Below are 576,716 nucleotides of genomic sequence, written 5' to 3'. Positions count from 1 at the left end.
AAAAATTCAACAAAATCGATAAATCTTTGGCCAACCTAACCAAAAATAGAAAATTAAAGTCCGCAGTTTCATCAATCAGAAATGACAAAGGTGAAATAACAAGGCACCTCAGAAATTCAAAAAATCCTTAATGAATACTACAAAAAAACTTTATTCTCAGAAATATGAAAATCTGAAAGAAATTCATCAATACTTGGAAGCACGACAACTTCCTAGACTTAATCAGAAAGAACTGGAAATGCTGAATAGAACTATTTAAAGTACTGAAATAGAATCAACTATATAAAATCTCTCCCAAAAGAAGAGTCCAGGACCAGATGGCTTCACATCAGAATTCTACCAAACCTTTACAGAGTAACTAGTACCTATTACTTAACCTTTTCCAAAACACGGAAAAAGAAGGAATACTTCCCAACACATTCTATGAAGCAAATATCACCTTGATCCCCAAACCAGGAAAAGACCCAACAAGAAAAGAAAATTATAGACCAATATAACTAATGAATATTGATGCAAAAATATTCAACAAGATCCTAGCAAACAGAATCCAGCAACACATCAAACAAATTATACACCATGACCAAGTAGGTTGTATCCCAGGGTCTCAAGGTTGGTTCAATATACATAAATCTATAAATATAATACATGACATAAACAAACTAAAAAGCAAAGACCATATGATTCTCTCAATTGATGCAGAAAAAGCTTTTGACAATATCCAGCATCCTTTCATGATCAGAACACTTAAGAAAATAGGTACAGGAGGAACTTTTCTTAAACTGCTAGAGGCCATCTACAGCAAACCCACAGTCAATATAATATCAAATGGAGTAAAATTGAAAACATTTCCACTCAGATCAGGAACCAGGCAAGGTTGCCCATTGTCTCCACTGCTTTTTAACTTTGTAATGGAGGTCTTAGCCATTGCAATCAGGCAAGAGAAGGTGATCAAGGGTATACAAATAGGGTCAAACTCTCAAACTTAGCAGATGATATGATTTTATTCCTGGAAAACCCCAGGGACTCAACCTCAAAACTCTTTGAAGTGATCAAGGAATACAGTAGTGTCTCAGGATACAAAATCAATACTCAGAAATCAGTAGCTTTTATATATACCAGTAATAGTTAAGCCGAAAAAACAGTCAAGGACTCTATTCCCTTTACAGTTGTGCCAAGGAAGATGAAATATTTGGACAATGACCTAACAAAGGACGTGGAAGATCTCTATAAAGAGAATTATGAAACTCTGAGAAAAGGAACAGCTGAAGACATTAACAAATGGAAAAACATACCATGCTCATGGCTAGGAAGAATTAACATTGTTAAAATGTTCATATTACCCAAAGCAATTTACAAATTTAATGCAATTCCTATCAAAGCACCACTGTCAAACTTTAAAGACCTGGAAAAAATACTACTTCATTTTATGTGGAATAGCCAAGACATTACTCAGAAACAAAAACAAATCAGGAGGAATCATACTACCTGACTTCAAACTATACTATAAATCTATAGTGATCAAAACAACATGCTATTGGCACAAAAATAGAGAGGTAGATCTATGGAACAGAATTGAGAACCAAGAGATGAACCCAGATACTTATCATCATTTGTTCTTTGATAAGCCCATCAAAAATATAAAATGGGGGAAATATTTTCTATTTTACAAATGGTGCTGGGAGAATTCACTGGTGACTTGTAGAAGACTGAAACTGGACCCATAGCTTTCACCATTAACAAAAATTAACTTTCACTGGATAAAAGATTTAAACTTAAGACATGAAACTGTAGATTCTTGGATATAGTGCAGAATAAACACTTGAAGAAATTGGCCTGTATAAAGAAAATACTTTATGAGGACCCCCTGGGTAAATTGAAGCAACACCAAAAATACATTACTGGGATCTGATCAAAACTAAAAAGCTTCTGCACAGCCAAGAACACAGTAAGTAAAGCAAGCAGACAGTTCTCATAATAGCAGAAGATATTTGCAGCTTATGCTTCTGACAAAAGTTTGATAACCAGAATCCACAGAGAACTCAAACTTACTCATAAGAAAAGAACAATAATCCCATTTCATTGTGGGCAAGAGACTTGAACAGAAGCTTCTCTGAAGATGATAGGCACATGGCCTACAGACACATGAAAAAATGCTCATCATCCTTAATCATCAGAAAAATGCAAATCAAAACCAGTTTGAGATATCATCTAACTCCAGTAAGAGTGGCTCACATAACAAAATCCCCAAACTACAGATGTTAGTATGGATGCAGAGAAAAGGGAACACTTCTGCACTGCTGGTAGGAGTGCAAGCTAACACATCCATTTTAGAAAGATGTATGGAGAATACTCAAGGATCTAAAATTAGACCTTCCATTTGATACTGCAATTCCTCTACTAGGTGTATATCCAAAAGACCAAAAATCACTTTGTAACAAAGATATTTGCACCAGATTTTTCATAGCAGCTCAATTCATATAGCCAAGTCATGGAAAAAGCCCAAGTGCCCGTAGACCCATGAATGGATTAATAAATTGTGGTATAGGTACACCATGGAATATCATGCAGCCTTAAAAAAGATGGAGACTTGAACCTGGCGGAGCAAGATGGCAGCCGAGTAACAGCTTCCTTGCATCTGGGCACCGTGAGTCTGGGGAGATAGGACTCCACGCATCTCTGGCTGGTGGGAACTGCCTATCATCACTCCTATGAAGATACAGGGAGTCAGCGAGAGACTTCTAGACCCCAAGAGGAGGACTAAAACAGTGGAAAACTGGCACGTGGTCGCGTGTGTTCAATCCGTCTAAACCCGCCCACAACTGTAAGTTCAGTAGCAGTGAGACTGCAAACAAGAAAGGCCTTACCTGTGAACTGTTTTGATGTCCTTGGACTTGGCACTGAGTTGAACTGCCTTGGGGAAGGCCTGAGCGGGAGTGCGGAGAACTTTGGCCGTTGTCTAGGGCCCCAGTCTGAGCCGCTGAGCCAGACAGAGCTAATAGTGTTTGGCGGTGGGTCACACGGATCCATTGTCAGTGATCTGCCCCGGCAAGCTCCGACCTCAGGGTTGCAGAGCTAGAAACAGGTGGGAGCTGGTAACCCAGCAACCAAGTAGCCTAAGGGTGGGGTCTGAGCCGCCTTGCAGCCCTAACCCTCAGGGGCAGAGTGAGACCGGTTTTGGCACACTGGGTAAGTGGATAGCCACTTCAGCAGCAATTCCAGCGAGAAAGCTGGGAAAGCTTCTGCTCAGCAAGTTTACAAGTTCAAAGTGCCTTTTAAGTAGGCTGAAGAGAGATTTAGAGTGTCTACCTGCTGGGGTTTGAGAAATCAGCAGCCTCCAGTCGTATCAGAACTGTGACTAACATCTCATACCCCAGAAGACCACGTGTTGCCCAGACAATATTCAATAACATATACAAACTGCTTTGTTTTTGGTTGTGTATTTTTTTCTTTTTTTTTTTTTGTTTGGTTGTTTTTTTTGTTTGTTTATTTTGACATTGCTGATGTTCTTTTGTTTTTTTAATTTCAATCTTTCCCACACAGATCCCTTTTTCTTTCTCAATTTTCCTAGTTTAATTATAATTTCCCATTGCTGCCTTTTTTAATAACATCAACTTCATTTTTGCTAGTGTTTCTACCGATATAATTTGGTTTTTCACCCAATTTTATCCCCGTAAAGTTTTCTGTTTGCTTCTTTTGGTTTGATTTATAGCATTTTTGTCTTTCCCCTCTACTTGGTGGAGGTGGGGTACTGTGTCTGATCATGTTAGCAAAGAGCTGCTGACCTCAAGGGAACCACGCAACTGGGCACCCCCAGAAGGTGGGGGTTTTTAAGGTTGTGTCCAAGTACCCTACTGTACACGTATATGGCCCTGTCTCCCTCTTTCTGTGCCTCTCTTCTTTTTGTCAATATTCCTTATACCCACCCCCTCTCCTTTCTCTATCTTTCTTTTTTTTCTTATCACTCGGTCCTCCTTTCTTTCATCCCCTTTTTTTGCTCTTCAAACTTCTCACCCTTCTGGTCCTGTAACACTTAGTCCACAGGCACAAGAACTTAAAGAGCAAGAGGAAGTGAAAGGAAAATTAGGGCAAGGAAACAGATAAAAGAAATCACTCATGAGGAAGAATCAGCAGAAAACTCCAGGCAACATGAAGACCCAGTCTAGAACAACCCCACCAAGGGACCATGAGGTAGCTCCTGCAGATGATTCCACCAGTATAGAAATGTTAGGAATGACAGAAAGGGAATTTAGAATACACATGTTGAAAACAATGAAAGAAATGATGGAAACAATGAAGGAAATTGCTAATAAAGTGGAAAATAACCAAAAGGAAATCCAAAAACAGAATCAAATAAGAGATGAACGATATGAAGAATATAAAAAGGATATAGCAGACCTGAAGGAACTGAAACAGTCAATCAGGGAACTTAAAGATGCAATGGAAAGTATCAGAAATAGGTTAGACCATGCAGAAGAAAGAATTTCAGAGGTAGAAGACAAAGTTCTTGAGATAACTCAGACAGTAAAAGAGGCAGAAAAGAAGAGAGAGAAAGCAGAACGTTCACTGTCAGAATTATGGGACTTTATGAAGCGTTCCAACATACGAGTTATAGGAATCCCAGAAGAGGAAGAAGAATGCCCCAGAGGAATGGAAGCCGTACTAGAGAATATTATAAATGAAAATTTCCCAAATATCCTAAAAAATTCTGACACACTGCTCTCAGAGGGATATCAGACCCCAGGTTGCCTCAATTCTAACCGAGCTTCTGCAAGACACATTGTCATGAACCTGTCCAAAGTCAAGACAAAAGAAAAGATTCTGCAAGCTGCCAGGAGTAAGCACCAGTTGACCTACAGGGGCAAATCCATCAGAGTGACTGCAGACTTCTCTAATGAAACTTTCCAAGCAAGAAGACAATGGTCATCTACCTTTAATCTACTTAAACAGACCAATTTCCAGCCCAGAATTCTGTGCCCTTCTAAGCTAAGCTTTAAAATTGATGGAGAAATCAAATCATTTACAGATATACAAACATTGAGGAAATTCGCCACAACAAGACCAGCTCTACAGGAAATACTTCAACCTTCAACCATCAAATGGATCAGCAGCAAAGTAAGAACTCAGAAATTAAAGGACAGAACCTAACTTCCACACTGATGCAGAAGATAAAACTAAGCAATGGACTCTCACAAAATAAGATGAATAGAATACTGCCACACTTATCAATTATATCAATAAATGTTAATGGCCATTGAAGAGACATAGCTTGGCTGACTGGATTAAAAAACACAAGCCATCCATTTGCTGTCTGCAAGAAACACACCTGGCTTCAAAAGACAAATTAAAGCTCCGAGTCAAGGGTTGGAAGACAATTTTTCAGGCAAATGGAATTCAGAAGAAAAGAGGAGTTGCAATCTTATTTTCAGATACATGTGGATTTAAAGCAACTAAAGTCAAAAAAGACAAAGATGGTCACTTTATATTGGTCAAGGGAAAACTACAACAAGAAGACATTTCAATTCTAAATATTTATGCACCCAATTTAAATGCTCCCAGATTCTTGAAGCAGAACTTACTCAGTCTGAGCAATATGATATCTGATAATACCATCATAACAGGGGACTTTAACACACCTCTTACAGAGCTGGACAGATCCTCTAAACAGAAATTAAACAAAGATGTAAGAGATTTAAATGAGACCCTAGAACAACAGTGCTTGATAGACACATATAGAACACTCCACCCCAAAGATAAAGAATATACATTCTTCTCATCACCCCATGGAACATTCTCCAAAATTAATCATATCCTGGGACACAAAACAAATATCAACAGAATCAAAAGAATTGAAGTTTTACCTTGTATCTTCTCAGACCATAAGGCGCTAAAGGTGGAACTCAACTCTAACAAAAACGTTCAACCCCACACAAAGGCATGGAAATTAAACAACTTCTGTTGAATAACAGATGGGTGCAGGAAGAAATAAAACAGGAAATCATTAACTTCCTTGAGCATAACAACAATGAAGAAACAAATTACCAAAACCTGTGGGATACTGCAAAAGCAGTTCTGACAGGAAAATTTATCACTTTAGATGCCTACATTCGAAAACAGAAAGAGAGTACATCAACAAACTCACAAGCCATCTTGTGGAATTGGAAAAAGAAGAACAATCTAAGCCTAAACTCAGTAGAAGAAAAGAAATATCCAAAATCAAATCAGAGACCAATGAAATTGAAAACAAAAGAATCATTCAGAAAATTAATGAAACAAGGAGTTGGTTTTTTAAAAAAAATAAATAAAATAGATAAACCATTGGCCAGACTAACTAGAAATAGAAAAGTAAAATCTCTAATAACCTCAATCAGAAACAATAAAGGGGAAATAACAACTGATCCCTCAGAGATACAAGAGATCATCTTTGAATACTACCAGAAACTCTATGCCCAGAAATTTGACAATGTGAAGGAAATGGATCAATATTTGGAATCACTCCCTCTCCCTAGACTTAGCCAGGAAGAAATAGACCTCCTGAACAGACCAATTTCAAGCACTGAGATCACAGAAACAATAAAAAAGCTTCCAACTAAAAAATGCCCTGGTCCAGATGGCTTCACTCCAGAATTCTATCAAACCTTCAAGGAAGAGCTTATTGCTGTACTGCAGAAATTATTCCAAAAAACTGAGGAAGAAGGAATCCTCCCCAACACATTCTATGAAGCAAACATCACCCTGATACCAAAACCAGGAAAAGACCCAAACAAAAAGGAGAATTTCAGACCAATCTCACTCATGAATATAGATGGAAAAATTCTCAACAAAATCCTAGCCAATAGATTACAGCTTATCATCAAAAAAGTCATTCATCATGATCAAGTAGGCTTCATCCCAGGGATGCAAGGCTGGTTTAACATACGCAAGTCCATAAACGTTATCCACCATATTAACAGAGGCAAAAATAAAGACCATATGATCCTCTCAATAGATGCAGAAAAAGCATTTGATAAAATCCAGCATCCTTTTCTAATTAGAGCACTGAAGAGTATAGGCATAGGTGGCACATTTCTAAAACTGATTGAAGCTATCTATGACAAACCCACAGCCAATATTTTACTGAATGGAGTAAAACTGAAAGCTTTTCCTCTTAGAACTGGAACCAGACAAGGTTGTCCTCTGTCACCTTTACTATTCAACATAGTGCTGGAAGTTCTAGCCAATACAATTAGGCAAGACAAGGAAATAAAGGGAATCCAAATGGGAGCAGAGGAGGTCAAACTCTCCCTCTTTGCTGATGACATGATCTTATACTTAGAGAACCCCAAAGACTCAACCACAAGACTCCTGGAAGTCATCAAAAAATACAGTAATGTTTTAGGATATAAAATCAAAGTCCACAAGTCAGTAGCCTTTGTATACACCAATAACAGTCAAGATGAGAAGCTAATTAAGGACACAACTCTCTTCACCATAGTTTCAAAGAAAATGAAATACCTAGGAATATACCTAACGAAGGAGGTGAAGGACCTCTATAAAGAAAACTATGAAATCCTCAGAAAGGAAATAGCAGAGGATATTAACAAATGGAAGAACATACCATGCTCATGGATGGGAAGAATCAACATTGTTAAAATGTCTATACTTCCCAAAGCAATCTACCTATTCAATGCCATTCCTATCAAAGTACCTACATCGTACTTTCAAGGTTTGGAAAAAATGATTCTGCGTTTTGTATGGAACCAGAAAAAACCCCGTATGGCTAAGGCAGTTCTTAGTAACAAAAATAAAGCTGGGGGCATCAGCATACCAGATTTTAGTCTGTACTACAAAGCCATAGTGCTCAAGACAGCATGGTACTGGCACAAAAACAGAGACATAGACACTTGGAATCGAATTGAAAACCAAGAAATGAAATTAACATCTTAGAATCACCTAATCTTTGATAAACCAAACAAGAACTTACCTTGGGGGAAAGACTCCCTATTCAATAAATGGTGTTGGGAGAACTGGATGTCTACATGTAAAAGACTGAAACTGGACCCACACCTTTCCCCACTCACAAAAATTGATTCAAGATGGATAAAGGACTTGAATTTAAGGCATGAAACAATAAAAATCCTCAAAGAAAGCATAGGAAAAACACTGGAAGATATTGGCCTGGGGGAAGACTTCATGAAGAAGACTGCCATGGCAATTGCAACAACAACAAAAATAAACAAATGGGACTTCATTAAACTGAAAAGCTTCTGTACAGCTAAGGACACAATAACCAAAGCAAAGAGACAACCTACACAATGGGAAAGGATATTTGCATATTTTCAATCAGACAAAAGCTTGATAACCAGGATCTATAGGGAACTCAAATTAATCCACATGAAAAAAGCCAACAATCCCTTATATCAATGGGCAAGAGACATGAATAGAACTTTCTCTAAAGACGACAGACGAATGGCTAACAAACACATGAAAAAACGTTCATCATCTCTATATATTAGAGAAATGCAAATCAAAACAACCCTGAGATATCATCTAACCCCAGTGAGAATGGCCCACATCACAAAATCTCAAAACTGCAGATGCTGGCGTGGATGTGGAGAGAAGGGAACACTTTTACACTGCTGGTGGGACTGCAAACTAGTACAACCTTTCTGGAAGGAAGTATGGAGAAACCTCAAAGCACTCAAGCTAGACCTCCCATTTGATCCTGCAATCCCATTACTGGGCATCTACCCAGAAGGAACAAAATCCTTTTATCATAAGGACACTTGTACTAGACTGTTTATTGCAGCTCAATTTATAATCGCCAAAATGTGGAAACAGCCTAAATGCCCACCAACCCAGGAATGGATTAACAAGCTGTGGTATATGTATACCATGGAATACTATTCAGCCATTAAAAAAAATGGAGACTTTACATCCTTCGTATTAACCTGGATGGAAGTGGAAGACATTATTCTTAGTAAAGCATCACAAAAATGGAGAAGCATGAATCCTATGTACTGAATCTTGATATGAGGACAATTAATGACAATTAAGGTTATGGGGGGGGGAAGCAGAAAGAGGGAAGGAGGGAGGGGGGGTGGGGCCTTAGTGTGTGTCACACTTTATGGGGGCAAGACATGATTGCAAGAGGGACTTCACCTAACAATTGCAATCAGTGTAACTGGCTTATTGTACCCTCAATGAATCCCCAACAATTAAAAAAAAAAAAAAAAGATGGAGACTTTACCTCATTTACGTTTACATGGATGGAGCTGGAACATATTCTACTTAGTAAAGTATCTCAAGAATGGAAGAAAAAATATCCAGTGTACTCAGTACTATTATGGAACCACTTTACAATCACTCACACTTTCATACGAAGAATAGATCACAACTATGGCCCAAGATGAAGGAGGGAGGAGGGGAAACGGGGGTATGGTCAGATCGAGGGAGGGTGAATGGTGGGATCACACCTGGGGTGCATAATGGAAGAGTACATGTCAGAATAAAAAATAATAAAAAGAGTACATGTCAGATCTATTAGTATAGAAAATAAATGTCTTAAAATAATAATTAAGTAAATGAGATGAGGTATATAATAACCAGTGTGATGTAAGCATTCCCAATTCTATATGAAATCAGTACATTGTACACCACAAATGCATTAATGTATACATGATCTATGTGTTTATGATTTAATAAAAAGAAAAAGAATTAAGGTGAAATAAAGATATTTTCAGACGAAAGAAAACTAGGGAATTCATCACTAGCACACCTATACTATAAGAAAATCCAAAAGAAATTTTCCAGGCTAAAGGTAAATCATACCAGATTGAAATGTGACTCTTCAATTAGAAATGAAGAATATCAGAAATGATAAACTTGTAGGTAAATATTTTCAAAAGCTATTTTTTCTATTAATTTCTTAAAATGTATATGAATATTTAAAGCAAATGTTAAAAGACTGAATTAGGGGTTTATAACATTTCTATCCATATAAATAAAAAGCATAACAACTATAGCATAAAAGACCAATGTTAGAGATAAATGAACTTACATGGTTGCAAGGTTTCTTCATTTAATATAAAGTGGGAAAGTATTCACCCTAGGGGATATCAAAATGTAAAGAGTATTGTAATTCCTACAGCTGCCACTTGAACAACAATAACGATAATATGCATAATAAAAGGGATATAGCTAAAATACTAATGATAAATTAAAATGAAATTCTAAGAAAATACTAAATTACCCCAAAAGACAGCAAAGAAAGAAAAACAGAACCACCACATTATGGAACAAACCTAAAATAAGTTATAAATGGTAGGCTGAATATGCATTAGAATATCCTCCTCCAATAGAATGGAGGCTCCATGTATCCTATAATCATTTTCATTTTTGTTATAAATTATCTGAAGTGCCTGAATGAATGAATGAATGCACGCATGCATGCTTGAGTGACGAAATGTATGCCTTCTGCAGAACAGCTCTGCCAGGTCTTGATGACTTCTTGTGATAAATATGACTATATTTCATATTTGTTGTTCTACTTGCCAGAAAATTTTCAACATATTGGGTTTGTAATTTTTTTCATAACTCCCTGAAATGTGTGAAAAGACACGGCCCTAGATGTTGAATTGGATAATTCAACATCCAAATTGGATAAATTTGTCTATCTTTCTACTTTAATGGAGCTTGAGGCAATATTAAATGTTGAAATTGCACAAATCCACTTGTCAAGAAAATAAGTTATGTTTCTCTACATGTAAACTTAGGCAAACCCTGAATATTGCTTAATGTGGTCCTCCAGGAATTGGTGGGTTACTCTGGTTTTTGCTGTAAGAGATGGTTGTTGAAAAGCTAATAATAAATACTTGGATCACATGATCGATTTTGAATCTTAGGGGATTTTAACTGTAGGGAAAAGTACAAAGTCTTCAACCAAGTTCAAATGCATCATAGCATCAGAATGAGGGCAGGGGATCCTTTTGAGAATCAAAGTTATCTAAATTTTTCTGAAATGATATTTAAATATTAATGGTTAAAATTCACTTAAGTACCCTGAGGATCTCTTCTCTTGGAAACAACTCCTAACTGATGAGTTCCCCCTGAAGATAAAGTTTTTTTTCATAAAAAGTGAGAGGTAGACTGAATTACTAATTCATTTAGCATCTATTTATTGAATATGAACTGTGACCACTCATGATTTATTTTTTTTCCTCAGGTGAAAAATAATGCCCTGTTAAGGATCTTGTAAAGAAATTCTCTTTAATAAAAGCCAGATACAGTAGAAAGAGGATCACATTGGGAGACCATCACTCACAAGTAACTGATGTTGGATTTCTCAAAGGGGAAATTAGGAATTCAATAGGAGACCTGAGGTCAAAAAATTTCACTTTAAAGTCAACTCTGCCACCTGCCATCAGGGATACCCTTAAACGTCCCACAAGACCTCTTTCAGACCCATTTTCCTTATCTGTCAAGTAGACAAGTATTACAGAAGCACCTTTTCTATAGACCTAAGATGAAATTAGAAAATAGGTATGGAATACTGCTGTGTTGGGTAACCAAGAAGAAAAAAAGTAATATAAATTATATTTTAAAAATTTGTCTGTTTTTCTACTTTAATGGAGCTTGAGGCAATATTAAATAGCTTGGATTAAATAGTTTTCACTTTGATGTTCTCTACACTTCCTTCATGAATGATAGTACCATGTTAAATGGAAAACCAGTAAATCATGTACCCAAATACATAAGGAATTAAATATACAATTAAAAAGTATTTAAAATTAGTGAAAAAGATTATACAATGAACAGTTTGGGAAGACACAAAGCTTAATTCTCTTCTTATCCATATGCTATAGTTTGAATATTTGTTCTTTCCAAATTTCATGTTGAAATTTGATCCCCAGTGTTGGAGACGGGCCTAATGTGACGTGTTTTGGTCATGGGGGCAGATCCCTTATAAAGGATTTGGTTCAAACCATTCTGTTCAGAGAGCCTTGTACCCCATCCCTCTTGCTTGCTTTCTTCATCTTACCCTCTGATACTGTTCTTTTTCGCCTTCCCCTTTGAAGGGAGGCCTCCTGAGACCCTCACCAGAAGCAGCAGTTGTCAGCACCATGCTTCTGGTATAGCCTGCAGAACCATTAGCCGAATAAACTTTTTTTCATCATAAATTGCCCAGCATCAGCTACTCCTTTACAGTGATGCAAAATAGACTAAGACACCTTGTAAATTCCATGCTGACAAAAAATTTAAATACAAAAATGAAAGAACAAAAGTACTAAGATAAAATGAATATTCTGTATATATCTATATCTATAGATTTTTTTGTTTTGTAGAGACAGAGTCTCACTTTATCACCCTCGGTAGAGTGCCGTGGCGTCACAGCTCACTGCAACCTCCAACTCCTGGGCTTAGGCAATTCTCTTGCCTCAGCCTCTGGAGTAGCTGGACTACAGGCACCCGCCAGAATGCCCGGCTATTTTCTTTGTTGTTGCAGTTTGGCCGGGGCCAGGTTTGAGCCCACCACCCTCGGTATATGGGGCCACTGCCCTACCCACTGAGCCATGAGGCAATTATTTCAAAGCAAGACACAAAACTTAGCAGCAATAAAAAGAGTATAATTCACCCATATAAAAATTAAAAACTGCTGTACAGAAAAGTATACCATATGCATGGCAAAAAATGCAAGAACAAATTATAACACATAAGAAAGTAAAGAGCTATTTTTTTAATATTAAAGAGCTATGATGAATTTGGAAGAACAATAAAATTAGTAAATAATATGAACACATGATTCATAGAAAAATGAATAAAGTGGTTACCAAATTTATGAATAGGACTGACTTCTTTTGTATTTTTAAAAATGTAAATAAAACATTAAAATACCATTGTACCTTATAAATGCATTAATGTATATATGACCTACCTCTTTATGATTTAACAATAAAAAAATTTAAAAAAGGAAAATAAAATAAAATAAAATACCATTTTCCACCTACAAGGTGGAGATTTTTAAAAATGACAGCATAGCATAGCCAGGGGTGCAGAGATTCCCTTTCATACACTGTGAGTGAAAGCATAATTTAATAAAACTTCTTTGAACAAGAAGTTCAAAGGTATCAAATATAAGTATGTTCAGGAAAAGTTTTCACCTAAGATGAAGATTCAATTAAAGTATTATCAAGCCACAAATGACAAAGAATTAAATCATGGTTTGTTTGGTTTTCCCCTTTGTCCCCATTTATGACAATTAAGACTAGAGAGAAACAAAAGGTGTGCTTTATGTGTTTACTTTATTAGATTTTTTGTTTCTTAAGATAATCTTTTGATTTTATAATCATTATGCATTTTAGCATATATCCACACATGTACCCACTCTATAGAAACATATTTTCTTATTTTTGGTTACCTGTGCATTCAGGAACTCTTTCTTCATCTAACAATAAAATTGAAAGCAAAGCATCATTGCTTACTTAATGCATAAGTAAAATACTCCAGAGAAAAACATGTTTATTATTTTTTATTTTGGAGACATAATAGCTCACAGAAACCTCAGACTCTTGGGCTTAAGCAATCCTCTTGCCTCAGTCTTCCAAGTAGCTGGGACTACAGGCATCCACCAAAATGCTAGCTAGTTTTTTCTATTTTTAGTAGAGCTGGGGGTCTTGCTCTTACTCAAGCCAGTCTTGGACTCTTGAGCTCAGGTAAACCACCCTCCTCAGCCTCCCAGAGTATAAGAATTATAGGTGTGAGTCACAGAACACCCAACCCAGACCCCAGAGAAACTCTGGAGACTGTTAGAACACAACTTGCAGTTGATACATTAGATAAATTTAGCAGACCACATTCAAATTCAAGACAATGAAAATATGAAGAACTCCTTAAAAATATAATTACATAAAAGGGATTGCTATGGACTGGAGTTACTGGCTGGATTTTTAAAAAGATTTTGGGAATGAAAGTAAGACTTGAAGTAGTTGGGAATAATTTAAATAGTAATAGAGACGCAGTGTCAAGAGCACTGACAGAGATGGAAAAGCGGGAAGAAAAGCAGGAGGTGCACAATAAGAGAATCCAAACGACTGGAGTACAGATTGTGAGTAAAGAATGAAAAGCTGGGGTGTAATCCCATCTTACAAGGGTACATGTGAAACTTAGTGGATGCGGAATATGATTGATTGTCTTAACACAATAACTGAGAAAATGCCAGTAATGCTATGTTAACCAGTGTGATGAAAATGTGTCCAACTGTTTATAAAACCAGTGCATGGTGCCCCATGATCGCATTAATGTACACAGCTATGAGCTAATACTAATAAAAAAAAAAAAAAAGAAAAGCTGGGGTGATGGGATTCAGACCTGCAAGATCAGAAAGATATAATTGATAGTCATGTGGAAACTACTGGAAGCTCATGAATGTAGGGAAATATACAAGAATATGCCAGGAGTGCTATGTTAACCAGTATGATGAAAATGTGTTCAACTGTTTAAAAAACCAGTGCACGGTGCCCCATGATCACATTAATGTACACAGCTATGAGCTAATATTAATTAAAAAAATAAAAAAAAAGAAAAGCTGGGGTGATGGGATTCAGACCTGCAAGATCAGAAAGATATATTTGATAGTCATGTGGAAACTACTGGAAGCTCTTGAATGTAGGGAAATATACAAGTAAGAATGAAGAAAATATGTAAGTAAGATTAGTTCTGAGTTTGATTGAGTAAGAGCTAAAAAGATCACAAAGAGTAAGGCCCATTAGAAAGGGTATTATAAGGCCAGGCGCAGTAACTCACATCTATAATCATAGCACTCCCCAGAGAGGCTGAAGTGGGTGGATTGCTTGAACTCACAGGTTTAAGACCAGCCTGAGCCAGAGCAAGACCCCATCTCCAAAAATACAGCCAAGTGTCATGGCAGATGCCTATAGTAGTCCCAGCTACTCTGGAGGCTGAGGCAAGAGGATCACTTGAAACCAAGAGTTAGAAGTTGCTATGACAGCACAGCACTCTACCAAGGATGAAAAGTGAGACTCTACCCCCAAAAGAAAGGGTATTATAAAGTGATATCAACAAGATGGTGGGATAGAAGAAGGTTAAGTCCTTATCCTCCAACAGAAACACATATTTAATACCCATCAATGGACAAAAATGCCTTCCCAAGCATTCTGGATTCCAGGTGTGACTGATCTTTGATCAAGATGCTAAGAATATACAATGGAAAATAATCACCACTTTAATAAATTGTGCTGGGAAAATTGAATATCCACATGAAAAAAAATGAAATTGGATCCTTATTTTATACATAGCAAAAATCAACTTAAAATGGATTGAAGACTTAAATGTACACCTAAGGACATAAAACTACTATAAGAAAACATAGTGAAAAAGCTTCTGGTTAGTGGCCTTGGTAATGTTTTCTTGGCCATGATACCAAAACCACAGGCAATAAAAGAAAGTATAAGAAAGTGGGGCTCGGAGTCTGTAGCTCAGCAGCTAGGGTGCCAGCCACATACTCTGGAGCTGGTGGGCTTGAATCCAGTCCAGGCCTGCCAAATAACAATGACAACAAGAACCAAAAAATAGCCGGGTGTTGTGGCAGGTGCCTGTAGTCCCAACTACTTGGGAGACTGAGGCAAGAGAATTGCTTAAGTCCAAGAGTTCGAGGTTGCTGTGAGCTGTGACACCATGGCACTCTACCCAGGGCGACAGCTTGAGACTTTGTTTCAAAATAAGAAAAAGGAAATATAGGCTAGTGGGATTGCTTGAAATTGAAAACATGTCTACACAGAAAAGCAAATAATCAACTAAAGGAAATATAACCCATAGAAGGGGAGAAATATTTGCAGACCATATATCTGATAAAGGGTTAATATCAAAAATACATAAGGAACTCCTACAACTCAATAGTAAAAAACAAACAAAAAATGTAAAAAATCCAGACAATTCAATTAAAGTGAATAAAATGCCTAACTAGACATTTCTACAAAGCAAGTATACAAATGAACAACAGACATGTGAAAAAATATTCAATATTATTCTTCACCAGATAAATGTAAATAAAAATCACAATAAGATATTGCTGCACACCAGTTAGGATGCTTCTTATCCAAAAATCAAAAGATAACAAATGTTGGCAAGTGTGTAGTCAATAGGAAAATTTATTTGTACACTGTTGGTGAGGCCACTATGGAAAACAATATAAAGGCTTTTCAGAAAATTGAAAATGAAACTACTGTATGACTTGGCAATCCCATTTTCCAGGTATACATCCATAGCATTTGAAATCCGGATCTCGAAGGCACAACTGCACTTCCATGTTCACTGTGTTATTATTCACAACAAACAAGACATGGAAGCAACCTAAATGTCATTGACAGATGAATTAATTAAAAAAATACAGCATATGCATACAATGGAATACACTTAGCCTTAAAAGAAAAGGAAATCTTGTCATTTGTGACAACATGGCTATACCTGGAAGAGGCTGGACTTAGAAGGACAAACACCACATGAGACTGCTTATATGATAAATGCAAAATAGACTCACGGTAGCAGAAAGTGAATGATGGTCGTGGGGGATAGAGAGGTCGAGGGGCGAAGGGAAAATGGAAGGTATTAGTCAAAAATTTTAAAACCTTGTTCATACATGTACATAATGAGTAAGTCCTAAAGGTTTATTGTATAACATAGCGTATATAGTTTAGCTTTAGTATATATTTAAAAATTTGCTAAAAGGGTAGATCTTTCGTTAAGTTCTTATCTCACACACAGACACACACACACATAGGAAGGTGGCAAGATACTTTTGGTGTTTTGTTATCTCCAAACACATCAAGTTGCATGCACTACATATGTGCAGCTTTTAGTATGTCAATCATACATCAATAAAGTGATTTTTAATAAAAAAAGAAGAAGAAGAAAGTTATCGTAAAGCTAAAACTACAAGGAGGAAGGCAGGAGTAGGCAAGTAGCTCTGGGACACTCTACATGGTGGTTTTCAAACTCAAGACACTGACTAGCCCTTTTAAAGGAAAGGAAAATATTTCTTGTGGTCCTGGGTGTTGACATGTTCTTTTACTATGTTATTTACATATACACAAACATAAAAGTAGGAATAAATCACATATTTCCTTTTCACGCTAGCCAAAACAGCATCAAAAAGTTATTAATTAAATGTACTGTAAAAAATTATGAAAACAACTACAATTTCAGTGCCCAAATTAATTGTGACAGATAATCTCGTTTGGCTGAAAGGAATTCTCTGCTTACACCTACTCTGGCAAAGTCTTTGGAGTTTGACTTCTCTGGACTTCCTTGAACCTCAGTTTTCTCATCACAGGTTTTCTATTTTTTATTGTAGCAAAACATTTGCTTCATGAAGATTTATGATAGCATTTGGCTTTCACTTGATGCAAACACATCGAGTATTCACTAAGATGCCTCTATTTGTTTTCATTAACTCACAACAGCTGAGGGAATTACTTGGAGCCAGTTCATTCATAAATACAACACATGCAAGCACTGGAATCTCATAAAGTAGTCATGTAGGTAATCCAATATTACGAATACTTAAAATTCAAAAGCAAAATTATAACATATCATAGGATGCCCAGAACTTATGATCTCTGAGACTTCATTGAGAAGTACTGGTGCTGTGTGTAGCGAAGTTCACCATACCTACAGCCTCTTTCTAATGGAGCTGACCTTTCAAAGCTTTCTGCTGAAGTGGCCATATCCTGTGCCTTCTCACTCATTGGCCTTTCCCCATCCCCACCCTCTGGCCTCCAGTTCTGCCCACCCTGGGTTGGGTCAGGAACGGAGAGTGTACTTGAGCCATGGGTATGCAATCCACTGGCTGGTTTGTGGCCAGGTATTTTTAGATGCAAAAAAAAGAAGTTGGTAATTATTTCTAGCCTCTCACTCTCCCTGCAATATGGAGGGAAGTTGCCAAAGTTGCCAAAGACAACACACAAAAAGGCAGAAAGGTGATACTAAACAGGGGCTACAGCCTATGTCGCTATGTCACCCTGAGCAAAGTGAAATTTGGGTCCATGGGCACCATGGACATTTTGAATCACCTTTCAGTTGAAGGCATCAAAAAACCAAGCTCAAGTTAGTGTGAAGAAATATAATTGCTTAAGATTAAAAACTCATTGATTTTGCCTGGAAGCCTCTCCCTTTCTGGTGATTCTATTCTCTCTGTTTGCTTCATTACAAGACACCACATCACGGGGACAAGCAAAGTGGACACATCTCTCCACCAACCGATAAAAGTCTTCTTGCATCTTGAGTGTTAGCTCTAATCAAGTATTGAGGCCCATCCCTGAAGAAGTTTGTGAGATTTAAAGAGTCTATGCTCTGACTCACTTGTCCCATCCTTAAAGTGATGAATTGTGTCATTACATCTTCCAAAAGCACATGGACTGCTAACAAGGGTGGGTGTTTTCCACAGTGGGGCTGGGCGACAGATAAAGGTGCATTTGGCAGCAACGTGGCCACCATACATCCCTCTACACCCCAGTTTCTTTGTAAACTGATTATGACAATCCTTCTCTGCTACCTCTCAAGATTGCATTGAGAATCAAATGAGGTAGTGGAGATATAAATGCTTCTAAACTACAAAGTGCAAACCGCATAAAGTATTATTGTTTAAAGGATCAGTTATCTTCTTCCCCTTCTCAAGTGCATAAGAGCATAATCAAGCTGAATAGGCAGTTTCTACTCTACTGACAGCAACTTTAGTTTTCCTGGGATCAGTTCCTCTTGCAGGATTCAAGAGTATTCCCCTGAATTTATTCTGGGCAGCATGCATAGTTCACAAAATGCAAATATTCCTCATTTTGATGACTGCTGCTAGAGCTTTATGGAGTCGTTAGTTTTAGTGACACTAAGGCTTTCCCATTATCTAATGTTGTCTTTCATTTTGCAAGCTTAGAAAGTGAGTACAACTCGCATTTTTACTGGAATCTAGGGTAGAAGAGAATGGTTGTAGCTCAAAAGAGGAGGGGCCAAGAAAGAAAATAACTTCTGCATAGTGAAGGCCTCCTTGATTTTGAAATGTACATGATGCAAACAACCCAAGAACACTGAATTCTTTTCATGTCTTCTTTGGGATAGTGCACAGTTTCAAGAGAGATTTGTTAGGGTAGATTGGCATTAGATAAGCAGTCTTTCAGGAGGGATGGTCAGAGGGTGAGAGTTGCAGATTTGGAGCCCAGAAAAAGCTCTTAAGTGGTAACAACAGCAGCAAAACAATAGGGCCTGCTTGCTGAGTTTATTTGATGTGAAAACTGAACGTGAGTATTCCTCTAAAACATTGAAAAGAAAGAGAGAAAGAGAGAGAGAGAGAGAGATGGGAAGGGAAGAAGGAAGGAAAGAAGGAAGGAAAAAAGGAAGGAAAGAAGGATGGAAGGAAGGAAGGGAAAGAAAGAAAGGAAGGAAGAAAGAAAGAAGAGAGAGAGAGAGAAAGAAAGAAAGAAAGAAAGAAAGAAAGAAAGAAAGAAAGAAAGAAAGAAAGAAAGAAAGAAAGAAAGAAAGAAAGAAAGAAAGAAAGAAAGAAAGAAAGAAAGAAAGAAAGAAAGAAAGAAAGAAAAGCACGTATGAGGAGGTTCTGATGAGACTTGACTTATACATTGGAAAAGTTTAGGGGAACTTCCTGGATTTTAGTAACTGTGTTGAATATCAGTTCAAACTTAGTTCCAAGAAAATTCAATATATACTTTTTGCAGCATTTTCTGTATAACCCATGTTAACATAAGGGTTATGGAATTGTTTATTAGGTAATGTTTAGAGAAAGATGCCTTGGTAATCCACCAATTCTAATGCAATCTGCAGACTGATGCAGCACAGAGTGCCTTTGTGGGAATAACAAAATGGCACCTGCAGCAAATGGAGAAGTCCAAGAAGGTGGCATCTCCTCTGGGTTAGGGCAATGCTTTACCAAGCCTGGCCCTGGGTGGGATCCCATGTACAAGCACAGAAGATGCAGAGTGAACACCTGACACCCTGTGAATCCTGCTTTGTTTGAATTGGGGGGAAAAAAGAAGGGGGCAAAAGTGCCACACTTTTTACTTTAGTCAGTGTTTTGGGGGTACCATCTTAGACCAGAGGTTCTTAAGGAGGGACCTGAATGAGAAATGACTGAAGAGACATTTTGAAATGTAAATGATCTCAATCCAAGGAATTCCTGTTTAGAATGCCTGGTTCCAAGGCTACATGTGCATCTTGAAAATGCTCCTTGAGATACGCTGATGCTCAGGACTGACTTCCTTGGTTATTTCCCTGTCCAGTTTATTGAGACCCTTGGATACCCCTCCTTCCTTTCCTCACTGAGTTCATCAGGTTTCTGAATACGTGCTTAGAAACAGCTTCTGAGACACCCTTCCTCCCTTCTTAGGAATCACTGCTCAGTCATCCCTCCCTCCTCTGTATTCCTCTAGCAAAATTTACCACTCTGTTCTGTATTGTGGTCATTTATGAACATGTCTTTTCTCCCAACACATAGCCCCTAACAGACTGAGCCTCTGTGACATTCAGCAGTCACCCATGGGGAGCCTTACATTATATTCCGCCCACAGACATTTTTTACTTGGCCTACAGTATGTTTAAAACTTTTTGGATATTTGCCAGTTTTAAAATTCAGGAGATGTACTCCCATCTCTAACTTCTCTCCTAATTATAATGCCCATTGTGCAATCATTTTTCAGATGAAATATCTGATGAAGTGTCAAAACAGGCCCACATTCCCGCATCGCTGCTATTAACTGGAGCTGAGCAGCCCTTCCCCCTTCCAAATGGAGCTTTGCATTCTTCCACTGGTTTCCAGCACTCCCTGTTGGTCCTACACTGGGCTGCTTCATCATGAGCATGTTCCTCCTGACACCCGTTAAAGATTTGAATTTGTTATCCCATTAAGCATTTTTGATTTCTACACAGTATCTGACTTTTTATGGGTGCTTCATAAATATTTGTCAAATGGCAAAACCAAAGACTAAACTGCTCTGGGAGATGGCTGCTTAAGTTTACTTCTTTCCTTAAGCTGCCAGATATGAGTTCACGAGAAGAACAAAGGAGTCTATTAGATTTTGTACTGTGGCTTTCCCCAGTCAAGAATTATGAGATAGTTCCTTATTTTCAGGGGCTTTATCTAAATCTCTTGACTCACCAGCTGCCAAGTAGCTAAGCAATCTCCTCAGGCTGAAGGAAATGATACTAAACTTGGGAATTTCAGTGAGCAGGTTGTCCTTAACTGGTCTCTCTAAATTTTTGTGTAGTAGCTTGCTATTCATTGGGGTTTTGAAAATTGGCTTCATGTAACTCTCCATTGGAAAGCCCCTTGGGGGAGAAGTTTTGTCTGGAAACATCCCTTTTTGTGACTGCCAGGATCATCATCACTTTTTAGTAGGAAATATAAATGGAATAGTGCTTTCAGCACCTATTTCTGAAATTCAATCTTATTTCCTTAGTCCCCTAATTAAAATCCCTTAATGCCCTCCATCTGGTGTACTATGTGAATCATGCAAGAAAATTTTTAGAGGCATGTGAGATATTTTTAATTTTATTACTCTTATACTTATTTATTTTCTGGTTATCTGCTACTAATGGTAAACATTACTGTTTTGTCTATATATAATATGGTGATAATAATGTCTCCCTTAAAAGTAGTTTAAGTAAAAAAAATTTTTTTTTAAATAAGGATATAATTGTCTTGATGGAATGAGGATATGGCAGATATAATGAGGTTGCTACAGAAATAAGACTTGTTTGGGAAACTCTGAACTTTAAGCTAAAGTCTAAAGTCCTATCCTGATGGGACACTGCCTATTTCTTTGGCCTCAGCTCTCACCATATTCATTTCTCTGAATATAACAGGAGCTTTTTATAGTCCCCTAAATACACTGGGAGGTTTCCCACCTTTTCACAGATGGTTTCACAAATCCTGGGTCTTCCTCTTGGAGATTATTTGCTATGCCCTCTGCTAGGAGTATCCCTGGCTCTCACTACCATTTCAGCCCTTTCTTCCCCCACCTGGCTTATATAACTAACATATTCTTATCCTTCAATTGCAGCCACAACAATCCCTCCGTGCAGGCCTGTGGACCACTGCATAAAATATGGCTCTTGTCCCCTATTTCCAGATACAGCATCCCACCTCCTTCCTAGCCCTGATCACAAACTATCATTTTTTAAATGTAAATTTCTTCTCCTGATTACTTTATGTCTCTCACATGACATTGTGAGTTCCTTGAGGAAAGATCTCTTATGTCTTATTCACTGCTATATTTCCAATAACCAGTAGAGTGCCAGGAATATATAGGGGATCAGCAGATATGTGATGAGTGAGTCAATGTTCTTCTTGTCCTTGTACCCTGGTGAGTCCCTTCTCCTCCTCCAAAGTCCATTCAGCCTATGAGCTGCTCCTCCAAGAAGACTTCCTGCATCCTCCTCAACCAAGACAGAATAGTTCCTCTCTCCTTTGGCTCCACAAAACTACACAACACCATTCCAGTATCAAATATACAATACATTGCAACTGGGTTAAAGGTTTCTTTGGCTCACAAGACTGTGAGCTTGCTGAATCTTTAGCCCTCCCTCCTCCGTCACATACATGCATCATCTGGTACTCATCCTCTACATAGTATTTCTACTCAGATCAAGAAAACCAGTTCCTTCTACTGACTTTATCTGTATCCAAAGCTGACTAGGGTAAGAAGTGAAGGGGATAGCAAATTCCTTCTGAAAACAGCTATTAATATTTATGGAATGTCCAACTGAGTACTCATGGTTCATAGATGTGCCCAAAAAACTATCTTAATAAAGATTTTATTGTTTTATGTGTACATCTGCAGAAAAAGCAAATCTCACCATCTAGTGGTAGAGATTTTGAACTTCAGACATACATTCATTATTTATTTATTCTCTCTTCCACTCAATAGTTATTAATATTTATTGGCCACCAACTTGCTATGGGCCAATAAGTGAAGACAGATAAACCTCTGTCTTCATCCAGTCATTCATGTATTGATCTCTTGCTATGGATTCACATTCTTTGGAGCTTTGGTGCTCACAGTTTGATGTCAATAGATTTAGATAAACAGACCCATGGGCGATGATCAGGTTTCTTGGTTCAAAGGTCAAATGTCTCTAGGGCTCATGTGAGTTGTTTTTTTGGCCTGATCAGAAACTATAAAAAAGTATAAATAAATTGACTTTACATACACACACATACAAACACATGGACTTGGGGATTCTCTGAGACATTCAGAAGGTCTGGCAGCTGCGGGCTGCATTCCTGCAAATGACAGAAATTGGCTGGAGCCAAGGAGTAGCTCTGTCAGCAGGGGCTGCTCCATCAGACCCACATGGGTGTCCTGTCAACTCACTCTTCTGAGTTTACTTTCCTGAGATATCCAGACCTTTAGTTGATTTTGATTCTCCACGCTTATTCTTAAAGAATGACTTCTCTAAAACTCTCTAATCTTTCTTCCACCAAAGCCCTCATTCCAGCAGAGGCAATTACAACTGCACAGTTGTTAAGTGGTAATGCACTTCTTAACGGCCTTTAGATAAATTAAGAGGCATTTATTTCTCTGGGTTTCTGTTCATATTAAAAAATAATCTCTTTGCTTAAACCCACACAGTTATTTCCCTTTTCCTTTTTACCTGGTGAAAGAAAAGGCTCTTTCAGAGATGTTGACCATTTCTCCCTTTTCTTTGATCAACAAATATTTAATGAACACTTTCTAAGTGTCAGGACCTCTGCTTCCTGTGGTAGATGTAGCCAAGGACACACATGTCTCTCAAGGCGTAAGTGGTATGGCCATTATGAAAGGTGCCCTGGGAGGACACAGAGGGAACACTGGATCCAATATGAGGGAGGAAAAGGGTCAGGGGGGTGTCCCTAGAGAAAATAAAATTGAAGTTTAACTGCAGGGTAAATAGGAATTAGCCAACGAGGAAGAATCCTGCACAGATATCCAGGCCCGATTCAAAAGAGTTGTTGGGCATGGAGAGAAAAATTCAATAATATCTGTGGGCTCTGTGGGGAACACAGACTTTATCTGAGAGTGATGGAGAGCAACAAGAGCTTATGAGGAAGGGAGCAAACATTCAGATCCACATTTTCATTGCTCACACCATCGCTTAAAATCCATTTTAAGAGTCTTGACTGAGAGCTGGGGCTCTGGCTCCTTTTGGCACCTTCTAGTTTAATTTTATATAGGACAGATGTGAAGGACTCCAGGAGAGGCACCTGAAACGTCCTCAAGGCATGGCTATGATGGCTGTTGCCCTGCCCCTGTGGCCTCTCTTGCTTTGCCTTCTGGTTCTTGCTGTTCTTGTTTTGCTTTCCTTGTAGTTCTCTGTTTTCTCCGTAGTTCTCTCCTACTTTCTGTGTAATTCAGGAATCTTCCTGGAGCTGCTGAGGGTTTGTGGTTGCCCGGAGAACCACAGCAACAAAATTGTGAACACTCCGCCCACCCCAGGGAGTCCTTCTATCAAAAAGTTAGCTTCAAAGCCTAGTTGGAAGTAATCAATATGAAGCAAAAAGTCAACAAACATGTCTGTGCAATCTTGGCACTGAAAGGTCTTTATCTTGTTCCTTTTGCTCAATTCCCAGCTGGTTAGCAGTCTGAACTTCTGCCTACCCCTCTGCTCCCCAGGGAAGCTCTCTACCATGCCCTGAGACTACAGAGGAAGGCCAGGGGTAGAGACTTAGGACTTCGAAGACATTAAGGGCTTGATCTAATCCCCCACTGTTCAAGAAGGCCTTCCCTCTTCCTGACAGCATGTCAGTCTCCTATTGAAACAAACTCATGTACATGTCCAACACACCTGGGTTTTGGTTTGAGCAGTTATAGTCACTGGCTATGTGGGCTCAGGAAACTTACTCCATTTCTTTGGACCCTGCTTTCCTTCCCTTAACAGTGAGAGTGATAATTCCCATTCTGTTTACTTCCCAGGGTTATTTTGAGGAGGAGAAAATGATCCTCTAGATTTATTCAATCATTTACGAAACGTTTATTGACTACTCAGCCATGACTCAGCCACTGGGGGACGAAAGCTCTTGTTAAACTGTAACATGCTACACAAATATAAAATTATCAAATGTGGAAAATTCGTTGCTGCCCACTGCGTCAGATTGGGTGTGTTTGTTCTGTGTCCCACACCTGTCTCACCTCTAGTTAGGTACCCGGGTATTGCCCATCCATAAGCACTCAAGGCACAACTTCACTAAGAGATTTAATAATTAGAATATATCAACTGGCATTAGAAAGATCAATGGTGACAAAGCCTCTGTGTATTTGAGAGCTTCGTTAATTCCTGCAACAGAAGGCCATGGGTAATTGAATGATCTGTCATAGTTTCCTATTATTCCAGCATTAACGAATAGCACCCCAAACAATGGACAAAAAGATCCTCTTGCCACATTCTAAAGATTGCCCTCAACAAGTCGGGGCCAGAACATGGTTATCCCCACGAATCCCCAGGGTTTCCTAAAATTCAAAAGTGGCCCTGCTGCTATGGGCCTTTTAGTTTCCTTCTCCCTCCTTCTCTCCAGGCTATGAAAGCAGAAGTCTAAGAAAGGAGGAGAGGGAAGGAGAGGTCAATAGAGGAGCCCACCTATAGGGAGGGGAGTGTTCACGGGAGCATGCGCAGTATCAGGGGTCCCAGTGGAAAATAGAACAACTCAGGGATGGTTTATTTGCAAAGATGAACTGCAAAGGCTCGTGTAGTCACCTAAGAGTAGTAGCAGCAGAGCTGTTACCAATTCTAGGATCCAAGGTATGTGGGTGTGGAACTGCACCCAGAACCACAAGGTGAGAGCCATATTCAGAGCTTTCAGAAACCTTTGTCAGTGGTTGGGCAAGAGATAATGGTGGCCCTAATACAGATGTGGCAGGAGAGTTGAAGGGAAAGATGAAAACACAGAAGCTATTTTGAAGACAGACTTACCAAGGCTTGTAGGTGGAATGAAATATGAAGAAAGAGAGAAGGAAAGGGCAATGTGCAGGTTTCAGGCTCAGGCAGCTGGGTAAATAGAGGCAACATTAATTTCTTTGGGGAACATGATAGGGAGTGAGGGTGGATTGGAGGATTCATGTTCAGTTTTGGACTTGCTAGGTTGAGATGACTGTAAAACATCTAGGTGAAGATGTTCAATATTTAGTTGGATATCGCTTCTGAGGCTCAGAAGACAGCCCTCAGACAGGAATAGCATCTCCCACTTGATTCAAACTGGCCAATGAGAAGGGTACCTGTGGGGTGGAACTTTTTGACTGTCAATAAAAAGGGAAAGACCAAGGCAGCTGGGGAGCGTGGCCATTTGGAATTCTTCTATGCTGTAAGCTCCTGGCTGGAGAATAAAGCCCTTCCTCTTATTAAAAAAAAAAAAAAAAAAAAAGAAGAGAGCCCTTAGCTGGATATTACATGCAAGTAATGATAATTTTATATATTAAAGACTGATTGTCTTGTAAGGTGTACAAGATGCTGTGAAAGTTGATTCTTAGTGAGTGAAGAAGAAACCATTTCTTGACATTTGCAAAAATTGTCTTTTCTACTATCTTGGCATTATGGCCACTCCAGCAAGAGGTAGTACTGTTATGCTGATTCCTGCTAATTAACTGCCCACAAAATTGCTGTTTTCTAGTAGAGGAAATTGAGGTTCGGAGAGATGAAATATTGTAGCTGTGATTATTATCCTTGCTAGTGACCAAAATCCCTGTTAACCCAGCTTAAGTAAACAGAGGGATTTATTGGCTTAAATCCAGGGATGATTCTTGGCATTAGGTGCAGTTTGCTCCAGAGGTTCAGAAAATGTCACTGAAACATGGTGTCTCCACTTTTCTATTTGTTCTACTTTTCTTCGTGCATTTAATGCCTTTACCCTAAGGCTGGCTGTTTCAAAATAGCAAGATGGTGACTACAGCTTCAAGATTCACAAAATCATGCTCTGGAATCTAATGAGCAGATAACCTTTCTCTCTTAGAAGCCCTATTACCAGTTTCAAGTCTTTTCACGGGCTGTAGTCTGGTCCTATTCCCAGTTGCAATCCCTCACTGTGGCCAGAGAGATGGGATCTGTCACTTGGGTTGGGACAGGAAGAGCCTACTGGTAGATCTGGGAAAGAGGCCAATCCCACCTAAACAGTAGGTTTCTTAGCAGAGGATGGGTATATACACGCAAGTGAAAAACAGGTGCTGTCATCTAAGAGGAGATGCCAAGGAGGGAACAACAGAAACAAATAATTTCAGGAAGAAAAGACCTACCTGAGGTCACCTATCTTGTCAGTATCAGGCCAGAGGTAGGTTGCAGGTGCTCACTCCACCATAGCATTCTTCAACAACTGTCTGACACCTGTTTGCCTTGTTACCACCAATGTTCCTGGAGATAAGGTACTCAGATACCAGGAATGAGTTAATAAAAGGTCTAATGGTGATTAAAAAAAAATTAGAGGGGTCCCAAATAATTTAGGATCTTTTTTTGGCCCAGGGTCACACTAAGGTTTGCTAAGTTTGGCTAGGGAGTAGTAGGGACAAGGCACTACCCCGGCTGGCAAGCGGGAGGAGTAGAGAGCTACAGATGCTGCCAGAGACGCTGCTTCCTGGCCTGGCAGAAGTCAGATAGTAAAGGCCATGGTAATTGGAATACCTATGAGGGGAACCAGCCCACAGTGGATTCTAAATGCATCTTCAGCCCATTATTCACTGTCGAGTTATTCCATGTGGCTGTCATTCTTTTCTCTTTGCCTTCCCTGTCACAATGTTTTGCTGGTTTTGGTTATTTTTAGCCCAGTATAGGTCCTTGGGGATCATCAAATCTGACTCTCTTGTTTTGCAAAAAAGAGAGAGAAATGAGACTCAGTGTTTGAAAGTGAGCTTATTGAGATCACTCACTTTTTATTTATTTATTTATTTTTTTGAGATCACTTACTTGTTATCAGAGTTGATGGTTCCACCCAGGCATCCTGACTTACAGCCCAGGGATCCCACCGTACCTCGTTACCTCTCTGTCATCTCTTCATCTTCTCAGCAAAAGTGCATAAGTGGCTTCTGCCTTGTTAAAGAGCCAAGTGTTCACCCACAGGTGGGAGTAGTTTTTATCTTAGAATAAGGTTGATCTTTGGAAATTCAGAAACACAATTTGCTTAGAGAGATAGTTTTGTGTCTTCATAGGTTCTCAGTTGCACTCACAAATCCACTGAACCTGAAATACACACACCATAGAGAAAATCGGTTAACAGGTGATCATTAACTCCTGCCTTTGTTCTGTAAGGCTGGATACTGAGCCTTGGCTCTTCTTTACAGGACACCTTTATGGGCCCTGCAGGATGCTTATTCTTTGGAAATTTGCTTACACTCAGTCAGGGGCCCAATTAATCTCTTTGCTCTTTGAAGAACAGCTTCACTTTTCCGGAGGGCTGACTTCAAGGGGTTAGGATTTGTGCAGTTGCACAGGGACCCATACTTGGAGGGCCACTTGTGCGTTTTAATGTGCTGCTGAGGTTGCCTTGAAATTCTGAATAGATTCATCTCTGATCTTGTGTTTTGTAGGTAAACTCCAGTGGGACAATGGAGCATGCACATGAGCAGATGAAGCCCATGATCTGCGCGTTCTTGGCCCTTCCTTTCTGCCTGTAGTGTTCACAATGCTGCGCGAGCACAGAATTCACCTGTGCCCTTCCCCACTACATGGAATGCGAGCATCCCAAAGAGAACAAAGTAAGGGTCACATCTCCCCCTGAGTAAATAGGGGGGGTCTGGCAGCCCCAAGAGGCCATGTCTTCTCTTCAATGGCATTCTGAGAAACATGGATCACCAAAGACCTCTGTCATATCCTTTCTTACTCATATTACTTCCCTGTGTTAGCCCCCCTCTGAGGCTGAAATGATCATGTAGAAGGAAAGGGAAATGCAGGCAACCAATAATGTTTTCTCCTTTGGTGGTCCTTTCTTCTTCAGCAGTAAGCTGAAGATTGAGATTATTGGTAAATGTGCACAAATCAAGAACTGACATAGGCCAGGTGTGGTGGTTCACACCTGTAATCCTAGCAATTTTCAAGGCTGAGACAGGAGGATCACTTCACCCCAAAAGTTTGAGACCAACCTCGGCAACATAGAGACTCTATCTCCACAAAAAATTTTAAAATTTAGCCAGGTGTGGCGGCAGGCACCTATGGTCCCAACTACATGGGAGGCTAAAGTGGATCACATGAGTCCAGGAGACTGAGTTTGCAATGACTGATGATCAGGCCACTGAGAGTGAGACATGTCTCTCTAAAAAAAGAAGTGAAATAAAAACAGTTGAGTTTTTGCAGCATTTGCACTATTCTGGTAAGGAGGAAATTCCTATGCATGTATGACTTACAAAATACAAATGGTGTAATTTCCGTGATTTTGTATTAAGATGAATGGTTGTACATTTGCTCTTAAAACTAACATTGTATGACATAAAAATTAATGGTAAAATTCATGCTGTTAATTTAATTTTTATTGTTGGGAATTCATTGAGGGTACAAAGAACCCGATTACATTGATTATATTTGTTACGTATAATTGTGTCCCGTCCCCAAAAGGTGTGTCACGCACTGTGACCTTCCACCCCTCTCCATCCTTCCCTATGCTGTTAATTTTCTTTTTTCTTTTGCAGTTTTTTTTTTTTTTTTTGGCCGGGGCTGGGTTTGAACCCACCACCTCCAGCATATGGGGCTGGTGCCCTACTCCTTTGAGCCACAGGCGCCACCCCCTATGCTGTTAATTTTAAATGTTCATTTTTCTTAGCTTGAGATTAAATACCAAGTTAAAAAAAAACAAAAACATAAGCCATGGAACAAAGAAAAGTCTTTTATAATTTAGTATCTTTAATGGCATTTCCCCCTGCTTTTTGAACAAGGGGTCCCACATTTTGATTTTTCCCTGGTCCCTCCAAATTATACAGTCACCCCTGCCTTTCTGACCTCTGTTGCCTCAATAGAATCTCTTGAACACACTAGCCATTTGACCCAGCATTAGTGCCTAACTGTTTTACTTTCAAGTACTGTTACTTTCATTTAATACTGTGCCAGTTTCCTCGGCCTGCCATAAGAAAATACCACAGAGTGAGCGGTTTCAATGACAGAAAACTATGTCCTCACACTTTGGGAGGCTGGAAGTCCGAGATTAAGGCATAGGTAGGTTTCTTTGAGGTTCTTTTCCTTGGCTTGTAGACAGCCACCTCTTCAATGTGTCCTCACTTGGTCTTTTCTCTGGGCTTGTGCCTTCCTGGTGTCTCTCCTGAGTGTCCGAATTTCTTCTTCTTAAAGAACACGAGTTGGATTGGATTTAGGACCATATGATCTCATTTCACCTTAATCACCTATTTAAAGGGTCTACCTCCAATTACTGAGCCGTGTAATGAGCTACTGGGGGTTAGGACTTCCACATAGGAATTTGAAGAGAGACACGATTCAGTCAATAACAAGGACTTTCTCACCCCTGTAATCCTAGCACTCTGGGACTCCAAGGCAGGTGGATTGCCTGAGCCAAGGACTTCCAGACCAGCCTGAGTAAGAGGCAGACCCCTCTGTGGCAGGCACCAGTAGTTCTAGCTACTTGGGAGGCTGAGGTAAGGAGATTACTTGAACCCAAGAGACTGAGGTTGCTGTGAGCTATGATGCCAGGGCACTCTATTCAGAGTGACAAAGTGAGATTCCGTCTCAAAAGAAAAAAATAATAAAATAAATAAATAAATAGATATATAACAAGGACTTTTATATCTTTAAAAAAATGATAGCCTTGAGGGAGCAGCTAGTACTCACACTTTTGCAAGCCCATTCATTCATTAATTCAACAAATATTTACTGGGTATTTACTAAGTGCCAAGCATTGGGCTAGAGCAGCGTCTGTCAACCTTTTTTATCTCATGGCACACCCAAACCTATAGTTAAAATTTCTACAGCACACTTAAGTTATGTTGATCAAAAAACCAAAGAGTGATTAAAAAATATATACTTATTGTGCTTTGAACTGCTTTCAAAAATAATTTAATGAACGATCTTTAGAAATTTTCAAAGCACACCTAAGATTCTCTCAGGGTACATCAGTTGAAAAATCTCTGGTCTAGATGCTGATGATTTAATGATGAAGAAGGCAAGTAGGGCGGCGCCTGTGGCTCAGCCGGTAAGGTGCCGGCCCCATATACCAAGGGTGGCGGGTTCAAACCCAGCCCCAGCCAAACTGCAACCAAAAAATAGCCGGGCGTTGTGGCGGGCGCCTGTAGTCCCAGCTACTTGGGAGGCTGAGGCAAGAGAATCGCTTAAGCCCAGGAGTTGGAGGTTGCTGTGAGCTGTGTGAGGCCACAGCACTCTACCGAGGACCATAAAGTGAGACTCTGTCTCTACAAAAAAAAAAAAAAAAAAAAAAAGAAGGCAAGTAAACTCTTTTCTCTCAAGGAAATTGGGTGCTAGTAACAAAAACTAACAAAATGATCACTGACAGTGGGAGATACAACTGAGGTAATTCACACAGTGCTTGATAGAAAATGATGCGGGTCATCAGGGAGGGTCTTTCTGAGGAAGTGGTAAGTAAGCTGTTTTAAACATTGGGAAAGATTGCTTAATGCAAAGAGCTGGGGAGAGCAAAGAGCTCAGCAGAAATTGCAAGTACAAAAACCCAGAAGTGAGAAAGAGCTCAATACAGTCTAGATAGTACTAAATACCAGTGTAGTTGGGTGAAGGAGCTCAGAATATTTTATCCCCAAATATGACTCCTTGGTATAAAGAACATTTTGAATTAAAGCCCATATGTTACTGTCAGCCAATATGCAGAGACTTGGAATAGATCCGCCGAACTTTGTCAGAAGGTTGGGATTCTGGAGAACAGTGACAGCAGCCTCTCCAACACTGTTCTGTTCTTCTATGTCCAAAATCACAGTTTTATCCATAAAAGTTCAAAGCAAAGACCACATTGAAAGCACATGTAGTGAGAATAAGATGGAGTCTTTCAGGCTAGGGCAGACATGACACAGCTGGTCTGGTAAAGGTAGGTCCTACCTGACCTTCACCCCCTGTCTCTCATTCTTACTGTTTTGTAAATTTAGATCACAATGAAAGATTCCCATCCTGAATAGCTCAGGTGGATTGATTTAGGAGATTATCTTTTGAATTTTGATGTTGTAATAGGTCACTGAGATATGCTGATTAATATTTGGAATAGGGGTTGGTGTGGTCTTTGTTTTAACTTTTATGTATAAAACTATAATTTTGGAAATGGAAGAACAGAACAGTCTTGGAGAGGCTACTCACACTGCTCTTCACAATTGCCAGCATTCTGACAAATAAAGTTTGGTGGACCTATCCCCATCTCTGCATATTGGCTGACAGTGACAGGCGGCCAGACCCTCTTTGTCCAGTAACAACATTAACTTTTCCTTTTCTTTCTTTCTTTCTTTTTTTTTTGAGCAATAATCTCGCTTTGGCACCCTGAGTAGAGTGCTGCAGCATCATAGCTCACAGCAATCTCCAGTTCTTGGGCTCAAGCGATCATTTTACCTCATTTTTTTCTGTTTTTAGTAGAGACAGGGTTTTCACTCTTGCTTAGGTTGGTCTGGAACTACTGAGCTCAAGCAATCCATCAACCTCTGCCTCCCATTACAGGCATGAGCCACCCTACATCAGCCTATTAACTCTTGTTTTAAATAATAATCAGCATAACAACGATCTATTACAACATTTTCCATTCAAAGGTTAATCTCCTAAATTAATCCACCTAACATGCTCAAGATAGACATCTTTAGGGTGGGAGCTAAATTTGCCAAACAGTAAGAATGGGTGACTGGAGGTAAAGGTCATGTAGGACTTAAAGGGACCAGCTGTGTCATGTTGGCCCTAGCCTTAGTCCGTCTTATTTTCACCACATGTGCTCTCATTCTCCACACCTATTATTAAATTTCATATTGATAAAATAGATTTTAAGTGGAAATAATTACTACAATTCACTGCATTTGTCCAGGGATCAAACTTATTTGGTTGGGTGAGGGATAGGTTTAAAGTTGCACTGGGAACAACATGCAGCACAGTTAACAAAAGACAACAAGGGCCACACTAAACACACTAATAAACACAGATGTCTGAGAATAAGATACTTCCTATCCCCAAAAGTGATGCTCTTAACCATAGTCTCTACAGTTTTGCAGTCCACTGGTTGGCTCAAGTTTTTTGGTTTTCTCAGGGGGCTAAGGCTAGATGCAAGAAAGTTATAATCCAGAAAACTTGACCACTGTAGGGGGTGTGAGCAGGACATCCCAGATGCCGTTTTCCTTTGAGTTGTTCATCAGGTTTTTTCTCTCCAACTCCTAAGGATAACCTGGTCACTGGCTGGAACATATGCAGGTTTCATGAAGCAAGCAAGGGCCCTCTTCTAAAGTAATTCAGATGTTGCATAATGTAGGTGGCCTGGTGTGCCCTTACAGCTTAAAGGTTATCTGCTGGAGGCCTTTGAAAGAGTTGGGAGGGCATCTTGGGTAGAGGGTCCAAGGCCAGTTGGGTAAGTTCCTTGGTTACTAGAATGCAGGATGTAGAAGATATCTTAAAAACTACTCAGGGTAAAGAAGTAAACAGATGCTTAATTTGGCTTCTTGCACTGACAGAGAAAGTCAGGGTCATGCCCAGGGTCAGAGAATGAAACCATTTAGCAGTCACCTATAAATATCCACAAGTTCTGGTTTTCGAGGCTAAAGTTTGCATAATGAGAACAATAGTATTCTTATTTACAGTTTTAGCGCAGTTCTTAAAATAATATTTGCTTTAAGATTTCCTACAGAATTGTTCTGAAGTTCTGGGCAATCCAAGCATATATTCCTGAAAATCAGTTGGGTGTGGGCCACTTGTAAGGCCCTGTTGCAGCCATACCATTTACTGGTAATGTTTTTATTCAGGTTGCAATGTCTCCTGAGGTTTCTATATAGATATAGCAGATAGTGTTTAATACTGTACAGAGTCCTTCCATTGTAGCCAACAAGAAATCCAGCACTGCCTGGTTATCTAGAAGTATCTGGGTTATTGAGCTGAATAATTTTTGTTGAATGTTAAGGCTCTTGCAGTTTCTTTCCCATCAGTCTTAGAGTTAGAAACAAATCTTTAATTACTTTTTTTGTTGTTTGTTTGTTTTGACATGTAGTCCTGTAGATTGGAACACGTATTCTCAGCATGTTTTTGCAATGTTACTTTTGGGGCAGTCATTTCTAAATATGTCAGAGACATGTACATTGGGGTAAATCTTTTTAATTTTGTTTTTTTCAGTGTCCATTTTACATATTAAAACTAAACATGTTATCTCAGGACTAAGAAGTAGGAAGAAAAAAACAAATTGGAGCAAATCTGACTACTGAATATAATTATGTAGTCTTTGGTCCATCTCTTAGTCCTAAGAACAGATTGGTTTGGTTAAACAGTTATGTGTCATTTCATGAGCTGACACTGCAGACAAGGCTAGTGTCTAATAAAAGGCCATAGTTTCTTATTTTTGAATTACATTTTTCTTTCTCTAATTTCCCATTAAAGATACATCACAGTAGAATCAATTTACTTCCCCAAAATAAACTGTATTTTTAGTATACTGGGTCTTAAATTTGCATAAAGTGCAGTAAAATAATTATTGGCCATTTAGGCTTTTCTTTCTTTTAAAATTGGCTCTTCTAGAAACTTTTATAAGAAATCTTAGGTTAGGCTTGAAAGCTTTTGAGTCAAGGCAAGGTTTCATCTGTGCCATTAGATAACTATATGCATTGGGTAAATTCCTCTTCTCTCCAGGTCCCAAAGCAACTTAGGGTTCCTGGATCTGTCAGAAAGTGACATTCTTTAGTCACCACGGATCAAGAAATGTTATTGATGAGGTACGTGGCCAGTTTTCCAATGGGCTTTTTATTGGCCTTATAAAGTCAACTTTAATTCCTTAATGCAGTCTGGACAGCTCTGAAATGTCATTCCAGTCAAAGCCTTGGTAAAATAAGTCTTTTATTGTGTCCTATAGAAGAAAATAGATTCTTATTGAACTTATACAAATAACTATATTGTCAGACATTAAGAATACTTACAAATGATTTTCAAAATCAAGTACAGAGGAAAATAAATGTTTCAAATTTTGTTTACAAATACATACAATGGGCTCGGCACCTGTGGCTTAGAGGCTAAGGCACTAGCCGCATACATCAGAGCTGGCAGGTTCAAACACAGCCCGGGCCTGCCAAACAACAATGACAACTACAACCAAAAGTAGCCGGGCATTGTGGTGGGCACCTGTACTCGCAGCTATTTGGGAGGCTAAGGCAAGAGAATCATTTAAGCCTAAGAGTTTGAGGTTGCTGTGAGCTGTGACTCCATGGCACTCTACCGAGGGTAGCATAGTGAAACTCTGTCTCAAAAAAAAAAACAAAAAAACCCCACACATTGCTTCAGGCTATAAATAGCTCAAGAGATGAAAAAAGGGTTTTCGTGACTTCTGGAAAACAGAGCACAGAAAGAATCTGCAATGTTTCAAACAAAAAGTCATAAAAATCAGTTCATTTCCATGTAATTAATTTCTGTTCTATTTGAGGTTAGGTTAGCAATACTCATGGGCATGTAAGTTTTCTTTTCTTTTCTTTCTTTCATTTATTTATTTATTTTTTTGTAGAGACAGAGTCTCACTTTATCACCCTCGGTAGAGTGCCATGGTATCACACAGCTCACAGCAACCTCCAACTCCTGGGCTATGCGATTCTTTTGCCTCAGCCTCCCGAGTACCTGGGACTACAGGTGCCCGCCACAACGCCTGGGTATTTTTTGTTGCAGTTTGGCTGGGGCCAGGTTTGAACTTGCCACCCTCAGTATATGGGGCCAGCGCCCCACCCACTGAGCCACAGGTGCTGCCCCCGACATGTTAGTTTTCTAATTAAAGCTCTGGAAGTTTGCTTTCAGTCTGATGTATAAAATGTTCAGTATATAATGTTCAAAGCAATCAGAAGATTATATTTAAGAAAATCTGTCAGCCTTTCCATTACTTTCCTTGAAGGACAAATTTTGGATTTAGCCAGTTATAAAAACACTTTCTGGGATGAATAAAAAGTTATTACTAATAACATACACCAAGACACATTCATATTTTATATTAGAACACATATACACAAACATAATCGAGAGAAAATTAAACATCATTTCATATTTGACAATATTTCACATATGGTTTTAACATACCAAAAAAGCCTAATATTAGAGTTTTGTTCATCTTAATATTTAAAAAGCTAATTTGGGGGAAAAAAAGCTAATTTTGGATTAAAAAGATCAAATTTAGAGTTTTGATTTTAGAAGATTTGTCTAATATCAAAATCTTAAAATATTCTTCAAGTAGGATCATAAGTCCAGAGATTCTAAAGGCAATACAGGAGGTAATAGGGGTATAACCTTAACCCTTTTGAAGTTCAGTCTTCTCTAGTTAGCCAAAACCCTAATACAGACAACACAGGGATTGTTTCTTTCAGGGCAGTTACTGAAAAGATTAAAAAAACCTCTCCTGCAGTATTTAAATTAAAGGAAAATAGGTAACCAAATTTCATAAAGCATAGCCAATTAGATCACATGTATGTTCATAAATTCCCTCTTACGAGTTCTATTCAACCAGCACAGACAGTTGAGAAACACGCTACACTTTCTGTTTTGTCTTTCCTTTCACTTTTCTTAAATAACCCGTCATTCTCTTTCAGGACAAGAATTTACCATACAAGATCCTTTCTTACACAGTACCTTTTTCCTTTCTGTTTAATCTCTCTTATCCCAAAAAACCACTTTCACAAAACAGAATCAAAGTTTACTATACACTTAATCATTCACTTAGCCAAACTGATAATTAGAAGATTTAAAAGGCAAAAATTTTATTTTATAGAGAAAAAACTCAGTCTCCAAAATAATCTAAACCACTGAAGTATTATATTTTACAAATGACTCAGACATTTAATGGAACATAACATGACTTTAAGGTCTTAAGTTACTGAAAAGTGTTTGAAACCACAACATGGGCACCATTCCTGATGCCTTTTCCTGGTCCTCCTAAGTCTCACGTGGCCACGTGATATCAAAGACAGCTGCTGCAAAGGACAGGACTTATCTGTGTCCTTAATTTATTTATCAGGTGCAGAGTTCAAGACAGAAAGGAGAAAGACTGGTGGGTTCAGTTTCTCCCAGACTAGCCAGCTAGCAAAGCTGGAGCAGGGAAGGGGCCATGTGGGCTCAACTATGCCTTGTAGCTTCTGCCCTAAGTACCAAGAACATGTCTCTAGGCCTCACCACAGCTGCTTATCTAGACGTCAGAATTCAGAGGCTCAAAATCAAGAACATAAGCTCACAGTCAAATCCAGCAAATTTAGAAATATTACCGAGGTGGCAGCTTTGTAATTTTTGAACATCTGAACCTAATAACAGTTCTAACAGTTTATTTATCAAAGAATGCCAAAGTCACTTGAAAAAAAAAGCATTTCAGTTCTTTTCTGTTTTCCTGATAAAATTTTTAACCACTTACTTTTTCTTTCTTTTTTAAAGCCAATTAATTAGAGCTCTTTTGCATGTTTTGATAGTGAAATATCATAGCCATATGACATATTATAGACATACAAACAGACAGACATACAGACAGAAGCAGAATTTATATTTGCTGGCTTTTAAACACACATTTTTATTCAGACCATTAATATTTTACTTACTTAATTACTTAATTATCTTTTAATTACTTAATTCAAAAACCTAGGCTTTTAGTTATCATTTTATTTTTTTGTTAACCATTTTTATACTGTCTAAATTAGGTATATATAGTTTTAATTACTGCTTTCAAACTCATAAATTCTACCAAGAAAAAGTCAAACCTAAGTAGTTCATCCAGACTTGTTATTTTATTTTATTTTATTTTTATTAAATCATAGCTGTGTACATTGATATGATCATGGGGCATCATACACTCGCTTCATAGACTATTTGACACATTTTCATCACAATGGTTAACATAGCCTTCCTGGCATTATCTCAGTTACTGTGCCAAGACATTTACATTCTACATTTACCAAGTTTCGCAAATACCCCTGTAAGGTGCACCGCAGGTATAATCCCATCAATCCCCCTCCCTTTACCTACCACCCGCCTCCCTCCCCTCCCTTTCCCACTTCCCCCTATTGTTAGGTTGTAACTGGGTTATACCTTTCATGTGAAAGCCCCAAATTAGTTTCATAGTAGGACTGAGTACATTGGGTACTTTTTCTTCCATTCTTCAGATACTTTACTAAGAAAAATATGTTCCAGATCCATCCATGTAAACATGAAAGAGGTAAAGTCTCCGTCTTTCTTTAAGGCTGCATAATATTCCATGGTGTACATATACCACAATTTATTAATCCATTCATGGATCAATGGGCACTTGGGCTTTTTCCATGACTTAGCTATTATGAATTGGGCTGCAATAAACATTCTGGTTCAAATATCTTTGTTATGTTGTGATTTTTGGTCTTCTGGGTATATGCCCAGCAGAGGAATTACAGGATTGAATGGCAGATCTATTTTTAGATCTCTGAGTGGTCTCCATGTATCTTTCCAAAAGGAATGTATTAATTTGCATTCCCACCAGCAGTGCAGAAGTGTTCCCTTTTCTCCACATCCACGCCAACATCTCTGGTCTTGAGATTTTGTGATATAGGTTAGTCTCACTGGAGTTAGATGATATCTCAAAGTAGTTTTGATTTGCATTTCTCTGATGATTAAAGATGATGAACATTTTTTCATATGTCTGAAGGCCGTGCGCCTGTCTTCTTCAGAGAAGTTTCTCTACAAATCCTTTGCCCAGCCTGCGATGGGATCCCTTGTTTTTTTCTTGCTAATGCGTTTGAGTTCTCTGTGGATTCTGGTTATTAAACCTTTGTCAGAGACATAACCTGCAAATACCTTCTCCCATTCTGAGGGCTGTTTGTTTGCTTTACTTACTGTGTTCTTGGCTGTGCAAAAGCTTTTGATTTGATCAAGTCCCAGTAGTGTATTTTTGAAGCTCCTTCAATTGCCCGGGGGGTCCTCCTCATAAAATACTCACCCAGACCCATTTCTTCAAGGGTTTTCCCTGCACTCTCCTCTAGTATTTTAATAGTTTCATGTCTTAAGTTTAAATCTTTAATCCAGTGAGAGTCTATCTTAGTTAATGGTGAAAGGTGGGTCCAATTTCAGTCTTCTGCAGGTTGCCAGCCAGTTCACCCAGCACCATTTGTTAAATAGGGAATCTTTTCCCCACTGAATGTTTTTAATTGGCTTGTCAAAGATCAAATAGCGGTAAGTAGCTGGATTCATCTCTTGGTTCTCTATTCTGTTCCAGACATCTACTTCTCTGTTTTTGTGCCAATACCATGCTGTTTTGATCACTATCGATTTGTAGTAAAGTCTGAGGTATGGTAGCGTGATTCCTCCTGTTTTGTTTTTATTTCTGAGTAATGTCTTGGCTATTCGGGGTTTTTTTCTGATTCCATATAAAACGAAGTATTGTTTTTTCAAGATCTTTAAAGTATGACAGTGGAGCTTTAATAGGGAGTGCATTGAAACTATATATTGCTTTGGGTAGTATGGACATTTTAATAATGTTGATTCTTCCCAGCCATGAGCATGGTATGTTTTTCCATTTGTTAACATTTTCAGCTATTTCTTTTCTTAGAGTTTCATAGTTCTCTTTATAGAGATCTTTCACGTCTTTTGTTAGGTAAATTCCCAAATATTTCATCTTCTTTGGCACTACTGTGAATGGGATAGAGTCCTTAACTGCTTTTTCAACTTGACTATTGTTGGTGTATATAAAGGCTACCGATTTACAGATATTGATTTTGTAACCTGACACGCTGCTGTATTCCTTGATCACTTCTAGGAGTTTTGTAGTAGAGTCCCTAGTGTTTTCCAGATACACAATCATATCATCTGCGAAGAGCGAAAGTTTGATCTCTTCTGACCCTATATGGATACCCTTGATCACCTGTTCTTCCCTAATTGCAGTGGCTAAAACTTCCATTACAATGTTGAAAAGCAATGGAGACAATGGGCAGCCTTGTCTGGTTCCTGATCTGAGTGGAAATGATTCCAATTTAACTCCATTCAATATGATATTGGCTGTGGGTTTGCTGTAGATGGTCTCTATCAGTTTAAGAAAAGTCCCTTCTAGACCAATTTTCTTGAGTGTTCTGATCATGAAGGGATGCTGGATATTATCAAAAGCTTTTTCTGCATCGATTGAGAGAATCATATGGTCTTTGTTTTTTAATTTTTTTATGTGCTGAATTACATTTATAGATTTGCGTATATTGAACCAGCCTTGACACCCTGGGATAAAACCAACTTGGTTATGATGTATAATTTGTTTGATGTGTTGCTGGATTCTGTTAGGATCTTGTTGAATATTTTTGCATCTATATTCATTAGTGATATTGGTCTATAATTTTCTTTTCTTGTTGGGTCTTTTCCTGGTTTGGGGATCAGGGTGATGTTTGCTTCATAGAACATGTTGGGTAGTCTTCCTTCTTTTTCTACCTTTTGGAACAGGTTGAGTAATATAGGTACTAATTCCTCTTTAAATGTTTGGTAGAATTCTGATGTGAAACCATCTGGTACCGAGCTTTTCTTTTTAGGGAGGTTTTGTATAGTTGATGCTATTTCTGAACTTGATATGGGCCTGTTCAAATATTTCCTCTTGATTCTGGCTGAGACTTGGAAGGTGATGTGCTTCCAGGTATCGGTCAATTTCCTTCAGATTTTCATATTTCTGAGAATAAAGTTTCTTGTAATATTCATTAAGGATTTTTTTGATTTCTGACCAGTCTGTTGTTATTTCGTCTTTGTTGTTTCTGATTGATGATATTAGAGATTTTACTCTATTTTTTTTTCTGATTAGGTTGGCCAGAGGTTTATCTATTTTATTGACCTTTTCAAGAAACCAGCTTTTTGATTTATTGATCTGTTGTATAATTCTTTTGTTTTCAATTTCATTTAATTCTGCTCTAATTTTGGTTATTTCTTTTCTTCTACTGGGTTTGGTGTTGGAATGTTCTTCCTTTTCCAGTTGCTTGAGATGTCCCATTAAGTTGTTAACTTCCTCTCTTTCCGTTCTCTTGAGGAAGGCTTGCAGTGCTATAAATTTCCCTTTTAGAACTGCCTTTGCCGTGTCCCAGAGGTTCTGATAGTTTGTGTCTTCATTGTCGTTTTGTTCCAAAAAATTGGCGATTTCTTTCTTAATCTCATCTCTGACCCAGCTATCATTCAGCGTAAGGTTATTTAACTTCCATGTTTTTGTATGAGTATGCAGATTCCTGTTGTTACTCAGTTCAAGTTTTATTCCATGATTATCCGAGAAGATGCAAGGAATAATTTCTATTCCTTTAAATTTACTGAGGTTAGACTTGTGACCTAAAATGTGCTCAATTTTGGAGTAAGTTCCATGGGCTGATGAGAAGTATGTGTATTCAGTTTTGTTGGGATGAAATGTTCTGTAGATGTCTGCTAAATTTAAATATTGGATGGTTAGGTTTAAATCTAAGATTTCTTTGCTCAGCTTCTTGCTGGAGGATCAATCCAACACTGCCAAAGGAGTGTTGAAATCTCTGATGATTAGGGAGCTGGAGGAAATCAAGTTACTCATGTCTGTTAGAGTTTCTCTTATAAATTGAGGTGCATTTTAGTTGGGTGCATAGATATTAATAATTGAGATCTCATCATTTTGAGTATTACCCTTGACAAATATGAAGTGACCGTTCTTGTCCTTCCTTACTTTTGTTGGTTTAAAGCCTACTATATCTGCAAATAAAATTGCAACACCTGCTTTTTTCTGATTACCATTTGCCTGAAATGTGGATGACTGTCCTTTCACCCTGAGTCTGTATTTGTTTTTAAAGTTAAGATGTGACTCTTGTATGCAACAAATATCTGGCTTAAGTTTTTGTATCCAGTCAGCTAAACTATGCTTCTTTAGAGGACAGTTTAAGCCATTCACATTAATGGAGAGTTTTGATAAGTCTGGTGGAATTTTGGGTATCGAGTTTTTCAAAGGTCCAGTGGACAATTTTAATCCTTCGCCAGTGTGGAAGTTCGAGTTTGATCCAAAGTTTCCGAGTGAGTTTACTTTGGTAAACTGGTATAGGATTGGGTTGGTCATTGTGGAGGATAGGTCTGAGAATATCCTGAAGAGCTGATTTACTTATGGCAAATTTTTTCAACATATGAATATCATTGAAGTATTTAATTTCTCCATCATAAATGAAACTCAGTTTAGCTGGATACTAGATCCTGGGTTGAAAGTTATTTTGCTTTAGGAGATTAGAAATTGATGACCACCCTCTTCTGGCTTGAAAAGTGTCAGCAGAGAGATCTGCAGTTATTCTAATATTCTTTCCTTTGTACGTAATGGTTTTCTTTTGCCGGGCTGCTTTGAGAATCTTCTCCTTCATATTAACTTTAGTGAAGCTAATTATGATATGTCTGTGGGATGACTTATTGGGGTTGAATCATGCTGGGGTTCTGAAGCTGTCTGCTATCTGAATTTCAGATTCTCTAGGCATTTTTGGAAAATTTTCTTTCATAATTTCATGCAGAAGGGCCTCTGTGGCCATCGAGGCGACTTCATCATTCTCAAAAATTCCAATTATTTGTATATTGCTCTTCTTCGAATTATCCCAGAGTTCTCTGAGAGAATGATCCATTTTTGCTCTCCATTTCTCTTCCTCTTTGAGAGATTGGGAGCGTTGGAAGACTTTATCTTCAGTGTCAGAAATCCTTTCTTCTGCTTGCTCCATTCTGTTGCTGAGGGATTCTACTGTATTTTTCATATCTTTGAGGGCTGTAAATTCTTGCTTCAGTGTGTCTAAGTCTTTGGTTGTTTTGTCTTTAAGTTCGTTAAATTCTTGAGACAACTTTTAAATTTCTCCTCGAATTCCTAATTCCATTTTATTAATCTTGTCTGCAATCCAAATTCTGAATTCGATTTCTGACATCTCAGCCAGTTGTTTATGAATGGGATCTTCAATTACATCTGCCGTATCTTTTCTTGGGGGGGTTGATCTATTCTGGTTATTTATGTTACCAGAGTTTTTCCGCTGATTCCACCCCATGGTTATTTTACTGCCTTTGATTTTTCCCCTGGGGCTTTATTGAGGGCCCGTACAGTTTTGTGTCCTGAGAAACTGGGGCCCTGTCTTGTGTGGTGGGGCTAAGTGGTTCTGTCTTGTTTTTAGCTGGTTTCTGTTCGATCTTATTGTAACATTTACTCTGGCTTGAAGTCTCAGCTGTGTGAAAAAACCAGCAATTAAGTCACCCCGCCCACCCACCTCTGGCACCAATTGGAAAAGGAAAATCAAACCTTCCTACAACCGCATACCCAGGGCACCGCCTGTAAAGTCCTTAGTCTCTTAGTGTAGTTCAAAAGGTCCAAATTGATTGTCTCAATCGGCATCTGTCTCTGGTGGGAGAGTTCAAGAGGTCTCTGGGAACTGGATCACCGGGGTCTGGTGAGTACTCTGATATGGCTTACTCCAGTGCTGCGTGGAGTCAGGAGGAGCCACCTAGCAAATAGATCAGTCTGGGAAGGTTGATGTCTCCTTCCCCACTTTGCCCCTCCATCGGACCCAGTCACTGGTATCTCTGCAGATGGCTGATCCAGTTGCCTGTAGTGAACGGATACTCCAGGGGTTTGCACCTGCCTGAATTGCAAGGAAGTCTGCCAGGCCCCTGCAGTCTGCTGCTACCTAGCAGGAGGAGATGGGGCCTGACATCTTTGAGTGCTTGATGCAGGTGGTGGGAGGGAGGTGTTCACTCAGGCTTAGCCCCATCCCTGATTGATGTTGCTAACAGAACAGAAGAGAACAGAACAGACAACTTTGCGGGATTCTGTCTCTGTTTCTGCTAAAATCGCCTGCAGTAGACGGGCTGTTCTGAGTTCAAATGTCTTTGCTGCTGGAGGTTTGTGTCCAATTACCTCTCTGAGTTGGCCCTGCCCTGGAAGCTTCCCGGGTTTGTGAGCAGCGTCAGGCAAATCCTTTTCTCACTGGTGGCCTCCTCTGGTTGCCCAGGGAGACAGGGGTGTGTGGCTTCAGAATATCCAGAAGTGAGCCGGTTTGCTATTAAAGAAAAAATGGCTGTTGATCTGCCTCCAGGAACTGCCACTCTGGTGTGGGCACCCAGCTGACCCTTTTCTCCTCTGTCTTGTGCCCCAGAGTCAGCACTGACCAGCCGCAGTTTATGCTCTGTCCACACCCCTCAAGAGATCTCCCAAGAATCCAGACTCCTGGAGGGCAGGCCCCCAGACCCCCGAGTGAGAGTTGGGGGTAGTGCTGGGAGCTCAGCACTGGATACAGGGAAACTACAGTTTTACTCATTTTTATGCCTGGCTGTATTGTTGCCCAAGGAGGGCTGCTGCACCGCACCACAGGGAAGTGCCGCTGAGGCGTGACTCCCCCTCAGCCGAGTGCCCTCTCCTCGCTCGTGTGTCTCAGAGTCAGCACTGATCAGTCGCAGCTTGGGCACTGTGTACTCCCCTTGAGAAATCACCCAAGGATCTGAACTCCTGGGGGACAGGCCCCCAGACCCCAAGTGAGAGTGGAGGGGGGAGTGCTGGGAGCTCAGCAGGGAAGCTAGAGTTTCACTCAGTTTTATGCCTGGCTGTATTGCTACCTGGGGAGGGTTGCTGCACCACACCACAGGGAAGTGCCGCCCAGGTGTGACTCCCCCTTAGCTGGGTGCCCTCTACTCACTTGCATGCCTCAGAGTCAGCGTTGACCAGTTGCAGCTTGGGGACTGTCCACTCCCCTTGATAAATCACCCAAGCATCCGAACTCCTGGGGGACAGGCCTCCAGACCTCAGTGTGAGTTGGGGGGGGAGTGTTGGGAGTTCAGGGTTGCTGGCAAAGGATATTTAAAGTTTTATACATTTTTATGCCTGGCAGGAGAATGCCATGGCACCCTAGTAGGGGAGGTAGGTCCAGTTTTTAGAAGGTCTCTCCTGTGGAGTGTAGTGGGAGGGCCTTTAATTTCTGCCCGTTTGTTTAATTGTGGGGCTCTTGAGCCAGTCTCATGGGGGAGGGGGACTCCCATCTGCTTGGTGATGGATTTTGTACCTTTTGTTTGCATCCTTGTGATCACAGCTTGCCTCAGCGGTGTTGATATGTGTTCTTCAACCTTCTCTCTTGGTGCAGCTCAAATCCACCAGGATACTTACTAAATTTTTGTCCCTTAACTTTCCTTCTGGACGGGAGCCTCTGTTGAAAGCTGGCTTCAGTCCGCCATCTTGTCTCCCCCCCCAAACTTGTTATTTTAAACAATGTAACATCATTATAATAATTCAAGATTCCATTTAAAGTCCATTTCTCTCCAAAGTCAAGATGTTACATCAGCTGGCCAAGTTACAGTAAAATATCATTGCCTTTTTAGTTATAGACAGGTATCCATACCGAGACCAGACAGAATATGCCACAATGGGCTGTCATTTGAGATTGAGGTCTGAGCTCCCATAATACAGACTAGATACAGAAACACCAGATTTCTTGAAAATAAAACCAGACTGGATGAGATCTAGATTCTCAGTGTACAACCAGAATAAAATAGATGGATCTTAGTAATTAGCGAGGACAGGTGCATGAGTACAGAGCCTGAAGACTCCCAGGAGAAATCTCTGCTAGGAGTGTTTGAGCACTACACTCCCGAGCCTGCCTGTCCAGGCAACTGCTATGGTTCCCCAGCACAGCATTTATATAGCACTTACCAGATAGTCTAGGAGTCCCTCTGTGGTTGCCAGAAATGTTACCAGACAAAGACGGTCCAGCCACCTGCCACTGTCACCCAATATGCAGAGACGGAGATAGTTCCACCAAACTTTGTCAGAAGGCCAGAGATTCTGGAGAAAAGTGAGAGTAGCTTCTCCATGACTATTTTGTTCTTCCATTTCCAAAACCACAGTTTTATCCATAAAGGTCCAAAGTAAAGACCATATTAACTGTTATTTTAAATGATCATCAGCATAACCCAGTGATCTATTACAACATTTCCAATTCAAAAGTTAATCTCCTAAATCAATCCATCTAAACTACTCAAGACAGGCATCTTTAGAGTGGGAGCTAAATTTACAAAACAAGAATGGGAGACAGGAGGTAAAGGTCACTTAGGACTTAAACCGACAAGACTAGCTGTGTCATATTGGTCCTGGCCTGACTTACTCCATCTTGTTTTCACCATAATGCCTCAGGTAGACCTTAGCAAGCCATTAGAAGAGGCTTTCCCTCTATCTGCATAAACCAGATAACCTGATCAAAAAATCAAAGGGGGCAACTGACTTCCCTTCCCTCTCTGTTATCCTTTTGCAGGAAAGAAGATCAAAATACAAAACAGACCTGGCCCAAATCATTTTAAACACAATACTTGTCTCTTAGGTTCAGTAACAAGTCAGTATGTTTCCCCCACTTACACATTCTCCCTAACAACCATTTATTATACCTTTACCCTACACCCCTTTTTGTAAATGGCATGTATAAAAAAGTCTGATATTAGATAATCACTCTTGTAATTCTCCCCACATACATGGTATTTAGGAAATAAACACCTATTTCTCCTATTCTGCCTCAATTGTGAGTTGATCTTTCAACAAACTTTCTGGAAAAAGGGCAAGTTTCCCTTCCCCATACATGGATAGGGGTATCAATCATACTGTAGTGCACAGTGTGAAAATGGCAGCCACAGAATTACGTGGGGCCCTGTCAGCCTTACTTAATGAGTTTGGAATTTATTCTGAGCACAGTGGGAAGTCACAGAAGGGTTGCTGGCAGGAGGGCAGCATAATCTGTTCTGCAGTGTGGGTGATGGGCTGGCATAGGGAAGGAGTGGGAGATGGAGAAACTCCCATTCCTGCAGGTGTTCAATGACTGGCTACTGTTCACACAACTTCTGTGTGGCAGGACTGGACAGGTACAAACTTCGCATTACATTCTCATAAACGTGGAGGAGGATGTCCTCTACTGTTCCAAATTCTTCTTAACTTGCATTTGACGCCAACTCTATCAAGTGAACAATCTTCTCAGCTCTTGATTATAGAATCAGAAATTCGGCAAGCACATTTCCCAATTATGGACCAACACTTTGAGGTGAAGAGAAGGGGACATGAATAAGCTCCCAACTAACAGACGGAGTGTTCTCAGGAAAGCTGGCTTGAAGATGAAATAAATTGGCCTTTTTATTTTTAAGACTAATTAATAACTACTTTATTGCTTTCACAAAATATACATAATCACTGTAAAGAATTCAGTCAATATACAAATAAAAAAGCAAAAAATTACTCCATATCTTGCCGTTTAGAAGTAAAAAGTATTAGCATCCAATGAATGCTCTGTGACATCTCTCTGTGCATGTGTGTGCACATGTCTGATTGGATAAAAATGTCCTCAATAGAGATACCTCTACAGTTAATAAAGAAATTACTAAAGACAGACTCTTTTTTTAGCCACACACTTTAATTTTAGAAATTATGAATTACTTCAGTGTTATAAAATAGGGATCAGTAAACAATCAGGATCAGACAGTAAATAGTTTAGGCTTTGTAGAGTATAAGGTCTTGGTCATAACCATTAAGTTCTGTTATTGTAGCCATTTCACATTGTTAGGATTTATGGTGAATTATTTTATACTCACTTTGTAACCACACAGGATTGGCCTTAGATGTAATATTACACAAACATGGTGTTCTACAGGAGTTTTCTTTATTTCTTTTTTTTTCTTAATGTCACAATTTACTCTTGAGATAAATGTTCTTTTCTTGGCTGCCATGTTAAGAAACTAAAAGAGAAGGCCAGGCATGGTGACTTCATGTCTATAAACCTAGCCCTCTGGGAGGCTGAGGCACAAGGATCCCTTTAGCTCAAGATTTCAAGACCAGCCTGAACAAGAGTGATACTCCTCTACCCAAAATAGAAAAATTAGTCAGGCACAGTGATTAGCACCTGGAGTCCCAGCTTCTAGGGAGGCTGATGCAGGAGGAGTCCTTGAGCCTACGAGTTTGAGGTTGCTCTGAGCCAGGCTGACACCATGGCACTGTAACCTGGGCTACAGAATGAGCCTCTGTCTCAACAAAACAAAGCAAAACAAACAAACAAATAAAAACCCAGAAAGAGATCCACATTTGTTATTTACTTCCTAGCCAACAAAGGATGAGAAGCCTCCCGGTAAAGGGATACAGGCCCAGTCATGGAACTAGAGGACAGGTTCCCTGTAACCACTAGTGAAAACTAATTTGGGGGCGGTGCCTGTGGCTCAAGAAGTAGGGTGCTGGCCCCATATACTGCAGGTGGTGGGTTCAAACCTGGCCCCAGCCAAAAAACAACAACAACAAAAAAGAAAACTAATTTGAAGGTACTGTGACAAAGGATGTTCTTTTTGAGCAGTTCATCCAAGAAGGGCCTAGGTCTGGGCGTGGGACTCACGTAGGTCTTTGGACATGATACATTTATGAAATTGGCAGCTGTACTTAGGAGAGTAATCTGAGCAGTCAAGTTGGAGGACCATTTTTTTTAATGTAAGCATTAAATACACATAAGGATGGAAGTCCAGTATCCTTTGCTTTGTACTTTAAGCCAGTGATGTCAAAGATGACAGAAAATCATCTGGGAGATCCCAAACATGGCTTCGCAACCAGACACCACAGGATAGCAGAGGTCATTTTCTGTAGAACCTAATGCAAACTGGGACCAGATAGATTCTCAGAGCAAGAGCAACAGCGCAGTGGGCTGAGGAGTTCAGAGAAAGAGGTAACTAGCAGATGTGCAAAGGAATTTTAAATCTTTGTCTTGTAGTTGCATGGACTGGCCATGTAAATCAACCTGAAATGCCCTTTCTTGTCTTTTCTTTTCCTTTCCTTTCTTTTTAAAAGTTTATTTTGGATTAACATAAGGGAAATGCAAATCAAAACCACCTTGAGATACTACCTAACCCCAGTGAGAATAGTGCACATCGCAAACTCTCAAAGCTGCAGATGCTGGGAGAGCACACACTATTAGTGGAATGGCAAACCAAAGGAAGTATGGAGAATCCTCAAAGAACTAATAGTAGACCTCACTTTGATCCTACAATCCCATTACTAGATATCTACCCAGAAGAAAAACACATCATTTTATTACAAGGACATTTGCACTTGAATGTTTAAGGCAGCTCAATACACAAATGCAAAGATGCAGAACCAACCCAAGGGACCATCGACCTATGAATATGTTAATAAACTATGGTATCTGTATATCATGGAAGCTATTCAGCCATAAAAAATATGGAAATTTCACATCTTTTGTATTTACTGGATGGAGTTGGAGAACATTCTCCTTACTAAAGTATCTATAGAATAGAAAAACAAGCATTGCATGCCCTTAATACTAATTTAAAACCAGCAGATTAACAACTACAGGCCCACATAAAAGAAAAACACAATTAAAATCTAAAAAGTGGGGAGGAGGAAAAGAGTTCAGTAAGCTCTCACCTATATGGCACAATGTAGGGGTATATGGCACATTTCTTGGGTGAAAGACTCAACTGGAACTGGAATTTTACCTTACAGACACAAAGAAGCCTAATTGTATGCACCCAAGTTCGTTTCATCATAGCTTTTCTTTTTCACTTATGAGATTTTTATTAATATTCATCTCTTGTTCAGTTCGATTATTTATCAATTTTAGATTTATTTATTTATTTATTGAGACAGGGTCTCTCATGTTGTCACCCTCGGTAGAGTGCCATAGTGTTATATCTCACAGCAACCTCAAACTCTTGGGCTTAAGTGATCCTCTTGCCTCAGCTTAATGCTTTTATCAAACATGACAGTCTAATATCAATAATAATCTGTGATGAGTTCATTTAGATTTTTAACATAAATAGATAAGAGTTTTTCTTTTATATAAAGGGAGACACAAATATTAAAAAAAAAACATATAAGAAAATTTTAGCTTACAAAATAATCAACAAAATGAAAAGTGGGAGCAGCTGGGACCACAGGCGCTGCCACAATGCCCAGCTATTTTTTTTTTGTAGAAACAGAGTCTCACTCTATGGCCCTTGGTAGAGTGCCGTGGCCTCACACAGCTCACAGCAACCTCCAACTCCTGGGCTCAAGTGATTTTCTTGCCTCAGCCTCCCGAGTAGCTGGGACTACAGGCACCCGCCACAACGCCCGGCTATTTTTTGGTTGCAGTTCGGCTGGGGCCGGGTTTGAACCCGTCACCCTTGGTATATGGGGCCGGCACCTTACCGACTGAGCCACAGGCACCGCCCTCGCCCAGGTATTTTTAAAGATGTAGTCTCACTCTGGTTCAGGGTGGTCTTGAACTCATGAGCAGAGGCAATCCACCTGCCCCGGCCTCCTAGAATGCAAAGATTACAGGTGCGAGCCACCATGCCTGGCCTTTGTTTTGTTTTAAAAAGTGTTCATCATTGTTATATTTCCTGCATTTCTCCAGGTCCTTACTGTTTAACAGTTTAACAAGGAAATTTTTCAATTTAGGTCGTTCCGTGTCAGTTTTTTTCCTGGCATAAATTATGCCTTTTTAAGCCATGAATACTGTTCTTTACTTCAGAAAATTTTTCTTAGATTTTATCTATCTTTGAATTCTTTATTTTGCCACTATGCTCTACTTTAAGGATGCCAACTGTCATAATGTTGGACAGTTATTTTTCCTGTCTGTATCTTTTATCTTTATTTTACTCATTCTATCTTTTCATCCAGTGTTTTCTATGATTATGCCAGTTGTCTCCATGTCATTTTCAGCTCTCTTTTCCTCTCCTTTACCATTGATTAGATCTGTAACACTGTTGTTGCATTTCTTAATTTTTCTTAGCTCTATGATCTCTTGTCTTTGTCAATTGTTTTATAATTTCTCTTAGAGGTCTTTTTTTATTAAGTTTGTATTCTTAATAGCCTCTTCACTATAATGAAGCATTCAAAAAGGACCTGCATTTCACCCTTGAGTTTTATTTTCCTTCTGTGGGGTTTTTCTTTTTTTGTTTTGTCTTTTTCTTGTCTAATTTTTTTTTTTTGTAGTAGAAGATTTGTATTATTTTTATACTTTTTTTCATTTTGCTTATGTTTAAGGGAGCAGCTTTGTTCATGGTTTCTCAGAAATGTCTTCTTTTCATCAAGGTATTGCTTTGAGATCTGGGGTAGCCTTCTCTTCATTTTTCAATTAAAGAATATTGATTTGAATCCTCAGTATTTTATTGGCTACCTTTGCTTTTGGGAGATGGAGTTGGCTCTAGGATTTGTACTTGGCATATCAGAATCTCTTTTCATGGTTACCAAACCTTATAGTTCAATCCCTTTCCACTCTGGTTGCTGTTAATGAATTTTTAACCCTAAAAAAAAAAAAAGACAGAATGTAAGTGGATTAATAGAATGTAGTATATGTATACCATGGAGTATTTCTCATATTCAGCCATTAAAAAAAAAAAGATGAACTAATACCTTTTGTAGCAACCTGAATGGAACTGGAGACCATCTTCCTAAGTGAAGTATCACAAGAATGGAAAAACAAACATTGCATGTGCTTAATTTTAAATTGGAACTAAATGACCAACATGCATGTATAAATATGGTAGTAAAATTCCATGGAAATCAAACAGGTAGAAGGGAGGAGGTGATGGGTAAATTTGTACCTAATGGGTATAATGCACAATATCTGGGGGATGGACTCAAGTATAACCTTGACTCAAGGTTACAAAAGTAATGCATGCAGCTAAAACATCTATACCTCTATAAGTTTCTGAAATGAAAAAATAAAAAACTAACAAGAATGCATCTTACAAGGGTATATGTGAAGCTTAGTAAATGTGGAATGTAAATGCCTTAGCACAATAACTAAGAATATGCCAGGAAGGCTATGTTAACCAGTGTGATGAAAATGTGTCAAAAGGTCTATGAAACTTGTGTATGGTGCCCCATGATCACATTAATGTACACAGCTATGATTTAATAATAAAAAAAAGAATATTGTCTTAAACAAAACAAGACAAAAACACACACACACAAATATTTCATCAGGTGTAGGAAGATTCTGTGAACTTTACATGGGGGTTAAATGTTGATGCAAGAATCAGGTACATTTTTGGAAGGATTAAGTTATGAATAAAGACAGATCAGATGATTTTTGCAGTCTTTTTTAGCTGGATAGTCTGAGACAGAACTAATATGACAGTAGAGGTCGCCCAACCATTGAAAATTCCTGTAATGTTCAAGAATTTAATAACAAGCAGTGTTGTAAGTTTCCAACCACTAGAGGTCAGATCTTGCTACTTGCATGAAGTAGTCCCTTCATGCAGTAAGTTGTTAACTGTTGTCAAATGTATTATACTGGAGCTCAGTTAAAAACTTTTACAGAAAGTGTAAAAAGAATCAACTGTAAGGGAAATGAAGGTAGGATTATCCGGCAGCTGGGGGCTACTGATTTGTAAGAGGGATCCATTATTTCTTCCTCTTGCCACCTTATATTCATCCCCAGTTAGGAGCTCACTTTTGTCAATCCTCCCAAAGTCATCCATCCTGAAAACTGTAGAAACACACCTCAGTTCTCATTTGATTATGCTGTGTCGCAGCTGGTATATGGAAAGATGAAATGACTTTCCCAGAGGTACAGCCACCAGCTTGTAAATGGTGAAAACCTGAAATGCAGCTCGTGACCTTGAGGGTTCCTGTGTTTCCTGTAGACCTCTCCAGGAGAGAAAGCTCTTGTTGCCATACTTAGTTTCCAGCCACAGGAAAATCAATGCCAGCAAGAAATAAATCAAAGTCCTCTCTTCATCCCTACAGCATTCTGAATCATTACTCCACACAAAATCTTTTGTGGACGAAGGATAGGTCTCTTTACAACAGAGATAACAGAAACCTGCCTTTGCTGCCTATGTTGCTCCCTTTTCTGTCAGGCTGGCCTTGCTACTGAAAGGACCATTTGCCAGCATGGACTTTCAGCCTGTTGCTCACCAAGTGTCTCCTTACATTTCTCTTCCTGCTTCACCAGCGACTGTGAGGTTTGTTGTTCCCTCTTGGGCTTCATCCTTAGCCTCTGTTCATTGATGAAACATTTAGTCCTACTCATCACCATCCTCAGGAAAGTCAAATCTTGCCAAAGATTTCAGATTGGAATATAAAATGCTCCATCAGGAACACAAATCGGGAGTATCACTAGCAAGACCATGTCCTTACAAAGAACAGACCTTGTATTTTTTTCATGTAGATTTAGTCTGGGCAATTCCAGAAAAATCACCATGTTTAAACCAAACTATGTTGGTTTAAAAACATTTAAAAACATGGTGATTTTTAAATGTTTAAACCAAACTATGTTGGTTTAAACATTGTCATTAGATTATTACAAGGCCTGGTTCCTCCCAATGGGCAGTAGGCAGGCCTGACATTTTTGTTCAGTGGAGGTGTAAAAATGATTTGTAGTTGGTGCAGTTTATTGCATCAGGGATTAAGGCCTTTAGCGTCCCCCTGCATGTATTCTTTAAGACTGTACCAACACAGGTGGAGAACTGTACTCTCTAGTGGCCTTGTTTGAATCCTGGCATAGTGGGAGGAGTATATTCTTACTGTGACTCATCCCCGTGAAGAAATATGAGCCTTGGATTAGGGGAGGAGGGTGGATTTGCTTGTTCATTTCTCTGTAGCTAAAGGGAGTAAGATCTTGGATCCAAGGGGCAAAAAGGAAAAATAAAGCTCTCAAAGAGGAGGGGAACTAGCCCTTGAACCATGGCTATGTGTAGGGAGAAGGGAACACACTCCCCTACATAAGGATTCTAGGAGTTGTGCTATGTATTACATAATATCCAGTTTTAAATTTTCCTTGTCCTTGGATTAGTCTCAAAATTTTATTAGACATCAGCCATCACAGCCTAGAGTGCACTTGGCCTGAGCTGTGCTAAGTCAGGTGCCATATCCTGGGATTTGTGTGTGCTTAGAGAAAACCTTACAGAGATCCTGGGAAGCAGTTGTGAGATGATGACAGATGCCCAGCAGATGGACCCAGAGCAGTGTCCAGAGTAAGAGATGGCAAATGATAATGAAGGTGGATTTGTTACAATATGGAACTATTCCCTGGAGATTATCAGTACTAACAAAGGAGAAGAGTCCCTAAATAAAATACAGATGTTGTATAATAAAAAGATAAAATATAGAATAGGGGATCACATAAAATTAATTGGCTATCAAGCAAAAGGAGCATCCTTGGTTGCTAAAGAACCTTGAGAAATTAGGGGTACATATTGCTAGGGTTGTCCTGTGTGGTTGCCCCAGGGCTTTATATCTCCTAACATGAACTCAGATAAAGAAGATGGAGAAAAATTCATAGACGAAAACAAAAAAATTCATCTTATGATTAATTTCTGGCTGAATCATACCTCAAGGAAAAACAGAGTGGGATCCACTGCTAAGCAAACACACTTTTAGTTCTAGAGAAAAATGCAAGATGTTTACATGTCAAAAAATACGATTATTAAAACTAGAAACATATTTTCAGTAAATGAAACCAAGTGTAGCACAAGAATCAGCCTATTTAATTTCTTTATGGTTTCTAAAAGATGACAGGAAAACACTTTTAAATAGTAGTGAATTTAGTGTTATAAACAGAGTTTCAGGTCTACAGAATGAAATACAACGCTCAGTATAAATGTAGCTGAGTGTAGCAATGTAACCGAGTGTAGCAATGTAAACTATATTTGAATGAAGTACTCAATATAAGGAAGATTGGAAAGACAAATAAATACATGATGTGTGAATACTTGGCAAACCATTTGAGGAAAATATGATCCTACAGTATACCATCATATGCTGCATAATTGTTTGTAACGCACTCAGAATCTATTTCTCCTTCTTGTGGTAATATATTTTCACTTTTTGGGAGGGCATAATCTTTCCTCCTGTGTGTGCTGTGTGGATGGAACTATAAATCTAGGTTCCCTGCCCTTTTCTTGTCAAAGATGGCCATCAACCAATTCAGGACCCTTGGAGTCCGTGTGGAGGGGCTGTGAATGGAGAAACTGGAAAATTCTTGTTGAGTACCTATCATGTGCTGGCAGAGGTCCCTTCCCACATGGGACTCACATTCTGGGAAAGGCGTGGGAATGGAGGACAGTGAGTTTTCTTTATTCCTCTGCTGTCTGCCTTTCAGGTCTGTTGAATGTTTTCTCCTTCCCAGAGTCCCAGAGCTGCATGGTCTTTTCCTCTCTAAGTCAAGCTCATCAGGTTTTACTTCACTTCTCTGAACTCTCCCCACCCTTTTTGACAAATGTCCTTTTTACTTAAATTATCCCAAGTCAATCTATCTCCTGAAAACAAAAATGTATAATAAATTTCATATGGCTTGAATTATTTTTCAAGCTTCAGGTGCAAAAGAATCACCAAGGGGCTGATTAAGAATGCATATTTCCATGGCCCTTTGGGAACATTATTAATAATTAATTGATTATTGAGATCTGGCAAGGATATTGGGAATGGACATTAAAGCAAACAAATGGAACAGGTAATCTGGCGCTTGAGAACCACTAGATTAAAAAGAGTTAATTGATATTTTTAAATATAGAAAGACAGGCAGGAAATAAAATATTTATGACATGAATAGGGAGATGGCAACTTTCTTCTGCTTTGAAGTAAACAGCATTGATACAATCATGTGAAGAAACATGAAAATATTTGTATATTAAAAATTAAAATTAAAGGATAAGCAGCAAAACAGAAAATGTTTTTATCAAACATGACAGTTTAGTATCAATAATAGTCTGTGATGAGTTCAGTTAGATTTTTAACATAAATAGATAAAAATTTTTCTATTTTTATATAAAGGGAGAGAAATATTAAAGAAAAGATACATAAGAGAATTTTTTTTTTTTTTTGAGACAGAGCTTCAAGCTGTCGCCCTGGGTAGAGTGATACGGCATCACAGCTCACAGCAACCTCCAACTCCTGGGCTCAAGTGATTCTCTTGCCTCAGCCTCCCAAGTAGCTGGGACTACAGGCACCCGCCACAACGCCCAGCTATTTTTTGGTTGCAGCCGTCATTGTTGTTTGGTGGGCCCGGGCTGGATTTGAACCTGCCAGCTTACAAAATAATCAACAAAATGAAAAGTAGAGCAACCTTAATGTGCTTGATCATATTACACCTGGTAAATTAATGGTAGCAGAATATTCAAAGAACTGTGGACACTGCCCTGGCTAGGTTAAGCCGCCCCTACTCTTCTCAGGCCTTTCTGATAGCAGTTTAACTGGTACTGAGAGAAACTATAGTTCCCAAACAACCAAGGTGGTCTTCTCTATTTTCCATTGTTAAGGTCTATGAAAGCTAGAACTCACAACTTCTAGTTTTATCATTTATAAATATAAAAAGAAATCACAACTCATCCCAAACTTCAGCCCTGCAGACCTAAGGCCAGTCCCTTTATAGGACTAAGGGACCAAGTCAATGTCTCTTTATGCCATGATGGCCAGATTTATCTAAATACAATAATAATCACAAAACCTTTAAATATTATGCACAGCATTCTTATAGTAAAAGAAACATTTACTTAAAAATTATTTGTTCATCTGAAATTCAGATTCACCCATGAAGTCTGCATTTTATCAGATAGTCTTGTTATTCTAAGCACATGTATCTTAGCCTTTCTTTCCCAGGAAGCCTCATTGAATGATTCATAAAAACCTCCAGCTCCAGGCAGCAGGGGTGCCTAGGCTTAGATCCTTGCCTTCTTAGGACCATAGTACAAAAGCGTAGCATTTTCAAGCCTTCCTATTTGCTGATTTCATTGGGGACCATGAATTCAGGATCTACGTTTACTCTCTGCTGTGTCCTTTGACTCCTGATCTTCAGGCTGGATCCTGGAGCCAACAATGGCTAAAGAATAGGAAGGTTTTTCACCAAAGACCAGCTCAGAGGAAGAATCAGTCAATTTCCTTAAACTTTGGTTTCTTTGTGTGTAGGGAGTGTGTGGGTAATATTACCTTAGGTAGAACTAAGACTGTTTATTTGTGGCTACAAATTTCAAACCTAATCCAACTAAACAAAATTCCCCCCCAAAAAAAACCCCCACCCAAACCTAAAAACCAGAAGAACAGAAGAATAAAAGAAAGACAAATCAAAGTTGCTATCTATTAGGGTTATGAGTAGGAACAAGAGGCCTGGCACAGTGGCTCATGCCTGTACCACTCTGGGAGCCAAGGTGAGAGAAGCTCAGGAGTTTGAGACCAGACTGAGTGAGAGTGAGGCCTGGTCTCTACTAAAAGCAGAAAAATTAGCTGATCATTGTGATGAATACTTGTATTCTCACCTACTTCAGAGGCTGAAGGATCACTTAAACTCAGGAGTTTAAGGTTACTGTGACATGGCACTCTAGCCTTGGCAACAGAGCGAGACTATCCTAAAAAAAAGAAAGAAAGAAAAGAGTGGCAATGGGGTAAGACAGAGATGGGGTGGTACATCTCTGTGTATAGCTTTTTGTTTCATTTGTATTAGGAACCACACGGAAGCGGTCTTGTGATGATGAAATCAGGTCACATGAGCAAGAATTTGAAATGGAGCAAGAATTTCCACCACAGTACTTTGACCTTCCTACAGCGGACTTGTTCCTTGTCTGATACTTCATGGTCCACACACTAAGAAATTGTACTGATGACAAAAGTTATTAACTGTATCACCAGGAAGCTGGTTTAAATTTATCCACCCTGAAGCCCCTGGTGACACTTGTTTCCTGTGCTTTCTGCACTGTTTCCTTCCTGCTTTTTTCCAGACACATCAAGTCCAATTTGGGGCCTCATGACTTAATGCCAGCTCACTACTGCCTGTCCCTTTTTCCTTCCACTGGTTAAATGCCACCTCTTTTTCTATAACAGACCAGTCACTTATTACATCTTAGATCATGCAATTCTAAGAACAGCATGTGTTAAGAATTGTGCCAAGGAAAGAAGTTGGCTTTGAGCAGATGTGGTCATGTGAGAAAGCAATGAAGTGAGGAAATTTAGGAGGCATTTGATTAATACCGGTAATTTAGAGATTCATGTGTCATTAATGGCTCCCAGAAACCTCCCAGTTGACATCATAGAGTTTCTGGGACTATCTCCCTACATTGGGAGTTATTAGTGATGAGATTCACCTGCCGGTAATGAAAGCGAGGCAAGAAAGGAATAACAGAAGTTGGGTTCCAGATTTTTAGGATGGCAGGAAAGGAAAGACATAATCAGAGAAAAAGACTGAGGGACTCGGGCAGTTGATGAGGAAACTGTTTGATGTGAATATCTCAAATATAGCGTTTGAGAGGAGGACACACATCCTCACTGGGCTTTGCCACTTGCTTAATGAATGACCCAAGGCAAAACCTTTCTGGGCCTATAAAATGAGGATACCTAAAGGTCCTGTACATCCTTTGAAAATTGTAGACTCAGTGAGTCTATTTCATTAACTGTAAATTGCACATAGCAAGAGCTACTCTTGGGAGTTAAATGAGAATATGAGGCAGTGATTGGGACTCTAAACTCAGGATGCTGAACTAAGATCCCTGCCACTTGCTAATCTGTGTGACCTGCAAGAAAGTTACTGAATCAGGGGAAGGTTCTTTATTCTAATTTCTGTGGGTGAGAATAGAGAGACAAAGTATTTAGTACATACAGTCCTTGTAAGGACTAAATTCGATAATACATGTAAAACACATATAGAACAATACTTGGCATGTCTTGAGTACTCAGTAACTGTTTTGTGGTACTCCACTGTTTTGTTGGTAATGTTAGGAGTAAAAGTAATGCATACACAGACCCAGTGCAAAGTCTGGCACATAGTAGGCCCTCATCAGATGGTAGCATTTATCACTCTGGCTTTTTCTGTCCACTCCTAATGCCTGCCCCAGGTCCAGCCTCTCATTGTAGCAGGTATGATATCCTCAGCAGCTGTGTGGACATTTATTATTTGTACTTCTCATGATTTTCAAGTCCTTAGGACTGTATCTGTGCCTTAATTTTTTGAGCTGAGCTTATTATTGTATCCCTTCCATAACTGGAGCCTGGAAGTCAGTTCTGATCTGTCTGTGATGCCAGCTCCTCCTACATTTGGCTCATTTTATTCTCCTAGAAACTGGCTTGCAATTTAATAGACAAATTTGGGACTATGATGCTACTATTCTCATGACAGCCACCTTAGTCAACCACCTTAGTCACCTTGGATATCTCAGCTTGTTGAGGCTGGGTTGAATTAGCTACAAGTCTTCTGCCCACTTCTGGGGAACTGACTCCTCACCTGGCCTAAGAAATTTCTCCTTATTGACGGTTCTTGTCTTCTATTTCCTGTTTTCCTGGTACTAGTTCAATTTGTTTATATTATTTTCAACTATGAGATTCTATTATTCCTTGTTGAACTCTAGTGTGTATTATAATTACAAAAATAAATTTCTATATTGTAGAGAAAGAACAAATGTCAAAGATACTTCAGGAATTGTTGTGCCCAGTCGAAATCCCCACAAAGACAACCAGGGAGCTGAATCCGATGCAAAAGCAAAAGAACCGTTTTATTGCAAGTTCAAACTTGGACTCCCGGGGTCTCCATTACAATGAATCCAAGCCAGGAGCCCAGAGTTGTGGAGCAAGAGGTTTTTATGGTCCCGCGCAGTGGGTGGGTGTGCACAGCTTGAAACAAAGGGGGCGCTTCTGGATTGGTTAGGTGGGGGGGAAGGGTCCCTGATTGTTGGGCAGTTGTCTCATGATGCCTGGTCTTGCCCGGGTATGCCTGGAAGGTGAAACTAAATGGCAGGGGGTGGGGGAGCGAAACTTAACTCCTAAGATGGCGCTGGTTTAGTTCTTTCATTCCCCCCTCTACTTGTAAATTAAAGGCCCAATCATGGGTCTTGCCCCTATACCTGTGTATCCATCATCTCTTGTTCTGCTAAGGGCCAGTACTGACCTTTAAGAACCATTAATTGTACAGCCCCTACACATTCTCTCACAAATGTAATGAGCCTGTTGATAATACAAGGGCCTATAGTTAGAAGTAACAGTAATATTATTTGAGGTCCTGCCATTGCTGATATCAGAGTTGTTAACCAGGGGGACCAGTTGAACAGGGACTCATACCAGCTCTGACCATTTTCTCTTTCTATTTTATGTCGGCACAGGCTTTCTCGAACAAAGGTGCCCCAGAACCTCCCCTGCACGGGTCCCCCATAGACATACCAGGTGACATTATATGGCTGATGGGGATTAGGGTAAGGAAAGGCATTCAAAGGGGTACATACAATCAATATTAACAGCAAGTAGGTGGGGAGCGCTTTAGTTTGAGTTTTAAAGGATTGCCTTCGGCCTGCTGGATTCTCCATTGCAGAATGAAGTCTTCTTGGATGGTGAATGGGTCTGCAAGTTTCACGTGGGTGTGGTGTACCCAGGAGGCGATGCCGTCTACTTTGAGAGCGGTGGGTGTTGCCAGGATCACGACATATGGGCCCTTCCACCGGGGTTCCAAAGTCTCTCAGTGATGCCTTTTTACGTAGACCCAATTGCCAAGCCAGAACTTGTGGGGCTCAGGTACGGGACCAGCCTCGTAAGTAGCCTGCAGGCGGTGCCAACACTCTTTCTGTACCTGCTGGTAACACTGAAGGGAGAGGAGGAAATTTTCATTATCTACCTCAGTTATTAAATCTATACGAGTGTTAGGAATGATGGGGGGTGGTCTTCCATATATTATCTCTTAAGGAGTAAGCCCTAGCTTATAGGGAGAATTTCTCACCTGACATAAAGCAAAGGGAAGGAGAGCCACCCAGTCTCCACCAGACTCAAGAGTTAATTTGGTTAAGGTCTCTTTTAGAGTTCTATTCATTCTTTCTACCTGTCCTGAGCTCTGGGGCCTGTAAGCACAATGTAATTTCCAGGTAATTTCCAGAGCTGTAGCCACCCCCTGCATTACCTGTGATACGAAGGCAGGGCCATTGTCTGAGCCTAGCAGGGCTGGTAGTCCATACCTGGGGAAGATGTCTGCTAGCAGTTTCTTTGCCACCACCTGGGCAGTTTCATGCTTTGTTGGAAATGCCTCAGTCCACCCAGAAAAGATATCAATGAAGACTAAAAGATATTTATATCCATACCGACCTGGTTTGACTTCTGTGAAGTCCACTTCCCAATATGCACAGGCTTGTCTCCTCGTTCTTGGGTTCCCGAAGCAGCAGGGCCTGATTTGGTCTATCTTGGTGTCTAGGCACTCTATTTTAATTTTTGCATGGCAGACTAGATCTTTTAACTTTCTGTTGCTCATGTGAGTGGCCTGGTACATGCGTTGCAGCACTTCCATTCCTAATTGTGCTGGGAGAATAGTCTTGCTATCCGCAGTGCGCCACCAGCCATTATATTTGTCTGGGCAATGGGCCTGAGGAATGGTGCGGAGCCAAGCCAGGTCCTCAGGGGAATATTTGGGTTTTTCAGGTAACACTGGTGCCCCTGGATCTGGCAAATGGAGAATTAGTTCCTGGGCCATTGTAAGGGCCACTTCCTTGGCTACTTCATCGGCTCGGCGATTCCCTCTGGCCACTGGGGAATTTCCTTTTTGGTGGCCCGGACAGTGAATGATGGCCAACTTTTTTGGCAACCAGATAGCTGTCAAGAGGTCTAATATTTCTTGCTTATTCTTTACTGTTTTTCCCTCTGCTGTCAGTAATCCCCTCTCTTGGTATATGGCCCATGGATATGGGCCGTGGCAAATGCATAACGGCTGTCTGTATAGATGTTGACCTTCTTCCCTTCTGCCAGTACTAAGGCCTTAGTAAGGGCTATAAGTTCTGCTCGTTGGGCAGAAGTTCTGCTTGGAAGAGGTTCAGCCCACAACGTTTCAGTCTCTGAAACCACCGCCGCCCCTGCATACCTGTGTCCGTCTTTCACAAAGCTGCTGCTGTCCGTGTACCAGGTTTTCTCAGCGTCTGGCAGTGGCTGATTGGTCAAATCTTGGCAGAGGCTGTGGACTTGCACCAGTATATCTTGGCAGTGATGCAGTGGTACCTCTCCATCTGGGTTGGGCAGAAGAGTGGCAGGATTCAAAGCTGTACTGGGCAAGAACTGAATCCTCGGTGGATTCAGAAGAAGACCTGGTAATGAGTCAGCCGTGCATTGCTCATCCACCGATCTGGGGGCTGCATCAAAACTCCCTCAATGGTGTGAGGGGCTGTTATTAACAGTTCCTGCCCCAAGGTGAGTTTATCGGCATCTTTCACTAGGAGAGCAGTAGCCCCTATAATATGTAGACAAGGAGGCCACCCCGAGACAACTGGATCAAGTCTTTTAGACAAGTAAGCTACTGGGAGGGTCCAGGGATCCAGAGTCTGGGTTAGTACCCCCTTTGCCACCCCTTTATGCTCATCCACATATAGATGGAAAGGTTTGGTGATATCAGGGAGACTTAGCGCAGGGGAGGTTAACAAGGCAGTCTTAAGATTTTTAAATGCCTGGTCTCTTTCCTCTGTCCATTGAAAGGGCTGTCTTGCCTTAGTGGGCTCATAGAGGGGCTTAGCCATTTCTGCAAACCACGGCACCCACAGTCTACAAAATCCAACCATCCCCAGAAATTCCCGTACTTGCCTGGGAGTAGTGGGAACAGGAATTCCAAGCACAGTGCACTTTCTGTCTTCACTTAGCCATCTCTGGCCATCTTTAAGCACATGCCCTAAATAAGTCACATTTTGCTGACAAATTTGGGCTTTCTTCGCTGATGCGTGATATTTCATGTCTCCTAGGGTAGTTCCTTGCAGGCAATTGTGCTTTGTGACGGCTGCTATTAATATATCATCTACGTACTGAAGAAGGGTCAAGCCAGGATGAGATTTACAAAACTCACCTAAGTCTGCATGTAGAGCCTCATCAAAGATGGTCGGAGAGTTCTTAAAGCCTTGGGGCAGGAGGGTCCAGGTCAATTGTCCACTGATGCCCTCCTCTGGATCGCTCCACTCAAAAGCAAATATAGCCTGGTTTTGTGGGGCTAGAGACAGACTGAAAAAGGCATCTTTTAGATCTAGTACTGTGTACCACTTTTGAGTTGATGACAGAGCACTGAGAAGTGTATACGGGTTAGGTACCATGGGGTGGATGTCCATTACCCGCTTATGTACTTCTCGTAAATCTTGTACTGGACAATAGTCATTTGTAAGGGGTTTCTTAACAGGCAACAGGGGGGTATTCCAAGCAGACTGGCAGGGGATCAAAATGCCCACCTGAAGGAGGTGTCTGATGTGAGGGATTATGCCCCTCTTCACCTTTACGGCCATGGGATATTGCTTCATTTTTATGGGTTCTGCTCCCGGCTTAAGTTCTACTAAGACAGGAGGCCGATGAAGGGCTAACCCTACCCCTCCTGTTTCCGCCCATTTCAATGGATAAGAGTGGAGCCAGTCGCTCATGTCAGTTGGGGCTCCATGCGGTGTTTGGTGGAGTGCATACTCATCTTCTAACTGAACAGTCAGAATTTGTATTTGTTGCCCTTGCCCATCTGTTACCTGGGGGCCATACAGCCTAAAAGATATCTGAGCCCCGATTATGGTTAATAGTTCTCTTCCAAGTGAGGGGTATGGGCAGTCTGGAATAACCATAAATGCATGGATACCCAGCCCATGCCTAAGTCTATAGTTCTTCGGGTAGTCCATGAATATTGCTTCATCCCAGTTGCCCCTTGGACCCAAGATTTCTTTGTGTCTAGTTTTCCTTGGTCTCTTAAAAGCACTGAAGCTGGGCGCTGGTGTCCACAAGGAAATCAGTTGGTGTCCCCTCCACTTTGAGGGTTACCCTAGATTCAGGAAGGGGTGCTGAACACGGACCCCCCTAATCACTTAATTCCCCCATCTCCAAGATGTGGGCTTCACCATGGGGGACAGGCTTACCAGCTCTCCGTTTAGGACACTCTCTGGCCCAGTGTCCTATCTCCTTACAGCAGGCACACTGGTCTCTTTGTAAGCTTCTGCATCCCCCCCCCCAGGGTTTCTCCTCACCTTTCGTGGCCAATCTCTTCAGTCGAGTCTGCTGATCTTTAGGTTCGGCAGCTGTAGTGGCCAGAAAGATTTTAGTTAAATCATGAGTTTGTTTGGCCCAAGAGCGAGTCTGTTTTTCTTCCAGTGTCTCTCTGTTATTGTAAACCTTCTCAGCCACTGCAAGCAAATCCTGTAAAGTTTTCTCAGCCAATCTATCTACTTTCTGAAGTTTATTTCATATATCAGGAGCAGATTGATTAACAAAGGCCATGATTACTGCAGCCTTGCTACTATCTTCCTCAGGATTCATGGGAGTATAAGTACGAACACTTCCATGTTCCTCTCTAAGAAGGCAGCGGGAGATTCATTCTTTTCCTGCTGCACATTCCCTACCTTAGCCAAATTAGTCGGCTTACGGGCTGCTTTCTGGAGACCCCTCATTAGAGTCTGGCAGTAGACTCGGAGACTTGTCTGACCATCCCCTGTATGAAAGTCCCAATCAGGGCGGGTAAGGGGGAAAACAGCGTTAATCTCAGCAGGATTAGTGGTCACAGCCCTGTTTGCACCCACAACCGACTTCCGAGCCTCCGACAGAATTCTCTTCCTCTCTTCTGTAGTGAAGAGCACCTGTAAAAGCTGCTTACAATCATCCCAGGTAGGCTGGTGAGTAAAGAGAACAGAATCTAAAAGATTAACTAACACACTAGGCTTTTCAGAAAAGGTAGGGTTTTGCATTTTCTAGTTATACAGATCACTTGTGGCAAAGGGCCAATAATAAAAATCTTGTGCCCCATGTGCATCTGGGGGGCTTACAGCCCTCAGAGGAAGGACAGTTGAGTCAGCATTCGCCTCTCCCTGGGCCCACTGCCTCATGTACGGTGGGCTCCCAGTGCCAGGTCTAGCTGCAGGCTCAGCTTCTGCAGCCGGCTGCCCGGCTGCCTCCTCTCCAGGAGGTGGAGAAGCAACCTGTGGAGGGGCGAGAGAATGATATGGAGGAAGACAAAAGAAATCCTGGTCTGTACTGTCCTGTAACACAGGGTAAAGTGGTGCAGAGGGTTTGGATTTGGGTTTCTCAGTGAGGGGCTTCTCGCGTATGGCAAGAACTGCCGCACTGGTGCAGTGAGTATCTGCTGGAGGCAAAAGAGCTTTTAGCCAAGGAGGGGGATCTTCCACCAAATCCATCCAAGTGGTAATGTACGGAACCTGGTTGGGATGACTGGTCCGTGAGCGGTAGACAATGTCCTTAACCTGAAAAATGATGGGAAGGTGAAAGTTCCCTCGGGAGGCCAGCCAGCATTGAAAGTTGGCCACTCGCTGCTGCAAAAAGTGATGAGTTTAGTTCTTTTCACCATAAGTCCTAGGTCCTGCGCCCTGGACTTGAAGTCTGAGAAATGGTCAAGGAAAAGGGAAAGGGGGGTTTTTTGAGTCTGTCCCATGTTACAGTCTAAGTCAGAGTCGCCCCGTCAAGGCCAGCCATAACCACACAAAGACACCGATGAAACACACGGCACACAATAGGACAAATCAGACAGATGGTTCACGGAAACAAAACTGAAAGTAATCTAATGGTCTCTGACTGTACTGCGGGAGTGACCCACAAAATTGCCCGGGCACAAAAACTACTTTTTCCACCCCACACCCTGGGGTATCCTCGTCCCAGTCTGGTGGGATTACCTCTACAACATACACTGAGTTTCCCAATCCTGAAGAGGCCGGGACATCTCTGTGGCTCTCCTGGCCGGCAGCCTCCAGTTGACTTTACACCGACCACACCATGCACAGACCTTTAATCCCCAAAAATTAGCACAATAGACAAGACAAACACTTACCACCTATCGGCTCTTTGGGTCAGATATCCTCAGAGGGTCCTGGGGGATTTTCCTGGCCAATGCACCAAGTGTTGTGCCCAGTTGAAATCCCCACAAAGACCACCAGGGAGCCAAATACAATGCAAAAGCAAAAGAGCTGTTTTATTGCAAGTTCGAACTTGGACTCCCAGAGTCTCCATTACAATGGATCCAAGCCAGGAGCCCAGAGTTGTGGAGCAAGGGTTTTTTATGGTCTGGTGCAGCGGGTGGGCATGCACAGCTTGAAACAAAGGGGGCGCTTCTGGATTGGTTAGGTGGGGGGGAAGGGTCCTTGATTGTTGGGCAGTTGTCTCATGATGCCTGGTCTTGCCTGGGTTTGCCCGGGCATGCCCGGGCATGCCTGGAAGGTGAAACTAAATGGCGGGGGGTAGGGGGGTGAAACTTAACTCCTAAGATGGTGCTGGTTTGGTCTCTCAGAATCTTCTTAAGCCTGAATTCCTTTGTGGCTCAAAGATGTAGAGGTATCTGGAGGCACAGGCTTACTTTTTTTCCCCACTCCGTTTTTCTTCAAAATGATGTTCTTAAATAAGTATGTCCTGGCAAAGTCTTGGTCCTTCTTTCTATCACATTTTTTACTTTTCTTAGAGAAAAAAAATGCAGCAAGCTCAGCTATCATGAAATAGATGTGGCATTTATGAAACAAATGTTTGAAACTAGTATAAGTTATATTTCTGATTCTGATGTATCATGCTTCTGCAAGAAATGTTATTTGTTAATTCCATTTTCCAAGTGACATTTTGAGAAGTTTAATTAAATTGATCCTTTTAAATTAGAACCTGGACTTAAAAACTGGAGTGTTGGAGTGAGAAATGTAACACTAGGTTACAAATTTGATTTTATAACCCAAGATCCCTCTATCCTTGGTTCATCCATAAATGAATTTTTGAATTGCTCAAAATTTCCATTGTTGATGATGGAAAAACCATTTGAAACAAAACTGGGTTATTTGGACTGGAGCTATTATTTTTACTATGTATATTTTTGAAAACTATCAGGATAAAAAGTTAAACATGCATGCTGGACAATACCATGGAAGGATTCAGATGAATATCATTCTTATCTATTCTCAATGAGCATTGAGTCTAGTGAAGGGAAAAACTAGAGATAAGACATTTTCACGAATTATTGCTATTTCTGTTCCATACCAGCACAAAAAGTTTTTCAATAAGTAATGGACATACAGAAATGAATGATGTATTTGCCTTTGTAGAACTTACATTTTTACTTGATAACAGAATTCTAGAGTTAAGGGGTAAAGGCAAAGAGTTTTCCTTTTTTGTCCATCTGGGAGTTGATGATTGAGAAGAAATTACTAAGCATAGGCAACATCTACACATGAGTTTTAAGAAACTCAGGATAAAATTTTGGAAGCAGGCCAACTATCTGGCTGTGCTTAGAATTTTACAGGTAGAGAAGAAAATATAAATGTTAATAAAAAGAAAGAAGCCAGTTACCAGGCTTCCCTCTGTTCGGTGGGATTAACTCATCCTTAATTGAAAATGAGTTTGGCAAACACGATGACACTGATTAAATTCTCCCCTCCCCCAAACCAGCCTATGGACCACAATTCTTACCTAGTCATGTTCAATGGGAATTCTACCAGTTGAGACAAGTAACATGTGTCGCTGACTTGGGACTTTGCTTGTTGATGAGAGGGAATATCCAGACAGAAGGTAGCTGAGTCAGAGCAGGATTAAAATAAAAGAAATCTGATATTTTTAATCACCAAGCTGGAACATTTAGATAAATGGCCATCTTCTGTCTGGGTTTTAACTCTACCTTATTTTCTGACAAAGGCAATTAAAATTATAACTCTTCCAAGTGGGAATTACAGAGTCATGTATGACCATTTTTAAGCAGAATTTCCTTTTGGGGGGGACCTATTTTCATTGGTCTTCCAGAAAACTACATAACATATATTGCTTGGGTTATATTTTAATGTATGAAAGACACCTTAGTCTAATCAGCAATATATTCTTAGCACTTATTCCTTCTGCAGATGGTAAGCTCATCTGCTTCACATGGCTTCTCTTGGCTTTAACTTAGGAGAGTGACTCATTAAAAAAGAAAATTTCTTTGTTTATTTTCTTAGTATAAAAGTCATACACATTTGATATAGAAAATTTGAATAGAAACATAAACAAAAGAAAAAAATTCCAAATCTTTTATGATTCCATGAAAAAAAAAGGAAATATTTGCATACCATTTAATAATTCACTTTTCTCAGAACAATTAAAAAACTCTGTATTGTAAACTAAAAATAAAATCCTAAGCTCCCTCAACTGATTAAATGGACCCCCTCTTGGCCAAGGGGACCCCAGAGAAACCTTAAAAATTGAGTTACCAGCCATGATGGGATGGGAAGGCAAACGCACCTCATTATACCCCCTGTCTTTTGTGGTTTAGACACAACTGATTAGCATTCATATTAAAATAGAGATCCTAAAACAGACAGAACAGACTGTTTATGGCAATAAGATACCAAATTATAAACAGGACCTAAGGCCATTCCAAGCAACAGTTAAATCATGCACTCCTGCACTTAAAGAATAAACTATATTCTAACCGCCATAAGGTTTTTCTTTCTCTCTAGCAGCTAAACAAGCAGTAGTCTCAAGATGAGCCACACTAAAACAATTGCAGCTCATTCTCCCTCAGAACCCTGACACCCATCCACTGTTCCACAAGCCATAACTACAACTTTGATTACACAGAGACTGATTTTAGTAACTTTCTCCTGATAAGGAATCACCACACACCAACTGGTGCTGGCTAGTTTTACAAGGCTGTGCACTTGAGTGCTTTGTGTCCCAGCTTCATTCTCTGACATGTAGGGCCTAATGTAACATGTTTAAATGTTAAGTGTCCACCCCAAGGTGAACAGGGGTTGAATGTACTATGCATGTTTATTCAATATGCATATGTTAGGACCATCTTCATGAATATTCATAGATCCTCTTATAACCTGTTGAATATGTATTCTTGGCCAACCTCTTTCATATAAATTCTTGTGTTACTCCTCCTTTTCTTAAAGTGCCTGCTGAAAGCTACACATCCCAGCCTAGCAGGATGACCATCCTGCAGGCTACAACTCTTCTCAAGAAATAAAGATCTTCCTTCTAAATTTGTACGTTTTGTGACTTTTAAGTTAACACTATGTATTTCAGTATACAGGCATGAATTTTTTACCTTGTTTGATTAATTGATTAATTGATTTAAGGCAGAATCTTTGTCATCCTTGGTAGAGTGCTGTGGCATCAGAGCTCACAGCAACCTCAGACTATTGGGCTCAAGTGATTCTCTTGCCTTAGCCTCCAAGTAGCTGGGACTACAGGTGACTGCCACAATGCCTGGCTATTTTTAGAGATGGTGTCTTGCTTTGGTTCAGGCGCAAACTCTTGAGCGCAGGCAATCCATCTGCCTTAGCCTGTTAGAATGCTAGAATTACAGGTATGAGTTACCATGCCGAGCCCTATGAATTTTTTTAAATAGCTATATAGTACTTTGTTGAATGCACATTCCTTTGTTTACTCAACAGATCTCATGTTTTTAGATATTTATATTGTTTAAACATTTTGCTTCATTTAATACTCTTGTAGTTTATTTTTATTATTTTTTCCCACTCATCTAACTCATCTATAGTTCTTTTCTTTTCTTTTTTTTTTTTTTATTGAATCATAGCTGTGTATGATCATGGGGCATCATTCACTAGCTTCACAGACTGTTTACCAAGTTTCACATATACCCTTGTAAGATGCACCGCTGGTGTAATCCCACCAATCTCCTTCCCTCTACCCACATCCCCCCTCCCCTCCCTTTCCCCCTTCCCCCTATTCTTAGGTTGTAACTGGGTTATAGCTTTCATGTGAAAACTCTAAATTAGTCTCATAGTAGAGTCCCTAGTGTTTTCCAGATATACTATCATATCATCCACGAAGAGTGAAAGTTTGATCTCTTCTGACCCTGTATGGATACCCTTGATCGCCTTTTCTTCCCTAATTGCAGAGGCTAAAACTTCCATTACAATGTTAAAAAGCAATGGAGACAATGGGCAGCCTTGTCTGGTTCCTGATCTGAGTGGAAATGATTCCAATTTAACTCCATTCAATATGATATTGGCTGTGGGTTTGCTGTAGATGGTCTCTATCAGTTTAAGAAATGTCCCTTCTATACCGATTTTCTTAAGTGTTCTGATCATGAAGGGATGCTGGATATTATCAAAAGCTTTTTCTGCATCGATTGAGAGAATCTTATGGTCTTTGTTTTTTAATTTGTTTATGTGCTGGATTACATTTATAGATTTACGTATATTGAACCAGCCTTGAGATCCTGGGATAAAACCGACTTGGTCATGATGTATAATTTGTTTGATGTGTTGCTGGATTCTATTTGTTAGGATCTTTTGAATATTTTTGCATCTATATTCATTAGTGATATCGGTCTATCATTTTCTTTTCTTGTTGGGTCTTTCCCTGGTTTGGGGATCAGGGTGATGTTTGCTTCATAGAACGTGTTGGGTAGTCTTCCTTCTTTTTCTAACTTTTGGAACAGGTTAAGTAATATAGGTACTAATTCCTCTTTAAAGGTTTGGTAGAATTCAGACGTGAAACCATCTGGACCTGGGCTTTTCTTTTTAGGGAGGTTTTGTATGGTTGATTCTATTTCCGAACTTGATATGGGCCTGTTCAACATTTCCACTTGATTCTGGCTAAGTCTTGGAAGGTGACGTGCTTTCAAGTATTGGTCAATTTCCTTCAGATTTTCATATTTCTGAGAATAAAGTTTCTTGTAATATTCATTAAGGATTTTTTGGATTTCTGAGGAGTCTGTTGTTATTTCGTCTTTGTTGTTTCTGATTGATGAGATTAGAGATTTTACTCTTTTTTTCCTGATTAGGTTGGCCAAAGGTTTATCTATTTTATTGACCTTTTTGAAAAACCAGCTTTTTGATTTATTGATCTGTTTTATTATTCTTTTGTTTTCAATTTCATTTAATTCTGCTCTAATTTTGGTTATTTCTTTTCTTCTACTGGGTTTGGGGTTGGAATATTCTTCCTTTTCCAGTTGCTTGAGATGTCCCATTAAGTTGTTAACTTCCTCTCTTTCCGTTCTCTTGAGGAAGGCTTGCAGTGCTATAAATTTCCCTCTTAGAACTACCTTTGCGGTGTCCCAGAGGTTCTGATAGTTCGTGTCTTCATTGTTGTTTTGTTCCAAAAAATTGGCAATTGCTTTCTTAATCTCATCTCTGACCCAGCTATCATTCAGCATAAGGTTATTTAACTTCCATGTTTTTGTATGAGTATGCAGATTCCTGTTGTTACTCAGCTCAAGTTTTATTCCATGGTAGTCCGAGAAGATGCATGGAATAATTTCTATTCCTTTAAATTTACTGAGGTTAGACTTGTGACCTAAGATGTGATCGATTTTGGAGTAAGTTCCATGGGCTGATGAGAGAAGTATGTGTATTCAGTTTTGTTGGGATGAAATGTTCTGTAGATGTCCGCTAAATCCAAATTGTGGATGGTTAGGTTTAAATCTAAGATTTCTTTGCTCAGCTTCTTGTTGGAGGATCCATCCAACACTGCCAAAGGAGTGTTGAAATCTCCGACGATTATGGAGCTGGAGGCAATCAAGTTGCTGATGTGTGTTAGAGTTTCTCTTATAAATTGAGGTGCATTCTGGTTGGGTGCATAGATATTAATAATTGAGATCTCATCATAGTGAGTATTACCCTTAACAAATATGAAGTGACCGTTCTTGTCCTTCCTTACTTTTGTTGGTTTAAAGCCTATTGTATCTGCAAATAAAATTGCAACACCTGCTTTTTTCTGATTACCATTTGCCTGAAATATGGATGACCATCCTTTCACCCTGAGTCTGTATTTGTCTTTTAGGTTAAGATGTGACTCTTGTATGCAACAGATATCTGGCCTGAGTTTTTGTATCCAGTCAGCTAACCTATGCCTCTTTAGAGGACAGTTTAAGCCGTTCACATTAATGGAGAATATTGATAAGTCTGGTTAAGTTTTGGGTATCGAGTTTTTCAAAAGTCCAGTGGCCATTTTTAATCCTTTCACCAGTGTGGAAATTGGAGTTTGATCCAAAGTTTCTGAGTGAGTTTACTTTTGTGGTATAGGATTGGGTTGGTCATTATGGAGGATAGGTCTGAGAATATCCTGAAGAGCTGGTTTGGTTATGGCAAATTTCTTCAACATATGAATGTCATTAAAGTATTTAATTTCTCCATCATAAATAAAACTCAGTTTAGCTGGATACAAGATCCGGGTTTGAAAGTTATTTTGCTTTAGGAGCTTAAAAGTCGGTGACCACCCACTTCTGCCTTGAAAAGTTTCAGCAGAGAGATCTGCAGTCATTCTAATATTTTTCCCTTTGAAGGTAATGGTTTTCTTTCTCCTGGCAGCTTTGAGGATTTTCTCCTTCATATTAACTTTAGTGAAGTTAATTAAGATATGCCTTGGGGATGTCTTATTGGGGTTGAGTCGTGCTGGGGTTCTGAAGCCGTCCACTATTTGAATTTCAGAATGTCTAGGCATGTCTGGAAAATTCTCTTTCATAATTTCATGCAGAAGGGCCTCTGTGCCCAGTGAGGCCACTTCATCTTTTTCTGGAACTCCTATGATTCGGATATTCGCCTTCTTCGAATTATCCCAGAGCTCTCTGAGTGAGTGATCCATTTTTGCTCTCCATTTCTCTTCCTCTTTGAGAGTTTGGGAGCGTTCAAAGGCTTTATCTTCGATGTCAGAAATCCTTTCTTCTGCTTGCTCCATTGTGTTACTGAGGGATTCTACTGTATTTTTCATATCTTTGAGGGCTGCAAATTCTTGCTTCAGTGTGTCTAAGTCTTTGGTGGTTTTGTCTTTAAATTCGTTAAATTCTTGAGACAACTTTTGAATTTCTCCTCAATTCCTATTTCCATTTTATTAATCTTGTCTGCAATTCGAATTCTGAATTTGATTTCTGACATCTCAGCCAGTTGTTTATGAATGGGATCTTCAATTGCATCTGCCATATCTTTTCTTGGGGGGGTTGATCTATTCTGGTTATTCATGTTACCAGAGTTTTTCCGCTGATTCCGCCCCATGGTTGTTTTACTCCCTCTGATTTTTTTCCCCTGGGGCTTTGTCGAGGGCCTGTACAGTGTTGTGGCCTGAGAAACTGGGGCCCTGTCTGGTGTGGTGGGGATAAATGGTTCTGCCTTGTTTTCAGCTGGTTTCTGTTCTACCCCAGTGAAACAGATACTGTGGATTGAAGTCTCAGCCGTGGAGAAATATCAGCAATTAAGTCACCCCGCCCCCCACTGGCAAACAATTGGAAAAGAAAAATCAAACCTTCCTACCACCGTGCACCCAGAGCACCAACTGATTTGTCCTCAGGTGATTGGTTCAGTTGAAAAATGTCCAAATCAATTGTCTCAGTCTGCACCTGTCTCGCGTGAGAGAGTTTAAGAGGTCTCTGGGAACTGGATCACAGGGGTCTGGTGACTACTCTGGTGTGGCTTGCTCCAGTGCTGCATGGAGTCAGGAGAAGCCACCCAGCCTATAAATCAGTCTGGGAATGTTGCCACCTCCTTCCCCACCTTGCACCACTTCACACCCAGTCACTAATAGCCCTGCAGTTGGCTGACCCAGTTGCCTGTAGTGAATCGGTACTCCAGGAGTTTGTACCTGCCTGAATCACAAGGAAGTCTGCCAGGCCACTGCACTCTGCCTCTCTCCAGCAGGAAGAGGTGAGGCCTGACAACCTCAGGTGCTAGATGAAGGTTGAGGGGTTTTCACTCAGGTCCAGTCTCACCCCTGATTAATGTTACTGACAGAACAGAACAGAACAACTCTGCGTTTCCCCTGCAGAAGAGAAGCTGAATTGAGTTCCAAATCAGCTTGTCTTTGCTCTTGTATTGTCTATAGGCTGACGATCCCCTGAGGGCCAGGTGCATCTTAGGTTTAGTAAAGAGGACCTCTGGGTCAGCCCCGCCCTGGGAGTTTCCCTGGTTTGCAAGTTTATGTTGCCTCAGGCAAACTCAGAGTCTCTGGCTGCCCAGGGAGACAGGGGGTGTGGCTTCAGAATATTCTGTAGTGAGCCGTATTGCTAGCAAAAGAGGGCTGCTGCCTTATGGCTCAGTCAACCGTTGCTCCTGTGTAGCTCCCCTCTGGCCAATCGTCCTCTCTCTGCTCCGTACCCCAGAGTCTGCACCAACAGGCTGCAGCCCAGCACTGTCTACACCCCTCGAACAATCACTCAAGAGTCTGGACCCCTGGGGGACAGGCCTCCAGACCTTCGAGCGAGAGCAGAGGGGAGCGCCGGGAGCCCTGGAAGCCTGGGGTTGTGGGCAGAGAACACACACAGCTTTACACAGTTTTATGCCTGGCCGTATTATCACCAAAAGACGGCTGTCGCACTGTGCCTCAGGGAACTGCCACTCTGGTGCAGTCCCCTCTCTGCCAATCGACCGGGACTGGCCTCCAGACCCCAGTGTGAGCGAAGGAGAGCGCTGGGAGCTCAGAATTCCAGGTAGAGACTATATACAGTTTATACAGTTTTATGCCTGGCAGGAGGACGCCATGGCACCTTAGTAGGGGAGGTAGGTCCAGTTTAGAGTGGAGGTCCAGTTAGAGTGTCTCTCCCGTGGAGTGTAGTGGGAGGACCTTTGAACTCTGCCTGGTTGTTTGTGGGGCACTCTGAGCTGTTCTCATGGGGGAGGGGATTCCCGTCCACTTGGTGATGGATTTTGTACCTTTTGTTTGTATCCTTGTGGTCGCAGCTCGCCTCAGCGGGGTTGACGTGTGTTCTACAACCTTCTCTCTTAGTGCAGCTCAAATCCACCAGGTTACTTGCTGAATTTTTATCCTTTAACTCTCCTTCTGAATGGGAGCCTCTGTGGAAAGCTGGCTTCAGTCAGCCATCTTGTCTCCTCTCCCCTATAGTTATTTTCATAAGATAAATTCCTAACCATGTGGGATTTCTGGGTCAGTCTGCAAGCACCTTTAAAGATTTTTGCTTTAAATGACACAAGACTGTCACATTGATCTTTAGGAAGTTTGTATACAATGTATATTCTGATAGTATGGAAATACCTATTTTTCTAAAGGAAATACGTCCTTTACTTACTTGTTCTCTAATTTATGTGGCTTTTTAAATGTGAACCTATGAATTATTTTATAGATTGCAACTATAAAGAAGAACAGTGAATTTTCAATATCATTTCTAGCCATGCTATTTGTCAAATGAGTTAGATGCAGTGATTGTTTTCAGATATAGCAGTGCAAACTTCAAAGTCTTTAGAATAATGGAAAGAATTAAATATTATTTTAAGTGATCTGACTTGAATTCTGGCTCTAAAGTCTTGAGCAGGTATATCTTTTAAGTTTCCAATTTCTGATCTGTAAAATGAGGACCTAATCTCCCCTATCTATTGGTAGGTAAATTAGACCATGTGGTTCAGGTATTATTGATCCCATTTCTACTTAGAGGGATAATCCAGAAGTATAATCCCAATTAATATAAATCCAAAAGTATAATCCCATCTAATCCCATCTCTCTAACCTGGTTAAGGGATGAACAACCTCATTTAAGCCAACACCATGGAGCATTTATAGTAGATTGTATTATGTTCAAAATATTTCAAACTTATACCATCTGGAGTTTTTACAGAAGTATTATTTTACTTTTCACTCTATTGGCAACCAGCTTAGACAATGACTTTCTTTGCCCTGTAAAATGTTAGCAGAAGTTACATACATACGTCATTTTCAAGTGGAAGTTTTAAAGACCATTATGTGATTCTGCCATCATTCTGTTCCATATGCTATAAGATTCATATGTCCTGGAAAGTGGCTTCTTCTTCAATCTTAGTCCCAATATGAAAAGGAAATGGATCAAAGTCTCAGCTGATCTACAACTGCCAACATGCAAGTTGAATGAGAAATAAAAACCTTTGTTGCTTTGTAAGCCACTGACAATTTGGGACATTCATTACCACAGTGCAGCTTAGCCTAACCTGACTCCTACAGCATTCCTTGGTTCAGAGTAAACATTTTCAGAGTAAACATTTTTCAGAGTAACTAATTTTTGTCTCTTAGTGATGAAGCTCAAAGTTCAGTAAAACCTCCATAGTTGCCACCTCTCTACATTGACCACCTCCTTAAGCTGGCCTAATTTTAAAGTGCCTACTGAAAGCTACATTTCATAGACCAGACATGTACCACATGTTCGTATCAGTACAGCAGGCTTATTTCCTTATGTTGACCACTTACATACATTGTTACAGTTCCTTGGGTGATCAACTTACAGAGGTTCTACTGTATTTGTTTAACATCTGAGCAAAGAGAGACTCTCTTTCTTTGGATGCTGTGATATAGACTAGTGTCACCAGACACTTAACCAAATGCAGCAGCATTTTGTTACTGTGAGATAAATCCTATAGAGGAAGGAGAAACAAAAGAGAATAACACCAAGATAACGTCAGAGAAATCAGCCAATATCCTAATCACCTGAAGCTGACCTATCTTTAAACTCTTTAGTTAAGTGGATCAGAAACAATGAATTCCTTTTCTAGTTTAAAGCCATTTTGAATTGAATTTTCTTCTAATTGCAGCCAAAAGCATCAGGGCTGATTCAAATGTCTTCCACAAGGTGATTCAGCAGAACACAATTTAGGAAGCATAAAAACAGGACAACACCATGAAATAATAATGTCTGGTCAGTGTATATGCTAATGGGTAATTGCAAGAGCAGAGAGGTGAAATTTGGATGAGTTCCTGAAGAGGATGAATTCTGAGATTAGGGTGCAATGTGTTTATTCCCCTGGGGGCTGGAAGTTGGAAACAGTGAAGAGGGGGATAGAGCGAAGCAATCATCACTGGTTTCATGCATGCTCTTTGTCCAAGTTCTCCACTCTGTCCTCGTCTTGCTCTTATAGCTCTGCTTAGTGCTTCTCACTGTCTTTGCTGACCTCCCGGACTTCACTGCTACCTGCTTAACCAGCTGTCCATTCCCAGCCCACTGTGTTCTCTCTTGGTTGGTCCACCTCTCACAGAGAGGCCTCTTCCCAGAGTCATCACTTGACTGGTAGGGGGCTTAATTAACTAGCATTTGTAAGATGTTTCCAGCTCTTTAGTGGATTAGAGGTAATTAGAAAAGCAGAGACAAGAGCTTTTTATTCCCTTCCTCTCTGCTGGTTTCTTTTCCTGCCTCTGGAGAAGCTGGCATTGATGTTGACTTGAATGAATGCAAACTTTTTATCCTGCCTTATTTCATTTTTCATTAAATAGATTCAAAAATCTCCCAGAAATACTTTACAAGGATCAGTTATTGCTTCTATAGTCTAAGCAAATTCAGTGCCGATAAATAATGCAGTTTTATAATTGCCACAAGGGCAAAGTGTTTGCAAGTGCAGATGAACATTCCTGGATTCTTAAAGCTTTCTCTTACAAGAAATCTCCTTCCCCTAGTCAACTTGGACATCACAGTTTTTCCATGGTCCCTACCTACTAATCCTCTCCCCACAGATAATGCCCTCTTCCTTGATAATCATGTAATTCAAATGTTGTGTTCTGTTTTTCAAACTTTGAATATTTTTTGCCCTGCCTTTGTTACTTTGTGAGACAGAGAATGAAACAAGTAGGAATTTAATTCATGAGCTAATAACAGAAACCTGAAATATCATGATTCAACAAGATGAGGGTTTATTTTCTTTTACATATAGGCAGTCTAGTGGTTGACTTTCTCTAGTTCTTACAATGGTTCTATGAAACCATCTATGCTCAGACTCATATGTTTTTGTTTGGTTATCATTAACATGTAGCTTCCATCTTCAAGGAGCAAGATGGCCAGTGTAGCTCCAGACATCAAAGTCTTTATTCCAGGCAGGAAGAAGAAGTAAAGGGAAGAAGGCAAAAGCATCCCCTAACTAAATCAGCATCCTTCCTAAAAGCTTTATCCAGCCTGTAGTTACCTGTTTGCTCTGTCCTAAGGGTAGGCTGGAAAAAGTTTTGTGTTAATTCACATTGATGCCCATGACAAAATAAGGTCTCTATCATTAAGGAGGAAGGGACAGTGGTAAGAAGTAGGCAATTATCCGCTTCTGTCATACAGCATTCCTGACCTTATTAAGTACATCTCAATAAGCCTTAAGTCAGTAATAGTTACTAAAATGTGTATAGTGCACTAGGTTGTCAATGGCTGTAGGGGTGCTGGGTGACCAAAGAGAACACAGAGTTCCTTTTACCTGGAAGAGTATTAGGAAATATTTATTTGCCACATGGTACCCAATAATGACCCATATGAAATAGATGTAGAGGGAGAAAGATTTCAAACACTTTAATACATTGAAACATTACACTAACTTTCCCAGACTCCTTCCTGTAGGTTCACCTGCATTTACTCTGGAGCAAAAGGGATTGGTGCTTTTTGTCTAAGGGCCCTGCTCAATCTCTTGCTCTTCTAGGTGGATTTGTGTTAACAGTATTGTCAGCAGTGTAGTTTTAAGAATGAGTTGTTTTTTGAAACTTACTAAACGTGGAATATAAATGTCTTAACACAATAACTAAGAAAATGCCAGGAAGGCTATGTTAACCAGTGTGATAAAAATATGTCAAATTGTATATAAAACCAGTGTATGGTGCCCCATGATTGTATTAATGTACATAGCTATGATTTAATAATAATAATAAAAAGAATGAGTTATTTAATGTGTTAGATGTAAACCTGACTGCATCCTAATAGGGGACACAAAAGGCTACAGGGGGATTCTAAACTTGGAGCGTGAGATACTCGTTGTGCAAGTATTTACCCATTGGATATTTTTAAACTTTTTCTGCCTTAAGGAGATGATGACTAATGGTTAGGGGGGGCAGCATAGGGAAGAGACTGGTAGGAAAAGACTGGACCATTTTCTGACTTCAATGTAAGAAAAATTCCCAATCGATAGTGGCTTAGGAGATGTTCAATCGATATTAGTTTCCTGGGCCCTTTTGGATTCTGGGCCTTAGAAGTTTAGTAACTGTCAAGGAGATAAATTCACAAAGGGATTTCATCTCCACTAATTTTTGTGTCATCATCCAAAAGCAATAAGAAAAATTGAGACGAAATTGCCAAGATCCTTTTCACACTACAGATTAGAAGACTTTTCCTTTGTCATCTTTTTGGGATTGACTATTTAGTATTTGTGGGTTTGATCTTATCCAGAAACTATTTCCATCAGTGGAAGGCAGCTTCCTCCTCTCCTACCACCCACTTCTTGCCCTGTCTTGGCTCCATCAGCTGTTGTTTTCAGAGAGCAGGAAGCAGAACTAACACACCCTTTGATTCACTTCTGGTGTCTACTTAAGAGGCTGTGGCTCAAGCTTGAGGAGATGTCATTCTTCCAGAGAGGTCTCTTTGCCCTTGCTTCTGCTCACACTGTATTAGAGCAGCCATCAGTGTGCAAAGTTTAGAAGGATTATCATTATTTGGAGAGAGCACATGAATCCTAAATTTTATTTCTCCTCAGGGACATATGCTGTTAATTAGAGGCAGATTCTAAAGATTGTACCCTGTGTATTCATTGTCACACTGGAGAAAACTGAAAAATATACTAAAAGTATATCAGCTTCATGTCATTCAGCCTGGATTTGAGGCTAAGTAGTAAGCCATTCATTCCCAACCATATTTAACATAGTTAATTAATACTTTGCTTAGACTTCTTCACCGCATTTCCAACTCTTTGGAGAAATTCAAGCCTCGGAGACCTTTTGTGATCTGTACTCTGGTTATTTACCCTTTCACCTCAGATTTTGCCACATGTACCTTATAATCCAGCCATATCAAGCAAATAGTGACAAAAGCCACATTTCTGAGCCAGCTACCGCACAAACACTTTATCATAAATCCCACTTAGTTCCAAGTAGGGATTTCTGGAAATGGGATTGCTAACCAGATTAGTATCTGTGGGCATGCTCCCTTTAAATGATTGTGGACATTGTTCATTGGTGATTGCTGATCCAGTCTTTCCAAATATGTTGAGATCATCAGGCATCTTTAGTCACAGCTTCTGCCAATTTCCCTTAATTCACACATGTTTGATCCTCCTACTGCTGATGCCCTTCACACTGTCCTGGGTCTGAAATCAGCACCTGATTGAAACCTCATTTGTATTCTCTGAGCATTTGTATTCTCTACAGCCATTTCCCTGGAGTCCCTGGAGCCATGGTGACACTTGTATTTCAGTAAGCAGATTGACATCTTTCCTTTGTTACCTTTAGGTAGGTCAGTAACTTATCTACCCAAACTTGGTCAGCTGTTATGGGTTAACACTAGAAGAATGCAAAATAAATGGCAGAAAACAAAGTTAACAGTTCACTAAACTACACCTTGATGAATATTCTCTGTGCAATCTGTTCTGGAGCAAATAAACATAGAGCATACTGCAAGGCATTTACTATATGTAGTGTACTGTAATAATTTATATGTATATGCAGTATATATATATATATTTTATTAAATCATAGCTGTGTACAATAATGCAATCATGAGGTGCAATGTACTGGTTCCATACACAGTCTGAAATATTTTCACCGAACTGGTTAACATAGCCTTCATGGCATTTTCTTAATTATTGTGTTCAAATCCTTATACTCTGCACTTAGTAAACTTCAACTGCACCCTTCCAAGATGCACCCTAGGTGTGGACCCACCAACCACACTCCACTCTTCCCCTTGCTTGCCCCCTTCTCCATATTCTTGTACTGAGATTGGGTTATAGCCTTTGTATGAAAGCTATAAGTTAGTTTCATATTAGGGCTGAGTACATTGGATACTTTTTCTTCCATTCTTGGGATACCTTGCTGAGAAGAATATTTTCCACCTCCATCCATGTAAACATGAAAGAGATATACTCTCCATCTTTCTTTATGGCTGCGTAATATTCCATGGTGTACAAATACCACAATTTATTAATCCATTCGTGGATCGATGGGCACTTGGGCTTTTTCCATGACTTAGCAATTATGAATTGGGCTGCAATAAACATTCTGGTACAAATATCTTTGTTATAATGTGATTTTTGTTCTTCTGGGTATACACCTAGTAGACGAATTATAGGATTGAATGGCAGATCAATTTTTCAATCTCTAAGTGTTCTCCAAACATCTTTCTAAAAGGAATATATTAATTTGCATTCCCACCTGCAGTGTAGAAGTGTTCCCTTTTCTCCACATCCACACCAACATCTCTGGTCTTGGGATTTTGTGATATGGGCTAATCTTACTAGAGTTAGATGATATTTCAAAGTAGTTTTGATTTGCATTTCTCTGATGATTAAGGATGATGAGCATTTTTTCACATGTCTGTAGGACGTGCGCCTGTTTTCTTCCAAGAAGTTTCTCTTCAAGTCCCTTTACCAGCCTGCGATGGGATCACTTGTTCTTTTCGTGGTTATGTTTGAGTTCTCTGTGGATTCTGGTTATTAAACCTTTGTTGGAGACATAACCTGCAAATATCTTCTCCATTCTGAGGGCTGTTTGCTTGCTTTACCTACTGTGTTCTTGGCTGTGCAGAAGCTTTTTAGTTTGATCAGGTCCCTGTAGTGTATTTTTGAAGCTGCTTCAATCCTCTTCATAAAATACTCGCCCAGACCGATTTCTTCAAGGGTTTTCCCTGCACTCTCTTCTAGTATTTTTATAGTTTCATGTCTTAAGTTTAAATATTTTATCCAGTGAGAGTCTATCTTAGTTAATGGTGAAAGGTGTGGGTCCAGTTTCAGTCTTCTACAGGTTGTCAGCCAGTTCACCCAGCACCATTTGTTAAACAGGGAATCTTTTCCCCACTGAATGTTTTTAATTGGCTTGTCAAAGATCAAATAATGGCAAGTAGCTGGGTTAATCTCTTGGTTCTCTATTCTGTTCCATACATCTGCCTCTCTGTTTTTGTGCCAGTACCATGCTGTTTTGATCACTATTGATTACTAGTATAGGCTGAGGTCCGGTAGCATGATTCCTCCTGCTTTGTTTTTATTTCTGAGTAATGTCTTGGCTATTCTAGGTTTGTTCTGATTCCATATAAAATGAAGTATTTTTTTTTCAAGATTGTTAAAGTATGACAGTGGAGCTTAATAGGGATTGCATTAAAATTGTATATTGCTTTGGGTTGTATGGACATTTTAATAATGTTGATTCTTCCCAGCCTTGAGCATGGTATGTTTTTCCATTTGTTAACATTTTCAGCTATTTCTTTTCTTAGAGTTTCATAGTTCTCTTTATAGAGATCTTTCATGTCCCTTTTTGGCACTACTGTGAATGGAATAGAGTTCTTAAGTGTTTTTTAGCTTGACTATTGTTGGTATATATAAAGGATACCAATTTATAAATGTTGATTTTGTAACCTGAGACACTCTGTGTTCCTTGATCACTTCTAAGAGTTTTATAGTAGAATCCCTGGTGTTTTCCATATATACAATCATAACATCTGCGAAGAGTGAAAGTTTGATCTGTTCTGACCCTATGTGGATACCCATGATTGCCTTTTCTTTCCTAATTACGATGGCTAAAACTTCCATTACAAAGTTAAAGAGCAATAGAGACAATGGGCAGCCATGTCTGGTTCCTGATCTGAGTGGAAATGATTTCAATTTAACTCCATTCAACACGATATTGGCTGTGGGTTTGCTGTAGATGGCCTCTATCAGTTTAAGAAATGTCTCTTCTATACCAATTTTCTTAAGTGTTCTGATCATGAAGGGGTGCTGGATATTATCAAAAGCTTTTTCTGCATTAAAGAGAGAGAGAATCATATGGTCTTTGTTTTTTAATTTGTTTATGTGCTTAATTATACTTATAGATTTACATATATTGAACCAGCCTTTAGACCCTGGGATAAAACCGACTTGGTCATGATGTATAATTTGTTTGATGTGTTATCTCATCATACTGAGTCTTGCTTTTAACAAATATGTAGTGACCCCGGGCTGCGCCTATGGCTCAGTCGGTAAGGCGCCGGCCCCATATACCGAGGGTGCGGGTTCAAACCCGGCCCCGGCCAAACTGCAACCAAAAAATAGCCGGGCGTTGTGGCGGGTGCCTGTAGTCCCAGCTACTCGGGAGGCTGAGGCAAGAGAATCGCCTTAAGCCCAGGAGTTGGAGGTTGCTGTTAGCTGTGTGAGGCCACGGCACTCTACTGAGGGCCATAGAGTGAGACTCGGTCTCTACAAAAAAAAAAAAAAAAAATATGTAGTGACCCTTCTTATCTTTCCTTACTTTTGTTGGTTTAAAGCCTGTTGTATCTGCAAATAAAATTGCAACACCTGCCTTTTTCTGTTTTCCATTTGCCTGGAATATAGATGACAATCCCTTCACCCCGAGTCTATATTTATCTTTTAAGGTAAGATGAGATTCTTGTATACAGCAGATATCTGGCCTGAGTTTTTGTATCCAGTCGGCCAACCTGTGCCTCTTTAGAGGACAATTCAATCCATTCACATTAATTGAGAATATTGATAGGCCTGGTATAATTTTGGGTATTGAGTTTTTCAAAAGACCAGTGGACATTTTTAATCCTTTCGCCACTGTGGAAGTTGGAATTTGATCAATAGTTTCAGAGTGAGTTTACTTTGATGGAGAGTTGCGCTGGCCATTATCAAGGATAGGTCTGAGGATATCCTGGAGAGCTGGTTTGGTTACGGCAAATTTCTTCAACATATGAATGTCATTAAAGTATTTAATTTCTCCATGATAAATGAAACTCAGTTTAGCTGGATACATGATCCCAGTTTAAAGTTATTTTGTTTTAGGAGATTAAAAGTCAATGACCACTCTCTTCTCACTTGAAAGGTTTTAGCAGAGAGATCTGTAGTCATTCTAATATTCTTCCCCTTGTAGGTTATGTTTTTTTTTACATCTGGCTGCTTTTAGGATTTTCTCCTTCATATTAACTTTAGTAAAGTTAATTATGATGTGCCTGGGGGATATCTTATTCAGGTTGAGTCGTGCTGGGGTTCTGAAACTATCTGCTATCTGGATTCAGGATCTCTTGGTATGTCTGGAAAGTTATCTTTCATAATCTCATGAAGAAGGGCCTCTATGCCTTGTGAAACTACTTCATTGCCTTCAGGGATCCTTATAAGGCGAATATTGATTTTCATTGAATTATCCCAGAGCTCTCAGAGAGAATGATCTGTTTTTGCTCTCCATTTCTCTTCCTCTTTGAATGTTTGGGATCGGTCAAAAGCTTTGTCTTTGATGCCGGAAATCCTTTCTTTTGCCTGTTCCATTCTGTTACTGAGGGATTCTACTGTATTTCTCATATCATGTAAGGCTGCAATTTCTTTTTTCAATGTGTCTAAATCTTTGGTGATTTTGTCTTTGAATTCACTGAATTCTTGAGACATCTTCTGAATTAATCCTACAATTTCTACCTCCATCTTTACTTTCATTCTGTTGATCTTGTTTGCAATCCAAATTCTAAATTCGATTTCAGGCATCTCAGCTATCTGCTTGTGAATGGGGTCCTCTGGATTGGCTGGTTTGTCATTGAGGGGGAGTTGAACTGTTCTGTTTATTCATGTTTCCAGAGTTTTTCCACTGATTCTGCCCCATGATTGCTTTTCAGTGTTTAGCTAGATGAGCAGGTAAGGTGAAATTGGACTGGAAACTTCTACGGTTGTGGTTGACCAGCACTTCACCTAGGGACTGGTACTGGTGACTGCAGCTTTTCCTCTACAATTTTGCAAAGGACCTGTACAGTACTACAGTCTGTGACTCTAGAGGCCTGGTTGGTATAGTGAGGTTAGGTGACTCTGTCTTGTATTCAGCTGATCTCTGTCCAATCCTAGTGAATCAGTGACTCTGGATTGCAGTCTCAGCTTTGGTGAAATATAAGCAACTAGGTCATCCCTTCCCCCACTGGTATGTCTGGAAGAGGACAATCAAACCTTCCCACTACAGTAAAACCTGGGTCTTACCTTGGAGGGTCCTCAGGTAATTTGTCCAGTTCAAGAGTTCCAGACCAATTGTCCCAGACAGCCCCCACTCTCTAGCTGGAGAGTTCAAGAGGACTCCAGCAACTAGATGTTAGGAGTCTATTGGCAGCTCAAATGTGATTTGAGCACCTCTGGTGCTCCAAGGGGTCAGAAAGGCCTGTCCAATAGGTGGTTTAGAGCCAGGGGGTTGATGCCTCTTACTCCACATTGGTCATCCTTCACCATCGGACTCTGGTCACCCTGGTCTCTGGTAGTCCCACTGGCAGTCTCTGTTAACCCAGTCTCTATGGCCCTGTTTTTCCAGTAAGCAAATGTGCCAGGGCTATGTGCCTGCCAGAGTCAAAGTGAGGTCGTTGCCTCCTCCTCATGGTTACCACGGTCTGCCACCATCCAGTAGGGGAAGCTGAGTTCTGTGCCTCGGGTGCTCAATGGCAGCTGAAGAAAGTTCCAACTGAGGTCAGTCCAAACCTGAGGATATCCAGACAGCAAAAGAATTTCGCCCTCAGCCACTGCACCTTTGTTGCTGCTGCTCTGCAGCTCTGGAATCCCTATAGGGCAAGGCCTGGTTCCCTCTGGCAGGCCACAGAGTTGGGGAGATTATTCTCCAGAGTTAGACCCCAGTAGGGTCACTCTGCTAATGCTGAAGTTGGGTAGGAGGTGCCACCTCTTGGGTTCGTGTACCTCAGTAGTTTCCAAGCCTCCACCCACAGTGCAAGAACCCAAGCCTCTGTCTACTGCTGAGATACACTTTTTTGGGGCCAGGGCAGTCACTTTTCCCTCTATATCTTCATATGGATTCACAGGTACAGCACCACCAGTGCTGTCCATTTCAAGAGTTCCATTGCCATCGTCTATGCAATGCCCAGTCCTAGCCAAGAAGTGCAGACATTCTGGATTCTGGAGGAGTTGGACTTTAGATTGCCAGGCTGGTGGGGGTGGGGTGGGGTGGGGGGGAAGGTAGGCTGAAGGTTCAAGGTGGCAAGGAAAATATTATTTACAAATTCTACTTTAAACAGAAATACAGTACATCATTGACAAATGCTGACAATAGACTGATGTACTTAACTCCTTTAAACTCTCACCAACCAGCTTCATGCACTAGTGATGCCAGTCAGGCAGGGAAAGTTAGAACTAAATCATGAGCATACCAGCCATCAGTTTAGTCCTTATGTCTTACTAATGTTTTAATTGTGCTTGTCAATCTGGGAGGATCATTTTGTTGAAACTTACTTTGTTCTTTGGTATTCTCAATACATTAATTTAAAAAATAAAATATGTAAAAGATAACAAAAAAGTGTTAATAAAAATAAAAGGATTTCTCCTGTAAAATTTGGATTTAGTCAAAAAGGCCTCACTTAAGGGCTTAGAAGACCACAGGTTCTCCTGGTATGCCCTACTCAAACCTCTCCTTTTGTCCTTATTGCAATGTACTCCAATTGTCCCCTTATGTTTGTTTCTCACACAATGACCATCTTCTCTTGCTCAAAAAGGATTTGAATGAATAGATGAATAATCAGTGCATGGGTGGATGGGAAAATGCATGATCTGGTGACTTGAACTCTGTTGGAAACTACTTTCTACCCCCTCTTTCCAGAAGAGAAGAAAACGAATGTTAAAAGCCATTTGTTGTGACCTGCTCTTGATATTTGAGTGGAGCATAGCATGTCAGTATCCTCAGTAAATGCTTCTATCCCACAAATATCCAGGAAAAAAGTATACAACTTTTTTTTCCCCCAAAGGAACTCAAAGCAGTAAATAATATTAAAACACAGAGAAAGCTGAAAGGTCATTTAGTGTTTAGGAATTAAAAAGACCAAGTCTCTAGAATATTTAATTATTAACTATAATCAATTGTTGAATGTAGTGTTAAACTTCTAAAATGAAGACAATTCTATAGCACTTAAGACAAACATTTATTTATTTATTTTTTTTTTAATTTTTTTTATTAAATCATAACTGTATACAATGATATGATTATGGGGCATCATACACTCACTTCATAAACCATTTGACACATTTTTATCACAGTGGTTAGCATAGCCTTTCCGGCGTTATCTCAGTTACTGTGCCAAAACATTTACATTCTACATTTACCAAGTTTCGCAAATACCCCTATAATATGCACCACAGGTGTGATCCCACCAATTCCCCTCCCTCTACCCACCCCCCCCTTTCCCACTTCCCCCTATTGTTAAGTTGTAGCTGGGTTATAGCTTTCATGTGAGAGTCCCAAATTAGTTTCATAGTAGGGCTGTGTACATTGGGTATTTTTTCTTCCATTCTTGGGATACTTTACTAAGAAGAATATGTTCCAGCTCCATCCATGTAAACATGAAAGAGGTAAAGTCTCCATCTTTCTTTAAGGCTGCATAGTATTCCATGGTATACATATACCACAATTTATTAATCCATTCGTGGATCGATGGACACTTGGGCTTTTTCCATGACTTAGCTATTATGAATTGGGCTGCAATAAACATTCTGGTACAAATATCTTTGTTATGTTGTGATTTTTGGTCTTCTGGGTATATGCCCAGCAGAGGAATTACAGGATTGAATGGCAGATCTATTTTTAGATCTCTGAGTGTTCTCCATATATCTTTCCAAAAGGAATGTATTAATTTGCATTCCCACCAGCAGTGCAGAAGTGTTCCCTTTTCTCCGCATCCACGCCAGCATCTCTGGTCTTGAGATTTTGTGATATAGGCTAGTCTCATTGGAGTTAGATGATATCTCAAAGTAGTTTTGATTTGCATTTCTCTGATGATTAAAGATGATGAGCATTTTTTCATATGTCTGAAGGCCTTGCACCTGTCTTCTTCAGAGAAGTTTCTCTTCAAATCCCTTGCCCAGCCTGCGATGGGATCCCTTGTTTTTTTCTTGCTGATGCGTTTGAGTTCTCTGTGGATTCTGGTTATTAAACCTTTGTCAGAGTTATACCCTGCAAATATCTTCTCCCATTCTGAGGGCTGTCTGCTTGCTCTGCTTACTGTGTTCTTAGCTGTGCAGAAGCTTTTTAGTTTGATCAAGTCCCAGTAGTGTATTTTTGAAGCTGCTTCAATTGCCCGGGGGGTTCTCCTCATGGAATATTCACCCAGACCAATTTCTTCAAGGGTTTTCCCTGCATTCTCCTCTAGTATTTTTATAGTTTCATGTCTTAAGTTTAAATCTTTAATCCAATGAGAGTCTATCTTAGTTAATGGTGAAAGGTGTGGGTCCAATTTCAGTCTTCTGCAGGTTGCCAGCCAGTTCACCCAGCACCATTTGTTAAATAGGGTATCTTTTCCCCACTGAATGTTTTTAATTGGCTTGTCAAAAATCAAATAGCGGTAAGTAGCTGGATTCATCTCTTGGTTCTCTATTCTGTTCCAGATATCTACTTCTCTGTTTTTGTGCCAATACCATGCTGTTTTGATCACTATCGATTTGTAGTAAAGTCTGAGGTCTGGTAGTGTGATTCCTCCTGTTTTGTTTTTATTTCTGAGTAATGTCTTGGCTATTCAAGGTTTTTTCTGATTCCATATAAAACGAAGTAATGTTTTTTCAAGATCTTTAAAATATGACAGTGGAGCTTTAATAGGGAGTGCGTTGAAATTATATATTGCTTTGGGTAGTATGGACATTTTGATAATGTTGATTCTTCCTAGCCATGAGCATGGTATGTTTTTCCATTTGTTAACATTTTCAGCTATTTCTTTTCTTAGAGTTTCATAGTTCTCTTTATAGAGATCTTTCACGTCTTTTGTTAGGTAAATTCCCAAATATTTCATCTTCTTTGGCACTACTGTGAATGGGATAGAGTCCTTAACTGCTTTTTCAATTTGACTGTTGTTGGTGTATATAAAGGCTACCGATTTATGAATGTTGATTTTGTAACCTGAGACGCTGCTGTATTCCTTGATCACTTCTAGGAGTTTTGTAGTAGAGTCCCTAGTGTTTTCCAGATACACAATCATATCATCTGCGAAGAGCGAGAGTTTGATCTCTTCTGACCCTATATGGATACCCTTGATCGCCTTTTCTTCCCTAATTGCGGTGGCTAAAACTTCCATTACAATGTTGAAAAGCAATGGAGACAATGGGCAGCCTTGTCTGGTTCCTGATCTGAGTGGAAATGATTCCAATTTAACTCCATTCAATATGATATTGGCTGTGGGTTTGCTGTAGATAGCCTCTATCAGTTTAAGAAAAGTCCCTTCTAGACCAATTTTCTTGAGTGTTCTGATCATGAAGGGATGCTGGATATTATCAAAAGCTTTTTCTGCATCAATTGAGAGAATCATATGGTCTTTGTTTTTTAATTTGTTTATGTGCTGAATTACATTTATAGATTTACGTATATTGAACCAGCCTTGAGACCCTGGGATAAAACCAACTTGGTCATGATGTATAATTTGTTTGATGTGTTGTTGGATTCTGTTTGTTAGGATCTTGTTGAATATTTTTGCATCTATATTCATTAGTGATATTGGTCTATAATTTTCTTTTCTTGTTGGGTCTTTTCCTGGTTTGGTGATCAGGGTGATGTTTGCTTCATAGAACGTGTTGGGTAGTCTTCCTTCTTTTTCTACATTTTGGAACAGGTTGAGTAATATAGGTACTAATTCCTCTTTAAAGGTTTGGTAGAATTCTGACGTGAAACCATCTGGTCCCGGGCTTTTCTTTTTAGGGAGGTTTTGTATAGTTGATGCTATTTCTGAACTTGATATGGGTCTGTTCAACATTTCCACTTGATTCTGGTTAAGTCTTGGAAGGTGGCGTGCTTCCAAGTATCGGTCTATTTCCTTCAGATTTTCATATTTCTGAGAATAAAGTTTCTTGTAATATTCATTAAGGATTTTTTGGATTTCTGATGAGTCTGTGGTTATTTCGTCTTTGTTGTTTCTGATTGATGATATTAGAGATTTTACTCTTTTTTTCCTGATTAGGTTGGCCAGAGGTTTATCTATTTTATTGACCTTTTCAAAAAACCAGCTTTTTGATTTATTGATCTGTTGTATTATTCTTTTGTTTTCAATTTCATTTAATTCTGCTCTAATTTTGGTTATTTCTTTTCTTCTACTGGGTTTGGGGTTGGAATGTTCTTCCTTTTCCAGTTGCGTGAGATGTCCCATTAAGTTGTTAACTTCCTCTCTTTCCGTTCTCTTTAGGAAGGCTTGCAGTGCTATAAATTTCCCTCTTAGAACTGCCTTTGCAGTGTCCCAGAGGTTCTGATAGTTTGTGTCTTCATTGTCATTTTGTTCCAAAAAATTGGTGATTTCTTTCTTAATCTCATCTCTGACCCAGCTATCATTCAGCATAAGGTTATTTAACTTCCATGTTTTTGTATGGGTATGCAGATTCCTGTTGTTACTCAATTCAAGTTTTATTCCATGATGGTCCGAGAAGATGCATGGAATAATTTCTATTCCTTTAAATTTACTGAGGTTAGACTTGTGACCTAAAATGTGATCAATTTTGGAGTAAGTTCCGTGGGCTGATGAGAAGTATGTGTATTCAGTTTTGTTGGGATGAAATGTTCTGTAGATGTCTGCTAAATCTAAATATTGGATGGTTAGGTTTAAATCTAAGATTTCTTTGCTCAGCTTCTTTCTGGAGGATCGATCCAACACTGCCAAGGGAGTGTTGAAATCTCCAACGATTATGGAGCTGGAGGAAATCAAGTTACTCATGTCTGTTAGAGTTTCTCTTATAAATTGAGGTGCATTCTGGTTGGGTGCATAGATATTAATAATTGAGATCTCGTCATATTGAGTATTACCCTTAACAAATATGAAGTGACCATTCTTGTCCTTCCTTACTTTTGATGGTTTAAAGCCTACTGTATCTGCAAATAAAATTGCAACACCTGCTTTTTTCTGATTACCATTTGCCTGAAATATGGATGACCATCCTTTCACCCTGAGTCTGTATTTGTCTTTTAAGTTGAGATGTGACTCTTGTATGCAACAAATATCTGGCTTGAGTTTTTGTATCCAGTCAGCTAACCTATGCCTCTTTAGAGGACAGTTTAAGCCATTCACATTGATGGAGAGTATTGATAAGTCTGGTGGAATTTTGGGTATCGAGTTTTTCAAAGGTCCAGTGGACATTTTTAATCCTTTCGCCAGTGTGGAAGTTGGAGTTTGATCCGAAGATTCTGAGTGAGTTTACTTTTGTGGTATAGGATTGGGTTGGTCATTGTGGAGGATAGGTCTGAGAACATCCTGAAGAGCTGGTTTACTTATGGCAAATTTTTTCAACATATGAATGTCATTGAAGTATTTAATTTCTCCATCATAGATGAAACTCAGTTTAGCTGGATACAAGATCCTGGGTTGAAAGTTTTTTTGCTTTAGGAGATTAAAAGTTGATGACCAGCCTCTTCTTGCTTGAAAAGTTTCAGCAGAGAGATCTGCAGTTATTCTAATATTCTTACCTTTGTACGTTATAGTTTTCTTTCGCCGGGCTGCTTTGAGAATCTTCTCTTTCATGTTAACTTTAGTGAAGCTAATTATGATATGTCTGGGAGATGGCTTATTGGGGTTGAATCGTGCTGGGGTTCTGAAGCTGTCTGCTATCTGAATTTCAGATTCTCTAGGCATGTCTGGAAAATTTTCTTTCATAATTTCATGTAGAAGGGCCTCTGTGTCCTTGGCAGCTACTTCATCAGTCTCCGAAATTCCTATAACCCTTATGTTGTTTTTTTTTCGAATTATCTGAGAGCTCTCTGAGTGAGTGATCCGTTTTTGCTCTCCATTTCTCTTCCTCTTTGAGAGATTGGGAGCGTTCGAAGACTTTATCTTCAATGTCAGAAATCCTTTCTTCTGCTTGCTCCATTCTGTTACTGAGGGATTCTACTGTATTTTTCATATCTTTGAGGGCTGTAAGTTCTTGTTTCAGTGTGTCTAAGTCTTTGGTGGTTTTGTCTTTAAATTCGTTAAATTCTTGAGACAATTTTTGAATTTCTCCTCGAATTCCTAATTCCATTTTATTAATCTTGTCTGCAAACCAAATTCTGAATTCGACTTCTGACATCTCAGCCAGTTGTTTATGAATGGGATCTTCAATCACATCTGCCGTATCTTTTCTTGGGGGGGTTGATCTATTCTGGTTATTCATGTTACCAGAGTTATTCCGCTGATTCCGCCCCATGGTTTACTCCCTTTGGTTTTTCCCCTGGGGTTTTATCGAGGGCCCGTACAGTGTTGTGGCCTGAGAAACTGGGGCCCTGTCTGGTGTGGTGGAGCAAAGTGGTTCTGTCTTGTTTTCAGCTGGTTTCTGTTCGATCCTATTGCAACTTCTACTCTGGCTTGAAGTCTCAGCTGTGTGGAAAAATCAGCAATTAAGTCACCCCGCCTGCCCACCTCTGGCCCCAGTTGGAAAAGGAGAATCAAACCTTCCTACAATCGCACACCCAGGGCACCGCCTGAAGAGTCCTCAGTCTATTAGCCCAGTTCAAAAGGTCCGAATCAACTGTCTCAATCGGCACTTGTCTCAGGTGGAAGGGTTCAAGAGGTCTCTGGGAACTGGATCACAGGGGCCTGGTGACTCCTTGACACGGCTCACCCCAGTGCAGCGTGGAGTCAGGAGGAGCCACCCAGCAAACAGAGCAGTCTGGGAAGGTTGACGTCTCCTTCCCCACTTTGCCCCTCCGTCGGACCCAGTCACTGGTATCTCTGCAAATGGCTAACCCAGTTGCCTGCAGTGAACAGACACTCCAGGGGTTTGCACCTGCCTGAATCGCAAGGAAGTCTGCCAGGCCCCCGCAGACTGCCGCTATCTAGCAGGAGGAGATGGGGCCTGACATCTTTGAGTGTTTGATGCAGGTGATGGGAAGGAGGTGTTCACTCAGGCTTAGCCCCGTCCCTGATGCATGCTGCTAATAGAACAGAACAGAACAGACAACTTTGTGAGGTTCTGTCTCTGTTCTTGTTGTCGCCTACAGGAGACGGGCTGTTTTGAGTTCAAACGTCTTTGCTGCTGGAGAATTGCGTCTGAACACCTCTCTGGGTCGGCCCCGCCCTGGAGGCTTCCGGGTTTGTGAGCTGTGTCACCGGTGGCCTCCTCTGGTTGCCCAGGGAGACAGGGGGTGTGGCCTCAGAATATCCAGAAGTGAGCGTTCTGCTGTTAAAGAAAAAACGGCTGTTGATCTACCTCCAGGGAACTGCTGCTCTGGTGTGGGCACTCAGGCGACCCTTTTCTCCTCTGTCCCACGCCCCAGAGTCAGCACTGAGTGGCCGCAGTTTGTGCTGGGTCCACTCCCCTTAAGAGATCCCCCAAGAATCAGAACTCTTGGGGGATGGGCCCCCAGACCCCGATTGGGAGTGGGGCGGGGGGAAGCTAGAGTTTCATTCAGTTTCACGCAATACTACGGTCCGGGGAGGGCTCCTGCACTGCACCGCAGGGAAGTGCCGCCAAGGCTTGATTTCCCCTCAGCAGAGTGCCCTCTCCTCGCTCACGTATCCCAGAGTCAGCGCTGACCTGACGCAGCTCAGGCACTGTGCACTCCCCTCGAGAAATCACCCAAGGAGCCGAACTCCTGGGGGATAGGCCCTCAGACCCCGAGTGAGAGTAGGGGTTCTCAGCTCTCAGCGGGGAGGCCAGAGTCTGATTCAGTCTTGGGCCCCGTATGCCTGGGGAGGGTTGCTGCACTGCACCGCAGGGAAGTGCCGTGAGGCGTGACTCCCCCTCAGCCCGGTGCCCTCTCCTCACTTGCGCGCCTCAGAGTCAATGCTGACCAGTCGCAACTCGGGGACTGTCCACTCCCCTTGAGAAATCACCCAAGGATCCGAACTCCTGGGGGATAGGCCCTCAGACCCCGAGTGAGAGTAGGGGCTCTCAGCTCTCAGCGGGAAGGCCAGAGTCTGATTCAGTCTTGGGCCCCGTATGCCTGGGGAGGGTTGCTGCACTGCACCGCAGGGAAGTGCCGCGAGGCGTGACTCCCCCTCAGCCCGGTGCCCTCTCCTCACTCGGCGCGCCTCAGAGTCAATGCTGACCAGTCGCACTCAAGGGGACTGTCCACTCCCCTTGAGAAATCACCCAAGGATCCGAAGTCCTGGGGGACAGGCCTCCAGACCTCAGTGGGCGGGAGGGGAGCGCCGGGGATTCAGGGTTGCCGGCAGAGGATTCCCAAAGTTTTATTCAGCCCTATGTCCGGCAGGAGAACGCCACGGCACCCCAGTAGGGGAGGTAGGTCCAGTTTTTAGAAGGTCTCTCCTGTGGAGAGACCGTGGAAATTAAAGGGCTCTAATTTCTGCCCGCTTGTTCAATTTCTGCCCGCTTGTTCAATTATGGGGCTCTAGAGCTGGTCTCATGGGGGAGGGGGACTCCCGTCCGCTTGGTGGTGGATTTTGTACCTTTCGTTTGCGTCCTTGTGATCACAACTTGCCTCAGCGGTGTTGATGTGCGTTCTTCAGCCTTCTCTCTTGGTGAGGCTCAAGTCCACCAGGATACTTACTAAATTCCTGTCCCTTAACTCTCCTTCTGGACGGGAGCCTTTGTTGAAAGCTGGCTTCAGTCCGCCATCTTGTCTCCCCCTCGACAAACATTTATTAAACCAGACATTATACTAACAGGTTTAAAAACTGCCTCTTTATCTGGTCACTTCCCTGTAATATTTTAAGATAGTCTCCTTTTTAACCAGTACTTTGCCATCTGCAAATAATGATATTTTATATATAGTTTCTCTGCAGTTTGACATGTTTTATTTCTTTGTAACTTACTGCAATTGCACAGTTCCCCAAACAACATTAATTATGAAGTTAAATGCCACCATTTTTCTGTCATGTCCTTTTAAAAAAATCATTAAAGGAATATATTTATGTCATTTAAAAAATGAAGTGGAAGGCCCATAATAAAGAACAATTTTCTTTTGTTCCTCATCCCTAGTTTCTCTCTCTAGTGACAGTCATTTCAAGTTGTTTTTTTTTTAGCTGAATCTTATTTTAATTAATATTTTTAAATGCTATAATTTTACTGCTTTTTCTTTACTTGTTAATTTTAGTTATTATTACTTATTTGACTCCTTCTTATGGGAAATGGTGGTTCAACTCTCTTACTCCACCTCTGCTTCCCTTCCTCCCCCGTCCTCTTAACAAACACAGTATATGTGAATACCACTATTTTCAAAATAAAATCCATCTCTTTTTCACTTTTGCATGCAATAGCCCCCCAAATCTCCTTGCTTCTCCCCTTGCCCCCCTACTTTTCACTCTTAACACAGCAGCCAGAAGGGCTTCTTCTATTAATAAAATGCGAGAATGATCTTGTCACTTCTTTGATCGCAGCTTGCAATAGTTTCTCATCTTACTTAGAGTAAAAGTCCAAATACAGTATTATAATTTTATGAGATCACCATTTTATTAGTCTATCATTGACCAAAATGTTGTATGTGGGGCATAATTGCAAATCTAAGAGGGGAATTTCTGAGTCATGAGGTAATTCTGTGATAAATTGGTTGTGGTAATTCTATGATAAACCACACTATTTTCCAAAGTGGTTGTACCATTTTGCATTCCTACCAGCAGTGTATGAGAGTTCAGTATCTCCACATCCTCACCTACATTTGTTATGATCTGACATTTTGATTGTAGCCATCTTCACGGATATGAAGTAGAATTCCACTGTGGTTTTGGTATGCATTTCCCTGATTACTAATGCTGTCAACTATCTTTTCATATGGCTATGAACATTCGTATATTTTCCTTGAATAAATGTCTGTTCAAGTCCTTTATCCATTTTTAATTGGGCTATTTGTCCTTTTATTATTGAGTTGTAAGACTTCTTTGTATATTCTGGATACAAGTTTCTAATCAGATGTTTGATTTGCAATATTCTTTCACATTCTGTGGATTGCATTTTCTTTTTTTTGATTGTGTTCTTTGTAGTGCAAAAGTTTTAATTTTGGTAAAGTCCAACATATCTATTTTTCTTTTATTGCTTGTGATGCTGGCGTCATCTTTAAAATTCTATTTCCAAATCTAAGGTCATAAAAGCTTATCACTACTTTTTCTTCAAAGAGTTTTATAGTTTTAGTTTAAATATTTAAGCCTTTAATCCATTTTGAGTTAATTTTTGTATTTAGTGTGAGGTAAGGAAGGGTCCAGGTTCATTTCTTTGCATTTGGCTATCCAGGTATTCCAGAACTATTTGTTGAAAAGACTATTCTCTCCACATTAAATGATCTTGGCACCCTGGTCTAAAATCAGTTGACCACAGACAGGCTTATTTCTGGCTTTCAACTCTATCTTATTAATCTATATGGTCTATCTGTACCCCAGTATAATACTGTATTGATTTATCATTGTTTTGTAGTAACTGTTTCAAAAATGCAGCATGAGTCCCTGTGCTTCGTTATTTTTTTCAATATTGTTTCTACTATTCTGGGTATATCACACTCTCACATGAATTTTAGAATTAGCTTTTTAGTATCAACAAAGAAGTTAGGTTAGAATCTGGAAAATACTATGTTGGTCTGTGGATGAATCTCTTTTAGAAAAATTATCCATCTTAAAATACCAAGTCTTCTGTTCAATGACTATGAAGAGTTTGCCATTCATTTTAAAATTTTCTTCAACAGCGTTTTATAGTTTTCATACTATAAGTTTAGATGTATTTTGTTAACTTTGTTTCTATTTTATTCTTTTTGACTATATTGCAAACTGAATAGTTTTTTAAATTTCATTTTTGAATTGTTTATTCCAAGTATGTAAAAAAATACAATTGATTTTTGTGTGTTGATCTTGTATTCTCAAATTGCAGAATATGTAATTTAGTTTAATAGTTTTTTAGTAAATTTCTTAGAGATTTTTATGTATAAAATTATATCTAGAATTTTGAAACTATAGTTTTGCATATTGTGTTTTAATTTTTTATCTCAAAATATTTTACGATTTTCCTTTTGATTTATTCATGGTAATTTATCCTTATGTATTTAAGAGCATGTTGTTTAACTTTCATATATTGGTTAATTTCCCAATTTTTTTCCTGCTATTGGTCTTTTTTTTTTTTTTTATTGTTGGGGATTCATTGAGGGTACAATAAGCCAGGTTACACTGATTGCAATTGTTAGGTAAAGTCCCACTTGCAATCATGTCTTGCCCCCATAAAGTGTGACACACACCAAGGCCCCATCCACCTCCCTCCTTCCCTCTTTCTGTTTCCCCCCCATAACCATAATTGTCATTAATGGTCCTCATATCAAAATTGAGTACATAGGATTCATGCTTCTCCATTCTTGTGATGCTTTACTAAGAATAATGTCTTCCACTTTCATCCAGGTTAATACGAAGGATGTAAAGTCTCCATTTTTTTTAATGGCTGAATAGTATTCCATGGTATACATATACCACAGCTTGTTAATCCATTCCTGGGTTGGTGGGCATTTAGGCTGTTTCCACATTTTGGCGATTGTAAATTGAGCTGCAATAAACAGTCTAGTACAAGTGTCCTTATGATAAAAGGATGTTGTTCCTTCTGGGTAGATCCCCAGTAATGGGATTGCAGGATCAAATGGGAGGTCTAGCTTGAGTGCTTTGAGGTTTCTCCATACTTCCTTCCAGAAAGGTTGTACTAGTTTGCAGTCCCACCAGCAGTGTAAAAGTGTTCCCTTCTCTCCACATCCACGCCAGCATCTGCAGTTTTGAGATTTTGTGATGAGGGCCATTCTCACTGGGGTTAGATGATATCTCAGGGTTGTTTTGATTTCCATTTCTCTAATATATAGAGATGATGAACATTTTTTCATGTGTTTGTTAGCCATTCGTCTGTCGTCTTTAGAGAAAGTTCTATTCATGTCTCTTGCCCATTGATATAAGGGATTGTTGGCTTTTTTCATGTGGATTAATTTGAGTTCTCTATAGATCCTGGTTATCAAGCTTTTGTCTGATTGAAAATATGCAAATATCCTTTCCCATTGTGTAGGTTGTCTCTTTGCTTTGGTTATTGTGTCCTTAGCTGTACAGAAGCTTTTCAGTTTAATGAAGTCCCATTTGTTTATTTTTGTTGTTGTTGCAATTGCCATGGCAGTCTTCTTCATGAAGTCTTCCCCCAGGCCAATATCTTCCAGTGTTTTTCCTATGCTTTCTTTGAGGATTTTTATTGTTTCATGCCTTAAATTCAAGTCCTTTATCCATCTTGAATCAATTTTTGTGAGTGGGGAAAGGTGTGGGTCCAGTTTCAGTCTTTTACATGTAGACATCCAGTTCTCCCAACACCATTTATTGAATAGGGAGTCTTTCCCCCAAGGTATGTTCTTGTTTGGTTTATCAAAGATTAGGTGGTTGTAAAATGTTAGTTTCATTTCTTGGTTTTCAATTCGATTCCAGGTATCTATGTCTCTGTTTTTGTGCCAGTACCATGCTGTCTTGAGCACTATGGCTTTGTAGTACAGACTAAAATCTGGTATGCTGATGCCCCCAGCTTTATTTTTGTTACAGAGAACTGCCTTAGCTATACGGGTTTTTTTCTGGTTCCATACAAAACGCAGAATCATTTTTTCCAAATCTTGAAAGTACGATGTTGGTATTTTGATAGGAATGGCATTGAATAGGTAGATTGCTTTGGGAAGTATAGACATTTTAACAATGTTGATTCTTCCCATCCATGAACATGGCATGTTCTTCCATTTGTTAATATCCTCTGCTTTTTCCTTTCTGAGGATTTCATAGTTTTCTTTATAGAGGTCCTTCACCTCCTTTGTTAGGTATATTCCTAGGTATTTCATTTTCTTTGAGATATGGTGAAGGGAGTTGTGTCCTTAATTAGCTTCTCATCTTGACTGTTATTGGTGTATACAAAGGCTACAGATTTGTGGACATTGATTTTATATCCTGAAACATTACTGTATTTTTTGATGACTTCTAGGAGTCTTGTGGTTGAGTCTTTGGGGTTCTCTAAGTATAAGATCATGTCGTCAGCAAACAGGGAGAGTTTGACCTCCTCTGCTCCCATGTGGATTCCCTTTATTTCCTTGTCTTGCCTAATTGTATTGGCTAGAACTTCCAGCACTACGTTGAATAGTAAAGGTGACAGAGGACAACCTTGTCTGGTTCCAGTTCTAAGAGGAAAAGCTTTCAGTTTTACTCCATTCAGTAAAATATTGGCTGTGGGTTTGTCATAGATAGCTTCAATCAGTTTTAGAAATGTGCCAAGTATGCCTATACTCTTCAGTGCTCTAATTAGAAAAGGATGCTGGATTTTATCGAATGCTTTTTCTTCATCTATTGAGAGGATCATGTGATCTTTATTTTTGCCTCTGTTAATATGGTGGATAATGTTTATAGACTTGCGTATGTTAAACCAGCCTTGCATCCCTGGGATGAAGCCTACTTGATCATGATGAATGACTTTTTTGATGATAAGCTGCAATCTATTGGCTAGTATTTTGTTGAGAATTTTTGCATCTATGTTCAGGAGTGACATTGGTCTGAAATTCTCCTTTTTGTTTGGGTCCTTTCCTGGTTTTGGTATCAGGGTGATGTTTGCTTCATAGAATGTGTTGGGGAAGATTCCTTCTTCCTCAATTTTTTGGAATAATTTCTGCAGTACAGGAATAAGCTCTTCCTTGAAGGTTTGATAGAATTCTGGAGTGAAGCCATCTGGACCAGGGCATTTTTTGGTTTGAAGATTTTTTATTGTTTCTTTGATCTCAGTGGTTGAAATTGGTCTGTTCAGGAGCTCTATTTCTTCCTGGCTGAGTCTAGGGAGAGGGTGTGATTCCAAATATTGATCCATTTCTTTCACATTGTCAAATTTCTGGGCATAGAGTTTCTGGTAGTATTCAGAAATGAACTCTTGTATCTCTGTGGGATCAGTTGTTATTTCCCCTTTATCATTTCTGATTGAGGTGACTAGAGATTTTACTTTTCTATTCCTCGTTAGTCTGGCCAATGGTTTATCTATTTTATTTTTTCAAAAAACCAACTCCTTGTTACATTAATTTTCTGAATGATTCTTTTGTTTTCTATTTCATTGATCTCTGATTTGATTTTGGATATTTCTTTTCTTCTACTGAGTTTAGGCTTAGATTGTTCTTCTTTTTCCAATTCCATAAGATCTCTTGTGAGATTGTTGATTTGCTCTCTTTCTGTTTTTCCAATGTAGACATCTAAAGCAATGAATTTTCCTCTCAAAGCTGCTTTTGCAGTATCCCACAGGTTTTGGTAGCTTGTGTCTTCATTGTTGTTATGCTCAAGGAAGTTAATGATTTCTTGTTTTATTTCTTCCTGCACCCATCGGTTATTCAACAGAAGATTGTTCAGTTTCCATGCCTATGGGTGGGGTCGAGCATTTTTGTTAGAGTTGAGTTCCACCTTTAGTGCCCTATGGTCTGAGAAGATACAAGGTAAAATTTCAATTCTTTTGATTCTGTTGATATTTGTTTTGTGTCCTAGGATATGATCAATTTTGGAGAATGTTCCATGGGGTGATGAGAAGAATGTATATTCTTTATCTTTGGGATGGCGTGTTCTATATGCATCTATCAAGCACAGTTGTTCTAGGTTGTCATTTAAGTCTCTTATATCCTTGTTTAATTTCTGTTTAGAGGATCTGTCCAGCTCTGTAAGAGGAGTATTAAGGTCCCCTGTTATTATGGTATTATCAGGAATCATATTGCTTGAGTAACGTCTGTTTCAAGAATCTGGGAGCATTTAAATTGGGTGCATAGATATTTAGAATTGAAATGTTTTCTTGTTGTATTTTTCCCTTGACCAATATAAAGTGACCATCTTTGTCTTTTTTGACTTTAGTTGCTTTAAATCCACATGTGTCTGAAAATAAGATTGCAACTCCTCTTTTCTTCTGAATTCCATTTGCCTGAAAAATTGTCTTCCAACCCTTGACTCGGAGCTTTAATTTGTCTTTTGAAGCCAGGTGTGTTTCTTGCAGACAGCAAATGGATGGCTTGTGTTTTTTAATCCAGTCCACCAATCTATGTCTCTTCGGTGGGGAATTCAAGCCATTAACATTTATTGAGATAATTGATAAGTGTGGTAGTATTCTATTCGTCTTATTTTGTGAGAGTCCATTGCTTAGTTTTATCTTTAGGATCAGTGTGGAGTTTTGGTTCTGTCCTTTAATTTCTGAGTTCTTACTTTGCTGCTGATCCATTGTGGTGGTCAGTGTGCAGAACAGGTTGAAATATTTCGTGTAGAGCTGGTCTTGTTGTGCGAATTTCCTCAATGTTTGTATATCTGTAAATGATTTGATTTCTCCGTCAGTTTTTAAGCTTAGCTTAGCAGGGTACAGAATTCTGGGCTGGAAATTGTTCTGTTTAAGTAGATTAAAGGTAGATGACCATTGTCTTCTTGCTTGAAAAGTTTCATTAGAGAAGTCTGCGGTCAATCTGATGGATTTGCCCCTGTAGTCAACTGGTGCTTACTCCTGGCAGCTTGCAGAATCTTTTCTTTTGTCTTGACTTTGGACAGGTTCATCACAATGTGTCTTGGAGAAGCTCGGTTAGAGTTGAGGCGACCTGGGGTCCGATAGCCCTCTGAAAGCAGTGTGTCAGAATCTTTGGTGATATTTGGGAAATTTTCTTTTATAATATTCTCTGGTATGGCTTCCATTCCTCTGGGGCATTCTTCTTCCCCTTCTGGAATTCCTATAACTCGTATGTTGGAACGCTTCATAAAGTCCCATAATTCTGACAGTGAACGTTCTGCTTTCTCTCTCTTCTTTTCTGCCTCTTTTACTATCTGAGTTATCTCAAAAACTTTGTCTTCTACCTCTGAAATTCTTTCTTCTGCATGGTCTACCCTGTTGCTGATACTTTCCATTGCATCTTTAAGTTCCCTGATTGACTGTTTCAGTTCCTTCAGCTCTGCTATATCCTTTTTATATTCTTCACATCGTTCATCTCTGATTTGATTCTGTTTTTGGATTTCCTTTTGGTTATTTTCCACTTTATTAGCAGTTTCCTTCATTGTTTCCATCATTTCTTTCATTGTTTTCAACATGTGTATTCTAAATTCCGTTTCTGTCATTCCTAACATTTCTGTATAGGTGGAATCCTCTGCAGTAGCTACCTCATGGTCCCTTGGCGGGGTTGTTCTGGACTGGTTCTTCATGTTGCCTGGAGTTTTCTGCTGATTCTTCCTCATGGGTGATTTCTTTTATCTGTTTCCTTGCCCTAATTTTCCTTTCACTTCCTGTTGCTCTTTAAGTTCTCGTGCCTGTGGACTAAGGGTTACAGGACCAGAAGGGTGAGAAGGTTTAAGAGCAAAGAAGGGATGAAAGAAAGGAGGACCGAGTGATAAGAAAGAAAAAAAGAAATTTAGAGAAAGGAGAGGGGGTTGGTAAAAGGAATATTGACAAAAAGTAGAGAGTCACAGAAAGAGGGAGACAGTGCAATATAGGTGTACAGTAGGGTACTTTGATACAACCTTAAAAAAAAAAAAAACACCTTCTGGGGGTGCCCAGTTGGGTGGTTCCCTTGAGGTAAGCAGCTCTTTGCTAACCTGATGAGACACAGTACCCCACCTCCACCAAGTAGAGAGGAAAGACAAAAATGCTATAAATCAAACCAAAACAAGCAAACAGAAAACTTTACAGGATAAAATTGGCTGGAAAAACCAAATAATAGCGGTAGAAACACTAACAAAAATGAAGTTCTAATTATTGAAATAGGCAGCAATGGGAAATTATAATTTAACTAGAAAAATTGAGAAAGAAAAAGGATCTGTATGGAAAAGGTTGAACTTAAAAAATAAAACAACAATCCACAACATCAAAATAAACAAAAAAAACAACCAAACCAAAACAAACAAACAAAAAAAAACACAACCAAAAACAAAACAGTATGTATATGTTATTGAATATTGTCTGGGCAACACGTGGTCTTCTGGGGTATGCGATGTTAATCATAGTTCTGATACAACTGGAGGCTGCTAGTTTCTCAAACCCCAGCAGGTAGACAGCCTAAATCTCTCTTCAGCCCATTTAAAAGGCACTTTGAACTTGTTCACTTACTGAGCAGAAGCTTTCTCAGGGTAGTGCTTGTCGCTGGAATCACTGCTGAAGTGGCTATCCACTTACCCTGTGTGTCAAAACTGGTCTCCCTCTGCCCCCGAGGGTTAGGGCTGCAAGGCGGCTCAGACCCCGCCCTTAGGCTACTTGGTCGCTGGGTTACCAGATCCCATCCAATTCCAGCTCTGCGACCCTGAGGGCGGAGCTTCCTGGGGCAGATCGCTCACAATGTCTGCCTGTGACCCAGAGCCAAACACTATTAGCTCCGTCTGGCTCAGCGGCTCAGACTGGGGCCCTAGACAAAGGCCAAAGTTCTCCGCGCTCCTGCTCAGGCTCTCCCCAAGGCAGTTCAGCTGAGTGCCAAGTCCAAAGACACCAAAACAGTTCACAGGTAAGGCCTTTCTGGTTTGCAGTCTCACTGCTACTGAACTTACAGTTGCCGGTGGGTTTAGACGGATTGAACATACGCGACCACTTGCCAGTTTTCCACTGTTTTAGTCCTCCTCTTGGGGTCCAGAAGTCTCTCGCTGACTCCCTGTATCCTCTCAGGGGTGATGATAGGCAGATACCACCAGCCAGAGATGTCTGGAGTCCTGTATCCCCAGACTCACGGTGCCCAGATGCAAGGAAGCTGTTACTCGGCTGCCATCTTTGCTATTGGTTTTTTATTTTATTCCACTATGGTCAGAAAGAATATATTCTGTAGTATTTTTTCATTTAGATTCATTGAAAGCTATTTTTTTTTCCCCTCAGCATTTAATCTATCTAGGAGAATGTTTCATGTGCTTTAGATGTCTATTAAGTCTAGTTGGTTTATAGTATAGATCAAGTCTTCTGTTTCTTTTTTTTGTTGACCTTCTACTTAGTTACTGCATTTAGTATTGAAAATTAGGTATTAAAATCTATGACTATTATTATTAAATTGTATATTTCTTCCTTCAGTTTTGTAAGTTTTTCTTTTATGTATTTTGGTGCCCTGTTATTAGATACATGCCTTTATAATAACTATGAAAGGAGTGATTCATTTATTGTTACAAAAATTTCTTTCATTATTTCTACTAACATTTTATTTTCAAGTCCATTTAGTCTGATATTAGTATAGCCACTCTAGAATTCTTATAATTTCTGTTTGCATGATGTATCTTTTATCTAAAGTTTGTCTGCTGCCTAAAGGGCATCTTGTGTTGTTAAGCCAGTTTGATAATCTCTGCCTTTTGATTTGTTTGGATTGTTTAATCTACTCACATTTAATGTTATCATTGATATAATTGGATTATGTCTGCCATTTTATATTTTGTTTTCTATGCAAGTCGTGTCTCTTCTGTTCCTCTATTTTTTTTCACTGTTTTCATTTGCATGAAGTGAATATTTTCTAATGTAGCATTTAAACATCTTTAATGACTCTTCACTTATTTTTTTTTAATTTTTAGTTAGTTCCTTGGTAGTTGCTTTAGAGCTTTTCCTATACATATAATCAGTTTAACTCCAGTGAGATACAGAAACATTACTTTTTTTTGAGACAGAGTTTCACTGTGTCACCCTCAGTAGGGTGTTGTGGCATCACAGCTCACAGCAATCTTTAACTTTTGGACTTATGTGATTCTCTTGCTTCAGCCTCCCAAGTAGCTGGGACTATAGGCACCCACCACAATGCCCAGCTATTTTTTGGTTGTAGTTGTCATTGTTGTTTGGCAGGCCTGGGCTGCATTCAAACCCACTAGCTCTGGTGTATGTGGCTGGTGCCCTAGCCACTGAGCTACAGGTGCCGAGCCCATAAACATTATTTCTATAGAGCTCTATTCCTTTCCCCCTCTTCTTGTGTTATTATTGTTATGGATATTACATCTATAAATGTTATAAACCCAGCAACATATTCTTATGATTATTGCTTTATATAACTTTATGTCTTTGAAGGAAGCTGATAGAAGACAGGAAACAAGTATTAATTCACAGCTTTTATTAATAGTATTCTCCTTATTTACCATTTCTGCTTTTCTTTATTTGTTCTTATGCATTTAAGTTAGGATGTATTCCCTTAACTCAATACAACTTTATTTCCATCTTCCTCCTTTGTGCTTATTTATTGGCAAATGTATCATACTTCTATATTTTATAGCCAAACACTAAATGCATGCTATCCATAGTGTTTTATGTAATTGCTTTTTAAATCAGCTAAAAGAAGTAAAGAGAAGAAATGTGCATTTATACTCTGTCTCATAATTGCATAATTACCTTTATTGATGGTTTCTGGGCTTTTTGGTGTGTGTGCACATTCAAATTACTGTCTGGGGTCACTTGCTTTTAGCCCGAAGAACTTCTTTTATTATTACTTGCAAAATGGTTTGCAAGCAGCATTTCCCCCCATTTTTGTTTACCTGAAAACATCTTTATATCATTTTCATTGTTGAAATAAAGGGTTTTTCGGGATATAGGATTCTTGGTTAGTTAATAATTTTTTTCTTGAGCACTTTATCCTGCTGTCTTATAGTCTATTTGTTTCTAATGAGACATAATCTGTCAGTATTATTTGTGTTGTCTTTTAAGTGATGACAGAAAAATGAGACATCGTTGCTCTCAAGATTTTCTCCTTCTCTTTTACGTTAGCATTTTTACAATGATGTGTTTGTTATCTCCTTGTATTTATCCAGCTTATTCTACATGCATGTTGGTGTGATGAATATTACCCCCCATTTCTCTGAGGCTCTGTTCATTCTTCATTCTTTTTCCTCTGTGTTCTTTGAATTGTATAATCTCCGAGATTAATCTTCATATAGGCTAAATCTTTCCTCTAGTTCAAATATACCGTTGAGCTCTTCTAGTGAATTTTTCATTTCATTTATTGTACCTTCAACTCCAAAATTTCCATTTGGTTTTCTTCTTTTATTTTAATTATGACCGCTATCTCCTTATTAATATGGATTTTTTTGTCTGTGTGAGGCATTGTTGTCATCATACCTTTCTTTACCCCTTTAATCATCATTTTCTTCAGTTCTTTGGACATATTTCTAATAAATACTTTTAATGTTTTGTCAGATATTTCATCTGGTTGCTTTCTCAGGCAGTTTTTTTTTTTTTTTTCTGCTTGCTTTGTTCCCCCAGTGTATGTCATATTTTCCTGTTTCTTTGCATGTCTCTATAGTTTTGTTGGATACTGGATATTTTAAATGATGTACTGTAGCAGCTCTGCATTCTTCTTTTCCTTCCTTGTGGCTCTTTATTGCTGTTTGCTTAGTGACTGGCTGGATTATTTTAGTGATTTCTATTTCTCTTCCCCACAGTGCTCAGCTTCTGGTGTGCTTGTCTGTCAAGCTCCTATGCTGTTATGGAGCTCTTTATACTCCACATGTCTGTGGAGCTTCTTATACTATGTTTAAACCTTCAAAAAATTAGGACTGGGTTTTAGATTATGTCAAATGACTTATTGTTTCTATTTATTTTGTTGTGAATAAGTTTTTGAAATGAAAATACTAAGTAGAATATATTTTGCTTTTGTTGTTCTTCTGGCATGCCTGTATCTTGCTAACACTTTCTAGTAGAATTACTTTAATGCATTGCTTTATTGAATATGCTTACTTTTTATTGAAAATTTGTATCTATAAGAGGAAAACTCATAATAGTTCTGTGTGTATATGTGTTCTAATCACAATTAGAATTAAGACTAGTTTTTTTCCTTTTATAATAGTTTAGATAGTTTGCTATTATTTTCTCTTCTAGGGGATAAAATTTGTAGTTATTATTTGCTACTTGAAAGTAGCAAAGATACTTTGGAGATATTTTGATTCTAACAAGTATGCCCAAGTCTTATTTTGATAATGTCGTGTGAATACTTTTCCAATATATTTAGCTGTATATTCAAATTTCCTCTTCCTTATTATGACCATTTTCATGTTTTATATTTTTAGGGTGAAAAATTGAAAGAGTATAAATAGCATAGGCCTTGCAGATCTGAATTTCAATTCCAGCTGCATCTCTTGTAGCTAGGTGACCTTGGACATATAACTTCATCTCTCTCAACTTCAGTTCCTATCTGTAAAATTTATTTCAGTTCCTATATCTGTAAAATTTATTTATCTCATGAGTTATCACACTAACAAAAGACAGCATGTGCATAAAACACTCAGCACAGTACATAGTTCCTTTGCTTTTGAGAAAATAATTTATTTCATACAGTATTTAAAATATATTAGCATTCAACTGTGCAAAGTATTTCTTGATACTTTTTCTATCATTGTGGGTGCTCTTTATGTCTTATTTCTAATTTTATTAAATTTTTACTAGATTTTGCTATTTCTTGGCCATTTTTTGGTCTTTTTCAAAATGTGATCTTTGGTCATATTAATCACTTCCTTTAGTTTTCTTTATTATTTAATCAATTTGTTTATTTTACTTCGTTTATCGTTTTCTATTTTCCTGTAGTTTTTCTCTCATATATTTGGTTTATATAACAAGGTGAAAGTTAATTTTTCTTTCTTTTTTATGGAGGAAGCCAAGTAATTCTATAAACTTTTCCCCTAAATATTGTTTTGACCATCTCCTACAGATTTTGATGCATAATTATTGTTCTCTTAATATTCGGTATTACATCCTGAGTACATCATTAGAATTAAATTTTCAGGGATGAACGGGAAGCGGGTGGACTAATTAGTTAAAGAAGCCATCATAGCTATCTGCTGAAAAGCTGTAGTAAACTCGCTAGACTGAGAATACTAATTGGGTATCAAAATTTGGGGGGAAGAGGGTAGGAATAAAACCAGCCAATTTAATGCCTATATGCGCTGTCTTCCTCATGGGAGTTTTGCTTATGTATCTCATTTCATGTCTTCTACAATTGAAAATATTGAAGGATTGCCCAAAAGCATATAGCAAATGTAATTTACTTTTCAGAAATCCTAGGTGAGTGTTCTCTCTCACATTTTGGTCTTATCTGGAATGTACTTATCACATCATATGAAATAAAACAGTGAGCTCTTCTGCATGTGAGCCTTTTTATGTATCTGAAAACTGCTATCTTTAATACCCATTTCTATGCCACATTACTTATTTATAAATCTCTTACAGACTTATTTAGAGGTCAAATACTACCATCTGGAGTATCAATGGTGATGGTTGGATTTTTTTTTTTCTTTTTTTGAGACAGACTCTCACTCTGGCATCCTGGGTAGAGTACCATGGCCTCATAGCTCACAGCAACCTTAAACTCTTGACTTAAGCAATCCTCCTGCCTCAGCTGCTCAAATAGCTGGGTCTACAGGCACCCACCACAACCCAAGGCTATTTTTCTATTTTTAGTAGAGACAGAGTCTTGCTTTTTCTCAGGCTGGTCTCAAACTCCTGAGCTCAGGCAATCCACCAACCTCAAGCTTCCCAGAGTGCTATGATTACAGAAGTGAGCCACAGTGTCACCTCCCAGAGTGCTATGATTACAGATGTGAGTCACAGTACCAGGTGAGTATTCTTATGTTTTAACTAACATTTAGGGGACAGGAGAAGTTTGTCTTTACTTCAAAATGCTACTTAAGATCCATTACCTTCATAGAAAACATGGGTGTTAATGACAAATATTTTCAAATACATGAAAAGGCTCACATGTGGAAGAGCTCACTGATCTATTTCATATGACTCCAGAATAACATTCTAGATAAGACCAAAATGTGAAATTTTAATAGTTAAAATAGCTATGGTTAATTAAATTACTACATGAAACATATATGCATTGTGCTATGCAAACATTATATACAGTGAATTTTTATCAGACTCAAGAGGCAAGTATTTTTATTTTTATTCTCCCTCATTTATAGATGGAGGTACTGACCCTCTAAAGTGTTAAGTAATTCACCCCAAGTTGCAGAAATGGGGGTGGCACAGCTAGGACTTAAAAGTAGGTTACCTGACTTCAAAATCTAAGACTTTGTCTTTTTTTGCTTAATTGTCTCTCCTAGAAAGCTCTAATAAGTCAGAATATTAATCAACACAAAGGAAAATACATTGTATTAAGAATAATCATGCTTCAGGAAGCTAGGAGGACCCAAATAGAGGCTGCGATCCTCTATCCACAAAATGATGGGGGAATCTGTGAACTGGAAGTCACTGGTACTGATCCTAAATAAGACTCCAGAATTGTTTGTTAGAAATAGGGTAGTATATGACAGAAAAATCAGACTGCCTTATGAGGCAGTGAGACTCCCGTCAATGCATCAGGTGGGATGGATGGAATACCTCCTTACAGAGTCGGAATTTGGATGGGCAGTTTAACTCAATAGTCTGCTTTATTTTTTCTAATGACCTCTTCAGGACTTTTTCTCAAATGAAATGTCTTAAATATTAATTTAGATTTTACCAGAAATAAAATTTATAACAGCAGTTCTGAGGTTTTGACATGTATGGCTCACATTCAGACATCCAAAATTTATAGCTTGTCTCAAGATATTAAGACATTGAAAAGAGCACTAAGAATATTGCAATGCAGATATTACATGTGCATCAGTGTCCTAGAGATTCTACAGGTGTATCTGTTGCTGTGTACTGAAAAACCTCATTACCTGTCATCGCTGTGGCCCCTTGAGGAGGGCCCTGACTGCCCTCTCAAGCTCTTCCTATACGTTCAGACACAGGGACATGTTCCAGAAAGCCTATGCTCTTTCTTACTGATAGCTTGATGTTAACATATGCTAATTATTCACAGCAAGTTCTACCAACTTGAAATCATTTTGATGATCCACTCCACTCAGTGTTACACCTGATAAACTTTGCTGAAACAGCGTACATCAATAATTTAAGCAAAATCAAATTTGTACACTGACCAACTGTAGGGATACACCTGAGATGACTCCAGTGTTAACTGCTGTATGATGAGAACTATAAAAACTGTTATAATTTGACTACTAATGCTACCTGGGGACAAGGCCGTGGCTGATTGTAGAAGCCTTTTATCTTCACCATCTGTGAACTATGTTTTATATCAATAGGTCTTAATTCTTTTCTTTTTAGAGACAGAGTCTCACTTTATCACCCTTGGTAGAGTGCTGTGGCATCACAGCTCATAGCAACCTCCAACTCCTGGGCTTAGGTGATTTTCTTGCCTCAGCCTCCTGAGCAGCTGGGACTACAGGCACCTGCCAGAATGTCTAGCTATTTTTTTGTTGCAGTTTGGCCTGACCAGGTTCAAACCCACCACCCTCGGTTTATGGGGCCAGTGCCCTACCCACTGAGCCACAGGCGCCGCCCAATAGGTCTTAATACACAGGGAAGACCAGCCCTCTATTTTATTTTTGGCTAATATAGCCCCTCTCTGAAGTCTTCAGACTCATTGGGAGGTCTGGCTGTGCCCAGTAGCCACTATTGCTGGAGGAACCAACTCTCCGAGCCTCTGTTTCCAAGGCCATTTTCTTCTATTGACTTATTGCTATGAAATCTAGACAAGTCATTCAACCTTTGAGAGTCTTTATGTCTTTACCCATAAAATGCTGAGATTGATGTCTTCTCTGTGAGATTGTACTGTGGAGATGAAATAAAGGCTGCAAAAGATTTTTATAAACTGTGAAGTGCCATGGAGGAAAAAGAGTTGTTATTGCTTTTACAGAGATATTCTGGTAGCGCCTGGACCATAGCTGAAAGCAGGCTGACTCAGAAGCAGGTTTGTAGGGAAGCTGGAAGCTTGCTGGGGCATTGCTAAGGAAACCAGTCAAGAAATAGTCGTCACTGTGCCCCATCCTTATCTGCCTACTCCAGAGTATCTACCAAGAGCACAAACAGTGCAAGGGACCCGTCATGGGTAATTTGGGGAAGAAAACCACATCAGATTCCATTTAAGGAGGGGGAGAAAGTGGGAGCAGGCTCCAAAGAAGGAAAATGTTTCTCTTGGTTGCAAAGAGAAAGCACTTCCTGAACATTTCTAACTGACATGTGTAATGCCATCTGGAAGGCAGAGGGAGAAAGCTAGCTCTTAGGTTTCTTTTCAGAAGGGGAAGCCTTTGTCCCTGGCATCTTTTGGATATTTATAAGGAGCTGAAGTGTAGTAGCATAAGTCCAAGGAGTTCCTCTGGGCTCAGCTGATGGATTTCATTATCAACTTCTTTGCTGAATCTAACAAACAAGTTGGGGTAAAAATGAGGCTTGTGACCCTGAGAACTAAAATTGTCGAGAGTCCTCTGTGTTTCTTTATATTTTGGCAACATCTTTCATATAACGTGCCTTTTTGTCATTATTTCTACACCTGTCATACTCTTGATTTCTACAATGGGTTATTTATTTATTTATTTATTTATTTATTTTGCAGGGGCTGGGTTTGAACCCACCACCTCCGGCATATGGGGCTGGCACCTTACTCCTTTGAGCCACAGGGCCGCCCTGGGTTATCTTTTTTGAAAATTACTTTTTCTTTTTTTTTTTTTTTTTTATTGTTGGGGATTCATTGAGGGTACAATAAGCCAGGTTACATTGATTGCAATTGTTTGGCAAAGTCCCTCTTGCAATCATGTCTTGCCCCCTAAAGTGTGACACCCTTTATGGCCCCACTCCCTTCCCTCCGTCCCTCTTTCTGTTTCCCCCCCCATAACCTTAATTGTCATTAATTGTCCTCATATCAAAATAGAGTACATAGGATTCATGCTTCTCCATTTTTGTGATGCTTTACTAAGAATAATGTCTTCCACTTCCATCCAGGTTAATATGAAGGATGTAAAGTCTCCATTTTTTTTAATAGCTGAATAGTATTCCATGGTGTACATGTACCACAGCTTGTTAATCCATTCCTGGGTTGGTGGGCATTTAGGCTGTTTCCACATTTTGGCGATTGTAAATTGAGCTGCAATAAACAGTCTAGTACAAGTGTCCTTATGATAAAAGGATTTTTTCCCTTCTGGGTAGATGCCCAGTAATGGGATTGCAGGATCAAATGGGAGGTCTAGCTTGAGTGCTTTGAGGTTTCTCCATTCTTCCTTCCAGAAAGGTTGTACTAGTTTGCAGTCCCACCAGCAGTGTAAAAGTGTTCCCTTTACTCCACATCCACGCCAGCATCTGCAGTTTTGAGATTTTGTGATGTGGGCCATTCTCACTGGGGTTAGATGATATCTCAGGGTTGTTTTGATTTGCATTTCTCTAATATATAGAGATGATGAACATTTTTTCATGTGTTTGTTAGCCATTCGTCTGTCATCTTTAGAGAAGTTTCGAAAATTACTTTCTTTATATCTGAAATGGAGGATACCAGCAGACATACCAACCTCAGCTTTCCCTAATGAAAGGTCTTTTTGATGGTTCTCACCCTCCAGACTGCTCCTCCCTCTGCATTAGAGCTCCAGGCCAAGGCATCCATCTTTAGCTACATTATCTCTATTTGCTGTCATTAAAAACTGCCATCTTGAGACTGTTTGTGGCTCTTTTCATTTTCTTATTTAGCACAATGCCAGTGACTGCTACTGATTTTATCTCCCTGGATCTTCCTAGCCAACTTCATACCCTTGGGACTTTCCAGTTTGGGGCCTTCATTATGTCTTGCCTGGACCAGGGACGGGTTTGGGAATCACTTCTAGCTTCCAGTCACTTTAATAGCTCTTCCTGAAGCTTCTAAAGCCACCTCTTCTAACGCCAGCCGTATGTGTGCCATTTCCTTGCTTGACAATTTTTGCTAACTCCCTGACACCTACAGAAGGTCACACACAGTCTTCTCTGTGGCATTTGAGTGAGTTCCTTTTAGGGGCAATATAGAGATTTGTATGAACAAACAAATGACTGTCGTGTCAAGTGGGGCTTAATGCAGTATGGTCTTGAGCTAAGCTCTTGACATGATCAAGATTCTTCCAGAAATGAAGAATGGCTGCAGGGAATACAGAGAAGGCCAGTTATGTAATCAAGATGTTTAATGTTTTTTTTCCAAAATTCCATTGGTCATTAGCAGCTATTTAGGTTTCTGAGTTACTTTTGGCTGGAATAACTGGGACTAGCAGAGATGCCATGTAATAAATGAGGGATGTGTTAAATAAATAGGCTAGAAAGCCTATTCCATTGTGGGTTTGTAAGCTTGAAACTTGGGATCATCATTATTGAGAGTAAGTTTGTGGCGCTTGTTGAAGGAAGCTGTCTATGGGCTATTTTAAAAACTAGATCACACTCAAAAATTATATGTGTTTTATTTAGTAGCCTCTCTATTCATGTTTTAACCACTGTCTCTTATTTATGGTTTCAGAAAAGATTTACAAGAAAAAAAATCTGTCTTTTGAAGAAAGAGAAACCTTTTACTAAAGTCTATTTTGAACAAATTTTTTCCATAGGGGATGGTTTAGAAATCAGACCATAGGTTCTGTGGATTAACAGACAGCTCAGGTAAGTACATGGAGAGAGGAAAGAGAAGAAATTGGGACCACAATAACTGATCTTGGTTAAGACTAATTAAAAGTAGACATAAGATATGTTCTCAAAGGCTTAAAATTTTGAAAGGGATATATGTGAAATGATAAACAGTGGTTACTTCTAAGAAGTTACTTCTGCAATAGGCTGAGACATATTTCCTCTTTATTTTATATATGGAATTTGTTTAACTGTGAGGATGTACTATTTCTTCTAGAATATAAATTAGACAGATTTATATGTGATGCTTTGGAAAGGATTCAAACTGTAATTTTAATTGAATACAAGTAATAAGTATTATATATTGCATAACTCCATATTTTTAGTTAATATATTTAATACATATCCATATATAATTATAAATGTTATAAATTATAACATTATAAATTTGTTATCATTTGGAGAAGAAAATATATTGAAGGAATAGGGGCATTAAATTATTTGTTGTTTGTCTTTCCAGTGTGAGAGATTTCAGAGACATTAACTTTCTGGGAACTGTAGGCCTACTATATTCTAATTTTAAATAGTGAGTTAACATTGATTCCATAGAAAAAAAATAACACAATGTATTTATTGTCAATTTTCAAAAGAAAACCCAATTTGATTGGTTTGTCATAAGAAATCAAGAAGCGTTAAAAGGAAAGACGAAAGGTACCACATAGAAATTTAGCTCCATAAGATGACATAAAAAATTGATGGGACTCATAATAAATCTAGCAGTAGCTCATGTCGACCTTATGAAGTAGGCCATCACTGGTTAGTAGTATATAGGCAACAATCCCTCGATTTAGAATTTAATTGTTCATTTTTCACATTTACCCTAAGAGCTTATTATTGTATATAAATTGGTATGGTACATTTTGTTTAGACTTAAGCATATTTTCATAAAAATATACTTAAATATGTGATTATGGTACCCTGTTTCCCCCAAAATAAGATAGTGTCTTATTTTAAGGTGTGCTTCCAAAGATGCGCTAGGTCTTATTTTCAGGGGACATCTTATCTTTCCTGTAGGTAGGTCTTATTTTCCGAGGATGTCTTATTTTCGGGGAAACAGGGTATTTTCATGAGGCCCAGTTATTCACTATATTAGTGGAAGCTGCTTTGGGAATTGCTTACTCTCACTAAGTCTTGGTTTTCTCATCTGTGAAATGGGGATAATGAAAAGAAGTTTGTTCAAAGGGTTGTTGTATGGAGTATATAGTAGAATTAAATGCTGAGAATAGTGTCTGCAACAAAATAAATAGCGGTTATGGTGACATCAATGCCATTGAAAATGACTATGACCATGACAAGAACAGAGACAGCAGCAATGGTGGTGATTATGAAACGGCATGAAAGGACACAGGGATCTTTGCACAGGGCAGTAAAGCAAAGAGGATGCAAAAATGCACCCTGAAGACAAGCTTATGCTTGCCTCTTTTCTTCCTAACATTTTTCTCCAGGAACGCAATGGTCGAAGCCCTGCCTTGGGAGACACCAGCAAATATGATACCAATCTACACATTGCCAGCATATTAACACTTTGCTCTTACGCAGAAAGTAATATTTTTTTAGCCTCAAAGCATCTGATTTGAAACTTGCAAAATTTAAGAGCTATGAATTCTCCCCCTCATGTAGCTTACCCATATGAACCTCATTGCACACACTTGAGAGTGCAAGAAATGTCAAGTTGTTTTTCTTGAATGAAATGAAATCTGGCTTTTGAGTCTCCATCTTGACAGTGGGACAGAAAATTCAGTTACTATCATTTTATGGGAGTTTTTTCCTTTCCCTAGAATCTCCTGACAGATTGTCTGACACCCTTCTGCGAAGGCCACTGATGCTCTTTCTGTCCATGCTTGTGTGGCTTCTGAGCTGGGCAGCAAGGTGCCTTACATGCTGAACTCTGTGGGAAAATCTTTGGTGGGACCACACTTTCTCTCTGAGAGATTGCTGTGAGGTCCTGGCTCCTCCTTGGAGGTGGCTCTGAGAATCAGGGCCCAGGTTCCTGCTATTTGTAGAACCCACGGACCTATGTCCTCCTGCCCATATTAGTATCTCCTCACCCCCAGCACAAATTACTTTAAGAATTCAGAGTATGAGAAAACAAGTCCTAGAGGCAGTCTTGTCTTGAGGGCATCTCCTTTTGGTCCTAAGTCAGAGGTGCAAAAGGCCTGGCTATGTTTTAGAAATCTGTGTACGTATATGTGCGAGAGTTTTTTATATACATGCATTCACATTAATGCCCAAGAATTTGTACATGTGCATATGGGGGTTTGTGGAATGTAAGAATAAAATATAATAAAACATAATTTAATACCTTACATCATTTTGCCACACTTGTAGGACATATGCCACATTGTTTGATTTTTTTTTTTCTTTCCATGCAGCCTTAATTTGAAAGTTTTCTATGGCAGAGAAATAACTAACTTTAGATCCTAGGATGATAGTGATGTGGAAACTATGAAGTTCTAGGATAGGAGGAGATTTAGGGACCAGCTAAGCTGTTGTTTTGATTTTCTTTTTCCTACTATGAAGCACTGTGCCAGGTTATTTAACTATAAACAACACAAACCCACTCTGCATAATGTTTGCCGATGAAACATTTATTGGGAAGTTCTGCGATAACTCACACATCCCACAGAAAGTCGACGTACTAGGCCTTAGAAAGGGCATGCCTGGGCGTTTAGGGAGCAGATTGCTAAAGACCAATTTTATCAGTCAGCCAGGGCTGCCATACAACAGAAATCTATTTTCTCACAGTTCTAGGATCTAGAACCCATGATCAAGGTGCTGCAGGATTGGTTTCTGGTGAAGCCTCTCGCTGTGTCCTCACTTGGCCTCTTCTGTGTGTGCCACTGCTGGTGTCTCTCCACTTCTTAGAGGGACACTGGTCTTACCGGGTTAGGGCCCCACTCTCATAACCCCTCTTAACCTTAATTACCTTCTTAAAGGCCCTGTCTCCAAAAATAATCACATCACGGGACAGGGCTTACAGTGTATGAACTGAAGTGAGAGAAATGATTCAGCCCTAAACACCAACCTTTTACGTAAGTGTCATTTTGGGAGATGGAGCTGCTCCAATTTTGTTCTTGGCTCCCATGCTCTAAGCTCACGTTCCCAGGGAATCTGTCTGCCCTGACTTGGGCTGTGGATCCAAGGTCCAGAGTGTCGTAGCCCCCTTGACTCTTATCCCCACTGAAATCATGAAAAGTGGGTACAACATTAGTTTCCTGAAGAAAAATTAAGTAACACCATGGGAAGAAAGTAGATGGTGTAGAGGGGAGGCAATGAATGCTGGCTAGGCAAAAGCAACATTTGGCTATATTTTTAACTGACAATGTAACTAGGACCTCAATATATAAAATAATAACCGTGGAGGTGTTCTGTGTTCTGTGGTGACAGAGAACCTGAATTTGGATGTCCCTTCTTCTGTTCACTTCCTGGAGTTGACCCTACAAGCCTCTCTGAGGTGTGAAGCTTAAAAGCCATTTTCACTCATTTCACAAATGGTCAGAGGTAGGGGCCAGTGTGGGGAGGAGCCCTGGCCAAAGCTGCCTGGCAAGTCTGGGCCGCGTAAGGATCACACCTGCGCCTCCCGAGGCCAGCTCTGGGCAGCCCTTTCTGTTGATATGATCACTGTGCATTCCACTCTAAGGAAGTTCATATTAACTACAGTACATAACTCACAGTATTTTTAGGCGTTAAGTACTTTTTCAAGGATTTTCAAAAAATCGACAGCATCTAGATAGTCAAAAAGAAAGATTGTGAACAAACATTGTGGGCAGTGATTATCATTCATCAACTGAGATCACACTTCCTGTAAAAGTGAGTTGTGTGTGGCTGATCTGCTGCCTGATTAGAACTGAATGAAGCCTTCACCGTCAGTTCTCACACTTGGCTCCACGTCAGTGCCAAGGGTGGATCCCCAGAAGTGTTGGCCCTAGAGTTGACAAGGGTGAGATCCCAGCTTTGCCACTACCCTTCTGTGTGACCACATGAAGTTGCTTTAGGTCTCTAAGCCTTAGTTTCCTTATCTATCAAATAGTAATAATTTTATTTTTCATCTCATAAAGTTGGGAGAGTTAAACAGATGATGGTCCTTTGTGACTAGTGTTGAGCATAGTGGGCTGGAACCTAATGGTGCCCCCCAATGTCAGTGGCACAAAGTCAACTAGATTCTTCTTCCTCTAACATGGCTCTTCCCCAAACCCTGTCACAGACATACAACCAATCACAGCTCAGTAAAATCTGCTACACAAGTCAGAATCTCACGAGATCACAAAGTAAGTTATTTCATGAAAATAGGATTTCAGAAGTAAACTGTAATTGATACGCTCTTAGAAATGAAAAGGATTCGATCCAGAAGGCTCACTGTTAGAATTTAAATCAAACAGTGCTTAAAAGAGCAGCAGAGGATCCTGTCCCCAGCACAGCAAGTTGCTCTCCCCTTTAGGGTGACCACTCCTTTCCAGTGGGAAAAAGTCAGTCACGAGGGCTCACACTGGCTTCTTGTTCCTCTTTGTGAATGAGGAGTCTGCAAAGCTGGAGGCCAAGAACCAGGGCAGAAGGACAGTTCTTCCTCTCCATTAGCCTCCTCCTCATGGTCTCTGAGTAAGAAGAATAGACCAGGCAGGTGGTGGGCAAGGAAGTCTGTGGCTGGCAGAAGACACCCACAGTGCAAGTTCCTGCCAGCACTTGGGGAAACCTTAAAATTGACGTCATACTTCCTGCTGTCCCACGAGGGATCTGTTTCCAAGAAAACAGGTTATGATGAGTAAAAAAGAAGCATTCTGATCAAATTTTCATGTAGATTGAGTTGTAAATCATGCCCGAGTTTGTACGGAGGTGATGTTTGTGAACAGGTATTCATTTCCCCAAGTTTTCCTGCTGCTAGGTAAAACTAGTTTTGCATGTAATATTTCTTTTCTTTTCTTTCTTTCTTCTTTTTTAATCTTCTGCAGCTACTAACAGTGATTTTGGCTTTCCTGGTTTTTTTCTCCCAGTTCCTTTCTCTCTAAAGGACCTATGCCTTTAGAGAGAAAACAAGATAAAAATCACAAATTCTGTGAAAATGTCTTGTTTCAAATGCCTTTTCAGGTTATACTTTGAGTTTATATGTTCAGAGAAAGAATTAAACTTGTGATCTGAGGCCATTGTAACAGAATTGGTTGGAGGGGAAAGGCCTTGGGTAATGTACGGAAAAGAGTCCTATATAGAGTTAGATTAAATACTAAAGGGGAAATATTACCAATTGGTGTTCTAAAACATAAAAAAGTAAGGTAATTAATAAGAATAAGCTTTGGGAAACTTAGACTTTGGAATTTTTAGCCTCTTTTCTAGGTATCTGTTTCTGCACACCCTAATTCTCAGACTTCTTCAAAGTAGTGGTATAAAACGCCACCAACCATTTTATGGATTCTGTGAGTTGGGCCATCAGGAGTAGCTTGCCTCTGCCTCACAATGTCTTGGACTTCAGCAGGGAGCAAGAAAGTCTGGAGGTGACTGAATGGCTGGGGGCCAGAATTATCTCCATCCTTTATCACTCATCCATCTGGAGGTTAACATCCTCTGTCCTTGGGAGCTGTTGGCAGGAACGTGCTGCATGGCCTCTCTGCTCTTCATAGTACGATGACTGGGTTCCAAGAACAAGCACCTTAAAAGAACCAGGTGGCAGTGAATTTCTTCTCAGGTGCAGGCTGGAAGCCATGTGGTATCACTTCTGGTGTCAGTCCTGCCAGGTTCCAGGGGAGGAAACACAGGCTCCACGTCTCACGGTAGGAGTATCTATTTCACATTGAGAAAAGAGCACTTGGCAGGGGATGTTGGGTGTGCCCATCACCGCGTCTCAGCAACATCAATCCAGAAGTTAAAATTCTGTGATTTCTGATCATCCTAACATGTTCAATATCCTGCATGGCCCAGTGTGATCTGACTCCAGCCTCCCTCCGACTCATCCCTCTCCTTTGCTCTTCAAGCTTCAGCCACACCAGCTTCCATTCTGTTCCTGAACATGTCAACCTTCTCACTTTGGAGTTTTCAAGCAGGCTGCTCCCTCTGCCTGAAATAGTCTTCCCCTCTTTACATTGTTCCTCCCAAAGGGAATTATAGAGACAGGAATCTTTTCTGTTTTAAACTCCTTGGCCCTGATTCCACAATATTAGCATGGAGAAAACAGGCAACCCAGCCAAGCACGTGTGCTTTCTATTGCCCACTCCCTGCACCTCTGAGCCGCTGACCCTAAGAATGGGGTAGAGAGAATTTTTAGGAGATCAAATCATGCAAGCATCTTTTTAATTTTCCTGTGTCCCTTGATGTCATCAGATGCTGGGTGACTCAGAATATGAGAGTTCTCATCAGCTGTATTTTATGTGTGTGTTTTCAATACATAGTCCACTGCGACAGGAACTTAAATACTCCCATCCCTGCAAGTGACTGCCCCGTCTTGGTAGAGGTGAAGTGGCTGTATTATATAGAAGTGAAGGCTTCTACTGAAGCCTCACTTATCTCTTAGGGACACCTGGGGCCAAAGAACAGGTCGATGACTTTTATAAATGTTGACACATGTTTCTTGGAACCAATATAATTCCACTACTCCAAACATTTAATCCCTTTCCTTAAGCAGCAACCTCAACACTGACAATTTTATCTTCTCAAAAGAAACATTTTCTTATAATCTGGTTGGTGAACTTTTTCTGTGAAGGACCATATTGTAGGCTTTGTGAGGCTGGGATGCAAATTTCAATCCTGCGGCTGTGGCACAGGCAGTGTGTAGATGAGAGGCCACATCTATTTGGCAAGGAAACTTTGTGGGCACGGAAATTTGCCCAAGTTTCACACAATTTTCATATACCATGAAATTTAAAAAAATTTCTTTTCATCCACTTAAAATGTGAAAACCAATCTTAGAAGTTATACAAAAACAGGCTGTAGGATTAGGTTTGGCTCATGGGCCCTAGCCATTTAACTAGTTACTCTGGAATTCTCAATTATTAATTAATTAATTAATTTATTTATTTATTTATTTATTTAGACAGAGTCTCACTTTGTCACCCTCGGTAGAGTGCTGCGGCATTATAGCTCACAGCAACCTCCAACTCTTGGCCTTAAGCAATTCTCTTGCCTCAGCCTCCCAAGTAGCTGGATCTACAGGTGCCCACCACAATGTTTGGCTTTGTTCTTTCTACTTTTTTGGGGGGGGCGGGTAGAGACAGGGTCTCACTCTGGCTCAGGTTTGTTGCGAACCTCTGAGCTCAGGGCAATCCACCCGCCTCAGCCTCCCAGAGTGCTAGGATTACAGGTGTGAGCCACCACCCCCGGCCTCCAGTTCACCATTTACATCATTGGGTCACGTTATTTTCCAGGGACAACCTGGCCTGATGATCGTGTTTTGCTAATATTTATACCAGAACATTACCTCTCTTTGCTTTGTTAATTATTGCACATTCTTTAAATATCAATGTAAATTTCAACTCTTAGAAGCCTTTCAAGAAACTTAATTGGAATTGCATTATGTTTTTTCTAGTTTCCTGTACTTCTTGGCATTTGATGTTTGTATTTACACCTTTATTTGTGTAATTGTGTGATTATGGTCCACTTCCTCTAAAAGGCTGAGAGCCAGGGGAGCAGAACCCAGGTCCTTTCTCCATCTCTAGCATCTCCAGCTCTAGTGAAGTGCCTAGCACATAGCAGGGACTCCATAAAGATTTTGTTTTTTCTTTTACAATTCAGATTAATACGGGGGTACATTTCAGGTTAATATGGGGGTCACATAGTTTACTTTCATAAGGTTAAACTCCGAGCTATAGCTGTGCTCTTTGCCCAGGAAGTGAACAATATACCCATGCAATGTATCTGTTGGGTGGGAGTTTACCCAACCCCTTTCCCTCTCCCCCTCCATAAATGTTTGATGAGTGAAAGAAATCTAGTTTCCTTTTGCCTGTGTTTGTTCCTGCTCTGAAGGGAAGCAGAGCCCCTAAGAAAATGGCACCTAAGATAACAGACTAACTGTTGAGGCAAAAGGAGAATTTCCTACTAGGGTTTTAAAATAAGGGTAGTTAGAACCGAACACAGAACTCAACCCTGGAGAAGAGCAAAAGTGATAACAGACCATCAGTCACCTCCCATGTTTTAAAAGATAGACCTCTATGAGTTAGGTCATGGCTGCTCACAGTTCCCCACTTCATACTACTCACCACAGTTACATGTTTATTTGTGTGATCATTTGATACTCTCTGTCTGCCCATCATGGCTAGAGTGGCTATGTATATTTTGCCTAAAAATTGTCAAAATAAGATATTTAAGACAGACATAGAATTTAGAAATTGCGTGAGATAAGGTAAATGAATTGGAAAATGAGTCTATTTAGAGAACAGATTTTGTTCTGTTTTGGTTTTTTTTTTTTTTAGCTCTTAATTTTATCTAATTCTTATATTTCCTTTTTTCTTTGAGACAGACTATCACTCTGTCATCCTTTGTAGAGTGCCATGCCATCATAGCTCATAGCAACCTCAAACTGCTGGGCTTAAGCAATTCTTTTGCCTCAGCCTCCCAAGTAGCTGGGACTGTAGGCACCTGCCACAACACCCGGCTATTTTTAGAGACAAGGTCTTGCTCTGGCTCAGGCTGGTCTCCAACCTGTGAGCTCAGGCAATCCACCTGCCCTGGCCTCTCAAGTGCTGGGATTACAGGTGTGAGCCACTGCTCCTGGTCCGAGTTCTTACATTTTTCAGACTAACATAACTATGTCTGGTGCTCTGACAGTCATTTAGATTCTCTGTACACGTTTAACATATTGTTTAAACATAATACCAGACAAAGACGGAGAATTTATTCATTTATTCAACAAATATTTATTTAGAAATGCAAGATTACAAAAATAAAATCCTCTCCTGAAAAAATACTCATACCCCTTCACTTCCCCATCCCTACCTAGCCCATCTCTCTCTTGCTCTTGAGCCTGCAAACCTGCATTTGGTTTCTATCAAGTCTGGACTACTCCAGGGAGCCAATGGGCCATGAGAATTTTGCCCTGGTTTCTGGCCCTCTCTCTGAGCCCTGAGACAGTATCATGAGTGAGGGATAATGTCTGTGCCTTGCATGCTCCACAGCATGAGAACCCCTCTTCTCTGTCTCTGTATGGAGTGAGGCCCCAACATTAAGATTTGGCCCCAAGTCTAAATGAGGAATCCCCCCGCAGTAAATGAAGGAAATGTGAAGGCACTAAGCTGGAAATTAGAGACCCTGCGGCCATTTAGATCCACCCAGCCACAAACTCTCTACCTAATCCAAGGCAAATTGCTTTTCTCTCTCTGCATATTAATTTCCTATAAAAAAGGAAAGTGAAAAAAATTGGATAAATGATCTCTAAGGTCTTTCTCAGGACTCACATCCTCACATTCTATTTATCACTGTATGCTTGCAGTTGGGAAACCATGACAAACACTAAAATCCATAGTTATTAGTTTAATAATCATCCTGTTTTGTGAAATTTAACTTTCAATATTCCCCCTTCCCTCCCCCCACACGCAATCACACAAGGTCAGCCCCTTTAAAGTCTTTGACTGAAAACTGCTGAAGGTCATCAGGCTGTGAGGCATGAAAAGGCAATGAAATTTTTTCAAAGGGAAAGGATTCACCCTGATTTTGACAATCCTTCTGGGAGACTCTGAGCGAGCCCCAGGCAGCCGAGGAGGAGAGGGCTTTCACAGTTCATGACAGCTACCATTCACCTAGCTTCTGTTAGATGCTGGGCCTGATCCTAATTGCTCTGCATGTGTTAGCCCTTTTAATCCGCTCTACCACAGTATCTTATTCAAACAGAAAATTAAAAGATTCTCTTCTAACAAGGCTGGCACAGAGCAGGATGCCCAGCATCAGGATGAAAGTGTGAAGGGAGCAATTAAGAATGCATTTTTATTATTAGTTCATGGCTCTGCAATGAAATGCTCATGTTTATTTTATTTGCTAAAGGCTTCCCAGCAGCATTCTTGGTCCAAAAGCAAGACATTTGCTATCCAGTGTCATTTAAGATCAAATCTCAGTTTACTTCTAAGAGATGATAGAGAGGAATGAGGTGGGTCTACTGAGGAACAAGTAAGAATAAGCGGAAAAGGGTGTGTGTTTGGTCCAGATTTATTAGGACATGGTTCGTGTAGTTATAAATGCATGAAGAGTTTTGAAGGGTGGGTTGAGGAAAATCAGTACAAGGACCTTATTCCAGGGTAAGGAATGTCACACTTGGTTTTTGTTGGGGAATCAGAAGCCAGATGATGGTGACAACCATAAGCAAATGCAAGAGTGTTGGTGGCAACAGGAGAGAGCTCATGGTGGAGCAAGGTTCAGGTTGCTTCAAAATGGGGAGGGCCCAAAAATGTGTGCAGGAAGAAGCACATGGTGGAGGGAGGACAGATGGAGAGAGGAAAGGAGGAGGGAGAGACCAAGCAAACATCCAGCCCTCTCTTTTGCTATTCTGTTTAGATTCCTCACACAGTTTCCTCAAAATCCATCTTTCTCACTTTCCTGAAAAAACAAATCCAGCCTCATTTTATCTTAAACACTGATTTTTAACCTAGAATAAAAATGAGTTTAGCTTGTGTTTATTCTATCAGAGAACATTATGGTTCCTCTCCCAGTTTTTCTCATCTTGTTAAGAAAAAAACCATTTTTTTTTTTATATCTGAAACCTGGGAATCATCCTTAATTCCTTTCTAGATCCCCTATATTTGTAAAACCAAATTTGCTGATTCCCTCCTATGTCCCAGACTCCATTCTACATTCTGAGGCTCTCCTGTGAGCTTCTCCCATTCTAGGGTCGAGAGTTGGTCAATGAACAAAATATAAAACTAAATTCCCAGCCGTGGAAGAAGGTGATGAGGGCCAAGAAGAACAACACTAAGGCAGGAAGGGTTATAGGGATTTTCAGGTGGAGGATGCAATTTTAAAAGGCATGGCTGTGGAGATATACATTTGAGCAAAGATATAAAGAACTGAAGGGGTGAAACCATGAGGCATAAATCACTGGATGAAATTATTTTTGGCAGAGGGAACAGAAGAGCTAAGAACACGATTTGTGTTTTGAAGGAACAGGAAGGAGGTCAGTGTGACTGGAGGAGTGGAGATAAGGGCAGAGCGGGGAGGGAAGGGGAAGATCGGGCAGGACCTTTAGCTTATACTCTTAGGATAAGAGGAACCTTCAACAGGTTTTGAGCAGAGAAATGACACAAGATGTCCTGGCATGTTTACCTTCAAGATATTTCTAAGGCATATTCATGTTTTCCCGTCTCTACTACCACCACTCTTATCTATGCCACTATCATCTTTTGCTCAACTTCTGGAAAATGTCACATTTGGCTTTCACATTTTTTTATTCACCTCCTCAAAATAGTCCTCTTGCAGCAACTCCAGTGATCTTTGAAATGTATGTTGAATTATAGCACATCCCTGCTTAAAATGCTCCAGCAACTTCCTTTAGTACTTTGAGCAAAATCTAAATTCCTCCCCACTGTGTGTAGTCTGCTGTTCAGCTCTGGGGCAGCTGCCACCCCAAGCCTTCTCTTCATTCCTCACACTCCGGACTCCCTCCCTCCAGCCTTCAGCTCTTTGTACCTGCAATTCCTCCAGCCTAATTCTACCTTTCATCAGTTTTTCACAGACCTGTCCTTCCTCTTCCTCTAGGTCTCATGTGAGGTGCCTCTTCCTGAGAGACGCCCCGCCCACCACCTCGCTGAGAGACGCCCCGCCCACCACCTCGCTGAGAGACGCCCCGCCCACCACCTCGCTGAGAGACGCCCCGCCCACCACCTCGCTGAGAGACGCCCCGCCCACCACCTCGCTGAGAGACGCCATGCCGGCTACTCTGCTGCACGCCTCCATCACTGCGCCTTGCTGGTTCTTGCTTGTCATTTGCAATTTGCAAGACTGCATTTATTTGTTCGCTTGCTTTTTAAGTCATTCATTTGTCCTGCTAGAGTGTGTATTCCATGAGGGATAAAGACTATCTTGGCTCCCTTAATCATGGCTGTTGTCTCTGGAATCTAGCGTGGTGTCTGGTACATTGTTGTTAGTGCTCAGTAAAAACTGACAGAATAAATAAAAGAAAGGGAGAGAGAAAGGATCAGATGTTCATGTTTATTTTATTTGCCAAAGGCTTCCTAGCGGCCTTCTAATAAATGCCCTAAGAAATCTGGACCAAATATACACCTTCTCCACTTACTTGTTCTTGCTTGTTCTTTAGTAGGCCCACCTCATTCTTCTACATCATCTCTTATAATGAAACTGAGATTTGATCTGCAATGACACTGGAAGAGAGAGTAGATCTAGAGGCTGGAGTGTTTCTCACACACACACACACACACACACACACACACATATATAAAATTAGGATCATTGAGTGAGCTTCATAATTAACAAAGAACCATAATTATTTAAAGCTGTTTTAAACATTCTCCTAAAGGAAAGAAAGGGCAGCAGGTACAGTGTGAATACTTGAAGTGATGACACTCTTTTACTTTGTAAAATGATATTTTTAGTGCAATCATTTCTCCTCTAATTGTTGCTGCATTTATTTCAGTTCCCATGGGAACCCAGAGAAGGACTTTCCCTATTTTTCCCACCTCTCTGGGCTTCAGCAAAGGAAAATGGACCACAAAGGAGTCCGCCAGGGTGGCTTTGAAATCTGTTCTGTAGGTGGCTCAGAACCAGTGCTTGCTAGAGGCTGGCTCTGTCAGCCACTGTGCTCAGCCTTGTGGAAAGATGGGGTGAATGAGATACAGTGTACGCCATTGGTGGGGAGATGGTCACAGAAGTGAATTGTGTCACTACAGTGGGATCAGTGACGTGAGGAGCTCTGCACAAGGGGTTAAAGAGAGGGGCCATGTAAAGCTTTCTGCCAAGGTGTTGCATAAATTGTCCTGGAGTTCACCAAATGAGAGAGGGGAAGGAAAACTGGGAAGAAAATTTTGGTCAATTAACTCTTTTTCAATTTAAAATCATAAAGGAGATAAAACATAAAAGGGGGAAAAAAGCATGAGAGAGGAACTAAACCTCAGAAAAGTAAAAAAACAGTCTGTCTATTGCTTATGTCTGGGAAAGATGAATGTATTTCTAGATAAATAAAATTTGGAATATGGATAAAAAGGAAATCCCCACCTATCATCTTGGGTTTTTCCAAGTAAAAGGAGTAACATAGCCACCTGTGGGATATGTTCAACCATCTTGTGTGAGAGATTTCTTTGGGGATGTATAGGGAAGGTGGATGGGTGAAGAGGTGTACAACTTTGACAGGGAATACAGGGAATACACTTGACCAGGAGGATGACTGGCATCTCTGCAAAGGGGACACTGATAATGCCACTGCCCTCCTGGGTGGTCTAGGAATGGTGTTTTCATCAAAATAACACAGTCCAAAAACCTAGTCATTTCAAATGATCCAAATCTTCAATGTCTCCACAACACGAAGAAACATAATTCCCAGTTCCTGCTTTCTCTCACCTGCCTCTCCATCTGCACGTGTTCCCTGCAGTTTCTCTGCCTTTAATTCTCTCCTCAAATTCTGTCTTTATTATTACTCTCATACTATATCTTCTTGATCCTGAATCTTACAATTCTAAGAATTATACGGAAGACTTCCCTTTCCAGGTTGGGGAAGGACTATCAAAATCTAATTATTTTAGTTTTGTTACATACTCATAAATAGAATCATTGGGATCTAATTCTGTGCAAACATAGAATCCTGCAATGTGAAAAGCAGAAAAAATAGGGTGTCTTAGTCCAATGTTCTCATTTTACTGATTAGAGCTCTAAGGTCCAGAGAAGGGAGGCCAGAGCAGTTTCTTGGGCCAGGAACAGTGTGGTAAATAAGGCAGTATGTTTATATTTTAATAGCTAAGTTCCCATGAATGAGTCTCAGAACCTAAATCTCTTCTAGTGAATTCCCAACCCCAAAGACTTCTAGTATATCACACTGGGATTACAATACTACCTGAAAGATTCTCCTCATGAAGTTGTGCTACAATTTTTCTCTTCTATTTTTATATTTAAAATATGGTAACAACATTTTGAAACATTGCCTTTCTTGTTGGCATTTTAATTGATTCTTCCCCTAGCTACCCAAAATAATTAAATGAATAATACGGAACAAAATGTATGCAATCAGCCTTTCCCTGGTTATGATCTTCCAAATTAAAAAGCTGCTTTTTGCAAAGCTAAATCTGCAAGGAGAGAGTTTACAGCACATGCTGAGCCTCTAGGCCTTGCAACATTCCTGTGAGTGAGGTGACTCTGTTTCCATTTCACAGGTAAGTGGAGGTTGGGAGAGGTTAGGCTCCAGATCACATGCTACATGAGCCAGTATCATGCCCACGTATGGTGGAATTAAACTCTGAGCTCTTAATTTCTCCATTATACTCATCAAAATAAATTCATTCAAAGGTATAATCATTTTACATCTTCATTTCTACAGTTGAGGTGTCACAGATGAACACAGTGAGAAAGAGCTGCTCCCTCTATTATGCATAACTCTGAAAAGCAGTTCATTTCAGAGAACTCTCACAGAGGTGGAAGGAAGTTCATCAGAAAGCATGGCTGAGGCTGGGTGCGGTGGCTCACACCTGTAATCCTAGCACTCTGGAAGGCTGAGGCGGGTGGATTGCCTGAGCTCACGAGTTCAAGACCAGCCTGAGCTAGAGAGAGACCTTGTCTCTAAAAATAGCCAGGCATTGTGGTGGGCACCTGTAGTCCCAGCTGCTCAGGAGGCTGAGGCAAGAGAATCTCTTGAGCCCAAGAATTTAAGGTTGCTGTGAACTGTAATCCCACAGCCTTCTACTGAAGGTGATAAAGTGAACTCTGTTGGCTGAGTAGATTAGCTGAAAGTGCTAGTGTGACAGTTTTAATATCTGACCGATTTTTGCCCCTCCATTCTATCTACTGATTCCTCCCTCTACTCTAAGGTGTGTCTGCTCAGAATCTTTTTGGGTTCTTGCAGCAACAGGTAAGCCAATGCGTCCTTATCAAGTCACATGGCTTTACTTAAGCACAGGTGTGCATGCACCTGTCCGCCTGAGCGCGCGCGCACGCACACACTCACACATACACACACACATACAAATAAGTTTCCTCTTTTGATCCACAATTAATTTCTAGTGTAATGTCTTTCCTCAACTACTAGCCTAAAACTATCTTTACATGTTTAGTTATTTCAATAATCATTACAAATCCACTTGTCTGTTAACTTTTAACTCTTGTTTCATATGTAAAACCATGGTCACTGTTAATTAACTGGGCTTTAGTCAGGAACACAAGCATAATGTTATTTCTCTTGTCCTCTCATAAGTCCATGGAGAGATCCAGAGGGCAATACCAACCATCCCTGCTAGGGAACACGTTTTCTCTAATGCCTTCCTGGATAATACTGCCTTCCTCTAATGCTAGCTCTCTAGGAAAAATACCAGGTTTGGTGGTGGCCAGCAATGAAAAGAGCTCCTTCGTCTCCATTACTAGCCCTGATCTCTTACCCAAGGTCTCAGCACTTAATGTTCAAGTGCTTTTGAGGCATTACTTTTTAGATGCCCTTCTGCCAAACAAATTAACTATTTAAAACCAATCTGATTACTCTAGAACTATACTGTTTGATAGAGTGGCCAATAGCCACATGTGGCTATTGCACCCAAGAAATGCTGCTAGTACGAATTGTGAGGTGCTGTTTGTGTAACATGCACTTAACTTCAAAGACTTCATACAAGACAAAGAGCATATATTGCCTCATTAATTTTTTTGTGTTGAAATGATATTTTATATGTAATCAAATAAAACATATCAGTCGAATGAAACTGACTTGTTTCTTTTTATTGTACAAAATGTGTGTATTGGAAAACTTAAAAGTTACACATGTGATACACACATTTCCATAGTGCAGGCTGTGCTGGAATATCCAAACTGGGAGGAACTGTCTAATTCTGTGCCTCATTTTATGAATGAAGAAGTGATAATAATAACTGATGTTTATTAAGTGTGTCTTCATGCTTTAGAGCACTTTACACATCTTATCTTATCTAATCTTCACTGCTATGAGGTCCATACCACAGTCACGCCCTCTTTAAAGATGAGGTCTGTAGATGGGAAGTAGCTCACCCACACGGGTTACACAGCTAGTAACTCAGACCACCCACGTAAGTGATAAAATACGCAAGGACTTTCCAAGACATACATGCCTATGTATGGCTCCCTGATTCTCTCTCACCAAATTCACCTTCCTCTGATGGCCACGGTAACATGGACTTACATCTTAAGTACTCTTGCCCTGAAGTTAGATCTCATTTACTCTTTGAAGTAAACTTATGCACAATTTAATGGGAAAGTCATTTCCCTGGAGCAAGGGTCTGTCCTATTACAGAAGAATATATTTTCTTAACTACAAAGGCAGAGAAAAGTGGCAAAATGTGAAGCTCTGTGATGAAAAGTGACTTGTCCATCTGTCCAAATATACATTCCTGTCATGTCCTCACACAAACACACACACATACCCACACGTGAGTGCATCACGCACCTATAGCAAATCACTCTTCCCAGACTGTGCAGTTGTTTACAGCACAGTTGCATCTCAGAATTGATCTCAAACATTAATTGAAAGGTGAAAATAACATATGAACAAAAATGATAGTGTCAATAAATTTACTCATAAGGGAAAGCATTGGAAACCAATATGCCACTTTTGAATAAATCCAATTTAGCCAATTTGATTTCTTTTCTAGCTTAGAATGGATTGTTGCTTCTTTAGTTGAGTGCAAGATGCTATTGCTTGTTTGTATGTAAGGACATATTATATGAAAAGTGCACTACCAGAGACACTAAAAGCACACTTAGCACAGTGAGATGCTCCCTTCAGGAGAGGCATAGGAAACCAGGGAAGTGAAATTTACTCCTCCCACATGCTAACTCTAGGTTTTATAGTTACTGAATGGAATGAAAGACATAAAGACAGAATTGCTCTCACTATTTAAATTATTTTTCTTCATATACGTCTTTCTTTTTTTAACTTTTTTTTATTAATTTTAAATCATAGCTGTGTACATTAATGCGATCATGGAGCACCATACATTTGTTTTATAAACAGTTTGACACATTTTCATCACACTGGTTGATATGGCCTTCCTGGCATTTTCTTAGTTATTGTGTTAAGACAGTTATATTCTACATTTACTAAGTTTCATATGTACCCTTGTAAGCATATACAAGTAAAATTAAATTTTTGCAAGGTAGGTAATAGCGCGTATTACTCCACTATACTGTCATACTCCAGTCCCTCTGGTGAGTGACATCAGTTTTTTATGTCTCTATCACGTATGGGGGCCCTTCGAGGGCAGGATGTGAGTATTTGTGACAGCAGGGTGTGAGTATTTGTCTTTGCTGGGCTTGAAGAATGCACAAGTTCATTCATTAATTCTTAGAACAGTAACTGGGTGTCCTCTATGTGCCAGACGCTGTCCCAGGTGCTGAGAAACCAGAGATGAATTAAGAGACCATCCCTGTCCTTAAGCCATATTTGCTCATTAAAAATTTTACATATTTGCTCATTAAAAAAAAAAATGCCCAGGAGCATTATGGGTTTTGTCCCTAAGGGGTCAGATGAATATTTTACATTTTATTTTATTGTTATTTGCATTATCACTATTACCATTATCAGAAAAAGAAAGAGAAAAAGGCCAGGAGGGAAAGGAATGTTGAAATAGATTCTGGGACCTCTTAATTTGGTGGGTCCTGCTATAGTAGACAATGTGGCAAAGTAAAAATAATTCAGAGCTATGGAGAAGCTTTGGAAGAAATATTGTGGGTACTTGAGTGGAAAAGAGTTGGAAGCTAGAATGGCAAATTGTTGCTTTTTTGTCATTTAAAGCATCTCTGTTTCATATTGCATGGAACAACTGCAAACAAGAGATGTAATTTGTTAACGAACTAGTGTGACTCTTATACTGTGATCCTGCTCTCTGACAATTTCACTGTGTATATTTCCAGAGCTTTGAAAACATTGATTTTGTCCAACTATCTCATTTGTCAGGGAAGGGCCATCAAATATCCAGTTTATTTGCCAAGTAAATGTTTAGCTTTTTGTTTGATTTTGCTGTGTTTTTCTCTCCCCTAAGATCATGACTTCTTTTCTTTGTTTTTTAAAAGCTAATTGGACAACTCATTTCAAAGGTGTCGTTTAGGCTTTATCTTCTTAATCTGGAATTTATTATATTTACTGGTACCAACAAGAGAGGATTTATCTACATCAACTTTGTACCTTCTATTTTATCCTTTCAAGGCACTTTATGATGTGTAGTGTAAAGATACTGGAAGTTGTAAAGCTCACACAAAGCCAGGCTTTGTTATCACCTGAGTGTGTGCCAACTTGTGCCCCTAGCACATGTTCCTCCCTTTTCCCACTTTCCTGTGTTCATCCCAGGATAGAGGATGGAAGAAACCAGAGTCAGGGCCTGCAGTCCAGTTATCATACATGGAGGTGAGTTCCTGTGGCCCAGAGGTTGATAGGGTGTGTGACACAATCTCTGCTTTAGCTGATGTGGTCTCAGGCTCCATCTGCTGCTCTGAGCCCTGAGAGTGTGGCCCTTGAGAGGACTGTGAGGCCAGTCTCATTTTAACCTGGAGCCAGACTGCCCCACTTCACATTGCTAACTCCAGGTGTGGGATCTCCCCTCCACTGGTGTCACTGGTGCTCCCAAATTGCTATGTTGTCAATGTCCAGAATTCTTTATTCAATTAAAAAAAATTTAAAAATTTAAAAAGACATATTGCTTTTCTGACTACAAAATAAAACATAATTAATGTAGAGAAGTTGACAAATACTGAAAAGTATAAATAAGAAAAAGCAAGTATTAACTCTGATTCTGCCCAAAGTATTAGATGACCACTGCTAATATTTTATGAAATTCCTTGTAGATTTCTAATCTTGTACCACAAGCACTTCTACAATTGAGATGGTGTTCAACGTACTGTTAAACATTCCACTTTTTTTCTCTTGATAATATTTTGTGAATAGTTCCCCATATTATTTAAATAGTCTATGAGACCATATTTGGATGTGTGTGTGTGTGTGTACTTATTATACACAATGCTTTCCACTGATGCCATTATAATTTAAAATTGTTCTCAGAGAGCTGTCCAGGGTTCATGCATAACATTAATCTACTTGTGGTAGCCTAGAGTTACTACAAATCATGTATTTTGATGTTGTATTTGTTACTCTGGGGCTTTTTTATGTTTAATTACATTTTCTTCATATTTTATTCTTTACATCAATGTTTCTTTCTTTCTTTCTTTTTTTTTTTTTTTAAAGAAGGTCTAGCAATGCAGTGCTTATAGGAAAAGACAAAAAGTCATCTGTGTATCTGTTTACTACCCAAGAATCATTATCTCCAGAGGAGAGAACTTTTTGGTTGAGTTCATCTGTTATGACTGTTTAATTTTGAAAATTACAGAAAAATCAGCTGTATTGCTTAGGAGTAGGTTTACTGAATATAATGGAAAATGGAAATTAATAGTAGATTAAACACTTTGTCATTGATTTGCTCAGGGGAAAGAAGCCTGAAGCTGTGCCATCCATCTTTGCTTCCAAAGCTCTTTCTTCTCACTCCTGGCTTCCATTTTCAAGGTTCCAAAATGTCTGCTGCTGGCACGCCTCATTCTACATGGCTGGAGTGACAAGGAAGCAAAGTAAAGACAGCGTGCTCTAGCCATCCTGAGAGCCTTGAAGGAGTCTTCCTGGAAGTCGCATACAGCAAGCCTGCTTACATTTCATTAGCCAGAGCTCATCCAAGTGCTAGGAAGCTGGGAAGGTAGTCACATACCACGGAAAAAAATGAAGTTTTATTACCTGTGGAATTAAATGAAAAATACTGGGGAGGCAATCAGACAATACATTGCCTCACATAACTGAACAACTCCAGAGTTGTCTACAGCTTCAGGTACAGTGTGATCCAGCTTATGACAACATTATCTATTGGGACTTAGTTCCCTTTCTCAGAGCTCATGTGTTGTTTTTACCTCTGGACTGGCTAGCTCTTCTTAGGCTGGCAGAGATGGCTATAGAATTTCACGATAGAGCTTCTTTATCTCTCATTGTTCAAAGGAGGGACACAATCTTTCTGAGACCTTGCACAGGAGGGAAGGAATATTTCATTGCAGAATCCTAAATGAAGGCTCTTTGTGTGTCATCGGCCCAATTGGACAAGTTGCTTGTGACTGAGTTGATGGTTATGATTGGGCAGATAGAATATACTTATTGGTTTAGGCCAATCAAGGTCATCCCTGGGACTGGACTGAGTTCAGCTTCTCTAATACATAGATTGGTTGGATGGGGGAGATATGATTACTGCACATAAAAATGGGTGCAGTTACCTAGAGAAACCAGTGTTCACTATAGCTCTTCTGGAAATTACCTCTCTCTATGGAATATGCTTACATAGCTATTTCTTCACTTGTTTAGTGACCTCTCAGTATCATATTATTTCCTTCTCTAGTCACATGTGCAACTTCAAACAGCACTATTAATACTTTATTTTACTGCTATTCCATTATCCACAGGCTATGGACATCTATAGCCTCTCATTTTGTATAAGGAGGACATTAAAGTTTCTTCATCCATTCACAACATTGTCCCACCTCTACTTCCCAATTACTTCGCCAGTTGCATTTTTGTAATGTTGAGATTGAGAAATACACATCCCATTCTGTTATACCGGTTAAGCCTTTTCAAATATCCATAGGTTGATTCTAAAAGTTTGAAGGGAGAAAACAATATTTAAATCATTATGACATTGTAATAAATATTGTTCCCTAAAGTCTCCGATAGTTACACTTCCCTTCTAGGGGGTCAAAGGAATATGTAACTCCAATTCAAATGATGTCTCTGTTTCTAACCACTACCAAATACCTTTACAACTTTTTTAAGTTTTCCAAGATCTCATTGTTTTCTCTTCCCTAGAGACTTTTCCCAAGGTCATCCAGGTCATCCAGGATTTTGATGTTCAAGTGCTAACGGGAGAAGAAGCTGAGAAAAGAGGCGGAGCTTTTCAAATTTGAGCATCAGAGGATCTACCCAATCATAATGATCGAATCAGAATTAGGGGAGCAGAAAAGATGGATGTTGAACTTCACACCTGGAACAGGGGTTCTTGCTTCAGCATTCCTGTCAGAGGGCACCCAGCCTGTGTTTTGGTACCTGCAGTGCTAGACAGCTTCAAATGTTGAGACAATCTTCCAGTAAGCTGAACTCTGTTTGTCTGTGATATTCTGGTCCCTGTTCTCCATTCACATACACTAGAAATCCACCCTGATTGTATTGTTTCCCTCTGCATAATAGCTCGCCAGATTGTCTGAGATAGTTAAGTGCCCAATACATCTAAAGTAATCAACCATTAATGTTCCTTTTGCATTGTTATTATTGCTGTGACTTATTTCATGGCTGCTCACGGCAAAAGCTTTCGTGGAAGATAGCATTGAATTCTAATCTTGGCTGTGCTCCTTTCTAGCCATGTCACCTCAATATCAAGTTCCTTAATCTTTCTGTGCTTTGTTTCTTTTTCCTTTGTAACATTGTAATGATAATAGAATCTTCTTCAGAGACTTGCTATGAGGCTCAACTAAGACAATGCATGAAAATTGCTTAGCATAGTGACCAAGGAAATAATATGTGGTCAATAAATGTTTGCTATGTCATAATAAAACAATGGCAGTAATAATAATCATGAGCTCTGTTTGCCATCTTTGCTTACCTGATTAACCATTGCAGTATGTTGAAATTGTCTGTGTCCACCCCTATCTCCTCTCTAGTCACCTCTGAGCACTTTGAGAAAATGAGTCCCATCTTTATCATATTCTTCTGCATTGAGCGCACGGCCTACCATGAAAAAAACTGGCCAAATATTTATGGAACAAATACTTGCCAAGACCCTACCTGCCCTTGCCCTTCTTTCAATGCTGAATGATAGTTGGCATCATACACGTTCCTGCTAAAGGGATTCTCATGCACCTGCAGTCTAAGTATGTCAGCCATGCTCTCCTTTCCTCTCTCTGCTCTCACCATCTCCACTGCCCGCAGCGCTGCCTGGAGGTTCATCCCTGCTCCCCTGCCCAGGATGAAGGCACCAGTGTCTGTGCTGAGGAGTCCATCTGGGAAGGGCCTGAACACTTGCCTTTTAGGGCCAAGGAATGGGTCTGCTCCCGGAGTCCACCCCTGCTTCACTTGGGCTCTGAACATCTTGTGCCCTGAGCACCTCTTAAACACTCCTGTGTTTTTTGCTTCTAACTGCTTCTCTTGATAGCGCAAGGCAATCCAAAGAATCTTTAGGGGCCAGAGGCTATTCCCTATCTGCCCACTTTTCTCTCCACAGAAACCACTCCCTCCTCTGAGCTTCCTTTCCTAGTTATGGGACTGAAACTTCTAAGTTTCTGAGGGGAGCCAACTGATGAACTGATGTGGGGAAGGAGCACTGGGCAGTACCCAGGAGGGACTTGTTCAAAGATGCCCATTAAATACGCAATTTGACCTTCATCCTTAAATACATTCATCCATGTTAAAGTTCACTTTTGCTGTATCTGAATGCGACAGTGGTTTCACAGTTCTAGAAATTTGTCAAAACTCACAGAACTGTATACCACAAAATAGTGAATTTTACTACTCATACATTTAAAAATCAACTGTAAAATTTCACTTACGTCAGGCTTTTCCTGGTGCATCACACTGGTGACATCCATCTCATTGATTTGGTTGCTCACACCTGAAAAAGATGACTTGGAAGACTTTATTTTCTAGGTTTTCCTTCAGACAGACTAAAAATGTATTTAATTTTTAATGATAACAAAACATGAATTAGTTAACTGCCTTTTCGAATGTAAATAGATAAAACCAAACAATATCCCCAAGACTAGAGGACAAAGAACAGCTAGCACAGAAAAGGGCCAGCAGGCTCTTATCGGGACTGTTTTGCCACCCTTTATCTGTCCCTATTCTCTGCTGCTTCCGGCAGGCGGCTTTTCAGTATTCACACAGCAGGTTAATACAGACTGTGCTGGATAGTGAGTGATTCAAAACACCCTATCTTGAACTGATGTGATCTCATGCTCTCTTGCTCAATTCTGTTAATTCCTCTCAGAATAGGTGGACTTCTGGGCAGCTGTTTGCTCTTTAGAGGCAGACTGAAGCTTCTGTCCTCCTTCTGTGGATCTTCATTAATCTTTCAGTTGCAGATATATGATGTCACTGAGTCAGAACCACCTGTTCTGTTTTACAATTCCTCCTGCACACAAGTCTGTTTCTTCCCAAGCCACCTCCTCTCATAGAAAGGAGTGATCATCCTTGCATCCAGGGATGCAGTTTCCTTTGGCCTCTGGGGGCCTTTGATCCCTGGTCAGCTGGGACCCCCTGGTGAGCTCAGATGCTCTGAAGGCAAATTCCAGTTGTCCATGTGTTCATTTTTCTACCCATTCAACTCTTATCGAGTGTCCACTCTGAGCCAGACTCATCACGAAGTACGTCATCTTTTACCTTCGGCAGCTCCTGTTCTAGCGTGGGTGGCAGAGAGGAAGTAAGTGAAAAACAGATCAGTGAATTAGGTACAGAGTGGCTTAAGAGACCTGAATGACATGAACAGAAGCCTAGAACAGAAAGTAATGCTGGCGAGGAGATATAATTGGTCCAGGGAAACCTCTGTAAAAGGAGATATTTAAACCAAACGAAAGAGAAAGCATTTCAGGACTAGAAAACAGAAAATGCCAAGGTCCTGAGACCAGAAAGAACTGCGTGTGACTAAAAGCCCAGCATGGCTGGAGCACAGCAGGAGAGGAGAGCGCTGTTAGCCTGGGTGGGAGAGGAAGCAGGGTCCAGGGCACCCTGGAGACTGAGAGAGAGTAGGAGTCTGAGCAACAGGTCTCGCTCATTAGATCTGAATTGGTTACAGAGAGTGGGAGATAATCGTACAATTCAAGACATGTAGTAAAATAAGTATGGCCCTCTGCGCTAGATTTAACTCTCACAAACAGTAAATTGCAAAGATTTTTCCATTTGCAACTTTATTTGGAGGAGGTTTTGCTGGACGTTGTTTCCTGACATAGAATGATTGTCTATAAGATAAACTGAGACGCCTGTGACTGACTCATGTGCCCATGTATGACACAGTGTCTTGTCCTAGGATCTTATTTATTCTGTGGAGTTTATTATAGGAAAGGAATTCACAGTTTGGTTTCCATGCCTTTGCAGCTGCATTAAAACTCTTTGTCTAACTGTTTAAATTTTTAGCAGCTCTTAAGAGGATGGAAGGTATGCAGGCTTAAAGTTTGTGAGTTCAAGAGAAGCATTGATTTATTTCGGCAATCTGGATTTGGAATTTAATTTCCATCTTCTTTATTCCTTTTTCTTTGTTCTCTGTTCTCTCTCTCTTTCACACACACACACACACACACACACACACACACACACACACACACACACACACACACACACACACGGAGCTCTCTTCTGTAGCTAAGGCACCCTAAATAAAACAAGCTTAAAGCAAACTTTGAGACTTTTAAGATAACCCCTATGGTGTGATGCTGATAATACGCTTCAGTCTGTTTGGCAGGCTGCTATGTTGCAAGTACTTAACAGGATATTTGTACCAGCTGAGCAAAGTGTGGACAACCCAAACAGAAAATTAGTATTTGTTTCAGCAGATGAGAAGAAGTTAGCAGCAGAAAACCCTAACACATTCAAGCTTCTAAATGAAACAACAGAATCAGAGAACTCCATCTCTTTTGAGTAGTGTTCCTGGCCTGGTTGCTGGTCCTGCTGGAGAGTTTCTGGCGGGGAAGCTGGGCCTGCAGCCTGAGCGGCACAGTGTCTGGCACATTGCAGCGATGTGTATGGGGAGGAGGATCAGTATTTCTGCCTTGCCAGCTTCCTTGTTAACTTCCTTTTCGTATTCTCAATTTTATCTTCCCCGTTGTGGGTAGTCTTGGTGGCAAGACCAGGGCCCTTTCGCCTTGTCTTCTGATTCAGAACCAAGAATAAGGGAGACACATAACTAACCTCGGCCATCTGGTGTATTCTCCTGGGACTTTGAATTTGGGAGAGTGACCCAGTTCAGAGTGAAGAACTGGTGGAAGCAATTTACCAGTTGGAGTGCTGGTGCAAGGGCCATGATTGAGTTTGTCTGTGAGCCAGTTGCTGCACCTTCTGCTTTTTGGTTTCTGAAACTCTTCTGCTACCTGCTTCTCCAAGCTGCTTCTAGCATCTCAGTAGGTCTGTGAGCTGCTGTCGTCCCAATACTTTCCTTTTGCTTAAGTTAGCTAGACTCTGTTTCTGTTGTTTGCTCTCAAAGGCCTTAGTTGAGATGGTGTAATAAATCTTTCTACAATAAATGAATTAATGAAATGAAGCTATCCCTGGTTATATTTCAAGCCTTTTATGACTTTTCACTTGTTTTGTCATAATCAAAGGATTGAATCTCATATACAGATGGGACTTCTTGAAACTTGGATGGATATTAAAGTTTTACATAGCTCTCTTTTGATGACAAACTGTTTTTTTAAATAATTAAAACTGACTTTTAAATACATGTTTATTGTATGGTAATTGGAATATTTAGATAAGCATTAAAAGAAGATAAATATATTCCTAAAAATTTTCCAATATAATATCTATGAACAAAATCTTTGTTTAATACTTGAATGGTGTCTCATGGAAAGGACGATAGAGTTTGCACAGCTAATCCTTTATTTGGGTTCTTTCCAATTATTCACTCTTACAAAAGATACTTCAGTGAACATTCTCTTAGGTAAATCCTTGCATGCAGATGCTTATTACCCTTAGGACATGTTTCAAGAAGTAGAATTGTCTGTCAAAGAGTGTGCATGTTTATAATGCTTTTACTCATAAGAGTAGCCAGTGAAAAAGAGACTAACCCTTTTATTGTGAGTCTTTTCTTCAACAAAAACAGAAACCAAAACAGCCTGTGCTTCAAGGTACACATCAAGGCAGCCCTGTTGAGAACTACATTGCATTCACTGAGGTTCTTCTACTGACCAGCTCAACTAAATGGAAACAGACAGTATAAGAAAATTTTATTAACAGCCTTGTCTGTTCAACACAACCAGAAATTTCACCTGCTTTCTTCACCCATGTACTTAAAGAACATTTAGAGAGTCTACTGTGTGCCTGACATGGTTCTGGGGCTGGACATGTAACAGGAGGTAGGATCTGGTCTGCAGCTTTGAGGCACTCAAGTCCAGTGGGTTATTCAGGCCCACAGACATCTGACAACACAGGGTAGCAGTCAGTGCTACAGGAGAGGTACATGTGTACGAACACAGTGTTCTGGCACCAAAGACCAGGAATGTTTTCAACCTATGCACTTACAGTCCTTTAGTTCCCCTTTCCTCCATTAAAAAGCAACATTAAAAATGGAAATATGAGCTACAGATTGAGAGATACAAACAAAGGATTCTGGGGAGCCAAAGAAGGGAGAGATCAGGAACAGCTCTGAGGACTGTTGACAAGTGGTGGGACTAGCATTGTCTGGAGGGAGCATTTTGCAGATGACAGCATCATGAGCCCTGGCACAGAGGAGAGAAGAAAAGAAGAAGTTCAGAGAACAGACCGCTTGAAATATAAGATCTGGTATATCAAGATGGTTGGAAGTCTAGGCTACCTTGATTGCTGTTAATAACAACACAAGGCATTTATTTATAACTCCATAAGTAAAGAAGAAGATTGCGTTAGTTATCTTTTGCTGCTATAACAAACAACCACTTGGTGGCTTAAAACAACACGAATTATCTTATAATTCTCTAGATCAGAGGTCTGACATAGATCTAAACTCAGGGTGTCTGGGGCATTGCATTCCTTTCTGGAGACTCTATGGGAGAACCTGTTTCTTTGCCTTCTCCAGCTTCTTAGGACCTTCAGCATCCCTTGGTCATGGCCCCTTCTTCAAAGCCAGCAACAGCTGGTCAAGTCTTCCTCATATCCGACTACTCTGACCTCATCTGCCTCTCTCTTCTATTTTCAAGAACACTTTTAAGGGCTCGCCTGTATAATTCACAATAATCTCCCTATCTCAAGGTTCTTAATTACACCTTCAAAGTTGTTTTTGCTATATAAGGTAATGTAGTCACTGGTTCTTGGGATTAGGACATAGAAATCTTTGGGGAGCTGATTTTAGCTCCCTCAAACCCATGGGCATTAGGGTTTTAGAGCAAAGAGTGACATTTGCTGCCATCAGGGAGGAGGATAGACTGGAGGGAAAGAAACCAGTTAGACGACCTGTGATGATTCCAGAAAAATATGATTAGGTCCAGGGGAAATAAGAAGAAAGGGACAGAAGCAAATGACAGAGTGGGAATACATTCCCTGGGAACTGACAACTGGTTGGGGGGAGAGAGGGAGGAAGGGAACAGAGGTGGAGGTATCAGTGATGATTCCGCTTGAGAACTGAGGTAGAAGATGGGACTGAGGTAGAGGAGGCATACACTCAGGGAGAGATGTAATAGGCTTGGCTAAGAGAGAGAGGAGACAGACACTGGGCATGGAGACAGTAAAGAAAAGAGATGTAGACTGGAGAGGTACTGAGGTGGGAAGAGAGGAAAAGAACAGAGAAAGAGTATGAGAAAGATGGCGAAAAACCACCATGAAGAACAGGTAGAGCTTGGCGGAAAAAAAAAAAAAAAGAGGGGATGAAAGACTGGAACATCAACAGAGAAACAGAGAGAGGAAACAACTCAGGGGCTTCTGGTGTGAATGACTTGGTCACTTTAAATGTCCGGGTCACTTGGACATGCGCTCACAATTGTTAAGATAATTTTTAAGATTGTCTTGAAGATGTATTTGGTTTCAGTAGTCACTGTCCATGGCTTGTCTATTGTGTAGCCTTCAGGAGGCCTCAGTGATCCTTGAGGGGTGAGCCATTAGCCCAGTAGGCCCTGTGACCTCTTCCCTGTGCCCTGCACTCCCTTACCCTTTCCCAACACGACTTAACTCTTGAATTGTTGCATCTTTGGAATTTGAGGCCTCCTCAGATGTGTTAAGGACAAATATTTTTCACTCTGTCACAATTCCTAACAGGCACTGTAACTTACTAAGTGACACACAGGCAGGGGATTTTGTAAGCCGCAACACAACTTCAAGTTTACACCTATTTTATGGAGGAGAGCACCGAGGCTTGGCATCAGTCTAATCACAGGCTCAAGGTCACAGGCGGTCAAAGCTGGGAGAACAGGCTGATTCTCCATCAGGCAAGGCAACAGTGGTCTAATAAAAACAGTGTTGTCCAAGGCAACAAGGAAGACTTCAGATAAACGGAAACAACGTTGCTTCTGGAAACCGGCGTGAAAGCGCTCACTCTGAACCTTGCTCCCAAACCAGCCCTTGCCTGGCAGAGTCAGAGGCATAGAAGGAAGTATGCTATACAGGAGTAGGATTTCACCCGGCGCAGACACTGTAAACCCTTTCATATTCATAATCTTTGCATAGAGGAAATGGGCACTCAGAGAGGTTAACAAACTCGCCCAAGGTCACCCAGCAGCCCGCAGGGAGCCCTGGGCTCCCTCCCTCCTTCGTCGGATGGGCAGAGCTCTGGCCAGCCAGGGCGCACGCTGGTCAGCCCATAGGGGTGAGATCCCTGCAGCCCTCCTCCGCGCCCACTCCTCGGTGCGCCGGCTGCCGAGGCTGCGCCCCCGCGGGCCGCAGCGCCCAGTGGAGGCAGCAGCGGGCAGGGCAGCGGGGACCGCCGGGCTGGGGGCTGTTGAGCCCGCCGACTCCGCCTCAGTCGGGGAGAAGGACGATGCGCCGTGCTCCTAGGTGAGCAGGGCTGGGGTCCTGCACCCGCAGCGCCGGCCCGCGCCTAGCTCCCGCCGGCCCCCAGCGCGGGGGCTGGAGCCGGCACCGGCACCCGAGGGGGCGGCGGGGAGGGCGCAGGCAGCGGCTGGGAGCGCAGCGGCAGCGCTAGCGGCGGCAGAAGCTCGGCTCGGCGGCTGGAGGTGGCCGCTGCGACCTCGCCTCTAGCAGCGGGTAAGTGCAGCGAGTGCGCCCAGAGGTCGGGACCGCCGGAGTCCACGTGTGTCGGGGGACGCCGCAGTGGCGGGCGGCACGACGGGGTAGGGAGGGTGGTTGTGGGCTCCGGACTCCCGAGACCCGGCTGTGCCGCAGGGTGGGCTGCTTGGCGGCTCAGGGTGTAGGTGGGCTGGCGGGTTGTGTAGGACGGTTCCCGCCTGGGACCACTGCGGGTTCGGGGCTGGAGCCCTGCGCTTGTGTATGTAAGTACTTGTGAAACTGCATGTGTGTTCACTGACTATATGAGGCTGTGTGTGGTTGTGTGTGTAGAGAGTATGAGACAGAGAGAGAGAGAGAGAGAGAGAACACAGGCTGTGCATTCATAGCCGTGTGTAACTTGATACATGTATCTGTGGTCGGTCTGGGATGTGTAACCGAGAGCGTGCACTCTGTGTGTGTGTGCGCGCGTGTAAGAGAGAGATAGGAGATAATGTGTCCTGAGCATCTACCTGTGCGTCTTTGTGGGTCCGCCGTGCTTGCTGTATGAAGCTTTCCCGGCCCCTGCCAGCGCTAGCAATCATCTTGTGTCTCCTTTCACAGAATCCCAGTCCCAGTTTAAGAAGCATTTCCTCTCAGCTTGCTACCCTGTGTGTGGCACTGCGCTGTTAGTTGCCTTTGGAAGAAGTGGCTGTTGATACAGGGAAGTGACAGATGGCAAGGGTGAAAAAGTCAGAAGTGTGAGCTCATCTTCCTCGAGTTTAATGTTAGTAGACAATCTTGGCTTGATTCCCGTTTGGTTCACTAAAATGAGGAAAAAATGTTTCTAAGGGTACAGGTTTGGCATGAATGAAAGACGGTTTTTGATGGAAAGATGCTGATGTAAATTGGCTCCCTCTGTCTTCTATTGCTGGGTCATAAAGCTGTGAGGACCCTGAAGGGCAGTAGTTGACCTTTGCCTAGTCCCCTGAATGGAACTTGAGCATCAGTGACCAGGAGAAGTTGCTGTGTGCTGCTGGTGAGCACAGGCGGTGAAGGAAAAAGACACTGGTCACAGATGTGGTGCCCTAGAAACAAGGAAAAAGTCAGGACAGGGATGAGACCCACAGAGTTCTGAGAAGCTGCTCTCCCTTAGGAAATACTGTATAGGAGGGTGGGAAGAAACAATGGTAAAAAGTAAACAGGTTTTGCAGCATTCTAAAGTCAGTTTTTAATCTTATGTTTTTTCCCTCATGTATTCTTATCCTAATTTCTCTCTTATGTTTGCATTCTCTCCCCATGTGAAATATGTTTATTATAATTATTATAATACAGTATAGTGATGATCATCATTTCATCTCTAGGAGAACTGTAGCACATCCAAGCTAGCAGGTGCTTCAGAGGATGGTTAGCCCAGCCCTTGTGGGGCAGAGGGAGGTCAGGGGCTCAGAGGGCAGTAGTGCCTCCCTTCCTCTGAATTATGTGGGTTTCACTCCTGACGAAAGCCTTTTAGGGGCTACAGCAGATTTACAGTCAAAACACCGAATGCGTTTTCTTCTGCCCTCCTTCTCCTTGGCTGCTCTAAGTCTGTTCATCCCCTTATCTCCTTCCCCAACTTCACATACCAGAAGATAGAACCTGGCACCCAACGCAAAGAATCTGCTACCCCAAACCACTGCCTGATTCTTCCGTCTGTTGTCGATCACCACCAGGTACCCAGGCCAGAGGCTGAAGTCACCTTTCATGTCTCCTCTCCCGTCATCAGTAGCTATCACAGCTTCATCAACAGGCGGGTTTCGTCTATTTTTCCTCTAATCTTCAGTATAATTTTTCTTTCCTTTTTATTCTCACTGTCACCACCTTATCAGGTGAAAGTGCATATTTAGGGATTTTTAGAAATAGGAGGAGGTACAGACTATGATTAGTGAAAATATGGGAAGAAAAGGCATGAAGGGAAGACCCCTTGATATTATCACTGTCTGTTATCTAAGTTCTTTGGAAGAAGAATCTGGATGATAGTTGTAGGATTATGTGACCTAGATCAAGTCTCTTTGCCTTTCTATGTCAGTTTCTTCATCTGTGAAGAATGATTTCAGCTGGAATCAAATTGATAGATCATTTTCTAAGGGATTTCCTAGCTCTAAAATTCTTCGATTGCCATTGAAGTTCTTTGTTTTAGCAAGAAACATTTCACCTACTGCCTGATGGTTACTTTCTGATATTTAAACATCTTCCTTAGCAGTCCATTTTATTATTAGGGAAAGAAAATAGGCAAAGGAGTAAAGAGTGAAATTGACTTAGGTTTGAGGTTGAAGGTCAGCTGCATACACTAATGAAACTTTTGAGTTGGAGGAGTTTTAGAGGTCACCCATGCTCACCTCTTATCATGTGCCAGAATTTTCCATACTGTGGACTTTCTGAAAATTGAAAAGATGTGTCAAGCCTTATTAGGATAACTCCACATCATGCTCTAATTCAGAATTCCTTGGCACCACTGACATTTTGAGCATTTTTTTTTTTTTTTGTGGGGACTGTCCTGTACATCCTAGAATGTTCAACAGCATCCCTGGCACCTATTGGACGTCAGTAGCAATCCCAGTTTGTGACAACCAGAAATGTGTCCAGGGATTACTAAATGTCCCTCAGTGTGGCATAATCCTCCTCTTGTTCTACCCCCTCAGTTGGGTACCACTTCCGTAATTCAAACACAAGTGTTGTAGCCTTGAGCAGAAACACCTTAATAAGTAGATGGATAGCTGTGTTGTTGCCACCCTCAGACATATACCTTGATCCCTCCTGGTTTTTCACTGCCTTGTGGCTACGCCTGGAAAGGCTCAAGATGCCACTGAATGCTGAGAAGCATTTCAGAGGCAACATAATAAGAATCCTAGTAGCTCACATCCACACAGCGCTTGATATGTGCCAGGCACAGTTCTAAATGCTGTATGGGGATGATCTTATTTAATCTTCATTAGGAATCCTGTGGGAGAGATACTCCTATTACCCTCATTTAAAAAATGAGGTAGCTCAAACTTAAAGAGGTGAAATAACATGTCCAGTTTCCCTCAGCTATTGAGCAGGAGAGCTGGGGTTGGACTGTGTGTTGTCTGACTCCAGAGTCCATGCTCTGTACCCCGTCCTGCAGTGCCTTTTATGAATGAGATCTCAGCATTACGAGGTGGACAAGATCTTAGATATCCTCACTCCAAGTCTGCCTATGAGACTATGAAGTTGTGAGTTATGATTTATCTCTGTCTATTTACATCTTCTCCCCTTCTTTGTTATTCAGAGATATCTGAAAGACACATGCACAGTGAGAAGCGTGGTTGCAGAGGTGGGTCCTAGAAAGGGGGATGAGCAGGGGTGGGGATGGATAGTGAACCAGAGCAAACAGGGAACAAGACGTTTCCTTCCTCCTTAACTCTTTCCTGCCATCAATCAAACTTTTCTCACCAGAATTAAAGTTCTATCAGTTCTCTCCTTATTCTTCTCGGCTTGTGCTTTAATTCTTTCTTTCGGCATGCTGTTGACTTCTGATACTATCTATATTATTGAGGCTGTAGAAAGTAGTACACATTTGAACAGGGGGAAATGAAAGTACAGGGTGAATGGCCATTGAACAGGTTTACATAGTATTGATCAGACAACCTTCCATATAGTCAGACACAGTAAGAATGACTACAGTCCCAAATACTATTGCTCTAGAAAACTCATGGCAAGCCTGAGAAGGTTGACTATTTTAAGACCTTACATCCATGAATCCACAGATTTGGAAGCTGCTGGTGAATAAATGGCAGAGTCCTGGCTTTATAAGCCTTGTGATTTTTTTTTTTTTTTTTTGGCCGAGGCTGGGTTTTGAACCCACCACCCTCAGCATATGGGGCCAGCGCCCTACTACTTGAACCACAGGCACTGCCAGCCTTGTGATTTGGTTTAGATGATGGTTTTCAGGCCGGTTGGTCGCAGTGGCTCACGCCTGTAATTCTAACACTTGGGAGGCTGAGGCAGGTGTATTGCCTGAGCTCATGGGTTCGAGACCAGCCTGAGCCAGAGTGAGATCTCATCTCTAAAAATAACCAGGTGTTGTGGCAGGCTCCTGTAGTCTCAGCTACTTGGGAGGCTGAGGCAAGAGAATCGCTTGAGTCTAAGAGTTTGAGTTTTCTGTGAGCTATGGTGTTATGGCACTCTACCAAGGGCAAAAAAGTGAGACTCCGTCTCAAGAAAAAAAAAAAAGACAATGGTTTTCAAACTTGTTGTTGCGTAACAGGATCATCTATAGGGCTTGCTGAAAAGAAAATGGTTAATCTCCACCACTAAAGTTTCTGATTTAGAAATTTATATTTCTAATGGACTCTCAGGTGCTGCTGCTGATCATGGAACCACTACTGTACAGGGTGTCCCAAAAGTTGCCCTTAAAGTCATAGAGAGGAACAATGGGAATTGTAACTTAATGGACCTTTATTTAAAACATATTGATTACAAGTTTTTATAAAATATTCTCTATGTGCGGACCATCTCTTCAGGAAATATTTGAGAACCATTGAGTTAAAACTTGAATAACTAAAATAAAGCTTACAATCCAGCCACCTGGACTTTTTAAACTGAATATATACCTTATTTTTAAGGTAACTAAACATTTGGATTAATGAGAATCCAGGACTGAAGCAAGATAGAAATAACTACTAAGCATGAATTGACATCTCCCACTAAGCCTCTAAGCTTTGCTTCTCATTTTGAGTTTCAGAAAACCTTTGCTTTTTCTCATCGATTGTACTTCTAGGTTGGATTACTTCTCATCTTAGATCTTGTCATGTTCCCTGTCTCTTCTCACCCTCACTGCAGACTTAATTTGGGTGACAAACTCCTTAATTACTCATAGAATAATCCAAATCAAAAGGCCTTTAATGTCTACTGCCCAATAAATTCTGATGAGTCTCTCTGAAGTTAAGGAAGCTATATTATCTGTCCATCAGCTTTTGTTTCTTCTGTAGTTGCTTTTTACTCTTTCCTCTTCCAAATCCACTTAGCACAATGGAGAAAGCCAACAGAAATTCAAGTCTGCACATTTTTGTGTAATGGATTACATCTTTCAAATCTCAATCAGAAAGTTTCTTTTAAAACCAAATTTCAAATTTGAACAACTCCATCCTTTTTCTTGACTATCGGCATATTTTGATTTGTTTTGTTTTTTGTATGACCACACATCCTCCATCAAGCCAAGGGGCCTCTGATTACCTACTCAGAAAGATCTAGCTATCCTGAAACTCAGATCCAATTCAAATAATACTCATTGAATGTTTGCCATATGCACTTAGGAGTCTGATTTTTCTAACAACCCGTGAGAAAAGCATTATTTCTCTTATTTATAATTGAGAAAACTAAGGCCTACAAACTTTAAGAAAACTCTTATGTTGCTTAGAAGGCTAGTTGTATTAGTAAACATATTTTTTGATTATACATACTGAAAGCTAACATATGCTTGTTTAAGCAAAAGTTGGAATTTATTGGAAGGATGATGGGGCTTTTCCTATGGATTTAAGGAACCAGACCCCTCTAGAGAACTCAGTTCCAGGTGGTTCATGACCAGTTCCCCATTGCTCTGCCATTAGTGGGGCACATTTCCAAGAGTGTGTTCTCCTCAGTTCAAGTTCTAACGAAAGGAAATCTGCTTGGTTTAATCATTTATGCCAAGACAATCATAGCAGGAATGTAATTGCCCCAGACTCACCCTTGTGGTTGTGGTAGATTTTCCCTGTGGCAAGTGGTCTGATGATGCTTGAATGAATGTCCCCTACTGTCACACAACTAGGGCAGCAAAGATAGAATTTGGACTCAACTTTGACTCCAAAGCCAGTAGTTTTGTTCTCCCAAAGGAATGTTCAACAGAGAAATGCATGATGTTGCATGTAAGAAAGACAATCTCCCTTTATTTTCAAGATTCCCCCACGTTAGGCATTCTTTATGGAAGGGTCCTTATTCCTCCATTGTGCTTATCTCTAGGGTCCTATTCCATTGTGTATATCTCTTGGACTTTGACCCTGCAGTGGGCACATCCCAGCTCTTCTCTGAGCATCTGGTTTCTGTGTCATGTGGCCTGGCTTCTCTGCTTATGCATGTCCCATTTCTGACTCACCTAGCACAGCTCTGACTCATAAATCCTAAGAGCTGGAGAGACCCATCATCTTGTCCCTTCTCCTACCTCCACAGTAAATGATCCAATGTCAGTGATGCCAAGCACCACTGACATTGCTGGGAGCTCTGTATGTCATCTAACTTTTGTACAAACTCTCTTGTTGCCCTTTTTTAAAAAGTTTATTTCCCAATATTTTATTATGAAAATACGTGTTTAGGGAAATAGTTGTAAGAATCATACAGTGAACACCCATATACTCACCAAGGAGGTTCTACAACTAACACTTAACTAGAGTTGCTTTGTCATGTTTCTAGCTATTACTGTTTCCTAGTCTCATTTTCATAATGGGGAAACCAAAACCAAGACACGTGATACGACTTGTCCTAGGTCATTCATGAGGACGTGACTGAGCTGGGACTTAACACTGGCAGTCTGACTCCCCAAACCACTTTCTTACCCACCCCAAAGAGCTTCAGGTTGGGTACTTTCAACCTACCTCAGACGTCTGTAAAATCTAATTTTGACTCAGATGATTTCATAAAAGGAATACACTCTTCCTTTTCAACATTTAAAATAATGTATGGTCCTCTGCCAGTGGCTCCTGGGGCAGGTGGTCACCCCAGATCTGAGCATCCCCAACATAGCTACCACCCAGCCCCACCAACCTCTCAGACCATGGCCAACCTCCAGTGCACCTTGACCTCCATCATGCTGGACAGCATGCAGTGTGGCCTGGTGGGCGAGAACATCAAGGGCTTCCAGCAGAAGGGATTCCACCTGGTGGCCATGAAGGTCCTTCAGGCCTCGGAGAACACCTGAGGCAGCATTGCATTGACCTGAAAGACCACCCATTCTTTCCTGGACTGGTGAAGTACATGAACTCAGGCCCTGTTGTGGTCATGGTCTGGGAGAGGCTGAATGTGGTGAAGACAGGCCGAGTGATGCTTGGGGAAACCAGTGCAGTGGGGTCTAAGCCAGGCTCCTTTCATGGGGACTTCTGCATTCAAGTTGGCAGGGGCATCATTCATGGAAGCGACTCCATAAAAAGTGCCAGAAAAGAAACCAGCCTGTGGTTTAAGCCTGAAGAATCTGTTGACTCCAAGCTCTGTGCTTCTGACTGGGTCTATGAATAAAAGGTGGACAAAACAGCAGTCCCCTTCAACACTGCTTGGTGTGTCCCTGGACACAGATACACAGATCTTCATTCCGCTGACTTGGAAGCAGTAGGGTGGATTATTATTTTCTAAAGCATATTTAGCAATAAAGCCTTTGGAAACTGAAAAACTAAAACTAACGTATGAAAAATGACCGGCTGGGAAGTTACCACTTTAGAGAACTTTTTGCAATGTTCAGAGGACTTTCACATATCTTCTTTGACTTCTTGAGTAGCAGCTGCTCTGCAAGGCAGACGGGCTGGGTATTGTAACCACATCGAACAGCTGGGAACCTGAGTCTAGAGACACAATCCAGGAACTCTAAGTGACCTGATGCTAAGGGCAAAGTCGTACTTTGGTTGAAGATGTATCCTCTTTCGAGTGCTAGTAGACAGACCAGAGGTTTTGAAGAGCTACTAAAAACTAGTTAGTAAAATCAAGCTAGGAAAATTGGTTGAGGGGACCATTGAGACCTGGCCTCTTTGTGGGGTAGCTCAATGGTTATAGGTCTGGCTCTGGAGCCACAGCCTGAGTGGGCTTGGGCAACTCTCCCTTTCTGTGCCTCAGTTTCTTCATTTTTGAAATGAGGAGAATTGCGGTACCCCTTCTCAGCGTGATGTGAAGATGAAATGAGGTAATGTGTGTGAAGGGTTCGTGCTTAGTCTCAGTTGTAAAAAACGTGTCCTGCTTTTTTCCAGGAGCCCTCTCATCTGTGTTAAATAGGCCCCTCTGAGATCTGTGGGCACATCCCTCCCACTTCAGGGGTTGTTTAGACACTATTGGGAGGAGAGAGTGGGCTGTAGCCTTTGGGGAGGTGACATTTTATTAGTCTAGGAAAGATGCAGATTTAGCTCAAGAATTTCCATCTAAGAAGTTGTAAATCGCCTATGTCCTTTGAGATTGCACTGGCATATTTAATTAGATGTGATAATCAGCACATGATATCTGAAGTAGAGAATTCTGTATAAACTATTTCCTAATCCAGAAGGCTCAGAAGAAATAGCAGAGTGAGGACAGAAGAGGTAAATACACTGGCAGAGACTTTTCTCTTGGCCTGCACAGCAAATACTGTAATCCAGGTTTCTCAGCCAATAAGGCATTTAAACAGATATGGAAAAATGTTAAAGAGGATTGCTGAAAGGGTTGCACACCCGAGTGGATCGTACTCCATCTTTGTACCATCTCCCAAACTGCTCTCCAGGAATCATCTTTATCGGAATTACTGAAACGGTTGTTAAAATGCAGATTGCTGAACCTACGGATTCAGAAATGCTTTCAGTGAGGTGCCTTCTGAATCTTCACTTTTGTAAGTGCAAAGAGGTATAGGTATACTAAGGTTTGGGAACCACTGCTCTCAGCAGCATAATTTTGCAAGGTTCACTAATTATAAAGACTTACTGTATATGGAATGTGAATATTGATTTGATCTATTCCCACTACGAAATCAGTGATGACAAGACTTTTTAAGGCATTCTCAGGCTCAGCCTTCAGGGACCTCTCCCAGAAAGAAGAGGAACCATTTCTGTAATCATATTCCAAAGCAGAAGAGACAGGCCTCCGGAGGCATAGCTACCTTTGTGGTGAAGCAGAGCGGGAAATATTGAGCCTTCAATGATTGGACCTTGAGAAGCTGGAGTTTACCTTGTTGCAACAGCTGGCTAATATCTTTTTGTTGATTTGCTGAGCACCTGTTTTATAAGTATTCGTTTTCATTTATTTTTTGCATCAACTTTGTAAGATTGATATTATGTTTATCCCCTTTATACAGATGAGGGCACTGAGGCTAAAAAAGTTAAATAATGTGCTGGGGGTCATATGGGTACTTGATGGAACTAGGGCAGATTCAGGGTTGGCAAATTCTTTGGCCCACTGCCTCTATTTATGTTGCCTGTAAACTAAAAATAATGTTTACATTTTTAAATTGTTAGAAAAAATCAAAAATCCAGAAATATTTTGTGATGAGTGTAAATTACATGAAATTTAAATTTCAATGTCCATGTATTTAATTTTATTGGGACACGGCCAGCCTCATCATTTATGTTTTCTCTGGGGATTTTTTTACACTGCACAGCAGAGTTGAGTAGCTCTGACCATGACTTTATGCTCTGAAACGCCTAAAATATTTGCTAACTAACCCTTTACTAAAAAAAAGTTCAAAACATGCTGACTCCTTTTTTAAGCCACTGTGCCAGCATTCCTCAACTTTCAAATATTACCCCTTTGCAATTCTTGCCACCTTTTCATACCATCTGGAACATCAGCTGTGTGACATTTTTCTTTAGATCAATTAATTGTCCTTAAATAAATTTATTTTAGAATGAAACAAAAATTTAAGTGGAAACCAGTGCTAACTGCAAGAAATAGAAGTGTAAAAATAAATGCAACACACACAAAACAATATATTAAGTTTCAGCTAACGAGCCGGAACAGACAGTCTTGGTGTTCCTCTCATTTTCCAGAAGATCACCTCACTATTTGAGTAAACCAGCTGCCCATCATTTTGGGAGGGCTGCCCTCAGTCTATTGGAATCTCCTTTACATAAATACAATGAATTGGTGGTACTTGGAAATTCGTGCTCTCCTATTGATAGCTTTAACTAAAAAAAGATGAATGTGGGAGTATCAACATCCTAGTCCCCTCTCCCTTTGGGACAATCCTAAGGCATATGTTTTAAGTACCATTTTTAAGATCTTACTGGCTGATTCTTCTTCCTTCTCTTGTACCATCACTTCCTTGTAGTGTACCCACATCTGCCAAATTAACTGTAAGTATTTAGTCCTCACCTTGAAGGTTTTCCAACTAAGACAATAGCATTCTTGAAAATGGAGTTTTTGGAGTTCTTAGGGTTTTCCAAATAAGACAATAGCATTTCTAGAAAAAGACTGTGAGCCTGAGACTTAATGTTCTTTATTGTAAAAGAGAGATTAGCAAAGAAGAGTAAGGTTTTCAAAGATTAGCTAACACCTTTTTGAGTCTTTTTCATCAACATAAACAATGGTGATTAAAATAGAAAATGGAAAGAGAACACATTTTTCACCATATGATCTGATGGTGCTTAATGCTCTAGCTACCTACTGCCTAATTATCACATTCTTTCTCTGGTGGGATGAGAACCACACTTGGGGAATCAATGTTTTGCTGCGGTGGTTCTCAAAGAGTGGTCTCTGGATCATCAGCAGTAGCAGTATCTGTGAACTTGTTGGAATACAGATTGTCCACTCAAACCTATTAAATAAAAAACGTGGGAACAGGCCCCAGCATTTTTGTTTTAACAAGCCTCCAGGTGATTCTTATGCATGCATAAACTTGAAAACCACTGCTCTCCCATAAGATAAACAGTCTCTTATTTAGTTCTGCTCTCACTGCGTTCCTGGATTTCATCAGTATTCAGAATCATCTGAGACTTGCCTCCTCTCTCCAGTGTGACCTACTGATGGCTCTCTGGCCTCTGTTTGAGCCTCCCCATTGAGGCAGAGCCTGTTGCTTGCCAAGGCACACAGGTTGATAACTGGACAGCTCTGCTGATGGGCATGATCTGCCTCACGGTGAGTCTCGGACTTCTCTTGAGCCTTCTGCCTGTCTCTCCTCTGGAGCCATAAAGACAAGATTGATTCTTTCCTTAATTATCAAGGACAAGTATTAGGCCATGCCAGGCCATTCACTCAACATATATGACCTTGCTGGTCATATGCTATATCTCTTTCCTTGTGGAATCTGTGGTCAAACAGGGAGTGAGATGTTAACCAAGTGATTCCAAAAGTACATGAATAAATGTTCCCGAATCTTCTCTTTTCTTCATGAAATTCCTAGATCCACCCTTACGTGGATCTGATTTGTTGTAATGTTGTTCTCCTAATTCTTTGAAGGGAAAAACAATCTCTGCCTTTAAAAAAAATCTGATTTCTAGAAATACTCTAGCTCTGTTCATTCAGAGCTACATGGAATGGAAGTTCACATTTCTCCATCCTTTTTCCTATAATCCATATTTCCCCCCAAAAGATAGATTGAGTATGCTTCTTAAATATGCTTTCATTATTTAAGGGCTGCTTTAAATATTAATTTTTTGAGAAAGGCACTAAACTTACCTGCTGAGAAATATATTTTACCCAGGACGAATATTTTTCTTTAGGTATTTTGAAAAATGTTAAAAGCTATTTCGTATACTAATTGTACATATCAGCATAGGGGTACCTCAAGTGTAATTGAATTGGCTTCAGTATATGATTTTCAGTTATGGAAATGGAACGGCTGGAAGCTTTTTATTTAGAACTAAATATTTCTAGATAACTTTGTTCAAATGTCATTTAGTCTACCAGCCCTAAAAAGAGCCAGCTTGTATAACATCGGCTTTTTTAAATGAGTTGTACACATTTTTACCTGTAATACGGCAATTCAGACACCTAGATAAACAAATAATGTGGTTTTCGGAGGAGACTGCTTTATAGGACAGAAATATTTCTAAAGAGCCCATATCAGCTGATTGAGATTAAAACAAAATCACCAAGACAGCACACTATAAATTCCAGATATTTCTCAGAAAAAAAGAATCCTTACTTGGATATTAGCCAAGGAGGATAAGCTTTTCTTCCACTTAGTGAGAGTTTTGTTCAGTTACAATTTTTCATATGATCCAATTATTATTATTATTTATTTATTTTTTTTACAATGAAGATGAAGAGAGCTCAGAGTACTAAGAAATCACAATCATCATGCAATGTATAAAACTGTTTTTTGGTTGCTTCTTTGTGTGATCCTAGTACGATTGTGTGGTTTTGGTGCATATGGTTGGTGGAAGTTTAGGTAGGGTGACGAGGCAAAGAACAAGCATTTGAACAGTTCATTCTCTTTGGTTCTACCTGCTTGGTAGGTAGAACCTGTTTGAGACAGTGTATGAATTTCCTTTAACTTTTGAGAAACACTAATTACTTAAAATTTCTCCCTTTATTTACTCTGCCCCATTTCATTCTACAGTTGGGGAAGACAGAGACTGGTAAATAGATGCATTTGAGAATAGGAACAGAGAATGAGCAGCAGGATCAGGCTGAGAACCCAGTCTGGTGACTACTCACCAGAGTAGTGACTACTCTGGTGCTCTTTCTTTTATGTCAGGCTCTCAGCCTCGATTTGCCTACTCAATAATATTTTACTTATTCCTGACATTTGTCCAAGACAAAGGTATTAGGATCTGCCCTTTGTTGTAGAATTTTAACCCATGTAGGCATACCCTATAAAGAAACGTGGTCAATCCAAGCATAGTTATGCATGAATATCTGTCCATGCAAGGAAAAGCAAAGAAAGCAAAACAAAGCACAGCAAAGCAACCTGGGGTTATGACAAAGCTCCAGGCTGGCAGATGTTGGCTGTATACCAAACTACATTGATATTTCATTCCAATAGGTGTGGACTATTTGCAGGTGAGCCCTGTGCTCATACGTCTTATAATAGAGATGCAACTACACACCTCCTGTTAATCATTAACGACTGTTCCACAGCAATATTTCAGAGTATTCTGAATCAAAAAACAAGGGTAAAGATGGGATGCACTTACCTTTCGTGTTTGTCCTTAAAATTGGTAAGCCAGAAAACTCAGCGTTTGGCATCAGCATTGGGTGGCATAAACAGGATGGTCTTTTCTTTTTCCTCTTATTCTTTTAAGGAAAGATAATGTCTGAGTATGACCATCAAGGAAATGAAGCTGAAAGGAATCTTACAGAGTTGTATGTTGCTGTAATTTTACTTTAATGACCAAACATTTTGAGCAGTTCTAGTGGTTTGAGCTTGCCGTCGTCATGAGAGAATAAGCATTTGTACCTCACAGTGGTCGATGGGTTTGTTTGACTCACTCGTCCATCCCTTTTCCAGAACTTGCTATGGTCTTTTTCTGAAGATCTAGGACTGTTTCTCTGAAGGAGATCAGTGGGGAGAGAATCGCTTCTTGTCCCTCACACCAGGTGACAGGGCACAGTGCATTGTCATTAAAACACACTAACAGGCACACACACATAAACACAAGGTCTTTTTGCACTGAGAGTTGGCAGAACTTTCAGAAGTGACACAACTTGTATGGGAGGATAGGAGGTGCTCTGAGTCCATTGTGTTTTTAACTAAGTAGGTAGTGTTTTGTTAAGGAATGAAAAATATACATTTGCAAGATAAAATATCTGGTTCTTTCCACTTTCCCCTTATCCTATACAGTCTTCACAACAAGAGATGCTCCTGTAATCACAGCTCTGATTAGTTCTCCCTGGTGAGTACTGCAGAAAATAATGGACCATAATCAATTAATCAAATCAGGATAGGTACTAATCTCCTATTCCTCTTAGTATTCTTTTCTCTGCAACAAAATCCATGCTGTCTCACTGGTTTGTTAAATGGCAGTCATTTTAAATTCATTCTTTGGGTTACAGTTAACAAAATATAACAACATATATTGCTGTGAATGTGTAAGATTTTTCTTGTGTGATGTTTTCAAATGAAACTTCACTGAGATGAACTTTATCTAGTTTTTAACTGGTTTTACTAATTCCATATTTTTCCTTCTAATCTGTATAACAATACAATATTGATTTTCCTGTATATTACTCAGGATTCTTTTCATTGTGAATAATGGCTGGATCCCAAGTCAGATTGGCTATGGTGGGAAAAAAGGAACTTGTTGACTCATATAATTAGGTTGTTCAAGTATGAAACTGTCTTAAGGCACCATTGGATCTTTAGCCTCAAATTATATAATCAAGACACTGACATTCCTTGTTTTGCACCTCTGGTTTCCTTTAGGTTAATTTCATTCTCAGACAAATTTTTCCCATGAGCTGGTGTGATGGTCACCAGCAGTTTCAAACTATTCAGCAACAACAGGGGAAAAAGAGGCTCTTTCTAGCAAAGGTCTCATGGCTGACTTTCCCTGATCCAATCAGTGAGCTCAGGAATGCTTGTGACCAGGAATGGACTGTTCTGATCAGCCAGCCTTGCTCATGTGTTCACCTCTGAAGCTAGGGATTGAGGCAGGGGAGAGGTGGCTCAACTAAGGAAAATCAAGACACTATTCTCAGAGAAAGATAAAACAGATGGTCAGCAGAAAATAATAGCAAATGTTCACTTTCATCCAGAAACTCCTTTACTCCAATGGGAGGAAGTATGGCCTGATGACAAGAATTATGTAAGGAAGAGGAAAAGCTTGAGCTTTGGAATCCACAGCCCTTGATTCTGTCCCCAGGTTGGTTAGGTGCTAGGTGTGTGATGTTGGCAAGTCAATTAACCTCTCTGACCTTCCATCTCTTCATCTGTAGAATGGAGATAAAGACTCAGAGGTTGAAAGAAGAGGAAAAGGACAATATATAGCACTTATCACTTAGTAGAGATAATTAATTAGGATAAAATGGTGTTTCTCTTTTCTTCTTACAGTAGTCTACTCTGAGATGGGGTAGTCCTCTGGGATGGAAAGTCACAAATTCCCAAGGCTCAGTTTTTTCATTTATAAATCTAATGAATTACTTAGTTGATTCAGCATCTCTCTGTAAAGAAAATACAATATGCCAGGCATTTTTCTGAGTCTTGAGGATGTAAGTGATAGAGACAGTGTCCTGTGCCCTCTTGAAGCTTATATTCTAGTGAAGGTGACAGATCACCAATGAAGAAACAGTGGGCTATAGGAAGAAGAAATAGAGCAGAGAAAGAGGGTAGACATTTTTAGAAAATTGGGTCTGAAATTTTAGGTGATGAGAGTGACTTCTCTCAGGAAGTGATATCTGAGCAGCATTCCTAAGGAATTCAGGGATGATCTACATGTAGCATTTTAGGGAGAGGAGACAAGTGAAAAGGCTCTGGGATGAGAACCTGCTGTGAGGGCCAAGAAAAGTAGCAAACCCAGTTAGCAAGTGGGCAGGGATTGGGGCATGGCTAACACTGAATTTGAAGAGAAGTGGGGCCAGATCACGTAGGGTCTGGTTGGCCATGATAAAGAGTTTGGATTTTATTCTAAGAATGACAGGAAACCACTAGGATTTTATGCAGGCTAGAAATGACCTGTCTTACATTCTACTGATAACCTTTCATTTGCCGTGGGAGAGGAGATAAGAGTGGAGCAACAGGGCTCCAGTGGGTAGGTGGGGAGGGGCAGGTGGCAATATTCCAGGGAAGGAAGATGGTGGCTTTTACCCAGGTGCTAGCTCCAGAGGTGATGAGAACGGTCAGGTGAAGGAATCATTTTCAAAGCAGAGAGAGAATGAGTGTGCTGATAGTTTGGTTGTAGGGTGTGAGAAGAGGAAGTTTTTGGTCTGAGTAACTAGATAAATGGTGGGATCATTTTCTGAGATGGAGAACTCTGGGGGAAGGTTTTTATGTTGGAGGTGGCAAAGAGTTAATTGCGAAATACTTTCTAATCATCCAATTTGGGATGTCAGGTGGGCAGTATGAGTCTGGGAATGGCCCAAGTTAAAGATAAAATTTTGTGAGTCTTCAGTAAATAGACTGTATTTTAAGCCATGGGATGGATGTGATCACCTCAGGAATGATTTTAGAGGAGGAAAGAAGATTGAGCCCTGTCCCTTCAATAGTTAGAACTTTGTACTTGTGTATATCAAATGAAATATTACTCTAAATTCAAAATGTAAAGTAAATAGGAGATAAGGCTTCTTAGATTCAAGTTAGGGTCGGGGACTCAGAGACCACCAGGCAAATTCTTCCCTGTACCTGCCCCAGCCCCAGAAATCCCCACAGGAGTTCATGTTAGGCTTACAGGCTCCGAAAAACAAATGTTGAAAAACACCGTCTCCTTTGTCCTTCCCAGCTCTGGTGGTCTGCCATTCCCTTCCTGGCTGACAGCCACAGGGGTTTAGTCTTCCCTGGCCAAGGTATCCAAGGGCTCAGGCTGAGTTCATGGTTCTGTTATGTAGATAAACAGATTTCGAGTTTCTTCTTGGTGAGATTCAATTAGAAAACCAGCAGATGGAACTATCGAATATCAGAGCTGGGAGTGAACCCAGAGATTTTCTCTTGCAATCTTTCCTGTTTACTGAGATGTGAATGATGGTGTACAGAAGAAAGAGGGACTTATTTAGGGCAACCCTGGGAGAAACATGCAGGCCTTGCCTCTACATTTCCTGATTCATAAGGTTGTACAACAAATGTGATGAAAAAACATAGAAATTATTTTGCAAAAATGAAACTTGCACAGTTAGAGTTGATTTGGTTGTGATCAGTGAGCGCATGTTCATTAAGAATGTGAGATCCTCTCAGCATCTGTGCTAGAGAAACTTTTGGTTATTTGAAAGTTAACTCTCCTTCAATTTGGAGTTCTTAGGCTGTCGTTCCTGGATAAGCATGGGGTTCCTGGATTCCTAAGTTCAAGGAGCCATGGGCTCCCTAGAAAGTGTATGTGCATGTGTTTGCATGCATGTGTGTATATGTGTGTGTGTGTGTGTGTTTCCGCTGGGCAGAGTTCTCCAAAGTTACTATTATTTATTCTTTCAGGGACCTATGATTACCCACCCTCAAAATGGCTAAACAAAATAATTTTGAAAATCATCATAGAAAGCAGAATGAGTAACCAGTTTAGACAATGTACTATTTTAATCCTAATAATGTAGTTACCTATTTTCATTAGCTGGTGGCCTAATACAGATCACAGAAATAAGCTGTGTTTCTCTGAAAAACAAAAAATAACAAATAAAGGGAGTATAATAGAGTATAAAGAGATGCCCATATGTTTTAATCACCAGGAAATCAGCAGAAACTAAAGAAACCCTTTGCAACACTCTCTGTACCAGACTTTGATATACCGTTAGCTTTTTGCTGTAGTATCTATCATTCATTAAATATTTCTGCAAAACAAGTCTTAATACAAAGTCTTTGGCCTTTCCATATTTGACTCTTATTTTCCTGTTTAACATCTTTGTTTTTCTCCCCGTGTAGGACCCTGTGGGCACTGACATCCAGCTCACCCATGCCTATTTCCTGTAATGGACAAACTGGACGCTAATGTGAGGTATGTTACCCTTCTGTGCACCTTGTGCTGTAAATTATGGACATTTGTACTATGAGGTCTCTGAAAAATTTTTTGTAGAGTTACAAAGCTAATGGGTGTAGATTTCTTTGATATTTCATATATAATCATGAATGGTGGTGCTGTTTGACCATTAGTGTTTTATCATTTCTGTTTAAAAGATGAATGTAATATGCTGTAAATGTTTCCAGCTGCCTATGCTAAAAATCTGCATTATGGAGATGCTGTTTGAAAATAGACATTCATCTGTGTAATATGAGGAAAAATGTAATTAAATGGGGGTAAACAAAGCTTAAGAATATCTACCTGTACATCTAAGCTTTAGGTATAAAGTTGGGTAGATTTTTATAGCAGGTTCTAGTTTGTCACTTCTTTGTACAGCCAGGTCAATAGACCACATGACAGGATAAGTTGTATGGCATAGTTACATAAAGCTCAATGATTCTGATTTGGTTTTGTTTTCCTATAATTTTCTGTAGACCTTAGAGATGAAATAATAGAAAGACTCCTATGGAATGCTTTTCTTAAAGGCTTAAGAAAAAGTCTTTACTTTTTTACTTTACCATTTTACTTGAAAACAACCAAATAGTGAAAATAGTGTAGAGAAAATTTTATTCAATAATGAATTGGCATTGGAGGCTGATGACTATCCCTAGGTATCAGTCGCTGATCATAAAAGAAAAATACATATCTGGTACAACCACAGGAGCTATCATCCTTACACTTAAGACCTGTAGGAGAGTATGTTTCAGGTATAGATCAGGGGCCACGTGCTTCTGTATTTGATATAGTGGAAAGCTGTGACCACAGGAAGCTGTCAAATCTCTTGAGAGACCCTCTAGTGCAATATAACTTGAATTGTGAGATGTACTATCACCCAGCCATGGGAATTAATTGAGGGTAGACCATGGCTCACCACGTCTCATATAATCCCTTAGTGGTGGGTTGTTGCTCAGCTTGTTATTGCTTTACTATATACATATTTCAAATAGTATTGTGTTTTAGTCCATATAGATATACAGAAAGACTCTGTATACTTCATCATAAAGAATTTTACCTCTTGTGCTTGCTTCGGCAGCACATACTCTACAATTGGAACGAGAAGAGAAGATTAGCATGGCCCCTGCACAAGGATGACACACAAATTCGTGAAGCGTTCCATATTTTTAAAATGTATTTATGATCTATGTACAAATGACTTTATTTAAAAAAAAGAAAAAGAAAGAATTTTACCTCTTAAGCAAGAGCTTGTGGACTTTATTTTACCAGATACACTGACTTAGTGAAGAATCTTGGGGACCAAACACAGATTTTTAAGTTGGTGCTGTGTGTTTAATTTTCTTCTAAAAGTTTGTGAAATTGTTTGCTTGGGGAAAGGACAGTGAGATGCAGAGAATCTCAATTTTATTATTGTTAATTAAAAGGCCAGAGTGAACAATACTAATGGTGACACATTATGAAATTATTTTAAATTTCAGACACTGTTATCAAGCCAGATCAGTTGGTTAAAATGCACTTTTTAGGGTTACAATTCAGATATTATGATTCCTAACATTTCTGCCTTTTAAACATTTATTTATAGCAGCATTAGATTCTAGCAGCAGAATACAATTCAATTACATGCACATTAGCCATTCTTGTGTGTTGTGGAACAGTGTGGGATACGAGATGATATCACGCCCCTGAATCTCATCTCTGGACCATCCTCTCTGTCAGTTTTCTAACTGGATCCCATAAACATATATTTCTCCTCACACCTATTCCAATATTAATAACATCTAGACTTTTTCACTCATTTCCTCTCATAAAGCCTCTGAGGGTGCATAATAAAGGATCTTTTAGACTCACACTTACCAAATTAAGATCCATACATTGTTAGTAAGACATAAGGAATTTAGGTAGTATACCAATAACTTCTTTTTTTAATCTTAAAATCAAATATTTAAGGTTGCCTTCTTAACAAGTAATACTGTTTTGCCATTTACAGCAGTGAAACAACATTTCCTTTTAAGATAAATTTATTTAAAATTTAAAAGTATGTTTAAAGAAAAATATTGTGTATATTTTCATATCCATTAAATGAATGTAAAGAAAATCACAAGGGTACTATGTAAACGATTAGGATCTAGAAACCGATATAACTAGACACATATTATCATTTTTAGAGCACGAATTGGAAATTCTTCTTTGGTAAGAGATGTCTCCACTTGGAAAAGTGCCTATGTAAGGTGAGAGATGAAGAGCCTGGGTCCCCGGCCCAGGGGAGGAATCCTTTTACTTGCTCTGAAGATAGAGAAAAATGAACAGGAGAGGGAGAAGCTTGGACAAGAGAGAAGATTCAGAGAAGGAGATTCTGGGCTCTCCTTGGGAAGGAGCAAAACATTAGTTGCAGGGTAGTTGTAAGGAACTTGAGAGCAGCTAGACTGCATATCTTTTTTTTTCTTCTTTCAGATGTGGTGAGTGTGCTGACATCTCTGAGGACCCAGTCCTTCAGGAAAACTTTCTTAGCATTGCTATGAATTGGGTGTTGAAAGTTTCCTATGTTGAATGTGTGAGGTCATCATGAGCTATGAACTTGACTTGTATCATCCCCTTTAATTTTTAAAACAATCCTATGAGGCACATACTATTATTGTCCCCATTATATGATGTGTGGCAGCTAAGACACAAAGAGGTTAAATAATCTGCTCAAGGTCATATAACAACACTGCCTCTTCTTATACAATGAATATTTTATGTCAATGTGTGTGTGTGTTTATAAATTGGTGAGATGGTTGACATTCCTGTCTTGGTAAATGATGTTTTGAAGGGACAGTACACAGATGAAAATGGACACTTGAAAGGAACAGTTTGGCAGCAGATAATAAATGCTCTGGGGAAATTTTAGAAATCTGAGAGAAGGCTTCAGATTTTTCACAGGCTGTAGAAGTGAGGGGTTCCAGTTATTTTTCCCCATATATCAAGAGACAGAGAGGTCCTAATTGACGTTTAGGGTTAAATAAAATGTCTTACATTTGCATATTTTGTCAGATCCTATGAACCATTTTTTGTTCGTTCCTATTCATTTAACTGAGCTTGCTAACTCAGCTGAGCCCTTGCCACTGTATGTCTGTCAGCATTCCTGGCTAAAAGAATCCAAAACTAACTCCAGCTAACATAATTGAAGGTAATTCGGGGCAGCTGGAGTGGACAGGCCCAAAGAATTAAGGTGAAAAATGCAAGAGGACTAGATCTGGATATAAAACAGAATTTTGAGAGTTAGGAAGTGGAACAGTGGCTATGGCTACGCACGGGGAGGAGTGGTCAGGGCACTGCCTTTCTTTATTTACTTTGTATTAATTAAGCACTAAACTTTGTTCCTGTTCTTAAAAGTCTCATGGTCTAGCTAAAGGATAATCACCCAAATAGAGAATTTAATACCATGATTAAAGAATCCTGATAGTGAGATCTACAATGATCTATGTTCTGTGAGAACTCTAGGGTGAGTCTGAAGAAAAGAAACATTAGGTCTTGATTTTAGAAATGTAAAAAGCATTGCAAGCATTTTTCTCTTAAGTATCTACATCGCAGAGAAAGCTGTGGACGTAGGATGGATTGACTCATGCGGAAAGGGCAGCAGTGGACCAGGCCCTCACTGGAGAAGCAAGTTCCTGAAGAGTCCTGTCCTTTAGTAAATAGTGTCTCACAGACAGCCATCAGCAGGCAGCTCTTCCCGGACAATCTGACACCTATTTTGTTAGGGTTTTTTTTTTTTTTTCTTTTTTTGGTCTGTTTGCTCCTTTGGGAGGTTCCAGAGGAGATAGCTACACTCCTTTTGAAGGGTTGAAGAAAGAAAAATGGAAACATGCAATGGATGGTCTTTGCAGAGGGTCATTAGCTTGCATTTTGGGGATGAGCCAGCTGGGACCTTAGCCCAGCATTAGCCCAAGTCTATGAAGCCACTTAACTCTGCCCTAAAACATTTCCTGCCTGACTTGGGAGATAGCCACCCTTTTTGTTTTGTTTAATTATCAGATTCTTCCCACTGACGTGTGGTTTTCCTAAAGCCAAGTGTGATCCCTAAAAGCAGCCCAGGTTTCTATTCTTTTTTTCTTGTAGTTTATTACAATTAAAAAGTTTCTGCTGTCTAAGAATTTCTTTTCCATCCATTTCTAATTTTAGAAAGTATAGGATTCAGGCAGGAGATGAAAAGGTGGAGGTAAATTCTTGTGTATGTATAGAAACTTGGACTTAAAGTTTCTCAGGATAATGACCCCAGACTTGGACTAGAGGAAAAGTTTATTTTATATCTTGATTCTCTTTCATTGTAATCTTCTTCTACCCTTGACTCATTTCCTTGCCTCATGGGCTCTGTATGCTTTTCTGCTTCTCTGTTCCTGGAGTCTCTCAGGGGCTTCCTCCTTCTTTAATAAAAACACCCTTGTTTAAGATTCTTTTTCTCCTCTACCAAAGAACCATTGTGCTTTCTTATTAATGTTTCTCATTAGTAAGCAAAAAGGCATCTTATAGGAATTATGAATCATATAAATGATTTTCATTTATATATGATTCATAATTCATAAATCATTTTCATAAAGAAAATGGTAGCATTTTCTTCCCTTTGCTAGGGTTTCTAAGAAACTCATAGCCATATTTATAATTACCACTAGCAAGTGGGGAAGATGTCTGGGTCAGTACTATGGATCTAGCATGCCTTTATTTTATTTTTCCAACTCTTTTTGTCTCTTCATCTTATTTCCTTTGCTTTCTTAACAATATACTATATTGATCATTTCTGTAAGCTACTTTAAGGAAGGAAAGAAATGGAGAAAGGAAGTCAAGAAGAAATCATTTTCTAGGAAGACAATCTTTTTTTCTTCTTCCTTTGGAAGTACTTGATGCCTTCCACTAGAGAGGCATTAAATATTTTTGCACTGAAGATCAAAATGGCAAGCTTTTGCAGATAACACAGAAAATCTGAATACATACCCAAAGGTGAATACTTTATATGTGAAATACATAATCCATGTGTAAAAGCAGTCACCTAATTTACACATATGACAACATTAATTATAAACTGTAACAAAGGTGAATAGTGGCTGGGTTCAAATTAATTACCCAGATGTCTTCATTAAGTCATGACACTAAGTTGCAATTTATTACTTCAAATCAAGAAATTAAATTAATTGGATAATGTAGTAGTCCGTTTTTCATTGTTATGAAGGAAATACCTGAGGCCAGGTAATTTACAAAGAAAAGTTTTGTTTGGCTCCAGGTTCTGCATTCTGTGGGAGAAACATGGCACCCACATCTGCTTCTGGTGAGGACTACAGGGAGCTTCCAATCAAAGCTGAAGGCAAAGGGGGAGCAGGTGTGCCCCTTGGTGAGTGAAGGACCAGAGAGGGTGGAGATGGTGTCAGCCTCCTTTAAAACAACCAGCTCTTGAGTGAACTAGTAAATAAGAACTCAGACATAATTTTGAGGAAGGCACCAAGCCATTCATGAGGGATCTACCCCACCTGACCCAAACAACTCCCAGGCCCCATTTGCGACACTGGGGATCACATTTCAGCATACAATTTGAGGGGACCAGACTTCCATGTCAGATATCACTGTAACTATAAGAATTAATTGAAGTTATCCAATCTTAGAAAAGAGAAAAAGATAGCATATTTAAATAGGGGAGTTAATTTTTGGTTTGATTAATACTGATGACAATACTTACTGTGCTTCACTAAAGTCAGAGAATGAGGCTAAAACTTTTTAATGCAAAATATTCCCAAGCCTTGAAATAATCAGAGAATTCAAAATCAATGTGTATCGGTTGTCTACCCTAAAGACTTATCAATATGGAATTGATTTGGAACTGAAGTGAATTTGTGTTTGTAACCTGGCAATCAGAATTGTGAACATGTGCAATTTTAAGACTGTAAGATGTTTTGCAGGAAATCTTCCTTCAGGCTCTGAAATTGTGACATGAATTAGCATATAAGGAGAAAGTGAGTGGGTACCATTTAAAAGTGGTTATTTTTATGTTGCTTTAGAAATGTAAATGAGAATAATAGTCAGCTTTATTGCTTCACTGACAAAATGGTAATTATTCAGTTAGTCCTGTGATTAGATCAGGAGTGCAGTGAATATGTGCTGGAACTCATCTTGTGCTGAGAAACCCTATGCCTTATGGGTCACAGGGGATCACAAGCTACAGACATCACAAACTACCAGAGGAAGGATGACACATTTATATTTCTGAAGTAATGGTCTCTTACGTTGTGTGAAATCTGCTGATTGTAGAATTAAGCTAGCCATCCTCTGCATGACACTATACAGCTTCCAAAGTGCTCCTTCCGAAACAGTTACCTAGCAGCACCGTGGGATGCTGGCAGAGTGGGGTCTACTGGAACAGAAGGTTAGGGGTTCCAGTCTTGACTTTCCCACTTACTGACCTTGAACAAATTATTTAATCACTCAGAGCTGTTAGTTTTGGCATCTGAAAATGGGATTTCTGTGAGGATTATAAGTAACAGATAAAACTCTCATAAGAGATCCCAAACAGTATGTACAGAATAATAACAAATGTGTTTTTAGTCATCACAAATATATAGAGATATAGGTATTTATTACTCCTTAGTACACATTTATGGTATTTACTTGGCTGATCTTATTAATCAGTTGTTAAACTTTTTGAATATTTGTCCCTGATTTTGCCTATTATCTTGTGAGGAAACTGAGCCTCCCAAAGGAGATAGAAGAACCTAATCTGGAGACTAATGGCTTAGTCAGGACAAGAATCCACATCTTTTATACCTTATTCGGCACTAGTTTCTCTTTACATTGCAGCTTCCATGAACTTGGGCGTATTTTGGAGAGTGGATTAAAGGATCTAGGAGTAAATCCTGTGTCTTTTTGACTGCTGGTTTTGTGCTGTATTCAATAAAGCCAATTCTTATTTATGTGCAATTAATACCTTGGGTTGTGGGCTCTGTTTAGAGGAAAATACGTCTGACTGTTTCTTTCTACTTTTCTATTTGTCAATATCTGGTTAGGAAAATGGAAGCTATTACATATATTTCAATTTAAGGGAAACTGAATGCAAGGAATTGGTTGCAAATCTCCCTGGAGGAGAGGAAGATACTAAACAGGGAGCCTTGGGAGTGCCTGCTGCCACAGGCCCTGCCACTGCCACACTTGTGGCTTCTGGAACCATTTGCTGTTGCTCCTACTGCTGAAGGCACAGAAGAAAAATGCTTCTTTTTTTCCCTTCTTGCCATCCAATTTTCCATTCTGAGTCTCCCATTTAAACAATATAACCAAAAGCAAGTGGGAAAGAAAGTCTGAAAAATGTAGCTTTTAGGCTTCTAGCCTTCTCTGACTGAGATGAGTACACAAAAAGAGTAACAAATGATGGATACAGCATCTTCGCTGTGTAACCCTAGTTCCTCCTGGAACTTAATGGCTGTGGAAACTGAGGCACTGGGCTTCACAAGTCTGAGCGTACACATGAGGCCACATTAACATCAGCGTCTGAACCTTAGTCTGCTAGACCACAGAAAGCTCAGCTTTGCCCAGGCCACCTTACCCAGATGTTTGGGGAGAATTTGATTATTATAGACAGGAGGGCTGGAGAGGGTCCCTAAATTTGTTCTTCGGCCAAGCTGAATGTCTGCAGTCTCCAGCTCTGTCAGTTTCACAGAGACATACTTTGAATTGTACTGTGCTGAAAGACCAGCTCCTGGGCTTTAAAGGTTGCACCTTGATGATAGTAAAGTAGAAGCTTCTTGTTGGTGAAAATAGAAGATGGACAATTAAGTTTGCAAACTCATCCTAGAAAAAGTGCCACACACCTCACTTTGTTCCCCTCAAAGTACTCCCCTTGAGAAGCTGTGCACTGACACCAGTGCCTAGCCACCCTTAAAAGCACTTCTTTTCTTTCGTTTTCTTTCTTCCCTTTCTCCCCTCCTCTCTTCTCACCTCTCCCTCTTCTTTCCCTCTTCTCTCCCCTCCCCTCCTCTCCCTCTTTCTTTTTTTTGACAGGGTCTCACTTTGTCAGCCTGGGTAGAATACTGGGGCATCATAGCTCACAGCAACCTCAAACTCTAGGGCTCAAGTGATCCTCTTGGTTTAGCCTCCCGAGTAGCTGGGACTACAGGATCCTGCCACGAAACCTGGCTACTGTTAGAGACAGTCTTGCTCTTGCTCAGGCTGGTCTCCAACTTTGGAGCTTAAGCAATTGACCTGTCTAGATCTCCTAGAGTGCTAGGATTACAGGCGTGAGCCACTGTGCCAGGCCCTTCAAAGCACTTTTCTAGGATGAATTCATGACCTTAATTGTCAGACCTCATATTATGACAGCTCTGAAGGCCATTCCAGAAAAAGAGATTAAAATTGCTTTGAAGGGTGGACTAGCCACTGGTGTCAGTGCTTAATGTCCTAAGGGGAGTACATCGAAGGTGACCATTGTGATATGCAGCAATGAGGTGTGTACCTTATTTTCTGGGATAAGTTCATGAACTTGATTGTCAGGCCTGGTACCTGTCATTTCACTTATGAAGTTAGAAGTGTGTGCTTTTTGTGTAATACTTGAAAATTTCTTGAGATAGAAGTATCTCAGAAACCAGCAGTGCAGCGTTTCCAGTTCTCAGACCTAATCTTCCTTGAGCACACAGAAGGTTTGGGTTATGATGAATTTTGTTATCACCGATTACATGTTCTCAGAACCACCATTGCTATGCATCATTCTGGGTCTGCTGCTCAGTCCATCCTGGTGTATCTGGCTCCTTAACAACACCTTGTCATCTCTCCCTGCAGTTTGGTTTTTCTGGAGCCCTGCCAGCCATCGCCCATCTTTCTTTAAATGTCAAATTTCAATAAGATTTTTTTAGTTTCTCAGAACCCGTGTTAATCAGTGGATGCAAATAACTTGGTGGGAATAGACATACAGACTAATTTTACAAAAAATTCTGCAAGATCTATGTGATTTTCAGTTGCAGCCCAGTCATTTCCTCTATATGTAACAAGATTAGAGTATCATCTGTACTGATGGCTCACCTGGATTCTGTTACTAGAGTCAAGGAGCACGTGACTGATGCTGAGAATTATTTGAAATGCCTTCCAAGTGCCTTTCCATAATTTGGGGCTTTGCCTATGGTTTGTAGCTTCTTACAATACACATAGTCCACAAAAAAATAGAAAGGGTTTCAGAGAGATTAAGTAACTTTTCCTAAGCCCTCATGGTTAGCAAGTGATTAAGGAAGACTAAAATCTAAGTCTTTGCCTCCAAAATCTCTGCTTCCCCCCCCAAATTATCTTCTAACTGCGCACAAACTATATTCTTTTTTTATTTTTTGAAACTAAACAAATTTATTTATTTATTTAGATGTTTTATTTTCTTCTTATTATTTTTTGTTGTTTGGGATTCATCAATAGTACAAAGAATTAGGTTACACTGATTTCATTTGTTAGATAAAGTCCTTCTTATAATTATGTCCCACCCTGAGGAGGTGTGCCATAAACAACGACCTTCATCCCCCTCTCTCCTCCCCTCTCCCTGCTCCCTCATTCCCCTATCCTCCCCTTGTATTAGCTCATCTACTGCCTTCAGATTAGAATTGAGTACATTGGATTCTTACTTCTCCATTCTTGTGATGCTTTACTGAGAAGAATGTGTTCCACCTCCATCCAGGTTAATACAAAAGTTGCAAAGTTTTCATCTTTAAAATGGCTGAATAGTATTCCGTGGTATATATAGCATGCAGCTTTTTAATCCACTCCTGGGTTGGTGGGCATTTAGGCTGTTTCCACATTTTGGCAATTGTAAATTGAGCTGTGATAAACAGTCTAGTACAAATGTCCTTATGACCGAAGCATTATTTTTTTCTGTTAGCCTAGTGATGGGATTGCAGGATCAAATGGGAGGTCTAGTTTGAGTTTTCTGAGGGTTCTCCATACTTTCTTCCAAAAAGGTTGTATTAGTTTGCAGTCTCATCAGCAGTGTAAAAGTGTTCCTTTCTCTCCACTTCTACACCAGCATCTGCAGCTTTGAGACTTTGTGATGTGGGCCATTCTCACTAGGGTTAGGTGACAATCTCAATAGTTTTGATTTGCATTTCTATGATGATTAGGGATGAGGAGAGTTTTTTCATATGTTAGTCATTTGTCTGTTTTCTTTAGAGAAGGTTCTATTCATCTTTCTTGCCCAGTGATATATGGGATTGTTTAGTCTTTTTTGTTGATTAGAGTTCTCTATAGATCCTAGTTATCAAGCTTTTCTCTGATTCATAATACACAAATATCTTTTCCCATTCTGAAGGTTGTCTGTTTGCTTTGGCTGTTGTTTCCTTAGCTGTATAGAAGCCTTTCAGTTTAATTAAGGCCCATTTGTTTATTTTTGTTGTTGCAATTGCCACAGAAGTCTTCTGCATAAAATCTTTCCCCAGGCTGATATCTTTAAGTGTTTTCTCCACACTTTCTTTGAGGGTTTTGTTGGTATTATTTCATACCTTAGATTTAAATCTTTTATCCATCTTGAATCAATTTTTGTAACTGGTGAAAGGTGCGGGTCCAGTTTCAGTCTTTTACTTGTGGTTATCCAGTTCTCCAAGCACCATTTATTGAATAGGCATTTTTCCCCCAGTATATTTTCTTGTTTGGTCTATCAAAGATCAGATGGCTGTATCAGGTTAATTTCATCTCATGGTTTTCTATTCAGTTCCAAATACCACTGTCTCTATTTTTGTGCCAATACCATGCTGTTTTGATTTCTGTGGACTTATGGTATAGTCGACAGTCTTGTAGGGTGATACCCCTAGCTTTGTTTTTTTATTACTAAGAGTTGCCTTGGCTGTACCGGTTTCTTCTGGTTCCATACAAAATGACAAATTATTCTTTACAAATCTTGAAAGTATGATGGTGGTATTTTAATGAGGATTGCTTTGAATCTGTAGATTGTTTTGGGTAGTATAGACATTTTCACAATGTTGGCTCTTCCCAGCCATGAGCATGGTATGTTCTTCCATTTGTTAATATCTTCTGCTATTTCTTCTCTTAGGGATTTGTAATTTTCTTTATAGAGGCCCTTTACCTTGTTTTGTTATGCATTTTCCCAGGTATTTTTTTTAAGCTACTATAAAGGTAATTGTGTCCTTGATTAGCTTCTCATCTTTGCTGTTATTGGCATATACAAAGGCTACTGATTTGTGGACATTGATTTTATGTCCTGAGACATTGCTGAATTTTTTGATCACTTCCAAGAGTCTTGGGGTTGAGTCTTTGGGGTTTTGTAAGTATAAGATTATATCATTGGCAAGGAGCGAGAGTGTGACCTCCTCTACACCCATTTGGATGCCCTTTATTTCCTTCCATTGCCTGATTGTATTGGCTAGAACTTCCAGCACTATGTTGAATAGTAGTGGTGATAGAGGAACATTTTGTGTTTCCAGTTCTAAGTGAAAAAGCTTTCAGTTTTACTCCATTCAGTATAATATTAGTTTTGTGTTTGTCACAGATGGCTTCAATTAGATTAAGAAATGTGCCACCTATGCCTACATGCTTAAGTGTTCAACATCCTTTCATATGAAAGGATGCTGAATTTTCTCAAATGCTTTTTTGCATCTATTGGGAGGATCATATGGTCTTTGTTTTTGCTTCTGTTGACATGGTGAATTACATGTATGGACTTGCATATGTTACACCAGCCTTACATGCCTGGGATGAAACCTATTTAATCATGATGAATGATTTTTTTTAATGTGTAGCTGTAATCTATTGGGTAGGATTTTATTGAGAATTTTTGCATCTATATTCATTAGTGAAATTGGTCTGAAGTTCTCCTTTGCAATTGTGTCTTTTTATGGTTTTGGTATTAGGGTGATGTTTGCTTCATAGAATGTGTTGGGGAAGATTCTTTCCTTTTCCATTTTTTGGAATAATATCTTCAGTATGGGTATAAGCTCTACTTTGAAGGTTTGATACAATTCTGGTGTGAAGATATCTGGACTAGGGCATTTCTTTTTGTTAGGGTTTTTTTTAGTGTTTCCTCAATCTCAGTTCTTGAAATTGGTCTGTTCGAGAGATCTGTTTCTTCTTGATTAAATGTAGGGAGAGGGCATGATTACAGGTCTTGATCCATTTCTTCCACATTGTTGAATGTCTGGGCATAGAGTTTCTTTTATTACTCAGAGATGATCTCTTGTATCTCTGTGGCATCTGTTGTTATTTCCCTTTTATTATTTCTGATTGAGGTGATTGGAGATTTTACTTTTCTGTTTTTGGTTAATCTGGTCAAAGGTTTATTTATTTTATTTATGTTTTTGAAAAACCAACTTTTTGTTTTGTTAATTTTCTGAATGATTCCTTTGTTTTCAATTTCATTAATCTCTGATTTAATTTTGGTTATTTATTTTCTTCTGCTGGGTTTGGTATTAGATTGTTCTTCTTTTTCCAGTTCCATAAGATGGTTCATGAATTTGTTGATGCACTCTGTTTTTCAAATGTAGGAATCTGATGCAATAAATTTCCCTCTTAAGACTGCTTTTGCTGTATCCCACAAGTTTTGGTAACTTGTGTCTTCATTGTTGTCGTGTTTGAGGAATTTAACAATTTCCTATTTTTCTTTTCCTGAACCCAACTATCATTCAGTATAAGGTCATTTAATTTCCAAGTCTTTGTGAGGGGATGAACGTTTTTGTTGGAGTTGAATTCTACCTTTATTGCCTTGTAGTCTGAGAAGATACAGGTGTAATTTCTATTCTTTTAATTTTTCTGAGGTTTGATTTGTATCCTGGGATGTGGTCAATTTTGGAGTATGTACCATGGGCTGTTGAGAAAAATGTATATTCCTTAGCTTTGGAATGGTGTGTTCTGTATATGTCTATTAATCCCATTTGTTTTAGGGTCACAGTTAAGTGCTTCGCATTTTTGTTTAGTTTCTGTTTAGAGGATCTGTCTATTTCTGTCAGAGGAGTGTTAAGGTCTCTGACTATTATGGTGTTATGGGATATCATATTGCTTAGACCCATCGAGGTCATAAATCTGTGAGCATTCAAGTTCGGTGCATAAATATTTAAAATTGAAATTTCTTCTTATTGAATTATTCCTTTGATTAGTTATAAAGTGTCCATCTTTGTCTTTCTTAACTTCAGTTGCTTTAAATCTGCTTGTATCTGAAAATAAGATTGCAACCCCTCCTTTGTTCTGATTTCCATTTGCTTCAAATACTGTTTTCCATTCCTTAATCCTGAGTCTTGATTTGTCCTTCAAGGCTAGGTGTGTCTCCTACAGATAGCACATGGATAGCTTGTGCTTCTTTTTATCCAATAAGCTAGCCTGTGCCTCTTCAGTGGTGAACTCAGTTCATTGACATTTATTGAGAGAATTGATAAGTGTGGCAGAATTCTATTCATCTTATTTTGTGAAGGGGTGTTGTGTAGTTTTATCCTGTGTACCATTGTGGAAGCTAAGTTTTGGCCTTTGGCTTTTAAGTGTTTACTTTGATGGTGGTCCATTGTGGTGGTCAGTGTTGAGAATAGGTCTAAGTATTTCTTGTAGAGTGGTCCTGCTGTGGTGAATTTCCTCAGTGTTTGCATATCCACAAAAGAAGTGATTCCTCCATCAATTTTGAAGCTTAGCTTAGCAGGATACAGAATTCTTGGCTGAAAATTATTGTGCTCAAGAATGTTGAAAGTGGATGACCATGCTCTTCTGGCTTGGAAGGTTTTTGTTGAAAAGTCTGCTGTCATCCTAATGGCTCTGCCTCTATAGGTCAGTTGGCACATACTTCTGGATGTTTGCAGAATTTTTTATTTCATCTTGACCTCAGACAGCTTCATTTCGGTGTGTCTTGGAGAAGCTCTGCTTGAGTGGAGTCGATCTGGGGTTTGATATCAATCTGAAGGGAGTGTGTCAGGGTCTTTAGTAAAACTTAGGAAGTTTTCATTTATGATAGTCTCCAGTAGGGCTTCCATTCCTTTAGGACAATCTTCTTCCTTTTCAAGGATCCCTATTATTCGTATGTTTGAACGCTTCATGGAGTCTCAGAGTTCTCTAAGCGTCGGTTCTGTTTTCTCTCTCTTCTTTTCTTCCTCTTTAACTACCCGGGTTAACCCAGAAAATTTGTTCTCTAGCTGTGATGTTCTTTCTTCTCCATGGTCTAATCTATTTTTGATACTTATTACTGCATCTTTACATTCCCTGATTGTCTCCTTCATTTCCTTAAGGTCTGCCAGATCCTTTCTATAGTCTCCATATCTCCCGTCTGACTTTTGGTTCTGTCTTCCATTTTCTCGTCCAACCCTCTTATTGTCTTTATCATCCATATTTTATATTTCCTTTCTATCAGGTTCATTAATTCTTCATAGGTGGAGTTATCTGCAGTAGCTGCCTCATAGTCCCTTGGGGGCAGTTTCTCTGTTTTAGTTTTTCATGTTGTCCAAATTTTTCTGTTGGTTCCTCCTCATGTGTTCTTTCTTCTTGTTTACCTCTTTGTCCTCCTTTTTCCTCCTTACTGCCTCTTTTGTTTTAAACAGAAGTCTTTGCTCTTGATAACAATATGTTGCAATATGTTTGCAAGACACCAGGTGGCACTGCGGTTTTTTGAAGGGAGACAGAGCGCATAGCCAGTAACCTCTATGGTCCTTATTCCAAACTTAGTTGTCTTATTCCAAACCTAGTTGCCTTCAGTGATCACCTGATTGTTTCCTTACCATTCAGACCCTGCCAGGTTGGGATCATAAAGCTGACAGAAATTCTTCAGGGGCAGGTCTCACAGTGTCCCCTGACTCCATTTCCTGTGGGATGCAGGAATCCCTTAGCCTGTCCCAAGAGTGGAGTTCTGATCCTGACAGGCATAATTAAGATGGCCCTGCTTTATGCTCCTGATAAGACCTTCTCATGACCTTCTGACAGTGGCAGCCCCGTGGATGCCAAGACCTTTGCAATATGGCTGCCTTGCCAGCCACCAAACCAATGGCAAATGTACTTCAACTGGCATTCAAATCTGGTTGTTGTATACTGTTTGACTCTGCCCACTCTTCCAAGCTTTCCACTCAACTGCACAGCTCCCATGAACAACTGAAATTTCTGGAAAGGCATCCTCCATCCTGGACCTCTATGGGGGGTCAGCTGATCCCATCTGGTCCCAATCACTTGCCTAATTCATCAGATTTTCACTGCTGTGGATCATATGCTGTATCCAGCTCATCACCTCCTGGCTGTGCTCGCTGAGCTATGACTCTGGGTCAGATCCCTGCACCAGGTGTGGTTGGGTTCTCTCTTTTTCCCCAGTGTTCTAGGAGAGCTCAGCTGAATATCCTGCTCTGCCATGTTGTTCTGCTCCCCTCAACAAACTATATTCTAAAGTGTATATAATTTAGAGTAAAATGTTCCTTCACCATAACTCAGTCTGAAAAAAATGGATTTAGAGAACTAAACGAAACTATCCAATCACTTGCTATTTGCTGCCTTGAGCATTTGATAGCAGTTTGTCATGGTTCAGATGCTCCTCTGAATGTGTGACCTGTAGGAATTCATTTAATTCTGACACCCCTGTGAATTCCTTACAGATAGTGGCCCCAAGTATTACATATGAGGTAACTGAAGCAGAGAGGGATCATTACTTTGCCCAAAATCACATTTCCAGAAAGAAGTGAAGCCAGGATTTTCACAGAAGTTTGCTCGATATCAGAATCTATTCTTCGAGCTTCCAGTTTTCTTTTCTAAGGTTTTCTGTGTTTTACGGGGCCTGTCAGTTGACATTTTAGATCTGGGTTACTGAAGTGAAGGCCTGGCAGATATGTTCGTTTGGGTTTTCCAGGGTTTTAAAAAATTGATAAACTCCCTTTTAGGAAAACTGTAGGAACTCTTCAATTTGCCAGAGTAATAGGTATGAGTCTCAATCGCCTGAAAAGATGTCATTTTGAGCTATTCCATTATCTCCCATAGTCACAATGTACAGTTGGTCAGGGTGTGCAATCTGCCTGCCTGGCCTCTGAGGACTTTTTACATTATCATTTACATTTTGAAAACAGTGCTAAGAATTATTTTAATATCACATATTTTATACAACCGTATTATGACATTTAGTACGTGTTGTTTTCTCTCTGGAAATCTGTTTTATTACCATGTAGTAAATAGGGTTGTGTTGAATTTAAGACCTTTTCTTCACTTGGAACAGGTTTCTAAATAAATACCTGTTAAGTGATTACCATTTTATCAGTCAAGTAATGATGTTCAGGCAATGCTCTTATTTGCATTTCTAAAGAGCTGTAAGAATAATCTATTCTTTTCTTCTGTGCCCACTCACTTGCTCCTTAACTTATAATGACTTTATTAATTTCAGTGCTCGCAAAAGGTTTTATACAAAGTACTCATCTTTGGATGTTCCATACTATCATGTCTTTGTACATATCAAATGTAGATGCATATTTATATTAGGCTCTCTATCTCAACAGTGTAACTGACATTTCTAGGCTCACCTTATCTCAAATGCCACCATTGTTCATTATGTGTAATAACTGGCAGCTCAAGCCTGCAAAAGATAAATTGCAGAAAAAGTATGTATGTGTAAATAGGTACATAAAACTACAAGGTAGATTTTTAGATATTAAAAAAAAACAAACCTGCAAACTTCTTAACTTCTTAACCACTCAAAAAAATGCTGGTAATAGTAAATACAGAGGCATTGTAGGAAACTGGGTATAGAAGGTCCAGGAATATGTTCAGTCCATGCAGAGGAGGGACAAGTGATATTAGGTATGTTGAAAGGATGGCCATGGCTGAGTGCAGGAGAGTACAGGGGTGAGAGGAGGATGCGCCTGGGGGACTCAGTTATGAGGTTGTGACACTAGACCAGGGAGGTGGGATAAGGACCAGAAAAAAGAGTGAGGGGTAAGGGTAAAGGAGAGGACAGATTGCAGAGGAATTTATAAAGTAGCATTTTTGGTAGAAGGTAACCAATTGCATGAGAAGGGAGAGAAAGACATTTTGAAAATAGTCTTGGAGAAGGAGCGTGGTGTGTAGAGAAACAGAACTTAGTTTGGAGCTGACTGAGATGGAGAAACCTGTGGGACATTCAAGTTAACCAAAAAAAAAAAAAAAAAAAAAAAGTCTAATAGAAAGCCAGCTAAATTCATGTGGATCTCACTGGGGAAATGTTTGGGGGAAGATTCTGATCACATCTGCTGTATGGTGAAGTAAACAGAATAAAAATTGTTTCCAAAAGGGGCTAATGGTCTTCTAGACCAGTGAAAGATAAACATAGCTTTCCAAATATTAATATCAAGAAAACTGCCCTTATGTGGAGCCTCTGTGTTATTGAGTCTTTGGGTGTCATTTTATTCTCTCTCTTGCAAGGATTAGGACATTCTGCACAATTAGGATGTGTGTTAAAGTTAAAACTATAACCTTTCTGATCTAAACTCAGAAAGCTTACGGAAGTAGATTACCCGTTGTATATTCACAGATAGTCCGGAATTACTGAATTTTTAATTTTGTACTTTCATTTCAAGTCAATGTGATTTGTGAGAATTGAGTCTAAATTTTTTATAGTAAAGTCTTTATGACTCATGAGGGTTATGATGTAAGAAATGTATAAGTATTTCGAAAATAAACAGTCCGTTGAGTTAGTGTGAGTTTTAGGCAAGCTATGATAATGAAGGATTTCAACTAATTTAGTACTTTAGTAAAGGATAAGATAGAATCCCCTCCCTAAAAGGAAATGTTTTGATGGCTTGTCCAAAGATTGAACTGAATTTTAACATTTTACCACGGACAGAAGTTTTGCAAAACGAATTGAGTCATCCTAGGGAATCCTGAGAATCAGGAAAATTGAGGCTAATTTCTATTTGTAATTTCAAACATACTGTTTTCTGTGCTTGTGTTACTGATGGGCTAGCAGCACCCAGTTTGACATCCGAATTTGAGAGGGAAGGGTGTCAGCCAACCAGTTTTCTATGATTGAGAGATTTTACAGGACTCTCAGACCAGTTCTCTGGACAGTCACTCTTGAGGTCAGGGTTATGACTTTCTGCTTTAGTGAAAGAAAGACCGGCCACGGAATTCGGGAAGCACATTTGTGTGAACAAAATCAGAAAAGGGAAAGGTGTAATCCACTTGAGAAAAAACTTTACTTCTGAGAACCTCTCTTTGTTTGCAGGAGTATAAATGCCATTAATTAAGAGTGGGGAACCTGAAAGGTATTTAAAATATCTCATCTAATCAAAAAATCCTAAGCAGTTAGTCATATTTTTTTAAAAAAATCTGTATTTCATATTTGATTAATTTTGACATGATTCTATCCAATTATGTTGAACTGATGGGTTTTACTCTGTGAAAAAAAATAACAAGTAACCTTTTTACAGCAACTTAATTTTAGCAAGTGTTTTATTTAGAATTATGTAACCTTGGCTCTGCCGCTTTCTCTCCCTTTCCTGTCACTGCTGTCTCTAGTTTCACCATCACTTTTTTGAGTGATTGGCATTGTCTCCAAACCCCTCTCTTGGCTATGGGCCTCCCCACCTCCAGTTCATTTAGCAGGTAGGGGACCGATCATCTTTCTAAAGCGTAAGTCTGAGCATACCCATCCCCTCCTCCGTTTGTCAGCCTCCTATCACATCTCAAGTCTGAAGTCATTTATCACCTATCGACCCCCAAGCCTCCCTACCTTACCTCCCCTCTGTCCTCCAAGAGCTCTATGTACAAATTGCTGTTCAATTGTAATTGTCATAATTGTAATTATTTGTTTAAAATGTCTACCCTCTCCGCTGTACTTCATGTGTCCAGTATTTGTAGTGTTGGAGGAAGTTAACATTGAGAATGGCTTTATTTCACTTTTCAAGTCTTCAGGCAAATCTCATCATCATTGCAGGCCTATCATGGAAAGATTAGTGCCCAGTGTATATTAATAACCATACCTCTCCCTGCCCCCCAGTACACACTTCCACACACTGAATTTCACACACAGCCCTGGATTCTGAATCTATGGGATTAGAGAAGAGATGGGAGGATGCAAAGAACACAAGTTGCCTGCATGAAGTTGAAAAGGCTCCTTCTGTGGTGTTGTTTGCACATTTCATGGATGGGATCTCCAGGGACAAGGTCAACGTGCTCTCTATTTTGTATTCTTAGATGAGGCCGATTTCTTTGCCAGGAAGGCCACCCCCACCACCATTCCTGATATTACTCGCTAATAGGTGTTCAGTACTCAGTAAAGGTGGCTGCTATGCTACAATCTTTGCAGGTATTTTCTCATTCACTTCATATGACAACTCTGTGAAGGTGGTGCTCTTATTACCTGCATTTTATATCGAGGCACAGAAAGGTTAACTAGTTGATGGCACAAGGACCCAAATCTAAGAGGTCTGATTCTAGAGCTTAGTTCCCTATCCTATTCTAGCATAGGATCTGTCAATTATTATTACTCTGGGTCCTAAGACTGATGTTACTCACTTTACCTCTATAACTGCTGCTACAGCTATTAGTTTCATTTTATTTCTCCTGTCTCTGTCACCACAGCCATAAATTCCTAAGACTGTTTGTTCCAGGTATTATGCTAATGACTTCACAGACAGTCCCTGGTGGGGACTGTAATGACACCTGCCTTGTCCCAGATGGATGAGGCACGTGCTGTGTGATGAGGCGGAGGTCCGGGCCTCTTTCAATAGCCTTTCTATCTCTCTTGAACTGTCTCATTCTCCAGAAATTCTCCCTCATCTCTAATCAGAAATCCTTCAGTTGCTGTTACCTCTTTCCTCTTTTGCCATCCTCAGACGGGACTGAGGACCTAGAATGTTAGCACAGGAACTGTCATCCCACGTATCAGAATTCCCATCCTAGAAAGTGGCCACTCTGCTTAAGCTTGACAATTCCAGTTCTCTTTCCAGGTAATTGGTTAAATCAGACTTAAGAGTCAGAGGATATTTTGGTGAAGAAAACAGCACTGAGATCTTGTCAAATTCTGCAATATTTTAAGGAGTTAGGTCTGGCAACAAGTTTTGTTTTACAGACCATTAATTGGCCCTTTGCCCTTTTACTTGTTCTCTCATGTTTTGTGCTATTGTTAAAAGAACTTAGTTTGTCATTTGTCCAGTTGCTGTCCCCAGCTCTTCCCACAGAGCAAGCATCGTCTGCCTCCTGTGGAGGAGGACGGCTACTGACTTTCCCCCTGGGCTGGCCGGGCTTTCCTTAAGACAAGTTCAAATGGCCAGTTGTTTCCCAACTAACTGAAAATCACTGGGGTGCAAAGAGCTCCTTTCCATCTCAATCCCTGAATGGTTCCTAAGCAAATGACTGGGACCTTTTTCTGTCCTCTGCTGTCTTTTCCTCCTCATCTCTTGAACGTTACATGATAATCATCTTGCATCCTGCTTGCCTTGTCTTCTTGGTTCTCCTCTCTCCTGCCTTCACACTCCGCCCAACACTCCCGCTCTCATTTACATTTACAACCCACACTTTCCTACCTCGTCTCTTTCTTCAACATCTCCCTAGCCCCTCACTCACTTCATTGGCAACCATTTCTCTTTTGCTTTGCCAGTAGATTTTTAGGAAAACTTGCATATATACCTGTATATATGATGAGTATTCACCAACATCTGTAATATATATGGCTGTTTGTGGTTTAAAAGAAATGTGAGGTAACATTCCCGACTGGTGATAAGGCCTCACATTCATAATTTATTGCATGGTGCTTCGATGTGCTTTCACATGCATTGTTATCTAATTCTCAGTACACCCAGCAAAACAGGGGGCAAGTATTATTAGCCCAAGTTAAAGAAAATGAACATGTGAGAGGTTATGAAAGAGATATTTTTTGTAAAGCCATAGTGCCAATGAATAATAGAACCAAAATTAGAATCCAGATGTTTTGATTCTTATTCTCATGTTTTCTTTTATGCATTTCTCAGCAAGTGAACACAGGAGTATCAGAAGTATATCACCATTAATAACAGGGAAGTCATAAGGTTACAAAATATAGGTAGACAGGCATGTTTGTCTTATGGCGTTTGTTCTAGATTGGGATATATGGAGAGGTTAGCTGAAGTTTGGTGAAAAGTGGCTGGGATCCAAAGACAAATTTATCTATGGGATAAGGTTGGTTATGGGGTAATATAACACATTATGAAAAGAATAATAGTCCACAAAATAATGTTATAATAAGCAGTTAGCATCAAGAAAATTTAGTAAATGATAACATTCAAACTACAGCAATGGGTAATCTGGAAGTTGATAATTTCAAACCATAGAGAAGTTTCTGCAAGTATACTAGAGACCCCTCTACAGTTACTAGATAGGGAGGAATAGACAAGTAGATCCCTGATCCTGAAGTGACTGGATTTGGAGCAATTATTATAAGAGCTGTAGAAATGTCAGGATGTATTTAGATACAGTTAAAGCCAGAATGCAAATTGGCATCTGAGTCTGAGGATTCATGCAAAAGCCAAGACTGGGATATAATCCAAATGGGCAGCCAGGGTGATTTGATGTTGAGTATTGTCAGTAACTCATCATGAAGTTTTGGAATGGACTTTAAGTTCTCTTGTTTTTGGATGACCAGATCTCCAAGGTAAGTTCTAGCAATGATAATCATACCCTACGGACCATTTTTTTTTTTTTAAAGAACAAAGGAAAAGGAAATTATAGGGTGAAATCATATTGGCAGGAGAGATTTCATGAGAAGCTGCCCCTTGAAGTATAGGAAAAATAATAGATTATTCCAGGAGTGGCTAAATATTTGAAGAATGATGTTAGTCATGATGCTTCCAATTTTAAGCAAAAGAAACTAAATTCAAAGTAGTTTAAGAAACAATGAGAATTTACTAGCTCACCTAATTAAAAAGTTCAAGTACAACTTGCTGGATGAGTGCTTCAAACAAGGTCATTAGGATTGGTCTTTTTTTACTCTGCTATGATCTGACTAAATGGACTTTGGACCAGGAGTTTGATGTGATTAGTAGGTACTGAGAGACGGGTGTGCTCGGTGGTGGGTTCCAGTGGAATTGACAAGGGTCAGGTGGCTCTCAGTGTTTGGAAAGAGAAGTCCCAAGAAGACGGCTGAGAGAGCTGTGCTGGGGCGGCGCCTGTGGCTCAGTGAGTAGGGCGCCGGCCCCATATGCCGAGGGTGGCGGGTTCAAACCCAGCCCCGGCCAAACTGCAACAAAAAAATAGCCGGGCGTTGTGGCGGACGCCTGTAGTCCCAGCTGCTCGGGAGGCTGAGGCAAGAGAATCGCGTAAGCCCAAGACTTAGAGGTTACTGTGAGCCGTGTGACGCCACAGCACTCTACCCGAGGGCGGTACAGTGAGACTCTGTCTCTACAAAAAAAAAAAAAAGAGAGCTGTGCTGGTTGGCAGATCACACTGCTGGTTTAATCCTAAGGCAAGAGCTTGCCCTTTGCTCTCTGTTATGCATGGGCAGCTCTGGAATCTTGATTATAGGCAGGAGCCTTATGCTGGAATCACCTTTCAGTGAACTTGTTTCTTGTTAGGAAATTCAAGACATGAAGTTAGAATGCTCTTCTGAGTTTCAAAGTACCTCTTCCTAATAACAAGTACTAATGAGTCTCCCTAATTCAAAGAAATGATTACAGTTGACAGTGGAAATGTAAATTTTACTGTAACAAATAATTCTCTAATATTCCTTCCCTATTTATGGATGTTATTCTGACACATACCAATATGGTTGTGTACATAGATGGTAAATGCTTGCACAAGTGAAGAGGTCGTGGTGAGTGATCTTCTAAGTAAGTGTATCTTCCCAAGTGGGTGTGAGTTGTGTGGATACAGCAGCTGCTGAGTCTCAATGTAGTTTTCTTTCAGTTATTCTGAGACCAGACTCTGCTTGAGTTGGAAAGGACAGTGAGGGCTAAGTTTATCTTTCTAAATATCATAATCTCACAGAAACCTAGCGAGAAAGGGACATTACTGGGAAGTTCTGTCCAGTAAAAATACAATGCAAACCACAGACATGAGCCACATATGTGATATTAAATTTTCTAGTAACTATGCTAAAAATAAGCAAAAAGAGACAGGTGAAACTAATTGTGATAATTTATTCTGTTTAACCCAACATATCTAAAATATTATTTCTATATATATTTGATATAAAAATTACTGAGGTAGTACACTTTTGTGTGTGTGTGTGTGTGTGTGTACGTAGGTTTTCAAAACCCACTGTGTATTTTTCACTTACAGTCTGGCTGAATTTGGACCAGGCATATTTCAAATGTTCAATAAACTACAAGGCTAGTGGCTACTGTCCTAGGCACTGCAGTTCTAGGACATGAGTTCCAAAGTTAGAAAATTACTCAAGAGACCCACCATTCTCCATTCTTACTCCCACCCTAGCCCCTTGCAGACACTGCCACCTATCACTCTTTCTTCCTGGTTCTTCTGGGACTTTACTATCCTTCTCAACACAGTGTTTGATGCTGCCATTAACAACTGATAAGTTACTTGGCAAGCAGCTTAAAAGCATTTTGCTAACAGATATTTAAGATCTGACTTTCCCTACATCTTTTTCTACCTTCTCTGCTGAGACTTCTAAGCTCGCACTGGGTCTGGTGCAGGTGCTCTGGCCTTGCCTGGGCCTTGCCTTAAGGGAGCATCAAGCCCCCAGGAACAGAGTCTCTCCCTTGCTCACGTTATTCCTTTTCCCCTAACATGTCAACACATTTAGTTTCCCAAACTCAGTTTGTTTATTGCCTCTTCTTGTATTCTGGCTATCTGTAATGAGTATTTTTAGCATGAGATACCCCAGAGCTTTTAATTTGTTTTGGTTTCTGTTTTAATATTATCAATTGTCTCATTTCAGGATAAACAGGCTCTGTTTTCCAAGCTCCTTCTTTGGGCTTGATATGTTTCATGCTTTTCTGTTTTCTTTTTGTGACTTTGTCAAGTTACAGCTCATTTTCTGCTTTAGCCTTTTTTTTCTTTTTTTTTTTAATCTTCCTCCTACAGCTTCCATGATCTTGGCTAGACTAGGCAAACCACACCAAGACATGTGGGGACTCCCTCCTGCAGATTTTCTTTTTTTTTTTTAGTTGCGTAAAATTTAACTTTAATTTTGTTTTTTTGTTTTTTGGAATTTTAATTTTTTTTCTTTTTTTTTATTAAATCATAACTGTGTACATTGATATGATCATGGGGCATCATTCACTAGCTTCACAGACCATTTACCAAGTTTCACATATACCCTTGTAAGATGCACCGCTGGTGTAATCCTACCAATCCCCTTCCCTCTACCCACCTTCCCCCACCCTCCCCTCCCTTTCCCCCTTCCCCCTATTCTTAGGTTGTAACTGGGTTATAGCTTTCATGTGAAAACCCTAAATTAGTCTCATAGTAGGGCTGAGTACACTGGGTAGTTTCTCTTCCATTCTTGAGATACTTTACTAAGAAGAAGATGTTGCAGCTCCATCCATGTAAACATGAAAGAGGTAAAGTCTCCATCTTTCTTTAAGGTTACATAATATTCCATGGTGTACATATACCTCAATTTATTAATCCATTCGTGGATTGATGGGCACCTGGGCTTCTTCCATGACTTAGCAATTGTGAATTGGGCTGCAATAAACATTCTGGTACAAATATCTTTGTTATGATGTCATTTTTGGTCTTCTGGGTATATGCTCAGTAGAGGAATTACAGGTTTGAATGGCAGATCTATTTTTAGATCTCTAAGTGTTCTCCATATCTCTTTCCAAAAGGAATGTATTAATTTGCATTCCCACCAGCATGCAAAAGTGTTCCCTTTTCTCCACATTCGCGCCAACATCTCTGGTCTTGGGATTTAGTGATATGGGCTAACTTTACTGAAGTTAGATGATATCTCAAAGTAGTTTTGATTTGCATTTCTCTGATGATTAAAGATGATGAGCATTTTTTCATATGTCTGTAGGCCGTGCACCTGTCTTCTTCAGAGAAGTTTCTCTTCAAGTCCGTTGCCCAGCCTGCGATGGGATTCCTTGTTCTATTCTTGCTAATGCGTTTGAGTTCTCTGTGGATTCTGGTTATTAAACCTTTGTCGGAGACATAACCTGCAAATATCTTCTCCCATTCTGAGGGCTGTTTGCTTGCTTTACTTACTGTGTTCTTGGCTGTGCAGAAGCTTTTTAGTTTGATCAAGTCCCAGTAGTGTATTTTTGAAGCTGCTTCAATTGCCTGGGGGGGTCCTCCTCATAAAATACTCGCCATCCCGATCTCTTCAAGGGTTTTCCCTGCACTCTCCTCTAGTATTCTTATAGTTTCATGTCTTAAGTTTAAATCTTTGATCCAGTGAGAGTCTATCTTAGTTAATGGTGAAAGGTGTGGGTCCACTTTCACTCTTTTACAGGTTGCCAGCCAGTTCACCCAGAACCATTTGTTAAATAGGGAATCTTTTCCCCACTGAATGTTTTTAATTGGCTTGTCAAAGATTAAATAACAGTAAGTAGCTGGGTTCATTTCTTTTTCTCTGTTCTGTTCCAGACATCTACTTCTCTGTTTTTGTGCCAATACCATGCTGTTTTGATCACTATTGATTTGTAGTATAGTCTGAGGTCTGGTACCATAATTCCACCTGCTTTGTTTTTATTTCTGAGTAATGTCTTGGCTATTTGAGGTTTTTTCTGATTCCATATAAAACGAAGTATTGTTTTTTCCAGATCTTTAAAGTATGACAGTGGAGCTGTAATAGAGATTGCATTGAAATTATATATTGCTTTGGGTAGTATAGACATTTTAACTATGTTGATTCTTCCCAGCCATGAGCATGGTATGTTTTTCCATTTGTTAATATTTTCAGCTATTTCTTTTCTTAGAGTTTCATAGTTCTCTTTATAGAGATCTTTCACGTCCTTTGTTAGATAAATTCCCAAATATTTCATCTTCTTTGGCACTACTGTGAATGGGATAGAGTCCTTAACTGTTTTTTCAACTTGACTGTTGTTGGTATTTATAAAGGCTACCGATTTATGAATGTTGACTTTGTAACCTGAGACGCTGCTGTATTCCTTGATCACTTCTAGGAGTTTTGTAGTAGAGTCCCTAGTGTTTTCCAGATATACTATTATATCATCCGTGAAGAGTGAAAGTCTGATCTCTTCTGACCCTATATGGATACCCTTGATCGCCTTTTCTTCCCTAATTGTAGTGGCTAAAACTTCCATTGAAAAGCAATGGAGACAATGGGCAGCCTTGTTTGGTTCCTGATCTAAGTGGAAATGATTCCAATTTAACTCCATTTAATATGATAATGGCTGTGGGTTTGCTGTAGATGGTCTCTATCAATTTAAGAAATGTCCCTTCTATACCGATTTTCTTAAGTGTTCTGATCATGAAGGGATGCTGGATATTATCAAAAGCTTTTTCTGCATCAATTGAGAGAATCATATGGTCTTTGTTTTTTAATTTTTTTATGTGCTGGATTACATTTATAGATTTACGTATATTGAACCAGCCTTGAGACCCTGGGATAAAACCGACTTGGTCATGATGTATAATTTGTTTGATGTGTTGCTGGATTCTGTTTGTTAGGATCTTGTTGAATATTTTTGCATCTATATTCATTAGTGATATTGGTCTATAATTTTCTTTTCTTGTTGGGTCTTTCCCTGGTTTCGGGATCAGGGTGATGTTTGCTTCATAGAACATGTTGGGTAGTCTTCCTTCTTTTTCTACCTTTTGGAACAGGTTGAGTAATATAGGTACTAATTCCTCTTTAAAGGTTTGGTAGAATTCAGACGTGAAACCATCTGGTCCCGGGCTTTTCTTTTTAGGGAGGTTTTGTATGGTTGATGCTATTTCCGAACTTGATATGGGCCTGTTCAACATTTCCACTTGATTCTGGCTAAGTCTTGGAAGGTGATGTGCTTCCAAGTATTGGTCAATTTCCTTCAGATTTTCATATTTCTGAGAATAAAGTTTCTTGTAATATTCATTAAGGATTTTTTGTATTTGAATTTCTGACAAGTCTGTTGTTATTTCATCTTTGTTGTTTCTGATTGATGAGATTAGAGATTTTACCCTTTTTTTCCTGATTAGGTTGGCCAAAGGTTTATCTATTTTATTGACCTTTTCAAAAAACCAGCTTTTTGATTTATTGATCTGTTTTATTATTCTTTTGTTTTCAATTTCATTTAATTCTGCTCTAATTTTGGTTATTTCTTTTCTTCTACTGTGCTTGGGATTGGAATATTCTTCCTTTTCCAGTTTTGAGATGTCCCATTAAGTTGTTAACTTCCTCTCTTTCCGTTCTCTTGAGGAAGGCTTGCAGTGCTATAAATTTCCCTCTTAGAACTGCCTTTGCGGTGTCCCAGAGGTTCTGATAGTTCGTGTCTTCATTGTTGTTTTGTTCCAAAAAATTGGCAATTGCTTTCTTAATCTCATCTCTGACCCAGCTATCATTCAGCATAAGGTTATTTAACTTCCATGTTTTTGTATGAGTATGCAGATTCCTGTTGTTACTCAGCTCAAGTTTTATTCCGTGGTGGTCCGAGAAGATGCATGGAATAATTTCTATTCCTTTAAATTTACTGAGGTTAGACTTGTGACCTAAGATGTGATCAATTTTGGAGTAAGTTCCATGGGCTGATGAGAAGTATGTGTATTCAGTTTTGTTGGGATGAAATGTTCTGTAGATGTCTGCTAAATCCAAATTGTGGATGGTTAGGTTTAAATCTAAGATTTCTTTGCTCAGCTTCTTGGTAGAGGATCCATCCAACACTGCCAAAGGAGTGTTGAAATCTCCGACGATTATGGAGCTGAAGGAAATCAAGTTGCTCATGTCTGTTAGAGTTTCTCTTATAAATTGAGGTGCATTCTGGTTGGGTGCATAGATATTAATAATTGAGATCTCATCATAGTGAGTATTACCCTTAACAAATATGAAGTGACCATTCTTGTCCTTCCTTATTTTTGTAGGTTTAAAGCCGATTGTATCTGCAAATAAAATTGCAACACCTGCTTTTTTCTGATTACCATTTGCCTGAGATATGAACGACCATCCTTTCACTCTGAGTGTGTATTTGTCTTTTAGGTTCAGATGTGACTCTTGTATGCATCAGATATCTGGCCTGAATTTTTGTATCCAGTCAGCTAACCTATGCCTCTTTAGAGGACAGTTTAAGCCATTCACATTAATGGAGAATATTGATAAGTGTGGTGAAGTTTTGGGTATCGAGTTTTTCAAAAGTCCAGTGGCCATTTTTAATCCTTTCACCAGTGTGGAAATTGGAGTTTGATCCGAAGTTTCTGAGTGAGTTTACTTTTGTGGTATAGGATTGGGTTGGTGATTATGGAGGATCGGTCTGAGAATATCCTGACGAGCTGGTTTGGTTATGGCAAATTTCTTCAACATATGAATGTCCTTTAAGTATTTAATTTCTCCATCATAAATGAAACTCAGTTTAGCTGGATACAAGATCCGGGGTTGAAAGTTATTTTGCTTTAGGAGCTTAAAAGTCGGTGACCACCCTCTTCTGGCTTGAAAAGTTTCAGCAGAGAGATCTGCAGTCATTCTAACATTTTTCCCTTTGAAGGTAATGGTTTTCTTTCTCCTGGCAGCTTTGAGGATTTTCTCCTTCATATTAACTTTAGTGAAGTTAATTATGATATGCCTGGGGGATGTCTTATTGGGGTTGAGTCGTGCTGGGGTTCTGAAGCTGTCCGCTATCTGAATTTCAGAATGTCTAGGCATGTCTGGAAAATTCTCTTTCATAATGTCATGCAGAAGGGCCTCTGTGCCCAGCGAGGCCACTTCATCTTTTTCTGGAACTCCTATGATTCGGATATTTGCCTTCTTCGAATTATCCCAGAGCTCTCTGAGAGAGTGATCCGTTTTTGCTCTCCATTTCTCTTCCTCTTTGAGAGTTTTGGAGCGTTCAAAGGCTTTATCTTCGATGTCAGAAATCCTTTCTTCTGCTTGCTCCATTCTGTTTCTGAGATTCTACTGTATATTTCATATCTTTGAGGGCTGCAAATTCTTGCTTCAGTGTGTCTAAGTCTTTGGTGGATTTGTCTTTTAATTCGTTAAATTCTTGAGACAACTTTTGAATTTCTCCTCGAATTCCTAATTCTACTTTGTTAATCTTGTCTGCAATCCAAATTCTGAATTTGATTTCTGACATCTCAGCCACTTGTTTATGAATAGGGTCTTCAATTGCATCTGCCATATCTTTCCTTGGGGGGGGGGTTTGATCTATTCTGGTTATTCATATTACCAGAGTTTTTCCACTGATTCCACCCCATGGTTGTTTTACTCCCTCTGATTTTTTCCCCTGGGGCTTTGTCGAGGGCCCGTACAGTGTTGTGACCTGAGAAACTGGGGCCCTGTCTGGTGTGGTGAGGCTAAATGATTCTGCCTTGTTTTCAGCTGGTTTCTGTTCCACCCTAGTGAAACAGATACTGTGGATTGAAGTCTCAGCTGTGGAGAAATATCAGCAATTAAGTCACCCCGCCACCCACCGGCAAACAATTGGAAAAGAAAAATCAAACCTTCCTACCACCATGCACCTAGAGCACCACCTGATTTGTCCTCAGGTGATTGGTTCAGTTGAAAAATGTCCAAATCAATTGTCTCAGTCTGCACCTGTCTCATGTGAGAGTTTAAGAGTTCTCTGGGAACTGGATCACAGGGGTCTGGTGACTACTCTGGTGTGGCTTGCTCCAGTGCTGCATGGAGTCAGGAGAAGCCACCCAGCCTATAAATCAGTCTGGGAAGGTTGCCGCCTCCTTCCCCACCTTGCACCACTTCACACCCAGTCACTGGTAGCCCTGCAGTTGGCTGACCCAGTTACCTGTACCTGCCTGAATCACAAGGAAGTCTGCCAGGCCACTGCACTCTGCCTCTCTCCAGCAGGAAGAGGTGAGGCCTGACAACCTCGGGCGCTAGATGAAGGTTGAGGGGTTTTCACTCAGGTCCAGGTTCGCCCCTGATTAATGTTACTGACAGAACAGAACAGAAGAACTCTGCGTTTCCCCTGCAGAAGAGAAGCTGAATTGAGTTCCAAATCAGCTTGTCTTTGCTCTCGTATTGTCTATAGGCTGACGATCCCCTGAGGGCCAGGTGGGTCTTAGGTTTAGTAAAGAGGACCTCTGGGTCAGCCCCGCCCTGGGAGTTTCCCTGGTTTGCAAGTTTATGTTGCCTCAGGCAAACTCAGAGTCTCTGGTTGCCTGGGGACACAGGGGGTGTGGCTTCAGAATATTCTGTAGTGAGCCTATTGCTAGCAAAAGAGAGCTGCTGCCTTATGGCTCAGGCAACCGTTGCTCTGGTGTAGCTCCCCTCCGGCCAACCGTCCTCTCTCCGCTCCTGTATCCCAGAGTCTGCATCGACCGGCTGCAGCACAGCACTTTCTACACCCCTCGAGCAATTGCCCAAGAGTCTGGACCCCTGGGGGACAGGCCTCCAGACGTTGGAGCAAGAGCAGAGGGGAGCGCGGGGAGCGCTGGAAGCCTGGGGTTGCGGGCAGAGAACACACACAGCTTTACACAGTTTTATGCCTGGCCGTATTGTCACCAAAAGACAGCTGTTGCACTGTGCCTCAGGGAACTGCCACTCCGGTGCAGTCCCCTCTCCGCTGACCGACTGGGACTGGCCTCCAGACCCCAGTGTGAGCGAAGGGGAGCGCTGGGAGCTCAGAATTCCAGGTAGAGACTATATACAGTTTATACAGTTTTATGCCTGGAAGGAGGACTCTGTGGCACCCTAGTAGGGGAGGTAGGTCCAGTTTTTAGAGGGTCTCTCCTGTGGAGTGTAGTGGGAGGACCTTTGAACTCTGCCCGGTTGTTTGTGGGGCACTCTGAGCCATTCTCATGGGGGAGGGGACTCCTGTCCGCTTGGTGATGGATTTTGTACCTTTTGTTTGTATCCTTGTGGTTACAGCTCGCCTCAGCGTGGTTGACGTGCGTTCTACAACCTTCTCTCTTAGTGCAGCTCAAATTCACCAGGTTACTTGCTGATTTTTTGTCCTTTAACTCTCCTTCTGAACTGGAGCCTCCGTGGAAAGCTGGCTTCAGTCAGCCATCTTGTCTCCTCCCCCTCAGATTTTCATTCGTATTTCCAATCCGGCCCTGCATCGAGGCTGGGCTCTGTGGGCTCCCACTGGCTTCATAAGTGCTTTTCTCGGGTTTCACTGCAGATCCCTATTGACAGCCCCATGTTGTCTGTATATAAAATTTGGTCTACAGCAAGAATCTGAATAAGAACAATTTTGTTTTGAATTGAGGGCAGTGCTTTGGGATTCCACTCCATTATTAACTTAATGATTGCCTAGAAAGAATTTGCTTTCTTGGTCTTAGGAAACACTCTTATTCAATTTAGTAAAATATATTTTCTTTACACTAGAGGTGTTTGTAAATTTTTTTGCAAGTATGATTAATTATTGTTCACCAGAATTTACTGGATCATTACAACTTTTATTATTAACAATAACTATTATTATTAAGGGATCTTAAAGATGGTCAGGCCCAATACCGGTATTTTACAGATCAGGACAATGAGGCCCACTGACAAAGGGAGATGTTCCAAGGCCACTTACAATGAGTCATAGGCAAGGGTGGACTGAGTTCTCAGGTTTCCTGAGTTCAAGGTCAAAATTCTATTTCTATATCCTTTTTTAAAATTTTTTTCCCTCTTCCCTCTTGCTCCTTCCCTTCGTCCCTCCTTCCCTTTCTTCCTTTCATCTGTCCTTCCTTTCTTCTTTTCTTTCTTTTTCCTCCTTCTCTTCCTTCCTTCTTTATTTCTCCTTTCTTTCCTTCTTTCTATTCTTTCATTTTCTTTTCAATTACTAAAGAATCTGGATGAACTACACTAAAATCTAAGCTTCACAGAGTATCTTCCAGATACACCCTGTTAAATCAACCTGAAATGAAAGCAATTGGAGTAACTAGTGTTTGTTGTAAACCTCAGTGGATTTCTGTGGTCACTAAAGCCTAAGTGATAATCACCAGTAATTTGTTTTAATTCTAAAGCCTAAGTAATAGTCGCCAGTAATTTGTATTAAATCAGTAGTGGCCCTTATCCTTAAACTTTCAATCTGCACATCTGTTTTTGAAGAGGATTTGAATGGTTAACCAGATTTGGGGGTGCTATAAAGGAACACTGAATAGTTGAGTCAGCTTCCTAGATGGCTGGAACTGTGATAGAGAAGGCACACAGTGTGGTAAAGATGTGGGCAAGGTCAAAATCCACTAAGATGGTGGAGGGCCCTGGAGCCCACAGCAGCAGTTAGTACCTGAAGGGGTAAGAGGAGAGAGCAACTGCCAGAACTCCAAGAGAGAGCTGTAGCTGGTTATGGAAGTTCAGTCAACAGGAGCAGTAATCTTCAGTACAGTAACATGGCTACTGTTAACCTATGACCCACCAGGGAGAGGGATAAAGAAATACTCTGACTTCACTCTCCTTCTAATGCTTCCTGTTGACTAAACCCAGCTGGAGGCCAGAGGGAAAGGCAGCTGACTGATACGGTTCATACACTGAGGCCGGTGGAGAAGGGTGGAAAGTGGATCTGATGGAGCGGATGGAACACACAGGACAGTGATTGCCCCGTATCAGTTTCCTCTTTCCCCGGAGACAGCACCCTGATTTTGCTTTAGGGAATGACCCCTCCTTGACTCTTGGCTTCTTGAGTTTGAGTGGGGTGACCCCATCACTGGGGTCCAGAGTGGGCATGTTCTTTAGATCTGGCCCCACTCTCAGCATCTGGCTCCTGGCCACTGTGATTGGTTCAGATGGGTACAATCAGAGTGACTTCCAGGACCAAATCAAAGGAATGTTTTTACCCTGAGAATTCCTGAGAACATGGAGGCCGAGAGATGCTAACAACTACTTTGTCACATTTGGTGGAGAAGCTGCCCAAGAATGAAGCCATTGCAGAAGAAGAAAGGAATTGCTGAGGAGTGGAGGGATGAAACTAAGTCTCACTGACCTTTAAATTGAGTCTGTGGCTCTCATTTTGCATTTAGCTATCCCTTCCTACTGGAACTTTGAGTGATACAACTGTACATTGACATTTGCTGAAGCCACTTTGAGTTGAAGTTTCTTACATTTGAAACCACAGTGCTGCTTAATTCATTACTGTCAGAGGCTAGGTAAGAGACTTAAACCAGGTTAATACTAGTAGAAATGAAAAGAAAAGAATGACATAAGACTGGGGAATTAATCAAGCTACCTACAGTTAGATTCAGGGGACAAACAGGAAGAAGTGATAAGATTAGTAGAATTATCTTGTAGCTCATCATTTATCCTGTGAATTCCTTTTTCAACTGTCATGGAAAAAATTAAATAATTTTGGTATTAAACTCATTAAAACTATATTACAGTTGAGTTTATAAGGCAAGTGATCACTTTATGCATACTGGTAATACAAGAAGAAAATCTTTAAGAAAAAAATCCATGTACGTAAAGAACATAATCTAGAGTTAATATGCACCAAGGTATTTACATTGCTTGTCTCAGGAAAAGAGGATAAAAAGGTATTAATGTTCATTCACATTCACAAATACACATCTCATGTATTTCTGTATAATAAATACAGATGAATGAAATTCATCTGTGCTGCTCTATTAATGATCATGCATTACTTTTAACAAGGAAAAAGATTCATTACAGTCAAGGATATTATATTGTTATAGCAACTAAAGAGAGTAAATGTTAATCAAGGGGGGAGGAAAATTACTGAATAGGAAGTAGAAAATACCCTTGTAATTTGTCAGCTGAATCCATAGACTGGTGGGGAGGGGGACAGAGCATGCTTTTAGGATCAGGTAGGAAGACGTTACAATAGCCCAGAAAATGCAGCCCTGAACTTGGGACATTTTTACCTACTTTCTCCTCTCCATCAGGGAGAATTCTGAACACATTTTAGAAAAATAAACCACTAAAAAGGTTTAGAATACATGTGCCTTGTTCTTGTCTCAGGCCTAACTATGAGTGTGTGTGTCAAATGCACTAATCCCTGTGGTTATCAAGACACTTCACTTGCTAGCTCCTTGTACTTCTTCATGCAGAAGCCCGGAGGAGTTTGTTCCTTAAACTCAGATGTATGGCCCTTGTCGCCTAGCAACATTAGTGGAATTGCTATGTGTGTTTCTTAATCACTGTGAAGTCTTGTCCTTTATTTTATATCAAAAAATAGGAAGAGGAGGAGAGAAAGACTATGGAAAACAAAGTAAAAAAGAAAATAGCCCTAAGTGTATCTTGCTTTTTGCAAATTAAATCACAGCCTCTGAGTAAATTTAGGCAGGGGATCATTTTCAAACAATATATTTGATCCCACCTGATGAATTGATTGATAAATTAAAGTCATGAATCAGCATTTTACTTGTGTAATCCCGGGGGAAAGAGGTCCCTAGGAATTTAACATTCAACCATGCCTTCAGGAACTTTTCATCCATTTAGCCACTAGGGCTGAAGAAAGCCCTCAGTCTTTTCTCAGAGACTTGTGAGGAGAAATGTTCTTTTGAAAGCCAGCATAATATGAGGGTTATTCTGAAACTCCTCTGACTTTTCATAATCCTCCTGGAACTCATAAAATTTGTATTTTTCAGGTTCTATGACATCTGTATAGTAAATTTCATTAACTTACTGCTTCCTATAGTCAAATCTCACTCAAACTTTCTAAAATTAACACCTAAGATGAATTTTTATGTAGTCAAATACCCTTAAAAATTCCTCCTGCTGTATGAATAATGAATGTACAGTACATAAAAGTGGAGACTAGTATGCTCTCTCAATTAATGCACATCGCCATTTTTCTGATGTTAGAATAGATTCGTTCGAGCACTGTATAAAGCAGTTGGCTTATGTGTTGCAGAACCCTGACATTTGAAAATGTAAAAACGCATATCCTTGATCACCAGAATTACAAGCAGAGTGCCAAGGTTTGTACTCAGTGAAGAACTTTGGGAGGAGAGGTCCCTGAAGGAACAGCAGATACCCAGTTCCCGTCTCATGCTTATTTGGAGGCCTGTGATCATTCGATGGAACAGTAAAGCAGAACTGCCTGAAATATTCACTTGGTTCTTCTCTTCCTCTCTTAGCCTGGGTTAACTGGGTGCACAGTGCAAAATCATCCTAAGTAGAACTTTGTTTTTTCATATCCAATATCTTATCAAGTTTTAGACAACAAGGGGGTTCTGGTGTCCCCAGATGATCAGAGCATCTAGTTGCCTACCACTGTCAGCCAAATGCAGAGACAGGGATTAGGTCCAACAGGCTTTGTTATCAGAGAATAGTCTCTCAAACACTGTTCTACCTCAGCTACAATTCTAATAGTTTTTATAATGGGATATAAGGAAACAAACCTAGAAAATTTCAACTTTGTCTAGAAGAATTATCAAAGGATTACAACATAAAAGCAGCCTCTAACAATGTAGCAATATGTAAACTACTAAAAGTAACCTTTACTCTAACAATATCACAATACTTACTGTCTGAGCGTTTCTACCTCCCCCCAGATCTTTTGAGATAAATATCCTCACAATCATGGTGAAACCTTAGCTAGATAATCATGGAGTTATGTGGGGAAAGAATGTGGGCTGAGCTAACTAGGTCAGCTGCAGCACTGCTTCAGGTCAGCTTTTCAGACTCCATCTTGTAGGCCGCTTTTCTGGCTTCATCTGTTCCTGTCGTTTAAGAAATCAGCAATGTGGGCTGAGCTAACTAGGTCAGCTGCAGCACTGCTTCAGGTCAGCTTTTCAGACTCCATTTCGTAGGCCACTTTTCTGGCTTCATCTGTTCCTATCGTTTAAGAAATCAGCAAGTAGGGGCGGCGCCTGTGGCTCAGTCGGTAAAGCGCCGGCCCCATATACCGAAGGTGGCGGGTTCAAGCCCGGCCCCAGCCAAACTGCAACCAAACAATAGCCGGGTGTTGTGGTGGGCACCTGTAGTCCCAGCTACTCGGGAGGCTGAGGCAAGAGAATCGCTTAAGCCCAGGAGTTGGAGGTTGCTGTGAGCTGTGTGAGGGAGTGCCGTAAAGTGAAACTCTGTCTCTAAAAAAAAAAAAAAGAAAAGAAATCAGCAAGTAAATAATTATTCATTCTTACTCCATATCTTCAGCATAGACCCAAAGTACTGCAGACTTGAAAGTGATCCTGGTGTAAGCATCTCTTCTGCATTAATATCCCTTATAGAATATATATCATCCTGATTAGCCATCTGGAAATTGAAAATCAGGCAAGCTCAAGAACCAATAAAATATTAAGTCGTGCAGCTTCTACCTCCTTAATTTCTCTGAAATTCATCTTACCTCTCTCTAATTATGGCTTCGTTCAGAACACTGCCATCCCTCACCTGGTTTATAGCAATATCCTCCTGTTGGTCACAATGAAGAACCAATAGAAATGTTTTCCTCTTAGTTGCCCACCACTCCATTCTGCGTACTACCTCTTAAAGGATGCTTCTGAAATGTAAATGTTCTTATACAACTCCCCTGCTTTAAAGCATTGGCCAGTTCCCATTGTTTTCAGGTTGAAATTTAAACTTTTTGACATGGCTGTTGAGGACTTGTGCAGTTGGGCTCCAGGTCCGTCTTTTTTGCACCATACCTCTTTCTGCTTTACTGCCTGCATTCCACTCCCAGTGCATTACTCCAATTTCCCACAAATTGCATAGATTTCTCTTGCTACTGAGAGCATTCTTCTTCATCTTTCCCCTGGTTAGTTATGCCACATTCTCCAAGTCTCAGCTTAGATGCCACTTTCTCCAGGAAGTTTTCATGGACCACTCAAGCCTGGATTGGCTGCCCCTCTAAAACATCCCCATCATATTTTATACATCACTATCAGCATAGTACTTATGATATTAAATGACAATTGCATATTGATTTGTTTGTTTCCTTGTAAGACTTTAAGATACATGAAGGCGGGCGCTGTGTTATTTTACTCAGTTCCTTAACATAGCATATGCTCAGTAAATACTAGCTGAAGAAGGTAAAAGTAAGCCATGTTTACACTTTTGGCTCCACCAAAATAGTCTTGGTTAATTCTTGATAAGACAGCTCTTCATTTAGACAGGAATATATTTTTGGGTGGACTACAGATCATGGAATATGGGCAATACTACCTAAGTTTCCAGTTGTAGTTAGACATCCAGATAAGGGTCTAAGCTTTCTCCATTCTCCATTGTAGTTGTCACTCTCCAGTATTTTGATTAGGATCCTCTAGGGCTCAGACTCTTAGCAGTGTAGAACTTTGCCAAGTTTTAACTTTGAAAGTCTAAATAAATAACTTCCGTGACCAGTGTATTTTCACAATGACTTACCTAAAAACCAGTCAGTGAGTAAGGTGGGTCTTAGTCCATGGGACTTTATTTTTTGTTTTCCAACTATTCAAATTCACTAGGAAAGAGAGAAAAGGGAATCTTGTGATGGCTTCTCCACAGATCTCCTTATTCTTATGATTAGATCAACTTGGAGCATGTGCTCAGTAACGAACTAATCACTGTAGCCAGAGAAATTTGGCCAGGACTGGATCATATGCTTCATCTCTGGAGGCAAGTGGTGCCCACCCAGGCCTCTTGACTCATCAGTGGGAGTGGAGAGATTCCTCAAAGCTGATTGAGGTCCTTCTTAGAGAAAAGAACGATGGGGGAAGGATGCTGGAGACAAGGGTATACAAATAATAAAGACCCTTCAAAAATGACTAATTTTAGTTCCTTCAATTATCTTAGTTGATTCCTGGCCCCTGAATCATTCATTATTGCTTCCTATGTCAGAGAAGGGATAGGCCTGGTCCATGAGGAAGCTTGGCAAGTATCTTGTGTTCTCTGCTCTGGTCTGTGCCCACTGCCCTTCTGAACAGTGTTTGTGTTGTGGTCCGAGAACATGAAAAAGAAGTAGCATTATGTTTCCAGGCACTGTTTTTTAAGAATATCCTTATCTTTATCTCCTTTTACACATGAGAAATTGGGATGCTTGAGAAATTAAAAAAACTCCTCTAAATATAAAGAGGAAGGATAAGAACTGACACTCTAGACAAGGCAGACTCCAAAGCCAGTACTTTCCTCACAATACCTTTTTAACATCCTTAGAGAGACTCGAGTATGCCACTGTCCTTCATAGAAACAGGAACAATGGCAGACAATCTTTACTGAGCATTTGTTTATATACTGGACATTGTGCTAACTGCTCCACGTGCATTAACTCATCAATGCTCACAGCAACCCGAGATATTCCATTGTATGGCTGTACCGCAATTTTATAATTCATTTTAATGGTAGACCTTTGACCTGGTTTAGTTTTTAGGCTATTACAATGAGTGCTCTATACATTTTTTTGTTTTGGTCTGGTTTGATTTGGGTACATATGTTGCCCATTTCTACTTTACACTGAGGTAGTAGTAGGATTGCTTAGGTAAAAGGCTATTTATATGTTCAGCTGTAGAAGATACGATCCTGTTTTTCCAGTAACAGTGTATAAGAGTTCTAAATGCTCCACATCTTTGCCAGTGCTGTTATGGGTATCACTTGTTAATGAATTAAAGTCCTTTTAAAGAAACTATTTGTACTGCAGATATCTTCTCCTACACTTTTGAAAGTGATTTTTAATGAACAGAAGTTCTTCAAAATGTGATCCAATTAATCAATGGCTTTTTAAAAATGGTTAGTGCTATAGCCCAAGAAGAAGGGGGTAAGAGGAGGGAGGTGAGGGGAGGGAGAGGATGGGTGGAGGGAGGGTAATTGGTGGGAACACAACTACGGTGCATTTTATAAGGGTACACGTTAAATTTACTAAGTGTAGAGTATAAATGTCTTAACACAACAATTGAGAAAATGCCGCGAAGGCTATGTTAACCAGTTTGATGAAAATATTTCAAATGGTATATAAAGCCAGCACATTGTACCCCATAATTGCATTAATGTACACAGCTATGATTTAATAGGAAAATGATTAGTGCTTTTTTAATATCCTATTTAGGAAATTGTTAGCTACTTCAAGATCTTGAAGAGGAAACCCCTAAGTTTTCCTTTAGGAACTTTATTATTTTTTTACATTTGCATTTATGATCTATTTGGAATTGAGGTTTTATATGGTATGTGGTAAAAGTTAAGATGACTTTTTATTCCACATAAATATACATATCAACTTGACTCAGGGCCATTCATTAAGAAAGCTTTTTGTGTTTTTTGTTTTTTTTTTTTCTGATTATACTCAGTGTCTTAAGTTGGAGATGATCATGGGTGGGGCTATTTCTAAACCCTATTCTATTATTTTGGTTTGCTAGTCTACCCTTATGCTAACACCACAGTCTCATTCACTGTAGTTTGGGATATTGTAAGTGTTATTATATTTCTATAACTGCATTCTTTTAAATTTCATTTACTAATTATTTGTTGCTGGTATGTGAAAACAAAATTGATTTTGAAATTAACCTTGTATCCAGTAAATTCACTGAATTTATTTATTAATTCTGTTTTCATATTATTTTGGATTTTCTACGTATATAATCATACTTTTTTGGTAAATAAAGACAGTTTTCTCCTTTCATTTCAGTCTCTGTACCTTTTCTTTCCTTATTGTGCTGGGTAGGACCTCTAGCACACTGTTCAATGGAAGTGATGAAAATGTGAAAAGGGACATCTTTACTCTTATTTGTTGCTTATGATTTCCCTAGTAAGTATAATGTTTGGTATATAGTATCTTTATAAAATATTATTTTGGAGTATAAAAGTTCCCTCTAGCCATAGTTTGCTCAAATTTGTTTTATTAAAATTAAATATGAATGTCAATGTTTTTTCAAAAGATTTTTCTGAGGTGGTAAGATGAATATTCTCTATTTTATTAATGTGGAGAATTACATTGATTTATAGTTGAATGTAAACTAACCTCACATTCCTGGAAAGGCTATCATTTATTGTTTTAGATATTGTTACATTCCATTTGTTCATATTTTGCATAAAATTTTAGATCTGTATTTATGAGATAAATTGGCCTATATGAATCTTGTAATATCCCTTCAGATTTTTGTACTAAATTTGTTCTGGAATTTGTTCTCTAAAATCTTTCGTGTGGGCCAGCTGCAGTGGCTCACACCTGTAATCGTAGTACTCTGGGAGGCAAAGGCAGGGGATTGCTTGAGCTGAGGAGTTTGAGACCAACCTGAGCAAGAGAAAGATGAGACCCTGTCTCTACTAAAAACAGAAAAACTAGCTGGGCATGTGGCAAGTGCTTGTAGTCCCAGCTATTTGGGAGGCTGAGGGAAGAGGATTGCTCAAGTCCAATAGTTTGAGGTTGCTGTGAGCTACAATGATGAGCTGCAGGGTGACAGAATGAAACTCTTTCTCAAATAAATAGATAAATAAATAGATAAATAAATAGTTTTTTGGTGTAAGTTAGTGTTATTCATTTCTTAAATTTTTGGAAGAATTCACCAGTGATGTTATCTGGACCTGGAGATTTTGTGGGAAGATTTTTATTTATAGGTTCAATTTTTTTTTTTTAAGATACCTCAGCCTATTGAGATTTTTTTCTTAAGCCAATATGATAAACTATGACTTTCTGGGAATTTGTTTATTTTACCTAAATTATAAATTTATTGGCATTAAGATTTTTATATTGTCTTTTTATTACCTTTGTGATGTTTGTAGAATCTCTGGTATATCCCATTTGTCATTTCTGATACTAGTAACTTGTGCTTTATCTCTCTTTTTAAAAAAATTTTAATAATAAGTCTATGTAGGGTAAATTGTATTAGTCTTTTCAAGGAACCAAATATTAGTTTCATTTATTTTCTACATTGTTTGTTTTAATTAAATTAGTTTTTGCTTATTCCTTTCTATTTCCTTCATTTTATTTTCTTTGAAACCAACTTGCTTTGAATTTTCTAGCTTCATACATGAATAGTTAGATAGTTTAAGCAGTTTATAATCATGTTCTCAATAATTATTTTTTATAATATATACATTTAAGATTATGAATTTCCCTTTAAGCATTACTTTACCTGCATCCTACAAATATTAATGCATCATACTTTAATTATCACTCTGTTTAAAGTACTTTTTAATTTTTATTTTGCTTCCTTCTGTGACTCATGGTTTATTTGAAGATATACTGCTTAATTTACAAACATTTAAAAATTTCCTAATTATTTCTTAAGCTACTTCATTAAGGTGTTGATCAATATGTAAAAGCTGTGCATATTTGCTGTACACAACTTGATGAATTTGGGGTTAATTATACCCATATAGCACCATCTGTGATGGATTTTTTAGCCAGTAAACAAATAACTGTACTATAATACTCTCCCTATTCACCTGATCTTACTTTTATGGCCTTTCCAGAAAAAGAGTTTCAAAATTGCTTTGAAGGGGGGACTAGGCACTGGTATTGGAGTATAGTTTCCCAAGGGGAGTACTTCAGAGGTGACCATAGTGATAGTCAGCAATGGGGTATGCAGTACCTAGTACTTTTTCTAGGATGAGTTCATGAACTTAATTGTCATGACAATTAAGGTCATAGACATCTCCATTACCTCCCAAGGTTTTTTTCTCCCCAACCCTCTTTTATTATTATTATTGTTATTAAAGTGTTAAAAACCCTTAGTATTAGAGCCACCCTCTTAGTAAATTTTAAGTATACAATACACTATCTGTGTTACCTGTAGGCACCATGTTCTAAGTCCCCAGAACTTCTTTATCTTGCATTACTGACACTTTGTACCCTTAGACCATCATCTCCCACTTCCTCCTCCCCTCAACAACTATCATTCTACCTTCTGTAAATTTGGCTAATATAGATTCCACATATAAATGAGATCTTACAATGTTTTTTCTGTATCTTCTGGCTTATTTCACTTAGCATCATGTCCTCCAGGTTCATTCACATTGTCTCAAATGGTAGGAGTCCTTAATTTTTAAGACTGAATAATATTCTATTGTAAATTTTATTTATTCATTTATCTATTAGTGGACATTCAGGTTGTTTCCTTATCTTGGTTCTTGTGAACAGTGCTACAGTGAACATAGGAGCATAGGTCTGTCTTTAAGATCCTTATTTTAATTCCTTTGAATAAATACTCAGAAGTAGGATTGTGGGATTATATTATAGTTATATTTTTACTATTTTAAGAAACCTCCAAACTGTCTTTCATAATAGCTGTACCAATTTACATTCCCATCAATAGAGTATCAGATTACTCCACATCCTTGCTAATCCTTGTTCTTTTTAATTTATTCTTTCTCTTTCTTTTCTTTTCTTTTCTTTTGAGACAGAGTCTCAAGCTGTCACCCTGGGTAGAGTGCTGTGGCATCACAGCTCACAGTAACCTCAATCTATTGGGCTTAAGCAATTCTCTTGCCTCAGCCTCCCAAGTAGCTGGGACTACAGGCATCCATCACAACGCCCAGCTATTATTTTTGTTGCAGTTATAATTGTTCCAACCCACCAGCCTCGGCACCCTACCCACTGAGCTACAGGCACCACCCTCTTTTTTTTTTTTTAATTAAATCATAGCTGTGTACATTAATGCGATCATGGGGCACCATACACTGGTTTTATAGACCATTTGACGTATTTTCATCACACTGGTTAACATAGCCTTCCTGGCATTTTCTTAGTTATTGTGTTAAGACATTTATATTCTACATTTACTAAATTTCACATGTACCCTTGTAAGATGTACTGCAGGTGTAATCCCACCAATCAACCTCTTTCCACCCATCCTTCCCCCCACCCCTTCCCCTTCCCCATATTCTTAGGTTATAACTGGGTTATAGCTTTCATATGAAAGCCATAAATTAGTTTCATAGTAGGGCTGAGTACATTGGATACTTTTTCTTCCATTCTTGAGATACTTTACTAAGAAAAATATGTTCCAGCTCCATCCATGTAAACATGAAAGAGGTAAAGTCTCCATCTTTCTTTATCTCTTTGTTTTTTTAATAACAACCACTTCTTACAGGGGTGAAGTGTTATCTCATTGTGTTTTTGGTTTGCATTTCCCTGATGATAGTGATGCTAAGCACCTTCTCATATACCCATGGATGATTTGTACATCTTCTTTGGAGAAATGTTGATTCAGATTACTTCTTCCTTTTTAATTAGGTTATTTGTGTTTTTTGTTTCTTTTTTCTATTGAGTTGCATGAGTTCCTTGCATATTTTGGATATTAACCCCTTATTAGATTTGCAAATATTGTCTCTCATTTTATGGGTTGCCTTTTTATTCTGTTGTTTTTTTGTTTTTGTTTTTTGCTGTGGAAAGCGTTTTAGTTTGATGCAGTTCCACTTGTCTATTTTTGCTTTGCTTGTGCTTTTGGTATTATATCCCATAACACCCCCCTCTCCCCCCAAAAAAAATTATTGCCAGTACTGAAATCAAGGAGCCTTTTCCCCTATTTTTCTCTAGGAGTTTTATGGTTCTGGGTGTTATGTTTAAGTCTTTAATGAATTTTGAGTTGATTTTTATGTATGATGTAACATGTGGGTCCAATTTCATTTTTTCACATGTGGATATCCTGTTTTCCCAACGCTATCCTTTCGCCATTTCATATCTTTAGTGCCCTTGTTGAAGATCATTTGACTGAGTATGTGTAGGTTTATTTCTGGGCTCTTTATTCTGTGTCATTCCTTTGTGTGTCTGCTTTTATGTATCTGTATCATACTGTTTCCTTTACTATAAATTTGTAGTATAATTTGATATCAGAGATTTTGATGTTTATAGTTCTGTTCTTCTTGCTCAATTGCATTGGGTATTTCAGATCTTTTGTGATTCCATATTAATTTTAGAAATTTTTATTCTGTTTTTGAGAAAAATACGCTCTAGATGGATTTTGGTGGGGATTGCATTGCATGGAATCTGTAGATTATTTTGGGTAGTATGTACATTTTAACAATATTAATTCTTTTCCTCAATGAACATGGGCTATATTGGTTTACTTATATCTTTATCAATTTCTCTATCACTGTTTTATGTTTTCATTGCACAAATCTTTTGCCTCCTATACTAAATTTATTTCTAGATATTTTATTCGTTTGATGTCATTGTTAATGGGATTGTTAATTTTTTTGAATAGTTCATTGCTAATTTATAGAAAAGGAACATATTTTTGTGTGTTGATTTTTCTTTTTTATTGTTGGGGATTCATTGAGGGTACAATAAGCCAGGTTACTCTGATTGCAATTATTAGGCAAAGTCCCTCTTGCAATCATGTCTTGCCCCCATAAAGTGTGACACACACCAAGGCCCCACCCATCTCCCTCCGTCCCTCTTTCTGCTTCCCACCCCTATAACCTTAATTGTCATTAATTGTCCTCATATCAAAATTGAGTACATAGGATTCATGCTTCTCCATTCTTGTGATGCTTTACTAAGAATAATGTCTTCCATGTCCATCCAGGTTAATACGAAGGATGTAAAGTCTCCATTTTTTTTAACGGCTGAATAGTATTCCATGGTATACATATACCACAGCTTGTTAATCCATTCCTGGGTTGGTGGGCATTTAGGCTGTTTCCACATTTTGGCGATTGTAAATTGAGCTGCAATAAACAGTCTAGTACAAGTGTCCTTGTGATAAAAGGATTTCTTTCCTTCTGGGTAGATGCCCAGTAATGGGATTGCAGGATCAAATGGGAGGTCTAGCTTGAGTGCTTTGAGGTTTCTCCATACTTCCTTCCAGAAAGGTTGTACTAGTTTGCAGTCCCACCAGCAGTGTAAAAGTGTTCCCTTCTCTCCACATCCACGCCAGCATCTGCAGTTTTGAGATTTTGTGATGTGGGCCATTCTCACTGCGGTTAGATGATATCTCAGGGTTGTTTTGATTTGCATTTCTCTAATATATAGAGATGATGAACATTTTTTCATGTGTTTGTTAGCCATTCGTCTGTCGTCTTTAGAGAAAGTTCTATTCATGTCTCTTGCCCATTGATATAAGGGATTGTTGGCTTTTTTCATGTGGATTAATTTGAGTTCTCTATAGATCCTAGTTATCAAGCTTTTGTCTGATTGAAAATATGCAAATATCCTTTCCCATTGTGTAGGTTGTCTCTTTGCTTTGGTTATTGTCTCCTTAGCTGTACAGAAGCTTTTCACTTTAATGAAGTCTCATTTGTTTATTTTTGTTGTTGTTGCAATTGCCATGGCAGTCTTCTTCATGAAGTCTTTCCCCAGGCCAAAATCTTCCAGTGTTTTTCCTATGCTTTCTTGGAGGATTTTTATTGTTTCATGCCTGAAATTTAAGTCCTTTATCCATATTCAATCAATTTTTGTGAGTGGGGAAAGGTGTGGGTCCAGTTTCAGTCTTTTACATGTAGACATCCAGTTCTCCCAACACCATTTGTTGAATAGGGAGTCTTTCCCCCAAGGTATGTTCTTGTTTGGTTTATCAAAGATTAGGTGGTTGTAAAATGTTAGTTTCATTTCTTGGTTTTCAATTCGATTCCAAGTATCTATGTCTCCGTTTTTGTGCCAGTACCATGCTGTCTTGAGCACTATGGCTTTGTAGTACAGACTAAAATCTGGTATGCTGATGCCCCCAGCTTTATTTTTATTACTAAGAACTGCCTTAGCTATACGGGGTTTGTTCTGGTTCCATACAAAACGCAGAATCATTTTTTCCAAATCTTGAAAGTACGATGTAGGTACGTTGATAGGAATGGCATTGAATAGGTAGATTGCTTTGGGAAGTATAGACATTTTAACAATGTTGATTCTTCCCATCCATGAGCATGGTATGTTCTTCCATTTGTTAATATCCTCTGCTATTTCCTTTCTGAGGATTTCATAGTTTTCTTTATAAAGGTCCTTCACCTCCTTCATTAGGTATATTCCTAGGTATTTCATTTTCTTTGAAACTATGGTGAAGGGAGTTGTGTTCTTAATTAGCTTCTCATCTTGACTGTTATTGGTGTATACAAAGGCTACTGACTTGTGGACATTGCTTTTGTATCCTGAAACATTACTGTATTTTTTGATGACTTCTAGGAGTCTTGTGGTTGAGTCTTTGGGGTTCTCTAAGTATAAGATCATGTCTTCAGCAAAGAGGGAGAGTTTGACCTCCTCTGCTCCCATTTGGATTCCCTTTATTTCCTTGTCTTGCCTAATTGTATTGGCTAGAACTTCCAGCACCATGTTGAATAGTAAAGGTGACAGAGGACAACCTTGTCTGGTTCCAGTTCTAAGAGGAAAAGCTTTCAGTTTTACTCCATTCAGTAAAATATTGGCTGTGGGTTTGTCATAGATAGCTTCAATCAGTTTTAGAAATGTGCCACCTATGCCTATAGTCTACAGTGTTCTAATTAGAAAAGGATGCTGGATTTTATCAAATGCTTTTTCTGCATCTATTGAGAGGATCATGTGATCTTTATTTTTGCCTCTGTTAATATGGTAGATAACGTTTATGGACTTGCGTATGTTAAACCAGCCTTGCATCCCTGGGATGAAGCCTACTTGATCATGATGAATGACTTTTTTGATGATAAGCTGTAATCTATTGGCTAGGATTTTGTTGAGAATTTTTGCATTTATATTCATGAGTGAGATTGGTCTGAAATTCTCCTTTTTGTTTGGGTCTTTTCCTGGTTTTGGTATCAGGGTGATGTTTGCTTCATAGAATGTGTTGGGGAAGATTCCTTCTTCCTCAATTTTTTGAAATAATTTCTGCAGTACAGGAATAAGCTCTTCCTTGAAGGTTTGATAGAATTCTGGAGTGAAACCCTCTGGACCAGGGCATTTTTTGGTTGGAAGATTTTTTCTTGTTTCTTTGATCTCAGTGCTTGAAATTGGTCTGTTCAGGAGCTCTATTTCTTTCTGGCTGAGAGTAGGGAGAGGGTGTGATTCCAAATATTGATCCATTTCCTTCACATTGTCAAATTTCTGGGCATAGAGTTTCTGGTAGTATTCAGAGATGATCTCTTGTATCTCTGTGGGATCAGTTGTTATTTCCCCTTTATCATTTCTGATTGAGGTTACTAGAGATTTTACTTTTCTATTCCTCATTAGTCTGGCGAATGGTTTTTCTATTTTATTTATTTTTTCAAAAAACCAACTCCTTGTTTCATTAAGTTTCTGAATGATTCTTTTGTTTTCAATTTCATTGATCTCTGATTTGATTTTGGATATTTCTTTTCTTCTACTGAGTTTAGGCTTAGATTGTTCTTCTTTTTCCAATTCCATAAGATCTCTTGAGATTGTTGATGCGCTCTCTTTCTGTTTTTCGAATGTAGGCATCTAAAGCAATGAATTTTCTTCTCAAAACTGCTTTTGCAGTATCCCACAGGTTTTGGTAGCTTGTGTCTTCATTGTTGTTATGCTCAAGGAAGTTAATGATTTCCTGTTTTATTTCTTCCTGCACCCATCTGTTATTCAACAGAAGATTGTGTAATTTCCATGCCTTTGAGTGGGGTCGAGCGTTTTTGTTAGAGTTGAGTTCCACCTTTAGTGTCTTATGGTCTGAGAAGATACAAGGTAAAATTTCAATTCTTTTGATTCTGTTGATATTTTTTTTGTGTCCCAGGATATGATCAATTTTGGAGAATGTTACATGGGGTGATGAGAAAAATGTATATTCTTTATCTTTGGTATGGAGTGTTCTATATGCGTCTATCAAGCACAGTTGTTCTAGGGTCTCATTTAAATCTCTTATATCTTTGTTTAATTTCTGTTTAGAGGATCTGTCCAGCTCTGTAAAAGGAGTGTTAAAGTCCCCTGTTATGATGGTATTATCAGATATCATATTGCTCAGAATGAGTAAGGTCTGTTTCAAGAATCTGGGAGCATTTCAATTGGGTGCATAAATATTTAGAATTGAAATGTCTTCTTGTTGTATTTTTCCCTTGACCAATATAAAGTGACCATCTTTGTCTTTTTTGACTTTAGTTGCTTTAAATCCACATGCATCTGAAAATAAGATTGCAACTCCTCTTTTCTTCTGAATTCCATTTGCCTGAAAAATTGTCTTCCAACCCTTGACTCGGAGCTTTAATTTGTCTCTTGAAGCCAGGTGTGTTTCTTTCAGACAGCAAATGAATGGCTTGTGTTTTTTAATCCAGTCAACCAATCTATGTCTCTTCAGTGGGGAATTCAAGCCATTAACATTTATTGAGATAATTGATAAGTGTGGTAGTATTCTGTTCATCTTATTTGGTGAGAGTCCATTGCTTAGTTTTATCTTTTGCATTAGTGTGGAGTTTAGGTTCTGTCCTTTAATTTCTGAGTTCTTACTTTGCTGCTGATCCATTGTGGTGGTCAGTGTGCAGAACAGGTTGAAGTATTTCCTGTAGAGCTGGTCTTGTTGTGGCGAATTTCCTCAATGTTTGTATATCCGTAAATGATTTGATTTCTCCGTCAATTTTGAAGCTTAGCTTAGCAGGGTACAGAATTCTGGGCTGGAAATTGTTCTGTTTAAGTAGATTAAAGGTAGATGACCATTGTCTTCTTGCTTGGAAAGTTTCATTAGAGAAGTCTGCGGTCACTCTGATGGATTTACCCCTGTAGGTCAACTGGCGCTTACTCCTTGCAGCTTGCAGAATCTTTTCTTTTGTCTTGACTTTGGACAGGTTCATCACAATGTGTCTTGGAGAAGCTTGGTTAGAGTTGAGGCGACCTGGGGTCCTATATCCCTCTGAAAGCAGTGTGTCAGAATCTTTGGTGATATTTGGGAAATTTTCTTTCATAATATTCTCTAGTATGGCTTCCATTCCCCTGGGGCATTCTTCTTCCCCTTCTGGGATTCCTATAACTCGTATTTTGGAACGCTTCATAAAGTCCCATAATCCTGACAGTGAATGTTCTGCTTTCTCTCTCTTCTTGTCTGCCTCTTTTACTATCTGATTTATCTCAATAACTTTGTCTTCTACCTCTGAAATTCTTTCTTCTGCATGGTCTAATCTGTTGCTAATACTTTCCATTGCATCTTTAAGTTCCCTAATTGACTGTTTCAGTTCCTTCAGCTCTGCTATATCCTTTTTATATTCTTCATATCATTCATCTCTTATTTGATTCTGTTTTTGGATTTCCTTTTGGTTATTTTCCACTTTATTAGCAGTTTCCTTCATTGTTTCCATCATTTCTTTCATTGTTTTCAACATGTGTATTCTAAATTCCCTTTCTGTCATTCCTAACGTTTCTTTATAAGTGGAATCATCTGCAGTAACTACCTCATGGTCCCTTGGTGGGGTTGTTCTGGACTGGTTCTTCATGTTGCCTGGAGTTTTCTGCTGATTCTTCCTCATGAGTGATTTCTTTTATATGTTTCCTTGCCCTAATTTTCCTTTCACTTCCTCTTGCTCTTTAAGTTCTCTTGCCTGTGGACTAATGGTTACAGGACCAGAAGGGTGAGAAGGTTGAAGAGCAAAAAGGGATGAAAGAAAGGAGGACCGAGTGATAAGAAAAAAAAAAATAGAGAAAGGAGAGGGGGTGGGTAAAAGGAATATTGACAAAAAGAAGAGAGGCACAGAAAGAGGGAGACAGAGCAATATAGGTGTACAGTAGGGTACTTTGACACAACCTTTAAAAAAAACCCACCTTCTGGGGGTGCCCAGTTGGGTGGTTTCCTTGAGGTCAGCAGCTCTTTGCTAACTTGATCAGACACAGTACCCCACCTCTACCAAGTAGAGAGGAAAGACAAAAATGCTATAAATCAAACCAAAACAAGCAAACAGAAAACTTTACGGGATAAAATTGGGTGAAAAACCAAATAATAGTGGTAGAAACAATAGCAAAAATGAAGTTCTAGTTATTGAAAAAGGCAGCAATGGGAAATTATAATTAAACCAGAAAAATTGAGAAAGAAAAAGGATCTGTATGGAAAAGGTTGAAATTAAAAAACAAAACAACATCAACAACATCAAAATAAACAAAAAAACCCAACCAAACAAACAAACAAAAAAACAACACAACCAAAAACAAAGCAGTGTGTATATGTTATTGAATATTGTTTGGGCAACACGTGGTCTTCTGGGGTATGAGATGTTAATCACAGTTCTGATACGACTGGAGGGTGCTGATTTCTCAAACCCCAGCAGGTAGACACCCTAAATCTCTCTTCAGCCCACTTAAAAGGCACTTTGAACTTGTAAACTTACTGAGCAGAAGCTTTCCCAGGAAAGTGCTTGTCACTGGAATCACTGCTGAAGTGGCTATCCACTTACCCAGTGTGCCAAAACCGGTCTCACCCTGCCCCTGAAGGTTAGGGCTGCAAGGCAGCTCAGACCCCACCCTTAGGCTACTTGATCGCTAGGTTACCAGCTCCCACCCGATTCTAGCTCTGTGACCCTGAGGGCGGAGCTTGCTGGGGCAGATCACTCAAAATGGCTCCCTGTGACCCACAGCCAAACACTATTAACTCGGTCTGGCTCAGCGGCTCAGATTGGGGCCCTAGAGTTCTCTGCACTCCCACTCAGGCTCTCCCCAAGGCAGTTCAACTGAGTGCCAAGTCCAAAGACAGCAAAACAGTTCACATGTAAGGCCTTTCTGGTTTGCAGTCTCGCTGTTACTGAACTTACAGTTGCGGGCGGGTTTAGACGGATTGAACACATGCGACCACTTGCCGTTTTTCCAGTGTTTTAGTCCTCCTCTTCGGGTCTAGAAGTCTCTCGCTGACTCCCTGTATCCTCACAGGGGTGATGATAGGCAGATCCCACCAGCCAGAGATGCCTGGAGTCCTATCTCCCCAGACTCATGGTGCCCAGATGCAAGGAAGTTGTTACTCGGCCACCATCTTGCTCCGCCTCCTTGTGTGTTGATTTTTTTTTTTTTTTATCTTACAATTTTCCTTTATATCTGAATTCTATTTTTATCTTTTTATTTCTAACAGTTTTTTTCCTGGAGTCTTTAGGGTTTTGGACATATAAAATCATATCATCTCCAGCAAGTCTTTTTGAAATAAGCCTAGGATGGAGCCTCCTTTGGTGACAGGTATTTTGTGATTCCATATTCATTTTAGAAATTTTTATTCTATTTTTGAGAAAAATACGTTCTATTTTTGCTTTGTTGCTTGTGCTTTTGGTATTATATCACACACTACCCCTACCCCACTCAAAATTTATTGATCTAGAGGCACACACACACACATATATATGAAGAAATATATTTATATTTTATGTTTGTCCTTATATTTAAACTAGTTTTATTACTAGTAGCACATATTTTTTAACCCAGTTAATTTTTTTCTCTTCTTATTGGATGTATTTAAACTATTTACATTTAAATGTATTTGGATTTATATTAGTATATTAATTTTTATTTTCTAGTTATCCTGTTTTATAATTATTTTGTGTACTTTTCTTTCTTATTTTGGATGAATAATTTATTGTATTTTCTCTTTTGTTGTTTTGTTAGAAGTATGTTCATGTTCATTTAATGGTTGCCATAGACATTAAAATATGCATCTATGCTGTCAGGTTTTAATGTAAATTTGTACTTTTATTGCTTCCCAGACAATGTTACTCCTCAAACATTCTAACTTCATTTATTTCCTTTCCTTCTTTCTTTGGCATATAAAATCTACATGTGTTTTGAACTGCATAAAATATTTTATACAGTAATAAATAATTTAGATTTATTTATATATTTACCCTTTCAATGATTTTTGACTTTTTTTTACATCCCTATTTTTTTTTCCTCTGGGCTTATTTTCCTTCAGAAGGAGGACTCTCTTCAACATTATCTTTACTAGATATTATGACAGAGTCTCTTGATGTGTATTTGCTTCGTGTTTTCATTTGTCTTTCACTTTTCAAAAATATTTTCTTTTTTTTTTAATTGTTAAATCATAGCTGTGTACATTAGTGCAATTGCCTGTACCCATTCTAAGATGCACCATAGATGTGGCCCCACCCATTACCCTCCCTCAATGGACATAAAATTTTTGGGTGGACTATGTTATTTTCTTTCAGTATTATAAAGATTTTATTCCATTGTCTTTGACTTTCGTGCTTACTGTTGAGAAGTCAGATATAAGTCGTTCTGCTCCTTTAAAGGAATCTACCTGTCTACCTAGCCCCCTCCAATGCTGCTTTAAAAATGTGCATTTGTATTTGAGTATTAAACAGCTTTTAGTTTTTATTTTGTGCCCAAGTATTCTTTTACTTTGTATTGATCTTAGTTGGGGATGTAGTATTTCTCAAACTGGTGGTTTGATGTAGTCGAGCATCAAGTTGTAGAAATTTCTTCAAATCCTGCTTCTACCCCTTCCCTCTCTTCCCCTTTCTGGAATATGAATTGCCTATGATTTAGACATTTTTAATGTGCCCCTGCTATCAACTATACATTTTTTTGTTTGTTCTTTATCTCTATAATTCAATCAATATTTATCTACTTATCTATTTCCCTGTTTTTTTAATGTTCTCTTTATGCATGTCCATCCTTCCACTAAATCCATCTATAAGCTGCTGTTGTGTTATTCCTTTAATTGTGCGGAGGTCTTCTGCTGAGAACTGAAACTGACTAGACAAATTCTAAAAAACCATACCAATATTCTTAATTTCAATACTTATATTTTAAATTTTTAGAATTTACATTTAGATTTTTAAAATATTTTGAAGTTATTGAGAAATTAGTCTATTTTGTCTTCTAGTTTCTTGAACATATTAATTACAGTTTATTTTAAGGTTGATCTCTTCTAACTCCAGTGACTGGATAACCCACCAGTGACCCAGTCAACATAAATTTTGTAGCCGTAAGACAGGCTAGTCATCAGGCAATTACAGAGAGGTCTGACACATTACTAAAGAGTAGGTTTAAATATAAGAGAATTTGGTCAGAATTTATTTAATAAATGTTTATTTAGCATGAACCGTGTGGCAAGGCACCTTTTAAGGTTCTAAACTACATAACTTACAGACTACTAATCTTCACTACTTTTTCTGCTCTGTACGACTAGCCTTCTGAGCATAATCTTCGTGTTTCATTTTCCAGTTTTTTCCCCTCTCCACATCTGCCATTTCCTCAGTTTCTCCTCATTTCTCTGACTATCCTATTCCACATATACTTTTTTATGATCCTCCCCTTTTCTTTTAATCTCCTGTCTTCTCGGAAGTCACCAGACTCAACCCTGATAGATATTTAAATAATGCCAGATAAACCTTTCTCTGTCTTTAGAAGTTTAGAATTAAGGTACTTTGTCTCTTTTGGTATATTTGTGCTTTGAATGTTGAATGTTCCTTTTAAAAATTCATTTGGTTATCAACTTAACAAAATCTTTTGTGGGACTCCTTCTAGGGGTCTGTCACTGTTTGGGGTGTAGGAGGATTTTGTCCTTGTCATAGAGTGGAGGAGATGAGCCTTAATAAATGAGAGAGATAAGGATATGTTGTGGACAGAATAATTCATGCAGGAAAGGAAGTTGATTCTATGACATGTTTCAGAAGAACCACATGTGGGCTGGAGGGTCAGGTAGAGCTACCTTGGAAAGTGACAATTGACCGGTGCAAGGCAGAGGATATGCAATGTAGTAGTAGAACTGTCCAGACAGCAAGAAGCGCAAAGGCCCTGCTTTAGGACAGAAGATGGCACCTTGAAGCAATTGAGAGGAAATATATGGAGGGAACACAGACAGTTAAGAGCAAAGTGGTAAGAGATAAAGCTGAAGAAGCAGCATGAGACAGGCATTAGGAACTTTTGGTTTTGTTGTTACTTCTAAGAGTGATGAGAAGCTGTTTCAAGCTGGATTTCAGGGAGTGTACTACATGTTCAGCCTTACATTTTGAATCAATTACTTTCACTGCTCTTCGGAGAAGAGTTTGGTTGGAGCCTAGAGTGGAGGTAAATTTAGCTCTTCTTTTTGTGCAAAGAACTGAACTTGTGAATAAATTAGAAATAAATCTGACACAGATTCTGTACGTAGGATGTTCATGCAATCAGAGAGACACCTGCAATAAAGGAGCAGTAAATAATAACACAGACAGGGCATAGTGCCAAGTACCAGAGGGGATATCTGTTCTGACATTTCAATAGTGTGCGGTTCAGGGGATGGGGATTGCTTCTGCTTGAAGCTATCAGAGAAGGCTGAGCAAAGGTAGTTTCTGAGCTGGGCCTCGTGGAATGGATGGAATTCATATTCCCATTCTCGGTTCTGGGTTCTGGAAAGGACATTTTAGTCAGGTGAGGGAAGGCTTCTGCCCTCCGAGTGCTTCTCAGAGTTCTACCCATTCGAGGTCTGCTTACTCATCTCTGCATTCTTGGCTTACTACATGTGATATGTCTTTTAACACAAGGCCATTAGCTCTATGAAATCAAGGGCCATAGCCATTTTTTTCACTACTAAATCTGCAGCATCTAGCAGACTTCCTTTCATAAAGTGAATGTTTAATAAATATTTGCTGAATGAATGAATGATACAGGGGCAGGAAAAATGGGAATGTATTTAGAAAAGAGAGATTTAGTTTTGTTAGAATAGTGGTTTTTAACTTTTCCTGATCCCCCTACCCCCTTTTCACCAGGGACATTTGGCAATATCTAGAGACCTTGTTTGGTTATCAGAACTAGGGAGAAAGGGTGATGCCCCCTCACTGGTGTCCACTGGTTAGAGGTCAGGGTTCCTGTGAAATATACTATAATGCACAGGCCAGCCAGCCACAATACAAAAAATAAAAATCAGCTTTAAATAATGCCAAGGTTGGGAAACCATACACCAGTGACAAGGGAGAATAAGGGGATAATAAATGGAAAAATGGCTCCAGGTGAGTTAATAGAGAGCTTTGAATGTCCAGGTAAGAACTGTGAGCTTTGAGCAGTAAATAATGAGAGCTAATCAAGAGTTGAAATTGGGGAATGACCACATTTGAGGTTTGCTTCTGGAAGATGCATCAGCATTACTTGCCAGTGAGTTAGTGATAATTGTATCATTTCAGTTAAAAAAAATGGAGATTCCCAGGACACATTCAGAGGTTAATAGTAGCCATTATCATCACTTCCTAAGGCTTTTATGAGTACATTTTCACATAGGTTGTGCTTGCACCTCAAAAATGAGTGCCAAATAACTACAATCCATACATTCATACATTCGTGGGTTATTAGACAGTTCGTTAGCATTTGCTTAATTACTGTGTCCTCAGCTACTGATCCAGGTTGTCACAGAAGCACAATGCCATATGCTGCAATTGATTTGCAGCCACAGATTTTGATCGGAAGTCTGTGGGTTGCCAATTGGTGTCTGAAGAAACTGATCATCTGTACTATATTTTTAACTAACTTGGAGAGATCAAAACATGATTTGTGATGATTATTAGTCATGGGAGTAAACAAGTGTGTCACTACTCTAACTCTGCAGCCCACAGTTTTATAGATATTCATCCTTATAAATTGGTTTGATCATTTTTAGGATTTATATCATTTAAATTGGAAAATTTTTCTTTCTATTTAGAGACAGAGTCTCACTTTATGGCTCTTTAGTAGAGTGCCATGGTGTCACAGCTCACAGCAACCTCCAACTCCTGGGCTTAGGCGATTCTCTTGCCTCAGCCTCCTGAGTAGCTGGAACTACAGACACCCAACCACAACGCCCGGCTATTTTTTTTTTTTTTTGCAGTTTGGCCAAGGCTGGGTTCAAACCCGCCAACCTCGGTATATGGGGCTGACACCCTACCCACTGAGCTACAGGCTCTGCCCTTGGAAAAGGTTTTTAAAATAATTTTTTGGAGGATGCTGGAAGGTGGAGTAGGGAGGAGTTATTGAAAACTTAAAAATTACCTCTCATATCTCACATAAAGGAATAGTGAAGGACAAATTCAATTATTCCTTACATTTAGAATCAATATAAATTGCTTTTAGCAAGATGATTCACATACTATGTATAATGGCCAATGTGTCAGTCTTGTCAGGTCAATAATTAATATAATGATATTAGTATAAATTTAAACAATAAAGATATATGAAGACTTCTCCTATTACATATTTTATGTTATTGCATTGCAGGGTCTTTGAATATCCTTTCTGTGCTTGGGGCATCTTTCGCTTTTTGTGGGTAGAGTGCATCCTGTGTCCATTTACTGTCAGTCAGATACACCTTAGGGAGGCTTATGTTTGGAAGTAGAATATGCGAGGACCCAGACTCCTTGAGAGATCCATTTTGTGCTTTGGGGTAGGCAGTGGAGGATCTGACTTTGGAGTGGAGTTGGCTTTGGTGCCTACTCCAAAGTTCAGAGGGTGTGCTGTGGCATCTGTGCCCAGTGTGGTAGTGGTGCTGGAATATTCTGTGAAGCAGTTCCATAATGTTGTTGGAGTATTTTTTCTGGTTGTATTGACTGCAGCTTTAACTTGCTGACTTTCCTAGGGGTTCTGAAACTACTTAATGTCTTTTAATATATGTCTTTGCTGTCTGAATTAGCTAAAGAAGATTTCTGTATTGGCAGCTAGGCATGCTGACTGAAACCTCCTGAATGATCCCATTTGGTTAAAAGAAAGTATATTTTCATAGAAAAGAATATAATGCTGGTTATTTCTGCCAAGTGAGATGTCTAAAGATTTCTCTTTTATGTGTTTACTTTTCTTTATTTTTGAAATTTTCTACCATGAGCAACTATTTATGTCAAAGCTTTTAAGGAGTAAATCCAGAGGAAACGTGTTACTTTATAGCATTAACCCACTTACAGAATATGACAAATGAGAGTTCCTATTGACTTTCTGATAGTGGGTTGAAATTATTACAAAAAATTAAATTCATAGCCATAGTACTTCATGGAGACTTCTAAGATCAGGTTGAGGTGGGGTACATTAGCTTTGTCCCCCAATGGGTTGTGTGACTTTGAGTATATCATTGCCTCTCTGGGCTCCCAGTTTATCATCTGAACAGTGAATAGGTTGGTGTAGATCAGTGATTTATTTTTTTATTTTTTATTTTAATTAATTAATTAATTAATCAATTTATTTATTTTTGAGACAGAGTCTCACTCAGTTGCCCTGGGGTAGAGTGATATGGTGTCATAGCTCACAGCAACCTCAAATTCTTGGGATCAAGTGATCCTCCTGAATCAGCCCCCTGAATAGCTGGGACTATGTGCACCTTCCACAATCCCCAGCTATTTTTAGAGATGGAGTCTCACTCTTGCTCAGGCTGGTCTCGAACTCTTGAGTTCAAGCAATCCACCTGCCTCAGCCTCCCAGAGTGCTAAGATTACAGGCAGGAGCCACCACGTAGATCAGTGATTTTGAAATGTAGCTCTGTGCCGCTTCTGTGTTGCTGGCAGAGGAGAAAAGGATTACATATGCCTTGGGCTGCAGTGTCCTAAACCCTAAATTAATTCAGAGGAGCTTCTCTTGTATCTATCTCACATGTTGGATTTCAAAATTTATCTTTGAAACAATTTTCTGTCTAGTAACAAATATGAGAAACCATTAGACTAAATTATTTTTAAGATCTCTTTCAGCCCTATATTCTATGATTTCAGGGCTTTTCCCACTGAATTGCATTTACTCTAATACTGAGTAGATTTACACACACAAAAGAACACAGGATTACAGAATTTTGAACTAGAAAAAAATCTATTATACCTCAACTTTTTATGCTTATAATTTCTGATTATAGTTAAATAATCTAACAGCCCATTTCCTCTTTAATTGCTCACTTGTTTTTAGCATTTATCTGTCTATGAGAATTCTGTTATTATGTTTGGCATTGACAACATAGTTAAAGGACATAAAATAACTTATTAGGAATATATGTTTTTCTGTGACTGGAGTATTAACAGATAAATGTATTCCACCAGTATTTAAGAATTAGAATATTGTTGGTGACTACAATTTATTTATTTATTTATTATTAAATCATAGCTGTGTACATTGATATATTCATGGGGCATCATTCACTAGCTTCACAGACCGTTTACCAAGTTTCACATATACCCTTGTAAGATGCACCGCTGGTGTAATCCCACCAATCCCCTTCCCTCTACCCACCTCCCCCCTCCCTCCCCTCCATTTCCCCCTTCTCCCTATTCTTAGGTTGTAACTGGGTTATAGCTTTCATGTGAAAACCCTAAATTAGTTTCATAGTAGGGCTGAGTACATTGGGTACTTTTTCTTCCATTCTTGAGATACTTTACTAAGAAGAATATATTCCAGCTCCATCCATGTAAACATGAAAGAGGTAAAGTCTCCATCTTTCTTTAAGGCTGCATAATATTCCATGGTGTACATATACCACAATTCATTAACCCATTCGTGGATCGATGGGCACTTGGGCTTCTTCCATGACTTAGCAATTATGAATTGGGCTGCAATAAACATTCTGGTACAAATATCTTTGTTATGATGTCATTTTTGGTCTTCTGGGTATATGCCCAGTAGAGGGATTACAGGATTGAATGGCAGATCTATTTTTAGATCTCTAAGTGTTCTCCATATCTCTTTCCAAAAGGAATGTATTAATTTGCATTCCCACCAGCAGTGCAAAGTGTTCCCTTTTCTCCACATCCACGCCAACATCTCTGGTCTTGGGATTTTGTGATATAGGCTAGGCTCACTGGAGTTAGATGGTATCTCAAAGTAGTTTTGATTTGCATTTCTCTGATGATTAAAGATGATGAGCATTTTTTCATATGTCTGAAGGCCGTGCACCTGTCTTCTTCAGAGAAGTTTCTTTTCAAGTCCCTTGCCCAGCCTGTGATGGGATCCCTTGTTCTATTCTTGCTAATGAGTTTGAGTTCTCTGTGGATTCTGGTTATTAAACCTTTGTCGGAGACATAACCTGCAAATATCTTCTCCCATTCTGAGGGCTGTTTGCTTGCTTTACTTACTGTGTTCTTGGCTGTGCAGAAGCTTTTTAGTTTGATCAAGTCCCAGTAGTGTATTTTTGAAGCTGCTTCAATTGCCCGGGGGGTCCTCCTTATAAAATACTCTCCCAGACCAATCTCTTCAAGGGTTTTCCCTGCACTCTCCTCTAGTATCTTTATAGTTTCATGTCTTAAGTTTAAATCTTTAATCCAGTGAGAGTCTATCTTAGTTAATGGTGAAAGGTGTGGGTCCACTTTCAGTCTTTTACAGGTTGCCAGCCAGTTCACCCAGCACCATTTGTTAAATAGGGAATCTTTTCCCCACTGAATGTTTTTAATTGGCTTGTCAATGATTAAATAACGGTAAGTAGCTGGGTTCATCTCTTGGTTCTCTATTCTGTTCCAGACATCTACTTCTCTGTTTTTGTGCCAATACCATGCTGTTTTGATCACTATTGATTTGTAGTATAGTCTGAGTTCTGGTAGCATAATTCCTCCTGCTTTGTTTTTATTTCTGAGTAATGTCTTGGCTATTCAAGGTTTTTTTTCTGATTCTATATAAAACGAAGTATTGTTTTTTCAAGATCTTTAAAGTATGACAGTGGAGCTTTAATAGGGATTGCATTGAAATTATATATTGATTTGGGTACTATGGACATTTTAACAATGTTGATTCTTCCCAGCCATGAGCATGGTATGTTTTTCCATTTGTTAATATTTTCAGCTATTTCTTTTCTTAGAGTTTCATAGTTCTCTTTATAGAGATCTTTCACGTCCTATGTTAGATAAATTCCGAAATATTTCATCTTCTTTGGCACTACTGTGAATGGGATAGAGTCCTTAACTGTTTTTTCAACTTGACTATTGTTGGTATATATAAAGGCTACCAATTTATGAATGTTGATTTTGTAACCTGAGACGCTGCTGTATTCCTTGATCACTTCTAAGAGTTTTGTAGTAGAGTCCCTAGTGTTTTCCAGATATACAATCATATCATCTGCAAAGAGTGAAAGTTTGATCTCTTCTGACCCTATATGGATACCCTTGATCGCCTTTTCTTCCCTAATTTTGGTGGCTAAAACTTCCATTACAATGTTAAAAAGCAATGGAGACAATGGGCAGCCTTGTCTGGTTCCTGATCTGAGTGGAAATGATTCCAATTTGACTCCATTCAATATGATATTGGCTGTGGGTTTGCTGTTAGATGGTCTCTATCAGTTTAAGAAATGTCCCTTCTATACCGATTTTCTTAAGTGTTCTGATCATGAAGGGATGCTGGATATTATCAAAAGCTTTTTCTGCATCGATTGAGAGAATCATATGGTCTTTGTTTTTTAATTTGTTTATGTGCTGAATTACATTTATAGATTTACGTATATTGAACCAGCCTTGAGACCCTGGAATAAAACCAACTTGGTCATGATGTATAATTTCTTTGATGTGTTGCTGGATTCTGTTTGTTAGGATCTTGTTGAATATTTTTGCATCTATATTCATTAGTGATATTGGTCTATAATTTTCTTTTCTTGTTGGGTCTTTTCCTGGTTTGGGGATCAGGGTGATGTTTGCTTCATAGAACGTATTAGGTAGTCTTCCTTCTTTTTCTGCCTTTTGGAACAGGTTGAGTAATATAGGTACTAATTCCTCTTTAAAAGTTTGGTAGAATTCTGACGTGAAACCATCTGGTCCCGGGCTTTTCTTTTTAGGGAGGTTTTGTATGGTTGATGCTATTTCCGAACTTGATATGGGCCTGTTCAACATTTCCACTTGATTCTGGCTAAGCCTTGGAAGGTGACGGCTTCCAAGTATTGGTCAATTTCCTTCAGATTTTCATATTTCTGAGAATAAAGTTTCTTGTAATATTCATTAAGGATTTTTTGGATTTCTGAGGAGTCTGTTGTTATTTCGTGTTTGTTGTTTCTGATTGATGAGATTAGAGATTTTACTCTTTTTTTTTCCTGATTAGGTTGGCCAAAGGTTTATCTATTTTATTGACCTTTTCAAAAAACCAGCTTTTTGATTTATTGATCTGTTTTATTATTCTTTTGTTTTCAATTTCATTTAATTCTGCTCTAATTTTGGTTATTTCTTTTCTTCTACTGCGTTTGGGGTTGGAATGTTCTTCCTTTTCCAGTTGCTCGAGGTGTCCCATTAAGTTGTTAACTTCCTCTCTTTCTTTTCTCTTGAGGAAGGCTTGTAGTGCTATAAATTTCTCTCTTAGAACTGCCTTTGTGGTGTCCCAGAGGTTCTGATAGTTCGTGTCTTCATTGTTGTTTTGTTCCAAAAAGTTGGCGATTTCTTTCTTAATCTCATCTCTGACCCAGCTATCGTTCAGCATAAGGTTATTTAACTTCCATGTTTTTGTATGAGTATGCAGATTCCTGTTGTTACTCCGCTCAAGTTTTATTCCATGGTGGTCCGAGAAGATGCATGGAATAATTTCTATTCCTTTACATTTACTGAGGTTAGACTTGTGACCTAAGTTGCGATCGATTTTGGAGTAAGTTCCATGGGCTGATGAGAAGTATGTGTATTCAGTTTGTTGGGATGAAATGTTCTGTAGATGTCTGCCAAATCCAAATGTTGGATGGTTAGGTTTAAGTCTAAGATTCCTTTTCTTAGCTTCTTACTGGAGGATCGATCCAACACTGCCAAAGGAGTGTTGAAATCTCCAACGATTATGGAGCTGGAGGAAATCAAGTTGCTCATGTCTGTTAGAGTTTCTCTTATAAAGTGAGGTGCACTCTGGTTGGGGGCATAGATATTAATAATTGAGATCTCATCATATTGAGTATTACCCTTAACAAATATGAAGTGATCATTCTTGTCCTTCCTTACTTTTGTTGGTTTAAAGCCTATTGTATTTGCAAATAAAATTGCAACACCTGCTTTTTTCTGATTACCATTTGCCTGAAATATGGGTGACCATCCTTTCACCCTAAGTCTGTATTTGTCTTTTAAGTTAAGATGTGACTCTTGTATGCAATAGATATCTGGCTTGAGTTTTTGTATCCAGTCAGCTAACCTATGCCTCTTTAGAGGACAGTTGAAGCCATTCACGTTAATGGAGAGCATTGATAAGTCTGGTGGAATTTTGGGTATCGAGTTTTTCAAAAGTCCAGTGGTCATTTTTAATCCTTTCGCCAGTTTTGAAATTGGAGTTTGATCCAAAGTTTCTGAGTGAGTTTACTTTTGTGGTATAGGATTGGGTTGGTGATTATGGAGGATAGGTCTGAGAATATTCTGAAGAGCTGGTTTGGTTATGGCAAATTTCTTCAACATATGAATGTCCTTTAAGTATTTAATTTCTACATCATAAATGAAACTCAGTTTAGCTGGATACAAGATCTGGTGTTGAAAGTTATTTTGCTTTAGGAGATTAAAAGTCAGTGACCACCCTATTCTGGCTTGAAAAGTTTCAGCAGAGAGATCTGCAGTCAGTCTAATATTTTTCCCATTGAAGGTAATGGTTTTCTTTCTCCTGGCAGCTTTGAGGATTTTCTCCTTCATATTAACTTTAGTGAAGTTAATTATTATATGCCTGGGGGATGTCTTATTGGGGTTGAGTCGTGCTGGGGTTCTGAAGCTGTCCGCTATCTGAATTTCAGAATGTCTAGGCATGTCTGGAAAATTCTCTTTCAGAAAATAATGCAGAAAGGCCTCTGTGCCCAGCGAGGCCACTTCATCTGTTTCTGGAACTCCTATGATTCAGATATTTGCCATCTTAGAATTATCCCAGAGCTCTCTGAGAGAATGATCCGTTTTTGCTCTCCATTTCTCTTCCTCTTTGAGAGTTTGGGAGCGTTCAAAGGCTTTATCTTCGATGTCAGAAATCCTTTCTTCTGCTTGCTCCATTCTGTTTCTGAGGGATTCTACTGTATTTTTCATATCTTTGAGGGCTGCAAATTCTTGCTTCAGTGTGTCTAAGTCTTTGGTGGTTTTGTCTTTAAATTCGTTAAATTCTTGAGACAACTTTTGAATTTCTCCTCGAATTCCTAATTCCACTTTGTTAATCTTGTCTGCAATCGAAATTCTGAATTCGATTTCTGACATCTCAGCCAGTTGTTTATGAATGGGATCTTCAATTGCATCTGCCATATCTTCCTTGGGGGGGTTGATCTATTCTGGTTATTCATGTTACCAGAGTTTTTCCGCTGATTCCACCCCTTGGTTGTTTTACTCCCTCTGATTTTTTTCCCCTGGGACTTTCTCGAGGGCCCGTACAGTGTTGTGGCCTGAGAAACTGAGGCCCTGTCTGGTGTGGTGGGGCTAAGTGGTTCTGTCTTGTTTTCAGCTGGTTTCTGTTCCACCCTAGTGAAACAGATACTCTGGATTGAGGTCTCAGCTGTTGAGAAATATCAGCAATTAAGTCACCCCGCCCCCCACCAGCAAACAATTGGAAAAGAAAAATCAAACCTTCCTACCGCCGTGCACCCAGGGCACCACCTGATTTGTCCTCAGGTGATTGGTTCAGTTCAAAAAGTCCAAATCAATTGTCTCAGTCTGCACCTGTCTCGGGTGAGAGTTTAAGAGTTCTCTGGGAACTGGATCACAGGGGTCTGGTGACTATTCTGGTGTGGCTTGCTCCAGTGCTGCGGCAGTCAGGAGGAGCCACCCAGCCAATAGATCAGTCTGGGAAGGTTGATGCCTTCTTCCCCACCTTGCACCGCTGTCACACCCAGTCACTGATAGCCCTGCAGTTGGCTGACCCAGTTGCCTGTAGTGAATTGGTACTCCAGGAGTTTGCACCTGCCTGAATAACAAGGAAGTCTGCCAGGCCGCTGCACTCTGCCTCTGTCTAGCAGGAGGAGGTGAGTCCTGACAACCTCGGGTGCTTGATGAAAGTTGGGGGGTTTTCACTCAGGTCCAGTCTCGCCCCTGATTAATGTTACTGACAGAACAGAACAGAACAGCTCTGCAGTTCCCCTTTTGTTTGTATCCTTGTGGTCGCAGCTCACCTCAGCGGGGTTGACGTGCGTTCTTCAACCTTCTCTCTTAGTGCAGCTCATTTCCACCAGGTTACTTGCTGAATTTTTGTCCTTTAACTCTCCTACTGGACGGGAGCCTCTGTGGAAAGCTTGCTTCAGTCAGCCATCCTGTCTCCTCCCTTGGTGACTACAATTTAATATCCTTTCACTACTACACATAGTGAAGAATAACAATTGCATCATCAGGAAAGATAATAATTCATACCAAGCAGCTTTCACATGTATTGTATGGATCAGCATATTGATATTTCTATCATATTCAAAAATTTTCTGGGAATTTGAGCAGATTGAATATTTACTGGTTAAAGCATTCGTCATTGGGAGGTGTCGAGGGGAAATTGGCAAGAGATAATAACCAAAAGCAAAGATCCTTGCTTGAATCTTAAATTTCATGTTAGCCTTTGAGGCTTTATTTTGAAGGCAGTGGAGGTATAGGAAAGCCATATAATATGACGTGTTTAGATTTGATTTTCAGTCTGGGTGCAGTATAGATAATGAATTGGAGATCAAGTCTTGTGGCTGAGGTAGGAATTAGAAGGTTTATTTCAGGCATGAGATTAAAGAACTAAGTTAGTAGCATTAAAAGTGGAGAGAAATTGTGTATTTTGGAAAAGTATAGGACTCAGATATTTGGATAAGGGAGTAAGGAAATGTGAGACATTAGGAATGAAGCTGTGTACCTTTCTTGGTCAGCTAACTGGAACAAAATCAGAAAGAGTCATTCTGAGAACAAATGATGAAAAGTCCTATTTGGTAAAGTAGATGTCGAGTTCAAATTTATACTACTCTAACAATCTGGGAACTTGAAAGGCCCCCAGAAATATATCATTAAATTGTACCTTGCAGGTCACCTGCCCAAAGGAAATTCAAAACTTCTGTGGAGGGAAACATGCTGAATCCAAGTTGTCCAGAATTCTCAGAGATAAAGTCCCACCAAAGATGAAATCACAATCAAAAATTGAAAAATATTTGAGGAAAAAAGCAGCTTTTACTGAGAGTCAGAAGACCCACAAATTAGCAGAATTTAATTATGAGCACTTCAGATTGCAGATTCATTTGATAGGGATTACAAAATAATATTTGAAAGTCATCAAGAATTAAAGGAAGAAATTGAAACAAATACTAAAAATCCTCAAAGGAATATCAAATGGGAGGTAAACTGCTGCTGAAGACAAAATTAGTGAACTAAAGGCTGAAGTTAGAAAGTGAGAAAAGCTGCAGCACAGAGATAGATGTTATCTGGAAGCTTAAAGGACATAGAGGACAGAGGGAAAAATTAATATGCATTTAATATGAAGCCCCCCAAAGCAAATAGGATGGGAAGGGGGAAGGCAATATTCCAAAAATGATGTAGATGACTATTAATATATACAAATCATATAAATACTTAGCACAAATGAAAATAAATGCATATATAAACACATATTGATGAAGCTGCATAATATCAAAGACACAGAAGACAAAAAATTAACAGACGCAAGAACCAGCTCATTTGTAGAGCAACAACAAACTTGCAGCCACAGTAGACACCAGAGGACACAGGCCTATTATCCTCAAATAGCTGAGAGAATATAATTATTCATTTAGGGATCATATCCAGTCAAAAATATTTCAATATCTGCATTTAAGCAAAGACATTTTCAAACAAGACTGAAAGCATTTGTGTATCACTGCCTTACTTAAAAGTATTTAGGAAGAAGGAAATTGAACCAGAGAATAGGAAGGTGAGAGAGACAATATTAAACAAGAGCAAAAAAATTGATCAACATTTAGATAATGCTAAGTAAGTATTTGTTCTGCTGTTCCATAAAAATAAAATACAATAAATACCAACACCAATAATTTGAGATAATTGAAACAAGGCAGAACTAAAATCCTGGGGAAGAATAGCATTTCAGATTAGGGAGGTGGTACAAGGTGCTGGTATGGTATTAAGGAAAAGTACCTTTAATGAAACAGAAAAATCATAATCAACAGAAAAAGATTGTTCTATTGGACTTCATTAAAATTAAAGCTTCTCAAAATTAAACTCATGAAAGCAGAGAGTGAAATGGTGGTTGCCTGAGGTTGGGGATGATGGGGAATAGGGAGATATTGGTCAAAGGGTATGAAGTTTGAGTTAGTGTGAATAAGCAGTCCTGGGCACCAAGGTACAGCATGGTGGCTAGAATTAATAATAATGTATTAGATGCCTGGTAGCTGCTAAGAGAGTACATTTTAAATATTCTATTAAGTAAAAATGATTAGCATATGAAGTGATAGGTATGGTAATTAGCTTGATTAAATTATTCTTCAATGTGTATATATCAAAATGTCACATTGCACACCATAAACATATATCACATACCATTTTTGTTTGTAAGTGATACTTCCATAAAGGTTAGGGGGAAAATTAAATTAAACCTTCTGTATGGAAACATGCCAAAAACAATGTGAGAAAAAAAGCTAAAGTAGAGAAATTGTTTGCAAACCACATAACCGACAATTCATTAGTATCCAAGATATAAAATGAGTCCCTACAAACCCCTAAGAGTAAAAAATACTCGACCAGAAAATGAGAAACAAGGCGCCTCTTAGAAGAAGAAAATGAAATGACTGATTAATAAATGAAAACTCCGCAGTGTCACAAGAAAGTAGGGAAATGCTATCACATAGTGAGATACAAAACTATACCCATTATGCTGACGAAAATTAATAAACCAAAACACCAAGTGTTGGCAGGATGTAAGGAAATAGGAACTTTTATTCATGGGAGGGTTAAAATGGCATAATTATTTTGAAGAACAATTTAGCAAAATTTTCATCTGCATATTTAACAAATTTTAGTATAACTATTTTGGAGAACAAAAGAATGAAGGACCATATCTATAATAATTTAGCAATTCCCCTTCTGGATTTATGTCCTAGAAAAACAACTCTTGAATTTGTGCATAATGTTTATTACAGCTTGCTCATGATAGCAAAAACTGGGGAAACAAATTATCTGTCTCTCATAGGAGAAAAGATCAGTAGACTGTGGTGTATTCAGATAGCGAAGTACCAATTAAGATTAATTAACTTAGTTTATGTATGTACTACAGATAATCTCAAAAGCATGACATTGAATAAAAAAGCAACTTTCAAAAGGATACCATTATTCATATAAACTTAGAAATATATAAACATATAAATTAGTATATTTTATTTATACCACTAACATACACATGTTTACTTGTTAATTCACATATGTAGTAAAAGGAGTAAAACATATCTGTGAATGGTATACATTAACTTTTTGTGTAGTCGTAACTAGTGAGGAGGTTGAAGGAATGGAGACCTCCCAGTTCTTTCTTCATACTACTTCTGGGGTTAAACTTGTGGCATTCTGAGCTTTCCCCCAATAATCATAGCTCACATCTGGCTGTGTGGACATTCCATCCTTGTTTGTTCAACATAATATATTATTTTTTATACTTTTTGGAATGTTTGAAATGTTTAATAATTAGAAGTTGTTTTAAACATTTTCAGGAAAGAGATTGATTAACGATGCAATTGTTGAAGAAATTAAATCAGACAGTGTTGAGAAAAGTCTTTTGGTCCTGAAATCCAAGATTCAGTGGGGGAAAACTCAGCTGATTAGGGGCAGAACAGGACTAGATCCCAGTCTTATGAGTCTTGATGTTTTCATTTCTTACACTAGACCATACCACTTCCCAATGTGGTTAAAATTGTTTCAGAGGTTCCTTCCCTCCCTCCCTCCCTTCCTCCCTCCCTCCCTTCCTTCCTTCCTTTTTTTAGAGGTTTCTAAATCAATTCATAAGAGTAGCAGAGTGAGGGAGAATCTGAAGGCAATCAGTCATCTCCCTGCTAAAGCATGTTTGGCCAGGAGAGGAAGTATGGGGTTGCCTTTGGGATGCAGCTTTGATGTCTGCTGAGAGATGCTAACCTTGAACTACTCTCTAGATAGGACTTTCCCTGGAGTCCAGGTGGGAGGATATGGGGCAAAGAAAGAGAAGAAAATTCTGCAGCTTGAATTTCCCTTTGTTCCAGATTGTCTTGTTTCTTCAAAGGCGTCCTCAAAGGAACATCATTCTCTCCCACAGTTTGGATCCCCACACAACCTCCTTAGAAAGAGTAAACAGTAATTAGTTATATAAAGTGACAGGAAAGATACAGATACAAATTAGTGAGGGAGGATGAAGGCATAAGTGTATGATTATGTGGAAGAAGCAAGCCTCCCACCTTTCAGAGTTCCACTCCAGGGAACAGTCTGAGAAAGGTGGGCTCAGTGCAGGCAGAATCTTGATGATGCTCTGAAATTCCACCACCCACTACACCAACTTCCTCCCACCTTGGTACCTCAAAGCATCTCTGCTGCTGTACCAGACCAGGTGGGTGTGATGCAACCAAGTCTGAGTTCCAGTCCCAGATCAGCTACTAACTTGTTCTGTGACCTTGAGCAAGTCACCCATCTTTTCTATTCTTCATTCTCAGAGGAAAAATGTGACACTACACTGTTTCTAAATTTCTTTCCTTATTTTATCCAGCTATAAATATCTTCAAGATATTGTCCTTCATACCACAAGAATAGCTCTGGGCCCTTCGTTGGGTCAAGTGTTACCTATTCATGGTAGCTGGAAAAATTACATTTTATCCCTAATACAAAAAATGGCAAACCATGGTGCTTCCAGGGATCAGGAGGTAATGTAAGTTTCTAAAGTAGCCATATGTGAGACAGTGAGGAGCAATGAGTGTGCAGGGGAACTAGAAAACATCTGCCTCACCCAAAGGCACTCACATGCAGATGTTTCAGAAAAACTGTATTGCCAAGGGCCACCAATGTGCAACCTCAGATAAAAGAAAGGAAAATCTGTAATGAAACCTCAGGCATTCAGCCTAGGAGATTTAAAAGGATTCGGGCAGCAGAGAGTGGAGGGGTGAGAGGGAGGGGCATTTCCCACTCAGATCATCATGTTTATCTCATCCAGTATTCACCCAGGTTCTTAGGGAGGTAGCCATGGTAGATTTTACCTCCAACCTCACCCCACATACGCATCAGTTGAATTCAGTCAACTGGATATTAAGGCAAGTATTAGACTTCGCTTTCCTCCTATTTCACATGAAATGGTTGAAGTAACTTTGTCCAGGGTCCCTTCAAGGTCTAATATCTTTTACAACTAAATATGTGATGGATTCAGAATTTACTCATTCATTCATCCATTCATTCATTCAACATAGCTCACAAATACTCATCAGACAAACATTGCCTTAGGAGCCTGGAATTCTAGAGCTAACAGCATCACCCAACATTCACTTATAAATATTTAATGGGTGTCAGCTTTGTTTCCAGGTGTTGTTCTGGCTTCTGAGCAAGACAGATAAGGCATCTGCCCTTATATAGACCAGAAACAAGCATGTGAGAAAAAAATTCTATAATAAGATCATTTTAGCTGATTATATGAGCTGAAAGAAAATGGTAAGGCAGAGAGTGACATCTTTTCACAGGGTGGTCAGTACAAGCAGCATTTAAACTGCAGCTTAAACAATGAAACCAGGGATGAAGAATAAGAAAAAGCTGGACTTGTTTGAGGACATAAAACCAAGACTATACTTTCTGGAACAAGTGTAATGAGGGAGGTGGTTGGAAAGGAAAGGAACTCCAGGATCAGCCTTTGTTTCTCAGTAATCATGGCAGACATATCTTGAGATAAATTCTAATCAGTAGCATCAGGATAGACTAATGTAAACTCCAACCCAATTGAAGATAGGAGACTTGAATTTTACTGCATTATCTGCCACTGACTGCTGTGTGATCTAAGTATGTTTGCAAAGTCATTTAACCTCTCGGGGCTTCATTTTCTTCTGCTGTAAATCAGGATGATATCAAGCATCACTGAATCTTCTAGCTTTCTGTTTTCTTGTCCCTGTGTATGGCTTCTGGATGGCTGATGTTGTTCTAGAGCAGCGATTTTTGAGTCACATGCTGTGAGAGGCTCTTAAGTGTGCCTCGAAAGTTTTTAAACATCATTAATGAAATTATTTTTGAAAGACGTTCAAACCACAGTAAGTATATTCTTTTTCTTACTCTTTTTTTTTTTTTTTGATCAACATAATTTAAATGTGCTGCGGAAGTTTAACTATAGTTTCAAATGTGCAGTGAGATTAAAAAAAAAAGTTGAAAAACACGATTCAAGAGTCTAGACATTAAGTTCAGGTTCAAGAAAAGGAAGGGCAAGGCCAGTGATGTCCATCCTTTTACTTGAGAGAGTAAAAGTCTTCCCCAAACCTTTAGTCATTTTCTGCTTATAATTCATTTGCCAAAATCATATTTTAGAAAAAACAAAATTATATATTATCACCATTGGTGGCATTAAAGGTTGAAAATGAGTAGCTTGAGGGAGTTGGGCATGTTGTACCCCCAAAGAAAAGTGGAAGAGGGGTTAACTGGCTATTGGGAAGGTAGTTCTCAGTGTCTGCGATACCTGATAGAGCAGCCTGGCAATTGAATTTCCACAGAATTACTGATTACTCAAGAGTACTTAAAAGCTATGCTGAGCCATTCAATATTTTCACTTTATAATTGCTTGTTTGGGTTTTCACATAAAAACACACACACACATCAACATATGGATCAACATAGTCACTAAACAGAGCTTTGGGGATCATAAATCAGACCTCAGTGGAGTTGTGTGATTGGAGAGGGTGCTGCATGGGTGACTGACTCCTGATGTTCATCTGGTCCTGTCTCTGCCTCACAACTTTTAAGAAAATCTTTTCCTAAAAAAAAAAGAAAAACTTTTCCTTCTATTAGCTGCAGTTTTTTCTTAGTAAAACAGGTGTTTATACAAGATAAAAATCTAAAATCATTTTCAGTACCACCTTTTCCTGACCCTATTTATGTTGATTACAGGTTGACATTTGGAAAGAATAAAGGGCATTAGTTTAATAGGTATAAAATATTTTACGTGGTGTTATAAGATTGAGGGAGCTTTTGAAAACTACCTGTCTCCTCTAAAATTTGGGTAAGGTAAGGTGAAAACCTTTAAAACAAATAATAGGTAAAATTAGATAAAGGTATCTGTACAACCAGAAGATAAAGATCAAATGTAAATGTTAAAAGGCTGAATTTTTCACTAGGCAATGCAAATTCCATCATCAAGTTGGTGTGAAAAGTATCGGAAGATTCTAAATTCTGGCATTGCCAGTTTCAGGTTTAGAGCCTCAATAATAGCCCTCCATAGGTTATTAAAAAGTAGGTGGAAAAATGACTGGACAGTTTCCCAGAGAACAGTGGCTCTCCAAAAGTGCCTCGCAATGTGCCTATCATCTCCACGGTTTTCACAAGGTCTGTGTGGGGAAGGGTGTGTTTAGATGCCACTGGAGACCTTTGTTTTTTTTCTTTTCAATGCGAAGTGATGATTATGGAAATTATGATGGCAATTAGTATTTATGAGTATTTCTTATGTGCTAGAGCTGTGATAACTGCTTTATAGATACTATCTCGAAATTTCTGTTTCTACAAAATATAGGTAATAATAGTCTTTGCATCATTCTTTTATGTAATGAATAATTATAGGGGGCTAATGAGCACCATTCACCAAAGGAGGTGCTGTATAAGGCTCATTTCAGTAGGGCTACTGGGAATGACATGATATTATATAAAGATCTCACAGTTAAGTTCATGAACTCATCTTAGAAAAAGTGCTACATATCTCATTGCTGAACATCACTATGGTCACCTTCAAAGTACTCCCTTTGGGAAGCTATGCACTAACACTGGAACCTAGTCTGCCCTTTAAAGGGAACTCTTTTTCTGGAATGACCATCAGAGCTATCATTGTATTTATTACCCTTTATGTCTTAAATGCCATCAAAATGTATTCCTTTAAATATTTCCTTTACCTTTGGGTAAAGAAAAATGTCATTGGGGGCCGGATTAGGTGGGTAGGGAGGGTGTTCCAACACAGTTATTTGTTTGCTGGCTAAAAACTCCTTCATAGACAGTGCCATGTGAGCTGGTGAATTGTCCTGATGGAAGAGCCATGAGTTGTTGGCCAAGATTTTCAGTTAAGATTTTCCTGTTTTTCTATCTATGGTCTGCCATGTTTCTCACTGTCAGGCAATGGTTTGACACACAATTTGACAAATTTCTGCAGTGATTTTACCAGTTCTGCTTGTTGCTGGCTGCCCTGACCTCTCTTCATCAGTGACATTTTCTTTCCCCTCAGAAAAAATTTAATCCATTTGTCACCGTTGTTTTCTTCATGGCATTATCCCCATAAACTTGGACGAATATGTCCTTTATTGCATGTCCTGTCTTGCCAAGTTTAATAAGAAATTTATAAATGTTTTTTTGTTGCTCTAATTTAAGCTCTGACATTCTACCAATGGCACACAAAAAACACACAACATCAGTGAATGCCACTCAGCAAGATATTGTCACTTTTTCATGAATACAACTGAAAGACATTGATATGCCAAGATTATGAAACCTTATTGAGTTGTTTGTACAGAGCTGCCAATGTAAGCTATGGTGACAAGTTCCTGAACTTAATTGTCAGACTTATACATAGAAAACCTTAAAGACTCCACAAAAGAAATGGTTAGAACTAATAAATTCAAAACAAATCTACAGGAGAAAAAGTCAATATTTCTATACATCAATAATGAATTACTCAAAAAGAAAATAACCATAGAAGTGAAAGACTTATTTGTACACTGAAAATTATAAAACACTGATGGAAGAAATTAAAACAGACAGAAATGTCTGGTTTTGTGTGCTTTTCCAAGAAAGGTATTTCCTGTTCATGTATTGGAAGAATAATTAAGGCTAGAATAATCAAAAGTATTAAAATCTTCATGTTATCCAAAATAATCCAAAGATTCAATGCAATCCCTATCAAAATCCCAGGACACTTTTTATAGATATAGAAAGAAACCCTAAATTTTCGTAGAACTACAAAGGCCCCAAAAGTCATAATAATTTTGAGCAAGCAAAATAAAGCTGGAGGCTCCACAAGCTGTGATTTAAAAACATAATACAAACCTACAGTAATTAAAACAGTATGAGACTAGCATAAAAATAGACATATAGATTTATGGAACAGAATAGAAAGCCTAGAAATAAACCCACAGCATACACAGTCAACTAATTTTCAAAAGGGTGTCAATAATATGGGGAAACGAGGGTCTCTTTAATGAGTACTTTGGGGAAAATTGGATATCCATATCCGAAATAATGAAATTTCATCCTTCTCCATACACAGCAAAAATGAACTCAAAATGGATTAACTTGACACAGGTTTCAAACCCTTAAAACTCCTGGAAGAAATCAAAGGAAGACAACTTCTTGAGATTAATATCAGCCCTAATTTCTTGATTATGCTACCAAAAGCATTGGGCACAAAAGCAAAAATTAATAAGATTACTAAGTGGGACCACATCAAACTAGAAAGCTTCTTCACATCAATGGAAACAACTAATGGAGTAGAAAGGTGAACTATGGAATGGGAGAAAATATTTGGAAGCCATATTGTGTGAATTTCTATAACATATAAGGAACTCCTACCACTTGGTGGCAAGAATCCAAATAACTTGATTTAAAAGTGGGCAAAAGGAGCTGAGTAGATGTTTCTCCCAAGAAGACATACAAATGAAGACAGATACATAAAAAAGGTACTTAACATTACTTATCGTCAGGGAAGTACAAGTCAAAACCACATTGAGAGATCACCTCATACCTATTAGAATGGTTGCTATCAAAACAAAAACAAAATTCTTAAGAGAGATAAGGTGAGGTTCTGGAGAAGTAGGAACGCTTAAAAATGTGAAATTGTATGGGTTCTATGGAAAGCAGTATGTTCCTCAAAAATTTAATTACCATATGATCCAGCTATCTTATTTTTGGGTTTATATCCTAAAAAATTGAGATCAGGATCTTGAAGAGATATCTGCACTTCTGAGTTCAGAGCAACATTATTCACAAAATAGGGAAATGACTCAAATGTCCATCAACATACGTATGGGTAAAGAAAATGTGGTATACACGTACAATGGAATATTATCTAGCTTTACAGAAAGGAAAAAGCTCTAAGATTGTGACAACACACATGAATCTGAATGACATCATGTTAAGTGAAATAAATCCATCAAAGACAAATATTGTGTGATTCCTCTTCTGTGAGATGTCTCAGTCAAACAGAAGTAGACGATAGAATCATGGATTCCAGGGAAGGGAGGAAGAAGTTGTTGGGAATAAAGTTAGTTATAAAAGATGAGTAAGTACCAGAGATCTACTGTACAAAACAATGTCTGTGGTTAACGGTAATCGTAGACAGCTTACACATGCTAATAGGATAGATCTCACTAGAAAAGAAAACAAAAACTTTTGGAAGTGATAAATGTGTTCATTGCTTAGATTGAAGTGATAGGAACTTTAGTGTAAACATGTGTCTGAAACTCACCAAATTGTATACATTAATTATGTACAGTTTTTGGTATAAAAACAATATGTCAATAATGCCAGGAAAAAAATATTTGGAAGGTGAAATAATAAAAACAATCTAATCCTGCGCATAATCTGTATTTGGAAGTTTTTCTTGTTTCACTGTATCCTTCTAATTTTTTCTCTGCAGTAATACCATTGTGCCTATTTTATGGCTAAGGATTGTGAAGCCAAAGTGACTTTCTATGAGGGTCAGGATTCTAAGTTGCCCCCAAGATGTCCTGCTCCCTGAAGTATGCACTCCTTCCCTTAGGTGTTCAATCAAACACTGATGCAGGTGTTGCTGTGAAGGTATTCTGCAGGTAAAATTAAGGTCCCAGATCAGCTAACCTGAAAGTAGGGAGATTATCTTAGTTGGCCTTATCTTAGCACATGAGCCCTGTAAGGCTGAGTCAAGAGGAAAGACACAAAGTGAACATGAGAGGGATTTACTGGCTCTGAAGATGGTGGCAAAAAATGTAGACAACCTCTAGGAGCTGAGAGTGGCCCCAGATGACAGATGCAAGAGAATGGGAGCTTTTGTCCTACAACTGCAAGTAATTGGATCCTGTCTAAAACCATATGAGCTGATAGGGGACCCTGAGCTCCAGATAGGATGAGCAGTGAGCCCTAATTACACCTGAATTTTAGACTTGAGCAGAGAACCCAGTCACCATGCTCAGACTTCTTCTGTAGAACTGTGAGCTAATAGTGGGTGTTGTAATAAGCCTCTAATTTGCAGTAATTTGTCATCCAACTATGGAAAACTAATACATTTACCTTGCTGCACATGGATAGCCCATGGCAGATCTAGGATTTGAACTCAGACCTCGCTGACTCTTAAAGCTTTTGTTCTGAATCTCTCCTATACTGGGGAATTATGCAAGTCCCAAACTTAATATTAGTAAACTCAGATATTTTAAATTGCTAATTGAAAATATAAAGTGCACATAGACGATGTGATACATTTGGAAGAAGACTTGAGAATTACCTGAACACATCTTCTGAGCACAACTAAATAAAAAACATAATTAGAATGAATGTGAAGAAGGAAGAAGGTTGTCCATACTTCCAAACTCAATTTTAAGGAAGAATGCTGACATAAAAGCTCTTAAGTATATTTCTTTGGTTGTCAAATACTGATAACTTGGCAGGCACCCTGACAGCTATGAGTGAGCTGAACAAATTCTCCTATAGGAAAAGAATGCCTGGAATTTGGACAAATACTATGCAGAACTTGGTGTGCAGGACCCAGAACCCTGCTTCCACAGGATTTTGAAGGATAACTGATTTCCAAAGCCTAGCATAATTAGGAATATCGTGATTCTTCTATGGAGTAGCCATGAGTCTGGCTTGGTGTAAGGATGCCATTGCAAGGACCCTTCCTCAAAAGGCATAGCCTGAAATTACAAAAGTTAATATTATCAATATTTATCAAGGGCTCTCTGTGTGTCAGTCCTCTGAGTGCTTTACATGAATTTACATGAATTTTTCTCAACTTAGGCCTTGACTCTAGGATCGGAACACAGGCAGTTTGTGTTTTCAGCACCCATACCCTTCTGCCTGGAAAAGAAAATTCTCAGTTCTGGGAAAAATTATTTTTGTTAAAAAGGGAGGCATGTTTACATGAAAAAGACATGATGCTAAATGAATATATGTATATCATTATTTCTTTTTTTTTTCTTTTTTTTTTTATTGTTGGGGATTCATTGAGGGTACAATAAGCCAGTTACACTGATTGCAATTGTTAGGTAAAGTCCCTCTTGCAATCATGTCTTGCCCCCATAAAGTGTGACACACACTAAGGCCCCACCCCCTCCCTCCATCCCTCTTTCTGCTTCCCCCCGATAACCTTAATTGTCATTAATTGTCCTCATATCAAGATTGAGTACATAGGATTCATGCTTCTCCATTCTCGTGATGCTTTACTAAGAATAATGTCTTCCACATCCATCCAGGTTAATACGAAGGATGTAAAGTCTCCATTTTTTTTAACGGCTGAATAGTATTCCATGGTATACATATACCACAGCTTGTTAATCCATTCCTGGGTTGGTGGGCATTTAGGCTGTTTCCACATTTTGGCGATTGTAAATTGAGCTGCAATAAACAGTCTAGTACAAGTGTCCTTATGATAAAAGGATTTTTTTCCTTCTGGGTAGATGCCCAGTAATGGGATTGCAGGATCAAATGGGAGGTCTAGCTTGAGTGCTTTGAGGTTTCTCCATACTTCCTTCCAGAAAGGTTGTACTAGTTTGCAGTCCCACCAGCAGTGTAAAAGTGTTCCCTTCTCTCCACATCCACGCCAGCATCTACAGTTTTGAGATTTTGTGATGTGGGCCATTCTCACTGCGGTTAGATGATATCTCAGGGTTGTTTTGATTTGCATTTCTCTAATATATAGAGATGATGAACATTTTTTCATGTGTTTGTTAGCCATTTGTCTGTCGTCTTTACAGAAAGTTCTATTCATGTCTCTTGCCCATTGATATAAGGGATTGTTGGCTTTTTTCATGTGGATTAATTTGAGTTCTCTATAGATCCTAGTTATCAAGCTTTTGTCTGATTGAAAATATGCAAATATCCTTTCCCATTGTGTAGGTTGTCTCTTTGCTTTGGTTATTGTCTCCTTAGCTGTACAGAAGCTTTTCAGTTTAATGAAGTCCCATTTGTTTATTTTTGTTGTTGTTGCAATTGCCATGGCAGTCTTCTTCATGAAGTCTTCCCCCAGGACAATATCTTCCAATGTTTTTCCTGTGCTTTCTTGGAGGATTTTTATTGTTTCATGCCTTAAATTTAAGTCCTTTATCCATCGTGAATCAATTTTTGTGAGTGGGGAAAGGTGTGGGTCCAGTTTCAGTCTTTTACATGTAGACATCCAGTTCTCCCAACACCATTTATTGAATAGGGAGTCTTTCCCCCAAGGTAAGTTCTTGTTTGGTTTATCGAAGATTAGGTGGTTGTAAGATGTTAGTTTCATTTCTTGGTTTTCAATTCAATTCCAAGTGTCTATGTCTCTGTTTTTGTGCCAGTACCATGCTGTCTTGAGCACTATGGCTTTGTAGTACAGACTAAAATCTGGTATGCTGATGCCCCCAGCTTTATTTTTGTTACAGAGAACTGCCTTAGCTATACGGGGTTTTTTCCAGTTCCATACAAAACGCAGAATCATTTTTTCCAAATCTTGAAAGTACGATGTTGGTATTTTGATAGGAATGGCATTGAATAGGTAGATTGCTTTGGGAAGTATAGACATTTTAACAATGTTGATACTTCCCATTCATGAGCATGGTATGTTCTTCCATTTGTTAATGTCCTCTGCTATTTCCTTTCTGAGGATTTCATAGTTTTCTTTATAGAGGTCCTTCACCTCCTTCGTTAGGTATATTCCTAGGTATTTCATTTTCTTTGAGACTATGATGAAGGGAGTTGTGTCCTTAATTAGCTTCTCATCTTGACTGTTATTGGTGTATACAAAGGCTACTGACTTGTGGACATTGATTTTATATCCTGAAACATTACTGTATTTTTTGATGACTTCTAGGAGTCTTGTGGTTGAGTCTTTGGGGTTCTCTAAGTATAAGATCATGTCGTCAGCAAAGAGGGAGAGTTTGACTCCTCTGCTTCCATTTGGATTCCCTTTATTTCCTTGTCTTGCCTAATTGTATTGGCTAGAACTTCCAGCACTACGTTGAATAGTAAAGGTGACAGAGGACAACCTTGTCTGGTTCCAGTTCTAAGAGGAAAAGCTTTCAGTTTTACTCCATTCAGTAAAATATTGGCTGTGGGTTTGTCATAGATAGCTTCAATCAGTTTTAGAAATGTGCCACCTATGCCTATACTCTTCAGGGTTCTAATTAGAAAAGGATGCTGGATTTTATCAAATGCTTTTTCTGCATCTATTGAGAGGATCATGTGATCTTTATTTTTGCCTCTGTTAATATGGTGGATAACGTTTATAGACTTGCGTATGTTAAACCAGCCTTGCATCCCTGGGATGAAGCCTACTTGATCATGATGAATGACTTTTTTGATGATAAGCTGTAATCTATTGGCTAGTATTTTGTTGAGAATTTTTCCATCTATATTCATGAGTGAGATGGGTCTGAAATTTTCCTTTTTGTTTGGGTCTTTTCCTGGTTTTGGTATCAGGGTGATGTTTGCTTCATAGAATGTGTTGGGAAAGATTCCTTCTTCCTCAATTTTTTTGGAATAATTTCTGCAGTACGGAAATAAGCTCTTCCTTGAAGGTTTGATAGAATTCTTGTGTGAAGCCATCTGGACCGGGGCATTTTTTAGTTGGAAGCTTTTTTATTGTTTCTTTGATCTCAGTGCTTGAAATTGGTCTGTTCAGGAGGTCTATTTCTTCCTGGCTGAGTCTAGGGAGAGGATGTGATTCCAAATATTGATCCATTTCCTTCACATTGTCAAATTTCTGGGCATAGAGTTTCTGGTAGTATTCAGAGATGATCTCTTGTATCTCTGTGGGATCAGTTGTTATTTCCCCTTTATCATTTCTGATTGAGGTTACTAGAGATTTTACTTTTCTATTCCTCGTTAGTCTGGCCAATGGTTTATCTATTTTATTTATTTTTTCAAAAAACCAACTCCTTGTTTCATTAATTTTCTGAATGATTCTTTTGTTTTCAATTTCATTGATCTCTGATTTGATTTTGGATATTTCTTTTCTTCTACTGAGTTTAGGCTTAGATTGTTCTTCTTTTTCCAATTCCATAAGATCTCTTCTGAGATTGTTGATGTGCTCTCTTTTTGTTTTTTGAATGTAGGCATCTAAAACAATGAATTTTCCTCTCAAAACTGCTTTTGCAGTATCCCACAGGTTTTGGTAGCTTGTGTCTTCATTGTTGTTATGCCGAAGGAAGTTAATGATTTCCTGTTTTATTTCTTCCTGCACCCATCTGTTATTAACAGAAGATTGTTTAATTTCCATGCCTTTGGGTGGGGTCGAGCATTTTTGTTAGAGTTGAGTTCCACCTTTAGTGCCTTATGGTCTGAGAAGATACAAGGTAAAATTTCAATTCTTTTGATTCTGTTGATATTTGTTTTGTGTCCCAGGGTATGATCAATTTTGGAGAATGTTCCATGGGGTGATGAGAAGAATGTATATTCTTTATCTTTGGGGTGGAGTGTTCTATATGCATCTATCTCAAGCACAGTTGTTCTAGGGTCTCATTTAAATCTCTTATATCTTTGTTTAATTTCTGTTTAGAGGATCTGTCCAGCTCTGTAAGAGGTGTGTTAAAGTCCCCTGTTATGATGGTATTATCAGATATCATATTGCTCAGATTGAGTAAGGTCTGCTTCAAGAATCTGGGAGCATTTAAATTGGGTGCATAAATATTTAGATTTGAAATGTCTTCTTGTTGTAGTTTTCCCTTGACCAATATAAAGTGACCATCTTTGTCTTTTTTGACTTTAGTTGCTTTAAATCCACATGTATCTGAAAATAAGATTGCAACTCCTCTTTTCTTCTGAATTCTATTTGCCTGAAAAATTGTCTTCCAACCCTTGACTCGGAGCTTTAATTTGTCTTTTGAGGCCAGGTGTGTTTCTTGCAGACAGCAAATGGATGGCTTGTGTTTTTTAATCCAGTCAGCCAATCTATGCCTCTTCAGTGGGGAATTCAAGCCATTAACATTTATTGAGATAATTGATAAGTGTGGTAGTATTCTATTCGTCTTATTTTGTGAGAGTCCATTGCTTAGTTTTATCTTTTGCATCAGTGTGGATGTTAGGTTCTGTCCTTTGATTTCTGAGTTCTTACTTTGCTTCTGATCCATTGTGGTGGTCAGTGTGCAGAACAGGTTGACGTATTTCCTGTAGAGCCGGTCTTGTTGTGGCAAATTTCCTCAATGTTTGTATATCCGTAAATGATTTGATTTCTCCGTCAATTTTGAAGCTTAGCTTAGCAGGGTACAGAATTCTGGGCTGGAAATTGTTCTGTTTAAGTAGATTAAAGGTAGATGACCATTGTCTTCTTGCTTGGAAAGTTTCATTAGAGAAGTCTGCAGTCACTCTGATGGATTTGCCCCTGTAGGTCAACTGGCGCTTACTCCTGGCAGCTTGCAGAATCTTTTCTTTTGTCTTGACTTTGGACAGGTTCATCACAATGTGTCTTGGAGAAGCTCGGTTACAGTTGAGGCGACCTGGGGTCCGATAGCCCTCTGAAAGCAGTGTGTCAGAATCTTTGGTGATGTTTGGGAAATTTTCTTTTATAATATTCTCTAGTATGGCTTCCATTCCTCTGGGGCATTCTTCTTCCCCTTCTGGAATTCCTATAACTCGTATGTTGGAACGCTTCATAAAGTCCCATAATTCTGACAGTAAACGTTCTGCTTTCTCTCTCTTCTTTTCTGCCTCTTTTACTATCTGAGTTATCTCAAGAACTTTGTCTTCTACCTTTGAAATTCTTTCTTCTGCATGGTCTAACCTGTTGCTGATACTTTCCATTGCATCTTTAAGTTCCCTAATTGACTGTTTCAGTTCCTTCAGCTCTGCTATATCCTTTTTATATTCGTCATATCGTTCATCTCTTATTTGATTCTGTTTTTGGATTTCCTTTTGGTTATTTTCCATTTTATTAGCAATTTCCTTCATTGTTTCCATCATTTCTTTCATTGTTTTCAACATGTGTATTCTAAATTCTCTTTCTGTCATTCCTAACATTTCTTTATAAGTGGAATCAGCTGCAGTAGCTACCTCATGGTCCCTTGTTGGGGTTGTTCTAGACTGGTTCTTCATGTTGCCTGGAGTTTTCTGCTGATTCTTCCTCATGAGTGATTTCTTTTATCTGTTTCCTTGCCCTAATTTTCCTTTTACTTCGTCTTGCTCTTTAAGTTCTCGTGCCTGTGGACTAAGGGTTACAGGACCAGAAGGGTGAGAAGGTTGAAGAGCAAAAAAGGGATGAAAGAAAGGAGGACCAAGTGATAAGAAAAAAAAGAAAAATAGAGAAAGTAGAGGGGGTGGGTATAAGGAATTTTGACAAAAAGAAGAGAGGCACAGAAACAGGGAGACAGGGCAATGTAGGTGTACAGTAGGGTACTTTGACATAACCTTAAAAAACCCCACCTTCTGGGGGTGCCCAGTTGGGTGGTTCCCTTGAGGTCAGCAGCTCTGTGCTAACCTGATCAGACACAGTACCCCACCTCCACCAAGTGGAGAGGAAAGACAAAAATGCTGTAGATCAAACCAAAACAAGCAAATAGAAAACTTTATGGGGATAAAATTGGGTAAAAAACCAAATGATAGCAGTAGAAACACTAGCAAAAATGAAGTTCTAGTTATTAAAAAAGGCAGCAATGGGAAATTATAATTAAACTAGAAAAATTGAGAAAGAAAAAGGGATCTGTATGGAAAAGATTGAAATTAAAAAACAAAATAACATCAACAACGTCAAAATAAACAAAAAAAACCAACCAAACAAAGAAAAAGAAAAAAATACACAACCCAAAACAAAGCAGTTTGTATATGTTATTGAATATTGTCTGGGCAACACGTGGTCTTCTGGGGTATGAGATGTTAATCACAGTTCTGATACGACTGGAGGCTGCTGATTCCTCAAACCCCAGCAGGTAGACACCCTACCTCTTCAGCCCACTTAAAAGGCACTTTGAACTTGTAAACTTGCTGAGCAGAAGCTTTCCCCGCTTTCTCGCTGGAATCACTGCTGAAGTGGCTATCCACTTACCCAGTGTGCCAAAACCGGTCTTACTCTGCCCCTGAGGGTTAGGGCTGCAAGGCGGCTCAGACCCTACCCTTAGGCTACTTGGTTGATGGGTTACCAGCTCCCACCCGTTTCTAGCTCTGCGACCCTGAGGGCAGAGCTTGCCGGGGCAGATCACTGACAATGGTTCCCACCGCCAAACACTATTAGCTCCGTCTGGCTCAGCAGCTCAGACTGGGGCCCTAGACAACTCCCACTCAGGCCCTCCCCACAGCAGTTCAACTCAGTGCCAAGTCCAAGGACACCAAAACAGTTCACAGGTAATGCCTTTCTGGTTTGCAGTCTTGCTGCTACTGAACTTACAGTTGCGGGCGGGTTTAGATGGATTGAACACACACGACCACTTGCTGGTTTTCCACTGTTTTAGTCCTCCTCTTGGTCCAGAAGTCTCTCGCTGACTCCCTGTATCCTCATAGGAGTGATGATAGGCAGATCCCACCAGCCAGAGATGCCTGGAGTCCTATCTCCCCAGACTCACGGTGCCCAGATGCAAGGAATCTGTTACTCGGCCGCCATCTTGCCGTATATCATTATTTCTATAAAACAGAGACGGATTAACTTGCTCAAACAATGCTATATATATGGAGTAGAAAAGAACTAGTAACTAAGAACAGCTCTGAAGTGTGTCTGTGACTAGGTGTTGGGTAATGATCAAGGTGAAGTTTACTTGAAATGTTTGGACATTTTTCTAGATGTTTACAATTTGTTAAAAAACAGATGAGACTAACAAAATAGCACGTAGTATAATGGAGCAAAGCCCCCTCCTCTAGTGTGGACATAAAGCACGACTGACGCCATTTACCCTTCCCTGCTCGCAGCCCCTCACGCCACCCCCTGAGTAACTGACACCCAGAATTTGGAGTCTATTATGCCCAGTCACTTGATTAATACCTTTTACTACATTAATGTACTTTTAGTACATTCCAAAATGATATTGAATAGTTTTATATTTTTCATTCTACATAAGTAATATATGACATAAATTATTTACAATTTGCTTTTCAAAAACTCAGTACGATATGTGTGAAATGTATTAATATGGATATGTTTATCTAGTTAATTTAAATGTTTTCATTCCTAGATGTATGACTGGTTTATTTTTATTAATTTTTTAATTTTTAAAAATTTTTTATTAAATTATAGTTGTGTACACTAATGCAATCATGGGGTACAATGTGCTGGTTTTATATACAATTTGAAATATTTTCATCAAACATGTTAACATAGCCTTCACAGCATTTTCTTCATAATTTTTAATTAAAATAATGACTGTATACATTTATGGGACACAATGTGATGATTTGATATACAAGGTGGAGTCCTTAAATCAAACTGATTAAAATAGCTATCACCTCACTTACTTGTTTTTTGTGGTAAGACATTTAACATGTACTCTTAGTTACTTTGAAATATACCCTCATGTTGTGCACAGTCAGAAAGACTGGTTTTTATTTTTGAGTCTATGAACTAAGTTTAGGTAAATTTCCAGTGTTTTGCATATCATTCCATAAATAGTTGTGTCACTGTCAGTACATGTGTGAGTCTCTTTAGGTTCTGTGCCTGAGAGTGGGCTGTAAGGTGTATATGTCTCTACTTTACTAGGGAGTGCCCAAATCCTCTCCAACGGGGGTATGTTCCTATTAGCAGTTCATAAGAAGCCCTGTTCTTCCAGATCTCTGTCAACACACAAGCATACCAGACGTTAATTATTGCTAATCCAATTTTGTTAACAATAAAAATGTGTTCATGTTTTACTCATGTAATTAAAAGGAGAGAAAGGGAAAAGAGGAGGAGCATAGGGAGGATGGCAGGAAGAGAGGAAGGGAGAAGAAAGAATCAGGAAAAGGTAAAGAAAGGACTCGGTGGCTGAGCTAGAACGCTATGCAGCTTCAATGTTTCAATAGGTCAACTGCAGTTCCAGGAAGGCCCAGGTGATGTGTAAACCTCTTTGTAACAGACCAGGGGCTCACCTCACCTTTTATTAAGGATAATACTAATACCAGAATTGGAGGTTGAGAGAGGCCGGTAGTAGCTCCACGTTGGGAAAGATAGGTAGGAGTGTGAAGTAAAGAGGAGATGCATCCAGAAGCTCTTCTCCACTGGCCCAGTGAGCCGTAGTTTACTCATTCAGTCAGCCACTTCATCTACAGATGGCTTGGCTCATTTTCTAGAATGCTTGGAGGTTGACTTTTATGTAGGCATACTCATTTGTTATCCTATAATGCTTGCTTCCTCTTGGGATATTATAATTAGCTCCACTATAAGGACACTTTAGCAATAGAAATGAGAGAAAATTATTTAATATCACAAGACAATATGAAAAATAAAATGAGTTCTGTAGTGGGTGAAAATTTGACTTCTTGTTGAAGATAAATGATTTCCCTGAGAATGCAAGAAGTATCACAGGATATTACAGGAACGTGGTCTCTCAAGCCCAGGATTCCATCATGAAACCGGGCAAGTGGTGGTGGTGTGATGCTATCAACTTTGAAAGATTAAGAAGTCAGTTATGGTATATGCCCATTCAGGGTGCTTTCCTGTGGACCACAGATAGACATCCATGTGGATAAGGAGGGAATGAAATTAATATAGTTGAATCTGGTTCTTTATCTGCAAATATAAGTTATAATAATAAGCCTGACCTTTCTGAAGTGTGTGGATTAAACAGGAATAGTCAGGAAATATTTTGCTAACTGAAGGCAGAATTTAAATGTTAATATTTAAACTCTATCGTGTGTGTATGTGTGTGTGTGTGTGTGTGTGTGTGTGTGTAAGGTAGCCTTTACAGTGTACTTAGACTTTTCTCAGGTGTTTTCAGATGTTTTATCCATTGCTGATTAGTCTAACTGGCTGCTAATGATCACCGGTGAATGGCAATACATTTTTTCACTTGGCCATTTGCTGCCCTGTCTGTAAGTGAACAGGAAGTCTGGAAGTAAGATTCTGGTTTTTACGGGGAAATATTAAGCACATGTTTTGCAATGGTGGCTTCTTTTAATGGAAATCCTTTGCCTTGGTTTATTTTGTTTTTTCTGATCATTATCTCTGCTGGGGAGAGAGTTAATATGATCAGCTCTCCTGTGGGAAGAGGAATAGTGATGCAACTATTAAATATATAATGCTCAGGATGGCACCTGTGGCTCAAAGGAGTAGGGCGCCAGCCCCATATAGTGGAGGTGGTGGGTTCAAACCCAGCCTCAGCCAAAAACTGCAAAAAAAAAAAAAAAAATATATATATATATATACACATATATATTTAACAAATATATAAATATATATTATTTTTATTTTTAACATATTATATACTTATATAATAATATATATTATTATATATATTATATATATAATGCTCAGTTCATGTTTCTGTCTGTTTTAGATGAGTAAAATTTACCCCGGTACTTGGCCAGTTAATTTGTCTAAGAATTGGTTATTTCTCTTTAGATATCTGGCACAGTCAGTAAAGGATTCCAGGCCCACTTCTGTTTATTTTATGGTGGGAAGGGGCACATATAGAGACTTAGCTGTGGGCTTTCTCATTGCTCCTTTAGCCTGGGTGTCTTTCTTTTTTATTTATTTATTTTTATTAAGTCTTTTGTACATTTCATCTACTTTCCTTCAACCTTGCTCATACCATGTCTGGTGCTGAGGAGCTCAATACCTTGTGAGACTTTTCAGGGTTGCTCTGATTGCTAGGGCCAGGATGAGGAATACCAATATATTGATAAATGCCGGAACATCTTTCCAGGCCCACGCAGGCCCACACTGCTCTCTCCCTGCTGTTTGCAGTGCTCATTCTGCTGGTCACTGTTCTCCTGTGGGGCTCATTGTAGGTTTGAAGATCTTGTGAGTAGTTCTGGCCAAGGAATTGTTGAGTGGAAATGATATAAGTCACTTCCAGGCTGGAGCATTTTGTTACCAGTTTGTAACACACTGGTTCTCCCAGAGTTCTGTTTCTCCCTAACACGGCAACTGGCAGCAATTAAGTTGGTGTCTGTGCCATTCCTCTGGGTCCCTGAGTGAATGTGATGAGTGGAGCCTCCCTGACAACCCACACAGACATGTGCAGTGAGTGAAAAATAAACCTTGTTGCTTTAAACTAGTGAGAATTAGTGGTTCTTTGTTACCAGAGTTAATCTAGCCTATTCTGACTGACACTGAGGATTGAGAATCCATGCTCAGAAATCTTGTCAATACAGCGGCCAGCTAGATAATTGGATTATAACTGTAATATAAGAAGAAAAGCACTTGTCATTTCAGTTTGGGCTGAGTTTTACCTTGCAGTATCCCCCTGACTGCACCCAGTCATGCTGTTTAGAACTGCATGATAGTGTTTCTGAGATTGGAGCTGAAATCTTTGGTCTCCAGGCTGAGATCTCCATTTCCTCCACTGCTCTGCTTGTGATGCAGAAAATAATTCTAAAACCTTTCTTGTTCTGGTTAACTGTCTAGATATTTTGAGTGTATTCTTAAAATGATATTTTTAACATTATTGAAGACAATTCTCATGGCATCCTTAGGCTTCTAGCACTGTTAGCTTTCATGAAATCTTTAGGAGCTCACGATCTGCTTGGCGTGTGTCATATTTTAAGTGAGGAAGGTGAGGGACAGTGAGAAAGTATTAGGATTAAATATTATATCTCCTGAGAAGATTAAAGAATCCCTGGAGTCAATGTGCTAAAGACAAGGTCTCCAGAGATAGGAAACGATGGTTGGAGAGTGGGATATTTTAAACGGACATTGTTCATTACAACCATTGGTAACGACAAGTTCCAGGTTGGAACAGCAGCGTTAGTTTCTGAGGATGTAAGGAGCATACACTTACTAGTGGAGAGAAAATTCAGTTCTCAACAGAGATATTGGATGACCTTTTTAAGAGGAAAGCATTACATTCATCTGTATTCCAGATTATGTATTTTAACCTTTAGATGATCTTCATAAATTATGTCATGATGACTCTATTAATATTAAATTAGTACATCATACATAGGTCACTACAAACGTTTTGAGACAGTCTTATGGTTTATTATTTCACTTCCAAGAAACGCAGTCATCAGCATCCTTTCAGCTGCACTTTGCTTGGCTCATCATGGTGCCGGGAAGGCTTCATTTGTTTCCATCCATGCAGGTTTCACATTTTTTGTTTTTTGTGTATCTCAAAACTTTTGTAATGACTTACATATGGATTAAGAGCTCAGGTTCCAGAGACAGGTTTGAATCCTGAATTTACTTCTTATCAGCTACGTGACCTTGAGCACATCAGTTCAAGTCTTGGAGCCTCGGTTTCCCCATCTGTAAATTGGATATATTAGCAACACCCATCTCCATAGGCTGTTGTGACAACACAAATGAGTTAATGCATGGAAAACAGCACATAGTAGCACTTAGATAATGAGAATAACTATTTTTTTTATTCCATAATCATTAGAGCAGAGAAACCAAAGAGGCCTGAAGGCTTGGAAAGCTGCCACAGTCAACCCTAAGGGGATACCCTTATTACATTATTGTACATTACATTGCATATTACAGCCAAGCATTTATTTTCAAGCTAACCATAAGATTAATTTTTCTATCTGAGCAGTTTCTAGCACATGAAACATTTCTGTCCCATTAATTATTCTGAGAAAGAACAACACACACACACACAAATACACCAGAATTAAACAAACTTGATTTGCAAATATTGTCACATTAGATATTCCTAAGATAATGGAATACAGTTTTTCAGGGAAGATGTGTATCACAGCTGTTAGAAATCCTCCAAGACTGTAAGAAAAGCTTGGAGCTGGAGCAGATCTTGGTAATTCTCTCGATAGGGAAGCAGTGTGCCGCCTCTGCTGTTGTGCTATTCTCTCCAACCCTTGACATTCACTGAGCTTCTTTAACTGTGTATGTACAGGGCTGATAAATCAGAAACACTCCAGTGCATTCATTTAGACTGGATATGTGAAGTGTGTCTTGTCTAACACACCAGCCTCGCTCTTGAAAGTCATTATATTTTTCTAGGCCAGTGATTCTCAGTCACCTCAGAGCAACCACGACCCTTCTCTTTTCTAAAACAAATATTTTGTAATATCCATTTATTATACTGAAATGAAATCCATAAGTCATATAATATATTGATACACAATTTAAAATTATCAATATGATGCCTTAACTGGAATACAGAGGATAAATAAGTAATTTATATCAGAGTAATATATATTTAATTGTAGAAAACATAATAAAGCAGTCAGATACGTGCACTTGCACATTAAATCACCGTGGATGTGATAATGACTAACAGAATCCAGCACAGGTGTGTTGTGTTGGCAACTTCAGTGTCAAGAATGGCTGGTGAATAACTTGTTCTGAACAACATGAAAGCATAACCTTCCCTTCACTTAGTGCATACATACGGCCATGAAAAGATTCTTTGTATTTGTATGTAAAGAGAGTTAAGTTCTAAGTTGAGTAATTATAAGCAAACCATTCACTTATGGCTAATAGGATGTTCTAAAATCATGGAGAATGTGGGATATATTTTTCTTATGATGGACGATGTGTCACTTGCCCTTCCTCTACATTTCTGTTGTGTTCCCTAATCATACCTACAGTCCAATGACCCACAGATACCTTAGATGACCCCCAGCAGGTGGTACCCCTTCCACTAAAAACCATGTTCTAGATAGATCGACTGGTGTACATACAAGGAAAATGTTTTTAAATCATTAAGGCTATCCTCAAAAAGAAACAAACAAACTCATTGTTAGCCACTACCTTCTATACTCCAGCCGGGTCAAAATGCAAATCTGATCCTGTCACACCCAATGCCAATCTTCTCAGAGTAACTGCGACTCCCCACCAAATTGATGATGACACCTCCATCCTCAGCTCAGCCTCTGATTCCCTCCAGTTCTGACCCTTGCAGGCCTCCTTTGACATGGATCTGCCCTCACTCTCTCCACTCCACTTACATTGGTCTCCTTTTCACAAGTTACATCATATTCCCAGTTGCACTTCCAGCCTTGGTCCCCAATATTTCCTGCCTTTTTTTTTTTCAGTCAACTTTGATTCCACTTTTAAATTATAGCTCAATTATTAGTTCTTCAGGAAAAGTGTTTTCTGATCTCCCATCAGGGTTAGTGCCACCAGGTGTACTTCCCTTACAGCATCCATGGTAGCTGTAATTTCACCTGTAGACATACTGTTCTTAGATTCTCATCTGCCTCCTCCAGCAGCCTCTGAGCTCCCTGAGGGAGCAGCGATGACTGGCTTTCTTTTCTTGGTGCCTGATATAGAGTGGATTCTCAAATATTCTGTCGAGTGCATGTGCACATGATTGAGTTGGTTAAGAAATGGTCGAATGAACAAATAGACAAATATATGCAGCTAACCTGGCACTCCTTGGCCAAGCCTCTTTTGAGTCAGTGAGTTTGTTTTCTGCTTGGAGCAGAGATTCCCCTTAGCAGCTTGGAGAAATTCATGCTCTCGTGTATGACCTATTTGGCAAGAACAATACTTTAACCTTCCAGTGTAAAATGAAAAGTCTTGCCAGCGTGCCAGAAATGCAAGAGAAGATGAGATTCACAGGTGAGGGAACAGTCTTTCATATTCTTCAGCTGAACAAATAATCCTCAAACATACAAATTTGTGTACAGTTCCAGTAATACTCCAAATGAAAAAGTTTCTCATCACCTTCCACCCCAGTGCTCAAAATATTTATGATTAACAACTGAGCATGCATGCTTATGGCCGTCATCTCCGATTTACATACATGTAAATGTGTGTACATGAATTCATGTATCTGCATCCCTATCTCCATTTTTTCAGTTTCTTTCAAACTCCTATAGTATCATATATATTGATCTATGATACTTTTTATCTACCCATGTGTCTTGGACACATGTAATTTCTTATTGTGTATATATATATGTGTGTGTGTGTGTGTGTGTGTATGTATTATTTTGCTTTTTAAATGAGATCCTTCCTATATAACAAAGGAACTGAGAAAAAAATAAAAGAACACCTGTATGCCCACAACTCAGCATAAGACATAAAATATTACAGATATAGTTGAAATTTCCTCCCAATTAAATCTCTTCCTAATGAAAATCAAATATTCTCCTGATTAAAAAGCCTCTTCTCCCTGTTCTAGCTCCTTAACTGCTTCCCTAGTTTTGTTGTTTATCTATCTAGTGCATGTTTTTATACATACTACATGTATGTGAATTCCTTCTCGTTCTTTTTTATATTTCAAAATATTACAGGGGTACAAGTGTTTTTAGTTACATGTGTCAATTTTGTTATGCTTGAATCAGGATTATAAGTATGCCCAGCACCGGACAGTGTTCATCGTACCTGTTAGGCAGGTTTCCCCCAACCCCCTCTGCCCCCTGCTTGATTTCTGCAGAGTTTTACTTCCCTCTGTGCTCAGCAGTTAGTTCCAATTTAATAGTGAGTATATGTGGTATTTGTTTTTCCATGTTGGAGATACTTCACCTAGGTCAATGGTCTCTGGTTCCATATAAGCTGTTGCAAAGGCCTTAATTCATCTTTCTACATGGCTGCATAGTGTTCCATTGTGTGTGTGTTAATTTAATCATGAATTGATGGGCAATTAGTTTTTTTTTTTTGTTGTTGTTGTTGTTGGGGATTCATTGAGGGTACAATAAGCCAGGTTACACTGATTGCAATTGTTAGGTAAAGTCCCTCTTGCAATCATGTCTTGCCCCTATAAAGTGTGACACACACCAAGGCCCCACCCACTTCCCTCCTTCCCTCATTCTGTTTCCCCCCCCATTAACCATAATTGTCATTAATTGTCCTCATATCAAAGTTGAGTACATAGGATTCATGCTTCTCAATTCTTGTGATGCTTTACTAAGAATAATGTCTTCCATGTCCATCCAGGTTAATAAGAAGGATGTAAAGTCTCCATTTTTTTTAACGGCTGAATAGTATTCCATGGTATACATATACCACAGCTTGTTAATCCATTCCTGGGTTGGTGGGCATTTAGGCTGTTTCCACATTTTGGCGATTGTAAATTGAGCTGCAATAAACAGTCTAGTACAAGTGTCCTTATGATAAAAGGATTTCTTTCCTTCTGGGTAGATGCCCAGTAATGGGATTGCAGGATCAAATGGGAGGTCTAGCTTGAGTGCTTTGAGGTTTCTCCATTCTTCCTTCCAGAAAGGTTGTACTAGTTTGCAGTCCCACCAGCAGTGTAAAAGTGTTCCCTTCTCTCCACATCCACGCCAGCATCTGCAGTTTTGAGATTTTGTGATGTGGGCCATTCTCACTGCGGTTAGATGATATCTCAGGGTTGTTTTGATTTGCATTTCTCTAATATATAGAGATGATGAACATTTTTTCATGTGTTTGTTAGCCATTCGTCTGTCGTCTTTAGAGAAAGTTCTATTCATGTCTCTTGCCCATTGATATAAGGGATTGTTGGCTTTTTTCATGTGGATTAATTTGAGTTCTCAATAGATCCTAGTTATCAAGCTTTTGTCTGATTCAAAATATGCAAATATCCTTTCTCATTGTGTAGGTTGTCTCTTTGCTTTGGTTATTGTCTCCTTAGCTGTACAGAAGCTTTTGAGTTTAATGAAGTCCCATTTGTTTATTTTTGTTGTTGTTGCAATTGCCATGGCAGTCTTCTTCATGAAGTCTTTCCCCAGGCCAATATCTTCCAGTGTTTTTCCTATGCTTTCTTTGAGAATTTTTATTGTTTCATGCCTTAAGTTTAAGTCCTTTATCCATCGTGAATCAATTTTTGTGAGTGGGAAAAGGTGTGGGTCCAGTTTCAGTCTTTTACATGTAGACATCCAGTTCTCCCAACACCATTTATTGAATAGGGAGTCTTTCCCCCAAGGAATGTTCTTGTTTAGTTTATCAAAGATTAGGTGGTTGTAAAATGTTAGTTTCATTTCTTGGTTTTCAATTCGATTCGAAGTGTCTATGTCTCTGCTTTTGTGCCAGTACCATGCTGTCTTGAGCACTATGGCTTTGTAGTACAGACTAAAATCTGGTATGCTGATGCCCCCAGCTTTATTTTTGTTACAGAGAACTGCCTTAGCTATACGGGGTTTTTTCCGGTTCCATACAAAACGCAGAATCATTTTTTCCAAATCTTGAAAGTACGATGTTGGTATTTTGATAGGAATGGCATTGAATAGGTAGATTGCTTTGGGAAGTATGGACATTTTAACAATGTTGATTCTTCCCATCCATGAGCATGGTATGTTCTTCCATTTGTTAATGTCCTCTGCTATTTCCTTTCTGAGGATTTCATAGTTTTCTTTATAGAGGTCCTTCACCTCCTTCGTTAGGTATATTCCTAGGTATTTCATTTTCTTTGAGACTATGGTGAAGGGAGTTGTATCCTTAATTAGCTTCTCATCTTGACTGTTATTGGTGTACACAAAGGCTACTGACTTGTGGACATTGATTTTATATCCTGAAACATTACTGTATTTTTTGATGACTTCTAGGAGTCTTTTGGTTGAATCTTTGGGGTTCTCTAAGTATAAGATCATGTCGTCAGCAAAGAGGGAGAGTTTGACCTCCTCTGCTCCCATTTGGATTCCCTTTATTTCCTTGTCTTGCCTAATTGTATTGGCTAGAACTTCCAGCACTACGTTGAATAGTAAAGGTGACAGAGGACAACCTTGTCTGGTTCCAGTTCTAAGAGGAAAAGCTTTCAGTTTTACTCCATTCAGTAAAATGTTGGCTGTGGGTTTGTCATAGATAGCTTCAATCAGTTTTAGAAATGTGCCACCTATGCCTATACTCTTCAGTGTTCTAATTAGAAAAGGATGCTGGATTTTATCAAATGCTTTTTCAACATCTATTGAGAGGATCATGTGATCTTTATTTTTGCCTCTGTTAATATGGTGGATAACGTTTATAGACTTGCGTATGTTAAACCAGCCTTGCATCCCTGGGATGAAGCCTACTTGATCATGATGAATGACTTTTTTGATGATAAGATGTAATCTATTGGCTAGGATTTTGTTGAGAATTATTGCTTCTATGTTCATGAGTGAGATTGGTCTGAAATTCTCCTTTTTGTTTGGGTCTTTTCCTGGTTTTGGTATCAGGGTGATGTTCGCTTCATAGAATGTGTTGGGGAAGATTCCTTCTTCCTCAATTTTTTGGAATAATTTCTGCAGTACAGGAATAAGCTCTTCCTTGAAGGTTTGATAGAATTCTGGTGTGAAGCCATCTGGACCAGGGCATTTTTTGGTTGGAAGATTTTTTCTTGTTTCTTTGATCTCAGTGCTTGAAATCGGTCTGTTCAGGAGCTCTATTTCTTCCTGGCTGAGTGTAGGGAGAGGGTGTGATTCCAAATATTGATCCATTTCTTTCACATTGTCAAATTTCTGGGCATAGAGTTTCTGGTAGTATTCAGAGATGATCTCTTGTATCTCTGTGGGATCAGTTGTTATTTCCCCTTTATCATTTCTGATTGAGGTTCCTAGAGATTTTACTTTTCTATTCCTCGTTAGTCTGGCCAATGGTTTATCTATTTTTTTTTTTTTGATAGGTAATTTTATTTATTTATTTATTTTTTTATTGTTGGGGATTCATTGAGGGTACAATAAGCCAGTTACACTGATTGCAATTGTTAGGTAAAGTCCCTCTTGCAATCATGTCTTGCCCCCATAAAGTGTGACACACACTAAGGCCCCACCCCCCTCCCTCCATCCCTCTTTCTGCTTCCCCCCCCATAACCTTAATTGTCATTAATTGTCCTCATATCAAGATTGAGTACATAGGATTCATGCTTCTCCATTTTTGTGATGCTTTACTAAGAATAATGTCTTCCACGTCCATCCAGGTTAATACGAAGGATGTAAAGTCTCCATTTTTTTTAATGGCTGAATAGTATTCCATGGTATACATATACCACAGCTTGTTAATCCATTCCTGGGTTGGTGGGCATTTAGGCTGTTTCCACATTTTGGTGATTGTAAATTGAGCTGCAATAAACAGTCTAGTACAAGTGTCCTTATGATAAAAGGATTTCTTTCCTTCTGGGTAGATGCCCAGTAATGGGATTGCAGGATCAAATGGGAGGTCTAGCTTGAGTGCTTTGAGGTTTCTCCATACTTCCTTCCAGAAAGGTTGTACTAGTTTGCAGTCCCACCAGCAGTGTAAAAGTGTTCCCTTCTCTCCACATCCACGCCAGCATCTGCAGTTTTGAGATTTTGTGATGTGGGCCATTCTCACTGGGGTTAGATGATATCTCAGGGATGTTTTGATTTGCATTTCTCTAATATATAGAGATGATGAACATTTTTTCATGTGTTTGTTAGCCATTCGTCTGTCGTCTTTAGAGAAAGTTCTATTCATATCTCTTGCCCATTGACAAACGGTATTGTTGGCTTTTTTCATGTGGATTAATTTGAGTTCTCTATAGATCCTGGTTATCAAGCTTTTGTCTGATTGAAAATATGCAAATATCCTTTCCCATTGTGTGGGTTGTCTCTTTGCTTTGGTTATTGTCTCCTTAGCTGTACAGAAGCTTTTCAGTTTAATGAAGTCCCATTTGTTTATTTTTGTTGTTGTTGCAATTGCCATAGCAGTCTTCTTCATGAAGTCTTCCCCCAGGCCAATATCTTCCAGTGTTTTTCCTATGCTTTCTTTGAGAATTTTTATTGTTTCATGCCTTAAATTTAAGTCCTTTATCCATCTTGAGTCAATTTTTGTGAGTGGGGAAAGGTGTGGGTCCAGTTTCAGTCTTTTACATGTAGACATCCAGTTCTCCCAACACCATTTATTGAATAGGGAGTCTTTCCCCCAAGGTAAGTTCTTGTTTGGTTTATCGAAGATTAGGTGGTTGTAAGATGTTAGTTTCATTTCTTGGTGTTCAATTTGATTCCAAGTGTCTATGTCTCTGCTTTTGTGCCAGTACCATGCTGTCTTGACCACTACGGCTTTGTAGTACAGACTAAAATCTGGTATGCTGATGCCCCCAGCTTTATTTTTGTTACTAAGAACTGCCTTAGCTATACGGGGTTTTTTCTGGTTCCATACAAAACGCAGAATCATTTTTTCCAAATCTTGAAAGTACTATGTAGGTACTTTGATAGGAATGGCATTGAATAGGTAGATTGCTTTGGGAAGTATAGACATTTTAACAATGTTGATTCTTCCAATCCATGAGCATGGTATGTTCTTCCATTTGTTAATATCCTCTGCTATTTCCTTTCTGAGGAGTTCATAGTTTTCTTTATAGAGGTCCTTCATCTCCTTCGTTAGGTATATTCCTAGGTATTTCATTTTCTTTGAAACTATGGTGAAGGCAGTTGTGTCCTTTATTAGCTTCTCATCTTGACTGTTATTGGTGTATACAAAGGCTACTGACTTGTGGACATTGATTTTATATCCTGAAACATTACTGTATTTGTTGATGACTTCTAGGAGTCTTGTGGTTGAGTCTTTGGGGTTCTCTAAGTATAAGATCATGTCGTCAGCAAAGAGGGAGAGTTTGACCTCCTCTGCTCCCATTTGGATTCCCTTTATTTCCTTGTCTTGCCTAATTGTATTGGCTAGAACTTCCAGCACTACGTTGAATAGTAAAGGTGACGGAGGACAACCTTGTCTGGTTCCAGTTCTAAGAGGAAAAGCTTTCAGTTTTACTCCATTCAGTAAAATATTGGCTGTGGGTTTGTCATAGATAGCTTCAATCAGTTTTAGAAATGTGCCACCTATGCCTATACTCTTCAATGTTCTAATTAGAAAAGGATGCTGGATTTTATCAAATGCTTTTTCAACATCTATTGAGAGGATCATGTGATCTTTATTTTTGCCTCTATTAATATGGTTGATAACGTTTATGGACTTGCGTATGTTAAACCAGCCTTGCATCTGTGGGATGAAGCCTACTTGATCATGATGAATGACTTTTTTGATGATAAGCTGTAATCTATTGCCTAGGATTTTGTTGAGAATTTTTCCGTCTATATTCATGAGTGAGATTGGTCTGAAGTTCTCCTTTTTGTTTGGGTCTTTTCCGGGTTTTGGTATCAGGGTGATGTTTGCGAAAACATTTTCAATTTCATTGATCTCTGATTTCATTTTGGATATTTCTTTTCTTCTACTGAGTTTAGGCTTAGATTGTTCTTCTTTTTCCAATTCCTTAAGATCTCTTGTGAGATTGTAGATGTGCTCTCTTTCTGTTTTTCGAATGTAGGCATCTAAAGCGATGAATTTTCCTCTCAAAACTGCTTTTGCAGTATCCCACAAGTTTTGGTAGCTTGTGTCTTCATTGTTGTTATGCTCAAGGAAGTTAATGATTTCCTGTTTTATTTCTTCCTTCCTCCATCGGTTATTCAACAGAAGATTGTTTAATTTCCATGCCTATGGGTGGGGTCGAGCCTTTTTGTTAGAGTTGAGTTCCACCTTTAGTGCCTTATGGTCTGAGAAGATACAAGGTAAAATTTCAATTCTTTTTAAATCCACATGAATCTGAAAATAAGATTGCAACTCCTCTTTTCTTCTGAATTCCATTTGCCTGAAAAATTGTCTTCCAACCCTTGACTCGGAGGTTTAATTTGTCTTTTGAAGCCAGGTGTGTTTCTTGCAAACAGCAAATGGATGGCTTGTGTTTTTTAATCTAGTCAACCAATCTATGTCTCTTCAGTGGGGAATTCAAGCCATTAACATTTATTGAGATAATTGATAAATGTGGTAGTATTCTATTCGTCTTATTTGGTGAGAGTCCATTGCTTAGTTTTATCTTTTGCATCAGTGTGGAGGTTTGGTTCTGTCCTTTAATTTCTGAGTTTTTCCTTTGCTGCTGATCCATTGTGGTGGTCAGTGTGCAGGACAGGTTGAAGTATTTCCTGTAGAGCTGGTCTTGTTGTGGCGAATTTCCTCAATGTTTGTGTATCTGTAAATGATTTGATTTCTCCATCAATTTTTAAGCTTAGCTTAGCGGGGTACAGAATTCTGGGCTGGAAATTGTTCTGTTTAAGTAGATTAAAGGTAGATGACCATTGTCTTCTTGCTTAGAAAGTTTCATTAGAGAAGTCTGCGGTCACTCTGATGGATTTGCCCCTGTAGGTCAACTGGCGCTTACTCCTGGCAGCTTGCAGAATCTTTTCTTTTGTCTTGACTTTGGACAGGTTCATCACAATGTGTCTTGGAGAAGCTCGGTTACAGTTGAGGCGACCTGGGGTCCCATAGCACTCTGAAAGCAGTGTGTCAGAATCTTTGGTGATATTTGGGAAATTTTCTTTTATAACATTCTCTAGTATGGCTTCCATTCCTCTGGGGCATTCTTCTTCCCCTTCTGGAATTCCTATAACTCGTATGTTGGAACGCTTCATAAAGTCCCATAATTCTGACAGTGAATGTTCTGCTTTCTCTCTCTTCTTTTCTGCCTCTTTTACTATCTGAGTTATCTCAAAAACTTTGTTTTCTACCTCTGAAATTCTTTCTTTTGCATGGTCTAACCTGTTGCTGATACTTTCCATTGCATCTTTAAGTTCCCTGATTCACTGTTTCATTTCCTTCAGCTCTGCTATATCCTTTTTATATTCTTCGTATCATTCATCTCTGATTTGATTCTGTTTTTGGATTTCTTTTTGGTTATTTTCCACTTTATTAGCAGTTTCCTTCATTGTTTCCATCATTTCTTTCATTGTTTTCAACATGTGTATTCTTAATTCCCTTTGTGTCATTCCTAACATTTTTGTATAGGTGGAATCCTCTGCAGTAGCTACCTCATGGTCCCTTGGCGGGGTCGTTCTGGACTGGTTCGTCATGTTGCCTGGAGTTTTCTACTGATTCTTCCTCATGGGTGATTTCTTTTATCTGTTTCCTTGCCCTAATTTTCCTTTCACTTCCTCTTGCTCTTTAAGTTCTCTTGCCTGTGGACTAAGGGTTACAGGACCAGAAGGGTGAGAAGGTTTAAGAGCAAAAAAGGGATGAAAGAAAGGAGGACCGAGTGATAAGAAAAAAAAAAAAGAAAAATAGAGAAAGGAGGGGGGTGGGTAAAAGGAATATTGATAAAAAGAAGAGAGGCACAGAAAGAGGGAGACAGAGCAATATAGGTGTACAGTAGGGTACTTTGATACAACCTTAAAAAAAAAAACCACCTTCTGGGGGTGCCTAGTTGGGTGGTTCCCTTGAGGTCAGCAGCTATTTGCTAACCTGATCTGACACAGTATCCCATCTCCACCAAGTAGAGAGGAAAGACAACAATCCTATAAATCAAACCAAAACAAGCAAACAGAAAACTTTATGGGATAAAATTGGCTGGAAAAACCAAATAATAGTGGTAGAAACACTGACAAAAATGAAGTTCTAATTATTGAAATAGGCAGCAATGGGAAATTATAATTAAACTAGAAAAATTGAGAAAGAAAAAGGATCTGTATGGAAAAGGTTGAACTTTAAAAACAAAACAACAATCCACAACATCAAAATAAACAATAAAAAAAAACAACCAAACCAAAAAAACAACAACCAAAAACAAAGCAGTATGAATATGTTATTGAATATTGTCTCGGCAACACGTGGTCTTCTAGGGTAAGAGATGTTAATCACAGTTGTGATACGACTGGAGGCTGCTAGTTTCTCAAACCCCAGCAGGTAGACACCCTAAATCTCTCTTCAGCCCACTTAAAAGGCACTTTTAACTTGTTCACTTACTGAGCAGAAGCTTTCTCAGGGAAGTGCTTTTCGCTGGAATCACTGCTGAAGTGGGTATCCACTTACCCTGTGTGTCAAAACTGGTCTCCATCTGCCCCCGAGGGTTAGGGCTGCAACCCGGCTCAGACCCCGCCCTTAGTCTACTTGGTCGCTGGGTTACCAGCTCCCACCCAATTCCAGCTCTGCTACCCTGAGGGCGGAACTTGCCGGGGCAGATCGCTCACAATGTCTGCCTGTGACCCAGAGCCAAACTCTATTAGCTCCGTCTGGCTCAGCGGCTCAGACTGGGGCCCTAGACAAAGGCCAAAGTTCTCTGCACTCCTGCTCAGGCTCTCCCCAAGGCAGTTCAGCTGAGTGCCAAGTCCAAAGACACCAAAACAGTTCACAGGTAAGGCCTTTCTGGTTTGCAGTCTCACTGCTACTGAACTTACAGTTGCAGGCGGGTTTGGACGGATTGAACACACGTGACCACTTGCCGGTTTTCCACTGTTTTAGTCCTCCTCTTGGGGTCCAGAAGTCTCTTGCTGACTCCCTGTATCCTCTCAGGCATGATGATAGGCAGATCCCACCAGCCAGAGATGCCTGGAGTCCTATCTCCCCAGACTCACGGTGCCCAGATGCAAGGAAGCTGTTACTCGGCTGCCATCTTGCTCCGCCTCCGCCGGGCACTTAGTTTTATTCCACATCTTTGCAATTGTGAATTGTGCTGCAATAAACATTGTGTGTAGGTGTCTCTTTGATAAAACAACTTCTTTTCCTTTGGGTAACTACTTGAGATTACTGGATCAAATGGTAGGTCTACTTTTAGTTCTTTGAGGAATCTCCATACTGTTTTCCGTAAAGGTTATATTAATTTGCAATCCCACTAGTAGTGTATAAGTGTTCTTTTCCCTCTGCATCCACACCAGCATCTACCATTTTTGTACTTTTTAATAATAGTCATTCTAGCCGGGGTAAGGTGATATTGCATTGTGGTTTTAATTGGCATTTCCCTGATGATTAGTGATGTTGAACATTTTTTCATGTTTGTTTGGTCATTTATCTTTCTTCTTTTGAAAAGATTCTATTCATGTGTTTTGCCCATTTTTTTAATGGTTTTTTAATTTTTGTTTGCTTGTTTTTATGGATTCTTTTGACTTCTTTGTAGATTCTTTATGTTAGCCTTTTATCAGATTTATAGCTTGCAAAAATTTTCTCCCATTTTGTTGGGATGGTTGTCTGTTTTTTCTGTTGATTATTTCCTTATCTGTGCAGAAGCTTTTTAATTTAATCAAGTCCTATTTATTTATGTTTGTTGTTGCTATAATTGCCTTTGGGGTCTTAGTCATAAATTCTTTGCCTAAACTAGTATCTAGGAGAATTTTTTCAACATTTTCTTCCAGAGTTCTTATGGTTTTATACTTTACATTTAAGTTTTGTATTTGTCTTGAATTAATTTTTTGTGAGTGGTGACAGATACGGGTCCTGTTTCGTTCTTCTGAATGTGGTTAGCCAATTTTCCCAGTACCATTTCTGAATAGGGCTTCTTTTCCCTGGTGTGCATTGTGTCTGCTTTGGCAGAGATCAGTTGGTTGTAGGTAGATGGTTTTATATCTGGATTTTTTGTTCTTTCTCATTGGTCTATGTGTCTCTTTTTGTGCCAATACCATGATGCTTGGTTACTATATCCTTGTAGTGTAGTTTGAAGTCTGGTCATGTGATGCCTTCGTGTTTGCTCTTTTTGCCTAAGATTGACTTGGCTATTTGAGCTCTTTAATGGTTCCAAAAAAAACATAAAATTATTTTTTCTAAGTCTGTGAGATATGATGTTGGTATTTTGATAGGGATTGCATTGAATCTGTGAACTACTTTGGGTACTATGGACATTTTAACAATGTTGATTCTACAGATCCATGAGCATGATACATTTTTCCATTTGTTTTATCTGAGATTTCTTTCATCAGTGTGTCATAGTTCTCTTTGTAGAGATCTTCCACCTCCTTGGTTGAATATATTCCTCGGTATTTTATTTTCCTTGGCGCTATTGTAAATGGAATTGAGTCTTTAATTTTTCTCTTGCCTGATTGTTCTGGCTAGGACTTTCAGCACTATGTTGAATAGAAGCAGTAACAGTGGGCACCCTTGTTTTGTTCCAGTTCTTAGTGGAGATATTTTCAACTTTCCCCATTCATTGTGATGTTGGCTATGGGTGAGTCACATATGGCTTTTATAATCCTGAGATATGTTCATTCTATGGCTAATTTTTTGAGAGTTTTTATCATGAAAGGTTGCTAAATTTTGTTAAATTCTTCTTCTGGATCTAGTAAGATGGTCATATGGTCTTTGTTTTTGCTTCTGTTTATGTGATAAATCACATTTATTGATTTACGTATGTTGAAATATCCTCACATCATTGGGATGAAGCCCACTTGGTCATGGTGGGTTACTTTTTGATATGTTGTTGGATTTGATTTGCTAGTATTTTATTGAGGATTTTTTGCCTCAGCATTCATAAGGGATTTTTTGGGGTAGTTTTCTGATTTTGTTGTATCCTTTCCTGACTTTGGTATCAAGGTGATACTGGCTTCATAAAATGAATCCTGAGAAGGATTCCCTCCTTCTCAGTGTTCTGGAATAATTTCTGCAGTATAGGTACCAGCTCTTCTTTGCAGGTCTGGTGCCTTCTCATTCTTTCTAACATCTGCATGCTATTTATGGGTTTCAACATGTCACGATTTAATTAATCACTCACAGATTAGTGGGCATTGATGCTGCTTCCAAGTGTTCATTTCTACCAATAATATAGCAACTCATACCCCTCCACTTGCATCTTTAGATACCTAAACAAGTGTTGGAGCATTTCCCTAGAACAGATATATAGAAAATATGCAGGTGCCATGCAGCAGTAACCCTTAGGCGTGCATGATACGCGTTCGGGTCAGCCACGAACACAAACTGAAGCCCTGCAAGTTCTCCTGTGTTTGCCCTTTCACCCAGGCTCTGGCTGCTAGTGGACCAACCTCCTTCCTCTGGCTCCCCCGGTTCCGAAAGCTAAGAGCTAGGTGGTATCCCACTCACCTGGTTACGGATACTGGGCACTATCAGCTGGCTGTTGGAGGTCCTTGGGCAAACTGTGTGTGAGATGGGACGGACGTCGAAGGACAAGCGAGATGTCTACTACTGCCTGGCCAAGGAGAATGGCTGGCGTGCCCTCAGCTCCTTCAAACTGCTACAACTTGATGAACAATTCCAGCTTTTTCAAGATGTGACATGGGCAGTTGACCTGTGTGCAGCCCCAGGCAGCTGGAGCCAGTTACTGAGCCAGAAGATTGGAGGCCAGGGTTGTGGCCACATGGTGGTGGCTGTGGACCTGCAGACTATGGCTCCAGTACCAGGTGTGTTACAGATCCAGGGAGATATCACCCAGCTATCCACTGCCAAGGAGATCATCCAGCATTTTGAGGGCTGCCCTGCGGACCTAGTAGTGTGCGACAGGGCTCCCGATGTAACTGGCCTCCATGATGTTGATGAGTATATGCAGGCCCAGCTCCTTCTAGCTGCTCTGAACATTGCTACACATGTCTTGAAGCCGGGGTGCTGCTTTGTGGCCAAGATATTCCGAGGCTGGGATGCGACACTTCTCTACAGCCAGTTGCGTGTCTTCTTCTCCAGCGTGCTCTGTGCCAAGCCCAGGAGCAGCCGGAACTCCAGCATTGAGGCCTTCACTGTCTGTCAGAGTTATGACCCTCCTGAGGGCTTCACTTCAGACTTGTCCAGACCCTTGTTGGACCACTCTTACGATTTCAACCAGCTGGATGTTCCCAGCTGCATCATTGTGCTTTTTGTGACCTGTGGGTACCTGAGCTCCTATGATTCGGATCGCAGCTACCCACTAGATCTAGAGGATGGCTCAGAGTACAAAAGTATACTCCACCCAGACAGCCTCCCATCTCGCCACCGTACCAGGAGGCTTGTAGGTTGAAGAAGAAGGGATGGCTGGCCAAGGAGATCCACCCTCAGGACCACCCCATCAGCAGAGTGGATACATTGCCCCAACCCCTGGCTGCCCCTGAGTCTCACACCCTGCTGGCCTCTGAGATGAAAGACAATGAAATGAATTGTTCACCTTAATCCATTAAGCTGGCATGCTGATACAACTCAGAAACTGCTCGCTATCAGGAAAACCGGAACTTGAGTTGATGAACTTGTTTTCAGATATCTCATCAATGGGGCCTGAATGAACAAGCCCTGAGTAGGAATCTGCATCAATCATCATGAAGACAATAAGGAAAGAAAGACACCACAGAAATCTGTCTGTGCTGCAATAGGAATTCTTGAGTGAGGCTTACCTCTTCTCTAAACCTCATCAGGGATGTCCTGATTATGTCGAGAATTTCCCCTGAAATCAGAGGTTCTTAACCTGTATAGGAATCAGGGGTATCCATGAACTTGATGAAGGAAAAATGTTACATGTTTAACTAATGTAACAGAAATGTAGCCTTACTCTCAGTTATAAATGCTGGCAACTAATGGCAATAGTAAAAGCAGTACTTGCAACTTTCCCACCAATACTGTTACTTTTTATGCTACATTACAATTGTTGCAGGCATCTTGAAATACTATTCACATTAATCACCACTTGAAATGATAGCAGGTCTTATAATTTGATGTACTAATAAATTGACCAGTATTATACTACAAAAAAAAAAAGAAAAGAAAATAAGCATTCAGAATTTTAAGTATGTTCCTTAATTAGCATCTAGAACGCTTTGCCAACGTGTCCGCCCACAGCCAATCCTAAGGGTGCCCTTCAGGACATTCTCCTCACCCCAAAAGTTTACCCATTTAGTATTTTTCCAATCTAATGGGGAGAAATTATATCTTATAGTTTGACATTACATTTTCCTAACTACTTGTAAATGTGTGAATTTTTATGGATAATTTGTTAAAAAATAAGTGTGACTTTATGATGTATGTTATACTGTAGTCTCTATGAGGGGCCATTTCTGTTTCATTCTTTATTATAACTCCAAGGCCAAGCATGGTAAATATGTAATGAATATTGATTGGTTGCTTAGTTGATTGGTTTATAGATTAATTGATTATCAGACTTTCATTTGTATTTTAAAAAATTCTCTAATAACAAAATCTGAATTAGAAAAATTAGTGAAAAAAATGAGTCTTATAATAGAATAAGTCCAATGGAAGAATACAAAAACTGTGAATAAGGGTGGTTAAGAACTTTAAACTTTTAAAAATGAAAAGACAATTTAACTGAGTTTTGAAAAGACCGTGGAGGTAGAGAGGACAGGCTGTTGTAGCCTTTGTTGGATGTAATATGTATAAACTCTTATGGAAAAGATAGAGTTTTTGATTTGAAAGATGATTGAAGTATCTGAAAGGAGTACTTTGGTTCAAAATGGATAAATAATCACATGTTATTATAGCAGATTATATAACTATATATAACCGCATTTCCAAGATAGTCTATAATGACACCCTTCATTGCTTAACTCATTCCAAACAAATATTTCTTGAGTACCTATTATTTGCCAAGAAAACCAGCAAACCCTTTATTGTCATGACACTTATAGTCTATTGGGAGGAGGCAGTTAATAGGCACTACAAAACAAAGGAATGTTAAGAATATGTAGGATAAATACCATGAAGAAAAATAAAGTGGCATAGAGATACTAAAAATGATAAAGTGTGCTGCATTGGTTAGGATAGTCAGGAACGTGCTCTTTGATGAGGCTGGTTTTAGTTGGAGACCTAATTAAAGACAAGGAAGGAACACAGTAGATATTTGGAAATAAATAGTCCAGGAAGAAAACAAAACAGTTGTAAAGTTCAAAGTGCAGTCGACATATTGGAGAGATAGAGAGGAAGCTCTAGTGAATGGAGGAAAGAGAGTGAAGAGAAGTGGTGGAAATTGAGGTCAAAGATTCTGTATACTTTTGGAAGTCATGGCAGCAACTTGGGATATTCTGCATGAGCTGGGAAACCATTGAAGAATTTTGAACAGGAAACACATGTTGTCTGCCTGAGGTTTCAGAGATATAACTCTGGCTTTTGTGTCATATGTCATAAGGCCTAGGAATTGAGGACAGGAGTCTATTGCAAAAAATAAGCTTGTAGAAATAAGTTAGAGATGATAGTGGCTTGGACTAATATTAGTGGTGCCACTGATGAGGAATGGTCACCTTCAGGACAAAGTTGTAAATGCCAAAACATTTGTAGAAGAGGAGTAGAATTTCTAAAAATAGTAAAGTTATTCTTTCTTTTTAGCAGCTTCAGGTGGTTGGGTAAAAACTAGGAGAAAAACTGTTTCTTCAAGCTCCACAGCTGTGGCTACATTTGCAATTTAAGACTTCTTTAATTCAAGTGCACTAATTAGTAACTTTAATAACTGGTTGGGGAAATCATATGTGCAGATTTAATATACTTAACAAGGCAATTTTATGAACAAAGCCAGATATAGGTAAGGCATTTAAAAAAATAAATTATTTGTGTTAGGAATGTAATCCCTAAACATTGGGGTAAAATTAAAAAAGTATAAAGATTAATTTAAAATTTTCTAGAATAATATCAACAAGCGACAACTATGTTGGATGTATATAACATTAATCTATGGAGTTATGTGTTAAAATATTGTTATATTATATGTATAAATATTAGGGACTATATGTGTATCCTTTACCTGTACATATCGATTTGTGTCTGTGTAAGTATGTATGCATATTTATGTATATCTCATACATATACCAGGGTTGCACTTGAATTTTACTCTGCAACATTCAGATAAAAGAAATGACACAATTCTTTTAATCTCTAAATTAGTTAACTTTTCTATGAGTGCTTCAAACTAGATTTTAAGGAGAAATTCAACCTCAGACATTTCATGGGCCTCTTCTGCTTTCTGGATCAAGCTAGATGTTTTGTTTTTCAGTTTACACTGATCACCCCTCCTCTCAGGTCCCTTGAAGGCAGGAGGCTCTGCTGCTTCCATGTCAAGCTTGACACTTTTTTTCCATCCTAGCGGTTGGTCTCTGTGGGCTCTGAGAGGGAGTGTGTTGTTTCTTCTTGCTATTCTTATAATCTGCAAATCCCTGCCTTCTGTAAACCTCCTCCTTCTAGCCTGGTTGGCTACTTCAGACTTCAGGTCAAATGACTTCAGTCTGCTGCCAGAGACTTTTGCCTTCAGCCCTGTGACTTGAAAGACTTATAACCAAAGTTACTGAGAGTCCAGAATATAAATAAATCTTAGTTATCTTCCTGGGATGGAGGAGCAAGATAACCATTTATTTCTCCTAGTGTTTTAAGTGATTTGGTGATTTTAAGAAAAATGTCACAAGTTAATTTCATCTCTCAATTTTTTTTTCTGGACCCATATATAAATATATCTTTTTATTTAAAACATTCTTATTTTAGTGTTGCTCAGGCTAGAGTGCAGTGGCTACTCACAGGAATGATTACAGCATACTTGAGCCTCAAACCCCTGGCTTCAAGTGATTCTCCTGCCTCAGCCTCCAGAGTATCTATGACTATAGATGTACACCATCCATAAATGTATCTATTTTTAAAATTTGAGCTTGTACTTTATTGTTTCATACCTACATTTTAGCATTGAACAGTATTAATGAGAACTTTCCCCCATCAATATACACGTTCATTCCCTTAAACCTGGATTTCAATGGCTGGGTAACTTGTTTATGTAAACAATGCTCAAATTTAGACATTGCAAATTTTTTCCATTATAAACAACATGATTGTGGATAATAATACACAGAAGTTTTAAAGAACATCTCTAATGATTTATATCCTTAAGATAAAGCCTTAGAAGTGGAATTTTTGGAGCATGAGTTTTTTTAAGGCTCTTTTAACATTTGTCACAACATTGTTTGGATATGCATTTATGTAGTTCTGTAATACAGATTTTAGGTTTGCCTGGCTGGAGTGTCACAGCAGGCTTTTTTAGTGAGCCTGATTTACATGATTCTGTCTGTAGGCCTAGGAATGCCTAGTGCATGGGGCAGGAGGAGAAGGCGTAAATGGAACAGCTGACCTAGGTCTAAATCTGAACTTGGATCTGACCATCTTGGGGCATCCCCACCACCGTTCTTAACTTCCTCCATCCCCAGCACTCCTCAGCCTTCTCTTACCAATTGTGTTCACGGTGAGACACGTAGGTGTGAGGGAGTGCACACATGTTAATGGTGAACTGGAAGGCAAGCCTTTCTCTTCAATTTCCTCATTCTCCATCAAACCACTGGATACTCTCCACTATTCTTCTGCTTGTGGACACTCCATAGGCTCCCCAATTCTTACCCCTTACATTTGCATACCACCTTCTAGACTCCGCCTCCACTCCTGTGAACTTTCAGCACATTTCTTTTTTTCTCTGCTCTGTCACATTTACATTTTTACAAGTTATGCCTGGAAAAACTCCAATATATTCTTACTCACCATCTCTTTTCCCTGGGTGCTATTTAGGCTTGTCATTTCAATAGCTCCCAAATTACAACATGCTGTCATAATGATTAGTCATTGACCAGGCTGAGTTGCTTGCTATACTGTGAGCTAGAAGACCAGGACAAATATGAGTGTCATTTGTGTATATTTGAAAAGAACAGAAGAGATGAATAATAATAGCTAGCATTTAGAGAGCACACACTACACACACAAGGTAATATTCTACAGGTTTTCTCTGTATGTCCTTAATTCTCACAATAACTTCAGTGCCCAGAAGATGACTAGAAATAGACTTAGAAGTATTGTTAGACTTTAGACTACAATTCAGAGAAAGCTTCTGATATTCTCAGTAGAAACGAATTAACTCTTTAGAAGTCTATATATGAGGTCAACAACTGTAAATTGTAACTTAAAGAGATAATTGGTGACCCTACTGCACCTCACTCAAGGAGTGGTTTAAACACAGGATTAAATGGAACTATTGAGTTGAAGCAAGAGAAAAAAATTCTTGATCTTGATCACTGGAGTTTAAACTTCTTTCAGGGAATAACTAAATTGAACATCTTTCTACTTGTCTAGCATGTGTTGTACAAGGCACTGCAAATACAAAAATGGGTAAGACAGTTTGGTTAAAGGGATAGGTATTTAAATTAATAATTAAATATAGTGTGATAAAACTGTGCTATAAAAGAATAGAGGGCAAGGGCAATATTGGGGTCAGGATGGTTTTCCAGAGAATAAGATGTTTAAACTGAGGATCAAAGGACAGGCAAGGGCTTGCCAGGTAAAGAAGGGAGTGGAGGGGAAAGAGATTAACAAGTGTGTTTCAGCTTCCTGAGTGAGAATTTGAGTACTTCTCTGTGGTAGGGCTGGTTATATAGCAGTGTCAATAAGAAAGCTGGAGAATAATGTTGGGCCAGCTTGAACCAGGTCAAGATTTGCTATTTAACAAAATTACAGTGGGAGGGATTATAGGATTTTGAACAAGGCAGAGGGATGAGCTAATTCCTTCTGAGAAAAACATCATCATCAACAACAACAACATATTTTGACTTTGGTGCTGAAAATAATTGCAGGGTAAGAGTCAAGGCATTGGTGATTAGATGACTAATTAAGAAATAACTTATTTATTCATTCATTCATTCATTCACCCCACAAATACATTTGTCCTGTGGTACCCATATAAGATTTGTTCCAGATCTCCTTTAGCCACCAAAATCCAAGGACACTCAAGTCCTTGATACACAATGGCATAGTATCCACTTATAACAGCCATACAAAAAAAAAATTTTCCCCATCTTTTTCCCATAATAGACTTTTTATTTTTTTCACTTGTGTGAAAATTCCTTATTTTTTTCCATTTTTTAAAATTTGTATCTATTCATGAGGTACAAGTGCAATTTTGCCACATTGTCATACCTCATTACGGTGAGGTCAGAGCCTTCAGGGCATCATCCCTAGAGCAACGCACACTGTGCCCACAGCAACCTCCCATCACTCAGCCCTGCTCAGCCCCCACCCCTCAAGTCTCCATTACCCACTCCATATTCTGTTTCCATATGGGCATATATTTGGCTCTAACTTTTAAGTGTAAGCGTGTGGAATTTGTCTATGAGTGATTTCTCTTAAGATTATGGTCTCCAATTCCATCAATGTTACTGCAAAGGACATGATTTAATTCTTTTTTATAGCTGAATAGAGTTCCATGGTGTATATATACATACCACATTTTCTTTAAATCATTTCTGGATTACTTATAATACTTAATACAGTGTAAGAGCTATAGAAATAGTTGTTATACTGCATTTTTTAGGGAATAATGATAAGGAAACTAAAAGTCTGTACATGTTCAATACAGATGTAATTTTTTTCCCTGAAATGTTTTCACTCCTTCGTTGGTTGGATCTGTGCATGGGGAACCCTGGATGCGGAGGGCCAATTGTACTTTTTCAGCACTTATATATCCCAGGTGTTATTTTGGGTGCTAGAAATACATCAGTATACTTGACAGAGCAAGTTCTCGCTTCTAGTGATCTTACATTCATGTTGCTCCGAAGCATGTGGGAGTGTACCAGGTAGCAGCTGTGAAAATCAGAAATACAAAACTAGAGAAGAGAGAGTCAGGGGAGGTTCTATTTTATTTTATTTTTTATTTTTATTAAATCATAGCTGTGTACATTAATGCAGTAAGTAAAGCAAACAGACAGCCCCTCAGAATGGGAGAAGATATTTGCAGGTTATGTCTCTGACAAAGGTTTAATAACCAGAATACAGAGAGAACTCAAATGTATTAGCAAGAAAAGGAGGTTCTATTTTAAATATGAGTGGTCAGGAAAGTTCTGTCCGTGAGGGTGAATCTGAGCAGAGACCTGAATAAAGTCAGGGGTGAGCTGTTCTGGGCATACGGAACACAAAGATTCTGGCGGAGTTACCATCGGGGAAAGACCCTGAGGTGGGTGTGAGGTCAGCTCATTCTGGGCACAAGGAGGAAGTGCTGGAGCAGCAGAGGGAAGGGAGAAAGTGGAGAGAGCTGAATTCATAGAGGCAGCCAGCATCCAGTTGGGTAAGCTAATTTAGGTCCTCTACAGGGCTCTCAGTGGGATGGCAAGTCACTTTGAGTGCAGACTTGAGGTGTCCCAAATTAAGTATTTTGCAAAGCTCATTCTGTCCAGTGGGTGAAGCATAGCTTATATGTGGAAAGCAATGGAAACTGGACCACCAGCTGGGAGGCCTGTGCAATCATCCTGGTGAGGCGTGACGTAGTTAAAGGTAGGGTAGTAGCTGGGGTAGTGGTGGACTGCAAAGAGGCCAGAGACAGGAGTCACGTGGAAGGTAGAGCTAGTGGATTTGCCACCATGCACAAGGGATGAGAGAGAGAGGATTGACAAGAGTGATAATTTTTGGCTTGAGCACCTGGAAAATGGATTTGCTGCTCATTGAGACTGGTTGCAGATTAGAGGTGAGGAATCAAAAGATCAACTTTGGACATGTTCAATTTAAGCTGTCCAATGGGCTAATAACTAAAGACAGAGCAGGAAGTCAAAGAGGAACGGCTCTGGTTAGCTAGGCAGAGATAAAAGAAGACCTTTATTAGGGTATTGACAGCGGGGGGGAGGGAAGTGAAGGGATTGAAGAGATCCTCGAAATAGATAATGAGGTCGATATAGAAAATAGAGAAGAAAACATTAAGATGCTAAGTTTTTGGCATGGTTAACTAAATGTTATTGCTTTCTACTTAATGAGAGAATCCAGAGGAATGAGTGGAGTAGGCCCTTATCTCATGGGCCTCGCTGTTTTTATAACATATTCTTCAGACAAACTTATCTCTGGTTCCAAAAGAGCACGGTTCATCAAACTTTTCCATAAAGAGTCAGAGAGTAAATATTACAGTTTCAGCTTTAGCAGGAAGTAACTTTCTGTCATATTACCCAACTCTGTCTTTGTAGTGTCAGAGCAGCCAAATAAAATACCTAAATGATTGAGTGCGGCTGTGTTCTAATGAAACTTTATTTATAAAAATAGGCAGTGGGCTAGATTTGGCTCACTGGCCATTGTTGGGCTACTTTTGCAAAAGAGCAATCTTTAGGAGTTTCTTTTGTGCTCTGAACATAGAATTTCTATAGTTTCAGAGGTAGTGAGTGGTGAGAAGCAAAACCAAATTTGCAATATCAAACCAAGGTACTGGTAAAATATGCAGAGCTAGACCCAGTAGAAGTTGCGCCCTGTGTCGGAGGCCAGCTGTTGCAAAGGGTAAGAAAGCCGGCAGTTATCAGAGTGTGGGAAATTCCACTTTTCCTTGAGCCTTTACCCTGGGAGTAAATGATTGACCACAGTGGAGAGAGACATGTGGGCCACACTTTCTCTGTGCTGAATTTCTCATAATCATAGGAACTGATTTTGAGTACATGATCAGCAAAATGCTGAAAACATGCCATGTTTTTACTCAAAAAAAAAAAAAAAGATATTTCTGTACCTCTTGAGTATATTCCTGAATAATTGTGAATAAGAAAATGTTTACAAAAAACCCAAAAAACTAGAGACCCGATACTGAATCCACATATAAAGAAGAAACGATTCTATAAAGAAAAAAATCTATCTCTGTAACTGTTTGCTCAGCTTTAATTTTGGAAGAATGGACTTTCTTAAGGTGAGACCCACGTCTAAGTTGTAACTGACTGGCACAATCATGTAGCATTTCCTTTTCAAGAAGGATGAAATCCCTGGTAGTTAACACACCGTGCACCGGTGAGAACCTTCCCGAACGTGGGATCGCACCTTATCGTATCTGATCTCTCTTGGCTTTCCATTTGGGCCCAGCTCAGAGAACACTGTCTTTGATCCAGATGCCCTTTGTATTCCTTGCAGCTTTTACCTCCATTATACCCTATACAAACAGATACTCTTTGGGCTTTGAAGTTTTTCTAATGTCCTAAACATGTGATCTTCAAGGTCCTTGAGAAGTCTATCAAGAATTTGCCACAAGAATTTTACCCCATGTGTTAGCAGTTCAAAAATACCTAACCTTTACCAGCAGCGCACCAATTGCCTCCCTCCCTTCCTGCTTTCATCTATAGGGTCTTCAAAAATAATCAGAAATAACTCTTTAGAATTACATAGTCACTTTAGTAAACATAATTTCTATCAGATAGGATTTATTCCCTTTTCTCCTACTGTTTTCCATGCCCCACATATTTTTATAAGACAAATTAAGCTGTCATCATTAACATTGTGATTCTTACATTTCTAGATAAATAGCAAAACTTTAGTGTATCTATTTTGTTTTTTTAAAGAAAACAACTCAGTTTCAAATGAGCATATTTAAAATTTAGTGGGGAAAGCTCTTGCTATGTGGACTTAAATCTGATCTCTACCACTTAATAGTTATAGTGTTAAGTCTCTTAACCATGCTGAGCTCCAGTCTCTTCTAACTAAAAAGAGATATTATAATATTAAATCATATGATAAGTATGAAGAGTAAAAGAGCCAACTATGAAATTCTCCTAAGTGCATTGTTTGCCATATGGTAGGTGCTCAATACATCAATGTCAAAATCAACCCACTTCCCAAGGTTAAATTCCATGCTGAGAAGCAAAAGAAAGTAATTTGCAATGGAGGAATGATGGTTAAGATTAAGGGCATCTCTTACAAGGTTCTAGGTCAGCTGTCCTTAAAATGTGGTCTCTAGACCAGCATCAGCATCAATGTTACCTGGGAACTTTCTAAAAATGCATAAGTTTGGTCCTCAGTCCAGAAGCACTTAGAAACTGCAGGTGGGTCCAGCAATGTGTGTGTTAACCAAGCCCTCCAGGTAGTCCCTGTGCTGGCTGGTGATTCTGAAACTCTGCTCTTCTGATGCCTCTTATTATAGAAGAATGCTATATAAATTATATTAGTTAATCCTTTTGTTTAAAAAAAGCATTCTGTAGAAGACAAAAAGTTATCTGGGAGACCTGAAAACTTACTGTAAAACCCTAAACCAACATAAGTCAAATCAAGAGAAATATTCTCTCTCCTGAAGAAGATGTCTGACTAACTTGAAAATACAGAATTCCAAGTAAGTGTGACATCTAGAACATATCTAGAAGGTGGGAATAAATGAAGGCCACACAAATGAGCACAAGCAGAAGCAATTTATTCAGAGCATGATAATAGCAAGAAGATCAGTCACAATCCCCTTGCATTTAGCAAAGACAGGCGGGGAGTAGAAAAGCTTTGTAGTGGGGAAAAAAAGACTTTAGTGACACTGTGATTGGAGGTTGCTGGCGTGGGGGGGCAGGAGGTATACTAACAAGAAGTGGGCAGCTTATGTAAAGGGTTGAAAGCAGATAGGATGGACATAATAAGGAAGCTGGCAGGGGTGGAGTAAGTCCCACCCATTCTGGGCTGGCAGAGTTTCTTTGTTGCATATATTCTGGCCATTGTCCATTTGTAAGTTTCATCTCTCAAGAAACTTAGGGTGGGGGAAAGTGCATGTATTTAGGCAGGGTGTCCAACTTGCAGCCCATGGGCCACATGCTGATTTTGTGAGGACGTTTTTGCTTATCTGTACTGTTAGAGATCAGAAAAAGTATGCACAGACTTTTTTTGGCTAATCAGCTGTCCTTAGTGTTTACATATTTAATGTGTGGCCAAGTCAACTCTTACTCTTGCAATGTGTGGCAGAGAAAAAGAAAAGGGTTTGACACCACCGAATTAAAGGAAATGACATATACTTTAAGAAGATTACAGTTACAGTGTTGTGCTAACTATAGGAAAAATAATGAATGTATTTATGGATTCTACTATTTCTATTTTAATTTAAAAGGTATTTAAAAATTTAATTTATATAAGACATACTGCCAATGAAAATATTATCTGAGTTTAACTCTCTTCTATGTGCTTCAATTGTCATGGACTTTGTTTATGGCGAGTAGTAATGGTAATGACGAAAGTACACACAGCATAATTACAGATGGCCCCGACTTACAATGGTTTGACTTAGTGATTTTTTTCACTTGATGATGATAGGAAAGTAATATGCCTTCAGTAGAATTTTTACGTCCAGTTTTGGTCTTTTCCCAGGCTACCAAAAGGCAGTACTCTCTGGGCAGCAGCCATGAGCTGCAGCTGCCGGTCAGCCACACAGTCATGAGGGCAGACCACTGACACTTAGAGTCTATGGTGCACTCTGTTGCCAGATGACATTGTCCATTGGTAGGCCAATGTAAGCTTTCTGAGCACGTGTGAAATAGGCCAGGTTAAGTTACGCTGTTCAGTAGGATAGGTGTGTTAAATTCAATTTCTGTTTACAATATTGTCAAGTTACAATGAGTTTTTTTTTTTTCATTTTGAAATAAGAGTCTCACTATGTTGCCCTGGGTAGAGTGCTGTGGTGTCAAGGCTCACAGCAACCGCAAACTCTTGGGCTTAAGTGATTCTCTTGCCTCAGTCTCCCAAGTAGCTGAGACTACAGGCACTTGCCACAACGCCCAGCTATTTTTTTGTTGTAGTTGTTATTGTTGTTTAGCAGGCCCAGGCCGGGTTCGAACCCACCAGCCCTGGTGCATGTGGCTGGCACCCTAATCACTGAGGTATGGGCACCAAGCCACAGTGAGTTTATTGGATGTAACCCTATAAAGCATCTGTAGTTGTAAAATATGATATATACTATCAAAACAAAAATAGCACTAGACAAAGTTATATAAGTAAAGTTGACTTTTTTTCAAGGCTGTTGCAATAGGGAGAGAGACCAGAATGGCATATGAACTCAACTTCACTACAGCAAAGGGCAGGAGAGATTTTAAGAAATGTATTGGCAGGTGTGGGGGGGTGGGAATTATAGCTGTCTGTGTTTGGTAATTGGCCTTACCCAAAGGAGAAGAAAATTTGCTCATATCTTGATGACAGGCAGTAGTTTTGCAAGTTGGACCAAGGTACAAACTAAAGCTAGGCTCCGACCCTCCCCAGAGTCTGAGAAACAGGAGCACTTTCTCCCTTGATGGTTTCATTTGAAAGGTAGGGCTCTCAGGTCCTTGAGACTGACTTTCCTGGCTTATAAAACTCATGAGTGGCTTTGACTGACATCTCCAAGGGACAGAGAAAGTCTCAACAATTATAAATTTTCTAAAGTAAATGCTCTAAAAAGGGGGAGTTCAGACTCTAGAATCAGGGAAAAGCCTCTCTGAAGTTTAGTCACGCTGAGTGGAACCTTACAGCATTTTGGTCAGGACCCAATCTTTTATGGGTGTAGAAAATTCTGGGACCTCACATTTAAAGTTAATAAGATTTATAGTAGGAAAAAAATCCAATCTTAGCAGCTTCTCCCTTTTAAGTCAGAATATTTTGCATTTTTCTCACTGATTTTTGATTGGTAAGAGAACAGAAAACCACTTTTTTCTAAAAGATATGTAATTCATTTACAAATGACTGCTGTCCTGGACGTAACGGGAATGAAGCACTTGTACAAGGAGTAATGGGATGTTTCGTGGCTGTGCTGTGTGTGTTTTCAAGGCTGTATTCCATGGAGGTGGCACTCACAACACGTGGGAGAGGAGGCAATTTCTGCAGAAATCATTGGTATGGTACTGGAGTCCTCTTGTCAAACATAATTTTATTGCAAAGTTCAAAAGATAAAAACAGAATTGCTCGAGTTGCTATGCCTCCTTGCCTTCTGTCATTCCTAGTAGTGGCCTTGCAGTAGTTCCAAAGGATGGTTAAGGAAGACACTTTTCTTTTCACTTGAAATTTTCTTTGCTCTAGGTTTTCACAATAGCACACTCACTTGGTATCCCTAAAACACCCTGAATAGTCCTCCTCCATCTCCTCAGCTGGTTCTTCTTTCTCTACTGCACGTTGGAGTTTGTCACAACCCCAACCTTCTTCTTGGGTGATCACATCCCTCCCAGGATCTAAATCCCATAGAAATGCTGGCAGTCCTGAGTGTGTATCACCTGCCCAGTCAGCCCTCTGAGCCCCAAGTTCATACGTCTGCTTGTCCACTTGATACCTCCCCTTGCATGTCTATGGTTATTTCATACTTAACATGTTTTTACCATTTCATTAAGTTGTACCGAACATTTATCCAGATATGCAAATCAGAAATAGAGCTATCATTTCTGCTACTCCCTGCCCACCCATGGACTCTATTGCTTTTATCTATCCCTTTACTCCTCAAATATACCTTTACCCATTGCTCCATCTCCCCAGCTACCACCTTACTCCAAGCCACTGTCTTCACTTATCTGGACTCTGGCAGGAGCCCCCTGGCAGGTTTACTCACTTGTTCTCATGTTTTATCCCTCATGTCACTGGTCTGCTCATATCACTCTGTCTTCCCATTTATATTCTAATAGAACATACACTTCTCTGCAGAGAATAGCAAAAGCCTTCAGAGTTGGGCTCCTGATGACTTTTCTGAGCACAATGCAAACAAATGCCTTGTCTCTCGCTCATTCTGCTTTGGCAGTGAACACTACATCTTTATTCTCCAAGGGCCTTTTCACTTCCTTCTGAATGAATGCACTTCTCCTGGTTACTGGAACTCCGGAAGCCTCTTCATGTTAGAACCCAGCTGAATTGACACCTCCAGCATCCTCTGAGTACATGACATTTCCTCTAACCCACTGTGTTCTCTGTCACACTCTCATGTTCATGCCTTCTAGAGTCTTGCTATTCCAAGCGTGATTCAGGAACCAGCAGCATCAGCAATGCCTAAGGGCTTGTTAGAAATGAGAAACCCTAGACTCTGCCCCAGGTCTAAAGAATCAGAATCTGTATTTTTAAGAAGATCCTTTGGGTTAATGTAAATGTTAAAGTTGGAGAAGTAAGACTTTTTTTTTGGTTTTTGGCCGGGGCTAGGTTTGAACCCTCCACCTCCGGCATATGGGACCGGCACCCTACTCCTTGAGCCACAGGCGCCGCCCGAGAAGTAAGACTTTTAATCCCTGATCACAAGCTATACTTGTTTCTTTAATCGTACACTCACTTATTACCTGTTGCCATTCACAGGGTGAACTCCATGAAGGCAGAGATTTTGTCCATTTTCTTTACTGTTGTATCCAGCACAGTGCTTGGCATATAGTTGGCACTCAATTACATATTTGATGAATAAGAAATTCAGTCTATTTTTTTTTCAATTGATTCATGAAGAAACTGAGGCTTAGCGAAGGCAGGTTTATTTCTGAAGTCACACAGCTAATAATTAACAAAACCAATAAAAAACATACTCTCAACTCTCAAAAAAGTGTGTGTGCGTGTGCGTATGTGGGCATAACAAAACATAACCCAAGACTTCCTTTCCTATTCTTCCTATATGGGCTTCTGATATTAATAAGAATAATTACTTGTGTTATACATGATCACTTACAGTCTACTTTTATATACATTAACATATGTGGAAATTCACCCAGAATTAGCATCTTTATGTTTTCTCTCATTAAGTCGAGAGCAAAATGGCAAATAACAGTCTGCGAGCTTGTGAAGTTTCTTCATTAGTGAGTCAAAAGGTCACTGAAAAAGAAAAAAGGAAGAGAAAGTAGCAATTCTCGTAAGAATAGCTGTCAAAGAACGAATTTAGTGGACAGCTCCTTGGCCAGATGAGAGCCACCTGGTAGTGGTTGGCAGTATTCCTGGGGGGTATCAGAGGTAAGCCAAGGCTCTAATGTGGATTTTGTGCTAGTTTATTTTAATTATCATTACTGGACTTACATTTAGTCCAATGGACAGTTCAACCTAATTAAAAATAAAAATTCTGTGGTTAAATTTTGCTCATCACTCATAGTTTGAAGTTTAGCAATTTCTAGCTCTTAATTGTCATACCACAAATGAACCTTATTGAACTTATTGAATCTTATCTTCTCTTTTGATTTGAAATATACATTCTCTGGAGCCAGAAATGTTCATCACAGACACTCTGAATCTGTTTTTTCCTCCTATAAGAGAAAAGGCAGCACAGGAAAGGTGATTCTAATGGTGAGGGTTCTGGGATATATTTAAATCATAGAACACAGACAAAAAAGGGACCTAAAATCAGCGAGACCAGCCTCCCCCCAATACAGGAGCCCCACGTAATATTCTGCTGCATGATCATCCATTTATTCTTTTTCTATTGTGATAAAATATAAATAACATAAAATTTGCCATTAATACATAAAATAATCATATTAAGTGCATAATTCAATGATATTGAGAACATTTACTATAGTGTGCCATTATCCATTTCCAGAATACTTTTATCATCCCAAACAGAAATTCTGAACCCATTAAATAATAAATCTCCATTCCCCTCTATCCCCAAGCCCTAATAACTACTATTCTATTCTTCTGTCTTTATGAATTTGCCTATTCTAGGATCCTCATATAAGTCGAATCATATACTATTTATTCTACTGTGTGTGAATTATGTCACTTAGAATAACATTTTCAAGATTCATCCATGTTATATGAAGAAATAAAATTCCACACTTTATGTATTCAGTTATCTATTAAGGGGCACTTTGGTTTTGTCCACCTTTAGCTATTGTGAATAGTGCTGCTATAAAACATTGGTAGACAAGCATCTGTTTGTAGCCCTGATTTTAGTTCCTTTGCTTAGATACATAGGGTGGAATTGCTGAATAATGTAGTCATTCTTCAAGTACAGAATATTTAACATTTTGAGAAGTCACCAAACTGTTTTCCATAGTGGCCACATCATTTTAGATTCCCACCAGCAATACACGATCTCCCCAAATTCATGCTGAGTCTTATTTTTTTTCTTTGTTTCATTTTGTTTTAATGATAGCCCTCCTGATGGATGTACAGCAGTACCTCGTTGTCGTCTGGGTGTTCTGAAATACTCCCCACCAGGGAGCGGCTGCAGGTCATCTCCAGGCATTACTAATTCTCCAGTACTGCATTCTGCTTCCCTCTAGGGGTGATTTTCAACCTTGGTTGCATATTAGAATCACTTAGGAACTTTAAAACATTCCTGTATTCAAGCTGCAACCCACATCAATTAAATCAGCATCTCTGAGGGTGGAGCCCACCATCAGTATATTTTAAGTTTCCTCTGGTAGTTTGAAGATGCAGCTAAGACTAGGAATACTGCGTAAAGCCTACCAGTGGTCTACACATATGTATTACACATACTGTAGACCAGACTCTATGCTGGGCACTGGAAATTTTGAAAAGATAACCAAGTCCATCTGTGGGGGTGAGACACAGACAATAATCCGTAACGAAAGTGATTTCAGATAATAATAAATGCTATAAAGAAAATGAAAAGATGATGAGCATTTTTTTCATATGTCTGAAGGCCGTGAGCCTGTCTTCTTCAGAGAAGTTTCTCTTCAAATCCCTTGCCCAGCCTGCGATGGGATCCCTTGTTTTTTTCTTGCTGATGCGTTTGAGTTCTCTGTGGATTCTGGTTATTAAACCTTTGTCAGAGATATACCCTGCAAATATCTTCTCCCATTCTGAGGGCTGTCTGCTTGCTCTGCTTACTGTGTTCTTAGCTGTGCAGAAGCTTTTTAGTTTGATCAAGTCCCAGTAGTGTATTTTTGAAGCTGCTTCAATTGCCCGGGGGGTTCTCCTCATGAAATACTCACCCAGACCAATTTCTTCAAGGGTTTTCCCTGCATTCTCCTCTAGTATTTTTATAGTTTCATGTTTTAAGTTTAAATCTTTAATCCAATGAGAGTCTATCTTAGTTAATGGTGAAAGGTGTGGGTCCAATTTCAGTCTTCTGCAGGTTGCCAGCCAGTTCACCCAGCACCATTTGTTAAATAGGGAATCTTTTCCCCACTGAATGTTTTTAATTGGCTTGTCAAAAATCAAATAGTGGTAAGTAGCTGGATTCATCTCTTGGTTCTCTATTCTGTTCCAGATATCTACTTCTCTGTTTCTGTGCCAATACCATGCTGTTTTGATCACTATCGATTTGTAGTAAAGTCTGAGGTCTGGTAGTGTGATTCCTCCTGTTTTAATCATCAGAGAAATGCAAATCAAAACTACTTTGAGATACCATCTAACTCCAATAAGACTAGCCTATATCACAAAATCTCAAGACCAGAGATGTTGGCGTGGATGTGGAGAAAAGGGACCACTTCTGCACTGCTGGTGGGAATGCAAATTAATACATTCCTTTTGGAAAGATATATGGAGAACACTCAGAGATCTAAAAATAAATCTGCCATTCAATCCTGTAATTCCTCTGCTGGGCATATACCCAGAAGACCAAAAATCACAACATAACAAAGATATTTGAACCAGAATGTTTATTGCAGCCCAATTCATAATAGCTAAGTCATGGAAAAAGCCCAAGTGCCCATCGATCCACGAATGGATTAATAAATTGTGGTATATGTATACCATGGAATACTATGCAGCCTTAAAGAAAGATGGAGACTTTACCTCTTTCATGTTTACATGGATGGAGCTGGAACATATTCTTCTTAGTAAAGTATCTCAAGAATGGAAGAAAAAGTACCCAATGTACTCAGCCCTACTATGAAACTAATTTGGGGCTCTCACATGAAAGCTATAACCCAGTTACAACTTAACAATAGGGGGAAGTGGGAAAGGGGGGGGTGGGTAGACGGAGGGGGATTGGTGGGATCACACCTGTGGTGCATCTTACAGGGGTATTTGCGAAACTTGGTAAATGTAGAATGTAAAGGTTTTGGCACAGTAACTGAGATAACGCCGGAAAGGCTATGTTAACCACTGTGATAAAAATGTGTCAAATGGTCTATGAAGCGAGTTTATGATGCCCCATGATCATATCAATGTATACAGTTATGATTTAATAAAAAAAAAAGAAAATGAAAAATATTTACTGGCCATGACACATATTTAGGGGGAGGGTAAATTTAATCTGAAACATCAATGACTAGAAGAAGCCAGCCAGTCAAGGAGTGTTCCAGAAAGAAGGAACATCCAGCACAGAGACCTTGAGGAGTTCTGAGTCAGAGCCTCTGGAAGGACAAGGAAAGAACCGCTATCACCAACTTTGTTACCTGCTTTACCTAAATTAACACAGCCTAAGGTCACATTAATTTTTGGTGGCCACATCGCCCTATTGGGATCATTTTCCTCATTGAATGAAATCTTCCCTGTCCAATGTTTGTACTATTGATAGTTGGAACTTAAGTGCAGAAGGATGGTTTAGATGAACACACGTGGAATTTCCTTTCATCTGAACCGTAGCCCTGAACATTTCAGTCAAAAAAAAAAATCTGTAAAAACACTTCTTAGCAGAGTGGAAAGACTTTCTCATTCTCCAACCCCCATAAGACCAGTTCCTTATTCCTACTGGCATAAAAACATTGTCTTTTGTGCTAGCCAAATGGAATAAGTTTGGGATAAGGCCAAAGCCAGGACTAGGCAGGCCACTATTGTTTGAGCCAGTGGCCATCTCGATTTTTAATCATAGAAGCTCAGGAAAGGTAAATAATTCTCAATTCATGGGCCCCCATGTTCTCAGTGGTGGGGTCACAGGATAACAGCTCCTCTCAGACTAGCCACTAAAGACCTCTGACAACTCAGGTTGCATTTCTGGGCCCTGGTTTTTCCATATTGAAATGTGGGGTTTGGGTTTGGGAAATCCAAGATTCTTTGAAATTTCCTTTTTATTCTGTTTTATTGCAGTATAAAAAAGAAAATAATTTTCTATTGTTTCTGAATAACCTGGAGATATGCTGTCATGGATAAAAGATCTTCACTGCCAAGTTAATAAAACAAAATGCTGAGTACACATGGGGAAGGCAATTTGATTGTAGAATCAAATCGGATGCTGAAATTGACAAGCACACAAATTTGAACTGGGAAAACAATGGCATATTGTGGGTACCAAAAGAAATGTGGTTCAGGGCAGTGAAAGGAGTCACTGAGCTTGTTGATGGCCGCTGTCCCTTCAATAGACTTCACAGACAAAATGAGGTCAGTTTGTCCAGGTGAACTGATAGAAGAACAACCTTCATCCATGATCTTCTCTCTCCGGGGCAGCACACCTGCAAACAGCAGCTTCCACGTGTGCGAGAATGGGACAGTGAAGACAGGACAGCTTGCTTCGGGCAAACCCTGAGTCGAGTTACTGTCATTTTTTCATCCAGTGTTTATAATCTAGGTGGGCACATGCACTAAACAAGAGTCAGCCAAATGTCTAAGTACAAACTGAGCTAAGTACTCTGAAAGAAAGCCATAAGTCCTCGGATGGAGGAAAACTGTGCCGTCCCAGGCTAGTTAATTCATCTCTTGGAGCCTTTTCCTCCTCATTATGTAGGAGATGCCCAGGGTCACATGACGAGTTGAGACCTTGACAAATATTAGGTGCATGATAAATGTGTGTTGCAGCTGCTGATGGTGAAGTTACTTTCCTGAAGGTCAAGGAGGAAAAGCTGAACTTTCTTTCTTGTGTCTCCAAGTGTCCTTGAATTCTCTGTGCTTGTGTGTGCATGTCTTCCAGTTCCAAGGAGGGTTTCGGGTCAGTGGAGAAGGTTGTGCTGCTCACGTTTCTCTCAGCGGTTATCCTGATGGCCATCCTGGGGAACCTGTTGGTGATGGTGGCTGTGTGCCGGGACAGGCAGCTCAGGTGAGCAGCACGCGGGACCCTCTTGAGGAAACAGGGGTGAAGTTCCAGGGTCTCCCTGAAGAGCTGAGTCTGAACATTTTATTTTATAGTAGAACCTCCATAGTTGACCACCACCCTACACTGATCACTTCCTTAAATTGACCTAATTTTCATAGACCAGATATGCATTATATACATTTATACATATATATATATCCATAGAGTAGGCCCAGTTCCTTACATTGACCACCTCTGTGCATTGACAAGTTTGTTACAGTCCTTTGGATGGTCCACTTACAGAGGTTCTACTGTAATTTGTAATTAAGAAGGAAAACATTCATGGGAACAGTATTTAAAAAATAGAGGAAGGAAAAGGGGTTCACATATAATCTTGGAACTCTCAAAGAACCAGTGTAAGCACTTTAGTATATGTTCCTCCTGTCATTTTGTCAACGTCATATTTGATTGTTAAATAGTTGTCGTCACTGTTTATACAGTTGTTGAGACACATCAAATCTAAACTCTCTATCTTATCAAAGGTTCAGGGAAGAGATGGCTGACAGGAGACTAAGCAGAAATTAAACCTGGGTCTTCTGCTCTTTCTGTTTCATCAGTCTCAACCTGACTACAATTAGAATCACCTGAAGCACTTTTAAATAGTGCCACTATGTAGTATGAGTATCTTCCATGCAATATTTTGGACATACTTATAAAAATATTCATTGTTAGAGTTCAGATTTAATGAAGCATCTTGCATTTTTATCTTGCAATCTTTGAGGAGTGGGGTGTTAATCCTCCAGGGTTCCTGAACTAATTGATCTCCAGTGAGACCTGGGCATCAGTATTTATTAAAATTCACCAGGTGATTCAAGTATGCATCCTGGGAGGAGAGTCACTGGGCCATAAAAGGGATAACGAAAGCCATTCCTTTCTAAGCAAGACACACACTAATCCAATGCTGATGCAAATTAAGTATACAAGTGCAATTCTGACCAGTGTTACAGATGTGTAGCACACAGTACTCCATCTAAGAGAGTAAAATGGTGAAATTGGACTACTGTTTGGGAGGGGTGTTCTTTGGCAGGGTTCCTGAGAATGTTCAAAGACTGAGGGGCAGGTGTCAGATAACTGCTAACTGGACTGATGGTTGGCAGAGAGAGCACCGGTTCATAAGCCACTTATTGGGAGGGAGAGATGTGCTCAGGGAACTCAGATGAAGCCAGGGTATCCAGAACAGAGGGGAAGAGAGGGCTTTTGGCACAACAAGGGTCTGGAGAAGTGAGAAGAGGCTGGACCATGCAAGGTCTTCTCCACCACATTACAGAAGGGGAAATGGAATCTCATGGAGTACATTTAAACATGTGACTTTTCTTCCCTTTTCCTCCCTTCCTTCTTTCCTTCTTTCTTTGCTTCCCTTTTCCCTGTTGCCTCTCTTGCTCTCTTCCCTCTCCCCCACCCACCTCCCCTTTTATACCTTTTCACTCACAGGAAAATAAAAACCAATTATTTCATTGTATCTCTTGCTTTTGCGGATCTGCTGGTTTCCGTGTTGGTGATGCCCTTTGGTGCCATTGAGCTGGTTCAAGACATCTGGATTTATGGGGAGATGTTTTGCCTTATCCGGACATCTCTAGATGTCTTGCTTACAACAGCATCAATTTTTCACCTGTGCTGTATTTCCCTGGACAGGTAAGGACAGTGCCTAATGAGCTCCATGCTAGAGATCATGACCTGATGGATACTGTGCCATGTCTTTTTTCTTTTTCTTTAATTCTTTAGAAGAAATGAATTTCAGAGAAGTGAATTTAATAATTCAGCTATTCATGTACTCTCCAGCCATTGCAAAGGGCTCCACTGTAGTTGGGCCCCTCTTTAAGGTCTTTAGTAGACCTAGGGAGCTTACAGGGAGCTCCTTGCGTGCAGGGAGCTTACAATCTAAATAGCAATATATAGAAAACGTGTCTAGGTTAAGAATTCTATACACATTTTCCTGAAAACGTGTCTAGGTTAAGAATTCTATACACATTTAGGTATGTGCACATCATTGTGGAGATTCTTTTCCAGGAGGTTAATATATGATAATAAAATATCCGTAATCATGTGGGTTTTGGACTTGGGTCTAGAATTTGATTCATGTTGCCTAATTTTACTCTTTATATTTGACTTAGCTTAATATTTTCCATCTTTGTCTCCTTTGTTGGAGATGTATGTTTATCCCTTGTATCAGCATTTTTATTTTCTAATTTGTGTTCATTTGTAGTCAATAGTAAAGGAAGAATGCAATTTAAAAAAGATGATTACAAAAATATATGCTGCTGTCAGGGTAGTCACATCTTAGGGGATAGTTACCAGGAGAAAGTGTGAGGTGCAGCTTCCACATTATCAGAATTACCAGGAATGACTTCTCACTATGTCTTTAGCCATCCAACACACCCACACTTTCCTCCACTCTTGGGATAGATCATTGTTTTTTTTTAACTGAGGACTAGGAAAAGTAGTTGAGCAAAATTAGAAATTTTTGGTTTACTTAAAATATGTATCTTTAAACACTAAAATCAAAGTCTTCCCAGAGAATAACTCACACAGGGAGAGGTGCTTACAACCTGAAACTAGCTGATAAGACAGTGAATCCATCTCCTCCTATCTCTTGGAACATATGAGGATTGATTGGAATGGCAGATGTGATGGGCTCCTCTGTTTAAACCATTCTCTTTCACTTTGCCAAGAACATATAGTTGAGTATGCTTAAATTAAATGCGTGTATAATGAGATTCCATTACATAGCTAGAGATAGTGATGCTGGGAAAATCAAACTGTTAACCAACAGCAGACTCATCACATGTCCTAGTTTGAAGTTTGTCTTTATAACCTGTTTACAATAACCTCAGTATATAACAGAGTTTTTAAGACAATTAGAATACACTGCATGAAAGTTCACGTTATAGAAAATAAAATGTAAGGAAGTAGAGAATCTATGGAAATCCTGTTGGGTTACCTGCATATAATTGTCTCTAAGATGAGTAGTGAGATGGGAAGTATTACAGGAGCCTGAAGAAGTCAAGGCTGGGGAGACAGGGCAGCCAGAGGTAACCCTAAGGTTTAGATAAAACCTAGGAGTAAAGAGTGGGGGAAGATACAGAGTCATCTGTTCAGTGTGGAATGTTTTCTCTGGGTAGCCCTGAGAGAAAGTCTGGAGTTTCCCTAGGAAAGTTTAGCCTCAGAATTTCAGATTTATGCTTGGATTCTTTTGACATCAGGAAACTTTCCCTGAGTAGGCCTGAGTGGTCATGAAGCAGGATGAGTTGGTCATTAAGAATCCTCTGCTATAGAACTAAAGAGATTTGAGTTCAAATCCCAGCTCTTCCAACTTTTAGTTTTAAAAATGGCAATAAGTCAGTAGGAAGCCTTTCTAAATTTGACTATTCTTATCTCTAAAATTGGTGGAGATAGCACGTATTTTGTAGCCTTGTGGTTCTGAATAACTGGGTGGGTGTTGTCAATTTCAGTTTCTCTTATCTGAACAAATTTGGACCTCCATAGTGAATAGCTGCTCCCGCAGCTGCATCATCCAGAAATGCGGTAGTTATTCTTTACAAGGTCTTTCTAATCCTTAGGTTTAAATAACAAGTTTTATTGATTTTTCTTCCTTGATAGATCTAGTCTGTTCCTCTCCATCTCTGTTGCTATAGTCCAAACTAATATCATATCTTGCATGAAGGACTGCAATCCCCTCCTAAATGTCCTCTCCAAATCTATTTATCCCTCCTCTGATTCATTTGCCATTCACAGGATCAAATAGCCAACTTTTGAAAGTGCTGCTCTGGTCCTGTTGCTCCTTTGCTTCAAATCCTTCAGTGGCCATTCATTGCCCTGAGGATCAAGGCCAAACTTCTGTAGGGTTTTCACCATCTTTTTAACATCTACAGCCTCCACCTTGCTGTGTGCCCTTCCCAGCCTCACCGGAGGCCCTGGCTACCCTCCTCAACTTCCTCTTCCTCCAGTACTCTGCTCAGAGCCTTGGCTCCTCCCTCTGCCTGGAAATTTTCTCTGCTCCCTCCTCTCTTGTCCTTTAGATTTTGGCTTAATCCTTTCTTCCTTGAAGAAGTCTTCTGTGACCCCATCAAACCCATTTTCCTCCTTTAAAGATTTCATTGCAACTGTGATTGAAACCAATTCTATAATTCCTTCTTAAATGTCTCTTTCTTCCACAATGGGAGAAAGCTCAAGGTTGTGAACAAGAACAGCGTCCCTGCCCTCATAGAAACTTGCATTTTCACAGAGAGATTGACATTTGGTAAGCATTATGGAACAAATGGAGCCGTCAGCATGTTCTGAGCATTGCTGCCAGTAATTCCATTTCTTTCTCTGATGGTGGATGTTAAAAACTCCAGTACCATAATAGTAAAGTATGAGATGGTTTTGTTGGTTCTTCCTTTTTCTGGAAGCTCGAACAACTTGCCCCCAGCTTGTCTCTAGCTTTCCTTGTCCTCAAAGTGATATTCTTATTAGGCTAGAGGGCCCATCCGGAATTTTGCAGAGCAGCGCTGTAGCATGGAAAAGTGTGGTTTTATTTATCATCTAGCTTCTATTTTTGCTGTGTTCTTCTAAGCTGACAGTTGAGCTCCACTGGGATGGGCCAAAGCACAGAGTGAGCATCTCAGTGAGGTGCAATGGCATTGCTAGCCATGTGATTCCTGGCAACACGCCTGTCCTTCTCCCTGGAGCTGCCACGTGAGTCTTCTGGAGTGACTAGTACAGGGTAGAGGCTTTTGAGTAAGAATGCTCACTTTGATTCCTAATTCTCCCCAGATGGCAGACTCCTGGATCAAATTAAAATGCAGAAGTCCTTTAATATTGTAAATTGCATTTTCCCAACTACCTTTCTCAACTCACCATGCTTCTTGTTTTCTTGGGAATTGAATTCTGTTAATGAAAGTTTAAGGCCGCCTTAAAAATAATTTCCTAAGCATACTTAAAATAAATTCATTATATACTACATAGTATGGGACATGGGAGATCCAAACTACATTAAAAGCTTTATAGTACAGTTGATTTCTTTTTCAATAAAGTTCTGTGGTGAATGAAAACCAACCAAGTAGTCCTAACAGAGTACTGAGTTTTAAAGTGGATTATAATGCAGCTATTAGAAATTATGAACAATAGTTATGTATTTTGTCCTAGAAAATATCACTAGTGGGGAAAAAACAGGTTTCAGACTTCAATGTTTAAAATAATTTTGTTTTTGTAAAATAAATATATCTGGGTATACATGACTGTGTGGAGAGAGAGAAATATTGACAATGAAAAAGAAAAACACAAATAAATTTTTACCAAACTATTAACAGTTAGTTATGTGGAAGGAATAGGGCTTGGTGCTGACCAGATAGGATGGTCGATTGCATTGATTAAAAGCCTTTACATTTACTAATTTCTGAAATGTACATTTTAAATTTCAATTTTCCCTTTGCTAGGAGGTAACCTTCTCAAATGCAAGTTCATCCACAATAGCCTTTTAGCTGAAAGTGTTCCTGGGACGGCACATTCCTCAATTTGCTGAGAACATTTGGCTTTGGTGCTGGGAGTTCCCTGTGAGGTCAGAGAAAGGTGGGGAATTTGGAAATGTTTCTGACCAGTGTGTTCTCTCTGCTTTCACACAAAATACCTCCAGTTCTCCTTCTAAAGCAGCCCTCACCATCTCTTGTCAGTGGACTATTTGACATTGATCTTGGTTCACCTCATCCCAGTTTATGGCCTGTGATCTATTCTAACAGCCTCTTTTCTAATCTTCACACATTTAAAAAAAAAATAACAGTAATACCTGATAATTATAAAAAATGCCATCAGATCACAGGTAAAACCTAAAATTATCTCCAGTGATTTCTCTGCACCGTCACAGCTGCATGCCCTGTGGTAACCACTCTGAATGGTAAACCCCTATAAATTCCAGTCTTTTCATGTGCAATAAGCAGACATATGTGAATGTATTCTGAGTTTATGTTTTCAGTAAGACTTTGAACGTGTTTACTGTATGTATTCTGCTGAATTGCAAGTGTTCTTGCCACTCGCGTATTAAATGATCCATTGTTAAGATCTCCTTCAGCAGCATGTGACCAAAAATAAACTGCTTCAATTAACTGGGAAGTCTGGCTTCACACATGGCATCTCTTGAGGATTTGAATAACATCATCTAGTTTAACTGTCTCCCTCTTTCTTCATTTCCAACTTGCCTTCTCTTTCTCGTTGTCTCCCTCTGTTTCTCTCTGTTCCTGTCTTTGTATCTGTCATCCTTTGTTCCTATGCTGTCCCTTAGCTCCAATTTCTTATTGGATTCATTGTCAGGCTGGATTCTTCCAGCATGAAAGACAAGTAGCCACGGCAACATGAGTCTTAAACCATCCTTGAAACAGGAGTCCCTAGGAAGAGAAACCGAAATGCTGTTTCTCATGGAAGAACTTCACTTGGCTTCACCTGAGTCAACTGGTGTCTCCTCGACTAGTTACTGTGATGTGGGGCTGAAAGCCTGGTCACTGGGCAGAGATCAGGCACCATGACTTTCAGCTTTATTGGCAGCATATGGTGTGAAATAATGGCAGTTCCCACTGGAAAGAAGGGTGTGGGGTGGACAAGAAGAGCAGATGACAACTTCTCTTAGGCAGCCAAAGGGACGAGAGGTTATTTTTATGGAGACTCCACAACAAAACAGTTATGTCATCCTCAAGTCTTCCCTATATTATGGCAAATATCCCTCAGTCCTTCCACTGACCTTGTAAGCCACATTTTTCAGACTCTTCACCATTCTGATCCCTTGTTTCTGAACATGCTGTATTTTGTATCAAATGTAATTCCCTTTATGAACCTGTTTCACTTCATTGAGGCTACTATTTTCTATAGCATTGCAAGATTTTATTTCCGATACACCCAACTGAGTTGCCATCCTTCCCCTGTATGGCCCAGAAACTTAATGTGTTTTACCTGCAAGATCCACTAATAGTTTCTCAGTCACAGATCTTCTTCAAACAAGTTTACTTGTAAAACATACAATCCTGACTCCAAGTTCAAATATTTAAGCCTTTACTGGAGATAAGTGTTTCTGCATTTCTTAATCATCTCCCAGGAGCATAACTCAATTTTGTAATGTGTAAATGAAGAGTGTCTGTCATTGTGATCTTGTGTCACACAGTTACATTTGTTTTCCCCCAGGATTGGAATGCATTTTTCAAGGAAAGTATATTAAAAGTTTCCCCCCTCACATATATTTATATTCATGCTTTATAAATAATAATAATAATTGTTAAGCTGAATTTCGTGCCAGAGGATATGAGCTATTATTTTTATGTTCATCTCATCAAATATTTATCAGTTGCTTACTAATTGCTAGGAGACGTTCTGGGCACTGGAAATACAGTGGTGAACAGTCAGAAAAAGCTCTGAGTCACAGAGCGTGTAGTATAGTGGGGAATACCTATAGCAAATAGGTTACAGTACCTGGAATTGATGACCTTTGAAATAGACTAGGGAGAAGTCAAAAAGTCATTGGATCGCGACAAGATGCCATTTCCAAAGCAGGGATGGCTCTTGAGGTGAGGCTGAGGCTGGAGCCTGTCAGTAAGGGAAAGGGTAGAGGGGGAGGCGCGAGGTGTGACAGTTCCAGACCACCCCTACAAGAAGCCCCAGAAAAGCCCTTATTAACTAAAGACTAACTTCTTAACTTGGCTTTCAGGGCCTTTCCCAACATGTCCTCCGTCCGGTTTTTCTGCCTCAACTCCCACCCACAGTGGTGTTATCCTTCCCTGAGTAGGATGTGTCTCCTTGTGACTCCATATTGCTACCCGTACCTGAAGTTTCTTTTCTTCTACTTGTAAACACACCCTTCTCCAATACTCAGATAAAATGTTTCACCTTCTCTGTTGACTGGCTGGGATTCATTCCCCCAAATTTGTTTCTTCCCCTGAACACCCATAGTGCATTGAACATAAGCATCGCAGTTATCACTCATCTCATAGTCTGTTTGTCTGTCTCACTCTAGAACATAAGCTCATTGAGAGCAGGCCCTTGTCACATCCATTCTTGTGTTTTTCTTATAGGCACATAGTGGGCAGGTCCATGCACTTTTGGCCGAGCATAGAATGCTGAGCTACAGCTTGTGGTTGTTTGCTGTGACTTGGGTGTCTGTTTCTCTATTCCCTTAGAACTCTTCATATATAAAGTGGTTAGGAATGAGGCCTGGGGTACTGCACCACTTGAAATTCAATTCCAGCTTGAACTGAATCAGTTGCATGATCTTGAGGAAGTTACTTAAATTTTCTGGGTTTCTCCGTATCTGTAAAATTGTTTTAATAACAGTACCTTCTCTTTGGGATTTGTGAGGAGTAAATGAATGTTTATTATTCAGTTAAAAAACTGAATACTACAGTAGACCAGGACATGGCACCTAATCAGCCAGAAGTATTGTTCCTTTATTGTTTTCCCTTCCAAATGCAAAGTCCTCGTGGCTGCCATGAGTGCCTTCCCACACATTCACACTCATCTTTGCCATCCTGCCTCACAGCTCAGTGTCCTTGAAGGATATGTCCTCAGCCTCCCGTCCCTGAGACTCTCTCCTCTGTCCTTCAGAACCCCGTCTGATCCTGTGGCTTCACCTGTGCTTCTCCTCCCACCTCTCCTTCGGTCTTGTCCCATGCGGGGCTCCACGGTCCCGTGTCTACCTGCCTGTTCAACATCTTGCCTTAAGCCTCTTTCTGTTTTCTCAAATATTCTCTAAGTGGAAATTTCCACTGTAAACTAACACTGTATCCTCTTCCACTCTGTACCTCAAAGGTACATCTATTACTCATCTTTTAGTCATTTAAATGCATTTCTGTGAGGTCGTCTTTTACTTCTCTACCACGATAAGCTGCATGCCCCATCATAGTCATATTTTTGTAAATACCTTTCAAATACATCTTCTTCCTCTTTATTCCCTTTTCCCATCACATTTCTGAGTTACTGCAGTAGCTAGCTCCTTAGTTAATGTTCCTGTATATTATCATATCTGCAAGGCTCATCCTTAAATATCTTTTTTTCTGTGTGTCCTCAGCTCAAAAGCTCCTAGGGCACTGCGTATCTTCCTTCCTCATCCTGGATAGGAAAGCTTTTGTCTGGCCCTGCTCCACTTACCAGTGTCACCAGGGCATGGACTTCAGCAGATCTGGGTCTAAAACCCAGGGCTACCATAACTGAGTTGTGTGATCTTGGGCAGGTGGATTCAACTCTCAGAGCCTCAGTTTCCTCACATTTGAAATGAGTGTGATGACAGGTGCCTGACAGAGTTCTTATAGGCATTAGATATAACACTGAACACATTTCCTGCCACGTGGTGTGCCCTCCGCATAGGAGCAGAGCGTGTAGCAGGAATAGTAACAGTTGCCACAATAGAGAAGAAAGCAGACAATTACAATATAATTTGAAAAGTGCTGTGTCACAGATCAGAGATATATATAAGGTGCTATTAAAAAAAAGAAAAAGCAGAGCAGAGGTGAGGGACCATTCACTGTTCTGGGGGCCAGTGAGGACTTTTCAGAAGATGCGACCCTGGAGCTGAGTCAGGAAGAGTCAGGGGGACAAGCAGCCAGTGTCTGCTGGCAGGTCGATTGATTTGCACAGTTGTATACCTTGGTAACTCTGTGTGTGTCCAAGAAGCCCCTGCCAAAATGTTTTCAGGTGACATTTTTGGCAGAGTATTCTTTTTCCTTTAGTCTGTAATTAGTCAGAAAGACACTTTCCTAGACAGCTGGTACTCCTTCCGTGCGAGTTTTCTTATCATGAAGGTACAGAAGAATATGTAACAGAGAGGAACGTAGTAAACATTAAATCTGCAGATCGCATGTGGGATTATGGCTCCGTAAAGACCTGATGTGATGTCTTATGGATCTGCGACAGAAAGGAGTCTCTCGCTGTCCCCTACCCTAGCAGCCTTTCCTTCCTGGAGCCCCAGTTCTGGCTCTGCTCTCTGCTGTGTTCTCAGCCCCTCTTCCTGTTCCCAGCTTCTGGTTAATATCCCTGCTGGGCCTTCCTCACTGATCATCCAGGTGATATGACTGGCGATTTGCCAAGCCTGGGGACCGCAGGGAAGAAGCCTTCAGTTCTTTCTTCAAGCTACTACTGCTTTTCTTTCTTCTCCACCTCCTCAAAGGGGAACCAGAGGAACAACAGCACAGGCAGCCTTCAGTTACAAACATCCAACTTACTACAACTCGCACTTACTAATGGAGAGTGTTACATGTAATAAGTAAATGTACCTATCCCACCTTACATACATTGGTCACTACTAATGACCTATGTACAAATTCAACTTAAAAACAAACCTACAGAGATGATCTCATTTGTAATCTTGGGATTGCTCGTGTAACAAAACCAGTTACTAAGAGCAGGGAGACAAGTCTCTTCATCTAGAGTTCTGCCACAGAATTTTGTTAGACCATCTCCTGGAGGGAGGACTGTTACCCAGCCCGTGAACCCCAGAACTCTCTCAAGCTCTATATTGTGGTAATCCATTACCGTGTAATATTGACCCCAAAATTTAGTGCTTAAACAACAGTGTATGATTATTAGATCTTACATGTAATTCTATTACACATAGCAAATATGTCCTCAATGCTTTAATTCATCTTTAGGGACAACCCATTCATTTTTATGTTTCTTAGAATCAACTGCTGGGGAGAGATGTTGAACTAAGTGACTTTGATATTACTTGTTAAATAATTTAGATCTCATAGTTCCAAAATGTATTTGAATTTTTTTTATCATAATATGTATTAAACACATATTTACGTGCCAGGAAATTTGTATGTTTTAAACATATTATTTTATCAATTCTCATAACAAAGGAGGTAGACATGATTACCTCCACTTTACAGATAAGGAAACCAGATCTTGGAAAAGTTAAGAAACTGACTCTAGGACGGTGCCTATAGCTTGGTTAGGGCCAGCTAAAAAACAACAATGACAACAACAACAAAATGGCTGGGTGTTGTGGCAGGTGCCTAGGGTCCCAACTACTTGGGAGGCTGAGGCAAGAGAACTGTTTGAGCCCCAGAGTTTGAGTTTGCTGTGAGTTGTGATGCCACATCTACCCAGGGTGACAGCTTGAGACTCTGTCTCAAAAAAAAAAAAAAAAAGAAAGAAAGAAAAGCAACTGACTTTATGACCATGGAGCTAAAAAGTCAAGGAAAGTTGGAACCCAGTTGTGAAGAACTAAGTTGTAAAGTTGACTGCGAAGATCTTTGCCAATTCTGAAAGTCTAGGATTCCAAATTCTTTTTTGTTTCTTCTGCCTTGCCTGTAGTTGGGAGGGCAGGAAGTGAGGAGGTAGAATTTTCCTTAATTGCAGGAGGGATTAGCATGGAGCTTAAAATACACGGCTGTCTTCTAAGAGTTGTCAAAGTAAATTGTGTCCCCAGAGACATTTAAAAGCAATTTGATCACACATTTGCACATGGCTGCAGTTGGAGAAGCTGGTGACTGGTTTACCAAAGGGATTTAAATGGAGTTTTATGAGCAGTACTTTTGAAATGTTTTGCATAAGAAATTACTTTGTAAATACCTTTGCTACATTTTAGTTAATCCTGGCCATCTGGAATTTCGCTTGTCATTTGAACATTCATTTAATCACTTTGTAAAAGTTTTCCAGTTAAGGAAGAATGAGAAATGTCCAGTGGAAGGCTAGAGAACAGATCTTACAGATTCATCTGTTCCAGAGATGAGATAGAATAATTTTTTTACCTGAATATTATCCATCTAACCTGTGAATCAGCAACCTCTTTTTTTAGTTTGTTGTAATTCAGCTTTTATAGTAGAGCATCCAGCAGTATTTGATTGTGTTGGGCATTCTCTAGGTCAAAAAAACTTTTGGTGACTTCTAGCTTAGCATTCAAAATCTCTGAGACGGTGGTTCTGAAAGTGTAGTCCCCAATCCACTGGCAACAACATCACCGGGGAACATACCAAAAACGCACATTCTTGGGCCTCACTCCAGAACTACCAGAAATCTGTGTTTCAATAAATCTTCAAAGTGATTCTGACACTTGATAAGTTTGGAGAACCACTGCTCTGAGGCCTGCCCCCACCAGCCTTTTCAGGCTTATTGCCTTTAATTTCCCTACAAATGCTCTAAGATCCAGTTAACTTGTATTCTTTTATGTTTATAGATCCATGTGGTTATAGGGATATATATTTATGGATATATATTCCATGTGTATGATTTCTCTCTCTGAGCCTTTGTCTTTGCTGTCTAGGGCACCTGAAATACATTTTCCTGTTCACTATCCTTAGTCTCTAAAATATAGCTGAAAAGATACCGAAGAAAGTCTTCTCCCATCCCTCTGATAGATAATGATCTATCCATTAGATAATGATGGATAGATCATGATCTATCCATCTCCAAAATTGGTAACATATTTTAATGGAATTTATTCTAATTGGTAATGATTTAGAATTTATTACTTATTTAATTGAGTCTATGATCTTCCAGTTTATCTGGCATTGGACTAGACACTGGGGATACAACAGTAAAAATGGCAAATATCTTGGCCCTCATGGAACTTATAAATCAGTTAATCAGTTAGGGGGCACCCCCAACTCCTGTCCAGATTATAACCTCTCCGAGGGAGCAAAGGTGTCCTGTGCTTCTGGCTATGCCCTAGGCTATACTAAATTATGGTGGGCAGGGTAGAAAAGAATGCAGTACTCTTCGGCCTGTATAGGATGCTCCAGAGTATGGTGTTGTTTCTTGAGGCATCCCACTCTTAAGAGGAAATGACACACCCCAGCACATACAGAGGACAAGAAGCCCCTGCTATTGGTGACCACTCAAAACCATGAGTTCCTATGTTGGCACTAGTGATGTTATAGACCAGGTAATTCTTTCTTTTTTTTTTTTTTTTTTGTAGAGACGGGGTCTCACTTTATGGCCCTCGGTAGAGTGCCATGGCCTCACACAAGCTCACAGCAACCTCCAACTCCCGGGCTTAAGCGATTCTCTTGCCTCAGCCTCCCGAGTAGCTGGGACTACAGGCGCCCGCCACAATGCCCAGCTATTTTTTGGTTGCAGTTTGGTCGGGGCCGGGTTTGAACCCGCCACCCTCAGTTTATGGGGCCGGCGCCTTACCGACTGAGCCACAGGTGCCGCCCAGACCAGGTAATTCTTTTGTATGAGTGTTGGTGGGGGCTGCCCTGTGCACTAGAGGATGCTGAGCAGCTTTCCTGACTTCTACCACTGGATGCCCAAGTTGTAACTATGAAAAAAAAAGTCTCTAGACCTTACCAAATATCCCCTGGCAAGCAAAATCACCCTGGTTGACAGACACTGGGGATATTTTTACCTGCAGAAAATAAACTTTGGGCAGAGGAATGTTAAAGCTGTCTTCAGATGTCTATAGGACCACCGTGCAGAAAAAGAATTAGAGATAGGAATTTTTAAATGAAGCTAGCGGGTAAAACTGAATTTATAGAAAATTGATTTTAGAGGATACCCTTACATTTAGAATGTGTTCTGTGAATTCCCAGTCCCTAGCAAATTCAAGCAGGCTGGGATACACACTTCATTTTTTAAGGGGGGTTGGGGATTTCATGATTCTGTGCATCCTTCTTCAAGTTCTGATATTCAGTACTTTTATGCTTTGCTTGTTTCTAAAGTGGCTTTTAAAGAATTAAATTCTGTGGGGGTTTGGGAGAGGCAGCAAAGTAAAGTGATCATTATGAGATTAATGTCCTGGCCCTTGAGTCAGGCTGCCTGAGCCAGATGCCAGCTCAGCTGTTACACCTGCAGGACTTTTGGTCTTCTGTGTTTCCCTTTACTCACCCGACTCTTCTGTGTTTCCCTTTACTCACCCGACTCTTCTGTGTTTCCCTTTACTCACCCGACTCTTCTGTGTTTCCCTTTACTCACCCGACTCTTCTGTGTTTCCCTTTACTCACCCGACTCTTCTGTGTTTCCCTTTACTCACCCGACTCTTCTGTGTTTCCCTTTACTCACCCGACTCTTCTGTGTTTCCCTTTACTCACCCGACTCTTCTGTGTTTCCCTTTACTCACCCGACTCTTCTGTGTTTCCCTTTACTCACCTGACTCTTCTGTGTTTCCCTTTACTCACCCAACTCTTCTGTGTTTCCCTTTACTCACCTGACTCTTCTGTGTTTCCCTTTTCTCACTGACTCTTCTGTGTTTCCCTTTTCTCACTGACTCTTCTGTGTTTCCCTTTACTCACCCAACTCTTCTGTGTTTCCCTTTTCTCACTGACTCTTCTGTGTTTCCCTTTTCTCACTGACTCTTCTGTGTTTCCCTTTACTCACCTGACTCTTCTGTTTTTCCCTTTTCTCACTGACTCTTCTGTGTTTCCCTTTTCTCACTGACTCTTCTGTGTTTCCCTTTTCTCACTGACTCTTCTGTGTTTCCCTTTTCTCACTGACTCTTCTGTGTTTCCCTTTACTCACCTGACTCTTCTGGGTTTCGCTTTTCTCACTGACTCTTCTGTGTTTCCCTTTTCTCACTGACTCTTCTGTGTTTCCCTTTTCTCACTGACTCTTCTGTGTTTCCCTTTACTCACCTGACTCTTCTGGGTTTCCCTTTTGTCACTGACTCTTCTGTGTTTCCCTTTTCTCACCTGACTCTTCTGTGTTTCCCTTTTCTCACTGACTCTTCTGTGTTTCCCTTTTCTCACCTGACTCTTCTGTGTTTCCCTTTTCTCACTGACTCTTCTTTGTTTCCCTTTTCTCACTGACTCTTCTGTGTTTCCCTTTTCTCACTGACTCTTCTGTGTTTCCCTTTTCTCACTGACTCTTCTGGGTTTCCCTTTACTCACCTGACTCTTCTGTGTTTCCCTTTACTCACCCGACTCTTCTGTGTTTCCCTTTACTCACCCAACTCTTCTGGGTTTCCCTTTTCTCACTGACTCTTGTGTTTCCCTTTTCTCACTGACTCTTCTGTGTTTCCCTTTTCTCACTGACTCTTCTGGGTTTCCCTTTTCTCACTGACTCTTGTGTTTCCCTTTTCTCACTGACTCTTCTGTGTTTCCCTTTTCTCACTGACTCTTCTGTGTTTCCCTTTTCTCACTGACTCTTCTGGGTTTCCCTTTTCTCACCCAACTCGTCTGTGTTTCCCTTTTCTCACTGACTCTTCTGTGTTTCCCTTTACTCACCCGACTCTTCTGGGTTTCCCTTTTCTCACTGACTCTTCTGTGTTTCGCTTTTCTCACCTGACTCTTCTGTGTTTCCCTTTTCTCACCCAACTCTTCGGGGTTTCCCTTTTCTCTCCTGACTCGTCTGTGTTTCTCTTTTCTCACCCGACTCTTCTGTGTTTCCCTTTTCTCACCCAACTCTTCTGTGTTTCCCTTTTCTCACCCAACTCTTCTGTGTTTCCCTTTTCTCACCCAACTCTTCTGGTTTCCCTTTACTCACCCAACTCTTCTGTTTCCCTTTTCTCACCCAACTCTTCTGTGTTTCCCTTTTCTCACCCAACTCTTCTGGGTTTCCCTTTTCTTACCTGACTCTTCTGGGCTTCCCTTTTCTCACCCAACTCTTCGGGGTTTCCCTTTTCTCTCCTGACTCGTCTGTGTTTCTCTTTTCTCACCCGACTCTTCAGGGTTTCCCTTTTCTCACCCAACTCTTCTGTGTTTCCCTTTTCTCACCCGACTCTTCTGTGTTTCCCTTTTCTCATCTGTGAAATGGATGTATTTATGGTTCATGTCTCAAAAGTGTTTTTGAAGATTACATGAGACAAGACATGTATAGCCTTTGGTAAGCATAATAGCTTAGCTTACCAAATAGTAGGTATTATTCTTAAATCGGCCAGTGCAAAGAACTTGCCAATTGACTTTTCTGCTTCTGTCGAGTGGTGTCACATGTATGTTGCAGGGACAGTTCATGACAGGCCAAACTTTTTTATTAACAGAGTAAATAGAATCCAAATGTAGGAACTGAAAAGCAACCACAATTGATTAAAGTTACCAGATTTCTAACTAGTCCTTGATCTATAGATAAATATTAGAATTTTAAATGAGATCTATTAGTTAACTATGGAGCTTATTTTCATTAAATTTTTTTTTCAGTTATGTTTATTTTCACCCACTTAATTTAGATTCTTGAGCGCAGCCTTCAGAGGATGTTTACTTTTCTAGATTCCTTGCTTGAAAGCAAAGACTGGTAAGATTTGGAAGGATCTGAGGTGACTTATTTAGGGCTGCTTCCTTAAGGGTACCCCAGCCTTGGTAAGAATCTTGAGCACATAAAGCTAAATGGATGCTGTATTGTAGGTCCAAATAAGAAACTCATATTCTTCATGCCACTTAAAAATCAGATTATGTTTACTATGAGATCAAGGATCAAATGTGAGAAAATATAAAAGATGAGAGTTAAGAATATGCATATACATAACTCAATATTTTTTATTCATATTCTTACCTGTCACTCACAGTTTAGCCAACTTAATTTAAATTTAAATATAATAACAGATTCCTCCCTCTACTTATTGCTAATTAAAAAAAAAAAAAAGAAATGAAGGATTTTCGAGGCTTACTAAACCTCCCAGATCATGTAAGACCAGCTTTCCACAACCATCTGTGCAAGGGACCATGGGTGTGTCCCACCTTACCTCCTCACAGAATGAGCTGGCTCTCCAAGCATCTTTATTTCAGGCACTCATTGTCTGGGAAACTAAGTATATGTGTAAAATGTATAAGGAGTGGATAAAATGTGTGCTACATTCACAGTATGCTTTTTGAAGCTGAATTTCAAAAGGAAGCCTGTGACCACTATTTAGTTCTCTGCAGCAGCAGCTCCTAGTAATCAAGGGTAATGCCAATTAAAGCGTAGAGCAACAGTCTGTGGTCTATGGGGAGATCATACTGTTCATGGGATATTCATCATGCCTCGAGACCCTGGCCAAACTAGACTTAGAAAGGCTTTCATTAAAATGTTATGAGCATCAGTATAACCATATATTCTAAAGTCTTCTGTGAATTCTATTATCTTTCCAACTAAATATCACATTTACTTATGGAAATCAGAAGAATCTTCTCAGGTGAGACATCCTGCTTCCTCACACTTACTTGTCCTATAGGATATTTAATGTGTCCTTTTCTTTTTCAACTTTCGGATTTCTGTGACACTGAGGATCTATCTAAAATTCTTGAAATCTGGCTCCTGATTCTAAACCTTACACATGATTATACAACAAAGATAGGGCAGCATCTGTTCTTCATCCAGCTTTCTGTTGCTTTCTTTGGGGTGGTAGACGAAGGGGTACTATAACTTGAGGTATGACCTGAAGGCATATCAAATAAAACAAAGGTATTCTTGCATAGAAAAAAAAAACAAAACAGGACAGGCAAGGCACCTGTAGCTCAGCAGCTAGGGTGCCGGCCACATACACCAGGGCTGGCGGGTTTGAATCTAGCCCAGGCCTGCCAAACAACAATGACAACTACAAAATAAAAATAGCTGGGCATTGTAGCGGGGGCCTGTAGTCCCAGCTATTTGGGAGGCTGAGGCAAGAAACTCGCTTAAGGCCAAGAGTTTGAGGTTGCTGTGAGCTGTGACGTCAAGGCACTCTACCAAGGGCAACATAGTGAGACTCTGTCTCAAAAAAAAAAAAAAAAAAAAAAAGGTGCATCTACAAAGGATATATGTCAAAACCAGTATTATTGCTCTATGTAAGGTGGGTTACTTTGGTTGTAAGCAACAGCACCTGCCCTTAGCCACCTGTATTATTCTGCTAGAGCTATAAGAACAACTACTACAAACTAGATGGCTTGGAACAATATATGTTTATTGTCTCATAGTTCTAGATGCTGAAAGTCTGAAATTAAGATGTTAGTAGAGTCATATTTTCTCTGAAACTTGTAGGAAAAACAATTCCTTCTTGCTTCTTCCTGGCTTCTTGTGATTTCTGGCACTTGTTGGTGTTTCTTGGTTTATAGATGCATTACTCCAATCCCTGTCTTCACACGGCATCTTCTTTCCATTCATATCAGTCTCTGTGTCCAAATTTGCATTTTAGGAGGATACCAGTAATCATACCTGATCGGGGCTCACCTTAATTTGATTGCCTCTATAAAAACCCCTGTTTCTAAATAAGGTCATACTTCGAGGTACTGAGGGTTGGAACTTTAACTTACCCTTTTGGGGAGGGAGGACAAAATTCAATTCATAATGCTAGTGTAAGCAGACAGAGAATTTATTGAAAAGACAAGAGGTGGCTTATTTTATCGAAGGGAGAGGTAAGGAATGAGGGCTGGAGGGGCAAGCACATGATAGCCGAAAGATCCCAGGGGTGGGACCTAATCCCCAGCCCTGCCAGAAGGCTGCTGCTGGGATAAGGGGCCTCTGCCCTCTGTTGACCTTGCATTTCTGCATCATACTGCTTGATGTTCAGTCCCAGGAGAAAGTCTGATTGGACCCCTCCTTGGCTAGAAAACTCAGAGCCCCACCATTTGCTCTCCCAATAACACTACAACAGCAAGAGATAATTCACAAAGGATTTGAGGTGCTATTGCTGAGAAAAAGGAGGAAGGATATTAAATATGGGGGAAAAAATCTCCCTTCCCAGCAGGAAATGAGAAAGGGAACAAAATTTTGGGGAAAAATTTATGCACTTCAAATTTATCATTAACTCTATTGATAGTAAACATAGATGATTATTACCACTATTCAGAAAAAAATTGCCACTCAGCTACAATTTGCCTTTCTTATAAATCAAGAGTATGGAGGGAATCCAGTTAATAATGATTCTTTGCATTACTGGAGTTATCTTCTGTTAGATTTTGCAGCCATGTCAGTATTATAATGAAGAAATGGGTTCCTTAGTGAGCCCCTCTCCCATTCTTTGGTCTTCTGTTCCTTGTCTTCTAGTCCAGCTCAGGATGCCCCACTCGACTTGCCAATCACATAGAGGCAGCTTCCTGGCATGGTGTGGCCAGCTCCTCCTCCTCTAGTCCTTGCAGAAAAGGAGTAAATTCTCCCCTCCCAGCTCCCAGTGCACCCACTTCTCATGCTCCAGCACTGGGCTGTCCTTCTCATTCCACCCTCTCTTGCAACCCATCCTACCACCACCTCTTCAAAGCCATTGTTCACAGCCATTGTTATATTAGTTATGATTTGAATTAAGAAAAGAAAAGAAGAGGTGGGAAAATTAATAAAATGAACTGCATAAAATGAAGGATGTAAGGGGGTGGCTCATTACTAAATGGTATAAAATATTAAAGAATAGACAGCCTCCGGGCTCTTTTTTGCACTTTTTTCTTCTTTTTCAAAACTTTTTCAGAGAGCAATTGGCTGATGGACCTACTGTAGTATTTTGCATATTGTTAAATTCCCTGCCATGCCTGGGCATAGAAGGGCTGATCTCTGAGGCATTAAAGGCTAGAACCCCTTTGAGTGGGGCAGATTGCACCTCTTTCTGAAGGTAGGATGAAAGCTAGTACCATAGGCAGAAGATGGACTCAGGAGGGTGAGCAGTTAGTCCCAGAAGGGAGATTAGATCCTAATACATGGGGATAGAGGATCTCAAATTATAGAGAGGAAATGATGAAGCAGGAGATATTCAAAATATTACATTTTTGTCATCAGAAGGAAAAAAGTGGTCTGTCCCAGAGGTGATGTGTCAGTGCTGCTCATAATTTTTTGGCCAGGACCAGTTACTTGATCCCACCCAACCCTAAGGAGGCCAGGAAGTGCACGTGCCTGCAAGGGGAAACAGGGCATGCATAGTAAGCAGCAGTGATGACTCTCACTTGTCAAAAGGCAAGCTCCAGGTGACTCCCCAGCAGGCTCTGATTCAGGAGATCCTTGGGATCTGCATTTTCAAAAGGGTTTCTCAGCTGAATCTGATGCAGGAGTCTGGGGCAGTGGAAGGAGAGGGGAATCCCTGGACCTCAATTTAAAAAATCCTGACTAAAGCCCCACCTCAGCATAGGTAAGTAATCAAGAGGAAGGGGACCAATCTGATATACAGTGAGCGCAGATGCAGGGCCATGCCTGACTCACCCCCAAGATGTAGTCAGTCAGGCGACAGGCACATGCATGCTGAGGTCAGAAGGCTGGACAGGAGCCTCTGAATGCTCAGGCATCAGGTAGTAGGAGGACCACACCTGGGGAAGAGAAGTCCGTCCAGTGTGTGGAGCTTCTGCAGATGGTGGGAGATGGAGAGAGCTGTGGGACCGACTCTAGGCAATGAGTTTCAGATGTCATCTAAAGTATATATTTATATGATCAAAATTTCATAGGTCAATATAACATGTTTTATTGCATAATTGCTTTTTTCTTTCTTCTCTTCTTTCCTCCCTTCTCTCTCTCTTCTTCTACTGCCCACTCTGCCCTTTACCCTCTATACTCTCTCCTTTCTTCCTCATGTTTGTTCTCTGCCCCCACCTCCTCATTATTTCCTCTTCTTTATCCCCTGCTCCATTCCCTCTTTCCTCCCCTCCTCTCTCATCTCTTGTTCTCTTCACTCTCCCTTCCCTTCCTCTTTGCCCCGGCCCATTCCCTCTGCTCTCCCTCCAGGTATTATGCCATCTGCTGCCAGCCTTTGGTCTATAGGAACAAGATGACCCCTCTGCGCATCACATTAATGCTGGGAGGCTGCTGGGTCATCCCCATGTTTATTTCTTTCCTCCCTATAATGCAAGGCTGGAATAATATTGGCATAATTGATCTGGTGAGTATCCACACAGACTCTGCCAGCTTACTGTCTGTACAACTTGGCTTGGGATTCTAAAGAAACTGGTAGTATTAGATTGGGTGGATATTCTAAGAAAGGTTAGAAAAGCTAACATTTTTGATAGTTTATTAACAAAAAGTCTAGGCTTTGACTTTTGAAATTCATTATATGTCTTCGCATCCCTAGTTTTAGTGAGAATCTTGCTAAGTTGGGTTAGCCAAAATTCCCTACCCTCAATATCTGATCAAGTTCTTCATCTGCCACAACCCCCCATCCCTGTGCAGGTGATGTCTGATCACTCAGACCCGTCTTCAGCAAGAATCATGCTAGATTGGTTTAGCCAGATTCCTCCCTTATCCTAACCTTTCCTCTTAGTAATTTTCCATCCACTGATCCCCTGACCCACCATGCTGTTTGGCTATAAATTCCCACTTTTCCATGTTGTATTGAGAGTTGACCCCTATCTCTCTCCCCTTATGCAAAAGCCCATTGCATTAGTCCCTGTAACCTATCACCATGGTCCTGAATAAAGTCTGCCTTACACTTTAACAAATGCCATGAATAATTTTTCTCTAACATAACAATATGCCAGACAGTATACTAAACATTTTACATATAATTCTTACAGTATCCTCTTGAGAAAAGTATAATTGTTTCCCCATTTCACAAAAGTATAATGTTTCCCCTTGTTCATGATACCTATGTATCTGATTCTTACTTGTGGCAGTCAAGCTTTATAAAGTTACTGCAAATATTGAATTTGCAAATAGTGAATATTTGCTCCTAGGGGAAATAGAGGGTGAGATTCCTGCAAGGCTCTGGTCATAACATTTTCATTAACCAATTAATATATAAACTTACTTTATGTGTGTTTCTGTTTAAAGACAATTATTTAGTTTGTACTGTTGCTTCATTAGTACTGAACTCATGGCCAGGGCATTATCACTTAGGCCAAGGCACAGGCACATCACTGCCTTCTTATACTGAAGAACACTAGGCAGTACTTCAGCACTACAGGTAGAGGTCACTTTAAACTGTGTAATCACCAATAACAAAGAGAAAAAAGGCAAAATATGTGGCAGCAAACAGCAAAAAGGACACTTGTTGAAATGTAACAAGAAGGCAGAGCATTGCTTTGTTTGACTTCAGCTGGAAACGTGCCTATCAGATGACTCAAATGTGCAAAGCATGTCTGCAGATGCCTGTGAAAATACTCCTGGTACTGTTGTGGAGGATTTAGAGATTTACAAATAAATTTTAGTGAGTTGGTGAATTTACAAATATGGAAACGATGAACAATGAGGCTGCACTGTAAACCCACAGGTATAAATCTGAACACACACACACACACACACGTGTGTAGATAATGCCCAGGGCAGGTACCTACTCCAGGAACTTTCTTCCTTTGTTCAATGGAATCACCTTTGCTTTTAAAGCTATACATACTTTAATAGAAATCCTTCACTCCATCTCCAGATTTTATCAACTAGGAACCATACCAACCCACTGCAAGATTATTAACATGATGTGAAAGAAACTCTCGAAAAATTCAAAGTTAAGTCTTTATATAGTAATTATAGTAATTTTCGTGCTGTTTCTCAACCATGTTCCTAATCCTAGATGCTGCTTAATAATGTGATTTTTCTTCTTATAAACAATATGCTAAAATCCTTCACATGTTTTAATATCATAAAAACAATATTGCATGTTTAATATTCATTTATAAAGGAAGTCATGTGACTATAAAATCTAAACTCAAAGCACTATTCATTCATTTATTCATTCAAAAAATGTAATTGAATGCCCACCATCTTCTATAGTTACTCCAGAAACAAATAAAAAAAAAAAAGAAAAAAACCCCCACATCTTCTGACACTTAAAATCTAGGGAAAAGAGACTAAAATATATTTTAAGTGTTCAATTTTATTTTAAAAAGACATAAAAGACAAAACAAGTAAAAACATAGCAACTGCAGAGAAGATGTTATTGTTTTTATGTGAAATTCACCTTCTTTGATAAGATATTGCTAAAGGAGAGTCCTGCAGGGAAAGAGGGAGTAATCTAGTAAATACTTAGAGAACAAGTAGAATGTAACCAAGGCAAGAATTGAGTAGTTAGGATCTCAAAGAATAAAAGAAGACCTCCTCTACTGTTTTTTTTTTTTTTTTGGGGGGGGGAAGGGCTTTACTGATTTGTGGATAGAGAGATAGAGGCTGACTGGAAAGCAGGAGTTACGGATTTGTGGCTGTCTCACTGACCTGGGAGAGCAGAGTTTGGTGATGATGCCAACATGCCTGCAACTTGGGTGACTGAGATCCCAGACAGGGGTAAACTTTAGAGACATATGAACCTAAAATTTAGCATATAATATTTTTTGGAGCATTTGCTTACTTCTAAACAGAGGATACATGGGGCTAGATACAGAAAACAAAACAAACACAAAAATTAAGCTGGAAGCAACTGCTGAGAAAGACAAAAAAATCGACAGAGATTTTAGCAGCCTTATAATGCTGGGAAGACATAGATTAATTGAATCTGGGGGCTTACTAAGGCAGAGGGCCCTGGTAAGCACCCTTGGTGCTCTAATTGAAACACCTGACAGTCTATCCCATAGAAGAAAAACTAGAAAAAAAAACAAAAATAAAATCAAAAAACACGAGCCCTCAAAATTCATTGAACACAATCTAAACATGATTGAGCTTCTCTTTTTAGGGTCTAGCTGCCAAGCAGAAGAAAATTAAATTCTCTGTAGAGTAGGCCATTACTACCACCCATAACATGCATAATTTTTTATATATGGCATGTCATTTAATCAAAAGTTATCAGGCATTGTAAGAAACAAGACCAAATGTCAAACCACGAACATAAAGAGGCAACAAAAATAGTCTCATAGGCAGTAAGATAATGGATTTATTTGATGAGAACTTTCAAATAACTTAGGTTAATATAGTTAAAAAGAAACTAGGAAGTTTTAACCTTTAGTTAATTCTCTGCTTTACATGAAGAATTTTGCTAGAGGACTAGAATCTACAAAGAAAAAAAAAGGATTGAATGGAAAATTTGGAAGTAATAAATGCAATAAAAGAAATAAGTATAATGATGAATATAATAGTACGTTAGACATAGCTGAGAAAACCTATAGTAAACTAGAATTTAGGTGTATAGAAATATCCAGATTGAGATAAAATAAATAAAAATTACATACAATTGTGATATATGTGCATGTGTATATGTCATACATAAAAGTTCTGATGTTTATACTTTGTATAATTGGAATTCTAGAAGGAAAGGGGAGAGAGAAAATGTTGCAGAAGTAATATTTGAAGAAATTCTGGTTAATTATTTTTCATAACTGATGAAAGCTGTCAGTCACATTTAAAATTTTTATAAAATCTCACAAGTTAAAAAAGAAAACTATGTCTAAAAAATTCATATCTTAAAAACTGCTAAAAATCAAAGAAGAAATAAATCTCAAAGTATTTAGAGAGAAGAGAGAAAATAAGACACCTGATCAAGCAACGCAGTTATGGAAGCAAGAAGACAATGGAATGACATCTTTACAGTGAAGGAAAACATTACAACTTAGACTTCTATACCCATTGAAGATATTCTTTCAAAACTACGAAATAAAGACACTTTCAGGCAAAGGCAAGTTTTCAGCAGCAAGATTATACCAAATGTTACTTTAACAGATTTTTCTGACAAAAGGAAGATGATCGCAGATGAAAGCACCACACTACAGGGAATGAGGGCAGAGCACTAGAAATGGTAGTATATGGGTAATATGAAAGAGCACTGACTAGTCAAATAACAATAATATTGATGCCTCATGAGTTTAATAAGAGAAAGTACAACCCATAAGCTAGTAGATGAAGGAATAATGTGATAATATAAAAATAGATGATGAAGAATAAGCCAAAACCTCTGTAAGCTATTTAGCCAATCAAGGTGGCATTCATTTTAATTTTATGGTTTGGTTCTTATGCAATTTATCAAAACAAAGAATAAAGATGAAGGCATTTAATGAGGCCTCTTGTGTTTGACCTTAAAGGCCAGAAAAAAAGATGAAGTAAAATAGTAGAAAAAGATACACTGTGCAAACACTAGTCCAAAGGAAGCTGGTGTACCTCTGCTGATATAGATGATAAAATTTAAGACAAGTACTGTCTCTAGAGATAGAGATATTTCACAAAGATCAAAATATCAGTTCAAGAGGAAGATATACTATAACTTTATAATAAGTATATTATAAAACAAGATACTAAATGTGTACACAACTAATAAAGTAGCATATCTGTGTGCCTATAGATTTATATTTCCCATATCTTTATTCATGTGTATATTCACACTGGTTGTAGGCTGACCCTGAGAAGAGGAAGTAACATCGAGTTAAGTCAGTCAAAGGCTATTCTTGGAGTTGGGTGATGACTAAGAGTAGTCAGCAGGCAGTGTTTATAGTTGGTGGAAAATTCTTTCAATCCTTAAAAAGAATTTAGTGTATCACAGTATCCAGTAAAAGTAAAGTTTATTCCGGGAATGTAATGCAATCAATGTCATTCACTACATTAATAAAAGAAAGGGAAGAAAACCCACATGACCATCTCATTATTGCCAAAAATACACTGACAAAGTTCAATACCCATTTATGATTTTTAAAAAACATCATCAAACTAAGAATAGGAGGGAATTTCCTGAATTAAGCAGAGGGCATTGACATAAAACTTAAAGCAAGTACAACATAAATAGTAAAATATTTAGGGCTCTCACCCTAAAATAGGAAATAAAATAGGTTGTCAACTATAATGATCACTTTTATTCAAACTACACTGGAGGTTTTATCAAATTCGCTAAAGAAAGGAAAAATGGTATTAAAATCAGAAAGAAAAATACATAACTGTTATTATTTGTTAATCATATGAATGTTCATGGAGAAAAATCAAAAGAATCTAGAGGTAAAGTCTTAGTTATAACTAACTTAGCAAAGTTTCTGGATACAAAGCCAATATACAAAAATTCTTACTGAGTTCTACATATCAGCAACAAATTATTAGAAATAAGAATTTTAGCCTGGTGCTACTTAAAACAGAATAAAAACGTAAAATAGTAATACCTCTAACAAAAAATGAGCAAGACATTTGCATATAAAATTACAAAATATTACTGAAATACGCTTAAAAAAAACAAAGGGAATTTCAGTGTTTATGAATTGGAGGACTTAACTTTGTAAAGATGTATGTTTTCCTAATTCCAATCAAATTCCTAGAAGATGTTTTTTGGAAATTGATAAACTAATTTAAATTATATATGGAAATACTGAAACACAAGAATATCTAAACTAGTGTTCAAGAAGATGAACCACAGTTCAAAGGCCTTTACTACCAGATATCTGAGGTTAAGAAAGTTACAGAAGTCAAAACAGTATGATGAATAGACAGACAACTCAAGGGAACAAAATAGAAACTCCAAACACAGAGCCATGTACAATGCTCTAACTTATGACCAAGGTTATATTGTACTGAACCTGGAAAAAGGTGGTCTTTTCAATAAATTCTGCTTAGTCAATTGTATTTCCATAGGAAAAGTTTAATCTTGTCTTCTAATTTACATCATAAAGAAAAACTAATACCAGATAGACAGAAGAATTAATTGTAAAAATTAACACAGTAAAGATGTAATAAGAGACAACATAGGAGAATTTCTTCAAAAGATTAGATATAATATCTTTACATTTAAGAGAAAATAAAATATTCTTAAACAAGACATAAAAAGTATTAACCAACATTACAGGTTTTTAAAATTATGATTGTCTATCACAAGATACTGGTATGAGAGTAAAACGGCACGTCACAAAGTGATAGGAAATATTTGCAATGCATAAATCTGACAAAAGACATACCCAGAATACAAAAGAACTTTTAAAAATCAATAAGAGAAGCACAACCCAATTTTTTAAATGGGAAAATGGCTGAATAATCAATAATAATAATTAATATTATTTGTTATCAGGAAATGCACTGTGAAGCCATGGTAAGAATCTGAAAGTCATGATGAACTTAAATTTGATTCAAGTTTATTTGATTTGCTTCAAAATTCGAATCAGATAGGTAGGTCATGGGAAACATGGAACAGAGAGCTGGGCACTCTGAGAGTTTGAGGTGGCTTACCTGGATTGAAACTGAGGATGTAGCTGCAAGAATTGAGACTGACAAGAATGAGGCAGGGTTGCACCCTTCTGAAGGAAATGCTTTGGTCCCAGTGAGGGAACTAGAGTGCTAATCAAGAAACAGAAGTGGAAACTCAGTCTCACACACCATCTAAAAGGAGTGATGTCAGTGCATTGTAATAAGATGGTTATTGATGCCCAGGATACATTTTGATAAAAAAGCATAAGACAACCCTAATGTATACTCTTTGAAAAGAGAGTCAAGGATTCATGGGGTGTTTTGCTTATGTAACTAAATCAACTTTATAACCATTAACAACAAACCCAAAGTGAGATACCACTAAACCCTGACAATACCAAGAATTGGTCAGGAAGTGGAGTAACTAGAATTCTCTACCATAGTGGTGGGAGTGTAAATTAATGCAACCCTTTGGAGACCATTTGACTATATATACAAAAGCTGAATTTGCCTTATGACCCAGCAATTTCAGTCATAGATTTATACTTAAGACAAATGAAAATATATGCACATGTGCACATACACATACAAATTTGTACAAGAATATTCTTAACAGTTTTCTTCAAAGTATCCAAAACCGAAAATTGACTCAAATGTTTGTCAATAGTGCAATGAATAATAATTGTGGTTTATTCCTACTATGCCAAGAAAAATAATAAATTAATGGTGAAAGCAGTAATATGAGTGATACAATATTAAATTAAAGAAGATACAATTAGTACATGTTTTATTATTGGTTTGGTACTAAATTGGAAAGCAAATAAAATTAAACTATGGTGATAAAGATTAGTGGGTACCCTTGAGCATAGTAATGACTGGCAGAAAACCTTTAAGAGGGTGCTGGGTTACTGGAAATAGTCCATAGTTTGGTTTGAATAACAATTACACTGATAAATTACTTTTTAATAATTTTCCATCTGTATATACATTTAATATTTATGAACTTTATATTTATTTTAGTTCAATAAAATAAAAAAAAGGAAGAAAGGACAGTTCAGATGTGTGGAAGGTATAGATGGCTCATTTTAAATGAGTACTGGACATGGCAACGTGGAGGTCATTGGCAAGCTTGACCAGAGCAGTTTCAATGGAATGATTAGGAGGGACACCTGAATGGAGTGGGTGCGGGAGGGAAAGGGAGGAGAGCAAGTTGAGGCAGTGAGTATTGCTGAGTTCTGACTTGGGTTGGGTTCCTAGGTCCCTCATGATCTGGATACAATGGGGATACCATTTTCTCCATGATTCTAAAATATCTACCTTTTCTTTCTCCCAAGCCCTAAGGGCCCTCTTAGCTGTTACTCTGTATCAGTACTTTAAATACTGTAGTATGTGAATGAGGAAAACTCCCATCAGGGCACTCAGTAAGCAGAGAAGTGGGTTTAGTAAAGTGTCCCAGGGTATCCCCCAAAGAGCTGGGTTTAGAATGGTACAGAACAATGGTTCTCAAATATAAATGAGTTTTAGAATTATTCACAAAAAGTTTGCTAAAATGGAATTATCTGGGCCTTACAACCCAGAGTTGTGGATTCAGGAGCTTGGTGGGGGGCAGAAATCTGCACTTACAGTATGCACTTCTGGTGAGTTTGATGTTGCTGATCTGCAAATATCTTGTTCTGAGATATTGGTATATTATGTGCAAGCACACAGGAAGGGGAGAACAGAAGCAGGACTCGAGTATTGATTGGATAGATGGAATGAATTGTGAGTCTGTCCCTATATTAGTTCTCTCCTTTTCTGGGGCCTTTATCTCCTCTTATATAGACAAGTTCTCTGAGCCCTGAGTTATAATCATGTTCCTTTTCTGCCATTAAGGTTCTGTGTGCTGTAGTCTTGTAAGAAAACCAACACTTTGCTGATAAACCTTCTTCTTTCTTTCCTTTCCCTTTTACACTTTTCTTTCATTCTTTCTTCCACATCTTCCCCTGTTCTGCTCCACTTCCTTCTATTGTCCAACTCTTTTTTCTCTTCTTTTTCACTTTTGCTTTTCTTTTTCATTTTTCTCCTACTTGTTTTTAACTTTTGCCTTCCCTTTCTCCCTCTTTTCCTCCTTTCGTCTCTCCCTCTAACTCTCAGATAGAAAAAAGGAAGTTCAACCACAACTCTAACTCTACATACTGTATCTTCATGGTCAACAAGCCCTATGCCATCACCTGCTCTGTGGTGGCCTTCTACATCCCGTTTCTCCTCATGGTGCTGGCCTATTATCGCATCTATGTCACAGCTAAGGAACATGCCCACCAGATCCAGATGTTACAACGGGCAGGAGCTGCCTCGGAGGTCAGGCCCCAGCCAGCAGATCAGCACAGCACTCATCGCATGAGGACAGAGACCAAAGCGGCCAAGACCCTGTGCATCATCATGGGCTGCTTCTGCCTCTGCTGGGCTCCATTCTTTGTCACCAACATTGTGGATCCTTTCGTAGACTACACTGTCCCTGGGCAGGTGTGGACCGCTTTCCTCTGGCTTGGCTATATCAATTCTGGGTTGAACCCCTTTCTCTACGCCTTCTTGAATAAGTCTTTTAGACGTGCCTTCCTCATCATCCTCTGCTGTGATGATGAGCGCTATCGAAGACCTTCCATTCTGGGCCAGACTGTCCCCTGTTCAACCACTACCATTAATGGATCCACACATGTACTAAGGTGAGTATACTAAGGGAGTTGATAGATTTGTTTGGTTTGCATTATTGAAAGGGATAATACTCCAGGTTTTATTTCCAGAGGGGTTATTCCTGAAAACCTATGTAGAATTTGTGAAGATTAAAGAAGATTCTACCATCCGGTCAAGGAATAGAGTAGTGGGTAAGGGCTCAGGCTCTGGAGAGAGATTTATTTGCATTCAAATCCACTTTTCATAATTCTCTGACCTCAGGAAGGTAATTTGACCATTCTTAACCTAAATTTCATTGTTTAAAAACTTGAACATAGTCATTATATCTACATCACAGAAATTTTGTGAGGATCAAATTATCAAACACCTACAGACCACGCAGTATAGAGCCTGATGCCTGGTAAGAATTTAGTAAATGTTGTCTATTATTATTTAAAGGTAATATTTTAGAGTAGTGGTTACAACATTGGTTTTAGAGTAAAATAGACTTTCTCTTGACTCTCAGTGTTCTTACTACCCATCTGTATAATCTCTCTTGGTTTTACTCTCATAAAGCTCAAAAACTGAAATTCTCATCTTGTATTACTTTTGTGAAAATCAGAGATAATAGATTAATATAGGGCCTAAAAAATAATAAGCACTCAAGATAGTACTAATGATTTTATTAATAATTAGTAAGATCAGTAGTGATAGTATATTGCCTGATTACCTAAGATGGCCACATGATAAACTAAAATAAATAGAATAATAAATATGCAGCAGGAATGCCATGTGATAAATGATCTGATGGAGGTATGGGAAATCTAGAATGGTATGAATAGGAAGGAAGCTGATTTGGCTTAATAAATTCAGGGAAACTTTACAGAACAGCATTTTATATGAATTTGAGATATGAAGGAACTATTAGGGAAGCTATTCCAGGCAGATAGAGCAGTATGAGGAAGGAAATAGAATATGAGAGAACATGGAAAGATCTAGAGACTTGCCCAAGGTCACATAGGTGGTGGAAGTGAGAGTGACTTTGGAGTTGAATGTTCAGTGTCTAGTCATGATGCCTCTTTCCAAACCTTGAGAATTTTTTGGTCACCTTGGGTTAGAATTGCTCTCAGCTGTGAAAAGCTATGTGTGATAAGTACATTCATCTTGTAGCAAAGATGAATTGTCACTAAATTTTTTTTTCTTTGCTCTGAGATGCACAGGAATTTCTAAAGAGTAGTTTCTCTCTGAGACAAGCATTTAATTTATCTGATGATGACAGTATTCAGCTGTTCTGGCAGCTTAGAATTAGGGAATTTTCATTTGTTGGTGTAAGAAAAGAAGAAAAAATAAGAATTGCTATGAAATATAAATGCTATGCCTTAGAGGCTGCTCAGAAGCATGAATTAAATTTTCTGCTACCAGTGTAGGCAAACTTGTAGCTAAAGTCTAGCATAGTGTGGAGGTTCCAGCTGGTGGAAGGGCCCCAAAGGATACTTCTAAAGGCTGACATTCTCTCTTAATTATTATGCCTTAGTGAGTGTCATAGAAGGAATTCAACCATAAAGTATGTGTACAAGAACTTCTGTGTGGGTGCCAGATAGTTTTTAGCTATTTAAGCTAGCAGTTGCCTAAGTATAGGCTGTCAACAACTTACAAACAGCGTATGCTCCAGCAGTATATTTGCTAAGTCAGTTGTTTTGAAGTTGGTGTCATTTTCCCATAGAAACTGTCATAGAAAGCATTTGTGAGTGTCTAAGGCAGCCCAAGAAAGCCTGTTTTACTAATGGTTTACTATTTAATCACTACTGAATTTAGTAATCTGCAGTATGATTGTCAGCAAAGAGATAGCAATTCAAAGATGGCATATGGGCTGGGTGCAGTGGCTCATATTTGTAATCCTTGCTCTCTGGGAGGTCAAGACAGGGAAGGGTCATTCATGGCCAGGAGTTTGAGACCAGCCTAAACAAGAGAAGACCCTGCTTCTACAAAGAAACGGAAAAACTACTTGGCTGTGGTGGATGCCTGTAGTCCCAGCTACTTGGGAGGTTCAGGCAAGAGGATTCTTGAACCCAGGAGTTGGGGGGAGCAGTGAGCTATGATGATGCCATTGTACTCTAGTCTGGGAAATAGAATGAGACCCTGTCTCAGAAAAAAAATGGCATATGGATGTGCATGCCATATTTTATTCTTTACATTTTTTTATGAAGTCATGAAAAGTGCAAGAACTTGGTTTGTGGTATTTTTCTGTGGAGGGTATGGGATCTTATAAGAGTGAGGGTTACCTGAATAGAGAAGAGGAGACTATTTGAAACCCAAATCCATTGAGGGTAAGTCTTATAAGGACAAGAATTCTTCCTATTTTATCCACACTTATATAATAAATATCCAGCATATTGCCTGATAATATAATAAGAACTTTTAAATTCATGATAAGTAAGTTAATAAATTTTAAAACTAATTCTAATACTATTTAAGAAAATTTGCCACAAGGAGAACATCAGCAAATTCATACGAAATCAAAAACTGTAAAAACGAAACAATGAAAGGTAATATCAGTTTTTGTCCTGCAAATCTTTCTATTCTCAGAGACAACAATTAACATTAATCTGATTATCTTTTTAACATATCTGCAAACGTCCATAAATCACACAAAATCATAGCTTTTTCTCACTTTATGTTATATAAATGGGACTATTCTATATGTATTTTTACATCTTTATTTGTGTCCTTTAATAATACATTTTGAAGATCATTTCCATGCAGAACATACAGACCTAACTCATTTTTTTAACTGTTCCATAATCTTCTGTACTAAAAATACACATTAAAAGTTTACTTAATTATTTTCCATCAGTGGGCACGTAGGTGTTTCTCATTTTCTTATATTATAGACTGTACTGTTTTTAATGCTCTTGAACCCACGTTTCTTTGTGCATGTGCTAGCATTTGGGACTAAATAGCTTCCAGAAATAAAATTGCTCTATTGACACATATGCCCATTTAAAATTTTTATCTTCACCATAAAATTGATTTCCTAGAACAATATAACAACTTCATTTTCATCGGTGAAGTGTGAAAGTATTTTTTACTTCTTCCCCTCACCAACACTGCATACTATCAATCTTTTATTATTTTTTGATTACAAATAATTTCTCATTTAATTTTCATTTCCCATATGATTTGCCAGGTTGAACCTCTTTGAAATTAGTTGCTGACTATATTTATTTGTCTTTGTGTGTTTGGCACTTTTTGTGACAACTTAATTGTATTTTTCTTTTTCATTTCTGGGTGTTCTTTATTGAATTCTGGATATTAATCCTTTGTTATGTAACTTTCAAATATATTTCCCCATCTTCTGCTTTCTTTTTAACTTTGGTTAACTTATAGAATTTTCTAGTTTTGAAAAAGTGGTTTTACTTGGCTTCTTAGAGTTGGCCCAGCTTCTTTCTTGAAATATTTCTCATGTTAATTTTTCTGAACACCATACTTTCCTGGTTTTCATCCTTACTTTTTCTCAGGCTCTCTAATTGTTGGAGCTCTTCAGGACACGGTCCTTGATACTTTTCTCAAACTGCTCTCAGTTTGTGATTTCAACATCCATGACTTTAAATACCATCTTCATGCTGCCATCTCTGTCTTTGATAGCTCCGTCATCACTCTGCTCTGAGCTCTAAGCGAAAGACCCATTTTGCTTCCTTGACAACCTCATGTAGGAGTCACTTAGGAATCTCAAATTTAATGCAACCAAAACAGAATTCTTAGTTCTACACTCCTCCCCTTACCCCACAACCACAAATCTCCTGAGTCTTCCCCATTTCCATAAGTGGAATGTGGAATCCCCTTCTGTCATGTTGTTTAATTGAGACACTTTTCTGTGGCTTTGAGGGGGAAATGACATATAAGAGGGCAGACTTACAGATTTAAAAAAGAAAAACTGACCAGTTCATATTGAAAAGACTCATCTGGAGTGAAATCGAAATAAGGGTAAAATCCAGGCATAGGAGCAATACGTAAATCACATAAAGATGATGCTTGAACAAATTTATAGCTGCATGTGTAACATTTGGAATTTGATAGGTGCACCTTCATTTTTCTCAATCAAGGTGTCCATTTAAAAAATACTAGACAGGTCACTAGAGAACTTTTCCACTTCTTCATTAATTGTAATCATGATATCTAACATTATTCTAGAAAAGAGTGTTCCCGTTACTATATTTAAGAGTTTTGAATGCATCGTTGCATTTAATTTTTTTTTTTTTTGAGACAGAATCCCACTATGTTGCCCTCAGTGGAGGTCTGTGGCGTCACAGCCCACAGCAACCTCAACTCTTGGGTTAAGCACTTCTCTTGCCTCAGCCTCCCAAGTAGCTGGGAGTACAGAAACCTACCACAACACCTGGCCATTTCTGGTTGCAGTGGTCATTGTTGTTTAGTAGGTCTGGGCTGGGCTCGAACCCACCAGCCTCAGTGCATGTGGCCGGTGCCCCACTCACTGAGCTATGGGCACCAAGCCCATTGCATTTAATTTTTACACAACAGGTAGGTATTATTATCATTGCCTTTTTGAAGATGATAAAACTGAGGGTAATAGAGGTTAAATAATTTTCCCAAAGCCATTCAAATAATAAATGATAAATCTAGAAATCAGACTCAACTTTTCTGATTCCAAAGGTCAGTCTTATTCAGCCACTTAGAGTCAGGGTTAGAATCGTCACTTCTCATGTTCATCTTGACTCTTTGGATAAAGTCACTGAGCCATTTATCAATCTGTCAACTCTACCATTTTTCTCATATTTCTCTATCTTGCTTACAAACCATTGTAGCTTGTTCAAATCCAGCCATTTTCATATTTATTTTATAAAAAGGAAACAAGGTTATATTAGATGGGACTATTCTTAGTAATCTCTTTTTGACTCTTATCTTTGGGTACCTAGTGATTATTAAAATAAATAATTTAAAAGGATCCACCTCAGCATTGATAATCTCTTTTTCATAAAGTTTGTAGAACACACCATTTTTATATTTCTTCAGCTGGGGTGTTTGTTCTGTACTTTCTCTGGATGGTAATGGTCTGTTGACAGCAATGTTTTGTGCTCCTTTAGACAATAAAACTCCTTATGTAACTCTTACAAGATCAAATATTCCTTGAGAGTAGAAACTGGATTTTTGTTCTCTGGGGCCCATATAATCCCCTAATATAGTTTCGATGTAGTGGTAGATGGTAAACATAGATTTTTGCTGATTCTCCTCAGGTTTATAAAGGATTATAATACTCAAAATTGAAAATTATTTGTTTTCTTTTCTTTTAATCTTCCTTGAGGTCTTAAAAAATGTAGAGGACTTAGTCTATAACAATCACATTGGGAAGAGCCAGTTCATGACAACACTCTGAGATTGTGGGGCCTTTTCCTCTTAACATCTTAAAAAAATAGATTTTTACTTTTCTAGATTGAATTACTTTTACAGGCTGGTCTGATTTCAATGATTTAGAATCATAGTCTTCCAAGCTTGGTCCTATTCTTACAGTCATTTGATTAATATAACATTTTATTATTAATAAATCAATGGAACAAAATATACTCTTGCAAGATCATTTTAGAGAATTTAGATTACTAAAATTGTACTAACATAAACAGTAGTGGAGAAGTCTGTAGTTGTGTTTGGTTGTTTTCTGATGGGCGGATGTCTTCTTTGGAAATATCTAACCTATGATCAAAATAGAAGTGAACATACCATTTAGTTGGCTAATGACATAGTTTGTCTAAACATGTAGGTTACATAGCCTCTACATTCAGTTTCTGAACATGAATTGTGGCCATATAAATGTTTCTTGGAACAGTTTTAATTTGTATGCATGCATATATTAGAAGGAGGCATACTGACAATGTGTGGAATTCTAAGAGGTTCATCAGATGTGCAAACTGATTTTCAGTGAATTTGAAGCTAGTTTATCTCTTCTTGTCTCATCCTTAACCTAGTTCTACAGCTATGTTTTCCCCATCTGGATTTTTAATCTTGTAGAAATGACTTTTCCCACACCAGGAGACCCACATTAAACACAATGGCAGAGAAAGAAAGAAAGAACCTAATGATAAAATATTGGCTGCAATCCTACTAAAGTCAGGCAATGAAGTCTTATTGTCTACAGTGCTGAACATTGTACATAAAAAATCCAACTGACAGGAAGAATAAATGTGAGATGGAAAAACTGGGAAAAGAGAGCAAAGCTGCCATTCTTTATAAATTGTCTGTATAATTTATTATGATCATCTATAAAGAAAGTACTGTAAACAGTGAAAATCAATAAGACATTTCACAAGGATGAACAAACATGGTAATAGATGACCCTCAGTGACTTTCTTATACACTAGACATAACCATTTGAGATATGATGTAGAAAAAACACCACCCTCCCCAGAATCATTATATGTATACCATGGAATACTATTCAGCCATTAAAAAAAAATGGAGACTTTACATCCTTCGTATTAACCTGGATGGAAGTGGAAGACATTATTCTTAGTAAAGCATCACAAGAATGGAGAAGCATGAATCCTATGTACTCAATTTTGATATGAGGACAATTAATGGCAATTAAGGTTATGGGGGGGAAGCAGAGAGGGGGGGCAGGGCCTTGGTGCGTGCCACACCTTCTGGGGGCAAGACATGATTGCAAGAGGGTCTTTACCTAACAAATGTAATCAGTGTAACCTGGCTTATTGTACCCTCAATGAATCCCCAACAATAAAAAAATACAATAAAATAAAAATGTAAAAGAAAGCACTAAATCTTCATTGAAGGAAACTTCAAAACTTTACTGAAGAATAAGAGCAGAGATTTTGCTGAACATTCATTGTGCACAGCAGAAGAGATTACTATAAAACTTAATTTGCTTTTGAGGTTGGGAAAAACTATCAGAACTTGTATATTCTGAACTTGATGTATTAGGTTCTAAAGTTCAATTCACAATAACCACAGACTGAATACCTGATGCACCTGGCACCACAGTGCAGAAATAAAAATGAATAAACTTGGTGTCTCACTGAATAAGGAAATACATAAACAACTAATTAGAGTACAGGGGATACCACTGCAAGTGTGCACAAGGTTTATTAGGACCTAAAGGGATTATTTTCTAATCAACAGTTTTATCATCACTGGTGATGGTCATCCCATCTGTGTTTGAACTCCTGTGGTGACAGAAGCCTGCCACTTGAGGAACCTGCCCAAGGATGGGCAGCTCCAGAATTTAATAGGTCTTTCTTATTTATTGCATTGAAGTTTCCAGTTCCATAACTTCTACCTACTGGCTGTAGTTCTTCCTTGACCAAGAGAAAACCTAGTTATATTTTTTACCTTGGGACAGCCCTTAATGTGTCTTTAGTCACAGGTCTTTTATGAGGCTTTTCTTCTATAGACTACCCCATTTTCTTTCAAATACTTTTCTCATATTATTGTTGGAAATTTGGAGAATATAATTATATCTCCTTATTTGCAGGCTTTATTTTTATGTTTCTTGATTATTTTTGCTTTGAAGTATCATTGGCATACCACTTACATTAGAATCACCTGGTAACTGAATGAAAAAACAGACTTCTGAGCTCTAGTCACTGAATCATGGAAGGGCTAGTGAAATAACATTCACTAGAAAAATGAATCTTATGCATATTGAACTTTTGGAGCCATAGTTCTAGACTTTTGTGGATCAGAGGGGTTCAGTGTGTGTTAATGTTGATTGTGTTTCAAGGCAGCAATTATGACACATATTACAATTTGTAGTATCTTATAGTGTCTTACTCTTGAGGAGTAATAATTTCATCTGAATTTATCTAGTAAAATGTAGTAGAATTCCTTTTGGAAGGTCACCTCAGTTCAGCTATGTTTTAAGCCACATCTCTCCCCACTTGGAAGACATGGTAGGACCACATAGCCTTGTGATCACAACAACCAGGTGGAAGATGGTAGGAATATGGCCTGTTGATTTCATCTGAGGTTCTTTGAGGATTTGATTCTGGAGTTTTTTGTTCATTGCATAAACAAAGAGTCTTTCCAGTCTTGCTTACTCAGAGCCTAATCAAGTATATAGAATATTGTAGGACTTGACAAGTAGATGAATGAATGTTCTGTTTCTTCCGACTGTCCTAGCTTCTCATCTGTTTCACTGTCCCAGACAATTGAGAAGAGAGTTGTGACAAAGGGTGCTGAATATAACCTTAGAACAGATTTTTCCCTATACAAAATCTGCTAAGGATTCCAGTTTGGGCTTCTTGAGTAAATAGTCCCTGTCCTCCTATCTCACTACCACCTTGTGAAAGTCAAACAAGATAATAGATGTGAAATTGCTTTGCTTGCTACATGGAAGAAATAATTGTAAGAACAGACTATTTATAAGTTAGGCAACACAAGCAGAGATTGCATACAAAGGGGGTGGGGAACTGCAGCTTTCTGATTTCAAGATCATTCTTTTTAAAGCACCAGAGGAGGCAAGAAAGCTTCATCTATCTCTGCTGGACCCCTTTTAATTATAGGATTTGTTATGTAAAATTTGGATTCAGTCAAAAGGACTAACAAGATAAGGACTAACAAGACCACAAATCTCCTTAAGGCTTCAGGTTCCCCACCCCAACTAGTGACTTAAATTTTAGCTAAAAAGAAATAAAATAAAAATTAAGTTCTTTGGTCACACTAGCCATGTTCCAAGTCCTCACTAGTCACATGTGGTGAGTGGCTACTGGATTAGACCACACAAATTTAGAAGGTTTCCATCATTGGAAAGGGTTCTATTGGAAAAAGCAGCCCTGGAGCGATATGAGTCTTCTTCCCAGAAAAGGACAACGAAACTTTCCCTCAAATTTGGTAACTTTTGTTATCAACCAAAACTCAATAATAAATCAATCAATTCCAGTGGATGTGCTATATAAATCTTTGACATTTTCATGCATAAGATTAGTGTATTCAGATTTATATATATAAAATCAACAGAGGAGAAATATATGAGGATAGAGAAAAAAGTGAAATGAGAAAGAGGTGAAGAGAAGAAATTTCCCTTAAAAACACAGTAGAAGAAAGAAATTCTTCTGGATTATTACCTATTGTGGTTTTCTTTATAAATAACAGTTATCAGAATTTAAAATTGTATCTTTTTCTTAGCTTGTTTATTATCTGTCTCCATCTCCCCAGCCATATTGTCAGTATAGGAGGGCAAGTAACATGTCTCTTTTGTTCCCAAAGTTTCCCTGGGAAAATTAATTGCTCAATTAATATATATGTTGAATGAATGAATGAATGGACATTCTTATCATAATCTAGATAGAGATTCACCAGACTATGTGTGCTAGAACAAGTTTTCACTACTTTAAAAGTATGTATTAAGAAGGAGGAGCAAGATGGCAGACCAGAAGGATCAGATCATTCAGCTGAGCTCTCCTACAACAACTGGGGTAAAACAGAGAACCCAGCTATAGCTGGCATGGGGACCTTACCCAAAGTTGTACGTCAGGGAGCATAGTGAGGAGGTGTTGATTTGGATACAGCATGTGATCTGGAGCAGTGGAAATCTGACAAACTAGGCAAATGATCACAACTCACTGAGATTGGGTGGCCCCACACACAGAGGTTTAGGATGGGAGGAAGCCTTTATGGAGTTTTTCAGTAGTTGGGGGAAGCTGCAGCATTGAGTGGAAAACTTGGAAGACTGGGCAGACTCAAACAGTATACAGCAACCAGATTTGAATACCAGTTGGAGTGGATTTGCCATATATTTGGTGCTTGGCAAGGCAGTCATACTGAGAAGGTCTTGGCAGCAAGGGAGCTGCCACTGTGAGAAGATCATGAGAAGTTCTTAGCAGGGTCCTAAAGCACCAGCTGTCTTAATTCCACCCGCCAGGATCAGAACTTCACTATTGGCACAGGCTGAGGAACCCCATGGGAACTGAAGTCAGGGGGCATTGTGAGACCTGCTCCTGAAGGATTCTTGTCAGCTTTAAGATCCCAACCTGGCAGGGTCTAAATACTGAGGAAATCATCAGGTGATCACTGAAGGCAACTAAGTTAGGAATAAGGACCATAGAGGTTGCTGGCTGTGCTCTCTGTTTCCTAAAAAACCCACATTGCCACCTGGTGTCCCAGTGACATATTGCAACATATTGTCATCAAGAGCAAGGACTCCTGTGTTTGGGCCACGAGGAAGAGTTTGGAGTTGCTCAGGATGAGGACACTTCAAGACCTAAAGTCTGACAGAAGGTAATTTGTAGTAAAGGAGGAAGTGAGAAGGAAAAAGGAGGAGAAGGAGGTGAAAAAGAAAAAAGAACACATGAGGAGGAACCAACAGAAAAATTCAGGCAACATGAAAAACCAAAACAAAGCAATGCCCCCAAGGGACTATGAGGCTGCTACTGCAGAAGATTCCACCTATAAAGAATTAATGGACTCGACAGAAGGGGAATTTAAAATATGGATGATAAAGACAATAAAAGGAATGGGTGAGAAAATGGAAAGACAGGGCCAAAAGTTGGACGAGAGATATACAGAATATAGACAGATATGGTGGAACTTAAGGAAATGAAGGAGACAAACAGGGAATGTAAAGATGCAGTAGAAAGCATAAATAATAATTTATACCATGGAGAATAAAGAACCTTAGAGCTAGAGGATAAAGTTTTTCAGTTAACCCAGGTAAAGAGGCAAAAAAGAAGAGAGAGAAAGCAGAACAGGCACTTAGAGAAATATGAGACTCCATTAAGCATTCAAATATATGAATAATAGGGATCCCTGAAGGGGAAGAAGATTTTTCCAAAGGAATGGAAGTCCTACTAGAGACTATTATAAATGAAAACTTCCAAAGTTTCACTAAAGACCCCAACACACTCCTTTTAGATGGATATCAAATCCTGCGTTATCTCAACTCGAGCAGAGCTTCTCCAAGACACATTGTAATGAACCTGTCCAAAATCAAGATGAAAAAAAAAATTCTGCAAGCAGCCAGGAGTAAGCACCAACTGACCTACATTAGAATGACAGCAGACTTTCCAACTGAAACCTTCCAAGCCAGAAGAGCATGGTCATCTACTTTCAACATTTTTCAACAAAATAATTTTCGGCCCAAAATTTTGTATCCTGATAAACTAAGCTTCAAAATTGATGAAGAAATCAAATCTTTGTAGACATACAAACACTGAGGAAATTTACCACAACAAGCCCAGATCTACAAGAAATAGTTAGACCTATTCTCAACACTGACCATCACAATGGACCACCAGCAAAGTAAACACCCAGAAGCTAATGGTCAAAACTTAGCTTCTACAGTGGCACTAAGATAAAACTAAAGAATAGATCTTCACAAAATAAGATGAGTAGAACTCTACCACACTTACCAATTCTCTCAATAAATATCAGTGGATTCAATTTACCATTGAAGAGGCACAGGTTGGCTAACTGCATAGAAAAACACAAGCCATCTATATGCTATCTCCAGGGGACACACCTGGCCTTGAAGGACAAATCAAGACTCAGGATTAAGGGATAGAAAACAGTATTTCAAGCAAATAGAAATCAGAATAAAGAAGGGGTTGCAATCTTATTTTCAGATACAACCAGATTTAAAGCAACTAAAGTTAAGAAAGACAAAGATGGACACATTATACTGATCAAACGAAAAGTATAACAAGAAGTCATTTCCATTTTAAGTATTTATGCACTGAACTTAAATGCTCCCAGATTTATAAAACAGACCTTGATGGGTCTAAGTAATATAATATCTTATAACACCATAATAACCAGGGATTTTAACACCCCTCTGACAGAAATAGACAGATCTCTAAAAAGAAACTAATCAAAGATACAAAGGACTTAAAAGTGACCCTAAAATAAATGGTATTAATAGACATATACAGAACACACCATCCCGAAGTGAAAGAATATACATTTTTCTTGTCAGCCCATGGTACATACTCCAAAGTCAACAACATCATAGGATACAAATCAAACCTCAACAAAATTTTAACAATGGAAATTATACCTTGTATCTTCTCAGACCACAAGGTAGTAAAGGTGGAACTCAACTCCAACAAAAATGTTCATCAATACACAAAAACTTGGGAATGAAACAAACTTATGCTGAATGATAGTTAGGTTCAGGAAGAGATAAGAGAGGAAATCATTAAATTCCTCAGCCATAACAACAATGAAGACACAAGTTACCAAAACCTATGGGATGCAGCAAAAGAAGTCTCAAGAGGGAAATTTATTGCATTAGATGTTTACCTTCTAAAAACAGAAAGAGAGTGCATCAACAAATTCATGAACCATCTTATGGAACTGGAAAAAGAACAATTTAATCCCGACCCAGAGAAGAAAAGAAATAACCAAAATTAAATCAAAGATAAGTGAAATTAAAAACAAAAGAATCATGCAGAAATTTAATGAAACAAAAATTTGGTTTTTCAAAAAAATAAATAAAGTCAATCGTTTGGCCAAATTAACTACAAACAGAAAAGTAAACTCAGTAATAACCTTAATAAGAAACAATAAAGGGGAAATAACAACAGATGCCACAGAGATACAAGAGTCATCTCTGTGTATTACAAGAAACTCTATCCATGGATCGGCGCCCATAGCTCAGTTGTTAGGGATCTGGCCACATGCACTGGGGTGGTGGGTTCGAACCAACCCAGGCCTGCTAAACAACAGTGACAACAACAACAACAACAGAAACAGCTGGGCATTGTGATGGGCGCCTGTAGTCCCTGCTACTTGGGAGGCTGTGGCAAGAGAATCACTTAACCCAAGAGTTTGAGGTTGCTGTGAGCTGTGACACCACAGCATTCTACCATGGGCAACATAGTGAGACTCTGTCCCAAAAAAAAAAAAAGAAAGAAAAAGAAAAAGAAAAGAAAAGGAAAGGAAAAAGAAATTCTATGCCCAGAAATGTGACAATGTGGAGGCAATGGATCAAGACCTGGAATCACACCCTCTCCCTAGACTTAATCAAGAAAAAATAGATCTCTTGAATAGACCAATTTCAAGAACTGAGATCAAAGAAACAATAAAATATCTCCCAACAAAAATGCCCTAGTCGAGATGGCTTCACACCAGAATTCTATAAACCTTCAACAAAAAGCTTATACCCATACTGCAGAAATTATTCAAAAAATTGAGAAGGAAGGAATCTTTCCCAACACGTTCTACAAAGCAAACATCACCCTGATACCAAAACCAGGAAAAGACCCAGCTAAAAAGGAGAATTTCAGAATAATCTCACTATTGAATATAAATGCAAAAATTCTCAAAAAATCCTAGCCAATAGATCACAGCTACACATAAAAACAAACAAATAAACAAACAAAAACCATTCATCACAGTCAGTTAGGTTTCATCACAGGGATGTAAACCAGTTGAACATATGCAAGTTCATAAATGTAATTCATCATATCAACAAAAGCAAAAACAAAGAAAATATGATCCTCTCAATAGACACAGAAAATGCATTCGATAAAATTCAGCATCTTTTCTTAATTAGAACACTTAAGAATGTAGGTACAGGTGGCACATTTCCTAATCTAATCAAAGCCATCTACAACAAACCCAGAGCTGATATTATACTGAATGGAGTAAAATTGAAAGCTTTTTTACTTAGAACTGGAACCACACAAGATTGTCTGCTCTTGCCACTACTATTCAACATAGTGTTGGAAGTTTTAGCCAATACAATCAGGCAAGAGAAGGAAATAAAGGGCATCCAAATGGGTGCAGAGGAGGTCACACTCTTGCTCTTTGCCAATGATATAATCTTATACTTACAGAACCCCAAAAACTCAACCCCAAGACTCCTGGAGGTGATAAAAAATGCAGCAATGTCTCAGGATATAAAATCAATATCCACAAATCAGTAGCCATTGTATGTGCCAATAACAGCCAAGAAGAGACAGCTTCATAATAGGACTCAATTCCCTTCATAGTAGCTTTAAAAAAAAAAAAGAGATACCTAGGAATATACATAACAAAAGAGGTGAAGGACCTCTACAAAGAAAATTGTAATGCCCTAAGCAAGGAAAAAGCAGAAGATATTATCAAATGGAAAAGCATACCATGCTTATGGCTGGGAAGAATCAACATTGTGAAAATGTCTCTACTACCCAAAGATTCTACAGATTCAATGCAATCCCTATTAAAATACCATCATCATACTTTCAAGATTTGGAAAAAAAAATTCGTTTTGTATGGAACCAGAAGAAACTCTGTATAGCCGAGGCAACTCTTAGTAATAAAAACAAAGCTAGGAGTATCATCCTACCAGACTTTCAACTATATTACAAGTCCACAGGGACCAAAACAGCATGGTATTGGCACAAAAATAGAGACATTGACATTTGGAACCAAATAGAAAATCATGAGATGAAACTAACCTTTTACAGCCACCTGATCCTTGATAAACCAAACAAGAACATATACTGGGGGAAAGAATGTCTATTCAATATATGGTGCTCAAAGAACTGGATAACCACATATAAGAGACTGAAACTGGACCCGCATCTCTCATCACTTACAAAAATTGATTCAAGATGAATAAAAGATTTAAATCTAAGGCACGAAACAATAAAAATCCTCAAAGAAAGTGTGGGGAAAACACTTAAAGATTTAGGCCTGGGGGAAGATTTTATGCAGAAGATTTCCTTGGCAATTACAACAACAACAAAAATAAACAAGTGGGACTTAATTAAACAGAAAAGCTTCAGTACAGCTAAGGAAACAAGAACCAAAGCAAACAGATAACCTTCAGAATGGGAAAAGATATTTGCATATTACAAATTAGACAAAAACTTTATAACTAGGATCTATAGAAAACTCAAACTAATTAACAATCCCATATATCACTGGGAAAGAGATATGAATAGAACCTTCTTTAAAGAAGATAGATGAATGGCTAAGAAATGTATAAAAAAATGCTTATTGTCCCAAATCATCAGAGAAGTGCAAATCAAAACTACTCTGAGACATCACTTAATCCTAGTGAGAATGGTCCATATCACAAAGTCTCAAAGTCTCAATGCTGGTGTGGATATGGGGAGAAGGGAACACTTTTGCACTGCTGGTGGGACTGCAAACTTGTACTTTGGAAAGAAGTATGGAGAATCCTCAACGAACTCAAATTAGACCTCTCATTTGATTCTGCAACCCCATTACTAGGCATCCAGAAAAAAAATAATGCTTCTATCATAAGGACATTTGTACTAGACTGTTTATCGCAGCTCAATTTACAATCACTGAAATGTGGAAACAGCCTAAATGCCCACCAACCCAGGAATGAATTAACAAGCTGTGGTATATGTTATACATATAACACAGAATACTATTCATCCATTAAAAAGGTAGAGACTTTACATCTTTCGTATTAACCTGATGGAGGTAGAACATGTTCTTCTCAGTAAAACATCACAAGAAAGGAGAAGCAAGAATCCAATGTACTCAATTCTAATATGAAGGCAGTAGATGAGCTAATGGGGGGGATGGTGGGGGGGTAGGGGAATGAGGAAGCAGGGAGAGGGGAGGAGGGAGGGGATGGAGGTCATGGTGTATCACACATCTCTTGGGGATGGGACACAATTATAAGTGGGACTTTAACAAATGCAGTCAGTGCAACCTAATTCTTTGTACCCTCAATGAATCCCAAACAATAAAAAATAAAAATAAAAAAATTAAAATATGTATTTGTTCCATAAGTGAAATAGATTTTTTCTTCCCCCACTGTGAAAACGCTTGTCAACTTTTACCTTTAACACACCAGAATTCTCCTTTTACATAAAGGTTTTTATATCATGAAATGGAAGATTTCACCCATGAATGAGGAAATAATATAGGTTCAATTTACTTTGTATCCTTTTTTTTTTGTAGAGACAGAGTCTCACTGTACCGCCCTTGGTAGAGTGCCATGGCGTCACACGGCTCACAGCAACCTCTCACTCTTGGTTCTTACGCAATTCTCTTGCCTCAGCCTCCCGAGCAGCTGGGACTACAGGCAACCGCCACAATGCCTGGCTATTTTTTTTTTTTTGTTGCAGTTTGGCCGGGCCTGGGTTTGAACCCGCCACCCTCGGCATATGGGGCCGGCGCCCTACTCACTGAGCCACAGGCACCGCCCTTTTTTTTTTTTTTTCAGTTTTTGGCCAGGGCTGGGCTTGAACCCTCCACCTCCGGCATATGGGGTGAGTGCCCTACTCCTTTGAGCCACAGGCGCCGCCCTTACTTTGTATCCTTAAAGTTTTCTGCTAATGTTGGAAAGTTGTTTGACATTTAAAAGCCATTTTATGGCCTTTACCTTGAACTTTGGAGGTTAGAATTGGCTTCAACCTTTACCTCATTGTTTTGAGCTAAAACAGACTTAATCTGCATATATCAAAAATGAATGAGTATGACCTTGCCCTATCTCACTTTACCCTCTCTGGGGCAGTTCACATAATTTTCAGGCCCAGTGCAAAGTAAAAATACAAGCCACTTTTTCCAAATGTGAAAATGTGCTGCTGAAGGTACTACAATGTAATGCCTCTTCTTTTCATCAACTGTCTCTCTCTCTCTCAATTTGTCTTGGTATTTTTTTACTTGCTATTTATCATCGTCCTAGTAAATAAAATGTTTTTAAATTATAAACATAAAATTTATCATTCATCTTTATAATGTGCAATGCCATTTTATGAATAAATGCAAATAGAAGAGCATTTAACTTGTGTATGTATAATAATCACCAAAATTACATGAATTCCATTCTATATTTCATACAAGCTTATGTGTTTTGTTTTTAATGAGACAGTGCACAAAACTAACATAACTGTTTTTATTTCACTTCTTGATGCATGCACATTCTAATGACTTTCCCAAGTTCAAAGATAAAGTTTTTTAAATTTTCAAGAAGGGACAGCAGAGCATTAAACCTAGCACTGGGTCCCTGTATAACTGCACAGGCCACATATCCACAAAGCTGACCCTGGCCCAGATCCTGCCCCAATCCCAGCATGAAGTAGCTTCTCAGAAAACGTTCGTCTTATTGAGATCACATCAGGAAAACAGTGAGAATAACAACTTCAAAAGACCTCCCTTGGCCTCACCAGATATTTAGGATTAAGAAAGTTAGTCCTGTTTGCAGAATGTACCTGCTCTTCAGAAATATGTTAATCTGTTGGCCTATATTTCTTTCCAGGATTACTACTTCTGGGCTAACATGCTAAGGCTCAAATATTGCCCCCTCCATTGATACGTATTGTCAAGGAAAAGTTCCTGACTCTGACTTAACAAAAAGTGAACTTGGGTATGGAACTAAAGGGGCATCTCACCCAGCATGGTATCATGGCTGTGGAAAGTTGTTTGACATTTAAAAGCCATTTTATGGCGTTTACCTTGAACTTTGGAGGTTAGAATTGGACTCACCTTGGATTCAATCCTCCAGACCTTGCTTTTTTCAGTCCTGTCTGAGAACTACGCTAGTACCAATATGACCTTGAGTATCTCATCAAACATCCCTGGTTTCTTTTCTCATCTATAAAATTGGGATAATATTAGAATCCATTTTATAAGGCTTTTCTTATGGTTAAATATTACAATGTATATGTAGAGCTAAGCCAAGTCCTATTACAAAGAAAGCTCTCAATGAATAAAATTTTCTGCAATTATTTTTATAATTATACACATACTATCATTCATGTTTTGGTTAAACACCCTTCTACAGTTCTCCAATCATTTTCTCAGCTTACTGATACATATTTCTTAAGAAATGAGTAATAGAAATCTCTGTGTTCTAAACATTGATCCTCAAACAATGGATATAGGGCTCCTTCTGCTAGAAAAAAAAGCCCAAAATGAATATAGTTAAATTAATCACAGTGTTTATAAATAATTGTTTAAACAACATGAGACAAGCCTTGGTTCCTGAGTACATCCTGCCCTAAACAATTGGGACTGTTATTCTGAATATGCCTTCTGGCTTTTAAATTACCTGTAGGCATTTTCTTGACCCAAGATAAAACCTGCTAATCTAGTCAAACAAGTGGAGGACATTCTGTGGTCATTTCCCCTCTTTTGCTTTGCAGGTGTGTCCTCTGTTAGGGTGTCAGGGTTCTGTCTACACCTACCAGTCCTCTGAAATCAGTGCCCACAACTAAGAGGAATTGTGCATGTCACCGTTGCAGGCAAGCCTCAAAATGATTCAACTTCAGAAATGCCCAATGTGGTTTATCTGAGGTCAAGACTGAAGGCAATGTGCCCTGGCCCTTACCCGGCCTGTATACCTAGGAGCCACCTGGGAGCTCTCAAAAATACCTAAGCCTGGGCTTCACTTGTAAATTTTAATTGGTTTAGTTGGAAACCAGAAATCCACATATTTTAGGATCTCAAGGTTACAGCAGAGTTGAGAATCACTTGTGTACTGAAAAGAGCAGGAAGCCTATTTTCTATTCCCTTATTGATTGCCAAGCAACCATCAGCTCCCTCAGGACCAGTAACATGAGGACGCTGGGTTAGATAATGCTTTAAGTGTAGGCCTGAAGTTATGTCTTAGGCTACTGAGATTGTGTGAGTTTGAACCAGTAGTTCCTAATTAGGAATGATTTTGCTTACTAGGGAAAATTTGGTGATATGAGGAAACATTTCAGGTTGTCACAACTGGGAAATACTGCTGATATCTAGCGGGTAGAGGTGAGGGATAATGATAAACAGGCAACAATGCACAGGACGGCCCCCCACAGCAAATATTTATCTGGCCCAAATTTCAATATAGTGCCAAGGTTGTGAAATCCTGCTTTAAACTGGGCCTCTGAGTTTTACCATAGAGAACCCCCTTGCCATTGCCAGGGGACAACAGGAGAGGCCTTTCAACAAAAGCCAGGACATGCAGCCCCTGTACTGCATGGCTCTATTAATCCACCTTTATTCTCAAGACAAGACAAGAAAATAATAAAAATAAAACGCCCTGTAGATGGTGATCAATATTGCTGCTGGGGAGAAGGGTCCTGAACTTCTGCGGTTAGAGGGCCCACAGTAACCTTGCAGATAGGCCCTTTCCGAGGCAGACTCTACAAGCTTGTTCTCTTACAGCATGTACTTGGCGAGGACACAGACCTCCCGATTTAGTCAGAGCAGCTGTTCAGGAAGGAATCGCCTCCAAAGCGCACTAAGAGACCCATTAGAAAACCACACCCTCATGTAAATGAGTGTTTAGTGCATAGCACATTGATGCTGGGGCATGGGAGTCGTAGTAACAGCTTCATCTTACACTGGGAATTGATAAACTAAAGGATGTACAGAAGAGGGTAAATACCATGATTTTCTCTGCAGAATTCATGATATAGAAACAGTGGAAGGAACAAGGGAGCTTACAGCAAGGAAGATTCAAGTCATGAGCATTATTGTTATATATCTAAAAGGCTGTTCTGGGAAAGAGAAATTTGACTTATTGTGCATAGGCTGGGGGAGACAGGTAGGATACAAAAGATTAATGTTATAAGAATAGGTATATCAAGCTGGGCGTGGTGGCTCACAATTGTAATCCTACCACTCTGGGAGGCTAAGGTGGGTGGATTGCCTGAGCTCAGAAGTTTGAGACTAGCCTGAGCAAGAGTGAGACCCTGTCTGTAAAGAATAGCCAGGCATTGTGCTGGGCACTATATTCAGGAGGCTGAGGCAGGAGTTTGAGGTTGCTGTGATCTATGATGCCATGGCACTTGACTGAGGGTAACAAAGAGAGACTCTGTCTCAAATAAATAAATGAATAAATAAATAAAAATAAAAACATTTAAAAACAAAGAATAAGTATTTCAGCACAAAATGGATTGGATTGCTTTCCTACTCAGTTTTTAGTAAACTAGAAAGAGAAAACTTGATGACCGCAAGTACTTAAAGTATTGATTGACTAGTGGTCACTGCTATCACTGATCACTAGTCAGCATTTCTGAGTAAGGAGTAAGATCGAATGAGATGTTTTCAGACCCTTCTTTTGTGATTCCGTGAGTTACAGAATCAGATGTCTTTCCACAATGCAGTTACATACAGGAGAGAGCAAATCCTGCTTCAGCCAGTATAACATTTTGTTTGGTTGAAGCTGGACAACTTCTGGAAATACTACCAATGAGAAGAGATATCAGAGGCATCCTGTCAATTTCAGAGGTCATTCTGTTTTCCTTTATTGATTCTTGTGGCAATCTGTGGCTAGTAGACAGGTCAGAAATTTCTAAGGAAGAAATGTCTCTGTAGACGTGTGGCGGTTCACAGCTGATTTGACGCCTGAGATTTCATCTGAGTAAAATACGGGTCATTCTCACCAATCAGGATAAATACATGTTGTTTGAAGCTTCAATATGAAAAGGAATTGTTTAAAGATTTGCAAGGGGAAGGAGCTCTGGACTGGAATTAAGATGTTCCCTCAATCTGGTTTGTATGATATTTTCTTTTTCATGTAGAGACAGGACTAAGACTCCAGGCTCTGGAAAGAACAAGGAAGAATCCCAATCTAGGAGGAACCAGGGTAACAGTTTGACTTTTGGTCCTGCCACTTTGAAACTGTGTGATCCTGGGCAAGTTATGTGACCTCCAGGTGCCTCGTTTTCTTATTGTGCAAAACTGGAGTACCAGTGGTTCTTGCCTCATAAGACTGTTGTAAGGCAGGTATGAGATACTGTCCATGTGCATATAAAGCCTAGAATACAGTGAGTTATTAGTAAATTGTGTTTTCATTAAAATCATCATTTTACAAGGTAAAAAGGCAGAAATGCTATTAGTACGACAAGGCCCCTAACTCTGGAAAAATTATTGGAAATAGGGCTTATAGGAAAATAGTTTAGTGTCAAAATCTTTATAACATCTTCTTGAAAGGGAGCAGGATAGCTTCTGAGCAGTGCGTTCAGAAGGACAGAGAAGAGTATTTCACCTGCAGAGTCAGGCAAGTGGTGGGGAAAGGAGTGATGAAGAGGGTTCTAGCTATTGTCTAGCGGAAAATTCTGTGACTTCTCCAAGCCCTAAGCCAGGAGACCGGAGACTAAATTGTTCTGGTTATGTAAACAAACAGCTGAGTACACTCTTGGTTATATTCAACCAAAGAGTCAAGAATTTACTTTCCAAAAAATTATGAGTTGTCTTTTCTCATTTCCATGACTATTTCAGGTCATTTTTCAGAAGGTTCTTATAAAAATGTCATAGTTAGAATTGCTCTTAGAGAGTTTTTGTTGTTGTTTGCAAAGGAATGAGTGTATCCGTATTTGATAAACCTGATGAACAAATTGATTTGGAGTCTGTTCATGTTATTTTTTTCAGGCTTTCATATTCTTTTCTGGCTGGTATAATTGAATTGCCTCCTCCATTTGTAAATAGGCATTGCCTGCTCTGAGTTTCTGATTTGGGGAAAAGATTGCTTATGTGTATGTGTGTGCATGTGTACATATATATGTACACACAAACATATATGTATCACACAAACATATATATGTATGAGAGAGAGAGAGAGAGATGTGAATGATTGTCATCCATAATAACTAGTTGCTTTAGGGATAATTTAGTTTCCTGGTCTGACATCACTATCTTCATCTTCATCATCTTCATCTTAGCAGCTATCGTTTACTGGGTACCAGTTCATAGGTGAGGCATTGAGCTAGTATAATGCAATGTCATCTTATTGAATCTTCAGTCTACTCTGTAAAGCAAGTATTATTATCCTCATTTTATTGATTAGGAAACTGAGACGGTCAAAGTCCTACAGCTGGTGAGTGCTAGGGCCAGAATTCTAACACGTCCATCTGATTTCAAAGCCCCTTTGCCATTAACCACTAAACTATATCCCTTGCTAGTTAACTCAATATTCTTATAAGAATGCAGAAATATTGATTCTTAGACATGGAAAGGGCTTCAGAAATTATCTTGTCAAATACCCCAACAAATACAGTGATCTCTTCTACAACTTACCTGGGTGGGTATCTGTCTATCTCTCTTCCCAGTGAGGGATCATTCATTATTATCCAAGGCAAGGCACCTTACAGTATGAACAGCCCTAGCTTGATGAAATTTACTTCCCTATAGATTAGCATCATAAAAGTTTAGAATCATACTACCGAAAGTGATGTCAGACCTCAAGCAGTTCAATGGGTGTTTGTTTGTTTGTTTGTTTTGAGACGGAGTCTCAAGCTGTCACCCCGGTTAGAGTACTGTGGCAATACAGCTCACAGCAACTTCCAGCTCTTGAGCTTAGGCGACTCTCTTGCCTCAGCTTCCTGAGTAGCTGGGACTACAGGCGCCTGCCACCACAATGCTTGGCTATTTTTTAATTGAGGTTTGACTGGGGCGGGGTTCGAACCCGCCACCCTCGGTATAGGACCAATGCCCTTACTCACTGAGCAGGCACCGCCCAGTTCAATGGTTTTCAAATATTTTTTCCAGGTGTATGAATCTCTTGTTCAAATGGTATCTTACTTGGAAGTGTGAACAATAAAAGCAGATAAATACCATAAAAACAAGTATTAGTGTGGGGATATGTGTACACAGAATCATGGCTAGTGCCCTATCCCTCCAATGTCTCCTATGAGGTTATTTGTTAAAGTCTTGTTAAAAGTAACCAGAAAAAGATTGTTGCTGAACAAGAAAACAGGGGCTTGGAGAGTGTAAGAAGTTTGCTAAAGTAATACAGCAATATTAATATAGGAACAAAGACCAGAACTCAGATCTCAGCAATATTAATATAGGAACAAAGACCAGAACTCAGATCTCAGAACTCCCAACTTCTCACTTATTCATTAATCCATCCATTTATTCATTGCCTTTAAATGCCCAATAGAGGCCATGCGCTGCAGTGGGAATACAGTACAGACCTAGACAAACAAGATCCCTGCCATTAAGGACCACACCGGGAAGCTTTTGCCTTCCCTTTTCTTTCTGATGGTTGAAGCTCTGCCTTTAAACATCTCCCCACCCTGCCCCCGCCCAAGCCCTCCACACACACACCAATCAGATCAACCTGGACAACTTCTGCTGTCAGTCTAGTTTTGACTTTTCAAAAGAATGGACTCTGGAATTGAACTCAAGAGTAATCACACATTTCACATATTTTTGTGATTTAGGTGCTCTTTCTTTGACAGGGTTGCAAATTATGATGTATTTTTTCTGCCTCTGGTTTTCTTTTGGGACTATGTGTATCATATAACCATGGAGAGAGAAGCTGTCTCACATGTGTCACTCAGGAAGATGGAAAGGCCATTCAGATACGTGGGATTTTTCACCTGCAAATGCCAGCTGGGTTTGGTTATAAGGGAGGAACACTTAGTAAGACAGTACTCCTTTCCTTCAATTTTCTCCCCTGCCTCCAAGCTCCTCGCATATAACTCTTTATGCAATAAGTATATGAGATTGGTCAGCTTTTTCCAAATAATTAGAGAATTCTCCTACCTCTGGGTCATTTCTCCTGCCTCAAATTCTGTCTTCATTTCCAGTCTGGCACAAGCCTACTTATTCCTCTAAGCACAGTTTCAAGGTGAGCTCTCTAAACTTTCCTAAATCACCCCTCAATGCCTAAGCAGTAATCACTCTCTTTCTCCTCTGGGCTCTCTGACCACTAGCTTTTTCTTCTCTTAGAAGTTCAGCTCATCCCGCAGCATCTTCAGTACTTTTTGTGCATCTGACAAACTCTCACCCACCCAGGTAGCTTTTCAAGAGCACTGTAAGGGTTGAAGGTTCCTGTTTGTGGAGGTACACATTTAATGATGCTGGTTCAGTGAAGCTCTGAGTTCAGATCCAGATTCTACCACTTTCTAGATGCACGACCTGGGGAAAGTTACTAGACTTCATTCCACTTAGCTAGAGTCTGCAAATAATAAAACTCACGTGATAGGATTATTTTGAAGTTTATATGAAATAATTCATGATTTGCTTAGCATAGTAATTGGCACATACTAAACGCCTAGTGAATGTTGGCTGTTTTTATTCTAAATTCATACTTTTAAGGCATTTTCTCTTAGATATTTTTAGATTCTTCTATATTAGAATTCTGCAGAAAAGAAAGGCAGGCAGACAGTCTGACCCCTGAAGACTCTGAGTTTCATTTCTTTTATTTGTCATTTAGGAACTGGGCTAGACAATGAAAAAAAGTCTTTCAAAGATATTGGTTTGACCTCTTAGCTATATGTACATATTGAGACATAGGGAAAAGGTACGTTGGGATTAGAATCAACCACACCTAATTTGATCTTGCACTTTGGCATATTGGAACATGGACATATCTGAGCCTGAGGATGGAGTTAAAGAGCCCCTGGGAATACATTTTGTCCAGAGGCCACAGATTAGACATCCCAAAGTGTGCAAACTGAGCTAGTTGGGGTCTTTTCTGCAAGTAGCACAAAATAGTAGAAAGAGCACTAGCCTGGGATCCCAGAGCTTCTTCCCTTTGGGCTCCTTGTTTTATACCTTTGCCAATACATGGTGGTCTGTGCAATATAGAAGAAGAGTTTTCTGTTCTGTCTAATAGGTACTTTTGTCAGTTGCATGCTACTTTCATGATTTTTTATCATATAAGCATTCTACCCATGCCATTATTTATTTACTATTTGTCTTTAATCACATTTTTAATATAAACAAACATATTTGTAAAGGAAATTCTGTGTTATGATCTTAAATGCAAAACTACATAGAGAAGATGATGTTTAAAGTGAATGCAATGAAAACAAAAGTTATTAAATTTTAATTTGATTCTGTTACTTTCCAAAGGCTCTGAGACTGAGGCCTGCTCTCCATTTGTTAGGTATTAGGAAGTTATTAAAGCCAGAGTGGGACCCAGTGGAGTCTATCTCTTTAAAGTGAGCATAATGACAGAAAGTAATTTGAACCCCCTTGTTGTGATACAAGTTATTTAATGCTATGTCCATTGTCTGGTGTTACCACCTGCAAAATATATCCCATGTTTGGGAAACACTTGATCTTTTGGCTTATGCTTTTCTAGTTGATAGAAAAATATGAAGACAGGAAAATTTAAAGTCAAGAAATTGACTTTGAATAAGTGAACTTGCTGATAACTATGTGCTCATTTTTTATAGACTACTTTGTTTTTACTCGCTAATGGTATGCAGGCATTCTACTTCTCATCACATGAAGAACACTCAAAAAATATTGCTTTGTGCATGTCTCCTTACATGTTTTGCTTTCTCATTTTCATGATTTATTGCCAAGTCTTTCTTCATCTCTTTATCTTCAATGTGATAAAACTCAGTAAATAGCCCCTGGTCCACTTTGCTGAAATGAATGTTTTGTATCTCATTTCATTGTTCCCATTCCTGTCCCTTTTGGAGCTTCACTGAAAGCCTCTTATTTCCAGCTCTGGCCCTTCTGACTTACCTGTACTTTCTCTCCATGCCCCCTGAGTCTCATCTCTAAACTCTCCCTCAGGTCGGAGTAGTGCAGCTAGATCTCCACTTTCTCAGGGGCTCACACTGTGTACACAGCAGTCAGCTGAGAGTAGTCTTATGCAATGCAGATTGCTGCTCTCCTTACTACCTTAAATGCGAAACTACATGGAGAAGATGATTTTTAAAATAAAGGCAATGAACAAAAAGTCATTAAAATTTAATTTGATTCTGTTACTTGCCACACAACTTGCTTCTCCTCCCCATCTGAAATCTGATGTGGCTCTGGGGAATTTGTACGTGTAGTTGTTACAGGTACCTGCTATAACGCTCATGCACATACTCTTTGGACCTTTAAGAAATGTGACTTAGCTAGTCATTTTTCTCCTCTTCTTCCCCCTCCTCTTCCTCCTCCTAGAACACAGGTAATTGTAAGTCTGTTTCATTAGTTGTTGATATCAAACTTCATCTTAAAACCCTTTCCACTACACAAATGATTTATTTGTTTCCCGATGGGTAGAATTCCAGAATGCCTGATTTACAGCACTGGATCCACCATTACCCATCAGTCAATCCATGTCCATAGTTGCACTTTCCTCCTCTAAAATGGAAATAATACTTTGTGTCTTCTTTCCCTACAGATTTGTGTTGAAGATTAAATGTGAAAAAACATATGAAAATGCTCTGTAAATTGTAAAAGGTTTTACCAAAACTACTCATCTTAAGCAAGAAACTGCATTTTAAAAACTCATATATTAAAATATCGGAGGCAGATTCTTTTTTAGTGATGTTTTGCATCAGGGATTTTCAGTGGCTCTGCCAATGTTTCTGATCAAGCATATGTTTGAGGAGAGACAGTTGTGATCTCACTGCATTTTAAGTTGTGGCATCTTGTCCCCACCCTATCCTATCCTACACAGATACTGTTAACAGCTTTGTCATGTAATTTCACAGATTCAGAAATTGAGGTCTTTCAGATTCCTTAATACAAATCCAAAAATTACCCTCCCTGTGTTTCCAGTGAAACCTCTTCCATCCACATGGAATATAAAGTATCAGATACTAACAATAGAATATTAAAAGCCAAATGTGAAGCAATTACCCACAGCTTTGGAGAACAGTCCCACACACAGCTGCTGCCCAGTCAGAAGGCCTGTATCTGTCACCCACCATCTCTGCTACTCATAGAATCAGAATGTCAGAGCTGTAAGGAATCTAACATTATCATCCCCCTCATTTAACAAATGGGAAAGTGAGGCACAGGAAAGAAACAAAGTCATTTAGAGTCATTCAACAGGGGCTAAAACGGCCTTAGAGCCCACATCCCTATCTTCTGGTTTACTGCTGACATTGCCACACTCTGCTGATTCCTTTGTTGAGTTAGTAGGGTGACCTTGCAGCTGGAAGTGAAAGGGGCTCCCTGAGTGTCAAAGCCATGTGGCCTGAGTGTGATCTCTTTCACCAGAAGAAGGACTCTTGTGATGCAATATCATACACCATAGTTTTTTATCTTGAATGAACACCTAAAAGGAAGGCAACTCTAAACTTCCTCTAGTGAACAATTATGTAAACTGAGACTGTTACAGGCCAACCAAGACATAAGATCCCTCTGTGATTATTCTCAAACCCCCATGTACTCAAAGAAGAGGAAGGTGTTTGTGAGGCCTCCATGGAGGTAGAGGCCAGGCTATTGCCATTCCTCCCAAGCTCCTTGATCTGGCCAGGGCTATAATGATGTAGCCTGAATAAAAAGGAGTGGCATCAGGCATCAAATAGCAATTATAGAACATTTTCAGTCTTTTTTTTTTGACTCTGTAGATGACAATATAACCCTCAGGAAACACTTCTCAAAGAAACACTTCTTCTCTCTTGAGGGCTCCAGAGCCTTTCACACGCTCAACTCCCTGGCTTTCCTCAGCCCTGACCTTCCTCTCTGTCTTCCATCCTTGCTCCTTGTTATTTATTGTTTATTTAACTAGCCACACTCTCTGACGGTGTCCTCTGTACCTGCCTTTGCAGGTTCATTTTTCTCTTTCCATCTAGTGTTCCCAATTTTACATCACAGAAAACATAATATTCCATCTGGCAATGACTCTCCTTTAGTAGGCAGGAGGGCTAAGCAGGAAAGGGTCCTGTGTTGATATCCAGTCATACAGTGTTGAAATAAGAAGAAAACCATATCACGCTGTAGGTCTCCATTAGTTGGAAGAGATATAATGTGCACCTTGTACATATTCACTTCACCCTGGGGTCTGCCATAGTGGGACAAGAAAATATTAGACAGCAGGACCCAAACACTGGACTTTGTGGTAGTTCTCAAGACAATGAATGACAGTATAGCAAAACAATGGAGAGCATAGATTTTTCTATCAAAATGACTGAAATATAAGGCCTGATCCTGCTACTTGTTAACTGTGTACACTTGGACAAATCAATTAAAGTCTTTGAAACTCATTTTCCTTGTTTGTTAAATGCATATAAAATACACGAATGAATGCTTCTAATGCACTTATCCCAGTGCCTGACCCACCAGTGCTGCACTAATGGGTGGCTGTTTTCCCTGTTGCTAATAAAGATAATAATAACAAATATAATACAAAAGGAATTTAGACAATGAGAAAGTCTTCTTTCCTTCCTTTCTCCCTCCTCCTCTTCCTTTCTTCTCTCCTTTTCCTTCTTTCTTCTATTTATTCATTTTCTCTCTCTCTCTCTCTTTTTTTTTTTTTTGAGACAGAGTCTCACTCCGTCACCCTGAGTAGAGTTCTATGGCATCATAGCTCACAGTGATCTCAAACTCTCAGGCTCAAGCAGTCCTCTTGCCTGAGCATCCCAAGTAGCTGGAATTGCAAGCACTCACCACAACGCCCGGCTAGTTTTTCTATTTTTAGTCAGAGATGGGGGTCTCACTCTTACTCAGGCTGGTCTTGAACTCCTGAACTCAAGAGATCCACCCTCCTTGACCTCCCAAAGTGCTAAGATTACAGGCATGAGCCCTTGCATCCAACCTATTCATTTTTTCTCTTGATAGATATAGTCAGTGAATTCCACAGATAAAAATATAAGCAAGCTAGGCATGGAGACCGAGGTGGGTGGATCATTTGAACTCAGGAGTTCAAGACCAGCCTGAACTGGTGAGAGTGAGACCACCTGTCTCTGCTAAAAATAGAAAAAAAAAATGGCCAGGTGTCATGGTGGACCCCCATAGTCCCAGCCACTTGGAAGGCTGAGACAAGAAGATCACTTAAGCCCAAGAGTTTGAGGTTGCTGTAAGCTCTGACACCAGGACACTCTACCCAGGGAGACCAGAGTGGAGTGAGACTCTGTCACAAAATAAATAAATAAATAAATAAAAGTAAGTGAACATTTAAAGACATGAGAGCACATCTTGAGTTATCTAGAGAGCTTACACTTTAAAATGACTTGTGGAAAATCTGGAAGAAGGAAATGTATAACCAAGGACGAATCAAAAGCTATGTTCAAAGCAAGTAGAAAGCCCAGAAATAGTTAGATCTTACTACTTAGGGAAGAAATCTTGCATATTCTGCTGCAATAAGAATAGACTTCCAACTGGAAAGAAGAACATTATAAGAAGAAAGTGGCTGTCCAGGACTGTTGGAGAGTATTTTAGGTCTATGTGTCTCAGGGGCCTAAAGGAACTGGGTGCTGATACCTCTGAATGGTGCTCTTCCAGCATTGGGGAATAAGTGGAAACTTGGAGACCAATAAATATTGCCCCAATTCTTCAAAAAGACTAAAGGTAGACTCTAGAAACTACAGAGTCTATAACAGACCATAGTTTGAAATAAACCTTACCACAATTCTGAGATACTTATTACCCAAATGATTTGTTAGCAAGAGTCAATGCTGTTCCATTACAAAAATAATTCGTGCTGAACAATTTCATTGTCTGGTAGGACAGATTTTCTATTCGGCAGTGGCATTTTAGCAAGGCATTGAAGTCACACGAAGGGTTAAGTGTTTGATACATTCTCAGTCACACTGAGTGTTAAGTGTTTGACTACAAGGAAACCTGTCTCAGTGTATCATGATTTTCTGTTTTAGCTCTGCCCTGATCAACACCTTTTACCTTGAGTGAAAACCTAAAAGGCAGATGACATTAAACTGAAAAATCTAAGTAGCACTATAGATTATTTGATTTTCCTGTGTGCTTGCAAAATCAAAGTCTAGTTCAGTAGGTGCTACATAATCATATCTTGAAAGGTGAACTGTTATAATTTAGAATGATCTCAAATGACTAAAGAGATACCAAATCAATAAAATGAAGTTTAACTGGAACAAATGTAATGGACTATATTTTGACTCAAATAAATAAATAAAATTGACTGTACCAATGTAATAAAGAACCGCAGTAATCAACAGCTGTTGTGTCAGAAAGATAAAAGTTGGTAACATTCAATATCAGCCAATAGTTTATTACCATTGTTAGAATGAATTGAATTTCATTTGTATATGTAAACTAAATTGATGTAGAAAAGCATATGGTATAAGTCAGGGTCACTGTGAAATTTGTGCTCTTTCCTAGTACCATAATTCAAGAAAGGTCATCATACTCTGAGTTGTGTTCAGAGGACAGTGCTTATTATGAGACAGAATCTGGAAATCACAATATATTATGAACTATTAAGGAAGATAGGAATGTGTGCCATGGAGAAGAGAAAACTTGGGGAATACATTCTGTACAGGGCAGAATTTTGAGTGGACCTGGCAGACACCATGTTCCCTAGGGTAGAAATTGTAGGGAGGCAGAGTTTGGCTGAACAGTAATAGGCTATTTTAGTATCTAATGTTGCTCAAAATTGATATGCGCTGGCCTGTCACTGGAGATCCTAAATAGAGGTCAAACAGCCACCATCTGCATGGCACAGGAGGGTTCCTGCACAGGGTGGGCTCTTTCACAAAGTGATCCATGATGTCTCTTGCAACTCTGAGGTTCTATGATCTTCTCTCTCTAGGGATGCAGTGGAGTGTGGTGGCCAATGGGAGAGTCAGTGCCACCCCCCAGCAACTGCTCATTTGGTGGCTGCTCAGCCCAGTGACACTTAGGCCCCTGGGACACTGACCCAGAAGACAGCCTTGCCTCCTGAGAGGGCCAGGCCCGGAGCCGCTGCTCGCGCTTGACTGCACCGGTGTTCTCCTCCCAGAGGCGGTCCGTCGCCTGTGCAGGTGCCCCGGGCACCCTGGGCTTTTCCTACGAGGTTCCAGCAGGTGGCGCTCACTTTTCATGTCCCAGCTCTCCCTCTTCCGGAGTCTCCGCTCTTGTCTCAGTCTCTAGTGTCCCTGACGTGTTCTTACCGTGCCTGATCTGTCTCGCTCATGTTCCAAACACGATTGCTTGCTGTGTCCTATTTCAGTCATAGATGTCTCTGGATGCGCCTTCTTGGCTGTGTCTGCTCGCAGACATTGTCAAAACACATCCTCATTGCTTGCTCCGGTCTTGGTCAGAGTTATTGTCCAAGAGCTTACGTTACTTGTTTCGTCACGTCTGTCACAGCGCGTTCAAACTACCCTCGACTCTTCTTCATCCTGTTCTGTGCCGGACACTGGCACGTTTTCCTCCCTGTGTCCGGGTCCAAACGTGCATCCTCTTGGCTGGCCCCTGTCTGTCACGGCCTGCCACTTGTTCTTCCTTCTGTCCAGTGCCCGTCCTTCTCTTCAAGACACGCTCCATTTATTTTCCATGGATGACACGGGACAGAGATCTGTCTGTCGAGGAAGATGGTCTCCACAGTAACCCTGGAGGGAGACGAAGACAGATGACTTTGCCCTCGTCCTGTGGCCTCAGGCCTGTCTGCTCTGAGATGCTTATTCTCCTGTCAAGCTAGAATGGGACATCTCCTAAAGAGCCTTGGGCAGGGCTGGCAGCATTTATAGGCGTTTATTAAAGTCTTTAGAATCTTTTCCACATGCTTGTGGCGAAGTCCACAGGAGCAGTTGAAAAGCTTTCAATCTGGGGTTGTTGCTCCCAGAGGAGAGAACTATTCACATTATGTGGCTTTATCAGTCAATCTCTGCCATGCCCCAGGTGGAGGAGGGCAGGTCCCAGCAGTGCTGTGCTGAGGATGGGAAACAGATGCTTGACTTGAAGTCAGAGACCCGTGTTGCAACCATGGCTCTGCTCCAAATAAGCTGTGAGACCTTTCGACTCTGGATCTCCCATTCTGCTTCAGTCCACCGAATTTTGAACTAGGGGATCTCTAAGATTTCTTTTCATTTCTAGGACAACAGGAAGCTGCTATAGCTGTCTGCTACCTCGAAAAGCTGTGACCTGCCTGCCTTTTGGCTTTGTTTCAAAGGAACTACCTTTTTCATGTGGGCATTCTAGACCCCTCACCTTGCCAGTTTTGCCCTCTAGACTGAACTAGTTGTCTTTCATTCAAAGCTCAGACCGAGAGCAAAGGTTCAAGAGAGGTAAATGCCATTTCCCAGAGCCATATAAGGCTCTAACTTTGATCTTGGCTGTGGTTTGATAGCATCTCAGGACTACTTATGCTATTCTTTTTTTCTTATGATATGGCTGTTATCATTTCCATTAATGTTTACTTTAGTTCTGGAATCAAACCCAATGGGAAACAGACTTTGAAATAAGGGAGAGAAGATTATACAACTGTCCAAATTAAAAAAAGAAAAATCTGTGTCCTGTGAAAGTTTAATTTTCCTTGAGGGGAAATTCATGCCTTTGGAATAGGAAATAGCCTTTGAAAGAAAAATGTTTTTTAGAACTCCCGAATGCCATTAAGAAATATTTCTCCATGCTGAAATGCTCCTCATGTAGGCTGTGACTGTGCTGATCAGTAGAGAAGATTTGACTTGGATCCATTCTTTTCAAATAAGAAAGTTGATTTAAGTTCTAACTTGCCCCCCAACTCTGTGGCTAGAGCAGTCTCCCATGATTTTTTAAGGCATTGGTCCCCTGCTTTCCCTAGTCTCAGCGAACACTAGAAGGAGGCACCCCATTTTGAAGATGGTCTATTCTGATGCAAAGAGGGGATCAGCAAGCTTCTGAGCCCCATAGCTCTGGGCTCTGGACCTAGTGATGAGATCTGGCCAGTCTGCTATGCTGTGGTTTAACCTACCTACTGCCTCTGTGAGCACATTGGTGAGGAGGGGAACTGTGTAGATCCAGGACATGTGCTGAGTCAATTTCCAACTTTCTGGGTGGATTGAACTGATGGGTAAAGGTCTCTAGCTTCAGAAACAATCTCTCCTCCCTACTTCACAAAGTTGTTTTGCAGATAAGATAATTTTTGTGAAAACATTCTGCCATCACAGAATTCCATTCGACATGTTTATTTTTATGTTGGCTATTTCTCATTAGTGTGGATGCATCTGACCATTCAAGGACTAAGAATTTATTCACCAAGAGGTGAAACAATTTACAATTTTTCTATTTTGAAAAATAATATCCTAGGACCACTCTTTGGGTACCTATTTTTCCAAATCCACCCCTCCTCCTTTGACCATTTCAAGTTGTCCAACACACAAATTTATACATTGCAAATGCTCTCGTTTAAAGGGATTTTCCATTACAAAATGTGTTAGGAGGAAAAATACGAGAGTCATTGTAATCATGCCCATTTTGTAAATTCAGTGTATACAGAAGGTGCAAAAAAAGCATACAAATTTTAAGCGATGTTATCTATGTATTACTTTTAGAAGCTGAGTTGAAGGTATTGTTGCTACACATCCATTTCACCTGCAATTTGTACACTTTTGGGGAATGATAGATTTTATTTCCAATAAGATCTCTTAAGAGATTTTTTGGCACCCTTTTATATAAATTCTACAAAAATAAATCAAGCATGGACCAGTCTACATATAGCTAGCTAACAAGAATATTACATAAAGATACTGAACCAGATACTAAAGATACTGAACCAGATAACCATTGACATTTTTCCTTCTCTGATGGTCTATGTAAATGATTGCTGGTTATGGCTTAATATTACTTTAACTAACACCTTGATTCTTTACATTTTGAATGACAGAATTATAAATGGGGCAACTCATACAATTTATAATGCACTGTGTCTCTTTGTTTAGTCAACATACAAAGTACATCTTGCCCATTACACAGTATATGGAACTTAATTTTATAATTTCAAAGGATTACAAATTTTAATGATGGCTCTATCTTGGGTTGTATGAGATTATTAGTTATGTCTATGATTTATTTGAAGTTAAGCCTTTGAAGGTCCTTGGATCCCCAATTCTAACTTTGTTCCCATTGAAAGTATCTCTGGCTTTATGATTATCTCCTTTTTGATGCAGTTCCCATGAATGTGTTGTGGAAAAAACAGGAGCCTACATATATTTTTTAATTCATAAATTTTATTTATTAATAAACATTGATAAATTATACATATGTTTATGTGAGTGCATTCTGTACATGTTTATACATATTATATATTAAAGAAAATTTTAAGTTCTAAATCCAGTAACTGAATTTTAAATATGCAATAAAATGCCAAAGTCAACCTCCATGCCTTGGTCCTGTGGAGCTTATCTGTAACCTCTGGGAGGCCAGGTCATTCTCCTATGGTTAATGTTTGAAGTTGGAGAGTTTTCGTCCTTTACAAAGGAAAGCTAGAAGCTGAGGACATACTCTTTCTGTCTGTCTGCCTGCCTGCCACCCTCTTCAAGGTCTCAAACACTAGGACTGATCTCTCTGACATGGTCATCCCATGAGCAAGGGAGGGGATCTATCTACTCAGCTACTCTCAGGGAACAAACTAAAGAAAGCTACTCAAGGCAGCATGACAATACATGTCCAGAGGTTATTAAGCATGTGTCTCTCTGATGAAATTTTTAAAAAATTTTTTTGGTGTCATGAACCACCCAAGAGTCCAGCTTCCTGAGGCCCAGATCATGTGTCTGTGAAATTTATGTGTCATCTCTTCTGAGCATGTAGCAGTGAAAAGACCCCTGTTAGTCAGGGAGCATAGAGCTAATCCCAGGCCTCCTGTTTAACTCTTGTTAAACAAATATAAAGCACAGTGGACAAGAATTAGGTTTTAAAACCGGAATCCTCTCTTTATACACTAATTTATTTACATGGACTCTCACTGTATAAAAAGTTCAAGCAGGATGGGGAACAGGAAGGTCCGGTTCCCCCATCTCTCCTCATTACAAATCATGCCCTGGGAGGAACTTTATTTTGATACAAAAATTTTAAACAGATGGACAGAGAATATCTTCTAAAGGCTTGTGATAGTGCTAGGTACACCCCCTACTCTTAGTTTTTCTGAAGCAGTGTTCATAATACTGCTGGAAGCTATTTTTTCAGGTGACAATCTTTCCTCTGAATCATATCTCCCACTTACAGAATCTCTTCCTCCATCCAGAAAGCATCACATCTCCTGAAATTTCCTCCTAGAATGAAAATTTGAGGCTTCACCAGCTGTGAAGTAGCTGTTTTGTCTAGGCAGAGTACTAGAGTCTAGAAGTCTGCTGCAAAAGCAACCTCCAGATTAACCCATTCCTTGGGAAATTGTGCCCTTTCTTGCTTCCTTTCCATATTGCCTGAGTTCACTTTGAATTAGCCATCTCCAAACTCATCCAACGGAGAAAAACTAGTGCTGATTTGGTGGTTACTATGTGCTACGTGGTTCCTATTTGTTAAATGTTTAACTCTTTCAACAGCACTATAGCATTCAAAGAAACAGATATTTTTTGAGCACCTGCTATGAACCAGGGTCTGTTGCCACAAGTCTATTAATAAACAATACTTAAAAGTTCTCCACTCTCCCTTTTTGAGCACCAGAAAATAAATAAGGAGACATATATACACGAATTAGACAACTTTAGACATTGACATGTGTTAGAAGGAACTTAAAACATGGAAATGGGCAAGATAGTGTGTTAGCTGGGGTTGTTATAAAAGACTTAAAGGAGGAGGTGAGCTCCCTGGGGACAAGAAGATTGATCTTATGAGTCAGACAAAGGAAACAGCAAACACAAGGGCACTGGGGCAGGAATGCACTTGACATGGCTGGCTGGAGCTCAGTGAATGTGGGAAGACTGGTAGGAAATGGGGATCAAAGAAGTAAATAAAAACTCATGATGATTCCATAGCATTAGGTACCATTCACCAGGTACATACTATGTGTCAACCCTAGTGGGAAGTATTTACATGAGTTACTTTATTTAACACTACAATGTAAGTATCCTTTTTCCATCACATGGATAAAGAAACCAAGATGAACATCAAAGAAGTTAACCTGGAATTTGCTCAAAGGCACAAAGATTATCTAGAACTGGAAATGCAGCCCAGGCCCTAAAAAGACTACCTTCCTCCCAATCCCCTACTGCTACTATTTACTGAAGGGACTTGATCTGCCTGGGGCCTGTTTTCTTAGCCATGAGAACCATCCTTGAAATGAATAGATCCTCTTCTTGCACACTTTCCCTCTTTGCCTCCCCTCTTTCTCCATAGAGTGTTGGCTATCTGTAAACAAAGATGTATTTGTATAGTAGTTCTTCATTGATTTTAGGTTGGCAAGTTCCAAACAACGTCTAAATAGAAAGAAGGATCAATTCATAGCCAACAAGAAAAAATGGTTTTCTATGATATGAAATGTTATGTTCATTTTATCAGAAATGAAGGGAAATCAACACTCTCATTTCATTGGTAGCTTTTCTCATGTATTTTCTTATATCCATCCTTACTGACATCATCCTTCTTCAGCTGACTTTTACCTTTCATCTGGTCTGGAGCATGAGTCTCTGAAACACAACTTTGAGCATGCCATTTCCCAGATCAAAATCCCTCAAGGGCTCCTCGTTGCCTACCAATGACTTTTCTAAGTCTACCTCCACATTTTCCTCTTCGTCCCTACAAAGCAAACAATATGCTCTGTGTTCCACTCACTTTCTCTTTTTGTTTTCCCATTCTGGCTCCCTATCCTGCTGTATTTTCTTCGGGCTTGCTTTCTTGGGCACCTCTTATGTGGTGCATTTCAAATGCCACCTTCTACTTGACATCTTTCTCAGCCTGTAGGATGGCATGAGGTTTTTGAACTATTCTAAACCCCAAACACATTATTTCCTCTTCTATGATATTTTGATATGCTTTTCAGTGCAGTTCATTAATCATGCCCTTTCTGAGCTCCCCGACCAGATTTTCAGCCCCTTGAGAATGGTGGCCAATTCTTATTGCTCATCTTTTTTTTTCCCCTAGTGCCCAACACAGGTTTTGTGCACTAAAACTATTCAACACATTCATTGAATTTATTTGTGTAGAAGAATTCAATGCTTTTTATTGTTAACAGCATCTCCACTGCCTCATCCCACTTGGCTCTTTCAGCCTCAGATCTCACTGCTTCTCTGCCATTAATCCTCCACCCACTGCAGAAGTTGCAGCCTTCTGATGAGAGGAAAATCTTTCTGTGATGGTTTTGAACAAAATCAAGATGTTTATCATATTTCTTGCAAGTAGCAAAAGAATTTGAGTTTTAAAATACCAGTATTTTCCTGATGTATAGTTTCTTTTGTTCATTCTATCTTTAGAAAAAGAACTTGAGCTTAAAGCTTTGCATCTGTAGCATACAGTATTGAATCTGACTGAAGGTGTGTAAGGTACTTGACATTGTGTGATCTTAGAGGACACTGACCACATTTCACCAATAGTGGCATTTATTGAGATAGCATGGAGGAAAGGAAGGGGAGACCAGCCTGTGGAGGTAAAATGGAGAGTAAGAGTTACTGAGGGTGGACTATGATAGACCATATTCAAAAGACGTCAGAAAATGTCTACTTTTTCCCATAATATTCTAACTTGTAAGACTGGGTAGGTCTCTACCCCTATCTGCCTTAATTTTAAACTTCTGTAAATTTAGAAACTCTCTTGGGTTAGGAGGTTGGGCTGTGGCATTAGATTACTTGAGTTGAGATCTAGGCTCTACCCGTTATTAATTGTGTGACATGAATAACTTCCTGAACTCTGTGAGCCTTGGTTTCTTCTTTGAGAAGGAATAATCAGAGCACATTCTCCTAACCAGAGTGTCGTTACAAGGCTCCAATGGGTTAAAGCAGATAAGCCGTGGTGCACAGTCCCTGCCATACAGCCAGCTCTCACTGGAGTGTAGCTGTTACTATTATTACTCTGGATTCCTTGGCATTTGAAATTCAGACGCAGCATGTGGGGCTGTGTGGAAAGTGTTGAGAAACCAGGGGCGGAGAAATGATGGAGTGGCAGGCAGTGATTGTTTCTATGCCAGTTGTCTAATCTGAAAAGGGGCAGGCCAAGATGACGACTCAGGAGAAGATGGAAACAGGGAGGATTTGGCTGTAGAGAAGATACATACACTATGTGGGGACGGGAAATGAAGTGTCTTGTTATGGAGCATCCAAAATGTGTCTTAATCTTCTCAAATTCATATGTCACATACAATACACATATGAATCTTCTCAAATTCATATGTCACATACAATACACATACTCTCTAAAAGGGTAAAAGGATACAAGTGTATTGAGCAGCTAAGATATGTCCACTTTACATATCGTGTAATTCTCAAACAACAACAAAATGTATTCCAGATTGAATCCCATCTTCTCAACTTGCCAGTTTTGGGGGTGAAGGGGATAAGTTAATTTCTCTAAGGTTCAGTTTCTTCATTGGTAAAAATAGAGTTATTAATATTACCTAACACATGAGCTTGTATAGTTTAAATAAAATTTTATACATACACCCCCCCACACACACACACACACGCACGCGCGCACACACGCATACACATACACATATGGTATCATGGCAATTAGAACACAGCCAGGAAAATAGCTGGCAGTTTCTATTATTATTTTTTTATTATTTTATGTAACATTCATTTTATGGATAAGTAAAATGAGGCTTAAGGAGACAAAGTTTCTGACTTTGGTTATACAAGTAATAATGAGCAAAGCCACGTGCAAACCTAGATTTGCCTACCTTAAGAACCCATGCTCTATTTTTCTGCATGCCTACAAGGTGACAGACAGAAACAATACCGTCAAACTTTGAAGAGATACTCCCTCTAAAATTAGAAGACATTTTATAATATGTGTGAGTAACCTTGTAGCCTGAATGAATAGTCATTTAAATTGGTCAGGAGCCTTAAATGAAAGGGCAGACATTATCTGTATTTTTAAAAACTTGACTGAGATTAGATAATTTAATTTCAGTTGAGTCTTTCTCAGTATTGAATGGCATTAGGCATTCTAACTTTGGTCCCTTGAATTAACATGGTAGTCATTAGTATATGATCTTCTTGTCAACAGCATCGAAATGGGGGCCCTAATGCCACTGCTTAATGATGAAATTCTTGACCATAACACAGACCACCCTCTCCACACATTCTTTGTGCAAATCCTTATAGCAATCTCTCTTTATCGTCCTCAGGGACTTGCAACTGGGGAAACTGTGAGTCATCACTTACTAATGCTTTGTGAAAGGAAACGAAAGCCAGGGGTTCATAATTTCAAGTGAAAAGCCCCTGGCTGGCCTAGCTGACACACCGTTTCAGATGGGACCTCTTGTCCCCATGGACTAGAAAGTGGGCAGTCAGTCAAGGGGAATGAGTCAGTGGAAGGAACTAGGAAAGAGTAGTCTTATCAGAGTCACCCTTTTTACTGCATCTTCTCCTCCCATCACAGAGCCTTCTGGAAACACTAAACTTGTAAGGCTAAGAGGGCAAAATCATTCTTGAATTCTGTCTCATTTAATAATAGGCTTCCTAGAGGAAAGAAGTCTATTTATTCTCTAATTTCCTGGCTTTTCTTTGCTACTCAGACTTTCCTATTGCAGCTGTTAGTTTCATTGTGGTACCCTGAATTGGTCCACTTTGCATTTTTGCCATTTACCACCTGGGTAAATTCTGGCAAGTCTCAAATGACTTCTGGGTCTCAGATTTCTCATGAAAAGAAATGACCTAGACCACCTCACCAAATTTTGTTTATTCACTTGACAAATGTTTTCATGCTATTAGAAGAGAGATACATAGTATATAAATCCATTTTACTCAGTGGTTATCAATGGCTTCTATTTAATGGATGGGAGAAGATATAGTCACAAAACCCAAAAATTTAGTCAAAAAGTGGTAAGTCCAGTGAGATTCATTAAGACACTTTATTCTATTAATAAAATGTACAGTACTGGCCAACAAATTCAAAACATTATTATTATTGCTACTGCTTATCTTATAATCCAAAGGGAAGCCATCTCTGATTCCTATAGTTTCCAAGTCTGTAGCATTTAGTCTCCAAATTCTCTTACTTTGAAATGATTTATCTGGTCTTTTCTCTCTGCCACCTCTCAGAGCTTGTCCCCATCATTTCCCATGAGGACAACTATCACTACCTTTTACCTCTGCTCCCTTTATATTTGTACCCTGTGTTAGGTTGGTCTATTTAAATTACATATGCACACACAAAAACAAATAACAAAAAGAAAAGATAAAGTAATACCCTTCCTAAAATTTTCCATATTCAACAGCTCAAAAATTTTAAGTGATTCCCAGTGCTCATCGGTATGTCTACACCCACAGCACAGTGCTCAGTTCAGAGCAGAATGAGTAAAACTGGGCCAACTCCCACTTTCTTTTCTAGCTCACAGGCCATATGCGACTTCTCCCTACTTGGCTCAAGCCCATCAGTCAGTCAAAGGCAAGATCGAGTTTGTTGATTATCTTATCTGTGAAACAGACCCTGATCTCTTTAATACATTTTCCACAGGACCTAGTTCCCCAAGGGCATCAATCATAATCTCCATGGATGCTCTCAGACCCACACACAAAAGAAAAACATCCAAACTAGCTATCCCAATATACCAATTTCACCACCCCCACCAGTATCAAGTGATACAAGGTAAAAATCAATCTTTCATTGACAAATGCACATGATTCCACCTAGGTAGAGTATCCCAGGAGATAATAGAAATGAAAAGCCTTATTAATCATCTCAGAATGAGGAATAATTGCAATTAATTTCATCATTATGCTTACATTTATTTAAATAAATGTGTATTAAACACCAACTGTGTGGCAGCCATTGTAGTGGGTGCTATAAAGCAATAGACTTAGGGCTTGTTATGCAGTCTGTGGGCCTGATCTTAGGGTAAAGATAAAATGGATGAAATATATATAGCTACATTGCATGACTTTATTTATCCTCCTGGATTCCTTGAGTACTGGTTACTGCTGCTAGCCCAGACTGGGATCTAATCTTCCAGATGGTGTGCAGACCCAGACACCTGTGTCAGTAGGAAACTGGTGCTGTTCTATGGGGCTCTATCTGGGTATTTTTAGGGTATAACAAAGCACCATACTGATAAGGACTTCTGGAAACCTAGTACTGACCACAAAACACCAGAAACATTCATATTTCCCTTTTTCTCATCAGGATTAAACTACACTGATATAATTCTACTATAGTACTTAAGATATTAAAATACTTTAATAATCTGATGACATCTATGGCCTTTTTCCCCAAATCTAGACACATTGTACAAAAATGTTAAAATTAATACATTTCCACAAGTTCCCTGAAATAAAAACTCAAGGTTAAATAAAAAAAGGTCTCTGCTTTCATGTAACATTAACAACATTGACTTATGAAGTCACAAGTTTCTCCCTGTGGTCCTACCTCTTGTTAGCAATTTATTTATTTCAAACTTGTATGTGTGGTGTCCTAGTGCCATTTTTGTTAACAGAATAATTCATCATAAAAATAATATTTCTGTACTTATCTTTCTTTCCTCAAAAGAGTTCTATGGAAATTATTTCATAAATTGGTACAGATTTCATATATGTTAAATTAAGGAATATTTCTTGTCTTCATTTGCACGTTCAAATGCAAGGTCCAGAAGGATCCAGGCAAATGGCTGAGATTTGGAGGAATGATTGAATTCTATCAGCAATCAGACTTATTTCACTCAATAAAAATCTGTTTATTATATCCCTACTGTATCCAGCACTTTACTGGGCGTTGAGTCTGCTCACTTTCAGCCTGTTATCTTGTCCCTAAGTCTGTTCTAAGAGGAAGAAGCATATTCAGTTTGAACATTGGGGAAAATACAGTTGGAGATAACCCAGTTATAATATCTTATTTTTTAAATTTTTTTATGTGCCCTCAATGCCTAAAATAATTATATCTAGTCCTTTATAGAAAAAGTTTGCTGATGCTCAAAAAAAAAGGCTAGCAACACGTGTTCCGAAAGTCAGAATGCTTGTGTTAGAATCCTTGTGGTCTTTCACCAGCAGCATGAGTTTTAGCAACTTAACCAACTCCTGTATTAATTTTCCTTATGTGTCAAGTGAAGATGATATAAGGCTATGTTAATACACATAAAACACTGAGACTGGAGGCTGGTACAGAGTAAACATTTAAGGAATGTTAATATCATCATTACTATCATCACCACTTCCTCAGAAGATGCTTGTGAATATTAAATGATATACGGGACACCAAATACCTAGGACAGTGTCCTCCTTGTGGTAGGTACTCAATAAATGCCAGCTGTTACTGTTATCATCATCACCATCACCATCATCACTAAGGTTTTCAAAGCTCTTTCATATATATCATCTTATTAGAAGCTCCTAACAACCCCCGTGCTTGGTGTTATGATATTCCTTTAATAAATAAGATGAAGCTTGAAGAAGGGAAGAGATAGATTGAGCCAGGAAGAGGCAGAATGTGGAGTAGTGCCAGAGATTTTGCATTCTGAAGCAGTGTCCCCTTTCCACACTATGCTGCCTTTCCATCAAAATATCAGAGGATGTGTTGTTTGTTAGTTTTCTCCAAATGATATACTTCGAATCCTGGGAGGCTGACAAGGCAGGCAAACATGACTGTGCTCCTCCCTGGCAGTATTCTGCAGACAGGAAGGAGGGATAATTGGATTGCAACCATTTGGTCTCAGGACTGCATTTTTAACCAGCCAACTACTGATGACCAACCCTAATGGAAAAAGCCTTGACCAAACAAACACAGCCCCCATGTAGGAACTTATAGCTTATGCTGCAGAGAAAGATTCATCAACAGCAGCCAACAGCCTTCTAATGGTGCTGACCCAGAGCAGAGATGGCTCAGAATATGCCAGACGCAGCCTGCCATGAGGGACAAGCCTGCCTGGATTAGGGAAATGTCCAGGTAGTGAGCCAGGACATTTCTGACAGCAGAGCTGGTGTGTTCAGAATAGACTGGTTTTTTATTTGATATGGGGCCTAGACCATGGCAAGACTCATTTGTGAAAAATGTACACTCAAAGTGATGCTTAAAGAAAGCTGTTAGGATCACAGTGGTATACCATTAGAGTGAGTTGTACATAAAAATAGCCAGCATTTCAAAATTAATTCATAACAAGAGTCATTATATCCACATATTACCCTGTCATTTTATGTAGTACCTAAGCCAGCTTTAGTTCGGATTTTTTTTTTTTTTAAGGCAATAGACTCTATTGTTGACAGTATGTAAGTTTGTGTTTCCTGCCATTGTTGCTGTGAAAATAATGAAAACTGCCTCCATTAAGAAGCCTCAGCACTGTCCCTGAGGTATAGGGCGGAATAAATGAAGCACATTTTGTAGGGAGGCAGGTATTTGCCAAGCTAGGGTAAAGCAAATGGTTTCTGACTCTGATGATGTAAATAAGTTTTGTTTTGAAATAGCCCTGAGACTTGTTCCCCAACTACTGTCAAGGAGACACTTAGCTCTCAGTCTGAGGAAGAGGATGAGATAATCTCCCTGCCCTGGAAGATAATCCTGTGAAAGGCAATAGGAAACAATTGTACTGTAATGCCAATTTTAATGATCAAAGAGTAAAAGGTAAGGGAGATGGAGTTAATAAGAAGAGCCAGAGTTCTCAGAAAGTCAGGGCAGGTCTAGTTGCTATGCAGGTGTTTGAAGCATTCTGAGGCAACATTCTAGGAGCCCAGTTTTCTACCTCGCCTCTTCCTTTTGTCTGACAGCTAAGTCCTGTCTTCTTGGATTTTAATATTCCTAACATCTGCTGCCAGGTGGTTGGCTAAGCACCGACCAATCCCTGGCCATCACCATTTAAACAACGGCCAAGCCAGAAGTCATTTGTGGCTGCCTCTGTCCCAGCCTGACAGGCAAAGACCCTTCCTATGCCAAACATGTCTGAACTTGAAGAAGGCAAACTGACCAGATAGCATGGTCTTTTAAAGTTTTCTACATCGTGTAAGAATGGGGAGAGGATGTGTAACACTCCTTTTCTATTCAGACTCTCACAATATCAACCTCATGGTTTTGTGGCAAGACAATAGTAGATATAAAGAGCTTTGTAAAATCATTGTTTGCAATGCAAATGTAAGTAATAAACTCTGTATGTAAAAACATAGGTTCAGCTAGGTGTGGTCTTACATGATCATGCCAGCCCTTGAAAACACAGCCAGAGGTCACAGGAAAACTCTACGGTTAACTCTGATTCAGGAAGGTTGACAACAACAGGGGGCTGCAAATGAGGGATGTTATACAAATTATGCAGTTTCTGAAAGATTAACTTTTTATTTTATGTTGCTACTTTAAATTTCATCTTAGCGTTTCTTCAAAGTGTAACATTAATCACATCTACCCTTTTTTTAAGTATAGTGCAGCACAAAAAAGTATTGACAAGCATTTTATTCTCTTCTGAGGTTTTCACAAGGAAAGTTGATTCTTTTGCCAAAATTTGTTCAGTACTTCCAGATATGTTTGGACTATCTACATGTTGTACTTGCAAAAGTCCAATTATTAGACTCTTTACAGGTTTTATATCCAAGATAAACAGCATTGTAATTTGAATTTAAAAGGGAATATGTAAGTATTAAAGTTGTTAAAATCGTAATTAAATAATTAATGTCTAATAAAATAATATATATATGCCAAGTGTTAATGAGTTGTTATAATTATAATAATATTAACCTATGAGTAATCTCAGCCCACTTAAATATTCTCAACCACTTAATTGTGGGAACTTGAAGAAGGCAAACTGACCAGATAGCATGAGTGAAGATAGTGATAGAGAGTGAAGGAGTGGTTTCAGCTACCATTTTTGTGCTAAAACTCAACATGGTGCTGTGTGAGTGGAGGGTCCTTATTACCTCAGAGTCTGATTTTCAGACTTCAGTATGCCATGAAGATACCCAGATATTCAACTGATGATCTAGGCCCTATTGAAAGGTTTTGAGTTTCTTTTTCATATGAATTATTAAAATCAGACATTTTCATAAAATAGACATGGTGTTCAGAGGGCCTTTAGAGAGCTTCCTTAGTCAGGATACCAAAGCATACCACCAGGCTAATAACGTACTAGAGAGAGTCTGTCAAAGGAAGAAAAAAAATGGAAGTTCAAATCACCATTTAATCATGTAATTAACTTACAGTTTGATTAAAATAGTCTTAGCTAATATTTATGAGTACTATGCCAGGTGCAGTGTGTGCATGATGAACATGCTTTATTTTTTGTTTTTATTATTAAATCATAGCTGTGTACATTAATGCGATCATGGGGCACCATACACTGGTTTTATAGACTGTTGGACACATTTTCATCACACTGGTTTTATAGACCGTTTGACACATTTTCATTACACTGGTTAACATAGCCTTCCTGGCATTTTCTTAGTTATTGTGTTAAGACATTTACATTCTACATTGACTAAGTTTCACATATACCCTTGTACGAACATGCTTTATTTCATTGACTATTAACCATCACTTACTGATGGAGCTATTGTCTTTACCTCTATGTTGTAGATGTGGAAATTGAGCCATACAGAGGCCCAGCCAGCATTCAAGGCTACTTAACAATGGAGCTAAGATTAGAATTCTGGATGTGTGACTTTCAACCACCATTGCTCAGCTAATGTAGTACCCAACTACACTGGATGAATAAGTCAATAGCTCTTTTCCCCACAGGGCTTATAATTTATCTGGAATCGTACTATTTCAATGCATGTTCAGTTGTATTGAGCAAACATAAATGAATTATATATACAGAAAGTGCCACTTGTTTAAAAGAGAGAAGGGGAATATCACACTGAGGTGGTCAGAGATGTCTGCACGGATGAAGTGGCCATATATATTGAACTATATTTTCATAGACTCTTCCGATGATAGACATATCATAGGAGTTTAGCTAAACAAGGGAAGACGAGACTGCATTTCATTTCTTGGTAAATTAAGGTAGTAATAAGTTCTGTGAACATCCCAAGTTGTTGTGAGACTCAAATGAGTGACTGTAAATGTGATTTTCAGACATATGGTGTGGCATAAGCATGTTGTGCTATAACTGTGTCCCCCCCCACCCCCCACAACACACTTTAAGTATATTGGCATGCTCATTTAGTTAAGATCACTGGTCCGCTAATCTCTGTGTTTTCTTTTTCCCCTGCCACCTTCTGCTTGGCTCTACCTCATCTGTGGCTGTTGTCTGTTCCAACTAAAAGTGGCTGTTCCTCTGTCTCCAGTTTCTTCCTGCTCTTCTGCAATAGACCAGTTCCTGTCTAACTCTGAGCATGCTCTGTAAGTCTGTCACTGTCTGTTGCTGAGTCTGTCTGTGCCTATTTATTTCTACGCACAAAACACCCTTAGTTTCTGTTTATTTTTCTGCCCTCACTGAACAGGTTGAGGGTGCACTGTCTTTGGCATAGACCCACCAGGCCCAGTATTCCTTGTAAAACTTGACTACTATTGACCTGAAGGCCAAGGATTAATATAGTTTGGGAGATATATTTTATTTTCTATTTTTTAATTTTTTAATGATGTATTTGGCTTCTTCCCTGTTCTGGGAGCACAGCCTTCACAAGATTCATGGGAGAACACTTTGATGGAGCTGAAATCACTCAGTATAATAACAATGTGGTCCTCATTAATACCTAACATCCATAGTTTACGTTAACATTCACTCTTGGTGTTATACATTCTATGCGTTTGGACAAATGCAAAATGACATGTACTTACCATTGTAATATTTTAGAGAATGATTTTATTGCCCTAAAAATCCTCTGTGCTCCTTTCCCCCAGTGTTTGGCAACGGTTGATCTTTTTATTTATTTATTTTTATTATTTCAAAATACTGAGGGGGTACAAATGTTTTGTTACCTGGATAGCTTTATAATGTTTAAGCCAGAGCTGTTAGTGTACCTGTCACCAAATAGCATTCATTTTGATTCCAACCAATGAGAACAAATGAGTTCCTGTTAATCCCTATCCTCACCAGCACTAGGATGTTGTCAGTGTTACAGCTTTTGGCTATTCTAAAAGATGTGTAGTGGTATCTCACTGTTTTTTAATCTGCATTTCCCTGATGATATATGTGGAGCACCTTTTCATAATCTTCTTCTTCATTTGTATATCTTTGGCAAGGTGTCTGCTAAGGTCTTTGGCCCATTTTCAAAATCAGGCTGTTCATTTTCCAATTATTGAGTTTTGAGAGTTCTTTGTATATTGGATAACATTCCGTTATCTGATATGTCTTTTTCACATACTTTTCTCTCAGTCTATGTCTTGTGTTTTCATTCTCTTTACAGTGGATGCCACAGAACAGACATTTTCAAGTTTAATAAAGTCAAGCTTATCAATTATTTCTATGGATTGTGTCTTGGGTGTTGTATCTAAAAAATCATCACCAAACCAACAGTCATCTAGATTTTTTCCTTTTGTCTTTTAGGAGTGTTATGGCTTTGTGTTTTTCATTTAGACATATGATGACGTTTGGGCTAATTTTTGTGAAGGATGAAAGGTCTGTGTGTAGATTCTTTCTTTTTTTTTTAACATGCAACTGTCCAGTTCTAGCACCATTTCGTGACAAGATTGACAAGACTATCCTTTCTCCATTGAATTGCTTTTGTTTCTTTGTCAACAATAAATTGATTATATTTATGTGGGTCTGCTTCTGGGCTCTCTATTCCATTTCATTGTATTCTTAGTTTAATACCATACTTACTTATTTGCTGTAGTTTTTTTTTTTATTTGTTTTTGGGATTTTTTTTTCTTTTTTGAGACAGAATCTCACTATCTTTTTTACCCTTGGTAGAGTGCTGTAGCATCACAGCTCACAGCAACCTCCAACTCTTGGGCTTAAGCAATTCTCTTGCCTCAGCCTCCCAAGTAGCTGGGACCACAGGCACCCACCACAATGCCTGGCTATTTATTTTTTGTTGCTATAGTTTTATATTATAGTAAATCTTGAAGTCAAGTCTTCCAACTTTGTTCTTCTTCAATATTGTGTTGCCTTTTCTGGTCTTTGCCTGTCCATATAAACATTAGAATCAGTTTGTCAATATTCATAGAATAACTTGGTGTTTTGATCTGGATTGCAAATAAATCTGTAGATCAAGTTGGGAAGAAGTAACATCTTGACATTATTGAATCTTCTGGTCTACACACATGATGTATATCTTTTTTTTTTTTTTTTTTTTTTTTGAGACGGAGCATCAAGCTGTCGCCCTGGGTAGAGTGCCATTGCATCACGGCTCACAGCAACCTCCAACTCCTGGACTCAAGCAATTCTCTTGCCCCCACCTCCCAAGTAGCTGGGACCACAGGCGCCTGCTACAACACCCGGCTATTTTTTGGTTGCAGCCGTCATTGTTTGGCCAGCCCAGACTGGCTTAGAACCTGCCAGTTCAGGTGTATGTAGCTGGCGCCTTAGCTGCTTGAGCCGCAGGCACCGAGCCCATGAAATATATCTTCATTTATGTAGTTCTTCTTTGATATTTTTTATTATAGTTATGTAATTTTCCTTTTATAGATCTTGTGCATATTTTGTTAGATTTATATTAAAGTATTTTTTGAGCTAATATAAAGTGTAATATGTTTTTCATTTCAAATTCTTGCTAGCATGCAGAAAAGCAGTTGACTTTTGTGTGTTAACCTCATACTTTCCAAACTTGCTATAATATCTTATTAGTTTCATGAGGTTTTTTGTAAAATATTTCATATTTTCTACATAATCAAGACCATGTCATCTGCAAACAAAGACAGTTTTATTTATTCCTTCCCAGTCTCTATTTACTTTATTCAGAAATCTTATTTCATTAGCTAAAACATCCAGTAGAATCTTGAAAAGCAGTGATGAGAAGGGACATCCTTGCCTTGTTCCTGATTTTAGTGGGAAAGTGTTGCATTTTTCACCATGAAGTATCACGTTATTTGTAGGTGTTTTATAGATGTTCTTCATTAAGTACAGAAAATTCTCCTTTGTTTCTGGCTTACTAAGAGTTTTTGTCATGCATAGGTGTTAGATTTTGTCAAATGCTTTTTATGTGTTTATTGATATGAGTGTGTGATTTTTCTTTTTTAGTGTGTTAATGTGATCTGTAGCATTAATTGATTTTTAAAAGTTGAATTTGCCAGCTTGGCGCCTGTGGCTCAAGCAGCTAAGGCTCCAGCCACATACACCTGAGCTGGCGGGTTCGAATCCAGCCCGGACCCACCAAACAACAATGACGGCTGCCACCAAAAAATAGCCGGACATTGTGGCAGGTGCCTGAAGTCCCAACTGCTTGGGAGGCTGAGGCAGGAGAATAGCTTAAGCCCAAGAGTTTGAGGTTGTTGTGAGCTGTGATGCCATAGCACTCTACCCAGGGTGACAGCTTGAGGCTCTGCCTCAAAAAAAAAAAAAATGTTGAATTTGCCTTGCATAACTGACATAAATCCCCTATGGTTATAGTGTATAGTTACTTTTATGGATTGTTAGATTTAATATGTTAATTAATATTTTGTTGAGGATTTTGCATCTATGTTCATGAGAGACTTAGACGTGACTTATAGTCTTTCTTTCTTTCTTTCTTTCTTTCTTTCTTTCTTTCTTTCTTTCTTTCTTTCTTTCTTTCTTTCTTTCTTTCTTTCTTTCTTTCTTTCTTTCTTTCTTTCTTTCTTTCTTTCTTTCTCTCTCTCTCTTTCTGTAATATACTTTGCTTGGTTTCAGAATTAGAGTAATACTGCCCCCATAGAATGAGTTAGAGAGTATAGCCTCTGCTTCCATATTCTAAAGGGAATGTACATAAATTGGTATAATTTCTTTCTTCTATGTTAGGTAGAATACACCAGTGAACCCATCTGGGCCCAGTACTTTCAGTTTTAGAATATTAATTTTTTTATTCAATTTATTTAATAGATATAAGCCTATTCAGAGTTTTTATTGCTCCTTGTGGTAGTTTCAGCAGACTATGTCTTTCAAGGAATTGGTTCATTTCATCTAGGTCATCAAATTGTGGGCATACAGTTATTAACAGTATACCTTGACTATACTTTTAATATCCATGAGATCTGTAGTGATGTCACCTCTTTCACGTCTTACATTAGTAGTTTGTGTCCTCTCTCTTTTTTCAGTTAGACTAGCTACATATTTGTCAATAGTATTGATCTTTTTAAATAACTTTTCATTTTGTTGACTTTATTGATTTCTTGTTTTTAATTTCATTGAGTTCTGCTCTAATTTTTATTATTTCTCTCATTCTGCTTACTTTGCATTTAGTTTAATACTCTTTTTCTAGTTTCCTAAAGTAGAAATTTATTATCGATTTTAGATATTTTATCTTTTCTATATATGATCTCAATGCTATAAATATTTCTTTAAACGCAGCTTTCACCACATCCCACAAATATTTGATAGCTTGTGTTTTCATTTTCATTTGGTACAAAATATTTTATAATTATTTTTGAGGGTTTTTTTTAACCTCTGTATGTGTTATTGAGAAATGTGTTTTTCAGTCTATAATAAATTGAGGGTTTTTAATTTATCTTTCTTTAACTCCATTGTGGTCTGAGAGGAGACATTGTGAGATTTCTTTATTTTAAATTTGATATGGTGTGTTTTATGCAAATGTGGTGTATGTTGGTGAATGTTACATATCTATTCTTCTATTGCTGGGTAAAGTAATCTGTAGCTGTCAATTTTATTGACTTTGAGCTGTTTAGTTCAACTATATCTTCATTACTTTTCTGGCTTTTGGATCTATTCATTTTTGATAAAGAAGCATTGAAGGCTCCACTCTATTTCTCCTTGCTTTTCTATCAGATTTGTATTGTGCATTTTGATGTTCTGTTATTAGGAGCATACATGTTAAGAATTGCTATGTCTTCTTGGAGAACTGACTACTTTATCTGACTACTTTATCATATAATGCCTCTCTTTATTTCAGAAAACTTTCTTGCTCTGAAGTCAGTTTTGTCTAAAATTAATATAGCTACTTCCACTTTCTTCTAATTTAGCATGGTATATCTTTATCCATTTAGCTTTTAATCTATGTGTCTTTATATTTATTTTCTTTATTTTCTATTTCAAAATATTTAGGAGGTACAAAGTTTTTGTTACGTGAATAGCTTTATAATGCATTAGTCAGGACTATAAATGAGCCTATTACCTGAATATTATTCATTGTACCTGTTGGGTATGTTTTCCCCCTTCCCACTGCCTTCTTCTCCCTTCTTGATTTTCAATGATTTTTACTTCTTTCTATGATGATATGTACCAACCAATTCTTTCCAAATTAATAGGAAATACGTGCGGTATTTGTTTTTTCATTATGGAGATATTCTTAGGATAATGTTGATGAGTTCCATCCAAACTTCTGCAAATGGAATTAAATTATTCATTTTTACTAATGAGCAGTACTCCATGGTGTTCATATATGCACATTTGTTAATTCCCTCAATAGCTGATGGGCACTTACGTTGATTCCACATCTTTGCAATTATGAAATCATGAATTGTGCTGTAATAAACATTAGAGCTCAGGTGTCTTTTAGAAAAAATGACTTCTTATCCTTTGGGCAGGTACCTAGTAGTGAGACTGTTGGATCAAATACTAGGCCCAATACTATTACCTAAGCTATAGACATCATTTGAATTTTCCCAGTATCAAATCAGTTTTTGAATACCTTTTTGCAATGTTGTCATTTTGATTTTTGTTCATAAATTATCTTGTGCCATATTTTAACCTTCGAATACATTTGAAGTATTTTTATTAGCATTAAATGACCCTGCTTAGTTTTTCTGTGTTTTTTTTTTTTTTTTTTTTTTGTTGTTGTTGTTGTCATTGACTTTCTTAGTTTCTTTTCTCTTTGCCACTTATCAGCTGTCATTCTTTTCTGCAATCAGCTCACGGACTGCTAGCATTATATAGCTCCCTTTCCCGTCTCTGCTGTTCTGGGTGTTGGGGAAGAACCAAGATTTCTAGAGTTATATGAAAATTAAGCTTAAGTGTTCTCTGAGAGAAAAACTGGAAAAAAAAATCACACCTTTGTAATAACTACTCTGATAACTCAGAAGCTTTAAAAAAACTAAGGTCAGGTTTCTGGATAATGGAAATCACTGGATAACTGACTTTTGGATAAATGCTGTCTTGCTAGCTAAACATTCACAGAAATATCCATGCATATACACCCTCTGGCAGATAATTTTCTTCTGATGCCTCAGGCCTTCCTGAATGAATGGCCCCAAATTAAAAAGTCACACTTCTACAGTCTATGCAATTGTTTCCTTTTTCCACCATACATACTTTTCCTTTGCCTCCCTGAAACCTTTCATCCCTTTTTCATCCTGAGACTCCTCAGCTTCTTTGCCAGGAGTTTCCCCAGGAATGAACCCAGTCCATGATATGGATTTTGATGCAGGATGATTTCTCCAGTCTTCTCATAGAGATACCAAAACCTACAAATGCCCCTACCAAAACACTGAAATGGGAGTGTTTGGAGGAGATTGTGCCTTCCCACACACTCACCCTAGAAGATATGTTATTGAGCATAGAAGAATGGAAGGAAACATCGCAAATGTAAAGATTATCTGAGTGGTACAACACCCAGATCTATTCAGAGAGAGAAATTCTCAACATTTTTTTGTAATCAATCCAAAGGCCAAGAAGTGTTAGGGGGGTACTATTTCATTTGCTACCCATTCAAGAATGTTTCTATAGATTGTAAGATCTTCATTACACTGTGTGTGGTTTCGTGAGCTATAAATATAATATTAGAAAGAAATAAGCTTGAGAAATACTAAGAGCATGAAGGGCTTTGGATTCCAGCTTGCTTAGGTTTGAAACTTGGCTCTGCTAATCAACAGGCAAGTAAGCTCTGGCAAGTCTAACTACCCTCCATGAGTTTCAATTTCCTTGTCTGTGAAATAGAGACACAAAATAATATCATAGTCATTGTAAGCATTAAATGTAGTATTTAAGAAGCACTTATTGCAAGGTCTGGTAGAGGGCTGAAAGGTTGTTACCTCTTATAACGTGGCAATATATGGACTCTGTTTTTCAAGAGTACAAGAAAGCCAGACAATGTGTATACCCTACTAGATAGCTAATAGTAGCAGATAAAATTTGTATTCTCATAAACAATAAATGCTGATGGATGGTCTTCTGGAAAGAAGTGACATTGGATTTGGTCTTAAAGGATAGGTACGATTTAGATGTGGCAGAATGTTAAAAGCTATCACAGACATGAGAGTTAAAGGTTATGGGTAATGTAGAACTTTGAATGCTTTGGTTGATAAATACTACAATGTCTAACTAAAATTAATTTAAACAATAAGGTCACTTGTCAATTTACGAGATAGAAATTCCAGAGCTTGGTAGTTTCAGAGTTGGTCAATTTAGCAATTCAACAACATTGTAGAAGGCACAGATGCTTTCATCTTTCTATTCTGCTATTCTCAACCTGATAGCTAATCCTCTCATGGTCACAAAATGGCTGCCAAAGCTCCAAACATTGCAGTTCTAACATAACCACAACCAAATGCTAGAAGAAAAGGAAGACTCTTCTTGTACTCATCTTTCATTTAAGAGGAAATGATTTTCCAGATTTCCCTAACAGACCCTTAGATTCCACTGTGGAGGAGGGGATCACAGGCCAAACCTTCAATTGCAATGTATCTCTCTCACTTTTTTCTTCATTAATAAATAGGCAGTCTCTGCCAGAAAGAAAGAAGAAAGTATGGGTGTATATGTTCATCTATAATATATAGTGTCTATCATAAGTTGTAAGTCCATTCATGCTTCTGGAAGAAAAATAAAGAGAACATTTGTTAGAAAGATACTGGGACATCTCAAGCATTAAAATAAGGAATAGGTGTGCTCTTAAGGGCTAGAATTCCCCTTTCCACTCCTCTGAGGCCATGTAGTCTCTTGCCTGCTCTTCTTTGCACATCAATTTCTTTGTCTTTCTAGATATCCTTTCTCTACTTTTAGGAGAAAAATAGCAAACTAGCTGCCATCAGCAGCCCTTCCCAGTCTCCTGGTAAGTACGAACAGACCCTGTTTGTGTCTCCGGATCCCCAGTTACATATCTCCTGGAGACAGAAGCACAGTGGTCTAACTTGGGCCTCACCCCTCCTCCCAGACTGTACCATGGCAGGAGGTCGAGGTTCTTGCAGGGAGATGGGGGTAGGGGTGGAAAACATGCAACAGATGTGTCCCACAGTGAGGAATCATGTTTAGGAAATCTGAGTCCTTGAGGGTGAAGGGGAAAGGGTAGGGGAGCCCAGGAGGGGAGCTCCCTTAAAGAAAGCATTCTTTGTTTTATAATAGTTATACATCTCTGTATAAACATGCACAGTTGCATTATAAGGTATGAGCTTTGGTTCTTATTCTACTGATAAGCAAATAGTGGACCTAGGCCAGGATCCCCTTAACCAATGGAATATCCATTTTCCAGTGACAAGCATAAGCTAGTCCAGAATGGAGCTACCAAGAAGCTGAAAAAGAATAGAAACCCTGCTCTAGGAGGAATACTGAAGAATGGGAGGTGTTTCCCCTGGAGAAGAGGAGGTCAAGGTGGCTGGGGACCCTGTTAGTAATGACATTAGCACCCACAGTTTTACGGTCTTGCCCAGGATAGAAACTCAGATTTACCTTGGACCCTTCTCAGTAATCCCCATGTGAAGTCAATGATGATGTCCAGCCTACCACCCTGGGCCAGATCCTCCTGTCTTCTTCCATCCATCATGCTTATCTTGCTCATGACCTTGTCTTTTCTTTCCACATTGGTCTCAACATCTCAACTGTCCCATTCTGTACAGTGCATTTCACTCTCTGTCACCTAAAAATTTAGCCAACCTTCCAAACCCAGTTGTTAAAGCCCCCAATAATGTTGTCACCACTTCCTTTAAGTCTCATGTGCCAACACTCCCAGCCTCACCATGCAGGATATGCCCTGGAATGCTCACCTCTCTTTCAAGCCACTACATGATCTTTCCTGCCTCTGTGTCATTGCTGAGCCCAGGCCCCTACCTGGGAGGCCCTCACTGGCCCTGTGTCCAGTGTGTTAGTGGGCACTGTCAGCTCTCCCTTCAGGATATGTCCTGAATCCAACTACTTCTCAACACCTCCACCACTAGCACCCTTTGTGTCTGAATCACCAACATCTCTGGACACCTTAAAAATCACCTGTGATAGGCAAAAACTAACCAGCCAAAGAAGTCCACATCCTAATTCCTAGAACTTCCGAATATGTTAACATACGTGGCAGGAGAGACTTGGCAGATGTGATGAAGCTAAGCATCTTGAGATGGGGTGATGTTCCTGGATCATCCAGCTGGGCTCACTATCATCACAGGAGTCCCTGTAAAAGGGAGGCAGGAGAGGGGGGAGGTAGAAGCAGAGGTTAGAACAGTGAGGCTGTAAGTTAAGGAATATGAGCAGCCTCTAAAAGCTGGAAAAGTCAAGGAACATATTCTTCCCTAGAACCTCCAGAAAGAGTGCAGCTCTGCCAACACCTTCCTTTAGCCCTGTAATACCCACTTGGAACTTTTAAGCTCCAGAAACATAAGGTAATAGACGTGTGTTTCTTGAAGCTACTATGTTTGGGGTTGTTTTTGTTATAGCCCTGACAGGAAGCTAGTGCGCCTAATTTCCCTCGGGGCTCCCACACCAGCCTCACTCCAGTCCATTCTCCATAACCCAGGCAGGACATTCCCCCAAACCTAAAGCCCACAGGAGCTCACTCTGCTTACAGCCTTCACCAGCTTCCCACTGCTCAAGAGGTGAGAACAACGGTCCTCAGCATGGCCCCTGCTGACTCTGGACCCTCCTCTTAGGCAATGCCCTCCCTGTTCTGTGCTCACCTCATGGGCCCATCCCCAGAACTATTGGCCTTGGTTCTTCTGTTGGCCTGGTGAACTCTTATCCATATTTCAATTCTCATCTCCTGTCACTTTGATCTCAGTCACAGAACGCTGACACACTAAGTGAGATCACTGCTCTCTCTGACATGTACACATAGCGTCACCCATACCTGTCCCTCCCAACACCTTTTGTGGCTGTGGTTTCATGTCTAACTGTGGGGTCCCCTCACTACCCCATGGAGACAGGGACAGTGTCTCCACCCTGGCATCTCCAAGGCATGGCATCATACCTATACTGTGGTAGACACTCAGAATATGTTTTTAAGTAAGTGAGTGAATAAATGCTTAGGATTTATGTTCACAAAGTAAACATCCACTGTAAAATCTTTGTTTCCAGGTGAGAGAGCTTCAGATTTCATGAAACTCTGCCTCAGGATTGACTTGCTAAACTGAGGCATTTTATATTTTAATAATTAAAACATCTTGCAAGCCTCTTCCCCTCAACACAGCTCCTCCACCTAGTGTGAGTGAGCACTGCCTTGCAGGGAAGGGCCAGGGTGATGTGTAATAAAGTCTGATCATTTCCTGATGATATCAGGCTGGACAGGCAGAAGGGGCTATTATTACTCTACTAATTACCACATCCAGGCTGCACTAAACATGATGCTAATTGCTCGGTGAATGAATTGTAGACTCAGGTAATTACTGACACTAATGTGGCTCCCTTCATGTTTGAGTAAATTAATATGAAGGGAGCTGCCTGCTGCACGGACGTTGCTCGGGAAACAGCAGTGGTACACCCACTCACCTGGGGTCAGCTTTCCCCCAGAGCAGCAGTGAGACTCCAGGTCAGCCCTTGCACCAAGCAAAACTGAGAGACGTTTGCCGCTCTAACAGATGATGGTCTCTCTCTGGGGCTATTTCTTTATCTGTAAAGCCATTTGCCAGTTTCTTTTAGCTCTGATTAATTATCAAGTAGACAAACATTTCATCAATTACTAAGGAATGAATTTCTGCACTGAATGAGGATTGGGTTCAAGTCTTACTTATACATTAGATAACAATATGGACACTTTTGAGTGCTTACTTTTGCAGCTGGCACTATCCCATTAAATATTGTATATGGATTATCTCATTTAATGTCCACGACAATGGAACATTTGGAATAAATCACAGACCTGGTAGGTGGTAAAAGCCAGGATTTGAACCCAGACATTCTGCCTCTGCCATTCCATACTTCTTTACTTCTTTGATCCAAAGAAAGTCACATTTTCTGAAGCTTGGTTTTTATACAGTGAACATTCTTGCACACACTGTGGATCCATTCCTTGTGCTAAGACATTTGTAGGTGTTTATTTCATTGTTACAATAAAAGTTTCAAGTAGGTGAGACAAATGTACTTGACCAGGCCATTCACTACAGTAGAGATTCCATAATTGACCACCTCCTTACCTTGGCCTAATTTTCATAGACCAGACACTGCACCACATGTATGTGTCAGTACAGTAGGCCTAATTCCTTATGTTGACCACCTCCATATATAGACCAGTTTGTTACAGTCCCTTGGGTGGTCAACTTGCAGAGGTTCTACTGTAGCAGATGGCAGAGTTGGGATTTGAATGTTATTCTGTTTGCCCACAGTGCCCGTGCTTTCTCTTTTCTCGATATTCCTCAAAAGGAGGGTGTGTAGATCCCCATGAATGTGCCTACAGACTGATGGGGGTTTGCACACTACAATTAGAGACATTGCTTGAAGGTAGCCAGCTACAGAAGAGTGAACCTGGACATATATGTGAGCCCTGAGTTCATAAGGCAGTGTAATTTTGTATATGTCTATACAGATCCCAGATCTGCCCATGTTGTTTATTATTCACAATCAAAGAGAAAGTAACTTATTAAAAATATATTCGATTCATGGAAACTTGGGAATACCCAAGCCCAGGAAATAAGGGAATATCTCCATGAGCCAGACCCCATCTGTGACACACTTGCCTCTACTAGACTCCTGCTGACGCAAGTTCACGATCGTTCTTCCTTTCTATGTGTATCACCCACCATACCATGGGGAGAAGAACCACTCAAATGCTGTACAGTTGAGTCTTGAACAACGTGGATCTGAAATGCATGGCTCCACTTACATGTGGAGTTTCTTCTGCCTCTCCCACCCCTGAGACAGCAGGGCCAACCGCCCTTTCCTCTCCTTAGCCTGTTCACTTTAAAGACAGTGAGGATGAAGACCTTATGATGTTCTGCTTCCACTTAATGAACAGTAAACATATTTTCTCTTCTTTACGATTTTCTTTTTTTCTAAATTTCAGGTTAATGTGAGGATGCAAACGACTAGGTTACATTTCCATTTGGTAGGTAGAGTCCCTCCTGCAGTTGTGTTCTGCACCTTATGATTTTTCTTAGTAACATTTTATTTTCTTTAGCTTACTTTATTATAAGAATATAGTATACAATACATATAAAATATGAAATGGGCATTAATCAACTCTGTATGTTATCAGTAGGCTTCCAGTCAATATAGGCTATTAGTAGTTAAGTTGGGAGAGTAAAACGAATTATCGATTGTGCTGGGGGTTGGTGCTCCCCCTCCAAACATTGTTCAAGAGGCAACTACAACTAGAAAACATACCCATCTGTTCACTCCCTCATCTACAGATGGCTGTTGCCTTTCAACTGCCCTCTGGACAAAGGGAAGCCTCCACTTGATATACCCATTCCAGTCCCACACCTCTTTTTCTGGGCACTGCTGGCAAGTGACTCAATAGCGCAGTGATTTTCAGCCAATGTGCAGGATCTTAGGTATGCCATGAATATTTTTACAGGTCAATAATTAAAATGTTTTTGAAAGAACTTCAAAGCACAGTAAGTATATTCTTTCCTTTACTCTTTGTTATTAACATAATTTAAGTGTGCAGCAGAAGTTCAACTATAGGTTCAAGTGTGCTGTAAGATACAAAAGGTTGAACACTGCATTAGCACAAGAGAAACAGACATGAGGAGAGATGTGTGGAAAACAGACTGCAAAAGAGGTTGCCTGCATTCCATAGCTGCGCCTTGTAAGTGATCACAGTTATCAGCTTGCCTTCTCAACCCCAACACCTCCTTCATGTGAACTTGATGTAGGAGAAGGTGCCATTACTTGCCCGTGAGAGTGATCTGTTATCTGTAGGTTATCACATAGGTTTGGGAGGGTGTGCAGTTCAGAGCATGGGCTCCATGCATCCTGAGACCTTAGACACACTGTTTCACTGCTCTGGGCCTCAGTTCTCTCATCTGTAAGATAAGTGTAAGTAGAGCACATGCTGCTTAGTTTGTAAAAAGCAAATGATATAAGTAAAATTATATAATGATGTAAGTATAATTACTAAAAATCGTAACTGGCATACATTCTACTGCTGTGTATAATTTCTTCTTATTATTATTCAAGTTCCTCCTACACAAATATCTACTTCAGGGGTGTCCCTACACCTCAGATACCAAACTGAAGCCCCATTTCCCAAGGGTGTTTGGTCCTGAACCATTTTTGGAAGGCCCATATTTATGTAATTAAGTGATGCTGCTCAGGGTAAGAGCAGTGGTGGGGCTGTGGCCATGATCCTGGCGGGCCCTGCTGCCCCCTTATCACGATGCTCAGCACACCCATTCAACTCTAAGCCTCACTTTTCTCTTCTGTATCACTGGCCTGCAGAGTTTACTGTGAGTGAAAAAAGAGTACATGAATGGGAAAATCAGCTGGTGCTGCTTTGTGTGAACATTTGCAAAAAGGGGCTTGTGGTTCTGATACAGGAGAAAGGAAGGGCAAAATCGGGGATCTTTCTATATCTTGAGGCCTTTTAGATTTTACCTATAAAATAAATAAGGTAGGAAAGTATTTCTAAGTTGAGGGGTGTGCATTTATTATTATTATCATCATCATTATTGCATACTCTTAACTGACAAAAGAAGTATATATAATTATTTTAGCTTTTATGTATTGAGTTTCTACTATGTTCCTGCCCCAGTGCTAATGTTGTCCTTACCTTACGTTGTTTAATCCTTACAGCAGTGAGTGAGGTAGGTATTATTACCCTTAGTTACAGAGAAGAAAAATGAGGCATAGAGAGATGAACCCTGCCAACGCTGGTAAGTGGTAGAGCCTGGACTGGGAACTATGTCTGTCTGACTCAAGTGAAGGCCTCGGTCACTACACTGCATAACACAGTCCTCTAGGTGTGAGAGAAGCCCAGGGAAACAAACACACATGCCAGAATCTGAGAAAAGTTGTAAACACTAAACCTCCTGCAGAATTAAGTGTCATAGCAAACTGGCTACTGAGACTGGGTTTATAGGTGCAGACTCTGACCATTCCTTATCACTTTTACACCTACCTCTTGGGCCAAGGCACAGTCTTCTCTCACTGGATTATTGCTGTAAATTCCTAATTGGTCTTGCTTTCCACATACCACCTCCATCCCACCTACTCTCAGTAGAGCAGCTGGAGAGAGGTTGCTGGAAGGTCATTCTGACTATGTCCAGCCCCTGCTAAGAGCCACCATGGAGTGCAAGCTAGAGCCTCACAGGGCTCTGCAAGGCCACCCTCACCCTGCGTTAGCCCTGGCTGCCTTAAAGTCAACTCCTTACTTTCTCCATCAGCCCCTCACCTTCTGGCTGTTCTTCAGACATGCCTGGAAGGATCTAGCCCCAGGACCTTTGCACTGACTACTGCTTCTACCTGAAATGCTTCTCTCCCAGATAAGCACAGGCCTCCGTCTCTCACTATGTCTCAGAGTTTGGTCATGAGACATAAGCCACACAGTTATTTAAACAACATTTTAGCATAAAAGGTTGTTAACTAGGCATCTAGTCATTAATTACTAAAAGAGTGCTCTGAAGCCCTGTGAAGTTAGCAACTGCAGGAAGCCCTAGGGCTGAGAGAATAAAAGAAATACTCACAAAAACTTAGAAACTCAGAGACGAGATCTCTCTGAACAGAAGATTAGGCCTCTAATGAAGAGGGGCTGAGCACTTGGAGCAGGTACCTCCGAGCTGCTGCCATGAAGCAGGCTCTGTAAGAGTTGGGAAGACAGTAAAGTGATGCGGCCGCTGCTCCAGGAGGCCTCAGCCTGTGCGGGGTGAAGAAGTGTTCAAGGGTGACACTCACAGGAACCACAGCAGACAGGAAGCTGGCAGAGCCAGCACCTGTCCTTCCTCCAGCTTCCTCGCCTCCCCAATACCCTCTGTCTGAGGAGCCTGAGAGGGAGCTGGTCAACAGAGCAGACACTGGGTTTGCAGAGTGACGAAGCCTGGTGTAGAGGAAGGTTTGGGCTGAGAGTCAATAGCTGGAACGCTAGCTTCACTGAGGTCACACACCGCTCACTGGGACCTTTCCTGGCCACTCTATTTAGCAGTGTAGGAGCTGGCCCTTTCCATCTCCTTCTCCCACTTTACTCTCCTCCTTAGCACTGGTCTAGCCCAATAGAAGTAGCAGATGCTTTGAGTTCTTCACATCATATCCTTTCTGCTCACTTCTATTTCAGGAGGGTTCTGTAGGAGCTTGGAGTTGTGCAGGTCCCTGTATCTGTGTAACTAGTTAACACCTGCTGCCAGCCAGCTGCAAGGACTGTTGATTCTACATTAGGTTTTTTCCATCTCAGCACTATGGACGTTTGCAGCCAGATCATTTCTTGTTGTGGCAGACTGTGTTGTGTTCATACAATAGTTAGCAGCATCCCTGGTCTCTACCCACCAGATGCCTGTAGCACTTCCCCCTCAGTGATAACCAAAATTGTCTCCAAAATGGCCCCAAGGGAATGAAATGGTCCTTGCTAAGAACTACTCCTCTAGACTTGCACCTGGTTGGTGGGCTATGTGAGAGCCAGTGGGTTTGATTGGATAGATTTTCACATAGGACCTATATTTTCTTGGGCACATCACTAATCCTGACATGCATCATTGTACTCAAATGTAAAATGAAGTAATACAATCCCATAGGGCTATTGTAGGGATTAAGTAAGCTAATCCATGAAGAGGGTATGGTACAGGCCAATCTATCAATGCAAATCAGTAACAGATTATTATAATTCAAAGAAAAGCATCAATGTAAGTCAAGAGAAGCCATCAAGTTATATGTCAATATTTGATGCCAGATAACTAGATGCGTTTGTCTCACTGAATGGGTTTGACACTGGCCTCTGAGAGGTGAGTGACAATTATGCTTCTAAAATCTATAGACATTTCACAGGAATGACCACCTGATGCTGGAGTCTGGGCAACTGAGGATGAGATGTGCCTGCTATTGAGATGCATCTAAAAGAAATTAACATATTGAGTGCACCTGTGTTTGACACTGCAGAAAACTAATAAACACTTGTCAAGTACTAAATTTCATGATGATGCTTAGAGTCAGCTTGCCTGGAATTGATTTGGTGTGCTAAATGACACCAAAAAGAATCAAAGTGACAAACACCATTGGTTTCATTGTATTTCAGGCCATGAGTGGTTGATTCATCTCAGTCAGGAGGTAGATACCACTGAACACAAAACTAACCCTGGTAGAGGAAACCTGGTGTGTTCAGCACAGCTTGAAGTGGACAGAGGGTTCATTGTGATGAGTAATACACGAGCCCCAGGCTCTGCTGGGAGGAAAGAAATCTGGGTTCCAGTCCCGGCTCTGTTATTCCCTGTATAGTCCTAGGCCTGCTGTTTCCTACAGGACTCAGTTCCCCACCTTTAACAGGAGCAGTCTGTGTGCAATTCATCTGGTCTTCCTCTCTGTAAAGTACCTCCCCCCCTCACTCCCACACTGCCATGCCATCCCAAGCAGGCAGACAGCGGGAGTCAGGCATGGAGTGAGAACTCTCCTCGATTCATCTGCAGCACGCCTGTTGAATTCTCACACTTTCTTTCCTTCCTCCCTAGGTACACAGTTCTGCATAGTAGACACCACCAGGAACTGGAGAAGCTGCCCATACATAATGACCCAGAATCCCTGGAATCATGCTTCTGATTGAAGACATGGCTCACAGCTTGGCCATTCATTCCCACTCATGCTGTGTGAACAGGACACCCTGGCACCACTCCTGATCCTCATCACCACTAGTGAGGCACAAGGCAGTAAGGGCTGAGGGCCCAGGAAGGGTACACGGAGGACAGTGTGGAGCAGGACCTGAGGCCAGAGCATCGAGGATCTCAGAGTTATGAAGGGATTTCAGGCATCTTCAGATTCAGCCTCCCAAGGAAAGCGGGAGTAGCATCTTCCTTTCCATCCCTGAACGTTGGTCAGTCTCTGCTTGCATACCTCCAGGAACAGGAGCTCACTACCTCCTGATCCAGTCCATTCTATTGTAGGGAAGTTTTAATTATAAGAAGGCTCTTTCCTTTGTTAGATCACAAATCTGTCACCACTCCAGCTTATGTGTGGGGCCATGCACGTACCCCCAGCTCCCCCCAGAGCCCTTAGATGCTGGAAGACAATGATCTGCCTTCACATTTTTCAGTTTTCTCTCTTAAGTAAACATCACCAGCTTCTTCTCCATTCTGGCCATCTTCTGGATGTGTGAATTAATCAGGGCTCTTTCAATAAAGTTAGATTGATGTCAATGGTCAAGATAGTGAAGCACTGACCAGTGAAGCATTGAGATTTTTGTTTTATGCCATGAGCACTTTTCTTTCCTTTCTTCTTGAGAATAGATTTTGCTGACTCTACATAAATTTTGGTTTCAGATCCATCCAACCAAAGGCATCTTTTAGTTGTGTGTACATGTGTGTTTAAAGTTGCCACTTTTTAACTGGCATACTGATGATGGGATTATGTGGAATAAATCTTGATTCATTTCTCCCTGTGACCATGGGGAGAGGATCCTCCCCTTCTTCTGAGAGTGTTGACTGAGAATGGGCTACAAGCCAGAGATCAGGAGGGAAACTGAGTGTCCTACACCTTTCACCAGCAACTCATCCCCTCAGACCTTCTAAGAAGATGCATCCCTTTCAGTAACAATGCTGTTGAGAGTCTGAGGGCACACTTTTCCAGCTGTCTTTATTTTGGCTGCCAATAAAACCTTATTGAAAGGATCTATTGCTGATTCTCAGAGTGAAACGAAGTGAACCGGGCATGTGAGTGGAGTTGGTATGCAGAAGTGAGGGTCACATATTACAACCTAAAGATGTGCCAGGGGTTGAGGCCTCACAAGTTATCCTTGCCCTTCCACTTGCTCTGTTGGCCTCTCTTCCTAAGTGATGTTGGATGTCACAATTGCTTCCTAAACCCCTATTTCATCCGTGAAGGCACAACAATTTAACTTTCCCTCTTCTGTCTGTTGGCAGATATAGTGGGCAGGAATGGTCAGACCCCACAGAGAATTAGAGAGATCAACCACCTGGTTTTACTACTGAAGTTTCACATCCCAGAAATTCCCACCGTCTGGGGCAAACTAAGGATGGTTGGTCAACACATGGATGGGACCTCTCTGTGTTAGGATTAATACAGCTCCTCAGAGTTGATTCCCCGTCTTCACTTTTTTATGGAAACGACAAAGATTAGTGAATATGGAGTTCCAGGGTTCTTCTGTCTGAACATAATCTCTCTTTTTCTCCAAGCACAAAGCACTAACAGAAAGACTAACAGAGTGATGATAAGAACCACATTATAGTGAATAGAAATAGGTTCAGTTCTGTGGTAAACTTCTTTTTAATGCCCTCAATGTTGATAGGATCTACTAGATAATTCATACATGCATACACACATATACAAATACAGTAAGATTTCTTCCTTATGAAATGCTTCTTTTCCCAGGAGCTTAGCAAGTATATCTGCTTATATAAAATATTGTTTTTCAGTGGCAGGTCTTTCATATCAAATGAAAATTTGGATTCATTAGGGATGCAAAGTTTACCATACAGGTGGGAAAATGAGATCACACCATATCACAGGACTCTTCCTGTTTTGGGGGACATGCTCCTGTGAGCCAGTGCATGGTTGCTATCCATAGAGGTCACAGGCATCATGGACCAGGGAAAGGGCAGCAATGTAAAGAATGATAGCTCTTATCATTATCAAGAAAGTGGTCTCCTTTTCAGAAGAGGGCCTCCAGAGTTTGCTTTGCTATTTCTTTGGACAAAGTCTGAGATGATGTGAGGGATGCATCAAATGCCCACACTGGAGATTCATAGGACATGACCAGGTTAGTTCTACCTGGACAACTGTTAGGCCAGCATTAGTTAAATCTGTGGCTCCCAGGATTCCAGATAATATATTAATGGCATGTGTACAGAAGACTCAGAAGCTTGTACAAGGAAGAAGGAGACCTATACCTTTCCCAATTCCCAGGAAGCCTGTGTTATCAAGAAGAAATGCTTTGGAGAAAGTGGGGGTGTGGCTGCAGCCACTTCAGATTGGCCTTGACAATCTTTGGGGTGATGGATGCTACAACCAGAGTATCCCCTTGCCTACAGTAAGAGGGGTTCACTGTCTTTTCTCTTCCCTTGACTGTCCAGCCTGCAGGCTGTCCAGTTCTAAAACCCCCATGCCAGCCCTCTTCAATAGCATCTAGAAAGCAAAGGAAGTAAAACTTAGCTTCTTTAGCTGACACCTAAGTATGTGTTTGTAGGAAAATTTTACTTTCTGAGATTTCACCTCATGCTCTGTCCTGAAGCAAATTGCTGTCTACCTAGGGAATGGGGAGTGGGCAAGGGAGGAAACCTAGGGAGGGGCCAGGGAGTGGATATAACTGAATTGCCTTTAACAATGTCTTCAAGTAAGAACAAAAATAATGTCCTCTTGGCGCTGTGCTGTCTACCCATTTATCTCTTTGGTATTGAGTCTCTCTTTGATAAAAGACCAATGTCACTTTCTTTTTCTCTATTGCTCTGCTTTGCTTTGGTCAAAATTCTTCCTATAACATCTAGTCTAGGAGGAAAAAAAAAAGACTAATGCTTTTCTCTTTCCTACTCAAAATTTCCAACCTCTTTTCCATCCAACTGAGAAAACTGAGGCTGAATATTTGATAGGAATTTAAACAATTCAGAGATAGATTTGAAGGCCTGCATGTGAACACCAGGTTGTTTTGGGCCTTATCAGCTTTTGCCTTGCTTGTCTCATCTGAAAAATGGAGAGAAGCTTGTACAGCTGCCCTGGGTCATCCATGGGCCACCACTGGAATTTTTATCAGATACATGTGCTGCCTGTACTGTCATGTAGTTATTATCTTTAAATCAGTCCAGGTTTTCATGTACATAAACTTATTTTAGAAGGCAAAATTATATCAGTGCCCAAGATAGAAAATCAGTATTATTTGCCATAAATAGAAAGCAACCATAGTGATAAATGAATGAAGACAAAAGAAAGCTGTCAAGTTCTAAGTACACCTGATGTTTGGGGTTTATCTTCTGCTTCTGCATTTAAGAAGGAGGCCAAAGCGTGTCAGAGACCTGTTAGAAGCACCCCACCTCCACTTATGGCACCCCACCGCCTCTTTCAGCTAACCCTCTTTCAGAGGGTTGAAAGAGAATCTACAGAGATGAACTTCAGAACTTTGAGACTTAATGTCATTTAACTACAACCTGCATTGAGACTTAATGTCATTTAACTACAACCTGCATTCCATGCTTTTGGAAATATGGAGAGGAGGAAAACACAAATGCTTATATTTTGTACTACTATTACATTCCATTTAGATGCGATTTCTCCTTCCTGTTTTACCTTTTCTTTCAGCTCATTCCAGAACATATCTGTTAGTAATAATAATAATAATAAGAAGAAGAAATAGCAATAATCAGAGAAGCTAGGCACCATGGTAAGTGTTTTATACAGATTATCTCATTTAATCTCTACAAAATCCTTACAAGTTATGTTCCAAAATACTCCCATTTTACAGATGAGTAAATCTCAGCTGAGACATCTGGTAAGTAGCCCAAGGTAACAGATCTGAGAAGTGTGGCTTTGAAATGTAAACCCAGGTAGTCTGATTTTAAATAAAGCCCGCAGCCCTGAACATGTCCAACAGTGTTTGCTACTGGGATTAATTTATTCCACGTTCACCTGTTGCACCTGTGCCAGGACAGAGCCGTGAACAAGCTATGGGTGGCCCTCTTCCTCATGTTGCCTGAGAATTGCCCCATAGCGTGGGACCTGAAGAGGGTTCTGGACGAGCTTGTTCCAGTTGAACTCTGCACTCACTCGTTCTATTGTTTTCTTCTGCTCCTGCTTCCACTCTCTGAACCTCGACTCCCAATTTTAAACAACGGAGGGGTTCAGGTAGATGACTGACCCTTCTGCACTCGTCTTTCATAGTCTTTCTAGCATTCAGCAGCCTGAGGTTACTCAATAACCAGCATCAGACTGAGAATCAGATATGTGGGTCATTATGTAAGTTTTGAGATACACAAAAATCAAGAAACGCCCATACCAACAGAAACACACGAAGCCCTCCCAGCAACACGGATAATCCAAAGAAGTTCAAACTTGCATGAATGAATCAGAAAGGACTCTGCCCTCTGTGTTTCTTGGAAGTGAAATAATGCACCATGGTGCAGTCTGTCTCAAAACTCTCATAGTGATCCACGTAGATGTGTAAGCCAAAGAAAGCACAGGTCCTTTATATTCCAGACCATCCAAGAGCAGCCCCTGCCAAGGACAGTTTGACTTCCCCCACATTTCAAGGTTGGAAACTAGAACGCTATTTGGATTAGCGTTCCTGAGTTCCTGCATTAGCTCACCTGAGTCCCAGTAAACATCATCTCACCTCCTGGAGGCACTTTACTTTTCTCTGCACTTTCAAGAGATCTTTGAGCCTCTCCTAACAGCTCATAGAAAGGGATTGATGATTTTATATAGAAAATGGACTGTCAGGAAAAGTGTTTTGCCTGAGGACACGGAGCTCATATGGCATCAAAGTCAGGACTGCAAATACTTCAGGTTTCTCAATTCTAAGTAAGTGCTTCCTTCTTCCTCCTCTTTTATTTCAAAATATACATTTTTAGACTATGTAAATTATGGGTTGCACAAATGATGTATTTATGTAATCCATTCCCACTGTAAAAACTTCCAGACATACAGATTTCGCAAAATACTCATTGTCTCCACTCAATCCTACTCCCTTCTCTAGAAATAATTGCTGTTATCACTTGGCTGATATAATTCGAGAACATTTTCTATGCACTTACATATGTATAAATGTACATGTAAAAACATAGTTTTGTTTTCTTATATGTAAATAAAATGTATACATTAATAACCTCTACTTGCTTTTCTCAACAGTGTACTCTAAACATCTTTTACATCAATACATATAATTCTTTTTCTTTTTAGTTGCTAGTTGCATATGCATGTCATATGATAGACATTATATAGTTTGCAGTGCCATTTCTTTTGTATTCTGGCTTCTTCCCATATCTGAGTGAGGTATCTAGGACTGCAGCAGTAAATCAGCTGCCTTTGTTATTCTGGAACTGTGCTAACCATATGAAGGTCAGTTGGAATGGCTTCAAGTATCAGTTGCAGCAGCAACTCCGACTTGGCAACTTCCCTGATGGGGAAAGCTTCCACTTAGATGGACTGAAAAACTTTACCCAAGTTGCAGAGGCTTTAGTAAGACCTAAGGCACCCTGCTCCCATCACTTCCTAGATGTCTGCTTTTGAGCAAGTTATTTAACACATAACTGCCATGCTAGCAAAAAAAAAAAATTTCCCTTGGGGTCATGGTGTTCTATTACAAAAATAGAATAAACACTTCAAAAACAAAATGATCCTTTCTAACAAAAAAACCATTTTTTTTTGTTTTCTGAGTTAAATGCAACTCACACAGCACTCAAATCAATTTTTATACTGCACACCATCTGAGTTGTGAGTCACAACATACTTATTGAACTTGTTTCTGAAAATTGAGCCTTTTGTCATTCCACAAGTATTTAGTTGTGTCTTAAGTAGACCTTGGGTGGTCTTGGATGATGACTTCTGAATATTGTGCAACAATGTCACGTCACCATGTACTATGTTATAGATTTCATTCAAACAGCCACCAGGCAAACATTCTAGGGGAAAAGCGCAAACAGAAGTTATAATTGGAGAATACAGCATAGCACCTGTGGCCTGCTTGGGCAGGGTGAAGGAGGTTGGAGAGTCGTGCTGATTGACTGTGTAATGAGCAGAGGTTTCTCAGCGTGAAGTAATGCTATGGACCTTCTGCCATCCACCAGTCTATATGCTTCACAAGGCTCTGCACTCAAAACTAGCATGAGTTAAATACAACTCACATGGCAGTTAATGTGTTAACCTGCTAAACTAGTAAAGCAGGGGACATACTGATCATACATACTTTAAAGTATTACTATAAAAGGTACAGACAGCATTAGGTAATCACTTTTTATAAATGATTTTAACTAGCTGATTTCCTTGTAATGGCCGCGTGAGTTCTGCTTCTTACTATCCTGGGATATGGTCTGAGAGCAGGTTATGGAAAGATTAGTCCCCCAAAAGCATTTCATAAGAAAGGGAATGACTTTGGGAGTCAGGCAGGAAACCCAGTGAGTAAAGGGAAGGAGCCACCAGTGGGAGGCTGGGCCCAGTGGGTTCAGACGCTGCTTGAGGACACGGCCTTCAATTCCATTCACACACTGCAGGCCAGCACACTCATCTAGGGCCAACTCCAGCCCATAGGCGGAGTGTGTGACGCCTATAGCTAATGGCTACTTTGTCAGAAAATTTCAATGGTAGCAAATTTAGACTGAGGGAAACATAGGACATAGGAGATGTTTGTCTTCAGAAATGCTTGTCCAACAAATGGCCCTCACGCCCACTCCCACATCTTTGGTGTTGGTGCCCTGATCTTTGAGCTGCGACTGCTCAGTTCCCCAGGACCTGCTCTGACGTGGCCCTGCTTAGACAATATTCTAGGCTAGACCACACTTTCTCTTTGTGGGCAAAATTATGTATCTGAAGAGTTTCCCTTTGAATAATGCCAGGAATCTATAGACTCTCTAGTATAGCAAATACATGTTATAATACCAGGATAAAGCATCCTGTCCTAATTAAAAAAAAAAGGGAATTATAGTAAAAGGAATACTATCTCTACTTTTATCATTGTCCACCTTCCTGGAGGCTCCCATTGGACCCTCATCACTGGCCCATGGTGTGATGGTGTGTGTGTATTACCAGTTGTTACCATTTTACAGAAAAGGGAACTAAGTCTCAAGGGTAGAGATTGTGACTATCTCCAGGTCATCCAGCAGAGGTCTTCTGATTCCAAATCTGAAATCCCTACAAGAACTGTTACCAGCTGTTGGAGTGTTAGATCCACACACCTGGCAGCATGAGACAAGATTCTCTAGCTGACATTAATTAAATCAGTATCATCCATGAACTATTCCATAAGCCCTTTTAAAAATGTGCCAGACACCACACTGCACCAAAAGCTGGTGAAACAGTTAAATGGCCAAAGAGGACAACTCAGTTCTCTATGGCCAGGTGTGAGCACACCACAGTCTGGGGTTCAAATCTAGTCTGTGAATCTTCAGAAAGGTGTTTTACTTTTTTAAATGGCTAGGGGAAAAAGTTGAAAGAGTGTTATTTTGTGGCATCTGAAAATTATAGGAAATTCAAATTTGTGTCCAGTTTTATTACCACATCCATATCCGTTTATATCGTCTGTGCCTTTCACATCATAACCAGAGCTGAGTACTTCCCACAGAGAACGTCTGTGACCCATCAAGCCTAAATATTTACTAATCTGGCCCTACATAGAAAGACACAGAAAGTTTGGTGAACCTTGCTGTAGACTAATAATCACTATATAGCCATTCATGTTGTATACACTCACCAAAGGTTTACTACAGAACTCTTTCCATTTTTTTTCAGACATCCTGGCATCTTTGGAATGACTTTATTGTATTTATTTAACAGTTTGGATCAGGTGAGACAAATCGATACACCAAGAAAAGTGGCACAGCAGCGGCCTCTTGTGGTCAATGGAAGCATATTTAGATAATTCGGTTATGGTTAAAGTTAACTGGGGTCAGACTGAGTCTTCACTGAGGGTTGAGGAGCCTAGGTTATTTTGAAATATCTAGAATATTCTGTGACGTATTTCCTCCTACCTCTTACTGACCACGGTTCTAACCTGGATAGTGAAATACACTCATTTAATTAAAAAAGAACTTAGCTGAGTTAAAAACAATGTAATAAAGAGAAGACAAAATGCAGTACTGACTGGATCACTCCTAATGTAACACACAGAATTTTAAGAGCCTTGGAAAAGAGAGAACTTTAAAAAAAGACATTCAGAATAATTATCATTCAGAATATTTTAGTGTTAGGAAGACTTGCTGACATCTTTGCATTTCTGTCATTAACAGAGGCAGCAGAGTGGGCATCAGATCCGTGGAGGACTCTTGTCCTACCTATTTGAAACCATGATCTGATTGTGGGTGAGCAATTTTTCTCTCTCTGGGCTTCAATCAATCTTATGTAAATGAAGAGGCTGCACAAATCTCAAAGGACATTTACACCTTACACAACCATAATCCCTTACATCTATTTGAAAGTGTTTATAAAATCTTTGTATAGCTTTTCAGTTTAAGTAATTTGCTGAGGTCATCTAGCTGGCAAGTAGCAAAGCCATGTCTCAAAAGCAACTGCTCTCATTTTGCTCATTACCCTGACATACACTATTATATGAGAAAGGAAAAGGACATCTCCTGATGACCAGATATTTGGGGAAATTCTGCTGCTCCTAGAGTTCTTTTGTATAGAGTTCTGTGAATCAAACATCCCACAGAACTTTCAAAAGTTAAAATTGAAATTAAATTACACAGCACCCACTGCTTTTCTGTATCGTATTTGCTACTCTTCTTCAAAAAGAGGGATTCAGCTCCAAGGCAAGAAGAAAGTTTTTAATAAACTTTTATTTTTATATTCAAATAAAGCATATACACAATTAAATGTGGAAATAAATAACTAGAAATGCTTTGGAAACTTTCCCATTTCCCCTGCAAACTCATTTTTTTTCAAGCTCATAAGTCTTTTTCTTAAAGAAATATGATAATTAATACCAAAAAGAAAAAGCAACTATAGCTTTGTACAGAAACATATAGCCTGATCTGACTACAGAGTTTAGTTGATGTTTTAGTAACAACAAAAACGCACGCAAGACTCAAACACTCTTCAACAGATTTACTCAAACAGCTTCGCTCGAGAAGAAAAAGGCACAGATTTAAGGGGATGACAGTGATTATTAAGAATATAGTAAATGGGGCTCAGTCAAAAAATGATACTTTATGAACTAAGTCAGGAGAAGTGAACAAAATGAACTCTTTCAAATTATCTGCCTTCATTAAAATGAATTTTTAAATTAAACCATATAAACATATGACTTTAGGAAGTGTCTTTGTATATTTCCTCTATATACAAATCTTTGTACAGAACTTCAATGTTCCTTATATATTTCCTATATACTAATTCGAGCCAGGGCCTCCCAACTGCATGGCTCAAGTCCCTGTGGAGCGTTCTGGCAGCTGGATGGCCCTAGCTGCTTTCTGACAGAGTAGCTGGAAAGGAGGGGAGCCAATCATATGTAGTCATCTTCAACTGGCTCTCCATTGACATCACAATAGTGGATAAAAATTGCCACAACTCTTTGAAATACACCTTTTTTCATCTGACGCATCTCAGAAATTTCCTCTCCTATTGTTTCCATACAGATGTCTGCAGAGAGCTGCCCTTTCCTTCGAGGAGCATAGATGGTGCCTTGGAAATTAGAAAAAAGGGAAACATATATGATAATCAGAATCACTTAGAAAATCTGATAAGCTGATCCATAAGACAGTCCTATACACTGTAATGTGATGCAGCTCACTGAATGGGTCACCATCAGCTTTAGTTTTATGCCATGTTTGATGCCTAACACAGCAACCAGGATTAAAGGCCCAAGGTAAAAATAATGTACCAAAGAGTTAAGGCATAAACATGTAACATGTAGTTCATAAATCCATGCCCACATCAATTTTTTTTTTTTTAAACTCTGGCTAAAACTAAATATTTAAGTATGTTAACACTTAAGAGAAACATTCAAAAATTTCTCCCCAAATTTCTACACCTAAATCCTAAGTTCTCACATGATATATATAATAAGCAGCTCATAAAGAGCAGATTAGAACAATTTTGAAATAATATAGCTGATAAATTCTGAAACAAGATTACAAATATTTAACGTAATGCAAAAATCTAATAAGAAACTGTCTAGTAGAAATCTTATCCACCAGCCTTCATCTACCTCAAGTAAGTCCACTGATCATCTATTGTACAAATTCGAAGTTGTTCTGGGAAGGGGTTGGGGATAGCACATAAAACCATTTATATGGGAAAACATGTAAAAGTTGCACTGCTCCTAATTTTCAAACATAACATTAAGTATCTAACACAGTAAGGTAAACTAGAGAATACAAGTCAAGTCAGATCATAATTACTTTCTTCATCGTCTTCAAAATCATATCGGGCAAAGCTGTTGGGCTCTGCTGCCCGTAATGACCTCAGCCAAGGGAAGTCAGAAATCATGGAATACGGAGCTCCATCCACAACACCTAAAAGAAGACAGATATGATAGTTACTGGTGCGGAACTGCTGACAGGGCCACACTCTTCAGTATTTTGTAAGCAGAATGTAAAATATAAAATAAAGAGAATGAATCAGATGCCTTCAAGACATTTCCAATTTTCAAACTATAGTAACATTCAGTTTTTCTGTCTACTTTTCTGTGTTTTAGCACGGCTTCTTATTATTCTAGGGATGGTAACGATTCATACATACAGGCAGAGCAAAATTTACCTTGTCCCTGCTTCTTGGAGATATTCATATCATCCATTATTTTGAAAAACTATAAGATTTCCATTCATCTCTTTCTGAAGGCATGATCTTCTGTCTAGTTAATAGCTATGTAACTTTTCAATTATTTGAAAAGGCTCACCTTCTAAAGTATAGATTTCTCTTCCCCAGGGATACTTGGGGTACTTCTTTAAGTCTTCTTCACTTCGAGTGGCCTCGGGGAAGAATTCATACTTAATGAGCTCCCTGGAGGCAACAAATTAAATAGAAATTATAAAACTGGAAATAAGGGCGGAGCCTGTGGATCAAAGGAGTAGGGCATCAGCCCCATATACCAGAGGTGGTATGTTCAGCCCCAGCCAAAAACCAAAAATAGTAAAAAACAACAACAACAACAACAAAAAAAAACCTGGAAATAATATTAGTGGTAGAAAGGAATTGTCAAAGTTGTTTCCGACTCAGATTCTACAGAACTTAAACACAACATTAAATACCTAACAGAAATAGAATACATCCAAATCATAAAATGTAAGTCTAATCAGGTCACAATTATTTTCTTCACTATATTCAAAAGAAAGAAAGCTATAAAGAAGTTACTTAATACATCATTCATATAACAAATACATAAAAAGTCTAATTTTCTGGTAACATGATAGTTTTAAGATCTCCTGATCTATCTTCCATTCCCCAAAGCTAAAGAAATACAGTTAAATGTACATGCACAGTCTTTTCTTGCAATTTTTTTTTTTTTTTTTTTTTGTGGTTTTTTGGCTGGGGCTAGGTTTGAACCCACCACCTCTGGTATATGGGACCGGCACCCTACTCCTTGAGCCACAGGCGCCGCCCTCTTGCAATTTTTCTGTTAAGTTAAAAAAAAAAAGAAAAAAAAAGGTTACAAATACACATGTATGATTTTTAGTTTTTAGTCCTTATTTCCCTCAGTTTTTCATATATGATGACTTCACAAGCCTGCCTGAAAAGCTCAGATGGAATAATTTAACATAAGGAAAAACCAGGATTTGTTGCTGGGGACTCCTGCTACGACAACTGACTGAAAAGCCCTTTAAGGGGGCACAGAGTTACTCACTGATTGATGTTTGCTATGGTGTCCATCCAGCTGCGAATGCGCACCTTATTGCGGACATTAGGCGGGTTACTGAATTCATGAATGATACAGATATGATAGGGGTAGGGACCACTGAATAGCTTCTGCTCCAAAGTTAGTGTGTCCACCTGTGGATGACATCATAAAGAGGTATTTGGACCAGGATAGAGAAAGCGTTAGAGATCTCTCTCCTAGAGCTTGAAAAATCTTTCCTTGGGCCTACAGTTTTGAAATCTCTGGCTGATTTGAAAATTGAATAGTCACAATCAGTCCTAAATAATGCATGCCATGCTGGGGGTAAGACTTAGTAAATTCTTCTGTCTGGTGAACTCAACTATTTATTCCACTGTGCCCATTACACCAGAAAATCATGACTAAGGATTCTGAATCCTCAGTCACAGAATCCACTTCTGCTATGTTTCTTATAGGTGTAAGTATCAAGTGCATTACAGAACTGTGAATGTGAAGCATCACGTATCCCATACAAACTGGACAACTGCCTGGTTTTAAATACAGGATACACTTCTGCTTCATCTTCTTGTGGCCTTTGTTCACACTGCTTTCTTCCCATAGAATGTTCTCTTCCCTATTTCCAGTTAGGAGATCCCACTCTGCCATCTACGTGGCACAAATGTTTATCTCCTTTCTGGGAAGGCAGACTTCTTCTTCTTCTTTTTTTTAAAAACAAAAAAACCCAAAAACACCTGCATTTTATTGCAAAGTACCCACCCATGTCTGTGTGATCACATTCTACTGACAACCTGATATAGCTTTTGAAAATCTTTATGAAATACACACACAACAAATCCTGGAGACCAATGTAAAAATTCAGAATGTCAAAGATGAATTTGAAATGCTCTCCCTGAAATGGAACAGACTGATAACATCTTTTGTCATAGACAATATAAGAAAGTGACTCAAAAGGTGGGAAACCTTCAATGGCATGGAAGAATGAAAATGAAAACCAATGAGGCTTTCCTTTCATTTGAATTACTAGGCATCTTAGACAGATGAAACAGACTACATGACAATGTTTATCAGCTCTAAAACTGGGAAAGGCAAACTTCTTGAAGGAAGAATAATGTGCTGTATGTTCATTTTATTTTTTGTGTCGAGATATTCAACAATTTGTTTATCAAACCGCTTTGAGGCCAGGCACACACATTTACTACAAGGGTGACTTAATATTTTCTTTAAACTATCTTTTGGCTTCAAGCACAGAGTATCATGTACATGTACTCTAGATAATAACGGCAGTTATTATATGATTGTTTACTATATACTATCAACTGTTCCAGCATTTCACAAATATTAATTTAAACATCACAATAACCCTAAGTACTTCTATTCTAATTTTACAGATTGAAGAAACCAAGACAAAGAAGTTAAGTAATCTGCTGCAGGCCAACAGCCAGCATTTCAATCAGGCAGTCTGAAACCAGAGTCTATGTTCTTAGCCCCAGGGAACTTTCAATAAGTATGAAAATCTGTTGAATAACAATTATCCTCATTATATCTTATAACTTGCTAAAAAACCTTACAGAAATCTAAGAGAGATGCATTAATGAAGAAGATTGGCAAAGACAGTCTAGCTTGGTTAAAAGAAATCTGTACAATCTAAAAAATCAATACTGTGGGTTGAATAAATGAATGAACTCCAAATTCAAAAGGTTGAAGAAAAATAAAAAAATCACCACAATATGAGCACTATCAAAAAGGAGCAAAGCCCCTTACCTGCTGCATTGGGCGTAGGTATATGATACGGTTTCTCTCAGGAGGCATCCTTAAAATCTGGTCTAGTACCTGATCCATATTCAGTTTCTTGCACTGTGCATAGTCAAATCGGTTTACAATCGGGGCATTTTCTACTTTTAAATGTTTCAATACCCTGCACCTGGTAGCTATAAAATGAAAACAATAGTAAGCCTTTTAAATAATTTACATAAAATAAAAGAGCAATATATAGTCCACTTGGAATTATCTTTGAAGGCCTGGCCTAATTTATATTAGCACAAAATACTGCAGTTATAAACATCTTCAACATAGGTCAAGTACTGTCATAAAGTACAAATAAATGACAGTTAACAAAAGGATCTGAAACTGTGATCCTGTTTCGTTCCTAAGAAGGTAGTTACCCTTGTGCTAGAAGGGACATTAATGTGCCTTTTTCTAAGATTTTACAGTTAGAAAACCAAGCCCTAGAGGAATTGTTTTGGAAATATTTATTGAGAAGAATGAATTTAATTATGAATTTTTATGGTTAATGGTCAAATGAACCTGGAATAATTCATATATCTTACATTCATGCACAGGAAACGAGTAGAGTTGATGTTAATTCTTATCACCAGTATAAAAGCAGAACCTTAAAAAGAAAGACCCAGAAATATTGGATACTGTGGTCTAAAGCTGTATAGACCAATATGGTAACCACTAGCGACCTGTAGCTATTTAAATTCAAATTAACTGAAATATAATAAAATTAACAATTCCTTAGGCACTAACCATAGTTCAAGTGTTCAACAGTCACATGTGGTAGTAGTCACTAGTGTATTCTTTCTCTACACTGAAAGTATAAAGAAAGAATATTTGAATCACTGCAGAAAATTCTGTGGAAAATGCTGATCTAAAATATGATTACTCTTCCTATTTAAGGTATAAAACATGAGATCATAGAGAAAAATTGTGATATAATACACACATTTAACTGCACTACTATACCAAATTCCCTTTTATCATCTCAAGTTTAACCTGGTCCAATTCAAGAGTGATCAAATGGAAAAGATTATAAAACTAGAGTTGTTTTGCCTGAATTTTTTTAACATTTCATAAAGACATTTTCTGTAATATCCTTGACCCTAATGTCATCACTTTCCTAAGCCCTGTAACTACCCCTGATGTTTAAACTCCTGCCTCTCAGCCTCATTTCCTCCTAACACAACAGAAAAAAAAAGGGAAACTTTTTTTGAGGTGTCGAGGACAGAGAAAACCATGTTATAAAACCAAACATGGCTAAGGTTAGTCCTAATTTCGTTTAATACTTTCAACTGCCATTAACTTAGCTGGTGCCTAGAGACTGAGTAATTACCAATGATGCTCTGTCCGATGGTAAATTGAGAGAAACAATTTGGTTATAAGGGGAGAAGGCTGGGCCTGAGGCCACATGATCCACAAATAGGTTAGAGACGGTATAAGGAGAATAATCTTCACTTCAAGGGAAGAAGTGACAACCAGTCAGGTTCTCAGAGAGCTCAGAGTAAAGAAAGGAAAGGAATGAGATGCCAACTAGCAGTCTGAAGGTTGAGCTTTAGATCTTCAGAGCTCAGAGCTCAGAGTCAGAGGGTGGAGTACTGACATGGCTGCTCTAAGGCTAGTGTGAGCATTACTGCTGTTATGATGTCTGAGCTTTTGAGGACATTGCGTTCTCAGTTTGGGGAGGAAGCTAAAGACACATTTATTGGATATTTTGGAACCAAAAATGGAGAAAAGTACCACCTCTTCAGAGTGACCATAGGGCCTGGCGTCCCCAAGGTCTGGACTCTGGTAGAAATTAGGAGAGAGGTAGGGTTTTAATCTTAGTTTTCCTTTCTGGAATTTTCTCAGTTTATAATAAAATATTTGGTAAGCACCTTTTAGTGAGATTCCTTTATCTTGTTTACTATTAATGTAGTAGCAGAAGTATAGCCGAGTGTAGTGGCTCACACCTGTAATCCTAGCACTCTGGGAGGCCGAGGTGGGTGGATTGCCTGAGCTCATGGGTTCGAGACCAGCCTGACCAAAAGTGAGACCCTGTCTTTAAAAAAAAATAGCTGGGTGTTGTGGCAGGTGCCTGTAGTCCCAGCTACTCAGGAGGCTGAGGCAAGAGCCCAAGACTTTGAGGTTGCTGTGGTCTATGATGCCACAGCACTCTGCCGAGGGTGACAAAGTAAGATTCTATCTTAAAAAAAAAAAAAAAAGTACAAAGGAAAGAAAACCCTTAATATATTTTTCCAATTCAGGTTAAGTATCTCTTACCTGAAATGCTTAGAACCTTAAGTGTTTAGATACTGAATTTTTTCTAATTTTGCAATATTTGTAGCTCACAGGTTAAGCACACTGATTCGAAACTCTGAAATCGAAAATGTTCCAATAAATTTTACCTTTGAGCATCATGTCCGTGCTCAAGAAGTTTGGGATTTTGTAGCATTTCAGATTTCAAAATTTTGGATTAGGAATGCTCAACCTGTACAAATATAACACAAATTAACATGTACTTGCTGTGTACTAGAATTCAGACTTGTACTCTGTGTGTAAGTACATATATAGGGATTCTCATTTAAGTTTATTTTACTGTACTTCACAGACAATGCACTTTTTACAAATTGAAGGTCTGGGGCAAACCTGCACCGATTGAGTTTCTTGGCACCATTTTCCCAACAGATTGTGCTCATTTTGTGTATCTAACATTTTGATTATTCTCATACTATTTCAGACTTTTTTATTATTATTGTATCTGTGATGGTGATCTGTAATCAGGGATCTTTGATGTTATAATTGTTTGGGGGTGCCACAAATCATGCCCATATGAAGACAGTAAACTTAATAATATGTGTCTGTACTGACTGCCTCACTGGCTATTTCCCTCTCTCTCTCCTCCCCAGGCCTCCTTATTCCCTCAGACACAACAATTTTGAAATTAGGCCAATTAATAACTTTACAATAGCCCCTAAGTGTTTAAGTGAAAGGAAGAGTAGCACATTTCTCATTTTAAACAAAAGCTAGAAATGACTAAGCTTAATGAAAAGGGATGTTGGAAAGCCTCTAGTGGTCTCAATAGAAATCAAATAGAAAACATTCCCTAAGCCAAAGCCTAATCAAGGGCAAGGCTCTCAACATCCAGGCAAGATGCTCCAATAGCATAAAGATTATAACTTGCTGAGCTCCAATGACAGTTAGCAATTTTTAGCAATAAAGCATTTTTAAATTAAGGTATATACATTTTTTAAAGGCATAATGCTATTGCACACTTAAAAGACTAAAGTGTAGTGTAAACATTTTATATTCACTGGGAAAATACGTGTGACTCAGTTTATTGCAATAGTCACTATATTATAGTCACTTGGAATTAAACCTGCAGTATCTCTGAGGCATGCCTTACACACACACACATACATCAGGCCCTGCATTTAACATTCCCAAATGCTGTGTGAGTTAAGCACAGTTATGCAAACAAAGAAATATAAAACTTGCCCAAAGAAAGAAACAAGTCAGATCTTCACAATTTAACACGGATGAATATCAAAAATGTAACATTGAGAGAAAAAGGAAAAATGAACAGATCATGAACAGGACATGCTATATACTTAAAGTTAAAAAAAGTTTTAAAAGCTCAAACAAAACAATATACTTGAAACAGACATATAGAAGTAAAGGCATGAAAGGCACACTGGAAAGACATACAGTCAATACATAAACTTCAACGGTGGGAGCTGATGGGACCGGCAAGGAGGGACAAATGGGACTGAGACGTAAAGTAGGGACTGGCCTAAATTAAGAATATGACTGATCATTTCAATCAAATATAGATCAGTTATGCACTTATAGCCCAGTCGCTACTCCCTTCCTAAAACATATCCAAATTATACAGACTAGCAAGTGTCTGAGACAGCATTCAAGCTGAGGTCTATATGACCTCAAAGCCTATACATCCTATTAATTATTCTGCCAGATCAGGTTGCAATTATGTTTTGGCTATTTTAAAAGATGAACCAAATTTCTACACATGGGTCCTTAGAACCAATATGTTATCTGTGAACTACAGAACAAGAATAGGATTAGCAATAATCCAACATAATGTATCCCCTTTAAAAAATAATACAGTAATGTTATTATAATACTTATGAATTTGTATGTAATTCTTTAAATCTATTCACGATGCTCTTGTATGAGACGGGCCCAAATACATACCATGGATGAACATCATTTTGGGACAGTCTTTTAGCACTAGATCTGTGATTCCACAATTGGTCATAGTGACTCCTACAAGATTTTTGGATTTTAATACAAGAACCTACAAGGAGAAAATTAAAAAATTATATGTGTATGTATCATTCTGTTTTTTCTTTTTTTTTTTTTTTTTTTTTGTGGTTTTTGGCCGGGGCTAGGTTTGAACCCGCCACCTCCGGCACCCTACTCCTTGAGCCACAGGTGCCGCCCTGTTTTTTCTTTTTTTTAAGCTTAAATGTTTTCACTGATACAACTGAGAAGCAGCTGTTAGCAACTTCTCTTAGGACAAAGAAACTAGATACAGACAGAAAATTTAGTTCCTTTGCATTATTCAAGAACTGAGCTGAACTATGATAAAGAAAAATGAGGGCTTTTCCTGTACCTGCACATGGTCATCCTCAATGACAGGGTCACTAGTACTGGTAGATTTATCTGCTGTGCGCTTCCGTTTCATGGCATGACGTGACTTTGTTTTGGCAACTTCTAGAAAAGGCAAAAAGAAAATCTATATTTTAGCCTTGCTTTCTTTCCTTCAAACACATTCAACTGCGTAATATAAACTCCATCAAGGCAATTCCCAAAGCTACACCTTGGTTCCCAAAGGAATACAGTTAGAGCAGTATTTCCAATGGACTGTTTGAAAACAGGATCACTCCTCACTAATTCAAATATATCTACATCAAATATAAGATCCTTTTCGTACCTGATGCATTCTAATCAACATTCTTATCTCTAGTCTCTCTGCCACATCCCATCATAAATACCATTCATTCATGGATTAAACTCATGACTTTCCTGCTAAAGACTTTAAACTCCTGACTGTTGCTTAGTGAATATGTTTCAAAGCCTGACATTTGGAGCTATACTTTAGCTCTACCTGTTCTCAATTTTATTCCACACCACATCCTAATAGTCTTCCACAGCCATGTCTCCATAGCCATTCTAGTTCCTCTGCTCAGAACACCTTTTCTGACTTGAAATACTATCCATCGGTAACAGCTCAAACATCACCACCTGTTCTAACAAATTACCCTGGATCCCCAAACAGTACATTTTTGTTCTGAAGTTCCTCTATACTTCTTTTGTTTCTCCATTTGAATGAAAAGCTCCTTAAAGGAAACAACACTGTCTTACTTCATCTTTGTTTCAATGTCAGCCATCATTAATGAGCTAAAACTAACATTTATTGAATAAACTGGCACTGAACAATTAGAGAATGAATGAATGCACCCCAGGTACATAAAAAGAATACCAGATATTTACTGAGCGCTTACTGTGTGTCAGGCACTGTCCAAGGGTTTTAATTATATTAGCTTATTTATACCTAATTATAGCTCTGAGATAAATTTATAATTCTTCTCCTTTTACATATTAGGAAACCGAAGCACAGAAAGATAAAAGAGGTTGCCACAGTGTTAAATGCAAATCAGGAGTCAAACCCAGGAAATCTGGCCACTAAGCTAGAAAATCTATCATCTTTTATCTTTCAAATCCTGGTTAGTAAATTCCTAACTTATTTACTAGTATTGTCCTAAAACAATACATTTTAATTATATAAGCAAATTATTATCCTCATTTGAGTTTTAAAAAGTTCTAAATTCATACCTAAAATTCGATAAGCACAAATATATTTTGAAAAAATGCATTAAAAGTCCTTGTCCTCTCTTTTGATAGTTAATAGTACTGCAGCAGAGCACACATTGAATGAAACAGTTGACCTTTATGAATTAAATCACCACCATCATGCTCTTTCAGATACCACTGCTAATTACAAACATTCCACTTGCTAGTTCTACAACCTCAAACCTGAAGAAAGATAGGGAAATGAGGTACAAATATTGCAAATTCTTAAAGGCTTGGATTTAGATGCCCAAGCATCTGTTGGGCATCTAAAGATCTACTCTAAGAAATCTTTTCTCTATCATTTGGCATCTTTGTGAAATTCTACCAAGCAAAACAAACAAAAGCGACTGCTTTGGTTAAAAGGGGATAGTGAAAAGCCCAAGTGCTCTACTCATCAAATTTCCTCTAAGGAACCCGAAGCCCAGCAAAATCCTAGTTTTCCAAAAAACATAAAAACTATTGACTCAGGAAACCCAATATAGGCATCCTCCCACAGCATCCTGAAGGAACTTCAGGCAAAATCTAGAATTATCTTCATTGATCAAGAAACCTTCTAAATGCAGCATATTTCACCTGATAACCGAAATTCACATACTTGTTATAACCTACCTCTAATAGGTCCTGGTTCCCTCTCCTAGTACCACAAAAATGAAAACAAACAACATGTCTGTTTCCACTCTTACGTGACAGTGTTCTAAAAAGAGTCTAACATTATAGCATTCTCCTTTTGTGATCTGATTTTCAAACGTCTAACCTTCTTGGAGTACTCTCACCCCTCCTCTTTAATTAATTAGAATATGGGGTTCAAAGTGAAATCTCTTGCTTTCCAGTATGCCCAAACTGGTGGTTTATGTTTTTGAAGCAAAGTTAAAAAACTGTGTCACACTTAGTATATAGAAGATCTTGAAAACCAAAGGCTTCTCAATGTAAAAGGCAAATAGTTTGTTGTTATTCTCCATGCCTCCCTCCCTGTTTAGAGACAACTAATTTTATTTAGGGAAAATTCTTAGTGATTTCTTATATTCATTAGTATCAACAATACCCTATATAATGGTTTCTATACTTAATAAGTTCACAATTATTAACTGAGTCCCATACCATGTATAAGATATGGTGCCAGAAGCAGGGAATAGCAGACACTATCCCTGCCCTCATGGAGCTCATAGTCTAGCGGAAAGACAGTAAAACACAGAATTACAATATAGTGTGGTTTGGATTAGTGTTGAAGATGCTATAGAAACAGAGAAAAGCAGATAAATCCAGTCTTGGGGTATCAGGGAGAACTATATTTATGAGAACTATGTATATTAATCTTAAATTTTATTCTTTGACAACCCAATTCATTATTTTTGTGATATGTACCTTATAAATTATTATACAGTGAGGATAAAGACAATGTAGTTATTTATTTCCAAAATAGAATTTCACAAAACAAATAATTACATTAGTTTCTAACATGGCTTTAACAATCTACAAAGTCACAGATAACAAACTAAATAAAAAGCCCAAATGTTACTTTTCAATATACTGCTTTTAAATATCTATATAACAAACAAGTTTGTTCCTATAATAATTTGGATTTCTTTAAAATGTTTAAAGCAGAATGGCCAATAGATATCAAAACCATGCTAGATTAAACCTAATTTATAAGTCACCCAAATAAGATGTTGTTCTTTATAAAAGAGAACTGATTAATACTGAAATCAGTGCTTTGACACGCCCCAGAAAAACTGTTAACTGAGAGTAAATGGACATTTGTATGGTGTTTAAAAACCATTAGGAAATAATTTACCTAGTATAAAAACCGTTACAGACATTAGATGTCTTCTCAAATTGAAAAAAAAAAAAAAAAAAAAAGAATCACAATAAACTAAACAGTAAAAAGTACTATAAGTGAGATTTTTTCTTTCCAAGAAATTACTTAAGAAAAAATTCTAGTCATGAAACAGGTCAGAGTGAAATGGTAAAGGGAATAACAGAACACAAGGCAAAAAATTAAAACTTAAAAACCCTGAAGGTAACATGAAGGATCTATATTAAAACAACAAAAAACTGTAAGTTTACTAAGAGACTTCAGACAAATAAAATTGGAGACTCAACAGTTCCTGAACAAGAAAACTAAGCTATAAAAATGACAATTCTCTTTTCAGTTATCAGTTTAATATAATTCCAACAAAAACCAAGATGATGTGTTTTTGGAACTTGATAAAATTATTACAAAGCACATCTATAAAAACATAAAACAAATGCATGAATAGACAAGACAATTTTGAAAAGTAATGATGAAAGAGGAAAGAACAGTGGAGCAGAATAGAATGTCCAGAGATAAACCTAAGTGTGTCTAAGAATTCAGCACATGATAAAAGAGCATTTTAAAATAATAGCATGAGAATGGATGTCAATAAATAGTACTGAAACAACCTGGTGAAAGCTTGGAATAAAAACATAAAGTTAGTTGCACAGATTAAAATAAAATTTCCCGAGTTAAAGAACTTTTAAATAAATGAAGAAATGAGAAGATGTGAATATTTATCTGAATCAAGCGCAATGATGGCCTTTCACAGCATAGAAATAAGGAAAACATGTAAATCTGACTTTATAAATGTAAAAAAACATGCACAGAAGGGATCACAGTGAGGAGTTTATGTTTAATGTGTACAGAATTTCAGATTGGAATGATGAAAAAGTTCATGGTTGGTGACAGCTGCACAGCAATGTGCATGTACTGAGCACCACTAAAGTGTACACTATAAAATGTTAACTGTGTATGCACTGTATGTTTTACCACAATTAAAAAAGATTACCACAAAACATTTAAAATTAAAGTTGAAAAAAATCTGGCAGAATTGGTAAAGTTTACAAGGTGTAATGAAAACTTCAAATGAAACTCTTATTTTAGTTCAGACACAGTGGTTCATGCCTATAATCCCAGCACTTGCAAAGGCCAAGCCAGGAGAATTGCTTTAGGCCAATTCGAGACCAGCCTGGCCAATACAGCAAGACCCCATCTCTTAAAAAAAAATTAAATAAATAAATAAATAAATAAAATAACAAAGTATTAGCTAGCCATGGTAGCATATGACAGGAGGTTGGGTGGGCGATCACTTGGGCAAAAGAGTTTGAGGTTGCAGCAAGCTATGATGACACCACTGCACTTTAGCCTGTGCAGCAGAGCCAGACCCCATCTCAAAAATGCAAAAAACCCTCAAAATAAACTTCACGTACTTTAATAAGAGTTTATGTTACAATGATAATAGCACATAATTAAAGTCTCATATTTATCTCATGAAAGCTTATTTTTGCTTAACTTTATATAATTCAGCCAGCTGTATACAGTGTGTATATATAAAAAAGCACTGACTCTGCCTATGTTCTGGAGCTGATTTTAAGCTTATAAAATTGAAGGATACATACAGTTGGAAAAAATTAAAATAGTTATTATTATTTCTAGTATTAACATTTTAGGCAGAAAAGACTACTTAAAAGATAAGGTCAAAAATAGGAACAGAATAATTATGATTAAGAAATATGCTTACCCTTACTTAACTCGGTGCTTAGGATATATGTTATAAATATTAATGATTAAATATGTATACATGTAGGTGTGTTTTGAGTATCTTCAAAGTAATTCTCAGCCAAATTAATTACTTACCTGCTTACTTCCTGGCAAACTTTACTGGGAACAAAACTGATTTCTGAAAAGGCTACTTGGTACTGCAGAAGCAGATAGAGGTAGGAAGCTGCCCTGACAGATGTTCCCTAGCCCTAGCAACTTAAGGTCCTTACCTTTTTGGCTAAGGCTTAAAACTTTCCTAAGAGAAGACATCCCTGAGTGTGAGATGAAAGCAGAGTTAATCTAGTGGGGCTCAGACATGAGAATGAGTATTGTATTTAGGGCAAACACACACAGTGATATTTTTCTTAAAAGCTGAACTACTTGGGTTTTCAAGTAGTTTTACAAACTTTTACAACCCCTCCACACCCCCCACCAAACAATTGCTGAGAATTAGCTCGAAGTCTGTATGATCCACAGAACCCCCAAACCGAATTTGCTAAATTTGCTTTTTGTAAGAAAACTCAAGAAATAAGCTCATGCTTTTTTCCAGCCCTACCCTACATTTGCTAATCCTGGGAGCATTGTCATACCTGACTCAGATACCAGCGGTACATGGGACAGTCTGCTCCTGGCCCTGGTTAGGGGCCTCCGAGGATAGTCTTCATTACACTGCACGTCACAACTCTCAGGCTGGGAGCTCCCCCTCCTGTCCTCACCTGTAGCCCCAGTGCCACTCCCATTAGTCCTCTCATCATGTGCTGGGCCTGAAGACCCCCCTTGTGGCAGAGTCCTAAAGGAAAAGGCGGATCTCGTACCATCCGGGCCATTCACAACACAGGCTCGGCTGGTTGAAGGACGTTCCTCATCAGAACACCTGCTAGTTCTCCTTTGGGATTCCTGGGGCCTGTGACAGCAGCATCTGGGGCAGACAGAACTCTCTGCATCTCCCTCCTCCATGGCCTCAGAGTCCTCTGACCCACCGGGGGAGCAGGCACACTGCCTGGATACATCCACTTCTGTAGGGCTAGGCTCGGAAGAGCTGCCGCTGTTCACCGTCCTTACAAAGTCGGGGCTTTGAGAAGCAGTGCTGTGTGAGCTGGAGTTTCCCACTGTGCTGGCGGTGGTGCTGCTGCAGCTGGGATAAACATCCTTGTTTTTTTTCTTTTCAGGAATATCCCTAGCTGCTTTCATATCGGCTTTGATCTGCTCACTGGTGACCTGACAGCCTTTCTCACAGCTGCTTTCCTCGAGAGGAAACTGCTTCGACTGGCCCATCTGATGGGAGTTGTACCTCTTTCGAAGTGGAGTCTTGCCTTTTCCACTTACTGCTTATAGAAAAAGAAGAACGGCCCGAGGAAAAGAAAAGATTTCAGTACAAATTATGGACAAAAGGCAAGAGTAAATTTGGAACAGGAAACAATGTACACCAATTCTCCTAAAGCATAACTGATCATATCATGGAGCTGCTCAAAAATTCTCTAAGGCTTCCTAGTGCCTACCCTGGTTTATCACTCCTTAGCTCAGCCTTCAAGGCTCTCTGGGATCTGATTCCAAAATATCTTTCGATTTTATCCCCTCTACAACATTCTACACTCCACACCCTGCTTTTCTTTCAAAATACCCTGATTTACTACCTCAGGCCTTTGTTCTCGACAAGTTGTCAGCCTTGAACCTCTGTTCAATTTCTTTTGCACCCCCACCCCAAAGGCACAGTAGTATATGCCCTGTAATATTGTTATCTATGTTTTTGACCTGACTTTTCAACTAGACTAGAAGTTCCATTAAGAGAAAGAGACTTTGACTTATTCATCTCTGTATCCCTCACAGCACCTAACATAGTACCTGGGGCACAGTAAGGCTCAATGAATATATAAAGGAATAAACAAATAAAGCCAGTTGTCTGGCTGACAGAACATCTATTTGCTAAATTTAGAAATTGAACTTTCTGGGAAACATTAGGTTAGTCAGCTAGTCATCTTACTTTTGCTAAATTTCAGTTTGCTTAACAGCTCCTTTCAACCACAGTATACGGTTAACTGAATTTCTTAAAATCGATCAATGATCAATTATTCCAAGGTCAAGGAACTGAACTTTCCATACACAGAAGTGTATACATATTTCAAGTACAGTGTTAAATGTATAATTAACATTCAAACATTAACGAATAAAGGTACCCAAGGATAAATGAGTGGACAATTTTTAAAAACTCCATCCTTTGCCAAAAGTGGTTTAGTTAAGCACATGGTTCTGAGAAACAAAAAGGAAAGAAAGACAAGAAAGAAATATGAACCTAAAAGTTAAAAGAACTCTAGTTTCTTGGTGAGTCAAATGACAGAGGCTGTTGCCTAGAACTAAAGGGAGACGAAGGATTATAAAACATACTTTAGGAGACCTTCAAGCACCAACTAGCCACCATATTCTCTAAGCACAACCGGACAAATTATCCACTGGGGAATGGCTCTTTCTTCAGTGCCCTGGATGACTTACTATAGTGATCCTTTACACGAGGCACAGACCTCTTGCTAATTTCTGGCAATCTGATGCCACGGCGACCTAAAGCTTCCACTGTAGATTCACAGTCTTTACTTCTTCCCTTCCCTGAGACCTCACTCCACAACAATTTTGTTGTGTTACATTTACCCCCTATAGCACCACCTATATCACCTCCCCCTTACTTGAAAAACTGACTTTCTTACTTCCTATTACATTCCATAAGGAGTACGTTAACTATATCACAAGGTGCAAGAGGGACACATTAAAGAAGGCCACGTGTGTCAGTTCTGATAGTGACTCTCACTAACAGATCAGAGTAAGATAATTTCTCACCTGACAATTCCCTGGACTGCACTGATTCTCCATTTTTTTCTTCACGTTCAGAGTAACGCCGAGTACCATTCTTAGGAATCCAGACTTCTTGGAGTTCTAGACTGTCTTCTTCATCATCACTTTCTGAATCATGAACAGTAATTGGGGTTGGTTTTACTACACGCTGAAGACCACTGGGACCTAAAATAAAAAACATAGGCCTAACAGTTGCATTTTTCCCCGAGAAATGCTCTCATACAAAATACTGTTTCTGGGAATCTAGAATCACAGAGATACTTTTTGGCTGCGTAGACTCCCTTAGCATTCCTTTCAATTGAATACACAGATAAGACACTGTGAAAGCACTGTAAAGCATTATGTCAACATTAAGTATAATTAATATGCTAATCAACTATACATATTTCTAAAGACCAATTAAAATAGATCACATGGCATCCCCTTACAGGACCTTTACTATTTTCAAAAGTAACATGAATAATTCTAAAACTAATCAAAATAACAATCTTAATGATAATTTTATAACTGGGCTACATATTGTTCCAATTTACAAACATATGAACCAAGCCAAAGCAAATGAAGATGAACCTAAGAAACTTATGGGTCTATGAGCAACCCTCTGCATTTGTTGAGTATAGGCCTATTTCACTAGAAGTAGCAGATACATTCTTTTTTTCTGTTTTGTTTTTTGTTTTACTATATTTAATTGTAAGTTTATATAATTTAATTTTTTTTTATTAAATCATAGCTGAGTACAATAATGCGATCATGAATTACAATGTGCTGGTTCCATATACAATCTGAAATATTTTCACTGAACTGGTTAACATAGCCTTCATGGCATTTTCTTAAGGGTGCAGGTGAAGTTTACTAAGTGTAGATGCATTCTTGAAGGCTAGAGCATGTTACGTTTTGGTTGAATCCATATATAAAAACGGCTTTTTCTGCTTAGGAGTGCAGTTTTTAAATCTTTAGTTCTTATGACCCAGTTCTCTCTGACAAAGGAGTAATATTAGCTCCATCAATACAATGTTAAGCTCGGAGGAACCTTGCCTATCTTATTTGTGTCACCTGTACAATGCCTGGCATAGAGTAGGCACTCAGTAAATATTTGCTGAATAAGTGACTGCATCTGTAAGACACTTAAAACAAAGTGTCTTACACTTTGTTTGAATTTTTAATTCAAAGACAAAGTGCCATTCAAACAAATTAGGGGTAGGAAAACTTGAGCTTCTAGTTTCAATTTTGTTCCCTGATCACTAGCTGAGTAGTATTAAGCATTATCAGTCACTTTTAGTTAAAAGTGTATTAGTTTTTCCATCTGTAAAACAGAGGGTTATGCGTAATTTTTAAGGGTCTATGACTTTTATAGCCTAGTGTCACCTACTGACAGGAATTAAATCTTGGTCTATTGACTGACCAGGCCAACCACTCCACTGCTCCTCCTCCTCTCTGAAATGAGGGGAGAGTACAAGCAGATTATTTCATCGAGTCATTCATTTATTTTCCTAGCTACAATTTGAGTGCTTCCTTTTTCTATACACATGGACACACACCTGTGGTTACACAGAACGAGCAGTTGTTGCTGCAGTTACAAATAATAAAAAACAAACTTAAGTAAGACATGTACAAACAGAAACACACACACAGAGTAAGGATACCAACAATGTATTACAGGCTTCAAAAATAAATAGCATGCGATACGTCACTAGCTTTAAGGTGAGAAGCAATTGTTCCCAGTGTTTCACATTCTTCATTATGGCCAGGCTCAAGTTTTCAAAATGACAAATATGGAAGGGTCACATGATTACCTGCTTGTTCCTCATCAACATCCACAGGAATAATTGCCTGACTGTGAGCTGGAGTATTGTTTCCACTCTCAGCCACCACCTCTCCATCTTCTTGGACCATGTCTTCCATCTCATTCAATGCTTAAAAGTAAACACAAAGTAATAACCAAGAGAGGAAAAAAAAAAAAGACAAAAACAAGAAATGTATAAAAAACCATAACAGCAGCAAAACTGGGCAGCCCTGAGGAATGAACATCTCCATTGATTACAAGGCCCACTCTGAGAGAATAGCATGTAACTGTGTTTCTTTAGAAAAAGGGGGGGGGGGAGGGAAGTCCAGTTAGTCCATAGAAGAGAAAATTACAGGAGGGAAAGGATCACCTAGTGGACACAGTCCATCCAGTTCACAGAAAGTTACAGAGTTAACAAAGAAACATAGCAAAATGTAATTAAGCTCCCCCCACCCAAATCATTCAGATTAATGTTGCTGAAATACACATACAGAGGGTGCCCCAAAAGTGCATATGCATTTTAAGAGAAAACTCTATTAAATTTGTAATACAAGAGAAGCATAGATTTAAAAAGTAGCAACACATTACTCCTATTGGAAATCTTTCATGATGAGAGCATACAATTCTGATTAATAATTATAAACTGCAACTAGTAATTGAAGTACACACACTGTACTGTTAGGCTCCATGCTACATGTTTTACATACATATTTATTTTTCACAGGAAACTGACAAGGATGTCATTACTAGCTTCATTTGTGCAGCTGAAGAAATGAAGGCTCAGATGTGTTAATAGCTGGCTAGGATTTAAACTGAGAAATTTCCAGTGCTTACTACACTCCGGGCACTCTAAGTAGGTGGGAAATGTATATCTAGTCCCTCTCTCAAGAGGATGCATACATTCTGGCATAGATGTTAGACACATAGAACAGGGTCAGAATATACTTGCTAAGAGCTACAACAGTCTAAAAGTGCAAAAGAAACATAGATTTAAAAAGTAGCAACACATACTCCTATTGGGTCAGGAAAGGGCTTATTGAGATAAGGTGACATTTCACACAGTTTCACACCAGGAAGAATGCAACATTTTTCAGAAGAATAGACCAGTGATAACAAAAACAGGCGTTTATGTTATGATAGGGGTGTGAAAAAAAAAACAAAGCTGAAAAGGTAGCCTGGGTTCCACATTGTGAAAAGCTTGGAAAGCCTTGCTAACAGGCTTAAAATTATTTCCTCTAAGCAGAGGGGATTTACTAGAAGGGTTTTGTGCAGGGAATGGCATGAACAGAAATACATTCATATTATCTATGTGATAAGGTTTTCCAAAACTGCTGAACAACTGCAGAATAACCTACAGAAATTTTTAATACAATACCCAAAAGCTGTTTTAACAACTGCTTTCATTGCATTCATCTGAATATTACTGAGCACCTATTATATTAGCATTCCTACTATTCCTAGGTGATGAGCAAGTGATAGTCAAGATCCCTATTCTTAGAGATTAGTTGGGGGAGAGAAAAACTTTTTTTTTTTTTTTTAAATAAAAACATCAGATAGTAATGGCTTATGCAAAATAAATTTAAAAGTATAAAGTGATAGAGAAAGAATTGGCAGGTACTTCAGATCAAGTGGAAAGGAAAGAAACATTTAAGCTAAGACCTAAAAGCCAAGAAGCAGCCATGAAAAGATGCAGGGAGCTGTTACTGCAATGGCTGGTGCCAGCCAGGTTATTCAAGTATGGTGAGAGAGGTAGGGAGGAGCACAAGATAAGGACAGGTCAGATCATGAACTGCTTTGTGACTTATGTATCAATTTGTGACTTAACTCAAGAACCTGGATTTCATTCAAAGACAACGGGAAGCACTGTAGAGTTTCAGTAACTCTGCTCTGGCTGTGCTAAGAATTAATTTTAGTTGGGCAAAAGAGAAAATAGGAAGGCCAGTTTGAAAACTACTAAAACATTTATGTAAAAAAGGTCTGATACGATGGTAGTGTAATGCAAAAGGAGAGATACACAGGTATGTCTTTTAAAATTACAAGATGCCTTTTTTTAAGGAAGTTTTCGAGTCATTCAACAAGACCTATTAAAGGACTCACTGTTGTAGAAGGCAGGCAGGCAGTGAAGAAAAGAAAATAACACCTTGATTTTAGTCTCTTGTAATTAAACTGAATGATGGTGACTTTGGTCTAGAGAAAACAAAAAGTGATTTGCTTTTGATGTTTTTTCCTTTGTTTTAAAATATTTTGTCGTTAGGGCAATACAACTTTTATAACTTACGGAAATTATGTAGGCTAACTTGTAATCAAGTAATGTTTAGGTTAGCTGAAATATTATTACAGCTGTGAAAAATGTGTTATTAAACATTATCATAAGCCTTAATGATTTTTTGAGCTGTTTTTATAAACATATTAACTAGTGTCTTTTATAGAAAACCACTTTTTATAAAATTTATAACCTTCATCAAACATTATAAAATAAGGGAGACCGCATTGGCTTTTAACAAAATAATTTATATGCAACAATCTCTAATATCAGCAATATTATTTAGTGGTTGACAATTACCTGCCCCAAATATACATTTACTGGGATTTTGTTCAGACTGCAGCCCACCCTTAAGCTTTACAAAGTCTTTCTGTAATTATGACATAGCTATAGCTACTTCAGAAAAGTAAAAAAGTCAAGGCTGGATATAACAGACATGGAATTTAGTTGGCACTAAAACCATGAGACTGAAGGAAAATGTCCATAGAAAAAGGGAGATCATGGATAAAAATGAACACAGGAGGTGATATAAGAAAAGTAAACTGAAGAGGCGGTCAAACAAGGCAGGAGAAATGCCAGGAAAATGGATTCAGAGATGCCAAGAGAGGAAAATATTTCAAGAATACAGAAGTACGCAACAATGTCAAATGCTGCTGAAATGTCACATAAGACCTAAGTGGAGAAATTACTCCCATATTTGGTAAGACAGTCAATGGTGACTTTGCCACAAGCCAAAGTGGAAAGTTCTTATAGAGACGATGTAGGATGAGAAAGTGATGACAATATCTACAGATGATCCTTTGGTCAGGACCTGTATATACCCAGAGTAATCCTAAAGGAAATCATCCTCCAAATATGCTCTAGAATTATTGTGAACAAAAGAGAGTGGGCAAAGGGGGAAAAGATGACTAGAAAAAAAATGCCGTTTCCAGTTCTGAAGGGTCAAATTAAGAAAATTCAGTAGGGAAATAATCTTCACCCTCACACATCGATAGAACAACACATGGAGCCTATTAACACTTAGGTTGGCCCTTAGCAAGTGTTCAGTAAATATTAAAGAACTAGATAGATGATTTTTACATAAATGAAACTGAAGAGGTTTTTATTAGCTCATATACTTAATTTGCTGGGTGGTGTTGAAGACTTAATGATTAATAGTACATAAAAAGTGCTGATGTCTAGCACATAGTTGATATTAATTTTTCAGTTTTTGAAACATACAAGTATGATCCCTTCAGCTAGCCACTGGTCAGGGCAACATTAAAGGATGATCCTTCATCTAAATCCTAAAAGTTAATTCTTGGTTACATCAGGCTTCTAAGGTTACCACTGCACCTCCATCCCCATGGCATCTATCAGTCTTTTTCATTATGTGAGCACCCTTATAGATCCTGTGGACAAAGATGGTTTCAAACAAAAGCAAATTAATAGGAATATTTCATCTTCCCCCTCATGTGCCTTGTTAATTAGCTCCACTCAATGTGAAAAGTGAAAAGTTGAAGCAAGGGAAAAAGGGAATAGAATAAAGCCAGAGAAATATGATCCAAAGTAAAAATCACTTCTATCTGGAGCTCACAAAAGATCTGGGTTACCGTCGGCTGCAAACTGCTGCTCTCCCGGTTGCAGATCTTGCCGAAAGTCATTCTCCTCATCTGAGTCATCTGGGTGATGGTGATTGTTGTCGTGGAGGTTGGCATTGTTATTCTGGGCATTATTATCATTGTCATTGTTGGAGTTCTGGTTGCTAACAAGGGCTGAGGAAACCCCAATTCCCGTGCCTGCACTCAGACCAACTCGAGCACAGCCCTAAGGCAAAACCAAACCACATGTGTATTAATTTAGCTCAGCACAGAACAAACACTTCATTTTTAATAGGCACTCATTTTGCTTTTACATTAGAATATTTATAAAGCACTTATTTATGAAATGCTTTCACACAAGAAGAGAAGTGCTCATTTAAGGCTCATGATACTTCAAGCTCAGATTTACAGACTAAGAAGTACAACAAATGCAAGAAATTTGCCCAATAGCACATGGTAAGTAGTACAGCAGGGACTTTAAACCTAGTATTCTGACCTGAAAAATCCTGAGCTTTTCCCAGAATGCACTGTTTCAACAGTGGGAATATCACCATTAATAACTGATGAGAGAGCATAACTAGTTGAAGAATTAAGTAAAATTTTTAATACCTTTAGTGTAATACTTTAGGCCGTTTTAAAATAACATTTTGTACAACCGGGTAACCTCAGATTTCCTAGTTTATATAACTTACTAGAGAAGATAGTGGTAAAGTAAAACGCTCTCCCAGTAAATTCTGAATCCTTATTTATACTTTGGGTTCCAAAGTATTAAAGATTTAGAGATTTAATCTACCATCTAATTACTCCAAGTAGTAATTTTTGTTGTAGCTCAAATTTCCAGGGTTATCTTTTTACATTACTTTTGCTTTATACAGGAATGACGGAGACAGCTTCCTTACTTCTTCCCTTTTCTTCCCCAAAGACCCCTTAATACTCATAAGAACAGGAGGCAGGGCATCATTATAACCTTTATGCCTTCACTGAGGCTGACAGTAAAAAGCCCAACTGTAACAGTATAAAGGCATGTTATTAAATAGAAAAAAAAATTGCAGGTTGTTGTTTTCTTCCCTGAGTATCAAAATCAGAACACCAAAATTCTCTCAAATGTGACTTACCTTGGGTGGTTCACGAAACATCTGGTCCAGTGAAATAAACTCCAGGCTGGGCAATAATTCAATAAACTGGCCAAAGGAGTCCAGCTTCAAAGCATGGCACCGTACTAGGTTGATATCAACCAATCGAGTCCACCTTGAGTGGTCTGTTGAAGAAATGACATGAGCAGACAGAATTTAAGTAACACTTACCCGTTACTGATGAATTTTTCTATAGGTCACAAGAACTCTTCAAATCCTTTTTTAACTAGCTTGTCCCTTATTTGATGATCTCTAAAACTTGATGACTCTAAGCTATGATGTTTACATATCTAATTCTGTGTAAAAACTAAATGGCCTGGGAAGTATTAATGGGAAATCAAGTCAGCCCTGATTTAAATGTGACCCATCAACAACGTACATGACTTTTCAACAATAAGACACTGGATACAGAAATTATGGTACATTTATTTAATAGAACATTATGCAGCTATGTCAAAAGAATGAAGGAAAGCAGAATATGCTTGTGGATATGAAAAGCTCTCCAAATTATACTTAGTGCAAAAAACAAGCTACAGGATAGTGTATACACAGTAAGATCCTTTTGTATATATAAATCATTTTCAAATGCTATACACATATAGGCTGTAATATGCACAAAGTAATTTGTCCAGAAGAATATACAAGAAACTGTTGATGATGGTTACCTTTGAGAAGAGGAGACTTTTCATTTTGTACCTTTCTGTACTGTTTGAAATTTATCAAGTGCATGTATTACTTTTATTTTTTTAAATGTTAACAGGAGTTCTTAGTGATGGGATTATAGGCCATTTTTTTGTTTTCTTCTTTATACTCTTCTGTATTTAAGAAACAAACAAACCAAAACCCAATAAATGTTATTTTTTAAAGTGATCTACGCCTACTACATCCTAAAGTTCATATTTCCCAATAACTTCTTGGTTCAGCTGGGCCAGGAATAAAATTTAACTTCAGTAGGTGAGACAAGGCCATTTTAATGAGTGATCTCAGTAGAGGCTCCAGAGCCCTAACACAGGCCTAGACAGTGGCTTTGTGAGGAGATTCAGGTCCCTGTGAGGTGAATCAAGAACAGAGGCTATTTTGTAGTTGTCAATAAGCGGCTTTTTCACAAGTGGATGTCACAAGGAAAACTTTATCCAGTTCTGAATATTTAGTAAATTCAGGTATTTAGAAGGGCCTTTAAAACAACAAATAGCATTACTCTCTCAGACAGAAAAATAAACTCCTACCATAAGAAAAAAATATCAAGTGCAAAAGTCACACTTCTATACGTAGGGGATTGGGTGAGAAGGGGAGGTCTGAAACAGAGTAGGATTTCCAGCCAATAGAAAATTTCACTGTAAGTTATTGTTTAATATGTCACTTAATTAAAAGATTTCCAGTATACATACCTACTTTGTCCTTCCAGGTCATGTGCCATTTTGAAGGTAACTATAATATCTTAGGTTCTAGGTAACATGAACCTTAATTTTAGGTGCCTAACCCAAAAAGTACATATAAAGAATGATCAGGGCACTTGAATTCATAACCTGGACAGTGCAAATTTCTAGGCAAAGGACTTTAGAAGTTTAAAGAGGCATTGAATATACTTCTAATTTGGTTAGCAATGGTTCCCATAGCTTGCCTGTCCATACAAAATTCTTCACCTTACATTAGAAATGCAAACATATATCACACAGAGAAAGACATATCTCTCAAGATCAATAAATATAGCTATATTTCGAAGTCTACAGTACCTGAGATCCAATTGTATGGGTTATGTAGATGGGGGCAATTATAAATTGCCAGATATTTGATACAGGAGAAAACTTCATTGACAGCCTTCATCCCTATATCGGTGATGATACCTGGATTTTCTACTACATCAGCCAAACCATACTTCACCAGATCTGCATTAGCCATTCTGCCTAAAGAAGAAGTAATTGGAAAAAAAAAAAAAAAAAAAGTCAAACTCATTAAGTGTCATTTAAGTGCTATGGAGTGTTGCCAATTTTGTGTCTTAGCATCCAGTATGATCAGTCTCTATGATTGTTCCATATCATCTGTTCATCATTGCAGGTATAATTTTAAGTTAGGTTATCAGTACTTATGGTAGCACTTCTTGTATAAAATAAATATTTTTATTAAAAGTCAAGGGACACGCAGTAGAAAAAATTATTTTCAATTGTTTAGAAAAGGAAAGAAAGAAGAAAAAATTCTTAAAATATAACTGAGAAATGTATTGGTTCATACTATGGGGAAGTTTGAGTTTTATCTTTCAAAAGGGAAAATGCAACTGCCTCACAGGATAAGGATCATGCTCTTAAGAGTCTGGTGTGGCCATGTATAGAGAAAGGCAAACGCTGGGAATTCAAGATTCATTTTCAGAACCCAGGTACAGGTTAGTACCTATCCCTCCCAAAGTGGACTTCTAACTCAAAACATGTCACTGGGGTTTAGTAGCTACGGTCTGGTCACAAACTAGGGCATGGGGGTAGTATATAAAGGAGGATGCTCCACGTAGATCATGCCATCGGGAATCACTCCTCATCCTTTGTCTCCTATCATCAGTTCTCCCATCTGCTTGCCCCTCACTCTCCACGATGGTCCACTTGACTGAGACTCCCTGAAAGGATGATGTCCAGTTAATTCCCAGTTACAACATTAGCATTCAGTACTGGGAGTTAAGAGCTCAATACATGTCTCTCACAGTCCTTGCAACCAACTGATACATAGCACAAAGAAAACACTGTTGCTCTGGTAAAGCTGCCCTGAACATCACAGTGATTAACTCCTTTAGGTCAGAACATGTTTAAGACAATCAGTCTACTCCAAACTCTTCCAATCTTCATTTCCATATAGTTCACAATCTCTCCCATAGTCCCCATTTTTGACATTTAGTGGTATTTCTCACAGATTTCACCTTAATCCATCCTTTACAATTTAAATGAGTAATTTTCTTTAGCCTCCTGGTAAGGATCTTTTTCCTGCTCTTTGGACTCAAGGTGAAACTTGCCTGTTTACCTTAAGATAGGGTAAATCTTGAACTGCCCCTGGTCCCTGGGCACTATCTACATAATGCTGCACCCCACTAATACAAAGCCATGTCTTGCTTTCAGTCATCTAAGGTCACTGTGTTCCTGCTCTTGGGCTTTCCTTCTAGCCTCCCTCAAAACCATGATATCACTTGGGATTCATTTGTTTTTTTTTCTCTTCAACCCATAGGCCAATTAAAAGTAAAAACTACCTTTTAATGCATACTTCCTAAGTGTCAGAGATTGTTATCAATGTATATACCGCTTTTTCTTTGATTCCTCAGAGATACACAAGAGAAAATCAGAAATAATCTTATCTCCATTTAAAAAAAATAAGAAAACAGGATTTAAAAAGAGTCACTTGCTAAGGTCTCATGATTAATAACAGGCAGGCTTCATTTCCATTGCTTTCCAAAACTCTTGCACTAAAGACTCCTCTACATTGCTTCTGAAGTTTTCACTGAGTTTTACTCTCCTGTCACCTTTACATTAAGATCTGAGACACTAAATCCACATAAACAATTCTTTTTGAAGGATTAGTCTTTGGGTTACTGATTTTCTCACATATATCATTAGCATCTTGACCTATGTTAGCCACCTACCTATCCCAGTGACTTTTCTTTAATCCTAATATACAGCATCTACCTTCCAGCACATCCACTAATTTGGCAATGCCACTCTTACCATAAATGTTAGGGAACAAAGGTGATACTTTATCAGACTCTGTAAAAAAAAAAAAGTAACTCAAGTTTTACCAGAGGCAGCCCCTCAACTCCTAGTGAGATGTTTAAGTCTAAATTACTGAGAAGAAAGAGATTAAGTGCAACTGAGCAATGAACTCTCATCCTTCTTGAGGTAGGTCTGCTAGAGGCACCTGGCACTTCTTATGAAACAGAATCCTAGGCAGTCTTTGAAGGAACAGAAGAGAGCATGTGTGTGTGTGTGTGTGTGTATGAATGAAACAAACTTCAGTGAAAAAGAATGGAATGGATTGTACAAAGGTTAAGACTAAGAGAGTATTAAATATGAAAGAGACTATAAAATAATTTATGTTGAAAACTTTGAGGTAATGGTAGTCAAGAAAGTGCCTTTTTTTTTTTTTTCTTTTTTCTTTTTGAGATACAGTCTATGTCACCCAGGCTACAGTGCAGTGGCATCATCGTAGCTGACTGCAACCTGGAACTGACAGCCTCAAGCGATTCTCCTGCTTTAGCCTCCCAACAGCTGACCCTGCAGGTATGGCCATCACACATGACTTTTTTTTCTAATTTTTATGGGTGTCAATATGCTGCTCAAGCTGGTCTTAAACTCCTGGCCTTAAGTGATCCTCCCACTTTGGCCTCCCAGAGTGCTAGAATTATACATGAGAGCCACCATGCCCAGCTATAAAATGTTTTTATTCTATTAAAAATGTGTGCTGAGGAAAGAGAAACACTATAAGGAAATAACGTTATAAAGATAAGTCTTGATATTGCTTCAGTAGTCCTAAATGTGTATTCTGAAGATAGAAAATTTGTCAAGTTTTGAGATTTTGCAAAAAACACAAAGTTATAAAAAGTTACCACACAGATATTATAGAAGCATAGAGAATGTTAGCAACCGCATACAAAACCAAAAAAGCTTGGTATTAAGTATACTGATTTCACACACACACAAAAATCACTCTATCAGTTTAGAAGTTTAACGCTATTTTGAAGAAAAGCCAATTTTTTCCAAGAGATAAAGATTTAAAGTGATGATTGTATTAAGCTGATTAGAAAAAATGATTTGTCTTTTTAAAGTAATCCTTTTACCTGTATTAATAAGAACTATGAACAATGAAGAGAAACATACAACTATCATTGTCACACATATTAGAAATGAAAAAGAAGAAGAGTCGTTTTTTTGACCAGGACTGTCATGATGAAGAAATAAGCCTATCTTTGTTTTTCTACAAGGCAAATTAGATTCAAAGAAAAAGTGCCACCTGGTGTGATAGTGTTCAAGAAAGATTTATTGCTACTTACAAGAGGAAGAAACTAATTCTTAAAAAAGTAAAAACATGTTGATGCTGGCAATTTTCTTTCTTGTCTTCTTAATGCCATGTGAAAAACAAGTTTGAATAATACATTGACATGCATTCAAACCTAAAGGAATGAGCTCCCAATTGTAAATGCATTCTAGAAAATGCTGTGAACAAGCCTGCCAACAGCAATCATCGTTAAATGAATACTGACCATTATGTGTTCACACTATCTGGAAAATCCAGAACCCCCAGCAGGCTTATTATGGAAATGAAGAACATGGGCAGGGAATGGGACCTCATCTGAGAGGACCATCAAAAGCTTCAAGAAGTGTGGCAGATCAAATTCAACAATGGAACCAAAGATGACATTCTGTGAAAAAAATGAAGCAGAATGGAAAAGAAACTTGGGCAGTAAAGTGGAGACAATATCAAATGTAGATAAGGCTCTGTTCTTGGTGTACTTTTAATCATTACATTTTCTGTAATATGCAATATAAGAATATGGAAAAATACCATTAACATTAAAATCTTTTTCAAGAAGTGAGAGCAGCTGAGATTTTTAAGTTGGCTTACATTCAGGAAAATACGGCACATTCTAATTCAAATTTCAGTTCATCAAGTAAGTTCCCTATAGCAATTCTAGGAAATAAAATGGGATAAGTCTTACTCTGAAGCAAAAACTCATCTACATATCCCAGATGAAGGGTTTCAAATTGGGGAAACTCCAACTCTGCCATCTTTAGGGCAGAAAAGACACCATCTTTGGTTAAGGAAGGCTGGATTCGAACTTCATGTAACCTATGAACAAAGAGATGCAATATATAAAATTAAAATGAGAAAATGAAAGCCATCAGAATCAAAGATTCTTCCTAATGTAAGGCTCTAAAATAAGTTTATGCTTTTTAAAGCACCACAGATGTCAATAACTTTTCCTCCCTCCATTAAAAAAGTACAAGAAATGATTCCTTTAAAGGAGTATTTGCAAAGAGTCAGCACATGTTAAGTAGTACACTAAAGGTACACATTAAATTGACAATAAATGACAAAGAACCATATATCACTTCAAGTGATTTTCTAAACCTGACTGATCACAGTAAGAATCTCATGTGGTGCTGGTATTTCTTTAACATTTTTTTACACTAGTTTGTCAACAGTCCATTTTAACAAAGGTATAGTTTTATAGTAGGTAACAATCCCCACTTAAATGTAAAACCACTTTTATTTTACTCATATTTTTAATTAATATTCTATTAAAGGAAAGTAAGAGTTTTGTTTTTGAATGAATTGAAAAAATGGTTAATTTAAAGTAAATATTATAAAATAAAAGTAGAAGTAGAGCTTTCATGCATAGGAAATACTAAACGTGGCATAAAGCACTAAGAAGGTATGGTTAAAAAACATAAAGATGTTAGAAAGTCAGATTTTGGAAAAGCCGATTTAAAATACTGCTTTCTGAATAGCGAATATTGTCACCAACTAAATAATTCAGAAAATCATCCAGATATTGAGAAAATGATTACTACAAGGGTACAGACACCAGAGCCTCAATGCTGACTTCTGTTAGACATCCACTTATAGAAGTGCTTTTCACAGGTAATATACACAACTGTTTTTCACAGGTAAGAAATCACATCCTTCCAAATTTTGCTGGGTCTCAAGTGTAGTTCAAATGGTCATCAGTCACACTAGTAAGATCACTATGTAATACTCACCTAATTATTTAAACAATTCCTTTGTATTTTAAACCTGAACAACACCTGATCGAACTTCATACACACATACATTTCCACAGTTTTTTGTAAAATGGGAATAAAACATATAATTAAGACAAAAGACATAATGTGGAAGAGGAAACATACCTACGGGCAGCAGTGATGATGAGGTAACCAAGATCTACTTCAAGAGCGTTTTTGCAAGCTCCCAAAACAATAGTGTGCAAATTTCTAAAACCACCTAATGAAGAAAAGGAATAGAAACAAGCATTTCTTTTGACCTTAGTACTTTTCAGTAAAGCATTTATATACACATTAGATTATAATTATTTGTTTAACCGTAAATCTAAGTTTTATTTTTACATTTAAATATCTCAAGATGAACTATAACTACTTAATTCCTAAAAAGAGAAGAAAACAGATTACTCATTTTGAAAAGACTCTGATGGGTGAAAACTACTCCAAAAGATTTACACTGTAAAGATTTTCAGAAAGCCAGATGCTTGTGAGAATTGTAAAGTAACCCTGCTATTTTCTGGCCAAAGTTTGAACCTGCAATATATCATATGGTATAATATGAGCACTACTTCAACTTCAACTAATTTTTTTTCATGTTGGACACAATTAATGCAGACCATAATGAATTTTGACAAAGGATTGATTTCTCTGTTTTGAATTTTTATAACATCACAAAGTATGTACATTTTTGTGTCTGGCTTCATTAAACATTTTATGTAATTTACCCATATCATTACATGAAGCTGTAGTTTATTCATTCTTATTGCTGTACAGTATCCTATTGTATGAATATACATTTTAATTACTCACTCTATGCTGGTAGGTATCTGAATCGTTTACGCATGGGGTCTATTAGGAACCGTGCTTGTATGAACAATCTCAAGTATGTCTTTTGGTGAACATAAGTATACATATTTATTGAATTTGAAGACAGGAATGCCAACTATTGTTAGGTGTATAGCTAACTGTAGTAGATGCTACTGAACAATTTATACTCTTACCAGGAGCATACAAAAGGCCTTGTTGCTCCACATTCTCGCCAGCACGGTTGTTTATCTTTTCCGTATTAAGCATGTATAGGTGTCGTCATTTTAGTGTTTACATATCACACTGAAGTTTTAATTTGCATTTCCTTAGTGATTGGTAAAATTTATCATTTTTTCTTGTTTACTAGACCTATATGGATACTCTGGTATAAAGGCATTTCAAATCTTTTCCCATTTTTTCTATTGGGTTTCCTGCCTTTTTCTTATTAATTTCAGGAATTCTTTATATTTTCTCAGTACAAATCATTTAGCTGTACTGCAAATAGCTTCTCCCATTCTGTAGCTTGGCTTTTTCTTCTCTTAATCATAGTTTTGATGAACAACAACAAACAATCTTAATTTGTTCCAGTTTAACAATTTTCTTAATTTATGGTAAGTGCTTTTTGGTGTCCTGTTTAAGAAACCTGTGCCTACCCAAGATCAATAAGACATTTTTTTATGTTTTCTTTTAAAAACTTAATTCTTTTATTTTGCACATTTGGATTAATGATCCATCTAGAATTAATTTTTGAGTGAGGTATGCTGACTCCTTGAGGGTCATCCTTAAATACCTACAAGAGAAGAAAAGTCTGCTTCTCTTATAGGGAGCTTTACACAAACTCTAGCTTTTGGTGCCTCTCCAGGTCTCTTTAGTGAATGGTCTCATTGTGGCCTTCTTTTCCCTTCTGACTTTTATCTTGTCACTCATAGCCATGAGTAAGAATAATGGTGTTAGTTTTGAGTGAGCCTGTTATATCCACTTGACTCAGTGTAATGAAGTACACCTGTATCAAACTTAACTGATAAAATGTCTAAAATGATAATGTTTACACTTACTATATTTTAACAGTATTAATAATATCTATTTGTTACCAATTGTACTTGATAATTTTTGGGGCGGGAGGGTTTGAGACAAGAGTCTCAAGCTGTAACCCTTGATAGAGTGCTGTCGCGTCACAGCTCACAGCAACCTCCAACTCTTGGGCTTAAGCAATTCTCTCGCCTCAGCCTCCCAAGTAGCTGGGACTACAGGCGCCCACCACAACGCCCAGCTATCTTTTGTTGTTGTTGTGAAGTTGTTATTGTTATTTTAACAACATTATTATTGTTTGAACCCGCCAGCCTTGGTGTATGGGGCCTGTGCCCTACCCACTAAGCTACGGGTGCCACCTCCATTTTACTTTAGATACCTAGTTAGATTAACTATTAACTGCTTAATTTAGCTAAATCCCTTTTTTTTTTTTTTGCAATAAGATGATTAATAAAATTAACATAAAGCAGATTCTGTTATTTGACTTTATTTATCTATAAGGGATCTAAACAGCAAAATATATTTTTTTCTTATCCATCCATCTGATAGATAAAACTAATATCCAAGTGATAAGCATGAAAATATTTGGAGGCATGTGGTGTCCAAGTCAGGAACATCTCTTATCTCTAAGGTCACTAGAAATCCCTGTTGCCATTTCTATGAAAACATTCCATATATAATAGAAGTTATTATTACTCAAGTAATAAGTAATAACCTGCCAGAAAACATGCCTTATCCCAATATTATTTATTTTGAGAGGGTGTAGCAAGTATAAGAAAGAAAAGAATGCTAGCCTATACTCACAGATACTTATTCTCCATCAAAAACGCCTGAGAGAAAGTGCAATTACTCATAAGAATTTTATTTTAAAAAGTTTCGTAAGAAAAGCTAAATAAAAGCTTAATAAATTTTTGAAATTGATTTTTAAAATATTTAGTAACTAAAGAAAATGAATACCTGATCTCCAACTGTCTTCAACTACATGTTGGATAAGACCTCCAAGGAAAGGAACTCGAACCATTTCTAAATGTTCCAAATTTCGGGCAGAGGCTAAGCCTGTTACTAATGGAACATATTTCAAGGAATTTGTAGGTCCTAGAAAAAAAAAAATCTTTACTAAAACGATGTAAAATACCTTAAAAATGAATTTCCAAATCAGTGATTAAAATGAATAACTTATAAATTCTGTGTCTTAAATGACCAGTAAATTATTGACTCTCTACAAATTTGTTAATTCTTATTACAAATAAAAGTGTTAGTTGGCCTGTTAAACACATATTTATTCATGTAAAGATTTTTCAGTACTATTGGAGAGTTATACTACGTTTTGTAAATAGTGCTGAGTTCAAAATGACTAAGGGGAAAAAGTCAAGATAAAATTTGATAAAAATTTGATCCTCTACTCTATTAAACATCTCTCTGTGACCAGCATTGTTCATTCTTATTGCTGCACAGTATCCTATTGTATGAATAGGTTATTCATACAATAAATATATAATAAATATATATAAAATATTATAAAATATAATATTTATTTATAAAATATTAAATATAAAATATTTTAATATTTATTTTTATATTATATTAAATATAAAATATTTATAAAATATTTATTTATTTAAATAAATATATAATAAAATATACATTTTAATTACTCACTCTACTGCTGGTAGACATCTGAGTCGTTTTACGCATGGGGTCTATTAGCAACCGTGCTTGTATGAACAATCTCAAATATGTCTTTTGGTGAATGTAAGTATACATATTTATTGAATTTAAAGCCAGGAATGCCAACTGTCGTTATGTGTATAGTTAACTATAGTAGATGCTACTGAACAGTATTTCAATTTATACTCTCACCAGGAGAGCATGTAATCACAAAAGATATGGTCATGTCCATCAAAAAAGTCTGCAACTGACATGGAGATAGACCTAACGTAAATAATTATAAAAGGATAAAAAGGTAGACTACATCAAGCATAAAAATAAGATCTGTCGTATTCCATAAATGAGAGAAAGAGAAGAAGATAATAAGTTAGAAAAAACACAGTCTGAAGTATATATATATTTAAATGAAGAGGAAGACGGAAGCTTGTGCCTTAAGATAAGGAACAATAATGTAGCATGAAGGGAAAGTTGTATGGTTCTGTAGGGGACAGTGAATAGGCACTAAAAGACAGTGTTTCTTAGAATGAAGTCAGAATACAGATATCAAGAGGGATCCTGGTTACTATGAACTTTAAAGCTTTCATATAATGCTCAGGCAACAGGGACACTGAAGGTTTCTGTTCAGAATATCATAAAAGCAATGTTTAAGGTAGATTATATCAGACTACTTATATATAGGATGATTAGGATCCCAGAGACAAAGAAAGCAGACTGAAATTTAACAAAACAATCTTAGGAAAAATAAAAAGTGCCTATAAGAAACACACAGAGATATTTTGACTTGGTTTTGTGTATTTTTGTTTGTTTGTTTTGTTTTGCTTTTTTGCTAAGGTCAAACACAAACCATGTTTCTAATGTCTTTTAAACAAAAAGTACATTTATCTTCATAAGACAAATGACAAAACTAAATAGTAATAACATAATATAATTTTATTTAAAAATGTACCCACGGACTTTGCTTTAGGATATTTTTAGAATAGCACATGTTTAAGTCCACCATAATCATGTATTTAATTATGTACCATTACCTGCACAGTTCCTCATGACGAATGTTCTTAAGCTGGTACAAAGAAAGTCTTTGAATGGCTGTGGTTTAGTGAGTCTTACCCACTTCATATATAGGTGCCTTAGCATTGGGATACAAGGAATTTCAGGTACATTCACTCCTAAAACACAAATATTAAAAAAAAAAAGAAAAATAATAAAAACGTCACAAAAATATTCTGTATCTGTATATAAGTTCAAGATTTATTTTTCAAATTAACAATTTATCCTTCAAGGACATTTTATCAGAACAAATTATACAATTAAAATCTATGACGTATAGGGCAGTGCCTGTGGCTCAAGGAGTAGGGTGCCAGGCTCCATATATAGGAGGTGGCGAATTCAAACCCAGTCCCGGCCAAAAAAAAACATCTATCAAGTACAGCTTATTTAAAACAGGCTTATAAGGAACAATTTATGCAAACCATAAATAGCCCACTCTATAAATTTTTTAGAAAAGGCACATGGGAAGATGGAATTTAAAAAGTATTTCTACATTTTACACACATAATTCTTTTATCATAATCTTAACACGTTTCCAGGATACATTTGCCCAGAAGATATAAAGTGAAAATAGGTTATAGAAAGCAAAATTGTGAAGACGAACATGAAATATACAAATTTATAACTGGACTACTCTGCCCACTCCTGGGAAGTAGAAAACTAAATTTCTCAGCACAAAGACTAGCTGGGTGTCAGTACTGTGGTTTCTAGAAGATATCTAAAAATAGAGCTTAAAAAGCTGTCTCTCCAAGTATATGAATCATAAAGATCTGTAAATATGTGGCATAAACCAGCCAGAATGGTTCTGGGAAAGTGAGAAACCTGATATTATTTCAAAGTGATAAAGAAATTTTACACCTCTAATCCCCGAGAGGCGCAGTAGTAGGAATCATTCGCACAGAGAGCCAAGTCTAGAGTAAGAACAATGGTACAGAATGGGGGGGAACATTCAGGAGATATGGGAGAGAGACAGAATGAGGGGGAACATTCAGGAGGTATGGAAGAGAGACCGACAATTTGTACATTCCAAATGGAAAGAAACAGTTGAGAAACTTGCCCAAGAGTCTAGAGTCTAAACACTGTAGGCTAGAGAAAAGCTGAGAAAGGGATGTAAGCTCTGAGAGAAGTCCAAGGATCCAGGCTGATGGCATTCAACAAACAGTAGCTGGCAAAACCAGTTTTTTAATACGACTTTGAAACTTGAGACAGTAGAAGCCCTCCTAGCAGGAGTAACTAGAGAAAGCAAAATTGGAGTATTTGAATGGCCAGTTCTTTACTAAATTCTGCAGAATATCCCTCCTGTAACCTCCCAAGGATTACTCCTCAACCTAATCCTCTCAAAACAGCATTGTTAAATTTAGCTTGAACTATCCACACACATTGTATGGCAACACTTGGGAAGTAAAACTGGGGATGACACCAAAGGAAGAAAAGCAGAAGTGAGGGACAGATTAATATGCAAGATGAAGAATTTACAAAAGATTAGCTTCCACCATGAATGTGACTGTATTTATTATTACTGATTAGGAAAACTAAAGGTAGCAAGAGTGAGACAGATCCAGAAAAGACAATATACCCTATGCTCAATCTACCTTTTGCTCTAAATCCACTTTATAAACAAAGGACACAATTACCCATTCCTTCATGTTCACTGATTCACTATACACCCTTGTGTTACCATCCTACAGTGAGTATTAAACTGTTGAATAAATCACATCAATTAATACATTTCAATAAAACACACCAAACATTTCTATTTGCAATGAACTATGACAGGGATCATGGAAAACACAAAAACCTTTCACTTTATGAGATTATATTACAAATTTCAGATATTTCAGGATCCCTTTATTATCTAAAAATGCAGTTTCAAAGCAGATATAAGTTCTTAATTAGAATTATTCTCTTATCTTCTTTATAATTTTATAGACATGGGGTCTTGCTATGTTGCCCAGGCTGGTCTCAAACTCCTCTGACCACAACAGTCTTCCTGCCTCAGCCTCTCAAAGTAAGGGGATTACAGACAGAAGCACTGCACTGTCAAACTCCCTGATTGTACAAATGAAAGGCTGCCAGAGACTTTTACTCTTCTTCCTAATTGTGTGTCTTATTTAGGAACTACTTCTTATTGCTGTTGTACTACTATTCCCTTCATCACCTAATCTAGTTTCAGAAATTTCCAGTTCTTTAAACCATCTTCAATACCTGGAATAATGCTTGGAACAGCATATACTCACTATGTATATGTTGAATAAATTATTAAATAAATATTAAATGTCAGAATGCATTAACAGGGGTCCTGCAAAATTCCACTAAGAAGTCTAAGCCAAACATAACAAATTGAATTTGAAAAAACATCTGCTCTGATTATTTAGGTTGAAATTATTACTATATAATTTAAAACAATTTTTCTTCTTTGAAACAGTATCACTACGTCGCCCTTGGCAGAGTGCCATGGAGTCACAGCTCACAGTAATCTCAAACTCTTGGGCTTAAGCAATTCTCTTGCCTCAGCCTCCCTGTAGCTAGGACTACAGGTGCCTGCCATAACGCCTGGCTATTTTTGTTATTGTTGTTGTTGTTGTCACTGTTGTTTAGCAGGCCCTGGCTGGGTTCGAACCCACCAACCCCATGCATGTGGCTGGCACCCTAACCACTGAGCTACGGGCATGCAAGCCTAAAACAAATATTTAAATGGAAAACTCACATATGAAACAGTATTTTTCCCCATGGACCTTTAATGGGAAATCAAGAGTTTTTATACAACTTTCACAAGCATTTCTTTTGTCATCTTCAATCAACAAAGCCATCTCCAAAATTCTCATTATTTTGAGAATATTCAATAAATGTTCAGTTATGTAGTATTTTAAGGAGTTACAAATGATCCAACAAACATGTACTTACCAACTAAGTGTAAAGTTTGAATTTTGGCTCCTATAGGAATTTTCAGTTTATTTTCAGGAGGAATTGGAAATGCTCCATTACGATTACGAAATTTCCCCAAAATGTGAACATGTGGCATGTAAGTCCAAATGGATTCTACCAACTCCAAATGAGAAGTTTCCACACCCTAGAAAATAATACCATAGCAAGCATAAGACAGGCATTTAATTTAGCATCTAAAGCTTCTATTTCTGCATCATAAGATGCTAAGTATATAATGGAACTTAAAGCACAAGTTTTTTATGGATGAAACTTGCACGTGAGTAAATATGTTCTATCATTCTTTGGTCTATTATTTCATCGAGAGTTGATGTCAAAATATCCAACCAGGTGCACTCACCACTAAGTTTGGGCATGCCTGCAAAGCTTCTAGGACTCCTGGAATGCTAAACGCCTCATGGCCCCTCACTCTTCGCCTTTCAAGGTATCGAGGGTGAAGGCCATATAACTGTTCGACATCTGGCATCTTCTTCAACAGTGTTAGAAAGCTGGAATCTGTGAAGCCTGAGAAGTTCAAAAGTATTTACAGCCAAATCTTCCCATTCATTAACATTTATTATGCACTTACAATTAAAAAATGATTTCCTTTTTATATATTTATAAGGCTAACACTATAGCTGAACAAATGGTTACAACAGAAAGTGTAACCTTTTAGTAATAGAGAAAATGTGTCAGAAACTCCACTTACTCTGGAGTTAACATGTCATAACCCAGGTTTTTAATTTATTATTGACTTTTGTGTTGCTGCTTTTAAGGCACAGAAATCTTCAGCAGAAAACACTTTTAATCCAGATGACTTGGATCTGCTTCATTGGTGAACAGAGAAGGACCACTCTCCTGATCACTACCACCCTCCTCCTCCCTCAAAGGTGTTCTTTGGTCTACAAAGCTTCCAGAGCTCTGTAGAACATATAACTAAAAATATAAATAAAATATTATCCTCATCTTCAGGAAGCTCACAGTTCCAACCTAATGCCCATCTCAAACTAAGTTCTATTACTCTAGCCATTTTGTAATAATTATTCTGTGCTGGTATTTATCACTCCCTTGCCATTTTAGACAACTTATTAACTTTTGAAAAAGATAGACACAAGTTAGGTAAGAGAACAAGAGGAAAACAAACTAAGGGGATTAGAGTTGACAAGAAGCTATCTTTCACAAGAAGCTATCTTTCTGGGAGGCCAGCTGTGCTACATGGTAGGAATCAGTAAGATGGAAACAGAGAGGCAGGTGACTTCTGCAGCAGGAGCTGCTGGCTAAATAAGCAGAGAGACAGGTCTCATACAGATCATTTGTAATCTATCACAGGGACTTTTTATTTTTTTTGCAGTTTTTGGCCAGGGCTGGGTTTGAACCTACCACCTTCAGAGTATGGGGCCAGAGCCCTACTCCTTTGAGCCACAGGCGTCGCCCTAGGGGCTTTTTATTTTTAGTGGCAGCTGCCAGAAGGCCAACTGATCACTAATGACAAATTAAAACATTTACTGTCCAGAATAAGCCTCAAATGACTAAGTCTTATTTAAGGTTTCAGAAGTTGTCTTATTCACATAGGACCGGTCTAGATAACTTTAGAATCACAAAAGTGAAGAGTATGAAGGAACCTCACAGATTCCCTGATCTCTGTAACTATAATATAGTTCTTACTACTTTCTTGTATAGTGACCTTTATTAACTGAGCCATTCGATGTGTTAACCATCTTACATGTTTTCTCATTTACTCTCACAACCAAAATCAAAAAGGTTATCGCCCCATTTACACCTGTAAAAAATGAAGTTAAAAGAGTTGAAGGGCTACCAAGTGGTAGTGCTGAAATTCAAATCCAAGTCTGACCACTATCAACATCTATACTCTTGTCATATGTTACATGCTGCCCCTCACCAAAGAAATGGGGAAAGTTGTAACTTACTTACAGAGATGATGTGATCAACCCGTAGAGATTACATATGTAAAATATAAACTACTATTATATAAAGGATCAGGGTTTAAACTCCAGATAGGCCAGGGTGGCATCAGTGAGCATGGTTAGTGTGATTTTATCCTAGGCTAAAGATTATTTGTTTTGACTCTATTGTATCTACTGCAGAGATGAGAGGCCTTGGGTTCACCGGGATTTATCACAGTCTGAAAGCCAACAATGTGCAGACAAATTCTTCTCTAATTTGGTAAGGGGTAGAGAGGTAATGCTGAGATTACATCACATGGGAGCTCTGCTATTCTTTCTCTTTATATAATGTGTTAATATCATCTTGAGAATTCCTGCTGGTCTAACCTCTACAAAAGCAAATCTGATATAAGGAATAAGACAACCATTTTCACACTGCCCTAATTTTTTTCTTCTCTGTATAAATGATCATTCTCTGGAGTAAGATAAATCTTTTCCCCCTAGAATAGCTTCTTTTAAGCATCTGATGACAACTGTGGTTTGCTTCCCAGAAAGCTAAGTTCTAGTCTTGGATCTTTGCAATGTTGTTCACAAGAAGTATACACTGATAATGACTCTGGCTAAATGACAGAGTTATCAATTAACTGACAACCCTTGAAAGGATGCAGCACTACAAACTATAATAGTCCAGTGTTCAGAGGTTGTCTGCTCTATTTCACAGAACAGAACAAGATAATTACCTCCATAGGTCTTTACTTTGTTCTTTCTCTTTTTTTTTTTGAGACAGAGTCTCACTATGTTGCCCTTGGTAGAGTACCGTAGCGTCACAGCTCACAGCTACCTCAAACTCTTGGGCTGAAGCGATTCTCTTGCCTCAGCCTCCCAAGGAGCTGGGACTACAGGCACCCACCATAATGCCTGGCTGTTTTCTGGTTGCAATTGTCATTGCTGTTTAGCCTGGGCTGGGCTCGAACCTGCCAGCTTTGGTGCCCTACTCACTAGCTATGAGCACCGACACAGGTCTTTACTTCTATTAAGGCTTTTTTCCCCCCTCCCATTCAGCCTCATTATATTTTTAAATCTGGACATCACAGAAAAAGGATGACTTAAAAAGATTCACAATTGCTAACCAATAGTAACTAAAGGGCAGTAATTAATGGATTGGTATTAACTAAAAAAGAAGCCTCAATTGGCCTTTTGTTTTAATTTTTTCCTTTTAGGAGTATTTTGCTTAGCTAAAAACTTCAACTTTCGTTTTAGATGGTCTCTTCAAATGAGAACAATTTGTTGTGGTTAGGCTGCTAACTCTTGAGTTCTCCACCTGCAAGGTCAGTGTCTTACTGGAGAAATCTCTAAGACCTAATATAAGACTTTAAAAAGTGCTAAAGAAATTAAAGTTTGAAAGTTCAATTTCTGTATCCTATTAGATTAGTTTTACCAAATTAAGTACTGGTTTAACTAGCGGGTATAGTTAAGCAGCATAAAACAATGATGGAGAATGCTGCCATTCACCAGAAAACTTGCACCATAGACTAATAGACACTCTATCCAATGTCATACATATATACTTAATCAAGGGCTCAGTAAGTGTTCTCCAATCATATCTGTGGAATAGGCTAACAGTTTCTTAAAGAGTAGAAAATGAAAACAGTAAATGATTAAAAGAGTAAAACCTTAGGCAAAATGCATTTTGCCAACCTAAATAATTTGGATAAAATCCTGCTTTCCTACATACCAAGTGACTTAGATTGCCTTTCTTAAGACAATAAATAATATTTTATGGGACTGTTATTATTAACCTCCAGTAGGACTCAACTGTACCTTATAAGCTAAATCCACTTACCACTTGGCATGTATTCCCACCATCGCCCTGCACAGAGATCCACAACCCTCACAACTCTCAGATATAGGGTCACTGCTTCCTTTAGCTTCCGGGAAAGACATTCCATGCACATGATGTCCTGCAGAGGGAGGTACCTTTGTGAGAGAAAGAAATTCGTATTTATCAAGTGGGTAAGTACTTCCTTTCATCAATATTATTTTTTTCTTTCTTCTATTCTCCTATCCCTCAAATGAAACAAAAATCTTAATATTCACAAGGCTTTTAAGGCTAATAGACATAAGGTCATATGGCTTTTTACTAAAAACTAGTAAGTTAACAAACAATTAAGTATCCAAATAATATACTGAGCTGCCTCCATATGGCATTTGATAAAAGCTGCTTTTCTTCTTTTGAGTTTTCCAAAACAAAGAAAATCTAAAAACAAAGAAAGAAGAAAAAATTTCAGTGTACTTTTAAGGTACAATGGATGAGAAGGAAACCCCAGAAAGATCAGAAAAATCTAATCAATGTGAACAAGGACAATGCTATTTCCTGTCTTTCACAGAATCCAGTTCCTATAGTGATTCTGCTCCCTCAACCCTACCCATCCCCCCGGAAACTCTATTATTTTCTCTATTAACAAATAGGTATACTAACTTTATAGCATACAATTTCTTTTCCTAGATCTTTTATCTTTAAAGTCACACACTGTGATACAAGTATTGCATAAGTATTAAGTGAGGCCATCTCATCTGAATTACAACTTCTTTTTTTGCATCTTCTTTACTATCTTTTCCTTCCTGAAATTTTTCAATTAATCTCTATTCATGTTCTGTTTCCAATAACACCCACATGTATTTTTGAAAAGGGCAGGAAATCTCACATTTCTCTTAACATTCCTCTACACACACCTAGATTTAAAAAGTAAGAGCCACTCTGTGCTGAGCCTACGTTGTGTCACGATCTCTGTACTATACTCATTGTTTCACAACCACCTAATCACCTGGTTACTGTTTGCCACACAGCTCTCTCCTAGTCCTTCTTCCTCCTTTCTGCCTGCTGTGTTCCCTCTCGCTAATGGTTGGCCCCAGCTGGAGGTCTAGAGGTGAATGCTACCTTTCTGTTTCTGCTGTTCCCCTGGATGAATTGTCCAATATCTCTTACTGACTCCCTTAACCCCAACTATACCTCTTAAACTACCTTCAAATTCCAACTAAATGTATCTTTTGCTATCTGCTGAAATCCTCACTGATACATTAAATGCTATTACTATTCCATTTTACATGTATTAAGTCATGAAATCAGCAAAGTTAAACCTATAAAAAGTCATGTGGCTAGGTAAAAGAGAGGAAGGGCAGAAATGTCAACACAGTTTGATCTAGCACTAACACAATCAGCTAACACTTAAAATTTTTGCTGATTTAAAAGAAAAGTCCACGTATGCTTTCTGAGTATTTCTCTATTCCATTTTATTCTACCTCTGGACCCTTTTCCCTCTCCTTTAAAACTGTTTAGATAAAATCAAATGAAAATTTCTACAAAAAAAAGCATTACTGATAGTCATAAATTTATAGTCTCTATAACTCAGACACAAATAGAATAATTTTCAGAAACTACATAACTACACATTTTATAAACAACAAAGAATAAATTTATTTTCTAAATCAGTTTGTCACTGTATTTTTTCCTAAGTCATTGATTGTTATCCAAAGTATCTGCCTGTGTTAATTTTATACTACCTTTAAATATAAACAGATCAGTAATCACAGAAACTGTTTTACATCATATTTGCCCTAAAAGGAAATGTATTTTTTCTTCATAGATAATATAGTCAGACAGCTGGAGTTCAAAAGGCAGATTAAATACATGTATTTTACATTTTGCAAAAAGACACAGTTAACATAGCAGATACAGCTAAGTTAGGTTTCTCTTAAACGAGGTCATAGTTTTTGTTTCATGAAACCACACTACTAAGTAGTTACTACATTACTACAACATGAGTCCTCAAATCAGAATTTTAGAAGGTTAAAAAAAAAAAAAAAACTTAATCTCTTTATTTTTAGAATAAATAGCTCATAGAAAGCCCAAGAACTCAGCTTAGTTCATGGTTCTTCCTATCTTCTGCCAATCGCTGTGTTTCCTTCATGATAACCATGGTAACATCCTACTTGATTCCACCTCTTCCATTTGAATACTGTTTGAACTACAAAATGTTACCTCATCTACTCTCAACTTAAAATATCCTTCAATGTGTTCATAATACACCCTAGTATTATCCAAACAATATCTTGCACTTATCACTGGAAGCAATTCATGTATGTTTTCTTCTAGAATTTTAACGGTTTTATTGTTTAATTCACTGATTCAAGTTGAATTTATTTGTAAGATGTGATGGATAAGAATATGCTTATATATATTCCCCAAATAGTTTATAGACTGTGACATCATCACTGAATAATCCACCCAACTTTTATATAAAGTAGATCCCCACATGTATTTGAAGGGAGAAAGAGAGTCTATGTTTATTGTACCCAACTGATAAGGATGGTTTGGGTATCCTGGTCCCTCCAAATCTCATGTTAAAATTTGATCCCCAGTGTTGGCGATCAGGCCTGGGAAGAGGTGTTTAGGTCATGGAGACAGACCCAGCTTGAATGGCCTGGTGCCCGCCCCACAATAATGAGTTTAATCTGCTGATTAAATACTCACTGACACGCCACAGCTGGTTGTTCAAAGGAGCCTGGCCCGACCTGCTCCCTCTCTTGCTCCTTCTCTTACCATGTAACATGCCTGTTTCCCTTTCATCTTCCACCTCGTCTGGAAGCTCCCTGAAGCCCTCACCAGAAGCAAACGCTAGCACTACACTCCTTGTACAGTCTGCAGAACTGTGAGCAAATAAACCTATTTCCTTTATAAATGATCCAGTCTATTCTTTTATAGCAACATAAAATGAACTAACACACAAACTATTTGATTATCTTTTCTAATACCAAATCTTGGAAATGTATTCGAACATTTACTTATAAAAATTTTTGACTCTTCTATCGGACTTTTCTTCTACCAGATAAACTTTGATTTTATTTTGTTATTTTTAAAAAAAGTCTAGGGCCAGGCGCAGTGGCTCACACCTGTAATCTCAGCCCTTTGGGAGGCGGAGGCAGGCAGATTGCCTGAGCTCACAAGTTCGAGACCAGCTTGAGTTAGAGCGAGACCCCATCTCTAAAAATAGCCAGGTGTTGTGGCGGGTGCCTGTAGTCCCAGCTACTTGGGAGGCTGAGGCAAAAGAACTACTTGAGCCCAAGAGTTTGAGGTTGCTGTGAGCTATGATGCTATGGCACTCTACCAAGGGTGAAAAAGTGAGACTCTGCCTCAAAAAAAAAAGTCTAATATTCTCATTGGACCTTCTGTTTTCAGACAGTCAGATTAACAAAAGCTATACTATATCACACAATAACAAACTGCAGAAGAGTAATGCAAATTTATATTAGAAAGAAAAAAATGTTTATTGTCCCCTAAAATAACTCTGCTTAATTACTTTAAAACTTCATAATCTATAAATATTTAATAATTTATAAAAATTCAAACCATTTCTAAGCACTTAATATATGGAAATTTGTCCTAGGTAAATAATCTAAGATAATAGAGTATCCAGAAAAAAATCTAGATGTTAGACAAGTGAAATAGCAAATATCAGTTATGGACACATTCAATGGAATAGTAATTTTAGTCCAGGTAACAATAGGAAAAAAGGAAAAACACAATAATAACCATTACTATTTACCAAGCATTTATACCATGCAGTATGCTAAGTGTTTTTATGTATTATCTCACTGACTCCTAATAATATCACCTTATATCTATCATTGGTCCACAGCTAATAAGTGATGAACCCAAGATTCAACCTCAGGTCTCTTAACTCCAGAGACAAAGTATGGAAGAATTTGTTTATGTGAATGGTATAAATAAAGACAACAACTAAAAGAAGAGGGTATTGGAAACTGGAATAACAGTTTTCTTTTGTTTTGGGTTTTTTTTTTTTTTTAGTTCTTGTTATAACACAGTTTGGGTAAAAAGATAATTTTTCAAACAGTTTTTGTTTGTAACAAAAGTGTTTCTTGTGTTGTATTAATCACAAAACAATTTTAACATGTGCACTGAATAGTAATGATGGGTATTATTTCACAAAACTTCACTTACCTATTTATAAGCACTTACCTGCTTATTTTTTCTTTTTTGAGACAGAGTCTCACTATGTCCCCCTTGGTAGAATGCCGTGGCTTCACAGCTCACAGCAACCTCAAACCCTTGGCCTTAGGCGATTCTCTTGCCTCAGCCTCCTAAGTAACTAGGACTACAGTCACCTGCCACAATGCCCGACTATTTTTTTTCTTGCAGTTGTCGTTGTTTAGCTGCCCTGGGCCGGGATTGAACCTGCCACCCTTGGTGTATGTGGCTGGCACTGTAACCACTGTGCTACAAGTGCCGAGCCTGTATGTTCTTATTGACCAAAATAAGTTTCATTTTGGGTTGTGGCTAGAGAGTCAGAAACACAGCCTTATGTTTTACATAGTTGGTACTGTGACAACGTAGTAACAAAAGTCAATGAATCTATCAGTCAATAAAAATTCCAAGCCCAGAAATGTTAACCGTCAAGAGAAAGGCTACCCAATAGAACTTTCCGCAACAAAAGAATTATTTTCTATTTGTCATCTGTGCTGTTCCATAGAGTAGCCATTAACTGCACACGGCTAATAAGCAATTGAAAGGTAGCTAGTGTAAAGGAGAAAGTCCATTTTAATTTTATTTAATTTATACTTACATGTAACATGTAGCTAGTGACTACCATATCAGAAAGCACACCTCCAGGGTCTGCTCCTATATTATACATTCCAGGTAAGTGAAAGTCAACCCAACAAAATCTTACCGAAAAATATGGCAAAGTACTTCATGTGAAAGTTGATTCATGTAGTCCTTTGTTTCATCTGGTATTGTTTCTTCTGGGATTTCATTATTTATAAGACAGGTTTTAACACTTTTCTTTCGTGGTCCCATTGCTGTGTACTCTCCAGTATCAAAGAGCAATCTTTCCTTGTTTATTTGAGTTCAGAGCACTGAAAAACAAGCAATGAATACAGTAGACTAAAAAAAAATTCCAAACATAGAAATTATCCCAACTAAAACCTAGGCAAAAATGTTTATTATAAAATATACACAAAGGTAGTACTAGTACAATGTTATACCACATTCAAATTAATAAAAGTATTAATTTGTTCTATGCAAAAGGGGAGAACATCTGAAGACCAGTTGAGAATATAAATAACCATTATTTAGAATTAGCAAAAACTCAGGAATCAAGAATCCTGTGTTTTAATTTGTAGTCTGTTGCCCCCTAGCTATTTCATTCAATTTTTCCAAGTGTCAATTTTTTCATATGTAAAGAAAAATCATTTAACTAGGTAAACAAAACCCCTCCAGCTCCAGGAATTTGTCATTGTAGGACAAACTCTAACACAGCAATAAGACAGGATTCAGGGTTTCTAGCCTTGAATCTGCCCCGAAGTACTTTTATTAATTGGCATCAAATTTTTAAATTCTTCATTCTTGCACACATAAAGTGAGGGGATGAGAGCAGTGCGTCACAGACCTCTGCAAATCTAACGAAAGCTGGAGACATCTTCCTTGAAAATCAACACAAGTTCACATACAAATTCAGATGAAGAACGAAGGAATCTTTCTCCTTTTCATGTAAATCCTGAGAAGTTAATTCAGTTTTGTATCATGCGTACCACGCTGTTTTTTAAATAAGTTTTAGCGAGGGAGGAAAGGTGAAAAGGAGAAAAAGAAATGAAAGGAAGTAGTAATGGAGAAGCGAAGGAGGGAGAAAGTAGATTGAGCACCCAGATGTTTTTCTGTTTAGTTTTGTTGATCAGCACTTAGAGTAACATCTTGATTGTCAAACTGTGTGGGAATAATTATTTTAAAATGGATATGGAACAGTTCACCCATGTATTCATTAACTCAGACATGCCTCTACATATTAATTTTGAATTAATAAGGTTTGTCCATATATTTGTTAATTCAGACACACCCCTATGAATTAATTTTGAATGCCTGCTGTGTTTAGAATTGTGAACTAAGGACCCTAGAGGGAAGTGAAAATAGATCATCAAATAACCATGAGAATGAGCTCGGAATTACAGAGATAACTGATATAGAAAAAGAAAAGACAGTTCTAACACAGTACAGAACAAGAGGGCTTGAGTCTTGATGGTTTTCCTAAGGTAAGGACAACTGAGCTGATAATTGAGGGAAGAGCAGGAAGCAACCATGCAATTCAGAAGCGGGAAGGAAGGAAAGCATTCTTGGAGGTGCAACAGTATGTGCTGAATCCAGGGACAGCACAGGGCTCTCTTAAGGAACTAAAGTAAAACCAAAGGTATTAAGGTACAGAGGGTGATAAGAAAAGGTGAATAAGATGAGGATGAATTCAGCAAGCTCTTAACACTTAATACAATGGGCAACCACTAACCAGTTTTAAAATGAAAGGAACAGACTACACTCCAGGAGCTCAGGCATCTCAGAATGAGAACAAGGCACCAGGTGGGCAGAGGTTACTGAAGTATATGGAGTTCCTGGGGTTCCTTTGCTTCAGCAGTAAATGGGAGCACACTACTAAACTAAGTGTGCCATAATAGAGAGTGCGCACCCGTGGTCTCGTCTTTCCTCACTGAAAGGTTATGTGCTGTTTACTTCTTGAAAGTGTCAGAATGCTTGCCTTCCCTTGTCCCATCCATACACCCAAATACCCCATCACCACACTAATTTGTTGCTTTTAACCAGTTATGGCCTAAAAAAACTCAGTCAAATAAGTTTTTTAAACTGTTGTGTGGATTAGCATCATAGTAGAATTCTACAAAGAGTAGGTACATGAGCTACTAACACATAACACTGAATTTATGACGCCTATTTTGGCTTCTCAGATGTTTACTTCCATGTTATCCCTCATATTTTCACTGATAGATTTCTGGAGAAACAAAGTTTATACTCAGAACTGCCCACAAAAGAAAAAAAAAGGAAGATGCTCACCTGTTTCCGATTAAGTCATTGCCCACCCACCTTTTTGTATTTACTGCACTCCTCCAAGGTATCTTTCCATCTTGTGATAGTTCCTGGAACCACTCTATAGTTACTTCAAATTTCTAGTCATCAGTTCCAATAGCCTCTTTCTAGGACCCCGCCCCCCACCCCGCTGCCAGCCCATTTGACCCATTTGTAGTACAGGGCACTGCTGATCACTCCTTTTTTGAAACCCTCTCTACTTTTGGCTGTCAAAGTGATACTCCTCATTCCGCTATGACCTTTCCTTAGCCTTCTTTGCCAATTAAGCCTCAAACTCTCTCCCCCCTGGCAACTATACTCATTCCTAAGGCTTCAGCTACTACAAATACATTTTAAAAAAACCAACAAAGAAAGATTTCCAACTCTCTTTCCTACTTCTCCTGAGGTCTGACCTTTACTTCCTCTGGCCTGTGAGCTGTCTCCTGAACATCCTACAAAACTACTATGTCCAAACTGAACCCCCTCCATACCACAAATGCTTTTCTCCCCAAATGTGGTGTCTCTATTGAACGTATACCCTCTTACTTGCTTTTTCTTTTTAACCAGAGGAGGAACAAAAGCAAGTGAGAAGAGCCAATTGCCATGACAGGCTTTGTTGTCTTGTTCTCTGCCCACTCTTACATCTAATATATCATCAGTGGCCACTAAACACTGCTTTCACTTAAGAAACTCAACAAGATAAGGAAGGTTCAAAGCAGCCACAGGTTAAAAGAAAAAGAGGAAGGAAAATCCATTTATCAGAAGTAGAGGATGAGATGAATTGGAGGGGGCCTAGTAGAAAATTCATGGAGAATGAGGGACAGGTGAGTACAGGTACACCTCAATTTATTGTGCTTTGTAGATAAGGGCTTTTTCTTTGTTTCCTTTTCTTTCTTTCTTTTTTTTTTTTTTTTTTTAACAAATTGAAGGTTTTGGCAACCCTGCATTGAGCAAGTCTATTGGCACCATTTTTCAACATCATGTGCTCACTTGATATCTGTGTCACATTTGGTAATTCTTGCAATTTTTCAAACTTTTTCATTATCATATGCTTTATGATAATCTGTAATCGTGGCATTTATTACTGTAATTGTTTGGGAAGGGGAGCACCATGAACCATACCCATACAAGACAACAAACTTAATAAATGTGTGTTCTGATTACTCCCTCAATTGACCATTCCTCCATCTTTCTCTCTCCTTGAGCCTCCCCTGTTCCTTGGGACACAATAATATTGAAATTAGGCCAGTTAATAACCCTAGTAGCCTCTAAATTTATTCAAGTGAAAAGAAGAGTCAGAGATTTCTCACTTTAAATCAAAAGCGAGGCATGACTAAGCTTAGTGAGGAAGGCACATTTAAACCCGACAATCCAAAAGCTAGTCCTCTCAACCAGTTAGCCAAGTTGTATAGAAAAACTTCTTGGAAAAATATGAAAGGAAGTCACTGCAGATACACTGTAAATGGCAAAAGAATGTCTATTTCAGTGAACACACAAATGATAAGAAAGCAAAAAAAAACTTATTGCCAATATGCAGAAAGTTTTAGTAGTCTGGACAGAAGTTCAAACCAGCCATAACATGCTTTAAGCCAAAGCCTAATCCAGAGCAAAGCCTTCTTTTCAATTCTGTGAAGAGAGGTTGGAAAGCTGCAAAGAAGAGATGGAAGCTAGCAAGGGTTCAGCTCTTGAGGTTGAAGGAAAGAATTCATCATTATTAACATAAAAGTACAAGGCAAATTAGCAACTGCTAATGGAGGAGCCAACTATCCAGAAGATCCTAGCTAAGATAACTGATGAAGGTGGCTACACTAAACAGATTTTGAATCTGCAGAAGAAACAGCTTTATACTGGAAGAAGATGCTATGTAGGACTAGCTAGAGCAGTGGTTCTCAACCTGTGGGTCGCAACATACAGGAACTGTATTAAAGGGCCGCGGCATTCACCACTGAGCTAGAGAGAAGTCAATGCCTGGCTTCAATGGACAGCTTCTCCTGTTAGGGGCTAATGCAGCTGGTGATTTCAAGCTGAAGCCAATGCTCATTCACCATTCTGAAAATCCTAGGACTCTTAAGAATTATGCTAAATCTACACTGCCTGTGCTTTATAAATGAAACAGAGCCTAGGTGACAGCACATCTGTTTAAGCTTACTTTTGAGATCTGCTCAGAAAATAGATTCCTTTCAAAACACTACTGCTCACTGAAGATGTATCTAGTCACTCAAAAGTTCTCATGAAGATGTATTTAGGAGATTAACATTGCCTTTACATCTGCCAACATAACATACATTCTGCAGCCCTTAGATCAGCGGTTCTCAACCTGGGGTCACAACCCACAGAACTGTATTAAAGGGCAGCAAGGAAGGTTGAGTACCACTGTCTTAGATCAAGAAGTAATTTTGGCTTTCAAGATTGATTTTAAGAAATAGATTTCACAAGACTGCAGCTGCTCCGGACAGTGATTCTTCTAAATTGGGCAAAGTAAATTGAAAATCTTCTGGAAAAGATTCACCATTCTAGATGCCATTAAGAATATTCATGATTCGTGGGAGGTCAAAATGTCAACATTAGCAAGGATTTGGAAAAAAGTGATTTCAACCCTCATGGATGACTCTGAGGGGCTAAAGACATCAGTGGAGGAAGTCACAGCAGATATACTGTAAATGGCAAGAGAATTAGAAATGCAGTGTGAAGATGTAACTGGATTGCTGCAATTTCATCATAAAACTCAAAGGTAAGGAGTTGCTTCTTACGGGGTGAAGACAGAAAAGTAGTTTCTTGAGATATATAATCCCAGTGAAGATGCTGTGAACGTTGTTAAAATGACAACAAAGGATTTGTTACATAAATTTAGTTGACAAAGTAGCAGCAGGGTTTGAGAGGACTGACTTCAATTGTGAAAGATATTTTACTATGGTAAATGAAACAGCATCACATACTACGAGGAAAATTTTTTGTGAATGAAGAGTCAACAATCAGTGAAGCAAACCTCACTGCTATCTTATTCAAATGCCACAGCCAACCAGCCTTCAGCAGCTACCCCCTTCCCTCATCAGTCAACAGTCATAAACACGGAGGCAAGACTCTCCACCAGCAAAAAATTATGACTCACCAAAGGTTCACTCAGGTGATCATAGTATTTTTCAGCAGTAAGGTATTTTTAAATGAAGGTATGTTCATTGGCTGAATTAGACATAATGCTATTGAACACTTAATAGACTATAGTACAGTGTAAATGTAACTTTTATATGCATCAGGAAACCGAGTTCATGATGCACTTTACTGTGGTGGCCTAGAACAGAACCTGCAATATCTGAAGCATGCCTGTCTAAGTAACAGGTGAACATAATATGAAAAAACTCATCTTGTAGCACCAGGTGTTACTTCTACGGTTAGCAAGTTCTGGAGTTGCGGTGGGTCGCAACCCACACAAACTAGGAACTGTATTAAAGGGCCGTGGCATTAGGAAGGTTGAAAACCACTGCGGAGGATCAGACTCTGAACCTCAGAGAGATGTCATTCTGTACAAACTATTGAATCCCAATAAATTAAAAGTTAAAGGGGCCCTGAGAGACTACTTTGTCACATAGTTCTCAATTTTTTGTGGGTCACAAACCCATCTGAGAATATGAGAAAAGCAGCATATCCTCTATCCAGATTCTGGCAAGCAGAATTACATATACAGGGTGTTCACTGAGACATGTCAAAGTTCATCCAGATTCCCATGTAAGACATCACGCATCCCAGACTACATCACACATCCTATCATCAGGTCAGTGCTCTGCCTCTATAGCTGTCTTCCTGCATTCCAGAGTTATGTCCCAATGCGTGGAAATGGGCTTCCAGATGCACTGACTGATATGCCACACCTTCCTTCACAAATAAGGGTTTGTAGTCCACCTAATTCAGGTTCCCACATAGCAGGCTAGAGTCATTTTGGGTACCCTAGTTATTATACCTGATTAGCAGACCTGAACCATAGGAAGCATCACATTTGTCCTGGTATCCCAAGCACATTCCTAAACCTGAGTTGCTTGCAAGTATTCTCTACATCAGGGTCCTTCAAAAACACAATTTCTGGGCAGTGCCTGTGGCTCAAAGGAGTAGGGCGCTGGCCCCATATGCCGAGGTGGCGGGTTCAAGCTCAGCCCTGGCCAAAAACCGCAATAAATAAATAAATAAATAAAAAGCACAATTTCTCTGAGTGTTGTTCTTCTTTCCTGCTGATTCAAAGTTCTTTCTCATTCCAAACAAAACTATACTTCCCCTACTAGGTCACTTGAGTTGTTCCCAAATTAGCCCTATCATTTAACTCTTAATGCTTAAAGCTGTATCCACCTCTTACAGAGGAGCACCATTTTCTAGCTTGCAAAATGAAGTTCTCCTTTTAATCCTCTATTTCCTTCAAAAAGCTTTTAACATTCATGGTTCCTAATTCTCATATCGCTGATACCTACAAAATTCTTACCTCTATGTCTTAATTCTCTATTATCTGTCCAACTAAAATCTTCCTATACTTGTTCTATCTCGTCAATGCCCTTCTCCATCCTTGACTTATTCTACTTATTACTCCTTTCATCTGATTACACCAGGCTCTCTGGAGCATGGCTGTCTTTCATTAGCATACTTCACAGGCAGTGATTAACTTATCTTGCAATTGGCAAGAAAGTTAGGTACCTCTACTTTTATAAAATTTTTACAATTCTGAATCAATTTCTTATTCTGAAATCAATGTCAAATTTCTGAAAAGTTCCTTTTTTCCCTGATTGCTATTATCTACTTACCCATCCCCTCATTCAGTTATTTACTATCTAGAAAGTACGAGGTAGTGACAAAGTCTTTCTCTCATGAAGCACATAGTCTCCACTTATTACAACCTCAGTTATTTCAATTCAACCCTCCATTTTACACATAAGGAAAGTGAGACCCAGAGACATGAGCTAGCTTGCCTCAAGTCACAGAGGCAGAGTGTATCAATGCTGAAATAACAATACAGGTCTTCAACTCCATTTCAAGTCCAATTTTTTTTCACTATACCATTTTACCTTATAGAAATCTAGTTACTCCTTTTTCTCCTACACTACACATTAATATCTTCTTGACTAAAGTGTGTACCTCCAGGCACAAAATCATTAAAAGAAAAAGGTACACCAAAGTCTACATCTGCACCCAAAGAGGGCATTAGAAACACAGCATCACAAATTTTAAAGAGGAAAGGACTCTTACAGATCATCTTAATCAACAACTCTAAAAACGAAGGTTGAATACAGGCAGGTTTGTTTTCAATCTGCATAGTATGTACTCTTCACAACACACCTTCTTCATCTCCCAGAAAATCATGGCCTTACAGAGCCATTACTTTATGCTCCATTTGTGCTGTGGATACAGGAAAGGGGGCTAAGAGCCAGTGACCTAATTCTACACCTTTCTTTGACAAATGAGAAATCTCAAGTCCAGAGAGAGAAAGAGATTTGCCCAAAGTGAACCATCAAGTTAACAGCAGCTTTAAGCCAAAAACCAAAGTCTTGTATTTTCCACTTTGCTAGTTTAGGTTTATAAAAGAAAGTTTTCTGGAAAGTGCACAGGAACCCTCCTAAGTGCCCAGTTGCCCTTGACCATCTTGGCATCTGGAAAGAAACAGGGTAGACATCTCTCATCACTTGAATCCTGGTTATACAGGGTGAAGGAAGAGCATGCTTTTCAGGTCCCTCTCTACCTCTCTAAGTTGAGAATCTGATATCCAGATACCAGGGATATTAAAGGCATCCAACATGTTCATGTTACAGATAAAATTGCAGCCCAAAGCAGAAAATGGACCTGAACAAGGTCACAACAGTGAGTCTATGGAAGCGATAAAACTAAAATTCGGGGCTCCCGATCCCCAGACGTGGAACCCTTTCAAAGATGTGGTCGTTGCTTCCCGCTTAGGGACTCCCCTCAGTACGTTGACGACAGGTCTTCTTCAATTTAATGGCCTAACTGCCTACTTAATATTAAAGTCGTTGAATTCGTGATGCCAGGAGTGGGAGTCCCAGAAGTGGTCCAGGCCAAACCCCTTATTTCGTAGCGGAAATCGAGGCCAAGAAATGGTTCTTTAGACTGAAATTTGAGGTCTGGTTCAGACAAGGCGTCAAACCCGCAAGCAAGGCCTAGAAATCCAGGAACCACAAACTTAACCCCTACTCTTCCAAGAAATCTAGGCCCGTAGGGAGCCGGAGGCCGAGAGCCCCCATCCAGCCGCCTCCGCCCCGCCGCTGGCTTCGCCGCCCACCTCCCGTCCCCCAGCCCCGCTCCACCGCCGCCTCACCTACGCCGGCCCACCGTCTGTTATTGTGGTTGAGAGGGAGAGCGAACGCTACAGACACTTCCCGCGGCCCCCACCGCCGAGGGGCTTCCGCTTCCGCCGTCGCTCGGGCATTTCCGGAGTGCTGTCATCCGGGGCTGGGCCCTGACCCGGAGTCCATATTGGGCGTGGACAGTCGTGTCGCGGTGCGGCAGCCATGTTGAGCGTGGCAGACCTGTCACTGATCCTTCAGACCTTCTGGTGCCGCCAGAAGCACTGAAAGGCGGATGCGCCAGAACCAGCCCTCGCTGTGTGTTGGGTCGACCATTCTGCAGATAACTGTGATCTTAGATAAGCTTTTCGACCGTACCTTTGTCATTTGAGAAATAGGTTAGGGTAGAGGTTTTACCAGAATCGTTCAACTAAAAACAGATTTTTTTTTTTTTGGTAAGAGGAGCAGTTAAAGATATTACTGTTAAACCATACCTTCTCCGATTTGGGGGACATTGTTTTTCATATCAGTATTTCCCTGCAGTTCTGAAAGTAGGCAGGAATCAACTTAATCGTTTTGTTTTGTTTTGTTTTCCTTTGCTCAGTGGATAAGTACGATCAGGAATTATCTTCTTTGAATATCACACAGCTGGACTGAAATTCACATTTTTTTTCTTTCAAATCACGTTTTTGCCCTTACATAGATGCAACTAATATAGGCCAAAATACCTAGATTTAAATAGTTACAAATGCCCCGTAGGGAAGTTAGTGTGCATTGAAGCCATACAAGTAAGACACAGTTTACTAGACTATGATACCAGTATTATAAAACCTGAAGATGGTTTAACGGGATCTTTTGTTCTTTTTTTCTTTTCTTGGTTGGTATGACACCTACTGTTTCTTTTCCTCTTTCTCTACTATGAAGATTTGTTTCTTCCCTTCTTTGCCTGCTATGGTTTGGAAGAAATGATGGATTCTAGACCAGAATGTTCCTTTTTAGAAGACACATTCAGATATAACCATTGTTACATGCATGTAGTTTATTCAACACTACTGTGTATATACTGGACAAACGGAAGTTCTTATTTGAAACAGCTAGTTTTTCTAGATGTTTAGAAGTGCAAAAAGTAAAAGTAGAGGTAGTAAACAACACATTTTGTAGATATCCTTTTGTTAAAATTCATATGAAATACTGTCTTGGAAATTGAATGATCAGACCACTTGTCTGAGTAGTACACGTTATTTGTGTTGGTTCAGGGTGGAAGGAAAAGAGTGCAAAGGGCTTTATACCAATGTGCTTAGAGATGAGGCAAGATTGACTATTGTTATGTCTGTGCATTTGATTTTACTTTGCTATGTATATAGTGCATATAAAGGACAAATGAGTCCGAATTTACAGCATCTAGTCTTTCTAGATGACAAAAAGGTTGCCAGTGACAAAAGCAGCATTAGTGAAGTAATACATTGAGTAGATTTTGAGTTAAAATTCATAGGAAAGACTGTTTTTAAAAAGATTTATGAAAGTGAAATTACTAAAATCCCCTCTCAGCATTACAGGTATGCTTAGACCTGTCCATTGGGTTGGCAGAGGTGGGAAGGGGGAGTGTTTTAGGCCAGAATGTTCCTATGTAGAGGACACTTTGAAATTATAGCTTTTATTATGACTGTGCATCTTTTATTCAATGCTACTGTGTATAGTGGGAAAAACTTAAGTCGTGTTTGAAACATCTAGTCTTTCTAGGTGTTAAAAGTGCACCACATATGTTAAAAGTAGAGGGGTACAGTAAAACCCTTTAAATGTTTTTGTTATTTAATAGAGTGGTTGTATTTGGGGGATGGAATTGTTAACTTGATGTCTTGGAGAGTATGCTGTCACTGGGTGGTGGAGGGAGGGAGGGAGGAAGTATGCAGAGAAAGGTTCTGTGTCAGTGAGTTAGACTAGTTCAGATTGCCTACCTGTTGTTCTTTATGTGCATTTTAGTTAATATTGCTGTGTATTAGAGGATAAGCAAATCTTAATGCTCAAAGTATGTTAAAATAGAGGTAGTAAAATAATCCCTTTATGTATGTCCTTTTGTTAGCTTTTAGAAAGGATTTTCTTCTAGGAGTGAACTCTGTTAATCCACTTCTTGAAGCTAGACCTAGTCCTATATTAGTCCCCAGAGTGGGGGAAGAAGGAGAAAAGGAAAGGTGAAGAGAAGGGCTCTTTGCTAGTATCTCCATATCTAGGAGATGGTTTTAGATTATAACCATAGGTCTATATATGCCTTTTTAGTAAAGTATCTGTGTTTACTATGGACACAGTTCATTAGTTTGCAACATTAAACTTTTGGAGATGTACTGAGGTGACAATGTATGATAAAAAAGTAGAACTAGTGAATTAGACATTTTGTGAGTATCTTTTTGTTATAATTGATAGAAAAGATGCATCTTGGACTTGGACTTGTTAAACCACATCTGAGTAGTGTATATCAGGACTTGTTCATTAGGTTGGCAGCAGAGGGGCAGAGGGAAGCATGAAAGGAGAGATGTGTGCAGGTGTGTTCACATTACATTTAGACAGTAGCCACTGATGTATGTGCATCCCTTTTGGCTATACTATAAAAATATGTATTAAGTAATTCAATGGAAGCATACCTCCTTGCTAATATTTTAATGGTGTATATCTGATAATTATCTTAGAAACATTACACTTAGTGTACTCTTGCTTTATGTTTCATTTTTAAGTGAGCATTAAGGGAATGCAATATTCTTTTTCTTTTTTTTTTTGGAACGCAGTATTTTAATTTTTTTATTAAATCATAGCTGTGTACATTAATGCGATCATGGGGCACCATACACTGGTTTTATAGACCGTTTGACACATTTTCATCACACTGGTTAACATAGCCTTCCTGGCATTTTCTTAGTTATTGTGTTAAGACATTTACATTCTACATTTACTAAGTTTCACATATACCCTTGTAAGATGCACCGCAGGTGTAATCCCACCAATCACCCTCCCTCTGCCCCCACCCCCTCCCTCCCCTCCCTTTCCCCCTTCCCCCTATTCTTGGGTCATAACTGGGTTATAGCTTTCATGTGAAAGCCATAAATTAGTTTCATAGTAGGGCTGAGTACATTGGATACTCTTTCTTCCATTCTTGAGATACTTTACTAAGAAGAATATGTGGAACGCAGTATTTTAATCAGAACTCTGCCAGTACTTTTATCTAGAGGCTTGTTGCCATTTTTGTCTTCTATGAAAATTTTATCCCAAGAATTGCAGGATTACACTCTTTCCTAACAGATTGAGTTGGCATAGTGTATTCTTGGTTATCAAAATACTCATAGACTCTGGGATTTTGGATTGGTAAATACTCATGGTGTGTGAAGAAGCATGATACATAATGTGCAATCTCAATCCCAGGAAATGGGACTTTGTGTATGTACACTCGGGATCTGGAAGGACGTGTCAAACTGTAAACTGCTTGTGATTCTGGATGACTTTGTTCTTTGCTTCTTGTGTTTTCAGTTTCCTATACTGCATATATTAACTTAAAAAAATAAAGATTATTGTAAAACAAAAAAACTTTCAATGTCTCATTTTTGCTTAAACTTGGAGCCTCAAATACATTTGAAACCTGTTATTAGACTTTCATGGCCTGGGATGCATTGATTATAACCTACCTTTTTGATCTTATTTCCCTTCACCAATAGCGTGTTCCAGCTAAATACAGGACTCACTGTTCCCCTCACATACTCCATGATTCTTCAGCCATGAAGTGAACAACTTGCCCCTTTCTAGGCAGAAGGTGGCTCAACATTCACTTAGTTGTAAGGAAAGAAAACGAAGTTGCTGGTGAGCTGAGAGAAATTGATGGTTCTTTTGTTCCAAAAGTAACAAGGAAAAAACAAGGCTTTTTATAAACTACTTACATTTTTAGCATCACATTTTTCATTCATTCAACAAGTATTTTCTGTGTGCTTGCTCTGGGACCAAACACTGTTAGGTGCAAGGAAACTATTCTAATCAGAAGTGGGTATGCCTCTACCTTCAGTTTAGTAGGAGAGAGACAAACAATCATACTGATGAATCAATCTCAAAACAAAATTGAGATTGACACACAGTTAATTTTTGTTGAATGAAGGAATTAGTAAGTGAATAAGCCTAATCTACTCAATTTTTGTGTTTAAGTACTGCAACTGTTTAACCAACAAAACCTACCTAAATACATAATAAATCTTATAAATCTAATAAATTAAACATATAAATACAGAAAATATCAATTTGTCCTTAAACTGCCCATAATATTTCTTCTTAATAGGTCAGGCTTGATGGCTTATACCTGTAATCCTAGAACTTTGGGAGGCCAAGGCAGGAGAACAGTTTGAGGCTAGGAGTTGGACACTAGTCTGAGCAATAAAACCAGACCCCATCTATACAAAAAAAGTATAAAGAATTAGGCAAGTATGGTGGTGCACACCATAGTGCTATCCACTCAGGAGGCTGAGGCAGGAAAATCACTTGAGCCCAGAAATTTGAGCCTGCAGTGACCCATGATTGTGCTCTAGCATGAGCAATAGATTGAGATTTTGTTTTGTTTTGTTTTAAAAAGACTGAAATATGACTCTTCTTGTGTTTCTTTGCCTCATATAAACCAACAGCTGGATGTTAACAAGATTCAGATTAAGGCTTTATAAATACACCCTTTGTCCTTCTGATGACTATTACAGCTAGGCAGTGCCCATACAGACTTTTTGAAGCATGGTACCATGCAGGCTTTGATGCAAGTTTTTTAAATGTGTAGTTTTATGTGAAAAAAATCACCCTATAACCTTGTGTATTTTGAAGGGAAAAGCGAAATGGAGGGTGAGAGGAGGGGAACATTTTAAGAAAATTAAAAAAAATAACTAGAATGTCAGTTGTGATATTGATTCCTGCCAGTCTGGCTAATGTCTCAATTTCCTTCTCTCTTCAATTGAGTATTCTAAGTTTAAATCAATGCTCAATTAAAAATTTCAAATTTGAGGGGGCAGCACCTGTGGCTCAGTGAGTAGGGCGCCGGACCCATATACCGAGGGTGGCGGGTTCAAACCCGGCCCTGGCCAAACTGCAACAAAAAAAAATAGCCGGGCGTTGTGGCAGGCGCCTGTGGTCCCAGCTACTCCGGAGGCTGAGGCAGGAGAATCTCCTGGGCCCTGGAGTTGGAGGTTGCTGTGAGCTGTGTGACGCCATGGCACTCTACCAAGGGCGATAGGGTGAGACTCTGTCTCTACAAAAAAAAAAAAAAAAAAAAAAATTTCAAATTTGAATCATAAGACTCATCAGAGTCCTTAATATTTTAAGAAAATTTGACAGATATTTAAAATGCTAATTATCCACAGTCTACTTCTTAACACAGAAAAATAATATAAGTGTGATTTAATCTTCATTTCTTTGCTTTAATTTGATCTTTTGGCATAGACATTTTATGGCTCTCACTGGCTTTTAAAAACACTCTGTTTACAGTGTCTGGGGACTGCTGTTGCATATTGAATGGGAGAATGTTTTTCAGGGCCCCAGAAGTCTCTTTTTCTCACCCCCAACCCTTTTCCTATTGGATGATGAGCTGTAAAGACACATGACTAGGGTGGTAGTATCCATTTTTCTCATCATATAGATGAGATGTATAGGAGATGATGAAACTAGCATTTATGAAATTCTGAGACAATCAAAGAGCAAGAATGGAAGGTGAAGCTTCTGATAATGCCTGAATCCATGGATACAGCTGTGCCTGAATTAAGGACCCATCCAGGATCACCCTAATTGCATGAGCCTACACATTTCTTGCTCAGCCGAAGCTAAGCTTCATTTAAATTTGCATCATTTTTAACTGAAAGAATTCTGACATATTTCCTAGAATGTGTTAGCCATTATCCTAATCCATTACCCTAAACCTTCAGAAGATGCTTGTAATGTTGAATAGCCTCAAAAGTGCTTGAGGAATGAAGAAAGATGCTGAGAGTCTCCCCACATGCACCAAAGTGGTTAGGAATGAGGCGATAATATCACAAGGTGAAGGAGGTGTTGATGGGAGCACTCTGCACAATTAGAGGTACAGAGCAAGTAGTTATCCCGAGAACATAAATGCCCTAGGGTCCTCTGAAATTGGGAGAAACCAAACTTCCTATGATTTGTGAAATGAAAGGTCAAGTCATTTGGGAGTCCTTGGGGATCTAAGAATGTGCTTCAGAAGGCCAATATCTCTGAGTGACATTTTCATGCTTTCTAGCAAACTGAAAGTGTTTCATCTTCTGGGAGTATCGTGGCATATTATGACAGAAATTGGCAAAATAGGCAACTGCTGTAAGGGCAGTGAAATAGAACATGATTGGTTGGCCTGAGGATGATCTTATTCTCTAGAATGGCATACAGAAGGGAGAGTATCAAAATACCTGTTGTTTGCTTGAGCTGCATCAACTTCTCCTTGCATTCGTGTCTCAGTATTCCTCTGGGAAACAATCATTTATCCTCTTCTTATCCATACAGTAATGCTGACCTGCTTGGGGTTCTTGTAGGGCCTTGTACTTCAGTCCTTTTCAATAAGGGTTACAGATGCTTATAGTTCAGGAATAAACTTTTTATCCAAGATGGTATCACAAGACTCAAACCTCTGTTATAAGTTTTAGAAAAGGAAAGCTTCTCTTTCCCTGAAATTGTATCTGTATAGGTGCCAAGTATACCACAAGGAATGGAGGTGGGGGTAGAGTTAGTTAGGGAAGCATGTCTGTGAATAAGAACAACATTAAAGAAAGTATAGATAGATCCAAGAGATGAAGGAATATCTAGAAAAATTTTTGAAAACCCTGGATATCCAGCTATGTTTGAATTCAGCGATTCCTCTGGACTTCTCATGTACAGGAACCATAAAAGAATCCCTCATCATTTCCATCCCTTGCCCACTCCTATTTATTTATTTATTTTAATTTAGTCACTTTAAGTTGTGTTTTCTGTGTTTTCGGTAAACTCCAGAAGTTCTGATCAGTACTAGATGTGGTAGGCAGGAAACTGTTCCAAATACAGAAAAGTTCAATATACTATGTGTGATTTCTCCACTAGAGGGTGTAGCTTAACGCTGCCAGGCAGCTACTGTCAAGAGAGACCTACTGGGATACTGCAGGGTCTCAGCCACAGATCTCACATCACTGAAAGGACAGCTGTATTACAAGGACTTGGAGAACAGATGACCAAGGCATGGCTACAGATAGAGAAAATGAGAAAGTGTGGAAGTGCTAGGTGGAGACTTCATCTCAAGAGCCACTCTAAAAAGAAAAAGGTAAGGGCAGGAATGGCAAAACAGTTTATCTTCCATGTAAAATATGATGACAATGCGTGTCTGGATTCCTAAGTTGAGAAATATTTTGAGGCCACATTTAACTCAGTGGCATGTATTCGTTACTGATACTGTTGGTGTGGGGAAAAGCAAGGAGTTTGGATGTAACAGACAGTTGCCATCCACAGTTAAGATGTTTCTCAGTAAGAGCACTATTGGCATTTGGGATGACTTAATTCTTCCCTGGGCAGGACTGTTCAGTGAATTTTAGGGCCTTGACCCACTGAATGCCAAATAGTGCCACTCCAGTTACTGGGACAAGTAAAAATCATGTCCCCACATACTTTAAATGCTCCATATGAGACTTGGTTTTGATTTACATGAGGATTGAATTCTAGCTACTTAATTCTTCAAGACTAAGAAATGAAGATTTTCTTTTGTAGATTCTGAGAACAAACTAAACTTGGCAGTTAGGGATAGTGGTCAAAAATCAGGATGGGAATGTAGCATCCCAGTGAAGGGAAGAAGATGCTTATGGAGACAAGGAATCAGTTCGAACTTAACAGCAGGTGATTAATATATCATCCTGGGTTAACAGGAAACAGGGAGCCTGAGCTGTGAAGGAAAGAGTATCTTGTTAAACATCAACATTGTTTGGGATGCCCTCATCCTTTTCCATTTCCATTGGGTGTTTGGTCAGAATATTATCTTATTTGGCAGTTCTCAGGAAGCTGGCCTCTACTGTGTGCCTCTAAATCAACTGAATGATATTAATATCAGCCACCTTAAATAATTTTTGGAACAACGTAGCTTATGCATCAATGGATGAATAAATAAATGAATAAAGTATTCCTTATCCCACAAATTAAGATTCCATGGGTTATCTATATTCGTAAATGCCCCTAGACAGAGAAGTGAGGCAAGGAGGGCTTGAGCAATGAAAATGATATTGTCGCCATTTTTAGGTTTTGCGTTTGTCATACTCTCCAGCCCCAAACCAGTAGGAACATACATACAACCTAACAGGTTGAACAAGTTAGGTTTATTCATTGCAGCTTGGGAGAATACACACATTGGGGAGCCATAGGGCATGTCAGTAAGTGTATATTAGAAAGGACTTCAGATTATTAGATTAATTTGAGAGAATTTTTAAGGAAGAGAGGCTTTACTTCAGAATAAATTTGTTCAGAAACTAGGAGTAATTTTGTGATGGACATCTTTAAAAAACCTTACTAAGAAGGAGGGAAAACTAGCCTAAGGCTATAGTTGTAATTGGCAAAGAAGCCACAGTCACTCATATTGGTCTAGATAGAAGGATATTTGGTATTTTGTGTTTTGGCTAATGTTCGTGTTTGGCCGCAAAACATTATGAAATAGTATTTTCTTTGTTCTTGTTTATCATACTCGCAACATATCTTTATTAGATGAACATGTTCTGTGAAATTAAATATCTTAAACAAGAGAACATTAAGCCCAGATGTAAGTAGAAGGCCAACTCATACCAATGCCAAGGTCAGCTCCTGGCAGCTATTAGTTGTCTTACTTTTTCATACATTTTGTTATATTGTTTTATATTCATTTGTTTTCTTGCTCCTTCATTGCATTGTAAAGTACATAATTGTACAAACATGTCTTTATTGCCACTGAAGACTGAAAGTTTCTCGATCTCATAAGTACTTAAGAATATTTGCTAAATACGGGGAGAGCAAGATGGCGGCCGAGTAACAGCTTCCTTGCATCTGGGCACCATGAGTCTGGGGAGATAGGACTCCAGGCATCTCTGGCTGGTGGGATCTTCCTATCATCACAACTGTGTCTCTCTCAGCGAGAGACTTCTGGACCCCAAGAGGAGGACTAAAACAGTGGAAAAATGGCAAGTGGTCGTATGTGTTCAATCGGTCCAAACCTGCCCGCAACTGTAAGTTCAGTAGCAGCGAGACACTAAACCGGAAAGGCCTTACTGGTGAACTGTTTTGGTGTCTTTGGACTTGGCACTCAGTTGAACTGCCTTGGGGAGAGCCTGAGCGGGAGTGTGGAGAACTTTGCCCGTTGTCTAGGGCCCCAGTCTGAGCCGCTGAGCCAGGCAGAGCTAATAGTGTTTGGCTGTGGGCCACAGGGAGCCATTGTGAGCGATCTGCCCCAGCAAGCTCCGCCCTCAGGGTCGCAGAGCTAGAATTAGGTGGGAGCTGGTAACCCAGCAACCGAGTAACCTAAGGGTGGGGTCTGAGCCGCCTTGCAGCCCTAACCCTCAGAGGCAGAGTGAGACTGGTTTGGCACACTAGGTAAGTGGATAGCCACTTCTGCAGTGATTTCAGCAACAAGTACTTTCCTGGGAAAGCTTCTGCTCAGCAAGTGAACAAGTTCAAAGTGTCTTTTAAGTGGGCTGAAGAGAGATTTAGGATGTCTACCTGCTGGGGTTTGAGAAATCAGCAGCCTCCAGTCCTATCAGAATTGTGATTAACATCTCATACCCCAGAAGACCACGTATTGCCCAGACAATATTCACCAACATATACATACTGCTTTGTTTTTGGTTGTGTTTTTCTTTTTTTAGGTTTGGTTGGTTTTTTTGTTTATTTTGATGTTGTTGATGTTGTTTTGTTTTTTAATTTCAACCTTTTCCATACAAATCCTTTTTCTTTCTTAATTTTTCTAGTTTAATTATAATTTCCCATTGCTGCCTTTTTCAATAACTAGAACTTCATTTTTGCTAGTGTTTCTACCACTATTATTTGGTTTTTCACCCAATTTTATCCTGTAAAGTTTTCTGTTTGCTTGTTTTGGTTTGATTTATAGCATTTTTGTCTTTCCTCTCTACTTGGTGGAGGTGGGTACTGTGTCTGATCAGGTTAGCAAAGAGCTGCTAACCTCAAGGGAATCACCCAACTGGGCACCCCCAGAAGGTGGTTATTTTTTAAGGTTGTGTCAAAGTACCCTACTGTACACCTATATTGCTCTGTCTCCCTCTTTCTGGGCCTCTCTTCTTTTTATCAATATTCCTTATACCCACCCCATCTCCTTTCTCTATTTTTTTTTTTCTTATCACTCGGTCCTCCTTTCATTCATCCCTTGCTTGCTCTTCAACCTTTTCACCCTTCTGGTCCTGTACCAAAAGAACTCATCGAACCCTTAGTCCACAGGCACGAGAATTTCAAGAGCAAGAGGAAGTGAAAGGAAAATTAGGGCAAGGAAACAGATAAAAGAAATCACTCATGAGGAAGAATCAGCAGAAAACTCCAGGCAACATGAAGAACCAGTCCAGAACAACCCCGCCCTTAGGGACCATGAGGTAGCTACTGCAGAGGATTCCACCTATAAAGAAATGTTAGGAATGACAGAAATGGAATTTAGAATACACATGTTGAAAACAATGAAAGAAATGATGGAAACAATGAAGGAAACTGATAATGAAGTGGAAAATAACCAAAAGGAAATCCAAAAACAGAATCAAATAAGAGATGAACGATATGAAGAATATAAAAAGGATATAGCAGAGCTGAAGGAAATGAAACAGTCAATTAGGGAACTTAAAGATGCAATGGAAAGTATCAGCAACAGGTTAGACCATGTAGAAGAAAGAATTTCAGAGGTAGAAGACAAAGTTCTTGAAATAAATCAGATAGTAAAAGAGGCAGAAAAGAAGAGAGAGAAAGCAAAACATTCACTGTCAGAATTATGGGACTTTATGAAGCATAAAGTTCTAACATACGAGTTATAGGAATCCCAGAAGGGGAAGAAGAATGCCCCATAGGAATGGAAGCCATACTAGAGAATATTATAAAAGAAAATTTCCCAAATATCACCAAAGATTCTGACACACTGCTTTCAGAGCGATATCGGAAAACAGGTCACCTCAACTCTAACCGAGGTTCTCCAAGACACATTGTGATGAACCTGTCCAAAGTCAAGACAAAAGAAAAGATTCTTCAACCTGCCAGGAGTAAGTGCCAGTTGACATATGGGGGCAAATCCATCAGAGTGACCGCAAACTTCTCTAATGAAACTTTCCAAGCAAGAAGACAATGGTCATCTACCTTTAATCTACTTAAACAGAACAATTTCCAGCCCAGAATTATGTACCCTGCTAAACTAAGTTTAAAAATTGACAGAGAAATCAAATAATTTATGGAAATACAAACATTGAGGAAATACGCCACAACAAGACCAGCTCTACAGGAAATACTTCAACCTATTCTGCACACTGACCACCAGCATGGATCAGCAGCAAAGTAAGAACTCAGAAACTAAAGGACAGACCCTAACCTCCACAGTGATGCAAAAGATAAAACTAAGCAATGGACTCTCACAAAATAAGATGAATAGAATACTACTACACTTATCAATTCTCTCAATAAATGTTAATGGCTTGAATTCCCCACTGAAGAGACATAAATTGGTTGACTGGATTAAAAAACACAAGCCATCCATTTGCTGTCTGCAAGAAACACACCTGGCTTCAAAAGACAAATTAAAGCTCCGAGTCAAGGGTTGGAAGACAATTTTTCAGGCAAATGGAATTCAGAAGAATTCCGTTGCAATCTTGTTTGCAGATACATGTGGATTTAAAGCAACTGAAGTCAAAAAAGACAAAGATGGTCACTTTATATTGGTCAAGGGAAAAATACAACAAGAAGACATTTCAATTCTAAATATTTATGCACCCAGTTTAAATGCTCCCAGATTCCTGAAACAGACCTTACTCAGTCTGAGCAATATGATATCTGATAATACCATAATAACAGGGGAGTTTAACTCTCCTCTTACACAGCTGGACAGATCCTCTAAACAGAAATTAAACAAAGATATAAGAGATTTAAATGAGACCCTAGAACAACTGTGCTTGATAGATGCATATAGAAGACTCCATCCCAAAGATAAAGAATATACATTCTTCTCATCACCCCATGGAACATTATCCCAAAATTGATCATATCCTGGGACACAAAGCAAATATCAACAGAATCAAAAGAATTGAAATTTTACCTTGTATCTTCTCAGACCATAAGGCACTAAAGGTGGAACTCAACTCTAACAAAAATGCTCGACCCCACCCAATGGCACGGAAATTAAACAATCTTCTGTTCAATAACTGATGGGGGAAGGAAGAAATAAAACAGGAAATCATTAACTTCCTTGAGCATAACAACAATGAAGACACAAGCTGCCAAAACCTGTGGGATACTGCAAAAGCAGTTTTGAGAGGAAAATTCAGCTCATTAGATGCCTACATTCGAAAAACAGAAAGAGAGCGCATCAACAATCTCACAAGCCATCTTATGGAATTGGAAAAAGAAGAACAATCTAAGCATAAAATCAGTAGAAGAAAAGAAATACCCAAAATCAAATCAGAGATCAATGAAATTGAAAACAAAAGATTCATTCAGAAAATTAATGAAACAGGAGTTGGTTTTTTGAAAAAATAAATAAAATAGACAAACCATTGGTCAGACTAACGAGGAATAGAAAAGTAAAATCTCTAGTAATCTCAATCAGAAATGATAAAGGGGAAATAACAACTGATCCCACAGAGATACAAGAGATCATCTCTGAATACTACCAGAAACTCTATGCACAGAAATTTGACAATGTGAAAGAAATGGATCAATATTTGGAATCACACCCTCTCCCTAGACTCAGCCAGGAAGAAATAGAGGTCCTGAGCAGACCAATTTCAAGCACTGAGATCAAAGAAACAATAAAAAATTTTCCAACCAAAAAATGCCCTGGTCCAGAGGGCTTCACACCAGAATTCTATCAAACCTTCAAGGAAGAGCTTATTCCTGTACTGCAGAAATTATTCCAAGAAATTGAGGAAGAAGGAATCATCCCCAACACATTCTATGAAGCAAACATCACCCTGATACCAAAACCAGGAAAAGACCCAAACAAAAAGGAGAATTTCAGACCAATCTCACTCATGAATATAGATGCAAAAATTCTCAACAAAATCCTAGCCAATAGATTACAGCTTATCATCAAAAAAGTCATTCATCATGATCAAGTAGGCTTCATCCCAGGGATGCAAGGCTGGTTCAACCTACGCAAGTCCATAAACGTTATCCACCATATTAACAGAGGCAAAAATAAAGATCACATGATCCTCTCAATAGATGCAGAAAAAGCATTTGATAAAATCCAGCATTCTTTTCTAATTTGAACACTGAAGAGTATAGGAATAAGTGGCACATTTCTAAAACTGATTGAAGCTATCTATGACAAACCCACAGCCAATATTTTACTGAATGGAGTAAAAGTGAAAGCATTTCCTCTTAGAACTGGAACCAGACAAGGTAGTCCTCTGTCACCTTTACTATTCAACATAGTGCTGGAAGTTCTAGCCAATACAATTAGGCAAGACAAGGAAATAAAGGGAATCCAAATGGGAGCAGAGGAGGTCAAACTCTCCCTCTTTGCTGACGACATGATCTTATACTTAGACAACCCCAAAGACTCAACCACAAGACTCCTAGAAGTCATCAAAAAATACAGTAATGTTTCAGGATATAAAATCAATGTCCACAAGTCACTAGTCTTTGTATACACGCCAATAACAGTCAAGATGAGAAGCTAATTAAGGACACAACTCCCTTCACCATAGTTTCAAAGAAAATGAAATACCTAGGAATATACCTAACGAAGGAGGTGAAGGACCTCTATAAAGAAAACTATGAAATCCTCAGAAAACAAATAGCAGAGGATATTCACAAATGGAAGAACATACCATGCTCGTGGATGGGAAGAATCAACATTGTTAAAATGTCTATACTTCCCAAAGCAATCTACCTATTCAATGCCATTCCTATCAAAATACCAACATCGTACTTTCAAGATTTGGAGAAAATGATTCTGCGTTTTGTATGGAACCGGAAAAACCCCCGTATAGCTAAGGCAGTTCTTAGTAATAAAAATAAAGCTGGGGGCATCAGCATACCAGATTTTTGTTTGTACTACAAAGCCATAGTGGTCAAGACAGCATGGTACTGGCACAAAAACAGAGACATAGACACTTGGAATCGAATTGAAAACCAAGAAATGAAACTAACATCTTACAACCACCTAATCTTCAATAAACCAAACAAGAACATATCTTGGGGGAAAGACTCCCTATTCAATAAATGGTGTTGGGAGAACTGGATGTCTACATGTAAAAGACTGAAACTGGACCCACACCTTTCCCCACTCACAAAAATTGATTCAAGATGGATAAAGGACTTAAATTTAAGGCATGAAACAATAAAAATCCTCCAAGAAAGCATAGGAAAAACACTGGAAGATATTGGCCTGGGGAAAGACTTCATGAAGAAGACTGCCATGGCAATTGCAACAACAACAAAAATAAACAAATGGGACTTCATTAAACTAAAAAGCTTCTGTACAGCTAAGGAGACAACAACCAAAGCAAAGAGACAACCTACACAATGGGAAAGGATATTTGCATATTTTCAATCAGACAAAAGCTTGATAACTAGGATCTATAGAGAACTCAAATTAATCCACATGAAAAAAGCCAACAATCCCATATATCAATGGGCAAGAGACATGAATAGAACCTTCTCTAAAGATGACAGATGAATGGCTAACAAACACATGAAAAAATGTTCATCATCTCTATATATTAGAGAAATGCAAATCAAAACAACTCTGAGATATCATCTAACCCCAGTGAGAATTGCCCACATCACAAAATCTCAAAACTGTAGATGCTGGCATGGATGTGGAGAGAAGGGAACACTTTTACACTGCTGGTGGGACTGCAAACTAGTACAACCTTTCTGGAAGGAAGTATGGAGAAACCTCAAAGCACTCAAGCTAGACCTCCCATTTGATCCTGCAATCCCATTACTGGGCATCTACCCAGAAGGAAAGAAATCCTTTTATCATAAGGACACTTGTACTAGACTGTTTATTGCAGCTCAATTTACAATCGCCAAAATGTGGAAACAGCCTAAATGCCCACCAACCCAGGAATGGATTAACAAGCTGTGGTATATGTATACCATGGAATACTATTCAGCTATTAAAAAAAATACAGACTTTACATCCTTCGTATTAACCTGGATGGACGTGGAAGACATTATTCTTAGTAAAGCATCACAAGAATGGAGAAGCATGAATCCTATGTACTCAATTTTGATATGAGGACAATTAATGACAATTAAGGTTGGGGGGGAAGCAGAAAGAGGGATGGAGGGAGGAGTGTGGCGTGTTGGTGTGTGTCACACTTTATGGGGGCAAGACATGATTGCAAGAGGGACTTTACCTAACAATTGCAATCAGTGTATCCTGGCTTATTGTACCCTCAATGAATCCCCAACAATAAAAAAAAAAAAGACAAAAAAAAGAATATTTACTAAATAAATGACTAAATTGTCCAATTAGCCTATTAGACTATCAGTTACTCAAAGTTAGGGGTTACTTCCTATTCAGCTCAGTATTTATAGAACCAAAACCACTTCTGGTACATCTCATTAAATTTATTTCAAGTCATAGAGGAGCTTTCCATAGGATAAGATTTATTGATTTAAAAAATTAAGTAATATAGTAAATTCTGCTTTATGAAGAAAAGACAATGCTTCATTCAAATGCTTTCTCTCTCGGTGAACAAAGGAAAATCACATCATATTCAGAACTTTTGGGCCTTTCTGCATTTTCCTTGGTGTTTAACTCTAAGAGTAAAATCCAAAGCTCTAAGAGAAATTGATAAAAAAAGAAAAACATTTAGAGGTCATTTATATGAAATATAAGCTTTCTTCCTCCTAGCCTAGTTATTTTACAATAGGGATTTTAAAAGAAAAGAGACCCTGATTTGTAAACTTGTGACTTACAGTCCATAGACACAAAGGTTTACCTTTTCCCTCCCTATGCCCTTTCACCCAGGAGACCACTTCAATTTGTAATCATGATGAGGAATTATTAAAGCTTTTAGCAAATGTGTAAGCTTAATTAATTAAAATAGTTAACAAAGATTTCTTAAAAGAAGTTCAAAGCACAGTAATTATATTATTTATTTTACTCTTTTTTCTTTTTGATCAACATAATTTAAGTGTGCCATAGAAGTTTAACCATAGGTTCAAGTGTGCTATGAGAGAAAGGGTGAGAAAACTGCTCTAAGTGGAAGGAACTTAAACTAGCAGGGTGTGGTGATGCATGCCTATTGTCTTAGCTACTTGGGAAGCTGAGGCAAGAGGATCACTTGAGCCCAAGAGTTTGTGGTAGTTATGAGGTATGATGCTACAGTGCTCTATCTACCCAGGGTGAGCAAGTGAGTCTCTGTTGAGAGAGAGAGAGAGAGAGAATAAGGAGGAGGAGGAGGAGGAAAGAAGAAGGAGGAGAAAGCAATAGCTTGCTGAGGCACCCTAAAAAAAATCTTATCATTTCTCTGAATCAGAATTATCTGCAAAATGACCGTAATCCATAATCCTAGGCACCTACTGGGATAGAACTTTTTGAGGCTCAGGATGAAAGCGCTGTACGAATAGCAAACAGGAAGAAACTTACTGGGACAAAAACTTTAATGGTCAAGAACCAGGTAAGCACAGGAGTGTGGAAAACACAGGTGAAAAATTATTGGTCTTCTTCAGCAAAAATGTAAAAACAACAGCAAGCCATTTACATCATTCTATACTACAATAGAACCTCCGGAGTTGACTAACTCCCTCACTGACCTCTCCTTTATTTGACCTAATTTTCATAACCGGATATGTCCCATATGTGTGTATCAGTACAATAGGCCTTGTTCCTTATGTTGACCACCTCCATATGTTGACCTGTTTGTTACAGTCCCTTGGGTGGTTAACTGACAGAGGTTATACTGTATTTAAATTATAGTCAATAGAATTTTGCTTGTACATTTCATGCCACAGTTAATTTTTTAAAAATTAAAAAATAGCCACATGGAACCTGCTGTGAAATGATAAAAAAAATTATTCATCTTGTGTAAATATGTCCTATTTGACATTGGGCAAGGCAATTAAGGGGAATCTTTTACGTTTATGTGTCAAAAGGAATAATCTCTTCCCTGCTTACCACACAGTATTGGTATAGGTGTAATAGGGGCCCTGTTTGGAAAAGTACTTTCTAGCTATAATAGGCTTATAATCATCTATTGTTTATAGTAATAGCCTTAGAGTAATAGTATCCTACTCACTTTTTTTCTTTTGCTTTTCTACCATTTAATATAGTGTCTAGAATTACTAGGTATTTGTTATGCATTCAAGGGACCAAGGGATAAATACAAGACATTGTTTTGAAAAATCCTAAAATTCCATCCAAATATACGATTCCATCATGAGTTAGGAAAAGATAATGGAAAGTTTAACATGTATGTTCTGGGAGTCATATTCCCAGATTTTTTTTCTTCGTTTCTTTTTTTATGACCAGTAATATCTTGGAAAAATCTTTAAAGCTCTCAGTTTCGCCATCTACAAAATGAAAGGTAATATCAATACTTTACTGTATAGGATCATTTTGAATGTTGAATGTGATAATTCTTACATAGCACTAAGTACAATGACTGGTATATGTAATAATCACTAAAGTTCTATATGTTTATAGGCTTTCAAAAGATCACCAGTTATGTATTCTCTTTAAAATTTTATATTTCTCAGTATATGCAATACATGTATTTTTCAAAAGTTTGAACATACTTTATGCATCATTTAACTTTTTTATCTTAACTGATATCTTCATTATTTTTAGAAAACTTGAGATTCAATGTCTAGCAAGAATTTTTATCCCACACAGCTAAAAAAAAAAGCTCTTTATGCAAAAAGAGCTCTTTGGTATGCTTAAGTGAATCAGGCTTCTGACTACCCTGGGATGCAGAAACAACTACCAGGAAGAACCTGGGTGGGGCCTGAAGAACAGAGGGAGCTATATGTGCAGTTAGTGTAAAGGGATGCTTTGTCCCCTCTCTTTATCATGAATGTGACTTGGACACACATTTGGAATGCCTTCATAATCCAAGAAAAAAGCAAGTAGAGGCCAAAAGAGATAAGTATGAAGGTTGGGGAGTCAGATAATTCTCATTCATGAACTCTCTCTGAAATGGGGGGATTTGGGAAGCAGAATGGATTTCTCAACTGGTCTGGGATAAAAAGAAGATAGGCAGTCAGGCACAAATACAGTAAAAATCAGGGAGTATTGTAGACAAGGATATTTTAATCGTAACACCACAATGGAAAAAGGGGTAGATTTTATTTGAGAAAACTTGCCTGTAGTTCCACTATTGTCTCTGGAGATGCTAAAATGCTAAGAACTATTTGGGAAAGAAAACATTAGAAGATATTAAATTTCTTGCCAATAGAGTTGCCATTTTGGCAGTTCCCCAAAATGTTAAACATGAAACTACCCTGTGCCCTAGGAATTCTACCCATAGGTTTATATACCCCCCCACCCCAAATAATGTTCATATGAACATTATTCATGCAAGCCAAAGGGGAAACAACCCAATGTCCATGAACAAATGAAATATGGTACAATGGAATATTATTCAGCTATAAAAAGAACAGAAGAACTGATACATTCTATAACATGGGTAAATCTTGAAAACTTATGTTGAGTGAAAGAAGCCAGAAACAAAAGGCCACATATTATATAATGCCACGTATACAAATTTTTGAGAATAGGCAAATCCATAAAGTCAGAAAGTAGACCAGTGATTTCCAGGTATGGAAGGTATGAAAATGAGTACAGTTTTCTTTTTGATGGAAATTGTTCTGATATTAAATAGTAGTAATGGTTGAACAACTGTGAATATAGTCAAGACCATTTAATTGTATATGTTTATAGAGTGAATTTATTATTTACCCTCATATTAAAATTGAAATCCCTCAGATCCTAGAGAAGAGGGGAGACATTAGGTCTGAAGAAAGGATAAAAGTGGAGAGCTAATAATAAATGCAGGAGGAGTCCTTGTATGTGCCATGAATTATCATCTTCATAGTGTCACTATTAAAACCGGGACCATTTTTAGCACTGAGAGGTTATGTTTTACTTCTCTGAAGCCTTCAGATGCCAGAAAAGACAAGGAGACAGTATGTCTGAAGAAAAGATAAAAGCGAAAAGTTAATAATAAATTCAGGAGGAGTTCTGTTTGCCATGGAATTATCATGACCATAACCTGAAGACAGATCAGATTTTTGAGACAGTCTTGAAGATACTTTAGAACTGGTTGAGGACAGTTATATGGTCTAAGTGAGAGAGTAAATATGGAAGGAGCTCTAGGGGGCTGCTTGTGAAGGCATTTTGATGATAAAGTGACTAAACATTCTGGTTTATCTGAGACTGTCCCACTTTTAGTACACAAAATCCCATTTCCTAGGAAAACCTTCAGTCCTAGAAAAACTGGGATCTTTGGTCCTCTGGTTCTGTGGTCCACCCACACCCAGCTGCAGATAGGTACCTCTCTGTGGTCTATGAGGAACCAGGCCGCACAGCAGTAGATGAGCAGTGGGCAAGGGAGCAAAGATTTGTCGCTAGTCACAGCTACTCCCCATCACTCACATCACCGCCTAAGCTCCACCTCCTGTCAGATCAGTGGCAGCCTTAGATTCTCAGAAGAGGGCTCGCCATACTGTACACTGTGCACGCGTGGGATCTAGGCAGCACCAGGCTTTTGAGAATCTGATGCTTGGTAAGCTGAGGTGGAACTGAGGCGGTGACCATGTCGTTGGAGGAAAACCGGCTCAGGGGTCCCCCTGATTTTGCATTTTGGTGTGTTGTACAATTATTTCATTACATATTACAATGTAATAATAAAAGAAATAAAGTGCACAATAAATGTAATGAGCTTGAATTACCCCAAATTATTCCCCATCCCCACCTCCAGTCTGTGGAAAAACTTTATCTTCTATGAAACCAGTCCCTGGTGTCAAAAAGTTGTGACTGATGGGTGGCACCTGTGGCTTAAAGGACTAGGGTGCCGGCCCCATATGCTGGAGGTGGCGGGTTCAAACCCAACTCTGGCCAAAAACTGAAAAAAAAAAAAAAAAAAAAAGTTGGTGACTGCTGCCTAGTTGGCAGCATATGAGGTCACTCATAGCTTGCTATGTGGCAGACATTATGCTAAGTCCTCTTTATCCATTATCTTTTTCTGCCCTCACAGCTGAACTCTGAGGTGATTAATGAGGTTAAATATAACTAATAACTGGAAGTCATAGAGTTTAAACAGAAGAGCTGAGTTTCCAATTCAGGTCTACAGGATCAGAGTCTTCACTCTTGTAACCTTCCATTTGGAGATACTGAGCCAAAGCAAGTGATACAAAAATTTTAAAAATTACCTATAAGAGATGCCTTAAGTTTATAAAGTAATTTTATACCCATCAGCACATTCTTCCCAAGAACTCTCATTCATTCCACAAGTACTTATTGGGGGTTTACTTGGCACAGACACTGTTAAATGCTAAGACGAAATCAGAAGCCTACCTTCTGACATTGTGGAGCTTACATTTCGTGAAAGGCCAAAAATAAAGAGAAATAATAGTTAAGTACTTGGATGTTATAAGTATTACAAAGGAAAAAGAAGGATTAACGTGAAAAATCAGAGGTAAATCCATGTTAAATAGGATGGTCAGGAAAGGCGCCTGTGGGAAGATACATTAGATCAAAACCCAGCCCTGTGAAATGCATGGGAAAACAATCTTATAGGACAGGATACTTTGCCCAAAGTTACTAAAGCAGAAAAAAAAAAAAAAAAAAGGAAAGTTTTGTAGGTGTTAAAACATCAGGAATTAAGAGTCAATGTGGACAGGGCATATGTAGCAAGTAAAACAGTAATTATGATCTCAGATTTGTAGATAAGAATTTGAGAGATTATGAGACTTCCCAGTATAACTTAACCACAGAAGCAAGATTCAACCCCAAATCTTCTGACCTTGAGTGCTAAGTTTCATTGCTTTGTTGGTCTTATTTTGAAAAGTGTGATGTTTATTACAGCTGTAATTTACATACGTTTTTAGGAATAGAACTTTTGTTCACACAGAATCTCATATTGAAACTAAGGTTCAAAACAGGTAAAAGAGAGGTTTCTCTTCTGAAGTTAGGGGTGGGACTCAAGAGTGCCAGTTGTTTACTCCTTGTCACCCTGTCTCTCCTCAGGTTCAGCCAATGCGTCTGAAACTCCAGTGACATCATTTTTAGTTTACAGAATCACATTTTTTAGGAATCCACAAACATTTACCAAAATAACAAATAGCACTCAAGAAAGGGTTGTTTTTGGTTTCGTGTTTTCACTTACATGTTAGCAAAGCAGTACACGCAGGAATTAGGATACGTCACATTATTAGAGGCACACAGTGGACTGACTCTTATGGAGCATATGCGTTTCTGTTGTGCAGATTTCTTTTGATAATGACCACATTGAACTACCTAAAACAAAACTACAGGTCAAACTTCTATCCTGCAATGATCTCCTAATGGTTTCTAATAAAAGTGCTTAAGTGTTCTATTTTGTGCAGTGAGGAAATAATGATAAAATGCCTTCTTTTAAACCTCAAACATCAGAACTATATTATGTTAAATTCAGCATTCTGAGCCTTTTGGGATTTTTGTCTTGTAGGGCAAGTGAGGCTATGCAGCCCAGATCCTTGGCTATGTAATGGGTATCTGTAATTTACTAGAAGAGAAAAAAAACATTCTGAGAAGTGACCAAAAATGACTGTAATTACTGTCTGGTAAAGACTATAATCACTGTCCAGGGGCCCCTGAAATCATTTAAGTTCATCAAAGCCTCTCTTTAACTGTGGTGCCTGGAAAAGGACATGATGTATGTTCCACCCTGGTGTTGGCTGTAGTTTAGTCCTCTGGGAATTAGGATTTTGGCATAACAAGGGAAGAAGCTAACAGGCTTAAGTATTTCCCCATTTTATTTTACTTGCCTTCATTTCACCACAGCTGGAGAAAGCTGATGTTAAAGGACCTTGAATATTAGAACTATTTGCCTACAGGTAGGAGGAAACTTGGGAAGCTCATGAACATTATGTAATAAGCAGATTAGCCTTGAGCTATCACAACCTCCTTGTCCAGTGGTTCAGGTCACAGTATATCCATATATCCAGCATATCAGGTTATTCTCTTGTCTATATGATTTCAAAGGCTCCCATTACATTAGTGTTTCCCAAATTTTAGGCACTTGGTTCATTATTCCTTCCAAATTCATGTACCATCTTTCTTTAATATTTTGCTTTGAATTTTAAACTTGATTACCAACCTTAGATTTGTCTTAAGAATGAATAACCATGATAGCTCATGATAGCTTGGGCTTGAAGTTATAATTATGTTTTTTTCTAACACATTAAAGAAAAGCTATGATTATTGAAATAAAAGTGATTATTTGGCATATTAAGTAAAATCATCATTAATGCTATTTATTATAAGATAATCAAGTCACTCTTTGAGAAACATTGTTTATGTTTCTTCTCTTTTAATGATCTAGACTATATAATATATTGGGGGATGCTTTACTAAAGAATTGATGTTATGTGAGCTTTCAAAAGATGCAAATGACTGTTAAAATTCGATATAAGTGTGGAAATGTGGATATTTAGAATTATATACACAAAGACACAAGACTGGAATAGCATGGACCCCAAAATAATTTAAGTTAACTCAAATGTAGGGTGAGAGATGGAGAGTTCTTTTAGGGAGATAGAACTGGGTTAAGGAGAGCATTGCATTAATAAAACATGCAAAAAGTTTATCCTGAGGATAGGGAAGTCACTATTTTAAGTAGGGAGAAGTATCAATCAGATTTGCATTTTAGATGGTCCACCTTGAGGTTGTGGAGAAAATTAGAGCAGGGATTGGCCAACTTTTCCTGTTAAGAGGCAGATAATAAATATTTTATAATTTTTAAGCCACTTGGCCTCTGTTACAACTACTCAACTCTGTGGTTCTAACCTGGAAGCAACCCTAGATAAGTAAACAAAGAACCATGTCTGTGTTCCAAGAAAAGTCTATTTTTAAAAACAGGTGGTCATAGCTTGCCAACCCCTGGATCCCACTAAATGCAAGGAGACAGTTAGATGGCTATTGTAGCAATATGGGCAAGAAGTGAGGAAGACTTGACCCAGGCAAAGACAATGCTGTCAGAGGGAGAAAAGCAACATTACAAAACAAATATTAGAAGCTTGAATTGGCATTGTATACAGGGGAATGAGGGTAGAAATCAAAGATAAGTACTAGTTTTCTCCAGGATCTATTTTGATGGAGATATTTAGGTTGAACCATGTGAAATTGCCATTATGTAGTTGACTAATGGTGAAGTATTACTAGTTTCGTATGGCTTAATATGGTCGACCTAACAGAAATTCAATGAAGCTAAGATTAGAAAAATCATTCTCATTCAGGAAGTGGCAAACTTACCTTAAATGGATTATTACAAAAAATATCTGAAGTAAAAAGGTGTACGCAATGCAGTGTTGAAATGTGAACAGCTAATTAGCTCATTAAATAATCACATATAAAATGAAAACCAAGAAAATCATGAAAAAAAGTGATAAGTGGCTCCTTCACACCCGGTTTATCTGATCATATCTGATGGCCAAACACTGTTTCATTCCCCTCCTCATGCCTGGGACTTGAATGTCCCACTTGGGAACTCAGTCTGAGCCCCTTCCTAGGTTTACTGCTGACCTTAAGCAGAAGGGATTTAACTTTAGTTTCATTGTCTGAGTCTCAGCAGCACATCTACTACTGAGCGCTCAAACACCGTCGTCTTATTTTAGGAAAAGGTCTCATTCTTGATAGCTATCCTGACTATCTGCTGATAGAAATCTTTGACACCTGCCTTTGTTTTTGATTATTGCATCTTGAATGAACCCTTTCTTCAAACTCTACCTACTTGGAAGGAAGCCTCTTTTCTTGGGACCTCTTTGTCAAAGCCTGTTTAACTCAAACTGTTAAAGGTTCTTTCTACCTTCACCTTTTACATTCTACTTCACAGGCTTGACTTCTTTCAGCCACTGCCACTGAACCTTCTCCTTGCCTCCCCTCTATTCATGCCGTTCATTTGGCGCGTTCAGTTTTACAGCTTATTGTTGTCACTCTGTTAAAGTTACTTAGAAATCTTCTCATGGGATTTGCTAACATCTGCTCTCCTGGTGTTCTAAGAGTAAGCCAAGTCAAAAACTTTGCACAGAGTGCATTTATATGAATATGCATACACATAGACACAATACCAGTGTGTGTGTATAATGGGAAAGAATTAGGGAGCAGAGGGAGCTGGCTCAGAAGGCCAATTCTTATAGATCATTCCTTAATAGCTCAAGTCTGAAACTCTCCATGGCAGAGTTCTTGAAATATTCAAAGATGGACTCAACTACTAATACGCATTCTAGGTAAGGTAGTGAATTCTTCCTGAGAAAAGCCTCAACGTTTCAAAAATTCCTACATATAGAAAACAGTTATTTTTGGTTTGTTGTTTCCCCTGGAAGACCAAATATTTACTCTTTCCCCAAGCTTTTTTGGCAAATCCTTACATGAGAAATAGCCAGCAGCCAAGATAGCTATGAAGAATACTTTCATCTTTTCCTTAGGAAGCAATGTGATTTATCCACTTCAGTTTCTTTAGTCAGGAAACTAAGCCTCTTGAAAGGCTTAGTCCTCTTCCTGAACTGAATGGTATGGCCCCATTGTGATCATGAACCTCAGACCCATTATGAAGTCATTTTGTAAGTGATCTATTTATGTCTGACATCGAGGATGAAGTAACCAGGTATCTTAGTCCATTTTGTGTTGCTACAACAGAATACCTGAGGCTGGATAATTTATAAAGAAAAGAGGTCTATTCATTTCACAGTTCTTCAGGATGGGAAGTTCAAAGGGCATGTGTTAGACACTCTCTGCTCCTTAATGAGGGCATCAGGCTGCTTCCACTTATGGAAAGTTGGACATAAGCAAAAAGATCACACGGGGAGGAAGAAAGCCACAGAAAGATAGCAATAAAGAGAAACTGAGGAACTTTTTAACAACAGCGGAGGGGACTAATCCCTTCCTGAGAGAGTGAGAACTCACCCTTGAGAGAAGGCATTAACCTATTCATGAGGCACACAAACACTTCTCACTAGACCCCATCTCCCAACACTACTCCAAAGGGGGTTAAATTTCAATGTGCATTTTGGGGAGTACAAACCAAATCCAAACCACAGCACCAAGTCATCAGAGACCAAGAAGTCTTCAGGGGAAAATATTTCATTCTTAGCAAGTTGTAGAGCCACAGTACAATGGTTTAACATTGTTTTGTTTGATTGCCTGATGATTATTTTGTTCTGTAGAAATGCAGTCTGCTTTTTAACTAGCAAGAGGAAACAAATGTCAAAAATATTAAAATAGAGTGAGTAATTCTGGGGAATTTTTTCAAAGCTTGTATATCTGCCTTCTGTCTCTCTGCCTTTGACTGCAAATTTCTGACTCAATATGTCTTATATATGTACACACACACAGTCCTCCCTTAGTATTGGTGGGGGATTGGTTCCAAAAAAAAAAAAATGGCTTAGTATTTACATATAACTTATGCACATCTTTCTGTAGACAATAAATCATCTCTAGATTACAATTGGCCCTTGAACAATGTGGGTGTTAAGCTGCATGGGTCCATTGTGGGTTGTTTTCAATAATATATTTGGTGCTCTGTACCCCCTGGCTCCACATCTGCAACTAAACTGAAGTTGAAAATACAGAAAATGGGGTTTGATTTTGTATACGTAGGTTCTGGAAGGCTGATTTTGGGACTTAATTATGTGCAGATTTCGGTATATGTGGGAGTCCTGGAACCAATCCTTTGGGTATACTTATAATGCCTTTTAGATATTTTTATAATTTGTATTATTGTGATTATTGTTAATTTTTACTTTTTAAATATTTTCGATCCACTGTTAATTGAATATACAGATGTGGAACTGAAAATGCAGAGGGATGTCTATAATGTATGTATATATATTTAAGTTGAGACTGGGCACATGGCACACACCTGTATTCCAAGCATTTTGGAGGTTGGAGGATTGCTTGAGAACCTATCAAGACCTTGTCTTTATAAAAAATAAATGCAATTCAACTCTTTACTTCTATGGGTTTGAGTATTTTCAATTCCAAATATAAATGAAATAACGACGTATTTTGTTTTTCCTGTGTCTAGCTTATTTCATTTAGCATAATATCCTACAGGTCCATCCATGTAATTGCAAATGACAATACTTCTTGTTTTACAAGGCTGAATGATATCCCATCATGCATGTATTACCTAGCACATTCTGTTTATCCATCCATCCATTGATGTCCAACAGAACAGAATAGAGAGCCAAGGAATAAACCCACACATATACAATCAATTGATTCTTGATAAGGGTGACAAGAATATACAATGAGAAAATGATAGTGTCTTTAGCAAGCAGTGTTAGGGAAACTAGATATCCCTAATGCAAAAAATGAAATTGGACCCTTATCTCATACCATACCCCCAAATCAATTCAAAATGGATTGAAGACGTATAATATATGAGACAATAAAACTTAGAAGAAAGCATTGGGAAGACACTTCTAGACATTAGACTGAGCAATGATTGATTGGATATGCCGCCAAAGCACTGGCAACACAAACAAAATGTATCAGTGGGATTAAGTAAGATTAAAAGGTTTCTGTACAAGAAAGAAACAAGTAACAAAATGAAAAGGCAAACTATAGGGTTGGAGAAAATATTTGTATACTATATATCTGATAAGAAGCTAATACATAAAATACAGAAAAACTCCTATAACTCAACAGAAAACCCAAATAACCTGATTTAAAAAATGGACAGAAGGGTCTGAATAAACATATTTCCAAAGAAGATATACAACAAGCCAACAGATATATGAAAATGTACTTAACATCACTAATTATCAGAGAAATGAAATCACAATGAGATACCACCTCACACCTGTTAGGATATTATTATTATTAAAAGAGATAAAAAGTATTGGCAACGATGTGGAAAAATACAAACCTTTATGTACTGTTGGTGGAAATGCAAGTTGGTATAGCCACTATGGCTAACAATATAGAAGTTCCTCACAAAACAAAAACAAACAAACAACAACAACAAAAAACTAACTAAAGATAGAATTACCATTTGATCCAGCAATCCCAATTCTGGGTATATATCCAAAGGAATTAAAGTCTGGATCTCAGAAGTATACATAGCTACACTCCCATGTTCATTGTAGCATTAAGTACAATAGCCAAGGAGACCTTGTCAAAGACTCTGATAACAATTTCTTGCCTGTGGTGAAATCAAGTAAATAGTTACCCTCTCAATCATTCTGGCAACAAACTAATGTTTATTCCTTTAACTCCACTTAGGAACCCGTAATTGAAGGAAGGGGAATTATTTTATCAGGCTAGTGAATGCCTAGCTGGGTTCAATGATGTTATGTGGTGATTTTAGAGTATATCTTCTAGAATTGCCTTTAATGATAGTTCAATATGAAATTACCTTTAAGTGTATTTAGTCTATGTTAAGACATGGAGACTTAAGATGATTAAGATGCAGTCTCACACTTCAAGAAGTCTATACTCCAGGGGTGGGGTTTTGCTTAGCAGCAGACAATTACATTACACTGTTGCAAATAACATAAAAATACAGAAACACAGTGGTAGCCAAAAGGAGACAGCTAATATTGTTGAAGGAGTGTAAGCTGATATGACATCATAGAAGTTCTATCTGAAGGAGGGGTAAGAGGTCTTTAGCTGTATTTACAGGTAAGGCTCCTGCCTTCCAGTGACTCTTTAATCTTGCAATTGCCTGTAATGTTTAGCAGCTGTAATTTGGTATTTATCCTGTGGATTTCCATATTATTTATTTGTGTTTGCAAATGTCCTGTATAGAATATACCTATCTCCCAATCCCGAATACAAGCTCCATAAAGTTGAGAATCATTCCTTAAATTTCTTTGAAATCTCAGTGTCCCCAGGAAAATTTCAAGTAGGAAGAAACACAATGAAAATGCTGCTTAAACTAAATTATATTTATTCAAAAAAGTGTTTGTTGGTTAGTTATTACATGTAGGACACTATAATTGTGTCGTGTTTTCCCAACACCCTGTCCTTTGGAACTGCAAAGAGAACTGAGTGAGAGCAGGAATGATGTCTGTTTTGCTCATTGTTGTATCCCCAGAGCTCAGCGCGGTATTATGCATGATTTTTGGTCTCCAAAAATAGTAGTATAAGGCAAATTTCACATCAGGTATTAGAGATTAAAAGGAAAAAAATAATGGAATAAAAAAAGAAAATGACCCATTAGAATATGTACGACTTTACCTTGATTCTCTTCCTAGACACTTCAGATCAATCTACTCAAAAGTAGGGAACGGTCAGGGACACCTAATCCAGGACAGTTTTCAATGCCATGCTTTAAGGCATGCCAGAAGCTTCCAGCAAAATACACTTTTTATTTATCAGAAGTCAAGCCTACAATCTTCTACGTACAAAGACTTTTCTTTATTTTTTTAAGTTTCAGTACAGAATAGACATGAACTAATCAAACCATAGGATTTATTTTCCTGGTCTGGGGCAAAAAGAAGCTCGACAATGGTCTATTAGCCATTAATTGTGACTAAAATAAACCCCAAACATTGAATTTTCATGCCAACATTTTCAGAAAGAATTTCCTTTAGGTCAGTTTTACTTTAAAAGCAATTTAAATAAATTGTTTATCCTGGGAAATATTGGCCTCTTATGCTCAGAATGCTCTGTAAATTATTTCAACCTTTCCAAATATGAACAGTTAAATTTATTAATGCTTGCTTCATGGAGAGAAAATAAAGACGAATGACAAACACTAAGCTTGTGAATATTTTCTTAGCTTTGCACTTCACCAGTGTGACTCAGAAAACTTGATCCTGTTTGTCAACAGTTTAACGGGAATGATTGCAGTCCAAGAATATCTTAGTGACTGATGTAGTGTATTGAAGAAAAATCACTTTTAAAATTCATCATATTCAATTAATTATTGATTTTAGTACTTATTATTTGCAAAGGAATATAAATAATTTAGAAGTTTCCTTTTATACTAGATTATTATTCTTGTATTTTATGGCAGAGGGTAAGGGAATGGGAATGTGACTGAACTGCCAGGTATATTGCTTGTTCCCCTTCATAAATAATGCATGATGGAAGTAATTAAAATGAAAGATGCATATTTCTTCAGATTTCATTGTCACTTTTTTCTGTTTCGTGATGTGGTACTAATGTGTCTTTTAAGATGATCACTTTGAAACTATTAGATTATTTTAGACTATATAATAAATGTTTCAAATCCGACATTGGGGATTTCAGCACAACAAAATTTTCTTTAAGTTAGCAAAACACTTAAACTATTTGCCAATTTTTAACATACAGACCAAAAAATCTGGGCTCTTCCTAGCTGTGTGAGCCATTCAGGAATGTGTTGTGCAAACCGAGAGGAAGTGAAATTTCCTGCTGCTGAAAGTGTTCAGTGTGGCCTGGCAAACATCTTTGTGGGCTCCTTAGACAATTTAAGTGATGGACTTAATGATGAAATATTTTGATTCTCTGGCTCATGTTAACAACCTGCTTGTACTATGAGAAAATTAACATAATTTACTTGAAGATCCTGCATATCAGGAGTATACAATTCTTTAGACTGAACATATGACACATTAAGTTCCAAAAAACATCTGTCAAATGAAGTTTATTTACACAAACTAAATATAGAAAATAAGACATTTATATATTTAACATTGAAGCAAAAATGTTAGTTTTTGGAGTAAGTTTTGCCTATAGGTTCATAATCTTTGGTATATAAACATTTTTTTTCCTAATGACGGTTTCTTATAAAAATACTTTTATACTTTGAAATAATATAAAATTAACTGTTATTAGCTATCATTGGTTCCAGGGATTTGGCTTTTTCAATTAAATCTATCAGATACTCAATACAAAAATCTGGTCCTTATCTATCTCCTTTAAGATAAAAAAAAAGGAGGCTGGGCAAGGTGGCTCAAGCCTGTAATCCTAGCACTCTGGGAGGCCGAGGCAGGTGGATTGCCTGAGCTCACAGGTTTCAGATCAGCCTAAGCAAGAGTGAGACCCCCATCTCTAAAAATAGCTGGGCATTGTGGCTGGCGCCTGTAGTCCCAGCTGCTCAGGAGGCTGAGGCAAGAGAATCACTTGAGTCAAAGATTTTGAGGTTGCTGTGAGCTATGACTCCATGGCACTCTACCGAAGGTAACAAAGTGAGACTCTGTCTTAAAAAAAAAAAAAAAAGAAGAAGAAGATTAAATAAAGGAGGTAAACTTCTATGATTTACTAACCTCCCCAAAACTCTTGTTATTTGTAAAATGTGGATGTCATCACACCTACCTCATATATTTGTAGTAAGGAATAATAAAGATAATTAGGCATGTTTAGTGCTTAGTGCAGTGTACTACAAATAAGGGCTAAATGTTAGTGATTTCATTTAGTTTTGGTATATAATCGAGATGTCCAGAGGACTAAAACTCTGCCTCAGGATCTCTTATGAACCTAGAATTTCTATAATTAATAGCTGAACATCTCCACATGAATATCCTGCATTAATTTCAACCTTAGGGTATGTGTGATTTAATTCATCTTTTCCTCAAATTGCTTCCACCGTTTATTTCTTCTTCTTCCATATGTTTTGTCCCTGCTGTTTTTCAGGCAGTGGAGTGGGCACTGAAATTAAACAAGACATGATGCTGGCTAAGGACAACCACAGAATCTAGTGGAGACAAGAACAGCAATATCTCTGGCAGCATTAAGAATGAAGGATTGGAACACACTGAGTTCTGCATCTAGCTTTATAGAAAACTGTGACTGAGAAGTGATAACATCACCAGGTAGCTAGTTGTCCAAACCCCAGTCTTCAACAACATCCTCAGTATTTTTGACTCTTCCTCATTGTCCATATCAGTCTGTGAACTCTTTTTCAGGTCTATTACTGAAATTTGTCTCCAATTGCCCATGTCCCACTGTGGTTCACTGTTCACTAATTTTGTGCAGATCCACATTATAATTTTTAAATGTCTCCTAACTTTTCTCCTTTGCTCCCTGTCTCCTCATTGCACCCATCCTCATCCTCTGCAATTCAGGAGAGCTGCTCTCTTCTCTGTCCGCTCCTGTGGTTTCTCACCATCTGTTTACCTTACAGCTATGCAGAGGCAGTGTGGTGTGGTGGTTAAACGTAGAGACCCTGCTGCTAGAATTTCTGAATTCAAATCTCACTTAAACTTTAGCAAATTACTTACTTTTTGTGACTTCTTCCATCTCTAAGATGGGGTAATAGTACTATTTACCTCGAATAGTTGTTTTGAGCATTAAACAACTTTATGTGACTAAAAGCACTCAGAGCAGTAGCTGGCATGTAGAACATGTATTTTCTAACATCATTTTTACTATTTCCATAGATAGAGTGATTTTTCTAAAGCAAGACCTGCTTAGAAACTGTCTGCCTATGAGGCTGTGCCTACAAGGTAGAGGCCAAACAGCTTGACACTGCGTATGCTGATCTTCACTACCCAGGCTACTGTAAGGTTCTTTATAGTCCTAGGAGAGGATCCCACTACCCACCCCCTACCCACTACCCTCCCTCAATCCTCTTTGCTTTAGTTCCAGTCAAATTCTCACTGCTCTCAAACCAAGGTCATGTACTTTAATGTCAGAATTCACTGCCTCTCATTGCTCATTTAGAAAAATATTTATTTTTCAAAATCAGCTTACCCATTAATCTTGAAAACACTCTTCAGTCACCCCCTTTATAGCCTCCATGCTTTTTAGGAAGGCAAAATGGTAATAGCCAACATTTATTAAACACTGGCTAGCTGCCAGGAACCCTCTAAGGACTCCACGTGTGTTGTATAGTGCAACTCTTGTAATCTTTTGAAGTGAATACTATAAATTTTCCTAAAGAAAAGGAAACCACAAGAGAGAAAAGTAAATTTTCTAACTGTATAGCTGAACCTATTATTCAAACCCAAATGTGAGACGTCAAAGTCCATGTTCTTCTATGTTAGTTTTTCACTCTTAGGAGGCACAGCCTCAAAGAGAAGTATGAGTGTTGCTTACATTGATTGCCCACTAATTGTAAGTTTTTATTACCTTATATGAGATTCTCTAAAACATATGAATAATTTTCACAATGAATCAAAGTGGAAAGGTTAAATGATGTTTTTTATCCCTTGATGAGTAAAGACATATATGACTGGTTTTTAATAATGATAATAACAGCCATTCTAGAATTCTTACTATGCTCAAACAGGTATGTTGACTGTCATAATTCTTACTATCATCTGAGAGAAGAGGAGACTACCTTAAAGGCAAATACACTGACCATGCTCTTCACTTCGTATCTCCAATTCAGGGTCAGTTTATTCCGGAACACACCTATTCTTTTCTCCTTGTTCTTGTCTTTTCTTTGTTTTGTCATACATTACATACACAAGAATGTATACAATAAACACATAGTTTAAATAATAATATTGATAGTAATAATAATACAAATGTTCATATGTCTATCACTCAGTTGAAGAAATAACACCTGAGCTGTATCTTTGGAACCTCTTATGTGCCTCTTCCCTAACTCCCACTCTTCACTGCTACTCAGGGTGCCTGCTCTCAGTGAATTCTACTTCCGTCTTCCTCTCTTCTAGCAATGACACTCATGCAACTGCAGACTCTAGAAATATTTCTCCCTCTGTGGAGGTATTAAGTTGGTTTTCTTGTGTTCTGACCTTGGCTCAATAATAGTAGTTTCTTTTATTATTTTTGGGCAGCATAGAATTCAGTGTAGGGCTCTTTATGTCATTAGCATGTTGAATACATGGCTTTAAATGCATTTAGCCTAGAGTTTGTTTTGATTTTGTTTTCCCTGACAATTTAAAAAAGACATATATATACATATATATGTGTATATGTATTTATATATTCAATATATATATATAGACACATAGTAGGCAGTCTGTAGAGAAATAAATAAATATTTATTTTTAAAAAGTAAACACAAAGATGAACAAGACCCAATTTCTGGCTCTTGAGGGGTTGAAAACAAAAAGATATATACAGCGTTTTTTTTTTTTTTTTTTCAAAAAATGAGGATAATTTTTTAAAAGTCCTTTCAAAGGCCCTAATGGGACGTTGTGCAGTTTTGTTTTGTTGTAGACAAACAACTTTGCTGACTTCTGTGGCTGTGCCTAGAGTTTGTTTTGATGTTGTTTCCCCTGAGTGTTTAAAAAATAATGATGGGCTGCTCTAATGGAGGTTGGTAGTGTTTTATCTCAGGCAGGCGTGGTAGTTGTGATAAGGTGGAGAAGACTTTGGGGTGCCAGGACCTAAATTAGAGCCACCTATGTGCTTAGGGGACAAATTTAAGCACAGTTTCTGTCATTGTTATTTTTGTTACTTCCACCTTTATTTCTACCATGTATTGTTAGATAATTACATGTCAAGCACAACACTAAGTACTGTGTATACAATAGTTCTTGTTCATCTGCAAGGAACTGCTACTACCCCTATTTTGAAATGCAGGAACTGAAACTCAGAGGTTAAGCTACACTGTTAGGAGCAACATTAGGTCAGGAGCAAATCTAACCCTCAGAGTGCTCTTCCTCCAAGGGCTCTCTGTTCTTAATCATTATAACCTACAGGCTTCACAGATAATTCCAGTCTGACTGGGAGAACAAGTTAATATCTAGGGTATGGCAGCAAACAGGTGATAGGTCAAAGAATTTGTGGGCCTCAGAGATAAATAACTGGGGTGCAGTTACACTAGAATGTTCATCATAGCTCAGTTCACAATTGCCAAGAAGTGGAGTGCCAACAGGCAGCCAAAACAGAGAGGGCAACCAGGGAGCACAATAGAAGTCTGAAGAGTTTCTGGGTGTTTCCTGCTGGCATCTATCTACTTCTAGTGGAGGAGAAAGAAGCACAGAGCATAGAGTAGAGGTGCAAGTGCCAGAGGGCTGAGCTCCTGAGTGGGCTCTAGATAGAGGCCGGGACTAGGTTTCTAGGCAGCTGGCACCAGACAGGGGTCACCTGTGCAGGCAGGATGAGATTCAGGAAACCCCAAATTCTGGCTTGTGGTTTGATGAGTCATGCTGAGCTTAGCTTGGTTCTGTTTTAAATGCCACACCCATTTCTAAGCATTAAATGCCTCATGTTCCAGAAAGGAGAGTCTCAAAGTCTGGCAACTGAGCATGAGCCACCAGTTTCCTGAATTCTCCAGCAGCATCTATCAGAACTCTAGTAGTCCTTTTCTTATGTTTAAGCGAGTGATCTTAAAAAGCTTACTTGTGTATTCACTTTAGACTCAGAGTTCTTTTTCTTTTTTTTTTTTTTTTAATTTTTTTATTAAATCATAACTGTATACAATGATATGATTATGGGGCATCATACACTCACTTCATAAACCATTTGACACATTTTTATCACAGTGGTTCTTTTTCAATAGAAATTCTGAAAAGTTTGCAGAATTTGTCCATTTGGATGAGTTTTGTTAAGGAAAGTATTTAAAACTCTGGCTTCCCTTCCCTTGATCTTCATCCTTATGGTTAATTAACATTCCAAAGTCAATACTTTGGTTTAATGTTTTTCACTGACAGAAACATGAGTTACCTGTTCCAGAAGGACTGGTTTATTGTTAGTGATGCTTAATATGAGGAAGGACTAATTAAAAAGGAAGCAAAGTAAGCTTTCTTATGATTTGAGTAAGTTTCAGTGCGAGCAGCAGGCTTTGGTAATGTATTCAGGCGTTTTTACCTTATTTTATTTCTGTATATTAAAATTTTATAGTAGTTTTCTTTTCATGTCACAAATACTAAGAATTTCAGTACAAGCGAGGACTTATAATGAGGAGCCAAGGCTATGGTGTGTACAGAATAAACTGCCATTTTTGTCACTTCCCCAGGATCTCTGCCAAAGCATCCATTGCTGTTGTTTTTGTGTTTGTATGTTCTTTACAGGGAATGTGAAGAAGCAGTGTGGGTGGGTGCAGAATGCAAACAGATACTATACATTCTAATGGTTGGAGCTGGATCAGGAATTGACACCTGACCAGGGTCATCTGGGATAAGATGCCATGGTGATTTTTGATAGGGGCCAAATTAAATTCAGTTTTATTTAGTTTATTTAAGTTAATAAGGTATTAACTGTTCCGGTGCCAGCTGCCTAGTAGCCTAGCCCTTGCCTGTATCTAGATCCCACTCAGGAGCTCAGCCCTCTGGTACTTATACCTCTAACTTTGCACTCTGACCTTCTTCTCCACTTTGCCACTTGTAGAAGTAGGCCACTAGCAAACACCCAGAAACATTGCAGATTTCTGTTGTGCACTTATGACATACTAACTACAAGCAATGGCAGAGCAGATAGTTATAGAACTAATGTGAATATAATATAGTGCATGCTAATATAGGAGGAACAGATATGTGGCTCATTATGAAAATCAAGAAATGCAAACTACTGAGCAAGTTGAAATGTGAACCGGTGAATCAGAAAGGTCCTTGATGACTGTGTTTGTTGAAAGTAAAACAGTGGACTATAACATAGTCTGTCTCCAAACTTTCATAGTGACCTACATATAATACCTCAGAGAAGCTGTTAAAAGAAGGTGACATTAAAGTTCAAAGATGATATGGAAATCGGTAAGATGAAGAAGTGGGAAGAGGGACGAACATGTGCAAAATTGCAGACTGCATGGGAGGTTCTGAGAGTGGTGACCCATCTAGAGCAAAGTGTGGAATGGAGCGAGATGAAGTTGGAAAGTTAGGTGACCAGTACTGATGGGACTGTAGGCTGTGAGGTTCACTTGATCACTTTTAACAGGAGAATGATATAATGAGGTCTATGTTTTAGAACTATCACTCTGGAGCCTTTGGAAAATAGATTGTAAAGAGTGGGTATTAGGATAGGAAAGAAGATGTGATTTGGCTAACTACTTTTGGTATTGGTTTTCTATGTTGCAGTCTCCTGGTGTTCCCTCTGCTTGGAATGATGTTTTTCAGTTTTGAATCCCATGGCCACCTCCCCAGATTCCAACTCACACCCCCACCACCTATCTTCCTTTGATAACTTATGCCCATAATTCAGGTTTCTGTTTATAAGTTACCTTTACAGGGAAGTATTTTCTGATCACCCTGTTACATACAGTTTCTTTCTGTAAACACACACACACACCATTAACATAATTCTTCCTCTATAGACTTAATGCTCCATGAGGAGGGGAGAGAGAACTAATTTTTCTTTTTATTCGCTCACTGAAGCATTTTTAGCAGCATTTGGGGAAAAAGTGGATATTTAATAAATATTAGGTGAAAAGTTCAATGAATAAAATCTAAGTTAATATTTTCAATTTCTTTTAAGAGTTTCTTTGAGGACTGCTTCTAAGTAATCCTAGTGATGGTCTGGTATCATTCAGAAAGCAAGAAAAAATCAAGAGAGAAAACATAAGAAAACAATCAATAAATGCCATTCTACTTGCTTTGGAAATCAGAATGGGTCACTGCAGTAGAGAGTCCTCCTTAAATATCTGATTTGTAATATTAGAACCCAGCTCAAAAATAATTTGACTCTATTTTCTCTTTCTCGCTCTTTGCAAATAATACATGGTTAGATTTTTATATGTTAAATGCATGTATAATATGAGCCTGCTATAATTCAATAAAAATGTTGCTTAATTTCCAGTCAACTTTACTGAATATATTTGTATATCTGTTCTATGCAAGATGCTTTATGAAGCATAGCAAATTTCTCCATAGGATATAAGCTCTGAGAAGGCAAGACCAAGTCTACTCTATTCAACATTGTAGTCTCCAAGACAGAACACTGATGCTGACACAGTAGACATTAATATATACTTGTTGATTTAATAGATGCACAGTGGATTACAAAGATTTATAAGACACATTCTCTACTCTTTAAGAAACTTTTGATGTAACAGTGGGACAAGATAAATTTTAGGTCCCAGACCTAAATTTGAATTTTAGAAAAAGAAAAACATTGGAGACATCTACTAGTATATGACAACTTGTAAGAATTTGCCAGCCAAATTTTACGAGCCATGTTTTACAGACATGTCCTTTGGAAAGCAGTCTCAATCCAGGGAGGCTCTCAATGTATTAAACAAAGTAGACATTTAATGGGATAGAACAAACAACCTGATGTGAAACCATCATGCCAATTGATCTTTGACAAAGTAGACAACAATATATAGTGGGGAAAAGAAGCCCTATTGAATAAGTGGTGCTGAAAAATTTAGATAGCCACAGGCAGAAGATTGAAACAGGATCCAGATTTCTCACCACTAACTACAATTAACTTAAGATGGATAAAAGACATAAATTTTAGGCATGAAACCATGAAAATTCTAGAATAAAATGTTGGAAAAACTCTTCAAGATAGCGTCCTAGGAAAAAAAATTTATGAAGACCCCAATGACAAGCACAGGAACAACAAAACTAAATAAATGGTACTTGATTAAATTAAATGGCCTCTGCACAGATAAGGAAATATTCGACACAGTACATAGCCTACAGAATGGGAGAAAATATATTTGCAAGCAAAACATCTAATAAAGAGCTAACATCCAGAATGTATATATAAAAAAATAAACCAGCCTGGGGGGGGGAGGGACATTAAAAAGTGGGAAAAATACATGACTAGAAGCTTTTATTTATTTATTTATTTTTTTGTCTTTTCGGTTTTTGGCCGGGGCTAGGTTTGAACCCGCCACCTCAGGCATATGGGACCGGCTCCCTACTCCTTGAGCCACAGGTGTTGCCCGACTAGAAGCTTTTCAAAAAGGCAGAAAAATGGCCAATAGACATGAAAAAATGCTGAATGTAACTAATCATCAGGGAAATGCAAATTAAAATCACAATGAGATACCCCCTTACTGCTGTTAGAATGGGGTAAACACCAGATGCTGGCTTGGATGCATAGAGAAAGGAATGCTTATATACTGTTGGTGGGTCTGCCAATTAGTAAAACCTCCATGGAAAACCGTATGGAGAATAGTCAAAGAACTAAAAGTAGACCCTATTTGATACAGCAACCCCACTACTGGTAGTTACCCAAAGAAAAAGAAGTCATTTTATCAAAAAGACATCTACACTAAAATGTTTATTGCAGCGCAATTCATAATTGCAAAGATGTGCCCATCGATTCATTAGTACATTAACAAAATATGGTATATGTATGCCCTGGAATACGTAGCCATGAAGAAGGTTGACTTAATGCCTTTTGCAACAATTTAATAGAACTGGAGACCATTATCCTGAGTGAAATATCTCAAGAATGGAAAAGCAAACACCACATGTATTCACTTTTAAATACTAACCAATGTACATAGTGGGAAATAAAACTCAGTGAAATCTAAGCTAGGAGTTGGGGAAAAAAGGAATGGGTGAAACCTATTTAACAGGTGCAGTGAAGACTATCTGGGTGGTGGGCACACTTTTAACCCTGAATCAAGAATTACACATGACTTAGGCTTAGGTTATGTAGGAAATGTATCTCATGTGAGCAATCCATGTAAACAAAAACATTTGTACTCATGTAATATTTTGAAATAAAAAAAAGTTAGAAATTAAAATTTAAAAAAATGAGACATCTAGCAAAGCAGTATTTTCTGATCCTTAGGCCTAAAGTCTCCCTTTTTATCTATTCCCATTTCAGTAATATTTAAGAACTAAGTAGTTTAAGTGGGATGTTTTCTTAACCTGGGTAAGAAAAATACATTAGCATCAGGCCTGGTTTTCTGGTCCCTATTTGCCCTTTTTACTTACTAGAAAAAACAAATATAGAAATTCAATTGTACCAGCACCCTAAAAAAATAATCCAATGCATATTTATTTCCTTTATGTCTATCTTATTCTACAAAGACATCTACACAGGGTGATAAAAATAGGCAATGTGGCTTAGGTTATGTAGGAAATGTATCTCATGTGAGCAGATGCATTAAAAGATATTTTGGAATCACAAGATAGATTCAACATTTTCCAAAATATACAAATTTAAGTTTGCTGTCAGTTTCCCTGTGAAGAGAAAATAGCAACAAATGAGAAATGCTGAGCCCATAGGCATTTCCTTCAAACTTCATCAATAAACCCTAAAAATGTACTCCTGTACTTTATGTTTTCAAAAGGATTGACTGCAATTTAGGAGGATTTCCAAAACTGGTGCTGGTTACGTAAGGATGATTATTCAGATACATTACACCCAGTTTATATGCCTGAAAACATTCTTAATGATTTTTTATTTATTTAAAGGAAACACTCATTTAGAAGTCTGTTTTCATAAAAATGTTAAATTTTTCTCATACTAAAAAAAAAAACCAGAACTATGTGCTATGTATATTAGATTTTTATTTTCATTTTGTGTTTTGAAAATGCTTTAAAGGACCTAAATGTTTCATTTTTTATTACATTTTTTTAGGTGATGTTAGTATATCTTGGTGATGATTACTTTATAACCTTTTCACTACTTTTGGCTATTTAATTTTTAATCTTTTTTTTACTATAGCTTCAACATACATTTTTTTGAGAAATCATACTCTGAAACAGAAGTTAAGTTCTTGACGTTTTTCACACATGCTCTCCTTTTGTACCAGTCATTAGGGAGCTCTAACATATCCTCCAGTTTTTGAAGCTGCATAATAAACATAACTTTCTCTAACGGATGTGGACTGTGACTCTGAGAGGTGGCGTGGCATTCCTTGACCCTGGAAATAACATCAACTGTTAGACTACTTGGTGACTTTTTTGTATAGGGAGCATAAGCAATAGATTACTAGGTGGAAGTTGTTTAGATGACCTTAAATCTCCTTCCATCATGAAGATTACAGGATTTGACTATTCACTCTTACTTCCATAGGAATCACTTATACCTGGGACTCCTAAGTCCTATAAATTGAAAAGGTCTATTTGTAAAAATCAATGTGAGTGATTCACATATTTCTTAATGTGTCCTAACTACTTCTTCTAATTGAGGTACATTTGCCTTAAAAAATAATTTTACCTTATATATAAGAAGAAAAATCTTCAAATACTTACTTCAGTACAAAAGAAGCAATCATTGGCATGAGTTTTGCCATCAGATCCACAAATTGGTGTGTGGATTTGATAACACAATCTCTAAATCCTAATGATAACTTTTTATAATTACTGCAACTAACCTGAAAAAAATGTAAAAACTTTAATTCTTTCAATCAAATTTTTATATCTGGGATTTAGGGTTTTCCTAGCAAGTTAAGGTCCTTCTATGCTTGTTTCTTTTCTTTCTTTTTTTTTTTTTTTTTTGAAGTTCTCAGAAAGTGAGACTTTGATTTTGTTGCCTTATAATTTTCTATATTCTTCCACTTCTAGGGCAGCTGTATTACTCTTTTACAATAACATCAAAAGAATATAATACTTAAGAATAAATTTAACCAAGAAGATGAAACATCTGTACCCTGAAAATATGCATTTGTTTCTTATTCCAACTGTTGGTCCTCATTTAAACTTTTAGGGATATATATGTCAGATATAAAATCAAGAGTGATAAACATCTTTAGGGTAATTGCTTGACAAGTCATAATTTATTTAAAAACATAATTTTTTCCACTCAACTGGCCAATGCATCAGTTTTTAAAAGGCACGGCATATTCTCAAATATAACCATTCTCATGGGAACAATCAGAAGTATGATATATTTTCTGTATGAATTATCCTATTTCTCTCTTTCACTTAAAAAGTTCAAATATGAATGTAAGAGTGAGATATACTGAAGGAATAACTACTATACCATTGACAACTTTTTACCATTAATTACTGGTAACAAGTCAACTTGTTATACATTTAAGCAGCACATAGATAGACAGATGCAACTTAACACTATAATTGGGAACCAGCATGTTCAAAATTCTGGAGCAAAGCCAAGGTATTGAGCTGCCTGTGAGAGCAAGTAGACAATTCTGAAGAAAAAATTTTTCTGACTTTTCAAAAAGTCTGTGAGCATATTGAAAGATGTGGACAGCAGAATCAAACACATCTGAATTTAAATCCTGATTATATGGTCTGGAACAATTATTTTACCTTTTACTTAAAGGTAAAATTTTTTTTTTTTTTTGTAGAGACAGAGTCTCACTTTATGGCCGGTAGAGACCGTGGCCGGTAGAGTGCCGTGGCCTCACACAACTCACAGCAACCTCCAACTCCTGGAGCTTAAGCGATTCTCTTGCCTCAGCCTCCTGAGTAGCTGGGACTACAGGCGCCCGCCACAAGGCCCGGCTATTTTTTGGTTGCAGTTTGGCCGGGGCCGGGTTTGAACCTGCCACCCTCGGTATATGGGGCCGGCGCCTTACCGACTGAGCCACAGGCGCCGCCCTAAAGGTAAAATTTTTACCTTTAAATTTTAGCTTTTTACCTGAAAAATGAAAGTGATAATAATTACATTATAAGATTGAAGTAAAAAAAAAAAAAAGGTAAGATACGTACATAATGCTTAGCATTACTTGGCATGGAAAATACTGAATAAATAGTAGCTATTATTTTTATGCCTTGGCTTATCTTTTGGGCCTACATAAACTCCAGTTTTATACAAAAGAGCTGCATCTCTAGCTCATTCTGCCTCAGAGTTTTAGGCAAGCCATTTTACTAAATGTCGAATATCTTTTCTTAGATACCTTGGAATATGCTCAAAATTAAAATTGAATCCATTCTTCTCTCCAAACATGCTCTGTTTATTAAGTAATTCATTCATCAATTACTAGCCTCCATGCTCTTTCTAAATTTTAGGGCTGAGCTGAGTGTTGCTGATGAAAAGACTAGTAAGCATGACATAATGGTAGGAGAACCTCAAAGGCTAGTGCGCAAAATAGCATAGCAGTGCCCCAGTGGTAAATATGTGCTGGAGTGATTCACTTCTCCTTGCCTGCTCAGACTCCAGACCCAGAGTTTACGTGATATTCACAGTGTGACTGAGAAACTACCAAGCTCTTAACCTTCATTAATCCTTCTCATTCTCTTACAGCTAGCCACTAAATTGTGAAGTATGGCTTGAACTCAGGCCCCTCTGACTCCAAAATTTATATTCATAGCACCATTATTTTCTTTAGTAGTTAAAAGATTCAAAGACATGAAAGAAGTTGTCCAGGCCTCAGGGTCACACAGCTAATAAGCAACAGAGTTTAGATCAGAACTCAAATTACCTGAGTACTGGTTTAAGGTTTTTACTATCATACCTAGATTTTCTCAACAGTAGTCATTAATTTAAGTCATAAAGAAAAGGTTAAATTAAAATCTTCATTTTCTAAGATAAGAGAACAAAGATGTTTGGAACCCATTTCAAAAGATAAGAACTCTGACTTGTTCTTATTTAGTTTCACTATGTGGCAGGCACTGTGTTAAGCCCTTTTCAAACATAGCTTTAAGTCTTAGAATAATCCTCTAAGTACTGTTGCCCATGGCCTTGTGCTCAAAAGGTAGAATTCGAACCTAGAATTATAACTCTGGTGCTAGTGTCACATCACTTTACTCTCCATTTTAGAAAGAAATCATTAAGCATAGACAAAAATTTTTATTGATATATAGTATCAAGTATTGCCTTAGTAATATTGGCTTTAAAATTCTATAATTTTGTAAAGGTAGGAATTTTGTTTTAGGTTGGATGTACTGATCTGTTTCCTCTGTATGGTACATTCTATATTTGGAAGAAAAGCAAAGACAAGACAATATTAAATTAAACTCTGGAAGAACTTAATCTTATTAGAAAAATAATCTTTGATTTATGTTTTAGCTTTCAGCTTGTCATAAAAATGTAAGTCTCTCTTTAGAATTGTATACCTTCAGCATGGTATCAAGTGTTGAAGCTCTTATCACAGATCTTTTTTCCCATTTGTTTGGAATGAAATTAGAATGTAGCCCAAAAGATTGAAAAGCTGCCATGATAAATAAGAAGTTTGTCTTATTCATTTTTACTTCATAATCAGAGCTCAGTAAATATGAAAGAAACAAGTAAGACATATTTAGGAAGCATCTGCTATTATCCAGCAGGTGGAGGTGACAGAAACTCGGCCAGTGGTTGAAAATTCTAGAAACACAGATTTTAACAGCTTTCATATGAAAGCTATAACCCAATTATAACATAAGAATATGGGGGAAGAGGCAAGAGAGGAGAGGGGAAAGGGGAGGATGGGTAGAGGGAGGGTAATTGGTGGGACCACACCTATGGTGCATCTTACAAGGGTACATTTGAAACTTACTAAATGGAGAATATAAATGTCTTAACACAGTAACTAAGAAAATGCCAGGAAGGCTATGTTAACCAGTTTGATGAAAATATTTCGAATTGTATACAAAACCAGTGCATGGTGCCCCATGATTGCATTAATGTACACAGCTATGATTTAATAATAAAATAAAATAAAATAAAATAAATAATGGAAGAAAAATAATAGCTCATGCTGAAAAACAAGGGATTGTAACGTTTTATGACAAAGTGAGATTCCCTATAAATGGTGCTGTCAAGTCAAAGTAGAGGCTGGATGATCACCTCCCTAAGAAGTATAGAAAGAATTTCTATCAATAAGCATTTGGCCTTAGTTGACTAGTAACATCCATTCCATCCCTATAATGATATAATTTAGCGAATTGTTGGAGACAAAATATGTATTTCAAAAAGCTTCCCTTATTATCCATGTGAGGAGTGTATCCCAGAATTATGGAATTTGTGCTGGATTGGATGAGGACAAGATCCTGAGAGGTAAAAGAGGACAATAGCTGTCGGTATCAGGGCAGCAGTATTATGAGAGGGATACTTACCGAATCTGGTTGTAGATATCAGAGTCAAAAGAGCCATGTTGCCCTCATGGTGCTGACGTGGCTGAGGACAGTCAGGCATAGGCAAAAGAAGTGAACTTCTGGTACCTGCCCAGCTCACTTGGATCCTGCCTTAGTGTATTTCTCAAGTTCCTGCCTCAATTGTGAAATAACTACTTCAAGTAACGAAATTCAAGATGGAGGCCAGAAACATCCGGTAGGCATAGGTATTATTTTCTTATTGTTTTCCTTACTGTTGTAATAAGTGTCAGAATAGTTTTACTTTAATAAGGTTTCCAGATAAAGTTAATAACGGAACTATCATCCTAAGTTTGCCATGAGTTTTAAATGATAGTGTATATGTAAATCACCTATCCAGGATATGGCTCACAGTAAGCTCTCAACAAATAATAGTCTTTTATTACAATGCCCTGATACTGAAGACAATGACAGTGATCTGGAGGGAAAAAAAAAAAAATGGTTCAGAGAATGCTTTTGTGCCTTTCTTAAAATAAGCAAGGAAATGTATCTTTTTGGTCTTATCACAAATAATAGATCTTGGCTTAATATTAATAGAAAAAGGAAGTGTGTGACAATTACAAATGTTTGATAATGACTGGAGGTAATGAGCAACCCATCATTTTAAGTGTTCCATTGGTGGCCAGATGAATACCTTATTAGGAACCTTGCAGAGGTGGTGATTTTTTTTATTGAATGTCAGGATGGTCTTTATTTTCAAACTTTTATTTTTAACAGCAATACTCTTTAATAAAAATAGCAATAACAATAAGAATACTTCCTGAACACGTATTGTGTGTCAGGTACTATTATAAGTACTGTATGTATATTAACTCATTTAAATTTTTACAAAGTTTATGATATAAATATTACTAATACTAAGACTTTCAAAATGAGAGATTAAATAAGTTTTTCAAGGTCACAAGAATAAGCAGCAGATCCTCCTCATAAAATACTTGCCCAGGCTGAATTCTTCAGTGTTTTCTCTGCACTTTCTTCTAGTGTTTTTGTAGTTTCATGTCTCAAGTTTAAATCTTCAATCCAGTGAGAGTCTACCTTAGTTACTGATGAAAGGTGTGGGTCCAGTTTCATGTGAAATTTACTAAATGTAGAATATAAATGTCTTAACACAATAACTAAGAAAATGCTGTGAAGGCTACGTTAACCTGTTTGATGAAAATATTTCAAATTGTATATAAAACCAGCACATTGTACCCCATGATTGCATTAATGTACAAAGCTATGATTTAATTTAAAAAATAAAAAAGAATATGCAATTCATGTAGAAGGCAGAGGGAAAATCAATAAAGTGGTATAAGAATAATAAAAAAAGAATAAGCAGGAGAAAAACATATCAAATGCAATAGAGGTGCTCTGTTAGTTGAAGTGAGAATACAGGAGTGTTGTAACTTCGTTTCCCGGTCCCCATATTTCCATGATGACCTCTGAATCATACTCATGGGAACTTTCAGGATACCTGGAGTAATTTAAAGATCACTAGTCTAGGCTCAGCGCCCATAGCTCAGTGGTTAGGGCTCCGGACACATGCACTGGGGCTGGTGGATTCAAACCTGGCCAGGGTCAGCTATACAACAATGACAACAATTGCAACAACAAAAAATAGCTGGGCATTGTGGTGGGTACCTGTAGTACCAGCTACTGGGAGGCTGAGGCAAGAGAATCGCTTCAGCCCAAAAGTTTGAGGTTATTGTGAGCTGTACCAAGGCTGACATAGTGAGATTCTGCCTCAAAAAACAAACAAACAAAAAAGATCACTGGTCTAGATAAGAAGTTTACAAATTCCAGGATTAGGATATATGATAAAATGATAAATGTGATAAAGGTTTTGTCATGATGAAGCAATATATGAGAAATTTTTAATATTACCTGTTACTTTTTTGGGGGGGAGAACCCTATTTATGAAGGGGTTTGACAGTTAAGTTCACAAACTCATCCTGAATATCACTATAGTCACCTCTGAGTTAATCTGCCTAGGAAGCTATTGCACTGACAGCAGTGCCTCGTCTACCTTTCAAAGCAATTTTGGAACTCTTTTTTCTGGAATGGCCATTGGAGCTGTTATCATATTACACTTGATGTCCTGAAATGTCATGAAAATGTCTTCCTTTCAGTATTTTCTTTATCTTTAGGTAAGTAAAAAAGTCATTGGGGGCCAGATAAGGTGAGTAAAGAGGGTGTTCCACCACAGTTATTTGTTTGCTGGCTACAAACTCTCTTACAGACAGTGTCATGTGAGCTGGTGCATTGTCATGATGCATGATGCCTTTGTCATGTCAAGATTTTCAGTGAAGATATTTTTGTTTCTCTCTTTTTTGGGGGGGGGGGTTGCAGTTTGGCAGGGTCTGGGTTTGAACCCGCCACCTTCAGTATATGGGGCCAGTGCCCTGCTCACTGAGCCACAGGTGCAGCCCCGTTTTGTTTCTCTTTTGATGTGTACTTTGTTATGCTTCTCATAGTCAGCCAATGATTTTGACATACAATTTGATGAATTGTTGCAATGTTCATGTCAGTTCCACTCCTATTGGTTGCCCTGACCTCTCTTCATCAGTGATGCTTTCTCTCCCCTCAGAAAAATGTTTAATTGTTTAATTCATTTGTACACTGCCATTTTCTTCAAGGCATTATCCTCATAAACTTGGACTAACATGTTCCCAATTTCACTTCCACTCTTGCCAAATTTAGCAAGACATTTAATGTTTATTCATTGCTCTAATTCAAGCTTTGATATTCTCATGACAGCACACAAAAATATGCAATAGCATAATGAATGCCATTCAGCAAGACTCTGTCACACATCAGCATGAACACAGTTGTGAGACACTGATGTACCAAGGTTATGAAACCTTACTGAGTTGTTCCTACAGTGCTGCCAATGTAAGCACACAGTGGCAAGTTCACGAACTTAATTGTCATACCTTCATGAGACCTCTTTTTAAGTGAAAAATATTTTATTATTTTAAAAATTTCCAAAGTAAGGTAAAACACTGGTATACATGATCTCCAATGTCCTATTTCTAACTTTAAGTGATTATCATTCTTTAACCCTGTGAGAAGGTAACTTCTACTCCCCTTCCCAGATGTCATCTCAGAGAGTAAGTAGAAATATCCAAGTCATGTGAGTTAGTCAGGACCCTCCTTGTCAATCCCATTTTTCCCTTTATAGCAAATCCAGCTATTCAATTTAGTATAATTTTTGAATAGTCCATGGATTTCTTGAGGAGAGTCCAGTAGAAGTCCAGATATAAAAAGGGAAGAGAAAGCCCGTTTAATTTAACTTTGACATATTATTCTTGAGAAAGCTTGCAGAAGGCCTGGTAAGCTAGATCTCCCATGATTCACTTCTTGTGCACCACTGCCACGGACCACCCTGTCGGTGGGCTTCAGTCCGAGGGAAAGCAGGGAGAAGGAACGAGGAAGGTTGAGAGATCAGCGAAGGAATGACAGTCTGACACACTACGGGTTAAAGTATGCAGCTGCAAATTTTACTGAGAGCATATGTTGGTATTTATACATTTTCTTTCCAAGGTTCAAACAATGCAATCTTCATTCTGCTTATGCTTGTAAATTATCTTTGTGTCTGCATATGCGGTTTATCATGCATTTCATGTTTTCAAGGTTTTCGCTCTCCGGAGGGTGATTTATCAGTAACACCTGCTTACTCCCTCTTTAGAAATGTCAAGGCTTGCAACTCCTCTCAGTCCTGCAACTCTTCTCAGTTTCTTATAATCTTTTTTTTTTAAAACAGCTGGACATATTCTTTTATGTATAATGCTTGACTACTTCTATATTTTCTATATATTTTTACTCCTATTAGTAACTATACTTTGATTCATAATTAATTGTTTGTCAAACATTAAAATACTCTATTGATTTGTATTACATATGAAAATTAGTGAAGCAAGATGTTTGAACAAATCCTTATTGTGGGAGGTTATGTCTTGTAAAAGTCCTGCTCTAGTTCACTGATATTTATGGTGGGAAAAACCTCTTTGTGTGCTCATTAGTGGTGCCACTGAGTCTAGCAAGCTCATGAGGTTGTGTTATATTTGGATCAACAGTGTATTGTGTTCATTTTTAAGAAAGTACATATTGATAGTTTATCAGAACAAACAGACTTCTGGTACAGAATGACAAACACATGAATAGATGCCACAATCTTTAAACTTAAGCGGGTAACTGAGCATGCTAGGCAACATTTCTGATGCTGTGCATACTGGGGGCACTGGGGGCTAAGCTCCGTGGAGCACAATCCACCTTCCCGTCGTTCTAGAACGCGGACAGCGCTGCCTCACTACGGCTGTGGTGCCGTGGGTGCGGCACACCACTCTTTCCAATTACAGTCTTCCAAATGCTCCCCTTCTCATCTTCAATGAAAACTTATCTAGTACAGATTCTAGGAGAAACTGTATATATTACTATTTCCAATTCAGTGAAGGAAATGAGGCTCAGAGAGATTAAATTATATTTCCAAGGTTTCTAATTAAATGACTTAATTTGTTTTAGAATCCAGAGTAATTGTCTCAAAACCTCTAGTTCTGAACTCCTGTACAATCATGCTTCTCCTGAGAGGTGTAAGCAAGCTGGCAAGACCAGTTTCTTCAGGTCTGTTGGATAAACAGCAGTTGTCTAATGTCCATCACAAAGGAATAGGTATGCTCTTTACACTGTAGAAAGAGAAACAGATTCAGTGAAGCAAGTACTGCTTAAGAGAGCTATCTGGATCAGAGGATCAGACACTTGACTCTGGTTATAAGGGTATGAATGCAGAAGAGAAGAGAAAGTGAGCAAGATACCAGAGAAATCCAAGGCCATAACAGGAAATCCTCAAGGTCAGGGAATACAGCAGTTATTTCAACTGAAGCCAAAGAAGAGAACTGAACCTCAAGATTTTTAGGCCCAAAGTCACAGGAGGAGTGACATAAAGGTAACTCTACGGTGGATTGTCAGGGGACTGGGCAGCATGGGACTACGGTTGCCAGCCTCTTCTGTTTTCTGGTGAAAACTGGCCCCAGAGTCTGGGACCTGTTGGCATGCATGGAAAGCTTAAATATTCAAATGTGGGGCAAGAAATGTTGCAGTTTTCTAGAACCAGGGAATTCTTGACACAAAGTTACCTGAGCTCCTCAGAAATGTCTTTCAACACAATGTCAGTCTTTTTTTGTAAGCAAGACCTTTTAGGCAGCATTGAGTTTATACTTAAGAGAATAAACAACCTAAAATGTCACTGTATAAAATTAGGGGTTCATTCCCTAAAAATCTTCAGATATTTTTAGAGTGTGTTGGGAATGGGAAAAGTGGGAGAGCCTTGTGGTTTGTTTGAGAATTTCCCTGAGAACTCAGCTGGTGTAGTAAATACTTTTCATATTCTCATTGATATTGAACTATCTGAAATCACTGCTGTGCTTTGACTTTTCTTTCTTGGAGGTTGGCCTCCTTCATAAGAACAAGTTTATCTGCTTATTAATATCTTCTTTGCACTATAATCAAGAAGAAAACATTTTTAAATTTTTATTTTGAATTTACTCTTGTAAGAAAAGACCAAATAATTTTAAATGTACTCTTCATCTCAAGACCTCACATTTTTCATCTGTGCCAATGCCTTTATAGCAAATAACTTTAAATGTACTCTTTATACCAAATAACTTTAAATGTACTTTTCATCTCAAGACCTCATATTTTTTCATCTGTGCCAATGCCTTTATAGCAAAATTCTTCAGTCCAGTAAGACTTAATATTGTTAAGAAGGCAGTATTCCCCAAATTGATCTATAGATTCAGTGTAATTTTTATCAATATCTCAGCTGCCATTTTTGAAAAAGTGTATGAGTTGTATCTAAAAATCATTTGAAAATATAGACAAATAGTATAGGCAAAATAATGTTGAAAAAGAATGTTGGGGGCAGAGCCTGTGGCTCAGTCGGTAAGGCGCCGGCCCCATATGCCGAGGGTGGCGGGTTCAAACCCGGCCCCGGCCAAACTGCAACCAAAAAATAGCCAGGCATTGTGGCAGGCACCTGTAGTCCCAGCTACTTGGGAGGCTGAGGCAAGAGAATCACTTAAGCCCAGGAGTTGGAGGTTGCTGTGAACTGTGTGAGGCCACGGCACTCTACCTAGTGCCATAAAGTGAGACTCTGTCTCTACAAAAAAAAAAAAAAAAAGAAAGAAAAAGAATGTTGGAGGTCTTAACATGTCCTAATTTTAAAGGTTACTACAAATTTATAGTAATCAAAACAGGATTGTAGTATCATAAAGGTAACATGTAGATCAATGTAATAGACTTAAAGAGTTCAAAACTAAACTCTAACATTTATGGTGAATTAAATTTTTAAAGTTTTATTTTATTTTAAATTAACAAATAATTGTATATATAGAGGGTACATAAATGTATACACATTTTGAGAAAGGAAAAAACTATATTAAAATTGCAATAGGATATACAGATGACAAAAAATGAATACAGGCCACATCGAACACCTCTTGTAATTGCAGAAGTCAAACATGTCTGGAGGATTATAAATTTAATGCAGTTTCTTAAAATACATATTTGACACCCTCTGTATTTATGGGACACAATGTGATATTTTGATACAAGTATACATTGTGGAGTGATCAAAACAGGCTAATTAGGAGATTAGGCTAAATCTAGACTGCATTTTCAGAAAGATTGGTAATTATTTTAGGAAGCAAGCTTTTGTAAGTTAGAAGAAAAGAGTTAAGATTATTGATACCTTAATGTTTGCTCTGGAGGTAATATAGACAGAAGAACTGAGACTGCCCAGTGGGCTTCCTTATGCAAATGTGTAAGACAAATAGTAGTTAAACCCTGAGCTTGTGGATTCATCTGCCACTTGTACTTCTATAATTTTGTCCATAGTCTCTGAAAGCTTCCTTTATTTCAGCTGATAAGTGAGATTATTAATGTCTACCTTATGATGCTGTTAAAAGGACTACCAAGGCAGGGGCTATGAAAGTTATTTTGTAAACTATAAAGTGTTTTATAGATGTTAAGTGCCAGTTAATAACAAAGGTAATAAGTGAAAGGAATTTTATTTCTAGGGATCATAGATATGATGGATGAAATTCTGGAAATAGTATTTGGGCTCTGGATTGGTTGGGAGCCAGCAGACCTGGATTCTTGTCTTGGTTTTCCTGATAAATTATGAATTATTTCCAAGTGTTGGAGCTTAGTATTTCCATCCTTAAATTGAGGCTGCTGACTAATTTTCTTGCATCTCTTGAGGAACTTGAAGTAGAGGTCCATATTGTGTCCACTTGAAGTAGAGTCCATATTTTGGCTCTATTGACATCTTCACCTGATCTTCATGGCAAGGATGGCCATAGGTTTTTCCACTATGCACAGTGTCAGGGTTTACCTGTGTCACGACCATTGTATCGATCCCAATGTATCTGTTAAAAGAAAGAAAGTTTTCATGTACAAACTGCAGACTATAGTGAATAACTTATGGGTTGTGAAGCCTGATGATCAAGATAGGTATGATACATAACTTTGTGGATTTTTGTAAATTCTTTATCCTTTCAAATCTCAGTGGGTAAGATGATGTTTCCTATACTTTATTTGACAGGAATAAATGAAATAATAAACATAAAGCATATGTCATAAGTTATAGAGTAAAATCAGCACTCACTAAATAACATCTATTGTTGTTGTGGATTATTTGAAAGTTAGATCAAAATATCACTAGGAGTTCTGAGTAATGTAAAGTCATTTTGAGGAAATATTCAATATGAAATATCTTTATTTTTACTGACATAAATAGAGCACTGAAAAATACTTCCTGCATTAATCTATTCATTAGGGAACATATTTAAAGCTTTCCTTTATGGGTAAGTAATGATTTTAAGAGATCTAAATTTGTCCTTTAATTCTTCTCAAAACCGATTTTTGCTCATACAGGCCGTATATTGGACATAAAGATATATTTTAATTATAGCTTATTTTCTGTAGGTTTTAAATCAATGATTACATACTGGTGTTGGAATCAGGGTGGCATAGTGAAAGAGGGTTGAACTTGAAATTAGAATATGTGGGATTGAGTCCTGGGTTTTCATTTATACTCTCTAGCTTCATTTGACAAAAATGAAATAGTAAATCCTCATGAAAATGTTTCATAAGGGATAAAATTCTGTTTGATAACATGATAAAAACTTAAATGAATGCAATAGCTTCAAAACAACTTTATACAGTTGATATAAGTAATATATATAGTCAAACTAAATTTATGTTTGGTACCTCTAAGACCATACAGGAAAAAGGAAAACAGTGTTAAAGAGATATAGAGCAAAATATTCTCTTTATAATAATTTGTGGATAAGAAATTTTATAAATTTTATATATAAATTAAATCTATCAATATCAAAGACTATTTTTCATTTTCATTGCACAATTTTGTCATATGACATAGCACTCCACTTTTTTCCCCTAAGAATGCTTCTAGACCTCATGGATAATAGACAGGGATTGCTCATGAACGACTCAACAGAGGAATAGCAAAAGGCCAGTATGAGGAGACTCAAGGAAGATATGACCCTCATTGTGGAGAAGGTAGTTTCTTTACTGTGTTGTGTTTTAGCTAAACCCTACTACCAAAGGACCTATTTATATGTATCTGCACAAAGCCTGAAGGTGGTAGTTTCAGAGAGAGGGGGTTGTTGTGGGCCAATTAGCAAGAGAAGTGGAGATTGGATTCTGTCTGTTTGCAAAGAAAAGCTCAGATGAATAGCTGCAGTTCTTCCAGGTTGGGTCTGGCTTAAATTTCATCTTCTCCAAGAGATATTTCTTGTTAATCTCATGCAGTAGTGATTTTGCTTTCCATAGGGATGCTCTTGTATTGAGCTAGGTTGAATGTCTATTTCTAAATGTTCTAATTCTGAATGTATACCACTTAAAAGTTGGGTTTTTCTTAGTACTACTAAATTATAATTTAATTATAATTTCCCGTGTGGGTTCCTGGCATCATTAATTACTTTCTCATTGAGTGTATTTTTTTAAAATTTTTTTTGTTAAATCATAGCTGTGTACATTAGTGCAATCGAGGGGTACAATGTGCAGGTTTCCTATACAACTTGAAATATTCTCATCAAACTGTTCAACGTAGCCTTCATGGCATTTTCTTAGTTACTGTATGTAGGCATTTGTATTCTGCATTTAGTAAGTTTCGCCTGTACCTATTTTAAGATGTATTTTTATGCAGCAAACCTATTATTTGCAAACATATCAGATTTCATTCTAATGGTATTTCTATATAATAATGGTGGTCCTTGGCTGCATTAATAGAAGAAAAGGATTAGTAGAGAAGTGATCATTTTGATTTCTTTGATTTCTTTGTACTGTGAGATAAAATTTGGGGTGATCAGCTTATCTGGAGGCAACATACTAACATACTTTAATATCACCAATGCCTCATGGTAGTAGAGCCAGACAATGTGGTCCAGGATAGAAATATGTAAGGAAAATAAGACAAGAGAAAGGGTTAACCAGAGATTTTTAACCTGGAGAAAATACATTTTAATGGAGACAGAATATTTATTCTCAAATATTGAAGAATGTGTTAATTGGGAAAAAGAATGAACTTCTTTGTAATAGAATATTCACTGGCTCTGATGGGTGACAGCCTTGTGAATGTGGTTTTCAACTCTAGATAAATAGAGAGGCCCAACAATCAGATCTCTATGCCAATGGACATGCATTCTCATGGAATCAGTAACTTTTAGTTTTTTCATTCGTTTGTCTTTTTTTTTTTTTTCAGATTAATATGAGGGTTTATATGATTAGGCTACGTTATTTACATTTGTAAGATAAAGTTCTCTGAGTAGGAATTTGCCTAACCTTCTATCAATGTTCTAGTAGAGCTAGCCTGTGAGAAAGTATGGCATCTTTCTGGAAAGAAATTGGCAGGAAAAGTTTTCCTCTAGAAATGACTTGTTAGAATTAGAAAGGTTCCCTTTTAAGAATTTTTGGAATCTTTGGTAAAGAGACAAAGATAGAGAAACAACTCTGGAAGGCTGAGGTGGGTAGATTGCTTGAGCTCAGGAATTTGAGACCATTTGAACAAGAGCAAGACCCTATCTCTCAAAATAGTCAGGCATTGTGGCGGGCACCTGTAGTTCCAGCTACTTGGGGGGCTGAGGCCAAGATCGCTTGAGCCCAGAAGTTGGATGTTGCTGTGAGTTATGACACCAGAGCACTCTACTAAAGGTGACAAAGTGAGACTCTGTCTCAGAGAGAGAGAGAGAGAAATAGTACGCTTCACAGAGGATAAAGACTCCACAAAAGAGGTGTCATTGGTGTGTGTATATGAGTATGTGTTTTTTGTGTTGGGGGTGGGGGTGCATGTGTTTCTTGAAAGCTAGGATACTATGTATAAAAGTTTCTCTTGAACAATAGGCTTAGTATGTTCCTCCATTTTCTTCTATAATTGAGATATTATATCCTGATCTAAAAAAGAAAAAGCATGAACAGAAGTAAAAGTAAAGTTTCTGGGGAGATTCTTTTATTTGAGGTATAAAAAGAAGCCAATTTGTTAGGCGGGCATGAGTGTGTAGGGGAAGCATAGTCAATTTCTTTATTTAATAAAGATGACTCTGAATCTGGCTCTGCTCCCACGTAGAACATCAGTGAAGGTGAAGGAAAGTCAGTCAGAGCCTGGTGGTGATGAAGATGATGTTGGGATTATCACTGCTGTCCATTCATGTTCATGGAGAAGTTAACAATTTCCTTCATGAAGAAACTGAACTTTTCCATTACTTTTCCTAAGGGAAGACACAGTTAACAAGATTTGTTAATGCTGAAGAAATGGCATATCATATTAGAGCTGAAAGGAACTACAGAAATTATGAGGCAGACCCTTATTTTACAAATGAGAAAACTGAGTTCAGAAAAGGAATATCCTTGCCACAAACAGCTTCTGACAGAGGCAGGAGCAGAATTTATCTAGTCTAGTGATAAGTCCACCCCATCTCTGCCACCTCCTCTAATTCCAGAGCCTACTGTTCACCACTGTCTTGAAACACCAAAGAGGGAGGACTCTGACAAAAGAAGTTGAAAGGACTGCCCGTCAGCTTCTCTTTGTTAACAAGGCCTGTGATGAAGCTGGGTCCTATGTTAGTGAGCAGGGATTTCGGCATCCCTTCAATGCAGCTAGTTTCCTTGCCCAGTGTATGCTCATGTTAGAGATTCTTTCCTTCTGTAAAATAAAACTTTCCCAATAAGAGTAAGTGTGTAAACATGTCCTTCTGCATGCAGGGCCTAACTCAATATTTTAATTAGTGATGTGCTGTGAGAGGATCATATGTATGCTGCAGAAATTTTAAAAGATTATCAATTAAAAAAGAATACTTTTTTGAGACAGAGTCTCACTTTGTCTCCCTTGGTAGAGTGCTGTGGCGTCACAACTCACAGCAACCTCCAACTCTTGGGCTTCGGTGATTCTTTTGCCTCAACCTCCTGAGTAGCTGGGACTATAGGCGCCCGCCACAACAGCCAGCTATTTTTGTTGCAGCTATCACTGCTGTTTTAGTTGGCTGAGGCTGGGTTCAAACCCACCATTTTTGGTATCTGAGGCCGGCGCCCTACCCACTGAGCCACAGGCACCGCTCCAATTAAATTATTTTTGAAAGAAGTTCAATGCACAGTAAATATATTATTCTTTTTACTCCTTTTTTTTTTTTGATCAACATAATTTAAGTGTGGCATGAAGTTTAACCATAGGTTCAAGTGTGCCGTGAGATAAAAGGATTGAAATACACTATTCTAACTTATTAAGAAAATCACGAAGATGAAAAATATGACATCTAAGTTAAATGGCCAAAATCCAGTGGCCTAAAAGAAAGTCAGCAATGATCACAGTGGATTCTGTGGTGAGGTAGTAAGTATAAATTGCACGTCTTGCACCAAAGAAGTGACATCTGACTAGTTACATTTCTTCAAAAATGCTGTCTGGGCCAAACAAAATCCCTAAACAAAACATGTCCATGAGATTCTGGTCTAAGTACTGTCAGCTTGCATCCCTTATTTTAGATAAAAACAAACAAACAAACAAAAAAACAATCATTTTGGTAGCTCTATCCCCCATTATAGCTACAGATACTCAGGGTTTCTAGGAAATTGAAGATAAAGAACCTCAACACTTCTACATTGCTGGTAGGATTGCAAACTAATATGGCCTTCTTGGAAAGAAGTTTGGAGAATTCTCAAGGAACTAAAAGTAGACCTACTATTTGATCCTGTAATTCCTCTATTAGGTATATACCCAGATGTTCAAAAATCATTTTACAGCAAAGACATTTGCACCAGAATTTTTATTGCAGCCCAATTCATAATTGGTCTTGTTGGAGTCCCACAATTGACAGACCAGAACTGGAGGTTCTGTCATGGGCTGGGACCAATCTAAGTGGGTAGAGCAAGTGGCCCAATCCTGGTCTGACTCACTAGTTGGGAATAAGTACCAATTTACAGAGATTTAGACAGGATCCTAGAAAGAGGAAGGGGTTGTAGTAGAGAAAGCTTGCCCCAGATATCTTTTTCTTCCCATGAGGTACTCACAAACTCTCAGTACACAAGAGGCATTCGTTCCCGTAGGTGATGTAGTCAGAACCACAAACCGGCAGGTATGTGATGGGGCAAGGGATGACCGCTACTGGGTACTTCTTGTAAATGCTGCAGTCCATCTGTGCCAGACACAGGGGAATGTCCTGATTTTCTCCCCAACCCCAAGCTGGGCTTCACTGACCTCTCTTAGGCAGGTAATAGGAATAGGAAATTACAGTTCAAATGTTCTCATACTGCTGCGTCTACTTCTATTAAGTACTGATGTTCCCATTATGACAACTATTAGTACTCCTGGTACCACTTCTATTTTTATTACTACACTCAGTTAAACATTGCTGAGTCTTTCTGTCCTAGGGATTAATCTTACATATTACCTGAAGTTTCTTTGTTTAATCTTCAGGAGAACAGAATAGGGTTGGTTCTACAATGTAAAATGACCTCCATTAAAGCTTAAAAAGAGAGATAACTTATATAAGGTAAATGCTGGTAAGTGGTAGAGTCACAACTTATTTTGAATCCAGAGGCTGTGCAATTAATCAAGTTACCTCTGCTTGATTCTTACATGTTGTCTCTTTTGTGAAAACATCACCAATCTCTCAGTCGGAAGCTCTTTCTCCTTTAACCCTGGAATATTTTTAAAGTTAGGATATGATTACTTTTATTTAAGTCATATTTTTCAGCTAGCTTGTGGAAAGCAGAAGCCATTTTTTCATCTGTGTTTGTCTCCATCTCTGATCCTCTTAAACATACTTAATCAATCCTAGATATAAATATCTGTAGGACTTGCCTAATTGACAGTCTATGGAAATTGAAATTAAAGTGTTTTCAACATACTCACTGTTGTTAAAGGCAGATTGGCAGCTTCTGAGAGAGAAATACACATGGAAATGTTAAAAATAAAGCCAATGAAAAGTAATGAAGTTTCGTCAATTAATGTAAGTTTTGTCCTATAATTAAATACTCCACACTTCTTCTGGCAAGGAATGTCAGCACACACTGCCCATCTTTTTTGGAAGATCCCACCTGTTTACTGAGGAAGTTGAATGGCCAAGGAGTTAGCTAAGTCCTTGTTTCAGGTAAGAGAATTATCCAAATTTTCTCTTTTTATTGGAATTTTTCTGGTTTGAAGTCAGGTAGCAATAAGAAATTTGCAACTACCCATCCTAAGATCCCGAAGCACATCTTTGATATCATTTGCCTACTAATTGGTATATAGCAAAAGAATGGGAATGTCTCTAAGGTGTTAGAAATTAATTTTGAATATGTAACTTTTCACCATATAAAAATATAATTGTTGACTCCTGACTTTTGGAGAAGTGTGTATTGTTTTGATTCTCCTGGATTGATTTGGGGGGACATCCAAGTTTTTCTGCATCTTTGCACTGAGGAATAATGTCGAATAACATCAACAACTTCTAGTGTTCTTATAAAGTGGAAGATTTATGGAGAAATTAGATCTTTTTTTGTTGTGTTTCATGGATGCAAATAAGAATTCCCAAGAAAGAAAACGTTAGACCTAAAGGCCTCAAATTCCAGATAAAACTCTGGGTGGGGGCTATTTATATTACAGACCAGCACACTTTTAATTCACATGACCAAACATTTCTCTCAGATGTTGACATCCCAGGGGGTATTATTTGGGAAAATAAGCTTCACTATATGGGGTACTGTCTACCCATCACTCACCTGAGCTTCTGCAGAAATATATCACTGTACAGAGCAGAAGGAGCCCCCCAATGATCTTCATGGTAGAAATGTCTGCGATGCAGAGGCTGCTCTGAGATTGTCCTCACAGCTGCATCAGACATGGTCTAGGAAAGGGTCATGTTTATATGGCAGGATTGGTTTCTCCACCTTTCCTGTGAGGTCATCCCGAGGCAATGTTGGTTCTGAGAGCATCTCAAAGTCAAGGTCACACCCTGGTTGGTGCCGCAGTTCTGGTTACCCTGGGTGGTGCTGCAGTGCCGGTTGCTACTTCCTTTCTGACCAAGAAATTGATTATTTGAGGTGAGAAGTATTTTTGTGTTTATCCTATAGGTGAGGATTGTTTAGAATTCTAAACTTCATACAGTAAGAAATTAAGTAAGAACCATGTGGTCTAGATATAAAATAAGTAAAAATTTAAATTTAATTAAAATTAATTAAGTAAAATTTAATTTTACTAAAATGGAAGTAAAATTAATTTAAGTAGAATAAGTAAAATTTAATTTTACTAAAATGGAAGTAATTAAACCCAGACTAGACAAATTATACCTATATTCATATATTGCTTCTGGGAAAATACTGTTTTATGATGAAGTAAGCTGAGGAAAAATACATTATTAAGAAAAGTGTATGAAAGAGAAGATATAGTTACAATTCATTAAGTGGAAGTACATCATCACAAAGGTTTCATCCTCATTGTCTTCACATTGAGAAGATTGAAGAGGAACAGGAGAGGTTAATCTTGCTGTTGCAGGGGTAGTAGAGGTGGAAAAAAGCCTTGTATAAGAAGACCTGCACAGTTTAAACCCAGTGTTCAAGGTGTTCAAGGGCCAACTGTACATACAATTCTTTATGAATATGTGCATGTGGGGTGTGTGTGTGTGTGTAGTGTGTGTGTGTGTGTGTGTGTGTGTGTGTATGTGTATCAGGGTGCCAAGCTCATAATTAGATCTTGACAAATAGTAGCTAATAATATGGAATATGGTCTTCATAACAACTCATTAAGAAGGGAATTTTTATTACCTTAATTTTACCAGTAAGTTGAGGCTCATAGGAATTAAGCAATCTTCCTAAGATCATGATATCAATGATACCAATTATTGGCGAATATTGATGAAAAGAAGCAAAGTGAAGGTTCTAATAAAGAAAACTAATTATAAGTTTAATTATTTGCAATTCAAATTTGAAGAAACTAAATTCTGAGGAAAATCCATTGTTTCCAGTGAAAGCTTTTTACAGCAGATAACAAATGAAATTTCATCAAAGAGAAGTGGGAATAGGACTAAAACACGTTTAGGATGATGGGGAAGGATAGGGTCAGAGGATCTTTTTTTAAAGATGTTTGATAGTCAAAGACAGATGAGTGGAAGAAAATGAGGCTCCAGCAACCTCTAGGTTAGACTGATCATGTCTTAAGACCAAAGATAAGAAGAAGTAAGTCAAAATACACAGTGGAGGGTGGCTAATACGATCAAAAGAACAGATGAAACCCATTTCCTCTAATTTTGGAGACAGGACAAATTAGGCCAAATGCCTTACTATTTGCCATTAGAAAAGGAGTGGTCATCTGTCCACTTTTCATTAAATAATCCTTCATTCATAATTTGTCTTTTTCTGGGTTCTTTTTTTTTGTGAATTATTGTAGAAGCCACACTTCAATTAAAAAACAGTAGATAAGGGACTGTAATTACATTTTATGATGAAAATTAATTGACATGAAAATAAAAATCAAGGTTTGAACCCTTCAATATCATCTCTGCCAATGCAGAGCCAGGAGAAGGGCTGATTGTAAAAAGTGGTGAGGAATATTTAAGGCATCCTGGAGGTGTGGAAGTACCTTTAATAATGAAATAAGAATGCTTACTGGACTTCTAAATAGCATTCATGGCCTAACGTTGCAATAGTAGGTTGAAATATTATTGATAATTGTTGCTTTGCCAAGTCACCACGAACACGTGTAGTGTCTGATGGTGTCAATTCGACTGTCTGTACTTGGAAGATAACACACTGGAAGTTGCACACTGCCATAAAACTGAAGCCACACAGGAAAACAATAGCAAGAGCATATGTGTATTTATATTATGAGACATTGTGACATGAGGTTGTTGTCTACAAAATTCATGCTAAAGAACTGCACAATTGATTTTCACCAAAAAAATCTCACAATGTTTTAAGTAAGCTGATGATTTTGTTTTGGGCTATATTCATAGTCATCCTGGGCTGCATGCAGCCACAGGCCATGGGTTGGATACCCCTGATTTAGGCAAAATGTGGACTTAGCAGGTATGGGGAATATGAACAATTGTTTATGAAGGCTGTAAGTAGGAGGCAAAGTGTCAAATTTAATTTCTCAGGGGTAGAGCTGAGATACTGGTTCTCAGGGTGTAATTAAAGATAAGTCAATAAAGGATTGGTGGAGAGGGTGGTGTCTGTGGCTCAAGGAGTAGGGAACCAGCTCCATATACTGGGGGTGGTGGGTTCAAGCCTGGCCCTGGCCAAAATAAAAAAAAAAAGAGGGGATTGGTGGAGATAAAGTTCTCTCTATTGACTAGGGTGAGAAAAAGTAAGGTTAGGGGACCAGGTATGGGGATGCTTTGGGTTTTGGTTCCTTTTCAAATGGAGAAGAAAATTTCAAACTGAACATAGAAAATTATGGAGAAAACTTAGAAATTAGGGATGAAGACTTGTGAAGATAAAAAGCAGTCTATTTCAGGCTGAGGGAAGTTTGTTCATTCCTCCTTATATTCCTGCAAAGTTGGGGTGGGAGTAGGAATTTGAAGAATTGTAAGAGAGAATCACTATGGCAGTGGATCCATTCCCAAAAAGGAAGGTTTTCTGTAAAATATTAATGCAGAAAAACTTAAAAATGAAGTAAGTACAAGTTTGAGATTATTAGGAATTTCTCCCCTACTAGATTTGCAGTGCTACAAGGGAAATGTAGCTTAGGTAGACATTGATGGGAATGTGTCAGATAGTCAAAAATGGGTGTAGATTAATGGTCACTAGACAAAGTTAGCACTAGATTTTAGAAGAGCAGAATGATGCATTAGAACTTTAAAGAAGAGTGAGAAAACTAAATTGGAGTAGGCACGGAAAGGAAACCAGATCAGTTAGCTGAAGGAAAAGAGTAAAGCTAGCACCATAGCTGGGCAGTAATCCAGGAATGGAATAGTGCCTATAGGAATGAAATGGTACCGTAAAATATCAACATTTATCAAGCTCTTACTGTGTTAGAACTGTGCTACATCTGCTATATGCATTGCATGACTTAAGGTTTAATCTTACAAACTAGAGACTGTTATTCTCCCTGTTATTAAGCCGAGACAAGGGAAATTAGAGAAGTGGCTAGGTCAGAGTAGAAAGTCAATGCTTTTTAATCACTCTGGTGTATTGCCTTGAAATCTAAATCTAAGGGGTAGATTTGGAAACACTGGACATTGAAATAATAGGAGTATAACTGGTGGTATCACAGCAGTAAGGAAGAGTAGCTGATGTTTTAAATGAGCAGCAGAAGGATCTGATAGCACAGCATTTTTATGTGTGAGGATCATGTGGAAAGAGGGAGTGTTCCAGTAGGGAGAGAGGTTGACTGAGAGCTAGGAGCCTAGAGTTCCCGTCCTGTCTGCTACTTCCATATCTAAAGAGCAATGTTAGGGCAGCCCTTTCTTTATGAGCTTTCTGTTTCCCCCACATCTAGTGCAATTAGCCAAGAATTGTGCAACAGATTTTCAAGTTAAAAATATATTAAAAAAATGCTAATATACAGAAGAATAAGCAAGGCTGAGAAGTGAGGTGGGAAGGAGGGGTTGGGATGCTCCTGCTTGATTTTGTTTTCCCTCCTTATTGTTGCACTACAGTCCACCCTCAACGCCACCCCCCCGCTTGCCCCCCATACTTCTTCCTTCTTGACACCCAGCCACCCAGCAAACACGCTGCCCAGTGTTCTCATTGCCACCTTTCGACAGTTTTTAAAATCATGAGTCTGGCACACTTTATGGGGGCAAGACATGATTGCAAGAGGGACTTTACCTAACAATTGCAATCAGTGTAACCTGGCTTATTGTACCCTCAATGAATCCCCAACAATTAAAAAAAAAAAAAAATCACGAGTCTGGATTTGGCTGAAGTGGCTCTCTAGTCTTTTGTCTGTCTTCATCTCCCTTCCCTTTATGGCCCTTTCATGTTCCATCTCTTCTCCTTTTTTTTTTTTTGATGTAGCTCCTACTCTGATCATGCCCATGCATCCACTGGAGCACAGTGATACAAAGATCAGGATATTTGCATTTTGACCTTGTAACTGATAAGACCTTGTTTCCTACATCTCTTGGGAACAGGGAGTTAGCACATCCAAGGATCCTATGATTTGGTTGCATTTGGTTCTCTTTTAGCCACTGAAACTACTATGAATAACTGCAATAATAAAACAAAATGATGTAAATGGACAAGACAACTATTTTTTCTTCCTGTTGATTCTTGTTGTTACTAGCTGACCTCAGACTATCTGGATATAGATTTTTTTATACACACACACCCATGAGGTCTAATTAGTAAAATCATGTCTATTAGGAAAGGGTGGAACAACATAGCAGAGTAGGACTGTCCAGTAATCATCACCCATGATAGGTACTTAAATTTGAGCAATTATTGAAGGCATAAAAAAAAAATCTTCAGAAAAGCTAAAGAAATCAGTTAAAAAATCATAGCACTTGGTTTTAAAAAAATAATAAGGCCAGATGTCATGGCTCATACTTATAATCCCAGCATTTTGGAAGGCCAAGGTGGGAGGATTACTTGAGGGCACGAGTTTGAGACCTGCCTGGAAAACATTGTGAGACCCTTCTCTACAAAAAATTAAAAGCAATAATAAGATGAATTAGAAGAAAAGATGCATAGAAGACCATAGAAGTGACCTTTTTTGCATAGCCCACATCACCCCTCATTCAACCCTGGGCAGTACAGCATGAAGAAAGACATCATCTGCTTGGGGAAAGGGAAGGAAAATAAGCATAGGCTTATGTCCTTGGAACACAGTATTTGGCTTGCCATAGTTAAACCCAGTACCAGGCAGAACTTCTCAGCTCTTGATACCAGGCTGGTACCTGCAGATAGAGCTTTCAGACCTACACCAGCTCCAGACAGAATCCTGGGGTCTGGTGTAGTAGACTCAAGTTACATCCACCTTACCACCAGCCAAATGTCATGGCCTAGAATTCCAAATAAACCACAGCAGCATGTAAGCCATAGCTTCCGTGAGTCTTATATGAACCCCAGTGCTATGCTGGTCTTGGCACTTCAGGTGAAACTTAGTGCTATGTGTGTCTCTTTGGTCCCCGAATTGCCTGTATAACATCTCTCCTAGCCCTAGGAAGCTCAGTGTGAAGAGAGAAACCATCCACATGGGGGAAGGAAAGGCAAGTGAACATAGGACTTTTCCTTGGAATGTGGTACGGGGCCCACCATAGTAACATTGGGTGGGAAAAACACTGTAGTCCCTGACACCATTGGGAAAAACATTGTAGCTGGGAAAACTACTGTAGTCCCTGACACTAGGCCAATATTTGTGGGTAGAGCCTCTCAACCAACCCTGGAACAAAATGGGGACCTGTGGCCCTGATGAGAAGAACTTGAGAACTGGCCACATTAGCTCCGGCCAACTACAGTGGCCACTAATAAATTTAAGTGGCAGGCAGACATAGTAGCCATGAGCTTTGGGTACACCCCCGTGCTGTGCTGGTCTTTGCGGCCATGGGCTTTGAGATTTCAGCTATAGCAGTTCTGGTTTTAGGGTATCCACCGCACTGTAGTGGCTAAAATGATAATGGGCTTAATGACCTCAATAGGCAACTTGCCTTCAATCTCTGGATAGGCTTAATGCTGAAGAATGATCAAAAACAAAGCCAGACTGCAAAGACTAGATTAGTTACCTATGTCAATATGCAGAGATTAAAACAAGGCCACAAGGTTTAAAATCAATCAGGAAAACATAAGGTCACCAAATGAATAAAATAAGGTGCCAGTGATTAAGATGGAAATGAAAGAATTGCCTGATAAAAAATTTTTAAAAAGCTGTTTTAAAGAAGCTCAGCAGACATCAAGAAAATACAGAGAAACAATTCAAAAATTTATTAGAGACATTTAACAGAGAGATTGAAATAATTTAAAAATAAAATAGAAATCCTGGAGCAGAAAAAATGCTAGAGCAAAATAAAAATGCAATACAGAGCATCAGCATCAGAATTAATCAAGTATAGGAAAGAATCTGTGAACTCAAAGGTAAGTTCATTAGAAATATAAAATCAGAGGTAAAAAACAATACAAAGAAATGATAAAAGCTTACACAATCTGTAGGATAACCTCAAAAAAAATTTTATGGATCACTGATGTTTAAAAGGGAGTAAAGAAAGAAATAGTGGTAGAAAGCTTATTTAAAAAAATAACATAAAATTTTTCAAACATGGAGAGAGATATAAGTATCCAGGTACAAGAAGGTCAAAAGTCTCTCATCAGATTTAATTCAAATCAGATGATCCCATGACATATAATAATCAAATTGTGAAAAATCAAAAACAAAGAAAGTATTCTGAAAGTATCAAGAGAAAAGAAGAAAATATCTACTAGGGAGCTCCAATATTCCTAATAACAGAAACCATCAGACCTGGAAAGAGTGGGATGATATATTCAAAAGCTGAAAGAAAAAAACTTTCAACAAATGATACTATGCAAAGCCATTCTTCAGAAATAAAGGACAGATAAAAGACTTTCCTGAACAATCAAAAGCTAAGAAAATCATCACCCCCTACCAGGGGGTGTAGCATGTCTTACAAGAAATGCTGAAGTGAGTTCTTTAAGATGAAAGAAGAGGACAACAATGAGTAATACAAAAAACGTTAAAAAAATATGACTTACTGATAAAAGTCAAGTACACAGTTAAGTCCTGAATATTCTAATATTGCAATGGTGGTATGTAACTCACTTATATCTTTAGCATAAGGGCTAAAAGATAAAACTAATACCGATAATAGTGACTATAGTCACTTAAGACATATCCAATATAAAAAACATGTAAATTGTGACATCACAAATTCAAAATGTAGAGAGAGTTAAGTTAAAGAGTAGTGTTTTTTTTCTCTTTTTTGTGATCAAATTTCAGCTGCTATCAGTTTAAAGTAACTATTTAAAACTTTAAGATTTATTTTTAAATTAAATTTTTATTTAGTTTTATTATGGGTGTATGATGATTATGAATAATTATGAGGTGTATGTGATGTTTTGATACAAGTATGCAATGCATACTGATTAAATCAAGGTAACTGGAGTATCCATCACCTAATGCACTTACTACTTCTTTGTTAGGAACGTTCCAATAGACTCTTGTAGTTATTTTTTAAATATATAGTAAATTATTCTTAACTATAATCACCCTATTGTGCTACCAAATATTAGACCTTATTAATTTTATTTAAGTGTATCTTTGTAGCTATTAATCATGCCCACATTATCTCTCCAACCCCTACTTGTCTTCCCAGCATCTGGTAACCATCAATTTACTCTTTATATGTATGAGCACAAATTTTAAAATTTTTAGCTATCACATAGTCATGAGAATATATAAAATTTGTTTTTATATTCCTGGCTTATTTCAGTTAACATAATGTCCTCTGATTCCATCTATGATGTTGCAAATTACAGGATTTCATTCTTTTTATGGCTGAGCAATATTCTGTTGTGTATATATAACACATTTTTAAATCAATTTATTTCTTGATGGATGCTTAGGTTAATTCCCTATCTTGGCTATTATGAATAGCACTTCTATAAACATAAGAGAGCAGATATCTCTTCAATATAATATTTTTTAAAAATATATATACCTAGCAATAGAATTACTGGATCATATAGTAGTTCTATTTTTCTTTCTTGAGGAAACTCCATGCTGCTATCCACAGTGATTATACTAATTTACATTCCATCCAAGAGTATAGGAGAGTTATTTTTTCTCCACATCCTCTTCAGTACTAAATATTGCCTATATTTTAAATAAAGGTCATTTTAACTGGAGTGAGATGGTATCTCATTGTAGTTTTGAGTATTTTCGTGATGATTACTGATGCTGATCATTTTTTCATATACCTGCACGCTATATGTGTCTTCTTTTGAAAAATATATGTACAAAAATCTGTTGCTTATTTTTTAATTGAGTTATTTGTTTTTCCTATTGAATTGTTTGAGTTCCTTACATTTTCTAGTTATTAATTCAGACGGGTAGTGGCAAATATTTCTTTCCTTTCTGTGGGTTGTCTCTTCACTTTGTTGGCTGTTTTCTTTGCTGTGCAAAAAGTTTTTAGCTTAGCATAATCCCATTTGTTCATTTTTGCTTTGGTTATCTATGCTTTTGTGTATTACTCAAGAAATCTTTATCTAGACCAATGTTCTGGAATGTTTCCCCAATGTTTTATTTTATGAAAGTTTCAGATCTTAGATTTAAGTCTTTAATCCATTTTTATTTATATGGCAAGAGATGAAGGTATAGTTTCATTCTGCAGATAGATATCAGTTTCCCTAGCACCATTTATTGATGATACTGTCTTTTCTCCAATAGATGTTATTTATTAAAAATGAGTTTATTATAGGTGCATGGACTTAAAAAATAAAAAAATATTATTTTTTTATAAATGCCATGGTAACCACAAAGAAAAAAACATATAAAAGATACAGTAAAAATCAAAAATAAGGAATAAAAAATACTACTACATAAAACTCTTAATCATAAAGGAAGAGCATAAGAAAGAAAAGCAGGAAGAAAGTGTATACAAACAACCTAGAAAACAATTAATAAAATCGCAGTAGCAAGTCCTTACCTATCAATGTAAATGTATTAAATTTTCCAATTCCAAGACATAGGATAGATAAGTGGTTTTAAGAAGCAAGACCCATTTATATAAGGCCTATAAGAGGCTTACTTTACCTGAAAGGATACATGTAGGCTAAAAGTGAAGGAATGGAAAAAGATATTACCTGCATATAGAAACAAAATAGAACAGGAATATGAAACAAGGGCTCAGTTTCAGTTTCACTAATCAAGGAAATGAAAATCAAAACCACAATGAAATATCACCTCACTCTGGTTAAACTGGCCATTGTCAAAAAGACAAAGGATAACAAGTGCTGTGGAGGGTGTGGATACAAGGGAACACTTATACATTGTTGGTGGGAATGTACATTATTATAGCCATTATGGACTACAGAACAGAGGTTGATCAAAAACTTAAAAATGATCCAACAGTTCCATTGCTGGGCATATATTCTAAAGAACTGATATCAGTATGTCAAAGAGATATCTGCTGTCCCATGTTTATTGTAGCACTATTCATAATAGTCAACATATAAAATCAACCTAAAGGTCTATCAACATACGAATGATTAAAAAATACATAGTGTATATACACAATGGTATACACGTCATTAAAAAGGACAAAATCTTGCCATTTGAAACATCATGGATAGAACTGGGTCACATTATGTTAAGTGAAATAAGCCAGGGACAGAAATAAAAATACCACTTTATCAGTTCACTCATATGTCAAATCTAACAATGTTGATCACATGGAAATGTTAAGTAGAATGGTGATTTCCAGAGGACAAGGTGGTTAGGAAGCAGGGGGCATGGAAAGATGGTGGTCAAAGGGTACATAATTACAATTAGATAGGAGAAATAAAATTGAACAGTTTATTGTATGGCAAGGTGACTATAGTTAATGAAGATATATTGTATTATTTTAAAATGTAAAGAAAGTGGATGTTTTATACTGTTACCAAAAAAATGATAACTATATGAAATATTGAATTTGCTAATTAGCTACATTTAACCATTTATAATGTAATTCTACATGGGAATGGATTGGACATGGTAGCATTAGAGAATACGATACAGTTAAAAATTTGGCTTAGCCCCAAAGAGGATAGCCTTTGTTCTTGACTTCTGGGATGTAATTTATGTCACACTTGAAAGGAGTGTCTTTGTTTAGAGTATGAGCTGGCCATACCTGATCTTGGGGAGGGGCTGACCACACCTGGCAGTGTAGGGTAGAGCTGGCTAAACCAGAAAGACCAACCATGTGATTTAGGGTGGGGACTCCAATTGACCTGGAAATTGAATTAAATAATGGAGTCAATCAAGCAATCATGCTTATATAATAAAGCCCTCATACAAACTCTGGACACCAAGACTTATGAAAACTTCCCTGATTGGCTTAGGAAACTTCCCTGATTGGCAGTATTTCACATGTATTGTTACACATGATGCCACACAGAAAGTAATACATCCTGATTCCATAGGAAGAGGACAAAGTAAGCTTTGATCTGCCCCTACCCTATGTTTTTTCCTTTGACTAATTTTTATAGTAAATAATTGAACATGATGGTTATAGAAACCAAAGGAATTTATAGTTGGTGTCAGAACTTAGGGCAGCCTGTGAAGGACTATGCCCTCAACCTTTGTAGTTTGGCCAATTCAGTTAGGGATTATTACTGGGTATGAGAGTATGTGGGATATGTGAGTAGTTTAGGAAATGGACATGTGTGTATGTGCCAGAAACAAAACAAATCTAAGATACACATAACAGGAAGGTGATCTTCTTAGGAGAAAGAGCTGGTTAGCAAATAAATATGCAGTGTGAAGGAGATCAGCAGGAAAAAAAAAATCAATATTTTATGAAGGCAGCTCCTGTACTCTATGCAGCCAGCCTGCTCTTCCAGATGGGGGAAGGGGACACCCCCATTCCTTGGTTCCCGCAGGACATGCCTCTGGTGAACATGATAGGAGAACAAGCAGGGCTTGACACAGCAGGTCCAGATACTTCACCTGGCCACAGATCAGGAGACTGCTGGAAAAGAAGAGGGAATCTTCAAGTACAGCTTCCACTGCCTTCAGTTGGTTAGTAGTCAGGTCTCCTTTACCTTCCCTATGAGTTGAATCTCCTAGAACACCACAATGAGTGCTAGAACTCTTGCAAATTTGAGTTCATGAGAATAGGTTCTGACAATTGGCAGGAACATCAGGACAACTCAGGTGGATAAGCAAGGGCAAGAGATTATAACCATAGGAGTATATCAGAGGGAGATGAAAAAAAGGATGAAGAAATGAGTGGGATACAAATTATGGAATGTGCTTGGTCGATACACAGTGGTGGAGGAGATATGACAAACAATGTTAGGAAGTGGATGTGATTCTTTACATAGGAGTAGGCATAATCAGTGAACATCTGAGGAGTAAAGAGCAGCTGAAGAAAAATGTACATATGTGTTGGAGGAAGGAGGCAGACCTGCCCAGTGAGATTAACTGACAATTGTAAAGTAACTGAAGAGAGCTAGATCACCAAAACAAGAAGAGCCATAGAGAAGATGTGGTACTTTTAAAATCATCTTTAGGAAGAGAAATAGCATTTAGGAAGAGGAGAAGTTGATGTAGTAAGGACAGCATAGAGGATAGACATCCACAAATATGTAAAGAGCTAGAAAACAAAGTAGAAATTCAAAGTGGATAGGACAAGCCTGGATACAGAGATAGTCAATGAGAGTCCCAAAATTTCCAATGTATGTATGAAGCTGAAGTCTAGGTCCTCATAAGGTGACAACTGAGGAAATAAAAGCCAGTTGCAGTCAAGGAATAGCTAAACAAATAAGAACCACATAAGAGACAGAATGATGGAAGTAACAAAGCAAGAAAAAACAAAGAAAGAACACATAGGCCATAATGAATGGATCATTCCATTCCAGCTCATAGTGAATGGAGTTGAGGTGGTGGAAGCACAGGAGGAGAAAACTTAGGTCAAACTCAAGATGCTGACAGAAGCTTGGTAGGCAGGATTGGTCCAGTTGAAAACAGGAATCTAGAGTCACTATAAGGAGTGAGCCTAAGACAAGAGACTCAAAGGAAACAGGACAGCTAAGAAAATGAGTCAGCTGATGGTCACTGAAGGCCAAGAAGAAAAATAAACCAAGAAATCTTCTGATGGGATATGAGTCAAGGAAAGAAGAATGTATGTCTCCAAGAAGTTAAAAAAAATCAGAAATGACAGGAAGAGGGGAATGTGGAGGAGACAGAAGCAGTCAAGGCTACTAGGACCTAAGAACATGAAGGGCTGCATCTGAAAATTGAAAATGGTTCAGAAGGTACAAGGAGACAGTGCTAGGCATCAGCTGAAACTGGAGTTGGAGAAGAGAAGGGACATCAGTGTTTTGTAAGGAAGTGACAGGAAGATTTAATATTGCTTCAGGAACTACTAAAGATAAGGAAAAATGGAAGAGTAACAAGAATCAAGATGCAGTAGTTCACTTATTTTTTTTTAAATGGGTCTTCTAAATTCTAAACTGATGCTTCACAAACTGTAATGTGCTTAAAATCTTTTACAGATCTTGACAAAAATGCAGAATCTGATTTAGAATTTCTGAGGTGAGATAAATAATTTTGCATTTTTAACAAGCTCCCAGTACTGCCTGACTCATGCTCCAAAGAGCAATGGCCTAGAAAGTTAGGGGGCAGATGAAAATCTGAGAAAGTGTTTTGAGACAAATTGTGTTCTGGAATTGCATCTAGAGGAGCCAAGCTATAGTTCAAAGTGTTCAGTGTTGAAAAATAACCCTTTTAAAGGCTCATAATAACATTGAAATGAGCCCTAGACTTCTATCATACTGCCAGGTAATACTGATAAGACATGAGTGGGTCCTTGGAATCTCTCTGTTTTCAACTCAGGGGTTGACTTCTCCTAGCACATCTGGCAGCTCTCTTCTCAAGGCGGGCACTGCGGTTCCAGTGTTGGAGCCCCTTCCCCAGCTTTCTCATGCTCTTTGTCTTCTTGCTATTCCAGGCTCAGCCAAATTTTCTTAAGTGAGCCTTCTGGCATCACATCACTGCTGCTATTTCTTCCCTTAACCTTTGAACAAGGCCATTGGAATGTGAACTTTATGAGACTTATCTGGCCACTTACTAAGACAGCAAATAACACAGAGTAGGCATCTAATAAATATATGTTACACAAATCAATATACTTTATTTGCTTTTGCTCCAAAAATATTTCTTACCATTTCATAGAGAAAAAATAGATTTGGGGATCAAAAACAGACCAATTCTGGATCAGATGCAATTTTAGATCCATTCTAAAAAAAATTTTGCTAAAGGAGTATTGGCAGATTTATTTCAAATACACGTATCTCAAAAGTAAGCAGGAAAACTAAGCTTCTATTTGAAGACTGCTTTTTGAATTTTGAAAACAAAATTTTATTTTGATAACACTATTAGCCCATTAGGAAGAATATTTTTCTAAAGAAGAGACTGATATTTAAGAGGATGAGAGTCTGTACATTTTTGAAAATCTCTTGTAATGAACTCTGCCTATCCTCCTTTTTTCTAGTTACATTAGGTTTATAGACAATATAAGTTGTGGTTAGAAGCAAGATAATCTGAGTTAAATTTCAAGCTCCTTTATAAACTACTAATTTATATAAGTTAGTTGCTTTGTATGATTTAACTTCCTCTTCTATAAACTGGGGGTGGCAATGGTAAGAGGTGATGACTATGGAGAAGATTGAGATAAAGCAAACAAAATATATTTGTGGCACCTGGTACATGTGATCACTAAACCTGAAATAGTTATTGTTACAGTTCCACCTCTGCCTGGGCTATGACCAGGTTTCACACTTCTCCTGAAACACTTCTGTTCTCATGTGGAAATTCAAGTGATTATTTCCATTCTGTCACACCCACAGTCATCTCCCAGGATCCCCCCTGGACTTCTTCCTTTTCCTGTCTATGTTCTGTCTCTCAACCAGTGCAGGAGTTTCACACATTTATTGTTGTCATTCTGCTCTTAGGGAGGGAATGGTGAGGGGATGATGTGAAATGTAAACTCCTACACTCAGTTATTTTCAAAGGAATAACAGATTAGGCTCAGAGAGGTAAGTAGCTTCCCATGACAGCACTCAGAGAGGCAAGTGCTGCCCTGAACAAAAACTTCAAGGGTCTTTTATTGAACCAGGAAAAAACCATAAGTGCAAGACACAGGGAACATACAAAGTTAATTATAGATAGGAAAACAAAGAAGTTTTGCAATGTCAGTGAATTGAGTAAATAATGGAAAGAAAGAAAATATTATCATAAGATTATAAAGTAAAAAATAAATGGTTCAATACCTCGGGGGTAAGCTTTAACTTCCCTATTCTTTACTGCTGATCTATATCTTAACCCTTAAGCAGTTTCAACTTCTGAGCCTTTTCCAGAACATGACCCATAGATCTATGTCTAAACTACTGAATATTCCTGACCTCCTGATGGTGTTGCGCAGGTACTGTGTTCAGCATGGAGTGGAGGTTGAGGAATCTGGGCTGTTGCCAGCAGTTTCTTGAGAACATCAGCTCACACTAAACTATAACCCACAATTTATTTTAATGAATCAAGAATTTCTAGACTATGTAGGTTTGTTTTCCTACAAAAATGGAATAATTGTGGGCTCTCTTATTTTTTGAAGAGAGAAAAGAGAGGATGGAGCTTTTCCTAATTTCCCTTTTTATTCTGTGGTAATACAGGATTGCTGTTCCCTATCCCTCATTTTGGGAGAGGATTTCATTATTGCTTTTATTATTTGGGTGAGACAGAGATGGAAAGACTAATAATGGAATAAAGCTAGATAATAATTCTATGGTAGAATAGGTGGTCAATGTTAACAAGAGAGGTCTTTAGAAGAGGTTTTATTTTTAGCAACCTGAAATGCCTATCTCTCCAGCTCCATAGAGAGTGATCCTGATAACATCTACCAACCAGAGGGACACAGGTGAAAATAGAGAGGAAGAGGAAAGAGGATGAGCACCTCTGTTGCCAGCAGAAGTGGATTTTATGATCAGTTGGAAAAGTGATGAAGAAAGTAGACACGCAATGCTCTCTGGACACTTCTAGTGAATTTTAACTAGTCAAATAAGACTAATAGAAGAGTAAGGAAGAGTAAGGCTGGCATCTAGAGGTAACAACAGGTAATGGCCCTGAGCACACCCTACTGGCAGAGAACTTTTTCATGTTTTATATCCCCAGACTTTAAACATAATAATTACTTTATCCTTCTGTATCAGTCAAGATCTTTATTATTGACAGATTTTGAGCAAGATTAACCAAAAAAGAAAAATATTTTTTGACTGATATCATAGGAAGGAAGAAATGGATTGAGTATTAGGTATGCTGGAATTAGGGGGTCAAATGATATCAGCTTTCTCTCTCCCACTCAAAAACACACCTGGTCCCCAGAACACTTGGCTCTCCCTCTATTGCCATCTATTAGCATATGAATGTGAGCTTCATAACATAAAATGGAGTTAGAAGGTTAAGAGTATTTTTCTGTGTGTTTCTGGCAGTGGGAGGGTCTCAGCTGATCTTTTTTGCTCCAACACCTACACTAATGACTTTTAAACTTTGTCAGCTCCATCACATTTCCATTCCCCATACCTTGACATTTATAGGGCTTTTTTGGCCTCAATGTCTCATAGGTTATTGAAGCACAAAGTAACCAAATAGAAGATTCTATTCCTCTGAGGTTCTCATTCTTGGTTATTTGTGTTTCTCTTTCCTGTGGACAGTAATACTATCTATAATTTACTGGCATCTGCATCAGAGGCCAGAATCTGCGCATTTATTAATATGTATCATTAAATAAATACATAAATAAATATATGTTGGATGTGCAAAATTGGAATAGATATACTCATGGCATAATTTTATTGTGAGGATTACGTATGTAGAATGACATATGTAAAACTTTTGATAAAATGGTATTCTAGAGTGGACATGTATATATATAGCAGTAAATTACTTCATATATGATTTACTAAGTGAAATTACAGACTCATCTCTATAAAAGACATTTTCTTTTTTTTTTTTTTTATTGTTGGGGATTCATTGAGGGTCCAATAAGCCAGGTTACACTGATTGCAATTGTTAGGTAAAGTCCCTCTTGCAATCATGTCTTGCCCCCATAAAGTGTAACACACACCAAGGCCCCACCCACCTCCCTTCTTCCCTTTCTGTCCCCCCCCATAACCATAATTGTCATTAATTGTCCTCATATCAAAATTGAGTACATAGGATTCATGCTTCTCCATTCTTGTGATGCTTTACTAAGAATAATGTCTTCCACGTCCATCCAGGTTAATACGAAGGATGTAAAGTCTCCATTTTTTTTAATGGCTGAATAGTATTCCATGGTATACATATACCACAGCTTGTTAATCCATTCCTGGGTTGGTGGGCATTTAGGCTGTTTCCACATTTTGGCGATTGTAAATTGAGCTGCAATAAACAGTCTAGTACAAGTGTCCTTATGATAGAAGGATTTTTTTCCCTCTGGGTAGATGCCCAGTAACGGGATTGCAGGATCAAATGGGAGGTCTAGCTTCAGTGCTTTGAGGTTTCTCCATACTTCCTTCCAGAAAGGTCGTACTAGTTTGCAGTCCCACCAGCAGTGTAAAAGTGTTCCCTTCTCTCCACATCCACGCCAGCATCTGCAGTTTTGAGATTTTGTGATGTGGGCCATTCTCACTGGGGTTAGATGATATCTCAGGGTTGTTTTGATTTGCATTTCTCTAATATATAGAGATGATGAACATTTTTTCATGTGTTTGTTAGCCATTCGTCTGTCGTCTTTAGAGAAAGTTGTATTCATGTCTCTTGCCCATTGATATAAGGGATTGTTGGCTTTTTTCATGTGGATTAATTTGAGTTCTCTATAGATCCTAGTTATCAAGCTTTTGTCTGATTGAAAATATGCAAATATCCTTTCCCATTGTGTAGGTTGTCTCTTTGCTTTGGTTATTGTCTCCTTAGCTGTACAGAAGCTTTTCAGTTTAATGAAATCCCATTTGTTTATTTTTGTTGTTGTTGCAATTGCCATGGCAGTCTTCTTCATGAAGTCTTTCCCCAGGCCAATATCTTCCAGTGTTTTTCCTATGCTTTCTTGGAGGATTTTTATTGTTTCATGCCTTAAATTTAAGTCCTTTATCCATCTTGAATCATTTTTTGTGAGTGGGGAAAGGTGTGGGTCCAGTTTCAGTCTTTTACATGTAGACATCCAGTTCTCCCAACACCATTTATTGAATAGGGAGTCTTTCCCCCAAGGTATGTTCTTGTTTGGTTTATCAAAGATTAGGTGGTTGTAAGATGTTAGTTTCATTTCTTGGTTTTCAATTCGATTCCAAGTGTCTATGTCTCTGTTTTTGTGCCAGTACCATGCTGTCTTGAGCACTATGGCTTTGTGGTACAGACTAAAATCTGGTATGCTGATGTCCCCAGCTTTATTTTTGTTACAGAGAACTGCCTTAGCTATACAGGATTTTTTCCGGTTCCATACAAAACGCAGAATCATTTTTTCCAAATCTTGAAAGTACGATGTTGGTATTTTGATAGGAATGGCATTGAATAGGTAGATTGCTTTGGGAAGTATAGACATTTTAACAATGTTGATTCTTCCCATCCATGAGCATGGTATGTTCTTCCATTTGTTAATATCCTCTGCTATTTCCTTTCTGAGGATCTCATAGTTTTCTTTATAGAGGTCCTTCACCTCCTTTGTTAGGTGTATTCCTAGGTATTTCATTTTCTTTGAGACTATGGTGAAGGCAGTTGTGTCCTTAATTAGCTTCTCATCTTGACTGTTATTGGTGTACACAAAAGCTACTGACTTGTGGGCATTGATTTTATATCCTGAAACATTACCGTATTTTTTGATGACTTCTGGGAGTTTTGTGGTTGAGTCTTTGGGGTTCTCAAAGTATAAGATCATGTCGTCAGCAAAGAGGGAGAGTTTGACCTCCTCTGCTCCCATTTGGATTCCCTTTATTTCCTTGTCTTGCCTAATTGTATTGGCTAGAACTTCCAGCACTACGTTGAATAGTAAAGGTGACAGAGGACAACCTTGTCTGGTTCCAGTTCTAAGAGGAAAAGCTTTCAGTTTTACTCCATTCAGTAAAATATTGGCTGTGGGTTTGTCATAGATAGCTTCAATCAGTTTTAGAAATGTGCCACCTATGCCTATACTCTTCAGTGTTCTAATTAAAAAACGATGCTGGATTTTATCAAATGCTTTTTCTGCATCTATTGAGAGGATCATGTGATCTTTATTTTTGCCTCTGTTAATATGGTGGATAACGTTTATAGACTTGCGTATGTTAAACCAGCCTTGCATCCCTGGGATGAAGCCTACTTGATCATGATGAATGACTTTTTTGATGATAAGCTGTAATCTATTGGCTAGGATTTTGTTGAGAATTTTTGCGTCTATGTTCATGAGTGAGATTGGTCTGAAATTCTCCTTTTTGTTTGGGTCTTTTCCTGGTTTTGGTATCAGGGTGATGTTTGCTTCATAGAATGTGTTGGGGAAGATTCCTTCTTCCTCAGTTTTTTGGAATAATTTGTGCAGTGCAGGAATAAGCTCTTCCTTGAATGTTTGATAGAATTCTGGATTGAAGCCATCTGGACCAGGGCATTTTTTGGTTGGAAGATTTTTTATTGTTTCTTTGATCTCAGTGCTTGAAATTGGTCTGTTCAGGAGCTCTATTTCTTCCTGACTGAGTCTAGGGAGAGGGTGTGATTCCAAATATTGATCCATTTCTTTCACATTGTCAAATTTCTGGGCATAGAGTTTCTGGTAGTATTCAGAGATGGTCTCTTGTATCTCTGTTATCAGTTGTTATTTCCCCTTTATCATTTCTGATTGAGGTTACTAGAGATTTTACTTTTCTATTCCTCGTTAGTCTGGCCAATGGTTTATCTATTGTATTTATTTTTTCAAAAAACCAACTCCTTGTTTCATTAATTTTCTGAATGATTCTTTTGTTTTCAATTTCATTGATCTCTGATTTGATTTTGGATATTTCTTTTCTTCTCCTGAGTTTAGGCTTAGATTGTTCTTCTTTTTCCAATTCCATAAGATCTCTTGTGAGATTGTTGATGTGCTCTCTTTCTGTTTTTCGAATGTAGGCATCTAAAGCGATGAATTTTCCTCTCAAAACTGCTTTTGCATTATCCCACAGGTTTTGGTAGCTTGTGTCTTCATTGTTGTTATGCTCAAGGAAGTTAATGATTTCCTGTTTTATTTCTTCCTTCACCCATCTGTTATTCAACAGAAGATTGTTTAGTTTCCATGCCTTTGGGTGGGGTCGAGCATTTTTGTTAGAGTTGAGTTCCACCTTTAGTGCCTTATGGTCTGAGAAGATACAAGGTAAAATTTCAATTCTTTTGCTTCTGTTGATATTTGTTTTGTGTCCCAGGATATGATCTATTTTGGAGAATGTTCCATGGGGTGATGAGAAGAATGTATATTCTTCATCTTTGGGATGGAGTGTTCTATATGCGTCTATCAAGCACAGTTGTTCTAAGTCTCTGTTTAAGTCTCTTATATCCTTGTTTAATTTCTGTTTAGAGGATCTGTCCAGCTCTGTAAGAGGAGTGTTAAGGTCCCCTGTTATTATGGTATTATCAGATATCATATTGCTCAGACTGAGTAAGGTCTGTTTCAAGAATCTGGGAGCATTTAAATTGGGTGCATAGATATTTAGAATTGAAATGTCTTCTTGTTGTATTTTTCCCTTGACCAATATAAAGTGACCATCTTTGTCTTTTTTGACTTTAGTTGCTTTAAATCCACATGTGTCTGAAAATAAGATTGCAACTCCTCTTTTCTTCTGAATTCCATTTGCCTGAAAAATTGTCTTCCAACCCTTGACTCAGAGCTTTAATTTGTCTTTTGAAGCCAGGTGTGTTTCTTGCAGACAGCAAATGGATGGCTTTTGTTTTTTAATCCAGTCAACCAATCTATGTCTCTTCAGTGGGGAATTCAAGCCATTAACATTTATTGAGATAATTGATAAGTGTGGTAGTATTCTATTCGTCTTATTTTGTGTCTTATTTCGTCTTATTTAAACATGCTTAGTTTTATCTTTTGCATCAGTGTGGAGGTTTGGTTCTGTCCTTTAATTTCTGAGTTCTTACTTTGCTGCTGATCCATTGTGGTGGTCAGTGTGCAGAACAGGTTGAAGTATTTCCTGTGGAGCTGGTCTTGTTGTGGCGAATTTTCTCAATGTTTGTATATCTTTAAATGATTTGATTTCTCCGTCAATTTTTAAGCTTAGGTTAGCAGGATACAGAATTCTGGGCTGGAAATTGTTCTGTTTAAGTAGATTAAAGTTAGATGACCATAGTCTTCTTGCTTGGAAAGTTTCATTAGAGAAGTCTGCGGTCACTCTGATGGATTTGCCCCTGTAGGTCAACTGGCGCTTACTCCTGGCAGCTTGCAGAATCTTTTCTTTTGTCTTGACTTTGGACAGGTTCATCACAATGTGTCTTGGAGAAGCTCGGTTAGAGTTGAGGCGACCTGGGGTCCGATAGCCCTCTGAAAGCAGTGTGTCAGAATCTTTGGTGATATTTGGGAAATTTTCTTTTATAATATTCTCTAGTATGGCTTCCATTCCTCTGGGGCATTCTTCTTCCCCTTCTGGAATTCCTATAACTCGTATGTTGGAACGCTTCATAAAGTCCCATAATTCTGACAGTGAACGTTCTGCTTTCTCTCTCTTCTTTTCTGCCTCTTTTACTATCTGAGTTATCTCAAAAACTTTGTCTTCTACCTCTGAAATTCTTTCTTCTGCATGGTCTAACCTGTTGCTGATACTTTCCATTGCAACTTTAAGTTCCCTGATTGACTGTTTCATTTCCTTCAGCTCTGCTATATCCTTTTTATATTCTTCATATCGTTCATCTCTTATTTGATTCAGTTTTTGGATTTCCTTTTTGTTATTTTCCACTTTATTAGCAGTTTCCTTCATTGTTTCCATCATTTCTTTCATTGTTTTCAACATGTGTATTCTAAATTCCCTTTCTGTCATTCCCAACATTTCTGTATAAGTGGAATCCTCTGCAGTAGCTACCTCATGGTCCCTTGGCGGGGTTGTTCTGGACTGGTTCTTCATGTTGCCTGGAGTTTTCTGCTGATTCTTCCTCATGGGTGATTTCTTTTATCTGTTTCCTTGCCCTAATTTTCCTTTCACTTCCTCTTGCTCTTTAAGTTCTCGTGCCTGTGGACTAAGGGTTACCGAACCAGAAGGTTGAGAAGGTTTAAGAGCAAAAAAGGGATGAAAGAAAGGAGGACCGAGTGATAAGGAAAAAAAAAATAAAAATAGAGAAAGGATGGGGTGTGGGTAAAAGGAATATTGACAAAAAGAAGAGAGGCACAGAAAGAGGGAGACAGAGCAATATAGGTGTGCAGTAGGGTACTTTGATACAACCTTAAAAAAAAAAACACCTTCTGGGGGTGCCCAGTTGGGTTGTTCCCTTGAGGTCAGCAGCTCTTTGCTAACCTGATCAGACACAGTACCCCACCTCCACCAAGTAGAGAGGAAAGACAGAAATGCTATAAATCAAACCAAAACAAGCAAACAGAAAAGTTTACGGGATCAAATTGGCTGGAAAAACCATATAATAGTGGTAGAAACACTAACAAAAATGAAGTTCTAATTATTGAAATAGGCAGCAATGGGAAATTATAATTAAACCAGAAAAATTGAGAAAGAAAAAGGATCTGTATGGAAAAGGTTGAACTTAAAAAACAAAACAACAATCCATAACATCAAAATAAACAAAAAAAACAACCAAACCAAAAAAACAAACAAACAAACAAAAAAAACACACAGCCAAAAACAAAGCAGTATGTATATGTTATTGAATATTTTCTGGGCAACACGTGGTCTTCTGGGGTATGAGATGTTAATCACAGTTCTGATACGACTGGAGGCTGCTAGTTTCTCAAACCCCAGCAGGTAGACACCCTAAATCTCTCTTCAGCCCACTTAAAAGGCACTTTGAACTTGTTCACTTACTGAGCAGAAGCTTTCTCAGGGAAGTGCTTGTCACTGGAATCACTGCTGAAGTGGCTATCCACTTACCCTGTGTGTCAAAACTGGTCTCCTTCTGCCCCCGAGGGTTAGGGCTGCAAGGCGGCTCAGACCCCGCTCTTAGGATACTTGGTCACTGGGTTACCAGCTCCCACCCAATTCCAGCTCTGTGACCCTGAGGGCGGAGCTTGCGGGGCAGATCACTCACAATGTCTGCCTGTGACCCAGAGCCAAACACTATTAGCTCCGTCTGGCTCAGCGGCTCAGAATGGGGCCCTAGACAAAGGCCAAAGTTCTCTGCACTCCCGCTCAGGCTCTCCCCAAGGCAGTTCAGCTGAGTGTCAAGTCCAAAGACACCAAAACAGTTCATAGGTAAGGCCTTTCTGGTTTGCAGTCTTGCTGCTACTGAACTTACAGTTGTGGGTGGGTTTAGACGGATTGAACACACGCGACCACTTGCCGGTTTTCCACTGTTTTAGTCCTCCTCTTGGGGTCCAGAAGTCTCTCGCTGACTCCCTGTATCCTCTCAGGGGTGATGATAGGCAGATCCCACCAGCCAGAGATGCCTGGAGTCCTATATCCCCAGACTCACGGTGCCCAGATGCAAGGAAGCTGTTACTCGGCTGCCGTCTTGCTCCGCCTCTTCCACAAGTGCATTTCTGAAGAGGGTCTCAGTCTTGTGTGGCCAGCTCTTTTCAGTCCTCATCTGGGCTGCATTTAGCTCTCCACTCTTAGGCTCCTTCCTCTCTATAAAAGACATTTTCTAAAACATGTTCTCTACTTATATTTATAGGGATCTTGTATGGTAGGTATAAAAACTCATATTAAAGGTGGCAAAGATGATGCTCAGGGAACGTAAGTCACATAAATAACAGGAGGAAGTGAACTCAGATCTCTATGCTGCACGTCCATCCTGGGCTCCCTACACCACAGTGCCATGCTTGACACTCAGAGTATCTTCTCTGTTTATAACACTCAATTAGGATAGCATCCTTTGTAATTTTCAGATCAGGTATATTCTGTTGGGGCGAGGTGAGGGGGGATATTTCCTGTAGCAGGAAAATTTATTCACCAATATTAATGCTAGAAGTGTTGAGTGCCTTACAATCTCATTGTGTTATGACCTCATAGAACAGGAAGGAATCCTACAGTAGAGTAGCACAAACATGTACCACAAATGTATAAATACACTTTAGCATAGCACAGCTGACATTTTGGCCTCACATTTCTTCATTCTGGGCTAAAGAAACATAAGATCAAAAGATTCCCTATTTAACAAATGGTGCTGGGTGAACTGGCTGGCAACCTGTAGAAGACTGAAACTGGACTCACACCTTTCACTATTAACTAAGATAGACTCTCACTGGATTAAATATTTAAACTTAAGACATGAAACTATAAAAATACTTGAGGAGAATGCAGGGAAAACCCTTTATGAAATTGGTCTGGGCAATAGAAGCAACCTCAAAAATACACTACTGGGACTTGATCAAACTAAAAAGCTTCTGCACAGCCAAGAACACAGTAAGTAAAGCAAGCAAACAGCCCTCAGAATGGGAGAAGATATTTGCAGGTTATGTCTCCAATAAAGGTTTAATAACCAGAATCCACAGAGACTCAAACTTATTAGCAAAAAAAGAACAAGGGATCCCATCGTAGGCTGGGCAAGGGATTTGAAGAGAAACTTATCTGAAGAAGATAGGCACGCGGCCTTCAGACATATGAAAAATGCTCATCATCTTTAATCATCAGAGAAATGCAAATCAAAACTACTTTGAGATGTCATCTAACTTCAGTGAGACTAGCCTATATCACAAAATCTCAAGACCAGATATGTTGGCGTGAATGTGGAGAAAAGGGAACACTTTTGCACTGCTGGTGGGAATGCAAATTAATACATTCCTTCTGGAAAGATATATGGAGAACACTTAGAGATCTAAAAATAGATCTGCCATTCAATCCTGCAATTCCCCTACTGGGCATATATATATACCCAGAAGACCAAAAATCACATCATAACAAAGATATTTGTACCAGAATGTATATTGCAGCCCTATTCATAATTGCTAAGTCATGGAAAAAGCCCAAGTGCCCATCGATCCACAAATGGATTAATAAATTGTGGTATATGTACACCATGGAATATTATGCAGCCTTAAAAAAGATGGAGACTTTACCTCTTTCGTGTTTACATGGATGGAGCTGGAACATATCCTTCTCAGTAAAGTATCTCAAGAATGGAAGAAAAAGTATCCAATGTATTCAGCCCTACTATGAAACTAATTTGGGGCTTTCACATGAAAGCTATAACCCAGTTACGACCTAAGAATAGGGGGAGGGGGAAAGGGAGGGGAGGGAGGGGGAGGGGGTAGAGGGAGGAGGATTGGGATTACACCTGCAGTGCATCTTACAAGGGTGTATGTGAAACTTAGCAAATGTGGAATGTAAATATCTTAGCACAATAACTGAGAAAATGCCAGGAAGGCTATGTTCACAATTGTGATGAAAGTGTGTCAAACGCTCTGTGAAACTAGTGTATAATGCCCCATGATCATATCAATGTACACAGTTATGATTTAAAAAAAATAAAAAATAAATAAAAAAAAAGTTTGAGTGAATAAATCAAATGGACATGGAAACCCCCTTGGACAATGACAAGAATGTTGGCAAGGAGGGCTATATGGTAGAGGACAAAAGGTCTGAATTATTCTGTGGGCATGACCAGTCTAGGCAACAGAGATGAGATGCGGTAGGTGGTCCAGCTGCGATGTGCCATAGGTAACATTGCCTTTCTAGCAGGACAAAGAAATAATGGGCCAAAAGTTTCCTCAGAAGATCAAGAAGATGCCAGTTCTTCTTCCAGCCCTGCAGAGCCAGAGGCACGCTCCACTCTCCACTATTTTAATAACAGGAGTGTCTATGGGGGAAGTCCCAGAGTCAGCTAGGGGAAAGAGACGCACAAAGCATTTGATGGTAAGGATGAGAACATAGATGAACATGTTTATCATGCCAAAAAGGATCTGTGGGACCCAGTGGAAGTATTTGTGAGGGAAGGGGACCATGGAAAAGGAGGACTGAGGAGAAAAAGCACAAAATAGTAAGAGAATGTCAGAGATGATTGAAGCCAGGGTACTTGCTCTGCAACTCTGCCCAGGTTTTCGGTCTTATGATCTCCTTGGGAAAAAAACGCTCTATTGCCCTGATTATTAGTTGAATAATAAAGTATATACCTTTGAATTTTGGCTTTTGAAGGAATATAACTTTCTGTAACCATACAATGTATATAAAATTTTTTATAAAAGTTAATATTGTGTGTGTTTGTGTATATACATGTATATATATGTATATATGTATGCAAGTATATATGTGTGTGTTTGTGTGTATGTATGTATGTGTATATAAATACCTGGGCTTAGATGTTTCAAGGCGCATACTACCTTCATTATCAGAGGAAAGACTCTAGTTTCTAACACAAATGGACTATGAGAAAGGATCTTTGCAAAAGTGAAAAAAATTCAGGGATTCATTTATCTTCTAGATATTTTGTTCTTTAACATATCACTGGTCTTGGCTCAGGGAACAGAAAACATGATACCAATGGTGTAAGAACATTTATTGTTACATGTAAAAAAATTAAAGAGTAATTACATGTAATAATACACGTAAAAATTAAAGACCTGGTTTAGGGATAACTGGAGGCACCAAATTGATGTCATCAGAATATACTTTCTCTGTGTCACTCTCATTTTTAACAAGGGATTCCCCTTTATTCTTACTATGGCTTGAGGAAATATTATCTAGATGCATGTCCAGGTAAAAGGAATGAGGGTCTTTCTCTCAGGATTTCCAGGTGAGGATCAGGACATGAATGGCTCTGTTTGCACCATGCACTCATGTATCTGGTCGATAGGTGTCCATTTGTGGGTTTACAGAGGCCCAGGTAATGTGTTCTATCCTTGATCAGGATGAAGTCAAAACACTTGCAGACATAGGCTAAGGGTTGGGGTAGACCACCCCAATCTAAAAAGTAATGAGTTTAGTTTATAGATTGTGTATGGCCAGATATCTAGACAGCAGCAGAAGATATCCTCCCTTTGATTTCTTTATTCCTTATATCCCATACCAGCTACTATCAATGTTGGTAGATAGCAGAGTATTTCAGCTATCTGATGGAGGGCTGATAGTGGATTTTAAAACTCCAATTTTGCTTACGAACAAATGGAGAGACAGTAGTGTCTTTCATTATAATATTCAATATATTTGAGGCAAAATGCCAGATAAAGTGGATGGCTTACTCTTCTGCATAAATAATACAATAAGCCAAACCAAGAACATTTTGGAGCCACTATGACCAGAGATACTGATAGTGAATGTGACCCAAAATGAGAACATTGCAAAACTGAGGGAAGAATTCAGGTCTCCTTATTTTCATACCAGTGTCCTTTCTTTCTTAGGATTTCTTAGGAATCATCCAATAGCCTAATACTTACCTCTGTCTGTTAGTTTACTTTTCCAACAGCAGGTATAGCTTTTCAAAGTCCCCAGATAGATAACTTAGGCTGCATTACTGAATGACTCCCTTCTTTGGTCTCGGCCTTTTGCAGAGAGGATATTTTCTCTTTGGCTCCATGTCATCAAATGGTATTAGTGGGGCAGTAAATGATCGTTCAGAAAGGCCTGCAGTTTGTTGTGAGTTCAATTCAGGGGAGTTTTAGTAAGCACCTTTGCTGAATAGACTTATCCCCAACAAATGAAAGCTGATTTCAAATAAGCAGTACACAGAGATTGAGATCTATTAGCTCATTTGTTGCTTTGTTTATTTGTAATAAATATAAAATTTCATTCCCCAGTAGTGTTATTCCTTTTTGGTGTTTCCAATTTTGTTTCAAATTTGGATACAGCATAGGGGTGTGTTTTTTAATTTACATCCTCAAGATCTAAAAAAAATCATTTTTTCAATTAAATCATGATAAAAATAAGCAAGCGTAGGTACCCTGTTATCCATTAATCACATTTTCCATGTTTTTCAAACTTAATAGAAGAGCCAAATTCCCTATAGAGAAGAGAAAAAAAAATAGATTAGTATCATAAGGGAAGTAGATATTGCTTTTGAATGTACTTTCTCTTCATCTGCTAAGTGAAGTCCTCAAAACTGAGTTGCTTTTGCAATTCCCTTTATAGCCTTCCTTAACCTATTCCTGTTTGTTACTACCACAGTTTGTACAGTCCTTCTTTATATCTTGATTATTCAAAAGATGTTCTATGAAATTTTTCAACATAGAGTTTTTGAAGACAGGAAGCCAGGAAAAAAGGGAGAAAGGAAGGAAATTGTTTCTTTCATCTCTTCCCCATTTTTGCCAGAAGAAATCAGAGGCATGATCTTTGAGCTGCTGGGACAGTTCTGTGAAAACACAACTTCCTCAAGTTTCCTAGACGAGGCTGAAAGGAGTCTATAAATAATCTTTGTGGGAAGTTATGTAATAGTAGCCTGGCAGACCTAGGCCCACACTGTGCCTCTGTATCAGTCTATGTTATAATACTAAGGCCAGACCATTATGGGAGAGTCTCTCTTACACTGCTTTGTTTAGTGGTGTGTGCCTAAATACCACAGAATATGAATAAGTCTTATGAGAAAGAGCCAAAAAAAGACATTTTCAATTCTCTTCCCTAATTAGCTTATTCTTGAAAAACCAATAGTAATTTCATTAGGAAGGAATGAAAATATAATTTATTCTACATATTCAGGTAACATTAATGCATTCATCTTTTTTGAAGACAATAGTAGAGATTTGGTTAATTCACACTTTTCAGCTTCCATTCTTTTCTTTTAAAGGATGTTTCAGCCACTGAGACTAATACTTTCTCTGAACATGAACATGTATTTTCTTTATTAAATTGGATTCTACACTGGGCTGCCTTTGGTCTTCAGCAACAATCTTTATGTCATGGGACATGGGAAACTCAGGAGGATTCTTTTCAAAAGAAGGTGTGTAATAAAGAGTTGTCTACTAGAGATAGCCAACAAGTCCTGAGAACAGCCCACCTGTTAAGAGTGTGCTTTTATACCTAGGACTTGGGCCTACCAGATGGGGTGAATCTCTGTTTTCACTTGTCTAGGGTTCTAAGTCGCTCTGTATCAGTTTGGCCTCTGGATGGGGAGCAGATTGAGTAGTTGAGATCAACCATGCAGGTGTTCTATGCCTATGAATTGACTTTCAATGAAAAGCCTGAACACCAAGACTTAGTAAGCTTCCCCGGTAAGTATGGAAACAATTCATACAATTTGCAATTCATCATGGCTGTGAGAGTTAAGCATTGCCTGTGTGACTCCACTAGGAAAGGACAGCTAGAAACTTATGTTGAATGTCATACTAACTTATGCATCTTTTGTCTTTGCTGATTTTACTGGTATCCTTTCATTGTATTAGTTATTATGATTATATGTAACAGATTTTCTGAGTTTTGTGGGTCCTTGTAGTGAATCATCAAACCTGGGGAAAGTCTTGGGAATCTCCAAAATAGAAGATCTCACAGGCCTTGGAGAAGTTACTGACAAGACAGAAGGCTGGGCTTGGCACATAGCTCTGTGGTTAGGACACTGGCCACATACACTGGGGCTAGTGGGTTTGAACCTGGCCCAGGCCTGCAAAATAGCAATGATAACTGCAGCAGAAAAATAGCCAGGCGTTGTGGCGGGAGCCTGTAGTCCCAGCTACTTGGGAAGCTGAGGCAAGAGAATCGCTTACCCCATGAATTTGAGGTTGCTGTGAGCTGTAATGCCATGGACCTCTACTAAGGGCCACATAGTGAGACTCTGTCTCAAAGAAAATAAAAAAAAAAGGAAAGAAAAGACACAAGGCTGATTTATAAACAATTTCGAATGGGGATAATTATATATCATAGAATATTATTAATATTTTAATCTAAACAAAAATTAATATTTAACCTAAATTAGCTAAATTTCAGGCCAAATTTATTTGAAAGGTTAAAGTAAGAAATGTTGACTATCAATTTTTATATAAGACCGCACAATCAGTTCATTATTCAAATATTTATCTACACCTTTATCTATATTTTTGTCTGTTTATATGGCTCTCTCTGCATGTATATCTATACTATTTATAATTACCAAACATTTTATTTTTCTTATCGATACCTACCAAACAACATTAATGGGTGATATTCATAGGTTTGTTGGACTTAAGAAAGAAAATTTGAGTGACTTTTGACAAAATGGATTCCCATTCTTTGCTTGAATGTAATCTATAGACTATCGACAGATACGATCTTTGTGCAGTTCTCCCAAAATATCATTTAATCCTTTTTTAATAAGTCAACTTTGAATATTAACTAAACGGTTTTAAAAACTTTATTTTTGCTATCCATGGAGTCTGTCTTCAATCTTTATAAACAATAGAGACTATTTGTAAAAAGTCTCATGCATAAGTAAGAACTAATTCCTTAGCTAAAGTCACCTGAAATTTCTAGGAGGAGGTATAGAGAAAAAATAATGGTATTTATTTGAACTTACCACTGATCCATACAAAAGAAGCACTCATTCTGGTAAGTGTGGCCATTTGTAGCACAAATATATTGTGTTACATCAGGACAGTCCAAATCATAAATAGAATCCACTGGGTAATACATTTTACATTGAGGCTGCAAATAACATAAATTATCATAGAAATAATTAATAGTAGATTCTCTCCCATCTATTCCTTGCCTGTCACTTCTACCCCATATAGGAATACTATCGAATCTTACTTAGTCAATTGATTTTTTTCAAGGATATCCTATGTTCTGGCTTCCATCAGGCCATTTTTTTTTTTTCCTGATCCTATGTCCCCAGCCTTCTCATCACCTCTTAAAGTTATAATCATTATATACCTGTTTAAGCTGAAATGCAATGTTTTCATTTAACTTTGGTGTCTCAGTCCAAATAAATCACTGTAAGAAGTTTTTGAGTAGAGATGTTTATATGTTTTTAAACTTCCAGAGGATGAGGCTTAAGTAGAGCTGGGGTGAATGAAGATTCTCTATTGAGACTGGGAATAACTTGAGATTTGCTATTGTTTAGCTTTGAACAAGTGACAGTGTTATTTCACTCAATGTTCAGAGATATATTTACTCAATATATTTTATTTGACTATATATATTTATTTTACTAAATATACTATTATATCATAATGTTTGTGGTACATTATAATACAGTAGCCTTTATTACCCTATGTTACAAGGTGTCTCTAATAAAAGCTACTGAGTCTAGAGAGATTAAGGTGCATGTCCAAGGTCACATTGAAACCTTCCATTCTTCTTTATCGCCATACAGTTTTAGATTTCTCATGTCAATAGAATAATTGGAGTAGAAGGAATATCCAGAACTAGGAAATTTAAATGTACCTTAGGATATTTGGATTTATCATATGGTTTGAAAATTCCTGAAAATAAAATACAGACACAGTAAGTTAAAAGAATAGTTTTCCATGGGATGTGATTTTACCCACTGAAGTCACTGAATAAATAAATGTAATTTAATTACTCATTCACAAAAAAGTATACAAAAGAATTTATAGAAATAGAATTTATAAGTAACATTCCTTTGTTAACTATTTTATCCATTTATTTATTTTTTCTTAAATTTTTACAATTCTGACAAAAGAGTAGACTGTTTGTGGTTGTATGCATTACTTACAAACCATTTTATTTTCGGTGAATGACTTGAATTTCTCAGCTTTAGCTTACTCTTCACTAAAGTTGGGATAATTGTATGAATTTTTAAGATTGTTAAAAAAATAGATATAATGTATAAGTGGAGAATAAGGTCAGTTTCTACCAAGATGTTGAACTAAAGAGAGCCCAGTGATGATAAGAAAACTGAAGGAGTTCCCTGGCTTTTGGGAAAATGATTTTTGTGGACTGCTTTTGTGGGGGAGGCCTGATGTTGCCCGATGACCAGCTGGGTGTGGGAAAATAAAATAAGAAAAAAATTTATTTGAGTTCTTCTCTTGATTGTCTCTCACTGTTAAATAACATATAAAATATCATAGAATATTCGAACTTTACCAAAGTTAGACTTCCTGAAAGTTATAAGAGAAATCCTAAATGATATTTAAAAATCATTCCATAAAGGAAAGAACAAGCTTTTTCAAAGAACAAGAGTTTTCAAAGTAACTCCCTTTTCCACTAATGAGAAACCTGTCTTTTATTGTTTACAATATGTTTACTTATTTGCTCAATCATAAATGAAAATTAGGCAAATTTAAGGAGGTGGTCAATGTAGCTGGGTGGTCAACTTTGGAGGCTCTACTATATGTCCAAACTTATATTCTGCACGTTAAATATGTTAAAATCCTTGCAGGAATATATCAATGTGATTATATATAGGATAATTAAATTTTAATTCAGAGAATTTAAGGAATCAGATGTTCTTATCTTTTTCTAGAAAGTCAGAGTATTCAATGACAAAAGCAACTATATATAGTTTTATTTAAAAGGCTTGTATCTAGTAAAAGTAAAATAAAATTACACATATAAACTGCATATCAAACATAAAAATAAACTCCAAATGAATCAGCATCTGAACATAATAAATGAAATTATATAAGAATTAAAATACAACATAACAGAATTTCTCTGTAATCTTAATGTAGGAAAGACTTTCTAATAATGACTCATTAATTTAAGAGCTATAATGAAAAACACTGATACATTTTATTAAATAAAACTAAAATAACACCAGGAGAAACAAACAAACACAAACTAATTTCAGAACAGGCTATAAATATGCACCTATAATTCACACACAACCACAGACCCAGTGAGATATTTAATCTAACTCATAAGAAGAAAAATGCTAGTTTAAGCTATACTGAAATGCCATTTTTCACCTGATAGGTTAGCTACTGAGAAAGAGGTACTTTCATATATAACTAGTGGAAATAGAAATTGGCAAAATATTTATGGAGTGAAATTTGACAATACTGATTAAAACTATATTTGCATTACATTTGACATGTCAATCCCAATTAAAGGAATTCCCCCTGAAGATACATCTCCAACAATACAAACATACATGAGTAAGATTATTTTGCATCACTATTTGCAAGTATAAAGTATTGGTAACAAACCAAATGGTCATACATAAACAAGTGAGTAAATGAAGTTTGATACATCCACCCAATGAAATTCTATGAAATTGTATAAATAATGAGGTTCCTGTGAACTGATAGGTAGTGATTTCCAGGATATATTTTAAATCAGAAAAAGCGAGTTTTCTGTAATATGTTATCTTTTAGGTAAGAAAGTGTGGGGAAAGAGGTAAAAATGTATGTGTTTATTTGAGCAAAACGAAACACAAGAAGCATGGAGACTAATGAGGTTGGTTAGATAAAGGATAACAGCGAGAATGGTGTGGAAAGGAAAGGGTTTGGGGGCAATGACACTTTGAACATAGCTTTTCATTTATTTTGTTTCATTTTCCTTAGGTTCATAATAAGTTCAAACGGTTATTTTGACTTTTCTTTACCCATACATTATGTATTATTAGGGGAGTTTTCAAAGTAACTCCCTTTTCCACTAGTGATAAACCTATTCTTTATTGTTTACAATATATTTACTTATTTGCTCAATCATAAATGAAAATTAGGCAAATTTAAGGAGGTGGTCAGTGTAGGTAGGTGGTCAACTCTTATATTCTGCACTTTAAATATGTTAAAATTATACTGACACTGTTTATTATGTGTCAAATACACTTGAATTTAGTTTATAAAATATCTTAATTGAAGATGTAGATAAATATATTTAGAAGGAGAGAATTTCCTTAACTACAGAAAAAAAGGCTTGTTACAAATGAAAAGTTTGACAAAGCTGACTTTTCAATATTTAGAATTTCTACTCACCAATAAGACTTATTCAAGGCCATGAAAAGACAATTTAAAAACTGAGGAAAGATATTTATACAAAAGTCCACAAAGATTTGTATCTTGATATAGGTAGACATATAGGTGGATAGATAATCTCCTAGATATTTTTAACATAAATTAAAGCAATCCAGTAGGAAAAAAATGGCAAAAATATAAAAAAGAAGAAACATACATTGCCCATAAATTTCATAATGATTCTGAACTTTGTTAGCAATCAGGAAAATGCAAATCAATATGAAAGTAAGATTAGATTGGCTAAAATCTTAAAGGATTAGGTGATATCAAATGTGCAGATCATGTGGATTAGTAGGCTACTTTATAGTTTAATTATGAAATATTTATTTATGTGGCAACTTTGGAAAATCAGCTGACATTTTCCTATAATTTTAACAATTCATACACCTTGTGACATAGCAAAACTACTCTTGGATACGTACCCAAAAGAAACTTGCCCATGTGCATCAAAAAACATGCACAAGAACATGTCTATCAGCTCTGTTCCCATCGTAAATTTGTAAGAGAACCAACTGCTCATCAAGAGAAGAGGAAAGAAGTTAGGTTATAGTCACACATTAGGATACGTGTATTTCTCATCAATAAAACTGAAATGATAGCTGCACATAAAAATATGTATAAATTTAACCAATATAATATTCAGGAGAAAATAACTTTCAATTATAATTCTCTCTATATAGTGTTGAGTGAAAATGTCCTACACGACAAATTATATAACTTTGTATAAGTTTTAAAAGAATTCTAAAGATACTTTCTACAATGTGCATAAATAAAAACTATAAGGAAATAAAAACAAGAGAAGAATAGATAGGTGATTTAGAATGGTGAATCCAATGCCCTTTTCTGCCTTTATCCAAGGATGTTGGATCACTGACAATCACATTTATGGTCTCAAACTTTTGTCAGTAGTCTAGATTTTTCCAGGACAATGTGTTCATGGTACTTACTGATGGGACACAATTATATTTATTGAACCAAGTACTGTGATTAATCCAATTTATCTAACTGAGGCTTGTTAAAATAATAAAGTATATTGTGGAGAACCTACATACAACAGATAATTGATGGTAGTTATATTTTAACATTCATGCATTGACTATTTAATATGGATCATTTATTTAAGAAAGATTTAGAAAAGTGAGTGAGATATGCTGTAGCAGATGCTTTCGTAGTGTGTAACTCATTGCAAGTGTACTAGTTTTTATTGTTTCTATTGGGAATTGTCACAAACTTAGTGACTTAAAATGAAACAAATTTATCATCTTATAATTCTATAGGTAAGAAGTCTTAAAATCAAGATTTTAGCTGGGGTGCGTTACTTCTGTAGTTTCCAGGGAAGATTTTATTTCCTTTTTCTTTTTTGAGCTTCTGTGGGCTACCTGGATTGCTTGGCCCATGGCCCTTTCCCTGCGTCTATCTAACCTCTGCTTCCATTGTCACATGTTACTGACTAGAGCCCCTCTGCATCTCTCTTAATAGGGATACTTTTAATTATTTTGGTAACACCTGAATGATCCAAGATGATCTTTCTATCTCAAGATCTTTAACTAAACCACATCTGTAAAGTCTTTTTTGCCACTGAAGGTAGCATCTTTATAGGCTCTGGTGTTTAGAACTTGGATATGGGAGGCCATTATTCTATCTATAATAGCAAGTAACATGGATTTCACCTTTATGCTTTTAGAGTTTTTATTACTTAACTATGAAGGCACCATACCAACCAATCCAACAACCTAAGATCATCCACACAAATATCTTTTATTTGTTATTAATTTCCATTATCATATTAAGAGAACTTTTTAAAACCCAGATGAAAAAGGCATTTAAAAAAATTATATTCACACAATGTATTGCTTACAATGGAAACATTATAATTTTCTCTGCTCTAGATGATTTTTTTAATCAATGAAATAGAAATGAGGATAAGAATCCATAATGTAGAAAACAAGTCTAATTTTTTCATTTAGGGAAATACATCATAATAATACCCAATTTGGATCATTAAGCCCAAAGGCCTACATTTCAGCAAAACATTATCTAAACAAAGTTACAAATGACTTTTTTAAATTTCCTACAACTTAAGGCAAATCAGATATTTATTGCCCCAAATCTCTAAGGTTGCTCACCTGAGAAAACAGTATGTGCCAAAGTAGAGCATATCAGGAAAAAGAGGATTTTGTGGGGAAAGGCAGCCATTTGATCTTATATAATATCGTTCTTTGGGGAGGCCTGTGAAAATGACCAAGACAGTTTATTCCTAATCTCTTCCACAGCTGGATTTCTAAACAGGAGAAACCACCCTACATGGTGCCATTGCCATACACTTGGTTATGGTGATCTCTCACTGGCCTAGTACCTAGGAACTCAGGTCTGAGAGAGCTCTTCTGCTTTTTAAAAAGGAGAGAAAAACCATAAAAATAAATTTTTTCCTGCCAGCAGCCAGTTTCAATCATAGTCCTGGCCGGGAAAAGAAATTAGACTCAAGACTCATCAGGGCCAACCCAAGTCATGTTACATATTCGCACAATTTACTATCTAAACTTGTTAGTGAATATAGACACTCAATGAAATTGTACTAATTCTGAGATAACCGGTGTAAACTGAGGGATGTCCTGTACAACCTGGAACATGTCACTCTAAAACACAAGCCATTTGATTCCCTGGGATGGACCCATTTCTTCCACACTGAAGCCCTTTACTTCCTAGCCAATTTCTCTTTGACAGTCCAGTTACAAGGGCTCAAACACAAAAAATTGACTAAAAATAGAAGTGCTTTTCCTGGGTAACAAAAATTATGTTGTTGATTGACTTTTAAACTTGGCTATGGTTGGCAAATACAAAGGCTACTGGTTTGACATTCCAATCAACTCAGAAGTGGATTAACAAATTGTGGCAAATACAAAGGCTACTGATTGGACATTCCAATAAACTCAGGAATGGATTAACAAATTGCAACATATGTATACCATAGAATACTATTCAGCCATAAAAAGACGGTGACTTCAAATCTTTTGTATTAACCTAGATAGAGTTGAAACACATTCTTCTGAGTAAAGCATCACAAGAATGGAAAAACAATTATCCAATGTACTCCATACTAATATGAAGCCAGTAGACCATCTAAGGAATGCCCATATAGGAGAAAAACTCATTTCAATTCAAGTTAAGAGGAGGGAGAAAGAGGGAGGGGGAGAGGGGAAATGGTGTGGAGTTTTGGAACACATTTTGAGTGGGAGTCATTAACTACAAGAGGGACTCTACCTAACAAATTTAAATATGTTGACCTGGTTGTTTATACCTTCACGTTAATCTGAAAAAAAAAAAAAAAAAGAACATTAATATGTCATCTGTTAAAATAAATTATGTCTACTTTCTCTGAAACAAGAATCAGAATGTATATATTCATAAATATCTATACATGTATATCTATATCTATCACCTTGAAATGATTTATTGCCATGAGTGAGGTGCTAGAAATCAGAGTTTGGAGTCAGAGAAATAGACATTCAAATTCTAAACTGAACATCTCTTAGAAGTATGAGCCTCAGAACAAGTATAAACTTCATAGGATATTGAGAGAATCGCCTGGTATTAAAAAAAGTAAGGAACTTAAATGTATCAAATTGATGACTTGTTCAGCCAAACTTTTCTTTGTAGGTGTAGAAAGATTTAGGCTCAGAGGTGCTTCCATGTCCCTTTCTTCAACTTTCTCACACCTGACTCTCCATTCTGGTTCTTTCCAAGATTGTAGCAAGGACCATGTAGAAAGATAGGGAGACCCAGGTGAAGAGTCAGAGTTTTTCCTGCTTTCATGTGCAAAGAAGACAAAAGAAGGGTGTTGCAGAAAAACAAAACCTCAAAAGAAGGGAAACCCACCAACAAAGAGGAAAGCTAGAAAGATCCCACCATTGACTTGGACTAAGGATAGAATGAGGCAAAGAGAAGTTACCGGCTGTGGCTGAGTATGAGCCTGCTGTAGGCACCTTGAAATTGCCGTATCTCTGAGAACAGCTGCTGTTCCTTGAGTCTGGCCACACGCATGTGCGGCAGAGGATCAAGCTGCCTGCATGGCTGAGTGATCACTTGCTTGGCATGAGTTTACTCTAATGGTTGTTTCTGAGTTTGATCCCTCACCTGAACTACCCCCTCTGATGGACCATGCTCCAGCAGGCAAGGACAAATTGGAGGTTCTGTACTTTTGTTGTTTTGTGAATCATGAGGACAAGAAGTACCAACATTTTAAAGATCTGATGTTAGCAAAGCAGATTAATGACCTACCACATTACAGACCATTGGATGAATTTTTCTCCAAATTCAAGGCTGGTTCCTGTTCTTCCCACAATCCTCTACCTCTAATTCTCTGAAGTTGTACCTGTTGCTATCTTTTTGGAATATATGTATTTTCTATCAGCCTGGGAAACTCTAACATCCCAAATCATAATCTTTGCAATACCCAAGCTTCCCAGTTTCTCTACTTGTTGCCATCCACTATGCCTTAGCCTAAAAATTAGTAGTTATCTGGAAAACTTCTCTTTCACAGCAAACTTAACAGAGTTAATACCCTTTTTGTTGCTTTGTGTTCCTATGTCAGCCTTAATCCCATAGTCTGACATTTATATTTAGCTCCTTGGCATGCCTGTTGTCTCTTGGTGTCTTGCTCTTCCCTCCTACCAAGCTGCGATAAATTCAGCTTCTTGTTTTCCTGTTTCAAACCTTGTTTGGGGAAGATAAAAAACTTCCATACAATGGACTCTATGAACCTGCTGACATTGCTACTTGCCTGAGCTTTATAGACTTCTAACTAAGCCTCTTATGTAATGTCAAGTTTCTATTTATGACATCTGTCTCATACTGTCTCCTTTCTTTTATCCAGTTGTTTTCTACTGGATTCTACTATCTAACTCCATGTCACCCACAGTACTTTGACTGGAAAACTTCATTTCTTTTCTATTGAGCAAACAAGCTTTAGGACAAACTACCATTTAACATTCTGGAAATTATTATATATCCTTTCCTATTTTTCTCCTTCCCTCTATATGAATTTACCTAAGGACCTATTCATTCATTCATTCTTTTCTTTTTTTTTTTGAGTTCATTAATGGTCTTTATTTACATTTAATTAGCACCTCTCTGGATTAATTCCTCATTTTAAAAATCCAATACAATCTTAATACTGGAAGATGTGAATTGAATATGAGAACAACATGTACCCGGTTGTTTTAATTAATCTGTCTATACTGAACATGGCACTTCCAATTCGTAAAGATCAAGCTTTGTGCTACCCTTAGACTATTCATGGTGTTAATTGGCCGCTGTGCCAGAAAATGATCTTTATGTTATTGTAACTCTATGGCAAGTAGAATAGTTCCAGTAGGTTATGAAAAGCAAGGAGAGTAAACATAATCTTTATTTCAGATGTTTATTTAGCATAGAGGTAAACAAATAAAAGTATTAAGACTGGTTAATTCTAAGTGGTAAACGTATAAGTGATTAAAATAATCTCATGTAGTTTTCATAATTTACATGTATTATTTTAACTGAAAATAATATATTACATCCATAAATCATATGTACAGGGTCTGACAATTAAGTTCGAGAACTCGTTCTAAAAACAGCATTGCAATACCTCATTGCTGAATGAGGTGACTTGTTTTGTTTTGTTTGGAGGTCACCTTCTAAATACTCCCGTTGGCCATCTGGTGACTGTAATGATATTCAGCAATGAGATACAAAGCACATTTTCTAGGATACAAACTTAATTGTCCGACCTCATATGATGTGTTTGTTTATACATGTAGAGCTAAGCACAAGTACACCATTTACGTGTGGTTTAAATCATACATATAATTTAAGTCTATGTTTTGGAACTCTAAGGGAAGCATTCATTGCGCATATTTTCTGCTCATAGTCAACATTATTATTATTATTATTTTTTTTTTACTGGTGTACAATTTTAATTCATTCTTTTCTTTCTCTCACTACCTGGCTCTGTGGTTTTGGTTTACATTCCTCATCATATTTTTTCTTCCCAACAATTCTATGAGGTATTCAATGCTTAGAATTCTGTACAAGGGAGAAGAAACTGAGGTAGGGGTAATTCAAAGAGGTAATAATTGATTTGCTGAAGCTACTAACAATACTATAGTGGGCAGAAATGGGATTAATACCAAAGCTCTTGTTCACTTGCTATTTCTACATTATCTCTTAGCTTAGAAAATCAATGTTCCCTTAAATGTATTCTCCAACAGCCTTCTTAAAGTCTTACTATAGCCATCTTGTGTGATACATTTTGCCTTTGAGGGCTAGCATTTTTGATTTTCCCCTTCATTTGATCTCTTCCCACCACCCTCACCCCAAGCCAGAGATATTCTTCAAAATACTGTGTTCCAAGTGATTAGACTGTGTGTCCTATGAAGGAAAGGACCCTGCCTACACCTAATTTTGACCTTGTAACTACCTTATTTAAATAACTATTTCTAATCAAAATTTTTTTCTTATAAATATTAATTTGAAAAAAGTCCTCTTAAAAAAGACAAGGAGAGATTCTTAATGCCCTCACTCAAGTGGACCTCATGAAGAGATCCAGGAATCTTTCTGAATGGTAGGAAAGTTTACTTTTGCCTGCTTCATTAGAGGTCCAGAGATCTCAGCTATAGTCTGGAGTGAGCAGGGAGTCCCAAGCATGCCATCCTTCTTGCCATAACTGATGGAAAGAAAAGCTTTCTTCTACTGTCTTAAGTTTGGTTAGTTGGAGCCCTGCAAATGAACTAACCAGGGACAGGATGATTTATAGGAGAAGAGATGAATTTTATTCATATACATGTAGAAGCACACAAACTGCCTCTCCAAACAGCTAGGGAAAAGGATTTATACACCAAATTAACAGGGGAAGGAGATGGGGGTAAAAAGCTTCTATGGGAAAATGGACTTTTAGAAAAGACAAATGGTCTGTTAGGGAAACAAATGAAAAGAATGACAATTTGTGATTTTCATTCATGTGATATTTCACCCCTTTGATAATGATTAGTCTACTTTTTAACTGGTCATTTCCCAAAGAGAAGGTTGACGGTGGCTATGTTTTATAGAAGCCCTGCTTAATCAGAAAAATTGTTTAGTTGCTGTTTGTTTAGATAATTTCAGGTTAAAATGATTTTCATACAAGTCAAGAGTTAGTACACAGACAATATAACCTCCTTTGCAGAGCATGTATTTGAGAAAGTACATTTCCTGTATTAGTAACATTACTTCAGTATCCAGGCACTCAAGAATCAGAGGTTATGTGGGAAACAGGAGACTGCAGAGATGTTCTGGCAGTGATGGGACATTAATGCTGTCACCAAGGTTCAACATCACCGCCCTACACTGGGTGGGAGAATACTTAGAATAGTTTTGGGTCTATTGGATTGGAATAATGGCTGTAGGGATATTGAAAGAGAGGCACTTGGAAGATCTGTGGGATGAGCAGTGGCAGTGTTCAGAAGGCACTGATTCTGACAAAAGGGTGTCTCATTGAATAGACACATTTCTTAGAAGTTTGGCATTAGAGGTATAAAAGGAAGTGAAAAGATGAAATTAAAAGTACTATTAATGAATCTAATGATTGATTGAGACCTTATCCTTTCCCATCAAAATGTGCCATTTATTAAAAAAAGAAAAGAAAAAAAACTGCACTTCTCTTCACCGTCTGAAGAGGTTGCTGTTATACTAAAAAGCCCAGCGCACCATCCATACTCTTTCATCACAATCCCTTATTTAGAAATATACTATACCTAATGCTGTATGTAATTGTTCCCGTCAATCTGGGAGGATTATTTCATTGAAACTTATTTTATTCTTTGATATTTAAAATATGTTCAATTTATAAATGAAATACAAATATAAATGACAAAGAAAAATGTTTTAATTAAAATAAAAGAATTCGTTACGTAAAATTTGAATTCAGTCAAAGGCTGGAACTAAAAAGGGTACAGGTATCTTTATAGCCTCAGGTTCCCCACCCCTGGTTAGATGGTTTCTTGTGAATGAGTGCCCTCTACAGTCCATATAGTAGAATGTATGTAGTTACTTGATTGAAGTGATGAGGGGTGTGTGTGCGTGTTTTATTTGTGTCTCTGTTTATTTTGTGGTATTATTCTTTTACAACACTATAGACAAGATGAGTATAAAAGAACTATACAGAAAATTCTACTCAGCAGCAGCAGAATACACATTCTACTCAAGTTCACATGGAAGATTCTCCTGTATTGCTCACATATTTGGTCACAAAACAGGTCTCAACAAGTTTAAAAAGATTCGAATAATAGTATTTTTCTGACAGCAATGGAATATAAATAGAAACCAATGTAGTACAAAGCTAAAGCATTTAAAACAGTATGGTAATAGCACAAAGGCAAAAATATAGACCAAAAGAACAGAATAGAGAGCCCAGAAAGAAATCTATTCATAAATAGTCAGTTGGTCTTTGACAAAGGCCCAAAGAATTCACAATTTGAAAGACAGTCTCTTCAACATATGATGTTGGAATAATTAGATTTTTCCCTTATAAAAATGTAAAATTGGTCAAATCCCAGTTATTTATTTTTGGTGTTGCTGGAATTGCCGGGGGGCGAAGATGGGGGGGTCTTCCTCATAAAGTTTTTTCCCAAGCCAATATCTTCAAGCATTTTCCTATGCTCTATCCCAGAATTTGTGTTTTTTTTCTTAAATTTATCTCTTTTATCCAGTAATAATAAATTTTTGTCAGTGATGAGAGGTGTGGGTCCAGTTTTAGTTTTCTACATGTGGCTAGCCACTTCTCCCAGCACCATTTGTTAAATAGGATTTACAACTGAAACTTTACCTTGGAAGAGAGAACAATGTAATCTAAAAATTTGTATCCTCATATTAATTTGAAATAAAAAAATTAAAAATTTTTTTAAAAGTAAAAAAAATAATAAGAATCTGGCCATTTCTCCAAAGGTGAATACAGAATTATCACATGACCCACCAATTCTACTACTAGGTATGTACCAAGAGAAATGAAAACATACGTCCACACAAAAACTTATGTATGAATTTTTATAGAAAAATTATTAGTGATAGCCAAAAAGTGGAAACAATCCAAATGTCAATCAATTAATTAATGGTAAGCATAATGTATATATCCATACAATGGAATATTATCTGGCAATAATAAGGAATACAGTACAGGGACAAGTCACAACATAGACAAAGCTTGAAAACATTATACTAAATAAAAGAAGCCATAATCAATCATATTATATGGTTCCATTTATATGGACTGTCTAGAATAGGAAAATCTACAGAGACAGAAAGTAGATTAGTGTTGCCTAGGGCTGAGAGGGTGGAGGAATCTGGGGTGACTGCTAACGGGGAGGGACTTCTTTTTAGTGATTAGAATATTCTAAAGTTGATTGCTCAACTTTCTGAATATGCTAAAATTGTATACTTGAAATACTGAATATTCTGAGATTGTATATTGTAAATTGAATGTGCTGAATTGTATACTTAAAATAGGTGTTTTATGTGGTACGTGAATTATACTAATAAAGCTGTTACCAAAAAAAAAAGTGAAATTGGACTCTTGCCTTTTCCCATATACAAACATCAACAAAAAATGGTTGAAGACTTAAAAGTAAGATCTGCAACTTTATAACCCTTATTTAAAAACATAAAAACTTTCATGATATTGGTCTTGGCAAAGAGTTTTTGGATGTGACGCCAAAAGCACAGAAAATAAAAGCAAAAAGAGGTAAGTGAGATCAAACTAAAAAGCTTCTGCACAGCAAAGAAAACAATTTACAGAGAGAAAAGTCTACTTAGGGGGGAAATATTTTCCAATCATATATATGATAAGGGGTTCAAAATGTATAAGAAACTGATATAACTATATGGCTAACAGGTACATAAAAATATTCAACAACATGAATTATCAGAGAGCTGTAAATCAAAACCACACACTCAACAGGAAGGCTATTATAAATAAAATAAAATAAAACAGAAGCCAGCAAGTATTGGCAAGGATGTGGAAACGTCAGAACTTTTTGCTGGTAGGAATTTAAAATGGTGTAACCACTGTCAAAAACAGTACAGAAACTTGAGACAGAAATAAGATAGAAATATCAAGTATTCCAGCAATTTCATTTTTTGGCATTATCTTAAAATGTTGAAATCAGGGTCTTGAAATGATATCTCTAATCCCATATTCACTACAGTGTAATTTACAATAGCCAACCCATGGACACATCAAAATGACCATTGATTAATCCATTCATTAATGGATGAATGGAATTAAAAAACGTAATATATACAGAAGTTGGAATATTATTTAGCCCTAATAATGAAGGAAATCCTGTAACACATGGTGAAAATTTAAGAAATTATGGTAATTGAAATAAGTTAAAGAAGAAATACTGCATGATATACCTATATGTAGTACATAAAATAGCCAAACACATGAAGGCAGTGAGTAAAATGTGGTTGCCATGGCTGGGAGGAGAAGAAAATGGAGAATTGTTTTTTAAAAGGTATGAAGTTTCAGCCAGGCCTGGTGGCTCACTCCTGTAATCCTAGAACTATGCAAGGTAGATGGATTGCCATAGCTCTGGAGTTCTAGATCAGCTTGAACAAGACCAAGACCCTATCTCTAAAAAAAAAATAACCAGGCATTGTGGCAGGCACCTGTAGTCCCAGCTACTCAGGAGGCTGAGGCAATAGGATCACTTGAACCCAAGAGTTTGAGGTTGCTATGAGCTATGATGACACAACACTCAACCACAGGGCAGTGACAAAGTGCGACTTCGTCTCAACTAAAACAAAACAAAACATAAAAAAGTATGAAGTTTCATTTATGTAAGATGAGTAAGTGGAGAGCTCTAATGTACAAGTTGACTATAGTTAGCAATATTGTATTTGTACACATAAAAATTTGTTAAGTGGGTGTATATCACGTTAAGTGTTCTTACCACAAACAAACAAATATATACATCTATGGTCCTATGTATAGATTCTCAATTCTATTCAATTGATCTACATGTCTAACTTGCCCAGGTTCCACATTATTTTGATGACTATAGCTTTGTAGAAAGTTTTGAAATAGAAATATGTGAGTCTCTCTACTTTATTCTTATTTTTCAGGTTTGTTTCAGTTATTCTGGTTCCCATGTAATTACATAAATGTATTACTTTATCAAATCATAACAAAAAAAACACAAAATAATAGGGCAGCACCTGTGGCTCAGTGGGTAGGGTGCTGGCCCCATACACCAAGGGTGGCAGGTTCAAACCCAGCTTCAGCCAAACTGCAACAACAACAACAACAACAATAGCTGGACATTGTAGCGGGCGCCTATAGTCCCAGCTACTCAGGAGGCTGAGGCAAGAGAATCGCCTAAGCCTAGGAGTTGGAGGTTGCTGTGAGCTGTGTGACGCCACGGCACTCTACCGGAGGGCAATAAAGTGAGACTCTGTCTCTACAAAAAAATAAAAAAGCAGCTAAGATTTTGATAGAGATTGTGATGAATCTGTGGAACAGTTGAAGAGTTTTGAATCTTAACCATGTTAAGTCTTCTAACTAATGAACATCAGATATTGTTTTATTTACTAACATCATAATTCATCTCTTTCTGTTTTTTACCATACAGAGTATATGTTTTTCATTTCTTGTCTTAAATTTATGCCAAAGAATTTTATTATTTTGGTGGTATTATAAATGGAATTTTTTAAATTTCTTTTTTGGATTGTTCATTACAACTCTACAGCAATATTGATTTCTATATATTGATCTATGTTCTGCAACTTTGATAAAATCATTTATTAGTTACAGCAGGTTTGGGGTTTTTTTGGTAAATATTTCAGGATTTTTTCATCTACCGAATCACATAATGTGCAAATGGATAGTTCCAATGTCTTTCTTTCCAACTTAAATGCCTTTTATTTCTTTTTATTAGTAAAATTCCCTGGTTAAAGCCTCCAGGAAAATGTTTCACAGAAGTGACAAAAGCAGATAGTGTCTTATTTTTTGATCTAAAGTGAGAAATAGCCAGTCTTTCACCACTAAGTGTAAAAGTTGCTACAGGCACCCTTTATCAAAATTTCCTTATCAAGTCAAGGAAATTTACTCTGTTTCATGGTTGCTGAGCGTTTTTATCAGGAAGAGGTAATGGATTTTATCAAATGCTTTTTATGCATCTATTGAGGTGATACTGTATTTTTTTCTATTGTATTGGTATATATTAACATGAACTGTTTCAGATGTTAAACCAATCTTGCAACACTAAGATAAATTCTAGTTGTCGCAGTGTGTTTTTAAATATGTTGAAATTTTCTGTTTACTAGTATTTTTGTTGAGGATTTTTCATCTACATTCCTAAGAGAGATTGATCAGTAGCTTTCATTGCTGCAATATCTTTATCTGATTTGGGTCAGAGTAATATGGCTTTCCAGGGACTCGTATGAGGGGAAAATGGAATGTTATAGTTCACTGATTACAAATTTATAGTTATAGATCTGTTGCAGTGGCTTATGCACGTCATCGTGGAACTTCAGGAGGTTGAGATGGGAGCATTGCTTGAAGATAGACATTCAACACCAGCTGGGGCAAAACAGTGAGACCCTATCTCTACCAATAAAAAAATAGCTAGTTAGGGTTGTTGTATCCCAGCCCAGCTCCCCTGGAGGCTATGGCCTCTGCATAAGAGTTTGAAGCTGTAATGAGGTATGATAGTGCCACTATGCTCCAGCCTGGGCAGCAGATTCAGACCCTGTCTCTAAATAAACAAACTAACTAATTAATTAAAATAAAAAATTCCCCCTCCTATTTCAAGTCCTACAGGTTCCCCTAATTTTAAAAAGTAAAACTTATATCAAACAAATTTAATGGCAGATAGGACAGAGAGACATCCTCTGTCCTCTGTTCACAATTATTTGTGTTTCTATTCTTCAGATTTCTTAGTCTATATTGATCTAAAGTCAACACACCAATTCCTTTTTTGCCAGCCCAAGTCTACTGTTGGTTTGGACCCCTGTAGTGAAATTTCATTTCCATTATTGAACTTTTCAATTACTGAAATCCTATTTTTATTTATTTATTTGTTTATTCATTTATACTTAATGAATAAGGTTTTAACTTTAAGGCTGTTCTCTGTTTGAGACATTGCCATCCTACTGTTCTTTACCTCTTTGAACATGGTTTCTTCAGGTCTTCAATTATATTATTTCTAAAAGATGCGTCTAATTTTTTGTCTGCTACAACATCTTATGTCCCTCAAGGGAAAATATCGATTGCCCCCTTTCCCCTGCATATGAGACACTCTTTTCTGTGTCTTTTACTTCTCAATTGTTTTTTATTGAAGCCTGGGTATTTAAATAATATTTTATAACGAATCTGTGTACTGATTTCCATATTCCTTACTTATACTCCTAGGTCTTTGTGGTATTTTTTAAATATATATGCACTTTTGAACTATTTGTTCAGTGCATGATCAGAATAATTTAGTGAAGTCCATTACCTCATTACGCCTATAATCTTTGATATGTATTACTATATCCTGGGTTTATTTAGTGCTAAATATCACTTGTAGGTTTAGACTCTTAAGCATGTTCTCACACAGATTAGATGTGGAGAGTTTTATTATTTTATTTGTAATGTTTATGAAAACCAATGGGACTAGAATTATTATTCTCATATATAAAATAAGTAAAATAGGCTCAGTGCCTGTAGTTCAGCGGCTACGGTGCCAGCCACATACACTGGAGCTAGAGAGTTTGAATCCAGCCCGGGCCTGCCAAAGAACAATGACAACTACAAACAAAAAATGGCCAGGCCTTGTGGCAGATGCCTGTAGTCTCAGCTACTGGGGAGGCTGAGGCAAGTGAATCGCTTAAGCCCAAGGGTTGGAGGTTGCTGTGAGCTGTGATGCCATAGCACTCTACCCAGGGCGACATAGTGAGACTCTGTGTCAAAAATAAATAAATGAACAAATAAATAAATAAAACAAAACAAAACTAAAATAAGTAAAATATGCATTGGAAAGTGGAAATGTTGATGCCAGCTTATTCAATGGTAGATGGGATTAGCACTAAAGTTCAAAACTGTATCCATTGATTCAGGCTATAAAGTTGATCGATTCTTTAAGAAGAAAATGACTATTCAAATAACTTCAAAATCCTTACTTCAAAATCCTTCAATGCCTTTCACTTGCTTCTGAAGTAAGTATCAAATCACATAATAGGTAATTTAGGGCAATGCTCCATCTGGTCTCAACTTCAATCCCCAGCCTTCTCTTTCCTTATGCCAGAAATTGATATCTTACACCTGGGTTTCCCTGGTTTCCCACATGTCACTGCACCTGCATCTCATCTAAGAGTTTTGAAAACATAATTAATGTCGGATATTCATCTATTAACAATTGGTGCATCGTCCTCATGGTGGCCTGTTGAATCCATAGGCTTTAACATTTCTCCAGGTGATTCTAACATGCATTTGGTTTTTAAAACCGTTTTTTTTTTTTTTTTTTTTTCCGCGTTTGATTATCTTGTCCCTTTCTAACTTACCTGCTTGGAAGGAATCCACATACCTCCTCTATCTTAAAATCTATAGCTATACTTATTACCTTCTCCGTAGTTCTGAGTTCATCAGATTAAATTGTCCTCCTGCTGAGGGAATATCTTTTGAGAAAGGCAGATATTTCTCATGATGCACTTTCCAACCCTCAGGGAGGACAGAGGATGTCTCTCTGTCTTATCTGCTGTGGGGCATCTCTCTTACCCCCACCAAGCTCTTCACTCACAGATTAATAAAAGTATGCCAACTGGAGGGAGAGGCATAGCTGAGGAGGAAAGGTGAATGAGATTGCCTCAGCTTTCAGAGGTATTAGTCTCCCAACCTGTTATTTTTCTTTGTGAGATAGGTCATGTGGGGAATCTAGGGAGATAACCCTGATCTAGAGTAGAATTGTTCATTCTAACAAAACAAAAGGAAATAAAGTACCACTCCAATTGTCAATTTGTAGAATAGTAAATATGAAAAATTTCTATATGTTCACATAGTGGATTATTATATTTATATGAAAATATATGAAATATAGTTCTACATGTTTGTATATACAAAGATCACAAGGGTGTGTGCAAAGCAAGTCATGTAAGAATACAATATAATATTGTTATCTTTGTGCAAATTACCAAGATATCTAAAAATACATAAAATATGTAAGGGTAGTAAATGTAAATATTAACATGTAGTGAAATTATAGAGAGGCATGGGATGATAAGCAGATTTTTGAATTCCGTGATTTTCTCTAGTGTGGGTAGAGTAGAGGATATGTGGCATGGGTGGGGAAGGTCATGGGTGGTGGTGAGGGGTGGCAACATTGTAAAAACTCATTCAGCCCTTTGCCTGGCCCTTATCTTTTTGTTGTTGTTATTTGTTTTGTTTTGAGACAGAGTATCACTCCATGCCCTGAGTGGAGTGCTGTGATATCATAGCTCACAGCAACCTCAAACTCCTGGGGTCAAGCAATCCACTTGCCTCAGCCTCCTGAGTAGCTGGGACTATAGGCCCCCACCACATTGCCAGCCTAGTTTTCCTATAGCTAGTAGAGACAGGGTCTCCCTCTTGCTCAGGCTGGTCTTGAATTCCTGAGCCAACCAATCCACCCTTCTCAGCCTTCCAGAATGCTGGGATTACAGGTGTGAGCCACTGTGCCTGGCCCAAGGCCCTTATCTTAATGCAAGGCTTTTACAAAGATATTGAAAATGTTTTATTATTCACTGGGTTGTATATACATAAAACACTTTGTTTTATTTAAAGATAGATTATTGATAGTTAAGGACTTACTATTGCCGTTTCACTATTTGTTTTATAGTTGCTTAGTAACTCTTCTTCCTATCTTGCTGTCTTTCTTGGGGGTTAAGTGGTAGTATGCTTTAGTTTGTTCCTTTTAATTTTTAAAATTAAAAATTTTTAATGTGGGAAATTTTATAGGTTTTGTTTTGTGTTTACTGTGACGCTCATACAAAAAAATTCCATAGCTATAACAAGTTATTTTAAATAGATGAAAACTTATCTTTGTTCACAAAGAAGACAACAGAACAAGGTAAAAGTAAAAAAAAAAGCCTAGCTTTTAATTCCATCTCCCCCACACTTTGACATATTATTGTCTCAAAAGTGTATCTCTTAACAGGTTGCTGGTGCTATTATTGTTTAGGATAGATTTGTCTTTCTATTAAGGTTATGAATGAATCTTAAACCCAGATTTGCCTCAGCTCTAGCCAAGGTTCAAAGCACTGCCCATCCCAGAAGGGGAATGTCCCAAGATGATATCTAGCGGGATGAGAAGGCTGGCTAGGAGTTCATGCCTTGGAGCTCTGTGGAACATGATTCTGTGGTGTGATGTGCTGAACAGCCATTCTGAACCAGCGTCCCTCCTTTGGCTGAGTTACAGAAGAGCGTTTTCCGTCTCACCTCCCCACTTTGTCTTTCTTTCCCTTTAGGCACTCATGATGCTTCCTATTCATGGAAAGAGGGAAGGATGTCCTGCCAGGGAGCCCAAGATGGAGAAACTAATTGCCCTCCTTGATCTGACTTTTCCAGTATAGTGACAATAAGGCAGGGAAAAATTTGCTGCACACTTAGCAGTTTGGGAGAAGGAAATTGTGTATATAAAAGTCTGATTCTTTTACTGTCTACATGGAGATTTTTCACTTTCCCATGGTTCCAGAAATTGTCTCCTCCTCATAGTTGAGTTCTGGAATATCACTGGTGATAATGTCAATGCCAATATATTTGTTTTTGCTGATCTGTGGGCGGCAGTGAAGCCAGCTGACTCCTACTTCAGAGAAGCTGCATCCTATTTTTCTCTCTTAATTTTTGTCTGGCTTTGTATGGGTCAATTTATAAAATTTTATTTTCCAATTTTTGTTTCTGGGATGCAGAAAAGCAACTAATTTTGGTGTATTGATTTTTTTTTTAATTGTTGGGGATTCATTGAGGGCACAATAAGCCAGATTACACTGATTACATTTGTTAGGTAAAGTCTTTCTAGCAATCCTGTCTTGCCCTCAAAAGGTGTGGTACATACCAGGGCCCCACCCCACTCCCTCCTTCCCTCTCTCTGCTCTTCCTTTCTCCAACCCTCCCTCCTTCTTTCTCTCTCTGCTCTCCTCTTCCCTCACCCCCACTGTGAACTTAATTGTCGTTAATTGTCCTCATATCAAAATTGAGTACATAGGATTCATGCTTCTCCTTTCTTGTGATGCTTTACTAAGAATAATATCTTCCACTTCCATCCAGGTTAATACGAAGGATGTAAAGTCTCCATTTTTTTAATAGCTGAATAGTATTCCATGGTGTACATATACCACAGCTTGTTAATCCATTCCTGGGTTGGTGGGCATTTAGGCTGTTTCCACGTTTTGGCAATTGTAAATTGAGCTGCAAGAAACAGTCTATAGTACAAGTGTCTTTATGATAAAAGAAATTTTTTCCTTCTGGGTAGATGCCCAGTAATGGGATTGCAGGATCAAATGGAAGGTCTAGCTTGAGTGCTTTGAGGTTTCTCCATACTTCCTTCCAGAAAGGTTGTACTAGTTTGCAGTCCCACCAGCAGTGTAAAAGTGTTCCCTTCTCTCCACATCCATGCCAGCATCTGCAGTTTTGAGATTTTGTGATGTGGCCATTCTCACTGGGGTTAGATGATATCTCAGAGTTGTTTTGATTTGCATTTCTCTAATATATAGAGATGATGAACATTTTTTCATGTGTTTGTTAGCCATTCATCTGTCTTCTTTAGAGAAGGTTCTATTCATGTCTCTTGCCCATTGATATATGGGATTGTTGGCTTTTTTCATGTGGATTAATTTGAGTTCTCTATAGATCCTAGTTATCAAGCTTTTGTCTGATTGAAAATATGCAAATATCCTTTCCCATTGTGTAGGTTGTCTATTTGCTTTGGTTGTTGTCTCCTTAGCTGTACAGAAGCTTTTTAGTTTAATGAAGTCCCATTTGTTTATTTTTGTTGTTGCAATTGCCACGGGAGTCTTCTTCATGAAGTCTTTCCCCAGGCCAATATCTTCCAGTGTTTTTCCTATGCTTTATTTGAGGATTTTTATTGTTTCGTGCCTTAAATTTAAGTCCTTTATTCATCTTCAATCAATTTTTGTGAGTGGGGAAAGGTGTGGGTCCAGTTTCAGTCTTTTACCTGTGGATATCCAGTTCTCCCAAGACCATTTATTGAATAGGGAGTATTTCCCCCAAGGTATGTTCTTATTTGGTTTATCAAAGATTAGGTGGTTGTAAGATGTTAGTTTCATTTCCTGGTTTTCTATTCGATTCCAAGTGTCTGTGTCTCTATTTTTGTGCCAGTACCATGCTGTCTTGACCACTATGGCTTTGTAGTACAACCTAAAATCTGGTATGGTGATGCCCCCAGCTTTATTTTTGTTACTAAGAACTGCCTTAGCTATATGGGTTTTTTTTTCTGGTTCCATACAAAATGCAGAATCATTTTTTCCAAATCTTGAAAGTACGATATTGGTATTTTAATAGGAATGGTATTGAATAGGTAGATTGCTCTCGGAAGTATAGACATTTTAACAATGTTGATTCTTCCCATCCATGAGCATGGTATATTCTTCCATTTGTTAATATCTTCTGCTAGTTCCTTTCTGAGGATTTCATAATTTTCTTCATAGAGGTCCTTCACCTCCTTCGTTAGGTATATTCCTAGGTATTTCATTTTCATTGAAACTATGGTGAAGAGAGTTGTGTCCTTAATTAGCTTCTCATCATGACTGTTATTGGTGTATACAAAGGCTACTGACTTGTGGACATTGATTTTATATCCTGAAACATTACTATATTTTTTTTTTTTTTTTAATTTTAATAGAGTCAACATTTTTTTTTTTTTTATTGTTGGGGATTCATTGAGGGTACAATAAGCCAGTTACACTGATTGCAATTGTTAGGTAAAGTCCCTCTTGCAATCATGTCTTGCCCCCATAAAGTGTGACACACACTAAGGCCCCACCCTCCTCCCTCCATCCCTCTTTCTGCTTCCCCCCCCCATAAACTATATTTTTTGATGACTTCTAGGAGTCTTGTGGTTGAGTCTTTGGGGTTCTCTAAGTATAAGATCATGTCGTCAGCAAAGAGGGAGAGTTTGACCTCCTCTGCTCCCATTTGGATTCCCTCTATTTCCTTGTCTTGCCTAATTGTATTGGCTAGAACTTCCAGCACTATGTTGAATAGTAAAGGTGACAAAGGACAACCTTGTCCTTTGTCTGTTTCCAGTTCTAAGAGGAAAAGCTTTCAGTTTTACTCCATTCAGTAAAATATTGGCTGTGGGTTTGTCATAGATAGCTTCAATCAGTTTTAGAAATGTGCCACCTATGCCTATACTCTTCAGTGTTCTAATTAGAAAAGGATGCTGGATTTTATCAAATGCTTTTTCTGCATCTATTGAGAGGATCATATGATCTTTATTTTTTTCTCTGTTAATATGGTGGATAACGTTTATGGACTTGCGTATGTTAAACCAGGCTTACATCCCTGGGATGAAACCTACTTGAACATGATGTATGACTTTTTTGATGATAATCTGTAATCTATTGGCTAGGATTTTGTTGAGAATTTTTGCATCTATATTCATGAGTGGAATTGGTCTGAAATTTTCCTTTTTGGTTGGGTCTTTTCCTGGTTTTGGTATCAGGGTGATGTTTGCTTCATAGAATGTGTTGGGGAAGATTTCTTCCTGCTTGACTTTTTGGAACAATTTCTGCAGTACAGGAATAAGCTCTTCCTTGAAGGTTTGATAGAATTCTGATGTGAAGCCATCTGGACCAGGGCAATTTTGGTTGGAAGCTTTTTTATTGTTTCTTTAATCTCAGTGCTTAAAATTGGTCTGTTCAGGAGCTCTATTTCTTCCTGGCTAAGTCTAGGGAGAGGGTGTGATTCCAAATATTGATCCATTGCCTTCAGATTGTCAAATTTCTGTGCATAGATTTTCTGGTAGTATTCAGAGATGATCTCTTGTATCTCTTTGGGATCAGCTGTTATTTCCCCTTTATCATTTCTTTTTTTTATTAATATTAAATCATAGCTGTGTACATTAATGCGATCATGGGGCCCCATACATTGATTTTATAAACAGTTCGACACATTTTCATCACACTGGTTAATATGTCCTTCCTGGCATTTTCTTAGTTATTGTGTTAAGACAATTATATTCTACATTTACTAAGTTTCATATGTACCCTAGTAAGATGCACCGCTGGTGTAATCCCACCTATCACCCTCCCTCTGCCTATCCTTCCCCCTCCCCTCCCTCTCCCCATTCCCCATATTCTTAGGTTATAACTTGATTATAGCTCTCATATGAAAGCCAAAAATTAGTTTCATAGTAGGGCTGAGTACATTGGATACTTTTCTGATTGAGGTTACTAGAGATTTTACTTTTCTATTTCTAGCTAGTCTGGCCAATGGTTTATCTATTTTTTTATTTTTTAAAAAAACCAACTCCTTGTTTCATTAATTTTCTGAATGATTCTTTTGATTTTAATTTCCTTGATCTCTGATTTGATTTTGGATATTTCTTTTCTTCTACTGGGTTTAGGCTTAGATTGTTCTTCTTTTTCCAATTCCATAAGATGGCTTGTGAGTTTCTTGATGCGCTCTCTTTCTGTTTTTCAAATGTAGGCCTCTAAAGCGATAAATTTTCTCAAAACTGCTTTTGCAGTATCCCACAGGTTTTGGTAGCTTGTGTCTTCATTGTTGTTATGCTCAAGGAAGTTAATGATTTCCTGTTTTATTTCTTTCTGCACCCATCTGTTATTCAACAGAAGGTTGTTTAATTTCCATGCCTTTGTGTGAGGTAGAACGTTTTTATTGAGTTGAGTTCCACTTTTAGTGCCTTATGGTCTGAGAAGATCCAAGGTAAAATTTCAATTCTTTTTATTCTGTTGGTATTTGTTTTATGTCCCAGGATATGATCCATTTTGGAGAATGTTCCGTGGGGTGATGAGAAGACTGTATATTCTTTATCTTTGGGATGGAGAGTTCTATATGCATCTATCAAGCACAGTTGTTCAAGGGTCTCATTTAAATCTCTTATATCTTTGTTTAATTTCTGTTTAGAGGATCTGTCCAGCTCTGTAAGAGGAGTGTTAAAATCCCCTGTTATTATGGTATTATCGGATATCATATTGCTCAGACTGAGTAAGGTCTGTTTCAAGAATCTGGGAGCATTTAAATTGGGTGCATAAATATTTAGAATTGAAACATCTTCTTGTTGTATTTTTCCCTTGACCAATATAAAGTGACCATCTTTGTCTTTTTTGACTTTAGTTGCTTTAAATCCACATGTATCTGAAAATGAGATTGCAACTCCTCTTTTCTTCTGAATTCCATTTGCCTGAAAAATTGTCTTCCAACCCTTGACTTGAAGTTTTAATTTGTCTTTTGAAACCAGGTGTATTTCTTTCAGACAGCAAATGTATGGCTTGTGTTTTCTAATCCAGTCAGCCAATCTATGTCTCTTCAGTGGGGAATTCAAGCCATTAACATTTATTGAGGTAATTGATAAGTGTGGTAGTATTCTATTCATCTTATTGGGAGAGACCATTGCTTAGTTTTATCTTTTGCATCAGTGTGGAAATTAGGTTCTTTCCTTTAATTTCTGAGTTCTTACTGCTGATCCATTGTGATGGTCAGTGCGTAGAACAGGTTGAAGTATTTCCTGTAGAGCTAGTCTTGTAGTGGCAAATTTCCTCACCTAGCCATCTGCTAATATACATAATATTATTTTTCCTATTCAACCTTGGACACTCTTATATTTCTTTCCTAATTTAACTGAATGGGTTCTCCTTATGTTGGGGGAAAAGCAATCACGAATTCTGTAATAATTGTTATGTTAGCTATAGGTGATTATGATATTTCTTATTATATTTAGTCTATTGCTACTTATAGCTGTCAAGATTCTTTAACCATCAATAGTTGATAGATACGTATAATTTTCTCTTTTATTCTCTTAATGTTAAAATTATATATTTTAGTTTTAACAAATTGAAATTGATTTGTATTCCTCAAATAAATTATACTTGACAATGATTTTAAAAAATTTTTAATGTATTGGGTGGCACCTGTGGCTCAAAGGAGTAGGGCACTGGCCCCGTATGCTGGAAGTGGCAGGTTTAAACCCAGCCCTGGCCAAAAACTTCAAAAAAAAAAAAAAATTAATGTATTTAATTTGCTGCTATGTTTCAATAAATGATATAGCTTTCTTATATAACAAATTTTCTTTTTTTTTCTTTTTTTATTGTTAAATCATAGCTATGTACATTAGTGCAATCAAGGGGTACAATGTGCTGGTTTCATATACAATCTGAAATAATCTCATCAAACTGTTCAACGTAGCCTTCATGGCATTTTCTTAGTTATTGTATATAGACATTTGTATTCTGCATTTCGTAAGTTTCACCTGTACCCATTCTAAGATGCACCATAGGTGTGGCCCCACCTATTACCTTCCCTCAACCCTAACCTCCCCCCTCCCTTCCCTTCCCTTGGCCCTTTCCCCACATTCTTGTGCTATCGTTGGGTTATAGCCTTCATGTGAAAGCTATAAATTACCTTCATAGTAGGGCTGAGTACATTGGATTCTTTTTCTTCCATTCCTGAGATACTTTGCTAAGAAGAATATGTTCCAGCTCCATCCATGTAAACATGAAAGAGGTAAAGTCTCCATCTTTCTTTAAGACTGCATAATATTCCATGATATATATGTACCACAATTTGGTAGTCCATTCATGGGTTGATGGGCACTTGAGCTTCTTCCATGACTTGGCAATTATGAATTGGGCTGCAATAAACATTCTGGTACAGATGTCTTTGTTATATTGTGATTTTTTGGTCTTCTGGGTATATACCTAGTAGAGGAATTATAGGATCGAATGGCAGGTCTATTTCTAGGTCTCTAAGTATTCTCCAAACATCCTTCCAAAAGGAACGTATTAGTGTACATTCCCACCAGCAGTGTAGAAGTGTGCCCTTTTCTCCACATACACGCCAACATCTCTGGTTTTGGGATTTTGTTATTTGGGTTACTCTATATAACAAATTTTCATTAACCACTTTAGAATGCATTTATAGTCTAAGGGTGTCCAATCTTTTGCCTTCTCTGCTGATAATTGGAAAAATAAAGAGTTGCCTTGGGCCATTCATTAAATATGCAAACACTAACAAAAGCTGGAAAGCTGATAAGCAAAAAAAGGGTCCATGCATACTTTTCACAATTCTGGCACCACAGATAAGCAAAACAGGTCTCAAATAATCAGCATGTGGCCTGCAAGTTGCAGGTTGGACACTCCTGCATCCCTTTCTAGGATTCTATTCTGCACTTGCATTGGTGTGTAATATGGCACTCTTTTAAAAATTTTCCTTATAACAAATCGCTTAATACAAACATCATGTTACATTTATTCTTATTTACAAATATGATCACTTATACACAGATCACTTACACTGCAGTTTTGTAAGACCCTCACTTATTATGCCATATATCTAAGACTCAAAGCAAAGTTAGTTATTTGGCTTAGACTGTTACCTTTTTTTTTTTTTTTTAGAGACAGTGTTTCACCTTGTTGCCCTCGGTACAGTGCCATAGTGTCACAGCTTACAGCAATCTCCAGATCTTGGGCTTAGGAGATAATCTCCAGATCCTGGGCTTAGGCGATTCTCTTGTTTCAGCCTCCCACGTAGCTGGGACTACAGCCGCCTACCACAACACCCAGCTATTTTTGTTGCAGTTTGGCCGGGGCTGGATTTGAACCTGCCACCCTCAGTATATGGGGCTGGCGCCCTACTCATTGAGCCACAGGCACTGCCCTAGACTCTTACGGCTTCAGAATAAGCTACAGTAATGTTTTTGCTTATTTTTCATTTTTTGAGGGAATTCAAACAATTTGACACACTAAATTCTATTCATAAATTTTTTTTTTTTTTTTTTGGTTTTTTTTTTTTTTGGCCCAGGCTGGGTTTGAACCCACCACCTCTGGCATATGGGACCGGCGCCCTACTCCTTGAGCCACAGGCGCTGCCCTATTCATAAATGTTTTAAAATTAATTTTTATTTACCACCATATGCATCATGTAATTTTCAAAAAAATTGCTTTGCATATGATGACATGGAAAGACTGACAATTTACATATTATATGAAATATGCTAACCATAGATATGGTTGTACAAGATGTTAGTTACCATTAAATATAAAAGCTCTAGTTGAGAAAAGTATTAATATAAAGATCAGTGCAATGGGGTCCAAAGATTATTTTATGACCCATAGCTCAGCCACCCCCAACTGTATTTGTGCATTACTACCATCTTGGAGACATAATAAAACCATCAACTACAATTTAATGTGGAAAACTGATACACAGTTTTGAGAAAGAAACTTAAGCACTGATATTTTCACAAAACTCTCCCTGCTGTTTTCATTATCTATCTATGTTTTAAAATGACTGAGGCAGTAAATTATAGTTCCTGCCTTAGTTCTTTTGACTTTACACAGCTCCTTCCCTTGGAAAGATTTCACAAGTTGTACCTATTTTAGAATCTATAAAAGGTTTTCATTTTCTTCTCTTCTCCTTCCTTTGTCCCCATACCTTTATTGCTATTCCTTTAGTTTTGATAACATCTGTCTGAGGCAAGATCCCGTACGTGCCACCACACGTGACTTCTCCCTGCCTTATCTCTCCTGGCTCACTTATCTTCCTTACCCCCAAGGACCTGTACATGAAACTTTAAAATAGCAGAAGTAGGTGGGGACGCAAGGATAAACAAAACAGTCACAGTTTCCATTTGCAAATTCTTTCTTCATGAGTGGGAAATTTGGGGCATAGGTTGTGATGGCTTTTATGTGTAAAATTGCTGTCAGGAATTCTCCTTATCTGCTTCTCCTAGGGGATAACTTTTCCAGCTTCTATGAAGGATAAATCAAACCTTCCAAGTACATGTATTCCCAAATGCTATGCAGATGGTTGTATATATTGGTTTACATGCTTCCTTCTTGTTGATTTTAATAGTGGAGAAGCAAAGTGAATAGTGTTCTCGGTTGAATAGTAAAGAAATATGGAAATTCAGGGATTTTAACTGTTATTTCTCAAGTGGAACGATATAGGAAGTGGTCCCTCCTTACAATTTTGTTCATTGAAATCTTATGGGGCTGTGTGTCATAAATACTCTAAAAGTTTCACTAATCCACTCTTTCAGGGTGACTGTGGAGGTCAAATGGTCACATTTCATTGGTGTCAAAGCCAGTTTTATTATCCTATGTTGGAATTTTATCTTTCTTTGGATGAGTATGTTCTCTCATCCTGGCAACTATATTTCTCATATCCTAGAATATGCAGGAAGGATTTTATATCACTTGGAAATAGAATTGTTTGTTCTATTGGGTTAAGTATATTTGAATTGGTAAACTAAATAGAACACAAGGAAAATGCACTTTTACAGTCACACTGGTGCATTCCCCACCACCTACTGTATTATAAAAGGAGACAAACCATACAGTTGGTATGAATGATGCTGAATTTTGGTGCAGGGAAATTCATCCTTTCCCACTCTACCATTAAAATATTTCAACTAGTACTCATTACTCTTATTTGGAGGTTATATTCTCTACTGGAATATGTTAGGATAATCTTTTAGGTCTGATATTTATCAGTTCTAACATCAAAGTATTTTACCAGATAGGTCCTCATTGATAATTCTTGGGACAATTAGTCTGCTTTAAAACTCATAACTACCTATTAATTTCACTATGAGAAAGTTATCATCTGTTTTTTTTTCCTGAGAACTATTAATATGGTGTGTTTTGTGAATTCCCTTTTTAAATTTAATCAGCCTTGTAGGATCAGAATAACACCAACTTGGACATTGCTAACTTTTAAAAAATTTGTTTTAATCTGTTTGCTAGTATTTAGTAGTGCATGTAATATTAATATTTATTACAATATATTATTTTACCAAGTTTTGTATTTTCATTGTACTTCCTTTATTAAAACATGAAAATTATCCTTCATTTTTCTATTCTCTATAGCAGTTGCTATGACATAGGGGTCTGTCTGATTTTTAGAATTCCATTCTCTTGAAATCTCTGGGCCTCCTTATTTTTTTCTTTTGTGATCTGTCTTTTAATAAATGTTTATGCTTTGTTAATGAGAATTAGTCTTTATAAGTGTCCTACGTTTAATGTGGTTAAATTTGATAAATTAAAAAATCTATCCATTTTTTCCAGAAGTAAAAATTAATTTGTAATCAGGGATGCAAAGTAATCTTTGATATATATAATTTTCAGTTTACTAAACTTCAATGACTCTTTTCTCTAATTTTGCAATACATTGTTTTACTTTTCACATTTTCATAATTATTTTATCTTGTTTATGTTGCTATTTTTCCCAAAATTTGTGTTTTGACTGATTTATAAAGTCTACTTATTCATTTGTGGTTTTATCTTTATAAATAGTTTCCTTGTGCTTTGTTGTTTTAATTATTTGTTCATTTCCAGCTTTTTGACTTGATATTTCATTCATATTTTTAATTTTGTTCTATTGTTGTTGATATCAGTACTTAAGGTTATAATTTTTTTTTTTGATCATGGCTTTAAATGCATCAGATTGATTCTAACATCAATGTTATCATTTTCATTATATTTCAGAAATATTCTAGTTTTAATTTGTATATTCCCTTTCTCTCAAATTTTGTTTAAACTGTATTTCTTTATTTCATAATGTGATAGACTTTTTTATTTTGTTATTTATTTTCCATTTTATTCAATTGTGGTCAGTGTTATTTGTACTACTCTTTTTTTTTTTTTTTTTTTGTAGAGACAGAGTCTCACTTTATGGCCTTCAGTAGAGCCGTGGCCTCGCACAGCTCACAGCAACCTCCAACTCCTGGGCTTAAGCGATTCTCTTGCCTCAGCGTCCCGAGTAGCTGGGACTACAGGCACCCGCCACAACGCCCGGCTATTTTTTGGTTGCAGTTTGGCCGGGGCCGGGTTTGAACCCGCCACCCTCGGTATATGGGGCCGGCGCCTTACCGACTGAGCCACAGGTGCCGCCCTATTTGTACTACTCTTAATGAAGCTTACTGATGATTTTTTTTGTGATCAAATATGTAGCAATTCAATTTTGGGGAATATCTAATATATATTTAGAAGAACACATAGTATATTATAAAAGTATATTCTTTTTGGCTCAATGTCCCTAGCTCAGTGGTTAGGGTGCCAGCCACATATACCCAGACTAGTAGGTTCGAACCCATCCCAGGCCTGCTAAACAACAATGACAACTGCAACCAAAAAATAGCCAGCATTGTGGCATACACCTTGTAGTCTCAGCTACTTTCGAGGCTGAGGCAAGAGAATCGCTTAAGCCCAAGAGTTGGAGGTTGCTGTGAGCTGTGACACCATGGCACTCTACCAAGGGCAACATAGTGAGACTGTCTCAAAAAAAAAAAAAGTATATTCTTTTGTATATATGCATAAGCATTTTTATGGGTTTTTTAAAAATGTATTTTAGAAACAATCAATTTCTCTTCTAGAGCTTGACTTTAGATTTAAGGATTTTGTTTTAACATCCCCACATGTCTGTTGCTATTTAATCCGTTTGTATTAAGCACTTCATTAAAGTTTTCTTCTGCTTCGTAGTTTTTTATTTTGGAGACTAGAGAGTTTTAGCTATAGCTGTTTCACTCTCAATTATTTTGCTTGTTTGTTTTCATTTCTTAGCAGTCTCACATAGATGAAGGTCACATTTTTTTCCCTTATATTTTTGTGGACATAGTTGGTGTTAATGGTGGTGAGTTTACACGGTTCCTAGTGAAAGAGTTCCCTAATGTAATAGCGCTAATTAGTACAGCAACATGTAGTTATTTCAATGTGGCAATGTGAGGTGAGTGTGTGCATGTATATGTATCTATGTCTATATGTGTTTTTGTGGTTTTATCCTTTTACACTGTTTGGTTCTTTTTTGTATGTGTTATTCAGAAGACCCTCCACATGTTTCTTTTTACTTTTACCACCCTGTCTCTGAAGGATGCTTTCTCCTCCATCTCCTTTTTAAAAAACCATTTACTCACATAGATGTATGGCTGTCTGAGACCTCCACCTTGAATCTCACTGACTTTTAATATCCCTCCCTCTACACACAGCCTTGTGTACCAAGACTCTCTTATAGTTTTTTTTATGGATGATGTGCTTTCTCTGGGGGATTTTAGATGACTCTTAAGTCTTCAGTTCCCCTCTTCCTTCTTTGTAGTTGGGTTTATGTTTTCTTTTATTCTTCTGTGCCTTCCTGTAACCCCTCTATTCTCCCACCCTTGAGCCTTTACAAGAAACTTGTTTCCACTGGAAGTGCAGGTGAAATCCCCTAAAATTTGTTGATTTTGTCCATACAGGCAATGGGAAGTTAGTACTTTTGTTCTGGCTCTTGGTTGTGTTGAGCACAAGTCACGATACGGTTTTACTAGTTCTTATCAATTAGTATAGTTTTTGGAGGATTCGCAGACAAACGTGTGTGGTCTCTATTATCTTTGGAAGTTAAATCTCTGTTTTAAAATATCATTTTTAGAGGCGGCGCCTGTGGCTCAAAGGAGTATTGTGCCGGCCCCATATACCAGAGGTGTTGGGTTCAAACTTGGCCCTGGCCAAAAAAAAAACTGCAAAAAAAAAAAAAAAAATACCATTTTAGTTTCTTTCAGTGCATGCTTTTTTGTTAATAAATTTACCGAAATATATTACACATACCATATTATTCACCCAATTAACATTGTAAAGTTATCTTGCTCGGTAATAAAATCACCACCATAATTCAGTTTAGAATATTTTATCACTATGATTTGATTCCATTTGCCCATTTACTGTTAGTCACCATCTCCCTGCACCTCCCACTCCACAGAACTATTAATATAATTATAGATGCTTTCATTTCACCTTTTCTAGGCATTTCATTTAAATGGAATTATAAACCACTTAATATAATGTTTTCAAGGATTATCCATGTTGTATCATGAAACAGTACTTCACTTTTATCAGTGAAAATATCCACATTGGTTTATTCATTTATCAATTGATAGACATTTTTTCTGATTAGGACCAAAGCATCCTAATCAGAAAAAAATTATTTAATAATAGACATCCAAATAGATTATAACAAAACTACAATGATAAATTTAAAAAAGATAGTTCTTATCCGTACCATGAGAGAAAGACTAATTATCTACAGAGAAAGTAGAATTCTATTTCAAATTTGGTGATGGAAGACAATGTCAGTCTTCCATATAGATCCAAAAGTCTTAAACAAATGGCAACCTGAAAAAAGTAGCAATGTGTCAAAATGTTACCAAAATATGACTAAGTCTTTTTTACTAGCAATCTATGATTGGCTGAAATTGGTGCATATTCATTCACCATATTAATGTGTTAAATATTAGAAAACGGTATGATCTCAATAAAAATTACAAAAGCTTTCATTGTAAGTAATCTACATGATCTAAAATATTTTTTAAAAACTTGAACAGGTTATACATGAATGCATATAAATTACAAAAACCCTCCAAATTTAAGCAATACACAATTTTATGAATAAGTGTATATGTGGTGAAAATATGGGGAAAAAATAAGTGAGTTCATCCATAGGAAATTGAGTTTAAGATTGCATTTGAGACAAAAAGGGAATGGAATTTGAGGTGAGCGTTGGATGGAGACATAGGATTAGTTAGTTTTGTTAATGAGCCTTTAAAAAATTTAGATTTTTTATTGTCCTTTTCATGTATGCCATTTACTAATAACATAGTAAGAACGTTATTCTTAGGTATGTACTCCCTGATTATTTCTTTGCTGTCTCTGTATTTTAAAGCAAAGTATATGCTTCCAGACCAGTTCTTTGGCTCAGAAAAATCTCATCCAATCTGTGAATCCGATGGCGAAACTATGCCAGCAAATGTACTTTTTGCTTGACAAATATGTAAAAGCACAATAGTAAATATTTTCTCTCCTAGTTTTTGAAATAACAGTGTCAGTATGCTTGGAGCTCGTGGGTTTCTTTTAATTTACAACCGCATACACAGGAAACAGTTGTTTTGTTTCTAAATTGACATTCCTTCAAACTTAACCTGGAAACTCCACTTCATAAATTAGGTTAACTATGAACATGATGATGCTGGCTTGTTTTCAAATATTAAAATTAATTAACCCTACTTAATATAATCTTTTATAATTACTAAAAGTAGATGAATAGGATATAAAATGGGAGATGCAAGGGTTAAACTGTGTTCACTCCTTCCTCAGGTCTGAGTGTGGCCTTATACTGACTCAGGACTGGAAAATGGCCCACCACAGAGCAGTGGATGAGTGCAGGGTCTGGGGAATAGCAGGGAGCAGCTATTTGAAGTGAAGTCCCTTATCTATCTTAAGTCCTGTTCAAATACTTAGTCACTGAGAAGCACGTTTGGACACCATAAATGAAACTAACACATTATTTTATTTATTATTTTTTCTCTCACTACAGAAAAAGTAATGGTAAAATCCCTTATAAGCACTATGGCAATTGCCGACCTTCATGATGTGGCATTATATATCACATGATTTCTGCTGTAATCCTACTCTCCTGCTGGGTTCCACAAATTTTTACTCTTTAGTGACTGAAAGTCCTAGATAAGTAGCAGAATTCTGTTTTGAAAGTCAGGAATTCACTATAAGAATTGGATATTCTTACAAATGCAAAATCTTGGAATTACAAAATTTTAATTTTCTATTGATGTCCAAATATTTGATGAAAACCTGAAAAATCATTAATTTAAGTATATATTTAAATCATGATAGGAGATATTCCTCAGTCATTAAATACTTTTCTCAATGAACATGTTGCATGGTATTTATTTTATTTAAAATGACTTTTACCTTAGCAATTGCCTGATATGGTCACACATATGTATAATATAGGCATTGATACTTAGAATAATATTTCTCAAACTTAGCTTTAGCATGTATATGTGTATGAAGGACAAACATCTAAAATCCTACCTACTTGTTCTAATGAATCAAAATTTTCAGAAGAAAGTTTTGGTGCTTGTAATTTTGAGCAATACTCTGGTGAGACAAACACTCACAGTCTTTTTGTCCTAAAATGAGCTTAGCCTTGAGAGAAATATAGTGCCTAACAGATTATGGGAAATTTTTCCTTTATTTGTTATGGTGCGGGATAAGCCAATATAATGGACACAAAAGAGTACACACTTTAAGTAGTTTGTGATTTTACTTTTTTACATATTAATTCTAAATGAGTATATAGAGTTGATCTGCAGGAGGCCCTGCCATCAACAATTCAAGTCTTCCATTTGGGGTACCACAGATAGATGGTGGTTCATTCTTCTCTACCTTCTACCTTTCAGCCAATGAGAATTATACTTGACTGGAAGTCCGAATGGTCGTGTAAAACTTATTTAAAGAAAGAAATGCAGATTTAATAGCTGAAGACAACCATGTACTATAATAATTATATCATTTCATGGCCCTTACTCCATAAGTATTTGTAATAATGAAAGGATGATCAATGTAAAAACTATTTATTTGACATATCAGGCATTTATTCTTTATTTTATGCCTATATTAGAATGAAGATTTAGTGGGCACCCTTAACTTGGCCTCTCATGGATTTGCTTTAAACCGAGTATTTATTCTCTCTTTTATACAGATTCTGTGCAAGAGATATTTAACAAATGGTGATATATTCACATAGTCATTTTCATTACCAACTGACATATTTATAGACATCTGCTATATATGAGGATCTATGCATTATTCTATCAGTAGGACTGTGAGCAAAATTAATATAGTTGGACTCTTCAACTCATTGACCATGTTCCAGTTCCCGCTATTATCCAATGGTGAATAAAGACTTGGCTTTTGAGCAATTCCTTAGTACCAGGAATTGGTACTAGGAATTGTTTTCACAGATGAAAACAGTTTCACAGATGCCTTGGAACTCAGTTCTTATAATGCTTTGTCATGTGGACATATTCCACTCATTGTGTCGCCTCAATTTTACTGTGACCACAAGAGATTAATAAAACTGAAAATTTAAAAATAGGAAAGATTCTAAATGAAAGATGGTTTTGATAGAAATTCTGTTTATATTTTAGGGTGATATAATTCTGACACTGTGCTGACATGGCACGTATGAAATTGTCTTTCACTTGAAGGACAATGTACTTTAAGGAAAACACAGTCTTGTGCCCAGTTTGGGAGTGAGACAGACTATCTTCCAGAGAATATCATGAGTCATATTTGTCTGATGACTGTAATATTTTAAACTTTAGAATTTGGGTAGTGACTTATGTCTTCAAAAATGAGTGTTCTTAGCAGTTCTGTTTCTGACCTAATCAGAAGTAGAGTTCATTACCGACAGTCTTCCATCTGTATATAGCTAGAAGATGTGATAGTACCGTTCCTGCTTTCAGTTGCCAGATTTATGGTTTCTTTGTTCTTGGTATTGGAAATTCCCTACATACATGGAATTCCATAGCCAATTTCTCTCTCTCTTTATCAAACCTCCATGAATTTAACTGTTCTTTGACTTCAGTGTTTATAGGATCTTGTAGACTTCATAGATTTCAAAGTGCTTAAGAGCAGACATTAGTAATTTCCCCCTTCACCATTTTCTAGCAAGAGCTTTCTGGGTTTAATAGATCGTGACAGCCAAGGGCTTAGGATTCACTTAACATTAATTCTCACAACTGTTTTACAGTATCCTATTTTATTTAACAAAAATTTCTACAGAATATTTTAGTTTTGAAACAGTGGGTAAAATTATAGATCATTTCTATGTTCTATATAGATATAGATATTTCTAAGTTCTCATATTCTAGGGAAAAGATACCTAGATATTAATTCACTAAGACAATAATAATTTATTTACACATATAAGACTTGAGTGAATGGGGAGAGAGGTCGTATTTTTAGAAGGAATACTTAAATGACAGAGATTATGCTTTATAATATTTTTACTGAGCTATTTTATTAGAATACCTATAAGAACTTTCGTAACTGAATAGATTAGAGGAAATAACATAGTTTGATTGGAAACTTATCCAGGAAGATATACTATTATGTAATAAAAGGATGTTTATTAAAAATTTACCCGGGGAGATATATTAATATGTAATAGAAGGATGTTTATCTGTACAGTGTTCCAAATATGGTAGAACTTCTGTAAGTTGACCACCCAACTGACTGTAACAAATTTGTCAACACAGGAAGTGGTCAACATAAGGAACTAGGCCTATTGTTCTGATACATACATGTAGTGCACATCCAGTCTAAGAAAATTAGGTCAACTAAAGAAGGTTGCTAATGTAGGGAGGTGGTCAACTATGGAGGTTCTACTGTAGTTGAAATCAAATCCATATATATATCCATATTCAATATACAATAAAGTTGAGTTGGATTTTTATATGAAGTACTAAATTATTCTACATGAATGAGAGCTAAAGTGTGCCTTAGGAAATAATAAATTTTTATATCCCTTGTGTCATTTTTATCAATAATTTTAATATGATAGATGCAGAATTAAGAGTTGACATATGTTTGTTTAACCATAAGAAAGGTTTAATACTAGGATGAAAGACAGTTAAGTTTCTGATTTTCTCTATATATTTATGTGAGAATTACTTTAGAATGAGATTCATAGGGTTTTCATCTCATAGCTCAATAAAACTAAAGTTAAATAAAATAAAAATAAACATATAAATGTAAAATCTATAAAATCATGAACAGAGAGAGTTTTATTTTAGGCTTTCTAATCTAGTTGCCTTTTCTTTCTTGTTTTCCTCCCTCTTTTTCTCTTTCCACTTTTAGTTCTACTTTTCTTTTCTTTCTACCTCCCACCCCCCCCTCCTTGCCTACCTTCCTGCCTCCTTCCCTCCCTTCTTTCCTCCCTCCTTCCTTCCCTCTCTCTTTCCTTCCCTCCCTTACTCCCTTTCTTGTATTCCCTTTTTCTTTGTTTCTCGCTCTCTTTTTTAATTAGATCATAACTGTGTACATTACTGCATTTATGGGGTACAATGTGCTGACTCTATATACAATCTAGAATGTTTGCATCAAACTGGTCAACATATTATTCATCTCACTTACTCATTTGTTGTGTTTGGACATTTATACTCTACTGTTAATATATTTGACATGTACGCTTGCAATATACACAGTATGTGAGGTCCCACCAATTACCTTCCCTCCACCCATCTCCCACCTCCTCTCCCCTCGCCATCCTCCTCTCTCCTTCTTTCTGCCTAAAATTGTGTTTCATCTTTTGTATGAAAGTTTGGGTGGTTATATATTGATTTCATAATAGGTTTAACCTCATATATAATATACTGTACAACTTAATCAGAGGGTACAAAATAGACATGGTTTTCTTTCTTTCTTTTTTTTTTTTTTTTTAGTACTAATCAAGTGCAGTAGTGAAAAGAGAGGAAAGTGTAGAACATCTTGTCTTGTTCCCAGTCCCAGAAGAAAAACATTTAATCTTTCACCATTTCACAATGTTAGCTTATTTTTTTGTGTTTACTTTTGGGATTTTTTTGGTATGTGTCTTTATTAGGTTGAGAAATTTCTCTGCCCTTCTATTCATAGACTCTTACATGCTTCTCTCATTAAATGGAATTAGATTTTTAAAATGTTTTCTGTATCCGTTGAGGTGATTATAGTTTTTCCCTTTATTCAATTAATATGCCATATTGTATTAATTTATTTTTAATATTAAATCCACCTTGAATTTTTGCAATAAAACCAAGTTGGTAAAATGCTGCTACATTTGTTTGGTTTGTATTTCTGTAGAGTTTTGCATCTAGATTCATAAGAAATATTTAAAGGATATTTCTTATTTTGTGGTACCTTTGTCTAGTTTGATAGCAGGATAACATCAGCCTTAAAGAATGAGTTAAGAAGTCTTCATATATATATATTGGAAAGGATTATGAAGGATTAGAGATGATTCTTTGAATATTTAGTAAAAATCATCAGTAAAGCCACTGGACCTTTACTTTTCTTTGTGGAATGCTTTTAAAGATATTAACTTAATATCTTTATATGTAGCTCTATTTAGATTTTCTTATTTACACATTTTAACTAGTTTATTTTTAGGTATTTGATTAGTACCTCTATGATCTAATTTGTTGACATACTTTGTTTCCTGTATGCCTTTGTGGTGATCCTTTTCCTTTCCACAAAGTCAGTGGTGATGTTCAGCCTTCATCAGTCCTTTTACCTTCTGGTAAACAGCATGACAGAGGCAATGAATAAAGCTCAAGCACATGGATAGAGATTTTGCAAGGGACCTTTCCTTGAGTTACCCCCTCCTGTGTGTTAGGACAGGATAGTATCAAATGTTCCTTGTCTGCTTGTTCATCAGCACCTGGACCACTGGATGCCAGGGATGCATACCTTGATAGCCTTCAGGGTCAGGTAAGCTTATGCAACAGAAGCAGCAGCTCTGAAGATGAAGGCAAGATAGCTATGTTTACCTGGAAAATGAGTATCTTTAGAAATCTTGGTGCTGTTCTTAATCCTGCCTTTGGTGGTTTCCCTTCCTTTTTGCAGCATTGCAAAGAGTTGTCTCCAGTCTTGTGAAGGAGATGTATAACCAATCACGAAGAATGTCTACTGCTCTGAACAACCAGTGATGGTCCCTAAGCTCCCCACAGTGCTGAGAAAGCTCTAGCCTGACACAACTCAAGCAAGCACCAACCAGTTAAGGAGATGTATTATCACCGATATTACAGTTGAGACCTCAAGGGTACACATGCTAAACATAGACCAAAACTGATGGCACATCATATTGAGGTAGAGTACTGAGTTTTATATATTCACATAGTGAACTATATTATAGAGGTGAAAATAAATTTTCTGCACAAGTGGCACCTGACGGATTGAGGAAAGAGCCTAGCAGATATAAAGATCCAATTTTCTTATAATCTATATAAAGTTTCCTCACATATCTGTGGCCCCCGGAAATGTCTCATCCGCATATTTGAGTTCTGGGATATAGCTGGAATATTGCTTTTGATTTTCTGAGAGGATAAGGTAAAATGTGAAGGCAGCTGCATTTTCCCTCCAATTAGTGAAGCTGTGTGTTATTTACCTTTTTTTTTTGCCTGGCTATCTATTTGTTAATTTATAAAATTCATGAAATTTTACTTTCCCATGTTTATTGCTGGGATACATAAACAAAATTTATTTTTGTATATTGATCTTATATCCTGTTATGTAATGCATTTCCTTTTTAATTTTAGTAATTGCCTTTTTAAATATACATTTCTTAGGAGACTTTACATATACCATGTAGCATTCTGCTGATACACATGGAGGTAATTTCACTTTTCTTTCTTTTTAAATTTCAGATTAATATATGGGTACAAACAATTAGTCCACATTGTTTGTATTTGTTAGGCAAAGTCCAAGTTGTAGCTGAGCCCTTCACCCAGGAAGTGTTCCATATACTCCTATATCGTACCCATTAGGTAAGAACTTGCCAATCCACTACTGACCCTCCACCCCTCCCTGTCTCCTTCCCCTCCCCCTTACTTAAATTTAATTGTGCTATTTTCTTGTGTGAGCCTGTAGTTGTTCATCTACTACTTTCATATTAGTATTGAGTACTTTGTATGCTTGCTTTCCCTTTTTTGTGATACTTTGCATAGGAAAATGTTCTCCAAATCCATCCAGGTAAACAGAAAAGATGTAAGTAAAGTCTCCATCTTTCTTTATGGCTGAATAGTATTCCATGGTTTACAGATACCATGGTTTATTTATCCATTGGAGAGTTGATGGGCACTTTTATTGTTTCCACATCTTGGTGATTGTATATTGAGCAGTAATACATATTCTAGGGCAAATGTCCTTTTGTCAAAATGATTTTTTTCTTCTTCTGGATAGATACCTGGTATAGGATTGTGGTATCAAATGGAAGGTATACTTTTAGCTCTTTGAGGTTTCTCCATACTTCTTTCCAAAAAGACTATATTAATTTTCAATTCCACCAAAAGTATATAAAAGTTCCCTTTTGTCTGCACCCATGCCTGCATCTGCAGCTTTAGAACTTTGTGATGTGGACTATTCTCCCTGGGGTTAGGTGATACCTCAAAGTGGTTTGATTTGCATTTCTCTGATGATTAGGGATGATGAGTATTTTTTCAAGTATTTGTTAGCCATTAATTTGTCTTCTTGGGAGCTGCCCAAGGCATTCCAACTAGAATATCTCTCAATAACAACTTAGGGACACCCTAACATTCTAAATTAAAAATATGTAAATAAATTGAAAACACACATGAGGAAGAATCAGAAGAAGAACCCTGGCAACATGAAAAATCAGAACAGATCAACCACCCCCAAGAGATTGCAGGGAGATAGAGCTGAAAATATCATTCATAAAAAATTATCAAAATGACAGAAATAGAATTCAGAATATGCATGGCAAATAAGATGAATGGAACTGAAAAGAAGATGGAAAGAAGTCAAAATAGAAGTTCCAAAACCGTCTCAAGAAATAAATGAAGTTAAAGACAAATTCTCCAAGGGTCTGAACATAATTAGGAAGGATATAGCAGAACTTCAGGAATTAAAAGAGGCATTCAAGGAGTTTTAAAGCACAGTTGAGAGTCTGGCAACAGAGTAGAACATGGAGAAGAAACCCTCTCAGAACTCAAGATTTTCTAACTACGTCAATCATTAAAAAAGATTTCTTTTTAAATTTTTTTTTTGTTGTTGTTGAGATAGAGTCTCACTATGTTGGCCTTGGTAGAGTTCTATGGCGTCACAGCTCACAGCAACCTCAAACTCTTGGGCTTAAGCAATTCTCTTGCCTCAGCCTCCCAAGTAGCTGGGACTACAGGCAACTGCCACAACACCAGGCTATTTTTTTTTTTTTTTTGTAGTTGTCATTGTTTAGCAGGCCTAGTCTGGATTTGAACCCCACATCCCCGGTGTATGTGGCTGGCGCCTTAACCACCAAGCTATGGGCACGGAGCCTCTTTTTAAATCTTGAACACTTTCTCCCTCTGTCCCCTGCTTTGTTTTCTTCCTTTATTTTACTCCCTGGGAACTTCTTATATTATGGGAAAAGTAATCAGAATTTCAGCCTGAATTATGATGTTAGCTATTGGTGACTCATGTCTATTGCTGTTTCTAGTTGTCAAGATGCCTTTATTATTAATAACTGTCTATTGATACGATCATATGATTTTCTCTCTTACTCTGTTAATGTACTTAATTATATTTCATAATTTTTGGATGTTGAAATAGCCTGTGTTCTGTAATATTTTCTAGTTGATAATGGTCTATAGAAAAGATTAATGTATTTGCAGATATTTTGTCAATCAAAGGGCTATGTCATTTACTAATCAATTCATTAACAACTTACAAACACTTTAAAACTTCTCTGTCATTATTCTATACTCATATAGTACATGTAATATGTCAGTCACTATCTTAAGCATTTTACACATAATAAATCATTTAGGAATTACAAGGAACATGCTGTATTTATTTCTTTTATTTACATACATCATACAGAATGCACAAAGAATATATGCAGTTTTATAAGACCACTCACTTGTTATTCCATAAAGTGAAGACTTAAAGCACAGTTGTTTGGGTTTAGATTCTTATCACTGAAGAATAAATTACAATAATCATTTTATAATTTATTTTATATTTTTGAGGAAGAAATCACAAAAACTTGAAACTTAAATATCAACTTATAAAAGACTTTAAAATAATATTTGTGCCACATTATATATATCATTAATATTTCAAGACATAATAAGTTGGTTTGCATATGATGACATTAAAAGAAGTAAATTTAAATACTATGTGCAGGAAGATAGTCACAGCTACATTTTAACTATGCTTTTATTAAATATAAAGGCTCCAATTTAGAGAAGTGTGAAGATTGATGATTGACATAAGAGGCTCCAGAGATAATTCCATGGCTGGAGCTACACATAACCATTATCTTGGAGACTTAAAATACCAGTGGCTAGAACCTAACTCACAAAATTGAATTCCAGTGTTGGGGAAGGAACCCAGGAACAACTATGGTCCCAAAACTCTCCAGTTGGTTTTCATATCCATTTAAGGTTTAAAGATACTAAGGTTCCAACCATATTTGCAAATTGTAGTTCCTGGAATTCCAATTTTCTTGCATAGTTCTCTTGAATCTACACAGCTCCCATCCCTGGAAAGATTTCACATTTTAACTAATTTAGTATCTATAAAAGGCTTATCATTTTATCCCCTTCTCATTCATTTTTGCCCATCAGTTAAAATTGTCTGTCTCCATATTCCACACTTTCTGCTGGACGTATAGCTTTGATAACATCTTTATGAGGCAAGTTCTCAGTACCTGCCAGGACGCATGATCCATCTGTTTCTTATCTCTCCTGGATCATGTATCTTCCTTACACAGAGCTGTTTAAAAGAGACTCCTCGACAAAGCAGAGGTAGACCAGTAGGCAACAGCGAACACAACAGCCAGTTTCCCGTTGCACCATTCTTTTTTTTTGAGGTGGGTAATTTGGGGAATAAATTAGGGCAGCTTTTAGTTATAGAATTGCTTTCAGGACTTCTCCATATCCACTCCTTTTGGGGAATAACCGTTCCCATATGATTAGTAACCTTCTATGAAGGTTAAAGCAAATTCTTAAAAGTGCATGTGCATGTATGCTTCAGGGCTACACAGAAGGTTATTCTGAGCGTTTTTCTGTATTAGTTTGCATTGTATTGGTTTACCTGCTTCTTTTGTGTAGATTTTAGGAGTGGGGGAGCAAAGGGAAGTCTTTCTTATTGAAGAGTAAAGAATATGGAAATTCGGGGGTTGTAACTGCTCTTTCTCAGGTGCAAGAATACAGAAGTGGTCCCTGTTTCCAGTTCTGTTCATTGAAGCTTCATGAGCTGTGTGTCAAATTATTCTGAAAATTTCTCCACAGTGTCTTTAAGGGTGACTAAGGAGGTCAAATGGCTCACTTTTCCTTGTGGACTAAAGCCAGTTTCATTGTCGTGTTGGCATTTTATCTTTGTTGTGGTGAGTATATTTTCCCATTCTGGATAGGCAAGATTTGACATAATTTAGAAATTGAATTTGTTATTCTGTTTAGTTTAGAATCCTTGAATCAATAATCCAAATAAAATGCAGGGCAAATGCCTTTTTTAATTTACATTGGTGAATTCCACCACCCTCCACCACTATATTATAAAAATTGAGAAACTGTATGGTGGACATGAATGGCTACTGAATTCTGGGGCAGGGATATTCATCCTTTTTACACATCTGCAACTAAATACCTTAACTAGCCCCTTTCCCTATTTGAGGGGTAATAGTCTCCAGTAGAATTTGTTATAATAATCTCTTTCAGGTCTCATATTTTCAGTTATCAAATATTGATAATTTGATGTGAGAATCAAATTATCTAACATCAAAGCATTTTATTTTACCAAGAAAGTCCTCATTGGTAACTCTTGGGACAATTAAAAACTCAAAGTTGTCTAGCAATTTCATTGTAAAGCAACTGTGTGGGTGTTGGAAAAAGCATTGAAAATAGAGGAGGAGAAATGACTCTTGAGTTCTGATTAATTATCCTCATATTTGAGTGATTTTATGCAAGTAATCACGCTCCTTGAGCTTCAGTTTCCTCATCTACTAGGTGCAGAAAACAAAGAAAACGTTATCTTCAGGGGAAGGTGTTGTGGGTGTAAACAATATAGTAGATCTCAGAGAGAATGAGATCTAGCATCATTTTCAGTGTTGCAAACTGAATTTTCCTTACACACTCAGTGCCTAAGAAGGCTTACTTCTTAGCGGCTTGTTTCCTCATTGAAAGGTCTGAGTCTATGTCACCTTACACTCCATGTGCATCTATCATGGGAGACACTAATCTGTTTTATTTGTGCAGATACTGTTATGTCTGATACAGATGAAGTCACAGAAGAGGTAAGTTACCTCTAGGAAGTTGAAAACACTTAATTTTAAAACATTAACAGCTACATGGAAAAATACTCAGCATAAAGACAATGTATCATAAAGTAAAACTCTTAAGTTATTGCCCTGCTTCTGTCTGGTTTTGACATTTTAATTATTTGTTTCTACATTTTTAATTGAAATTTTAACTCATTTTATAATTTTTTTCCATTTTTATTGGTATAAATGTTATATTCAAGGCTGTGAGTTTTCTTTTGAGCACTGTGTTAAATGCATCAAATTCATTCTAACGTGAATGGTTATCATTTTCATTATATTTTAGGACTATTTTCATTTCAGTATGTGTTTTTCCTGTCCTTCGAGAATGGTTTAAAATATTTTGTTCATTACATAGTTTGATGAGTGTTTTGGTTTTAGATTTGGTTATCAATTTTTTAAATTTGATTGTTATCAGAGTTTTATTTATATAACTTCTACTGAATGAAGCTCACTATTTTTTTTATGATCTAATATAGAGCAATTTTTGTGAATTTCCAATGTGTACTTGAGAAAAAAATATATAGTTATCATCAGACTATAACATTTGATTTATATCCGTAGTGTTTATTATGGTGATGTGCTTCAGTCTTTGTTTTCTAGCCGATTTGAGGTTCACTGACCTGTCTGGCACTGAAAGTGTTGTGTTGCGGTCTCCCATTAGGATTGTTTTGATTTCTGTTACCTCTTTATTTTTCTTTGGTAGATGGCCTTTCTTAGTTACATAATGAATAGATCTTCATAACTGTTGTATTTTTATTGTGATTTGCATGGCTTTGGTGAAGTATCATTCTTTATCATATTTAATGACCTTTGACGTGATCTCCACTTTGCTAGTGGGCGTGAAATTCATGAGTTTTAATTTTATCCTTACCTTCGCTATGTATTTGTCTATCTTTTAATTTTTAATCTTTTAATTCACTTTGTCTTGGGTGTATATGTATGTATAGTATATAGTGGGTCTTACTATGGGTGACAAATTGAAAATCTCTTTATTTTAATTCATGAGAGTTGCATCCCTTCTTGTTTATTGAAAGAAAAGACACATTTGCTCTCAATAATGTTATATAATGTATTATTAATTCAGTTTGCTGTATCATCCAGTGCTTCTATCCTCTGTGATGTTTTCTTTGTTTTTGTGTTCTATGGAACATTTCACATTTAGGAAGATTTCATTTTTGTTCTGGTAATCAGTCTTATATTTACGCCCTTTTAAATGCACTGAGTTCTTTTATTTAATATTCATCTCTTTATCTATTTAGTGTCTGGTTTGGAAATATTTTATAACATTCCTTTCCTCTTATCCTATCTCTTCCTTATATACAAGTAATGATTTCATTATATTTCTCTTCTTTCCACTTATCCATATATAAATTTATTTTTTATCTTTTTATAATATGTAAAGTTTATATGTTCTTTCACCTTTCACATTTTATTTCTCTGTGCTTCAGTACTAAATAAAAATTAAATACATGTATATCAAATTCTCATCACAGTCCTTTGAAAAAGTTTTCCCAGTAATCTCTTGTTTGTATAAAGCTCATTCATCAGTAAAATGTTGAGATAAGGCCCAATATTAGTTGAATAATTCTAATTTTTCAATTGCCTTAATGCTTATTGAAATCTATTCTGCATTGAGCAGCTTGAAATTTAATATTTATTTCTAAGACATTTTCTCATTACTTTTTATTTCTTTCCAGATTTCAATCAAGTTTGTTTTATGTCTTTAAAAACCATCAATTTCTGAAAAAAAAAAATAAAAAAGTTAATTTCTGTTCTAGAGCTCAACTTTGGATTCATGCTCTTTAATATCCCAAATATTTTCTAGAGGCTATTTAGTTTATTTCATTTTGAGTATGTCATTAAAGTTTTTCTTCTGCTTCATCGGTTTCTATTTTGGAGGTCCTGGGGTTTCAGGTATAGCTGTTGGATTTGCAATATTTTGCCTGCTTGTTTTCTTCTTATAAAAGTTTTATGTAGATGAAGACCACATTTCTTTTTTTATATTTTTGTGGACATAACAGACTGTTAATGTGAGTTGGTTTGCAAAGTTCCTAGTGAACACATACCCTCTTTAGACAAAATGTATAGCAAAATGTAGTTACGTCAGTGAGGCAATGAGAGGAGTGTGTCTGTGTGTGTGTGTGTGGTATTATCCTTTCACATGGCTTGTTTCTCTTTTGTACTGCACTATTCTAAAGGTCCTCCACTTGCTTCTTGTCATTTTTACCACCCTGTTTCTGAAGAATGTCTTTCTCTTTCTCCAGTTTCTCTCTCTACAACCTTCTTAACCTCCTCCTCCCCCTCCTTCTTCTCTTCCCTTCATCTTCCTCTCCTTCCTCTTCCTTCCTCCTCCCCCTCCTTTTTTTTTTTTTTTTTTACTTTTTTCTCACCCAGAGATAATGCTTTCCTGAGTTTTGCACATTGAATCTCACTTAATCTGGGCAGCGCCTGTGGCTCAGTGAGTAGGGTGCCAGCCCCATATACAGAAGGTGAAGGGTTTGAACCCGGCCCTGGCCAAACTGCAACAAAAAATAGCCGGGCATTGTGGCGGGGGCCTGTAGTCCCAGCTACTCGGGAGGCTGAGGCAAGAGAATCGCCTAAGCCCAAGAGCTGGAGGTTCTGTGAGCTGTGATGCCATAGCACTCTACCAAGGGTCACAAAGTGAGACTCTGTCTCTAAGATAAATAAATAAAAATAAATCTCACTTAATTTGAATTCTCTAATTTTCTTCCCTCCAAACTTGTCCTTATCTCCAGGTCTCTTCTATGGGTATTTTTGTATGAATTATGTGCTTTCTTCAGAAGATTTTGGCTGAATCTTTGGTCTTCAGTTCCCCTCTTTTCTCTTTATACTTTGTTTTAGGTTTTCTTTTACTCTTCTTCGGCCTTCCTACAACCCACTGTTCCTCCACCCTCTATTTTTTGTAAGAAGCTTGCTTCCACTAGGATTTCAAGTGAAAATCCTACCACAAGTTTGTGATTGTTTTTGTCCATATAGTAATGGAAAGGTAATACTTTTGTTCTGTTTTTGGGCTGTGCTAGGTTCAAGTCATTATATAGTTTTATTCGTTCTTGTTAATTAATATAGTTTTGGGGGATCCACAGAGATCTTTATATGAACTTCACTACATCTGGATGACATGGAAGTTAAATACATGTTTTAATATATCATTTTAGTTTTTGCAGTGTATTTTTTATTTAAAAAGTACTGATATATATTACATGTACCATTTAATTAAATTAAAAGGGATAATTTAATGACTTTTTAAAGTTATTTTACCAAATTTTAAAGTCACCACCGCAATCCAGTTTTTGAACATTTTTATTTTCAAGATTAAATTCCATTTGCCCATTCAGAGTTAATCACCATTTCCTGTACCTCCGAAACCAAGGAGCTATTAATATAATTTCTTTGTCTATAGATTTATCTTTCCTAGATACTTTATGCAAATGGAATTGAAAATATGTGGGTTTTGAATAGCTTCTTTCATTAATATAATGTTTTAAATATTCATCACTGTTGTACCATTAATTAAAACTGCATTTCTTTTTATCAGTGAGTAATTTCCTAGTGATAGATGACAAACAACATTTTATTTGTCCACCAATCAGTTGATAAAAATTTGGGTTGTTTCTATTGTTTGGAAATTATGATTTGATTTGAGAATTCTAATACATTCTAACCAGAAAAAATTTTATTTAATTATCTATATAATAAATATATTGTATTTATTAATTGATTCAAAAAGAATATATTGTATTGATTCATTGAATTAAAAAAAAATTCAAATTCAATGATTTATAGTCAAATCTATAAATCAATGCATTCAAAGATATGGTTTTAATTAAGAATACCCTGGGAGAAAGACCAGTTAGTTACCTACAAAGGGATTAGACTAAAATTACTAAAATTTGGTAATGGAAGACAATGTCAATCTTTAATAAAGATCCAAAAACCTAAATAACCTTAGCATACAAAATATAGGAAAGTACAAATTGTCTCCAAAATGTAACAAAGTTTATTTTACTTGCAATCTATAATTGACTCAAAATAGAATGCAATCATTCACAGTAGTAATAAGTTAAAGATTCAAAAATTATATATGTTGAAACTGTGTAAACTTTCAATAAAATAACTTACATTTGCTAAAATAGTTTTAGAAAATCAGAATAGGAGATAATGCATATGCATGTAAATTTCTAAAATTTTCAGAATTAAAATAAATATTACACAATTTTATGAATAACTGCATAGATGTTTAAATTATAGAGAAACGCAAGTGAATGAAAAACAGAAAATTAATGATACCTCTGGGATAGGAGGGAAATGGAATTGAGAGGATTACAAGGTTATGGCGGTGTCTTATTTTATAATTTGGTTTTTGTTACAAAAATTTTTGTTTTGTTATGGGCCTATAATAAAAACATACAGAGTCTTTTCTTTTTTTAATGTATAGAATTTCATAAGAATGAATTTAGAATATTGTTTTCAAATATGTACTCTATGATTGCTTTTTTGTTGTCTCTCCATTGTACAGCCACTGTGTGCGAAATATTTAGCTCGACCATTAGGTTGTAACAGGAGATATACCCCAGTCTGTGGAACTGATGGCAAAACTTATGGCAATTTATGCATGCTATGCAGGGAACTACAGTAAGAGCACAATAGTCTATATTTATTCTTCTTTTGTAAAAATGTACTTATTTATTATGCTTCACAAATAAAAATTGTGTATATTTATTATGTACAACATGTTTGGAAATATGTATACATTGTGGGATGGCTAAATTGCAGTATCACCTCACATAATTGTTTTTTGGGGTTAGGACACTTAAAATTTATGTTTAATTGATTCAATATTTTATCTTCTTATTGAAATAAAAGTCTTAGTATGCTTAAAACTACTAAGTTCCTCTTAATCTATAGCCTTATACACAGTACACAGCTATTTTGTTTCTATTCAATCTGGAGGATACACCATTAAATTTTACCCCAGAACCTACTAAAAATAGATTATGTTAAGTTACGTACATAATGATTCTGGCTTGTTTTTTCAAATACTCAAATTAGTTAACTATACTTAATTTAATAAAATCCTTTATAATCAGTATAAGTAGACCAATGTGAAATGTGATGTAAAGAGGGAAGCTAGGTGGATATACTATGTCTCTCTAATCTTCTTATTCCTCAAATTTGGGTGAGTTTCCACATGGAATCAGGACTGAGAAATTTCCCCACTGCAAGGCAGAGGGTGTGTGTAGGGTCTGGGAATATCAGGTTACAGTGTTTGAAGGAGAGTCCAAGCTCTACCATTTATGTCTTGCTCAAAGGTGTAGTCACCGAGAAGCACTTTGGATACCATAAGGTAATCTGATGTAATGCTATTCGTTGCTTAATTCTGTTTCTCTCTCTACAGAAATACTAATGGTGAAGTTACTCTTAGCCACTACGGACCATGTGAGGAGTAGTGATGTGTCCCTCTTCATCAGATGACTCCTGTTTTAATTGTCTTCTGCCATTGGATTTTACAGAATGTTCGTCTTTAGTGCCTTAAAGTCTATATTAGCAGGTGATTCTTTACTGGAAACTTTGACAGATTAAACATTTTGATATATTTCTGTACTGTCAAAATATTATAATTTCAAAAGTTTAATTCTCTCTCAATTTCCAAATATATGTTGAAAATCTGAAAAATTGTAAATTTAAATATGTGTTTAAATCATGAAATATAAGATATTTCTCAATAATTAAATACTTTGCTCAAGCAAACATGTTGCGCAGTGTTTACTATATTAAAATGACTTTTATCTTAATGACTGCACAATGGGGTGACACAAATATATAATACAGACTATGCTACTTACAACATTTCCAAACTTGCCCTTAAAATATATTGAAAATATAAATACCCAAGATCCTCCCTGTTATAATGAATCAAAATCTTCAGGAGAAAAGTCTAGTTCCTAAGATTTTAACTAGTACCCCAGTTTGGGAAACACTGACAAAGACTTTTAGTCTTAAAATGAACTTAGCATTGAGAAAATACAGGCTGGACATGGTGGCTCATGCTTGTAATCCCAGCACTCTGAGAGGCTGAAGCAGGTGGATTGCATGAGCTCAGCCATTCAAGATCAGCCTGAACAAGAGACAACCCATCTCTATTAAAAAATAGAAAAATTAGCTGGGCATTGTGTCAGGTACCTATAGTCCCAGTTACTCGGGGGGACTGAGGTGAGAGGATCACTTAAGAGTACTGACCATGAACCTGATGTAATAATTATGGTACCTTGTTGTCTTCAAATATTAAATCTACATTTCTTTATTTAAATACATTGTAAATGACCATTTGCTCCTCTAGTTATGCATAATTCTCATTGTGAAGAGAAATGTACCACCATCTGTGTGGTACGCAAAATGGCAGACTTGAGTGGGGAAGAAGGGCCTTCGTCAGCCCAAGTCTGTCTACCCATCTAGACCAATACCTGAACAGAAGCAAGTGATCCTCTTAAATACATTTAAAATGTATTTAAATAAGGCCCTTCTTCAATTAAAATTAGAGGCTTGAAAAGATATGTCTATTCCCATATTTATTGCAGCATGACTTAGAATAGCTAAAATATAGAAGTAATCTAAATGTCCATTAATGGATAAATAGCTTAAAAATGTGACCTATTTTTAGCTTGGTCAGTGTATGATAGGAATCAATTAATGAAGTCTATTACCTGAACAGTACATAGTCACTGATGTTTCTTTCTATATCCTGCATTTATTTAGGGTTACAAGTCACTAGTAGCTTTAAAGTGTCAAACATGATTCTCATACAACTTAAGTTTTTATATTTTATTTCTAACATTTATGACAAAAGTATGGTACTACAATTGTTATTTTCATATTGAAAATCTATAAACTGCTTATTAAAAAGTAGAGAAATCAGATTGTTTAGTAGTAGATGAAATTTGAACTAAATTCCCCCAAAGTATCAGAACGGAAGCAGGCTATAAAGCTTACTGGGTTCATTAGGATGAAAGTGACTACACAAATCTCACCACTGCTTGAACATCCATCAATGTATTCAAACCGCTGAAGTAAATGTCAAATCACTTAACATGTAATTTACAGCAATGCTTCATTTTCTCAACTTCAATCCTCTAGTCTTTTTTCTCTCCTACCCTAGAAATCCATATTCTACACTCTTTCCCAGGGTCTCCCAGACCTGACTGCACCTAAGTCTCTTCTAGGGACTTTACAAACCTACCAATGGCTAGTACTCGTCTGTGAACAATAG

The 576,716-nt window shown here is 38.3% G+C and overlaps 6 protein-coding genes, 1 non-coding gene and 2 pseudogenes across 20 annotated transcripts; 6 read left to right on the top strand and 3 right to left on the bottom strand.

Moving 5' to 3' along the window:
- Positions 1-85,158: 85,158 nt before the first annotated feature.
- LOC128568540 (putative uncharacterized protein ENSP00000383309) lies at positions 85,159-125,349 on the top strand. Its single transcript, XM_053566212.1, has 3 exons — positions 85,159-85,248; positions 103,086-103,132; positions 124,744-125,349. The coding sequence occupies exons 1-3, from the start codon at positions 85,159-85,161 to the stop codon at positions 125,057-125,059; spliced, it is 453 nt and encodes a 150-aa protein (XP_053422187.1). The 3' UTR covers positions 125,060-125,349.
- Positions 125,350-141,660: 16,311 nt separating this feature from the next.
- On the top strand, positions 141,661-373,423 carry HTR4 (5-hydroxytryptamine receptor 4). Of its 3 annotated transcripts, none has more exons than XM_053567298.1 (7): positions 141,661-142,108; positions 159,267-159,339; positions 281,158-281,283; positions 282,751-282,951; positions 301,792-301,945; positions 310,204-310,772; positions 341,045-341,781. In XM_053567298.1, exons 2-7 carry the CDS (start codon positions 159,314-159,316, stop codon positions 341,133-341,135), a joined length of 1,167 nt encoding a protein of 388 aa, XP_053423273.1. In that variant the 5' UTR covers positions 141,661-142,108; positions 159,267-159,313; the 3' UTR covers positions 341,136-341,781. The 3 variants fall into 3 exon arrangements, with proteins under 3 accessions (XP_053423273.1, XP_053423275.1, XP_053423274.1); XM_053567300.1 differs by lacking the exon at positions 341,045-341,781 and adding an exon at positions 373,039-373,423 and having other exon boundaries at positions 141,857-142,108; XM_053567299.1 differs by lacking the exon at positions 141,661-142,108 and adding an exon at positions 142,218-142,353.
- LOC128569172 (putative nucleoside diphosphate kinase) lies at positions 148,875-149,332 on the top strand (annotated as a pseudogene).
- On the top strand, positions 160,420-160,525 carry LOC128569357 (U6 spliceosomal RNA). The gene has a single exon (XR_008375320.1). It is a non-coding gene; the product is annotated as a U6 spliceosomal RNA (small nuclear RNA).
- On the top strand, positions 260,705-262,070 carry LOC128569170 (putative tRNA (cytidine(32)/guanosine(34)-2'-O)-methyltransferase; annotated as a pseudogene).
- An 8,572-nt stretch (positions 373,424-381,995) lies between the features above and the next one.
- On the bottom strand, positions 381,996-437,233 carry FBXO38 (F-box protein 38). Of its 5 annotated transcripts, none has more exons than XM_053566847.1 (22): positions 437,143-437,233; positions 428,665-428,851; positions 423,762-423,895; positions 420,376-420,539; positions 419,997-420,162; positions 417,074-417,211; positions 415,335-415,472; positions 412,671-412,764; positions 411,479-411,609; positions 407,529-407,699; positions 405,778-405,920; positions 404,675-404,888; positions 400,830-400,949; positions 399,022-399,201; positions 396,786-397,520; positions 391,399-391,499; positions 390,978-391,080; positions 386,769-386,935; positions 385,017-385,162; positions 384,072-384,175; positions 383,575-383,688; positions 381,996-382,855 (listed from the first exon to the last, which is right to left on the bottom strand). In XM_053566847.1, the coding sequence occupies exons 2-22, from the start codon at positions 428,790-428,792 to the stop codon at positions 382,677-382,679; spliced, it is 3,570 nt and encodes a 1,189-aa protein (XP_053422822.1). In that variant the 5' UTR covers positions 428,793-428,851; positions 437,143-437,233; the 3' UTR covers positions 381,996-382,676. The 5 variants fall into 5 exon arrangements, with proteins under 5 accessions (XP_053422822.1, XP_053422823.1, XP_053422826.1 ...); XM_053566848.1 differs by having other exon boundaries at positions 397,011-397,520; XM_053566851.1 differs by lacking the exon at positions 396,786-397,520.
- Positions 437,234-485,947: 48,714 nt separating this feature from the next.
- On the top strand, positions 485,948-575,190 carry LOC128569287 (ovomucoid-like). Of its 8 annotated transcripts, none has more exons than XR_008375300.1 (9): positions 495,754-495,814; positions 523,550-523,689; positions 564,019-564,261; positions 564,819-564,938; positions 567,884-567,982; positions 568,404-568,498; positions 569,367-569,404; positions 573,969-574,084; positions 574,848-575,190. XR_008375300.1 is itself a non-coding variant. In XM_053567443.1 (6 exons), the coding sequence occupies exons 3-6, from the start codon at positions 568,432-568,434 to the stop codon at positions 574,897-574,899; spliced, it is 273 nt and encodes a 90-aa protein (XP_053423418.1). In that variant the 5' UTR covers positions 495,754-495,814; positions 523,550-523,689; positions 568,404-568,431; the 3' UTR covers positions 574,900-575,190. The 8 variants fall into 8 exon arrangements, 3 of the variants coding, with proteins under 3 accessions (XP_053423419.1, XP_053423418.1, XP_053423417.1); XR_008375301.1 differs by lacking the exon at positions 495,754-495,814 and adding an exon at positions 523,304-523,418; XR_008375298.1 differs by lacking the exons at positions 495,754-495,814; positions 523,550-523,689 and adding an exon at positions 485,948-486,164.
- On the bottom strand, positions 491,740-495,619 carry LOC128569289 (serine protease inhibitor Kazal-type 7-like). Its single transcript, XM_053567445.1, has 4 exons — positions 495,494-495,619; positions 494,646-494,671; positions 493,802-493,926; positions 491,740-492,009 (listed from the first exon to the last, which is right to left on the bottom strand). The coding sequence occupies exons 1-4, from the start codon at positions 495,552-495,554 to the stop codon at positions 491,964-491,966; spliced, it is 258 nt and encodes an 85-aa protein (XP_053423420.1). The 5' UTR covers positions 495,555-495,619; the 3' UTR covers positions 491,740-491,963.
- Positions 522,437-530,565, bottom strand: SPINK13 (serine peptidase inhibitor Kazal type 13). Its single transcript, XM_053567446.1, has 4 exons — positions 530,496-530,565; positions 525,833-525,870; positions 524,964-525,091; positions 522,437-522,485 (listed from the first exon to the last, which is right to left on the bottom strand). Exons 1-4 carry the CDS (start codon positions 530,563-530,565, stop codon positions 522,437-522,439), a joined length of 285 nt encoding a protein of 94 aa, XP_053423421.1.
- Positions 575,191-576,716: the final 1,526 nt, after the last annotated feature.

The sequence above is a fragment of the Nycticebus coucang genome, chromosome 17, assembly GCF_027406575.1.
Source record: "Nycticebus coucang isolate mNycCou1 chromosome 17, mNycCou1.pri, whole genome shotgun sequence".
Taxonomy (NCBI): Eukaryota; Metazoa; Chordata; class Mammalia; order Primates; family Lorisidae; genus Nycticebus; species Nycticebus coucang.
Note: the sequence above shows the minus strand (reverse complement) of the source record. Positions and strands in the feature narration are given on the sequence as shown.

What these genes read in the sequence shown, in the direction of transcription:
- LOC128568540 (XM_053566212.1), top strand. Translation starts at nt 85,159, where the DNA reads ATGGTTACCACGGTCTGCCACCATCCAGTAGGGGAAGCTGAGTTCTGT. An exon ending in TGAAGAAAGTTCCAACTGAG is followed by an intron (nt 85,249 to 103,085) that starts GTCAGTCCAAAC and finishes GCTCTCCCCAAG; the next exon opens with GCAGTTCAGCTGAGTGCCAA. An exon ending in GACACCAAAACAGTTCACAG is followed by an intron (nt 103,133 to 124,743) that starts GTAAGGCCTTTC and finishes CTCTTCCTCTAG; the next exon opens with GTCTCATGTGAGGTGCCTCT.
- HTR4 (XM_053567298.1), top strand. Translation starts at nt 159,314, where the DNA reads ATGGACAAACTGGACGCTAATGTGAG. An exon ending in AAACTGGACGCTAATGTGAG is followed by an intron (nt 159,340 to 281,157) that starts GTATGTTACCCT and finishes CATGTCTTCCAG; the next exon opens with TTCCAAGGAGGGTTTCGGGT. An exon ending in ATATTGGCATAATTGATCTG is followed by an intron (nt 301,946 to 310,203) that starts GTGAGTATCCAC and finishes TCTAACTCTCAG; the next exon opens with ATAGAAAAAAGGAAGTTCAA.
- FBXO38 (XM_053566847.1), bottom strand. Translation starts at nt 428,792, where the DNA reads ATGGGACCACGAAAGAAAAGTGTTAAAACCTGTCTTATAAATAATGAA. An exon ending in ACCATAGCAAACATCAATCA is followed by an intron (nt 384,176 to 385,016) that starts GTGAGTAACTCT and finishes TGTTGCCTCCAG; the next exon opens with GGAGCTCATTAAGTATGAAT. An exon ending in TTTTGAAGACGATGAAGAAA is followed by an intron (nt 382,856 to 383,574) that starts GTAATTATGATC and finishes CTAATTTCCAAG; the next exon opens with GCACCATCTATGCTCCTCGA.
- LOC128569289 (XM_053567445.1), bottom strand. Translation starts at nt 495,554, where the DNA reads ATGAAGATCATTGGGGGGCTCCTTCTGCTCTGTACAGTGATATATTTC. An exon ending in CCAATCTGCCTTTAACAACA is followed by an intron (nt 493,927 to 494,645) that starts GTGAGTATGTTG and finishes TGTCTGGCACAG; the next exon opens with ATGGACTGCAGCATTTACAA. An exon ending in CTCTTGTGTACTGAGAGTTT is followed by an intron (nt 492,010 to 493,801) that starts GTGAGTACCTCA and finishes GTCTTCCCTTAG; the next exon opens with GAAAAGTAATGGAAAAGTTC.
- SPINK13 (XM_053567446.1), bottom strand. Translation starts at nt 530,565, where the DNA reads ATGGCTGCCTTTCCCCACAAAATCCTCTTTTTCCTGATATGCTCTACT. An exon ending in ATAAATCCAAATATCCTAAG is followed by an intron (nt 525,092 to 525,832) that starts GTACATTTAAAT and finishes TGTTATTTGCAG; the next exon opens with CCTCAATGTAAAATGTATTA. An exon ending in TTCTTTTGTATGGATCAGTG is followed by an intron (nt 522,486 to 524,963) that starts GTAAGTTCAAAT and finishes TCTTCTCTATAG; the next exon opens with GGAATTTGGCTCTTCTATTA.
- LOC128569287 (XM_053567444.1), top strand. Translation starts at nt 568,432, where the DNA reads ATGGCTCACTTTTCCTTGTGGACTAAAGCCAGTTTCATTGTCGTGTTG. An exon ending in CAGATGAAGTCACAGAAGAG is followed by an intron (nt 569,405 to 573,968) that starts GTAAGTTACCTC and finishes TCCATTGTACAG; the next exon opens with CCACTGTGTGCGAAATATTT. An exon ending in ATGCTATGCAGGGAACTACA is followed by an intron (nt 574,085 to 574,847) that starts GTAAGAGCACAA and finishes CTCTCTCTACAG; the next exon opens with AAATACTAATGGTGAAGTTA.